The 574881-nt window shown below is 50.1% G+C and overlaps 1 protein-coding gene across 4 annotated transcripts; it reads left to right on the forward strand.

The window, feature by feature from the left end:
• The first annotated feature begins 205911 nt into the window (after nucleotides 1-205911).
• On the forward strand, nucleotides 205912-457218 carry GRIK3 (glutamate ionotropic receptor kainate type subunit 3). 4 transcript variants are annotated; one of them, XM_071217536.1, is made up of 17 exons: nucleotides 238347-238397; nucleotides 347230-347297; nucleotides 365823-365999; nucleotides 377474-377731; nucleotides 385003-385184; nucleotides 387340-387393; nucleotides 397233-397406; nucleotides 398133-398276; nucleotides 403253-403360; nucleotides 406588-406701; nucleotides 414172-414375; nucleotides 429103-429326; nucleotides 434832-434950; nucleotides 437234-437451; nucleotides 447147-447369; nucleotides 447824-448074; nucleotides 450828-457218. In XM_071217536.1, exons 3-17 carry the CDS (start codon nucleotides 365864-365866, stop codon nucleotides 451020-451022), a joined length of 2604 nt encoding a protein of 867 aa, XP_071073637.1. In that variant the 5' UTR covers nucleotides 238347-238397; nucleotides 347230-347297; nucleotides 365823-365863; the 3' UTR covers nucleotides 451023-457218. The 4 variants fall into 4 exon arrangements, with proteins under 4 accessions (XP_071073638.1, XP_058159849.1, XP_058159848.1 ...); XM_071217537.1 differs by lacking the exons at nucleotides 238347-238397; nucleotides 347230-347297 and adding an exon at nucleotides 205912-206063; XM_058303866.2 differs by lacking the exons at nucleotides 238347-238397; nucleotides 347230-347297 and adding an exon at nucleotides 237863-237962.
• The last annotated feature ends 117663 nt before the right edge of the window (nucleotides 457219-574881 follow it).

Genomic DNA, 574881 nt, shown 5'->3' on the forward strand with positions numbered 1-574881 from the left:
CTGAAGTGGCTGCTCAAGGCCACACAGGGCGTAAATGGTGGAGCAGGGGCTGAACCCAAGTCTGACTGACTCCACCTTCCACCAGCTCTGGGCGAGAACTTCACTGGGCCCTCGGGAAGAGCCGAGAGCAGGCCAAGGCCGCCCTGGCCTGCCCAGACCTTCAGCAACCTGGCGTAGGTGGGGTGGCACTGGCGCCGAGTCGGCTCTGGGGGCCTGGAAGGGCTGCCCAGGGGGGTGGTGGGAGGGAAACTGGGCAGAGGGGGTGCCAGGGAGTGCCTGGGAATGAGGGCCGGGGCGGAGGGGAGGGACGGGGTGGTTTAAAGGATGTGGCCTCGGCTCTGTCACCACCCTGTCGCGACCTCCCTCCCCCGTCTCTTTCCTTTAACTGTTTCTTGCAAGCCATCGCCTTCGCCAGCAAGCGGGGAGGGTAAATGTGTCCATCCGAGGTGGCCTCAGAAGTCACAGGGCGTACTGTGCTTTGATTGGCTTTTACAAGAAGCTTCAAAATCCTAGAAAGTTAAATCCCTGAACAAGAGTGTCATGGTCAGGGGGGCAGAGCGGAAGGCCAAGGAGCTTCTGGAGTGTCAGGCCCCAGAGAAGAGGCAGGCGTGCCTAGTGGACGAGCACACAGGCTTTAGGAGTCAGATGAACCGGGTTCTAACTGGGGCTCCTCCAGATTAGAGCTTGGCAATTTTTCTGAGTCTCAGTTGCCTCATCTATAATATGGGTATGATAACTGTATGAGTTCTCTCTTGCTATGTAACAAATGTCCCCCAAATTTAGCAGCTTAAAACAATATACATTCATTATCTCACAGTTTTGGTGAGTCAGGAATCCAGGCCCGGCTTTCATGAGTCGTCCGCTTAGGGTCTCCCCTGTGGCTGCGGTCAGGGTGTCAATGGGACGGGGTCTCACCTGAAGGCTCCAGTGGGGAAGGATCCGCTTCCAAACTCATGCCCGTGGTGGTTGGCTGTGGGAGCGAGGACCTCCGCCCTGCGGGGGGTTGGCTGGAAGCTGCCCTCCGTTGCCACGTGGGCCTTTCCAGCTTGCTTCCTCAGAGCAAGCATGCATGGAGAGCCAGAGAGAGAAAGCACACCCGAGACGGAGTCAGTCTTTCATAACCTCGTCTCGGCAGTGGCACACCATCTCCTTTGCCCTATTCTATTTGTTAGAAGTAAGTCACTAGGTCCTGCCTACACACGAGGCAAGCTGGGTCGTTGGGGGCCATCTTAGTATGCAAGATATTTATTTTGTGGGAAAGTCATAACAATGAAACGAAGTACTGCATGAGAGCACTTAGCCCAGTGCCTGGCATTTAGTCTATGTAGATATACTCAGGAAATTAGCTATTATTGTTATTGTTACTCTCAATTCCAGGCTGGGCTGAGCTGAAATGAGACAGAATCCAACAATTCTGTTCCCATGGACCTGAGACCCCGGGAGAGCCATGGGTTCTAATCACTCACCCCATCACCATCTAGTCAAATCCTGCCTGTCTTCCCAGAGTCACTTCATTTGCCTCTTCCTCCAGGAAGTCTTTCCCTAATCAGCCACCAGGTTTGCTTTCCCTGGATGCCCCTTCCTTGTTTGCAGGGGAGAGAGCCCCCCCCGGGCCGGCTGACCATCACAAGGACCCCCCCAGCACGCCTCAGCTCGGCAGACCCGAGGCAGGTGGACGACTGCGTGTGAGGCTTACAGATATTTTGGATGTAGGCATGGAAGGCTTTTATTTTTTTGTCTGGCCTTTGCAAAATAAACAGAACAGTGACTGCCATTTTACAATTGATGTCGCTCCTTTCTGAACTTGTGACAGTTCTAGCATGTTACTGACAGTCACAAGATTTTCTCTCCCTCTGGAAAATTAGGGGAGGAGACTCATGACACCTTCCTACTTGGAATGTGCTGCTCATGTTAAAGAGCAGGAAACCGCAGCAGTTTCCTGGCCATTTAGGTGACTGGCCCAAGATTACAAAACTGTGGAACCAGGATCGGAAGCCTGTTGTCTGATCCCAAGTTCACGCACGGTGTTTGTATTATGTTCATTTCTTCAACAAATATTTTTTAGTCCCTGCTATGTGCCGGGCTCTATAGAGATATAATGATGAGCGAGACCTTGTTCTAGCCCTAAAGAGCTTTTACTGCACCCCTTCTCTGCCAGCCCCCCCACTACTGGATTATAACTTTTGCCAAACAGAGGTTCCTTTTTACAGAATATGTCCTTCCCCATGTCTACTACAGGGCTCTGAATGGGAAATGGGACTGGATTTAAGGTGAGATTCTAGCAGCTATTTGGGTTGGGTGTAAATATGACAGCAAATGACCTTAAAGTCCCAAGGGAAAAGGATTGGAATGGATACAGAAGTTGAATGGAAGGTGGTCAAAGAGAGGACCCACTGGGAAATGAGGAATGAGCTCTGAGGATTGAAGCAGCTGATTGACTTCTTTTTTTTTTAAAGATTTATTTATTTCTCTCCCCTTCCCCACCCCCCCCTGCCCCAGTTGTCTGTTCTCTGTGTCCATTTGCTGTGTGTTCTTCTTTGTCCGCTTCTGCTGTTATCAGCGGCACTGGGAAACTGTGTCTCTTTTTGTTGCATCATCTTGCTGCATCAGCTCTCCATGTGTGTGGTGCTATTCCTGGGCAGGCTGCACTTTCTTTCGTGCTGGGCGGCTCTCCTTATGGGGCACACTCCTTGCACGTGGGGCTCCCCTACACAGGGGCACCCCCACGTGGCAGGGCACTCCTTGTGCACATCAGCACTGCACATGGGCCAGCTCCACACGGGTCAGGGAGGCCTGGGGTTTGAACCGTGGACCTCCCACATGGTAGATGGACGCCCTATCCATTGGGCCAAGCCCACTTCCCCTGAGTGACTTCTCACAGCAAGTCCTTCCCTGCCCCTTGCCACCCTCAGATCTCTCTGCCGAAGTCCCACAGCCCTTCAGGAGTTAAAAGCGAGCCACTGCCTTCCTGCCCAGTGAACCAGGTGATGGGATTGCAGTTAATGGTGATTTGAACAAGTTTGGTCAACTAGAAATACATAAGGAGATTGAAACATGAAAATGCCCTTAGAATTTATACAATTGATATATTGTAGCTCAGCCAGCTGTTAACTCCATTGTATAAGAGATGGCAGAAATAATTTGCAACCAACTGCACATTTGTTTACTGAACCTTTGCAAAGGAGAACATGGAGGAGTCAGCCGTGTCACCAGGAATCTCCCCCGCCCCATCTCGCCCCCCAGAGCAGCCCCTCAGCCAGGCCTGAACTGCTGCTCAGCTGGACGTTTGTGTGCCACGCTCTCTGCTAGGCACTGGGCAGGCAGCGGCGACCCTGAGGGATAGAGTTCCTGCGTTTTACTTACTAGTGGGAAAGACAGACTGTCACAAATAAGCAACTAAATGAGGAATAAACTCAGGCAGTTAGAAGTGCTATGGAGAAAAGAAGGCAGGGCAGTGGGATAGAAAGAGATGGGGGACATGAGATGGGGACGTTAGAGCTTCCAAATGGGACACAGGGGCCTTAAGTAATTCTTGCGGTGTTGAAAGTTCAGGACTCACCTGACTTTCTGCTCTACAGCTTCCTATTCTATTTATAGCTGTGCATCATTGGGGAAGTGACATAACCTCTCTGAGCATCAGATGTTTCATTTGTAAAATGGGAAAAATGATACCTGCTTTTGGATTGAGGTAAAATGTATCAAAGCTCATTGCTGGGAAGCAGACTTGGCTCAACTGATAGAGCGTCCACCTACCACATGGGAAGTCCCGAGTTTGAACCCAGGGCCTCCTGGTCTGTGTGGTGAGCTGGCCCACGTGCAGCACAGCCACGCACAAGAGTGCTGTGCCACGCAGGGGTGTCCCTGTGTAGGAGAGCCCTATGCTCAAGGAGCGCGCCCCGCGGGGGCGTGGGAAAGTGCCGCCCGCCCAGGAGTGGCGCTGCACACACACAGAGCTGATGCAGCAAGATGATGCAACAAAAAGAGACACAGATTCCCAGTGCCGCCGAGAATGCAAGCTGACACAGAAGAACACACAGCAAATGGACACAGAGAGCAGACAATGGGGCGGGGCAGGGGGAGCAGAAATAAATAAAATAAATCTTAAAAATAAAACACAGCTCATTGCTTCTATTGAGATTGTAGTTATAGTGCAAGGTCAATCATTCCTTCCTTCTTTCCTTCACCAAATATTCATCAGGTGCCCTCTATATGCAGTAAAAGGCACACCATCCCTAATTGGCTATTTTGGCCCATGCTTGGGAAGTCTGTGGCCTGGTTGAGAGTGGGCCAGAATATTTAAACGAAACTTTACTAAAGCTTGGAGATGACCACCGAGAAATAAGCATGATATAACTTGTAAGTGTGTGTAAATGAATACGTTCACTTATCTATGTCTGTGTGCATGTTTGCATGTCTACGTTGTATGTATCTGTGTGTAGATGTTAGGGAGTTATGCTTTCTCCCAGGGGATCAGAAGGTTTGGCCTTATTTGGGGTTTGTAATATTTCCAAACCTCTTAACACTCCATCCCACGTGGCAGGGGACAGCACAGGGATTTCTGTTTCCTGGTGGCTGATGAGGACACTGATGCTGCTCGGTCTCTGGGTTAACCCTGAGGTCATTGCCACAGAGTCAAGAGTTCCTGCCCCCACCTCTCCCCCACCTCGACTTCTTGTGGTTCTGAAGGCCCCTTTTGGGGACTGGTGAGGCCTGAGCTGGCGGGGAGTTGGCACAGCTCTCGCCACCTTGGAGAGCCTGCCGTCTGCCTTCATCCTGGGGACGTCCCGACCACCAAAGGGCAGCACCTTCCCTCTCCCTGACCCTGGCTGGCTTTTAAACTCTCTGAGCCTCAGTTTCCTTATCTGTCATATATTCATAACTGCCATAACTTGCAGGGCTTGTTAGTGGTAAAGAGACAATGGGTGTGAGGCCCCCCCCAACAAACAGACAGACAGACAGACAGACAGACAGACACACACACATACACACAGGGCCTGGTCCCCATCCTGGGAGCTTCCGGTTCTGACTCTGGTTCTCCCAGGACGTCAGCCCAGGCTTGAGCCTTTGTGAGGAGGGTGGGGCCCTGGCTCTTGGGCCAGGCTCCTTCTTCCTGGGGCAGGACTATGTCTCCTATCTGAGCCCCTGGCCACTGGCTGGAGATACTCAGCCAAGGCTGCCTTGGCCCACAACACTCTGGCCCTTGCATAGAGCTCTGAGTGTAGCTTTGTCCAGAGACACCTGCTGCCTGGCCTCTATTCCCCATCAGGGTCCCAGGCCAGTGACTTGGCCAAAACTTCTTCCTCTAACCTATTCCATTCCCACCCCCACGTGACCAACCACTAGAGGATTCCAACAGATTAGGACAAAAACTGCTGCCCATCCGTAGTTGTTCTGTCCTCCGGAGCACACTCCCTCTTACCTGTGACGTCCTTTAGAGCAGGGTTCCCGACCCTGGCTGCATAGTAATATCACCTGGAGAGCTGTTAAATAATGCACATACCCATGTCCCGCCTCAGACTGATTGAATCACAGTTTCTGGGGAGAGGCCTGGGAATGGGTACTTTTAAAAAGCTTCCCAGATAATTCTAAGCAGAAGCCAGGACTGAGAATCACTGCTTTAGAGAATGGATGACCCCCCTCCTCACCTTCCCCTGAAGGCTCCCAGGAGGTCCCTGCAACCTTCATAGGATTCAGTTCTCAGGCCTCTCATCATCCAAGCCACTGCTCACATCACGTACCCCAGCTGGTTGTGGTCACTTGGGAAACACGACTTCCTACAATGAACTGGTCTGTCTAGGGTAAGACCATCACATGTTTGCCCCAAGACTATACCTCGATTAAATGACCCCAAATCAAATGAGTTCTTTCTGTCTGCCACCCTACTCCATGATTTGTTTAAGGTCACCCAGCCACTTGCCATCAACAGCTCATTCTCCAAGTCCATACTCTACTTCTACCCACCATAACATTGCCTATTCAAGTAGAGTGAAAATTTAATTCCATAAACACATGCAATCAATTTCAAGTAAATAGTTCAGTGCTCGGTGCACCCTTCTGTAGGGTTTAGAGTAATTACTAGCTCTTTTTTTGTTTCAACAGGTCTGTGCTGAGATTGGCTCCCTCCATCGCCCTTGATTTGAGATGCACGTAACAGGTATCTAACTCCCATGTATTCGATACCTGCTCTTCTTAAACTTAAATACAGATTCCATTAAAAGAGCATTAGCATGACGCTCCTGTAATTAATCTTCTCCGGAGAACTAATAGTTCAGAAGGCACTCAGTGGAGCAAGGGCATCATACATCACTAAGCTCATTTATCCTAATTGATTTATCTAAGAATGACTGGGGTAGCTGGCCTTGTGCCTGCTGACCCGTGGTGGGGGCCTCCCGGGTGCCTGGAGTTGGGGGGAAGGAGCAGTGTGGATGGAGCCAGGGCCAGCAGGGGCTGGCTTCATCCTGATCACAAGGCAGCAAACAACATAATGGGCCAGCCTCAGAGGCGGGCCAGCCCGGGAAGCTTTTAGAGGCTCTCAGCAGCCCTTGTAGTGCACCCAGATTACACACAGAGCTATTTCACATCATTAAACCCCCCTATTTTGTCGCCGGGTGCTGCACACTCTTATCACATCTGGCTGGGCTTCAAAGTAAGTGCTTCACCAACACAGGTATAGCCATGCAGCAGGCTGGCCCTTGAGCACAGGGACGTGTGTGCCAGCTGTTTGTTTTCCTGCTGGCCTCCCAGCCCTGGGGCTGGGGATGATGTGATGGGGACATGCATTTGCTCAGCCTACCTGTTGAGGTGTCTCCTGCCACTGGTACTGGGGACTGCTGGGCTCAGGACCTACTGGAGGTCACTGTGGTGACTGACTTCCCTCCCACCTTCACCTCCATCCCAGCCCCAAGCCCATACATCTCGTCTGGCTGACGGTAAGTGGGCATTGGGAATGACCTCTGGTTCAGGGAAAACCTAGGCTATGTTTGATCCTGATTTATTTCCCTTAAGAAGCAGGAACCAGAATACCAAGAAAGCAGAGCAGAGCCTAAGGGGATAGATCCCTGAGCCAGACACTGCCCTCTCTGGCCACCTAGAGCTCTCCTGCTTTGGTGTTCTATGCCAAAACTGATCCTTCCCCAGGCTTATTAGCTTCTTTTTCATAATGTCATGTCTGGAGCCCTTTCTGAAAAACAACCACATTGTGTGCTTGATTTTCCCCCTGCCCCCATAGTCATCTGTGCCCTGCCTCCCCTGCCTTTAGGGTCCAGCCCATCCCAATTTCCATTCTCTCAGCTTCCATCCTTCCCAGCTTCTCTAGACCAACCTCCAGGCAGGCACAAGCTGGTAATCCCTTAGGCTGCAGTCCCCCAGCCAGGCCCCGTCTTGTTGGCTTGGTTTATGTCCTGCCATCTGCATTGATTTCCCAGTTGTGTCCTATAGGTCCTAGCTAGAAATACAGTCCTGCCCTGCATACTAGCCCATCTCTCTGGAGTTCTAACATCCCCAATCTCCAACCAGTTTTTTCCAGCTTTGTCCTCTTCTAGGAGTGAAAACCTGGTCTCTGAATCCCTGACCAACCTGATGGACCACATAAAGTCATGATGTTGTCATCCTCTGCCCCATGTGCTGGCTTTGTATTCTGCCTCCTGGATTTAACAGAATTTTGGATATTCAGCTGAGGTCACCCCTCTGGAGCCTGAAAATGCTGGATCCTATTTTTGCTCCTCTTTTCCCTGATGCAGTCTAACTTGTGGGAGGGCTGCAGCATGAGGGCATCTTCAAGTTCACTGGCTCATGCCTGTATGATCTTGGGAAAGTCTCTTCCCCTTTTTAAGTCTAAGTTTCTTTATCTGTGAGATGAGAGGTTTGAAAATAATGATTCTTAGGTTTCCTTTTACCTTTGGAGTAAAATGGAAAACAAGAGACCTTGGAGACAAGGGGAATTAATAAGATGGTCAAATCAAGCTGGGTCTACTGTCCCCTGCGCCTGGGGCCTCCACATAGTGCAGGGATTGGCAGTGGATTTACAGAAGACTCTCAGCACAAGGGCCCTGGGCTCTCACCTTTGGAAAATGGTGCAATTTAATGATAATGCAATTACAGATGTGCTGAGATTGAAACGGCCCATCTTATCTCAAACTCATCTTCTCCACCAAGTATCAGGGCAGGTGCTGATCCCTAATAGCTGCTGAAATGAATTCACCAGGCAGCTGGGTGCTCCTAGAGAAGAGAGCTGTGTGCAGGGAAAGAGTATGGGAGGGTATGGAGAGATGGAGAAAGGAAGAAGTGGGGTGTGTGTGTGTGTGAGGGATGGAAAGGGAAAGGGAGAGAGGGACAGAGATGGGGAGAGAAATGACACACAAAGAGACAGGGAGATGTAGAAGGAGAATGAGGGAGGAGGATAGCAAAGAAAGAGGGGGAGGGGAGGTAGAGAGAGGGAGCAAGAAACAAAGAAATGTGAGGAGTGAGCGAGTGAGAGTGAGGGAGTGAAATAGAGAAGGAGAAAATAGTGAGAAAGAAAAGGAGGAAATGAGAGAAGAAATGGAGACAAAACAATGGAAAGAATGAGCAAGACCATAAGTGGGAGAGATGGGAGAGGGAGACTGGGAAAAGGGGAAGAGAGATGAAGCAGGCAGGGACTCCTGAGAAAGATGGGGGTGGAGAGAGCTCAAGGGAGAGAGAAGACAGATAGGAAGACAGAGAGAAATGAAGGAAGTGAATCACGGAGGAGGGAGAAAGAGCTATGGGGGGAAACAGGGAAAGTGGGAGGGAAAGAGAGATGGAGGGAGTGCCAAGGAGGAAGGAGGATGCAGGAAAGGAGGAGCCAGAGAGAGAAGGAAAGGGAGGTGGGATGAGACAGAGAGAGACATCGAGGGAGAAAAAGAGTAAAAGGAACAGACACGGGTCTGTGTTTCTGATGTCTCGAGCTTCTCAGACACCCCAGAGGCTCTGTGCCATTCTGAGGCATAATCCAAACAAAAGAAAAAGAAAGAAAAATCATGGCAATGGCTAGTAGGAATGAGCTCCTAGGGACGAAGGCAGCTGCCAGGGAGGGCAAGCGTGAGAGAAGGCACTTAGAGAATTGGGCCCAGAATTCAAGAGAGAGTCTTGGGAGCTCTCGAAAGTGGGAAAATGTAATGATCCAAGACCCTAGAATGGGCACAGCTCCCTTGACAATGAACCAGTCCTTAGCACTCCCTGGTACTCCCGGGAGAGTTTGGGTTCGGCACCACGGACAGTTCCAGGTCCCTTTCCTCCCCCAGTTCAAGGTCCACAGAACTGGGTCAGCAGGAGCCTGATGCCTCCCGGCGGCGTCCCAACCCCCTCCCACGTGGGCCCCCTGCTTCTTCTAAAAGCTGCTCTTCTGGGCGGTTGGAATGCAGGCCCCGAGCTGCTGAATAGATCAATTATTTTTCAGAACATGGTTTTGATCCCGATGTTACTTCACTGGATCACTGAGTGGAAAGGGCTCGCAGAGAAAATGGCATTTTTTATAACCCTGGCAAAATGCTCCTGCGCTGATGAGATGAGCCACCCAGCGAGCGTGCGCGCACACATATGATACATAACTAACCAGAAGCATAATCTTCTAAATTGAAAGCCATAATGTTTGCTGTTGGAGCTAAATATTAACAGGGCGTTGTCTCCCAATGACCCTCGGGAGGCAGCTGGCTTATAGGGAGGCTGTCGTCATATTCAAGCAACTTGATTAAATTCCTTTCTGCCATCAGAATTAAGAAATGAATAGTTTTATGGGAGTCATGCCACAAAGGACAGGGAAATGAAATGCTCAAGAAAGAGAGCAGGGCCCGGGTGCCTGCAGTACCTGCTGTGTCGTTGTGGAGGGAACATAATCACGCTTCCCAAATGGGGTGGGCTCAGGACTGCAGACTGAATGCTAGGTAATAGATTCCTCCCCTCCCTCTCAGCATCCCTGCTGACCCAGCTTTGCAGCCTCCGCCCTGTTCATCTGAGAGCCCAGGGGATACATGGGATTCCCATTGGGAGACCTCTCAATTATTCATTCAAGAGGCAGTAAAATGGAGTGGCCTATGAGCTAGACTACCTGGGTTTAAATCTTAGCTCAGCCACTCACTAGCTATGTGACCTCAGGTAAGTCACCTACCCTCTCTGTGCCTACGTTTTTAGCTATAAAATGGATTTATAATGGCACCTATCTCCTAGAGTTGTTGTTGAGTACTAAAATGCTTAGAACAGGGCTTAGTACATAGTAAGCACAGTATAAACACTTTCTATTATTATTATTTTCATCATTATTAGTTTATTTAGGTTGAACGATACAAAATTGCTGGTTTTGTAGGTAAAGATGTTAAAATTGTCAACTAAATATAAAATTTATACAGCAAGATTTTTTTCCCATGGTGGTCACCCTTTTCTGTCTCATGGCCCTGACTCAGCCTCAGCACCTTCCAGAGATGCTGCACCTTAAAGATGTACTGACAGTATGATACTTTTTCATTCAGTAAAAAAAAAGCCTTTTCATTAGTAGAAAAATTCCATTTAATCACAGACTCAAAGAGGTTCATCTTCTGTATCTCTTTTGGAAGGCGGATGGCAAAGCAGAGGAAGCTATCATTTATTGAGCACCCACTAAGTGTCATGTGCCGTGCTTGCCGTATTGCATATACTAAGGTTGCTCAATTCTCTCAAAATCCTGTGAGGTGGGCATTGGGACCACATTTTCTAGATAAACAAATTGAGGTTCAGGGAGGTTGAATCATTTGTTGAAAATCACACAGCCAGAGAGGCAGAGCAGAACAGAAATTCAAGTCTTCTAGGTGGTTTTGGAGACAGAGGGTCGAATGGAATGCATGTTTGATGAACGCCAACTGTCCCAGTGCTGTCTGGATGGCCCATGCTAACATTTAAACAGCTGGTCCTGGGAAAACCATGTGCAAAGGGATAACCTAAAACTGCTGGGAGACCTGGTCCTGTAAGTAAAATGCTTTCCATAGTAAAAAACCCAGAAAAAATAGTGGGGGCAACTGGGAAAGAACAGAAATTGAGTGAGTGGGCTGGTGGGAAGGAGGGCTTGGAAAGCAGCTGCCTGAAAACTGTTGATCTGGGGAAAGAAAGAGTTGTAGGGGAAAGGCAGGTCATGCCTGAGGTCCCGTTTCCCCCCATTACTTTGCGTCTGTTTGAGCCCCAGTGTGAAGTAGGCAGAGGACATTCTGTTGTGTCCATTAAAAGACAAGGTGACCCTGACCTGGGGAATTGTCTCTAGTGGTTCTCAGGAGGGTGAAGGAGGTCAGAGAATGACAAGTGCCCTATACAACCTAGGGGTGGGGGTAGGAGGCGGCGAGAGGGGCTGGCTTCCTGTTTAGAAGGGTGCTGAGTCCCCACGGGTGGCTCCCAGCAGAATCACAGCAGAAGAGGGCCTGGCCTTAGAGAGTGCTCCAGGGGCAGCTGGGGACTTAGGTGTAGGAGGAGGAAGGGCCAAGTAGTAGCACCCGTTATGCTTCTACTTCTTTATCTGATGCCCATCACAGTTCCACAAGATTGATATTACTATCTCTAGTTCACAGAGCAACTGATAATAAAACGATAATAGTAATAGCAGTGGTGGTGGAAGTGGCAGCAGTAGTAGAAATAGCCATCGTAATGACTTACTGAGCATGTGCTGGGTGTCCATGATACTCTTGAGCACTTTGCAGACTGTAGCAGACATGACCAGGTGTCCGCCTACCAAGAATTTCTGCTCCCACTTCCACGCTGTAGCATTGTCACTGGGAAGTGGTGGCTCAGCCAGGGACAATATTCCCAGTCCCTCATTTTTCTCAATGGGACCCATGCCTTGATCTTATCAATGGAATGTGAGGGGAGGTATTACATGCTACTTCTGTCCCAAGGTGGATAAAATTAAGAGTGTGTCTTCTCCATCTTCTCTTTCCTGTCTATTTCCTGGATGCAGAGAGCTAAAGACCTCTAGGGGATGGCAAAGCCACAAGTTGGAAGTAGCCTGGGTCCCCAAATCACCATGTGAAGAAAAGCTACCAACCAACCAGAAGTGATCTTATTCTGCTTTGATGTGAATGAGAACCATGATTCTCTTGTGAGAAGCTACTGAAATGTTGCTTATTTGCTACAGTAGCTAGCGTGATTCTAATACACATACATTTTCTCATTTAGTCTTCAAAACATTTTTTTGGGCAGGGCAGATATTGATAACCCCATTTTAAAAATGAAGAAATCCAAACTCAGAGCTTGGATGTTTTACCCAAGGCTGCACATAGTAAGTGGTGAGCCCAGGATCTGAGCCTGGGTCCATCTGACTGCAGGTATACAGCAGTCCATCTGACTGCAGGTATACAGCAGGCTGCCTCAATGGGGCCTTAAAGGGAGGGGGCAGAGTTCTGGTAAGGATTAGAACAGTCTCGAGTATGGATCTGAGAACGACTTTAGGACTAATGAGTCAGGAAGAGAAACCTGCAGAGACCACGTCTGGGCGTAGGTCCATGTAAAGGAAGACTGGAGAAAGAATGGCCTTTCATGGGACAGGAATCTGGAGAGCTCTGAGCAGGGTAAAGGGGACTCTATGTGGCTGAAGTAAGAGCTTGAAGCCCAAAGCATAAGCTTTCCCGAGACCTAGAAAACAGGAACAAGGACATCAACCCTAGTAAGTATAACAGGAGACGCAGTAGAAGTGGCGGGAGCTGAAACTCATGTAACACTTCTTCTGTGACAGGGACTGTTCTAAGTGCTTTAAATATATGAATTAATTTCATCCTCAAAACAGCCTTATGTTTTGAGGACAGAAACACAGACGGAATAATAACTTGCCAAAGTCACACAACCTTAGAGAAAAGTTGAGATTCAAACCCAGGCTCTCTTACTCCACAGTCCACGCTTTTCACTTCCCAGAAGTCATGGAGCTGACGACGGGAGCAAGCCTGGGGCCAGCACTGTCAGAAGAGAGGGATTCGGATCCAGCCCTGGGCAGAGACAGCTTGTGAGATCAGTGAAGGCTGAGAGCCTGATGTCTTTAGGCCCAGATAAAGTTGACCTTATTGCTGTCTAGATTTGCCTCTGGGCCCTCCCAGCTTGGGCTTAGTTTTCTTGGGCAATTGCTTCTGAAATCCTGGCCCACTTCATGTGCACGTTCTACAGGGACAAAGGGTACATAGGGACCAGTAATTTGGATTTATTAGAGAACAGAGTTTCTAGAGTAGAAGATGGCAGTTGATTATAAGCTCTGAGCTCAGAACTTCAGATCTGAGTGAGTCCAGGTCTTTGGGATGAAGAAATTTGTCCAGGTTGGATTGAAGCTCAGGAGTTTAAAGAGAGGGAGGGTAGGCCTGACTGGGAATGAAAACACTCCTGACCAATACTTCTAGCGTGAGAATCAGGATGCTGTGTTGCGACTTGCATCAGTTCATTTTTGCTGTGTAACAAACCACCCCAATACTTAGTGGCATAAAAAACAGCCATTCATTACTGATCACTAGTCTATGGTCAGATGGAAAATCCTACTGATCTGAGCTCAGCGTGGATAATAGTTGAGTCACTTATGCATTGGCTGGGGTTGGATGGACTCAAAGGGCCTCACACACATGCCTGGTGGTTGGTCAGCTGTTGGCTGGGGTGATGGGAGAGACTGGACCACATGTCTCTTATCCTCTAATAGACTAGCCAGAACTGGTTCACATGGTGGGTGAAGGAATCCAAGAACTGCAGGTGCAACACCCAGTGAGCAAGGGCTCTTCAAGTTCCTGCTTATGATATGCTTTCTATACTGTCCTGTTGGTGAAAGCAAGTCACATGGCCAAGTCCAGGGTCTGTATGCAGGAGAGGTATCCAAGGGCATAGATATAGGAAGGCATGAACAAATTGGGCCATTGCTTTTCTTTGCCTTAGGATTTTAAGAACAGGAGAGTTCTTAAGGAGATTCTCCCTAAAGCACTTTGGAACCAGGAGATCTGGGCTAGAGTACTGGCTTTACTTCTACCTGTCCTGGGACAAGTGTGGGAGATTGAATTATGTACCCTGAAAGACGTGTTTTTAATCATAACCCACTTTCCTGTGGGTATAAACCCATTTTGTAAATGGGACCCTTTGAAGATGTATTATCAGTTAAGGTATGGACTTCAAAGATCCCTGTTTAGGTGTGGTCAGACTGAACGGTGGGAGGCCTGATTAAGGGAGGATATTCTGACAGGGTCAGAGGAGCCAGAAGCTAGAAATCAGAAGAAACTGGAAGAGCAACAAAGAGAGAGATTGGCTCGTGATGGGAGACAGAGCTGTAAGCCAAGGAACCCAAGGATTGTGGCAAGCCAGCCCCAGAGCTCTGAAGATGACAGGGGCAAAAAGCATGGCTTTGCTGATACCTTGGTTTTGAACTTTCAGTCTTTGGAACTATGTACCAATAAATTCTTGTTGTTTAAGCCAACACACTGTTTGGTATTTGTTGTAACAGCTCTGGCAAACTAAGACAGCAAGTAACCTCAGCTTTTCTACCTGTGTATCAGTGACAGGGCTGTTGTGCAGATCAAATGAGGCAATGCTTGCACAAGTCCTTTGCAAGCTGTGAAAATCTGTACAAATATCAGTTGTCACTTTTTTCCCCCACTAGGAATGTAGGAGTGCCTTATTAATTCCTCACCTGAGAATTATCCACTTTGTGGCTAAACCTCAGCCTCCTGGATGACTTAGCCCTGCTGTGGAACCACCTTTGGAGCTGCCTCACTTGTCATCAGTGTGTGCTACAGGAAGCAAAATCACTTTAATATTGGCTGGAGACAAGGATAATTAGAAAGGTAAATCTACAGAATCATATTATGCAAATATGACTAACAAAGACTTTTGGGTTCTCTGCTCTTTGAGAGTTTCTGCTCCCTGGCGCCCATGTGGAGAGTTGGCTCTGTGTGCATGGCGGTTGCCTCTTAGCAGGTGCTCAGGAAGTGGGAGCTCATGAACATAGATGTGGGGAGAGGGGACTTCAGCCCTGGGCATTGGGAAGGGGGTCCTCTATCAGACCCTAGGCAGAGTCTGTGGGTCCCCCACGGTCCTGAGCCCATTCTTGTGGAGGAGTTTCAAGCAGCAGAGCCTAACAGGTGGTAAGGCCCCCCAGGAGGGGAGAGGGATCTTTTCTTCCATGCTGGGCCTGAACTTAAAGAAGAATGAGCTGGAGATGTGGTCCAGGGGCAGCTGATCATTGTAGTGGGACTTCCCTCGTTGGGGGCACTGGTGGGACCACCATGGTTTTGGGGATGGGACCTGGCCACCAGGAGATGGTCAGAACTTGGAGAGGCCTCTTGGCTGCTGGGGCCTGGTGTATTAATTTATAGCAGGGATGTTTCCATATTGGAACAAACAGTGGTCTCTGACAGATTCAGGTGTTCTCTTCTGTTTATGGCTAGGGATGTTACACATTCTGCTTTTCAGAGCTCCTTTTACAACTGTGACGTGGTTAAAAAAAAAAAGAGTCACCCACTTTGTGAATAGTTATTAGGTACCAGATGCTGTGCTAAGTGCGTCATATAATTACCTCATTTAACTTTCCCAATAATTATATAAGGTGAACACTATTATTATACGTTTTATATATTATTTTATGTTACTATTACTATCACCTCTATTTTCAAATTAAGAAACTGAGGCACAGAGCAATGAAGTCATGTTCTCAAGGTCCCTTAAGTCAGGGTCAGAGTCAAGATCTGAACTCAGGCCTCTCTGATGCTGCAGTCTGTGTCCCAACCACTAGGCTGAGGTGTGTGTCCTCCCTCGCAGACACACACCAACAAGCCCGTCTGCTGCACTCACATTCCAGTCTTACCCACGCAGCCCCCTGCCCATGCCTGGGCACCCCAGTGACCCTCTGCTGGTCCAGGTGCCCTTCACGCGTTTCCGTGGCCCACCTCCTCGGGTAGGGAGCTGGCGCTCCCGGCCACCCTGGGAAGGTGGTCCCCACCGCTGCTCCTGGGGCCCCTCCATGCTGACTGCAGCTTGCCTGTCCAGGCCACTGGGACATCTGGACTGGAGTTGGGGAGGGGTCCTGGGGGGCTTCTGGGATGACTTTTTGGGCCCCCTCACAGCTCTCGCTCCAGCCCAGTCACTCTTTAGAGTTTAGAGAACCCAAGGTCTCTTTGTGAGCCCCCATTTCTCTCCTGGCCCCTCTGAGCTGTGGGGCCCCCAAATGTGACTCTCTCCCCGTCTCTGGAAGAACTGTGAAGCCTCAGGGAAGTTCTCAGAAGTGTTTGTGTCCCGGGCCTGAGCTTCTGCTGACCTCAGCAGCCACGGGGTGGGCTGGGGGCGTGCCGGGGAGTCAGCACCAGCTCTCGGGGCAGGCGGATGTCCTGGGCTGGGGGCAGTCCCGCTGCCGCAGCCCAGGGCCCGGGGTCACCGCAGCCTCCTTCAGTCCTCTCTGGCCATTGAGGTAGCGCACTGGGCCCTCTCAGAGCTTCATTTCCATCACCCACTGGGCCAGCCTGCTCCCTGGTGTGTCCCTGGGCCCCTCACGCCCAGCGAGTCCAGCGCTGGCCTCCTGCCCACCCTGCACTTCGTCAGTCCTCCTGGTGGAGGGGTGGCGTCGGCAGCCCCTTCCTGTCCCTCACTCCCACAACGACTATCCCCACTGCCACTGCCACTGCCACTGCCTTCGGCCGGCTCCCCACCCCTCCTTTCCATGACACATTCCGAAGCCCCCGCGGTGGCTCAGCACACCCCTCCCATCTCTGGTCTTACCCCAGCCCACCATCACACATACTGCTGCCACCATTATCTTCTCAACACGAACTCTGGATTGGTTCGCCCAGTGCCTACAGAGTGACATCAGCGTCTTTGCAGAGTGCCCAAGGCTGGTCGCGATCTGGCCCCCGCCCCCCTAGCCCATCTCCCCCAAGCCTCTCGCAGCCCACCCCGTACCCCTCTGCCTCTCCTCCTAATGGGGCTGTCGCATCTGGAACGCCCACCCCAGGACAAGGCGTGGCCTAGTCTCATGCCATCTCCCCATCCTTGCTGGCTTCCCAGGGCACGTTCCCCCCACCCCACCCCGCACAGTCCCCCCAGGGCTCGTCCTTTACTACCGCTGATTGCATTGCAGTTATTGGTTTACACGCCCGGTTCCCCGTTGGCTGCCAGCTCCTCCAGGCAAGAAGAACGCAGGCTCCTTTATTACCAAATCCTCATCCAGCAGGGGGCTGGGCACATAGTAGGCGCTCAATTAGTGTTGGGGGAATTGAATTCCCTCACAACTCATGGAATCAATTCGATTTGGAAATGACATTGCATCCAGAGAATTGATTTTTTTCTCCCCCAAGGGTGTGTGATGATACAATTCACCTCCTCGTTGGCTGTTCTTTTTGCAGAAAACAAAACTGTTTCTGGGCAGCTTTGAGCTCTCAGATTGCGAATGGGAGGCAGAAGGCCTTGAAGTGGGAAATGGAGTGGACTCTGCTTTTCTTGGGGAGAGGTATGGCAGCCAAAGCACTACCGTCCTGTAGTGTCCTGGAAATGAAAGAGCGGGAGACCCTGAATTACTTTCCATAATCAAGCCAGAGGCTAAAAGTAGCCTTCCTTCCTTCTGGCTGACAAATAGGGGGAATAAATTACCCGGGCACTAAAAGTTGCATTAGGCAAATAAACATTTCGACAAGAATTATATGTGACATTCAAGAGAAAGCAAATAAACTCTAAGTTATGGGGACCTGTCAAAGCTCTAGGAGAATTAAGTAACTAAAAATCGTTCGCAGGGTCTGTAGACAGGCTCTTAAACCTTTTGTGGCCCCCACCCCCACTGTGGGCTCCCAGATGTGCCACACGTTCCCTCTCGTGTGCCGTCAGATTTCTCAGGTCCTTGGGACCTTGGATCTGGAGGGACCCCAGCAGCCTCTAGGCTTGTGCTGTGAAGCACCGCTCCATGCAAGTCCAGGGTGGCTCAGAGGCCCCGAGGCCCCCCCTCCCAACCAGAACAGCTCCTTTTCAATCTGGATTACATTAATTGGAAATTCCAGGCCATTCTCCTTTGGTCAAAGGGTCCTGCTACTAAATGGTCTGTAAACCACTGTCTTAAACCAAATACACACTTGGTATAGAAATTTCCGTCAGAATGTTATGGTCAATAATTGTTCACCTACTTCTTGAACACATCCAGTGACAGAGAACTCATTTCAAGATTTTTCATCAGAGCCTGGTTTCTCTACCCAACCTTCTCTGGGATTCCCAACCCAGGACTCTGGTGCTAGAAGACTCGAGCTCAAAACCAGGCGATGTGGGTCTGGAACTTGGGAGCGACACTGGATCAGAGACGATGCTTAGAGGGCAAGCTCTCAGCTGTGAGGTGGTGACTGGGTCAGGTCACGGAAAAGGGGGAGGAGCAGGATCAAAGACGAACTCTGGGAAACAGCTGTTTTCATGGGGTTGAAAGAGAATACTCCATGACTGAGGAGCTGTCAGGGATGAGGGGGCCAAGAAGACAGACTGCCTTCATTCCCACGCAGCCGGACCTGCCAGAGTTATCTCATCTACAGCTGTACACTCAGGACCCCATTCAGGGACAAAAGTAATAATCTCCCCCATCTGTGTGGCCCTTTACAGTTTAACCAGTGACATCAATTATCTCGTTTAATCTGCATAACCACCTGGCTTGGCAGGAATTTTCCTTTTCACTTTAAAGATGATGATGTTGAGGCACAAGGAGGCCTAGAGACTTGCTTGAGGCCCGTGGCTAGTAGGGGGCGGTGTAGAGACTTGAACCCACATCTCCTGACCACTGGGAGAGCTGAGCCTTTCCCACAGGCCCCTGTTCACTCAGATTATAGGACTGCGCAGCAGGCAGGCCTCTTCAGCTAAGTGCTGGGTGAGGTTAAGATTTAGCTTTGGTCGAGGCACTCTCTCGATAGAGGGGTGGAGTGGACATAGCCATCCCAGGGTCCACAGAATGGAGGAATAGAGTATGGATTAGAGGGGACTCACTGACACTCTATTCTGGAACTAATGTGTAGTAGAAGTAAATGTAGCATTGAGATGGAGAAAGTGGCCATGATAGCTGCTGAGGGTGGGAATGGGAAGAAGAGATGTGATGTGGGGGCATTTTCAGGACTTGGAGTCGTCCTGGGTGGTACTGCAGGGACAGTTACTGGACATTGTATGTCCTCCCATGGCCCACTGGGTGGACTGGGGGAGAGTGTAAACTACAATGTGGATCATTGACCATGTGGTGCAGCAGTGCTCAGAGATGTATTCACCAAGTGCAATGAATGTCCCATGATGATGGAGGAGGTTGTGGTTATGGGTGGAATGGGGTGAGGGGGGTGGGGGGGTATATGGGGACCTCATTTTTTTTTAATGTAACATTAAAAATAAACAAATAAAAAAAAATATATATATATTAAAAAAATGATTTAGCTTTGCTCTGAGACTACATATCCCGCCAGTACTCGGCATGCCCTGGGAATTCAGGAGGCAGGAGGGAAGTGCCCCGGGGCCCTGGAGGCGTTCTGAGCCAGGAGGCCTTCAGGAATGGGGAAGGCAGCTTCAGATCCAGAGGAAAGAAGAACCCCACGACCCCCTGTCTTAGACATCCATCGACCACCCACCCATCTGGGAACTGGCAGTGAAAGCGGGTTTAGGAACCTCAAGGTGGGACCTCAAGGCAGGGCTGGCGTCCAGACTTTTAGAATCTCATAACTCACATTAATATGGCACCTACCATGCGCCAGGCTCTGGTCTGAGTACTTTATGGAGAGTGACTCATGGAATCCTCAAAACAGCCCCGGGAGGTAGGCACTATTATTATTTGTATTAGTCAGGGCTCTCCAGAGAAACAGAACTAATAGAATATATATATATATATATATATATATATATATATATATATATATAGAGAGAGAGAGAGAGAGAGAGAGAGAGAGAGAGAGAGATTTGTTGTAGGGAGCTGGCTCACATGGCAGTGGGGGCTGGCAAGTCTGAACCCCTTAAGGTAGGCTGGGCTGGAAACTCTGATAAAGGTGATGTTCAAGTCCTTAGTTCAAATTCCCCCAGGCACTGCTGGCTGGCTGGAAAAACTGACAAAAGCCAGCGCTGAAGTTGAAGGCGAAATTTTTCTGACCTCTGAAATCCTTAGTTCTGGCTTTTAAGACCTCTGGCTGATTGGACGAAGAGATTCCCCACATTGCTGAGCACAATCTCCTCTGTTGATTGTAGATGCAATCAATGGATTATAAATGCAAATCCTACCCACAGCAGAACCTCACAGTAATGAGTAGGCCAGGGCTTGACCAAACAACTGAACACTACAACCTAGCCAAGCTGAAACATGAAAACAGCCACCATATTAACCCTATTTTACAGGTGAGGAAACTGAGGCTCTTAGCTGTCACTCAAGGTCACAAAGAGCTGGGATTTCAGCCCCGGTGTAGTTCATGCTCTTAATCATCGTGCTATGCTGCCTTTCCCTGACAAGGTGGGAGGAGGAGGACAGACTCTGGGCCAGAGGGCCAGGAGTCCTGGTCTCCTGGGTCCCTTTGCTCACTTTTGAGGTGACAAGGATGAGGCGCAGGGCTGAGTCACTGGCCCTATCTTGGATTTTCACTCCATGAGGTCTTGGGGGGGCCAGCAGGGACTGAGCTGCTATTTCCTCAGCATACCTAAGGACCCAGGGACGGTGGGGGCGAAACCTGCAGCCGACTGTCCAATAGATTTGGGTACAGATTTCAGCTCTGCTGGACATTCGGACCCTGGGCAGGCTCCCTAGCCTCTCTGAGCTAAAACAAGAGTGACTCCTCCCACCCAGGGTGGTGATGGCTGCTCCACCTTCCCTCCTCTGCCATTTTCTCCTTCATCCCCATCAGCCCAGCTACCAACCATTGTTACCTTCAGACCAGGACCTGTTCTAGGTGCATCACATACATTATTTTATTTAACCCCAAAGACCAGCAAAGAAGATATTTTGATCCCCGCTGCAGAGGAAGATGCCGAGGCCTAGACAGGCAAAGAGACTTCCTAGGACCACTCAGCTTGCGAGTGGAGGAGCCAGGCCTGGAGCCATGGCCGTGTGATGTGAACGCCAGGGCTTGCCCCGCCACGTTGAGCTCCCCATGCCTAACGCAGGTATCTTGCTTGGCACACAGCGGGCACTCGGCAAACGTGGATTTCCCTTCGCTTTTGCTCAATATTGCCTTGGGAGAGGATTTTGCTTTTTCAGAGTCCTCCCTGCCAGAAGACGCAGGCTGTCAGCTGTCAGCCTGAAGATGGGTCAGGGGGCCCCTGCTTGCCTCCCGCCTCCACTATCCCTGCACCCCACTGAGTCTCCCCGTCCCAGGAATTTCGCCTTCCCCACCAGCATCTTTGCTAGCTTGCAATGAATTCAGAGCCCTCTGCAGCAGGGGATCTAAATTTAGACCCTGTGCTCTGTTAACTCTGTGAATAATGCTAATTAGCATAACAATTCTTCCTGCAATTAAGTTGGGGAGGGGGTGAGGAGGTGGTACTCGGTCCAAGAGGAAATTACACAGGGAGGCCTGAAAATTGCACAGGGAGCTGCTGGTTTTCAGGAGGTGTCTTCTCGGTGGCTCTCTACTTGGATGGCTGGATCCCGAAAACACCGCTTTGGGGAGGTGGAAGGGAGTGTCTGTCTCTTACCTTATTGTGATGTGTTATTGGTGCGTGCATTAAAGTGCAGCTCAGAGCCTTGCATGGTAATGAATCAGGTTTTGTAAGCAAGCTGTCACCTGCTCGGGAAGGTGTGAAAAAATCATGAACTGTATTGTTCTGGAAACCACAAACTAGCACTTCCTCCCCTAAGTAAATACATAAGTTTGGGATATGAAGTTGAAAGGAAGTTTCACTTAGAATTTCAATTTGTTTGTTTAGGGAGATTCGCCAGCTCAATAGCTTGGCCCACAGATGCCAAATCTCCTGCCGTGAGTCTGGACAACCTCCTCGTCCAGAAGTCAGCAGTTTGGGCCCCGGGACACCACCTGCTGCCTCTCCCCTTCTCTGGGGCAGGCCAGGAAGGCATCCAGGATGCCCCCGGTTGGGGGAGACGTGTGGGGATGGGAAGGGGGCCTGGAGGAGGCTGTGCCGGGCTCACCGCGCCACTCCTGCTGACAAGCTGCAGGCATTGACGGACAGCTCTGGTGGGGCTCCTCTCCTGACTTTTCTTGAATGCTTTCACAGCACGTCATTTCAGTCTTCAGCTCTGTACTGGTCTCCCTCCTCTGGGCATTCACTTTGAAAAGCACAGAACAAGGAGGGACTCTCTCCTCCATGGCCCAGGTCATAAAACCGCTACTCCTACAGTTTAACTAAGGTCACTTTTTTGTTAGTAGCCGTCTAACTCTCTTGGCTTGTAAGGCATTGCGGATACCTAAAATCGTAATGGAAGAAAGAACTCATTTGTTCATTCATTCATGTTTTTCAACATTTACTGAGCTGTTATTAGAGTTAGGTGTTATGCTAGTCTCTGGGGATATGAATGGGAGATGAAGAGACCAGTTTAAGCCTCAAGAGAAAGCACAGGCTACCTGGGGAGAGAGATGGGGTGGGAACAGGGTTCAGAATGACAGGCACTAGGATGGAAGTGTGAGTAAAGGACTTTTCAGTCTGGTGAAGACTCTACCTAGAGGTGAGAGATGACTGGGGCTTTGAAGGATGCACAGGAGTTTGCCAACCCATATTCATAAGAACTTCTGCCAATTCAGGTCCCCTCATCTTTTGTTCCTGAGACTCTGGTATTTGGAAGTAGGGGTAGAATGTTAGCATTTATACTGGTTAAGAGGCTGTCTGGGTGCTGGCCCATCCTTGGTGAGCCTGGAATTGACCCAGATACTTTCATGTGTGCTCATTCATGTCACTCAGGAACACTGTGAACAGGAAAGGGCCAGAACCTGGGAATCTTCAGCGGGCAACTCTCCATGGCTCAATCGCACAAGTCCCAGCCCAGGTGGGCCCCCACGCGGCTCTAGGCTATAGCTAACCATAGCCCCCTTTTGCCCACAGTACTGACCCACTTTCTCCCCCAGCCAGGTGCCCATCTAGAGCAGCTGTGTCTCTGTTCTCTGGGGCTCATCAATGCCTTGTCCGGGCACTCACCCCGTCCTTGGCCTCTGCTAAGTGCCTGATGGATACGAGGCTCTTGGGGGTGGGTATTGTTCTCCCCATTTTGCAGAAGAGGAAACAAACTAAGGCCTCAGAAGGCTCAGTCACTAACCCAGGGTTCCACGGTTGGCCAGTGGGAGAGCTGGGATTTGGCCCCACACCCCACGCTCTTTACAAGGTGACTTAGAGCTTCCTTTTTGCTCAGGGCAAAGCCCTGGGGTGGGGATTTCAAGCTATTGAATAAGCGCAATGATTTTCATTTCCCTCCAAAGGGGCCATGTGGCCTGACCAGAGGCCAGACAGGTGGCCTGTGGCACATCCTAACACGGGGTATGATTCATGGTCTCACCCTTGGTCTGTTCAATATTCTGCCACATGACCAGATGTCTGGTTGACACCTAGTGTGACCCACATGACAAATATTCTATCACATGGCCCGACATGTGCTAAATGGACTAGCTGAAGTCCAGCCCAGCCCAGAAGCCTGGGGCCATCTGGTCACCCCCACTTGCAGCCTAGAGCTGGAGGCAGGGCTGAGGCAGATAGACGGGGCTTCGGTGACTTGGCCCGCTGGGCGGATGGGACGGTGCCTGGCACACACACACGTGGAGGCTGGTTCCCGCCGTGGGCACACGCACTGCTTACCCATCGCTGTGCGGCGCAAGCTGCTGGTGCTCGGCAATGATGGATGCGTCTCCACGTGCCGCCTGCCTCTGCCTGCCGCCCCCTTGCCCACCCTGCACACAGCACTAGCTTGACCGAGTAAACGGCTCCGCCCGGCTGCCTGGCAGGGTGGTGGATGGCGGGAGGTGGGAGGGGAGCCATTTGTCTGGGGCACCAGGAGGGGACTTGGCCACTTACGGCTGTGATGGATGGCGATTGTGCTCTGCCATCTGTTGGGTCTGGCAGGCTGCTTAGCACAGCACCACACACCTGGCTGCAGAGTCTCCGTGGAGCTGGGCCGGTCCACGCTGCGGCCTGGGGACCAGGCTCCGACGCCCTCGGATGGGAGGTGAGAGGGAGGAGCCGGGTGGCCCCAGCCGGAGAAGGACTGCGTCTGATCAGAGAAGGGGGCCTGGTGGGCGAGTCCTGCCCCGGCCTGCTCCCTTACCCCCCGCCCATGGCCTCAGGGAAGAGAAGCGGAACTGGGCCCGGGGAGTCCTGGGCAGTCCCCGCGGGAGCCTAGCTGCTCCCTGCCCTTGGCAAGTACAATACAAAGCTCTTGGCCCCGCGCCTGGCCCCCGTGTGCTCAACAAAAGCAAGGCAAGGGGGCTGGGCTTCTGCGTCCCCCAGCCCCGGCCCTGGAGCGTGGAGGCTTCAGCATGCTTCACGTCACCTGGATCCTTGGGGGGGCGGGGGCGGGCATGGCATGCAGGTGTCTGGGTCCCACCTGCCTCACCTTCGTCTGTGCTGCACCCACACTCCAGGATCCCAGAATTTTGGAGTGACAAGGATCTCTGGAGACCACCTGCTCAAAGCCATCAAACTGACAGATGGGAAAGGTCTAGAACAGGGAGGGACACTGCCCACTGGCCCAGAGCACTCTGTCCTTGCTCTCACCCTCCTCCTCTCCCCAGGCAGGCTCTCCCCGGGGCCAGGAACCAGATGTGGCCAGCCAGGCCCTGCCCTAGTACTTGGGCTTAGAGGGTTGGCCCCTGACCAGGGCCCTGCTGCCCCATCCCGCACCTCCCTCCCTCAGCAGGCTGCGGCATCACATGGATTCTACTTTCCTCCTGGAAGCCATGGCTCCCTCCCCCAACATCATTGCCCATGCCCAAGGATCCAAACCCTACTCATCTGGTGTCTCCTTATCTAGCACAAAATGGCCGCCTCGTGGCAGCTGGAGCAGTGCCCAGATCAGGCCTCTCCAGAGACTTCCCTGGGGCTCTGTGGAATCAGCTGCTCCAGGCTGCCCAGACACGAGCTGCTCCCCACGTCAGCCCCTCGGCCTTAGCTCAGGCCAGAGTTCAGACTGGGCCAAAGAAAAGCAAAAAGTATGACATTCTCACCCACCTGAATCTGGCTGCAAACCCATACCTGGTGCAGGATTATGAGGCCCTCTTTTTTAAAGTGGAGCTGAGGATGCTTCAGCTGGAGGGCACAGCACAAGTCAAAGCCGGCAAGAAAGAAAGTCAGCTGAGGCCACCAAAAATGCTGTTTGGCTGAAAGAGAAATTGCAGAGCGGCATCACAATTCATCCCAGTCTTCATTGCTCTTTTATTGTGAGGAGAGGAGCTGTGGGCATATGTTGCCATAACACACAAGGGAGAGAGTAAAACTCCTGTTATTCAGGAGGCGGGAGACCATCTAGCTGCCGTCTGGCAGGGCTTCTTGGAGGAGGTGGCGATGGGCCTCCACGTCTTGCTGGAAACCTCCTTCCCCCATTCTGTAGGACTTGGGGGAATGAGACAAAGGGCGGGTGGGAAACACTGGGAACAAGTGGGGTTAGGCTAAGGGATGGGCTAGTAGTGCTGGCAGGGGCTAGAAACCCCTAGTGACAGTGCAGTATCCCCAGGTCAGTAACAGCTGGAGCTGTTACCACCCCGAGGCCCGCAAGGACCCGAGTCGTGGGGAGAAGACCCTGGCGGCGGCTGTGCCCCCAGCTAAGGGGTGCCATCCGCCCCAGGCGACCCCACGGGGAGGGAGGCGGTTATAAACACAGGGCCCCGCCTTCCACCCTCCTCTGAGCTCCTCCTGGGGCTCCCCTTGACACAGTCAGCCAGCGCCGGAGGTCCCAGGAGTCCTCTGAGGTGCCACACAGGTCAACCTCTGGGAAGAGAACGGGGAGCAAGGGCGGAGGAGGGTCTGGCAGGATAAAATGGAAGCGCTGTGGCCCTCCCCTCCCCCACGCAGAGTCAACCCTGCCAGTCCCGCCGTTCTGAGAACCCTGGGTGGTGCGGCTGAAGGAAGGTAAACCCCCCTGGTGGAGCCGTGTGAGCTGGGCAGGTGCGGGTGCTGTCCTCTGGTGCTGTCACGTCAGAGCGTCCTCAGGGCCACCTTGGGAGAGGCATCAGTGTTCCTATTATGCAGCTGAAGAAAGTGAGGTTCAGAGAGGGGTTGTGACTTGCCCAGGGTCACACGAGCCCGGGGGCAGCAGAGTGGGGATTGCACAGCCGGCTCTCTGATTCCTAAGACGGTGTGTGCTTTCCCAGCGCCATTTACACCCTGTGGGAGACCCGGCTCCCGGCAGGTAATGGCTCTGCTGGGCGAGGGGTTGGTTCAGTGGGTGGCATCAGCTGCTGGAGGTGAGCGCTGAAATGCCAAGCTTGCTTCTAGACGTGACAGCTGTTCTTTGTTTGCTAGGCAGCTGTGGGCTGGGCAAGACTGGCTTCCTGCAAAAAGCAGGAGCATAATTTGGCTCCTCTTAATTGATTTGCAAATGCACTGGAGAATTGTGGTAATTCCTTTAAATTTTTACTCTCATTCAAATTTTGGAGGTAAACAATGAGAAAGGAAAGTCAGCACCATATAATGGAGCAAAATAAAGGTCTAGCATTTTATTTTATTTTTACCCTGGGCATAAGGAAAGCAAACTCTATGAATGTCTCATTATTTGAATTTCAAATATTTCTCTCGAGCTGAACACAAAAGGAAACTTAAAAAAAAATGAACACACACTCACCCATACACACCCCGAACCATTTCTTCTCTTGAATGTGTGACTCAGAATGTCCTAGTTTAGGTTATAATAGCGCAATTGTGAAAATCAATCAGCCTTAGATAGATGTGTTTATTCAGAAGTGCTTAGAAAGGAGACCAGTCAAAAGAACATTAATATCTTAAAACACTGAAATTATCTTTACCAAAGAACATTAGCTATGAGCATTAATATTTGGGATTTCTTTTTTTTTTCTTGCAAAGTGTCTATATTCAAGGGAGCCCAGAGGTCAGGGAGTGGAGGAAAGCAAGGAGGTGGTTATTCAGACGACAGTGCAGAACGCCAGGAAGAACTCAGGCACGGAAGTCCTTCGTTCGTTCACTCACTCACTCGCCCAGCAGTTGCTAAGCCGAATAGAGCACAGATTAAAACCATGGACTTTGCAGTCGAGCAAACCTAAGTCAAAATCCCTGCTTTACCACTTTATTAGCTGTGCCACCTTGAGCAGGTTATATAACGGCTCAGAGCCTCAGTTTCTACATCTGTTAAAAATAGTGTTACAGCATTGAGGCAAATACCTCCAAGCATTGAGGCAGAGTGGCCAAGAGGTTGCTTGTAACACAACTCAGCACGTTAGTCCTCAATAAATAGTGGTGATGTCATTACCTTTCCTACTGAGTGTTTCTATGGTCCAGGCACTGCCAAGTGTGGGGACGAAGAAGTAATCCAAACAGATGTGACATGTCTTCTCAAGGAGCATATCTCTATGGTGGGGAAAGGGAGCGATTACAGCGTTGTGTTGGGCTTGGATACTGGCTGAAACCCTACTTAGCTGTGTGACCTGGGCAAGTCACTTACCCACTCTGATCCTGTCTTCTCATCTCAGCCTACTACTCAGGGAGGTTGTAGAAACCAATGAGATAAAGAACAAGACAGTACTTTGGGAACTCTAACGAGTTTGGTAGTAGCACTGTGAACCGTGAGGTCCTAGCTACGGATTTTTTTTTTCTGGTATGTTTGAGCTCTCTAGATCCAGGACCCATGTGAAATCAGAAATGAACACCAAAGAGTTATTTCTTTCTCTTCTGTTCCTCTGAATCAGGTTTTCCTGGGACTTTATGGCTATGGTTATAGCGAACTTAGGTGGCCCAACATACTAGGAGTTAGAGTTGCATGTTATCCTGAGGACAATCGGGGGCCAGTGAAGGTTTTAAAGTGGGGAAGCAATAGGGCCAGATGTGAGTTTAGGGAAGACAGTTGTGACTGTGACTAGAGAGTGGGCCGAGGGGTGAGAGCGGAGGCAGAGGGCCAGAGATGAGGCGCTGTCACCCGAGCATGAGACCACGACGGCCGAAAGGATGGAGAGGAGAGGACATGCTCCCTTTGGTGTCTTCCTTCCAGACGCCCCTGCCTTTGAGCGCCCCCACTCTATTCCCAAGACAACCACTGCGTTCCATCTGGACCAGCTGTCTCCCGCAGCTTCCTCTTCCCTTTATCCAAACGTGCCCGGCCCACGTCTCACTCCCTCAAGAACTGGGTTTCCCCAGTGTCAGGTGCCTAATTTAACCAGCAAATCTGGGCTAAGGGTGCATGTGCTCTTCCCCTTAGTGGATATATTTGCATTTTAGCAGGGACATTCAGGAGGTAATTTCTTGACCCCAAAGACAATGAAATGAGGTTTCGGAGGTGACTAAAGGAGGAGGAAAGATGTGGGGAGTAGTGCAAAGACATAGGCTAATTGGGTTCATGTCCAGGTTCAGAGGCCCCTTGGTCTTAGCTTGGCTGCTTTGTGGGAGGGCACTGGCCTCCTCCTTCTAGCTGTTAACACGGACCCTTGAGCACGTCCCGCACCAGTTTCCTGGTGTGCAAGGGGAGTATCATGTCTCCCTCACAGGGGGCTCACGTAGCTGCCCGACCGTAGTAAGTGCCCCCATCCCACCCACATGCACACGCTCTGGGTCTCCCCTCACGGGCGGCCCCCTGCTCACTACACCACCTCTTCCTCTTTTGACCTTGGGCCCCAGGCTTGATGCCTGGAAGTCATCATTTGTGCTGAGTATGTGGTCTAAATCCCCGGTAGAGAATTCCAGTTGGAAAGCGTGTTGTTTCTACAGATGGGTGGAGAAGCCCACCCTTGTTGCGTGGCAAGCCAGGAGCAGCAGCGGAAGCCCAGGCACGCAGAAGGCGCCCTATAATTAATCCCCCAGCATTCCCGCCACCATTGTCTCTTCCCTATTGAGATCAGCCAATTAGCAGTTCCGCACTCCTCTGCGTGGCAGCCACTTATTAGCGAAGACAAAGGCAGCATTGATTCCAATTTGTCCTGCTTTTGGCTGTCTCTGAAGTTAAAGATTGCATTTGGTAGCAGCACTGGGAAAGAAACGCAGGGGCATGGAGAGAGAGAGCCTAAAATTAGTTGAAATAATTTTAGCTCTATTGTGAATGGCTAAACTAAATATAAACAGAAGAGAGAAGGAAAATCTTCGTAATGTTAATTACCATAAGCATTAAGTACCCCAAAATGAGGCGTACAATTTGTTTGGTGACACTCTGATAATTAAATCATTTTCTCCCATTGAGGCTCTTTGCAGGTTTGTGCAGAGCCTGGCTCTTCCTCTGTGGTTTTCTCTGCTGCCCAGGTTTCTCGGTGCCTGATCTCTGTGCAGTGCAGGTGAGCTGAGCTGTGTCACTATTCACTTGAGTGATTGGATGAGTCTTGTGCCAGCCTGAGACATTTGGAAAGGGACTCAGGTGAGGTCTGGGCTGAAGTGGGCAGGAAGATTGCTCACTGTTTATCTATCCATTTATCCGTCTGTCCATCCACCCACCCACCCACTAATAAATCCATTCATCCACCTATAATCATGCAATTTTTCATCAATTCATTTAATAAGCATTTTCTGAACATGTCTTTTTGACCAGGCATTGAGGATACAGAGATAAATAAGATATGATTGTTGTCCTCAAGGAATCTAGTGTGTGAGGGTAACATATAGGTAAAAAACTACTTATAAGACAATGTCAAAATGAGAGCTTCATAGAAAGAAGGGTTAATTTTGCCCGGGCAGTCATGGAAGATATCTCAGAAGAGGTGACGTTAAAACTGGACCTAAAAGGATGAGTAGGGGTTTGCGAGCAGGACAAGGGAGATGCAATAGTCCAACCAGAGAAGGCCAAACAAGAACAAGGGCATGGCATTTCAAAGGGCCCAGGCAGGCTTGGGTGAAGGTGAGAAACTGGTTTGGGAGGAGCAGAAGGGAAAGGTTGCAGGATAGGTGGCAAAAACAGTCATGATGACAATATATTTATTAAGTACTTATTGTGCACCTGGCACTCTGCCAAGTGTCTTACTCAAGTTATCTCACTTGTTCCTCAAACTCCCATCCTGAGATTCTTATCTCCCTTGTACAGATCCTGGGACTCATAATTTATATAGCTGGAGTTTTAGTTTGCTAAAGGCTGCCCATCCAATATACCAGAAATGGGTTGGCTTTTGCAATAGAGATTTATTGGGTTACAAGCTTACAGTTCTGAGGCAGTGCAAGTGTCCATATCAAGGCATCAAGAGATGCTGTCTCACAAGTTGCAGCTGTGGAAAATCAGGCACGTGGCAGGAGCATCTAAAGATGCTTTCTCTCTGAGTTCAGCTGTGGGCAATCAGAGACTTGTCTGCTGGTCTCTCCCCTCTCTTCTGGCCTCATTGCTAGTTCTGCTTCAGGCTGCTCCACCTGTGGCTTTTTTCTCTCCCAGGTTTGTTGATTTCACCTTCTAGAAAACTCTCTCTGTGACTGCTGCTTTTATTATTTCTGTGTCTGTGACTCTTTTTCCCTCCATTTATGAAGGACTCCAGTAAAAGGATTAAGACCTACCCTGGGTCATGCCCTAATGAAGTGATTGAATCAAAAGGTAGGACCTATGACGAGGCTGCTTCAGGTAAGGTGCGACCCGCCTCATTCAGGATGGGTCTTAATCCTATGACTGGAGTCCTTTAAAATGGAATGAATACAGAGACAGAGAGAAAAAGCCATGGAAGAAAGGAGCTGAAATCAATGAAAACCCAGAAGGGAAAGGAGAGACCAGGAGATGCCGCCATGTGCCTAGCCATGTGGCAGAGGAGTCCAGGGTTGCTGGCAGCCAGTCTGGGAAGAAAGCATCACCTTGATGATGCCTTCATTTGGACATTTTCCTGGCCTCAAAACTGTAAGCTGATAAATTCCCATAGTTTAAGTCAACCCATTTCATAGTATTTGCTGGAGCAGCCTATGAAATTAAAACACACCCGATATATTTTGCTCCCTTGCAAATTTCTTGAAATAGTTTCTTTAATTGCTTATCACAATTCCTTACCTCCTGCCCTCACTTCAATCCTCTGCAGTCAGGCTTTGGCCCCATCACTTCATTGTAATAACTCTCACCAAGCTCACTAATGACTTCCCTGGCCATTTCTGCCCTTTCAGGAGGCTCTGCTGTGGGAAACTCTCTCTTCTCAGGGTTCCCACACCATCAGCTCACCTGGCTTTCCTCCATTGCTATGGTGCTCCTACCACTTTTGGTTTGGAGTCTCAGCTTCATGACCCTGCTTGGCTCACTCTGTTCCAGCCACAGTGGTTTTCCTTCTGTCCCTCTTACACAGTAGGTTTCTCCCTCCCCCCACCCCCCGCCTCTCCCTTCCTCTTTCTCCCTCTTTTTCTTTCTCTTTCTTACACAATTTACAATAAGAAATTCATTTTATACTATATTGTACCCAGTTCCCCACCCCAATATACAACTGAAGCAAAAGCATCCCAGAACAATGTATATCAATCCTTACTAGCTGTAATACATCTGGTATTTTTATTCTTATTCTCTTCTTTTTCATTAAAAAAAAATGCTTACCTTGACCTACTAATCAATTTCACAATTCATTGCTGGATTTGGGTCCATGGTTTGAAAAACACTGCTCTAACATATCAAGCTAGTCTCCATCTTAGGGTTTTTGCTGTTTCCATCACCTAGAAAGTTCTTTCCCCAGATGGTCTCAAGCTGACTCCTTTTCTTTCAAGTTTCAATTAGAATGTCTTTTCCTCAGAAAGACCTTCCCATCTACCCCTATCTAAAAGTGATTGCATTGCTCCATCTCTCTCTTTCTCTTTATGCTGCTTATCTTCATTGCTTTTGTCACTATTTGAAATTATCTTGTCTATTTTTACACACTTACTATCTATACCTCTGCCCTAGAAGAGAAGATTTGTCTTACTTGTTCGCCGACATAAGGTGCCTAGAACAGACCTGGAAAGCAGTAGGTGCTCAATAGGTGTTCATTGAATGGGAGATAAACTATAACTCTATTTGGGCAGTCACCTACCATACTAACTGCTCCAACAGTTGTGCCAAATCAGTGATCCACATCTATGGGACATTCATGTCTTTTGCTGTAAATATATTTGTCTGTCTGTATTTTTTCTTTTAGTCTCATTCACTATAAGATTTGCAGTGACCTGAAAATGTACTTATAATGCAGAATGATAGAATAATTACCTGAGAGACCAAGTTCAAAGGTAAAGTGAGGTGAGTATGTGTCAGTCAGGCTGATTTTGGTTATAAGAATTAGAAAACCCCAACTCAAATGTCTTAAACAACGAGCCCATTTATTATGTGACTTAACATGAAATCCAGAGGGGGAGGGCTCTAGGGACCCACATTCCTTCTGTCTCTGCTCTGTCATCATTCTTCGGGCTTTATCCTCAGGCTGAAAGTACTTCTAGGGATCACACCCAGACATCATGATGCCCAAAGGAAGAAGAAAGAACTTCTCTTCTTAGGAGAGAGGAAATTTTCCTAGAAAGCTCCAACAGACTTTCCTTTACTAATTCTTATTGGCCAGAATTGGGCCCCTTGGCGGTTCCCTAAGCAATCATAGACAAAGAGAATGGAATTTCCATAGCTGGCTGACACTAATCAAATGGGCTGGAATGAATGTTGGGCCATCAATTACAACATCCATGACACTTGGACTGAAATGATTTACATACCATGAAACACCCAGAAATACATATACCGTGCAATCCTATACTGTTGCTAGAGTTGGCTGAAAATTTAGCTCTGAGTTTCCCAATAACCAAGGCAGAAAGGGGAAGCCAAACTGTTAAAAATTTGCAGTGTTCATAAGTTTTAAACAAACCAGTTGCTTAGGAGAATTCCAGCTTTTTCTGATACTGAGATCAAAAAACTTCTCCCACTGGTCTTCATGAGGAAGTCATTGGGGAGAACAAGTTCCAGGCCATACCCCTCCATTGGATAGAGTAGCAACTTTCATGTAGCTGTTTCTTATAATGCCTCGATGCTAGCTAAAGGAAAACCCCCAAACCCTAGCACTAACACACAATTTAAAAAGTGATTCACGGGTAGGAGAGGCAGGCTGGAGCAAACAGTACAAATTACGTGCTCAGCTTTCTGATGGACTACACGGAATTTTACCCAAGGGTAGAATTTAGACTAACTAAAAGAATGGATGGATTGTTTGTCCTTCAGGCAGCCCACAATGAATATTATTGCTCTCCGTAAAATTTTTGATTAAGAAGGGGCAGCAGAGAGTTCGAGGTTGTATTCTCTGGCAAGAACCTGCAGTGCAGATTTTCTCAGCTATTCATATGTTTTGAAAGTTGAGGAGACAGGACATTTTTAAAATAAAAATTGAGATGCCTGACCAGAGTACCTGAATGGAGGTCACAAGTGTGGGTGCTGTTTCACTCCATCTCCCTCTGCTTGTGAAATTGATGTTTGAACCCATTTTCCCATCTAGAGTGAACTTGCTCTTGTTTTAGTTAGCACCCATTTTACTCTTAAACTTGGCCCATTTTTGCAGCTAAATTATGTGGTCACTCTATATGCATCTCAACTAGACTTCATCTTGGCCATCCAAACTAGCTGGACCTCTGAATCTTGAGTTTGCTAAAAATATGTTTGCTCTTCCACCTGAAAATCTGATCATATATACTATATAATCCCTGTCTTAATTCAATTGAGAGCTTGAATAAGGATATCTAGAACACAGGATGTTGGTGTGTGTATATTTGTGTGTGAGTGTGAGATCATGGGAATGCCCATGCGAAGGCAAGGGTGTATGAGTGTGACCTCATGGGCAAGTCAGCATGAAGCAAGGTGTGTGTGTGTGTGTGTGAGTTCACGGGCATGCCCACATGAAGGCAAGGGTGTGTGTGAGCTCATGGGCACGCTAGTGTGAAGGTGAGCATGTGTGGGTGTGTGAAAGATTTTCTGTGCATGAAGGTGAGTATCATGGCAGCTGTGTGTCCTGACATTGTCAACATCTGTGTGTGTGATGGCATGGCACCTGCATTTGAGTATTTGTGCAAGTCCTGTCTCTTTAGATGAGGTGAAATCTTCCAAGGTCAAACCATGGATTTCTTCCCTCTCAGTGTAGTGGCAGGTGTCCTAAGATGACCTCTGATGATTCTTGCCTTCCGGTAGTCATGCCCTTGTGTAGTCCACCCATGTGGAGTCTGGGCTTGGCTGTGTCTCAGCTGAACAAAGAGAATGCAAAAGTGATATGTTGCCAGTTTCAGGCACCAGGCTTAGAAAGGTATTGAAGTTTCATCATTAGCACTCTTTGGAGTCTTGGCTGTTGGAAGTCAGGACACCAGGCTGAGAGACCACATGAAGAGACCCTGTGGAGGAGAACACCTGAGAAGGAAGAAACCCAAGCCTTCCAGTCATGCCCATCAAGTGTCAGACATGTGGATATGCCGTCATGACCGTTCCAGCCCAGTGAAGCCCCAGGTGACCTCAGACCCAGCTGGCATTACTTGGAACAGAAGAGCCACCAGCTGAGCCCAGTCGGCCCACAGAGTCAGCCCTCAGTGAAATGGTGGTTATCTTGAGCCTCTACATTTTTGGAGCGATTTGTGAGCCACAATAGATAATCAGAATACTTGGGTGACAGGTCCTCTCCCTCACCTCTCCAGCCCCACATAGGAAAGAACACTGCCTTGAGAGTGTGTGTGGGAAAGCGGTGGGGGAAGACAAGATGGAGAAGTCAAAAGTCACTGCTCCTCTCCCCTCCTCTTCGCTTCCTGTCATCATTTTAATTTTGCATCCAGCCTGGTTTGGAAGGAGACTTAGTCTAACCTGGTGTCTCACTTGGCGGCCCCTCAAAGCTTTTAGAATTCCACCAGCATGCCAGTGGCAGACAGGCATCTGCTTAAGTGGGTAATTTCATCAAGGGGTGAAGTACTGTGCACTGCATCTGGAATCCTAATGGGTGAAGCCACTCAAAGAACACAAACCTGGAAGGCAGGTAGCTGAGCCTCAGCTAGTGACTAAACTGTGCCCCCACTCTGGGATTCAGACTCGTTTAAGGACTGCAAATAGAAAAAAAATAAAGAATATCAGGGACCTACTTACACAAAGGCCCAGGAGTCTCCTGGGAAAAATACCTTAAGAAAGAGAAGACAAGGGTAAACTCAAGGCGATGGGGCAGGGTGGGAGGGGAGAGCTGAGCTCAGGGGGTGTTGGTTCTTAGAGGGGTCCCCAGCACAGCACTTGAGCCCAGCTCGAGTTCCAGGGCAAGGAGGCTGCAATAACAGCAAGAAAGCTTGAATTCTTCCACTTTCTTAGGCTGCACATAGCAGAAACACACTCAAACCAGTTTAAGCAGAAAAGGAACTGTGTTATAAACACAAAAGGGTATCTCCTGGAAGAAAAGGACAGGAATGCAGCTGGGCCCAAGAGAGCTGAGAGGGAGGAACAGATCCATTTAAAAGAAAAAATTTCATTGCAAGAACATAAACTTCCCATTTTAACCTGTTCCAAGTGAACAATTAAGTGGTATCAATTGCATTCACAATTTTGTGCTGCCCTCACCAATATCCATGACCCCATCTTCCCTCATTACCTCTAAAGGAAACTCTTCACTCATTAAGCAATAATTCCCTCCTCTTCCCCTGCCCAGATCCATGATAAACCTATAATCTACTCTCTATTACTATGAAATTTTCTTCTTTTAAGTATTTCATATCATTGAGATAATACAATACCTTATCTTTTTGTGTCTGGCTTATTTCACTCATTATGCTGTTTTTAAGGTTCATCCATATTGTATCATGTATCAGAACCCTTAATTCCTTTTTATGGCTGAGTAATATTCCATTGTGTGTATATTTCACGTTTTGTTTATCCATTCATCTGTTAATGGACACTTGGATTGCTTCCATCTGTTGGCTATTGTGAATTATGATGCTAGAAACATTGGTATACAATTATTTGTTCAATTACCTGTCTTCAATTCTTTTGGATATATACTAAGAAGTAGGATTGCTGAGTCATATGGTAATTCTATCTTTAACTTTCTGAAGAACTGTCAAACTGATTTCCACAGTGGCTGCACTGTTTTACAATGCCACCAGGAATGTATAAAACGTGTTCCTATACTTTATTATTATTATTATCAGTAGTAGTAGTAATAGCCGTCCTAGTGGGTGTGAAGTGGTATCTCACTGAGGTTTTGATTGGCATTTGCCTGATGGTTAACGATGTTGAGCATCTTTTCATGTGTTTATTGACCATTTGTAAATCTTCTTTGGAGAAATGTCTTTTCGAGTCCTGTCCATTTTAAAATTGGGCTATTTGTCTTTTTGTTGTTAAGTTGTAAGAATTCTGTATATGTTCAGGAATTCTTTATATGTTCAGGATATAAAACCCCAAAAGTTTAAAATTTTTATGCAGTACGTACCTATTTTTTCTTTTGTTGCTCATGCTTTTGGTGTCATATCCAAGAAACCATCTCCAAATCTAAGGTTAAAAAGATTTCCTCCTATGTTGTCTTCTAGGAGATTTGTGGTTTTAGCTTTTGTGTTTAGGTCCTTGAACACCCCCATTTTCACTCTGCTTCTTTCTTGACTGCTTCTTTCTCGTGTCTGTGCATATTGCCTTCCTCTGCTGCTTTGTACACTGAGTGTAACATGGCACCTCACCGATCCTGGATTTATGGGCACAGTTCCAGCCACCGGCAGAAATGAGCTGGCTTTTGGAAATCCCCATTCCAAATTCCTGGGAGAGAGATTCTGATTGGTTCAGCCTGGGGGCAGAGTTGGGTTTTATATACATGGCTCCCAGGATCTGCTTCTGGTTGAGGAGGCAAATTTCAGAACAAGGTTGGGGCAATCCCTGATTTCCAGATTTCCTGAAAGTTATCCACTGCACCCACAATTCCTGTGAGACACTGAGCTGTCAAGGCATTGGCTGCGTGGGCCAACATTGGACTCTCATGGGCAGGGCTGGGAATACAGTGAAGCAAGCAAGGTGTCTGAAAGCACATTTAAGGAGGCACTCGCTGTCAGTTTTCATGCAAGTGCAGGGTTGGCACTGGTACCAACCTGAAAGTAAGTAAGTGCCTTCTTAAATTTTGTGCCTCATTTGCCTCACCCTAGTCCCAATCATAGTAATGGGAGACAGCACCCCCTGCTGTAGGCAGCAATAATGCACTGGACACTGGCAACTTCAGCAGAGACAGTGGAAGTCCAATGAGTAGCAACATTATCCTGGGAAGGGAGATGGCCCCTACATTGTGCTTGGGGTTGGCAGAGAAGGGGACAGCATCCCAATGAATCACCAAGTGGTGGAAGACGTAAGTGGCCTGAGCACACATGAAATATTCTTGGGGGTTCCTGGAGGTTTAGGGGAGAACTTATGGTCTGTGTGTGTGCGTTGGGGGAGGTAGGGAGACATTGGGGTTTCCCTAGGGTGAGTGGAGAGCAGGCCCAGAGAAACGCCAAGTTGTGTGCTTGTTCTTAAATCTCAGGCTGGGGTGTCTTGGAAAACCTACACCACGTTCATTACGTTGCCAAACGCTTTCCCATGAGCAGTATCTTCTGGATACCACAGTCACCTGGGAAAGGACAGACATTACTATCTCTCATGTGCTTATGAGTGAATGGAGGCTCAGAATGGTTATGCAACATACTAAGCAATTTATGGCATCATGCACATTCTAAAATTGGAAGGGTGCTCAGAGAGCTATTTCAACTCCCTTTCTGTACATATGGGGAAACCAAGGGCCAGAAAGTTTAAATATTGCTCAAGTTACACAGTGAGTTAAGCAATAGAAATAAACTCCATTGTATATTTCTTTTTAATACCAAACTGTTACCTAGCTTGCAAAACCAAGGGGAAGCTTGACTAGAACACCCTGAATTTCCAAACTTGGGATGAAACCCTTCCCAGAGTGGCATGTTCATAGTTTGCCCAAACTCTGACACACCATTTCAGTGGGGTATGTAGCCATCTTCTCTACCCACTTCTTGTCTTCTCTGCCCAGTTCCTCATCTCCTGCTCCCTACCTCCCCTAGATGTCTCTTTGGTTTTTGCTGATGTGGGGCAACCTGACCTGGACTTGACACAGCTCTAGCTTGTCTAGAAGATTCCAGCCCAGTTGCGTGTTCATCCTCAGGGTCTCCCCTCACCTTGAGGGAAAGAAGGACAAACCCAGCTAGTTAGCAGCACAAAGGACCAAGCAGCTATGAACAACCTCTCCTGCCCTGACAATCTTTGCCCAAGCCCTAGGTTCCCTCCCGGCTGTCACTGCATCTTTGAAGCTAGAGTTTGTTTTACTGCTCATTTAAAAAATGATAAACTTTAAAAACAATAGAATTTGCACTTTAAACATTTTGTCCTGGCTGTGTAGTCTGGGCTCCGACAACCTTCCAGCTCACTTTTGAGTCTGCTTTGCTAGGAGAGCTTCTGTTATCTCCAGGCTCCATGGAACTTCACCTTTAAATCAAATTTGCAAGGAATATACTGTGGGTTTGAAAGAGAGATGTAAAGCAATAGTGTTCTAAGTAACCCTCGGGTCAAAGAGGAAATCACAATGGAAATATGAAAATATTTTGAACTGAACAAAAATGAAAATAGGAACATATCAGAACTTGTGGGATGTAGCTAAAATTGTACTCAGAGCACACGTTCCTGACCTGGAATAAGAATTCAGGGACTGTGAACATGGCTTGGAAAAAAATTCTATCTTTATTTTAAATACCCTGGAGCTGAAATTTAGCATTTTCTTCAATTAGGAATGAAGGTACCAGCCCACAATAGTATTAATGGTACCTGTGACTTTGTCACCAATGGAAATCACAGATATTGAATCGACACTGCCCATCAATTTAAAGATCTAGGCAATTTATTTTCTCTGCCTTGGTGTCACAATGTGCACTCAGGCTTGCCGAGGTACAGCACACAAATAGCAACAGTGTATGTTTTTTTATTGCTTTATGAGCTATGTCAGCATCAGCACTGAGGTAGGATGCCTAGAATTTTGCCAAAGAAGTGGCATGGGCAAGATTTTCGTGGTAATGTCCACAGGTGTATATTACGGAGAGACCAATTGACTACATTCATACTTCAGTCTTCAAAGATCTCAGATCTCCTGTCAATCTCATTTATTATTATTTTTAAAAACCTTTTTATTTGGAAATAGTTACAGGTTTACAGGGAGTTGCAGAGATAGTACAGGGAGGTCCTGCATACTTATCGTTTCCTGTTTCTGCCAATGGTCACATTTTATGTGACTCCAGTATAGTCAAAACCAGGAAATAGACATAGGTATCATGTGTGTTTATAGTCCTATGCCATTTTATCACTTATGTAGATTCACGTAATCACCTCTGTAATCATGACACAGAACTAATCCACCACCACAAAGAGCTTAGTCGTGCTACCCTGTTATAGTCACACCTACCTTCCTCCCTTCCACTCCTCCCTAACCCCTGGAAAATATTAATTTGTTTTTCATCTCTATGATTTTTAATTAAAATTTTTTATTGTGTTAAAATATGTGTAATTAAAAATAATTTTAACATTTTAAAATTTACAATTCTATGATATTAAATACACCATCAATATTCTATAACCTTCACCACTATCTCTATCCGGAATATTTTCATCATCCAAAACAGAAATTTGTACCAATCTATTAAATTTTAGCCAAAATAACTTTTTAAAAAAGTATCATTATTATTTTAATTAGAGAAGTTGCAGGTTTACAGAAAAGTCCTGTAAAAATGCAACGTTCCCATATATCCCCCTGTTGTTGACACTTGGCATTATTTGGTACCTTTGTTATAGTTGATGAAAAAATATGAAAATAGTACCATTAACTATGGTCCATAGTATGCATTAGGTGTATTTTCCCCATATACCACCCTTTTATTAACACCTTGTGTTAGTGTTGTACATTTTTCATAATTCATGAAGAACATTGTTTTTTTTTTAAAGATTTATTTATTTTTTGAATTTCTCTTCCCTTCCCCACCCCCGTCTGCTCTGTGTCCATCCACTGTGTGTTCTTCTGTGTCTGCTTGTATTCTTGTCAGTGGCACCAGGAATCTGTGTCTCTCTTAGGTGAGTCATCTTGATGTGTCAGCTCTCTGTGTGTGCAGTGCCGTTCCTGGGCAGGCTGCACTTTTTTCGTGCTGGGCAGCTCTCCTTATGGAGCGCACTCCTTGCACATGGGGCTCCCCTACGTGGGGGACACCCCTGTATGGCACAGCACTCCTTGCGCACATCAGCACTGAGCATGGGTCAGCTCACCATGTGGGTCAGGAGGCCCTGGGTTTGAACCCTGGACCTCCCATGTGGTAGGTGGACGCTGTATCAATTGAGCCAAATCTGCTTCCCTGAAGAATATTCTTATACTTGTACTATTAACACCAGTTCATTGCCCACAAGAGGATTCACTGTGTTATACATTCCCATGTTTTATTTTCTAACTTTCATTCTAGTAATATACATTACCCAAAACTTCCCCCTTTTCCACCACATTCATATACGTAATTCAGTGCTGTTAATTACACTCACAGTAGTGTGCTACCATCACCACCAAGCATTTCCAAACCTTTATAATCAATCCAAATAGAAATTCTGTACAAATTAAGCACCAAATCCCAATTCTCTACCTTGATCTACATTCTGGCAACTTGTATTCTAGATTCTAGCTTTATATAAGTTTGCTTACTATAATTAGTTGATATCAGTGAGATCATACGATATTTGTCCTTTTGTGCCTGGCTTATTTCACTCAACATAATGTCCTCAAAGTTCATCCATGTTGTCACATACATTAGGACTTAATTACTTTTTACAGCTGAATAATAACCCATTATATGTGTATACCACATTTTGTTTATCTAGTCATTGGTTAATGGACACTTGGGTTGTTTCCATATTTTGGCAATTGTGAATAATGCCACTATGACCACCGGTGTGCAAATACCTGTTTGAGTCCTGCTTTCAATTTTTCTGAGCATATACCTAGCAGTAGGATTGATGGGTCATATGATAATTCATTATTGAGCTTCCTGAGGAACTACCAAACTATCTTTCACAGTGGCTGCACCATTTTACATTGCCACCAGCAATGAATGAGTGTTCCTATTTCTCCACATCCTCTCTAACACTTGTCATTTCTGTTTTTTTTTTTTTAATGGCAGCCATTCTAATGGGTGTGAAATAGTATCTCACTGTGGTTTTGATTTGCATTTCCCTAATAGCTAGTGAGGTTGAACAGCTTTTCATGTGCTTTTTAGCCATTTGTATGTCCTCTTTGGAGAAATGTCTATTCAAGACTTTTGCCCATTTTTAAAAATTAGGTTGCCTTTCTATTGTTGATTTGTAGGACTTTTTTTATATATTCTGATATTAAACCTTTATCAGATATGTGGTTTCCAAATATTTTCTTCCATTGATTAGGTTACATTTTTCACTTTTGTGACAAGGTTTTTTAATGCATAAAAGTTTTAATTTTGATAGAGTACCATTTATCTATTTTTGCTATTGTTGCTTGTGCTCCAGGTGTAAAGTCCAAGAAACCATTGCCCAACACAAGATCCTGAAGATGTTTCCCTACATTTTCTTCTAGAAGTTTGATCCATTTTGAGTTAAATTTTGTATATGGTGTGAAAAAACAATCTTTTGCATGAGGATATTCAATTCTCCCAGCATCATTTGTTGAAGAGACTATTCTTTCCCATTGGCTGGTCTTGGCAGCCTTGTCAAAAATAAATGGGCTGTAGGGGAGCCAGTGTAGCTCAGTGGTTGAGCACTGGCTTCCCACATACAAGGTCCCAGGTTCAATCGTCGGCCCTGGTACCTAAAAAAAATGGCTATAGATGTGAAGGCCTATTTCTGAACTCTCAATTTGATTCCATTGGTCAATACTTTGCCAATACCATGGTGTTTTGTTTTGTTTTTTTTAGGTATTAAAAAAGGAATTTGTTCACTGAGGGCAAGAGAATGCAAACAATATAAAATCAAATGCTTATCCGGCATTTAGCTGCTTTTTCTTCCTCTACCTGTCAAATGGGAGTTGGATTTTATTTGTGCATTTTCTAAGGGCCCCAATATGTGATGAAATCCTTACGCAGAGGGAAGCTGTGGGGCAGATTCCTTAAGCGACTCTTGGGATAATTCTTAGGAGGGTGGGGAAATTAATTCTTCAATTCTGCCTACTCCTTCCCCTTCTGCTTCATGTGTACTACAAAATAGTCACTGCATGCAATGGCGAGCCCAGCAGTTAGCGAAAAGAAGCTCTGGAAGCCCACTTTGCCATCTTGATACTGGTCCAGATCCTTCATTATTTTGTCCACAGCCAGAGGGTCTTTTTGATTTTCCAAAAATCCAGGGAACTCCTTTTACATGAATACTCTCAAGTCCTCCTTTGTTAAGTAGCATTTATCCCCGGCAAATTCGTGAAACATAAACATCATAGTTTCCGTGGCATGTTCCATTTGAGATGGCATTTTGATAAGGTCTGTTGAAACCTTGGCTGGGAGGCACGGTGCGGTCGTTTGGGGAGCTGGGACACGGCGCCAGTCACCAGTTGCTTTGACTACTGTAGCTTTGTAATATATTTTAAAGTCAAGAAATGTGAGGCCTCCAACTTTGTTCTTCCTTTTCAAGATGTTTTTGGCTATTCGGAGCCCCTTACCCTTCCATATAAATTTGATGATTGACTTTTCCATTTCTGAAAAGAAGGGTATTGGAATTTTGATTGGGATTGCATTGGATCTGTAAATCATTTTGGGTAGAATTGATGCCTTGATGTTTAGTCTTCCAATCCATGAACATGGAATGACATTCTATTTATTTAGGTCTTCTTTGATTTATTTTAGAAATGTTTTGTAGTATTCTGTGTATAAGTCCTTTATATACTTGGTTAAATTTATTCTTGGATATTTGATTCTTTTAGGTGCTATTGTAAATGGAATTTTTTTCTTGATTTTTTCCCTCAGATTGCTCATTACTAATGTTTAAAACACTACTGGTTTTGTGTGTTGATTGATCGTGTACCCTGCCACTTTGCTGAATCTATTTATTAGCTCTAGTAGCTTTGTTGTAGATTTTTCAGGACTTTCTATATATAGGATCATGTCATCTGCAAATAGTGAAAGTTTTACTACTTTTCCAATTTGGATGCCTTTTATTTCTTTTTCTTACCTAATTTCTCTGGCTAGAACTTTCAATACAATGCTGAATAACAGTGGTGACAATGGGCATCCTTGTCTTGTTCCTGATTTTAGAGGGAAAGCTTTCAGTCTTTCAGTCATTGAATAAAACGCTGTGGACTTTTCATATATGTCCTTTATCATGTTGAGAAAGTTTCCCTCTACTCCTATTTTTCTAAGAGTTTTTCTCAAGAAAGGATGCTGAATTTTGTCAAATTCTTTTTCTGCATCAGTTGAGATGATTGTGTTTTTTCCCTTTTGTCTTGTTGATGTGATGTATTACATTAATTGATTTTCTAATAGTGAACCACCCTTGCATATCTGGGATAAAACCATTTGACCATAGTGTGTAGTTCTTTTGATGTACTTGTTAGGTTAGATTTGCAAGTATTTTGTAAAGGATTTGTGCATCTATATTAGTCTATAATTTTCTATAATTAGAAATTAGTCTATAATTATCTTTTCTTGTAGTATCTTCATGTGACTTTGGTATGAGGGTGATGTTAGCCTCATAGGGAGTATGATGTACTTGTTGGGTTAGATTTGCAAATATTCTGTAAAGGATTTGTGCATCTATATTAGTCTATAATTTTCTATAATTAGAAATTAGTCTATAATTTTCTTTTCTTGTAGTATCTTCATGTGACTTTGGTATGAGGGAGATGTTAACCTCATAGAGAGTGCTCCCTCCTCTTCAATGTTTTGGAAGAGCTTGAGAAGGATTGGTATGATTTATTCTTGGAATGATTGATAGAATTCACTGTGAGGCCTTCTGGTACTGGGCTTTACTTTGTTGTGAAGTTTTTGTTAACTGATTCAAGTTCTTTGCTTGTAATTGGTCTATTGAGATTTTCTATTTCTTGTAGAGTTAGTGTAGGTCATTTTTGTGTTTCTAGGAATTTGTTCATTTCACCTAAGCTGTCTAATTTGTTGGCATACCATTGTCTGTAGTATCCTCTCATGATCCTTTTTCTTTATGCAGGGTCAGTGGTAATGTCCCTCTCATTTCTGATTTTATTTATTTGTGTCTTCTCTCTTTTCTTGTCAGTCTAGCTAATGGTTTGTCAATTTTATTGATCTTTTCAAAGAACCAACTTTTGGTTTTGCTAATTCTTTCAATTGTTTTTTTTTTTTTTTTAAGATTTATTTATTTATTTAACTCCCCCCCTCCCCCGGTTGTCTGTTCTCTGTGTCTATTTGCTGTGTCTTGTTTCTTTGTCCGCTTCTGTTGTCCTCAGCAGCACAGGAAGTGTGGGCGGCGCCATTCCTGGGCAGGCTGCTCTTTCTTTCGCGCTGGGCGGCTCTCCTTACGGGGCTCACTCCTTGCGTGTGGGGCTCCCCTACGTAGGGAACACCCCTGCGTGGCAGGGCACTCCTTGCGCGCATCAGCACTGCTCATGGGCCAGCTCCACATGAGTCAAGGAGGCCCGGGGTTTGAACCGCGGACCTCCCATGTGGTAGACGGACACCCTAACCACTGGGCCATGTCCGTTTCCCTCAATTGTTTTTTTATCTTCTCAATTTCGTTGATTTCTGCTTTAATCTTTGTTATTTCTTTCCTTCTTCTTGTTTTGGGTTAGTTTGCTGTTCTTTTTCTAGTTCCTCCAGGTGTGCAGTTAGGCCTTTGACTTCAGCTTTCTTCTTTCTTAATGTCAGTGTTTAGGGCTATACATTTCCCTTTCAGCACTGCCTTCACTCCACCCCATAAATTTTGATATGTTGTGTTCTTGTTTTTGTTCATCTCAAAATATTTACTGATGTCCCTTGCAATTTCTTCTTTGACCCATTGAGAATTTAAGAGGATGTTATTTAACTTCTATGTATCTGTAGATTTTCCAGTTCTCCACATGTTATTGATTTCCAGCTTCATTCCATTGTGATCAGAGAAGATGCTTTGTATGATTTCAACCTTCCTAAATTTATTGAGACTTGTTTTGTGTCACAACATGTGGTCTATTCTGGAAATTGATCCATGTGCACTTGAGAAGAATGTATATTCTGCTGTTTTGGATCGCAGTGTTCTATATACGTCTGTTCGGTCTAGTTCATTTATCTTATTATTCAAGTTCTCTGTTTCCTTATTGATCTTCTGTCTAGATGTTCAATCAGTTGAGAGTGGTGTATTAAAGTCTCTAACTATTATTGTAGGGGTGTCTATTTCTCCCCTCAGTTTTGCCAGTGTTTGCCTCAAGTATTTTGGTGCACCATGGTTAGATATGTAAATATTTATAGTAGTTATTTCTTCTTGGTGGATTATCCCTTTTATTAAGATAGTGTCTTTCTTTGTCTCTGATAACAGCTTTTGACTTAAAGTCTATTTTGTCTGATATTAGTATAGTTACTACAGCTCTTTTTTGGTTACTTCATGTGTGGAATATCTTTTTCCATCCTTTCACTTTCTACCTATTTATGTCTTTGGGTCTAAGATGAGTCTCTTATAAACAACGTATAGTTGGATTATGCTTTTAAAAATATATTCTGCCAACTTGTGTCTTTGGATTGCAGAGTTTAATCCATTAACATGCTGTGTTATTACTGTAAAGACAGTACTTACTTTAGCCATTTTGCCCTTTCGTTTTTACATATCTTTTTTCCCCATCTCTTTCCTTTATTGCAAATTCCTTTTCTGTATAGTTGATATTTTATGATGTATTTTACTGTTCCTTTCTCATTTCTGTTTCTGGATATTTTAAGAATACTTTCTCTGTGGTTACCCTGGGATTTACGTTACACAAACTACATCAGTAACCTACTAACTTGAAAATCTATCAACTTAGCTTCAATAGCATACACATTCTCTGCTCCAATATCCCTGTTTCCTCTCTTTATGTTGTTTTTATCCCACTTTATCACTTTATATTTTGCACGTCTTATCAGGAAATTTGCTTTTTTTCTTGTTCAATTGTATTCTGATTCTTATATGAATTAAAGAGTAGAGTTATATATTGAAGATACAGTGAAATTGGGTTTTGCATTTACCCTTTTACTTACCTTTACTGAAGATCTTCATTTCTTCACAGTACTCCAAATCACTCTTTCCTATCTTTTCCTTTCAACTGGTAGAACTTCCTTTAGTAATTCTTGTAGGGCAGACCTCTTGTTGATGAACTCTCTCAGTTTCTGTTTATCTGTGAATATTTAAAACTCTCCCTCATTTTGAAGGACAGTTTTTTTTCAGATAAAGAGTTTTTGGTTGGCAGTTCCTCTCTTTAAGTACCTTAAATATATCATACTATGGCCTTCTAGCCTCCATGGTTTCTGATGAGAAATCAGCAGTTAGTCTTATTGAAAAATCCCTTGAAAAGTGATGAATCACTTTTCTTTTGTTGCTTTCAGAATTCTGTCCTTATTTTTGGCATTTGACATTCTGATTAGGATGTATCTCAGAGTAGCTCTATTAGGATTTATTCTGTTTGGAGTATGTTGAGCCTCTTGGACATATATATTTGTGCCTTTCATAAGCGATGGGAAGTTTTGGCTATTATTTCCTCTTATATTATTTATGCCTCTTTTCCCTTATCTTCTCCTTCTGGGACACCCATGATGCATATGTTTGTGTGCTTTGTGCAGTTGCTCAAATTCCTGAGACAATGCTCATTTCTTTCTATTCTTTTTTCTGTCTGTTCTTCTGATGGTATGGTTTTGATCATCCTGTCTTCTAGTTCACTAATTCTTTCTTCTGTCTGTTCAAATCTGTTGAATGCTTCTAGTGTATTTTATTTTATTTTTTTAAAGATTTATTTTATTTATTTCTCCTGTACATGTTTTGTTAGATTTATGCCTAAGTGTTTCATTTCTTTGAGCTATATAAATGGTATTGTCTTTCAGTTTCAGTTTCTTTGGGTTCATTTCTAGTATATAGAAATAGAATTGATTTTTAAAAACTTTGTATTTTGAAATAATTTCAAACTTACAAGACAGTTGCAAAAATAAATACAAAACCAGTACAGAGAACTCCAGTATAACTCCTACCCAGATGCCCAGATTTACCAACTTTTAACATTTTGCTACACTTGTTATATCATTCTCTCTCTTTCATCTATCTCTCTGAACATTTTAGAATAGGTGCATACATCATGTTCTGTGAACACTCAATATTTCTGTGTATATTTCCTAATGTAAACAGTTTTTGTAGTTTGATCTTGTATCCTGAAACCTTGCTGAATTCACATTAATTTCAAAAGTTTTCTTGAAGATTATTTAAAATTTTCTATGGAGACCATTATGTTATCTGCAGATAGGGACAATTTTATTTATTTATTTCTGCTTATCATTCCTTTTATTATTTGACTGCACTAATTACAACTTCCAGTACTATGTTGAGTAGCAGTGGTGGGACCAGACATCCTTGTTTTGTTCCTGATCTTGGGGGGAAAGCAATTAGCCTTTCCAAATTAAGTGTCATGTCAGTCATAGTTTTTGTAGATGTTCATTATCAAGTTGAGGAATTTCCTCTTTATTTCTAGATTTCTAGGAATTTTAAATGATAAATGGGTGTTGAATTTTGTCAAATGCTTTCTCTGCATTAATTGATGTTATCATGTCATTTTTCTACTTTAACCTGTTAATATGATGTGTTACATTGATTGATTTTCAAATATTGAACCAGCCAAGGATGCTTAAAATACAACTCTACTTGATCACAGTATACACTCTATATATTGCTAAATTTTCCTTGTTAATATTTGTTAAGGTCTTTTGTTATGAATTATTGAGGGATATTGGTTAGCATTTTTCTTTTTTTTTACTGTCTTTGCCTAGTTTTTTTTTTTTTTTTAAATCTGTATTACACTGGCTTCACTATATGAATGGGGAAGTGTTCCCTTTTCCTCTATTTTCTTTAAGAATATGCAAACTTGATGTTAATTCTTTTGTAAGCATTTGGTAGAATTGAACCTTGATATTTCTTTTTTGGAAGTTTTAAAATTTTTAATTCATTTCCCTTAATAGTTATAGGGTGATTCAAATTATGTATTTCATGTTGGGTGAGTTGTGGTAGTTTGTGTTTTTTGTTATTTTTTTAAAGATTTGTTTTTTGTTTATTTCTCTCCCCTTCCTCCCCCCACCCCCACCCCCAGTTGTCTGCTTTCTGTGTCCATTTGCTGTGTGCTCCCCTGTGTCCACTTGTACTCTTGTTGGTGGCATGGGGAATCTGTGCCTAGTTTTGTTGCATCATATTGCTGCATCAGCTCTCTGTGTGTGCGGTGCCACTCCTGGGCAGGCTGCACTTTTTTTTGCACTGGGCAGCTCTCCTTTTCTGGGCACACTCCTTGCACGTGGGGCTCCCCTACACGGGGACACCCCTGCATGGCAGGGCACTCCTTGCACATATCAGCACTGCAAATGGGCCAGCTCATCACACGGGTCAGGAGGTCCTGGGTTCGAACTCTGGACCTCGCACATGGTAGGCAGACGCCCTATCCGTTGAGCCAAATCAGCTTGCCTAGTTTGTGTTTTTGAAGAACTGATCATTTCATCTAAGTTATCAAATATATTTGTATAGAATTGTTTGTAGTATATTCTGTTTCATTCCTGATGTTGGTAATTTGTGTCTTCTCTATTTTATTTGTCAGTCTTGCTAGAGCCTTGATAATTTTATTGATCTTTTAGAGTCAGCTTCTTGTTTCATTGATTTTTCTCTATTGGTTTTCTGTTTTAGATTTCATTGATTTCTGCTCTTATCTTTTTTTTCCCTTCCTTTTTCTTGATTTGGGTGTATTTCTTCTTCTTTTTTTCTAATTTTTAAAAAAGGTGGCAGCTAAGATTATTAATTTGAGGATTTTCTTCTTTTCTAATGTAGGCAGTTAGTGCTATGAGTTTCCCTCTCATCACCCCTCTAGCTGCATTTCACAAATTTTTCATATAATTAATTTTCATTAAGCTCAATGTGTTATTTAATTTTCCTGAGACTTCCTCTTTGATCCATGGATTGCTTAGAAGTGTGCTGTTTAGTTTCCAAGTGTTTGGAGATTTTTCTGGTATCTTTCTGTTATTGCCTTCTAGTATGATCCCCTTGTGGTTATAAACACACTCTACATGATTTTAATTCTTGTACATTTCTTGAAATTTGCTTTTTGGCCCAGGATATGACCTATCTTGATGTATGATCTGTGGGAAATTGGAAAAAATATGTATTCTGTTTTTGTTGGATAGAGTCTTCTATAAATGTTGACTAGATTTTGTTGGTTGATGGTGTTATTGAGTTCTTCTATATCCTTTATGATTTTCTGTCTAGTTGTTCTATTAACTTTAGAGAGGGGTGTTGAAGTTTCCAACTATAATTGTGGTAGCAGTTTGGTATTGTTTATGAATTCCAAAAATAGATATTGGATTATGTTTGTAAATTGGTCTCTTTGCCTGGACATATTAAGAGTATATTGGATTCAGAGGTTTCACTTTTACTTGATTAAATAATGATTAAGGCTTTGATTGGACCATGTCAGGAGGATGTTGAGTCTCCACACCCTTGGTGCATGGGGACTCACAGAGAAAACACACAGAAGAAGAACACAGAGGAGTTGGTTGGAGTTTTGATCCTGGAATTTTAATGCTGGAGCCCCAGGAAGTAAATACAAAGAGAAGCAGATACATGAGGAAAGACAGAAGGCTCCATTAGATATGGCAGAGGCCCCAGTAAGAGAGATGGGCCATTCACGTAGAGTTTACAACTGACCTTGTGGAAGAGAACAGAGCAACTGAACCCAGAGAGGAATGAGCCCTGGGAGAGAGATGAGACTTATCCCGGCCTACAGCTGATCTTGGAAGAAACTGGGACCATGGAACCTTTAGAGGAAGAGGAAACCTGAACCCTTGCAGACACCAGCAGCCATTTTGCTCCAACACATGACAACAGACTGGTGAGGGAAATAACTTATGTTTTATGGCCTGGTAACTGTAAACTCCTACCCCAAATATATACCCTTTATAAACACAACAGATTTGTGGTACTTTGCATCAGCACCCCTTTCACTAACTAATACAATTGTGAACTTGTTGATTTCTCCTTTCATTTCTATCAGTTTTTACTTTACATATTTTGTTGTTCTGTTATTTGGTGCATACACATTTAAGATTGCTATGCCTTCTGGTAGAGTGACTCTTTTACCATTATATAATGTCCCTCTGTCTCTGTTAATTTTCTTTGCTATATAGACATTCTAGATTTCTTTTGCTTAATGTTTGAGTGGTATCTTTTTCCATCCTTTCACTTTCAACCTGACTATCTATATAATTATATTTGAGTTTTTAAAAACATTTTTTATGAGGTACCAGGAATTGAACCTGGGACCTTGTACACGTGACACAGGTGCTCAACCACTGAGCTACACCCACCCAAGGGTGAGTTTTTTGTAGACACTGTTTATAATTGGGTCATATAATTGGGTTTTAAAATCCACTCTCTCAATCTCCAATTTTTACTCAGTTTGTTTAGATAATTTATATCTTAATTTCTAGGTTGCTAAAACAAATAGCATAATTGGTTGGCTTAAACAAGAAGAATTTATTTGTTAATGGTTATGAAGATAGGAGAGGTTCAACATCAAAATGTCAGCAAGGTACTGCTTTCTTCCTGAAGACCGTGGCTTTTTGGAGCTGGCTGCCAGTGATCCTTGTGTTTTTGGCCTTTCTTTCACATGGCCATGTACTCTCCTTTCTTTTCCATGTTCTGTTGACTTCCAGCTTTTCACTCCTCCACATGGCTTTATCTTCATAAAGCCTTCAATAATAGGACTAAGCAAGGTCCAACCTCATTTAATTGGGCCACACCTGAACTAAAAATAACATCTTCTAAATGTCTTATTTACAATGAGTTCATACACACAAGAATGGATTAAAATTAAGAAGATATTTTTCCCACAAGATACTTAAGTCAATTTATTGCAATTTATAATTAATGTAGTTATTAATAAGTTTTAATATTAATGTAGTTATTAATGTTTTCTTTTTACTTATTCTCTCTGTTTTTCATTTCCATGTTTTCTTTTCCTCTCTTCCTATGGGTTAGTTGAATAGTTGTTAGAATTCATTTTGAAGGTTTTTTTTTTAAGTTTATCTCTTTGTATAAGCTTATGTGGTTACTCTAAGTGTTATATTATATATATGTAACTTATCACAATTTACTGGTATTGACATTTGTTAGTTTGAGTGAAGCATAGAAACTTTACCTCCCTTTATATCCCTGTACCCTTCCAATTTACAATATAATTTTCTTAAATATTCCCTTTATATGCACTGAGAACCATATCAGACAGTGTTATAATTTTTGCTTCAACCATCAAACATGTTTAGGAAACTCAAGAGGAGAAGGAAAGTCTATTTTACTTGCACACATTTTTACTCTTTCCATTCTTATTTTTTTTCTGATGTTCCAAGATTCTTGATTTCATCATTTCCTTTCTTGTAATTACTTATTGTTCTTTTTTCAAGTTTAACTTTTATTAGACAACCTTTTAGGGTAGGTCTGTTGACTGTAAATTTTCGTAGTCTTTCTTCATTTGAGACTAATTTGATTTTACCTTCATTCCCAAGGAATATTTTTGCTGGATGTAGGTTTCTGGGTTGAAAGCTTTTAATTTAGCCCTTGAAAAATGCTGTGCCACTTTCTTCTGGTCTCTATTGTTTCTTAAGAGAAATGATTGTCATTGAAATTACTTTCCCCCATAGGTAAAGTGTTGATTTTCTCTTTCTGATTTCAAGATTTTTTCTTTGATTTTAGTTTTCAGAAGTTTGCTATGATGTGTTGTGTTGTGAATTTCTTTGGATTTTATTCTTTGGGGTTCACCCAGCCTCTTAAATGTGTAGATTTATGGCTATTGACAAATTCAGGAAATATTCAGTCATTATTTCTTTTAATACTTTTTCAGTCCCACCCTCTTTGTCCTCTCCTTCTGGGACTCTGATGACCTGAATTTTATGTTTTATTAAAATCTCACAGGCCACTGAGGTTCTGTTCATTTTTTTCCTAGTTAACAACCTCTGTTGTTCATATTGGATCATTTTTCTTGTTCTACCTTCAAGTTCACCAACTCTTTCCTCTATTGTCTCCATTCTGCTGTTGAGCCCATACACTGAGTTTTTGTATTTTTTGTTTGTTTGTTTTTTCTCTTTTGGAGGTACCAGGGATTGAACCTAGGACCTCATACACAGGAAACAGGTGCTCAACCACTGAGCTACATCTGCATCTGCTCTCCTATCCACTGAGTTCTTAAATTTTGGTTATTGTATTTTTTTGGTTCTAAAATTTCCATTTGTTTCTTTATCTCTTCCATTTCTTTGCTGAGATTTTCTTAGAAAAGTTGTTTCAAATGTGTTTGTAATTTCTTGCTGAAACATTTTTATGATGGCTGCTTTAAATCCTTGTTAGATAATTCTAACATCTGTGTCATCTCAGTGTTAGTTGTTGATTGTCTTTTCTCATTCCAGTTAAGATTTTACTGGTTCTTGGAATGATGAGTGATTTTCTACTGAAACCTGGATCCTTTGGCTATATCGTTGAGACTCTGGATCTTATTTCAGTCATCTGTTTTAGCAGGCTTCCTCTGACATTGTTCTGATAGGGGAAGGGAACTGCTGCATCCTTGCTGTCAGGTATGGGTCAAAGTCCAGGTTCCTCATTCAGCCTTCATTGACACTAGTAGGGAGAAAGGACTCTGTTGCTGATGAGTGTTGGTGGGAGTCAAGCTCCCACCAGCCTCTGCTGATACCATCTTGCTGGGAGGGGCAGAAGTATCTCATTTCTGCTGCCCACATGGCCTTCATTTAACCCCATGGAGGGAGATAGGGAGGTGGAAAAGTGATCTCATTACTTCTGGGCAATGATAAAAGTCCTACTCTCCACCAAGCCTTTGGTACTGCCTCAGCAGGAAGAGGGAAGAGTACCTTGATACCACCCACTAGGGGTAGAATTCCAGGCTCCCCAAGTTGTCTCCACTGACACTTCATGGGGGAGCCTCATTGCCACTCAGTGCAGATGAAAGCCCAGCATTTCACTTGGCCTTTTTGGACACCACCTAGTAGGGGTTGGGGTTAGGGTTTGGGGTACCTCCTAACAGCCCAGTGAGGAGTCTAGATTCCTTGCTCAGCCTTTGCTGATGGGGGTGGGGGTGGGTTGCAGCTTTTTCTGTGATGTTTGACTGGAGTAGTGCGGTTATTCTGTCTAAAGGTTTTCTCTCTCATTAGGCTGTCCCTTTATTGGCCCTTCGGCTAGAGACAACAGGCTTTTTACCTGATGGTGTTTCCAGGTTGCAGCTTCTCTAGCACAGGTGGGATAGATGAAGCAAAAAGAAAATCCAGGAAACTGTCACATTGTCTCTTGATTCCTCAAGATCCTAGTCACTCTGTCTTCTCTCTACCTTTTAGAGTGTTATATTTGTTTTATATACAATATCCAGGTTTTTAGCTGTATTTAGCAAGAGCAATCAGGAAACACATATCTATTCTTTCCGTCCAGAAGCAGAAGCCCAGTTTAATTTACAAAGACAATGACTAGGGGAAAAAAGGAAAAAACTCAAACTTTTTTTAAATAGATGTTAGGACACTTTGATTTTTTTTTGCCTTAAGGCAATGTCAGCAAATTGGAGAGCAAGTTTGCCTCAAGTCTTGGGCATCCCCATAATGAATGCCAGGCCTTGGCGTGCCTATTAATAGTAAGCCTCAACAGTTTGGCCTTACGGATTTTGATTGAGTCTGTTCAACCTTGAAAAAGAAAACTTGCTAAATAAGCTGGTTTTGTGAGCCATTTTATCATTAAGGCGAACAGAAATTCACTCAGTTTATTGATGTTTCCTCATCAGTTTTGAGGTCTCAGAACCACTGGCCAGCGGCTCCCCTTGGGAACCCAGTGTATGTGAGGGTGGTAGAGCAAACTTTGGAAGACATTTTCCACAGTACTCAACTCCCCTCTCCCCTTTTTCAGACAACATTTACCCATTTTACTTCCTCATTAAACTCACCAAGCAAACGAGGAGGTAGATGCTTCGAGCCAGAGCGTTCTCAAGTGTGTGAGGAAGGGCTCCTGCTGCTTTCAGATGTGCCCGAGGCCAGCTACTACCGCTTCTGCAGTTGTGCCTGTTAGAAGTTTAGCTCCATCTGCTCGCTTTCTTCATTTGATACCATGGCTTGCTCAGGAGCTCATATTATCTTGTTGGAAGTTTCTTAACCAGTTATTTTGCCATCAAGAAATCTCCATTTAACATCTTTGTAGGCATCATCATTAAAACATAGTGAACAAAGACCAATAAAATGCCTTAAACATCATCTGTTCAGTCACATGACTATAAGGTAAAGAAGCCACTTAACCTTTGTCTCCTGACTGACTGCTCAAATATGCCATTTTGAAGAGATTAAAATGCATTCTTTTGTGGTTCAGTCTTTTTTTAAATTTTTATAAAGGTTTATTTATTTATTTATTTTCCCCCTTCCCCTCTTCCCACCCTGCTGTTTTTGCTGTATGTGTTGTGTTCTCTTCTCATTTTTTCTCCTCTAGGATTCACTGGGATTCAATCTTGGAGAACCCTGATGTGGAGAGAGGTTCCCTGTCAATTGTGCCACCTCAGTTCCTGGTTTCTGCGGCGCTTCCCCTTGACTCTCCCCTTGTTTCTCTTGTGATGTATCGTCATCTTGCTGCGTGACTCACTTGAGCAGGCACTGGCTCACCACGCAGGCACTTGCACAGGCACTGGCACACTTTCTCTTCTTCTTTTCACCAGGAGCTCCAGGGATTGAACCCGGGTCCTCCCACATGGTAGGCGGAAGCCCTGTCACTTGAGCCACATCGCTGCCCTGTGGTTCGGGCTTTAAGCGTTACTTTTTCTAGTTTGGCAGCCTCTTTTTGACCCAGAGACAGCTGTATCTATAGTTCAGTTTCTCATCTTTTTTCCTTTTCCATCTCTTCCTTATCCACTACCCCATCACATTATATGGGCTTTTCAATCCAAGATGATTTTAAACCAATCTTGAAGGAGGCTTCAGACCTTTTTAAAATTTGCTTGTTTGATTTTACTTTTTCATTTTTACATTTTACAGTATCTTTTCAATATTTCTCTTTTTTCAGTTGCAAAAAAATCTGTTCGTTTTTCTCAAAAAGGTACCTGTGTAGATTTAGTAATAGTTATTTTTAAATAATAACTTTGTTGTTTTATAAAAATGATAGACCCTTATTTTAAAATTTAAGCACCATAGAAAAGTTTAAAAAAAAAAGCAACAAATCGTCTCAAATCCTACCACCCATCAATAAGTAGTGCTAATATTTTGGATACTATTCTGATCATCTCTTTCTTCATATCTGGAGATATCAAGATGGATCAACAGAAATAATTTTTATAAGAATGGGATTATATTACATATATACTATTTTTTAAAAAATTTCTCTCACCCCCCCATGTCCATTTACTGTGTGTTCTTCTGGGAATGCTTCTATCCTTATCAGCGGCACCAGGAATCTGTGTTTCTTTTTGTTGTGTCATCTTGCTGTGTCAGGTCTCTGTGTGTGTGGTGCCATTCTTGGGCAGGCTGCACTTTCTTTTGCACTGGGCGGCTCTCCTTATGGGTCACCCTCCTTGCACATGGGGCTCCCCTATGCAGGGGACACCCTTGCGTGGCAGGGCACTCCTTGTGCACATCAGCATGCATGAGTGCATGGGCCAGCTCCACACAGGTCAAGGAGGCCCGGGGTTTGAACTGTGGACCTCCCATGTGGTAGGTGGATGCCCTATCCATTGGGCCAAGTCTGCTTCCCTACATATACTATTATAAAATAAAAAAGTAAAATTAATTTTATTTTAATTTATAATTAGAAAAAAACTGAAATGAAACTGAAGAAATGATGAACTTCAGGTACTATTTCCTTACCCCAAGATATTTAAGTTCCTAAAGAGCCTTCTAGATTAAGAAAGATGTGGAAATAATTAAAAGTGGATGTCATTATGTAGATTGACTTACATTCTTCAGTTTTTGATTTTATGGACAGAGGTCTTATCACATACACTTCCTCCTAACCCCTTACCTAATTCTTTGATGTTAATTCATTATTTTTGCTTTGTCAGGATTTATAATGTTTGTGTTATATTCCATTTCTGTTACAGTTCAGTATTTACATGGCTTCAGTGCTCAACATTAGGCTTTAACTCAATGTTGCCATGCCTGTACTCCTTATTTTTTCCTTCTTGTGTGGTTGAATTTTATCATTGTGGAGTTTCTTAGGAAGTAGTCATGGGTGCCATATTCCCAGAGTTGTTTCATGTCAGCCTATTACTTTTATACTTGAATAACTTGGCTGAGTATAATAGTCTCACGTTGTATGTTCTTACCCTTAGAATTTTTTTAGCCACCTCTCCATTGTTTTCTGACACTCAAATTGCAATGGAGACGTCTGAAGTCAATCTGATTTTTACCTTTTGAGGTGAATTATTTTACCCCTCTGAATGTCCAAAGAGTTATTTCTTTACCTTTGAAGTTCAATAATTTAACTAGACTTCATCTCAATTTGTCATTACCAATTTCCCCCTCTGGAATATAGTATGTTCCTTCTATCTAAAAATTCAGTTTTTCTTTCATTTCAGGGAAAATGTTCTGAATTATTTCTGAGTTAGTTTTCTCTTCCATGTGTTGGGTTTTTGATGTTGGGGCAAAAAATCACTTCTTTTGACTGATTTTTGCTATAACTTCACTGTGCCTCTCTTCTTATTGTCCTGGAGTGTTTTCTTTTTTGTGTTTCTTTTTTCACTTAAAAATTTTTTTTATTTTATTGAAGTATATCATTCATAGATGAACACACATAAATAAAAAGTGTATAGTAAAGATTGCAAACTTACAAAATAAACATACATAACATCACACAGGGGTCTCATACTTCATCCCTCCATCAACTCTTTGCATTGGTGTGAAGTGTTTCTTACAAACTATGCAAGAGCATTATCAAAATATTTCTATCAACTATATTCCTTATCTTACATGGGTGTATTTTTCCCCCAACCCATACTATTTTTTTTAATGTATTTTTGTTACAGATATGGTGAACTTGCAAAACAATCATACAGATGGGTAGATTTCCCATACAGCTCCACATCCTGGTGGAATATTTGTTACAGATTATGAGATAATATCATCAGACTATTACCACCAATCATGGTCCATAGCATACATTTGGCACACTTTTTCCATACACCTCTATTATCAACTCAGTATAGGTTGGCATTAATGCAAGAATATTATAGTATTGCTGTTAACCACAGTCTATAGGTCACACCATTGTAGTTTTCTCATGTTTCTCCATATTCCCATCACCCTTAAATGGTGATGTACATCTCCTCTAGCTCACAGAAGGACTCTCATGCATTTGTACCCTTAACCACAATTCTCAACTGCTTCTGGGTTGACTGTGTTATTCAGTCCCTAGATTACTCTTTAGCTTACTTTCTATTGACATTTACTTCTCCAGACTACCTTTCTCAGTCACAATGCCATTTATAAGCCAGTTGTTACTCACTGTAACATGTTACTATCAACTCTATCCATCTCCACACTTTTACAGTCAAGTTAATTAAAACGTCTACATACATAAAAGTATCCATAGTTCTTCTCATCTCTCCTCTTATCTCCTTATAACCTATACTCTAGGTTTTAATTCCATATGTTTATTATTTGTATTTAGTTCATATTAATGAGACCATGCAATATTTGTCCTTTTGTGTCTGGCTTACTTCACTTAGTATAATGTCTTCAAGACTCATCCATGTTACCACATTTGTCCCAATTTCATTTCTTCTTATTGCAGGATAGTATTTCAACATACGTATATACCACATTTTGTTTATCCATTCATTGGTGGATGGACACTTGGGTTGTTTCAATCTTTTGGCAATTGTGAACAAAGCCGCTATGAACATTGGTTTGCAGATGTTTGTTCGTGTCATAGTTTTTTGTTCTGGATATATTCCTCATAGAGGAATTGCTGGAGCATATGGCAGTTCTATATTTAGCTTCCAGAGGAACTGCCAAACTGTCTTCCATAGAGGCTGCACTATTTTAGACTCCCACCAACAGTGAAAGAGTGTTCCTATTTCTCCACATCGTCTCCAGCACTTACTGTTGTCTTTTTTTTTTTTTAAGTAATGACCATTCTATGTAGTGTTAGGTGATATCTCATTGCTGTTTTAATTTGCATTTCCCTAATAGCTAGTGATATGGAACATTTTTTCTTGTGCTTTTTGGTGATTTGTATTTTTTCTTTGGAGAAATGTCTATCTAAATCTTTTGCCCATTTTAAAAATTGGATTGCTTTTTCTTTTATTGTTGAGTTGTATGATCTCTTTATATAGAATGGAAATCAAACCCTTATCAGATAAGTGGTTTCCAAATATTTTCTCCCATCAACTGGGCTGCCTTTTCACCTTCTTGATGAAGTCCTTTGAATCACATAAATGTTTAAGTTTGAGGATGTCCCATTTTATTCATGTTTTCTTTTGTTGTTTGTGCTTTTGGTGTGAGGTTTAAGAATCTACCACTTACCACCAGGTCTTGAAGATGTTTCCCTACATTTTCTTCTAGGAGCTTTATTGTATTTCCTTTTATATTTAGGTCTTTGATCCATTTTGAGTTAATTTTTGTATAAGGTGTGAAGTAAGTGTCTTCTTTCTTTCTTTTGGTTATGGATATCCAGTTCTCCCAACACCATTTTTTGAATAAACTGTTCTGCCTCAACTGGGAGGGCTTGACACATTTGTCAAAAATCACTTGGCCATAGATGTGAGGGTCTGTTTCTGAACCATCAATTCAGTTCTGTTTGTCTATGTGTCTGTCTTTATGCCAATACCATGCTGTTTTTACCACTGTAGCTAGGTAATATGATTTAAAGTCTGGAAGTGAGAGTCCTCTAACTTCACTTTTCCTTTTTAAGATGTTTCTGGCTATTCAGGGCCTCATACCCTTCCAGATAAATTTGATAATTGCATTTGCCATTTGCTTAAAAAATGCTGGTGGAATTTTTATTGGGATTGCATTGAGTCTGTATATCAGTTTGGGTAGAATTGACATCTTAATGATATTTAGTCTTCCAATCCGTGAGCATGGAATGTTCTTCCAATTATTTAGGTCTTTTTTAAAATTTCTTTTAGCAACGCATTATAGTTTTCTGAATACAAGTGCTTCGCATCCTAGGTTAAGTTTATTCCTAAATATTTGATTCTTTTAGTTGCTATTGTAAATGGATTTTTTCCCTGTCTTCCTCATCAGATTGTGCATTATTAGTGTATAGAAACACCACTGATTTTTGTGTATTGATCTTGTATCCTGATACTCTACTGAAATCATTTATTAGCTCTAGCAGCTTTGTTGTAGATTTTTCAGGATTTTCTAGATACACAATCATATTATCTGCGAATAGTGAAAGTTTTAATTCTTTCTTTCCAATTTGCATGCCTTTTATTTCTTTTTCTTGCCCGATTGCTCTAGCTAGAACATCTAGCACTATATTGAACAACAGTGGTGACAGTGGGCATCCTTGTCTTGTCCCTGATCTCAACAGGAAAGCTTTTAGTTTTTCACTATTGAGTACAATATTAGCTGTGGGTTTTTCATATATAGCCTTTGTCATGTTGAGAAAATTTCCTTCAATTCCTATTTTTTGTAGTATATTTATCAAGAAAGGATGCTGTATTTTGTCAAATGCCTTTTCTGCATCAATTGATAAGATCGTGTGGTTTTTCTTCTTTGATTTATTAATGTGGTATATTATGCTGATTGATTTTCCTGTTTTGAACCAGCCATTACATGCCTGGTATAAAACCCACTTAATCATGATGGATAATTGTTTTAATGTGTTCTTGGATTCAATTAGCAAGTATTTATTGAGGATTTTTGCATCTGTATTCATTACAGAAATGGGTCTGTAATTTTCTTTTTTTGTAATATCTTTATCTGGCTTTGGTATTAGGGTGATATTGGCTTCATAGAATGTGTTTGGTAGTGTTCCTTCTTGTTGAATTTTTTGGAAGTGCTTGAGTAAGATTGGTATTAAATCTTCTTTGAATGCTTGGTAGAACTCACTTGTGAAACCATCTAGTCCTGGGCTTTTCATTTTGGGGAGCTGTTTGATGACTGTTTCAATTTCTTTACTTGTGGATTGGCTTGTTGAGGTCTTCTATTTCTTCTAGTGTCAGTGTAGGTTGTTTGTACATTCCTAGGAATTTTTCCATTTCTTCTACATTGTCTAGTTTTTTAGCATAAAGTTTTTCATAGTATCCTCTTATGATCTTCCTTATTTCTGTGGGGTCAGTAGTAAGGTTCCCTTTTTCATTTTTTATTTCATTTATTTGTATCTTCTCTCTTTTTTTCTTGCTAAGGGTTTGTTGATTTTGTTAATCTTCTTGAAGAACCAACTTTTGGTTTTGTTAATTTTCTCTATTGTTTGTTTGTTCTCAATTTCATTTATTTATGCTCTGATCTTTGTTATTTCATTCCTTTTACTTGCTTTAGGATTAGTTTGCTCTTCTTTTTCTATTTCCTCCAGTTGTGTAGTTAGGTCATTGATTTTAGGTCTTTTTTTCTTTTTTAATGTAAGCGTTGAGGGCCATAAATTTTCCTCTCAACACTGCCTTCACAGCATTCCATAGGTTCTGATATGTTGTAATTCTCATTGTCATTCATCTCAAGATATTTACTGATTTCTCTTGAAATTTCTTCTTTGACCCACTGATTATTTAAGAGTGTGTTGTTTAATCTCCATATATATGTGAATTTTCCCTTTAGTTGCTGCTTTGATTTCCAGCTTTACTCCATTATGATCAGAGAAAGTGCTTTGTATAATTTCAATTTTGTTGAATTTATTGAGTTCTGCTTTGTGTCCCAACATATGGTCTATCCTGGAGAAAGATCCATGAGCACTTGAAAAGAATGTATATCCTGCTGTTTTGGGGTGCAATGTTCTGTATATATCTATTAGGTTTAGTCCATTTATCATATTATTCAAGCTCTCTGTTTCTTTATTGATCTTCTGCCCAGATGTTCTATCCAATGCTGAGAGTATTGTATTGAAGTCTCCAACTATTATTGTAGAGATGTCTATTTTTCCCTTCAGTTTTGCCAGTGTTTGTCTCTGTATCTTGGGGCATCCTGGTTAGGTGTATATATATTTATGATTGTTATTTCTTCCTGGTGAATCATCCTTTTGATTAATATGTAATGTCCTTCCTTGTCTCTAATAACAGTTTTGCTTTTAAAGTCTGTGTCATCTGATATAAGTATAGCTACCCCAGCTTTTTTTTTTTTTTTTTTTTTTTGGGTTACTGCATGTGTGGAATATCTTTTTCCAACCTTTCACTTTCAAATTATTGGTATCCTTGGGTCTAAGGTGAGTTTCTTGCAGACAACATATAGATGGCTTATATTTTCTTATCCAGTCTACCAGTCTGTGTCTTTTGATTGGGGGGTTTAATCCACTAACATTCAATGTTATTACTCTAAAGGCAGTTCTTATTTCATCCATTTTGATCTTTGCATTTTGTCTGTCATTTTATATTTGACACTTTTAGTTACTGTTACTGATACAGTTATCATTTCTGGATTCTCTTCTAGGCCTCTCTCGCCTGTCTTTTCTTTTCAGTTTGTAACACTCTCTTTAGTATGTCTTGCAAAGCTGGTCTTTTTGCTGTGAACTCTCTCAGTTTCTGTTTATCTGTAAATATTTTAACCTCATCCTCCTTTTTAAAAGATAATCTTGCTGGGTATAAAATCCTTGGCTGGCAGTTTTCCTCCTGCAGTATCTTAAATATATCATACTACTGTCTTCTTGCCTCCATGGTTTCTGATGAGAAATTGGCACTTAATTTTATTGGGTATCCCTTATATGTTATCCATTGCTTTTCTCTTGCTGCTCTCAGGATCCTCTCTGTCTCTGGCATTTGACATTCTGATTAGTATGTGTCTTGGAGGTGGTCTATTTGGATTTATTCAGATGGGAGTATGTTGTGCTTCTTGTATGTGGATATCTATGTCCTTCAATAGGGTTGGGAAATTTTTCACCAGTATTTCTTCAAATATTCTTTCTGCCCCTTTTCCCTTTTCTTCTCCTTCTGGGACACCCATGACAAGTATATTTGCACATCTCTTGCTGTTATTTAATTCCCTGAGATCCTGATCATTTTTTCTATTCTTTTCTTCATCTGTTCTTTTATTTGTTTACTTTCGGAGGCCATGTCTTTGAGCTCACTGATCCTTTCTTCTGTTTTCTCAAATCTGCTGTTATATGCCTCCAGTGCATTTTTAATTTCATTTATTGCACCTTTCATTCCCATAAGGTCTGCTTTTTTTTCTATGTATGCTTTCAAATTCTTCTTGGTGCTCATCCAATGTCTTCTTAATATGATTAATCTCTTTAACCATCTCATTGAATTTATTAAGGAGATTTCTTTGAACATCTAAGGTTAGTTGTCTCAATTCCTTTATGTTATCTGTGGTCTTATCTTGTTTCTTTAATTGGGCCATCTCTTCCTGTTTCTTGGTATGGATTGTAATTTTTTGTTGGTGTTTCCACATCTGGCTTGCTAGATGTATTTATTCTGGATGCAGTATCTCCCTTCAGTTTAGGGATTTCTTATCTTTTCTCCCTTGCTGGTTGTGTAGTAGATGTCAAGGATATAGTTGGTGCTGTAAGCTATAGAGGCTGAAGCTGCCCATGTTGCCCCAGGAATTGATGAAGTTTCTCCCATCTTTCTCCTCTGTTAGGGGTAGGGACAGAGCTGTAGCCATGTATAATAACCCCAGTTGGGCACAAGACTGTCTGAGTCACCCAGAGACACTGGTGAAGCTTCACACCCCTTCCTATCCTATCTTATGCAGGGATGGAACTATAGTTTTGGTCAGCAATCTATGCTGTGTGGGTCCAAAATGACCACAGTTCCTCAAGTAAACTGATGTATTACCAGACCCTCTCCCTACTGGGAGTGGGAATGGACCATCGGGAGTGCCCAGTAATCTAATCTCTGTGGGCCAAATATGCCTGCAGTTGCCCTGAGAGGCTTAGGGAGCACTTTCCCTTCTGCCCTTTTGGGAGTGGGAACAGAACCACAAATGCTCAACAGTTCAGTTCTGTAGGCTGAAAGTACCCACCGTAGCCCAGAGAGGTTGAGGAAGCACCAGCTCCCTCCTATCCTATTGGGTGGTAGGGGTGGTTCTATGGTTGCTCAACAGTTCAGTCCTTTTAGGCCAAGAATACCTGCCATTGCCTGGAGAGGCTAAGGAAACACCAGCCCCCTTCTATCCTCTTAAGTCATGGGATTGGATCCACAGGCACCTGACAGTTCAGTCCCTGTTGGCTGAAAGTACCCACCATTGTCCAGAGAGGCTGGGGAGACAGCAAAACCCTCCTATCCTATTGGGGGTGGGGTTGGATTCATAGGCATCCAGTAGTCCAGTCCATACAGGCTGAAGGTCTGATGTTGCCCAAAAAGGCTGTGGAAAGATCAGCCCCTTCTTTCCTATTGGGGGATGAGGGTGTGTGTCCATAAGTACTCACCAGACCAGGCTGTATGGGTCAAAAGCATCCACAGTTACCCAAAGAGGCTGGGCAAACACAGTCCGTCTCTTGTCCTACTGGGGATGGAGGTGGAGCCACAGGTACCCAACAGTCAGACTTGTGCAGCCCAAAACTGTTGCTCTGAGAGGTTGAGGCAACACCAGCCCCCTGCTATCCTGTGGGGGATAGAGGTGGAGATGGGTTCAAAGGCACTTAACAAAACTGTGTGGGTTGGAAACTCCTGCCATTGCCTGGAGAGGCGGGGGATACCCAGCTCTTCTCCTATTCTCTTGGGGTGCAGGGATGTCTGACTATTCACCTCTGCCAGCGGAGAGCACTTGCACTTTCCTGGAGAGCCTGGTGCAGGTCCTGCCAGCTACCTCTCTGCTGGAGGTGGGGCTGGAGCCTAGGCTAGGGCTGCTGTCCAATCTTGGTGAAAAGAAGCCCCTCCCTAATTTCACTGGATTTCATTTAGTCAGGCTCCCCCTCATGCCGAGGCGGAGTCAAGATGGCAGCTACCAGACTTTCCCACTTGAACACGCTCAGACCCTAGCTGGCTCTAGGATTATACTTTAGCTAGCCGGGTCCACTAATCAGTAGCTGAGGTCAGTAGACAACTGCCTCTTCCTCCAGCCATGGAACAGCTTCTGAGGTGGCTTGCGACCCTAGAGTAGGATCGGCACCAGCCTCTGCAGCATGGCTTGCAGCTTCCCAGAGAGGTGGTGCAGGTTCCCCCAGCTTCCTCCTTGCTGGAGGTGAGACTAGGGTTTAGGCTAGACCTGCAATCCAACCTGGGTGGAGAGAAGCTGGTCTTTACAAGCACTGATTTTCAGTCAGCCCTGCTTCCCCTTGTGCCTGCATGGCGTCAGAATGGCAGCCACTGGCTTCCCTCTGATCTGGACAGGCTCAAAATTTAGTTGTTCCTAGGATTCTACTTCAGCCTGCCGAATCCACTAATCAGCAGCTGAAGTCAGCGCCACACCACGTTTTCCTCCTATTTTCACTGGGGAAGATGGAACTTCAACCATGGAATAGCTCCCGAGATAGCTTGCACGCCATGGACACCAACCTCTGCAGCGTGGAGGGCTCTACTCACAATTCCTCTGTGCAGATGGGCAGTCTCCTCCTTCACACTCTCAAGGATGTTGCAGGATACTCCTCTGGTCTCCTGGGTCCTCCAAAAGGTGCTTTAGGTATCTCTGGGTGACCACCAACTGCCCTGTTTCAGGAGTTGACTCCAGGAGCTCCTTACTCTGATGCCATCTTGGCTCCACCCCCCTCTTTGTGCTTTTAATTAAATTTTAAGTCTTGTTCCTTCTGTTCCTTATTCTTCCTAATCAATTTATTTGTTAGATCTCATAAGTTGTTGTTTTGGGTTCTTGATTTGCTTTTTTTCTTCATTCAATTCTGTTATTTCATCTCTTGTCTCTGAACTCTTATTTTATTGATTCATACTCTCATGCACTCACCACTAATGGGAAATCTGCCTTTATTTCTTGAATTTTATACATATATAAATATACCTCATCCTGGGGACTTTTGCTTGCTTTGTCAAGATTTATGGTATTTTACCTCCCATCTTTGCCTTCTTCTCCACATACCCCTTCACTGCCTTCTTCTCCTGCTTCTACTCTAGTTCTTGTTTCTTTCTTTCTTTTTCTGCAGCACGTTTGGCTGGTTCCGTGTCATATCTTGGTGGGCTCCTGCTTAATGTGAATATCTCCATCTATCTATTTTCCCTAACACAGTGAGGGTGAATTATGCCTGATGCCTTTCTGTAGCAGACCTGGTACACTCTAGTAAAGTAAATTGCCCTCTGATGGCCAAGCTCTCACAGTTATCACCATTTCACAGTTTTCTTTTTCTTTGATAGCACGGTTGTGGAACTAGTACAGTTTCACAGTTATCTCAGACAATAGTGGCACTGTTTTATAGGTTAGTTAGTTTGGGATGACAGTGAAACAACGTGAGAGTCATCCTCCAATACAGAGTGCTCCATGTAGTAACAATCCCAATAGCCCGTCCTTCCTGCTGGAGTCCACTCTCGAGTGTTTAAGAAAAATATTTTCCTGGTTTCCCACTCAGAATATCAGTTTCTGTCCATCAAGATGGGAACATGCCATAGAGACTGTAGGATGAGATATGATTTTGTTCACTCCTTTTCTCAGTCTTGTTGAGAAAAGTCATCTTCTCTTTAGTCCTGCTTCTTGGGTGTGGGGCCAGAGTTAAGAACTGAGCCCCATTATTTCTCATCAGAATTTTGTTTCGTTCCTTGGTTATCACCTTTTATTTGTAGGATAAAGCAGATAACACTCTTTTTCTTGTTAGGTTGTTGTTTGTGACTTTTTAATATTTTGGTGGAAGAATATCTACTTCATTAGGTATTAAAAGGCAGATGCTGTCATCCTCTTCTATTCCACCATCTTCTTCGGATGTTGCATATTGGATTATGGTTTTATTTACTTTAGGTTTGTTTACTTTGAAATAATTATAGCTTTGCAGGAAGTTGCAAAAATAGTACAGAGAGGTCCCATGTACCCTTTGCCCAGTTTCTCCCAAAGGTGACATCTTATGTAACTATAGTATAATATCAAAACCAAGAAATTGACATTGCTACAATGTATGTGTATTTAGTTCCATCCAATTTTATCACATGTATTGATTCATGCAACCACTGCCATTGTCATGCTACAGAACTATTGTACCACCATAAAGATCCCTTTCATTATCCCTTTTATAGTCACACGTACCACCCTTCTCCCCCTTATGCACCTAACTCCTAATAACTGCTGATAAAACAGTATGTAACCTTTTGAGATTGACTTTTTTTCCCCCACTTAGCAAAATGTCCTCCATATCCACCCAAGTTGTTGCATGTTAACTTCTTTTTATTGCTGAGTAGTATTCCAGGGTATGGCTGTACTATAGCTTGTTTGAAAACTCACTGGTTGTAGAACCTTTTGGTTGTTTCCAGTTTAGGACTATTATAAATAAAACTGCAATGAACAATCTGGTACAGGTTTTTGTGTGGAAATAATTTTCATTTCTCTGGGGTAAGTACCCAGGGTGTGGTTGCTATTCAGATGAAAAGTGTATGTTTGATGTTTTAAGAAATTGCCAAACAATTTTCTGGAGTGGCTGTGCCATTTCACATTCTCGCCAGCCATGTATGAGAGATGTTTCTTCATATTCTTGCCAACATTTCATTTTTGGTATTTTGAGTATATATTTTTAATTTAGTTCTCCTAATAGGTTATTTATTGGATTTAAAATATCATTTCAAGACTGATGTTTTCACAGTTATCGCTCCATGCTTCTCTGAAATGGAGATGCCAAACTTCAGGCTCATTTGTAGTCCTACAGCAACAGAACTCGTATTTTAAATAAGCATGAAGTCATTTTGCGCTTTTCACTTTGATTACTGCTACACTGTGGTATCATCTTCTTTATTCTCAAATTTTGTAGGGAACTTCAGTGTCTAGGACAAGGCCATCATAATCCTTGATGTTGTGGAGTTGGTCTGAGTTTTCCTCATCATTTGGCTGACATTCTTTCACTAATTTCAAATGTATGCTCCAGATTTCCTGTTCTTAACCACCAACCCACAATTCCATTTTGAAGATATTATTAAAAATGACCACATTATGAAAAGGAATAAGAAGAATTTGGGGGCTCTCTGGGAATTCATTGTAGTAAGATGTTGAAATAAGTACATTTTATTTACACGTTTTGTAAATAAATTATTTTGTAGAGTCTAGTATTCTTTTGGTAAGTTGAATGATTTGTACAATGAACTTTTATGTGACAAAAATTGACCATGAGGTGCAGCAGTGCATAGAGATGTATTCACCAAGGGCAATGAATGTCTCATGATGATGGAGGAGGTTGTTGTTATGGGAGGAGAAGTGGGGTGAGGGGGGTGGGGGGTATATGGGGACCTCATATTTTTTTAATGTAACATTAAAAAAATAAAAAAAAAACTTTTAAAAAAGGTGGTAAACTTACACTTTTTTTTGGAATTAAGTTTCTTTTCCTTTTTTTTTTCCTTTATTTTTAAAGGAGCTTTAGAATGCATAAATGTTACATCAAAAATATAGGGGATTCCCATATGGCGCCCCCACCCCCCCCACACACTTTCCACCTTAACATCTTTCATTAGTGTGGTACATTAGTTACAATTGATGAATACATATTGAAGCATTGCTACTAAGCATGGTCTATAGTTTACATTATGTCTTACACTTTGCACTTCACAATTTTATAGGTTTTGACAAATATATAACAGCTTATATCTGTCATAGCAATATCATGCAGAACAATTTCAATGTCCCCAAAATGCCCCATATTATACCAATTCTTCCCTCTCCCTCCCCTCAGAACCTCTGATGGCCACTGTCTTTATAAAATTTATTTTTAAGAACTAGGTATGCATTTTTCTGTGACCTCTGAGGAAATTTCACCTTATGGTTTTTCTCACTCTGATGGTCTGGAGTAGCCATGTGGCTGGAGATGTCATTGTAATTTGTGCTCAGTGCAGCCTCTGCACATTCTCTGATTACTCAGAAGTCACTAACCCAATCCTAACTCCATATTGTTAATGCAACTAAGTTCCTGGAGACACAAAAGTACCTTATTTTCCGATATCTGTCTATATGTCAAAGTTTTTAGAAGCCTGCAGTTAAAGAAAATGGGTTGACCACACACATTTATTTCTTTTTGCCTCATTTAAAAAAACCTAATAAAATAGTCATAACTGAATAAACAGTCATGAACTCACAAGGACAAAAGAAAAACGGGAGAGGAGACATCAATGGATGAGAAATTTCAATAAATTTTAGAAGACACAAGTTGATGGAGGAGTGGTCATTGATTTGGCATGACACAAGAGACCTCAGGAGGATGTGTACAGGGTGGGATGTGGATGAGCTGATTCATCCATGGGATTCTGGAAAGGATGTAGAGGCACTAGCTACTGGGGTGCAGTGTGGAGGTACAGACTTGGGGACTCTGTGTGGAATAGTTAAACCCTCAAGCCCTAGTCCCCACTTCTGGGCACACGATGCCAGCAGACAGACTTATACCTTCTTGTCACCTCCATCCCAAGAAGGAACCTGGAAGTTTATTCTCCAGAGAAATTGAATCCAAAAAGTTGGAACTGAGGTAAGGAATGGATATGAAAACAGCAAAATTAACTGGAGGTCCACAAATGAAATAATTACATCACCAGCTTCCCCTTCCACTGCTTGGTGTGCAGTTCAATCCCAGCCTTCAACAAAGTAGAAAAGCACAAGGTTTGCTATAGAGAAACAGGTTTCCCCAGAGGAAAAAGCTCCGCACACTGATATTCTGGGCATACGCCAGTGAAATGCCTAGCTCCTTCCTTGTCACTCCAACACCAGCCCATCTTGAACGAACCCTGCTCAGACCACCGAGTTCCTAGACAGCTCTTAAACACAGACCATCAAATATCACCAGACAGTGAGGAAAGCCTTCATCCTGAAAGAGGGAAACCAAAATAAAAAACACAACTGATAAAAAGAATCGGGAAGATACAGAGATAGTACGGTGAATAAAACTTAAAATAAAGACAACCCAATTCTAATAAATGTTTTGAAGACCTATGAGAGAGTATTGCATCTATTAAACATGAAAAATAGACTATAAAGAGCTCATGGAAATAAAAATTACAGCTAAAATAAAAAACATGGGTGGAAGACAAAGTCAAGAAAATATGACCGGAAGCAGAACAAAAAGATAATGTGTTAGAAAATATGAAGATGGCAAGAAGAGACACAGAATAAACCCTGGAAATCTCACATCTGACTAAGAAGATTCCAGAAAAATAGATGAGAAGAAAGAAAAAAGAAGCAGAGGGAAGGAAATAATAGAGGAAAGAATATAAGAAAAATATTTCCAAAATGAAGGATTCCAATCTCCAGATCCCATCACAATGAGAGAAAAAAAGACCCATATCAAGTCACATCATAGAGAGGTTTTATAACTCAGGATAAGGAAGCAACCTAAAAAATTCCAAAGAAAAAAATAACGCAAAAAAGTTCACACATAAAGGAAGGCAATCAGAATGGCATTAGACTTCTCAATAGCAACTTTGGATATCAGAAGTAACTGAGAAATAGTGGCAAAATCTTACAGAATATAATTTTCAACTTGGCGTTTCATACCCCGCCAGGTTATCAGTCAAGTGTGAGGGCAGAATTAAGGCATCTTCAGCCATCCATAGATAAATTTCCTTGCTTGGCACACTTTTCATAGAAAGCATTGATCAAATGTTCCAGCAAAATCCTGAATAATCCCCCCCCCCCCCAAAAAGGGAAAGTTATGGGCTCAAGGAAATAGTGGATTCAACTGAGGAGAGCATTGAAGAGAAGATGCAGGTTGACAGCTCTGCAACAAGCTGAGAGGGTCACCATTCTAGATAGAAGGAGATTGGAGATGAGTATACGGAAAGAATTAAGGACATGCATACGGAAAATTTTGCAAGTGAAAGAATAATTAATTTTAAAAACAACCAAAAAACCCTGTACATGAAAGAATATGTAATCATACACTATTTAGCTCAGTTGTGAAGTCCTAAATGCTTTGCTGTGTAATCATAATGATTACATTTATAGCAGTGAAGAATCTTTCTTTTCCAAGTAATTGAAAACTCAAGCTGTCTTAAACAATAAAGAAGATTATTTTGGTCACATAATTGAGAACTTTGAAGGTTTAGGCTCCAGGTGGGGCTTGATCCAGGGAAACTCTAATATCTTTAATTTCTCTCTCTCCAGCTTGCTTTTTTTAAAAAAAAGATTTATTTTACTTATTTCTCTTCCCATCCCCCCTGCTGTCTGCTCTCTGTCCACTCACTGTGTGTTCTTCTGTGTCTGCTTTCATTCTTGTCATGCGGCACCGGGAAACTGTGTCACTTTTTTTGTTGCATCCTCTTGCTGGATCAGCTCTCTGTGTGTGCAGCGCACTCCTGGACAGGCTGCGCTTTTTTTGCATGGGGTGGCTCTCCTTGTGGGGTGCACTTCTTTGCACATGGGGCTCTCCTGTGCGGAGGACACCCCTGCATGACACAGCACTCCTTGCACACAGCAGCACTGTGCATGGGCCAGCTCACCACACAGGTCAAGAGGGCCTGGGTATTGAACCCTGGACCTCCTATATAGTAGGCGGATGCTCTATCAATTGAGCCACAACCACTTCCCTCTCCTGTTTGCTTTTTGCAGTGTCCAAACTAAGGCTGCCTTCCCCCTGTTTGCAAGGCGGCTTCCAGCACCTTCTAGTGACTTCATGCATCCCGGGAGAGACTGTCACAGTTTCTACCATCAAGACGCTCATCAGTTGATTCTGGGTGTCATGCATTTTCTTGAACGCATCACTCTACCTTGGGAGATGGAGAGGGTTGGGTGACTTCAGCCAATCAGGGCCCACCCCTGCAGTTGGAAATGGGGTCAGCGTCCAAGAAAGTTGTGAACTATGTAGGGGAAAGGTGAATACCCCACTGGAAATTAGGGTACAGGTACAATAGCTAAGTGAATGGATGTTAGGGGGTCACCAAACAGCAAATGTCTATTTTACAACACAAATGATATAACTGAAAACAGTGAAATAGTTATATGAAGCAATGCAGATGGTGGGAGAGAGGGAATTAGGGGATGAAAGTGCCAATATCACATCTGTCTTGATTCAAAATCAATGGAGAATGTGGAAATTTATGGATCAATAAAGAGCAGTTTAAGCATATTATTTAGAAATATGGAAGTAGCTAGTAGAATAAATAGCTACAAGAGTAATAAATTGTTACCTCTGGGGAGCCAGGCTGGAGGCTGGGTAGCATAGGACAGGGGCACCGCAGTTTTACATGGTAAGTTTTTATGTGATTTGATTTTAAGCTATGTGCATGCATTATTTTGATTTAAAATTTTAAAAATAACTCTAAGCTTTTGTGAAAAAACACAAAAATGGAAAAGCAGGAAGCTGTTGGCTTTGCCTTGTGACAAAGAAGTATGAATGCAAAAATCCATAATGGAACACCCTCCTCTCCATTCCAAGTCATTTTTTAAAAAGATTTATTTATTTATTTCTACCCCCTCCCTCCATTGTCTGCTCTCTGTGTCCATCTGCTGTGTGTTCGTCTGTGTCTGCTTGTATTCTCATTAGGCAGTTCTGGAAACCAATCCTGGGACCTTCCAGAGTGGGAGAGAGGAGATCATTCTCTTGCGCCACCTCAGCTCCCTGGTCTGCTGCATCTCTTATTGTCTCTCCTCTGTGTCTCTTTTTCTCATGTCATCTTGCTGCGCCAGCTTTCCGTGTGGGCCAGCACTCTGTGCAGGACAGTGCTCCCGTGTGGGCCAGCACTCCTGCATGGGGCAGAACTCTGTGCAGGCCAGCTTGCCTTCACCAGGAGGCCCGAGTATGGAATCCTGGACCTCCTATATGGTAGACGGGAGCCCAATTGCTTGAGCCACATCTGCTTTCCCATTCCAGGCCATTTTAAAGTTAAATCCATATACCATTAATGTATGTGGTATTCTATGCCTTTATACATGGAGGAAGGGAAAATTGTGCCCTAGTTTGAAAAGTATAGATTGATACAACAAGGCAAATAGTTTGAAATGTTTTAAATAGGGAAAACTCAAACTTTTCCCTAAGACTGAGGCCTTTTATGAACATAACACAAAGCAACTCTACGAAGAGCAGACAAAAAGAAAAGAAACTGGCATTAGGGTGCTGTCCAAAATTCTGCTCTGGTTCTCTTCTTTCCATGTGGGCCAAACTGTATTGCATTGTCCATCTTTTTGTCACAAATAGTTTCACTGCTGATTTTGTTTCTCCTTTCCTCTCCTTAGACCACAAATTCTGTCTTCAGTGGTACTCAAAGGGTCTTTTTCTGGCTTGCATCAGCAACCTGATCCAAAACTGTCCACTCCTCCTGGGACCCTGGGCCCAGCAGCGAAGTATCATGTAAAGATGCATTTCTGGGGCATAAATCTAAGATGTCCCCCTCAGGAGAGGCCACAGTCCTATGAAAGGACGCCCACAAAAATGGAGTGTAGTTTAACTACCACACACCCTTCTCCAGATGCTAGGTTTGGAGACAGTCTCCAAATTATAAAGGGAGAGTGAATGTGGCAGGTGTAAGTGCGATTTCAAAAACTGATGGCTTCCTGGTTCCAGGCAGAGATATATAGGAATCCTGATTTAAGATAATTTTTTTAAAATTAAAGAAGTTGTGTGTTTACAGAATAATCATGCATAAAATACAGGATTCCCATATCCCACCCTATTAGTAACATCTTGCATTAGTGTGGTAACTTTGTTACAATTTGTACTAGTCAGCCAAAGGGGTGCTGATACAAAGTATGAGAAATCTGTTGGTATTTATAAAGGGGATTTATTTGGGGTAAAATCTTACAGTTACATGGCCATGAAGAGTCCAACTCAAGGTACCGTAGAGGTATTTCCTCACCCAAGTCAGTTCCACGTGTTGAAGATGGCAAGCCTGGTCTTCTTCCTTCTTTCTCTTAAGGCTCCATGGGCCCAACTTCATCCGATCTCAGCTGTAGGCTGGCAGAAGGCTCATCTCTCAGGGCTTCTCAGCTGCTCTGATCTCTTCACAAGGTCAGCTGTAAACTACCAGGTGAATGGCTCATCTCACCCCAGGGCTCCAGGATAAAAAATGACAAAGCTCTCTTCTTCCCTGTCTTCTTCTGTGTGTCTTCTTGAGTGAGTGTCCATTTATATAGCCTACCAAGGGGACAGGGACTTAAACTGAATTGCACCTTACTGAATCAAAGCCCTAATCTTAACATAATTTAATCAAACACATCTCAGCTGAATATAATACAATCAAAGGGGATCAAATCCAGAGGAACAGACCAGTTTACAAACATATTCTCTCATTATTGGAATTCATAAGTAATCTCAAACTGCCACACAATTGATGCAAGCATTTTTATAATTGTACTATTAACTATAGTTCATGGTTTAATTTAGGGTATGCTGTTTGTGTTGTGCAGTTCCATGGATTTAAATTTTAAAAAAAATTCTTGTAACATATATACAACCTAAAATTTCCCCTTTTAACCACATTCAAATAAATAATTTAATACTGTTAGTTATATGCACAAGGTTGATGGTGATGGTAGCACAACATTCAGATAAATATTATAATGGGACTGCTGGTTTTGCAACTATAAGGCAAACCAATTATTTTCTGAACCGGAACCTGGGGTCAGTGAGGATTTAGACTGCTCTTCACAATGGCGTTAACAGATGGTTCTTCACTCTGAGCTGAGTTACATGTCTGCAGATCACGGGAGGCAGAAACTGGAGGTATCTTTTTTGTCTTGCTGGACCCTAAAGAAGACTGGGGTGGGGCGGTGGGGACCTGAATTTAGGAAGGGAGGATATAGACAGACAATTCTATTGTGGAGAGTGAGTTGGCCTTAGCAACACAGTGTCAGGTTGGGGCCCAAGGAGAGATCGCCAGCAGGGAGCTCTCTGCATTATGACTCCCATCTGCTCTCCCCAAGCCTGTGGTAAAATCTGGCTTTAGCTGTGCTCTGGAATTTAGGATGGGACTTCCAAGAGAATAGAAATAATCCAGAGAAATACACACGGGAAAGAAGGACCAAACTGACTAGAAGCCAGGCATGTAAGCTACTTGAGGTTCAAGTCACAATCAAGGCTGCTGCTTTGTGGAACACAGAAATACACTCCATGTACCACAATGATGAAAGAGGCTGTTGACATGGGAGGAGTGGGGGTGGGGGGTGAGGGGGGATGTGAGAACCTCTTATATTTTTTAATGTAAAAGTTTTTGTGATCTATGTATCTTCAAAAAAATGCTAAAAAAAAATTCCCCAGGGATTTTCAGAGCTCCTTGGGAAGGGAAACCTGATAAAGGGCCAGGCATCCTTCTAGTCAAGCAGTTTGAGATTCAGATTATTCTCTAACTTGTAAGGGGAAGGTTGAGTTTGGAACGCTGTAGAACTTAGGGACATCTAGGTCTTCTTTAGAACACCGAGTTCAGTTCTGGTACAAACAGTAATGGCTTAGCCATTTGTTTCTGTAGTTTAGCATTTCCCCAAACCCTTAATGGAGAAACATAGCCAATGATGGTTATCAAAGACCATAAACAAACACCAGATATATTGCAGGCTAAGCCATACTATATCCAACATTGCAACTGGACATGCTCACTGAGATAGCTCAAACTGGACAATTCCCGTGAGCTCATGCCTCATTTCTATTTTTTCAGCTGAAACCCCTGACCTGTTTCAATTTCAATTCCTCATTCATAGTACACTTGCTAAAGTCCATCTGTAAATTATTACAAACAATTCTCATAGATTCCTGGGAAAATCTTGGAGTCTCTCTCTCTCTTTTTAAGAGAAATTGTAGGTTTACAGAAAAATCATGCTTAAAATACAGGATTCCCGTATACCACTCTACCACCAATACACCTTGCATTGGAGTTGAACCTTTGCCACAATTGATGATAACACATTTTAAAAATTATACTATTAATTAAAGTCCATGGTTTAATTTAGGATTTCCTATTTGTGTAGTGTAGTTTCAAGGATTTAAAAAAAATTATTCTGTTATCATATATATATAGCCTAACATTTTCCCTATTAATCACATTCAGATATTTATTTCTGTGCTGATAATTGCATTCACAACGTTGTGCTACCATCCCTACCATCCAGTACCTAAACATTTCCATTATTTCAAATAGGAACCCTGTACATTTTAAGCCTTCATATCCCCACCCCATCTCCTGGTAACCTGTATTCTAAATTCTAACTTTATGAGTTTATTATAATTGTTTCAAATCAATGAGATAATAAAATATGTGCCCTTTTGTCTGGCTTATTTCACTCAACATGATCTCTTTAAGATTCATCCATAGTGTAGCATGTATCAGAACTTCATTCCTTTTTATGGTTGAATAATATTCCACTATATGTATATGCCACATTTTATTTATCCATTCATTGGTTGATGGACACTTGGGTTGCTTCCATCTTTAGGCAATTGTGAATAATGCCATTATGACCATTGGTGTGCAAATGTCTGTTTGAGTCCCTGCTTTCAATTCTTTTGGGTATAGACCAAGAAATGGGATTTTTGGGTCACATGGTAATTCTAGACTTAATTTTCTGAGGATCTGCCAAACTGTCTTCCACAGTGGATGCTCCATTTTACATCACCACCAGCAATGAAAGAGTGTTCCTATTTCTCTGAATCTTCTCCAACACTTGTTACTTTGCATTTTAAAAAATAAAAAGCCATTCTAATGGGTGTGAAATGGCATCTCACTGAGGTTTTGATTTGTATTTCCCTGATGGGTAATAGTGTTGCACAAGTTTTCATGTGCTTTCTGTCCATTTGTATATCTTCTTTGACACATGTCTAATCAAGTCTTTTGTCCATTTTTTAATTGGGTTGCTTGTCTTTTTGTTGTTAAGTTGAAGGATTTCTTTGTATATTCTGGATTTAAACCTTTATCAGATATGTAGTTTCCAAATATTTTCTCTCATTGTGTAGGTTGTTATTTTATTTTCATGATAAAGTCCTACAAGGTATGAAAGTTTTAAATTTTGATGAGGCCCCATTAATCTATTTGTTCTTTTTTTGCTTGTGTTTTGGCATAAAATCTAAGAAACCATTGCCTAGGGGAAGCATAGAGAGATTGAGAGGTGATGAGTTTTTGTTTTGTTTTGAAATAATGAAAATGCTCTAAAAGTGATTGAAGTGATGAATGCACAACTATGTTATTATACCAAATGCAATAGATAGTATACTTTGGATGGATTTATGCTTTATTAATATGCAAAAAAAACCTTTTTAAAAATGTATGCATTCAATGCTATAAACTTACTTCTAACATTCCATTGATTCCAAAAATTATGAGTTACATATTCTTTTTCATAATATTTGTTAATTTCTCTTGAGATTTCTTATTTGACCCATGTGCTATTTAGAAGTGTGTTGTTTAATCTCCAGATATCTGTGGATTTCCAGCTTAGTATTTTTGTCTTCTAATTGAATTACATTGTGGTCTGAGAGAATACTTTGTATATTCCTATGCTTTTATTTTATTTTTTATTGTCTTTTTTTTTTTAAAGATACATAGATCACACAAAATATTCCTATGATTTTAAATTTAAGATGGTTATATAAACCAGCATGTGTTCTGTCTTGGGGAATGTTCCATATGACAATGAGAAGAATGTTTAATTGGTGGTTTTGGATGAAGACTTCTGTAAATGTTAATTAAAATATTTATATTTATACTCTCTTTCATAGTTTGTAACAAATGTTTTGTAAAAATGCAAGGTGGTGGTGGGGAGATGTATGGGAGTCTTATATGACAATATGCATGTTTGTTTTATAAATTCACAAATTTTACTATAAATTTATTGTTTAAGTATGTCCATGCATGAATTGGACATACTTCAATGAAATTTTATTTGAAAAAAACATTGCCTAGCACAAGGTCCTGAAGATGCTTCCCTGCATTTTCTTTTAGGATTTTGATATTTTTAATTCTTACATTTAGGTCTTTGATCCATTTTGAGTTGATCTTTCTATATGGTGTGAAGTAAGTGTCCTCCAAATTTTTTTTGCAGTTGGAGATCCAGCATATAGTTGAGTCATGCTTCTATTATTCATTCTACCAACCTCTGCCTTCTGACTGGAGAGTTTAGTGCATTTACATTTAAAGTCCCTATTGATAACACAGGACTTCTGCCATTTTATTTAGCCTTTGTAAGTCTTATATTTTTGTCCCTTACTCTTGTTAATGCCTACTTTTATATTTATTTGATTTTTTTTTTTGGTGTTGTACCATATCAAGTAACTTTTCATTTCTATCTGTATATATATATATATATATTTGTATTTTTATTGTCTTTTTTTAAAAAAATAGATCACACAAAACGTTATGTTAAAAAACATAAGAAGGAAGCAGAAGTGGCTCAGCTGATAGAACGTCCGCCTGCCATATGGAGGATCCAGGGTTTGATACCCAGGACCTCCTGACCTGTATGGTGGGCTGGCCTATGTGCAGTGCTGCTGTGCACAGGGAGTGACGTGCCACAGGGAGTGCCCCTGAGAGGGGGTGCCCCACGTGCAGGGAGCGCACCCTGCAAGGAGAGCCGCCCTGCATGAAGGGGGTGCAACCTGCCCAGGAGTGGCGCCACACACACAGAGAGCTGATGCAGCAAGGTGACACAACAAAAAAGAGACACAGTTTCTCAGTGCCGCCTGACAGTGAAAGCGGACACAGAACACACAGTGAATGGACACAGAGAGCAGACAACTGGGGAGGAAGGGGAGAGAAATAAATAAAATAAAGCTTTAAAAAAACCAAAATAAAATAAGAGGTTCCTATATACCCCACTGCCCACCTTCCACCTCCCTGCTCCTCCCACATCAGTATCCCCTTTCCTTAGTGAGGCACAGTCATTGCATTTGGTGAATATGCGCTGGAGCACGGCCTCACCGCGTGGACCGTAGTTTATATTGTAGCTCACACTCTTCCCCCAGTCCATCCAGTGGGTTATGACAGGATATACAGTGTTCTGCACCTGTCCCTGCCATATCATTCAGGACAACTCCAAGTCCCAAAAATGCCCCATAGCACACCTCTTCTTCCCTCTCTTTTCCCTCAGCAACTCCCGTGGCCACTGTCTCCACATCAATGATACAATTACTTTCATTGCTAGAGTGACATCAGTTCTATAGTAGAAAACCAGCAAGTCCACTCCAATCCATATTATATTCCTCCATCCTGTGGACCCTGGGATGGTGATGTCCACTCCACCTTTAAATCAAGAGGGGGTTTAGTCCCACATGGCTGATGGATGCGATTCTCCTGCTTGTAACTGTAGACACTCTCAATTCCCTGGTGTGGTGTTGACCATTCTCACCTCCCCCATCAGCTGACCTGGGTACCACCAATGAACTGGAGGGCAGGTGTTGCAACTCTGCTGAGGCTTGGCCCAGTTGGCACATGGCCAGTTATCTGGATATATTTTCCATCTATCTTCTCTTTAGTTACCATGGGGTTAAAATTTAACACCTGTCTTAAGGTTGCCGAAGTGCCAATGCAAAATACCAGAAATGGTTTGACTTTTAAAATGGAAATTTTGGGAAACAGACTTTGGCCCAGTGGTTAGGGCGTCCGTCTACCATATGGGAGGTCCGCGGTTCAAACCCCAGGCCTCCTTGACCCGTGTGGAGCTGGCCATGCGCAGTGCTGATGCGCGCAAGGAGTGCCGTGCCACGCAAGGGTGTCCCCCGCGTGGGGGAGCCCCACGCGCAAGGAGTGCGCCCGTGAGGAAAGCCGCCCAGCGTGAAAAGAAAGAGCAGCCTGCCCAGGAATGGCGCCGCCCACACTTCCCGTGCCGCTGACGACAACAGAAGCGGACAAAGAAACAAGACGCAGCAAATAGACACCAAGAACAGACAACCAGGGGAGGGGGGGAATTAAATAAATAAATAAATCTTTAAAAAAAAAAAAAAAGGAAATTTGTTAGGGTAAGAGTTTACAGTTCTGAGGCTGTGAAAATGTCCAAATCAGGGCATCAACAGAGACGCTGTCTTGCCAGGGATTGGCTGCTGGCAATCCTGGACTTCTGCCACGTGGCAAGGCACAATGTGACTGGTGTCTGCTGAGGTCTGTACTTTCCCCTCCAGGCTTACTTGCTCCCTGAGCTCAGCTGTGGATGATCAGGCACATGGCTCATCTCTCCCTTCTTCTCCAAGATTGTAGCTTCAGTTTGGGGTTGTTCCACAGATTCCAGCCTCCAGCTTCTCTCTCAGCCTCTTGGAGTTTTTCTATTTTTCTGTGGCTGCAGGCAATCCTGGAGTCCTCTCTCACATGGCAGGGTAAAATGGCAGCTCTCCTTCTCTGTGTGTCTCTGCACATTTCTCCCATTTTATAGAAGACTCCAGCAAAGGGACTGAGACCCACTCTGGGCCATGCCTCACTGAAGTACTCCAATCAAAGGCCCCCGAATGAATCCAGTCCAATCTAAGAGTTCCATGCCTACCCGAGTGGATCAATTTAAGTACATTATTTCCTGGGGTCCACAAAAGACTCAAACCAGCATAACATCCTAAATATTTAACAATCATTTAGTTTGATGCCAACTTAACTTCAACAGCATGCACATATATTTTTCCTATAGCTTTCTATTCCTCACCCACTTTTTGTACTTGTTACCAATTATGTCTTTGTATGTTATATTCCAAATACATAGATTTATCATTACTTTTTATGCATTTGCATTTTAGCACCTATAGGAAATAAGAAGTAAAGTTACATACCAAATAATATACTGCAATAATATTGGCATTTATAATTACCCAAATGGTTACCTTTACTGCTGGTCTTTCTTTATGTTGCTTTGTTTTTTTTTTTTTTTTTTTTATTGACTTTGTAATAATATTACATTAAAAATATATATGTGAGGTCCCATTCAACCCCACCCCCCCACCCCACCTCTTCCCACCCCCCAGCAACACTCCCTCCCATCATCACGACACATCCATTGGATTTGGTAAATACATCTTTGGGCACCTCTGCACCTCATAGTCAATGGTCCACATCATGGCCCATACTCTCCTCCATTCCATCCAGTGGGCCCTGTGAGGATTTACAATGTCCGGTGATTGCCCCTGGAGCACCATCCAGGGCAACTCTAAGTCCCAAAGGCGCCTCCACCTCTCATCTCTTCCTGCCTTTCCCCATACCCATCAGCCACCATGTCCACTTTTCCCAATCCAATGCCACCTCTTCTATGTGGACATTGGATTGGTTGTGTCCATTGCACCTCTATGTCAAGAGGAGGCTCAGATTCCACATGGATGCTGGATGCAATCCTCCCACTTTCTGTTGTAATCACTCTAGGCTCCATGGTGTGGTGGTTGTCCTTCTTCAACTCCATCTTAGCTGAGTGTGGTAAGTCCAATAAAACAGATTGTAGGTGCTGGAGTCTGTTGAGGCTCAGGACCTGGTTATCACATTGTCAGTCCAGAGATTCAAATCCCCTAAATATATCTTAAACCCCAACATTAACTGCACCTCCAGCACATTAGCATGAAAGTCTTATGAAGGGAGATCCCATCTGAGTCCAGATTCATCACACATAAACACCATTTCCAAAGAGGGGCCATCTGACCTGGTAGTTAACCCCATCGGCCATGACCATAACTCCCATGGGTCTCTTTAGCCCTCAAAGGGACCAATATCTGGGGGTTGTATCTGCTTTATCTGTCTCTCTGACTCTGCTCAGTTGTGCATAAGGGCAATCCTTCTGCCAGCCTCCAGACTCTTTTTTAGAAACTCATAGCCATATAAACTCATTTCTCCTTTCCATTTCCCCCTTACTTTAGGTCAAACAGCATTTTAAAGTCATGTTATTTTATGTAGACATGGATATTCTGCTGATCCGCATTGAACCTTCCGTATAAGGTCATTTTCCAGTTGCATCATCAGTTGGTAGTTGATAGTGGTCCCTCGGTGCCAGGGAGGCTCATCCCCGGGTGTCATGTCCCTTGCTGGGGGGAAGGCATTGCATTTATATGCTGAGTTTGGCTTCGAGACTGGCCACATTTGAGTAACATGAAGGCTGACAGGAGGAAATTCCCAGGCACAATGTTGCTATCTTTATGTTGCTTTGAACCACTGTCCTTTACTTTCATTCTAAAGAACTCCCTTTAGCATTATTTGTAGGGCACGTCTAGTGGGATGAACTCCCTCAGTTTTTCTTTGTCTGAGAATGTCTTAATCTCTCACTCATTTTTAAAATAAAGTCTCACTGGACATAAAATTCTTGGCTGGCAGTTGTTTTCTTTCAGCACTTTAAGTATTTCAACCCGCTGCCTTCTTGCCTCCATGATTTCTCATGAGAAATCAGTACTCAATCTAATTGGGATTCCCTTGTATGTAATACGTTGCTTTTCTCTTGCAGCTTTCAGAACTCTCTCCTTGTCCTTAGCAATCAATAGTGTGATCAATATATGATAAAGTGTGTTTTTCATCATGCTTATCCTGTTCAACATTCTGTGGAATCTTGGATGTGTATATTCACATCTTTTGCTAAGTTTGGGAAGTTCTCTGTCATTATTTCTTTGAATATTCCTTGTACTTCTTTATCTCTTTCTTCACCTTCTGGGACTCCCATAACACATATATTGGTGCACTTCATGGTGCACCAGAAGAGTCTTGGGTTATTTTCACTTTTAATATGTCCTTTTCTTTCTGCTCCTTGAGTTGACTAATTTTAAGTGTGTTGTCCTCAGGTTCACTTATTCTTTCTTCTTCTGCCAGCTCCAATAAACTCTTAAAAGCCTCTTGAGTATTTTTTTTTAATGATTTATTTTTTATTTATTCCCCCCCCCCCCCGTTGTCTGTTCTCTGTGTCCATTTGCTGTGTGTTCTCCTGTGTCTGCTTATATTCTAGTCAGTGGCACCGGGAATCTGTGTCTCTTTTTGTGGCACCACTACTGGGTGGGCTGTGCTTTTTCCATGTGAGGCGGCTCTCCTTGCAGGGTGCACTCCTCCCCTACATGGGGGATACCCCTGTGTGGCACGGCACTCCTTGTGTGCATCAGCACTACGTGTGGGCCAGCTCACCACATGGGTCAGGAGGCCCTGAGTTTGAACCCTGGACCTCCCATGTGGTAGGTGGATGCTCTATCAGTTGAGTCAAATCTGCTTCCCTTCTCTTGGGTGTTTTTCTTTTCAGTTATTGTGGTCTTCAACTCCAGTAGTTCTGTTTTGTTCCTTTTTTAAAATTCTATGTCTTTACTAAGACTCTCATATTGTGCACCCATTGTTTACCTTTAGTTCTTTCCCTGTGTTTTCCTTTATCTCTGTGAGCATTTTAAGGTCAATTTTTTAAAGGCTTTGTTTGGTGTGTCTGCAGTCTCATCTTCTTCATTGGTGATTTCTGGATTTTTATCTCCTTCCTTCGGTTGAACTGTCATTTTCTGTTTCTTTGTCTTGTATCCTTTTGTTGCACACTGTTCATTTTAATATTTTAAAATGTTAACCCTGGGATTTATTCTGAGATGTCTGTTTCCTGGTTTTGTAACCAGCTGGTGATAAGACAAAGATTTTCTTTCACTTTAGCCCTCCTTCCAGGAAGGCCTGCCCAAGACGAATGCAGCATGCAGGATTTCCCCTGACTTTCTGGGCCTCTGTCTTACCCTGGGTTTTTGTTTCTTTTTTGGAGTTCCCTTGTTTACAGGAGTTTGGTTGACCCCTCTGTTTCCCAGGAGACAGACCTCCATTTTCTGGTGTTTGAAGCTGGCAGGCCTTTGTTCCAGACTGTCTGCCTGTATAGTTTTTACAGTCTTCTTGTTGTCTCAAGCTGCTTCTGCCTGGAGGCCACAATGGAGAGGGCTTTCCCGGGTAATGCTTTCCCAGTCAAAGCATGGCCAGGGATCTACCGAGGAGACACAGGCTGGCTCCAATGTGCCCTGGAAGGAGGCATCAGGAGGGGCGCCAAGAGTTTCTCCTATGGCTCTCCAAAGCGGAGCTTTCCTGGCCTGCCCAGCAAATGCAGCTCTTCAACTAACTGTCCCCACGATCCTGAGGAAACACAGCGTCTTCAGGTCTCCACCACCACTGCCCCCAAGGTGGCGGCTTGAAACAATGGCTGCCCATAGTGATCAGCTGTGCCCACCCCTATTGGGGAAGAGTATTTTTATGTCCCTTTCTGTCACCAGCCGCTAGCCAGGGGCTGGATTCCAGGGTAGCCTGCTGCAAGAGTGGGGGATGGGTGCCAGTAGCCACTGCACGGAGAGAGTAATTTATTGTTCAGTACCCTAATTTATCAAACTCTTCCTCCCACTCTTCCCTGGATATTGTACAGTGTTTTTCTGGCTTTTGGAGTTTCAAAATGGTTGTTTCAGACAGTTCCTGCCTGTCTAATAGTTGTTTTGGTAGAAGGACTGAGTCTTGGGAGCTTCCTACTTCTCCATCTTTTCACAATCCTCTTCCTTCAAGTCTTTTTAAGGAGAAAAAAAAAAGCAGAAGCAGAAAACACAGAGTTTTGTGTAGCAGTCCTTCCTTATTTCTAAATAAGTTTAATTGCAGTTGGAACATCATATTCTTTGCGTGAGTTCTGCATTCAATGCCTACTTTGGTAATTTTGCGTTTTGGTTGACTGCACACTCCTACCCCAGCACACCAGATAAAATAGTTACTGTTAAAAATTTTAATTCCACAATAATACCTACTCATGCAAAAATTTTCTATTCAAATTAGCATCATGAAACAAGAACCCCCAAACTAAGGATTGAACCAAATTAGCATTATATTAATGGAGACCCAAATTAGTACTCCTGATTTCACTGATTGAATCCACCCAGTTTTCACCTGTCATTTTGCTGACAAACAGAAGCCTGGCCCCAAAGAGGCTGAGTTTTTGTGGACGTGGCCCCCATCCACCTGGCACCCCCACAGTAGGACCCCCTCCCCGGGGGAGTCTGAGCAGCTGCTCTGAGTTGCTGGGGAAGCATTTCCTCTCTGAGGGCTGGAGAAGCCCCTTACAGATGCTGTTTCCCTTTTTCCCTCTCCTGCCTAGAGCAGAGGTTCCCCCGGGTTACCAGCTCTCAAGCAGCTGTCTTTAGGACTTTGTTCTCCTCTTTTCTTTCTGGCCGTCTAGTCCACAAAGTCCAAGCTCTTTTGTGTGGCTGAAAAATTTATGACAAGTCCTTTGTCCAGGAGTTCAGAGGTAGAAGAGTATAAGGTTTGAGGCCTGGCTTTGGAGTCAGAATGCCTGAGGTCAGCTCTTAACCTGACTGCCCACCTTCTGCATGACCTTGGGCAAATTATTCCAACTTGGATCTGAAACATGGGACCAATGCAGTTCTTAGCTCATGGGGGTTTTGTGACGATTAATGAGATGATGTGCAGGTGGCACTCAGCATGTTGCTTGGCAGATGGTGGGCTTCCAAAACACAGCAGTTACAGATATCACTTCCTGCTTGAAAGGAAGACAGGGGGAAGTAATTTACCTGAGTCTAAAATGTAAAATCAGTGCTTTCATATAAAATTCAAAGAACAGTAGCAATTGCTAGGCCAAGGCCACAGTAGTTCTTACTTTTGGATTGTCCTAGGGCGGAAATGAATAAACAACATTGAATTGTTTAAGCATGTCTTGACTCCTAGTTAATCAATACATAACTAAGGAATTCTTTTAAATAGGGCTGAAAGGTAAAGAAGGATATTTGTCTGGCAGAGAAGGGGCCAACCAAGATAGGAAATAAGGAGGTGGCATCCTGTCATTCCCTTCCACTCCTCACCTTTTCTGCATCTCCCCTTCCCATGACAGACATCATTAATCAATCACTGCATCTCTTCTTTTTTTTTTAAAGATTTATTTTTATTTACTTAATTCCCCTCCCCTCCCCCAGTTGTATTTTTTCTGTGTCTTTTTGCTGCGTCTTGTTTCTTTGTCCGCTTCTGTTGTCGTCAGCGGCACGGGAAGTGTGGGCGGCGCCATTCCTCGGCAGGCTGCTCCCTCCTTCGCGCTGGGCGGCTCTCCTTATGGGTGCACTCCTTGCGCGTGGGGCTCCCCTACGCGGGGGACACCCCTGTGTGGCAGGGCACTCCTTGCGCGCATCAGCACTGCGCATGGGCCAGCTCCACATGGGTCAAGGAGGCCCGGGGCTTGAACCGCAGACCTCCCATGTGGTAGACGGACGCCCTAACCACTGGGCCAACTGCATCTCTTCTTGTTGTCCTTAGATTCTTTCTGCCTTATGATGGTTTTCCTTTTCCTTTTTTTTTCTGTACTAAAGGATTTTAAAGCAAATCTCATATATTGTGTCATTTCACCCTTGCAGTATATATCTCTAAAAAATAGAGATGATTTTATACATAACAACAGGGGCATTATCACACTTAACAAAATTAGCAATAAGTTCTTGGTGGTATCTAATGCCTAGTCCATAAGAAATTTCCCTGACAGTCTCAAAAATATTTAGGACTATGTTTAACACAGCTGAGTAGCCCTTCTACTAGAGTTTAAAGTAGGAGAAGAGGCGTTTTCAGATGCATGAGTCAGAAGCACCTGCAGACTGCCCTTTGGAGAATGGAGAGGAGGGACCTCTCTCCTACTTCAGGATGACTGCTTGCCTTCAAGGGCTCCTTATTAGCTGGGGCTTTCATTGCTGCCCTTCCTTTCTCAGGGTTGCCAGCTCCCTGAATCTTTGTGCAGTCAGGAATTGAGGGTGCAAGCAGGACTCTTGGGTCCCAGGGTTTTCCAAGGGTGACCCCAGCAGATGGATCCTTACCCTACCCAGTGACGGAGTGGGTGATAAATGAAGGAGGACAATGGGGGGTCCTCAGCCCTGCAAATTTATGCTCCTATCCTGGAGGCCAGACCCATGGAAGCTGGACCTCCCTCTGCCCAGGCTGTCCTAGGTCATCTGTCCCCTTGGCACCCCAAGGAGCAAGCATCCCATGGGCTTTGGAATCAACTGCTGGTTAGCCAGCGGGGACTGGCATGGATTTTCCATTTCCCGTGCCTGTCTGCAAGGAGATTGGAGGCTCAATTTCAGGATGCCTGAGCCTGCACAAAGGCAGTGATGATGGCTATTGTGTGGAAAATGGCCCATTGTGGAGATGGGGTATGGGGGCGCAGCAAATTAGGGAAATAGTCCTTGATCAATGACTGTCGATTTCTTCCTTAGGGAGCTGAGATTGTGCTCAGGCAGACACAGGTCTCATTTAGTGCAGGGGACATTAAAGACAGAGAGAGACTATCCTGGGGGAAGCAGCGGAGGATTTCCACAGAGACCCTTGGCCCTCAGGTCCTCAGGGGTCTCGCTGCCTGACAGAGACATCAGGAGCTCCCGAGGCAGGGCATTAACTGGAATAGGGCAGCATAGCAAAGGCTGCAAGGGTTAATAAGAAACTGGGATGGGAAAAGGTTTGTATTTTGACTCGTGTTCTTTGATACTGCCTTAGCCCTTCTAGGACATTTATCTGTCCTGTTTCTCCTCCCTCCTTTTCTTCCTCCCTTCCTTTCTCTTATTTCCTCATTCCTTTATTCATTCATTTGTTCAATGATCTATTATCGAGTACCTTCCTGCATGTCAACCACTGTGCACAGGACTTGAGATGAGATGAAAAAGGTAGACATGGTCCCTGGACTTAGGGGCTTTAAAGACCCAGGGAGAGACGGACACTAAACAAGTGAACACAATGTAGTAAACTGTAGTAAAAGTGCTGAGAGTGGAAAGTACATTGTCTTTTTCTCACTCCCTGCCATGTGCAGCTGCTCGTCCATGTGGCTGTGGGGCACTGCCCAGCTGCCCGTCCTGGCCCCCACTGCTGTCCCTACTCATCTCTCACTGGCTTCAAGGGGGATGGATTTGAGAGCTCGGGTCCCCTCCCCTGGGGCTTAGTGTCAGGACTTCTTGACAGTGGCCCATCCTTGACCGTGAGCCCCAGACCTATTTCTGTGACAGACAGAGATCCTGTCTTTTTTCTTTTGGTTTATGTTTATCACATATACTTTAACTTTGATTGAGATAATTTACATAAAATGAAATAGACATCTTATCCTAAGTGCACAGGTCAATACATTTTGGCAAAAGTATACACCAGTGTAATCCATGCTGCGATCAAAATATAGAGCCTTTCCATAATTCCAGTAAGTTCCCTTGAGCCTCTTCTTAGTCAATTCCTCCACCCCCATCTCCAGAGGAAAGTGCTGTTCTGATTTCTAAATTAATGGATTCATTTATGCTGGTCTAGAACCTCATATAAAACATATAGTATATACTTTTTTGTGCCTGGCTCTTTTTCAACATAATATTTTGAGATTCACTGATGTCGTGTGTATGTGCAGTTCCTTTCCTTTCTATTGCTGAGCAACATTTCATCCTATGACAGTGCCACAATTTGTTTATATATTCTTCAGTTGATTGACATTTGGGTTGTTTCCAGTGTGAATAAAAGGCCATGAACGTGTGTTAACAAGTCTTTGGGTAGGCATATACTGTCATTTCTCTTGGTAAATCCTGAGAGTGGAATGCCTCGCTTGTATGGTAAGAGTATGTTTAACTTCCTGAGGAACTACTAACCATTTTTCTTTTTTTAAAGATTTATTTTTATTTATTTCTCTCCCCTCCCCCCCACCCCAGTTGTCTGTTCTCTGTGTCCATTTGCTGCGTGTTCTAGTCTGCTTCTGTTGTTGTCAGCAGTATGGGAATCTGTGTTTCTTTGTTGTTGCATCATCTTGTTGTGTCAGCTCTCCCTGTGTGCAGTGCCATTCTTGGCCAAGCTGAATTTTCTTTCATGCTGGGCGGCTCTCCTTATGGGGTGCACTCCCTGCGTGTGGGGCTCCCCTACGTGGGGGACACCCCTGCGTGGCACGGCACTCCTTGCGCGCATCAGCACTGCGCATGGGCCAGCTCCACACGGGTTAAGGAGGCCCAGGGTTTGAACCATGGACCTCCCATATGGTAGACAGATGCCCTATCCACTGGGCCAAGTCTGCTTCCCCTAAGCTTTTCAAAGTGGTCACATATTTTAAACTCAATCAATAATACGTGATCCATGTTTTGCCCACATTTAGCACTATCAAATTTTAAATTTACCTACTCTGGTGGGTGTTCAGTGGTATCTAATTGTGGTTGTAATTTGCATTTCTCCTGTGACTAATGATACTGAGGTGCTCTTTTGCCCTTTGATTTTGTTCTTTGTAAATTGTCAGTCCAAGTTTTTTGCCTATTTTTATTATTGAGCTGTTTGTCCTCTTACTGAGTTGCAGAAGTTCTTTATATATTTTAGGTCTGTGTGCGTGTGTGTGTGTGTATGTGTATGTATCCCAGGCTATGGCTTGCCTTTTTATTTTATTAATGATGTTATTTGATGATAAAAAGTTTTAAAATTTTGATGAAATCCAATTTATCGATTTCTTTCTTTTATTAGTGCATTCTGTGTCCTCCCTAAAATATCTTCACCAACCTCAAAGTTATGAAGATAATCTCCTATATCATCTTCTAGAAGATTTATTGTTTAAATTTTAAGTGTATGACTATGATCCTCTCTGAATTAATTCTGCATATAGTATGAGGTAGGGAATGAGGTCTGTTCTCCCACCCCCCCAAGTTTGGTGCTTTTGTAGAAAATGTTGTAGTAAATAAAAATGGTTTTATTTCTTCCTTTCTTGACATCTTTTCTTTCTTTTTCTTGCCTTCTTGCATTGGTTAGGGTCTCTGGTAGAATGTTGAATAGAATGTGAATAGAATGTTGAATAGAAGCAGTTAAAGCAGACATTCTTGCCTTATCCCCAGTCTCAGGGAGAAAGCATGAAATGTTTCATCATTAAATGTAATGCTAATTGAATGTATTTCATTCATGCCTTTTATCAGGTAAGGAAGTCCCTTCTATTTTAAGTATGCTGAGAGTTTTGTTATGATGAACAGGTGTTCCATTTGTCAAATGCTTTCTCTGTATCTGTTGAGATAACCATATGATTTTTCTCCTTCATTCTGTTAATGTGGCAAAGAACATTAGTGATTTTTTTGAATGTTAAAACTTCCTTGCATTTCTTGGATAAACCCTACTTTGTCATGACATATTATTTTTATGTACTTTTTGATTCGCTTTTCCAATATTTTGTTAAGGATTTTTTGTGTGTCTGTGTTCATAAGGGATATCAATTAGAAATTTTTTTGAATACTGTTGTCTGGTTTTGGTATCAGGATTATGCTGCCTCATAAAATGTGTTGTAAAGTGTTCACTTCCCTATTTTCTCAAACCAATTGTGTAAGATTTATATTGTTTCTTTTAGCACTTTAAGGTATCCATTGCCTTTTTTTTTTTTTAAAGAATTTTTATTTATTCCTTTCACCTTCCCCCCCATTGTCTGCTGTGTCCATTTGCTGTATGTTCTTCTGCGTCCGCTTGCATTATCTGGTGGCACTGGGAAACCGCATCTTTTTTGTTGTGTGATCTTGCTGGGTCAGCTCTCTGTGTATGTGGTGCCACTCCTGGGCAGGCTGCGCTTTTTCCATGCAGGGCGGCTCTACATTTAGGGCACACTCCTTGCACGTGGGGGACCCCTACGCGGTGACACCTCTGGATGGAATGGCACTCCTTGCACATGGCAGCAGCACTGCGCATGGGCCAGCTCACCACATGGGTCAGGAGGCCCTGGGGATCATAACCTTGGACCTCCTATATGGTAGGCAGACGCCCTGTCAGTTGAGCCACGTCTGCTTTCCCTCCATTGCCTTCTGACTTGCATTGTATCTAATGGTAAATCAGTGATAATTTTTATTTTCATTCCCCTGTGTGTATGTATCTTTTTTTCCCCTGCTACTGTTAAAATAATCTCTCTATCTTGGTTTTTGGAAATTCAATTATGATATATCTTGGTGGTGGTAGTGGTGGCGGTGGTGGTGATGATAGGTGTGTGTATATTTATACTGCTTGGGATTTGTTGAGCTTCTTGGATTTGTGAGTTGATATCTTTTACCACATTTGAAAAATTTTCAGTCATTATTACAAATTTTTTTCTGCTCCAATCTCTCTTCTCTCTTGCTTGTGCTCCAATTCAATTTATATTATATTGCTTGATCACTGAGGTTCTGTTTATTTTTTTCACTCTTTTTTTCTCAGTGTACCTCAGATTTCATGGTTTTCAAGTGCTGTATTTTCAAATTGATTGATCTTTTCTTTTAGTTAATTTTCCACTTAAGATATTAGTTTTTCCGTTCTGTAATTTCTATTTGGTTTCTTTTTATAGTTTCCATTTCTCATTCTAAGAGTCCCCATTGGTTTATGCAACACACACACTCATATCTACATATCTAAATATTTTCCTTTAAATCCTTAAGCTTATTTATACTGACACTTTTAAAGCCCATGCCTGCTAATTCCATTACCTGTATTATCTCTGGGTCTGTTTCTCCTGATAAATTTTTCACCTGGTTATGGATCACATTTTCCTGCTTCTTTGCATTTTTAGAAATTTTTAATTGTATACTGGACATTGTGGATGCTGTATTGTTCAGAGTCTGGATTTTTGCTGTCTGTCTTTAAAAAGTGTTGAGTTTTGCTCTCATAGGCGGTTCTTCTTCTGGTGAATAAGGTTGATTCTGTCGTGGATTGATTTTCAACCCTCCCAGAATTTCTGTCTGTCCTTCCCCTTAACCCTAACTCTGTCTTGGCTCCTCAGAACTGACAACTCACCTAGATTACGACCTGTTAACACTGGACCTAATACATATCAGAAGGCAGGATAACATGACACGCATGAGTATGTTCTTTGGAATCATATGGCCTCACTTTTAATCCTGGCTCTACACTTACCTGTTTATTAACCACTCTGAACCTCAGCTCTCTCATCTGTAAAGTGGGAAGAATAATGCCCAGCTCACAGGGGTTTTAAGGAGATTACATAAAAAAAAGTGCAGTGTTCAGCTGAGTGACTGGAACATAATACATGGTTGATAAGTGACAGTAGAGTTAAATATATTGTTAATTAATGTATTAAATATATCATTGCTTAATTAAATTAATTTTCTTTTGTTTTATTTTTCTGGGACTTTTTTTTCTTAGTAGCAGTAGGTAGGCCCATATCTAAAGCCTCTGACCCCTCAGGGGATTGGTCTAGGCCACATCCCTGCCACTTCTGATCTAATAGAATCCCAAGGGTTAAGAACACTTGTTATTAGGATGCATAAAAGACTGGAGGAAAGAGCAGAGCCCCAGACCTTATTTCCAAGGACTCAGGATCTCCCACCCAAGCCTACAGAGCCCATTCCCACTCTGCCCAGGAGTGACCTCATGAGGGTCTTCCAAGGGAGCAGCCCCTCTCTGCAGAGAACGGGTGTAGGCACTGCGGACTCAGGGGCCAGCCTGGAAAGCCCATGGCCCATTCTCATTCCCCCCAGGGGGATGACTGGTAAAACAGATCCCATGCAATGTATCATAGTCAGCCCTTGTGTACAATTAGAAGACCTTCCCTCCTTTCTCCTGTGAGCAGAGGAGGTAGGTTGGCCAGGCAAGAAGAGACTGAGGGTTTTTTCTTCTGTGGTAGTAGTAGCTTACCAAGAATTAGAAGTGCACAAGGTACTGCCTGCGTAGATTCGGCTCAATCCAGCGAAGGCCCATCACTGCACCAATTTCAGCATGGGACGGGTTAGTGGAAATGAATTCCGTGAGACCCTTTCTCGGAGGTTCAGGATCCAGTGGGACAGGAAGACAGATGTGTAACCCAGGAACCAAACCCTGCCAATTTAAGCTCATCAGGTCCTATGGGGGGCATTTCTGAGGAGGTCAGGGAAGGCCCCTGGGAAGATGGGACTTTGGCCGTGATGATGAGAAGAGGTTCTCCAGAGAAATGGTGGGTCTAAGGAGGCAGGAGGATTCTGAGCTCAGGGAACCACATGAGCAAGGGCAGGGGGAGGACTGGTGAGTGGTTCAGGGTGATTGCTGTACCCAGTGAGGGAGGGGAGGGAAGTACCAGGGGCTGAAGAGGGCAAGGGCCTTGTGGGCTTTGCTAAAGACCATGGACTTGATCTTTAGGTCACGTGGAATCACTGAGCAGTTAGAATCAGGGGATGAGATGGCCAGGAGTGTGTTTTAGGAGGAAGATAGGATGGAAGCAAGGTGTTTTTGTTTGCTAAGGCTGTCAAGGCAATATCCCAGGAATGAGTTACAATGGGGATTTATGAGGTTGCAAGCTTACAGTTCTGAGGCTGTGGAAGTGTCCAAATCAAGGCATCATCAGGCAATGCCAAAGACCAGCACATGAGGCACCTGCTGCCCTCTTCCTTCTCCTTTTGGTTTCATTGCTTCAGCTTCTGGCTCCATGGCCTTCTCTCTGCTTCTGTGTTCTATTGATTTCAGCTTCTGGCTTCTGGGGCTTTCTCTCTGTCTCTCTGCATTCATCCCATTCATAAAGGACTCCAGGAAAAGAATTAAGACCACCCTGGGTCATACCTTACTAAAGCAATCTAATCAAAAGGCCCCGACTATAATAGACTTCTACCCACAGGAATGGATTAGCTCTAAGGACATGATTTTCTGGGGTGCATACAATCTCAAACCACCATACAGGGAGACCAATTAGGAGTTAGAATCTTGCAGGCTTGAGAGCTACAGAAAACAATGAAATCTGGTTACACTTCCACTGGAACCCTAAACCCTAGTCCCCTCTCCCCTCTCTGTATCTACCCATCACAAGGGGCAGAGAAGTGGGAGAAGGGCAAGGGTCTAAGGAGGAAAGGGGGCCTGAGGAAGGCATTTGGGGAATTGCTGGCTGCATTTTCTTTACAGCTCCCCTGTGGGGCCCCAAAGAGGGAGGCAGCTGTGTGTTATTGAGCTCCTGCGTGTTGGAGAGCCAGGGAGGGAGGGGGGTCCTGGAGAGTGCAATTAGCTGACAGTTTGAGACTGATGAAGTGCGTAATGAGAGGTGCTAAAAGAAAGATTTTTGTGCTAAAAAAAGGGCAGGTGGAGCAAGTGTTGCACGTTAGCCTGCTCAGGCCTGATCTGTGGCAGGAACCTACTCCCCACCCAGAGGCCAAGGAGCAGAGGGTTCTGGGGCCAGGACAGCACCTCCTTCCTGGGTGGTCTCCTTGAGAACTCATCCTCCTCTTCCTCTCCTGACTAGCATTTCCTGAGCTCATATGCATATGGGCCAGGTCCTGTGCCAAGCACCTTTTGTGCTTTACCTCACTTAGTGTCCAAAACAGTTCTGTGAAATAGGCTTTATTAGTGCCCGTTTTGTGGATGCACACACAGACATGCGAGGAGAGGAGGGAACTTTCCTAAGTCACACCGTTCGTCAGCAGTGAGGCTGAGTTTGTCTCCGTGGTGTGTCTGACACGGGAGCCTGGCAGGTGCATTGATCTCGTGGTGCAGGTTTATTGGCTTTGGTGAGCGTGCTCTAGGAAGAAGGCACACAGACCCCCCTGCTGTGGGCGAGGCTCTGCACTAGACTCTGAGCCAGGCGTGCTACATTCTTTTTCATTTTGTTTTGTTTTCCAATCCTTGCTAAGAACACCCAGTGAAGAAGGTACTATTATTATTCCCATTTTATGGATGAGGAAACTGAATGTTAAAGACATTGAACACCTTGTCCAAAGAACCAAAGCTAGCAAGTGGTGGACAATATTAAACTTTCTTAAACTTTTAGACAGTAATTATATATTAATGCCTGCTATGTGCCAGGACCTATTCTGGGTACTGCAGACATAGCAATGAATAAAACAGACAGAAATTCTGCTCTCTTGAAACTTACATTCTAGTGTGTGGGGAGCAATAGATAATAAATAAATAAATAGGCTACACGGAGGTAAATGAGAGAGAAAAATAAGGATGGGAAGATGGGAAGGGAGGGTGGCTGTGGAGGTCGTAATTTTACATAAAATGACAAGGAAGACCTCATTGAGAAGATGGCTCTTGAGCAACGACCTGAAGGAGGTGAGGGGTCCAGTCTTGAGGACATCTTGTGGAAGAGTATTCTAGAGTAAGGGAACAGCACATGCAAAGATCTGGAGGCACAGTGTTGCCAGGTTGCACAGCTCCATGGGCAGCATTCACGAAGGGGACAATGTGGAGGGTGGCATGTCCTGTGCCGCCGGGGGCAGGCAGTGTGGCTGGAGCAGAGTGTTGGAGAGGCAGAGGAGTGGGGAGGAGGCAGAAGGGAGGCTGAGGCCTGAGTGGGTGGCATTACACGGACTTGGGCCATTAGCTGAGTGAAGAAGAGAGTGACCGGAGGCTTTTGAGCAGAGAAGGAGCCTTTCAAGGGGATCCCTCAGGCTGCTGCAGGGGGCAAGGTCAAGGCAGGATGACTGGAGTCAAAGGTGATGTAGCAGTGGGAAGAAGTGATAGAGTTCTATTTGGACTTTGAAAGTAGAGCCAACAGGATTTGCTAATGGACTAGATGTTGGGTGTGAGAGGCAAAAAAAAACAAAACAAGGAGTCAAGGATGACTCGAGTTTTCTGTCCTGGGCATCTGGAAGGATGAAGGTGCCACTTCTGAGCCTGAGGAAGACCAGGGGAGAAGCAGGCTTTGGGGGAGGGTCAGCACTAGCATGTCTGTGCGCTTGATTTGCCGCTAGAAGGCCAAGGGGAGACGTGCAGCAGCCTGTGGGGGGCTGGGGATCAGGCCAGAGGTGTGGGTGGGTGGAGGTTCTCAGCTCGGGCTCGTGCCTGGGAGCAGCCCTCCTTCAGGCACCTAAATCCTACACGGAGAAGAGGGTTGAGTGATGAGCTATGCCCAGCCCCCAGAGTTCTGCCTTCTCCTTGGGTTCTGCCTCCCTCTTACCTCCTGCCTTAAGGCTGAAGTGACCCCACTTTAAAACCCAGGCCCTCTCATAGCCCACCGGCTCTCCTCCCTTAGCCCATGTGAGGCAGCCTTAAAAAAAAGAACTCACTAAAATCTGAGAGTAAAAAGAGAACACCACTCACCTGCTGTGTGACTTGGGGCAACTGTCTGCCTCTCTGGGCTTCATTCCTCCATCTGTTGAATGGGGATCAGAAAAGCACTCTCCTTAGAGGGAGGGTGTGGGGCATAAATGAGGCGGTGCCCACCTGTCAAAATCCTATGTGCCCCATTCGAGGCCCTCTAGCCATTTCTTCATCCCCCTGCCCTCACTGACTAACGTCTCCCCCATGCCTGTGCAATTCCACGGAGAGGTGAAAAGAAAGGTTTGGGCGCCAGACAGACCTGGGACCCCATAGCCCCTGCCTCACTGGACCACTGGAAGCCTCCGTTTCCTCATCTGTAGACTAGAACTTCCTCAGGGAGGCATTTTGGGAATTAAAAAAGAAGATGCATGGAAAGCATTTAGTGCAGGGAAGGGCTCAATCAGCTTTATCAAGAGCACTTGCTGTACAGAGCTCACAACCGGGTCCTCAGACCATCCTCTGGAATTGCTCTAGACCAGGGGTCAGTAAACTTTTTCTGCAAATGGCCAGGAAGGAAATATTTTAGGCTTTGCAGGCCTCACGGTGATGCCGCTGCGACTCCACGCTCCGTGCAGTGCAAGCAGCCGCAGGCAATCCTGAACAAGTGGGCGTGGCGGGTGCCAGTGACGCTTCATTTACTGATAGCCAGGTCTGGCCCACCCGCCTTAGTTTTCTGATCCCTGGTCTGGATGCATCCTATATCACTTAACGAAAGAGGAGGAGGAAGCCCAGAGCCAGCAAGCCTCCGAGCCCCGATGCTGACACCCCCACCCCCAGCACGGAGCACCGCGGGGGCTGGCAGGGGAAGCCCGGCAGGGGGTGCGTTCTGAGTCCTCTCTCCAGGTTCCACGTGGGTGGGCTTTCTGTCCTCTGCTGGATTGTCGGTTGAACACAAGCCAGTTACTCATTAAATATTTATTTGATGGGTTTAGTGTAACAATACATCACTGACACTGTCTTGGAAGCTTCGGGATTTGTCCTTTGGAGTGAGCTGTGGAGTCAGAAGCACGGGAGGGATGGTGGGCTGGCCCCAGCCCCCGGAGAGTCAGGAGTTCCCCGTTCCTGCCGCTGAGGACGCAGTGAGCACGACAAGGACAGCGGCCAGTGGGGCAAAGCTCTGCAGCCACGGCATTCTTCTTCGGTCTCTCCAAGAAAACAATCTCCCAAAAAGAATCTTGCCTATTAGCGTGATTATTAATCTGGAAAAAAGAGCCACTTCTCAATAAAATGAATCTATGACAAGACAGATGTAATAAACCTGGTTAGGATTTATGATGTGCCCAGGCAGCGTTTTGCAAAAGATAATGTTCCCCTGTAATGTTGATTTGCCGGATGAGAACCATGTAATTTATTCTGTCAATGTACATAAGAAATGTTATCTGTGTGGAGAATGACTGATGGCCTCATGAAAGCTGGCAGGGAAACAAATAAAACAATTTGGGCCTTAAAAATATAATCACCTAATGATCACGTCCCAGCCTTCGTAAGGCAAGCGTGGGGCTGGGGAGCTGCCGAGTGTCCGGGTGGGGCCTTTTGCCCTTGGTCTTGGCACCAGAGGGCAGCAGGGAGCCCCAGAGCCTTCTGTGACCGGCCAGAGCCAGTCCTTGGGGCCTTTGCTCAGGCCGACCCCTCTTCCTGGATACCTTCCACCTGTCCCCTCATAGTCAGGCTTCATTTATTCTTCAACGCCTGGCTCCGAGGTTCTCTCCTCCGTGGGGAGCTGCTGGACCAGTAGCTCCCCAAGGACAGACCCTGGAAACTGAGATTTTCCCTCCTTAGGACTCTTGCAGCAGCCTCTTGGCCTCTTATGCAGCTCAAAACTTGCTCCCTTAGTGATGAAGGCATTTCCTCTTTGTAATTGGACCCTGTCTTAGGCCAGCATCTCATAGGAAGGACCGTTTAGTGAGGGCTCATGAGTGTTTGTTGAATGCATTAATAATCAGTTATAGCTGCCATCTATCGAACACTTCAAATGTCCAAGCACCATGCTGGGTGCTTTATAACAAGGTCCTGTGAATGGATCCATCTTTGTGCTGCTCTTATATTTGTCCAAGTTTCCACATCTAGAGACTGCCTGGCTTGTCAGAGGTCCCATATCTAGACACCCCCTGACTGACTTGTCCAAGGTCCCACATCTAGACACCACCTGACTTGTCCAAGGTCCCGTATCTAGACACCTCCTGACTGACTTGTCCAAGGAACCATATCTAGACACTGCCTGACTAGTCCAAGGTCCCATATCTAGAGACTGCCTGGCTTGTCCAAGGCCCCGTATCTAGCAAGCAGAGGAACCAGGATCCAAATACAGGCAATCTGAGAGCCAACTATTAGAGAATATTAAACAAACTCTTTACCTGGTTTACTTTCCTCTCCTTGAAATGCTTTCTTTCCTGGTTTCCACACAGTGAACTCTTGGTTTTTCTCCTACTTTTCTGATCACACTCATCATTGTCCTCTCCAAGATCTTTCTTAAAAGCCAATGTCCCTTAGATAATGTTCTCAGCCCTTCCTTCCTCACATCAGTGTCCCTTTCCCTTACTCTCTCCCTTACCTTCCACAGTGGGGTCTTGATGTTCACCTGCATCTCAAGGACTTTCACTTACTGTGTATCCCCAAGTGGACATTCCCAAGATGCTTCAAAGTCAATGTCTAAAACTGAATTCATCATCACTGCTCCTTCCCTGGCTACTTCCTAATTCCGCTTCTCCTTCTGTGTCCCTGTTCTCAGGGACTGGAACCACTCAGATCTGCCTCAATGCTGAGGTCAGAACCTAAGAGGCACCTAGACCAGTGCCCCCCACTTACCCTCAATAGTAAGTGCATCACCAAGTTGTGTAGCTGCTTCCCTTTTTACTTCTAGAGTCCTTTGCCTACCACCACTCCTCCTCCCCCTCCGCCCCTGCAACCACCTTAGTCCAGGCTTCTCTTATATATTGGTTGTTTTTTTTTAAAGATTTATTTTTATTTATTTCTCTCCCCATACCCCGCCCCCCCCCCCGCCCCGGTTGTCTGTTCTCTGTGTCCATTTGCTGCATGTTCTTTTTGTCTGCTTCCGTTGTTGTCAGCGGCATGGGAATCTGTGTTTCTTTTGTTGTTGTTGTTGTTGTATCATCTTGCTGCGTCAGCTCTTCATGTGTGCAGCCCCATTCCTGGGCAGGCTGCACTTTCTTTCACGCTGGGCGGCTCTCCTTACGGGTGCACTCCTTGCGCGTGGGGCTCCCCTACACAGGAGACACCCCTGTGTGGCAGGGCACTCCTTGCGCGCATCAGCACTGCACATGGGCCAGCTCCACACGGGTCAAGGAGGCCTGGGGTTTGAACCGCGGACCTCCCATGTGGTAGACGGACACCCTATCCACTGGGCCAAGTCCGCTTCCCTATATTGGTCATTTTTTAAAGCAATTTTATTGAGATGTAGTCACATACATACAATCCATCTAAAGTTACATTCAGTGGCTTTTGGTATAAGCACAGAGTTGTGCATTCATTATCACAGTCAATTTTAGAACATTTTCATTACTCCATAAAGAAAACCCCTCTACCCCTTACAAGTCACTTCTCAATCCTTCTTTCCTTCCCCTGCCATACATAACCTCTAATTTAATTCCATATCTATAAATGTATTTATATTTACATTTTATATAAATGGAGTAAAAATTTTATAGTCTTTTGTATCTGGTTGCTTTCACTTAGCATATTTTTTTTATAATTGATGGAAAAACATTAATGTATTACTATTCATTATAGTCCATAGTGTATTTTTGCCTCTATACCACTCTATTATTAACATCTTGTAATAGTAACATAAATTTGTTCTAACTCATGGAAGAACATTTTTATATTTGTGCTATTGACTGCACATCATCCACAACAGGGTTCACTATGCTGTATATGCGCATATGTGTGTGTGTATATATGTATATATGATGTATGCTTATCCTCTTTTGCTGATTTCTTTTTTTAATCTCAGCAGATACATCACATCCCCTGAAAGCTTTCTCTCCTCTTTCTAGGCTGAATTTAGTGTTCCTGTATCTGCTCTCCTAAGGGCAGGGGTCTTCTCTGGTTGACCAGGGACCCCCATGCACTGTGCAGATGAGCCAAGGAGACATAGGGCCGGGCATGATATGTTCCTCTTGTCACTGAACATGGCCCAGAACTCCTGGGAAGGGCAGCAAACCAAGCCAGCCATTGAGAATACCTTCTTCAAAATGCTCTGGGGCCCTGGTTGGAGACAACATGGGTAGGGCCATCAAAGGGTATGGAAGGGGCACACAGAGGGTATGTTTGAATCAAAGCCAATGTGGAGGCTTAGGTCATGTGGCCATGTAGCTGCCTCTGTCCTTGACAACAAGAATTTTTGGGATCAACTAGCATGCAGGACTGAGGATCGTGCAGTTTGCCCTTACCCTAGGGTAAGGGTAGGCTGGGAAGTGGCTGGGAAGCAAAGGCCAGCCCTGGGGAAGATGTGCTGGTCAAGGTTCCAGAGATGGGGCATGGAAACTGGTTTAGTTTGCCAAGCATCTCAAATCAGATACTATGGCATGCATTGGCTTTAACCATGAGATTTCTTTTCAAGGTACCAGGGTCAGAGATTAAGGCCCACACCTTATATATGGGAAGCTGGTGCTCAACCACTGAGCTACATAGGTTTTCAGTTCATTTTTGCTTGTTGTTTGTTTTTGTTTGTTTGTTTGTTTGTTTTTAGGAGGCACCGGGGAACAAACCTGGGACCTGCCATGTGAGAGGCAGGCATTCAACTGCTCGAGGCACATCTGCTCCTTGGCAATGGGAATTTATTCGTTTACAAGCTTACAGTTTTGAGGCTAAGAAAATGTCCAAATCAAGGCATCATCAAGGGATGCTTTCATCCTAAAGAACATCTGGTAGTGATCCTGGACATCTCCGTCACATGACAAGGCACAAGGCAGTGCCTGTTTGTCTCTCCCTTCTCTTCCAGGTTCGTTATTTCAGCTTCTTGCTTCCATGACTTTCTCTGTCTTTGAATTTCATTCTTTTATGCAGGACTGCTGTAAGAGGATTGAGATTCACCCTGGGCCACATCTTATCTGAAGTAACTTTTTTGAAAGGTCCTACTTAAAGTAGGTTTACACCCACGAGAATGGATTAGCTTTGAGAATATGATTTTATGGGGGTACATGGAGTTCCAAACCACCACAGAAGCCTACATCTCAAAGATATCCAGGCACAAGGCCTTGGGAGAGCATCTTGGATCTGGATGACAGCATGGGGGCATAGAAAGCAGGCCATCCTGGCTCTAGACATCATGGCTGGGCCATTGGACCTTGGGTCTGGGAAATATAACTCTACCATTCAGGACCTGGCAAGAAACAGAATTCATCCCAGCTGTTTCAAACAAAGGAACTATAATGGGGAGAATACTTGTAGAAGTATGGGCAGAATTAAGGGAAGCAATAAGGAATTGTGAATCACTGAGAGAGCCAGAACAGCACCCTTATGATCAAAAAGATATGAGGGAAGGAAATACTGTTACTAAAGTACAGTGATAGGTGGAGCCATGGAGGATGTCTGGTGAGAGCTGCTAGACACAGGGAGATGTAGCTACTGCCAGAGACATGGTGCCAAAGCAGGAAGGCACTCTTACCCTCTCAATGGCTCTCCTTCTACCCTGTCAATGACTGCCACCTGCTGAATCCAGCAGTAAGAATTTGATCAACCTCCTGGGTAATAGAGCAGGTTAGAAAACAGAAGAGGTGATCTGAGAGCAAATGGGGACCAACCAGCACAGTGACTCATAATTGAGTCTCCCAGCCTGGTATGCTGCGGCGGCTTGCTCAGTCGGTAGAGGTGGGGTCTGGCTGCAGACGAGGGGTCGGTCCAGCTCTGGACGAGGGGTCGGTCCCGCTTGGGACGAGGGGTCGGTCCCACTTGGGACGAGGGGTCGGTCCGGCAGCAGACGAGGGATCGGTCTCACAAGGGGTTGCGCGGTTCGGCTGACGGGGTCACCCGGCGAAGCCGGCGACGAAGGGGTCGCCCGGAGAAGCCGGCGACGAACTGGGGACAAGGGAGGCCAGGCCCTTGTCGGGGGCTCTCAGGACTGGAGGGCGCACGGCAGAAGAACTACCGCAGAGACAAGGTAAACACGCAAGTCCAACTTTATTGAGGGAGAGGCAACAGTTTTATAGGGGCTGGGGAAGGCTGATTGGCCGAAGCCACGCCCTGTTCTGATTGGTTGCCGGTGAAAGGTCAGTGGGCGGTACTGGACGGGGGAGGGGTGGTGGTTAGGGATTGGCTGTCGCTGTTGCTGGGGGAAGGGGCAGGGTTTAGGGATTGGTGGCTGCTGTTGCTGGGGTGGAGGGCAGACTTGAGTTTCCCGCCCACGCCTGGCTGTTGCTGCTGTGGGGGGGGGGGGGGGAGGGAAAAGGGCAGACTGGATTTTTCCGCCCACGCCTGGCTGTTGCTGCTGTCGGGGGAGGGGAAAAGGGCAGACTGGAATTTTCCGCCCTGCGCCTGCGCAGGGAGAAAGAAGAAGAAGGGTGCTGCCCCACAGGCATCGTGTGGTGCCACCCGGGAGGAGGGGCGGCCGCGGAAGCATGGCTGCCGAGAAGGGGAGACCCGAGGGCACTCTGCGCCCATGCCGAGCTCCCTTCAGGGGTGGCGGTGAGTCCGACCAGCCACCCTATTATGGGGGCAGCGGCTTGGCCTGCCGCGACTGCTCCCCCGCCAGGCCAGCAAACCACACTTCAGCCCGAGGGGTGACCACAGTATGCTGACTATGTGCCTGTAATCTCACTGCAGAACTGACTCTGGCACTGACTGGTCTGCAGGTAGGATAACAGAGTTTCTAGTTATGAAATCTGAGGAGGCAGAATGAGGAAGATGATGAGAGGTCCCTATGAAGATGAAGGATTCTTTCGTTGGTTCTCTGTCCTTATCTTGCTTGAACTTCAAGTGAAGACTGAACATGTCTAGATTGTGTTGAGACTGAGACCATAATCAGGGTCTTAGTTTCCCAGCAGCTAGAATAGGAGCATTAGATCAAAGCAACAATTCTCAAATAGCATTCCAAGGAACTCCGGTGTTTGGTGGAGATGACTCAGTGGTTGGTGTCAACATGGCTGTGGTGGGGAGAAGGAGGATAAGATGGTTGGGTGGAGGAACCCCTAATCGATGTTAATACAGCCAGTTTGTTAATTCAGAAAACATTCTTCACCTTTGACTTTGGAAGAGCAGCTCAGATGAGCTGGGCTTGGAGCATTGCAACCTGGATCTGGCTAATACCCAGGGAAGAGTATTTTTACAACCTTAGGGTTTGGTCCATGTCCCAAGAGTAAGATATTGGGAGACTGTTAGGGTGGATCCCAGGTATGGTATGGGAGAGACTAAGGACAAGTCGGGGGCGGGGTAATAGAGAAGAGGAAATCTGAGGATCATTCAATGAGGAGAACAGGTAGAAATATGTCCAACCAACTAGATTTATTTGAGGATCTCCTGGTTGAGCCCTAAGTCTGCTTGCAGGATACGATTGCCCGTACAGATAGAGACGGAAAAGTCTCCAGGGTGTATGAAGAAGTACAAGCTCTGACACCACCAGCCCTGAGCGCCCCAGATCTTCTTGGAGCTCTCCATGGTCTTGAATAAGGCTATAGTTCTGTTCTCCCTGATGGCTGGAACTTCCTGGCTTCTACTTGTTAGTTCTTAAGTCCTGAGTAGCCCCATTTAGCAACTGCAGCTTTTTCCAGCCTGTCTCTACCCTCCATCTCTTGGGTCCTCTTTTCATCCTTTTTCTATAAATGAACCTGCCCTAGGGTTCTGCCCTGAGCAATACTGGTCCCAGTTTAAAAGATCTCACCTCTGACCCCAGTCTTTCCCCCATCCCCACCCTACATGCCTGGACTCATCTAGTTGCTTAGTACAGGCCCCTGCTCACCACTGCAAAGGGATCTGATCTTTGTCTCAATGAACATAAGTCTGGGTGTGTGGGAAAAGTTTTGGAGAAAAGATAAAAAACAACTTTTCATATATGAAGTCCTTAATTTGCATGAATATAGTTTGCAATCATAATAATAGCTAACATTTATTGAGCAATTACAATGTACCAGACTCTGTGTTAAGTTCTTTGCACTTATTATTTCAATTAAACCTCACAATAGACCTGAGAGGTTGGTGCTATAATTATCACCAATTATACAGATGGAGAAACTGAGGTTCAGGAGAGAAGTGCTTTGCCCAAGGCCACACAGGTGGGGAGTGATGGGGTGCAGGTCTTTCTGATGGAGCTGGTGTGCTTCACAACTTTGCTAATGATTGTTTTGGGTTTGGGAAGGAAAACATTTGAAAGGGCTCTTTGCAGCCACAAATTGAGCAAATGGCACACAAAAAAGCAGAAAACTAATGCAGAAAGGTTGATCAATAAACACAGTCTCCAAGAAGCAGAGCAATTAGGTGAGAAAATGGAATTGCTTTCCTGTCTCTAAAATAATGGGCTTGTATTAATTTTAAAATAGTCTCACTTCATTGTCCAGGGTAAGAAATCTAAGTTTGATTCCTTCTGCTTGGATTGCTCCTCCTCATCTCCTTTCATGATTGGCTTTTTCTCATCCTTCAGGTCTCAGCTTGAATGTCACCCCCTCTGAGAAGCCTTCCATGATACTCCAAACATACAGCAGGTCCTCCCCATGGTTCTTTGCTGGCCCTTTGTTTTCTTCCCTCAAAGTGAAATTTGCAATTGCATTGATATGTGTGTGAGTGAATGAGCGAGTGTGTGTGTGTGTGATTGATGAAGTCTCACTACTGTCTCCTACACTAGACTCTAAGCTCACAAGGCTTGGGACCACCTCAAATGGGTCCACCCCATACAATGCCTGACAGAGAGAACGCTCCCAGTAAGTATATGTTGAAAAGACAGGTGCATAGATGTGGTGTATTTTTATTTACCATAATTGAGAAATCCATTTTTATGTCCTCTGATCTTATTTAATAACATATCACTTAAGAGCTGTTTGCTATCCTTTGCAATATGTAAACTGGAAAATCATGTAAATGTGGTTATTACTTTCTGGCTGTCAATGATGCCTTTGCATTCTTGCAAGGGAGGGAAGCAGAATAACAGGAAAAGCACTGCACCAGGCATTGGGAGGTCTGGGCGTGAGCCCTGACTCTGCCTTTACAAGCTATGTGACCTTGGGCATGACCTTTTCTTTCTCTGGTCCTGAGTTTCCTCGGCTGTAAAATGAGCTTGGAGCACTGACTCTCTAAGGGTTCCTTCCACTGCAAGAGCTCAAACTCTGAGAATTATATAAATGGAATTTAGTGTGGCTGAAACAACTGGATCTGGCCATGTTTTGAGCTGCACTAGAACTGGAATAGTATTTTGTTGGCATCCAGTGTTGTGATAGCCTCCCAGTCATCTATGTGTGGTGTCGGGAGTCATCTATGTGTGGTGTCGGGAGGAGAGCTACTCTCCTTTCTTCTCACTGGGCTTGTCCTTTGTCTTCCTCATCCTGAGAAGCCCTGGAGGCTGATGCCTGGCAAGAAGAAAGCTGCAGAAAAGGAATAACGATTCCCCCTTTTTTATCCTCGCTTGGTAACTGGGCTGGAATGAGAGTCAGAGAAGATGTGACTTGAGAGTTTGCACATACTGTGGTCCGAGGAGCCCGGAGGAGCCCGGGGGTCACAGGGGCTGCCTGGGCCAGTGCCGCAATGCCTATTAATCGGTATTTAAGTAGGTTCATCGGTGTGGAGCGGCTGCGACTGCTGCTGAGCTAAGCCCAGGCCCAAGACGCTGGGAGCTGGGTTAATAACACCTTATTTAGCAGAAAATTCCACTCCACTGGAGCATGTTTCAGAGGAGTTTGATTTGAATGAGGATTGATGTCAATCCTGCAAGGCAAGGGCGCCTGAAGCCACTGCCGCAGCCACCACTATAAAATGAGCATTTGTTGTGACCGCAGGGATGTATTCCCTTGCAGCACCAATGCCCCCTGCCTCCAGCAGTGAAGACAAAGGGCTTGTCTACCTGGATGGGTGGAATGGACAGTCCTTAGAGGACCAGCTGGTGGGAACCTTGGTGCACTGGGGATTCGTGGACACCTTTTTGGCTTTGGAGCCAACAGAAAAGGGCTCAACTCTGGAACTGTCATTTCTTTGCTGCGTGATCTCAGGCAAATTGTGGAACCTCTAGTCTTGGTTGACTCATCTCCACAGTGGAGATATTGATACCTACCTCAGAAAGTTGATGTGAGGATTAAGGGAACTACTGTACAGGGGGTTACAGAACTGACATATTTCCTGACATGGAGTTGGCCCTAAGTCAGTTTGAGAGCCCCTCTCACTCCAGCCCCAGGCCAAGTAGGGTTGTGAGGGGTAAGAAAAGGAGAGTGGATTCAGGAGAGTTTAGGAGAGGTGTTGACATCTCCCTTAACTGGGTGGGATTTGATTATGACTTGCCTCCAAGTCTTTTGCCCCAAGCTGTGGTGCATGAGGTCCCATGGATTTAAAATCTTCTGGAGAAGCAGCCCCTCTCCGCCCACCTCTTTCCCGAAGGTAGGGCTGGCCAAGGCCTGAAGGCTGCAGGTCTAAGGGGTGTCCTTAGAGAACCATTTTAGGGAGAGCCTGGCCAGACTCTCTGGTCTCCCCAGATCCATTTGATAAAGGGTGGTGAGGAATGAAATTCCATTTTTTTTAAAAAAGGTTTTTTCTCTGCTGTTGCTGTAATTCTCAACATGCATTTTGCAACCCCCACACATGCAGCGTGCTGTAGGAGAAAGAGATCTGGAGGGCAACAGGAGGTCTATGTCCTAATGTTGCTTGATCTGGCTGCTTCCCCTCTCCAGCCTCAGGGACCCTGACAGGGCCCCCAAAGCTGTGGTCTCTAATACCTCTGACTGTTCCAAGTTCCAATATTTTGAATCTGAGCAAGGAAGAAGCTCCAACTCATTGTCCTCACAATCTGGGCCTGAGTTATAGCCCGCACTTCAAGGTAGAAGTCAAGAGCCAAGGCCACACATTTTCCAGCTGCAGAGGGGTGGGGCTGGGAAAGCAGATGTACCCGGTCCCCACTGTAACTCCATTGAAGGGCCCAGAGTGGCTCTCATGTCTATTTTTAAATCTCTTTGGGCTTACTGTTCTTGGCAGTGCTGGTTGAAATTCTTCTCCTTCTCTGACCCTTTCATACAGGAGCTGGATGGCAAGTCATGGGCACGATTGTGTTTGCCTAAGTGCAGATACAATCAGTAGTGGCAGGTCTGCTGAGCCCCAGCTCCCAAAGAGAGATGGAACATAATAAACAGGTACCAGAGTGGGGATAAATAGGGAGGATTAAATCTGAACAAAGGCAGGAACATCTGGGACATATAAAAGCTTGTTCACAGAATTTCTTGAGAGAGAAAGGAAGGAAGAAGAAAGCAGCCCACTTCACCTCTCACCTGTTCCTCCACTTGCTGTGGCAGTAGCACAATGCACCCAGGGGCAGCATCTTGAGAGGGTTGGATGAGGCTGGAGCAGAGTAAAATCTGTGCTCTGGGAGGATCTTGGATGGCAAAGCAGAGGCAGAGGCCAAGGAGCATCCAGGCTCCCATCCCCTGATGCCAGGCCACATAGGCCTTCCCAAGCCTCTCTTCACTCTGCATTGGGAGCCTCCTGACTCTCCTCTCTCACAAAGCCTTCTAGGGCCAACCAGGGTTAAGCAAGCAGCCTCTGCTCATCTCTGCACTGGTTCTGGGCCGATCCCCTCTGAACCTGTTTGTCTGATAGAACATGGGCCTTATTTCAGCTGGTGGTTGACAGAGTGGATCAGGAGTGTGATGGTTAATTTCATGTGTCAACTTGGCTAGGTCATGGTGTCCATTTTTTTGGTCAAGTAAACACTGGCCTGATTGTTATTATGAGGATATTTTGTAGAGGATTTAAATCATTTTTGTCAGTTGTCTGCATCTGCAATCAACAAAGGAGGTTGCCTTCGGCAATGAGAGGTGTGTCCTCATCTAATCAGTAGGAGACCTTAAAAGGAGAGCCGAGGACTTCAACAGTCACAAAGAAGAATTTCTGTCTCTACTCCAGTCCACCTCTCCTGGGGAATTCAACGTCACTTTCATCGAAGTTTCCAATTTGCAGCCTGCCTCATGGAATTCGAACTTGCCTATCCCCTTGAAGAATTTATTTTAAAAATATCTTATATGAATTACTGTGATCTAAGGCTCTTGTGAAGAGAAGCTCAATAATTAGGAAAAAAGAAAAGAAAAAGATAGGATGTAGAATTTTTCCAAATTAATATGTATTCTATATCTAACCTTTAAACTCATCGCCATATTCCATTTTACTAGTAAGGGAACCTGACATTATATTGGGCTTCACTTTTCAGGAAGTTTTGGATCACAGAGTGGTTCAACAATGGCAGCAGAGGAATACTGGTATGGGATGTTATTGATGGGTGATATATGGTTGACAGGAAGTTATACAGGGCATGTGTCCAGGGTGCATGGAAATGTTTGGATATACTCATAGTGGAAACAATTAAAAACAACAGCTGGGGGGGTACTGGGTTACTGGCCAGGGGGGCTCTGTCGTGGTCCCTAGGGGAGCAGTGGCAGTCCCCCAGGTGCAACGGTAAAGACCAGGAAGGAATGAGGGTCCAACAGTGAGCCCCTGATACTAATGACTATGCTTGTGAGCCTATACACCTGAAATAAGAACAAGGCCTAGAGCAGCACTGTGCCTAAGAGTTCCCTCCTGACAGCCTCCGTGTTACTCAAATGTGGCCAGTCTCGAAGCCAAACTCAGCATGTAAATGCAATGCCTTCCCCCCAGCGTGGGACATGACACCTGGGGATGAGTCTCCCTGGCACCGAGGGATCACTACCAAGTACCAGCTGATGACGTAACTAGAAAATGACCTTAAATTAAAGGTTCAACGCAGACCAGCAGAATATCCCTGTCTACATATAATAACAGGAGTTAAAAATACTGTTTGACCTAAAATAAGGGGGAAATGGAAAAGACAAATGCGTTCATATGGCCATGAGTTTCTAAAAAAGAGTCTGGAGGATGTCAGAAGGATTGCCCTTATGCACACCTGAGCCGAGTCTCAGAGACAGATAAAGTAGATATAACCCCAGATATTGGTCCTTTTGAGGGCTAAAGAGACCCACAGGTTCTATGGTCATAGCAGATGGGGTTCACTGCCATGCCAGTTGGCCCTTGTTTGGAGCTGGTGTTTCTGCGTGATGGAGCTGGACTCAGATGGGATCTCTTTTCACAAGCCTTTCATGCTACTTTACTGGAATTGTAGTTGGTGCTGGGGCTTAAGATATATCTAGGGGATTTGAATCTCTGGACTGACAATATGATAACCAGGCCCTGAGCCTCAACAGACTTCACCTCTTACACTCTGGTTTATTGGACTTACTCCACTCAGCTAACATGGAGTTGAAGAATGTCAACCACCACACCATGGAGCCTAGAGTGCCTACAACTGAAAGCAGGAGGATTGCATCCAATATCCATGTGGAATCTAAACCCCCTCTTGACATAGATGTGGAATGGACACAACCAAGCCAAGGTCCACAGGAAGGAGGAATACAGTAAGGATCAGAGTGGACTTAATGATATTCTATTCATGAACTATTGTGGTTAATAATCGAGAAAATGTGGCATTGTTGTGGAAAAAGTGGCCATGGTCGCTGCTGGATGTGGGGAATGGGAGGAAGAGATGAGATGTGGAGGCGTTTTCGGGACTTGGAGTTGTCCTGGGTGGTGCCCCAGGGACAATTGCCGGATGTTGTATGTCCTCCCATGGCCCACTGGATGGAACGTAGGAAAGTGTGGGCTATGGTGTGGAACACGGGACATGGGGTGCAGCGATGCCCGGAGATGTACCCACCAGACACAATGGATGTGACATGATGATGGGGGAGAGTGTTACTGCGTGTGGAGTGGTGGGGTGGGGGTGGTGGGGGTGAATGGGGACCTCATATTTTTTTAATGTAATATCTTTTTTAAAAAAATGAATAAATTGAGTAGAATTTGGAAAAAAAAGAATAAAGCCTCTTTTAAAAAAAAAATCTTATATGAGTATTCTGGACTGATCCACTTCTCCCCAGTCATTCCGCCCCTACTACCCTGGTACTGGGAATCTTCACTTCTCTCCAGCAAGAACCTTTTAAGCCTCTTCTTGCTTCCTATCTCTTTCCTCCAATCTAATCTCAAACTAGACTGCAACTTGATAAAGGTAATCTATGAAAAACCACAGCTGACATCATGATTAATGGTAAAAGTCTGCATACTTTACTTCCAGGATTGGGAACAAGTCAAGGATGCCCACTCTCACCACTTGTATTCAACTCTGTAATGGAGGTTCTAGCTGAGTCACTTAGGAAAGATAAAGAAATAAAAGGCATCATATTGGAAAGGAATAAATAAATCTATCTTTAGATCCAGATGATGTGATCTTCTATGCAGACAATGCCTAGGAATATACACACATACACATGCACACACACACACTTATTAGAACTAATAAAGTTTAGCAAAGCTGCTGAATAAGGGAAGTGGACGTGGCTCAAGTGATAGAGCTTCCACTTACCATATGGGAGGACCTGGATTCGATCCCTAGGGCCTCCCGGTGAAAAAGAAGAAGAGAAAGCATGCCCGCGCGGCAAGCCAGTGCCTGTGTGAGTGCCCGCGTGGTGAGCCAGTGCCCCGTGCAAGTGAGTCACGCAGCAAGATGATGACACATCAGAAAAGAGAGGCAAGGGGAAGTCAAGGTGAAGTGCAGCAGAAACCAAGAAGTGAGGTGGTGCATTTAACAGGGAACCTCTCTCCCCATCAGAGGTCTCCAGGATGGAATCTTTAAAAATAAAAGCTGCTGAATAATAGTTCAATATACAAAAATCAAAGATATTTCTACACACTAAAATGAAAAATCTGAAAATGAAATTAAGAAAAATTCCATTTATAATAGCATATAAAAGAATAAAACAGGAATAAATTTAACAAACGAAGCACAAGACTTGTACCCAGAAAAGCAGAAAGATTTTTGAAAAAAAACTTAAAGAAGACCTAAATAAGTGGAAAGACATCTCACGTTCATAGATTAGAAGACTCAACATTGTTAAAATGGTAATACACCTCAAATTGATGTACAGATTCAACACAATCCCTATCAGAATCCCAGATGGGGCGGCGGACTTGGCCCAGTGGTTAGGGCATCCGTCTACCACGTGGGAGGTCCTCGGTTCAAACCCCGGGCCTCCTTGACCCGTGTGGAGCTGGCCCATGCGCAGTGCTGATGCTTGCAAGGAGTGCCCTGCCACTCAGGGGTGTCTCCCGTGCAGGGGAGCCCCACGTGCAAGGAGTGCGCCCTGTAAGGAGAGCCCCGCCATGCGAAAGAAAGTGCAGCCTGCCTAAGAATGGCGCCGCCCACACGGAGAGCTGATACAACAAGATGACGCAACAAAAAGGGACACAGATTCTGGTGCCACTGACAACAACAGAAGCGGACAAAGAAGACGCAGCAAGTAGACACAGAGAACAGATGACTGGGGTGGGGGGAAGGGGAGAGAAATAAATAAATAAATAAATCTTTGAAAAAAAAAAAAAGAATCCCAGATGACCACTGTAGAAAATGACAAGCCGATTCTAAAATTCATATGGGATTGCTAGGAACCCGGAATGGCCAAAAGAATCTTGAAGAGGAAGAGCAAAGTTGGGGAGTCATGCTTCCATATTTCCAAACTTAATACAAAGCAACAATAATCAAGATAGTGTGCTACTGGCAAAAGGATAGATATGTAGATCAATGGAATGGAATTGGCAGTCCAAAAATAAACCCATACACTTGTGATCAATTGATTTTTGACAAAGGTGTTAAGGCAATTCAATCAATGGAGGATTTTCTTTTCAATAAACAGTGTTGGGACAATTGGATAGTCACATGCAAAAGGATGAAGTTGCACCCCTATCTCACACTATACAAAAATTAACTCAAAATAGATTATAGAACTACATGTATGAGCTTAAACTATAATACTCCTACAAGAAAGTATTGGTGTAAATCCTTGGGGCCTTGGGTTAGAAATGGTTCCTTAGATTTGACTCAGAAAGCACAAGTAACAAAATGAAAAAACAGATAAATTTGACTTCAAAAAAATAAAGAATTTGTGCATCAAAGGACACCGTCAAGAAAGTGAAAAGATACAACACATAATGAGATGAAATATATGTAGTGTGTCTGATAAGGGACTTGTATCCAGAATATATAAAGAACTCTTACAACTCAACAATAAAAAGACCAATAAGCCAATTTAAAAATTGGCAAAAGACTTGAATAAGCATTTCTCCAAAAGAATATTTACAAGTAGCCAATAAGCACATGAAGAAGATGCTAAACATCATTGGTATCAGGGAAATGCATATCAAAAGATACCACTTCACACACTTCGGTATGGCTAAATAAAAATATAGACAATATTGAGTGTTGGCAAGGAGGTAATTGTAACCTTGATATATTGCTGATCAAACTGTAAAATGTGCAGCCTTTCTTAAATAGTTTGGTGTTTCCTCAAAAAATTAGACATAGCATTATCATATAATCTAGCAATTCTACTCTTAGATACATACCCAAGAGAAATGAAAACATATGCTTACACAAAAACTTGCACATAAATGTTCATAACAACCTTGTCCATAATAGTCCCAAAGTGGAAACAACCCAAATGTCCTTCAATTGATGATTGGATAAACAAAATGTGATATGCCCATATAATGGAATGTTATTCAGTCATAAAAGGAATGAAGTATGGTTTATTAGTCAGGGTTCTTCAGAGAAACAGGAGTGGTTGTCTATTTATCTATCTATCTATCTATCTATCTGTCTGTCTGTCTGTCTGTCTGTCTGTCTGTCTGTCTGTCTATCTATCTATCTATCTATCATATATAGAGAAATGTGTTATAGGAATTGGCTCACGTGACTTTGGGGATTGGTAAGCCAGAATTCCATAGGGCAGGGGCAAGTTGGAAACTCTGATGAAGGTGACGTTGAATTCCCCAGGAGAAGCAGGTTGGCTGAAGCAGAGACCGAAATTCTTTCAGACTGCTGAAATCCTCAGTTCTCCCTGTAAGGCCTCCAAATGATTGGATGAGAAGACTCCTGTCACTGCTGAAGGCAATCTCTTTTTTGATTGTAAATGCAATCAACTGACTAATGATTTAAATCCTTCTATGAAATATCCTCACAATAATAATCTGGCCAGTGCTTGCTTGATCAAACAATTGTACACCATAATTTAGCCAAATTGACACTGGAAAGCATCAGATACTGATACATGGTACAACATGAATGAACCTTGAACATATTATGCTAAACGAAAGAAGCCAGTCACAAAAATTCCATGTTGTATGATTCCATTTATATGAAATGAACAGAAAAGGCAAATCCATTGAGACAGAAAGAGATTAGTAGTTTCCAGGGACTAGGGGGAAGGGAGAATGGGGAGAGGTTGCTAATGGGTATGACTTTTCTCTTGGGGGCTGTGCAAATGTTCTAAAAATCAAATGATGGTGATGGTTGCACAACTCTGTGAATATACTAAAAATCACTGAATTGTGCACTTGAGGAGCCGGAATTTTATGAGATGTGAGTTATATCTCAATAAAACTGCTAGAAAAACTTAATGTCTCTTCCACTGCTCTCAAGATGAAGTTCTAGCTCCTTAGCGTGTTTTACCAGGAGATTCACATTTATCTTTTTCTTTGTTCTTCTGCATTTTCAAGGGGTTGTTCACTTCACTTAGAAAAGTTCTCCCTCTTCCAGCTGGTCTATGATGCAATGCCTGATATGGACTTTCCTGAGTAAAGATAGAATAGCCTCCTTTTTGCTCGGCAAGTCGGGAGAAGGGCTTTGACAAATCCAAGATGTCTTTCTTGAGATATGCAGAGGACAGGGAAAGGAGGGAAAGTGGGCCATTCATGATATTTGAATCCAACAATGATTATTGGTAGTTACTATGATGTATATACAATTTATATATACAAACCCAAACACTTTTGAGAGTGAAAAGGCATGCTATCAATAATTATTCTGGGACAACAGTCAAAAAACAGGACTCCCCTAAGAAATCAGGATACAAGGCCACCCTGGTAATTATCCCCATTCTGAATTCCACCTTCCCAAGACTGAAGTCAAAACTTGCCTTCCCAGCATCTCTTGCAGCTACATGTAGGCATGTGGTTAGACTCCTCCAATCACTCACATCTATGAGCAGCTTCATTGTAGAATAGAATAACTTGAGAAAGGAGGTAGTGCATGGAAGACATGTTATTAGCAAAAGAGTGGAAGATGGCAGAGAGCCGCCAATCTTTCAGAGGCAGCAGTGGCAGAGGTCCTGGAGATGGTACCCATGCCCCACGGAATAAGCTTAAGTGGCTGTGCCCTTGCAGTAGGACCATATCCACAAGTGAGCCAGCCATGAAGAGTACAGAACTCTCTGGCTTTCTCTGAAATTCTATGAGCTATCAAATCATTTTTTTTCAGGGTTTGAATGATAATGATTTTTAAAAATGTATTTTAATTTAAAAAAAGATACTTAGATCACATAAATATTATACTAAATCAGTTTTGGTACACTTATTTTCTCCTTGACTCAGAGAGGATTGTGGATTCTGACTCATACAACAAGGAAATGTGAGTGGAGTTTTTGTTGGTTTGTTTGATGTGTGTATGTGTGTGACCAAAGCAGATTTTCCAAAGAGCATATGGTAGTAGCCGCAAGACTGTAGGTAAGAGAGTCGAGAACAAATCCCCGCCCCGCCCCCCCGCACTGGGCATCCCTACAGGGGCTTCTTCAGGTGTTCAGGCAGCTGAGGAGTTGAGCATGGTTTCCTGAGACCAGCAGTCTGTACCTACAGGTAAAGCAACAGTTACGGACCCAGAGGAGTCCGTGGCCACACAAAGCCCATCTTCCGTCTCGCTTTCTTGTCTCTGACCTGTTCATAAGTTTTTTTCCTTGCTATTATGCTGTTACCTTGCTCTTCTGAGAACTTTCTGCTAGTGCCCTGTGAAAGCTCAGGGCAGGATCTGTAAAAGGGGTCCCTGCCTTGCTGGTGTGTGCATTCACCTTTGCCCCATGACCTCCGACCCTGGACAAAGTCGTCAGAGCCCATCCTGGTCTTGGTGCCCCAGTGCAGCCACCTCCAGCATCAGCTTAATCTGGCCCCTGCCACAGCCTTCAAACCCAGTTCAAATCCCTCCTCTTGCCTGAAAGTCTTCTTGCTCTCCCAGCGCAGTAATACCCGCTCCCCTCTTACCTGCATTCCCGCCCTCCAAAAGCTCTCATTGTCTTTATCACTCATGTAGCAATTAATCACAATGACTTGTCTAGAATTGTACTATATTACCTCTATTAAAATTATTGAACTTGTAATGTGGCTGTGCTTGGTTTCTCTGACTAGAGAGCAAACTCTTTGAGGGAAGAGGTCATGTCTTATACTCCTTGTTTCCTCTCTCCCCCTGCCATGGTGATCAAGGAGGCTGCGTCACTGAGGGTGGGGCCTCTGTCAGCCTGAGTCCCCAAGCGACACTGAGGAGCAGAGACCCTGGACCAATCCACAATGAACATGCAGTGTGGGCAAGAAAGAATTCTTTGTATATGAAGCCAGTGGGACTTGGGGTTTAATCTGTTACTGCGGCATTGCCGCATCTATCCTGACTAATACAATGACCTTTGGAAGACTGTCCTCTAGGAATTCACAGACAAAAGCGTCCTCTGTGCCCCAGGTCATGATAACTTTCTCTATGCACCAGCAGTATCTACCATCTGCAACAGCAACTGAATCCAAGCCTCCGCTGGCGATTTCATTCCTATTGAACCAGGCGTTGTATTTGCTCTGTTATTATCTTCCTCCCTTACAATCCGTTCTTCACACAGAAGCCGAAGTGATCTTTTTTAAAAATGCAAAATCAAATCAGATCATGTCACTCTCTTGCTTAAAGCCAGTCAATTCACCCTCCCCTTAACCATTATACTCAGAAAAAAGTACAAATTGCTTGCTTTGGCGCCAAGACCCGCCTGCTAACCAGACCAGGTCTCCTGTTACCTCTGCCTTGCTGACGGTGGTACCCCGGCCACACTTGTTCCTGCTTCAGAGACTTTGCCCTCGGCTTCCTTCTGCCTGGCTTGCTCTTCTGCCTTCTTGTTATTCAGGTTTTCACTTAAACGCCACCTCAGAGGGGTCTTCCCCAACCATCGCAGCTTAAATGCCTCCTGCCCCCACGCTTGGCACACAATTGCACTGCACTGTTTAATGTCTGCACCGCACTGATCACCATCTGACAGTATCCTGTTTATTTATTTGCCTATTTCTTTTTTTTCCTTCAGTTTTCACCTTATCTTTTTTTTTAAATATTGTTCAGCTTTATTTTTTTAATTTAAAAAAATTAATACGTCACAAGGAATGTTACATTAAAAAACACAAAAAGACAAAAAACATAAGGTTCCCATATAACACACTCCCCACCCCCCACCACATCATTTTTGTGAATTGTATTTTTTTGAAGATATATACATTGCAAAAAAAATGTTACACTGAAAAATATCAGGTTCCTTTATACCCCCCCATCCCCCCACCCCTCTCCTCCCACTCCAACAACCTCCCTCATCATTGTAGCACTCAGCGAACACATTTTGGGGCACTGCTACCCTACACAGATAATAATTTACCCTGTAGTTCGCACTCTCCCCCAGTACTTTCAGTGGGTTATGGCAAGATATATAAAGTCCAGCATCTGATCCTGCAATATCATTTAGGACAACTCAAAATCCCAAAAATGCCCCCACATCACATCTCTTCTACCCTCTCCCTGCCCTCAGCAACTGCTGTGGCCACTTTTTCCACCTCGATGCTAAAATTTCTTCTATTACTTGTTACAACAGTTTTATAGTAGAATATCAGAAAGTCCACTCTAGTCCATACTTTATTCCTCCATTCTGTGGACCCTGGGATGGCGATGTCCCCTCCACCTCTAGATCAAGAGGGGGCTTAGATTCCACATGAATGATGGATGCAATTCCTCTGCTTACAGCTGTAGGCACTCTTGATTCCCTGGTGTGGTGGTTGACCATCTTCACCTCCCTGCTAGCTGACCTGGGCAAGACCAATGAATCAGAGAGTAGGAGTTGCCTCTCTGCTGAGGCTCAGGGCCCAGCTGGCACATGGGCAGTCCAGAGATTCAAGTCTCCTGAGTATGGACCCTCCCTAGCACTAACCACAGGTTCAGTAAAAGTGACAGAAGAGGCATGTGTAGAAAAGTCACATCTGAGTCCAGCTCCGTCACACTCAGGAGCACAAATTCCAAAGTAGGGCCCTCTGACATGGCACAGAGCTCCAAATCCATCTGTATTTGCCTATTACTTATCTTTCCTTTCCACTAGATTAAAAGCTCAATGAGGGCATGGACCTTTTCTGTCTTGTTCGCCATCATAACCCCTTTGTCTAGCATAACCCCTTTGAGTAGCTGCTCAATAAATATTTCTTGAACGGATGAAAGAATAAATGAGCAAATCATCATCAGCGTTATTGCCCATGCAACGCTCCTCTGTGAAGACACCCTGCTTTGAATTTGTCCCCTTTGGATGAGCAGCCAGTTTCCTCTTTAGACTTTCTGACCCAGTGCTGCTGCACAAGAGTTCAAGGCAAGCTTACTTGCTCTGAGCCAAAGAAAATACCAACAACCCTCCTGTTCCTACATAATACAATTATTGTAGCCATCTCCTCTGGTTTGGGGAATTAATTTGTTCTTGTGGCCATAATCCAGGCTATCCTGACTGATGTAAGAACTTTTGGGAGACTCTCCTCTTCCTGGGGCAAGTTGTGTCCTCCATTTAAGATGGCTAAATGACTCAAAACCAGAATCAAACTGAAAGACTGACCGCACTTCTTTTGTAAAAGAGGAAACTGAGGCAGAGCGTAGGAGGGAAATTGCCTAAGATTCTGTTGTGGTATTGGTTCATTCATGATCATTGTAGTAGATGTTTCCCATTCTTTTTAACTGCCCAGCATGGTACCTCATTCCTAGGAATCCCCACCTCATGAATCTTGACAGAAAAGAGAGCCCACCTCCAACTTAAGAAACTGAAAAGGTGAAGCACTCCCTTTCCCAGGGTCTCTTGCAGCATCGGTGTGGGTACATGGCCCTGTCAATCAGACTGCAGTGTCTCAGTGATATGAAGGAGTAGGAGGTGGGGGGTCAGCAAGTTCAAGTTCCAAGGGCAGCAGAGGCAGTGCTGCCATTGGAGAGGTCAGGGGTCCACTGCTGGGATGGAGGTAGACTAAGAAGCAAGGGCTGGTTCTCGGGAGGGTGGGCGTGGCATGCTCACCAAACCAGTCCCACGTCGTGGCTTGGGTCATGGTTCTGCTGTGTGGTCCCAAGTCTGGTTCCCCAAGACTTGCTGTGATTCTGTGAGCTGCCCAACATCCCTCTAATAAATAGCTTCTCTGCCCGGGTCAGGCATGGTTGGTTTCTGTTGTTTGCAATTTAGGATCCTGAGTGGTTTATTTACTCTTTCACTTATGCAGTAGATGCTTTTAAAAAACTTACTAAGTGTTGGGCATAGTCCTAGGCTCTGGAGAGACGATGGCGAGCTGGAGAAACAACGGTGAGCAAGACAGATAAGCACGGGTCTTCTTGGAACTTACATTGTAGATTGTTAGACAATTGAACAGGGAAAACAAATTAAATTGCAAAGCACACTTTCCTAGGGGCAGTCCATGGTGACGTGGGAGCATTAGTGGCTTGACCTCATCTAGGAGTGATGAGAATGGTGTACTTCCTGGAGGAGGTGATGGTTAGATCGGAAGATGAGTAAGGGTTTTTAGGGCCCAGAGGGAAAAAAAGAATGCTCCAGGTTCAGAGAATGAACCTTTGAGGGTCAGAAGGAGGAGAGAGAACAGGGACTTCAGAGGAAGAGGGAGAACTTTCTTGAGGCTGGAGCAGAGCATTCAAGAGAAGAGTGATGTGCAACGAGGGAGAAGTGGCTGGGGCCTGCTGCTACAGATTCTTGTCCCCCGTTTTACAGGGTTTGGAATTCAGCCTAAGGGCAGAGGTGTCACTGAAGGTTGTTTAACAGGTTGGTGACCAAACTGGGATTGGATTGCGGCTATCCTTTCTCCTAGTCAGCTCTTTCGCTCGCACCCACTGCCTTCAAGTTTTCAGCAGAAATGGAGTCTCGATGCTGCAAGACACAAGTCATTCAACACAAAGGTGGCAAGTGACACACACACACACACACTTCTTCACAATGGTCTTAGATGAAGCGCAATTTCTTTGCCTATTTTTCTCCTATTATTGTAGGACTGTTTGTGCCTTCTCAGGCAAGGTGACACTGGCAGCGCTGAGGATGTGCGGTGACATCTGAGGGATGAGGTGGCTTAGCTCGGAGAGAGGAAGATTGAGGGGCACTGTGGCCGCCTCTGGAGGACCGTCCAAGGAGCAATGGTGACGGGGAGACTCGGAGCTGGGAGAAAGGACGCAGGCGGAGAAGACTAGCGGGGGTGGGGCGGGCCGGCTGGGAAGGGGGCGTGGTATCTGCAGCCCCTGCCACAGACTCGCCAGGGTCTCTTCATCGGAGCTAGTGGACACTGGGGCTGGTGGGGGCTGGGGAAGGTGGGCCCCGGAGGGACAGTCCCACCACCGGAGGCCCCAAGTCTCAACAGTGTGCAGCAAATTTGAGCTCCATTCAGGGAATATCAGTGTTGAACATAACCTTGGAGTGAGCCTGCCCTGTGTTCAAATTCCAGCACAGCCACCACTTGCTGTGTGATATTGGGCTAGTCACTTAGCCCCTCTGTTCCTCATTTTCCTCATCAATAGAACAGATATGGCACTAATACCCACTGCAAAGGGTGGTTGTGAGGTTTGAATGTGCAAAGCCTGTAAAGCAGTCACCTCTTTGTTATTGTGGCCCTGATGGGTGGAGCGAGGCAGCAAGAGTCCAGAGGCCCAGGCGTTCAGCTGGAGCTCGGGCGAGGGGCAGCAGCGTCCTATGATCAGCCGGTCCATCTGCAGCAAGTTGCCAGCCCTCAGTTGGCCCTATGGGGACAGGATTCAGGTGACCCCCCCCCCCCCAGCCTCTAGAGGGGGGCAGGAAAGGGCTTGGTAGGTTCCAGAGCCCTAGTCAAGCATAGTAGAGTTTGGGGCAAGCAGACTTTTGGTCTGATCATGGAAACTGAGGCAAGAGCCAGCGTACAGATTGAGCAAACACGTGGGTGGTGATGGAGAGGACAGTGCCACCCACCAGCCCGGAGCAGCCTAACCACAGCCCTGCCTTCATTCTTTAATTTGTTCCTTCCAAACAAATCAACTGTGCCCCTATTGTATGCCAATGCCACTGGGCATCGGAGAGACGGCAGTGAATGAGAGGCAAGGTGCCTGCCTACATGTGTTTCCAGTCTAGTGGAGAAGACAGATTTCAAGAGTAGTGACAATGACAAGGGGTGGCAGCTGTGCTGAGGGAATTAACAGGTACCACGGGAACACGGGCTGTGGGAGATCAGGGGAGGCTTCCTGGAGGAAGTGATGTTTGAGCTGCGAGATGAAGGAGTAGAGTTAGCCCAAGGAAGTGGGGAGGGAAGGGAAGAGGCATTCTGGGCAGAGAGCATAGCATATGGAAGGACATACGGGAAAGGAAAATAAATCCAGTGAGGCTGGCATTAGAGAGAGATACGGAGGACTGGAATTTGAGGTGCCTGGAGAGGAAGGCAGAGGCCAGGCTGGGCAGGAGACTGGAGTCCTGTCCAAGTTTGGGCTGGTCGTGCAGGCCAGGAGGAGCTGTCATGTTTTCAAGAGCATTGAGCGGCACCTCGAGTTGTGCAGTGAGCAGCCAGCACAACTGTGTGAGGCGGTCCTGGGCGACCCAGTGGGGCAGAGGCTCTGAACAGCCTTTCCGTCCGGGCCAGGATGTGCTCAGTGCACGGGAGTGGCCAGAAGGGCGGTGAGGGGCTCCCTGGACCCTCCCGGAGGAGGGAGCAGAGAACCACGCAGGGTTGGTTGCAGTCCTCGAGTGCCCCTCTGACGGGGAGCTGGAAGGTCCCCGGCTGTCCCTGCTGGGCTGGGGGGTGGGGGGTGCCTGGAGGAGCGGCGATTGGAGGAGGGGAAGGGAGCTGCCACGCGTGGGCAGGCAGCTCTGCGCAGAGCCGCCGTCAGTGGCGACAATGGCGCCGGTGGAAGTTACCATGACACGCGAGGTGATTGACTTCTGGGATCAAGACATTTCTCAGTTTGAAACCTGGTTTTAAAAAAAATCGATGTTTCACATTCAGCAGTGTTTGGTTAAAAAAAGAAAAATAGCTGCAGCTTGTGCTTTAACGGCAGAAAAGAGTGAGCCCCATCAATTACGGCGGGAAAACAACAGTGTCTTGTGGCGGTTTTGTTCCTTCCACTCCAGAAATATTAAGTCATTTAGCCTAGAACCGTCCACTCGGCGAGCGGCAGTGTCTTTATTCGGAAAGCTCAGGGACCGGAGCCGTGGGGAAGCGTCCTTCCTCCCAAACCGGGGCTGCGGCCCGGCGCGGCCCGTGCCTCCCAGCCACGGCGCGGGCCGCGGGGTCCTGCCTGCGGGAGCCCCTCTGCGGGAACCCAGGGGCTCTCAGGGGGAGGCCTCCAGGCCATCTGACCGCCGCCCCGAGAGGAGCCCCCACGGTGCCCACAGCAAGCAGGGCTCTTTCCAGGGGACAGGCACCTCGAGTTCGGCAGCCGCACCCCAGGTTCATCTAAGGCAGGGGTTCTTAACCGGGGCTCCGTGAGCTTGAACTGAAATTTGAAAAAACATTATTCTTGTGGGGCTGTGCTGGTGCGGGTGTGAGACATTCATTAAGTAACAGTATAGCATGGCCTTAGTAATGGGTCACCTGACTGGCAAAGGGGTCCATGGAACAAAAAGGTTAAGAAGCCCTGCTCTATGGTTTACACCTGGCTGCACCTTGGAGTCGGCTGGGGAATTTTCACAGCTCCAGTGCTGCACCCCAGGTCAGTTACATCAGAAGAGCTGGGTGTGAGACCCAGGCATCAGTATTATTTTTAAAACTTTTTCAGATGAGTCCAGGGCACAGCTAAGATCGAGAAGTGAACACCAGAGTAGAAAGCTCTCAGAAGGCCTTGTTTGAGTCAAGTTCTACCTTTATACGCTTCACTTATTCCTTCTCCCAAACCCTGTTTGCCCTGCTGAAGTTAGACATTGTGAGATGAGGATGTCAAAGGGGGACGTGTCTGTTTATTCTGGATGGGTCTCATTAAGGACCTTACTTTGACAGGGATGCCAGGGTTCAGATCTTCAGATTCTAAAGATGAGTGTAGGAAATGAGACTCGGGGAACTAACTCAAGCTGACAAGACTCACAGAAGCCTGATGTACAAACCCAGTTACCACTTATCGCAGGAGAGACTGTTTATTTCTATCACTTGAATACTTATATTTACCATTCAAAGAATCTTCTTTCTGATAAAAAACAAATCAAAGAAAAAACCTTCCATGTATTTCCTTCCAATCATTATTTTTCCCTATACATTTTTCTTCTTAAGAAAGCTGTTGTCGGAAAAAAAAAAAAAAAGGCCAGGGGAGTAGGTGTAGCTCAGAGGTTGAGTACCTGCTTCCCACGTACAAGGTCCCGGGTTCAGTCCCCGGTACCTCCTAGGGGAAAAAAAAGGGATAGTCAGGCAGTCCTTACAATTTATTCACCCTCAAGGGATTTCCTGGGTAACTACGTAATAGTCATAATCATTGGGCAAAAATTTCCATCAAGGAATTCTACCCCAGTTTCCTTAGCCATTTCCTGGCGTTGAGCGTGGAGTCATTTGCTTGTTAGGCACTCTTTTCTTAGGCCCTGTCCCCGGAGGTGGGATTCCTGAGTCAGACATGGCCATCTCTGGGCCAGCTCAGCATTTTGACTCTTCTCCCCACCATCATGCTCCGTGTGAGATAAGCTGTACCAGTAACTTCCCGACGTTCCAGGCGATGCCAATAGGGGTTACTGGAGGGGATGGGAGGAGTTCCACGGTCAAAGTTAAAATACAATTTGGTAAACAAAGTTAAAGTAAGTTTCTTTATAGCAGGACCTCTGTGAAAATACAAGTCGGGTTAAAATACAAGCTTCTTTACAGCAGGGCTTCTCTGAGCCTTGGCTCTGCTAACGAGCTCTGTGAGTCTCCAAGACAGGGTCTCAGTTCCCAGCATTTCCAAAGCCCACTTGCTTGTGGATAATTTCCTAGGGGAGCCTCTTAAGTGCCCAGTATTCCAGGGAAGGAATCTAGGAGAAAGCTGGACTAGAAGATTCCTTTATGTACTGAGATTTTAGATCCAAGTAACAAATCCGGCTCTGCTGCCCCCTCGTAACTCCAGGCCTTGTTCTTCCACTCCATTTCCCCTGACACTGCTCTAAGCCAGGCCTTCATTTGGCCTCACTGAAATTACTCCAACAGCCTCTGCCTGCTCTCCCGCCCCCGCCTCTCCCCTCTGCTCCACCCTCCGCAGCCTGTCAAAGCCTCTCTCCAAAATCCTGCGCTCCCCGCTCCCCGGGAGAGCAGCTCCTGAGATCAGGCTCCGCCTCTCCATCCCGGCTCCCGCAGCCTGCCCGCTCTGAGGAAGCCTGCGCAATCCCCAGTGTGTGCTCTGTCAATAAACACGGGTGCCTGTGTGCGGTGCCAGGTCTATCAAAAGGGGGGGTGGCCCTTGGCTACCCAGGGAAGTCCTGGGGTGAACAGAGGGGAGGGGGGAGGCGGCGGGGTGCGAGTAGTGCAAAATCTCCCACCTCCGTGCCTTCTGAAGTGGATGAAATCCCTGGCAACGAGGGACCACTATCAAATACCAACTGATGATGCAACTGGAAAAGGACCTTATATGGAAAGTTCAATGCGGATCAGCAGAATATCCATGTCTACATAAAACAACATGACTTTAAAATGCTGTTTGACCTAAAGTAAGGGGGAAATGGAAAGGAGAAATGAGTATATGGCTACGAGTTTCTAAAAAAGAGTCTGGAGGCTGGCAGAAGGTTTGCCCTCATGCACAACTGAGCAGAGTCAGAGAGACAGATAAAGCAGATACAACCCCCAGATATTGGTTCCTATGAAGGCTAAAGAGACCCATGAGAGTTATGGTCATGGCCGATGGGGTTTACTACCAGGGCAGATGGCCCCTCTCTGGAAATGGTGTTTATGTGTGATGAATCTGGACTCAGATGGGATCTCCCTTCATAAGACTTTCATGCTAATGTGCTGGAGGTGCAGTTAACGTTGGGGTTTAAGATATAGTTAGGGGATTTGAATCTCTGGACTGATAATGTGATAGCCAGGTCCTGAGCCTCAACAGACTCCAGCACCTACAACCTGATTTATTGGACTTACCACACTCAGCTAAGATGGAGTTGAAGAAGGACAATCACCACACCATGGAGCCTAGAGTGATTACAACTGAAAGTGGGAGGATTGCATCCAGCATCCATGTGGAATCTGAGCCTCCTCTTGACATAGAGGTGCAATGGACACAACCAATCCAATGTCCACTAGAAGAGGTGGCATTGGATTGGGAAAAGTGGACATGGTGGCTGATGGGTATGGGGAAGGGCAGGAAGAGATGAGAGGTGGGGGCGTATTTGGGACGTGGAGCTGCCCTGGATGGCGCCTCGGGGGTGATCACCGGACATCGTGGATCCTCACAGGGCCCACTGGATGGAATGGGGGAGAGTATGGGCCATGGTGTGGACCATTGTCTATGAGGTGCAGAGGTGCCCAAAGATGTACTTACCAAATCCAATGGATGTGTCATGATGATGGGAACGAGTGTTGTTGTGGGGGGGAGAGGGGGGGTGGGGTTGAATGGGACCTCACATATATATTTTTAATGTAATATTATTACAAAGTCAATAAAATAAAAAATAAAAAAAAATAAAGCAAAAAAAAAAAAAAAGAGGAGCAGATGCTGCCCCTGATGGAGAGCCCTCCTCTCCAGCGCCCTGGCCCCTGCGCCCCCATCTCTATGGCGCCCAGCGTGAGAGGTCCAGATAGAGCTGGCAGTCAGGGGCTGGGGTCTGCAGCCCCGTCCTCCTGGGACGTGAGCCCCTGCGGGCCCCCCGGGCCCCAACCCTGGCATTTACACTTTCCTCCTTTCTGCCCTCTCTCCCTCCCTTCCTTTCTACATCTATTCATTTAATACATAATTATTGAGCCTCTCCAAGTGTGGTTCCTACACTCGAAGAGCAGAAAGCGGTGCAGCTCTAGTATCTGGATTTCAGCCGAGCGTTTATCAGGGGCTCCCACGACACGTGTAGGACATAGTGGTAATGATGGAGCCTATTTATTGCACCCCTACCATGTTCCACATCCTTTCATATACACTATTGTATTTACTCATAAATCATAAAATGTCAGAGCTAGAAGGGGCCTTAGTGATTATCCACTCCAGTGGTTTTCAAACTTGCTTCTAGCAATGAACTTTTTTTTTTCCCAAATGAAATTTTTCTGCAGAGGCCCTATAGGCGCAACAGATAAAAAAGGTGCTGCTTGGGTTGAAGCAGGGCCAGGTAGAAATCAAATCCCTGCCCCTCAGCCCCAGCCCCTGGCCAATAGGGGACACTAGGGCCCATGGACCACCATTCAAAAGCCACCGATTTAGCCCAACGCCTGACTTTCAGAGGACACCTGAGGCTCAGAAAGAAGAGGCCCCTTGCAAGGTCACACGGGAAGTTGAGGCTCCCTGGACTTGCCCCCTCTCTCTTGACCTATGGTACAGTATGTTTCAGGCTTGTCTGCTCTTTCTGGGGATGGGAGCTCTGAGAACTGAGCTTTGGGAGCCTCTCTCTGGCCAGAGAGGCAGCAGGCTGGCCCTTTGTTTACACAGTGAACAGCTAGTGTGCAGGATGGAGAGATGCCCGTTGAGCAGGTGGTGTGGGCAGCCCCTGCAGATACCGTCGGTGCAGCTGCATGTGTGGGCTCTCCTCTCGTGCTGTTGAGATCTGCCCTGCCCAACTCTCTGGAAGTCTACAGCAGATGGGGGCAGATGAACTTCTCTCTCCCCCAGCACAAGCAGGCTCACTGCATGTGAGGACTGGAAGCAGCTGCTCTTTGCCCCGGAAGTGGTTGGTCCTGGAGGAGCTGATGTCTCCTGGGAAGTCTGGGCTCACCAGCATGCAGCCTGGGGCAGGAGCCTCCTTCACCAACCTGACCTGACATGTTCCCAGGCCTCCTCCGGAGAAGTGTCAGCTGGCCGTGGCATGCTGAGAGGAAAGTGCCTGGAAGTGTCAGAGTAGGAGGGAGGTGGATCCTTTGCTTATCTCAAGGAAACAGCTTTCTTTCTGGGCTCATCCAAAGGGAGCCCACGCCATTTACGTGGGAGCAGGGCAGGGCAGCCAGACCTGTTTCTGCTGCAAGGATGACAGCTTGGAGAAGTTAAGTCCTGACGTGCTTGTTCGGTTGAAATACGGTTTGAGGCTGGCTATAGAGAATGGATAAAGGATGGAGCAGGTGATGGAAAGAAGGAAGGAGCATTCCTTAGGTGCTCCACAAACACGATCTGAGGAGCTTCCGTGTGTCAGACACTACAGGACACTGGGAAAAATGATACACGCAGACTCTTTCCTTAGGGGGCTTCCTTGGAGCTTCCCCCGACCCCCACACCACATAAAAAAACCCTGTTATTTGCTCTCGAGTGCACCTGTGCATTTCTTTTTTTTTTAAAGATTTATTTATTTATTTATTTATTTCTCTCCCCGCCCCCCTGCCCTGGTTGTCTGTTCTCTGTGTCTATTTTGCTGCGTGTTCTTATTTGTCCACTTCTGTTGTTGTCAGTGGCACGGGAATCTGTGTTTCTTTTTGTTGCGTTATCTTGTGTCAGCTCTCCGTGTGTGCGGCGCCATTCTTAGGCAGGCTGCACTTTCTTTCACACTGGGCGGCTCTCCTTAGGGGGAGCACTCCTTGCGCGTGGGGCTCCCTACGCGGGGGACACCCCTGCATGGCACGCGTGGCAGGGCACTCCTTGCACGCATCAGCACTGCCCGTGGGCCAGCTCCACACACGTCAAGGAGGCCCGGGGTTTGAACCGCGGACCTCCCGTGTGGTAGACGGATGCCCTAACCACTGGGCCAAGTCTGCTTCCCACCTGTGCATTTCTTTCATCGCAAATCCACAGTCTGTAATTAGACGTTTGGGTGACGGTTTGGCTTCTGCCCGTGTCTTCCTCTAGCCTGCAAGCTTGGCTCATGACTGTATCCTTGGACCAAGGCCAGTGTCTGGCACATGGTGGGTACCCGTTCAGTATTTACTGGATGAATAAGAAGAGAGTTGCTCCCTTCAAAGCCCCAGAATTTACCCTTGAGCATAAAGCTCAGTGTCCACAGACCAGGCAGTGGGCATGGCTGGTCAGGAGCAAGCAAATGCAGGCACTTTTGGCTTACAAAAAACAATTGCCCACTGATGGGTGGGCTGGGGCAGCACTGATGGTGGAGTATGGCAGGTGGACAGCTAGGGGAGGAAAGGGCTCTGGCTTTCGTTCAAGCTGAATCTCTGAATGTTCTTCTGCCCCAGTCAGACCTCTAGTGAGAGAGATTCAGGGGTGGGGGTAGGATGTGCAATGTGAGGTGGCCGTGGTAAGTTATCCTCTTCATTTGGACTTTCAGGGAGAGTTGGGGAAATTGAGGTCACAAGCCGGCAGACCATGCCCCATTGGCATCTCGATTCTCAGATGGGGGCGGGGCATGAGACTGGCAGGTGGGCAGGGAGCAGGACATCCTTCCGGGCCGGAAGGAGAAGCTGGAGGCTCTGCATCTGAGGTGTCCACGGTCGTGCCCTCAGGCTGCTCCACGGCTAAGGGAAATCTCTTTCCTCGGAGCCTGCCTGGAAGGCCGCGGTGAGGCTGGGTGCGGGGCAGGGGTGGGGAAGTCCTCCGCGGGTCGCTCTTAGCACTGACTTCCTAACCCCAGCAGCTCAAGGAAGCCCTGAGACAGACACTTTGAGAGGAAGTGTGACACCTGGATATTACACAGCGTAATGGAACCAGCCAAGTGGTAAATGTAGCTTTTAAATAGGTTCTGTGTTCCCCATTAACTGCTCTGATGTTGATTAGCCCTGACAGCCAAGGAGAAGGGCTGGTCAGCAACTTTCCCCTGACAAGGCCTCCTTGCTCCCCAGGGCTTGAGAGGTCAGCCTACCAATTCTGCCATGGGGATGGACAGGGGTGGGACCTGGCTCTGGAGGGAATCTGGGGCCTCAGGCTCCTGTGCTCTTCCTACCCTTTTCCCAGCCCCCTCCAATCAGGTAGGTTTGACCATGGAGATTTGGAGATGGGGGTAAGGAAATGACCTCCCCTTAATTTATAAGTGTGGGGAAGATGCCACTCTATTGAAAGACTTGCTCAGCCTAGAGATCCTTTGGGTACAGAACTGGGTACTCTCTGGAGTCTGAGACACTTGAATGATCAAGTGGTTTTGATTTATGGATTGGCCCTTCTCTAGATGCATCTCCCAATTTAGTGGTGGAGAGATGGGGCCTTCCTGAAATGGGGATGGAGTCAATAAAAGCCACCCTCAAGTGCTAAGCAGAAAGCATGGAGCTCATCCAGGGTCCAGGGACTATCCCATCAGGACGCTAGGTTTTCTAAGGCAGGGACATTGACTGAGACCATGGAAGATTCCAGAAACATGATAACACTCCAGGCTTATCAACCCCCATGGAGCAGCAGAAAATAATGTAAGAAAGGGAAGAGTTCCTGGGGATGTTGAGTCCTGATTCATAGCTATGATCCAAGTTCAAGATGTGTTGGTGGCTTCTGAAGCAGGATGTGCCAGAAGGAAGAGTTCAGAGAAAGTTGATCTGGAGCACAATAGTGACCCCAGGGTTTTAACCCAAGTCTGATGAATCTGGAGGAATGGAGGTGGGGTGATTTTTACCTCCTGTTATCATAATTTCCCGAAGAAAGTTTCTGGCAGCTGATACAGACAGATATATAGAGATACAGATATTGCCCGGTTTAGGTCCTAAGTCCACAATATTTGACAAGGGAGAATGCCCTTTTTGTGTGCCTTCCTTGGAGTGAATTCCTATTGCTCAGCCCTGGCTTGAGGAGGCAAAGTTGTGAAGTTGATAATCAGTAGCTCCCACCTACCCTTTGCATCTCTCCCTTTGGGCTGCCGGCCTCTGCCTGAAGCCCTACCCCTCTGTTCTGGAAATATCCATACCCCTCCTCCAGATGAAACCACTGAGAACTCAGCAGGGTTTTAAGTCTGGTCTGTCTCACTCCAATGCTCATGCTCTTTCAATCACCCCATGTGTTTTGCATATAAAAATGCTCATCATAGCAAGATCTCTGAAATTAAAAAAACAAAACAAAACAGGAAATAAACTAAATGTTCAACAATTAGAGGGTTGTTTAGTAAATCATGGTGCATCCATTTGTTAGAACATTATACAGACATTAAAAGTGATCATTTCAAAGACTGTATAGCAACGTGGGGAAAGGTTCACGATAAGATACTAAGTGAAAACACAATGAAAATACTACAATTGCTTTGATTGCAACGATGGAAAATATGTCAGTGTGTCAACAAGGACTGAAAGATAATATGCAAAAGTGAAAAATGGCTGTTAGGGTAGATGAGGCTATATTGGGTTTTGGTTTTTTTTCATTCTTTTAAAATGATTTGGTTGTCTTTTATTCTTTTTTGCTTAATCTTATTTTCCCTCTGAGATGGCTTTTTAGGGTTGGTGGAGAACATAGAGAATATAAGATCAGGCAGATTGAGATCTGAGAAATTTCCACGATGGGAAAACCCCTAGACTTGTGATGCTAACTCCTAACTATAAAAGGGCCCCAGCTCAGGCCTAGGATCTCTACATTGTGGCTAAGTGCGTGGGTGTGGGAGTGAGACAGACATGGATCAGGAGCCCAGACCTACTACTGCTAATGGTATGAACCTGGCCCTGGCCCAGGACAAGCACCCCCAACTTTGCAAAAGTGCAGAGTCAATGGAACCAGATGTTGAAAATAACATGCACAATACCCTGTGACTCAGAGAATGTCTTACCAACCTCCTCCTCCATAATCCGTAATTGGTGCTAAGTATTTAACTTCCCCTACTCTCTAGGAAATGTTGGGGGCAGGGTGGGAGGGCTGGCTCGAAGACACTGCCCGTGGTTCTGATGCAGCTCCACCCAGCAAGGCATGGCTGTTTGGGAAGCCGTGGGGGCCGGTGCTCCCCTGTTTTACTCCATGCCTCCTGGGCATGGCATTTTGCTACCAACTTCAACATGATTTTCATAAGTGAGATCCGAATCTGGGGAGGAAAGAGAATTAGAACAAGTTACAGGTCAGGGCAGAGCAGTTAGATGCCATGTCAGCCCTGACTGAGCTATGGTCCTGGTTAATGGTGGCAAGACACGTCACATACTGGGCAGAAAGCAAAACTTTTAAGTCATGGAGGCTTTTGCGAGCCCTGAAAACAGGAATGAGAACCTACACTAAGAAACCAACAGTTGATACTGATGCCATTTCCTAATCTGCAGCTGTCACAGTGTCTTGGTATGTTTTGTAAACTGAAAATGTGACTCTGATGATCTGTCCCACAGACTATCTCCAAAATGTTACTTGATAGCAACCAGCAAAGAATAACTCTGATAGGAAGTAATCTGTGACCCCATTGTCTCTGTCATATTCTTTCTCTATTTGTCTCTGTTTGGCTTTCTACTCAAGTTCTCTCCCTCCCTCTTACCTTTTCTTTCTCTCCCTCTCCCCTTCTATCGACTTTTGTTTGTCAGAAAAACACTGTAATTTTCTTTAAAAAATTAATTCAATTCTACAAAATACGTTTAAAATATTCAAGAGGGAAAAGAGTTCTTTTTAAGAGTAGCGTGCTTCAAAACTGTTTCTTCCAGCATAATCAAGTTAATGAGCACCCCCTTAGAATTTAATGCAAGGTAACTTTCACACTGGTGTAAGCTTCGGAGCTGGGTGAATAGAAGACTAATAGCCTGGTTCCCCTTGGCAACCAAGATAAACTTTGATCCTGATTGGGCAAAAATAGGCACGGAGAGGACGGAACGAAGCACAAACAGCCGTATTTGTCACCAGTGCTCTTTAGAGCATTGAGAAGAGAAGAAAGGCAACCATGGCGGGTGGGAGGTAGATGGAGTGGCTTGGGAACCTGGAGTTAGTTGCAGAATTTTCTCTTTGGACTATGGACTAAATAGTCTGGGCCTTGCTGGAGAAGCTGGAAGGCAGGAGGGACACCCGATTTTAATAAAACCAGGAGCAAGTAAAACCAAGTGCTTGAATATATAGTCCAGGACTTGCTGGAGCAGGTCATCAAGTGGCGGTAAAGCCCGCTACCACGTATTAGCCCGGCAAGGCAGAGCACACGGCAAGGACAGGCACAGCCCAGGAGGCTGCTGACAGCAGGGCAGATTTGCAACCCATTCAGTCTTGAGGCCTGTAGACTCTTTTTTACTTAATATCACTTTAATTAGTCTGTTTTCTCCACCCCCACTGGCTACGCTTGAGCCTTTATCATGCCTCACCTGACTGATGACGATGACTTCCAGACTTTTCCACATTGGCCAGAAGCTTCTACCTAACATCCAAATTCAGTCACACCATTCGTTGCTTGAGGGCACCCATAATACAGAGATACTTGGTATAAACTCGAGTGTTTAATAAAAAAAAGGTCCTTCGTGGTTTCCCTCGTTCTCACTTCTCTCCTGTCTCCCTTTCCCCACCTCCCTATGCTTAGACATTTTCAACAACCTGCCGTTGCATTCATTTTTGTGTCATGCTCTCTCTTCCTGCTGGGCTGATCATTCTGCCTGGAATTCCTTCTCCCTCTCCTTCTCGTTTCTAACTACCACACGTCTGTCAGGACTCCAGTAAGGTATTAACTTCCTGGCCGCTGACCACTAGCTCCTTGGAGGTCTTGGCTGACGACCCTTATTAGATACTCCTTAAGCACTCAACACACATCTATTTTAGCAGCTATCATCTTTCCTTATCACTGCTTATTCACCCTCTGCCTTTACCATAGGCTCCTAGAGGGCAGGGACTGTGTTGTATTTCTTACAGTATCCAGTTCTTAGCACAGTGCCTGGCCTATGGTAGGCACTCGGTAAGTGTTTATTGAATAAATAAATGACCCCAAGACTACCTAGTAGAAATTAATTATAGACAAGGTTGAAAGTGAAAAGGGGGATAAATCTGTTCCTAGAAACTACATGGGCTTAAGCTTTTCTTCAAATGGCATTTTAACCTAATTTTAATATACGATTGGGGAGTTAATGTCACCAATATTTGTGAAATTTTATGATTTCAATAGGACAGGGAAAAAACACCTGTGCACAAAAAGCAACTGTAAGTGGAATAGAATGGTGGTGAGCCCAAGTGCTTCGAGAGATCGGGGCAGGACGAGGCGCTGCTACTGACCATGGTGACCTGCCCTGCCCCATGCCTCTAACTCACATGGCGTCGACTCCTGCACCATGACTTGGGGCTCAGCCTCTGAGTTTCTGGAACCCCAGCCCTGGCTATGGCAGTGAAGGAGCATTTTATTTTGTCCTGTTCTTATCCCTGGCTTGTCCTGATGTCTCTCTGGCTTCTGACCCTTCTCATTTTGTCTGTCTTTCCTCCCAGGCTTCATGCTTGCCTGTCTTCTAAATTTACCTAGAAGGCACACTCCACACTTATTTTCTTGGACTCCCCCAGGACTTACAGTTCTCAGGCTCTCCCTACCACTAGATGTTTTGGGGGGACTTCCAAGATACAAACTGCCTTATCTAATTGGCTCCCTGCAACAAGGGGATCGAAAAGAAATTGAGTCTTAAAGGATGATGGGAGGTTAGTCGGCATAAATAGAGGATGGGGCATAAACTTTCAAGACGAGAGACAGAATGAGTAAGCACACAAGGGGGAGATGGGTGAAAATGTGCTGATTCAGGCATTGTATGTGTTGAGTCCAGTCATAGATGGTGCTAAGGGAGAGCGCATTATGTGAAGTCGCAGAGAGCAGTGAATAGTGCCTTAGGGAAGGCCCACCACTGAGGACCCTGGAGGAAAACCTGAGCCAGTGAGCAAGTTTGGAAGCTGCAGGCAAAGCTAGGGGAGAACCTGAAGCAGCACCGGGAGGAGAATCAAGTAAGAAATCAAATTAGGGACAAGTCAACTGGGGTTGTCCACAGCCCCGGGAGGGGGCTTCAAACCAAGGTCTTCCTGTAGGTTCTGAGTTGGAGAGTGTATTAGTCACCAAAGGGGTGCTGATGCAAAACACCAGAAATCTGCTGGGCGTTATAAAGGGTATTTATTTGGGGTGGGAGCTTACAGAGACCGAGCCATAAAGCATAAGTTACTGCCCTCACTAAAGTCTATTTCCACACGTTGGAGCAAGATGGCTGCCGATGTCTGCGAGGGTTCAGGCTTCCCGGGTTCCTCTGGGCTCAGCGCCTCTGTTCCCTCCACAAGGTCAGCTGTAGACTATCAGGCGAATGGCTCTGTCTCTTTCCCTGGGGCTGCAGCTTAAGACTTCAGCATCAAACTCCAACATCAAAACTCCAACATCAGAAGCCCACAACTCCGTCCTTTGCCATGCCTTTTATCTGTGAGTCCCCACCCACCAAGGGGCAGGGACTCAATGCCCTAATGATGTGACCCAATTAGAGCCCTAATCATAACTCAATTAGGCCCAGGTACAGATCAGATTACAAACATAATTCAGTATCTATTTTTGCAATTCATAGCCATATCAAACTGCTACAGAGGGCATGGCTGAAGTCACAGAAATGCCAACCTCTACGGTCAGTTTAGCACTCAAATTAGACAGGGGCCACCAAGAGACAAAGATGATGAGCTGGTTCTTGTTCTGGGAGCCCGAGGACTGCCCCAACAGGCAACAGGCAAACCTGTGGATCTCGTGGAGAGGAATCTAGCTCTGAGAAACTTCAAGTTGGAGAGCAGTGTCCGTCATGCTTGATGCCAAAGAGCCTTGAGCTTGAAAAAGCCATTGGTGTCAACAATCTGGAAGACGATGGAGGACTTTCAGAGAGTTGTTTGAAAAGAGTAAGAAAGGTAAAACATTCTCCCTTGACAAGTCAGCTGTGGAGAAAGGAGAGAACTGAGGCAGTAGCCAGAAAGCTAAGTGGAGGCTTTATAACATGATTTTAAGTTATATTTTTGTGCATAAAAAGGCCTCTCAGATGGTGGGCATCCATTTCTGGCCATATACTTCCAACGAAGGAGCTCGGCGCTCGGGGAGTGCAGCCCGGCAGCTGGAGGGACTCCTGGGACTCGCCTGAAAGCGGGCTCCCTGCAGCTCTAGGGGTCTGTGCAGGTAGCACGGTCTCTGTTTCCTCTGAAGTATCATCAACATCCCCAAACGCAAAGACATGATGCATTTACCTGTGATCAGGCTGCATAAGGCTAATGACTCAAATGGCAGATTTCTTTGCTTTTGGCCAGAATGACAGCAACTCGATGTGGCAACATGAGTTATCTCCTGCTGACCTGAAGCTCTTATTGCCAGTTAGAGATGTCTTTAATGCATAAAAAATAGGAAAGCAAATTAATTATTACTTATGCAATGCAGATTGTTTGATAGACAAATACCTTTCAAACCGCGGGGCCCATCAGGGAGGATAATAAAAGTAATCCTTGGAGATGAGAAAGTTGGAGTTCATTGTTCCATGGGACATCTTGAAAATCCAACTCCATAGAAAATGATGGCAAGAGTCTCTCTTTCTTTTGGTTTCTGTCCAGGCTTTCTGCCTCCCTGGCTTTGTTTTTCTAAACTTTCTCTGCCCGTGCCTTTTTTATTCTGCTCCCCTCTTCAGTCTTCCTGGTTCTGGGCCTGTCTCTCTTTGACCTTTGTCTTCCTTTCTCACTGTCTTGCTTTCTCAGGATTCCTCACTGATGGCTGCGTCCTCCTGGCCTCTGCTTCTCCTGAGCATCTGGTGTCACCTCTCTTGTGGCCCCTGTCTCTTTCCCCCCTCTGCCCCCCCCCTTTCTCTTTCTTTCCCTCATCTTACTCTCCCTTTCCACTTCTTTCCCCCTCTCCATCTCTTTCCCCCTCTAACCCTCTCTCCCTTTTACTCTCTCCCTCCCTCCCTTTCCATCCTTCTGCCCCTTCTTCTCTGTTCCTCTTCCCCTCTCTTTCCTGCACCCTCCCTTCTCTCCCTCTCTCTCTGTCCTATTCTCTCCCTCTCTCTTCCTCTCTCTCCATCTCTTCTCCTCTCTCCCTCTTTTTCCTACCCTCTCCCCCTCTTAAGCTTTTTCTCCCTCTCCCTCTTCTTCCCTGCTCTTTCCATCTCCCTCTTTCTCTCTCCCTCTTCCTTCCCTTCTCTTCCTCCCTTTCTACATCCCCCTTTCTGTCTCTCCTTCTCCCTCTCACTCTCTCTTTCTCTCCTCTGGGTCTCTTTCTCTCCCTCTCCCCCCCCCCCCCCGTGTCTTTCCCTTTCCCACCCCCATCTTCTTATTTCCCCCTCTCTTCCTCTCCCTCTCCACTCTGTCTCTCCCTCCCTCTCTCTCTCTCTGTCTCCTCCTCTCTCCTTAGTCTGATACTCATGACCCCTGTGACATTTTCTGCTTCTGCCTGGCCTTTAAGTCTCCCAGGTTCTTGGGTTTTCTATCACTTGCCCTTCTCTGCTTTCTTATTGCTTTCTGAAAACACCCTGTTTGGGGGTTTTACATGTGGGTTGTCCGTCTCTCCTACACCTGCCCCCATTCCCCTAGATAGGCAGCTCCTTGAGGGCAGGGCTTTGCTTGCCTTACTCCCGTCTGTATCCTCAGAGCCTAGAACCATGCCTGGCACACAGGAGGGCTCCATGAATACTTGTTACTTGATCAGACTCTGTCTCTCAGGGTCTCTGCTCCCAGTTTCCTTATCTGTCCAGGTCTCTGTGACTCAGTTTCTCTGTGAGGGTCTCTGTCTCCCTAACACTTGAGTCTAATGCTCTGCCTCTTGTGACCCAACTCTCAGAGTCTCTGTCCTGGCCACTCTCTCTGCCTGGCACCCCTCTGTCCCCGTCCCCATCCCTCATCTCTCAGCAGCCTTGATGCAGCAAGGGCAGCTGGGGCCAGTGCAGGACCGCCTCTTCCCTGACCTCACCGCACGGGCAGATTCTTGCTGGGCCTCTCCAGGTCTCCCTTGCCTGGAAGCAGAAGGCGTCAGTCCTGAGTTGAGTAGCCCCCTTCCTTCTGGGCCCAGCGACTTTGACCATGGAGAGCTTTGCGTGTGTCCGTGGCTGGCTCATCCCTGGCTGGCTGCGGGGGGGGGGGGGGGGGGGGCGGGGCACGTTCTCAGCAGGTCCTTGCCCTCTGGTGGGCTGGATCAGAGGCAGGAAGTTTTTCCTGGAACCATCTCTCTGGCTCAACAGCTGCCTTGCTTGGCTCCAGCCAAGCACACGGCAGGGGTCCTAGCCCATGAGAAGTGAAACCTCTGGGCGCTCCAGGCTGGCCTGGTTAAGAGTGTGAGACTTGCAGTCACACAGACTGGGTGAAAATCCCAGTTCAGCTACTGATTTTATGCAGGTGCTTTAATCTCTCTGAGCTTCAGTCTTCCCATCTGTAAAATGGGAACAGTAGCATTCATCTTGTAGGGGGGTTAGTGGATGAAATGCATTGAGAGCACAGTGCCTGGCTCATGGTAAACACTCAACGAACAATGGTGGAAGGCAGAGGATAACCACGGATCTCTTGTGCTGGAAAAGGAAGGCTCGGGGGCTAGATCGATGACAGCTGCATATATTTTTGGCCACCTGGGGTGGCCCCTGGCCTCAGGCAGCTGACTTTGCAAACTACCCAGGGCAGATGGGCAGATTCTTTCTCGGAATCTCTCCAGGGGCGGCACACCTCCACCACCCTCCCTCCCTCTCTCCCTCCCTCCCTTCCCCATCTCCAGCGTTATTTCCTCGGCAGTGCAGATGGGCTTGCCCATGGCTGGTCCCGTTCCTCTGGCTTTGACACAGGCCCGTTGGCTGGAGCAAGTGCTTCCCGGGCCTGGAGAGGCGCCCTCCCCGTCAGCCTTCAAGGTGGCTCTTCAGAGAATGTTGCTCCCAGGCTGAGGCTGCAATCTCCAACAGGGGCCTTTATTGTCCCCCATTTCAGTAAATTACAGAAAGTCAAAGATGACACGGCATCTGCAGTACAGAGCCAAGTACTCACGCGAAAATATCTTCAAGATCTTTTCCAATTTCCTGGAAATTGATGGGTATTTCCAAGATTTCCCCTTAGCCCCTGGGCCAGACTGGGCCCCAGCCTTCCTCTCCAGGACCCCTGCTAAACCTGCACACCCATCCCTGAGGCTGCTCTTCTTCACTACACCTGGGGCCTCCTGTCCTGCCTCTTTGAGATGGTTTTGGCAGTGCTGGGAAGGAGGTTTAAGCGTGACTTGTTCCCATCTTTGCTCCAGATGACTCACCACCTGCCTTAGCTTTTCTCTTCCCATCGTTACGTAATCCTGACTCCAGCATTAAAAATACCCCACTGAATACCCCCGTCCATCTGCCATCCTCTCTCTCTTTCTCTATGTGTGTATATCTGTATATATAATCTTATTTTTAAAAGCACTTTAGAAAGAGCACTTCCACCATTCATATGGTATCAGAGATGGGTTTCCGAGTCAGCACTGGCTTCCTCCACAACTGTAGTCCTGGAGGAGTGAGATTTCCTGAAACCTCTAGGATTGCAGTCTGTTTTGTGCCTCTGCTCTCTAATGGGTTTGCCTTGTTCAAAGGGCTCTTCTTCAGAGCTGCCGGGTACTTTCTCAGAGCAGCTCCTTGGTCCCTTCCCCCTGCCTGGGCTGACATTTACGACGTCAGCCTGGGAGTTAGAGGAGGTGGTGACCTGGGCCATCGGGTCCAACTGAGGACCCTGCGGTAGACGGCCTGAGTCTAGTCACTGGGACAGGGTCCCTGCTCCCTGATCGGTCCCACCTCTCCTGCCCCTGCTCCCCCATGCCATGTGCTTGGTGCCAGCAATACAGAAGGTGTCAGACAGACCCAGAACCTGCCGCGAGGGTGCAGCTGAGGTAGTGGACACCCTGTGTAGACCAGAGAACTTAGAGTCTGCCAGAAGGTGGTAATGTGACAATCACGGGAGCTCCCAGAGGCTTTGTGTCCTCATCTGTGAAATGGACACTAGAAATTCTGCTTCCTGGCCTGATGAGTCAGCAAAGCTGTGCAGAAATATATCATTTTGGTGCATATGTGTCTAAAGCCTGAGGTTGCTGAACTTTGGAGCAGAGTAAAACAGGGGACCAGGGGAGTCTCTTGCCTGCATCTTTTTAATCACCTTCCAAGGTCAAGGGTAAATTTGAAGAGTCTGTGAATGTTTTTCTGCTGAGCACCTTCCCAATGCCTTGATGGAATGGTTAGGAGGAGAGCAGCCCAAGGTGGGGGAAGAGGCAGTAGCTTATTCCCAAGGCATCCGTCTTCCATCCCTTTGGCCCTCTGTCCTGTTCTGTCACAGAGTAGGAACAAGTGGAGCTGGGGGAGCTTGGGCAAGCTGGTTGTCTCTGAGCCTCATGTTTTCCTCATTCAAATAAAGGCGTTGCATTCTATGGTCTCTGTGGCAGTTTGAGATTATTTCTGAATTTGAAAAAGGTGAGATTATGTTTATAAACTGGTCTGTTCCTCTGGGCAGGATACTCTTTGATTGTGTTAGAATTGTATTAGATTCAGCTGAGATGTCTTTGTTTCAATTATGTTAAGATTAGGGCTTTGATTCAACCACACCGCTGGGGTATAACTCAGGTTACGTCCTCGCCCCCTTGGTGGGCTATATCGACAGACACTTACTCAAGAAGACACACAGAAAAAGGCACAGGAAGAAAGAGAGCTCCATAGACGAGGCAGAGGAGGGAACTTTGATCTTGCCTTCCCGGGAAGAGACATGAGCCATTTGCCTGATAGTTTGCCAGTGACGAGATCAGAGCAACTGAGCTGAGGACGCCTGGAAAGAAACAAACCCTGTGCCAGCCTACAGCTGAGATCAGAAGGATCTGGGCCCACTGAGCCTTAAGAGGAAGGAGGAAGGAGAGAGCAGGCCCACCGTCTAACTTCAACGCATGGCAACTGACTTGGGTGAGGCAGTACCTCTTATAGTACCTTGAATTGGACTCTTTAGGGCCTTGTAACTGTAAGCTTTTACTCAAAATAAATACCCTTTATAAAAACCAACAGATTTCTGGTGCTTTATATCAGCACCCCTTTGGCTGACTAATACAGTCTCCTGGTTTTTCCTCCAGGTCTGCCCTTGTGAAAAGGGAATTAGGTTCAATGGCACAATGGCATGCCAATTTCTCCATCACAGGTGTCTCTTCTGTGTCCACACCCATTTCCCAATGTGAACTGAATATCTCCACTTAGGTGTCCCAAAGCCTCCTAAACTCCTCATGTTCAAACTGGACCAGCCAACTTTTCCCCAAACGTCTTTGTTCTCCTGCATCTGCCAGTTTCATGAATGGAACCACCATTTACACACAGTTGTCCAAGTCAGAAACCCAGGGGTCATCCTGGGTTCCTCCCTTTTCTTCCCGTTATCCCCACCCTCCCTGAACAAGCCCAAGAAAGCTGATGCTCCGTGGAGGTGCTTGCCAGACTGTCTTCTCCTCTTCCATCACCTGGTTGGACTCAAGTCCTCTTCTCTCACCAGGATTCTGCACAAGAATGTAAGCTCCGCAAGGGCCCTAGGCGCGTCTGTCTTGTTTACCATTATACGGCAAGCACCCAATATCCCCAGACATACGGGAACCCTCAGTAAGTGATAAAAAAAAAAGATGCCTGTTGAAGCTGCCTCCCTCGGGAGCCCCTGCCTCCAGCCTTGCCTCCTCCAACCCTCCCTCTGCATGGACCACTGAGAAGTTCAATTCAGAGCTCCGTTCTCACAGGCCACAGCACCCAAGTGAAACACCTCAGAATGACACTCAAGACCCTTCATTGTCTGAGACTGGAGCTCAGGCCCCTCCTCTTCTTCCACCATCCCAGCTGGGCGAGGTGCCTTGAGGAACGTGCCATGCACTTGCCTCCCACGGGCTTGTGGTCTAGTTGCTTTAACTCTCTGAGACTTGGTTCCTCATCTATACAATGGGGCAAATGAGAATGCCAAGCCAAAGGCTTTCTGTAAGGTCTAATCTAGCAAACACATGGAAAGCCCCTAGAGCAATGCCTGCTACACAATGGACAGTCAGCAAGAGTTTGCTACCTGTAGTAGTTCAGCCTCCAGACTTTTGAAAAGGCTGTTTCCTATGTGGGAGTCCTGTCTCCACTGCCCCCATCTGGCAACTTCCCACTTGCTTCAAGCTTCCTTTTTAAGGGCAACTCCCGTAAGAACCCTGCCCTCGTGGCTGGTCTCTGGTGACATGCTGATTCTCAGAGACCCAGGCCGGAGCCGCTCCTCCATACCCTGCACCCACCTCCATGTTCCCACTGCTGTCATCCATTCATTCATTCTGCAGATATTTACTGGGCATTTCTAGGTGCCATGCACTGGCCCCTCTTCCCCACCTTCCCAGGCTGTAGTGCTAGAGTTTGGATTTGGCAACCCTAGGTTGAACCAGGTCTCTTTCACCTCTAACTCACACTGCCCGGCTCTGTGACCTCCTACTATGAGCCAGTGTTGGGTGAGTGATGCTGCCCAGCAACTCCATGAACGCTCAACCCCACTGCGTGGACAAGGGAAGCGAAGGCCAAGTGAACTAACCACTGCCCCGAGGGGCTGACCCTGGCCACCCTTCAGAATCGGGGTGGTCCTTCTACCTGCGTGCTCCTGCCCGCCCTTCCCCGGGGGGCCCGGATTTGCCTTCTCCATTTCTGTTCCAAACCGAAAGGCCAGCAGGGACAGTGCTTAGCTCTACAGCCTGGACAGGACAGGGAGAAAGGGTTGGTCAGGGGCCGGCGCGGGGTGGGGCGGGCTCCCAGAGAGGATCTGCCCCAGGCAGAGCACTCCCGGTCCTGCTCCCAAAGCCCAGTGTCTGTCCCTCCAGGGACGGGGATGTGCCCCCGAGCAGGACCAGGTCCTCAAGGCCTCCTGCTCTACAGCCAGTGTGACCGGGGCACACCCTGGCTGTCATGCCACGAAGGACCAGCCACAGCTTGAGGGAGGTCCAGCAGGGAAAGCAGAAGGAGAGAAAAACTGTCTTTTTGCTGCCCCAACTGTAATCACCTCCAGACTGTTATATAATCAATAAAATACCAGTGCCCGTGAGCGGGAGCTGGGCCTTGTGCCCCTGGGATGGCCCAGGCTCTCGGAGCAGGAACTGCTCTGATCACTATTCCGCTGGACGCACGAGCTTTCGGGGCAGTGTGGCGGTGGCGGGCGTCCAACACGCCTGCTCCCCAGCACGTGCCCTTGCTGCCTTTTCTTCTCCTCCCAGCGGCCTTCCTCCCTGCCTCTCCGCTCCTGGCTTCCCTGCTGCCAAGTCATCCAAAGACCCCTTTGAAGCTCAGCCTTGTTTATGCCATTTGTCCCGGGGTGGAACCAGCATGGCTGATGGAGCCAACACGCCGGCAGATGCACACTCACAAACCCACCTCTCCACCACTCCGATGCACGTGCACACACAGCCACACTCACACCTAAGGAAGCAGTGTCTCCTGCACACCTCCTGGAGCTCACTGTTCTCTTGCACGTGAACACACATTCACGCTCTCTTTCAAACCCACCATGGAGTTTTAGACACACTCACAGACCCTCTCACATGCATGTGTGGATACACACACACAAATGCACACCCACTCCTCTCCTGAGCGCTGGACCTGTACTCCTCTTTTTCCCTTTATTTCTGTCCATCCCCTTCTCTTTCTGGCTCTTTGCCTTTCTCTAGCCTCCCCCCCCCCCCACCTCTGTAGGAGATGAGGGAGATTTGGCAGCAGTATCTCTGTCTCTTTTTCTCAACCTGCCTCTCTGGCTCCCTCCCTGGTGCTCACAGAGCCGGCACACACAGGCCAACGTGTACAGAAACTCCCTCCCTCAAACACACTCACCCCCTCCCCTGCCCCCGCCCCCCAATGAGGGAGTTCAGGAAAGGTCTGTCTTAGTTTGCCGGGGCTGCTATGACAAACACTGCAAAGTGGGTTGCTTAAACAACAAGCATTTATTGTCTCACAGTCTGGTAGGTCAGAAGATGTCAGCAAGGCCAAGCTTTCTCCTGGAGTTGGTAGTGCTCTGGCGATGGCAGTCATCTGTCACCTGGTGGTTGGCCACGTTTGCTCTCTCTAACCTCTGGCTTCTGCATCTTCTGGCTTTTCTGGCTGCCTCCAAATTTCCTCTCTTTATAAGGCTCCCAGTCATTTGGATTAAGTGCCATCTTGATTCTGTTTAGCCGTACTTTAACTCATAGCATCTTCAGAAAGCCCTGTTTGCAAATGGGTTCATACCCACAGGACCATGGCTCAAGATTCAGAGTAGGTCTTTTGTGGAGTACGTGATTCAGTCCCCAATATGGTCTAATTGAAAAGCCTGCCCGACAGCACTGATGTTAGGGCACATGACAATAAGAATGATGACAACCAAAAACAGAAACATTAGCATCCATGAAGAGGTTAGATAGAGTACAGTGGTTTAGAGACTTTCAGACCAGCCTCCTTTGGGTTCAGATCCCAGCTCCGCCACTTACTAGCTGTGTGGCTTTGGGCAAATTACGTAACCTCTCTATGCCTTGGTTTTGCCACCTGTAAAATGGGAGTATGTCAGCACTTCAAAGACTGGTTCTGAGTTAACATATGTAAAATGCTTACAACACTGGAAATGCTAGCAACTTTTAGTACACTATGCACCAGACACTGTGACAATCACCAAAAATGCATGATCATTTTTAATTCTCTCATCAACCACGCAAAGTCATTATTTCCCTGAAAAGATTAAATGATTTGCTCGAGGTCACATTATTATTAAGAGTGGAGCTAGACTTAGAGTTCAAGTCAGTGATTCAGAAGCTGCACAGGATACTATTGCCCCCATCCATGGCATCTCTCCTGGCCAGAGGCAGAATCTAGGCTACAGGAACAGAGGGTGGCCTTGGGGTAGGATGGCTGCAGAAGGCTGGTAGGAACTAAGATCCCCACTAATGACCAAGGAAACCAAGGCAGAATCCCACCAGGGCTGACTGGTCAGTAGGTGAGTGGAAGGACCAATGAGGAGGGAGGATGGAAGGGCTCTGGCCCAGGATTGGCCAACAGAGAGGGAATGGGCGGCTCTGGTCCAGGGTCAAGCCAATGCGGAGAGAGGGAGAGGCTTCCAGCTTAGGGCCTGTGCAGGTTCTTGGGACTAGGTTTGGGCTGCCAGACAGGGTCGAGTTGTCATGGAAAGAGACTTAGGGCTGCCCACGGTAGCCCCCCAGGCAGCTGGGTCTGGGGTGCAAAGCACAATCCTGCTACTCTTCTTTCTGGTAACAGGGCTGGGAACTGGGTGCATCTGGACATGCAGGGGCAGAATCAGCGAGGGCAGGCGAAGGGCAAGGGAAGGACGTGGGTGCACCACACTGAATGCCCACCACAGCCCTCAGCAGCGGGGAGTCTCACTTCCCATACAGAGAAGCAGTAAATGGAGGCTGAGGCAGATGAAGCTTGCCTCAGATTGCCCAGCAGGCTGCGGGGCCGCATTTTCAGGCCAGGTCTTCTGACTCCAGAAGCAGGCCTGGGCCAAGGATGCAGTGCACACAAGGCTGGACCCAGTCCTGGAAGAGAGGAATCTGTTCCAGATCCTCAGGGTAAACCAGAGAGGACCCTACTTCCTGGGTGGAGCAGAGAGCAGGGCTGGGGTGAGGGGGGCCCCATCACTGAGCCAGGGCCCACTCATCAAAGGCAGGGACGGGTCAGATTGGGCCCCGTCCGGGTGGAGCTGCTGAACTTGGGCCCTAGAACCTCCGCCTAGGGCAGGGCCTGGTGGGGCGTGGCTGAGAAGTTTCCAGGTAGCCCTAGCCCTGAGATGCAGAGGCCCGGGGGCAGGGCGCGGGCGGGCAGCGCGCAGGCCGCACGTTGAACAGTCTCGGCGTCCACCTTTGCCACTGGGCGTTCCGGCTCCTTGAGCAGCGTGGGGCTGGCTGGAGCGGGAATAAAGGCGCTTTTGTCTTGGGCAGATGAATACACGTCTCTCCTCAGCACAGGCAAATTTTTTCTTTGGCTCCCCCTCGACAGTGGGTGCCGAATTGTTTCTTCCGCCAAATGGCAGGAAAAGTCAAATTCCGCAGGGTTGCGTGGGGGAGAGGAGATGGGTGAGTGGAAGGCAGGAGCTGTGTGTGTCACCTGCCTGGGCTGCCAGGCGGAGAATGCAAGTTGGGGTGGATTAACGTTCGTGCTAATTAACATTTTTTCTAATTAACATTTTTGCCTGGTAGAGTAGGGCTTCCTGGAGCGGTGGTGCCCATGTGCTCGCCTGGGAGGGAATTGGGGCTCCTGGTTCCTCAGCTCTGCAAAAGTGGGTGATGGGCACAGGGCAGGGGTGGGGAGGGGCGGTGCAAGTGGCCTGGGTGACAAGGCTGGGCAGAAAAGACCCCCGTCGGAGCGCTGTGGTGCGGGCGATAACGATCCCAGTAGCTCACCTGTGCCGGTACCTTCACCTGCTCAAAGCAACTTCACGTGCACCCACGCTGGGCGGGGACAGGGCCTTCGCCAACTGCTTGTGAAGGCCTACTAGGTGCTGAGTGCTGTGCTGGGTGCTGGGGAGATGAGGAGTCTCAAAAACGCACTTGACCCCGTCCTCATGGAGCTCGCACACCAGGAGGGGAACCACCCCCGCTGCCAGCAAGCGTGAGTCCCTTCAGGCGGCAGCCCCAGGCGCTGTGGGGGCAGAGAGCAGGCGTGACTCCAACCAGGGGGCTGCAGGCGCCACGAGGGTGGGAAGCACAGGCACCTTCTCCCCCTGGGGGCCCGGCGCCCGGCACAGCGCTCTGAAAATTGGAGCGCTCAATGAAGATGTGCTGGATCAAGGAAGGACTAAGTGCAGGGCATTTCAGCAGAGACCTGAGGTGTAAGGAGTCAGCCAGGAAGAGAGGCCCAGTGTTCCAGGGAAGCACCCATGCTGAGGCTGGGAGCAAGCGAGAACACCAGAGGGGTGGAGGGAGAGGGAGAGCAGGGCGGGAGGGGAGAGAAGTGGGGGGGTGAGGCCCCAGAGGTGGGCAGGGGCCAGGTCGTGAGGGCCCTGTGGCCACGAAGGGGCAATGAGCAGTGAGGGGACTGTGCGGACACACTCGACCTGCCCTGGCTGTGGTGTGGAGGTGGACGGGACTGGGGCAGCCTGAGGGTGGGGGTGGCCTGGGGTAGGGTAGACTGAGGGTGGAGGTGGACTAGAGTAGGGTAGCCTGAGGGTGGAGGAGGACTGGATTGAGGTAACCTGAGGGTAGATGGTAGACCAGGGTGGGGTAGCCTGGGTGGTGAGGGGAAGTCCATGAAACAGGGAATAAGGCAAAGGAAGAAGGAAGAAACATGGTGTAGACATGAGGAGCTCTTTGTGGTATTTTAAACAGAAATTCGTTGGACCAGGGATCACCAGAGCAGGATGTGGCTCTGTGGAGGTCTCCCTACATTCCCCCACTCCCACCCCAACTTCTTCTCCACGTAGAGCTGAAGGGATCTCTCTATAGCATGGATTTGGTCTTGTCACCCCTGTCAAAAACCTTCACCGTCTCCCCAGTGCTCCTACAATGAAACCTAAAGTCTTTCTGCAGGCCTCTAAGCTCCTGCACGGCAAGGCCACGCTCACCACTCCACTCCATCCCAGGCCCTTCCCCCTTGCTTTATGCACACGGCAGCCACTCAGACCTGGGTCCTCCTGCCGCAGGGCCTCACAGATGCTCTTCCTTCTGCTGGCATGCTTTTCCCCTCCTTCTCACTTGGTCACTTCCTGCTCTTTTTTAAAGTCCCGTCAGGGAAGCCTTCCTTCTCCTCCAGACCAGCCCAGGGCCCTTCAGTAGAGCACCACATCCTCGCATCCTTCCTCTCCTTCCTGGTCTCCAAAACTGTAATTGAGTCATGATTGGCCCAAGCACCCCTACCCCCAGCTCTAAGCTCCAGAGGGCAGTGGCTGTGTCTGTTTCACCACTATAACCCCAGCACCCAGCGCTGGGCCTGACACACAGTGGGTGCTCAGCCAGGATTTGTCAATGAATGAATATCATAGGTGATATACTTAAGACTATTTATATCATGATGAATGTTTAGCAACAGCTAATTTCCAACATTAGCCAAGTCAACTGAGACCAAAATAGCAAAAGCGTTCAGCTTTAAATATAAACTCTGTGGAGATGGCTCCCCAGCCTGGACCCCCAGCTGAGAATCTTTCCCGAGCTCCAATCCATTATCTTCAGCTGCCCACTGGACATCTGCCCCTGGGTGTCTGTGCTGAGAAGTGCCTTGAAACTCTCTTCTGGCTTTCCTGGCTTGACTACTGGTGCTGTTTTATCTTTCAAGCATCTGAGCTCCAAAACCGGTCTCAGCCTGACCCCTTACAGGGACGTCTGAATAGTGACCTCACAGCAGGGCCTCCCTTCCAGGCTCTTCCAGGCACTCTCACCTGGGCAGGTGGGCTCCAAGGAGCCAAGAGGCAGGGGGCAGCCAAGAGCCCCGTGGACTCCTGGCAGGACAAGTCGGCATTCCATGAAGGGGTCTGAGGTCTGGGCTGGGGCCTCTAGGCTGAAGCAGGGGGACCTGGCAGAGGTCGCAGCTGAGGGGACAAATAGTCAGCGGCCAGGGGCAGAGACCCAGCAGAAATGCACAGGCCCGGGCTGAGAGGGCATTCATTCATTTCTACATCCCAACAAGATGTGAGGTCATTCGCTACAAAAGCACTAATAAAAACCTACCAGGTCACTCAAACTAGGTAGTAGAGAGATCAGCAACCACATAGATGAGGGGGAGAAAATGTCCATGGGCACAGAAGTGGCATCTCCTGTTTGAACTGTGCTTTATGGTGCACCAGGCTCAGCCGTGACTATCCTGTTCCATTTGATCCTTACAGTCCTCTCATTCCACAGATGGCCAGAGAGGCTGAGCCACGTGCCTAAAGTCACACAGCTGGCCAATGGCAGGGACTGGTGCTGGAGCCCAGAGAAAAGGATGGGATGGGGCTCTTCCAGAGTGTCCCCTCCTCCCTGTTTTCTTGCTATCCCCACACCCAGCCCCTGGGGGCAGGCCCTTATCCTGCTTATCCTGGCCCCTGCTTTGCCAACATCTCCTCCAAAGCACCCCAGGACCAGATTCCTCTCCCTCCAGCATAGGACGGGGACCCCGGCCCCACGTGGCTCCCACCACCCGCACGACCCTGCTCTCCCTCCACCAGCACCCCAGGCCCCCTCCGCTCCAGTCCTCTCTGGGGATCAGCCCTGGTCCTCTTCCTTAGGTGCTAGACACCAGCCACAGTGGAATTTGAATCCATTCCCAAATCCATGCTGGACTTCCTGCCTCTTGTCACTGTACACTCAAGAGGTGATGAGGCTCCATGGTCAGACACACAGACTGGTGCCAGGCTGCCTGGCTTCAAATTCCAGCTGTGCTGCTTCAGCTGTGCAACCTTGGACAAGTTCCTTCACGTCTCTGCTCCTCAGTTCCTTTGTCTGTACAATGGCCTGTCTCATAGGTGCCTCTTTCATAGGGTTATTGTGAGGGTCAAACAGGAAAGAGCTTGGAATAGCGCCTGGCCCCGGCAAGCACGGTTAATGTTAGGGAGCCCCGTTACTCTGCTTTCCTGGTTTGGACCCCACACCGCCTCCCCCACTGCAGAATCACTGAACTCCTGAACACCAGGAGCTCCCCCTGCTCCCTCGCTGCCTTCCGCGTGCTCAGTCCTTCTCGCAGTCTGAGCATTCCTGAGTCTTGGGACACTGTCTTTGATCATGAGGTTGTTTCCTCTCTTTCTGAGAGAGTCGTAAATCCTGGCGAGACCATGAACTCCCAGGCCAGGGGCCCTGTCTTCTCTCCGAGTGTGGCGCCGCAGGGGCCTCGCAAACGCTCCTTCGGTTGACGTTTCTACCGTGTGTCCCTCCTGCTCTGCCCGCTCTGAAAGGGGCTTGTCTGGGCTGGGAGGGGGCACTGGAGAGACTCTCGAAGACGTTGTGGTATGCGTGCTGTCGTGACCAGACGATGCCGGGGGCAGGGCTGGGCCGGGCGATGGGAGCCGGCCGCCACCACGAAGTGCAGCCGGCAGGAACGCAGCGCCCCACGCCAGGAGCGGAGCACCCCATGCCAGGGGCTACGCGGGCCAGCGCGGGACCACACCCGGCCGAGGTCATCTCGGCCAAGAGCCTAGAGCAGGGAAGGAGCAGAGGCACAGCTGGGGAAGCTGGGGAAGGAGGTGAGAGGGTCATCTCCTGTTTCAAGTCACTCCAGTCTCTCCTTTTTTTTTTTAAGATTTGTTTTATTTTTGTTTATTCACCTCCCACCCCCCACTGCCTGTGCTTGCTGTCTGCTCTCTGTGTCCATTCGCTGTGTGTTCTTGTGTCTGCTTGCCTTCTCTGCTCGTCTTCTCTGCACCGAGAACTGATCCTGGGACCTTCGACGTGGGAGAAGGGCACTCAATCGCTTGAGCCACATCAGCTCCCTGGTTTGTTGTGTCTCTCACTGTCTTTCCTCTGTGTCTCTTTCTTGTTGCGTCAGCTCGCGGCTTGGGCCAGGTCACTGTGGTGCGGGCCAGCTCGCCTTCACCAGGAGGCCCCGGGAACTGAGCCCGGGCCCCCCACATGGTAGACAAGAGCCCAGTCTCTGGTGCCACATCCGCTTCCACTCCAGCCTCTCTTGATTCTTTGAAACTTGGCATCTTGACCTCCTTTAAGGGCCCAGCCTACCCACTCTGTTGTCCTGCATCAAGCAGGCCTCGGCTGCAGTCCCCGGGCTGCCGCCTACCAGGCACCCACCCTGGGAAAGCGCCTGACTCCTCCAGCCTCACCGTGCAAAGGGAACAACGATGGTCTCATCAGGGCACTCTGGTGGAAAATGTGGGCTAAACCACTGGCTCCCGAGCCCAGCTGGGCAGGGGAGCTCTCAGTGGAGCCCTGACAAAGGCGGGTGCTGGGCCCCACCTTCGTCCAGCTGAACCAGAACTTCCACGATAAGGTGCACAAGAATCTGTCCTTTGAAAACATTTTGACAGTATCGTGGTGCAGCCGGGCCCATGGCCGGGTATTTGAGAAACACTTAAAAGAAACATGTCGAAGTAAGCTCTTAATCAAGGCTAATATTTTTCTTTCCTTTTTTTTTCCTCTCCTAATTAATACGGAGAGTAGCCAGGCTTAATTAATGAAAAGTCCCAAATTTCCCAATGGCCTGAAAGAATTACTGTTTGCTGTCGAGGGTAACTGCCCAACTGGACCAGGCGAGCCGTTTCCTGGCAAGGTCCTTAGAAGATTCCTCTCACCCCAAGGGGTGTCTCCAGATGTCAGGGGTTTGTAGCAAACAAGAGCATCTTGGAACAATGTTTTCCCTTTCTCAGTAATTTAAATCTCCTTTGTTTTCACACTGTACTAATTCGCTCAACAAGTTCATTCATTCATTCAACAAGCATGGCGCTTCTCCTCCGTACCAGGCCGGGTGACGGGCTGGGGGCTCTGAGATTCAAGAAGAAACCTATTCAGTGCCTGACCCAGAGTTAGTGGGAAAGGCAGAGCCATGATCCTGCCAGAAAGGGGGATAGGTCCAGTCCTCTGGGAACCTGGAGGAGGGAGGGAGACCATTTTTGAGAAGTGTCACAGAGGAGTTGCCATTTGAGGGGACCTGTGGTATAGTAGTGGCAAGCTGGCCTCTGGAGCCAGGATGTCTGGCTTCAAATCCCAGCATTGCCATTTACTGGCTGTGTGTCCTTAAGCATGTTACTCAATCACTCTGTTCTTCTATTTCCTCCACTCTAAAATGAGAAGGATAATCTCCTTTATTTCATTGGGTTGTTGTAAGGATTAGATGAGTTAACAAATGTAAAGTACTTATGATAGTGCCTGGTACACAATACATTTTTAAAACATATATATATATACACACATATATCTAAACATCTACATATATAAACACGTATGTGCATGTATATACCTATGTGTGTATGTAGTGCTATTATTATTATTATTTTGAGAATGCTCAAGAACTTTCCACACCGAGAAAAGGAAAGGCATCCCGGTTTCCCGGAGGGGGAAATCGCATGGAAAGGCCCTGTGGTTGGAAGGGCGCGATGTGCCCAGGAGATGTGAGCAGTTTGGTGCGGCTGGCTGGCTGGGGCTCAGGGGTGGGGCTGCATTTAGAGGTGAGGTGCTTGGAAGTAGACATCCCTGCGGTGTCCCTAAAAGGATTCCCCTTCTAGTGTCTTCCATGTCATCACTAATTGAGAATTTGGATTTGCTTCTTAAATCCAAGTTTGGTTCTCAAGTCCAAATCCAAACTGACTGGATTTGGCAGTGATCTAAATGCAAATAATGCCATTTGGTGTTGACTGGGGTCACTTATTTGCCATTAAACTGAGTCTCTTCATCAGTCACCATGACAGGGAAGCACTGTCCCCCCCGTTGTCCCTGTGCCTGCCACCCCACCACGGGCCCGTGTATCAGGCATAGCTCTTCGTGCCACCCTCTCGTCCAACCCAGGCAAGGGCAGGCTCAGGGCAGGCTGCCTGGTTTGATCCAGTAGGCGGGAGACGTTTGCCTTGCTTTGGACTCCAGGCCCTTTGACCACCCTCGTATGTCTGAACCACCTCTAGGCCCACGTGCTCTGCTTCCCCAACGGAGAACCCAGAACCCTCACTTTCCCAGCGCCCTTAGCAGCCAGGGGGCTGCCCGGTGACCTGGCCTCCACCAGTAGAGCTCTCTTGTTCAGATTCTCTTTACAAGTGAGCAGCCTGGGAAGGAGGCCCCTGGGAGCGCATTTCGCTGTGGAGCAGGGCAGTCGAGGCTGCTAGCTCAGAGCGTCAGCAGCGCACCAGGGGGCCTGGGTGCTGGGGCCGGGGCAGGGCACACAGGTCACGTTGCTGGCCATCGTGGGAGCTGTGTGTTCCGGTGCTTGGCAGAGGCGCTGCCTCATCAGGCCAGCTCTGTGACATGGTTTTGGGCATTGTTCCTGGAAGCTCAGCCTAAACAGAGCTCTAGCTACTCACCGTCCTCTAGATGGCCAGTTTTTCTGTTTAAACAGCTAGAGACAGCTTCCGTTGCTTGCAATTAAAGCCCTTCTGGTACACACACAACTCTGCCATTTACTAGCTGTGTGTCCCCCAGGAAGTTACTCAACAGTTCTGTGCTTCAGATCCCTCCTCTGTTAATTAAGTTGATACCAGTAACGACCTCATAGGCATGTTAGGAAGATTCAGTGGGATACTTTGCACATTCTCTGGTACTTGTATTAAGCCTGCATTAAAAAATAGTTATTATTTTCACCAAAACTGAGAAAAGTAAGGAAAATATTATTAACCCCTTGTTCACTAAAGAGGCACTGAAAAGCAAAGTGACTTACCCAAAAGCCACAAAGTGAGCAAAAGAGAAGGTCTTGGTCTCCAAATCCCAGCTTCTTCCCACTCTCCTGCAGCTACGGGGTAGTATGTGTGTGTGCGCGCGGGCGCACGTTCTTTATTGCATAAAGCCACTGTATTATGTGTGCTGTCAGATATCCTATTAAAAAGCAAAGTGGAAAAAACAGTGAGCAGTCTTCCTCCGCCTGCGCTTCCACTGATTACAAAATTAAATTAAGCTTTGTGGCTTGCTGCTGCTGTTTGATGGAGAATACAATGAATTGCTCTTTGCCTCCCTCTAAGAAGTCCCAGAGAACTGTGCTGGGGGAGCTCAGCCCAAGACAGTATTTCTTCCTCCCAATGCCCGGGGGGCAGAGCTTTCCTCTCTCCAGAAATGTTAAGCCCCTGAACCAGGCTGCCTTTTTATTAGGTTAATAAAACACCAGGCCCATCAAGTCTCAGGCTCGTAAAGGTCAGTGAGTCAAGTCTGAGTGCAGGGGAGAGGGAGAGGGGCAGCGGCCTCTCCCCGGAGCAGGGGGAGGGAGGAAGCTCTCCCCACAGGCCGGCACTGACTCTGGGGCCAGGGCTGAAGGTGCACGCAGAGTAGTGGGGGCAAGAGGGGCACGAGCCCTCCCGGACTCATGGGCCTCAGCCCAGCAGGCTCCCCAGGGAGCGTCAGGACCAGGAGGCAGCTGAGAGGCAGAGCTGGGGGGGGAAGCGGATGCGGGTCTGAGAGGCAGTGGGAGGGCGGGCAGGAGTGTGCCGCGAGGGCCCCAGCAGTCAGAAAGACCAGCCGCGTGTTGCACCGTGTGCAGGAGCAGGTTGTTGGAGTTGCTGAGTTCTGGGTTCGAATCCTGTCCCTGTGTCTGCTTTTACCTTCCTTCAGTCTATTCACCTGTTATGTTGATCCCAAATCTTAATGGCTTAAAACAGCCAGCATTGCTCTCTCAAGGGTCGAAGGGGCTCAGCCGGGTGATTCTTCTGCTCTCCGCGGTGTAGACTGGGCTGCAGCCATCTGCGACCCGACCCGGCTGGAGCATCCAGCATGGCCCGCTCACGGCTGGCAGCTGACTGCTGGCCGCTGCCGTGGACGGGATACCTCAGTTCTTCCTGTGCCTCTCCATGCACCTGGGGCTTCTCAAGCCAGGCGACCAGGTTTCAACAGGGAGCCCTTCAAGTGGTGAAAGTGGAAGCTGCAGATCTTTAAAGACCCAGACTTGGAAATCCCACAGCATCTCTTCTATTGGTCATAGGGCCAGCCCGGATTTGAGGAGGAGGAGAAATCATCTCTGCTGATCAAGGGGAGGAGTGGCAAGGAGCTGGTGGCCATCTTTAATCCACCGTGCTCCTCAAGGCAAACAGGGATCTTAAAATGTAGACATGGTGTATCGCTGCCGTGCTTAACTGTCCTCACTGGCTCTCCTTTGCCCTTGTAATAAATTCCAAACTCCTTTACTGGTGGCCTCTGGGCATCTGAACCCTGCCTGCCTCTGTAGACCTCATCTCATGCTACTCACCACCTTACTTACTGGGCCCAGCCACACTGGTCTCTTTTCAGTTCCTCCAACAGACCAAGCACTTTCCTACCTCGGGGCCTTTGCACATGCTGTCCACTCTACCTGGAGCTAGCCAGTCCTCACTTGACTAGCTCTTTCTTATTCTTCAGATCTCAGCAAAAATGATGCAAACATTTATTGAGTGCCTACTATATGCTGGGCACTTATCTAGGCCCATTGGAAATTGATCCCAGGTTATTCTCTGCTTTAGCCTCCTCCCCTTTTATCGTGTTAATTAATGCCTGTAATTATCTTGTTTTCTGTTTGTTTTTCCTGCTCCATGGCTGCCTTCCCCACTAGAGTGAAAGCTCCAGAGGCAGAGCAGGTCTGTCTGGTTCACAGCAATTTCCCTTAGCACGGAACCCAACACAGGAGTGGTTTCTAAGTGTGTGTTGAATGAATAATGCCACTTACCAGTCCTGTGGCCTTGACCAAGTGACTTGACCTCTCTCAGCCTCATTTTCTCTATGTGTAACATGTGGTTAATAAATAGAATCCACATCAAAGGTGTGTCATGAGGATGAAGATGAGATCATGCCTGTAAGGCACTTAGCAGTGTTCAGCATATAGTAAGCCCTCAGTAAAATGCCCCCTGGTGCTGTCATGGTGTTGGCGCTGTTGCTGCTTCCATCCTCATCCTCATCATCCTCATCATCACCATCATCATCACTCTTTGTTTAGTACATCAAGATTTTAGCTCTGCTGCACCAGGAGCTAAACGGTAAGCGCCCTGTGGGGTGGGAGGACCCCCCTGGCTGCCTCTCAGGCAGGCCTCAAGCCCCGGGTACCGCGCTGGCACTGGCCAGACGCGCAGTCGGTATTCGTTTAAGATGAATCCTGAGCAGGCACCCTCTGCTGCCTGTATCTTAAGTCCATTCTGAGCAGCCCTTCTGGCTAATGTCTAGGATCACCCCCCACACACTGTGCTGGCTAATGTCCAAGTTAATTCAAACTCTAGAAAAATCCCCTACGTGGCCTGGTCAATACACCCCTGACCCCTCAGAAGAAAGGCTGCTGGGCACTTTCCCTTGTTCATAATTACTAGGAATAAGCCAATGACAGTAACAGTCATTAACTGGATGCTCGCTGTGTGCCAAGTACGGTTCCTGTATCTCGTGTATCATTTAATCAGCTCAACAATCTATCATCCTGACTGAGGCTCAGAGAGGTTGAGTAACCTGCCCAAGGGCCCACAGTTAGGATCTGTTTGGCTCTACGTCCAAGCTCTTGCCCCCTGTGCTGTACCCCATTCCTGGTGCTGCCCTGGTCCCCTGTGGCCCCCCACAGCCTCTGCCAACTACTCTATCAGCGCCTTTTCCTGTTGCCCAGCGTGGGGCAGTCAGAGATGGTCCCGGGCTCAGAAGCACCTGTGCCTACTTTTGTGCTCTGCTCTCACTACCATGACATTCTTCATAATTTTTTAACAAGGGTGTCTACATTTCTATTTTGGGTCCCACAAATTATGTAGCTCGTCCTTCCAAAGTGGGAGTAAATGGCCGTCTCCCCCACTAGACTGTGGGAGTCTGCGGGGCGAGGCGTGGGTTCGGTTCCTCTTTTTGACCCCCAGTGCCCTGCACGCTGCCATGCACCAAGGTCAGGGGCTCCGGGCCAAGGCAAGCCAGGAGGGAGGGCCGCGTGCTCTGGGACGTGGCCTGGAGAAGCAGATGCGGGACGTGGCTCCATCACAGTTTGCTGCAGAATTGACCGCCAGAGAGTCGTGTAATCCCTCAGGCCCTCACCAGTCCGAAGGAAGCACTGTCGCCTGTCCCATTTCCCAAGGAAGATGTGAGACTCCAAGGCACTCAGGCACAGCGCTGCAGAGAAGAGCGACATAGGCCCTCCGCTGTCGGAGGCTGCTGGCCCCGGCAGCTTCTCAGGGACCCAGGCTGTGTGTAGGACGGGGTGCCGGGCGCCCACTCTTCCTCCAGTGGGCCTCGGCCTGTGGGCAGGAGGGCCCAGGCACACACTCCTCACCAGAGTCTGCGCCCACCTCCCCTGGGCCCACCTGGGCACGGTCCCGGTCATCAGAGGGGACAAGATGTTTGCCCACCCAGAGAGAAGATGCTGAGTATTAAAAGCCTGACAAATTCCCGGGTCTGGGCCAGCCGGCACCTCTGCTCTCCCGCTGGCCGGGCATGCCAGCCTCGGGCGCTGAGACGCCTTCCCTCCTCCATGCTCCGCCAGTGTGTGTAAATGTTAAGTGCTGGGGAGGGCAAACAGCTCAGGAAGCCCGGGCTACTTTCCGTTTACCTTCCCCTCCGGACGGAGGCCAGCAAGCCCAGGGGACCAAATGCAAATGGCAGCCACAGGGTCCACACGGGGGAGGACGCGGGGCTGCCCCGGAGGCTTTGCGGGCTGGCAGCAGCGGCGAGGCAGAGCAGGGCAGCCCCTGACAAGGCGGGAGCCAAGGCGAAGCCCACCTGGGCGGACCACGTGGGAGGGCTGGGTCTGGGGCAGGTTCCTCCACCTAGGGACCCTTCTCCAAGTTCTTCAAAACACCCACCAAAGAAGTCCTTTATCCGCAGGTCATGACGATGTCTCTCTTGCCTACTGCTGTCACATGGTCACCAGGGTTATCTCAGCCAAGCCTCCCTGGAGTCCGTCGTGGTTCCCACATTCCACTGGGCAGAGGGAGAAACTGAGGCTGCCATGCCCAAGATGGGCACGGGCTGAAAACACAGCTGGGGAGAGAAGACCTTAGGTAAATGGCTTGATGACGGCTGGTTTGGGTTAACTGAGTGGCCGACCTCGGTACAGAGGATGAGATTCTGGAATGTCCCTCTAGAGTTGGGGCACGGGGGAATGGGCAGAGATGCGGCGACCTCATGGGAAGGAAAGTGCCCTGTAGACTGTGGGTGACCACGGGTAGGAAGGGGTGTTATGTAGGTTCCCAGCCACAGCACTGCAGAGGCCAGCTGTGGAAAGGGACTTCTTCCCTTCTGAACCTTCACCTCTTGCCTCTGTCCGGCTCTGCGTGTGTCTTTCCTGCCCTCGGTGCCTCTCCCCGCAGCGCCACCCCTCTCTGCCTTTCTCCTGCCTCTTCTGTCGTCGGCTCTTCCTGGCATCTCGGCCCTGCCTGGCCACTCTGATCTGTCCTGGTTCTCTCTGCTTTTCCTCTCTCCCCAGGCCCCTCACAGTTCCATCTACCACTTCCCCTGCCCGGTGCCATTTCCACGGCTGCACCCAGGGTTTCCCACCCCTGAGGATTGATGGCCTGGCTTCAGCCCAAAAAACGCTGAGTGGGGACCATGCTGCTCTGGCGGTCGGTGCCAGGGAGGCAAGCGCCCCGCTTAGTGCTGGCAACGCCTCTAGGACACGTTCTGCGATTCTGTGGTTTCTGCTCGCTCCCCATGCTCGGGCCCCACTTTGTATCCACCTGCCCCCTCCCTGTCTGCCCCTCCCCATCTGCCTCTTCCCTGTCTGCCCCCTCCCCGCCTGCCCCCTCCCCACATGCCTCCCTCCCCACCTGGCCCTTCCTCACCTGCCCCTCCCCGTCTGCCTCCTCCTCACCTGCCCCTTCCCTGCCTGTCCCCTCCCCACCTGCCCCCCCGCCCCCTCCCCACCTGTCCTTCCCCGTCTGCCTCCTCCCCACCTGCCTCCTCCCCACCTGCCCCCTCCCTACCTGCCCCTTTCCTGCCTCTCTATGCCTCTGCCACAGCTTCTGGCACTGCCTCCCTGTGCATCTGCTTCTAGCTAAGTTTCCATCTCTGTCCCTGCATGTCTCTCTCTCTGTAAGTCCTCTGCATCTCTGTGCTTGCTCTGTGCCCCTGTGTGCAGCTCTCTCTCCCCTTCTCTCTGTCTCTTTCCACGCCCCCACCCCCGCCCCTGGATTTCGGCACACTGCATTTAAGAGGTACCAGCGGTGGCAAGGACACCCACACCAGCGTTCTCCAAGCCCGATTATCCTCCAACGGCTCCGGCCTGACCCAGGACCCTGGGTGGTGCTGGCCCCGCCCCTGCCCCCTTGTCTTTCTTGTCACGTCGAGGAAGTTTCCTGAACTCCTGGTGACACTGCTGTCAGGGCCCGACTTACCAGGAGAGCATGAATAATTAAAAGCTTTAGCTGAGGCTTGTTCTGATTTAAGCTGTATTAGTGTTGCCAACTGTCCTGACCCATTTAATATTCATGCCATTCTTGGCTCCTTTAAAGAGAGGGGAGTTTGCTACCTGATTTAAATTGTGTCTGTCAGTTTCGATTAAAGATCAGGTTGACCACAGTTGCAGGGAAATTAAATGAACATTCTCTTAAGCAATATCATAGAATTTAATGTAGCAATTAATATCTATTGCAATGTGCTGCTGTCACGAGCTGCTTGAAATGCGATCTAGGGCCCACGGGGGCAAGGCCAGCAGTGCCCCAAAGCCTGGAATGCTCCAGAAACGGGCCCGCAGATGGAGCTGATCTTTAACGAGCCTCTCCCTCCAGGGTGAGCAGCAAACAGGTAACAGCTGTTGTTCTTTGCTGCCTGGGCTAGACCGCGCAGCCTTCCGTCCAGTTCTGGTCGGAGGATATAATGCAGGGGCCGACAGAGGCTTGTTCAAGGTCAGTTTTGATTTGTAACAAAAATGCAGCCCTGGAGAGTTCCAGACTGTGGGAGGGCCCGCCCCCCAGCATCCCCAGGAGAGCCTAGGCGGTGGTCCAGGCACTGCCCACAGCGAGGGGGACTTGCAGAAAGATATGCAGAAGAGCCGGGAGAGCCTCTGAGGACCTTCAGGAAGCGAGATGGGCTAGCGCTAAGGGGTGGCCAGGAGGTTTCAAGGCGTGACGACTCCCATTGGTTAACGCACCTGCCTGGAGAGGCATCCAGAGTTTGTGCCGCGGTCTGCCAGTTGGGTCTGCTGGAGGCAGAGGGGCGGCTTTGAGCAGGCACGACTGTGCACCTCTGTGGCCTCGCCCGAGGATGGGGTGTCACCCTGTGCCTGAGAGGGCCAGCGCAAGGGCTGCAGGGCTAATGGCGAACCGCAGGCTCGTGGACCGCAGTGAGGAGCCAGGCTGGGGAGCGTGGGGGTCTCGGCTTGCCTTTTGGCTCTGCCACTTAAAAGGGCATGACCTTGGGCAAGGGACCCTCTCTGCCTCAGTTTCCCCATAGGTTTTCTTGGAAGTTAAATACATGTTAACACTTGTAGACTGCCAGAACAGGGCCTGGTGCAAAGGGTTGTATCACTATTTGCTGTCATTAATGTGATGGTAAGTACTGGAGAAACAAATGGGGTAAGGATTATTTGCTATCATTGCACGAAAATGCTCGTATAATACTATATGAGAGTAGGGCCTTGGTTTGTTTTCTTTTCTCTCTTTTCCATTTCATCTGATTCATACAAAAGTACAGATAAGTATGTGTAACAAATAAGTTATGAAGATAATAAAATGACCTCCAAGGTTCCCACTCCAATTCAAAACTAGAACATTCCCAAACCACTGAAACGCTGGTGTCTTCCTCCTTCATTTCAATCTCCTACCTCCTGCCAAGGGCAACACTCTCCTGAATTTTGTGTTTATCATTCCCTTGTTTTCTTTAAAAACATAAATTTGGGGTATTTTTTGGAAAAAAAAAGTGCTCTTTTGGTAACTTTTTTCACTCAGCTTTATGTTAATAAGACTCCTCCAAGTTGTTTGCGTTACTGCAGTTAATTCATTTTCAGTGCAGTGTAGTATTCCAGGCCATGGGGCAGCGTGACTTGTCTACCTAATTTGGGGTTTCTGAGACCAGTGCTGCTGTGAACACTCTTGCCTATGTCCCCAGGTGCCTGTGGCAAGTTTTCCAAGGTGTGTACTTAGGAAATTCCTGGGTCATAGTTAGGTTTTTCTAAGGACTCTATCAGATTCCTGGATGTCTTCCTCAAATCACCATGAAATCAGATTGGTTAGTCATGGTCCTGCCAGAGACAAGGCTGGCTCAGGGCTCTGGGGTTCTGTAGAACCAGTGCCACCCCTTTGCCTTCCTCCTTTTGTCCCCCTTTCCCTTGAGCCCTTCCCGGGGCTCCCCAGCACATAAACTCCCCGGGGGTGAACAAGGTAAGCTGGGTTAGCAGGCTCAGCCTCCACTGAGAGCTGGGGGCCACATCCGCCCCTCCCAGCCTCTTAGCCTCGGGTGGGGGTGGGAGGAAGCAGCATTAGAGAAGAAGGAGAAGGATTGCTGAGACTTTTTACAGTGAGAACTCCAGTCAATTTATGTAAACCCTGTGACTCAGCGTCCACGTTTGTTAAATGGTATAATAGCAATATCAATACTATCTACTTTGTAGATTGTCATGAAGATTAAATGAGTTAATACATGCACAGTGCTTATAACAGTGCCTGGCATGCAGTAAGCACCCAAAACTGTTGGCTGTGGTGCCCTTACACACACAGGTACACAAAACATGCATACGTGCAGCAGAATACACACACACACACACTCAGAAATAGCTTCCATCGCCTCAGCTCATTTAATCTTTTTCACAACCGTGTGAGAGAGGGATTACTGTTCCTGTTTTATAGATATATAAAAAAAGGCCACAGCAGTACTTGACAATTCAGATTAAGGCCTCTCTGACCTTAAAATGCAGGCTCTTATCCTCCAGGCTTCCCACTTCTTCTGCTCCCCAGCAAACACTCCTTTATACATATAGTGCCTCATTTGATTCCCTCCACAGCATTGCATTAAGCACTTTATATGTGGACTAAGACTTGGTGCTGTCAAAGGATATATCTCAAGTAGCCATCACAACTGTAGAGTGTGTTCTAATTTCACAGGTAAGGAAACAGTGTTTGGAGAGATGAAATGACTTGCTAAATTTAGCCACTCACTAAGTGGCACCAGTGGGCGTCAACTCCATTCTCGTGCCCTGGAGTTCACGTGGTCAAAAGGTGCCCCCCCCATTGAACATTGGGGATGGGTAAGCGTCAACATATACAACAGGTGGTGCATCCCCCCCACCCCAGCCCCTTGCCCAGGCCCGTGCTGGAGATGGATGAATGAAGGGGCAGCTGAGTGGCGGTGGGCCTCCATGGGTGGCCTCAGAGGCATCACCTAATTCATTGCGCTGACGCCTGTCTGAGGAATGGCTGGGAAGGCAGAGGGTGGTCCTTGGGGTCTAAAGGGAGTGGTTCCAGGAGCAGGGCCTTGTCTGGGTGCTTCCAGTACAGCTCGGGAGAGAAAAGACCTGATTTGGGGGAAGTGGACTTGGCCCAGTGGTTAGGGCGTCCGTCTACCACACGGGAGGTCCGCAGTTCAAACCCCGGGCCTCATTGACCCGTGTGGAGCTGACCCATGAGCAATGCTGATGTGTGCAAGGAGTGCCATGCCACGCAGGGGTGTCCCCCGCGTAGGGGAGCCCCACGCGCAAGGAGTGCACCCTGTAAGGAGAGCCGCTGTGGGCAAAAGAAAGTGCAGCCTGCCCAGGAATGGTGCCATCCACACGGAGAGCTGACACAGCAAGATGACGCAACATAAAGAAATACAGATTCCTGTGCCACTGACAACAGCAGAAGCGGACAAAGAAGAGGCAGCAAAGAGCCACAGAGAATAGGCAACCAGGGTGGGGGTGGGGGGTGGGGAGAAATAAATAAATAAATAAATCTTAAAAAAAAAAGAGAGACCCTATTTGGTCTGTGCAGGGCATCTCCCCAGAAGATGGATGCAGTGATGATTGGGGGAGTCGTAGGCTACCGCAGCACATGCTGAGAAACTTTAAGATCCCCTTTCTCAACTCCCTGGGACTGATTCCAGAGCCCCAGGTAGTCTTCAGATGGAAATTCCATTTCTTTCCATCTACATGTGTCCATGGGAAAAGATGGCCCTGGCAAGCTGACCCCAGGGCCCTACTGGACAGTTCTATTTCTTACCATAAGTGATAAACTGGCATCCGTGAGTGTGGTTGAGAGTGGTTCTGGAGCTTCAGGGAGAATAAGAAGCACTAGATGGCTTGCTAAAACTGTAAATTCCTAGGCCCTACCCAGGTTCCCGATACTCTGCGGTGGAGCCAAGAATGTGCAGTTCTAACAAGGGTCTTGGGAGATTTTAAGGCTGGTGGTCACAGAGCATACTTGGAGAAACACTGGCGAAACGTGTGTTAACCTGCTGTAGCCAGGCTCGGTGAGGCTCTGCTGCATTAATAAAATACACCCTGACATCTTAACAGAACAAAGGTTAGTTTTTGCCCATATCATAGTCTCATGTGGATTAGGAGCAACCTTGGAGCTTTCCTCCTGGTGGTGACCCAGGGATCTTGCAATGCTCCCATCTCCAACACATGGCCCTCAAGGACAATGATGAAGGGGAAGAGAGAACATGGATAATCAATCACTCCCCCAGGGGGTTTTAGGGTCAGGCCTAGAAGTGATGTGTATCAATTTTGTCTACAACCCACTGGCCAGAACCTAGCCACATGGCCAAATTTAACTGCAAAGGAGACTGAGAAATTTAGTCTTCCAATGTGTCCAGGAAGAAGAAAAGGAAATGGGATTTGGTGATCATACAGCATTGTCTCTGTCACAGAGCTTGATGTGTTCTGAATGTACTAATAATACCAAGTTTCTGCACCTATAGGGTAAAGGACAAGTGCCTTGGCCATGGTTGTGGCTTCCAGGAGGCCCTGCCAGTCTCTCTTTCATGTCCCTCAGCCCATCTTGAAGGAGGATCCATTTATGCTTAGGCTGGACACAATTTACACCATGGTCACCAGCCATCCATCCTGTTCACATGGTGAGGGACTGGCCTATAGGATTCATCTTTGCTTGTATGCAACATTGGTTGAAGAAGGTACTCTGGAAGGCACATTTGGGCTCATGAGATAAGCGCTGCAATTGATTCGTGATGGCTGCCATGGAGTGGGAGGTCACGTGGTAGCATGAATGCCACTCATTTGCCATCCTTGTTATGTCCACTATTAGGATTGTATGACTCTGTACAACCCATCCTACTTCTACAAATCCAAATCTATCCTGCTGGAGGAAGTATTAAGAATGGGTTAGCAGGTCAGTTGATGGGGAGGTGAGAATGGTCAACCACCACACCAGGGAACCAAGAGTGTTCCCTGCAAGCAGGAAATCGCATCCGTCAGCCATGTGGGATCTAAGCACCTTTTGATTTAGAGGTAGAGTGGACATTACCATCCCAGGGTCCATAGGATGGAGGAATATAATATGGATTGGAGTGGATTTGCTGGTATTCTACTATAGAACTGTTGTAACTCTAGCAATGAAGAAATTGTATCATTGACGTGGAGACGGTGGCCATGGGAATTGCTGAGGGCAGGGAGAGGGAGGAAGAGGCATGATATGGGGCACTTTTGGCACTTGGAGTTGTCCTGAATGATATTGCAGGGACAGATGCAGGACAGTGTACATCCTGCCATAACCCACTGGATGGACTGGAGGAGAGAGTGAGCTACAATGTAAACTATGGTCCCTGTGGTGTGGCAGTGCTCCAGGGTATATTCACCAAATGCAGTGAATGTGCCTTACTGATGAAAGGGGATGTTGATGTGGGAGGAGTGGGGGTGGGGTGGGGAGTGAGGTATATGGGAAACTCTTATGCTTTTTTTATCCCCCCCTCCCTGCAGCTTTTTGTGTGTGTACATGCTATCTACTCGCTGTGTCCATTCATTGTGCATTCTTCTGTGTCTGTATTTATTTTTTATTTCCCCTCCCCCCTTGCAGCTTGCTTGCTGTCTGCTTTCTGTGCCCATTCGCTGCGTGCTCTTCTGTGTTCTTGCTTATCTCTCTTCTTAGTTGCGTCACCCTCCTGAGTTGGCTCTCCGCAGCATCTGTGGACTGGGCAGCACTCTGCGGTGTCTGCGGGCTGGGCAGCATTCCACAGCATGCTGGCGAGCCTGCCTTCACAAGGAGGCCCTGGGATGTGAACCCAGGACCTCCCGTATGGTAGACGGGAGTTCATCTGATTGTGCCACAGCTGTGTCCCCTCTTATGTTTTCCTTTTTTTTACCCTCTTTTTAATTAAAGTTAATAGATCACAAAGAACATTACATTAAAAACCATAAGAGGGAAACGGACTTTGGCCCAGTGGTTAGGGCGTCCGTCTACCACATGGGCGGTCCGCAGTTCAAACCCCGGGCCGCCTTGACCCGTGTGAAGCTGGCCCATGCGCAGTGCTGATGCACGCCAGGAGTGCCGCGCCATGCAGTGGTGGCCCCCGCCTAGGGGAGCCCCACGCGCAAGGAGTGCACCCGTAAGGAGAGCCGCCCAGCGCAAAAGAAAGTGCAGCCTGCCCAGGAATGGCGCTGCCCACACTTCCCGTGCTGCTGACGACAACAGAAGCGGACAAAGAAACAAGACGCAGCAAAAAGACACAGAAAACAGACAACCGGGGGAGGGGAGGAGAATTAAATAAATAAATAAATAAATCTTAAAAAACAAAACAAAACAAAAAAAACACAAAACCATAAGAGGTTCCCATGTAACCCATTCTGCATCCCCCACCCCCCACCCTTATCATTTTTGTAACCCTCTTATGTTTTTTAATGTGACGTTTTGTGTGATCTATTTATCTTTTTTAAAAAAGACAATAAAAATAAATAAATAATTGCTTAGAAAAAAATGGGTTAGGAGTGGCTTCTGGCACATAATAGCTTGATAAATGTTAGCTATTATTTTAGTCCTTGTTCCATTTTGGTTGAGTTCTCGGAACTCAAGCTAGTATATCTGCAGCTCTCTCATGGTGAGGTTTGCCAGAGTTAAATCCCACTTTAGAGATGTGGGCTCATCAACACAGAGTAGCTAGAACAAGACTGTCACCTCCCTCTTTTGACACACTTTAGCTTTACTAATATAGCCAAAGAATTTATTAGGTTTTCGTGACATGCCACACTAGTGATGCACAACGATCTAACTATTGTCTAAACCCCACAAATATGTCTCATCTATATTGCAACCAAGCCTTGTGTCTCAGCCACTATGTCTTTGTTTAGACTTTCTTTACCTCGAGTAGGACTTTGCATTTACTCCTGTTTTATTTCATCTTGTTCAATTCACCTTCCAGATTGTCAAGGTCTCCTTTTTTACTGCTGTGAATGCTCCTTTGTCTGCTCTTGAATTACCTTTTCATCGCCAGTGTGAAGACTAGGCTGGCTTACAAAGAAGCCCAAGCCGAAGAATAATAATAACACTCCTCTATCTAGCACTTGCTATGTGCCTAGTGTCTAGAATTGTGCGCCTTGCACACATGATCTCATTGAGCTTTATAACACCACCATGAGGTACATGTTATAATCACCACCATTTCATAGTGGAGAAACCAACCTCAGTCCCAAGGTCTGATAGGAAGAGAATGATGCGGCTGGGACACGAATCAAGGTCTTCTGATGCCGGAGTTAATGCCATTGACTCTGTGCCATACTGCTACAGAGAAGGGAGGACAAAAACAGTCCCGGTGCAATACTTAGGGTTCTTAGCTGCAGGCAGAATCTACTGGTTTAAGTAGACAGGGGCCTATTATAGGGATCAGGTAGCTCACAGAATTTCTCAGAAGGTCAGGAAATTATGCTTGGATGCTACACAGCCGAGAGAAACATTCTACCATAAAATACAATCTTCTAGTGAAGCTCTGTGGCCACCACCTCCCATACACAGCACCTGTGATTAGGACTTAACAGTAGACTACTTGCCAAAGCTTCTTTAGGAGACTCCAGAGCTACCGCTGCACAGGGCTCACTTTTACGTTCCACATCTTACCCAGTTTGGCTGCTTGGTGGAACCTAGCCCTCAAGCAAAAACCTGGTGAGCACAGGTTATCACAGAAATATAGCTTTTAGCTTCCCATTTTCTATTGTACAGGAAGGCACCTTAGAAGGGTGAGAGTAGCGTAGCTTGGGAATTTAAAGGCAATCCTGGCGTCCTGTCCTTTGAATGAGGCTCTTACTCAGCACACATGCCTCTTCTTCAGTGAAACCTGCCCTAATCCCTTAGATTGACTTACTATGTCCTTCTCTGACCTTCTAGAATCCCTTGCATGCATTTCTGAAAATGATTACACTGTACTCTATTTATGTGTCTCTAGCCTCCACTAACCTGACCATTCCTCAAGGCCAGGCCTGTGTTTTTCTCTGTAGCCACAATACCCACATGGGATTTAGCACACAGTAGGCACCAATCGACTCAGGTTGAAAGCACAGGTGTGTATCGTGTTTGTAGAAGACTTCCTCCTTTCTTAGCTACTTTCAGAAATGTGCGTTCTACAAGGAGGAGTGTGGGATGTTGCTGTTTTCTGAGCATGACACTGCCCTGGGAATTGGTCCCTCTTCCCAGGAATGTGCTTATCCCTTACTATACCCAGGGTACTGCCCACTCCTTGGGAGCACTGGAGCAAAGGAGAGAACGTCAGCCTGTCACAGAATCTGTTGACCTCATGACGCACATGAGAATCGTGGGCCTGGGCGACAGGACACTCGGGACCAGACCACGGGAGAGAACCTCCTTAAAGTAGGACTGCTGAGTGCTTCCCACATTGTTCCCTCGTCTGCAGTTCCCTGCCAGGCCAGCTCGTCCTTCTGCCACGGCTACCCGCATCCCATGCTATCTGGTGGAAACCATTAGCCCAGGAAGCCCTTGAAGCTTGCCCCCAGCAGTCCTGTCCAGTGGTCTTCTCTTCCTCTTGTGGGCCTTTGCCCTGCTCTGGGATCTATTCAGGCCCTTAGTTGTGAGTTACAGAAACCCAACTTCAAAATGTAACCAAAAAGGGGAGCCTTATTAGAAGGCTCACGTGACTATTGGAAGGAGTGTGGCTGGGCCTTGAGGAGAACTGGAGCTGGGTTCTCTCTCTCTTGCTCTCTCTGTCACTGTCTCTTACTCCATCTGGCTCATCTTCATGTGGTCAGCACGATTCCCTCAGGTCACCTCCCCCGCTATGTCCAGAAGTGGCCACCAGCATGTTTCAGGTCCTGCACCTCACAGCTTAACCACCCTAGACTAGCCCCTCTTTCCTAAGTTCTGGGCCCAAAATTCTCAAGGAAGACCTCTGCCTGGCACAGCACAGATCACTTGTCCACGATTTGTCTATGTTTGACCAACTAATATCACCATGGGTAGGTGCTATGATTGGCAGCTCTACCAAAACCACATCAGACCTCAAGAAGTTACCTTAGGGTTACCAGCAACTCTACTCCTAGGTATGCACCAAGAGAAATGAAAGCACATGTCCATCCAGAAACTTGCACACACGTTTGTATCAGCATCAGTCATGATAGCTAAAAGGTAAATGTAAAATAACTCAAATGTCCATTAGCAGATTAGCAGATAAATAAATTACGGTATAACATGGAATGTTATTCAGCTAAATAAAGGAATGAAGTACTGATCCATACTACAACATGGTGAACCTAGAAAGCCGCATCCTAAGTGAAAGAAGACAGACACAGAAGGTGACATAGTGTGTGATTCCTTTTATAGAAAATCCAGGACAGGCAGATCCAGAGAGACAGAAAGCTGACGAGCCATTTGCAAGGGCCTGGCAGGACGGGAGGGTGGGGAGGAAGTACTTAAAGGGCCCAGGACATCCTTCTGGGGCCTTGACCATGTTTTGAAACTAGAGAGAGGTGATGGTTGCACAGCATTGTGAATGCACTAAATGCACTGAATTGTTCACTTTCAAATGGTTGGTTGTACATTATGTGGCTTTTCACCCCAATTAATGAAAAGAACATTGTTGAAGTGAGGGGAGGAGCTGTTATACCAAAGAAGGGGCAGTTGCTCCCAGAAGGCAGGTGGGGTGCTGGGCAGATAGCACAGTCAACGTATCCCATCTACCCAGCACTCCGCAGGGCCCCGTGTGGCTCAGGCGCTTCCCGTCTTCTGGTGACTGGATTTACACTTGGGCTCATCAATATCCTCTCAAGTGCCCTCCAAGGTACAGCAAATGCCAAGATGGTCTTTCATGGCAAGTAGTGGCAAGGCAAATAATTCCCATTGTGATGCAGCCTATTGCTAAAAGAAGCTTATAAAGCTGGACCAGAAAATCAGTTTTCTCTCATGTTCAATTGTAGTGGCTGCTTGGAGCCCTGGATGGAGAGAATCTGAATCTACATCCAGCCTTAGCCAGAAAGAGGACACTGATTGACAAATGATGGGGGTTTCTTGAGTGCACCCCGTCCCCCAAAGGCTCTGTGGTGGAAGGGAATATGTACTCCAAACAGCCAGAGCAGAGAAGCAGGTGGAGGTGGTCGTGGGCAACTTTTGCCATCTCAAGCCAGTCTCGAGTGCCCAGCTGGCTGCAGCCCCTTTCAAGGGGTCCTCTTTTTCATCCTGCCTGTGCTACGGGTGGGTGTGTTCCAGGCAGAATCGCAGCTTCCTGCCTGCACAGGCTTCTGCAGGCTCCTTAGTGGGAGGAAGAGATGAGATGTGGGGGCATTTTTGGGGGTTGGAGTTGTCCTGGGTGGTGCTGCAGGGACAGTTACTGGACATTGTATGTCCTCCCATGGCCCACTGGGTGGACTGTGGGAGAGTGTGGGCTATGGTGTGGACCATTGACCATGAGGTACAGCGGTGCTCAGAGATGTATTCACCAAATGCAATGAATGTCTCATGATGATGGAGGAGGTTGTTGTTATGGGGGGAGGAGTGGGGTGAGGGCAGTGGGGGGTATATGGGGACCTCAACAACAACAACAACAAAAAAAGGTCAACCGATCACATCCCGACTGCAATGCCAAGGGACCTTGCTGTCCTGTAAGTGACACTGAGGTGACTTGGCTAATCCTGCGGGCTCGAGCTTTGAGGATGGCCTTATAGGATAATTGTCACTCCTGCCACCCTAATTGCTCCTAAGGTCCCAGTGTGGAGGGCCTGACCGTGAAACCGGAGCTTTTGTCAGGCCGAAGCCCAGCAACGTTTGCTCTGAGTGATCTGGAATAGCTGGAGTGGTTGTAGTAACACCTTGCTGGTAGCACAGCTGCTAAAATAGAAGCCCTGATTCCAGGCTGCCTTTTAATCAGTTAAAAATAGTTCTGGGTCTTTGATTAGACAGTTGCAGGGAGACGAAGCAAGCAGGGTGCTGGGTGGAGCTCACACCATGGCCTCTCTGTCATTCATTCAGTCTCCAAGCAGGGAGGGCAGCCCTTGGTGCAGGGCCCAAAGCTGGCTCAAGGTCCAGGTGACAAAGGTGGGATGCACAGACGTGGCCTCTGTGCTGCCCTGCACTCTGTGGGCTTCGGGCTCAAAACTGACCATTTAGGACCAGTGCCAAGAGAAAGGTGGAAATTGCACCAAATACCCGGTGGCCCAGGAGTCGATGACTTGTAGAAGTAGTTTTTTAAATTTAGTTTTTAATTTCTCTCCCCTTCCCTGCCCCCTACCCCCAGTTGTCTGCTCTCTGTGTCCATTTGCTGTGTGTTCTTCTGTGTCCACTTGGATTCTTGTCAGTGGCACCGGGAATCTCTGTCTCTTTTTGTTGCGTCATCTTGCTGCATCAGCTCTCTCTGTGTGCGGCGCCACTCCTGGGCAGGCTGCACTTTTTTCACGCTGGGCAGCTCTCCTTATGGGGTGCACTCCTTGCACGTGGGCTCCCCTACACGGGGGACACCCCTGTGTGGCAGGGTACTCCTTGTGCGCATCAGCACTGTGCATGGGCCAGCTCTACATGGGTCAAGGAGGCCCTAGGTTTGAACCCTGGACCTCCCATGTGGTAGGTGGACGCCCTGTCTGTTGGGCCAAATAAGCTTCCTGTGGAAGTAGTTTTGAGGCTGTGTTAGCGATTTGCCCTTTGCTGCTCTTTAGTACCTCTAGGGTTAAGTTGGTCTGGTCTACCAAGTCCCCCAGCTTTCCTGTTGCCATCCTCCAACTTTAACATGGAAGAGCGCCTGGTCAATGAGTGTGTCTGCCCTGGCAGTGGATGGAGGCGAAGTGAGCGAGCCGTCAGCTGGTTTCCACCTCCCGGGCCTGAGCTCTCTTGGGGCTCTCCCCCCGCCCCGTCTGCCTCCTCCTGCTGGGGGAGTCAGGGTTCCTGTCATCAGGGGGTCAGGGTCCCTGTCATCAGGGGAGCTCTAGTGTCTTTCTTCTTAGATGGAGGGAGGAACTGCTACACTCTGGGGCTCTGTAGGCCAGTCCACTCAGGGGAGCCTGTTGGATTTCGGCCCTTCCTTGCTCTCCTGCGCTCTCTGCCCCTTGTCTCTATGTCTGTCTTCCCTCAGCCCAGCCCAGCCCTCTCCCAACACAGATGTCTCTCCCACTCCCCAGTCCAAAGCCTCTTAGTGGGGAGACCACAGATAGCCTTCCCCCCACTCTGCAGCACCAGGTTTTTTAAGCCCTTCCTGGGGGAGTGGCCCATGGGAGCCGTGACATGGTGTTATGAATTCCAAAAATAGGTGTAGCAGTTTGATATGGTTATGAATTTGAAAAATAGGTATTGGATTATGTTTGTAATCTGGTCTGTACCTAGGCATGATTGAGTTATGATTAGGGCTTTGACTGAGCCACATCATTAGGGCATTGAGTCCCCGCCCCTTGGTGGGTGGGGACTCACAGATAAAAGGCATGGCAAAGGACAGCTTTGGGGGGTTTTTGATGTTGGAGTTTTGATGTTGGAGTTTGATGCTGAAGCCTTAAGCTGGAGCCCCAGGAAGTAAGCTCACAGTGGAAAGAGAAGCCAGCCCCAGGAAGAGAGGAACCCTGAGCCCAGGAAGAAGCAAGGCCCTGGAAGGGAGGACCTGAGCCAGGAGAACACAGAAGAGTAGAGATGGCTCCTTAGACACAGCAGAAATCCCAGGCAGAAAGACAGAGCCATTCATCTGATAGTCTACAGCTGACCTTGTGGAGAAAACAGAGGCGCTGAGCCCAGAGGAACCCAGGAAGCCTGAGCCCTCGCAGCCATCAGCAGCCATCTTGCTCCAACACGTGGAAATAGACTTTGGTGAGGGAAGTAACTTATGCTTTACGGCCTGGTATCTGTACGCTCCTACCCCAAATAAATATCCTTTATAAACACGAACCAATTTCTGGTGTTTTGCATCAGCTCCCTTGGTGACTAATACACATGGGATCTGCAGCACCTGCTGGAAGCCTGGACCAAGAGGACAGAGGCCCACGGGAGCCTTGTGGGCTCTGGAGTCCACATGATCTGCGTGCGAATCCTGGTGTTGCTGTGCACTGGCTAGAGTGCCCTGCAAGCTAGTGAGCTCCCTGTCTTTGGTGGCAAATGGTTTCTTGGGGATTTCTCAGCAGATAGAGAGCCAGGTGGCCTTATTACCCCATGTGTCAAAGGGACAGAAGAGTACTGATCCACCAGGTTGGGTGTGGAGTAAATGAACTGTGCTCAGTTCACACCAGGCCCCTCTGGCCTCTGGCGAAGCTGGCGGCCCCCTCTGACTGTATGCCCCGCCCGCCGTTCTGTATAGTAGTAGCCCCTGGTTCACAGACCTTAGGGAAGGGGCCCTGCACCTCACTGCTTCCCAGCTTGAGGCAACTCATTTTCTTTAAAACAAAGCTCAGCTGACTTGTTTATATTTATGTTGAAAAGACCTGGGGGATAGAGAGGACCACAAGCTTGATGTGAGCCACCAGAGTGATGTGCCTGTGAGGTTATATCAATAGAGGTCTGGTGTCTGGAATGAGGGAGGAGACCTGCTCTGGCCCTGACCTTGCCTGGGGTTCTGACACCACCGTCTGAGATGTGTCGAGAGGAGGACCAGGCTCAGCACTGCAAGGGCTGTTGAGGCGACCCTGGAGGGAGGCACTGCCATGGTCCCAAGGTTACTAAGGTAGTATGATAAATGGCTGACTCAGGATTTGCCCCTGGAGCCTAGGTTTATAAATAAAGGACCTGGCTCAGCGTGGAGCAGGCTGGCAGTGTATAAGGTGCATGCTTTATCAATGGATGGACCAGGCTGCGAGTCCTCTCTGCCATTTCCCAGCTGGTGACCTTGGGCAAGTCACTGAGCTCCTCTGCGCCTCAGTGCCACCAGTTGTAAAGTGGGGACGATGGCAGTACCGACTCACGGTGGTTTGGAGGATTAGACCAGTTAAGATGTGCAGAGAGCCTGGCACAGGGTAAAAGCGCCTGAACGCGAGCTGCTCTTGCAGGGGTTCTACCGCCGGTTCCGTTGCTGTTGCTGTGAGGAGCTGACGGCAGGTGCTAGGGTGGGGCAGGGGGGAGAGGCACGGCTGGCGGCTGCTTCTCCTGTTTCCTCCTGCAGGCTCCTGGAGGCTCAGGAAGCCGCTCTGCCTTCCTTCAAGACGTCTGACACGACTATTCACACAGTTTAGCAGTAAACCAAAGAGCCGCTGGAGAAAAGCTTTGTCGCCCACTGTGAGCAGGGCTGGCTGCCGGCCCTGCCCCCCGTAGACACCTGCAGGAGGCGGGCGCCTGCACCCCAGCCACCCCTCCCCGTGCCCCTGGCCAGCTGGGGCAGGGCAGGACAGGGTGGGGGACTCCTGCCCCCAGGGACCTGTTTCTGGTCAAACTCTTGGGGAAAATGCTGTGGCGTGCTGTGGACAGTCTGGGGTTCGTGGAGAGCTCTCTGGGCCCTCTGAGTCCAGGGCAGAGGTGGGAGGGACAGGCAGCTCAGCCAGAGGCAGCTGCGGCCTCTGTACCCCAGTCAGGCAGGAAAGTTGCAGCGGGGACAGCCCAGGGAGAAATCACTTCCAGGACCTCCTGTCCCCATGGTCAGCGGATGGACTGGCTTTTGCTTTCCCTGAGCAGGCTCCAGCTGTCAGAAGGGAACTCCACAACCCCCGCAGGACTTCACCCCCCAATGCTGTCCTCGGCGTCACTGCCTTTCCCCGTCGAGCCTGCCTCATTCCCACCACGTACACAAGGCCCTAACACGGGTCAAGGAGGCCCGGGGTTTGAACCGCGGACCTCCCATGTGTTAGACAGACGCCCTAACCACTGGGCCAAGTCCGCTTCCCCCAACCTTTCTTTAAAATCCCTTTCCCATGTGGTTCTAGCTCATTTCTCTGCTCCCCTTGGCAGCAAAAGTCCCAGAGAAAGGAGTAAGTGCTCGCCACCTCTGTACCCCATTCTCTCCTGAACCGAATGAGTGGATGAGCAACAAGGGCAGGGCTGGGTGCCAGACCCAGCCAGGGGGGCCGCCGGCCTTTCCTCTCCGGGCTCACGGCCCGTCCTGCCTCTGCTCCCTACTCCCAAGGGACTTGGCCACCCCCCTCCCTTGGCCTATGAGGTCCACCTGACAATACCGCCCCCCTCCTAGGGCCTGCTGGCTTCCCCAGCTACTTTCCACGGCAGCCACGGGAGGCTGCTGGTGGTTTCCTGAGCAGGTCAGGCTGTTCATACCCCGACACCCGTGCACGTGCAGGTCTGCCTGGAGCTGCTTCTCCAGCATTCGTCCTGCTTACACCTCTTCTTCCTCCTACTCGAGTGTCCTCTCCTTCAGGACCACTTCCGCAAAGCACCCAGCTAAGGAGTGGACCCACAGAGCTGTTGCCTGGGACACCTAGTTAGAAGAGGCACTAAAATGCCACTGGAAATTTCCAGTCCTGGAGAAGATTTTGTTTAGCAGACCTCTTTTTGGGCAAAGTCCTCGAAGGAGTGCTTCGTTTAGCAGCTGGCGGGTTGTGCGTCTGTGGGGGCAGAGGCGCTCCAGTGGAAAGGAGAATGGGAGACAGACTTTTGGGCTTTTGTTTGGGGAGAGGGCATGCAAATGTGGGATCAGAGCTGAACAGATCAGGACATCGAGGACAGGCTGAGGCTCTCATCAAAGGGGATAAATACTAGTGGCTTGAACAGGCACCAGCTGTGAGCTCCCCAGGGCCTTCTCTCTGGCTCTGGTTGCCTGACCCCTCCTGGCTGGGTTAGGGCCCCCCAATTCTCCACTCGCCGAGCATCCTGAATTATGGTGAGCACTGCCCTGCGTGTCCACCTCTGTCCACACACCTATGTCCCCACTGAACTGGTCCCTTGGAGGACAGAGTCTCATCTTACTCATCTTTACAATCCCAGCTCTCAGCATTGAAGACGGGCCTGCCGTGGGTGCTACATAAACGCTTGCTGTGGGAGCGGCTGGGCTTCCCCCTTTCCCCCAGCGCTTTTGATCTCTCATGTCCACAGCTTGGTTTCTTCCCGTGGCTGAGACCTGAGGCTGGCTTCCTTCTTGAGCTGTGCGTGTCCCAGCTTGTCGGTTCACACATTAGCCCACGGCTATGCCACAGGAGGCTCAGGGGAGCCGAGGGGACACCCGGGCTCAGACTCGGGAGTCACAGCATCCTCTCCGCTGTGTGCTTCCATCTTCCCGTGAAAACGGGCCTGCAGGAGCAGCTCTCAAAATTCCTTCTTGCTCTGAGAGAAGCTCTGGGAGTAGTAGAAGGCTCCTTGGATTTGGAGACAAAAGAGCTGACTCATCCTAGACAAGCTCCAGTTTCCCCGTGCCTAAATTGGGGACGGGGCGAGGATTACCTAATGGATGTGACCAGGCTTTGGGAGGAAGCTGCAGGGACGTGTCCGTGGAAGGGATTGTGGGCAGACGCTGCTGCAAACAGCCGGCACCTGCGATGTCTGACGGCCGCCCCCTGCCTTTAGCCTAACCCTGCTCCCACCCCAGAAGACTTATTCATTCAACACTTACTGAATGTCTACTGTGTGGCAGGCACTCAGGGCAGTCCAGAGTTCGGGAGCTAATGGGCTAGATGGGGATTGATGGCTAACACTGTTATTGAAACTTTACTGTCAGGCACTGAATTAGGGGCTCCTGTAGTGCCCATCTCATTTCATGCCCACAAAGCCCCTGTGAAGTAGGCACTAGGGCTGTCTCCGTTTTGTAGAGGTGTGCACCGAGGCACAGAGAGGCCAGGTCACCTACCCAGCTAGGAAACCAAGGAGCAGAATTGGAATCCAGGTGGTTTGGTTGCAGGCCCTGAGCACCTGCATTAAGCCACCACTTTGCTGGGCCCAGGATCACAGCACGCTGCCAATGAGCAGGGCGTGTGTGACAGCTCAGAGCTCACCTTCCTGCCCCAACCGCCCCCCCCATCCCCAGAGAGAGATGAGGCTGGCTCAGAGAGGAGGCGCCAGCCCAGGCCAGGCAGACCTCGCCGTGGACCCCCCATGGCTGGATTTGTCCAGGGCGCTGAGAGGACCGAAGGCCCGTGCCCTTCAGAAGCCCCCATGGGTGGAGCTGGCCCCACCCTGCCACCCACGCCACCTCTCCAGCTCCCTTTGTTTTTGCTCCCAAGTCACTAGGTGACAGCTGGTTCCTCCTTCCTGAGGAAGCTGCCACCTGAGCAGGCAACCCTGGGACCCTGTCAGAGCTGCTCAGTGGAAGGTCTAGATAAATTGTGCTACCATGGGGCCAGGGTCTTCTGGACTTAAAGTCTAGAAAAGAATTTGGGGGCAAGCACCTCACATTAACCCCCTTTCACTGGCAGCAAGAGACAATCTCCCAGAGAATGGTGGGACAGGATAGGGTTCAGTTCTCACCGTTGCCGCTGGTGTTTGGGCTTGAATATGGATGTGTGCAGGAGAGAGCATATGTGTGTGCGGGCCCATGTGTGGCATTTGCAGGCATGTGTTTGGAGTAGCACGTGTTGTCACTGCGTGCATGCATCGCTCTTGATATGCTGGTTGGAGTGTTGGTTGCTGCATAACAAACCACACCACTATCACTGCCCACACATCCCTGGGTTGCTGGGGTTGGCTGATCTAGTTCTCAGCCTCCTGCTGAGACCAGCAGGCTAGTCCTGGTGGTGGCATAAGGGCAAGAGGGCAAGGGGAAATATACGGGGCCTCTTAAGGGCTAGCCTTGGAACTGACACTGTAGCACAACTGTCCCATTCTATTGACCAAAGCAAGTCACATGACCAAATGCAAGGTCAAGGGGCAGGGAAAGATATGGGAAGCACTGCAAAGTCATATGGCAAAGGATGGGAATACAGGGAGAGGGGGAGACCTGGGGCCAATATTGTGCTCTGCCATTGTATGTGTGCATATATGTTTGTATATGCTCATGTGCATGGGAGCAAAGGGTGTTTATGTATTTGCATGGGTGTGTAGCTGTATGTCTGCATACATGCCCTTTCACATGTATGCAAATGGATGCCTGAAAAAGTCATTTGGAGCATGCACCTGGTTTCTGCGCATGTCTGCACATGAGCATCCTCCAGGCATGCACACACATGCATGTGGCACCCAGGCCTCCCTGGAAGGATGGGTGGGCCGGCAAAGCATGTCTGTCTTGCACCCTCACGGAGATGCCTTAGGGGACCCCTTCGACAAGTCTCATGCCATCTGCATGTGCTGAGGTAGATCTTGCTCTGTTAGTGGCCCTGAGAAAATTCACTGGTCAGTTGTCTTGTAGTCTATTATTACCTAGATGTCTGTGTGTTGCAAGCAATTGTTTTTAAATTGCTTCATTAGTCTGTCTGGGAAGATCCAGTCCTGTTCCACTTGACTGGCTCAGATTCTCTGGGACAGAGCAGCAGGCAGCTGGCTTGCCAATGCACCTCCTCGTGCAGGAGGGGGCGCCAGGGAGAGACAAGGAGGGGGCGCCCCGCCTGCCCTACAGAAGAGATGGCACTGTGGAGTGGAAAAGCGTGGGCTCCAGAGAAAGAGAGATCTGATTTCAGGAAGCAGATGTGGTTCAAGCGATTGAGCTCCCACCTACCACATGGGAGATCCCAGGTCTGGTTCCTGGAGGAGACAAGCAAGACAATGAGCTGTTGCAATGGGCAGGGGCAGTGAGCTGGCACAACAAGATGATACAACAAGAGATACAAGGGGGGAAACATGAGAGCCACAGTGAAGCAGGGAGTGGAGGTGGCCCAAGTGATTAGGCTCCTCCCTCCCACATGGGAGGTCCTGGGTTCAGTTCCCAGTGCCTCCTAAAAAGAAGACCAACATACAACAAACACAGAGCAAGTGCAAACAATGAATGAGGGGGTGGGGAGAAATAAATAAAATAAATCTTAAAAAAAATGAGAGAGATCTGATTTAGAGCACAGAATCTGCCATTTACAAACCGTGTAACCTCACATAAGCTCTTTGACCCTCAGTTTCCCCTCCTGCCAAATGAGGCCATTGTTCCAGCTGCATAGGGTGGGTCTGAGGATGGAAGAATGGATGGGGATGATGTGTATGTCAAGTACCTGGCACAGTACTTGACCTGCCTGGCAATGAGCATTCCCTTCCCTCTTCTTTCACAAAGAGCCTCTCCTCCCTGCAGAGGCTGGGCCATGCGGTCAGAACTAAGCAATTAGGTGGGTGGCCCTGGTGGCCCCAGGGTTCCACTGGAAGCAGGTGGGTCATTGATGTTCCAGGCAATGTTACCTGAGGACTCACATCTAACCGACCCTGCCCTTCCCAAGAACGCCCCTGCAGACAAAGCTCAGGCTCCCTGAGCCAGGGCTGCACTGCCTTGGCTTGGATCGTTGCTGTCCACTCACCAGCCGCATGACCTGGGGCTAACTCCTTATTCCTCTAAGGCCCAGGGTGATCCTCTGCCTGCTGGGATCATAATGTACCCGACTCAAAGGGCTCATTTTCTGCAGTGACTGAAACTCCATTTCACTCTCCAGGATGGAAATCACCCCCAAATGTCTTCCCCTTTCCCTGCCTCCTTACCCAGAGGATCTGAAGGTAATCTCCCTTGCAGGGACTCAGGGTCATGAGTGTTGGTGGGAAGGCAGCTTGGTGTTTCCGAGTGGAGGCGCCCTCCCCTCCCCTCCCCTCCCCTCCCCTCCCCTCCCCTCCCCTCCCCTCCCCTCTCCTCTCCTCTCCTCCTCGCTGTCCCTGGAGCTGCCAAGACGGGCCCACAGTGGGCTGGAGAACGCTCAGCCAACTTTTTCTGTAAAGGGCCGGAATGTCAACATTTTCGACTTGGCAGGCCATGTACCATTTCTGCACATATTCTTTGCGTGTGTGTATGTGTTTGGTTGTTGTTTTGGTTGTGGTTGTGGTGGTTTGGTTTGAAGAACCTTTTAAAACACATTCTTAGCCTCAAAGTCACACAAAAACAGGCGGTGGCTGGATTTGGGCCCTGTGCCCTGGTTTGCTCACCCCTGAAAGACAGATAAACCCACTGGTTAAAAATATGTGTGAAGTAAATGCCATCAAGTCCAGGAGTGAGAATATTGCAGGGCTTGGTGTCAGTAATTTCAGGTACTTAGACTTTTTCCCTCAGACCAGGGAGAGGCTGTATTTCCAAGGTTTCCAGGGCCCTGCGCTTTTCACTGGCGAGCTGTTAGCATTGCCAACAACAAACATTCCCTCAGCACCGATTACTGGTGAGGTACTGTCAAAGGGGCTTCCCGTAACTCACCTTATTTATTCCTCAAACAACCTTCTGGGGTAGAAATTCTTATGCCCATTTCATCCAGGGACCAGAACTGACTCCAAAGCCATCACAACAGAGAGGGCCCCTGGGTGAGTGTAAAGAGGAGACATCGAGAGGTGAAGTGGGAAGAGGGGGGAGGGAAGGAAAAGGCAGAGAAAGCCCGAGAGGCTCTTCCAGCCCAAGCCCCGAATTTAAAAATTGACTAAATAGCAGAGTGGGTTTTTGAAGTGCTTTATTGTTTTTGTAAAATTTAATACATATTCATCATTATAAAAATCAGTCACAGAACCCAGACCAAGAAGAAAGTAAAAAGTCACCCAAAATCCAGCCCCCTCCCCGGAGACAACCTTGGCTAACATTTTGGTGAACATTTTCCAGACACCTCTGACTGACTGTAAACACATATGTACATAGTTTTTAAAAAACAGGAGCAGACTCCACATGCTGTTGTGCAAAATGCCTTTTTTATCTCAACAATATGTTGTGGACATCTTTCCACGTCAATAAACATAGGCCGACAGCTTCGTGTGCCATGGCTGCGTGCTATTCTATTGCGTGTACGAGGAGGATTTTTAAATGCAAACAAGGATTGGGTCCAGCGCAGCTCCCAGAGTGGATGTGTGTGTGTGGATGTGTGTGTGTGTGTTTGTGAGTGTGTGCTCAGATGGCAGCGCTGGGACCCGTGCTGGGAGCACCATGGCTACCAGGGCCAGGGGTCTCTGGATTTATCCCATTAGGAAACCAAGTCATTCCAGGGCAGGCTCTAGAGAGCAGCCTTGAACCAGGCTGTTGAAGAGAATCAGTGGCCCCGCAGAAAGGGACTGCCATCCTCAAGGAGCCAGGAAGGAGAGGCGAGCATCTCCCCCTGGCCTGCCCCAACACCCTCGGGCTGGCCCTTGACCATTCGTCTGCTCTGAGCGCTGCAGGACAGTGGGCTCTTGTTCCGACCACTCCTCTTTCTGGGTCTGTGTCCCCCTCACTTAACCTCCTGACCTTGATCCGTGGGGTGCCAGGGCCCTTCATGTCTCCATTACTCTGCCCTTGCTTAGAAAAGAGGCACCCCTCATGGCAGAGCACAATCTAGACATCTGCTCACTTCTAAGCAAAGCTGTACTTCCCCACACGTCCTCGCCTGACAAGCCCCTGGCCAGCTTTTGAGACATCCAGCTCAGGCAGCTCTCTCCTCCAGACCTGAGGGTAGACTGTGGTTTTCACACCTTGTGCCTCTCTCGGCTTTTCTCCCACTGCACAGTCTACTCTTTAGTCTCCCTCTCAAGCTGCATTCCTTCCCCCTTCTCTGAATGCTGCTGTCCCAAGGGCCATGTCCTAGGCTATTTTCATTCTGCCTGTTCTTGCTGAGCCATGTCCTCAGATTTCTGCTGCATGAAACCTGCCCAAAAAACAACCCCTGAATCTCAGTGGCCTATAACAAGAAATATTTATTTCACACTCAAGAACCTGCAGTTTGGCTGTGATTTGGCTGATCTTGGTTGGCCTCAACTGGATCAGGCTGGACTTTAGGCCTCAGGTCAAGTTTAGGTCTATTCCATGTGTCTTCATTTCCAGGCCCCAGAGTATGATTTTCTCAGGGGGAAGGGTGGACGGATAACTTCTCAGGGAGAAGCACCAACACATCATAGCCTCTAAGAGGTGTTTTTCAGAATTGGCTTACTGCCATTTCCATTCATATTCCATTAGTCAAAGAAAATCACGTGGTGAAGCCTAAAGTCCACAGGGTGTGAGAAGCGGGCAGAAATAGAAACTCCACCTAGAGAAAGACAGCGCAATAGTCTCATGGCAAAAATCAAAGGCAGAGAACAGGTCTATGTAATTCTATCACAGGGAGGGGGTGAAGGGTTAGAGATGATAATCCAGTGGATCACAGCCAGTGGGCATGCTGGGACAGTGTCACAAGGACCTCTCTATCGAAGGCCACTTCCATAACCATTTTCTGACTGAATGCATCCTCAAATACATCCCCCAAGCAACACAAAGCCACCCAGTGTATCCAGTACTTACTTCCCCATTCTCCCTACCACACTAACTTGGTCCTTGCCCAGTGTTCCTTCTCAGTGAATGGTGCTCCCAAACCTATGTCCTGGTTTCCCTAACCAGGCTCCCTGGTTGGCCCCTGGTGGCCCCATCCAGCATCCTTGCTGAGTTCCCCCATCTGCTGACTCATGGGGAAGCTGTCTTAGACTCTGCACCTGGTGACAGAGTCGTCCTGCACACAGCCAGGGTTCCAGCCACACCAGATGGGAAGTGTGGACTTCCCAGCTCTGCTGAGTTTGCTCTCAGCCCCGGGACTTTGCTTCTGGCACCCTCCTGCCTTTGCTCAGCTTCTACTGAGCGATCTTGCCTCTTTTGAAGACTTGAATGTTCTCTCTTCCCGAGCTTTCCTTGACTTGCCCTGGTTGGGTTAGGGCTCCTCCTCTCAGCCTCCAGGTTTACCTGCACTGGTCCTTCTGCCTCCCCACTCAGGGTCCAGACTCCTTCAGGGCAGGGGCAGTGTTAAGAATGGCTCTATGTCCCCAACTCCGGCACAGGCCAGGCATTCAGTGGCACTCAGAAAGTGTCTGCACAGTGACTTACTGACTCAGTGGACATCTCCAGAGTCCTGGGCCTGGGCAGCCCCCTTCTCTCCAGCACATTTAGGAGGAAAGAGTCTCCCATGAGAAGGTGAAATGGGAAATGGGCACTCTTCCCCACATCTGTGTCACCCCTAACCTGACAAGCCCCCAGGGACCACAGCACCAACACACCATAGACTCTGGGATGGACCAAGGTTACATGCCTGCTTAATCCACACTGTTAATCAAGGATGGAGCGGAGACTTGAACTCAGATCTCTACTACCAAATTCCATGTCCATGTTCAAGACCTGAATCATGGCCAATCTGTATGGGCTTCGCAGGGTCATTCCAGCCCTACCCATCTGCCTCATCTTGGTCCCAGAAAGTCCAGCTCCTATCACTTCCCTCTTGGCCACCCCTAACGTGAAGTGGGCCCCATTTTATGAAGGTAGAGGATATGATCATCTGAACAGAAATTTTAAAAAATGAGCACGATTGTTCCGTGGAAGAGTCTGGTTAGTGATTAGGAGCCACTCACTGCTTTTGTGACCCTGGGCAAGTTGTTGAAATCCCCATCATGCAGTTTCCCCATCTGTAACCGGGGGATGATAATAGTCCCTCCCCCACAGAGCTGTTGTGAGGATTAAGTGAGAGAATTGAATACACTGCCTGGTGCAAGGGAAGTGCCCCGTCACTGTCAGTGCCCCTCCTGTACCTGCTTCCCCCCTTCATCTTTTCTGTTAATTCACAGCATGACTACTTTCTGGGGACTTGTAAGCTTTTCCCTAGCACCGTCTAGACAGATAAGAGGTGGAGAGCGAGCCTCTCAGCACAGGCACCAGGCTCTTTGAGGAAGTCAGGCAGGAGAGCAGAAGACTTGGTTGGGAATGGTCTTGGTTTTCCAATCCCTGCAGAGCTGTGAGTGAATCAAGTGGGGGAAAGGAGGGACTCAGAAACAGACCTCTGTCCCTGGTCCCCAGTGGAAGTTGCCGGGACACCCATGTTGGATCGGTAAAGGGGGACGTTTCCACCAGGAGATCTGTAATGGACCACTTTTAGGGTTAACAAGCTCCCATCACTGGAGGGGCGGGGGCATGGGGCAGGGGGGTGATGTAAGGTCTGGCCGGCTTCTCGGCTCTCAGGCAGTGGGTTGAGGGGAGAAGGTGCTGCCTCTTGCCTACTCTCCCAGGCGGGTGGGGCCCCAGCTGCTGCCTCTGCGATTTGCATGCAGCCCTCATCTGTGACGAACTTTGCATGCAGCAGCCGCTCCCAGAGATGTGCTATTTTAAGTGCTTCCCCTCCGCCCCTAAGGGTGCCATGTGTTTATCTTGCTTTCCAGTTAAAAGGGAAAATCAATTTCACTCTTACCTTAGGAGGGGATGGGGATGGGGAGGGGGCGCTTCATTTCATTAAAATGGAAGTGGGAGTGCGGTCAGTAAGGGCTCCAGCTTCCCAGCCACCTCAGCCAATTATGAATAAGCAATGGCCAGTGCCCACAGCCCAGCTCCCCTCTCACGTCAGCCCAGGAAATGGGGTCCCAGGAGGTCTGACTGACCAGACTGTAGGTTGCAACCCCTCATCCCAGAAAGGGAGGGAGAGAGAAGCCACGTTCATCGCTGCTGGGTGTGTATGTAATGTGCACAAGCTGGTGTGCCTGTGTACATACCTCTGTGTGTGTGAGCATGTGCATGTGTGCATCAGAGAACGATGAGCAAAGGGATGTTCAGGCAAGCCCCGCCCTGGGGCTCTAAGAGTCAGCATCTGGAAGCACCAAGAGTTAGAGCTGCTGCTGGAGGGATGCTTGGACCAGGGCTCGGGGGTGGGGGCCGAGAGATGAGGGCAGTGGGCTGCTCTGGAATGCACTGGTCAGTGGTCTGTGTTTGGATTTGGAACCCCAGGACGTGAGTCAGGTCTCTGCACCACCTCCCTCAGGAGGAAGGTTGTGACTGTGTGTGCATGTGTATGTGTACTGGGCAGTGTGGGGTTTCTTGGCCAATTGGGCCAAGCCAAGTCCTGAGCTCTGGATTTGGGGCAAAACCTGGGTCATTTCAGGCTCAGCTGGGCTGGACTAGACATGGCCACCCTCTTTGCTCTCCTGTCTTGGTGGTCTGCATTTCTCTCTTTGATCCTCCCACCAGTCAACAGGGAATCTTAACTCCAGCTCTTTGCCCAAAGAGCTATTCAGACTGCTGCCTGCTCTGAGATCTGGGGCTCAGGAGGCTGGAACCAAACAGAACTTTCCATCTATAGGGCAGGAGGTGCCTGGCCGAGAAACATTGTCTGGAGGTCTCTCCTTCCTGGCTCTGGAACTTTTCAGTGAGAAGAACCTTTGAAGATTCCATGAAAGGGGTTCCTTGGGGGGAGATTTGGAGATGGTTGTGCCTCTGAAGATAAAACTTACCTTTATAGATATCTATTCCCAAAGACCCCCAACCCTGAGGCTTCAGTGGTACCAGACTGAAGGCTGCTGGGGTAAGAGATTGGGTTTGGTTGATTGCTTTTCTTTCCCATTCATCCACTTATTGAGCTAGTATTTATTGAGAATCATCAGGTTCCAAGTTATTGTCCAACTCTTCTTAGGCCCATTTAACTTTTGCTTGAATGACACCTGCCATGCTGGAGTGATGGAGAAGACAGCAATAAACAAGACAAAGTTTCCTGTCCTCAAGGAGCTTATAATCCAAAAAGAACCAAACATGGAGACAGACTGAATGATGCAGGTGTTCAACAGAGATGCAAGCCAAATGCTATGGGAGTGAATGTGTTGGGATAACTAATTCTAATGGTGACATGCAGGGGAAAGCCTCAGGAAAAAGTGTGATTTGAGCTGCTCTGGAATGATGAGTGAGGTTTTAAAGGTGCCAAAGTGGATGAGGAGTGACTCAGCCTGGGGCAATTGTCCAATGATACAAATGTGCATGGTGAACTGGGGAGCAATGAGTGATGTGGAGTGGGACAGGGGATTGGGAGATGACACTGGGACTATGTGCTAAAACCACAGTGACCTGAGGCCCATAGTGGGTCCAGTACCATGTTAGGAACTACACAACCCTCATTTCACCCTCATGGTAATACTTCAAGGTCAGCAGGACCATCTGCAATTTATAAGTAAGGAAACTGAGGCCCCCAGAGGACATGTGGTTTGCCTAAGGTCAGTTGGATAGTAAATGTCAGACCAGGAATCAAATCTGAGTCTATCTGACTTCAGAGCTTGAGCAACCAGGAATGACAGGCTTGGGTGTGCAGGAGTTTATGATGGAAGCAGTGGGGTGGGGGCTGGAGGGTCTTGAAGGTTTTCGAGGAGAAGAATGGAAAGGTTTCAACTGTTGCCTTAAGAAAACCATTCTGTAAGCACAACAGAGGATAGATTGGATGGGGAGGAGGGAACAGGCACCACAGGTATCAGTGGGCTATCACAACAGCCCAGGCTGGAAGGGGGAGTCGTGGCAGTGGGAAGGGAGGGGGCAGGGAAGGAGGCGAGAAGCCAGCTTTGGTGACTGAGAGGGTGGCAGAGGCAGGTGCTGGGTAGGGTTCTCACCACCATCTCACAGAGTGCATGGGTTGGGATGTGCCCATAAGGTCATGGGGTCCACACGCCTTCTCCTGAGGCTTGAGAACTATCTGGGTTTTGGAAATCAGTGAATGACTCAACCAGGATTCAAAAATACCTCAGTTCTGATTGCACTCCTCCACTGAAGGGATATTCACTTCCTTCTGATTCTTGGATATCTCCATCTGTTAGAAACGTCTTCTTTCAAGTGAAATGAACTTGCCTTTCTGCAGTCTCCATCCACCAGTCCAATTCTGTCTCATGAGATAACACAGAGGGTCAAACACATATTTCATATGCCAGATCATCATGTACTTGAAGACAATTCTTATGTCCTCACAAACTCTTTTCATCTCTAGGCTAATTGTAATAATGGTACTAATAGAGATGTGCTTTTCCTGTTTGGGGCACTGTGCTGAGAGCATTATATATGCTGTCTCAGGGGCTGGATCATGAATAGCTTAGAAATGCCTTCATAAGGCATTTTGTTGTAATTCCAAAGGCATGGGGCCTTACTGCAGAATTTTAAGTAGGTAAAGGGATATTCAGAAAGACCACTCAGGTGGCCAGTGTGAAGAGTGCCCTGATGGGAGTAAGAGTGAAGCAGGGAAACTGCTATAATAATGCAGGTGAGACAGGAATAGGATCTGAACTTCAGTGGTGGTTAGTGGTTTGGGGAACATTTGAGGAACTAGTTAGATATGGGAGGTAAAGGAGAAAGAAAACCCTGGATTTTCACTTTTTATTTGGAGGTACCAGGGATTGAACCTGGGACCCTCTCCATGGGAAGCAGGCACTCAACCACTGAGCTACAATACTCCCCTTCTGGATTTTCTTTTTTTTTAAAGATTTATTTATTTAATTCCCCCCCCTCCCCTGGTTGTCTGTTCTTGGTGTCCATTTGCTGCGTCTTGTTTCTTTGTCTGCTTTTGTTTCTTTGTCCGCTTCTGTTGTCGTCAGCGGCTCGGGAAGTGTGGGAGGCGCCATTCCTGGGCAGGCTGCACTTTCTTTTTCACGCTGGGCGGCCCTCCTCACGGGCGCACTCCTTGCGCATGGGGGCTCCCCCACGCGGGGGACACCCTTGCGTGGCAAGGCACTTCTTGCGCGCATCAGCACCGCGCATGGCCAGCTCCACACGGGTCAAGGAGGCCCGGGGTTCGAACCGCGGACCTCCCATATGGTAGACGGACGCCCTAACCACTGGGCCAAAGTCCGTTTCCCTGGATTTTCTTTCTCCTTCACCTTCCACTAAGGACCCATGCCTTTGGAATCCAGAAGGGGAGCAATCCCTGGTACCTCCAAATAAAAAGTGAAAATCCAGGGTATCTTCACGTTTTTATCCCAGGTGGTAGTCTGTGAGACAGAAAAATCTAAGAAGAATAACAGGATCATTGGGAGCAGGAAGGTGAGAGGGAAGGATAAGAAGGAGAGATTGTATTTAGCCTTGAAAATATGGCATTGTAGATGCCAATGGGACACTATTCATTCACTTGTTCGTTCTGTCATTCAGTCAACAAGCCTTTATTGAGGTTTAACTATTACCAGACATTCTGCTAGTTGCTGGGGTTGTGAAGACTTGGTCACTCTTGCCCTTGAGGGTCTTACTATACAGTAGAGGGAGAGAGAAATGTAAATTGAAAAGTATATAAAATAACTAGTATTACAGGTGCTAAGACTGAAATGTATATAAGGAATAGAACACTGTAAGGGGAGAGGCAGTCAGGAAGCGCTCTGCAAGAGATTTAATGGAGATATAGGATCTATCAGTCCTGAACCCAGGAAAGGGCTCTAGGAAGATGATAATGATTTGGAAGACTGTCATCAGTGAACTCCATGGAAGCCAAGGAAGCGGATGAGGTCATCCAGGGAAGAGTGTGTTGAGTTCAGGAGAAAAGAGACATGAATGTGGGAGCCCAGTAATGCCAGTGCCTGAAGGAGATCAGAAGGCAGAGTCTGAGAGGGAGAAGGGGGAGAATGTTGGGAAATGGAGAGTGTGGCTAATTCTGTAAGAGAGTAGCACTGGAGAACTTGGTAATGAGGGAAAAGATAAGCCTCTGAAAGTCAATTTGAAGCAATGGATGAGAGCAGAGATATGCTAGGTCACATAAAATGAAAAATGGTTTTGGGGCCAGGAGTACTGGACTGTAGCTTATTTTGAATGTTGAGGAAATCTAAAATAAATATGTGTTGGTCAGAAGGGGGTTGGTCAAAGGAGCAGATGAAAGTGAGAATCCCAGAGCAAAGATGAACAGTACCTATCCCAGGGCTGTCTAGAGGAGAAGAAACTTTTGCCTTCAGTATGGGAAAATTTGGTCCTTATGACAGATACAGAGGGCTCAAGCCCTAAAGCTAAGTTTCCAGGTTCTAATGGCAAGACCAAGTCAAGGGCAAGATGAATGGACACAGGAGGCTAAGGTGGCCTCCAGTCCTTTCATTCAGACAGACTTCTTGGTTCTGAGTCTGTGGCCACCAAGCGGGTTTCCAGCACCAGATGCCAGGTCCTGAGCCAGCCTTTCCCACTGGAGACCAAGAAGTTGAAATTTTAGTGCCTTAGGCTGCTCCTCAAATTCTCCACATGCCCTTTCTTCTCTTCACCGGACTTCATACTTCAGGTATACTCCCTCACCTTCCCCCACCAAATCCACTAACCTACCAGGATCCAGTATCTAAATCCAGACTTGGTGCCTTCCTTTCAGTTGCATGGAGGAAGGAGTCCTGTGCCTACCATGTCCAAACCCTCAATTTATGTCTGGCCTCCAGCAGCTCATCCCACATTGGCCAAACATTTCTATCCAGATACTGTCCCATTTTCCTGCACAAGGAGACATTTCTGAATAAATAATTGTCTGCAGTCACTTTTCTGCCTTAGTCTTTTCCAACTGGGCTAACATTCCCCCTGGAATTGCTCTTGCCAAGGTCATCCATGATCTTCCTTTTGTCAAATCCAATGGTTGCTTCTCTGCCCTTATCTTACCTGATGTTTCGTTGGCCCTCAACCCTGATGACTCCTCCCTCTTTCTTAAAACGTCTCTTCTCTTAGCTTCTGGGATGCTGACCCTCCTTATTTCCTTCCTACTTCAGGGGTCTCTTCAGTTTCTTTTGCAGACTCCTCATCCTCTACTAGTTGGAGGACCAACATCTCCCCACATTGTATCTTCAGGCTTCTTCCCTCCACTGAGCTTTGGACTCCTTTGTTGGACTGCATTTTTGAGCTCCACATGCATGGCTAGGAGGCTTCTCTCAAATGACATAACAGAACTCTTTGATTTCCTCACAAAAAGCTACTCCTCCCCTTGGATGCCCCGTCTTAGGAATGGCACCACCATTCACACAGTTTGTCTTTGAGTTCCCTCATTTTTGTCTCTTCTACAACCAAGTCAACTACAAGGTCCATTAGTTCTACTTAGACATTACATTCTGAATCAGTCCAGTTCTCCTCATTTCTACAGCTGTCAATTGTAATGGGTGCTGTGGTGTGGCAGGGCATTTCCCCAGCTGCTGAGTCCTACTCTAAGAATTACCCTCAGCTGAAGAGAAGCCCCTTGCCCAAATGTATGCCTTCTCCCCTGGCTCACATCCCACATCTGATGACAGGTTGATTCTGGAGTATGAAAGCTTGGTCCTCTTGCTTCAGCTTGGGACAGCTGTGAGGGGCTCTCCCAGCTCTGGAGTTCCCTTTGGGTGAGATGAGGCATCTCTTGCCACTTCCAGTCCTGCTCTACTCACTTCCTCATGGGTGGTGCTTCTGAGCACATGCCCCAGCAAACTATCTGGACACAAATCACAGAATTTCAGAGTCTGTCTCCCAGGAAACCTGACCTGCAGCACACTAGTGAAAATCACCATGATTTCTCCCTCAGACCACTATAATAGCCAGCCAACTGGTTTCCTGCTTTTGCTCTTGTCTTCCTATAACCTGTTCTCCATGCATCCATGTGATCTTTGTAAAACAAAGGTCATTGATTCCTCTGCTTTAAAACTTGACTGATTCACTGTTAAATTTGAAACAAAAGCATGATTCCCCACCACAGCTCACAAGGCACTGCACAATCTTACCCTGCTTGCTTGCTTTTGCTCCAGCCACACTGGCCTTTTTTCTAACTCTTGAACATCCCCAAGATTTTGTTCACCTGACAGCATTTGCATTAGCTATTTCCCTGCATGAAGTTCTCTTCCCCAAGATCTTCCCATGGCTGGCTAGATGTCACCTCCGCAGAGAAACCTTCTCCAATCACCCAATCTCAAGTAGTTCCTTTAGATAGAGAGTAGCATTCTCTGTCACTTCATCTTGTCTTATTGTCACCCCAATATTTGTCACTTTCTGAAATCTTCCTGTTCATTTATTCGTTGAATTATTTTAATCTGTCTCCCTGTGCCTACTTCATTGAGAGCATGGGCCATGCCTATAATTATTGAAATATGCAAGTCTGTGAATGAGTGAATAAATGAATGAATGAGTGATTGTTTTCAGGAGCTGGCCTCTCAAGTTTTATCACTCTTGGGTCCTCCTGAGATATTCTTAGGTTCAGTGGGTGTCTCCTCTGGACAAAGCTCTAAACCACTTCAGTCACTAACCCAGAGAAGTCAAGAATAGAAGGACCCCAACCATCAATCAGATACAGCAACTAGGAGATGACTGGTGACCTTGAGGAGCATAGAGTAGAAGAGGCAAAGGGGAATTAAAATGCAGCAAAATGCAAGTGAATGGAAAGGTAAGAAGTAAATACTGAAAACTCTTGGAAGAAATTGGTCAGGGATGGAAAATAAAGGTTCACTTTTTTCTCTTGATTTTTTGAGATGGACTTTGCTTGGTTAGAGTCTGGGAGCAAAGAGTCAATAACGTCTGAGCACTAGTACCAGCTAACGCTTATAGGCCATGAGCTAAGTTCTTTACATGTGTTTAAGTTTTCTATACACATAATGTGTAACAAATTACTAAAAATTCAGCAGCTTAAAACAACACACATTTATTATCTCAATCACAGTGTCTATGTCTCAGGGGTCTGGGCACGGCTTAGTTAGTCCTCTCCTTAGGGTGTCACAAGTTGCACTGAGGATGTCAATCAAGCTTTGTTTTCATTTGGAGGCCCAAATGGAGAATAATTTGCTCCTAAGTTCACTCAGCTGGTTGGCAGAATTCATTTCCTTGAGGTTGTAGTATGAGGGCCCTGGTTTCTTGCTGGTTGTTGGCTAATGTGAGCTTTCTTGCCATGTGAGCTTTCTCACCACGGCCACTTACTTCATGAAACCAGCAAAGAAAATCTCCAGAGCAATTCCGCTAGCAAAAGGAAGTCTCATATAAAGTAAAGTAATTATGGGAGTGACATCCCATCACCTTTGCCATGTTCTACTAGTGTGACGCCTGTCGCGCCCCACACCCCCAAGGATAGGGGATTACACAAAAGTGTGAATATCAAGAGGCAGAGGTCAAGGGGGCTACTTTAGGTCCTGCCCACCATAATACATTCATTAAAAACACTGTGAGGTGGGTCTTATTATTACCTCCATTTTATGGAGGAGAATGCTGGTGATAAGACAGGGAAGGAAGGAATGACTGGTGGAACAGGAATCTAAGGTAAGAGGATATAAAAGAATGCAGAGAACACAGTTGAAGAATTCTCCTATAACCTCAGGAGAGACATTTCAGTCACTGAACCTGGAAAGGAAGGAGGGGAGGAGGGAAGCAAGCAGATCAGCCTGGGCAAATATCCTTGGTATTTACCCAAGAGAAAATGGAAGCACATCCATACAAAGACTTACGTGTAAATATTCATAACAGCATTATTCATAATAGCCAAAGGTGGAAACAACAAAATGTATGTCAACCAGTGACTGGATAAAGAAAATCTGTTATATGCATACATGGAATACAATTTAACAATGAAAAGGGATAAACTTCTGATACATGCTGCAATGTGGATGGAACACAGAAACGTTATGTTAAGTGAAAGAAGCCAAACACTAAAGAGTACATATGGTATGATTCCATTTACGTGAAATGTCCAGAAAAGACAAATACATAGAGACAGAAATAGATGAGTGATTGCTTGGGGCTTAGGTTGAAACTGGGAGTGACTGCAAATTTCTGGTTGTGCAATTCTGTAAATACACTAAAAATCATTGAACTGTACAATTAAAATGGGTGAATCTTACGGTATGCAAATTATACCTCATAAAGATGTTTTTAAAAAAATGGTTGGGGCCGTAAGTTGATAGAGTATATCCTGTCCCCTGCAAATTGTTCTTTCTCCCTCTGAAGCAGGTAAGATCATAGGCTGAGGGTTGGAAGGGTAGAGGGATGCAGGGGTGGGGGTAGAAAAGGGACAACAACTGAAAAAGTCGGTATGGGGAGCTGTAGACAAAGCTGACGTGTGGAAGGACCCATTGCCAGCAGAGCTGGGGGCCAACCCAAGCTGAAGACCAGGAATTGATCGTGGTGCCAGTCTACAGACTGTAGAAATCTTTTCCAATCCTGCTCCCCTCAGAAGCCCAAGCGCCGAAGAGGGGGACAAAGAAAGAATAGTTACATTGTATCGGACTTGGCATTTTGCTGGTGGATGGAGAAAAGGGACAAGATAGTGGAGGGTGTTGGCAGGAGTGGGGTCGATAGGACAGCTGTGGCAGCACTCTGGTGGGTAGGGAAGGAAGCAATGCTGGGGGTACTTGGGAGCCTGATGGCCGGAGACATGGAGCCTGATGGCCGGAGACATGGAGGAGGAGGTCCCAAGAAGGTCAAGGGTCAGGTACGGTGGGAGGGAGGCCTGGAGGTACCCTACGAAGGCGCTGTCACATGTGCGGGCTCCTTTACCTCTCCTCGTTCTCAGTTGTCTACATCCTCTGGAAAGCATGGAGCTCAGGCCTGAGCAGACCACCCCCATGTGCTGGTAAGAGCAGGGTGGAGCGGCCACCTCCCTGGGGGTGGACACTCAGCTTCCGTGGAGGCAGCCCGAGTTTAAAGTCTGTTGGGCAGCTTGGAGCAGTGGTGAAGAACCTGGGCTGGGCTGGGCTGTATTTCAGATCCTGCTTCCACCAATCTCCAGTTGTGGGGCCCTGGAAACATTGCTTAACTGCTTTCCCCGCTAGTTCCCCTGTCTTCAAATTAGGGATAATAATAGCATCTTCCTCTTCGGGCAGTTGCGAGGATCAAACGGGACATCGCTTTAAAGCACCGGGTGTGGTGGTTGTCGCGAAGAGCGCGGAGCTGTCATTGGTACCCGTGGCAGAGCTTTGACCGGTCCTGAGCTCGCTGTTAACTCACAGCCCTACAGCTATGCGGCGGGGGCTGCTGCAAGCCAGCAGTTGGCTTTGGACCCAAGGGCAACATTTCCCGTTTACGCTCACGGCATTTCATCTTGTAAACCTCAGCCTCTCGGTCGGGCCCGAGGAGGACTGTTTGATCCCGTCTCTCAGCCGCGCCTCCGCCGCCTCCCAGCAGCTGTGCGCGGCGTCCCTGTCTGCAGGCAGGTGCCCTGCCGACCCGAGTCACTGCAGGTGCACATCCCGGCCTCTGGGCCGCGCAGAGCGCTCCAGACCTCCCTCCCGCCGTGCCCGAACCCTGGGTCACTCGTCCAAGAAAGGAAGTGACAAAAAACTCCAGCCCTTGGCTCTTCAAATAATTGCTGGGGGTGGGGCCACCTCTTATATTGGGTGACTCCCTGGGGGGCTCAGAAGCGCCCCTCCTCAGCCACCGGGCCCTTTGGAGGGGAAGGCGGTTCCCCCAGCCTCCCTCCTGGGGTGCCTTCCATTCACGCTCCGAGTGCCACAGGCAGGAGGATCGATGCGTTCTGCGTCTCTGAGACAGGCCCGCGCATTCCTGCAGGAATATTGACAGCCTCGCCTCTCTCTCGGATCTTCCATACTTCATTTGTGAAAAGAACTGTAATTACCCTCAAGGAGTCATTGGAGAAAAAAGTGTACAAATTGAAAAGGACTGGAAATGGGCACCTCTGGCTGCGGAGAAAACACTTTCAATATTGAACCATTCTCTCCCGGGCCTGTGCATTCCCATTTTCTTGGCACTTAGCATTTCTGCTGCAAACTGTGGCATTCTTTGTACCCACCCTGACAATGGGCATTTGACGCGAGGGCAGCAAGATTAATGAAAGACCCGAGTTTTCCATTTCTTCCTTCAACAACTAACTACTTTCTTTTCAACTCCTCCTGCTAAATAGCCTGGACAATTAATAAAGCTTTGGTTGTACTTTGTGTCTTCTCTTTTCCTTCTTTTCTTCCCACACAGATGGTTGTTTATGCTGCCTTAACTTCACCGTCCAATGGCCTTGTTAGCTGGTACAGGGACTTAGATCTTGCCAAGTGCAGAGAGTTCTGAGATTATGGGAAGAAAATGTCCCTGTGGACGGAGAGTTATCTGAGGACAAGATGCTGCAAGCTTTACCCCAGACCCTCATAAGTAACCCTGAGTTCTCTGCGCCGCTGCCCAGTCTGAGGTCTCCTCATGCTCTCGAGGCCCCTGGAACATGGAACTGGGGCTGCTTCAAGCCCCCATTCCCTGCCCCATGCCAGAGGCTGAGGCCATCCTGCTGTGCCCATGCCAATCTCACGTGGCAAGTGAGGACTGTCATGGGGCAGACCAGGAAGGGAGCTTCCAGAGTGTTCTAGAGGGAGGACAGTGAGCATGACCCTCTACAGTAATGGAAGGAGTGGGGGGACCTCCCCTGCCTGCTCCCAGCAGTGAGCACATCAAGGGAAACCTCAAATTCCGGTGGGCATTGAGGAAGTTGCTCAGGACCCCTCTTACCCTCAACCCATTTCCTCTTAATTTTGCTCCCCATCTCTGGGCTCTTGACTCCAGGACACTGGATCCAACCTGAATCTTACAAGACTGCTGGGCTCGTACACATCAGCTCATTTAATCCTCACAGTAGACCTGGGAGAAGGGTACTATTACTATTGTCTTCATTATAGAGGTGAGGAAACTGAGGCACAGAAACATTATGTCATTTGCCTAAGGCAGAGTGTCTCAAGCTCACCAATTTTGACAATTTGGACCCATAATTCTTTGTCCTTGGAGGCTGTTCTGTGCATCATTGGGTGTTAAGAAGCATTCCCAGGCTCTACCCACCAGATGACAGGAATGCCACACCCCATCCCAGCTGTACCAACCAAAAATGTCTCCAGACACTTGCCTCTCTGCTTCGCTCTCTCTGAGGCCTCTCCTGGGCGTGAATCTCTGTTGGGCACTGGAAGTTCAGAGACTTTAGCCTACACCTCATGGCATCCGATGTCCATCCCGGCCTCTCACCTGTGCCAAGCCAGAGCACCTGGATCCCAGGAAGGAGGAGTGCATGCTTTCTAGGACCACACAAGGCCTTGCCAATCCAGCACAGTTCCTGGCTGGCCCAGCCTCCTGCCTGCCTGGCAGGTTCAGGACTTGAACCTGAGGACAGGCGCTCTCGTGCTTGGGGACTCAATTCCATCTCCTCTCTTCACCTCCTATTCCCAGGGCAGGGGATGAAGAGATCCCCTGGCCCCACCACAATGAAAGGATCCCACCCTTCTCCCTTAAGAACATTGTTGATTCCCATTTGTGTTCATTGACCTCCCAAGATCTCTTCAACTCTGGTTGTCATTGCTGCTAGAAAAGGTGAGGGTTTTGGAGTCTGTGGAGAAGGAATTGTAATTAAAATGGCCAGTTAATTGCCCTGGGTGATCATGGTTATGTCCATCCTTCCTTTCACAAAGAAGTAAGGAGGGTAGTAAACTAGTGGAGCCAGAGCCTGTTGTTCGTTTTCTCTTTCTTTCTGTGTGTCTCTCTCACACAAGCACACACACACAAACTCACGTGTGTATAGTGATTGTGAAAAGCTCCACATTTCTTTAACAAGAGTAATTCTCTGCCTGATTCCATAATGAACGAGAAAGGACCTGATGTGTCATTCTCCAGGGAAATGTATCTGCTCTTTCTAAACATGCAGCAGCTCGGAGGTGCTTGCTGCTTTTCATCGTCTGCCATAATCGCTCGTTTTTTATTGGCACATAAAGAGGCTCCCTGTAACACATATCAAGTGTTCCAATCCTGAAAGAAAAGCACTTGATGTGAAATCTCTCCAGGAACAGGAGCCACAGTCTAGCCAGGGCAGATGGTACCTTCCCTGAGTGGACACGGGACGAGCATCTGTGAGTGTCCGCCAAGAAAATGGGGCTGAGCAAATCATCCTGGGGAGGCACACAGCCTGGCCAGGATCCCCAGGAATCTGGGACCCACTCCTTCACCTACAGCCGAGCCATTACAGATGTGCTCAGACACATGGCAAGGGGACTCGAAGCCCCAGGCAAACATGATACATGGCTCCCAGATGCCTACTTTATTAGAAGAGTCAGAAAAAAGTAACTTTACCTTCATGTGCAAAATGACATGGCAATATTAGGGTGCAGAATACAAAATATATGTGCATTTTCAACATGACACCTTACTCCCTCTCTGTCCATAGCCTCAGGGAGACACCTCTCCTCATAGATGTTTCTTGAGCACTTTGGGGTCTGGACATTGGCTCCCCCAACCCTAGATAGTAGTCACAGGTTCTGGGAGGTGAACCTCAAAGGCAGAGCATCAGGACAAAACCCAAGCTCTCGTCTTTGACCTATGAGCTTTGCAAAGAGTAGACTCTTGACTTATTTGCCTCAGTGTCCCCGACCCTGCATGGGGCCTGCCATGGAGTCCGGGTGCAAAGATGGGTAGCTGATTGGGGTGGGAGGAGGAGAGTTGAGGCAATGCCATGGGAAGCTGTAGCCCCCTGAAAGGAGGTGAATAGGCAGAACAAGGCTGCTGTCTTGGCCTAGCTCCTCTGGTCACAAAGAACAGAGACCCATTCAGGTTCCCTTGGGAAAAGGACTTATCCCAAGAATACATGTGGCTGGACTGGAAGTGTTTCAGGAACCCAGATGCCCCTGGAGTTGGCTGCTTCCAGGGTGCAATTCTGTCTTGGACCCCGTGTTAGTTTGAATCTTTTGTGGACCCCAGAAAATTATGTTCTTACATTAATCCATTCCTGTAGGTGTGAACCTGTTGTAGGTGAGACCCTTTGATTAGATTACTTCAGTTAAGGCTCATTTGATTATACCAGGCATAGTCCAGGGTGGCTCTTAATCTTCTTACTGGAGTCCTTTATAAATAGGATGACTATGCAGAGGGAAAAGAAGTTGCAGAGACAAGAGAAACTCCAAGAAACTGAGGAAGAATGTACCAGAAGACAGAAGCTGCAGTCAATGGAACCTGGGAGAGAGGAAGACACAGGAACAGACAGAAAGCTGGAGGAAGCCTTAGCTGGAGCAATGAGACCCAGAGCAGAAGGCAGAGACCGGCAGAGGCCACCGCTGTGCCCTGCCATGTGACAGGGGTCCAGGATTGTCTGCAGCCGATCTTCGGGGAGAGAGCTTCCCCTGATGCCTTGATTTGGACATTTCTCTCAACCTCAGAACTGTAAGCTTATAAATCCATGAATCCCCTCGTAAAAGCCACCCCATTTCTGGTAGATGGCCTCAGCAGTCTTCAGACCCATACCACGGAGCCCTCTTCTCTCTGGCGCTCTGTTCTGTGCTCCTTCTCCACCAACCAGCTTCCTCGGTCCGCATCCTTGTTCCCCAAAGTGTGGTCCCTGGGCCAGCAGCAGCAACTGAGTCCCACCTCAGACCTGCTTAATCGGAATCTGTTTTAATAAGATCCCCAGCTGATTCGAATGCACATTCAAGATTGAGAAGCCCACTCAGAATCATCTCCGCTCTCTCACAACCTTGGTTTACACGTGGCTTTGGCTTGCCAGGGTCCCCGATCTCCTGGCATCATTTCACCTCCAGCAATGCTGGCAGGAGAGGGAGGGGTCTGTGGTGTGCCCTCCTCAACTCCCTCAGAGAGGGAGTCTGATTGACCCAGGTCATTATTTTTAAGATTTATTTCTATTTATTCCTCTCCCCTCACCCCCTCTCTGTGTCCATTCACTGTGTGTTCTTCTGTGTCCACTTGTATTCTTGTCAGTGGCACCGGGAATCTATGTCTTTTTGTTGCGTCATCTTGCTACGTCAGCTCTCCATGTGTGCTGTGCCACTCCTGGGCAGGCTGCACTTTTTTTCACACAGGGTGGCTCTCCCTGCAGGGCGCACTCCTTGCATGTGGGGCTCCCCCACGCGGGGGACACCCCTGCGTGGCATGGCACTCCTTGCATGCATCAGCACTACGTATGGGCCAGCTCACCACACAGGTTAAGAGGCCCTGGGTTTGAACCCTGGACCTCCCATGCGGTAGGTGGACGCTCTCTCAGTTGAGCCAAATCCGCTTTCCCCAGGTCGTTTTTGACTCCAGGCCAAGGTCCTACATAAGCCATGGCATTGGCCCACTCTCAGGTCAGGTGCCCAGCTCTGAGCCAATCAGCTGTGTCCAATAGAGTCACGTGGCATGCAGCATGGCTTCTCAGGCAGTGAGGCTGTCGTCTTCGGAAAGGGTCTCAGCAGCCAGGCTCCAGGGCAGTACAGGGCAGTTCTTGAGACTTAATTCTTGTTCCCAAGGGGTCTCACTCTCACCCCTCTCAGTTTGGCCTTCCGCAGGCTGGCACAATCTACATCCTGTGACTCCCACCCTCTCCGAGTCAAAGCAAAAGCTCATTTAGTGCATTCGCAGTTTACAAACGGTTTTAACACACAGTATCTCTTTTTGTCCCACAACCCTGTGAGGTAGGCAAGGCAGGGATTAGTCCTCCTAGGAGAGAGGACTGAGGCTCCGAGGCGATCACTGACCCTCCCAACATCACCCTGCAGCAACAGCAGCACTGGGGCACAAGCCTGGGGCTCTCACTTCCCCCACAGCTGCCCTCCACGAGGTCTCTGCCCCAACTCCACAAGACAGTCCTGGGATGGAGCTCTGAGACCAAGAGAGGAGATGACAAGGACATGCCATGAGTTAGTGGCACAGTTCACGGTTAAGGTCACAGGAACTAGATGTGGCTTTCACCTACTAGCTGTGTGAACACAGCAGCTGTGATATTGCTAGCTCACATTTATTAAGTGTTTATGTGTACCAGACCCTCTTCTAAGAGCTTTGGATGTGTTTACTTATTCGATCCTGATAATAGTCTTATAATGTAATTACCATTATGGTGCCTATTTTACACATACAGAAACTGAGCACAGAGGGGTTGTGCAACTTCTCCAAGGTCACACAGCCAGGAAGTAGAAGAATCTGGGGTTTGAACTCAGGCAACCTGGGTATAGAACAAATACACAATTTCCTCTCAAGTTAAGCTTCATTGTTTAGGCCGCTGTTCTCAAAGGGTAGTCCCTCTGCCAGCAGCAATCATAGGGCCTAGGAACTCCTTAAAAATGCACATTCTCGGGCCCTACCCTAGACCTACTGAGTCAGAAGGGAGGGGCTGGATACAGCAATCTAATTTAGAGAGTCCTTCAGGTGATTCTGACTCATGTTAAAATTTGAGAACCACTGCATTACCATGTTTCTTAAATTCTTAGCACAGCATTCAGAAGTGTTGGCTATTATCATGACCAGCTTTATTTTATGAGTAAAGAAATTGTTGTCAGGAAGATAAAAAAAAAAAAAAATACAACCCACCTGCCTCTTTGGCAACATGACATATAAACCAACTTAAACTGGTGAAAGAGATATTGACAAAACCTCACCGAGGTGCACCTGGCATCTGACACTTTGTCCTTGGCAAAGGGAGTGAACCTGCCCAAAAGAGCAGAGTCCATTTTGTCTTTTGAAGGACACTGTTGCCTCCATGGGTGTGGTATGGCTTGGTTAATGTGTTGGCCAGGTGGTTCACTACCTGCCTTCAGAGCTAGCCCAACTCTAGTTCCCTTCTGGGCACCCCAACTGCCCACATGGTCTCTTTGCTCAAGAATGAGGGTGCCACGACCCCTTGCTCAGGTATCATGGGGACACCGCTCTTCAGGCCTGATTCTGCCCTCCTTGTCACCGTGTGTCACCCTCTGTGGAGACATGCCTTCCCTTCCTCGGACCCGCTGTGTAATTAGCCTGGCATTACCCAGCAGCCTCTGGGGAATTGTTTCTGTCAAGAGCATAACAAGCTTATCTGTTTAGCCTGAATTATATCGCCATGTGCTCAATGTACATCTGACCGCCTTCCCGATGCGCTGGGCCCGGATGGATTTGTGAATAATTTCGCCACCACAATTACTTTACAATTTTGAACCGTCACTGGCAACTTAATGCATAGTTTGCAGCGAGAAGCTGCATAAATCAGGACTTCAAACAAAGCCTTTCCAATCGGGCAACGGCTCCGTGTCACATTGGAGGGAGGCTGGTGAGTCCCTTCCTTGGGGATACTGAGCTGGGCTTCCTTCCCTGGCCATATGACCACACCCCTAGCGTGGAGCATCCTCCTGCATGAAGGGGGGTGGAATTTGCAGAGCTCCTGGGCTGAAAATTTTTCTCCTTGTCAAGGTATTTGAGTTACTATCCACTTTTTTTTTTTAAGATTTATTTATTTATTTCTCTCCCCTTCCCCCACCCCCACCATGGTTGTCTGTTCTCTGTGTCTATTTGCTGCATCTTCTTTGTCTGCTTCTGTTGTTGTCAGCGGCACGGGAATCTGTTTCTTTTGGTTGCGTCATCTTGTTGTGTCAGCTCTCCATGTGTGCGGCACCATTCCTGGGCAGGCTGCACTTTGTTTCATGCTGGGCAGCTTGCCTTACGGGCTGCACTCCTTGCACGTGGGGCTCTCCTAAGCGGGAGGCACCCCTGCGTGGCAGGGCACTCCTTGCACTTATCAGCACTGCACATGGGCCAGCTCCACACGGGTCAAGGAGGCCCGGGGTTTGAACCGCGGACCTCCCATGTGGTAGACGGACGCCCTAACCACTGGGCCAAGTCCGCCGCCCGCTATCCACTTTTGTAAGGGGGAGGTAGAGGGTGATGGCAGCTTCATCTCCTCCTTCCTGCCTCCCTCCCTAATCGCAGCACCCTCCAGCACCTCTGTGAATCCACAAGTGTTAACTGATTGGAACCCCAGGACAATGGAGCTGGCAAGACCCTTAGAGATAATCCATTCCAGCATTCTTGAAAGTATGATTCTCCCAGGTTCCAGAGAAGCCTCAGAGGCTGATTTGGGGATCAGCAAATAGGAGGGAGGGACTCTGGACTCTGCTCACAGGTCCATCCCTTTTCATTTATTTTACACATTGGGTTTCTGTTTGAATAATAGGGTTCAGCAACTAAAAATTTCTAAAAACTCATCTGATTTAATATGGGTTAAAAACTCAGATGCTGAAATTGGTCCCCAAATTCAGCTTTGTTCACTCACTAGCTGTTTGATCTGGAGCTAGAGCTACTTAACCCCACTGAGCCTGACCTTCCTCATCTATTAAATGGGAAGAATAATAGATTTGCTGTGCAGATTAAATGAGCCTGGCACATAATAAGTACTCAATAAATCAATAAGCATAAGCTACTATTATTAACTTGGGCCTGCTATGTCCCAAGGCCCAACAACACAAGTCACAAGCCGTTTTGCAGTAGACAATCCATCTGTAAGGAATGAAAAGCCTGACATGGACTGAGCACCTCATGAAAGCCAGCATCTTATCACGTCATCTTCAGCATCAGCATGTGGGGTGGACCTTCCTGCCTGCATTTTCAGAGAAGGAAACCACAGCTCCAAGAGACAAAGTCACCTGGGCAGCCTCCCTGATGTGATTTCACCTTCCTTCACTGCTCTGGGAGGGGCTTCTGCAGTCCTTTTAGCTAAAAGGATTCTGCAGGCTCTCAGGTGGGGCTATTAGCAGGCTCTTTAAATCGTGGTAGCTGTTTCCCCCCGCCCCCCCGAGTATGCCCAATTTATTAGGTGACTTTATTTAGTCTTTTTTTTCTTTATTTTTTTTAATGTTACATTCAAAAAATATAAGAGGTTCCCATATAACCCCACCCCCCTCACCCCACTTCTCCCACATCAACCACCCACCCCCACCACGTGGCACACTCATTGCACTTGGCAAACACAGCCCGGAGCCCCGCCGCACCGCATGGATAACAGTCCACATTGTAGTTTACACTGTCTCCCAGTCCACCTAGTGAGTTATGGCAGGATATCTGTGCTGCCATTTGATTGTGTTTGCGTTCATATTCTACTTCTAAGTGTGTTGTTCTATTACTTGCTTTCTCTCCCAGTTTTGCTTTGTTTTTACAGTCTCCCAGCTTCATAAGTTGTGAAAGAGACTCATAAGGGGGCTTCCTGCGGGGGAGGGTGGGCACGTGGAAGCGTGGATGGTGAAGCTCTCTGCAAACTCTACAGCAGTGGACAAATGGAAGCTGCTCTTCTTTCTCTGTACATATGGGGAGGGGCTGGGCATCCATTTGTTCCTGCACTTACTCGGCTGATACTCCTCAAGGCCCTCTAGGCACTGAGGATGCAGTGGGGAACAAGGCAGAGCTGGCCTCTGCCCTCTTGGGACCCAGGAGGCCAGGGGGGACAGCACCCAGTTACAGGAGCAGTGGGAAGACTGGAGCCACCATCAGGGAAGCCCACCTTGCTGGAGTCCCATCCCAGCAGCCAGCTCAGGACATGGTCAAGTGTGCTGAATGATCACCTAGGAGAAAACAACGGTCTTCAGCCCGCTGGGGCCTCGGCCCGTCCCTCAGATGCCCCGTCCTTCCCTGTCCTTGCCCTGGAGTCCACGCCCAGTGTTCACTCAGCCCCGCATCCATCCCAGGGCCAGCTCCAGCGTCAGAGCGCCCCATGGCTGCCGCCAGCCCCTCCCCACTGGTGTGAATGAAGCCCTCTGGGGGAGTGTACTCTGCTTGCCCTTGGGACAGAGTCCTATTTCTAGGCTTGTCTGGGCTCCCCAGCTTCCTTCCTCTGGATTCTATCCAAGACCTGACACTGACAAGACCCCACTGAGAAGAAACAAAACTTCTGCCACTTTCAAGACCTTCAGCCACACACCCCCACCCAGGTGTGCCGGTACCAACTCCACACACCTTCACAGATGTTGGCACCAGATAAACTTGGACAGAGAGACAGACCTGCTCGCCTACTCAGAGGCACATGGTATAAACATGCTCACATGCACGCACACACGGAGAACATAGATGCATTCAGCCACTGAGTGCTCACTGAGAAAACTTCCCTGCAATCCATGCCCTACCTGGAAGAGACAGGTAGGGGGATTACCAAGGAGACATAGTCTCCACCCTCATAAGTTTACAGTCTGGGGGAGGAGCCAAGGAATACACCAGGTAACACAGCAATGATATATAATAATATGGAAATAAGTGTGTTGAAGAATGTAATGAGACTGAGAAAAATGGGAAGATGTCCTTTAAGGTGGATGAGGAGGCAAATAGTAGGGGAACAGTGGTTTCTGGCAGGGAACCACATGTGCAAAAGAGTTTGACACATTGAAAGAACCAGAAGATGGAAGTCAATGTACATAAGAACACATAATACACACATACATACATACAAAGAAATATACAGAGACAGGCGTGTGCCCCAAGTATATATACTACACATACATAGGTACATTGCACTCACACATAGCCTGGGCACACAGACCTGTGTGGACGCACATGCAGACGTGCACATGTGTGAACACGTAGAGCAGTGTAAAGCAGTCTGCAGAGCTGCAGGCATCAAGAAGGACTTAACAAGGACACACACAAATGAGCCAGAGAAGACACTGAGAAGCCCCTGGCACACCCACCTCGATGCACTGATGGGCACGAATCTGCCAAATACATACACATTTGCCCACATGCACACCTGTATGCATGTAGACAGTAGGTGAGTGTGCAGCATATATATGCACGCCGGTCCACATGCACACACGTGGCTTGCACACATGTGCACATGACAAGCAAGGAAACAGTATACATTCCAGAGCTTTGGAAAGCTCAGAGACTCCAGAGCCCAATTGTTAAAGTCGATGGTTATTAAGTAGCTAATCCTTCATTCAATTCTCTGAACATTTGGGGTCTAATCCGTGGCCTCCTCCATTTCTGCACAGCTTTGAAAGGATTCTGGAAGGTGAGTTCATGAGAATGGAGACTGGGGTCTTAGAGTCCTTGACACTGTTAAGCCTTCTCCCGGTGTTGGCATCTCCCCTGGGCCTTATGCAGATGTCAATCTCAGGACACAGCAGCGGGCGCTTTGCTCCGTAATCCGTTTTCCTCTGCCTTTCTTCAGAGATTAGATAAGTGCCCCGCTGACCACCAAGGCCAGCCAACACCCCCGGGGCCTGGAGCTCTTTTTCCAGGCAGAAAGAGCTTCGAGAGGGTCTGGACTTCCCTCCCTACTGCTGGGTGAACAAGGGAGGGTCTGGGGGTCCTGCCCTCTGGGGACACGTGACCCAGCCAAGAGGACCAAGAGGTTGGACCCAAAAAACAATGATAAATAAAATGAAAATCTTTTTTAAAAATCAGATCAGAACTGTTTGGAAGTGTGAGCTAAGTCTCATTTGAGCAGCCCACACAGAGTCACTCTGTTTCAGAGCCTCTGCTTTGCCATCTGAAAAATGGGCCTGATCCCACAGTTGCTCCCACCTCACTGGGTGCTTGTGAGACAAGTGACAGAGTGGAGCTGCAGCTTCTTCACGGCTCTGTGCCTGGCCCTCTTAGCCTCTCCCCGCCCCTGCCAGCCTCATTGGTTGCTTCCGTCTCCTCCTCCCCCTACAGCTCCCTCCGACACTACAATCCAATTACACCAAGCAACTTGAAGTTCCTCAATTGTATCCTGCTTTTTCTTGCAGCCACGCTTTTACCTAATGGAATTCTCCTTGAAACGCAATTCCCTTCTCTGCTTTGTTCAAGGATTTATCAAGACATGGCCTCCTCCATGGAGCCTACCCTGATCCACCCAAGCAGCACGAGATGTGCCTCCTCAGTAACCCTGCGGCTTCTTGCTCAGGCCCCCTCATAAAACAGCTCTCCCTTTGCTGTGACTGTGTCACCACATTCTCCTGCCCCGTTTGAACCCCATTAGGCCAGAGTTCAATTCCTGGTCAGCTCCGCCTCCCAGCACCCAGCACACGGGTGTTCAGAAAGAGCTTATCAGGTGCTGACTGGACTCTAAGCACAGTGAAAATGTAAGGTAATGTGAATTTTTTAAAAAGCAATAACTTATTTTTTTTATTAGAGAAGTTGTAGGTTTACAAAAAAAAATAATGTATAAAATACAGAATTCCCATATAACACCCTATTACAAGCACCTTGCATTGGTTTCTATATTTGTTCCAATTCATGAAAGAACATATTTATAATTATACTCTTAACTATCGTCCATCATTTACATTAGGGTTCACTGTGTCGTACAGTCCTATTTTCCAAATTTTTATTCTAGGAACATATATACAACAAAAAGTTCCCCTTTAATACACTAGGTATATAATTAATTGCTGTTAATTAAGTTCACAATGTTGTGCTACCATCACCATCATCCATTACCAAAAATTTGTAATCAACTCAAATAGAAATTCTGTACAATTTAAACATTAATTCCCCATCCCCTACTCCCACCCTATTCCCAGCAGCAACTTATTTTTGAAATTCAGATGCACAATTCCTCTTGAAGGAAGAACTCCCTGTCCTTCAGTCCTTTTGGAAATCAAAGGTTGAAACCCACTGCAGTCCTCCCCATCTCAGAACACGGCCAGAATGTACTGGAAAGAAAAAGAGAGGAAAGAGGCGAACTGCTCCATAAAACCAAGAAAAAGAATTAGGATTTAGGCGCATCTTGGAGAGAGGAGAGCCAGGGTCCAGGAACGAGGGGATAAGGGTTGGGGGAGAAAGGACGAGGCAATATAGGCTCCGAGGAGGAATGAATGAAGGGTTTTCAATGTGTCTGCTGTGCTGGCAAAGACATAATTCCTCTCCACTCCCACTCCCCAAACTGAGCAAAGCCAGCTACATGCAAATTCCTTGTGTTGGTGATGCTCACAGGCAACCAAAGGAAAGGGGCTGTGCTGCACAGCAGGAGGGAGAAACCAGCAATTCTGGGAAGAGAGACGCGGCAGGATGCCAGAGGAGAGGCAGCCGGGAAACCCAAGTCTCCAGGACCTGGCAGGGGTCTCAGAGCAGACGCAGGACCGCCACAGCAGGTGGGCAGGTCTAGGTCCATCCACGAGCCCTGGGGCCCGGGGGACACTGGGCAGCTGAGAGGTCAATGAGGGTAATCAGAGGGCTCGCAGGAGCCTGACATCTGGGGACGGGGAGTGAGGTGGGAGGTGAGCTGGGGCAATTTCCTGAGGACAGTGGGGCTTGATCGGCTCCCAGAGATGAGAAGGGGCACTGGAACACCTGAAGGTCCGGAGGGAAGATTGGTCAGATCGAGACTGAGGCTAATGGGGCGTGACGGGGGTCAGGCGGAGCTGCGGCTGCAGATCTCGGGCAGGGGGCCACCTGCCAGGGAACCAGTCTGTACCTGTCCCCCGGCTGAAGTGGGCCGAGATTCCAGTGAAGGGGCCAGTGTGACACGCCCTCTACCGCTGCCTCCCTCCCCTGGGCAGCCAGGGGCCCACAGAGTGAGCGGGAGTCTCCAAACATGCCCATCACGCCTGCCCCGGGGGACGTGGAGCAGGGCTCCCTGACTCACAGCCATTCGGTGCGTCTGTTAAATTAGATGGAGCAATTAAGCTCGGTTTAGAGACAGAGGCGATGGAGCGGGAGGAAGGCATGTCAGGGAAGGAGAATGCAAGTGTCTTGCTTCAGCTACACGTGCTGATCCTTACTCAAACCTGGGTCTCCCTGCCTGGGTCCTCCCACCAGCCAAGCCACGCTCACACCTTCCCTGAGGACAGAGCTTGGACGGATTTAGGATAACCCGGGAGCTCTGTGGTCCCATGGGTAACTTAGCAGGTACTCAGGGAAACATTGATAAAAGTAGTATGGAAACGTGAGCAACCGAGGGGAGATGCTGGAGAACTTGAGGCTGGTTGATCAGAAAGGAAGGTGCAAGGAGTGGCACGGGGGCCGAAGCATGTGGGGCATTTAGGAGAAAGCCCTTAGGGACCGTGTTCCCAGGAAAGGGAAAGAAAATGGCCCATCCATTCGTTTAACAACTATTTATTGGGCCCCTGCGAGGTCCAGTTCCCGGCATGCACAGGAGAGTTGGGTTTGGAATTTAAATGTCTGTGCACAGGGCAGAGGCATGCTGACCCTGACTAGTGACCTTGGAGCCTTCAGATAAAGTGCTCTTGTTTCCTCTTGATCCAGAGAACTCGGAGGAAGAAGCCTTGAATTGAGAATTGACAGGAAGTGGGAACAGGGCAAGAAGCCAAAGGTGGAAGAAGGAAAGAAACGGTGGTATCTGCGCAGTTGACTCGCGAACCTTTGGCACCAACCCAACAGAAGAGCTGGTGCCCTGTCCAGCTCCGTGGCCTCTGCAGTGGAGCGAGGCCGAGTGGGATGGCATAGTGGAGAGGACAGGAGGGAAGTGAGAGGGTGGGCAGGGCCCCACGCTCCCCTTGGGTGCTAGCAGCTCAATGGCCCTGGACTGGGAGTGAGGAGGCCGGGCTGCTGCTTCCAGGTGCACCTGCTGAGAGCACCTCAGGGGCAGGACCTCCACCAGCAGCCCGAGGGACAGGCAGGGCGGGAGCCTCCAGGGAAGCTGGCTGCGGCCAGGGCAGCTTGAGGCACTGCAGGCCCCTTAGAGCACAGCCCTGGCTCCTCACCGCCTTCCCAGGCCAGGCCTGGTCAGGGACCGGGGAGTAAGTGGTAGAGTGCCCGAGGGGTGGAGGAAGAAGAGACGTGGAGAAATTTAAGAGCAGAATGAAATGGGTCTTTCCCCAGATGATGCCATTTAGGCCTGTAGGTGAGGCAGGAGCTCACCCCTACTTCCCTCCCCTTCCCCGATAGGCTTTGGCCCTTTTCCCCACTTTGGAGTGGGGAAGGTGTAGTGGCTTCAGGAGAGGAGGGGAGCGGGAGGAAAAGAGGCCTCATGGAGCAGGAAGCGGAGGGGCCTTTTCAAAGCATCCCGTGGGCCCTGGGGGTGTCCTGGGTCAGGGATTCTGGGCTGAGCCGGGTGGTTCTTGTTTCAACATTAGAAACACTAAATAGTCCAATCCACCTTGGCTGGTGGCAAAACTGTGAAGGTGGAAGGAACTGTGAAAACCATGAAGTTATGTCCACTCACCCGGGTAAAATGTAGAAGCTTAAAAGTGGAAGAGGATGTGGATTGATGCGACTTCAAACTTCCCAGAAGTGCAAATCTGCACAACTAGCCTGGAAAACAATTTGGCACTAATTTGTAAATTTGAGCAATTCAAATACCCAGTGCCCTGGCAATTCCACGCCTAGGTGTATAAGTACAGAAACTGTGCAACAGAAAACACATCCACGAAGGCTCAGAGCAGCACTGCTCAGCAAAGGAAAAAGAAAAAGATTGAAATATGGAGAAAACCAAATGCCCAATGATGAAGGATGGCTAAATAAACGGTGGTAAACTTCACACAAAAGAATGAGGTGCAGCAGTGAAAAATGAATGAATTACAGCTACACAAAATGAATCTTAGTAATATAACAGTGTGAAAAACAAGTCTCAGAAGATGACATACCATTTGATGCCTTGTTTATAAAGATCAAAAAGAATCCCCCAAAATAATAATAATTGTTTAGGCATCAATGCATGTTTAAAACTAAGGAAAGAAGGAAGGGAGGGTGGAGGGAAAAAGAAAACAAAAAGAAGGAAAGAGAGAGAGAAAGGAAGGGAGTAAGGAAGGAAGAGAAAGGAAAGAAAAAACGAAAATAAGAAACCAGCATAGTGATTATCTGCAGGGGGAGGGCAGAATTAGGAAAAAGCACATAGGCTGATATAAGTCACTAGCTGTGTTCCAATGTGTGGATTGAGTAGTGGATCCATGGTTGTTTGTTAGATTATTAAATAAAAACTAAGCAAATAAATCAATAAAAGAGAGTCATGACTAGAGGGTGCCATGAAGAGAGTTTATGACTAATACACCTTTGTGTTCTATGATTTAAAAAAATTTAAAAAGTGTTTAGAGCCCCCTTGGGGGTCCCTTTTAATACCTTCCCTCAGCTCTCCCAGAGTCCTAGGGAGCTCCCAGTCCCACCTGCCCCCTCCTGTCATCACCCCCTTTCACTTCCTCTGGGCATCTTCCTGAACCCGGCCTGGAGGGGCTGCCCAGAGAGCAGGGCCATGGAAAGAGGGGAGCCCCGAGAAGAGGGGCCAGCGCCGTCTGATTCACCACCGTGTCTCCAGGCTCCAGCACTGGGGAGAGTGGCTAGACTTAGCGAATCAGCGGATGGAGCCATGGGCTGTGGCCTTAGCCAGCTTGTGCCCCTGGCTCTGGCCCTGGCTCCCATTTTCAGTTCTCAGTGCAGCAGCCAGTGTGATGCTGTGAGAGCGGACCAGCTCATTCCTCTGTGTGAAAGGCTCAGTGACAATGTCCCATTCAGAGGAGAATGGGGAGGCGTTTTCTGTCAGCAGCCGTGGCACTGTGCCCCGAGCCTTCCCTGCCCCCAGCCTGGCCACGTTCAGCTCTTCATTCATTCTCTTCTGTTCTTCATTCACCCAGATATGCTCATGGAAGGCCTACTGTGTACAAGGTCCTGTTCTGCACACTGAGGCCACACACAGCAGTGAAGACAGGAAACAATTCTTGATGGGGAGAAAAATCAAGCAGAAAGAGGGAAGGAGAACATCAGCGATGGGGTAAGAAGTGGGCTGCAAGCTCCAGAGGCCAGGGGGGACCTCAAGACCTGAGGAGGGGAGGAGTGGCCCTGGGGACAACCGGGGAAGAGCATTCCAGGCAGAGGGGCGGCCAGTGCAATGGCCTGAGGTGGGAGTGGCTGTGGGTCCACAGCCCAGCAGGGAGGCCAGTGTGCCTGGAGCGAGGTGAGCCTGGGAGAGCAGGAGACAGGTCAGAGCCGGGAGTCAGCCTCGGAGGACCTTGAGAGGATTCTGGCTTCTCCTCTGAATGGGGCGTTGTCCCATCACCCTCCCCCACACGGGGTGGTGAGCCTCAGGGAGGGGAGAGAGAGCTCTGCAGAGGCTCGGCTTCTGGCAAAGGCAGAGCTCTCCCCCGATTCCTGGAGGTCACCTGGAAACCTCCCTGTGTCTCTTTCAAATGGTTTGGTCTAACCAGGTGTTTCTCATTCTTTTTTAATGCCTTGGAGCCCTGTGGTGAAATCTCTTCTGGGAAAAGAGTGGGGAGAATCCCATGGGCACTAAACCCAAAGCTCCTGTTTTAGTTTGCTAAACTACTCAAAGCAGATACCATAAAATGGGTTGGCTTTTAACAATGGTAATTTATTAGCTCACAGGTTTATAGGCTGAGAAAAATGCCCAATCAAGGCATCATCAAGGCATCATCAAGGCAATGCTATCTTCCCAAAGACCAGCTGTGACAATCCTTGGCTCCTCTGCCACATGGCAAGACACATGGCAGTGCCCCCTGGTCTCTCCCTTCTCTTCCAGGTTTCATTGCTTTCACCTTCTGGCTTCTGTGGAGTTCTCGCTCTCTCTCTCCCCATCCCCCCTCCTCCATTCATTTATAAAGGACTCCAGTAAGAGGATTAAATCCCACCCTGGGCTAAGCCTTAACTGAAGTAAGCTAATCGAAGGTCTTACAATGGGTTTACACCCACAGGAATGGATTAGCTTTAAGGACATGATTTTCTGGGGTACACACAGCTTTAAACCACCCCAACTCCACAGCGCACTGTTCAGAGGCACCAGGGTCCCCTTGCTGGGTCGGGGACTGGCTGCATGGCAGGCCTCGGGAGCCCCCAGCAGCAGATTCCCAGGCCCCACCCCAGAGGGGCTGAGTCAGTGGGTCGGGGCTTGCTGTGGCCTCTGGTTTCTAATCACTTCCTAAGGCCCGCGATTTGTGTTCACCTTCTCCCAGCCTCAGTGTGGATTCTAAGAGTACCTTGTTTGTAGGTGAGGATTCAGCAAGATAATGCCTCCAAAGCAATGAGTGTTCGCTATTGTGATTATAAAAAAGACTCCTCCAGGTGCTCCTGGGGTGGAGCCAGGTTTGGGGACAAGTGGCTGGAAGGTCCCGCCCACCCAGAAGATGCCATTGTGCTAGGATTCCTTTGCGCTCTTCCACCATCCACTCTGCTCAACACCACGCAGCTGCGACTGCCTTCCTCGCTCCTCACCCCTCCTCTTCCCTCCCTCCCTGTCTGTCACCTGCCTCCTCTCAGCCCTGCTCCCTCTCCCCCAGAGGGATGCAGCTACGCTGTGGAGTCACCTGGGAGACCAGCAGGTGCTATGGGGACAATGGACTTCATGCGAGCCCCACCCCCACCCGACCCTGCAGCCTCTTAGAAATCAGGAGAGGGGCAGCTTCGGAGGATGCTGTTTTTGGCCCAGGCACCACCAGCCCAAACAAAGGCATTTTCTATGGCTGCCGGGAAGGCGACAATTGTTTCCATTTAGCAAACATTTGCTGCCAACACCAGTGTTTTCTCTTGGAAGCCAACGTTTGGTTGAGAAGACAATGCCAAGCTAAATATTTTCTCTGCATAAAAATCCCTTTAATTTTTTAATCATTTGGCAAACATATCCTTCCTCCCTCCCCTAGCCCTTCTGTTCCTCTTCTCCCCACCTCATTCTCCGTCAATGGATGGGTCTCTGTGACACCCAACATCTGGGCAAGAAGGGAAAGGTTTGGTGGGCCATGCAGATATTTCCAACCCCTGGATTGTGGGCTTTGTGCAGACATACATCTGACCGATTATGTTAACGTTGTGTTTTTAGATGTTTTATCTGGATATTTTAGTTTCATGCAGACATGGCTTTTTCCAGCCCCTGCCCTGCCCCAGTCCCATTCTAGCTGTCTACATTAAACCCTGCTTAATAGAGGCCAACCTGACAGTGATGAGGGGTCCTATCCTGCCAGCCAAGGAGTAAGGGTTAACAGTCATTCTCCATCTCTGTATGGCTGACGGCTGGAGCACTGAGTGTCAACCAGTCCCATGGAAGGAGAATTCTCGGGCTTGTGCCCTACACTGTCTTCTTCCTGTCTCCACCGTGCTTTGAGGCTGGATCCCTCCGTCCCAACTCCATCATGTGCCCACCCTTCTGAAACTGCCCTCCTACCCTACTGTCTGAGGTCAGGCCTCCTCCCCACACCCTTAAGGTGCTAATGCATACCTGGAATGGCCCTGGTTTTGCCAAGCCTCAGTTTGGACCTGACCCAGGTCCCCTTCTGCTAGAAACAAGAATTTCCACACTATGGCCAAGAGGATAATGCATATCTAGGCAGGGTTTGCAGAATGAATGGAGAAATGGAGAAACAAATCAAAGAACAGGTGAATGAATGAGTTAGTGAACATGTGAATGAGTGAATGGGTTGAATGACCAAATGTGTGAGAGACAAAGTGAATAAATGAATTCATCTCTGCGTCTGGGCCCAAGGGCAAAGCATGCACAATGACACTGAAGTTGCGTCCAATAAATGTGACAGTGTGTGGAGCAAGTCTCCATGGAGCACCTAATTAGTAAAGGGCGACTGTGTTTATTCCCCACCAATGATAAAAGCTCTATCATCTGCAGAAAGAGCACCCGCTTTGGAACCTGGGCCATTTATCTGAATTTGATTTCTGACTGTCATCTATTGGCTTGGGACCTTGCTCTGTCATCTGTGCCATGGTAAGGAGCTTGGACTTTATTCTAAGTACGTGGAGGTTTTCAAGCAGAGGGGAGAGGTGTTTGGATTTATAGTTCTAAATTATCACTATTTTTCATGAAGAAGGACTGCAGTCAGTTAGGAGACTATTGCAGTGGTTTAGGAGGGAGATAGTGGCTAGATAGCCCTGGTAGAAACAAGCAGAGCAAACTGACTAGAGATATAGTATAGAGGTAGAGTACCCATGCTCACTGGAGGCAGGAATGAGATAAAGAGGTGATTCAAGGAGGATCTTTATGTGACTTTGGGTGGGGCTTGTAGCTTGGGTCCCCACACACTGAACTGGGGAAAGCTGAAGGAGGGATAGATCTGGGAGAAGAAGAGCAAGAGTTCTACATTAGAAATATTCAACTTGAGATGCTTGTTAGCCATCCAGAAGAGCTTTCAAGTAGCAGTTGGCTGTTCAAAGCTAGAGTTCAGTGGAGCGGTCCAGGTTAGAGACATAACTACGGGTGTCATCATGCACAGATGTGACTTAAAGCCACAGGAAGGGATGAAATCACCAAGGGAGGGAGACAGAGGGCTCAGGGCTGAGTCCTGGGCACAGTGGCATTTGGAAGTCATTTGGAATTGGAGGAGCAGGGGAGCTAAGTGTCCAATTCCAGAGCCTGAGCACATTCTTAAACAGCTCAGTGACTCTTGAAGCCCTTAGATCGTGCCTTGTAATATGGCAGCCACCAGTTACATGTGGTCACTGGATCCTTGAATAAAATGTGATGGGTTCACATTGAGGTGCACTGTAAGTGTAAAATAAGCACTAGATTTCAAAGACTTTAAACACTTACTATGAAAAACAGGATGTTCAATATCTTAGTAGTAGTTTTTTTATATTGATTACATGTCAAAATGATATTTCAGATAAATTCGATTTTTTTTAGTCTACTAGGCTACTGAAAGCAATATACTAGAAATGGGTTGGCTTTTACAATGGGAATTTGTTTGTTTACAAGTTTACAGTTCTAAGGCTGAGAAAAGTGTCCAAACCAAGGCATCATCAGGTGACGTTTCTCCCCAAAGACCAACTGCTAGCAATCCTGAACTCCTCTGTCACACGGCAAGGCTCATGGCAGCATCTGCTGGTCCTTTCCTTCTCTTTCATTGCTTTCAGTCTCTGGCTTCTGTGACCCTCTCTTCCTTACGTGGCTCTCTCTCTGTCTCTCTCTTCATATTCAGCCCATTTATAAAGGACTCCAGTAAAAGGATTAAGACCTACCCTGGGCCATGCCCCAACTGAAGTAACCCAATCAAAAGTCCTACCCACGGGAATGGATTAGCTTGAAGGACATGATTTCCTGGGCACACACAGTCTCAAAGTACCACATGGGTTAAATAAAATACAGTAATGTAATCAATGTTATCTTTTTTCTATTTATTTTTACTTTTAAAAATGTAGTGACTAGAAATATTTTCTTTACTATAGGGCTCACATTTGTGACTTGCACGATATTTCTATTGGGCAGTGCTGCCTTAGAAAGACCACAATAGACTGTTGCTACCAAAGAATCATGTAATTCCTGTGACACTGCCCAGACTGTCCCCATGACTCCCATGTTTCCCTCTTGCAGGGTCCCTGGGCTTCCTCAAACTAGAGTTGGTGTCAAATTTCTTTTCAAAGACAAGTTCTCACTCCAGTCCATGTTCTTGCCTAGAAACCACATGCAGTTTTCATCAGAAACACACACACACACACACAACATGAAACCAAAGAAAGGAGAAAATTTCCCTGATGCTCTGCCAAGCAACTGCTCCATTCCCCACAACTCCCTTCAGTTTCTTCAAACACAAAGATGTTTGCCACAAGGACGATGAAATCATTGGGGAAAGGGTCGTAAAACCATTCATTGGTTTGGGAAGATTGGGAGCCGTGAGGTTTCCCCGTTCCCTATAAGGAGCGCCAGCCTGGGCCTCCACTGGAGTTACTGACATACCCGCCCAGCTCAGAGCTCCTCTGGGGGCACCCCTCAGATTACATATATATACCTGGAAACTGACCCCAGCTCTCACAAGGATTGCCACTTAGGGTCTGGGTGGGCCCTGGGGGCTCTGAGCAATCATCATCCCTGCTATTGTGGAGGGAATTTGGACTCAGTAGGGTCAGGTAGTTTTGGAAAGAGTCCCCTCCCCCTTGTCTTTCCACAGCCCAGGCTGGGTATGTCACCCCACCTGGGGCGATTAAACCCTCAGTGGTGCAAGAAAGGGCCCTTACGAGATACAGAGAAAGGCAGAGTCCAAAGAGAGCTCCTTAAGACAGCTGGAGAGACAGAGAATAAAATGATCACAGAGCAGAGAGGAGACCTCGGTGACCTCGTGGGGCCAGGCCTGAAGGAAGCTCGGAGGAAGGGAGACTTGGAAGATAAAATGCACTCGTTCAGGGAAGCTTGGCTGAGTGCTTTCTATGTGCCGGACACCGTGCTAGGTGTGGGGGATGCCACGGTGAGTAAACAGACAGGGTTCCTGCTCTTGTGGGCTTCAGGCCAGTTGGGGAGACTTCAACCAACCAACATGTATTTATAATGAAAGCTGGTAAGTGCATGAAGAGGGATGGATGCCATGGAAGCCCAACAGAGACCAGGAAAGGCTTCTGTGGGGAAATTATGTTTGAGCTGAGATCCGAAGCTTGACTGGGAGTTAGTTGTACAAAAAGGAAACCAAGTATGCCCAGCAGAGGAAAGTGCATGCACCAAGGTCCTGTGGCAGAAAGAGGCGGAATGAATTTGAGAAACAGATAGTAGTGTGGCTAAAGCAGACACAGCCAAGGAAGCAAGGTAATAGGTGATTCTAGAGAGAAAGGCAAGGGCCAGGGACCAGACCACATAGGAACTCATAGAGAAGTCAAAGAGAGGTGGAGACTGCAGAGCACCCAGAGAAGGTGAGGAAGTAGGGCTGAGATTCTGGCGCCAGAGGCTAGAAAGAGCAAACTTGTGCATGGCACGTGCACGGTGGCCCATGGCCGAGGCAGGGACAGAGGATGGTGCCAGGCTGTGAGGGCATCCCAGGGGAGCCTGCCAGGCCTGGTTCACAGCCCTGCCTTGCCACTTCCTGGCTTGGTGGACCACAGCCTTGGTACTTAACCTTTCTGGGCCCCAACTTCCCTATCTACGAGAGAGAGAGAATTTTTATTGTGAAGATGAAATGAATGCCTGGAAATTTCTTAGCAGAGCACTGGAATGTGGTGTGATTTTGTTCTGTGATTTTTATTGTGGAGACAGGATGGGAGATCCGGATGGAGAGTACCACAGCAGAGCTGAGATATTAAGGACAGGAAGGGGAAGGTTTGACTCCCGCTGGCTTGGGCGCAGCAGTCTGGGGGTCCCAGTTCCCACCTCTTCTCCCGCACTGCCAAGCAGACAGGCGGCCCTGGTGGTTTGGCTGTGCACTGGTGCTTCCCACCCAGGTGGAAAGAGAGGGCATCTGGGGACTGTGCCCTGGGTGTCCCCTCCCTCCCACCCACGACCTCAGCTTTGGAGCTTGAGTTAAAGAAAGAAGACCCTGTTCTTTAGGTGGTGACCTGGCACCAGATCCTGAGACCTCCTCCTTGGCGTCCATTTGCTCTCACACCTTCTGGGCAGAACATTCTGGGGCCTGGGAGACTGGGCAGCTGCTAAGATCAGAGGACCACAGGCCTCAGGGCTGGCAATGACGGAGTTTAGAGCATGTTAGGGGCTCAACGATCTCAAACCTTTAATCTGCCTTTAAAAAGTACTCTTTGATTTCAAGTGTTTAGGGTTATTTTTAAAATTCTGCCTAGGTCTGAAGAAATCTGAACGGGGAACTTGGGAATTGGGAGGTAATTATTATACATGTAATATGTATTGGTTTTCTCTTCATTATAAATGTAACATATGCTTAATCAGGAAACTTGATAAAACACTGAAAGAGACAAATTTTTTAAAAAGCCCAAACCCACTATCCACAGGTACCCACCGTTAATGGTGTTAATTCAGAATACATGCATTTTTACGCTCTTATTATATACTGGTCATTCCTTTTGAGCTTTCCCACCATGATCTTATTTTGTCCTCACAACACCCCATAAAAATGTACAATTATTTCCATTCCACAGATGAGGAAAGTGAAACTTAGAGCAGCTCTACAGCTTGTTCAAGGTCACTCACATTTGGTGAGAAGTAAGAGCTGAAATCCAAACCTGAGCTGAACCCACAGGTTCCCCTTCCACTCAGCCCACACAGGTCACCCCTCCATGCAGCCTCCTTCTTGGTCACATCCTTATGGTCTTTTTTCTTTTCATTTACATTTATGTTTGCATTTATACTGACTGCATGTTATCCAGACTGCTTTGTAGTTCACCTTTGTCATGTCACACCACATCACACAGTCTCAAATCAACATATCATCTTCTACAACACCGTCTTTGATGTCTGCCTAGAATTCTGTTGTTTAGACCAGTTGCTCTCAAAGTGCCAGCAGCACCTGGGAAAATGTTAGGCATGCAGATTCCCAGGCCCCACGGCAGACCTACTGCATCGGAAATTCTGTGACTGGAGCCCAGGAATCCATGTTTTAACAAGCATCGGGGTGATTCCATTGCATGCTGAAGTTAGAGAATGGCTCCTTTATTTATACTCCCATGTTTTCCTTAACTAATCCCTTATAACTGGTACATTTAAATTGCCTGCCAGTTTTTACTATCAAAAAAAAAAACCAAGATGACAACAAAAAAGACAAAATAAGCATCCTTATTTGCCCATATCTGTGTGATGAAGAAAATGGTTTTAGAATAAAGCAGGTGTCAAAACCAAACCCAAACAAACATAAAGCACAAATTAATAACTGTTATGATTTTAGAAAAGAAGAAGAAAAGCAGTGTAAAGTCTGGTCAGCCCTAAGGAATGTTCTGGAACCCTTGAAAGTCACCTGCGGGACAGCACAGGCCTGCGAGCGGGCCGAGAGGTGCTCTGTTGACGAGCTCAGGCCTCTTCTCACAGTCTCTGGGCTTTGGCACATAATGGTTGAGCTGTATGTTAAAGAGACATCTGCTGTCTGGGCCCCCCAGCAGGGGGAGGGCAGAGGGTCTCAGCAGCTGAGAAGATGGATCAAGAGGGCAGGCTGGCCACTCACCTCCCAGCTGGTGATTTCATTACGTGCCGGCCTGCTGCGAGGGCTCTGCCCTGCGCCTCGCCGCTGCCCTGCCAGGCTGCATCGTCATTAGCCCGAGGCCGAGCCCAGACCTCCAAAACAAAGTCCAGGTCCTCCCCAGCGTCTTGGAAGACACCCACCATCTGATGCCGAGCCGCGATCTGTCGACAGCGCCTTTAGCTGCCTGCTCTGAAGCCCAGGTTATCACTAAAGCCTGCCAGTTCTCAGCTCCCCTCCAGCTCCCGAGCCGGCCTGTTGGCAGAAAACTTTCTAGGAGCCTGATGGGCCTGAGGAATGGCTTAACAAAAACGTCAAAAAACAGTTTTAACCTGGCACGTGGCACACAGTAGGCTGCTCGGCAAGTGTTCGTTGAACTCCCGATGCTTCCTGATTTGGAGAGCTCATCTGCCTCCTGGCCGGGGAGGCTGGGTCACAATCTGCGCTTTGTTGTCAGACACCTGCGAGTTGGGGACCCGGCTCTGCCAATGAATGTGTGGCCTCAGACAAGTTGCTTCACCTCTCTGTGCCTCAGTTTCTCCTCTGCAAGATGGGAGAGACATTATACTTAATAGGGCTGTCGTGAGAGTAAAATAAAACCGTGCTCTTGAAATGTAAGTGCTTGTTAGATATCATCGTTGCCATGTTTGGTGCATGGGCTGAGCCTATGTATCATTCAAACATCTGGAAAGGTGGACATGCCCAGAGAACCGACTCCTTTTCAGTTTTGACCAGGCATCTGATCGGCAGATGCTCTCTGAGCACCACCTGCGTGGAGGCCGCTTATTGGCCCATCCGTTCCTTTAGTTCAGGGTTTGTGGTGAAGCCTTGGGGCTGGAAATGGAGGGAGGTAGAGGCGTTGCTGTGAAGGTCAGAGGAGGTGGGACCACCCTTCACCCACTTCCGGTGAGGAGGCCAAGTCCTCAGCTCAGGGTGATGCATCCTGAACAGTGGCCATCTCTCACACCTCCAGAAAGCTGAGACTTGAGAAACCCCACGTTAAAAAATCAGCCCTCAAATGCCACTGAAGGTTATTCAAAGGAGAAAAGGAATAAAAATCAATGCAAATCCCGTCTCCAGTTCTGAAGAGCAGCCGCATCTTGTTTGTAATCTGAAGGGATCAATAAGAGATGCTCCTTCTGGTCCCTTTTTTAAGCTCGATACCATGGGTGCAATTTGGTTGACAATTACGAACAATCAGTTATCTTGTACTGTCTCGCTCTTGCCGCCGACTGCCCATTCAGGTGATCACGAGCCATTACCGAGGGGGCTGGCGTTGGCGAGGAGCTGGCTCCTGCACACTCACTGACGCTCACTCAGAAGTAAACAGAATTTGCTGATCAATTGAGTCGTTGGATGGAGAAGTTATGAATCCTCCAACACAGAAGCTTTGGCTTCTGGGGTTTTCAGATGCTTTAACCAGTGCACAGGTTCCTAGTGATTAAACTATCTATCTCCCTGGCATTGGCAATCTCAGGAGCCAAGAACCTGGGTCAGGACTTGCAAGAGTTCAGAAAGTCAAGTGCCCCATGCTGCCATCAAAAATGCATTAGGTATGTACCCAAAAGAATTGAAAACAGGCACTCCAACAGCTGCTAGTATACGAACAGTCACAGCAGCGATATGCACCATAGCCAAAAGGGTGAAAAGTCCCAAAAGTTCATCAATGGATGAATGCATAAATAAATTGTATTATATGCATACAATGGAATATTATTTAGCCATTAAGAGGAATGATGTAATGATCCACGCTACAACATAGATGAACTTCGAAAACATTATGCTAAGTGAAAGAGGTCAGAAACAAAAAGTCACATATTGTATGATTCTATTTGTGTGAAATATACAGAATAGGTAAATCCAGAGAACCAGAAAGCAGATTAGAGATTGCCAGGGGATGCGAGGGGATGAAGGGAGAGGAGAATGGAAATAACTTATTCATGGGAATGAGGTTTTACTATGAAGTGATGAAAATGTTTGGGAACTAGATAGACGTGGTGGTTACACATCACTGTGGACATATTAAATGCCACTGAATTGTTTGTTTCAGTATGGTTAATTTTCTGTTATGTGAATTTCACCTCAGTTGAGAAAAGAGTGCCGCAGGATAATTGTCATCACGACTTGCCTACCTGGGTCAGGTGGATTAAAATGTTGCATGGTGGCCCCAGGAGTTAGGTGCCCCAGAGACAGCCTGAGCAGGAGCTTTGCAGGTCTCTTGGCAATTCTCTTGGACACTTGTTGTGTGGCTACTCTGCTGCAGGAACCCACAGAGCAGCCCAGGAAGGGTGGAGGGGAGCCAGAGGCCTCAAGCCCTTCTAGGTCTTAGACCTCTTCAAGAAACTGGTGAAACCACACCAGGGAGCCAAGAGTGCCTACAACTGCAAGCAGGAGGATTGCATCCAGCATCCATGTGGAATCTAAGCCCCCTCTTGATATAGATGTGGAGTGGACACAACCATTCCAAGGTCCACAGGATGGAGGAATAGAGTATGGATTGGAGTGGACTTAACTGATATTCTATTCATGAACTATTGTGATTAGTAATTGAAGAGAATGTAGCATTGGTGTGGGGAAAGTGGCCATGGTGGCTGCTGGGGGTAGGGAGTGGGAGGAAGAGATGTGATGTGGGGGCATTTTTGGGGGTTGGAGTTGTCCTGGGTGGTGCTGCAAGGACAGTTACTGGACATTGTATGTCGTCCCATGGCCCACTGGGTGGACTGTGGGAGAGTGAGAGCTATGATGTCGACCGTTGACCATGAGGTGCAGCAGTGCTCAGAGATGTATTCACCAAGTGCAATGAATGTCTCATGATGATGGAGGAGTTTGCTGTTATGGGGGGAGGAGTGGGGTGTGGGGGGGTTGGGGGGGTATATGGGGTCCTCATATTTTTTTAATGTAACATTAAAAAAATAAATAAAGACAAAAAAAGAAAAAGAAACTGGTGAAAGCTCTGCATCCTCTTTCTGGAAAAATGCTTTGCATATTTTTAGGGGTTCCCCGAAACCTGGGATAAGAATGCCAAGCCAAGAGTTTTGGAGTCAGATAAATCTTCATTCCAATCTAGGTTCTACTAATTGCAAGCAACCTTGGTTCTCCAAGACTCGATTTCCTCCATATACTGGGAAAGGTAATTGCAAGGTAGTTCATGTGAAGGAGAAACCTATATGCCTACGACATAGTAAGTGCTTAATAAACACTAGCTAATGTCACTATAAACATGAATAAGAATAAATGGCAGGAAATAGCCACAAGTAAGGTCATCTTGCTGTGCTGTATCTGTAAACTAAAGACCTAATAGGGGATACCTCACAGGTGCATTTAAGGAAGTGTTACTTAAAATGATTTGGCCCAAACCTGGTGCATTGCATGTGTTCAATAAATATTGACTGTTTATTATGATTAGGATTGCTCACATTTTGTTGCTAGTGAACATTACTGATTATTTCCTAGGTACCTACCGTCTGCCCAGGACTGGGCTGGAGCTGAGGGGGTTTCTGAAGACAGCAAGCTGGTGCCCAGAATAGGGCTGTTTATGATAGACTCTGGCAGGGCAGGGAGGGGCGGGGAGGCAATGAAGCAGCGAAATGGTGCCAGGTCCAGCACTGTTGTGGACATGCTACATGATGTTGGCGAAGCCCCTTTCCCTCCCTAGGCAGCACTTACCCCAAAGGTCTGGTAGAGATTGACTGTGATTATCTTCCGTGGTCTAGATGGTCTAGACTCTAGCTGGCTCCAGCACATTTAATTAATTGCTGGGGAGAGTTCTGTAGCTTACTCTGGCTCTTCACACCTGTGGCGTGATGGAGAAACTTCCATGAGGAAGAAACAGCTGGAGCCAAAACAAAGTCACCATCCTCTTCCTTTTCCTTTCTGCTGGAGAAGCAGGACCCACTTGTCTGTGGGTGCTTCCTGGAACCTCCTGGCCATTGTCAGTCATCTCCTTTCACCACATCTAGAAGCTATGAGTCGGGCCAGAATTGCCAACTCTCATTGCCCCAGCCGAACAGGCAGTCAGCATGGTGTCTCTCTCCATCCTTCCCCAGCCCCACCTAGACCCAAGAACAGTGAGCAGCCAGTCTCGTTGATCAGGTCACCTAGGCTTGATGCTTCGGTGGGCTGGGAGTCTCTGTCTCCATCATTTACTGATAGATGTCTCTGAAACTTAATTTCTCCCCCTGGGAATAGGGTGACTAACACTTGCCTTGTCTTACCCCTGGGGCAGAAGGGCAGGACTTCTCTACATAGAGCAGGGACGGTGACCTGGCCTCCCACAAAGCTGCTGCCCTCTTCACCAGCCCTTTGAACCAGCTTCCTCTCCTCACGGTGTTAAGGAGAAACCGCTGATGGTGGGTGGTAGAGGCCACGGTTTTGTATCCTGGATCCTGCCTCGCCCTCTCCTCCAATCCCACACTCCTTTACTCGAGTTCTTCTCCCAGTTCCAAGTTCCTAATGCCATCTCCCTAATGTCACCTCCACCTCCATGCCAGCCCCTGATTTGATGCTCATCCGGGCCCTTACCTGGCCTTGGGCCTTTCCAGTTGGACAGCTCCTCTGGCTGTTCCTCTCCCACATCTCAGGACCCTCAACTGCAGTCCAGGTCTCTCCCTGGCCAATGTCTAGCCTGTACTTCTAAAAAGAAGTGGAAGTAAGAGGAACCAGAGTGACTGCTGAAACCCAGGGCTGCAGCAGTGGAAGCACACCACCGAGGAGGAGAGGGTGAGAGGAGCTTGCTCACCTGTCCCTGCTGGGCCAGCCAGCACTGTGTACAGTTCAGGTCCCTGCTCTATACTCCCGGAGAATTGGATGATCTTCCTTAGGACCTACTTCTCACTATCTGTAATTACCCATTTATTTATGTGACTGATTCACTTCCTCACCAGACTGCATGTTCCACAAGGCCAAGTTCACCCTTGTATTTCCAGCTCCTGCCTAAGTACCTGCTTCATATTAGGCACTCAAAATATGTTTATTAAATATGCAGTTGGGTGGTTGGATGGATGTATGGATGGATGGAGAGGTTAGCAGCCAGCCCCTTATCGATGTGAGTTCAAAGGAATTCAGAAGAGGAAGGAGCCCTATATCCAAGTCCATGTTCTGGGGGAGTCTGGAGGGCACTTCTGAACCAAAGCCCAGGTTTCCCTCCAGCTCAGGGCACTGCCACTAGGAACAGAATGGAGCCAAAGGTTTCTGGGCACACCTGGGCCCTTCTTCCCTTCCCATTAGAGAGGGATCTTGTGCTCTTGTCTCCTTCCTGAAACCCGTCCTGTGTTCAGGAAATGGTCTGATCCCCTCAGGAGTATCTGAGACTTAATTGGATTCCATTTGTGGGGTTATTCGCACTTTAATGAGCTGAAAAAAATTAAGTTCAAGGGGCAATGCTGAGATGGTGGGGCAGTAAGGCCTTGTGTGGAGGCTCCCCCTGATTTCAGAAAGGCTCTGGGCAGAGAGGACTTGGGCCCTACTGCTTGATGTTTCTATGGGCAGGTTTGTGGGCCTGCAGCTTCTCTTGCCCTCTTCCTCAGCAATGTCTACTGCTCCAAAAACGTTCTTGATTTGCAGCGTCGGGCTGAGCTCTCAATGGTGGGTGGCATAGCAGCTGTTCAGAACCAGCTGCAGGCCTCCCTCCTCCCTGCCTGAGACTCCCTTCCAGGCCCTCTACCTGCCCAGGCCACCCAGCCTGGCTGAAGGGCCCTGGTCAGCAGCCCCTAGAGATGTGGCTCCTGCACAGGGAAACAGAGGTGGGCCTGGGACAGTGAGGCAGTTAAGGAGCTAGATCTGGGTTTGCAGCAACCCCAGCCCTCCCCGTAATTAGACAGGTGCTGGTGGGGAATGGGGGGAAGCCGAGAGAGGGTGCAGCCAGCACCAGACGTGCTGTGGATTCTCTTTTAAAGAACCTCCCCCAAGGCGCAGATGGCTATCAGCAACCCCCAAAGAGGACCCTGGGGGGAATGGAGTAGGCAGAGACGGATTGAGAGGAAAGAGGCCTCTTCCCAGCCTGCCTGCAGTGGGGAATTGCTCTCCCACTGACGAGCAGGCCCACTTTAGCCTAAGTGGCTGGTCTGTGGCACGCACGCCTCTGGTATTCAAGAGCCTGCATTAGCTCTAAGAGCAAGGCACGGCGACTGGCTCTGAGCCTCAGCACAGCCCTGCCACTCCCTTCCCGGAGCCCCTGTGATTTCCCGTTAGAGGACAGAGCACGCAGAACTCAGATCAGCAGTGGCCTGGGCCACCAGGTGAGTGCACGCACACGCAGGCGCACACGCCTGCACCTGGAAGAGGGCGGCAGGAAAGGCACCTCTGAACCCAGTGACAGGTCCCCAGGCAGCTGGGGCCTTCCACGCTGCCTGGGGGCAGCTACTTCAGGACAGTGACAGCGAGAGCACGGGCTGGGAGTCAAGTCCCCACCCAGCGCGAAAACGAAGTGCAGCCTGCCCAAGAATGGCGCTGCACACACTGAGACCTGACACAGCAATATGACACAACAAAAAGAAACAGATTCCCGGTGCTGCTGACAAGGATGAAGCGGTCACAGAAGAACACACAGCGAAAGGACCCGGAGAGTGGACAACGGGGGTGGGAGAAGGGGAAATAAATAAATAAAAATTAAATCTTTAAAAAAAAAAAGAGCTAACGTTTTTTGGGTGTCTCTACACCCCAGGCATGGTACTGTGTGCACTATGTGCCTCATCTCTTCAAATTCCCACAACAAATGCTCAAGTTGATACTACTACCCCATCATTCAGAAGACAAAACCAAGATCAAAATCACACACCTAGGAGGGAAAGCTGGGACTTGAACCAGTCTCTCACACATTGGCCGAAATAAGGGGGTGCAGTCACTCTGTGACTCACTAACCTCAGTTTCTTCATCTGCAGAAGGGAAGCTCCTGCGTCTCCCACCTCCTGCACACGACTGTTGCCAGGATGGATGGCAGGCTAGTAATTACACACTGACATTTTTAAGCCTTTGTCACACGAATTTTTAGGCCAGAGATTTAGACTGTCTGGGATTGCAGAGATCACTCTGGATGTTCTTACTTTGAAAACCGCACTTCAACAACCTGAGAAACTTTCTTTCCCTTGCAACCAAAAGATTGGGGCTGACACACTGGGTAGAGATGGCTTTCGGGTTTGGCAGTCCCTGAGGGGCTCAAGGTGAGGCTTTTCTGAGAGCCTCCCCCTAGCCTTGCCGACTCAGTGCCTGGAGGACAGAGGAAAGAGCCGATGAGGGGACTTCTACCCAGAAAGCAGGAGACCTCGCCCTTCTTCATCTAACCTACTTGGTCTTTGTGGCTTCTCCGCCCACCCAGTTCTCCCCGAGCCTTGGCTAAAGGACATTTATGCTGTTTATGCCTAAGTCAGACAGAGAAAACCAAGAAATCTTGAGTGAAACAATAAAGAGACAAACATCCCATTAAAAAATGGGCCGAAGATTTGAATAGACATTTCTCCAAAGATGATACTCAAATGGCAATAAGCACCTGAAAAGATACACAGCATCATTAGCCATTAGAGAAACGCAAATTAAAACTACAACAAGATACCACTTCACACTCGCTAGGATGGCTTTTTTTTTTAATCCTGACAATAACAAGTGTTGGCAAGGATGTGATGAAATAAGAATGCTCAGACATTTTTGGTGGGGATGTAAAATGGTGCAGCCGCTGTGGAAAACAGGTTGGCAGTTCCTCAGAAAGGTAAACATGGAACTACCATATGACTTGGCAATTCCTCTCCCAGGTATATAACCAGAAGAACTGAAAGCAGAGACTCAGGCAGATATTTGTACACTAAGGTTCATCATAGTGTTATTCACAACAGCCAAAAGGTGGAGCAAACCAAGTGTCCATCGACAGATGAGTAGACAAATAAAATGTGGTACATCCGTACAACAGAATATTATTTAGTTGTAAAAAGGAGAGACTATTGGCACATGCTACAACATGGATGAACCTTGAAGACATCATTTTGAGTGAAATAAGCCAGACACAAAAGGACAAATATTGCATGATTTCTCCTATACGGAATACTTAGAACAAGCAAATCCATAGAGACTGAAAGCAGAAGAGTCATTACCAGGGGCTGGAGGATTACAGACCCAGGAGTTACTGCTAAATGAGTATGAGCTTTGGTTTAAGATGATGAAAATAGTCTGGAAATATTGTCAGTGTACTTAATGTCAAAGAATTGTCCACTTAAAATGGTTAAAATGATTTTTACATTAGATATATTTTACCACAATTAAAAAGAAATAAATTTTTAAAAAAGAAAGAATTTGTGAGTGAGCTTTCTGGGAAGAGAGAGTGAGTACCCAGGAGGCTGATTTTCCTGGGAAGAGACCTTGACCAACAGACAAAGGCCCCAGGTCTGGGCTGACCTGGGAAGGCTGAGGCTGCAGAATTCCCGATCCTAGCCTTCTCTTCCCATCATCCTCGGCATGAGCAAAGCCACAGCCACCTGCCTGGTGGGCTGGAGGGGTGCCTGGTTTGCCAGTCTACCACCTCGACACCAAACGTGTCAGCCACGGGCCTTCCGGGGATGGCATGCGTTCCAGGTGAGGAAGCCCCTTGGATGAAGTTGACCTGCTGGACCCTTTGTCTCAGAACCAGAGGAGGCTCCAGGAGAGGTGCGTTTAGGGCACTGGAGAAAGAGCAGCACAGGGTCCTGAAGCTGAGCTCGCTTGCTTCCCCTCTGTGGAAGGCACCGCCACACACACACACCTTTCTTTGCTCATTCCCAGGAACAGAGGCCAAGAGCGTCCTTCCCTCTCTTTACCTGCAAGTCTTTTCTCACCACTTTTGCGAGAGATTCGGCCCCAAGCTCTCATCGGCTCATAAGCAGCTATCTGAGTCCGTGTACATGCAAAACGGTGTGTGAGTGTGAATGCACATATGTATGCATCAGTGTGTGCATTTGTATGTGTGTATGTATATGCATATGTGAGTGTGCTGATGTGTGTGACAGCACATACAAGTATGTGTATGCGCACCTGAGTGTTTACTATAGGCACGAATCCATATGCTCACACACGTGTGTGTGTTCTCAGCCAGCCTTGCCCCAACTCTTCCCTGCCTAGGAAGGGAGCTTCCCAAGTTCTGTGCCCGCTTCTCCTCTCCTCTCCACTCTCATGGGATTCCATTCTTGTTCATAGCTTCCTTTCTGCCCCCATGAAGATTAAACTTCCACATTTTTACTTCTAGGCTCTGACCTCTTTTCCAAAGTCTAAAGCCCTTTTTCCAATTTGATGATCTGTCTATATCCCAACCCCAATGGTCCTAAATTGTCCTTTATCATCCTCTTCCCCAAGCCAGTTTCCCCTCTAACCCTGACCATGCCTGGGCTGGCACTGGTGTCTGCCCAGCCTCCCTCGATGCTCACATCCTTCCCTGGCTCCTGCCTGCAAAATTTTTTAAAGATTTATTTAATTTATTTATTTCTCCCACCCTCTTGCTGTTTGCACTTGCTGTACCTGTTCATCTTCCTTGTTTCTTTAGGAGGTTGTTTCTTTAGGAGGCACTGGGAACTGAACCCAGGACCCCTCTGATGTAGGAGGGAGGCACCTAATCCCTTGAGCCAACTCTGCTCCCTGCTTTGACACATCTCTCATTATGTTTTTCCTTCTTGTGTCTCTTGTTGCATCAGCCAGCATGCCTTCTTTAGGAGGCACCGGAAACTGAACCAGGAACCTCCCATGTAGTAGACTGGAGCCCAATCATCACTTGAGCCACATCTGCTTCCCTGCCTGTGGTATTTTACCTTCTCTGTTTTCACTGCCACCATCCTAGACCAGCCCTGTCACTCCACACCTGTTCTACTCAGCAGCCCCTAAAGGTGTCCCAACCTCTGGGCTGTCCAGCCTCAATCCACCAAATTCAGAGAGAGTGGAGCAATTTTAAAAGCACAAACTGGAGCATGTCACTTCCCATTCCAAACCTTTGGCTGAATTCCTGTGGCCTTTGGAACCAGCTACACCTAGACCCAAATCTCCCTTCTGATCCTTGCTCCCCGTGGGACCTTGGTCAAGTTACATGACCTCGCTGCACCACACAACAGTGTTCACAAGATTATGAAAATCAAATAAAATGACATGTGAAAGTACCTGGTAAAGTGTCTGACAAATTTGATATTGTATATATACATTAATATGAATATGATATATTATATATATATTGTAGAAATACACACTGTGTATTATGTAACATAATATATTCTTAACTTCAGTTTCTTAGTTTGGGGAAGAAGCAGTGTGTTTGTGTGTGTGTGTTTGTGAATTTACAAATATATAGGGAAATGAGTGTTATATATAACCACATGCACAGAAATCCTTTTATTTATCTATCTTGTTATTCATTCACTCAGCAAGCAAGCATCTGTTGACACCTACCATGTCTCATATGTTGGTTCAAATAGAGGGAGAACCAAGTTCTAGACTTTAAGAATTGGTCATTATATGCAAACTTCTTCTCAAGTCCTAAGCCCTAAGGAATGTCCAGATTGATCTGGCAGATCCAAACTCCCTCTGTCGACCAGGTTTCCTGGAGGTGATGTTATCTAAGGGCAGCCTGGTTGGCCCCAACCCTCCACAGGGCAGGTTCCCCCCCCCCCCCCCCCCCGCAGTTATTTGCCCTGCAATTGGCCAGGTTCCACCAAGAGTTCTTTGTGGCCTGGAACGCGGGCCTGCTCTGCTCTGCAGAGTGAGGTCTGGTCAGTGGAGATGGTGGGCCTGGGCAGAGGGGCAGGGTGGAGGGCGAGGCTCCTGCCCAAAGAGCCCGGAGAGGCTGTGCTTGGCCTTGTGGAGGGGCGAGGGGGTGGAGGTCGACGAGACTCCATCAAACCCAAGTCTCTCCAATTTACTTTCAGGAAGGAGTTCCATTAACGCAAGCGTTTGGGGGAAAAAAACAAAAACACTAATCACCACCCGAAATGTACATGCTATTTCCCATCTGGTGTGTGGAATTGGATCGTCTCGGGAGTCTCAGGAAAATGCAGCAGATGGGCAGGGTTTGGAGTGCTCTTCTCCCCACAGGCAGTGGGGAGAAGAGGAAGAGGCTTGGCACGGGAAGCCGGCGCGGGTGAGGGATGGTGGGCCCCACCGGGCCCCGTCAACTGGGTCCTGAAGGAATCCTGCCCACTCTCCCACACCTGCTGCAGCCAGAGCAGCTGTGTTGGCTGCCCCAGTGCCTCAGGTCCATTCTGGAAAGCTGCGTCTCAGCCTTTCAGTTTGCAGAAACTCTACTTGACCGTAGCCGTGCAAGGAACGATCCAGATAGATTCAGATGCTTCCTGCTATTGCTTCCTGGCTGCGTGGCTGCAGCAAGTCCATTACCGCCGATCACAGCCCGGACCTCCCAGAGGCACTGAGAGGGGTGCATGAAATCACCATAAAGCCTGGCACACGTTACATGTTTGGATGTCCCCAAGCAGGGCATTCTAGGACAGGAGTGTGAAGATAGACCTATGTTGGGGAGGAAACCTTGGGCTTAGGGACGGCCAGGCCAAGGGGACAGATGCCCAAGGTGTCCTTGCTGCACCACTGCAAAGGGGCAAGTGCGCCAGAGACAACTGCTCACCCTGCACTTTTGAATGGAGTCAGAAGGAAGATGGGCACTGGAAGCAGGCAGGAGGCTGGGACAGTTCCCAGCAGGTGGAATGGGAGGAACTGGGAAGGAAAGAACAATGTGGAAAAACAGGGCCCCTGGTGAGGACCAAGGAGAGAGCACAGAGAGTGAATGATATTCACGGGGTCTTTTTTAGAGAGGGTGTGATCTCCCCTCCCTCACCTTCTCCGTCTGACACCCACAGATGCCTGCTGTCCTAACATGGCAGAACGCCACCAACGCCTTTTCTTCTTTGCAGCAACTTTCAGTGCCTTTCCACCGGGCACCCCCCCCCCCGCCCCCAATTCCAACATCTAATTAAAGGGAGAAAAGTAATTAAGGAGGACCATGTAACAGTCCCTGTAACACTAAACTTAATAACGCCCCCAGCCCCTCCCCTACTTCCAATCCATAAATACAACACACAGAACACCTCACCGCATCACCAAATTGTTTTTCGCTTGCTAAGCTGGAAAGCACTTGAATTAACCTCCTGCATAAGTGGCTTTAGGAAAGATCCAGGCATCTTTAAGTGGAACGAGCATGTGAGCCAGACAGAGTCCTTGTCAGGGAACCCAGAGGAGGCAGCCTCACGCACGCACTCGTTCACTCACAAGCACATTTCCTGAGGGCCCACTATGGAAGCACCCGTGGTGGTGCAGGGGATACAGAAGCAAATAAGACCAGTGTTTGTCCCTGCGGTCTGAGCCCTAGTGTCTGTCACAGCTTTAAAAATGGCAGCCGTGTCCAGTGAGGGCAGGGTCTGCTATACCAGAGAGAGGACCTTTATTTAGGGCAGGGGCCCAAAATGAGAGAGCAGAACAGCTCCCTGCCTCTGGCTGGTGGAAGAATCATTGCTCTTCAACAAGCCTATTATATACCAGGCACTAAAATGGGCACAGAAATAAAGCAGATGCTGCCCCTGACCTCAAACAGAGTAACTGCAGCATTGACGAGATCCACTCCTTAATTGAGGTAGGTGCAAAGGGCAGGTGGAACACACTTTTCTTTGCCTGGGGGAATTGCAGAAAAGATCACAAAGCAGGCATTGGAATTGGGTTTTGAAGCATAAATAGGAGTTTCCAGTGGGCAAAATGGTGGCAGAAGATCTAGGTAGGAGGAAAAGCTTGTGCAAAGACTCAAAGGCATGAAAGAGTAGACAGCCTGTTTGGGCTGGAGTGAAGAAGAGTAGGGGAAGAGGATGTTGTGAAGCCATGCAAATAAGATTGGAGAGAAAGATAATGCCCAACCGATGGGAATGAGATGGTTAAGAGCACCAGAACCAGGTGGCCTGGGTTCAAAACCTGGTTCCACCACATACTGGCTGTGCCACCTGGGGAAAGTTACCTTGCTTCTCTGTGCTTCAGTATCCTCTTCAGCAAAGTGAAAATAGTAATAAATAATAATATCTGCCTTAAATAATAATAGCAATAATAAAATAATAGTAAATAAAATAATAGTATCTGCCTTATAGCATGGTTTTGTGGATTAAAAGAGGCAGTGCCTGTACAGTGCCAGTACAGTGCCTGGAACATAGTAAGCACCTAATAAGTGTCTCAGATTTTTATTTACTGGAGGATTTTAAGCAAAGAGCAGCATCTTTCAGTTTGCATTTTCAGATAGGTCCCTCCAATTGTGGCTTAGATGCAATGAGTCCCCAGACACCACTGTTCCAGAATCACCCAGGAACCTGTTCAAATGCATACATTTTGGGCCCTGCCCCAGAATTACTGAGTTAAAGTTTCCTAGGTAAAGTGTCACCAGGGATATATTTAGGATGACGGGCATGTTCTAAAATTGGATTGTGGTGATGGTTGCATTACTCTGCGAATTTGCCGAAAGTCATTGAATTGTATACTTAAAATGCATGAAGCTTATGGTGTGTAAATGACATCTCATTAAAGTTGTTTTTTTTAAAGCCCCCTGGTGCTTGGAGCTGGGGGAGGCTGGCGGGTGGGGCGGCCAGACGGAAAGGACAGAGATGTCGAGTAAATCCTGCAGGCGGCTGGTTCGGTGCGCTGCTGGATTTGAGGCTGCTCGGCTGGGCTTAAACAGCTCTCTCATCTTTATCAAGGAAGCCATTGGATTTCGCTGAGGGCTCTCCCTCCTCTGGGCTCCCCAGCGCCCACGTCGGCGCCATTACCGCGCTGGGCTCGTTATGGGCAAATGCTCAGTCTCTCAGGGCCTGGCTCCCGAGGTGCCCCGAGGGCTCCTCGAGTACAGGAATGCAGGGCCGGGCACAGGCTAGGTGGCCATGCAGTGCACCGTGTGTGCCGTGGGTGCGCCGTTCCTGGCTTCCTTCCTGCATGGGGTGTGGCTGGCGCTTTAGAACCCAGCCAGCCACTCTTGTCTGGGTCGCCACAACTCCTGCCTGTCTTCTCCCAACGCTTGTCTGGGTCCCAAGAGCTACTGCTTTATCCCTCTGCCCCTACCTGGACTCTCAAGCTGTCTTCTGGGCCCGCAAACCCTCCCTATATTCCCTTTGTCCTTTTCTCTGTCCCCATGAGCTCCTCTGTCACCATCTGTGCCCCTCGGCCTCCACTGTTTGTCCCCTTGGTTTCCACCTGTGCCCTGTGACCACGGAGAGTCACCTCAGTCCCTGCTGGTCTCCCCATGGCTTGTGACATGGTAGGTCACCAGTAATGCCTGTTGAAAAAATAAATAAATGAATGGATGAGGGAAGCAGCTGGACAGATATTTGGAACCAGTTTGAAATGTAATTGGTGTGAAAGTGGTTTCCCTTGAATTATCTGGAAATTGTTTCTATTTTTTACTTGATGGTCTGTGTGCAGACACAGGCAAGCCCCCAAAGTCCCCCCAGGAGCTGTTGAATTCTCACATACTCCTGCCCACCTGTCCTGGCTTACGGCCACGGGAGAATATGATGGCTGGCTAAGGGCTCCTGCTCCACTGAGGCAGACCCCAAACACCAGCTCTCTCCAGCGGTGCCCAGGAAAGGGGCATGTGAAAGGCCCCCCCGGGCTGCCCTGGCTACCCCACCGTGCCCTCTCTTCCCTGGGGCACGAGAAAGAGAACCTCTTGTGCCAGGGCACGGTGGGCCATGTCAGATTGTCCCACATCTCTAAAGAATGGGGCATCCGAAGCTTGATTTCTCCCTATCTCCTGTTTCCCATCTGTCCTAAAGCTTCTCAGAGATTCTCTGGGCTTCTCTGAGCTTCTCTGAGCATTCTGGTGCTTGGAAGGGATGTGTGAACGTGTTTGAAAGCAAAGGCATCGGCTGGCTAAGTCAACAGCCTGATGTGAAGCCAAATCAGAGAAACGAGGCTGCGGCCACTGGCATCCATCCCCGGCCCATTTACTCAACCCAGCCCAACCCAGGTGGAGGGCGGGAGCCTGGGATTAACTGATTGGCAGAGCCCGGTTCCCCATTGCACAGTCCTTCTGCTGCTTCAAAGATGGCACTTCTGCTGGGTCTGGCTCCTGCAGCCAGACCTCCTCCATTCCAGCTCTGCTCCTCCACCACCGCCCCCATCCCCTGCTCCCACCCAAACCACCTCTCCCAGCTGCCCCTGCAGCTGCATTCCTACTGCCATTTGGGAGGTACAGCAGCATTTGGTCTTGGAGCTCTGGACCCAGGCCCTCCTTGAGGCTCCCACTCTGTATCACAGTGGGGTGGGGGTGGGGGTTCCTCTTGTTTCCTGAATTGTTTTCCCTGGCCAGGAGCCAGGCAGTTCCCCTGGGCGTGAGTGGATCCCAGACTAAGATGCAGGGAGGGCCAGGCTCATCACCAAAGTTGGGACCAAGAAGTAGACCAGCGAGTAGGGTGGGAGCTTGATAGGAAGCAGGGAGCCTGGAGCGTTCCAAACCCTGGCAGCAGGCCCTAGAGATCCCTCCCCCTAGCCAGCAAACCAGTAGGACAGACGGATGGAGAGCCCCATTCAACAATCTCATGGCTTCTATGGATGCATTTCATGTGGGGGAGTAAAGGGGCAGCTTGACAGGTATAGATTTCTTCTGAGCCCCTCCCCACCCCTCCCATCCCGGTTCCAGGGAGCTGCGGAAGCCCAGAGTCTGAGCGAATGTGTGTGTGTGTGTGTGTTTGTGTGTGTAAAACACATTGCTCTTCCTAATGGAGGCTTGGAGGAGAGGATTTTCTCCTGGGTTCTATTCAGGAACTGGCCATGTCCAAGCAGGAGAAACAGTGAATCACTAATGCCCATTATACCCCCACAATGGGCCAGATGCTGTTCTAAGCATATCACATGTTTTAACTCATTTAATCCTCATAACAACCCTGTTAGGCAGATGCTATTATTATCCCCATTTTATAGAGAAAGAAATAAAGGCACAGGAAATTGGGTAATGTGCCCAGGGTACTCAATTGTTAAAAGACAGTGCTGCCATCTGAAGCCAGGCTGCCCGCTCCAGAGTTCGTGCTCTCATCAGTCCTGGGAGGAAGAGTTGTGTACACGGGTACGTTATCTGTGCAGTTGTATGGTCCTGTGCCTGCACAGGGGAATAGCAGCAGGCACGGGCTCCTGCCCTGCAGACCTGTCCAGCTCCCTCCAAAGAGTGCTTGAGGAATCCCCCCGTCTCGTTCCCCTAAAGGAGCCTGCAGCTCTCTCCCCTGCCCCGGCTGCCTGTGCCTCTGACCACTTCCGTGAGTCTGGTGCTCAGCCTCTTGGCTCCCGGTTGCCCATGGGTTAAGGCACCAGAAGGAAGAACAGCAGCAAAGTAAAGGCACATCTGGACGAGGAGGTGCTCCAGCGGCGGGTGGGCTTGATTCCAGCACCCGCTACAGCTGGAGTTTTGGCTAGCCCCAGGCTGCCTCTCTGCCCCCCGCTCCCCCCCCCCCAGGCACAAACACCAAGCACTTCCTCCAATATGTGGCAGTTGCTGGAGCAAGGTGGGACAGGGTCTGTGTCCCTGGGGATCCACCAGACCATGAGGCGGGGGCTAGGACTGCCCCCTGACCAGAGCCCAGATCTGACATCAATGGGCAGCAGGAGCCCCAGGGCCCACTCGCCTCTGCATCTGGGGCAGGAGGCAGCATCACCTCAACAGCCTGCTGCCCCAGCTGCCCCTGCGTCCTCCTCCTGAGTGCCACGGGCACGTGCTCCTCTCCACTCCCAGCCTGGCTGCCTGCCGCCTTGCCTGTCTTGCGGGCAGAGAAGCACCATACCTGCGTGCCAGAGAGGCACAGGTGTGCCTGCGCCGCTCACACAGCGTACCACCTGCTGGAATATTGGCGGAGGGCAGGCTCGGGATGGGATCCACGGGAGAGACAGTCTGTGGCATAATTAAGAGGGAGCAAAACACAAAACAAAACAATGTTTTCCTTCTTCTCTCTTTTCTACCACTTGCCCTAATTATTTTCCCACTTTAAAATTCTACATCAACTTTAATTAAGCTGGCCTCGGGCAGGGAAGTCTGGCAAACTTGGAGAAGTTCACTTGTTTATTTTCTTATCACTCAGTGATTGGATTTTCATAGCTTACTCTTTCTCTCCCTGAGGAGGGCTGACGGCAGCCTCCTGCCCGCAGGGGGGACAGGTGCAGCTGAGAACTGACTCACAGCAGCCTCCGAGGGAGGCCCTTCTCGCACATCTATTGCTGGCCAACTTAGGCTGTGGTTTCGCCTCACCTCCCCTTTGAACCCCTACCTCTTGCTATACCCTGCAAGGTCAAGGCACGGTGGAGAGCAATTGTTAAGTAATGGGGAGAGCACTGGACCTGGAGTCCAGAAACTTGGATCGGAAGCTCAGTTTTGTCACTTAATTGGTGACAGATCATTCATCCAGTCATGCGCTCACTTGTTCATTCATTTGCTTATTCTCTCATTTATTCAACCACGCATTCATTCACTCTCATTCATTCACACCCTCATCATTCACTCATTCTTCTTTTTACACTTTTTAAATTAAAGTTAATAGATCACAAAGAACGTTACATTAAAAAACATAAAAAAACATAAAAAACATAAGAGGTTCCCATATACCCCACTCCCCACCCCCTCACCCCATCATTATTGTAAATTGTATTTTTTTTGAAGATATATACATCACCAAAAAAAATGTTACATTAAAAAATATAAGCGGTTCCAGTTTACTTCCCAGCCTGCCATGCCACTCCTCCCACAACGACAATCTCCTCCATCACTGTGGCACACATTGCACTCGGTGAACACATTTCGGAGCACTGCTGCACCACGTGGATAATAGTTTACCCTGTAGTTCACACTCTCCGCTAGTACATTCAGTGGATTATGGCAGGATATATAAAGTCCAGCATCTGACCCTGAGATATCATTTAGGACAGCTCAAAATCCTCCAAATGCCCCCACATCACATCTCTTCTTCCCTCTCCCTGCCCTGGGCAACTACTGTGGCCACATTCTCCACCTCAGGGCTGTCTTTTGCCCACTTGTTCATCTTTGGCCCCTTGAGCAAAATTCCCTGCCTGCCTCTACCCTCCCCAGCAAGTTATTTGTAGGCAATTTATTTGACTCCTCTCAGCTCATTTCTTAGTCCATGTATCCCTGGGTTCTTTCAAGGAAAAAGAAAGATCATGTAAATGGAAGATACCGTGGCTCCAGGCTCAGCACGGGGCACTGTGTGGTTCCTCTAACTCACATCCAACACCTGTCCCAGGCTCTGGGGGCCTTTCTGGGCCTTGGTCTTTGCTGCAGGGCAGGGATGTTAGCTGAATCCTGAGGTTTGCTGGATTTTGTGATCAGGTGGAGGATATGAGAGCTGGGGACTCCAAAGGAGCCAAGGCACCTGGGTGGCTGGCTGGGGAGCTTAGCACATTGCAGGGGTGCCCTGGGCTTTAACTAGAGGTTGGCTTTTAGAGAAATGCAAGTTTCGATAACCCACAGAACATCGATGATTGATCTTTCTCCAGCAGCTTCAGTTTTGTGCCAGCATTTTATGTATTTGAATATAAGTAAAAACTGATACTTATTAAATAAAAGCAGACTTACAGTAAAACAAAACAAATCCTAGACGCTGGAAGGTGTCTGAGGCTCAGCCTAAAAAGGGACTGAGATAGAAGAAGCAGGCAGGTGTCTTTGCTCAGTCTGGTGGGGAGACAGTGCATGAATGACACAGAGAGAGAATAAGTGAGTGAGTGGATTATGTATGAATGCACACATTGAGTGTGTGGGCGATTGAGCAAAGGACCGAAGAAACTAGTGAAGGGATGGACAACTGAGTGATAGAATACAAGAGTAGATGACTGAATGAAAGAATGAATGAATAAGTGAGTGAATGAAAGTGAGTGAACAAATGAACGCATAAATGAATGAACAAATGATTACACAAAAGACTGAATAAATGAATGGGTGAGTGAATGCCTGAATGAATCACTGAGTGACTGGATGCATTAATTAATCAGGGAATGACCAAATAAATAGTGTAGATGAATGAGGAAGGGATTGAGAAAATGAATTGATGAATAAGTGAAAGACTAAGAGGATAAAAAATGAATGGATGATCCTATGAACAAATGAATGAATGTGAAGGCATAAATGAGTGAAAGACCGAGTGATTACATGGATAAATTAATTAAGGAAAGAGTGAATGACTGAACGACTGAGCGAGGGGGTGAGTGAGTGATTTGGTCCTGGGAGGCGGAGGTGATGGTTTCCTGTGGGCGGTTTGCCTCCTCCCCTCCCCCACAGCAGCCACGCTGGACCTGCTTCCAGGCCATCAGTGGCCGTTCCATTTTGTATAGATACAAATGGGATGGCCAGCTATCATTCACTCCTCCACCACAACTGCACCCGGACTATTCGAACACAGATGTCAGTAAAATAACCTATCTCTGGTGGCTTCTCTACCTGTCTCCCTCACTGCTGAGAAATAACTCAGCAGCAGCGGGTTAAGCTGACAATAAACTCAGGAATTGACTTCAGTGGGAATGAACTTGCTTGACTGTTGACAAAAATCTAAGGCGATGCAACCTTCGCCCGGCTTGCTGTTTGCTCAGGTGGGAGCCTGGCCACTGTCTTCTTTCTCCCTTCTTGGGATGGGGATGAGGGACGGGGATGAGGGGATGGTAAAAGGCTGCCCGTGCTGAGCAAAAGGGCAGGTCACAGTGTTCTGTGAAGGGCCTCGCTTGGCTTTTGTGACCGGTGTGTGCTCTGCCGCCGAGAGAACGCGGTGAGATAAGAGTGGAAACTGGGGAAGAACGCCTGCTTCTTTCTCGGCTGGCGAAGACCAGGCAAGCGCTGGCAGCTGCCTCCTTTGGGTCCCAGCCCCCACTGGAACGAGATGGGGGGAGGAAGTTCCTCCCTATTCTCACCAAGGCACCCCCAAGCGCAGGTCTGCGGGGTTGCCACATGCAGGCCAGTGGTAGGGAGCGGCCCGGAGTCCCAGGGCTTCGGCGTCCAGCTCCCACCAGCAGCCTGCCCGCCGGCCGGTGGGAAGGGAGCGGGAGGCAGGCAGCCTTCGGCAGAGGGCACTCACGTCCTAGGAATCTGCACTCAGCAAACCCACGCGTTTGCTCGGTGGTGGTTTCCCGGGGAAGCGGAGATCATGAATCTCGCTAACTCGAGCCCAGGGCCTCATCGCTCACCGTGATTGTGCGGGGATTGAGAGCGGGAGTGGATCAGTCTAAACAAAACACGCACACAGGGGACTCGTCCAAATGAGCCCAATCGGCCACCACTGCAGGCCCCCTCCCTCTCCTGCAGAAGCTGGGGGAGGAGCCTGGGGAGGGTCTAGGGAGGGGTCTGGGAACAGGGTCAGGGAGGGGCCTGGCAGCCTCCAGTTTCTCGCCCCCCCCCCCCCCACCTGTGAGCTAGTGGGAGCCATGAATCTCCCTGGCAGAGACTTGGGCCAGCTCAGCCGTTTTCGGGGATGTTAATGAAATGCAGGAGCACTTGTCCTTTCAGACAGCAGCCCCTTTTATTTGGGGATGAAAAGCTGCATTAGTCTGAATGAGGTTTGGAGGCCTCATAAATCCAGCGCTGGCTGCCTCGTGGGGGAGCGGGGAGCCCAGGCCTGGCTGGTGGGTAGGCTTGTTTACCAACAGTGCGAAGAGCCGGGATTGGCGGCTCCCAGTCCCCTGAGATGCGGCTGAGATAGTGCCAGTCCCGTGCCTGCCGGGGGCCGGCAGCCTGGGGAGCACATGGAGGGAGAGAAGACTGCAGGCTCCCCTTCACAACTTAGGAACGAGCTGGGTTCCCCGGTGTGCCCTAGTGAAGAGCCCAAATCCTATGCTACTGCTATCCTTTCTACCAGCAGCCAGAGTTCCCAGGGGCCACTGGTAGAGGTGAGGAGGATCTCCCCCTAGAAGCTGCCCCCTGCTCAGGGGTTAAGATTGCAAACTCAGGAGTCAGGCTTACACGCGAATCTTGGCTCCTCGCCCATAGGGCCTGGCAAACAGTGAAGTCTGATAAATATCTGTTGAAGGAAGGATGGCCACATGCTAGCTGTGTGACTTTGCACTTCCTACTTAACCTTTCTGGGGCTCAGCATCTTCATCCGCAAAATGGAAAAACAACACAGAGCCTATGATGGAGGGTTGTGGAGGCGGATGGAATGAATGTTAGTGGTTATTATTGTGGTTATGCATTTCAGCACTTTACCCCCCGGGGAGGAAGCAGGCTGCTGCCATTTGGGGGAAGACTGTGTTATAAAGTGGCTTGCGGCTTGGTCAAGGATAAGGCCCAGGACTGGGCTGGCAAAGTCTGCTTTGACTCCAGGGTTCCAGCCGGGTTGCCAGTCCCAGGGATGGAGCCCCACAGCCGCTGAAGCTGGGAGTCCATTTCCCACCGCAGCAGCAGCAGCAGCAGCGGACAGGAAGCAGAGAGAAGCTTCCATTCACAGTGCTGGGTAACTCGCGCCCGTTCTGGGATGCAGCAGGCGCAAGACCCAGCCTGAGCCACTTCCCTGGGGTGGGCGGGGGGAGGGGAACAACGACAGGCTCTGGCAGTGACAGGAGCACACTCTCACCCTCTGGGGGCCTCCGATTCCCCCCTCTGTCTTCATCCATTCACTTCTCTCCTACCACTTTTGTGCTAGACTTTTCAGAGGCTGCTCTTCCTCCCAATCGCTCCCTTTCGCCCCCCACTCCCACCCCCACCCCATGCTGGCCTTTCCCAGAGCTCTGGTCTGGGGTTCAGAACTACCCACAGCCACCCTTCTACCCTCCTGTTTCTCCCAGTTTCCCTGCCAGGCCACTCCTGGGCACCCCACCCCCTCCTGGCAAGGGGCTGCCTTCAGAGTAACCCGTTCAGAATCCACCTCCAGGCCCCTCTATCCCGGCCCATCCCCTAACCATCAGGCATTGTAGGGGATGCCTTTGCCTTGAGTTCAATTCCTGGTCAAGCCTTTCCCGCACCTCCCTTTCTTCCTTAGGAAACAGCCAGGCCTTTTGGCTCCTCAGGGCTGAAGGCGATGGAGAAGGTGTGTCCGGTCTCCAGTGAAGAAGACCCCCCCTCCCCAGCTTTACCCTGGAGGGCAGGGGCCCCTTGCTTCCCTCTCCTGCACTTTCTCCTTGCCCGCGCCCACGGGGGCCCGTTCTTCTCTATCAAGAGGTGGCAGCTGCTGCTTCTCTGGCTCTGGTCTGCGGTGTCCTTCCCTCAGGTCCCTTGGGCAACGTTTTCCAGTGGCTGCTTGGGAAACCAGGCGCTCCTGCTCCAGGGCGAGGGCGGCCCAGGCATCGCAAAGGCAAGTGCGCGGTAACCTCCATTTGCTGGTGGCTCTTCGAAGGTGTCCCGGAGCGGGTACACCTCTTTCCCTTCTCTTGCCAGGATCCCTGGGAGCCTCTCCTCCTCCCATTGCTGGGTGGCCTCCTCTTCAGGTGGGAACCATCCCTCCTAATGGGAGCACCAGCCACACGGCCGGCGTACATCCATAGACAACGCCACGGTCCCGGCGCCCAAACAGGAAGGGAAAGAAAAGAAGGGGACATTCACAGACGGGTAGAGCTCAACGAATAATATATTTGTAAGAAAATTAAAGATTTGCTCTTCAGATGTTGGGGGCCATGCTCTTACAGACAGCTGGCAAATGGGAAAGATTGGGAATGATGAAATAGATCAAATTATTTAAATGAGAAAAATAAATTCACACACAGTCTAGTCGCTGCCCGGCGACAGATCCGTTTATTTATCTACTGTATCGGCACCGCTTTGTCTCTGTCAAAAAGGTCATTAAACTCGCCTAACTGCGAATTTCGCAGCCTCCTGCTCCAGCCTCGCTCCGCAGCCCTTCCCTTCCCTCGACACCCAGCGCCACTTGAAAAAAAAATTTATTGCTAATAAACAAGATTCGTTTTAACCCTTTCCAGCGTCCTCCCCCACGGGCGCTGCTCCATCTCACGGATAATGACAGTTTCCCTTTATTCTTTCCTGCCCGGGGGGAGTGGGGGAGGGGAGTCTCAGCCCCTCCTGTGTAGTTGGGGAAGAGGGATGAAAAAGGACCAGGGCCCAGCTCACGCCCCTCTAAACCTAAGTGCTGAAGCCGTCCTCCTCCGCTGCTCCGCCGCTGCGGAGCGCGGGCAAGTCTTCCTTCCGCCGCAGAGCCTGGGTTCTCCCAGCCCGTCCAGCTCCCGTAGCTCCCTTTGCCCGGGGTGGACAATTCCCTTTGAATTTTGTCTTCCCCACCCCCCAGCCTCAACTCTGCCTCCACGAGGGATGGGGTGGGGAGGAAAACCGGCTCCCGATCTCCGGCCGCCGCCGTCCAGCCAGCGCCCGCCGCGTGGGAGCGGGAAGGCGAGACTCCGCAGACGGCGGGCTCCGCGTCCCTCCGCTCCCGGCGGGCGCGTCTCTTCCGCCGGTCGGGCCGCGGGCTGACGCCGTCTCTCGGCTCGCGGTGCCAGCTCTCGCGCTCCACGCCCGGCTCCCGGCTCCGTACCCTCGCAGTTGAAGGGCCTGGGGCGGCAGGGCGGATGGGGACTTCTGGGAAGCCGGGAGGGTCCTCGTTTTCCGGGGGTGCCCCCAAACCCGTTCCAGGGTCCCCTTCCCCGCCCTCAGCGTCCTCGCGCAGGTGTGAGCGCGCGAGTGATCGCTTCGGCGGGTGTGAGTGTGAAGTGTGTATGCGCGGGGGAGTGCGTGGAGGGAGCGCGGGCGGCGGGCGGTGCGGGAGGCGGGAGGCAGGGCGCGGAGGAGGGGGCTGGGAGGGAGTGTGTGCGCGCGTGCAACTCCACTCCGGGGCTTTGTGCGAGCCCGGGCGATAGCATCGGCGGCGGCTGGAGGAGGAGCGGCCGGAGACGCGTGCAGCCCGCCCGCCAGCGCCCGGCAGCCGGGGCAGGTGGGAGCCCGCGCGGGAGCCTAGCCGACGCGAGCCGGAGCCGGAACCCGAGCAGAGTCCGAGCAGAGCCCGGGCGGAGCCCAAGAGCCTCGCTCGCAGGCGGCCCGTGGGCGGCAGCCGGGCGGGGCGGGCGCCGGCGGGGCTGCCCCCCAGTAAGATGTGCGCGGCGCCGCGGGGCGCCCCCCACTCGCAGCGGCGCTCGGTAGCCGGGTGGCTGGGCCAGGCGGCGCCTGGGGGGCTGCTGCGCGCCCGCGCCTAGAGCTGCCACCCCAGGGAGCCCGCCACGGCCGCGCCCCGGGCACGCTCGGCGGCGCCCAACGATGACCGCTCCCTGGCGGCGCCTCCGGAGTCTGGTTTGGGAATACTGGGCCGGGCTCCTCGTGTGCGCCTTCTGGATCCCGGACTCGCGCGGGATGCCCCACGTCATCCGGATCGGTAAGGGCTCCCCGGAGCCGGGGGTCTCTCTGTGCGCCCAGGCGGGGGTGGGAAGAGGGGACCCTCTGAACGCGATCCCGAGAGATTTTTCCAACCTCTCTCTGGGCTCCCCGGGGCCGACTGACCACCAGGAACTCGTCCCGGTGGGGACAAAGTTCCGAAGCCGGGGTCACCGGCCTTACTTATTAGGAAGGAGGCAGCCTGGCCGCGGCGGGCGAGGGGCCCTTGGCGCGCTCCCGGGAGGTCAGACCCGGCGGAGTGTGGCGAGGCGTTCCAGTCCCAGCCCGAGTCGCGAGCGCATTTCCCGGCGACTGCCAGCCTGACTCGCTGCGGACCCAGTTCTGCGGTCCGGCATCTTCGCGGAGCGGGGACCTTGGGGAACGTGCCAACTTCTCTCTTCTCCGGGGCTTGCTCCCGCTGGCCCCTCGCTCCCCCTTGGGCAGGGCTCGAGCGACCGTGACGGGGACGCAGGGGACGGATTCGCAGGACGAGGGCAGCCGGTCCCCTCTCCCGTGGCCACCCTCGGTCTCCGTGGCGCCCATTCAGCCCGGTGGCGTGGGGCATGGGAGGCGCGGTCCTCGGGGCGGAGGTCTCTCTCTCGCCGGGGGTGGGGATTGGAGGGAGCGCGGAAGGGAGGGGGGGGCGGGGAGAGAGCGACAGAACCCGCGCACCGCAGCGAGGGAAGGCGGCGAGAGGGAAGCGAGTGGTTTGTAAAGTTAGCCCAAATCCCTGCGCAGCTGGTGGCGGCTGCCGGGCTGCGCGCGGGTTTTTGGGGCTCTGAAGTCTTTGGTTCTCTTCTCACCAGAGACTCAACTCCGGGCTTCAACTTTGTTGTGGCCGCCCCAGGCACCCTGCGGGCCGCGTTCGGGACTGTGGATAGACCGTGTGTGTCCCAGGCCTGGGCCCGGCTACGCGGGAGCCACGGCCACGTAGGGCCCTGTGCCCGCCGCCGAGCCGGAGACCTCAGCTGCCTGGGTTCGCAAGGCGCCACCACCAGCATCTGACGGGCAGAGCTCGGCGAGTCAGGGCCCCTTCCCTTCCCTGGGGCTCTTTTCCAGGCGGGAACCCTGGGCTGCCAGCGGCTGGAGGAGGCGCAGGGAACTGAAGTCCGGCCTGTTTCCGTACTTGACGTTTTCCTGGGAGGCTGTCAGAAACCTGGAGGGTCTCTCCTCTTTCCGGCTCTCTCCCTGCAACCCAGATGCGCCTGGATTCCACATGTGGACCGGGGCAGTGCGTCTCCCTCAGCTCTGCCGAGGCTGGGTCTTTCGGTCCCTGGCCAGGACCCTCACAGGTGGACCCCAGAGGCAGAGGAGTCTGCACTGGAGGGGACTGTGGGGATAGTCCTCACGGTCAGGCTTAACCCTTTGCAGCCCAGGCTGCTTCTGGCAAGCCTCAAATGTCTTCCATCTTCTGCACCTTTGCCTGTCCCAGCACCCAGCTTGGCCATCGTTCCAGGGGGAGGCACCCCTCGGTAGTGGACCAGCACTTCCTTTATTTCTTCTCTCCCTTCCTCAGTTTTCTATTTGTTTTTTTTTTGTTGTTGTTGTTTGTTTTTGTTTTTGTTTGTGGGGGGTCTCTATGGCAGAATGGCCTTGGAGAGAAGGGAGGAGGATTCAGAGGGTGCTGTGCGCCCGGCCCACGCATTGCAGGTCCCTCTCCCTTGGTCCTTCCTCTGCAGGGGGTGGGATGAGTGTACTACCCTCCGAGCCTCAGGGGTAGAGGTCTTTGGGGGTCCAAAAAGACAGCAGTGGATGAGGACAGTCCCAGAGGAGGCAGGAGGATGTATCCTACCCTTAGCTGCCCCCTCTTACTGTGAAATTGAATTGGGTTGGGGGGTTCCTCACTGCCCTGAGTGTATGCACATCCACTAGTCTGCCCGCCCTTTCTTGGGTTCAGTGTGTAATAATGCAATTAAAAGATGGCAGAGCCCTCCTCTCTTCTAATCTTCTTCGTATTAAGCCCCAGGATTAATTAGCATGTCGGCCCAGGCCATTTATATCCGAGAGCCCTGCCCCATTTGATTCCCAGCCTACAGACTGGGGTGCTGTGCTGATGCCAAACGTGACCGCCGGAGCTGTGCCAGCTTGGGCGGAGGATGGGAAGGCTTTGAGGCCTCTGGGCTTTTCTGAAGGTTCCTGGGGAGCCGAGCTACCTTCTTTTCTGAGCCCAGGCTCAAGTCCCAGCTGGAGCCAGGGAGCTACAATGGACATGGCAAGGAGAGGGAATCTAACACTGAAACCCAAACACACTGCTTCGGTTGAGCCTGATGCCACCTCCTTTTCCCTGTCCCTCCCACCTCTGGGATCTCAGGGCTCTGGCCGGGACTGCAGGAATTGAGGCCCCAGAAACTGGCTCCGGAGTGCCTGAGCCCGCTGCTCTTGGAGCCGAGTCTTTCTCCAGCAGGCAGGCATCGCTGAGCACTGGCCCAGGAGAGGGTTTTCCTGCAGGTGCGCGAGGGGCTCTCTGGGCTGGGGAGCATGGTACCCGCCCCCTCTCTTTGTGCCTCTTTTGGGGACTGAAATTTCCTCTTAGACATGGAGATGGATAGCTCAGCAGTGTGACAGAGTGTTCAAACAATCCGTCTTGAATAGATGAATTGCATTGCTCTGTCTTTTTGTAATTGTGTCTATCAGAGGGAGAGGTCAAGGCATTGATTGCTTGGATGGTTTGCAAGTAACAAAGGAGAGGGAGAGAGAGAGTGAGGGAGAAAGGAGTAATTGGATTGTAGTCTGCGGGAAAAAAATGATCATTGATTATTTTATATGAATATGTGGAAGAGGTATTCTGTGTGCGATTATCAAGTGTTGCTCATTGAAGATTTTCAAGGCGTATTGTTCCACGTTTTATTATTATTATCATCGTTATTGTTGTTCAGATGGATTCTGGTCTTAACTAATGGAAAGCTGTTTAATGCATGGGTCCTCTGAGCCAGATGGGCTTCGTGACTTCTTCCGGGACCTGGATTTCCTGGTTACTTGACATGGGAGCTAAAGTGGAGGGGGTCCTGGGTTGGGTGCCAGGAGGCTTGGGTTTCTGCTTTGTTCTGTCCTCACATAGGCCACCTTGATCAAACCGTCTGTTTCCTCCCCTCTTCCCCCCCAAGGCTCAGTTTCCCCATCCGTAAACTGTTGGGTTGGCCTTGATGGCTTCGGATATTCTGCGGCTTCAAACTTCCCTTTGGTGCAGGGTGGCGGGGACTGTTAGGGCCATGGTAGGTTCCCTGGTTAGATCCGCCCTCGCATTATGTACTGTAGGGTGGAGGGCCAACCTGGAATTCGAAAAGGGTACCAGACCGTGTCGAGCAGCTGGGGAAGCCTGGCTGGCTCTTCTGGGTGAGGAGGAGTGGGAGTGGATTGTGGAGCTCTCCAGCCAGCCGGGGTGGGGCTGGACGGAGGTGGGAAACCGAATGACTGCAGAGGCGTTAGGCAGGTAAAGGTGTGCATATGGAGAGGGGCTAGGAGGGAAGGGTGGCCCAGTTCCAGAGTCTCCAAGCATCTCCAGACAAAGCCTAGGTGGACAGGGGTCCAGGGGGCAACAGCAGCCCACCCCAGGGCAGTGACGCCCCCTCCCCAGAGCTTCCCCACCAGCCCTGTCTGCGGTTCCTCGCACCAGTTCGGTGCAGTGGTCTTGAACGTTAGTCTCTTGGGTTGGGGAGACGCGCCGCGTAAAACAATGAGAAATTTCTCACAGTGACTGGTGATGCGCTGAAACGTCGTCGCCATGTAGGAGCAGACAGGAGCTGAATGAAGATCAATAGGGTTTCCCCCCCTGGAAGTAAATAGCTTCAGACAAGACCTGGGAGTGGCCCGAGGGGCCTTAGGAAACATTAACTTGAGGAATTTCTGCCTCCACTTCCCAGCCCTGCTGCTTCTTTCAGCCCTAGCTTGCCTCCTTCTCCAGCTGGAGTTTAATTTCTTCTTGATGCCTGCCTCTTACTGCGCTAAACAGCCTTTGACGTCAGGGTGACTTGGCGGGGGCGGGCGGTGGTAAGGGCGGTTTAGAGGTGCTTCCTGTTGGGTGAGCATGGTGAGCCAGGCCCTATGGCCTGACTAAGCTCATCCAAGGTCACCCAAATCCCCCTGCTGCTAGGCACAATGGCTGGCTTCAGAAGTCCCCGGCTCTGCGATTTTGAAAGGGCTTTGAGGCAGGCTCTTGGTTATCCCCCACTCCTCCAGGAATGCAAGGCTGCTTGACTGCTCCCAGGACGCTTTGTGGTGCCTGGGAACCTCCCTGAGGGCTCATGTTCCCACAGGCACTCTATGTCCCAGCCTGGGGACACAGAGACCCCTCCTTGGGGGAGGAGGCTCAGATGGCCTTGCAGGCATGAGAACTCCTTCTCCTTGGGGGAGGATCAAGGCTATATTGGGGTGGGGGTCGGGGCGGGAAGGAGCTGCCAGGCTGCTTTGGGTGGTCTCTTGGGGAGGAGATCTGGCTGTGCTCAGCGGCTGAGACTGTTTCTGGTCTGTGAGGCCACGCTCTCCCCCACCCCCGGCCCAGCCCGTTGCCCCCGTCCTCTTCCTCCTGCGGCTTCAGCCTAAGCCTCCCTCTGCTTGTTGAGGACTCTCCAGAGGAAACTGAGAGAGGGGCTGCTCCGCTTGGGGGACAGTGGCAGAGAGGAGCTCCCCAGGCCCTGCCTTGTCTCAGAGAGGACCAAAGCTGCAGGACCAGACCCCTTCTTCCAGATACAGCCCTGGCTTATCTTCCCAGCAGGTGGGGCAGGGCTGGAGCTCTGGATGGACAGAGGGACCGAGGGACTGTTGTGGAAATGGAGCAGATGCGCACGCAGGCTGGGGCCCTGGCTGTGGGTTGGTTTGGCTGGAACGCTCTTCTCCCAGGTGCTGATTCCCCAGCAGCGGCACCAGAGGGCAGTGTGCCTGTGCCGAGGTGGCTGCCATGTCTAATATCTGGGGCCCCACTAGGGTCCGGAGCAAAAAGATAAAAATAAAACAACAGTACAACCTCACTAATTTATTGAGCACTTACTGAGGTGCCAGGTACTGTGCTAAGTGCTTTTCAAACCACCTCAAGTAATGCTGGTGAACAGTAAGTGCTCAATAAATTTAGCTACAGCATTTTTCTTATCATCTTATTTAGCGTTCACAAACTTGCAGACATAATCCCCATTTTGCAGATGAGGAAACTGAGCTCAGAGAAGGGAAGTCACTTGCCCATGATCGCACAGCCAGTGGGTGCTTAAGGCTCGGGCCTGCCTCACTCCAGTTCCTGTGCTTTCATAGTTGGCTTGTAGTCTGAAGCAGACTGCAGAGGATTTCAAAGGCGCTGAGTCCAAGGCCCTCCTGGGGCTGGGGTGTGCTGGTCCTGCCTCTGGGAGGATGGCTTTATGGGTGCTGTCACATTTCACCCCACCAGTACCGGTGTTCAGGGTCAGACTGGCCTTGCCGATGGGCCCCGGGGCAGGTTTGTTTCTCCAGAGGAAAGGCACGGAAGGTCTTTGCCACCTCTCCCTGCTCTGGACTCTGCCCAAGTTTTGATTCCAGCCCTCCGTGAAGGGTGCAGCAGCCAAGGCTTTCCCAGGATTACTCTCCCTCGGATTGCCTCAGCTCTGGGGTCTAGGCCTGCATGTCCCCATGACAGCCACCAGCTGTCCTCAAAGACGTCGTCAAAACCTTGAAGAAATCTCAGGGCCCCGTGGCCGTGTCTCCCATTCACCTTCATCCTCATCAAGTAACGACCTGGCAAGAGAAGGTGGTCGGTGAATTCCCTCTCTTTGTTCTTCCTAACCTCCTTCACCTCCCTTTTCCTTTCCCAAGCCCATCCCCTTTCCCCTCCAACATCCTTTCCAGGCTAATAGGTTTTATGGCCGTTTTATTTTTTAAGCCAGAGTCACATTCCGACCTTTCAAATGGAGTCTGCCTGGCTGGGAATTGAGTCCAATATGAAACATGCGAGGAGTAAGGTCCGGTTGACCCCGTTGCCCAGCACACACTGTGGGGTGGGGGTGGAGCCCTGCCAGTCCACTCTGGCCGGTGCCGTCTCTACAAGGGCAGAGGCAAGCCCCGAGTTCCCCTTCTCTGCCCACTGTGTTCCTTCTCCCAGGGGACAAGGGGAGCCTGGGACAATAGTGGCTCCGGGGACTGAGCTCTTCTGGGAATGGAACAAGCAAGCTGCATTGCTCAGAGTCGCTAGAGAGGCGACAGAGTTGTGATAAGCATGGTCCGAAGGGAAGGGCCATGCTATTTTCTGGGCCTCAGCTCCCTATCTGTAAAATGGGGATGATGCTGCCTGCCTCAGGGTCAAGTAGGTGTGACATCTTTTCAAAACAGCTTAAATGCTGTCCTCAGATCAGCATTTCTTGAGGCGTCTGGCAGCTGCTCAGGGCCAGGACTAGGGTGAAGCTAGTGGAGCACTTGGGGAGCAAAATTTCAGGAAGTCCCTGAGTGGTGACCCGCCCTTGCACCGCCTGCCACGAGACTGAGTACCTCCTTGAGTCACGTGCCCCTCGGCGCCCCACTCTCCCCGCCCTGGTCCTGGCCCTGCACCAGCATCTGCCTTTGCTCATGGAGTCAACATTTCCCCCTGCTTCTCTTTACACTCGAGAGAATTCTGCTTGTGTGTGATTTGAAGAGGTGAGACTGGATTGAAGGCAACAGGATTGGATCTGAGGATAACGAGCTGCTCTGATTTTGTCTGTCTTTCCCTTTAGTCATATTTTATAGTAGCCATGCTGGAAAGCGTTCTGCCCCACCTCACCTTAATGTATTTCCTTTGGAATTCCCTCCAGGATCCATGCTTCTTCCTGCTCCAAGCCTGGGGCGTCCCGCTCCTCAACGCCTAGTTTCCCAAGTCCATTTCCTTGCTTTCTTTGACCTTTACACCCTGATCACTAATGGATATTGACCTTGACTGTAGTTATGCTTGTAGGTACATTTAGGATTTTCCCTAATATGTGTGTGTCATGCCTCGCCCATTAGTCAAGTTGCTGTCCAAGTGTGACGCATCTCTCCTCCATCACTATCATCAGGTGGAAGGACATTTTTGGAGTCAATTACTATATTGAATTAAATCTAAGATGGAGAATTTTTCCTGACTTCACATTTAGGAAATCAGTAGGTTTCTCACATTTCATGTCAGAGTTTATTTGCAGAATTTTTTTCTCTCAGTGCTGCAAAAAACAATGGTGCATCCTGAATTTGATAAAACATATTGGGTCTGAGTTGGAGTGTGACTCTCACATGGGTTTGCTGTGTGACCTTGAGCAAGTCACTTCACCTCTGAGCCTCCGTTCCCTCATGTAGAAGATGGAAATATCAAAATTAGGTTGAAACGTAGTAAACTGTTTTTGAACTACCAAAGGAGCAATATCATATGGCTAAACCTTATCATTTGATCTTCATAAGATTACTATAAGGACTAAATGAGTTAAAGTATGTGAAGCTCTTTACACAGAGCTTGATGCTAATCAATGCTAGGGGAGGAAAAAGAGGGCTCCCATAGGGTGGAGTACATGGCATTTACCCCACTGCCCATGTGCCCGCAGCAGAAGGGGTGGGTCCAGCAGCCTGTGGCAATTACCCATAGTGCTAGGGAGCAAGAGATGCACCCTACCTAGGATGCTTCTGTATGCCAGCTCCCAGGCTCCTCCTGGCCCATTATTTATCACACACCTGCAGCCGTAGGGCCCTAGTTCTTCCTTGCATTTGCAGCGTTTTAATTAAAATGCATTTTGCATGTGTTCAGAGCTGGGAAGACCCTGGTTATGGAATGCTATTGAGGAATCCTGAGCAGTCCTTGGATGGAGAGTCCACCTTTGCTTCCTGGGCAGGCCAGTGGGGCCCAAAGAGGGCCTGTGGCTGGAGGCAGGTCCCAGGGGCATAGACACTGCTGGCTTTCCTGGGAGACACCAGGTAATGAAGCCACAGGCAAAACGCGGGGAGGGGAGAGTCCCCATGGTGATCATACAGATCCGAGGTAATGAAATGGAGTGAGATCCGAGGGGAGTGGTGGCTGCGACTTCAAACCCTTTGGTGGTTAAGGACAGCAGAAAAACGGAGCGATGAGCTGAGATTCTACTTTGTGTGAAGAGGGTTCCAATCTGTAAGAGACAATTAAGCGTTGCGCTATTAAAAGGACTGATGCAGACAGGCTGCCGATGGAAGGGGGCTTACAGAGCTCCCAGAACAACCGCAGGGGTGAGCTCTTTCAGTATGGGAATGAGGGAGACTTCTGCAAAGCGTTCCTGCATCTGCTTTGCAGAACTGAAATATGCTCTTCCAAAAAACCTGCCCAATTGGGCGGAAAAGCAGGAGCAGGGAGCCAAGGACTTCCCAGGGCTTGCGGCATCGCATTTCCTCTCTATGGTGAAGAATCACAGAGTCCATGCTGAAAAGAACCCCAGGGGTCATTCCAGGTCTCTAGTTCTCAAACATTACATGGACTTCAGAATCACCTGGCGCACTCATTAAAACACAGGTTGCTGGGCCCACCCCGGAGCTTCCAGCAGTGCGTCTGGGATGAGGCCTGAGAATTTGTATTTTTAACAAGTTTCTAGGAAGAGCTGATGCTGTGCACTTGAAGAACCACGTTCTAGATCAGCGGAGGACCTTCCCCACCCCCCACCAGGGGGATAGCCAGTTTCTGAATGAATACCACCTGCAGCAGTGATGTAACAAAAAGCTCACCCATTTTTTCTTGCAAATGTTTTGGCCCCTTCATTCTTTGTTGCCGTTTTCCCCTAAAAAGCTGAAACGTGTCTCCCTGTAGTTTCAGGATGGTGATGCAACTTGGAGGATGTGGGTTTTGAGATCCATCTGTTTGTGTTAAAGTCCACATTCCTCCCTACTTGATATGTGGCTTGGGGCAAGTCACTTAACTTCTGTAAGTCTCAATTTCCTCACCTGTAAAATGAGAATAGTGACAGACTCCAACTCATAGGATTATTGTGAGAATTAACATTCCTGGCACAAAGGAAGCTCTCGACACATCTTACCAATCTAGCATCATGGATATAATTCTAGGTTTTGGAATCAGACAGCCTGAGTTTGAAGGCTGCCTGCATCACTTTCCATCTATGTGATCTTGGGCAAACTATTTTCTCTCTCAAAATAATCGTAATGATCCTCCCTGCCTTCTGTTTTTTTGTGAGGGCTAAATGAGTTAAGACATACAAAGTGTTTAGAACCCAGCCGGGGCAAGGACTCAATAAATGTTAGCCATTATTCTTACTCTTAGAATCACCCTGCTCACTGATTCTGGTTCTGGGTTGCCTTCTGTTCCATGCTACAGCTCTGCAGAAATGTAATGGCATTTCCCCAGAGTAAAGGTGCCTCTTTTCTCCAGTGTGGTGTCCAGAGGTGAGTGACTGCAGTGCTCCCTCTGTATTGAAACCAGTGAGATTATCACCTCCTCCAATCTCAGCTTCTGCATCTAGTTAAGGAACCCAAGATGATTTCAGTCTTTCTAGCAGCCCTTTCACTCTGTTGATTTTGACTGAGCTGGTCTTGTGAGATTGCTTCTCTGCTTCTCTCATCCTCTCTTCGGCAGTTGAGGTTTTGAGCCTAAAGGCAGGGCCTGGCATTTGTCCCAAGTAAATTCGGTCATTGAAACTTCAGGCCGTTATTCTTGCCCATTGTTTCTGGACCACCAATGGAACTTGTTTCCATTGCTCCATCCTTGGAAGTAGGCATGAATTTGGCCCCCTTCTTTCACCTATGACCCCCTCCTGGGGTTGGTGGCAGAGAGGTTAAGTGGTTTGGAGCCTACAATAGGGTTGGGGTTGGGACAACAAAGCTCTTTGAGGCTCCCCGTTCTGTTGTCTGGCATGCTTCATGCCTTCTGAACCTGGGCTACCCATGCCTTCCTTCATGTCGGCTATGTCTGCCTTAAACACCTTACACAGGAAATGACCAATATAAAGTGGTCTTGGATCCACTACCTTACACTTTAACCAGCTTCAAAGTCCCATTGGCACATCATGCCCTTAGGACTGTTCAGCTCCTTAACTTACAAGGCCCTTTACGATCAGCTGTGCCTGATACCTCTAGACTCACTTACTGTCCCTCCTTGCACCATGCTCTGTGCTTCTTGTTCTGAGCATCTTGAAGTCCCTAGAAGGCGCTATACTTTCCCTCACACTCGGGTCACCTGGTTTTGCTATTTTGCTCTCCTTAGGAACATGCTTATTAGCATTCCTTCTCTCTCTTCCCCTGGTAGATTTCTACTCATCCTTCATGTTTCCGTGTACATGTCTTTTCTTCCAGGAAGCCTTTCTTGAACCCCACTCCCTTTTATGAGCCCCCACAGCACCCTGTACTTCCCCTGTCATAGCACTTCCTGCATTGTATTCGTCGGTGCTGTAGAGATAAGCACTGTGAAAACGTGGGCCTTACCTATCTTGTTCACTCCTTTTTTCAGTGCATGACACATTGTAGGTGATTAATAAATATTTGTTGAATAAATGAATGCATGCATGAGTATAGCCATTTGAACATAAGTCCACCTAACTGCACTGTCATTCAGCTCAACACAACACTTTCCATCTTGTCAGTGAGGATGTTATGAAAGACACTGTTAGATTCTTCTATGAAGCCGGGACACTAATGACATCCCTGGAGTTCTTCTGACACATCAATTCAGAAACTTCTACTGTGCCAAGACCTTTCCCATCTAGTCTTTTGGGCAGAACTTGAGTATTTGGGGAGTAGTCCCTTCTTTCCTGGGCCTAGGATTGGATTTTGCATCTATGGTCTTGTTCAAGTCATGATGATTCTCCTTTTGAGAGAGACACAAGCTGCCTACTTCAAGAAGAAACAGAGGGGAGTGGATGTTGCTCAGTGATTGGACACCTGCTTCCCATGTATGGTGTCCTATGTTCAGTCCCTGGTACCTCCAAAAAGAAAAAGAAAAAAGAAGAGACAGAAAAAGAGAGCATGGTCCTACTCTCCTTTCTGACCTCACTCTATCCTTCCCATTTGTTCCTCAGCCTCTCTTCTGCTCCCTTTGGTAGCTGGACCAAGGAAGTGGACTTCTGCTGTTATGTCCTTAATAGGCTGATCACTCAGGACAGCTGTCAGGAAGAACTGCTGCTGCTGCGTTTGTGCTCCTGCCAGTCATAGGTCAGGTCTCCTCTTTTCCTGTCTTCACCATATTGCTGAGTCCTGCTAGGATTTGTAGACAACAAGTCTATGTGACAGCTTCATGTAGAGCAGTGGTGTTGACAGTTAACCTGGCAATTCAGGCTGTATGGACAGTCACGCTGGTCCATTTAGCCCTGGGGATGTGTACACCATCAACACTGGCTTCTGGGGAGTATGAGTGTGTGCACATGTATGTTTTTGTGTACTTGTAAGAGGTGGCCGATTGGAGGTTTGTTTCTTCAGCGTACAGTTCCCAAATCGAAGGGCAACAGCCATTCTTTATCTCAAGCTTTATGAGTGAGTACAGTGACTTCCCTTTTGACCAGTGGGGAAATTTAAATTAAGAGCTAGTCCTAATTCCAGACTGACAGGGCTGATCTTTCTACTGTTTTAGCATACCTGCAAGTGTGGGTGGAACAGGTCTGCAGTAAAGCCCTGAGCTTCCCCTCCTGAATTGGCAGAGCCTGACTATGGGGCTGGGCCTTCCCCCTTTTTTGCTCCCCTGCCCAGGGGAACAGATGACACAACACGAGCCTGTTGCCTACATGGCTGTTTTTCCTGTCCAGTTTGATAGAGGTGACAGCCATCTATTTTACTTGTCTCGTAACATCAAATCAGTGAGTAAAATATGGGTGAACTCTCAGGTTTAGCTGAATTATGGCTGGTCCATGGAGACTGAGGGCTGGGGGAGAGTTAAGCAGAGAAATTGAATCCCTGGCTTCTTGCAAGAGAAGCTAACCCTTGCACCTTCCTCCTGGATCTTGGAAATCTTTCAGGGCTGGAGGAAACCAGGCAACGTTATCATATGTAATGGTCTCTGAGTCCAGAACACAAGTGGAGGCACCCCAGAGTTTGGAGCTAGAAATGTACACCACTCTCCCTGCTGTCTTCTATCATAGACTGAAATACTGAGGGTCACAAAGGGGAAATGACTTATGCTACATCCCTTGGTCAGTCAGGGGAAGAACCAGACTAAAATATGGGCCCTCTGATCTCACCTCCCATTAAGCAAATCCCATCCACCTTCCTGTTAAACACACACTTCAATTTGAAGCTTTCAATTTGCAGTCTTCAGATAGCTGAAGAGACTAGGCTTTTCTGTTGTGGAGAAATGGACTTATGAAACGTTTTTCCACATCGCGAGAGAGATGCAAATTGTATTCGTATGTGTTTAGAAAAGATTGTAGATAATGTTAATGGATACACTATGTGTAGTTTGGCAAGAGGCAGAGCTATTAAAGGGTCACGCCAACCCCCGTGTTCAGGACCACGGAGAGCAGCCAGGCCCTTGGGTAGGGAGTGGGGCCATCTGCACACAGCCTCTCCTTGTAGGGGTGATGTGTTTATTGGAAGGTCTTGGTAAACAAGCATCCTTTTTTCAAATGCTATTCCTGTAATATTGTGGTGTTCTTGAACTGGACTGATGTGTTCAGTGCGCACAAAGTAGGCTAGTAAGGCCTGTTACATGTGGTTGTTCAAATTGAGTGAACTCATGGTAAAAGAAAATGAAGTTAATGGAGAGAATTTTCTCCTTTCTTTCCCCTCCCACATAAATTGTTCTTAAACCTTTGGTGCTTTGTACCGCTTGTCTGCTAGGGAGCAGTAGCAGATGACAAAATGAGTGAACGTTCCATTGTCAAATATCACACCTGATATCAAGCATCTTTGCTCGGCTTGTCAGAAGCATCTTTCACATTGCGTTTGGTAAGTAGGTTTGTGTTATGTATGTTTATCCTGCTAAAATGTGATTTCTTGAAAGTATTTTGTGTGTTATTATTTCCTGAGCTTTGGAGCCCTGCATACCTGTAATAGAGCTGTATTTTCTGCTAGTAAATACCATTATTTCTTGTTCAGGTGATGGGAATTAACTGTGCCACAGCTTTATGGCATCTCCCAAAGAACCCCAGCAGTGTCACGTGCCCCACCATCTGGATGCGTGTGAGAAATCTTGCGATTGGGGTGGGCATTGACAAAGCCTACCCCCAGATAGGGAAGTGAGACAAGGGCTACTCAGAGAAGGAAGTGGCTCCATGAGTGACCTCAGCTTTCCTTGAAGAAAGGGGGGAGACTTTTGTCCATCACTGGATTACTGAGGGTTGGCTGGGGATGCAGTGGACACCTAGAGTAGAAGCCAAAGAGTGAGAGGAGGTTCAGAGTATTAGAGTCATTGAGACAGGACAATGGGCATCTGCCCTTGAACAAGGAATGAAGTATAGGTCAATGGGCTTCAGGGATTTAGAAGGCAAGATGATACCTTGAAGTCATCTCGCACACAGGAAGGCCTGGAAATGGATGGAGAGAAAGTGAGCTGTGGTGGCTACAAAGTAGGCCCATTTCAGGGACCCTGTTGGAGATATTTCAGTATGAAGGGATTTGAGCCTTTTTGCCACTCCTACTTGGATTCGCAGAATCAGAAAAATTCTGCTTTGGACATGTGGCTATTTTTATGCTGTTTGTAATTTAGTGTTTATTTCCTGTCTTTTTCACGTGGACTCTGGGCTGACTCATTGAGTCACTGAAACATTTATGGAGCACTCACTGTGTACTGCAGAGTGCACGGGGCAGGGGGTGGAGAGTGTCAGGGTGGGGGCAGCATCCCTGAGCTTGGTGGCATCTGAATGTCCCCATGGGAGGTCCAGTAGGTGGCCTTCAGTGATAGCCATGGCTCCTTGAATGTTTAGATAAGAATGGTTCAGACCAGAGCCCCACACTTGCATCTCCCTCATTCTCCTTTGTCCCTCAGAGAGGAAAGAAGAGCTGAAAGTCACATAGCAGAGCCAGATGGGAACCTGGCACTCTCCTTCCTTCCCACCCTTGCCCCTTCTAAATCATTTTATCACTTCTCTTGTTCACCTCTGAGCTGTCATACCCCATCCTCAAAACCTTCTCCAGATTTCATCTCATCCAGTTCCCTGTCTCCAGGCAGAATGAAGCCTTAACTTTTCCAGGTGGGGTGGGTGCATGTGTAAGTAGGTAGGGGAAAGGTAGGGACAGGGCTTAGTGTCCAGCTTCTAACAGTCTCCATGGGAAACAATTCTGGTCTCCTTTGGGGAGAAGGTTCTTCTTTCCTGCTGCCATGTAAATCCATCCTATCCATGACATGACATGGCCATTGGTGAAGGGTGAGAGGGAACAGCCAGGTTGCCAGCCAGTAGCTTCAGGGGCTTTTCTTTCTGCGGCTGTAGCAAAGAAGCTCTCGGGCAATTAAAATGAAATGGCTACACTTTCTCTCTCCTGGGCTCAGGAAGATTTATGATATTTTCTTTTTTAAAAAATTGTATTTTTTTTCATGGAGATGATGATTTATAGAATAATCAATTCCTTTATCTACCTAATACATTGGAGTGATCCGTCAGTACAGGCATCAATCTCCCCCCAAGGCTGGGGAGGGCAGACGTCCTTTGAGCCTGACTCAGCTGGCAAAAGGCAGCTTTTTCTGAGGGCCACTTTGATGCCAGAGACTCTAGATGTAAGGCATGCAGTTAGGAAGGTCTGGGGCTCCTGCAGCCTCACTCTTCCAGCAAAAATGCTAATATTCTCTTCTCATCAGTCTCATCCCTGCCTAGAGAGGCAGTAATGTGCAGCACAAGAAAGAAGGCTAAGTGTCAGAGAGGAGGCTCAAAGGCTGGCGCTTGGAGATTTGAAGCAAGAAGGCCATCTTGACATCCCTGAGGTCTGTGGCACTGAAGAGGAAGCAAATGTGGCCTTAGTGGTCCCAGGAGAGAGAACTGGGGCCAGTGGGATGAGGATCCAAGAAGGCAGATTTTGTGTTAATACCAGCTTTCTCATATTCAGAGCTTTTTGAAGATTAAGATGCCTTAGGGGATGGGGGGTGGTAGCATGTAGTGACTTTCCTGTTATGGGAGATATCTGAGCACAGATTGGCCAGAGGTTCTATAGAGGGGCCCTGGATTCCTTTCACCATGAATTTCTGGGCATCCCCAACTGTATGGCTCAAGATGCTATACAAATCCAGGTTTTCTGATTTCCCCGCAAAGGCTGGCTCCATTAAGACTGACTCAGGGTGGTGGCTGCAAGGAATACTCTCAGGGCCAAATGCTCTCTCTTCCTTGCCTTCATCCTACAACAGCTCATCCCTTGGTAGCACTCATGAGTCAGGAAGGAGACTGGTGGCTACAACCTACTCCAAGGAGCACCTGTGAACATTTCTGCACAGTAAAATGTGAAACACTCACTCCTGATCTCAACGAATTTCCACATCTCTGATGAGGCTACGATTACCTTCTTTTTGCAGATGCAGAAGCTGAAGTCTATAGGACAGGGATGGTCCATGGTCACCCCAGCTAGTCAGGGGTGCAGCTTTATCCATTTGCTTGGGCAGTTGTCTGCTCAGGGAGCCTGCACCCCATGCCAGCCCTGCACCAAGTGCTGGGGCTGCAAGGGTGAACAAGACAGACGTGATCCTTGCCCTCAGTGAACTTGCAGAACTGGCAGAACAGAGAGATCAAAGAATCATTGCAAATTTAATATGCGTTATCCAAGTGCACGCTGCGGTGGGAGCTTCCACGGAGGCTTCCGGCTTTGGCTGGGCCGTCAGGAAAAGCTCCCCTGAAGAAACGCCATTTGGGCTAATAAATGCTGAAGGCGATGGGGAAGAGTGAGGGAAGCATTCTAGGTAGAGGAACATCCCGTGCAGATAGATGCCCGAGAGGCAAGCAGGTTGTACTAAGTAGAACCATATGAGACTGATAGTTTTGTAGGTCCAACATAGCCAAATAGTAATAATGTCATATGTTTCAAACTAGTCATTTAAAAACTCAGTGAAGTCCACTGTGCCTGGAGGGGAATATGGAAAAAGATGGCTGGAGTACTAGGCTTCCTGGAAAGCTGTTCAAGCCATGGTTAAGGAGGCCGGACTTTATCCCAAGGGCACTGGGCAGCCACTGAGGGCATTACGGAGCAGGGCTCCATAGCTAGAATTGCATCTTTGAAAAGTCATCTGGTGACTGTGTGTTGTGATTGGAGGGGAAGCTCAGGAAACTGTTTAAATAGCCCAGGTGAGGGAGGTCAGGGTTCTAGGAGACGGCAGTTCATGGACAGATGGAGAGTTGTTTAGAGAGTGAGTGTCCTGATTCCCAGTTGGGCAGTCTCCCTAGAAGCCAGCTGTTCCTGCGGCCCCAGGCCTTCGCAGTGGAGGCTGGGCTGTGACACGCGTGAGCGGGCCCTCCCTGGAGTCACGCTCCTGTTTTCCGAGCACTCATCTCTGCTATATCCCCACTGTCTGACGAGCACAGCTGGGCCTCCGGCCGCATTTCACGGCTTCCTGGTTTGGCCAGAAGACCTTAGGCGTGTGTGGGCCTCTGGTGCCCAGGCCGTGGGCCCTTCCTGGGGGGGAGAACTGCTCTCTCCAGTCTGCTTTAGCAGACAGAACTGGCCGGCTATGTTTGGCCGCTCAGGCAGGCCTCCTGTGAATTCCAGGCCTCTTGTGACAACCTGGCGGGGAGGCTTGAGAAATAAAGAAAGCAGCGGGGACTCTTTCTGGTTTCTGCTTTTTTCCTTGGAGGTCTCCAAGGGGCCAGGAGCTTCTGTGTGAGCTGAACTGAGCCCCATTCTCCTAGGAGGTAGAGCCGCTCTCCTTGTCCCTGGCACATGGAGCCGAAGCAGGAGGAGAGGACCTTGGCCTGCAGGGCAGTGACCTCGGAAGACTGCATGATGGTGGCAGGGGCAAGAGCCACGGCCCGCGCCCATGTGTCTGGGCCACGCTGTCTTCCCTTATCGTTTAGGTGTCTGACCCCTGTGCAAACCAAATGCTAATGTATTAATAAAATAATAATAGCAACTTATTAGGACTTATTTGTGTGCTAAACATTTTGCACACATTCGATCATTTACTACTTAGAGCAAATCTACCCCCACCTCATTTTATAGACGAGGACTCTGAGAACCTGGGATAATGCACACAGAGAAAGCCCTCGACAGATGTTAGTGGACACCGTGATCACCATCATCATCATGACTGCTGTGGTTATTTTAGGTGACAGGTACAAAGACTTCTCGCTCTGCGCCCGGCACCCTGGAGCTGCTCAGGACTCGTTTGTTGGGTCTGGTTTGCTTACATGGCCGAGAAGCTGGTGCGCGTGCCTGGGCTAGGAATCAGCTTGGGAAACGGTCCTCCAGGCTCCTTCTCTCCCTGAGGGTCTTTCCTGCTCTCGCTCCCCGAGCCCCTGCCGTTCTCAGCCTGATCTGGACCCCTTCCCTTTCTCCTTTCCTCACTTGCCCCCCATTCCTCCAGCCAGGGCGCCTGATTCTCTGGCCTCCCAGGGTGCTCTGAGGAACACAGGGACAGCCCCCAGAACCCCTCTCTAGGGGAGGCAGGGGGCAGCTTTCTCAGGCCATCCTGCAGCTGCTGGCTCCCCCCACTCTCAGCCCCTGGCGGGCCCCTCCCTTAGCTCCACCCAGTCAGGACACCACCTAAACCTAGATCATCAGCAGCTCAAGGCAGGTCAGGCTGTTTCCAATTTGCAGGCTCCTGCATGGTCTGTACTTCCTGCCTAGAATGCCCTCCCCTCTTTGGCCTCCTGCTGAATTTCTTCTTTGCCATACTTCATGACCTATTCTAAGTGTCACCTCCTCCAAGAAGCCTTCTCTGATGTACCCAAGGCAGTTGATCATGACCTTCCTTGAGCTTTCTCGGAGGCTTCCTTTAACCTGTGTTCAGATTACTTCTCATGGGTTCCAAAATTATCTTCTTCCCCACCTGTCTTCCTCCCAGCCCCAGAGGTCACCAGAACTTTCTGGACCTACTTTGTTTATCCCAGACTAATTTTTTTTATTGTTATCTTTTTATTAAAAGAAAGAAAAACAGAACACCTTTTGATGGTTCTCTCTCTCAAAGACCAAATCCTTCACCAGGAATTCAAGGAATTCTCTTTCTGAACTCTTATTTCTGACTCCTGCCATCCTCCCATCAGTTTTGCTTTGTTTTTGTTCTCCGCCCCCCCCACCCCGTTGTCTTCTCACTTGTGTCCATTTGTTGTGTGTTCTTCTGTGTCCGCTTGCATTCTCGGTGGCACTGGGAATCTGTGTCTCTTTTTTGTTGCATCATCTTGCTGTATCAGCTCTCCATGTGTGTGGTGCCACTCCTGGGCAGACTGTGCTTTTTTATTTTTCCACACGGGTTGGCTCTCCTTGTGGGGTGTACTCCTTGCACGTGAGGCTCCCCTATGTGGGGGATACCCCTGCATGGCATGGCACTCCTTGCACACATCAGCACTGTGCGTGGGCCAGCTCACTACACAAGCCAGGAGGCCCTGGGTTTCAACCTGGACCTCCTATGTGGTAGGCAGAGGCTCTATCAGTTGAGCCACATCCACTTCCCCGCCCATCAGTTTCATTTTATTGGATTAGATTTTTAAAGTTGAGTTAGCAAACATTCAAAGAATTGGGAAGTTTTACACAAAACCTTGGCTTTCTAGCTTCTCAGAAAATTGCAACCACTGTGTGAACATTCCCGCATGCCACAGTCCCTACTCCTCTTTATAGTGCCTTCCCAGAGCCAGGGCCATTTATTGTCATGCTTTTGCTGGTTTTCTTTCAGTAGAGTTCTTTCAGTAGAGTTAATAGGGAAAGTAAAACATTTTGTGTACCTGTGTTTTTTAATCAGTGGAAAACCAACAGACAAAGCAGGCCAGTTAGTTCCCAAACTCTTCCGCCACCAGTCCTGCTTCACTTGCTATTCCCTGTTGGCTCCTGCAGGCACTGGGTGGCTGACCTCCGGCATGGCAATGAGCTTCTCGAAGGCAGGGGCTTGTGTCATTCCTGTTTCTCACTGTCATAGCAGCTATTGCTCATTGAGCCCCTTTCCAGGCTCATTTAAGCCTCCAGGCAGCCCCAAGGCTTTATTCCCATTTTGCAGATGAGGAGCAAGGCTTAGCAAGTAGAGTACCTAGGAGGAATCGGCAGACATCACCACGAGCTGGACCCTGCCTGCGTAAGTGCAGAGCGAGTCCCTTATGCAGCGGCCACCTTGAGCAAGGCCCACGGTAGGCTTTGAAAATGAGCTCAACCAAAAGAATTGCATTCCAGAGTCACAGGTGCAGTGGGGCCAGGTGGGAGGTCCGCCACCCAGGGGACCAGGTGACACTGAAGTTGTGTGGTTCTCCCATTCTTGTGGCGCCTTGCTGGCTCTGAGCTGGTGCTGTGTATCTCCAGGGTGACATTACCCACAGTTAAGTTAACATGCGCCCGGCAGAAAATCCGTGGCGAGTTCCTTCGCATTTCCATGTCTTTGAGGCGCGAGGACATGGCGCAGGCATCAGAGCTCGGCAGGAGCGTTTTAACAACCTCTGTCCTTGTTCATTCCCTGCCGTCCTCCCATGGCCGCAGGCCCATCTCTCCAGCACGGTCCCGGCAACTAATTGGACCTGGATAATAGGCCACGCAGACTCACAGCCTTTCCCATCCCCCTCCGGTTCTGAGTGGGGGACCACAAAGGAGGAGGCTGTGCAGAGCTGCCGCCTTCTGCTTGGGCGGGGGTTGAGGGGGAATGGGGAGGAGAAGGGGAGCTGCCTTCCCTACCCCAGGCAGGCACGGGGAGCCGGGCCCCATCACCCTGGCCAGGCTGTGGGCCTGGGGCACCTCCACTGAGCGTCTGGGCTGGCTGGTGTCAGGAGGCCCCTGTGGGCATTGCCAGGAGGTGGCCTCAGAAGGAAGATTTAGCAGTAGTCGGAGCAGCAGCTCTCCAGCCTGCAATACTGCCTGTAAACCTCGTCTTGCCCCAATCCTGCCATCTTATTGTTGCCACTTTGGAGCCAGGTGGCAACAGGACGCTTCAGATTTTTCTTTTCCTTCCAGAACCTCAGTCTTTCTGTACAAGTGGATTAAGTTCCAGACCAAAGGGGGCTCTTGTTTTCTTGGCGTTTGGTGCTGGCCTCACCTTCCTGACTGCTGAGATGCACTTTGGGGACATGGATTGTCCCTTGAAGCCCAATTCAGGGATCCTCAGAAACAGAAATGCTTCTACCTTGGGTTTCTAGACATCCATTCTGGGCCTGGACGCCCGTCCCACTCTAGAGGGAGGATACCCTTGGCCGATGGCGTTCGTGGTCACAGCAGGGATGAGGAGTGGGTGTCTTACTCTGACATCACTTGGGAGGTTGCCCAAGGGTCCACTTCCCTGGACTGAGCTCTGGAAGGTCTCAACCCCCTGAAAATTACAGTGGCCTTAGTGGTTGGTTAGATTGGGGGCCCGGCTTCCGTGCAAATCTGCCTGAGTGGCCCTCATTCTTCCCAGCTCTCGTAGGTCATGCCAGGGGCATCGTCCCCACTCGTAGGTCAGCAGATCCGGCGTCTCCACCCCTCAGGTGCTTCGAACAAAAAGAGAAGGAGAGAGAGGACCGCAAATGTGACCTGGCTCAGGGTCAGTGTTTCTCTGCATTCCAGGGGAAGGCACTGGCCTCCTTATTGGGGCAAACTCCACCCTTATTGGGGCAAACTCTGCAGGGTTGGAGAAGAGTAGAGCCAGGAGGGCTTCCCAGAGGCCTACAGGTGCTCCTGGAGCTTCTGCTTTAGCACGTGGTCCCCGGTAGATAAGCCTCCTCCTTTCTCTAAAGTGGATACAACTGTCTTTCCTCACTGCTCCACCTAGGAGACAGGCTAGCATTCCAAACAAGCAAAGAGGCAAGATAAGAACTCGACTAAAACCAGGGCGAAATTATAGCCAGTATTGACTGGGCTATGCCAGACAGTGTTACAGTGTTTTTTCTTTTTGTAGTTAATAGACTATTTTTTGAGCAGGTTTAGGTTTACAGAAAAATTGAGCAGGTGATAGAGAGTTCCCATATACCCCATCTCCTGCTCACACAGGCTCCCTCCCCCATTACAAATGTCTTGCGCCTTGCGTTAGCGTGCTACATTTTTTACAATTGAAGAACCAACGTAGTTACTAAAGTCCTTAGTTTACATTAGGTTCCCTCTTTGTGTTGTACGTTCTGTCAACATAACAAATGCATAATGTCATGCATCCACCATTACAGTATCAGACAGAATAGTCTCACTGCCCCCCAAATACCCTGTGCTTACCTGTTTATCCACTACCCCCACCTCCCCAGGCAACCCATGATCCTTTTACTGTCTCTATAGTTTTGCCTTTTCCAGATTGCCATGTAGTTGGAATTATACAGTATGAAGACTTTTCAAACTGGCTTCTTCCACTTAACAGTATACATTTAAGGTTCCTCCATGTCTTTTTGTGACTTGATAGCTCATTTCTTTTTATCTTCTATTGTTTTTATTCCATTGTGTGTTTATTCATCCACCTATTGAAGGGCATCTTGGTTGCTTCCAGTTTTGGTAACTATAAATAAAGCTGTATGTATTAATTCATTTAATCCTCATAATGACTCTATGGGATGGGACAGTTATCCCCATTTTGCAAATGAGGAAATTTTGGCCTAGAGGTCGCACAGAACTCACCACGGTCACACAGCAAAGAGGTGGCAGAGTCAGGATTAACCCAGAGGTCTGGCTCTGGATGCCTGGCCTTCTGCCAGCTCACTCTACCATGTCTCTAAATAATTAGAGAAAATCTAAATTATTTTCTAAATAGCTATTATTCTAGATTTGTGAGTCCTGGTAGAATCTGGGTAGAGTCTTCCTGGGCTTCAGAGTCCCCTGGCACTAAGGTGGGAACAGGATGTTTTGAGTCATTATTTCAAGCCCACTCTTTTAACCCCTGAATGAATCAACGTGAGAGTGAATTCTTTTTTTCTTTTTCTTTTTTTCTTCTCACGTCAGTTTTACTGCTCTCACTAGTTTTACTGCTAGTCATTGACGACAATAGGTAGAGTATCAAACGTGGAGAAATGGCAGTGATTACGGAGGAATGAAATGGGGTAAAACACAAGCCCGAGTTCACCAGTTTCCCACATCCAAGCTGCCCCACTTCCTAGGGCCCACCTTAGGCAAGGGCGTCAATCCAGGAGAGGAGGAAGGAAAGGTAGGGGCTTGGTTCTTTCTTTCTTTCTTTTTCTTTTTAAAAGATACTTAGATTATATAAGAGAGTGAATTCTTATTGAGAAATAAAGAAAGAAGGAGCCAGCGATGGACAGAAAAGGAGACAGAGAAAAACAGAGAGATGAGAGGAAGGGCCGTGGGAGGAAGGGAGAAGATGGAGAGGGGAGGCTAAATGGGGTTCTCGTACTTGGGTGGCCAAGCTGTCAAATGCCTGGGGTGGGATGTCTTAGACGACCCCTTGGTCACTGCACTCCAATCCCCGCTCCTGTCTCTGGCCTCCTGCCCATCCCTCTCACGCTCTGCCGGGACAGAAGGCGCATGTAAAATGCTTAAGGCTGTGCCTGGCCGGCAAGGGGTAAGGCTCAGTGAGCTACTTGATGGAGTTTTCCTGGAGGAACCAGATCATCTGAAGGGGGTACACATGGGAAGACCTCACTCCAGTCAGGCGTACAGAGATGTCTGAGAATCTCCAAGATGGAACTCTAGGTGGAGGACACCTGCCTGGCTCTCAGAAGCTGATCCGCAGTTCATCTTGCCTGGCGTCCTTTTCCCTCCCCTTTCCCTGCCCTCCCCCCCCCTTCCTTGTTCCTTCTTTCCTTCAATACGTGAGGGTCGAGGCACAGGGTGAGGTGCTGGTAGAGAGTGGCCACCCAGGAGATGAGGTTCCCATCTGCTCGGGACCCTGACTCCTTTGTTTCAGGTGACAGGCAATAAGCGAGTGAACTGGCAGGTAAGCACAGGGCTGGGAATTGCGTAAATGCTGTGCACGGAAACAGTTGGGAGGTCCCACCGTGGTTTGGGAGCGCCTCCGAAGAGGTGGCATTTAGGCTGAAGCCTGAAGAGTGGGAGGAAGCTGCTGTGTGAAAAGGCAGAGTGGAACAGTCCAGGCAGAGGGTGGCAGGTGTGAGGCCCGAGGGGAAAGGGCTCGGTGTGGGCGAGGGCCCTGTGGCTGGAGCTCGGTGAGCCGGGGGCTGGGGACTGGCACAGGGCAAGGCAGGGGGGGGAGGTCTCCAGTCCTGCTCTGCCTTCAGCTCCGGCTCTCCAGAGCTGGCCCTGGTTCTGGTCTGAGGCTCAGGCAGGCCTCACACCTTAGGATCAGCCTCATTCTCCCTCCTTCCAAGGAGCTTCTCATGGCGAGTCCTGACTCCCTCCCAGCGAGGGACCTCAGCAAAGCCTGTCGGGAGCATGTGCTTGATACAGCCATCAGGAGCCAGCATTGTACTGCCGGGGGGCAGGGCCTTCTCTTCCTGGGGCTTGTGTCTCTCGGCAAAGCCCCAGCTTCCAGGTGAGTGGAGCCTTAGAGGTCGACAGGTGCCCAGTCATTCTAGAGGCAGGTGGGGAGTTAAGTGGCAAAGGTACTGGTTGGCTACTTCCATGAACTGTGCCGACGTTTGTACCTGCACGTGGCCCCCACGCCTGGAGGCAGAGTGCACGCCCCGGTCCCAGCACCCGGAGGCTGGGAGCTCTAGACACTAAGCCATCTGGTTCAACTTGCTGGTGATCTGGATTAGCCGCTGGGACCAGGCTAGGCATTTTGGGGGCCTGGAGGATAAACCACTTTTCTGTTTGCCAAATGCATTCACATCTCCGCCTTGTTTGATCATCCCAATATTGAGTGCAGTAGGCAGGCGAGGCCTGAAGATCCCCGGTTTGCATATGGGGAAACTGAGGTTCAGTGAGGTCAAGCCACTTATTTAAACTCAAACTAGTAATTGATGCATCAGAAGCCTTGATGTCAGATCTGGACTGGAGTCATTTTTTCTTTTTTTTTTTATGATTTTTTAATTCTTTTTTTTTTTTAAATATTACATTAAAAAAATATGAGGTCCCATTCAACCCCACCACCCCCACCCCCACTCCCCCCCACAGCAACACTCTCTCCCATCATCATGACACATCCATTGCACCTGGTAAGTACATCTCTGGGCATCGCTGCACCCCATAGTCAATGGTCCACATCATAGCCCACACTCTCCCACGTTCCATCCAGTGGGCCCTGGGGGGATCTACAATGTCCCGCAGTTGTCTGTGAAGCACCACCCGTGCTTGCTTTGTGACCCAGGGAGCACAATTCTAGCCTCCTTTTCCTCATCTGAAAACAAGAAGAAACGTGATATGTCGTAGTGCTCAGTGCAGGGCCTGGTAAACAGTAGGTGCTCAGTAAATACAAAGGAAGCTCCCACCCCTGCAGGCCTTCTGATTCTGGGCCAGGGTGCTTCCCAGTCCTCTCCCCTCATCCCAGCCTCACGGTGTTTGAGGTCCATGGCTGTGACCTTGCAAAGAAACATCTTGATGTGTGTTGCCAGGTAGACAAAACATCTGAGATTGTTCCATCTCTTTTCTCTCCACCCAAATGTTTTGGTGTCATGAAGATAAAGCCACAGAGACGGGGCTGCCAGGGAGCAGTTCCCAGAAGGCCATAAAACATGGGCGATCCTGCGTAGCCCCTCTCGCCGCAGTCCAGCGAAGTGCTCCTCCCGTCCAACACATGATTCTTTTTTACAAAATCGCTGAACTAGCCATGTTCGCTGTATTGATCAATAAATTATTTTGATGAAAACTCAATAGGCAGTGGCCTCCAGGCACTCGTTTCCACACAAAGGAAGGCCTTTTATACTTTTTCTATCTCAAAATCCCTGGTGCCGTTTCTGTCCCATGGTCCCCCTCTCCGTTCCACTCCCCAGGGGCCACCACCCCAGCTCACAATGGCCTGGACAAGCCTGGGAGATTCCTGAGACCAGGGCAGTCTTTTGGCCCAAGGGATGGAGGCCCCAGGGAAGGAGAATTGTTCCACCTGCCCAGGCCCCAAAGAACTTGACCCTCTGCCGCCACCGCTGCTGGGCGCGTTCCCTAGAGGCTGAGGCCCTTGGTACCAGCAGCCGCGCTGGGGGAGACGTCTGGCGGCAGGGCCAGCCTCCCTGCTTGGAAGGGTCCAGGGCAGCCTGTGGTCTTCCCTCAGCTTTCTCCTGCCTCCCTCCTTTCTTTCACGTTACATTTCCTGAGCACCTGGGAGCTTGCCATGTGGCACCTGACTGAATCCTTACCGAAGGGCAAGTGTCCGAAGTTAACTTCTCGCCCCTCAAGCATAGCCACAGCCTTTACCGCCTGCTCAGCCAGGGCAGGTGCTGTGCGTCGGACACGGCAGCCGAGCGTGGTGGTTACCAACCGGGCGCTGCAGGCTGGGTTCAAATCCCAGCTCATGGCGGGGGGCAAACTGTTCAGTTTCTCCATCTCTAACACGGCGATTAAGCAGGTACTTACCTCACAGCGTTGTGGGATAGACTAAGCACCACGTAAATAGTGGCTGTTTTTAGCTGGTGAGGATGCACTGAGCTAATACGTATGACGTGCTTAGAACAGGGTCTGATTCATAGAGCTCAGTGCAGACTAATATCATTGTCCCCGTTTAATCGTCACAACACTACGAGGTAGAACTATTACCCTCCCCGTGTTACACATGAGAAAGCTAAGGCTCCGGGAAAGCCAGGCAGACGGACCAGGAGCTCAGACCTCAGGTCTGACTCCACCGTGCTGGACGGACGGCCTCATGCAATCCCAGTGCTCAGGAGTTGGAAAGCACCTGGACCAGCAGAAGAAATGTGGTACGGATGAGAAAACAGGTCTGCAAAGGTGAAGGGCCTGGCCCGAGACACCGTACAGCCTGTGTGTGCACATCCTCGTTTTCCTGGGACAGGTCCAGTCTGTGCAGCGTCCTGTGTGACTGTGAATACCCTCCTTTATCCTGACTCTAGCATGGCTGTTAAGAGAGTATGTTCTTAAACTAGACTCACCAGGATTGGATCCTGGATCCGCCATTTTCCAACTGTCAAGCTTTCTGTGCCTCAGTTTCCCCAGGACTGTAGAAAGGATCAAATGAGTAAGATGCCTGGGGTATAGAAAGGACTCTGTAGATGCTATCTCTTATCTATTCTGATCAAGAATAAACATAAAAGCAAAAAGAATGAACTTCTATCTGTACAGCTCCAAACAATATCTGTGGGTCTGCAGAGCAGCTTTTTCCCCCCTAAGCTATAGGTGCCCCCCTTTTTAAAGCCCTGTCCCTGACACCAGATCATCCTAAAGTAAGCTGGTCAATGCAGCAGAGCTGGCTTCCTGGGAGACTCAGCATCTCCCAAGTCTTCTTCCAAGGCGGGCTCTCTCCCAACAAGCACGTGGTTTTCCATGTGAGTGGGTAACGTGTTGCCCGGCTAAGCAGGCCCAGTACTTGCCTTCTCTTCTCCCATTAGTGGGGCATTGTCCACCCCTCTCCAAACCCTGCCTGAGAACTCCTGGTCCTGCCCCCCCCCCCACCTCGGGGCTGTGGCTGCAGCCCAGGGGACATTTTCCCCAATTACTGAGATTGTCCAAGTTCCAGCTTCTGCCTGCCCAGCCCAGCCCCACTTGCATACCATTAGCTATGATGCATGCATTATGGATTCATATTTAATTTTAGTACTTTTCGGAGGCACCTCTAACCTAATTAAAATCTCCATCTCCAAGAATCTGACATTTCCCCGAACTCTGGTAACATAGGCTCCACACGAACGGACCTGGCACGCGCACACGCGCACACACACACACTCACCCCTCCAGTCATAGATACGTACTGCCACTTCAGCTCTGTTCTGTGGATTCTTTTTTTAAATGAAAAAGAAAAATAAGAAAAAGCCTTTTTTCTCCAGGGTGATTTGTATGCAGACTTAGCTTCTGTGGGCCCCCTGGGGGTTGTGCCTGGAGAGGCTGCTAGATGCAGGCTCCAAGGACACTCGGGCTGGGGTGTGAGAAGACCCAGGCTCTGGCCCAGCCTTGCCCCTGCCTCCTTCTGTGAGTCACTGAGCGCAAGCATCAGTATCTCCTCCCGATCATCTGCAGGTAAAAGACACAAGTCTCACAACTTACGTGTCTCCGCTCAGGCAATCTGAATCGAAGCTAGATAGTACTTGAAATTTTTTTTACCCTTAATCGAATAAAAATACAATAACTCACAGTTCTTGCACACTTGCCATATATCAAGCATTTTATGTATATTAGCTCACGACCACAAATATTGTCATGACAGTCCTCTGAGGTCGATGTGATTATTGTCCCCATTTTACAGATGAGGAAATTGAGGTTCAGAGGGATTAAGTAACTTGCCCAAGATCACACAGGAAGTAAATTGTGGAAACTGGATTTGGAGCCAGACAATCTGGTTCCAGGGCTGGTGGTTTTAACTATACCATAAGCTGCTTCTTCCTTTTTACAAGGGAAGTATCAGGCAGATGGGCAGAAATTATTGCCCAGCTCTAATTCTATGGACGACGCCTCAATTTTCACCTGATTCAAGGGCAAAGTGTGAGTTCCTGTCCATCTTCCTGACATTTCTCAGAAATCCACATGTCAGAAATGTTTGGGGAAGCAGACGTGGCTCAACTGATAGAGCATCCACCTATTATATGGGAGGGTCCAGGGTTCTATACCCAGGGCCTCCTGACCGGTGTGGTGAGCTGGCCCACGTGCAGAGCTGCCGTGCACAAGGAGTGCTCTGACACACAGGGGTGCCCCTGCGTGGGGGTGCCCCATGCGCAAGGAGTGCACCCCGCAAGTAGAGCCACCCCGCATGAAAAAAAAAGCACAGCCTGCCCAAGAGTGGCGCCCCACACACAGAGAGCTGATGCAGCAAGATGACGCAACAAAAAAGAGACACAGATTCCTGGTGCCACCGGGGGTGCAAGCAGACACAGAACGCACAATGAATGGACACAGAGATCAGACAACAGGGGAATAGGGAAGAGAAATAAATAAAATAAATAGTTAAAAAAAAAAAAAGAAATGTTTGACTGGGAAGCAGATGTGACTCAACAGATAGAGCATCCGCCTACAATATAGGAGCCAGGGCCTCCTGGCTCGTGTGGTGAGCTGGCCCATGCACAGTGCTGCTGTGCACAAGGAGTGCCAGCCTATGCAGGGATGCCCCTGCGTAAGGGTGCCCTCCACACAAGGAGTGGTCACTGTGCAAGGAGAGCTGCCCTGTGCGAAACTGCAGCCTGCCCAGGAGTGGTGCCACACACACACAGAGCTGACGCAGCAAGCTGATGCAACAAAAAGGACACAGATCCCCTGTATCACCTGATGAGAATACAAGTGGTCACAGAAGAACACACAGCAAATGGACACAGAGAGCAGATAACTGGGGGTGAGTGGGAGGGGGGAGAAATAAATAAAATAAATCTTTTAAAAAAATGAGTAAATGTTTGACAGTGCTGCCCTTGAAGTAGTAGATCTTGGACCAGCTACTGGGGACGTCCAGCATCTGAGGTTGGGGACAGTGAGGGAACAGAGCCCCCCAGGGAGATGGGACGCTGGGGTCTGGTCCAGCCCTGTCTCTGAGCTTGCCCGTGACCTCCTCTTCCTCCAGTGTCTCGATTTCTTCAGGTGGAACAGCTGGAAAGACGCCTCTAGGTGGGTTGTGTCATGTGGCCCAGAATCAGGGAAGAAAATATGGTGTTTATCTATTTCCCAGGATTTAATTATGAAAAATTATAAACATACAGGAGACATGAAAGAATTTTACAGTGAACGCCCATATAGCCACATGGTGTTATTCAGTCATTATCTGCCTTTTGTGATGGCTCTGTCCCGGGTGATTTCCTTACCAGCCATTTCAGTGCCCACAAGCCCAATGCAGCTTCCCACTCCCAGCTCACAGGGGAAGATGCAGAGGCTCGGAGACGCAAAGACGCCCATCCAAGGCACCCCACTTGGCAGGGAAGGTCAGGGGTGGTGCCTGGAAACCCCCTGACGCCCAGGCCTCTGCTCTCCGTTTTCTCCAAGACACTCCACAGCCCAGTTCACAGTGGCAGGAAAGGGCCATCTGCAGCCAGGCTCCTCTGGGTACTGGGAAGGGGGTTCTGGAGAGGTCAGCGGCGAGTGAGAGGTGGAGGTGAGACGCAGGTGTCTTGCTCTCTCTCGGGTCAGCTTGAGCTGGGCCCTTGAACCTTGACAACAGCGGCTCCTGCTTCCCGGGCCCCTGGCCCAGGCAGGACCCATTGCTGTGCAGAGCAAGGACCGCCTCGCATGGCCGGGCAGCCCCTCCTTGCACAGCCGGGCAGCAGCCCGCCGCGTTCCAGGGCCCTCTCGGCCCCAGGTTCTCTGTGCCCTTCCTGCTGCTGCCGGCTTGGCTGGCTGTGCAAGAGACCAGTCTGGGGCTGGCTCCCAGTCCTCCAAAGCCTTCCATGCTCCCCACAGTGCTTGGCTCCCCACCCAGGTGACCCTGGACGAGTCACCTCACCTCTTCTGCAGGGCTGCCCACTGTGAAATGAATTTGTTGAACCCGCTGCACGTGGTTGACACTGTTGAGCAATCACCCCGGAAGTGCTTCGTCAAGGCCTGACGCCTAGTGCCCACGTGGCATGGCAGCAGTTATTGTACCTCCAACAAGATTTGGACCCCACACCCGGCCAGGCGTGCTGGCTCCCCAGTGCCTCTGCGTGCTCGGCCCTCCTTGCTTCATTCACTTGGCCTTCTCTGCCTGGATTGCCCTTCCAGGACTCCAGCAAGGTCACACCCCACCTCCTCCAGCAGGTCTTCCAAGGTTCCCCCTGTAGAAATGACCTTCTCCCTCCTCTGTCTTGTCCAGCACCTTGCCTCAGTCCCGTACCCCCCTTCTAGCGTGCTCCACAAAGCACGGCTCTCGCCCTGCCACATTGCTTCTCTAACTGCAGGCCTCGTCTTGTTTGCCCAGGCCACCCTTACCCCACTGTCCTGCTGTGACTCAGTCAGAGCTCCAATGTCTAACCCACAGGCCTGGTTTGCAAGGAGCCTGCCCTTTGTCCAGAGGTATTTATATTTGACGAATAAGTTCACCTGAGTGGTGCATTGGGCAGGAAGGTCTTTGACTCAGCCTCCCATTAGCAGCCTTCTCTCATGCAGAGGCTTTCATGGAAAATCATTTAATGTTTTCTCTGTGTTTAAAGAAAGCTCCAAGGGCCCATCAGAGTCAGCCTGGCTGATTTTGAAACAAAGTGCAGTCCCCAGTGGAACGTGCGCTTAAGGAAATTCAGGGGAGCGTTTCTGCACGTGGCCTGACCGGCTACATTTAGGCCGTGCCGGGCCTTTCTGTTCTCCCTCCTTGCATCATTACGGTCACTGCTAGTGTGCGATGGTGAGGCCGGGGGGCCACCTCCATGAACACAGCTGGACTTCACTCTCACAGGGTCTGCGAATCCGAAGTAGCTTTGACAGTTGTGCATTTGGAGGCAGGTGGGAGGGCCACAGACCCCAAGGTGGCAGTGACCTTCCGTGCGAGGAGGCTCCCCCAGCCTCAGGCCTCCTGGGTCCCCATCTCACCCCCCGTTGACTCAGATCTGCCCCTTTCTTTCCATGGCTGCAGCCTCACCCCTAACCTAGGCCCTCATCACCTTTCACGCCAATGATCCCGGCCATCTCTGCATGTCACCTCAGCCTCACTCAGAACCCTTAAGAGCTCCCTAGTGCCCGTGAGCTAAAGCCTGTTGTCATCAGCCCAGCATCCAAGGCCCTCCATGAGCTAGCCCAGCCTACTTTTCATCCTCAGCAGCAGCAATAAAGCCCCTGACCGTGGATTTCATGGGGACAGGGGTTTTTGTCTGCTTTATTTACCACCAAATGCCCAGTTCCTTGAAGAGTACCTAGAACCTTATAGGTACTCAATAAATATATGCTGAATGAATGAACGAACAAGTGAATGACCTGCTCAGTCTCCCCACTCTCGCATCTTAGCTCTGGCAGCCGTTGACTGCTGGGCCAGCCCTCCTGCCTGCTTTGCTCACCTAAACTCTACACTTTAAGGCCCAGATCTGAACATGCTTCCTCTGTGCTGCCACCTCTGGTGGCTCAGCCCCTGCTGATCCATCCTCTTAACTTTGGCACCACCTGTTGTTGTTAGATACCCAATGTCCTCTTTGTTACCTGACTTTTTAGGGGCCACATCCATCTTTTTACTTGGTGGCACACCCCTTGAGGTCAAGGATGGGTGAGAGTGTCTCAGCCCTTTTGGTATCCCCACACCTGGAGCTGTTCTTTGTGGCTCTCAGTGGGTGTGGGTTGGGGAGGGTTGGTCCGGTAGGCTGGACTTCGAGCTGCCCAGGCAGGCAGAGCCAGCCCTGTTGTGGATGGAAGGTGGGGCGAGGATGCAACCACAGGTGTGGGATGGAGCCTGGTCCTTTCAGGAGATTGTGGTGTCCAGAGGGACGGACAGTTGATGGCAGGTGTGGGGCCATCTGGGAAATTGCCAGAAAGTGGTGGAGTCCGAGGGGGAGTTCCAGGAGGAGTTAAGATTCAGATGTCCAAGGTGGGCTAGAATTGGGGAAGTTCTTTCATTAGTCGGAGAAACTGTCCTTAGAAAAGGCTATTAGGCAGGTGTTCAAGACAGGGCCTCAAGCCCAGGTAAGCCCTCGATGGTGGGCCCTCTTTGCAGTATGGGGCTGAGCAGGTTAAATTCCCCCTGCCTCAGCCAAGGGGGAATCCCAGAGATAGAGGGCTTGAATGTGCAAGTGGAAATCCAGGGGTCTGGAGGGAGAGGGGCGGTGGCAGGCAGAGATGAAGTTGCTGTAGTTTCACACAGTGGGTGTTTCGTAAAGGCTGGGTGCAGCCACTGCAGATAATGGATGTCCCTATTGCAGTCACCAAGCCTCAACCATACACGTGAACTTGTGAGATCTCCCCTTTGGAAGGCTTTAGAGGACACACACACACACACACACACGCATGCGGTTCATTGATAACAAAGGGATGGCGGGCATAGAGCATGGGGAGGGACTGGATGACCTTTCTGCAGCCTCTGGAGACCCCTTTTCAAAGACGCAAGCCTGTTGATTCAGGGGTAAAATGAAAACAAAGCGAGTAGCGGTTCCATTTGGGTGAGGGGCGGGAATGCCGGGGGTGCTGGGAACCTCATAGACAGACCCCACATCCCTGCCCACTCCAGATCCCAGAGCTCAATTTCTCCCTGGTTCTTCTGGGGTCACTTGGCTCTCAGAGGGAACATTCGCAGTAACAATTCTCTACCTCTTTGTGTGATTCTTTATCCTTTTCAAAGCCCTTTTGTGCGCAGATTTCCATTTGATACACCCCTGTGTGATAGGCTGGTATTATTATCTCTGCTTTATAGATAAGGAAATGGAGGCTCAGAGAACGTGGCCGGCTCTTCCGAGCCCCCGCGGAGGGTGGCTGTGGCGTGGGATTAGAACCAGGAGTGCCAATTCGTCGGGCCTTCTGCCCTGGCTCATTTTCCTCTGCCCTCTCACATGCGACTCAGTGACTTACCTGGAGGGCGCCGTGGGTGTTTTCGAGGGTGTGTGGGAGCAGGGGTTGCTGAAGGCAGAAGTGGACCACGTCCTGCCTGGAATAGTACATCTTCCCCCCTCCTCCCTTAAGCTGGATTTGGGGTCCTCTTCTCAGCTTCCTTCCTCCTCTCCCCTCATCTCCTCGCATGGGGGCCCCATTGGGGGTTGGGGGCCAGTGCTGAGAAGGGAGGCTGGGGGTGTCCCCGTCGGGCCAGAAGTGTATCGTTGATGGGCTGGACTCAGATCTGTAAGGACAGAGAGAGCAGAGAAGAGGCCGCCAGCGCCCAAGTACCCACTCGAGGTTCTGTCTTGGAATGCGAAAGGAAGAGTTTCTAGACAAGCTCAAAGAAGATATTAAGAGGAGTTTGGGGAGAGACGTGGTCTGTGGCCAGTTGCTCAGAAAGGCCAGGGTTGTGGGGACACAGGCACCTTGAGGCTGAAGTCATGGAGGTGGAGCCGAGACCGAAGGACCTTTCTCATGTCCAAGGCAGCCTCTTGGCTGAGGGGCCATGGCACTGGCCTGGGAAGGCTCCCGTCACCTCCCGTTTGTGTCTGATTGGGCCTCTGGCTGGGCTTAGGTTTAATTAAAAGGAGAGGGAAACGGACTTTGGCCCAGTGGTTAGGGCGTCCGTCTACCATATGGGAGGTCCGCGGTTCAAACCCCGGGCCTCCTTGACCCGTGTGGAGCTGGCCATGCGCAGCGCTGATGCGCGCAAGGAGTGCCGTGCCACGCAAGGGTGTCCCCCGCGTGGGGGAGCCCCACGCACAAGGAGTGTGCCCGTGAGGAAAGCCGCCCAGCGTGAAAAGAGCAGCCTGCCCAGGAATGGCGCCGCCCACACTTCCCGTGCCGCTGCCGACAACAGAAGCAGACAAAGAAACAAGACGCAGCAAATAGACACCAAGAACAGACAACCAGGGGAGGGGGGGAAGTTAAATAAACAAATAATCTTTAAAAAAAAAAAAAAAGGAGAGTAGCTATCTCATGTCACAAAAATCATTTGTTTACAAGAATTAAATTTAATAGGACAGTTAACTTATTCAAAGAACTCAAGACCAGAAAGAGTATAAATTAGAAGAAAACATTTCCTAGAAAGAAAAGTAAAAATGCTAGGTTTGAGTCATGATGTCCCATATAGGTGCTATAATTAGGCCAAATATTTAACTCTGTGCTCTCTAGTGGACAAAGGGAAAAGGGAAATAGTCCTAGTGACATAAATTTTACCTGTTGTAGCAGTTTGATATTGTTTATAAATTCCAAAAAATAGATATTGGATTATGTTTGTAAACTGGTTTGTTTCTCTGGGCATATTACATTATACTGGATTCAGAGGTTTCACTTTTATTTGATTAAATAATGATTCAGGCTTTAATTGGGACATGTCAGTAGGATGTTGAGTCCTACGCCTTGGTGGGTGGGAACAGAGAAACCACCCGGCAGAGAAGGGAGTTTGGAGTTTTGATATTGGAGCACTGGGAAGTAAACACACAGATAAGCAGATACAGGAGGAGGAAGAGAAGGCTCTGTCAGAGGCAGAGGTCCCAGGAAGAGAGATGAGCCTTTTGCCTGATAGTCTACAGCTGGCCTCGTGGAGAGAGCACAGCCGTTGAGCCTGGAGAGAAACAAGCCCCGGGAAGAGAGGAACCCAGGACGCCTGAACCCTGGCAGACATCGCCCACCATCTTACTCCAACCCCTGGCAATAGATTTGGTGAGGGAAGTAAATTACACTTTATGGCCTGATACCTGTAAGCTTCTACCCCAAATAAAGACCCTTAATGAAAGTCAACAGATTTCTAGTATTTTGCATCAGCACCCCTTTGGCTGACCAATATACCTATCATATGGGGGGGAAATTACACTCATTTCTGGAATAAACTGAAGCTTTTATTAACCCTTCATAATTTTTTTTCCTGTGGGGCTTTATGTAGAAAACACTGAGAAATATACCATTCTTCTAACAAATGGCAGGAGCTAATTTCCTAGGACTGTCTGGGATGTCTCCATGTAAGCTGAAGGCACAATGACAGAACGGCTTCGAGAGTAAAACTGTGCACGGAGCCACGGCGTGCGGTCCAAGTGCACAACTTGGCCCAAGGATAAATCCTAGAATATCTAGAAAAGTAGATGGATGGGCCTGTTCTTGATTGTCTTCATAATGGCAGTCCTCTCCATCAGACTTTTGATTCATTTGGGCAGTGGATGGTTGGAGGTGACTTCTGATAGACTGACATGCAGGTGGCTGTTTGGTTTAGAGTGGCTCCCATTTAGTTTAGAGTGGTCGTTACCAGACTTCTTTGATTATGTACTCTATTAGTTACAAAGTTTAGCATGTACCCCATAAATGTAATTTATTGCTTAATAAATTCTATATTTATGGGACATATTTATGTACCCTATAAATCATGCACAAAAGTAATTAAAAGGGATGAGATTGAAATCGATGTAAGTAGAAGTGACTGTTTTCTTCCTCCTCCCCAGTGGATTGCCCTGTGCCCTCAGTTGGAACATCCCCAGTGGATACTTCCAGGCCTTGGGCTACAGAGGGAATACCTGTGGTTCTTTTTTTTTCCCCAAGATTTATTTTTTATTTATTTCTCTCTCCTTCCCCCCGCCCCAGTTGTCTGCTCTCTGTATCCATTCGCTGTGTATTTTTCTGTGTCCACTTATATTCTTGTCAGTGGCACCGGGAATCTGTGTCTTTTTGTTGCGTCATCTTGCTGCGTCAGCTCGCTGTGTGTGGCACCACTCCCAGGCAGGCTGTACTTTTTTTGTGTAGGGTGGCTCTCCTTACAGGGCACACTCCTTGGGCGTGGGGCTCCCCTATGCGGGGGACACCCCTGCCTGGCAGGGCACTCCTTGCACGCATCAGCACTGCGCATGGGCCAGCTCCACACGGGTCAGGATGCCTGGGGTTTGAACTGCGGACCTCCCATGTGGTAGGCGGATGCTCTATCCATTGAGCCAAATCCGCTTCCCTACCTGTGGTTCTGACAGTGTTTTTCTGGCTTTGGGAGCATCCTGCTGGGAGGCGTGGGGTCAGTGCCTCGAGCAGCAGCCCTCGGACATACAGGGCTTAGTGGGTCACTGCCAGGGCGTCCTCTCCCCTCCGTTGTTGGTTGGGTTGGCTCAGGCAGGTTCCGCACCAGCTCCCAGAGGGCCCCACGGGACTGAGCTCTGGCTGCCCACAGTGGGCGTTTCCTTGATAGCACCCCCCTTGTTGGCTGCCTTCCCTTCCCTGCTCACTCCCCACCCTGACCTAGACGCTTTCCTTATTAACTACTTGAACTCAAATCTTTGGCTCAGGTTCTGCTTCCGGGGAAGCTTGAACCAAGACAACTTCCTTTTGAGGGAATTGAGGAACCTAAATGAGACTTTTGTCTTCTTACTTCAACAAGGAGAACTTAAACTTTTTCTTAAAAAACCAGTCCTGTGTCTCTCCCCACAAGGGAACATATGGACACCTCTGGGCCTGGGATGAGGCTTCTGACCTGGAGATGTCTGTATCGAACATTCCAGATCCTCACGTGAACTGGGAGCAATTCCATAATACTCCTGAGAAGGGCCAGGGGTGGAGCAACTTGGTTTCCTGTGGGGGGTGGGAGGTGGGATTGGGTCTTGCCTGTACTGAGTTAAGTTCCCTGCTGTATGGAGTTATTGGATATAAACTCATTGAATTTAAGAGGACAACTGCCAAATGCAATTGATTTTTGCTTTAGAACAATTGATCTCCAACAGTTTCTGACAGTAGGCAGGAAGAAGGACCACTGCCTATCACAACCATCCAGTTTGTGGCAATCACATGGAGCCGTTGGCCCACGGGAGCTCATCTTTCTGTGGGTTGTGGGCAAGGGGGTGGGGGCAGTTTTGATTTAAGTTATGAATGAAAATTGGTGCTTGGTAACCCCAGGAATATCCTGGGATAATTATTGGCAGGAACTGAGTAAGAACTGTTGGAACCTGGTGCGTTTTAAATGCCTCTCCCCAACCTCTTCAGCCAGGTACCACTGGCAGCCTCCTTGGCTGAGGATTAAGTGAAATCAGGTGCTCAGTGCTGAGTCTGGGACTTGGGATATGCCAGTGAAGAAAGCAGAGTGCGGCCGCCAGGAGTCCAGGATCTGCCAGCAGCTGACATCTCTGATGAGGCCTTGATTTGGACATTTTCACAGCCTTGGAACTGTAAGGTTTTACACTAATAAATTGCAAATGTTCGTTGCAAGGCCGTGTGACCAGGCCCTAACAGAAGTGAGACAGGTGCCTGGGAGACCAGCAGTAGGGCAGAGGCAGAGAACAACAGCCGATGGTTGGGATTTAGACCACTTTACCAGCAAGAAGCAGCAGCATTTTGGCCAGGACCTTCCTTCCCTAAATAACCAGGTTAATGGTGGACTGTTGTCCTGGGGCCCTTGGGGCCATCAGTCTGGGACCAGGGCTTCAGGGAGTGGCAGGGCCAGCTTCGGCCCCTGTGAAGATGGGCCTGGACACATTGGCCCCTCCAGTTCGTTCTCTCAGCTGTGCTTACTATGTGCCAGGCATTGTTCTATACACTGAAGTTACAGTAGGCCCCGGGCCCTGGACTAATACAGCTTAACTTCTCGTTGGGGGAGGGACAGGCAATAAAATGGGCCTGGTCACCTCTGGCTCCTCTTAGATGGAATTTGGTCACCCCTGGCCCCACTCAGGCTGGGCCTGTTCACCCCTGGCTCCTCCCAGGTTGGGCCTGGCCACTCCCATTTTCCCCAGAAACAGCCTTACAGGCAGGAGTTAGCCACGGCTTGGATTGCGGACCTGCGCCCAGGGTCCGCTCTGCATCCCCTGGCGTGGGTGCAGCCTGCCCCTCCTGGGGCCCCCTCTCCAGACTCCACTGCCCCTCCTGCCCGGTGCAGCCGAGAGGCTCCCGCTCACTGTGTGGCTTCAGTTCTGGAATTATACTTCCTGATTTAACAACTGCAAATGTTTGCTGCAGCTTTACTGCCTTAAAAATGTTTTCTAATAATCCCCAGGTGTTTTGCTCACATACAATAGTCTGGCTTGTTACAGCCCAATTAAATCCTTATTTGAGACGCTTAATTAAAACTCTGAACAGAACAAGCCATAAAGCTTGCGCCTTGCCAGCCACACCAAAAGTGCCCCCTCCCGGCCTGGGCCTGCCCTGGCGATTGCACACTTCCGGTTTTGACTTGTAGCTGGAGGGGCATTCAGTTTCCTGCCTGAGGCGCACTTGGAGGCTGAGCTTGGTTACCTAGAGACCCAGGGGTGGGCTCCTCGTGCACCCCTGGGGTCCAGCCTCTTCTTTCTCCCCGTAAAGCAAGCTCTTCACCCTTACCACTGGCTGCCTTTTGGGCCAGACGCTTCCTTGTGGAGGAGGCTGTCCTGTGCATTAGAGGATGTGTAGCTGCATCCCAGCCTCTACTCTCTAAATGCAACCCCCTCAGCTGTGACCACCAAAAACACCTCTGGACATTGCCAGATATTCCCTAGGGGGCAAAACTGCCCACAGATGAGTACCCGGTTCCTAGAGGGAGGCATCATCCGTACACCAACGGACACACTGGGGCCAGTTGGGCAGCCCTGGAAGCTAATTCCCACCAAGTTCTAGCACAGTGGGGTGCTGCAGGCAACAGACACCTCTGCCCCCCCTACTCCACCCCTGGGGACTCGAGGACAACAGGGAAGTGGCTGGGGCAGCTGAAGGGCCCTGCACATCTCCCTGTGAAGAGCCAAGCACTTCTCCCATCCGTTTCTCAGCTTGGGGCGACATCCCTTTGATTCACCCAGTCCTCTGGGCAGCACCTGAAGGGAGCTTTTAGCACTGAAAGCTGCGGGTTCTGGAAAACCCCTCAGTCCCTAGCGGACAGGGGTGGTTGGGACTCAGAGCAATAGCCACATAGTACCTGTGCCCTCTCATTTCCTCGCCCTCCATAGGGTTAGGTGTTACTCCGCACTCAGCAGCAGGGGAGCCACAATTCAGACCCAGGCTCCCATCTTCCCATTCCACTCTCAGGCCTTTTCCACGCTTTTGGTGCCAACCCACGAAGGGTCTCTTTGGCCTTGGCCTGGCCAGCAGACAGAGCAAGTGCCTGCAGGCTGGCACGGAGCAGGAGGTGGCGGCGACGGAGGCCTCCGACCCTCCAGACTCAGCCAGTACTGCCCTTGGCTCCCAGCACAGCTTCCAACAAGTACTTGGCCTCCCTGGTGACCGTTTCAGCTCCCAGAGCAAAGAATGTGACCGGGGGGCTGCCAGGACCTACTCTGACCAGCAGGAAGGTGGCTGGAAAGGGGGCAGGATGGCAATTTGGATGGAGGAAGCCACCACGTCAGCTCTGTTAGTGAAGTCTGGGGAGGGTGCAGCCTCAACTTCAGCAAGTGACGTGGCAGAGCTCCGAGGACACGTAGGCAGGGTGCCAGGGCTGAGATGGGAGCTCAGGGAGCCGGGGAAGTCGCAGGCTCCCGTTTCCAACAATGGAGATGCGAATTGACCGGTGGAAATAGTGAGGGAAGTGAAGGGGAGGGTTGCAATTCTTAAGGAAGCCGGTGTGTTTGTGTGGGATTTGATCGCTGCTGGGATTTGATTTGCAGTGGACATTTTCCAAGGATAGAAAGAAGGGAGATTACTCAAGAAGTCACCCAATTCCTGCGATACGTTATCTCCCAGGAGGGCTTCCAAATGCTGAGACTTTAAGGCAGTATACGGAGTGTTCGTAGAGAAAATTACCATGACAACCAATGAAGTATTTATTGACCACTTCCTACATGCCAGGCACAGTGCTAAGTACTCTACACAGAATGGCGCAAATAATCCACCCAGCCGTCCCAGGAGACGTGACGTGCTGGTAACTCCATTTTTCAGATGAGAAACAGAGGCCCAGATCCTGGCCCCTGGCCTAAGGCACATGTGGGCAGTGGTGGAGGCTGCATTTGAGGAGCTCTGCAGCCCTGGGTTCAAATCTTGGTGTGGCTGCTTCCTTACTAGCTGTGTGGCCTGAGGCAGCATATGTCCAATGAGTAGGCGCTCCTTTTCCTTTCATGGACCTGTAAAGTGTGTGCCCCTGAATGGGCCACGGAGTGGGAAAATAGCGGGGAAAGGAAGGCCAGAGGAAAGTCAGAGAACTTTTCAGTTTCTACTGAGAGTAAGTAAAGGGTCATGTTGGTGGGTGACAAGGGAGAAAAGAGATGTCTCGGCTGCTGCTTTGCTCTTTGCTGTGAAGGCGAGGGAAGGGCAGCGCAGCCCTCAGGGCGCGCAGGGGGCCTGGGCGGGCCTCCTGGAGTCCCCAAGGCCTGGGTGAGTGCCCTCTCCCCACCTGCAGCTGAGATTATTTAACCACTGCCGGTGACCGCTGAGAACAGAGGATGGGAGCTTTCTGGAAGGCTGGAGATGAGCACATTTCAGGAGGGGAAATGGATTCTAGGAGTTACACAACAGGGAGCTTGCTTGAGGCAGAAGTGTGTGAGCATCTAGGAGAAGGCGCTGTGAGCGCCAGGACCCAACCAGGGTTCACTGTAAAACAGAAACAGCCTTCGTGAAGACCTAGCACGCGGCCCAGGCTGGGTTACAAACTAAGCCAGACTAAACGTTTCTTTCTTGGGGAGGGCCGTTCGATTTTTTTTTTTGAACATTTTTAATTTTAAAAAATTTTTTATCATTCTAATTTTCATTGTTTGAAAAGTGCTTGTATTTTTCCTTCTCCATTTATTCTTTTTTTCCCCTATGACCTCTTTATTTTTTTTTAAATGTTACTTTCAAAAAATGTAAGAGGTTCCCATACACCCCTCCATCCCCCTCACCCCACTCCTCCCACATCAACAACCTCTTTCATCACTGTGGCACATTCATTGCATTTGATGAATACATTTTGGAGCACTGCTGCACCGCATGGATTATAGTTTACATTGTAATTTACACTCTCCCCCAGTCCATTCAGTGGGTTATGGCAGGATATATAATGTCCAGCATCTGTCCCTGCAATATCATTTAGGACAACTCCAAAGTCCTGAAAATGCCCCCACATCACATCTCTTCTTCCCTCTCCTTGCCTTCAGCAACTACTGTGGCCACTGTCTCCATATCAGTGATACAATTTCTTCCTTTACTAGTCACAATAGTTCAGTTTTAAGCCAGGGAAATGCAATAGGCCTGACATCAGCAAGGTATTTAGATGAGCTTCTCTAACTCTCCTTGTGGACAAGATGGAGAAAGGCAAAGATCAAAAGACAATTAGGTGGCTTAGTAACTGGCCCAATGATTACACTCCAAGGATGCCTGCTTGTTAATGGTTCTGCCAATACATAAAGGGGTCTCTACTGGAGTGCTACCCGGCTCTACCCTCAGCTCACACAGGTAGGGTATGGGTGACAAGAAGCAACCCCCTCTCCTTATCTCAGATAATGTGGGTTTATTGCCAAGGTGCACCTGCATGTAGGACCCAGTAAAAGTGAAAGAGCGAGGGCTCGGGCAGAGCAGAAGCTGTAGGGTGGTGTGAGGTCCAGGATGTCCCTGGGGACCTCACCTACAGGAATGGCCCCCTGGACAGGACTCAGCTTCCCCCACTGACTGCCCATTGCCTTGGAGCCTCTGCTCACTCACTTCCCAGGATCTCTCATGGCCACTCCATCCTTGACCCGAGGCCTTTCAGCACCCGCAGCCACTCACTCTGTGCTCGGCATTTCCTGGTTCAGCTCCCCAGGAGAGGGACTCTGACGGGTCCATCGCCTTCTCCCCTGGGGCCGTTGCTGTGGGCAGCGGCCAGCCTGTGGATGGGCTGCCGGCCTGAGTCAGACAAGGCTGCCCTTTCAGCAGATGGGGCCGATGGCACGTGAACAACAATGACAATTTAGTATCGACGGTGGGGCAGGTGTAAGTGTGCTATTAAATGCACAGGTTCCATGACCTTGTGAGAAAGTGCAGTTCCGTGGGATGACAGCAGCAAGTTACCAAGTCCCCGAGGGCCCTGAGGTGCTCCTGAAGCCACTCCCTTCCTCCTGTGGGCCTCGGCACATCTCCAGTCTCCCGGTGGCTCTCGCGGTCCCCCACCGCCTTTCAAAGGGCACTGCTGGGTGTGTCCGTCGCGTTCACGAGTTCTCTCTGCTCTCCTGTTTGCCCAGGGCTTTCACCACGTGGAACCAAATTGAACAGGGCAGACAGAGAGAAAGGCTGTGGCTTACACTCAGGTTCCAAGTGCAGCTGAATGAGTCAGAGACAAAGTCACGCTGGAAAGTCCATGTGAAAGAGTTTTAGGGGTATTGTAGGAAGCTTAGGATGACGTGCAGTGTGGTCTGGTGATGGAGAAGAATCACTCCCTAAAAATTCTGGGCAGCATTACTAGGAGGTGAAGAATTTAAAGCAAGGGAGAGTCCACAGCCAGAGAATTGCATTTAGCTCTTGATGCCAACTATTCAAAGGAGTCGCTGACAATTACTGAGAATCTGCTGTGTGCAAGACACTGTTCTCGAGGGTTCCAGGGATTAACTTGCTTATCCTGGTGACAACCTTGGAAGACTGATGCAATTTTATAGAGAATAAAATGGAGGAACAGAGAGATTAAGGAATGTGCTTAAGGTTGCATTAACTTGAAGCCTGGACATGTGAGGAAATGTTCAAGACATGGGGAGTGGGAAATTTTAATGGGCAAATGGTTTGCAGGCAGACCCCTACTACGTATCAGGCAATGCCTAATTGAACACAGTACCTGTGGGAAGTAGGAGTTATGATACCCATTTTACAGATGGGCCTGCAGTTGGGAGAGGTAAGGTAACTTGTCCCAGACCACCGAGCCAGTAAATGGAAAGGGAAATCACCCTGATTTGTGGCAACCACGCAGGTATGTCCACGGCACCCTGGGCGAGGGCCATGCAGCCCAGTGCTGGAACCAACTAGACAACGGCCTGGGCTGCCTGGGAAGCAGTGAGTGTCTTTGTCACTGATGGTGTGCAAGTGTCGGCGGTCTCCCGGGATCACACCTGGGGGAGGAAGGGAGAGGAGGTGTGATTAGGCAGAGAGAAATTGAGCTGCGGTGCAGTTGCAACAAAGACCTCTGCCCACCCCGTCAAGAGCTCTGGGGCTGGGTGGCCCTTCCGAGTTGAGGTGCGCTGGGGTGAGCGGGCCTGGCCCTGGACCCCTGTGCTGACCGGCCATTGGATACAGGCCACTAGCGGAAGGATGCATGACCTTGTGTGAGGCAGTTTCTTCAACTGAGGCAACCCCAAGAGAGGGCTGCTGGGTGAGCACTTCTTCCAGCTGCGGGGGAGTCATTTTCCTTACAAAGGGTGGATCTGGGCGGTGCCTTGCAGAGCCCTCGCGGAGCCCCCGCACAACCCCCGGCTCGCCCATGTCAAACGTACATACCTTTCCCAGAATGCACGGCACACGACCGCTACTGCGAGGATGCGTAATATCCACCCGACTTGCTGTTAACAAAGAGCTTTTGAATATCCGAGTGCGTCTCCTCCTCCCCTGTGTCCCCTGAACTGAGGATTGTTGAGAGCCCCACTTGACGGAAGATGGGCTCCGGCGCTCACAGACTTAAGACTGCTTCAGCAAGAGGCAGAGTGGGGCTCCCCCACCTGGCCTCCTACCTCCAGCTGCAGGGCTTCTTGCGCCAGGCCTGGGTGCCCCCGGGGCCATGTGCAGATGGCATCCGGAGATCTCAGCCACCCTCCCCGGCTCTTCCTCTGCTGCGGGTCCACTGAATGCCCCTCTTGCCACCCCCAGCCCCCCTCCCCCAGGGCGTCATCTCCCACATCCCAGCCGGTGCCTCCAGAACTTCCATCCCTCCTGAGCCTCACCCGTAAAAGGGGGCTAATGGTGGGGCCCTCCATGGGTGCTGTAACACAGTGCCACAACCGGATGGCTTCGAGCCACAGACACTTATTGTCTCACAGCTCTGGAGACCATAGGGAAGAATTCGTCGCATGCTCTCTCCTGGCCTCTGGTGGTGCTAGTCCTTGGCTCGTAGATCATTGCTCGGCCTTCGCCACCTTCACGTGACCTTCTCCCCAGGGTCATGCTGTCTGCATCCAATTTCCAGTCCTATTGGATCAGGGCCGCCCTGATCCGCTTTGGCCTCATCTTAACTAGTAACGTCTTCAAAGACCCTATCTCCAAATAAGTTCATATTCTTAGGACCAGGATCAGGACTTGCACTTATATTTTAGGGAGACACAATTCAACCCATAACAGCACCCCATAAAGTCGTTGTGAGGATCCACTGATCTGCTGCGTGTCGAGTGTTTGGAACAGGCCTGGCACATCGTCAGGGCCCAGGAAAGGCGAGCTGTCTTGGTTATTGCTCACGGCCGTGCTTGAACGTCCCGGGACGCCTGCCCCCGGGGCCCTGGCAGGAGCCCTCAGCACGTGCTCCCTCACCTCTAGTGCCTGCTGGTCGCTGTGCCTCATCCTTGGCCTGCATCCCCGGCTTGTCTTCCCCATCACCACTGCCTCCTTCTTGGCCGGCTCCATCACTCGCCTGGACTCAGGGTTTCCTGGGAGGCTGCAGCCTCCGCCTGACCCATCCTCTATACTCAGCCATCAGAATCGGACTTGCCTTCCATGAACCTTTGATCGTGGCCTCCCTCTGCCTCCAGTCCTGCCATGGATCCCTTTTGCCCTCAGGTCAAGGTCCAAATTCCCAAGGTGGGTCTGGAACCTCTAAGATCCCTCCCCCACATCTCTCTCCAGCCCCATGGGCCCCTGAGATCTTGCTTCACTAAACTCCTGGCATCTCCCTTGCACATGTGGCCTTATGAGCTCTTTCTTCCTTTCTTTCCTAAATTCCAGAAAGGGCAGAAAATGGCATCTTATTCATCTTTATGCCCCAGGGTCAACTTCATAATAGGTGTTCAGTGAACACACAGAAGGGCAAGCACATAACAGAGAGGGTTCCAGAGCCATTGGAGAGCAGGAGTTGGGCTTTCTCCTAGGATCCACCTCAAGCCCCCTTCTCCTGCCAGGCACTGGCTTTTCCAGAGTCGCAGGCCCTACCTCGGCCTACCTGCCATCCCCAGCAAGCCACATGCCATCTGCCACTGGGAGCAGCTTAGGGCTGCCACTCCTGCTTTCCCCAGCACATGCCCCAAGCCAGGCCTTGTCCCTGGGGTGGGACCACACCAAACCACGGAGCACCTGAGTGCAGAGGTCCCACCGGCCCCAGGCCCTCCCGGCACCCTCACTCTGTTTCCTGGGCCTCTGCAGAGCCCTCAGCTGATGCACAGAGAGGCAGATGACCTGAGACACAGCCACAGCTTCAAGGAGCTCGGAATTCAATTGGAGAAAAACGGAGTCCCAGGAGGAGCTCCTTTGGGATCAAAGAGACCAGGGTTCGAATCCCAGCCTCTCCCTTTGCTGATGATGGGCACAGTGCACCACCTCCCTGAGCCTGTTTTTTTCCCCTGTGGTGTGAGGGCTGTTGGTTACAGCTCCTACAGCTCCTACAGCTCCTACAGCCCCTACAGGAGCATCCGTGGGGGTGAGCCTGTGGGGGAGGGGCGGCTGGTGCTGAGAAAGGGCCGGAAGCGGGTTTCAGTCCAGCCTCTGCCGCTGACCACTGTGATTGGGCTGCTCACTGCCACTCTCTGGGCTTGTAAAGTGCAGAAGTTACAGGAAATAGTTTCTTTGGCCCTTTCAGGCTCTGACCTTCTAGGGCAGGGGTTCTTAATTTTTTTGTTCCACAGACCCCTTTGCCAGTCAGGTGAAAACCACAGACCCCTTACTAAGTCCACTCTATAGTGTGTATTATTTTATAAATCTATCATACCCGCACCAACACATCTCCACAAGAATAATGGTTTTTTGAATTTCAGTTCAAGCTCATGGACCCTTTGTTAAGAACCCCTGTTCTATGGTCATGTAGGAGCCCTGCCAAAGGGAGTCCAAAAAAGGAGGGGGGCAGAGGTTAAGGAAACTATCATCTACAAAGCACCTAAGGTAGCAGGCACTGCACCAGGTGTCCCAGGTGCTTGAGCTCATTGAATTCTCTCACCCACTGGGTGAGGGAAGGGCCTTTATTCCTAGTGTACAGGTGAGAAAACGGGCTCAGAGAGGTGAAGTGACCTGCCTAAGGGCACAGAGCAAGGAAGTGGTGGTGCTGGAATTTGAGCCTGCAGTTACCTGACTTGAACCCATGTGCTTTCCTCAGTCAGCAGGTCAATCTCTAGTCCCTTTCCCCTCCACGAAAGGAGCAGCTGTGGGGGAGGAAGGACAGGTGGGTCAGGGTGCGGGTACCCGGTCTCCACATCTACACTCACTGTGGATGCAAAGTTGTTGCTCTTTCCAGGAAGCTCTGATGACCCCAGCAAGGCCGGCAGCTGGGTCTGCAGCTAAGTGCTGCCCCCACCCCGCTCCCTGACACCCTGGCTACCACCCTCTCCCCCCTCCCCAGCTCCCCTCCCATTCATTTAATGGACCTCAAGATCTTGTAAATGCATTCAGTTGCCATTAGAAATACAATGAGTTTTGTTTTCTTCCTTTGTAAGTTGGGCCCCAGCCCAGACAGCTCTCTGGAACTCAAATATTATAAACAGCAAATTAATGGGAACAGTAACCTCTTGATGCTTGTCTGGGGCGGAACGCTCCAGGAGTCCAAATGCTTCCCTGGAACTTCTGGCCGGTTCTCCCAGCAGCCTCAGAGACTGTTGGGAGCCAGCTCTTCCCTGGAGCTCTCCCAGCCCCCAGGGATGTGCAACAGTGCTGGCTGGGTGCCAGGGAACTTGGCTCTTCTAAGCTAGGAAGTAAAGCGGATATTGTGTGGGAGACCCAGGATGGTGGCCCTGGGGGTGGCAGACGTGGCCGTGCTGGGAAGGCCTAGCCCAGCGGACACAGCAGGATGTGGAAGGACGGGGTGCCCTGTCACATGGAAGGGGCATGGTGACTGTCAGGGCTGCCTCGTGTTCCACAAGCAGGACCCCAAGCCCAAGGGAGGAGGCTGAGAAGGCTGGCAGGGGCCCAGGGCTCAGCCAAGGTACGTGAGGGGCTGGAGGGCGAGGACGGGAGCCTGCCAGGTTAGGGTGTGTGCTCTGAAGCTGGGCTGCCGCTCTGGTTACTTGGTGTAAGACCTTAGACAAGTCACTTGACCTCCCAGTGCCGCCCTTCCCCCACCTGAGTAATGGAAGACGAGAATAACAGGATCTGCTTCAAGTGAGCACTTAAATAGGTTGATGTCTGGAAAGGGCTTGCATGGAGCCTGGGACGTAGTAAGTGCTCAGTAAATGTCCAGTGGACTTATCGCTCTGTGGGTACCAGGGCAGGGGAGGCTGTGAAGGGGTACAAGCTCCAACCCCATCAGGACATGCAGAAAGGGGGCTGTGAACCCCAAATGTAGCTTGCTGTCTGCATGGCTGATACCTGGCCTGCATCCACTGTGCCGTGGGCAAGGCTGGGACGCGGGTGGGGGCCTTGGGCTCCCCGGAAGGAGCCCACAGATCCAAGCATGTGGGCCGTTTTGCTGACAGCTCCCTCTGCCACCAGACTCCAAGCAATTAACCAGCCGGCCCCGGGAGGAGCGCTTCGCGGCAATCAGAGGGTAACCTTGACCTCCTTTGCTGCCGCAGCCGCCTCCTACCTCTCATCTCCAAGGAGCTCGTGTGTTCTTGAAGGGCAACTCCTCCCGGGCACAGCGAGGACTCCTCCTCCTCTGCCAGCTGGAGCAGTGAGGGTGGGGGCTCCTGGGCCCGGCCGCCTGCCGGAGACGCCCACCTGCGACAGGTGACCTCAGCTGGCCTTTGCGTGCCGGAAGCTGGCCGCGGCCCCGAGCACCTTTCGTGAAGATGCACGACATCCTCAGCTCTGCGTGCGTGTGAGCACATGTGAGTGAGTGGAGGGGTGGGAACGCATGTGCGTGTGTGTGAAGGGGCGTGTGTGTGCGCTTGGCTGCGGAGTACGGAGCATGTGTGCAGGGAGAAGGAGGGGGTGTGTGCGGCGAGGGCAGGGGCTGGGCACGCGTCCAAGGGAAGGGGGAGCGTGTGCTTGGGAGGAGGGAGGGCGAGGATGACGGGCACGAGTGCGTGTGAGGCTGGGAGGGAGGGAGGCACCCAGGGGTGTGTAGGGCTTGGGTTTTAGGATGTAGTGACAGTCCTCTCCCCACCCCACCCCCTCCACCAGCTCAGGCCTGTACATTTCAAATACTTCATTGTCAGCCCTGGTAAAGCCTTTATTTATAAAGCGCGGGTGTTTCATTCAGCTTAACTGAAAAGGCCTTTAAATCACCGCAGCTGGGAAGGGCTAATTGCAGTTAGAGTTGTCAAGGACTCTCTTGTCTGCTTTTGCCATCTGTGACATAGTGAATGCAAAGATCATTTTAAACATAGGCAGTTAATGTAGAGAATGATTTGAGAGCTTTAGATATTTATGGTAAATTATTTAACTTTATAGCAGAGTTTTATGGCCTCATTATTCTGTGTGTGAAGAATCTTGGCGTTTTCTGTGACTCGGCACTTTGCGGAGTTTCACTTTGCACCACTCAGGAGTAAAGTTGTTCCTCACGTGAAGCCGCTCTTGGGCCCTGGTGAAGCCCTCCCGAGGAAGGGGCGCCCTGACCTTCGCTCGCCTGGCGGGCGGCCGCGGCTGCTGCTCGCGCTGCTCCGGGGCCTCTGGGCCGGCTTGGGCGCTCAGCAAAGCCGTCGCTGCCGTCCTCACCGCCACACCAGACCCCTGGCCAGGGTTCTGCCCACTGCTTTCGGCGTCCTGTCATGGGCCAAGAGGAGCTGGGACTCTGGGAGGACGGTGCCGAGCTGTGGTTTTCATTTGCCTTAAAGCCCTTTGGACCCTGTGGCCTGGCACCTTTGGTCCCCTGCCCAGTCTATGAGGGAAGGCACTTGCCGTCTTGACGTCCTCTGGTGTTGTCGCTGATGGGATCATTGCTCAGAGCCGTAACTTCCCGATGACTTAGGTCTTTCTTTTGAGAGTCTGAAACTTCAGACCTCCCCCAGCCCAGAAGATGGCCTGTCCCTCACCTGCTGCGGCAGGGGATGTGGTGTGTCCACTGCCTTGGGCTCTCCTCTTGATCATTCAACTGTGATCAGCATTTCTGTGAGGGGGAAGGGAGGCCCAGCCAGTTGGAGCTGCAGCTTCTCCCCCTAAATGAAAGTGCTGGGATTTCTAGGGGAAGGCTGTATGCTTGGGAGGGGTGGCTTACTATTATCTGGAAGCCCCATTTCCTGGCCCAGGGTCTAAAGCGACTGCCATCAGGTTCCAACTCAAAGGCTAGGGAGGATTTCATTTGAACTCCAAAGTTATTAGCTGTGATGCTTAAACTGTCACAAGACACCTCTGAGGGATGTCGGAATTAGTTCTTCCCCACGTTTCTGATTGGAAGACTGCCACTCATTCTTCAAGACTGTTTAAGTGTCACCTCCTCTGCCAACCTGCCCCAACTCCTCCAGGCTTTGGCCAATGTATTTCCACAGCTCCTTTTTCATAGCGTGGTAATTGCGCTTATCACTGCCTGTCATTTCTCTGTCTCCATGTCTCCTCCCTGGCCAGGCTGGGAGCTCCTTGAGGGCAGGGACTGTGTTGACTCATCTTCTTTGACCCCAGAGCCCAGTACAGGGTCTGGCACAGCCACGGGTCAGTGAACATGACCTGGATGGTTGGATGGTTGGATGGATGGATGGATGGACTGATGGGCAAGTGGTGGCTAGATGGATGCGTGGTCAAAAGCCGTAGCTTTTCCAGTAACTCTGCGTTCTTGGGCAGTCATCTCCTCTGGGGTTCTCCCTGGAAGCTCAGAAAGAAGGAAACAATAAGTCTGGGTCCCTGGCTTAGGCCCAAGTGCACGCATGCGTCTTTGTCTGGAATCCCTGTGCCTGCTCTTGCTGCCCCTGTCCGCCACGTGGCTCTCCATGAAGTTGTGCTTTGAGGCCCGAGTCCTGGAGTGATGGCAGCGCCTGGGAGGCAGGCAGCCGTGGGAGGACCAGGAGCTCCACGAGGCCATCAGAGCATCGGGCAGCTTTATTAGGGGCAGGCAGGAATACCCTGCCCCACCCTGGAGCCTGAGGAGGGGACAAGGCAGGGCTGGGCAGCCCCTCCTTGTGCTCCTTACAGACTCTAGAGGGGAAGGTGCCGCCTGCCCCTCACTCCAAACCCCTTTTTGTTCCTCTCCCCATCATCCACGCCTTGATTCCCAGGCTTCTCTGATCTCACTGGCCTGCCCCTTGTTCTCCTGAGCTGGAAGCCGCCCTCCTCCTCCCCTCCAGCATGCCTGAACACCCGCCACGGGGGTGATCACACTTGGGGGTGCTCTGAGTGTCAGCGCCCAGAAGGTCCTTTCTATTCGTGCCCTTGCCACATGGAGCCCGTGACCGCTGAGCTGGTCCCTGCCCAGGCTTTGAGCCACGTCCCAAGCCTGGGCTGGAACCTTCCGCCCTCCTGCCCAGCCTGGCCCTGCCGCCCCCTCAGCTGCCCGTTCTGCCTGTGCCAGGCTCTGCCTGAGATGGCCCCGAGGCCCGGGATGCCCTGATTATCCCCAGCTTTGATCCCAGCACTCGCCGCGGCCCTCCTGGCTGGGGCTCTGCGCCCCCACAGCCTGCATGGCCAGATGCGTCCGGGAGGAGATGCCCTTCAGCCAGGCCTCGGAAAGGGCAATAAGAGGGCAGGGGTCTTGCCCTCACCCCAGGTCGCCCCCCATCCTCTCCCTGCCATCCTCGTTGTCGAGCCCCAAGGATCTGTAGCCACCCCATGCGCTTCCACCCCCATGTTCCCCTTTCCCTGCTAGACCCAGAGACATTTAAGAAGTATATCCAAAAAGCACCTCACTATCCACCCTGACCCAATAGTCACAATTCTTGGAGCCCATCAATTCCGGAGTTTGGGCAAACAGGAAGTAGCCACTTGGGGATTTGGAGGCAGGATCTCTGGCAGCCTGTCTGGGCTCTGCACTGCACCCTTCCCTCAGCTGTTGAAGCTCCTGGGGTCACACCCTATCTCTCCAGTGTGGGGGAGTGTGTGTGAATGTACATGCCTGTGTGTGAGCATGAAGGTGAGGTACGAGAGCGCTTGCGTGGGAGAGCGTGGGAGAGTACAAGTGTGTGCACATGGATGAATGTGCTTATGTGAGCGTGGGAGGGTGTGCGTGAGTGTGGTGGAGTGTGCGTGAGTGTGCATGTGAGTGTGTGCATGCATGTTCAATAGTACATCTGTGAGGATATGGGGATAAGAGGTGGCAGGTGGGTGCCGAGACTGTGACGCTGCGAGCGTGCGAGATTGGGGACCCAAGGCTGTGTCCTGTGTACATGGGCAGGTGCTGTCTGTCCTTGCAGGGTCTCCTGCCTTATTGGGCCCTCTCTAATTTGTTCTCCGGATACCGACTCGGTGCCAGCTCCACTGCAAGGCCACCCTGCTGGGCAGAGGCCACAGGAGCCCTGTCCCCTGGGGCGGATGGCAGGGGCAGAGACAGATGCGAGAACAGGCCTCTACCCGCCAGAACAGTGCCGGCACACAGTAGGTGCCCGATAACATTTGTAGAGCAAAGGAGCGAAAATTAAACAACGCATTAGTGCATCCTGAAAACCATGATAATCGACATCAAGGAAAGCCTCGAGGTGCTCCAAATACATGTGTCACAGGAACCTAATTCCACTGGGGGTCAAGGAGGGCCTTGTGTGAGGTCATGGGCAAGTCAGCCGAGAGCCGTGGTCAAGAGCTCAGCTCTGAGGCCTGGCTCTGGGGCTCCTGAGCTGGGTGACCTCGAGCACCACTTGACCTCTCTGTGCCTTTGTCTGTGAAATGAGGCTGCTCAGGTCTCCCACCTCCTGGGGCTGCCCTCAGGAGTCCAGACAAGCACAGGAAGCTCTTGATGAGCGTTGGCTGGGATTATTTCTCCTTGCTGGTGCTGGAAGGGGTGTGCACACGTGCGGTGTGTGCGTGTGGGTGGGAGCAGAAGCCTGCACGTTGGGGGTGTGTGTGCCTGACAGAGCAGCCGTGTGGATGCCGGTCCCTGCCCTTCAGCCCGCATGCGCTTCTGTGCACTCTTGTGTCCGTGGGACAGCGGTGGGTCCGCGCTGGTGTGTGGGGCCAGGATTGTGTGTGGCTGTGCAAGAGAGCAAGCGGGCACGTGTGACAGGGAGACGGCTGGAGCCGGAGCTGCCGCGGCGGCAGGTGGGCCTCGATCTGCCAGGGCTCGCTCAGAGACAGCCGGGTTTTAATTGTCCGTGGAGATGAGGGGGCTCTGGGGAGTTGTCAGCGGCCCTGGGAGAGCTGCAGTCGGCTCCCTGCCCTACTTGTTGGCCAACAGCCTGCAGCTCCGCTGGCAGCCCGGCAGCCGCTCCCCTCCCTCCCTCCCCTCCTCCCCCACTTCCTGCTCAGCCCTGCCCTCCTGCTCACAGCCTCTGTTCCTGACCCCACCCCTCTTCCCCCCACCCTCCTCACTGCTTACAGCCCCTGGGCTGCCCCGTCTGTCCTCCCTGACCCTTTGCTTGCCTGGAAAGGCTGGTGACCCTCCCTCAGAAGGCTTAGCCCGGCCTGGGGACTGGACCACCCTTCTCTGCCCTGTCCCTGCAGACCCATAGGGCCGCTGCCTCTAGGTAAGTGACCCAAGGTAGTTCTTCTCCACCTTGAACATGAGGCTTGTTCATATGCAGACTCTGACTCTGTAGCTCTTGCCTGGGACTCTGCATTTCTAATAAGCTCCGGGATGGTGCCCATACGGTGGGCCCACGTGCTAGACTTCTTTGAGTATCAAGGTCTCAAGGCTCTCAGGGCCCAGCTGGGAACCAAATGGCCTCTCCCAGCTGGCCAGTGCCTTCCTTGCTCCTTTCTGCCTGGGGAGTTGAGGCAGGCTGCCTCCTCCGGAAGCTGTGGGAACAGTGGCTGCAGTTAAGATGCTGGCCCCTGGGACTGCAGCCACAGCACAAAGCGGTGCTTCTCATTGGCCTGTGGCCCTGATCGTCGGCACCCTGTCCCAAGGAGGTGGCCTCTCACCAGCATCACCCACCCACTCCACCTGCCCCACCCAGTTCAGCTGAGACCAGCAGCATGTTTCCCTGAGAGTTTATTGGAAACATACCTTTTGGGGTGTCCTAGCCAGTCCTGGCTGAGCTGGCTGAGGTGTGGCAGCAAGAGTGGGGTTCAGGAGCTGGCGGGAGTGGGAAGGACTTGTATACAGGGGCAAGGACCCTGGGGGGACCCACCTGCAGCACCTCCTCCAGTCTTCCCTTTTGTAACTTCAAGTTACTTTGCAGACACATTCACAGGGAGACGCAGACTTGCTCTCCCTTGCAGCTCAGTTTGGCATCATTGGCCACTTGACATCACATTCTACACGTACTGGTTTATCGTCTGGCCTACCCTCCTGGAAAGGACTACACGAGTACTAAAGAAGAGGCATGGCCTGCCCTCCACCCCACCTCTCCTGGCTTCCAGGGCTTACAACAGAGCAGGTGACAATCAGAGACGCTAATCAGACAGGCTGACTGCACTCCTTAGTTTGGCCACCTACAAGCTGTGTGATAGACAAGTTTTTCTCTCCAAGACTCAGTTTTCTCAACTGTGGAATGGGAAGAAAAATCCCCACCTCATGTGGCTATGAGGCTTCTCAAGCATCATCTAAGTGGAGCTCACATGGAGTGCCCTTTACCTTCCCTTCCGTCACCCCTCACCCTGGCTGACACCCACCTCCCTGGTCCCCAGGCAGCCAGCTAAGGAGCTTGATGGTGTGGGCCATCTCCTCCTGGAGTCCCAGCTCAGAGCACTGTGGTGATGGCAGGTAGGCACCAGAGACCTCCTCTCTGTTCACCCACCCTCCGGCCACTTGCTTCCCTGCAAAAGCCCCAAATTAATTTGAGTTGACTGAGGCAGCTCAGACTAGTGGAAGAGGCATTAGCCCTGGAGCCAGACTACGTGGGTTTAAATTCCAGCAATACCTCTTAGTGAACGTGGGGTGCTTAAAACCAACCTGTGTCTCAGTTTCTCAATTTAATGCCTTGTAAGAATAAAATAAAATAATCCATGGAAAAGCACATAGTCGAGTGCCTCATGTATGGTCCACATTCAATAAATCTCATCTTTGGTTACAGCCATCAGCTCCTTGTTCTTACGGCCAAGTCAAAGGGGTGGGGGGAGTGAGGTTCCCATGATGGGAGCCCGAGTTTCCTCGTCTCCAAATGAAAGGACAGGATAGTCCCTCGCATCATTTCCGTGGATCCAGTCAGCAGCCTCAGGAAGGGATTCCCTGCAGTGCGAAGCCTAAACCTATCTTATTTGTTGCAGATCTCTCTGCTCGTGTTTGTGTAGAGAGAGACAGAAGAGCCCCACTGAGGCAGGCCAGACCTGCCTCAGTGTCCTGGGGGTGAGTAAGGGTGACAGCCCAGGGTTTCTGTCGTTAGCACCTGCCAGTCTGGGTGAGGCAGGTCCCTCCATCCAGGTGGGAAAGGCTCGTGTCTATGCACACCGGGCACCAAACCCACAGAAGTCACCGGCCAGGTTCCAGTAGCCAGAGAAGCAAAACCGCCCCAAGGGGGCTGGCGGAGAGTGTCTCGGGTAGAGAGAGCAGTGGGGGCATGTGGCAGCTTCCCATCCCAGGAAGCTGGGCACTCGTGCCCAGCACGGCTGGCTGCGGTGGGAGGTGAGGTCAGAGGGCTGGGCGGAGGCCAGACGGCACCAGGCTCGTTTGGAGTTGATCTTAAAGGCACTGGGAAGTGTCCAAGGGTTTCAAGCAGGCCTGTGACCTGATCAGATCTGGATTTGAAAAATCTCCTTCTGGCTACTGCGTGGAAAGCAGGTTAAGAGTTCATGGTCTGGTTGTGCTCGTCTCACCACTATAAAGTCAGACTCGTCCGAAAGGCCCTTTCCCAGGGGATGAAAAGGAGATGAGAAGACCCAGACACACTGGAGCACATGAACTTTTGGAGTGGTGAGGTCAGGTTTGTTGAGTTGGAAGGAATAAAAACCCACTCAAGAGGACTTGCGTGGGAATAGAACTGGAGCTGAAAAGCCTTCCAGAACGGAGGGGCCGCTGGGAGCAGCCTCTCTCTCTTCCTGCCGCTCGGGGGCGGTGTGCTTTCTCTCAAAACAGCTCTGTGATTTAGCCTCGTTCTCCTCCTTCCGTCCATATTTCTATAATTCATAGCTTCTGGGCCCCCTTTTCTTGGGCTCCACGTGACCCAACATGCCCTCTCCTCCCTGACTCCACCCCATGACCTTTCAACTGCAGCTTCTGTCACTGACCAGCAGATCATTCCTGTGTTTCTTAGTTCAGGTTTGCAAGAGAAGAAATCTGATTGGATCAACTCTTCTTTATGAGCCAGGTCATAGGTTGTTTGTCTTTGGGTTAAGTGCCTGCCCCTAGTCGAATCAGCTGTGTCCAAGGAGGATGTGATACCAAACATAGTCACCAAGGCAACAAGGGATATGCACAGGGTAGTTCCCCATGGAAAGGATGCGAGTAGGACCTGACCAGCTTACCCCAGACCTAGAGTGTCCCTACACCACAGCTCTATGCTCCAGGCCTTCTACATCTGGCTGCTCAGCCTGTTGTGCCAGGAAGACAAAAACCAGGCCTTTGAGCTCTGGGTGGACCAGAACTGGGCACCAATCCCCAGCCACAGGTAAGACCTAACTCTGTCCTGTTGGTTCGTGAGTCCAGGTGAATGGTTCCTTGCAGACCAAGCCCACAGCCAAGAGAGCATAGTTTAGTGCAGGCTGGTAGGTCTGGAGACCTCTCACTTTTCAGGAGCTGGCCTGTTAGACTGGGGCTGGATACCTCATTTGGAGGGGCAATTCAGTTGATAGAAGTCATCATAACCAGTAGCAACTCATTGGATCCTGTCCTGCCCAAAAGGCTACACTGCTCCAACATCATGAGATGGCAGCTGAGCATAGCAAATGCCAGTCTCTCTTGGTATTCAAATGTGTAAAGACCAGACTTCTCCAGTGGACGGTTGAAAAAAAAAATGGCCACAGGTTTTCACCCCTCCTTGTATCTACGCAATGTGTCTTTGTAGCATCTTCCATTAAGAAGTAGAGTTTATTTCTCCACCCCTCAAATTTGTCTGGCCTTATGACCTTTGGCCAAAAGAATGTTGCAGCAGGGTAATGGCACCAATTCTAAGTCCACACCTCAAGACCTCTTGCATACTTTCACTCTGTCTTGGAATCCTCCTACTGCCATGTGAGCAAGCCTGGTATATCTGCTGGGTCATGAGACCAGTGGCCACTCGCCCCCATTGCTCCCTTTGATGGCCAGCCAACTGCCAGGCATGGAAATGAGGCCATCCTAGACCAGTTAGCACCCACGGACCACAGATGCATGAGTGAACCCAGCCTAGGTCTGCCTGTTCTTGTCCAGATCAGCAGGACCACGTCGTTGATCCGTAGACTCCTGAGCAATAAGAAATGCCCCCTATTTCAAGCCACTGAGTTTTGGGATGGTTTGTTATGCAGCAAAAGCTCTCTTATGCATCTCCCTGCCAGGAGACTTTTGAGGATGTGCGACATTGGCTCTCTAGCTCAGTCCACAAGCCTGGGGAGGTCCACTCCTCGAAGGCAGGACTCATGATGTGGTGGAACTCAAGTTGTAATGATGACTCTGTATATTGATCGATGCCCCGTAATCTGGGTGTGGTGCCTGCCAGGCAGCTGTACTTCCTGCCTCTTACAGAGAATCTGCTGTAATGCATTGTGATGCATTAGCATAATAATTGCTAAGCATTCGCAAATGAATAGCTCACTGACTGATGGATTTTGTACAGAATCTGTGAAGGTTACATCGAGGGTGAAAACATTTCACTGTGTCAATGAACATACTTAATTTTTCTGGAAGTGCTATTTAAATTGCGTCGTGCTATGACATTAGCATAACAAAGACATAATGCATTCGTTTATGCTGTAGTAGGGAACACTGCTGTAATCAGTGGACACGGTCGGGGAGGGGGAAGCTGTGGAGACAGGCCTGGGAGCTTCGAAGAGCAGCCCCATTGGGTCTCAGTGGCTTTGCAGGGGAGGCCCCACCCACACAGGTCCCGCCCCTGGATTTGGCTCCACATGGGGCCCTGGGGGCTGTGGGAGTGGGTAGGCTTTGTTTATTGGCTTATTTCCTTCTCACTGATTGTGTCTTCTCCCTGTTCTGGCTACTGATCCCTGCTAATGGGTGGGTGGGTCTTGGCTGTCAGAAGAGAAATCCTCAGGAGAATTGGGGAAGCATTCAAATCTGGCAGGGTTCACCCACCCTCTTCCCCGGGGCGGGCTGCCTCCACAGAGTCAGCCAGCTGGGCGGGAAGCTGTGCCCTGGGCCCTCCGCCTCTCCTGCTAGGACCTCCCAGGCTGTTACAGGAAAGGTCAAGGGGAGGCTGGGGTGGCTCTAGTACCTTAATTTCCTACATCCTTTTGTATCTGCCTCTTGAAGGGGCCTGTGTCTAAGAGAGCCTGTTAATTGAATCTCTGTTGCCTGTCAGGCACTAAGCTAAGTCTTTACATATTCTAGCTCGGAGCTTCTTAACCAGTTGTGCACAAAATGGTGGTGGTGCTCTCGGACTAAAGGCCTCTTTGGTCCAGCGCTGGGGCAAAGAGAGTGAAAGAGGTTCCTTTTATGCACAGCTTCTCAGAACCTTTGACACAGTCATGAATCTCATGTATCTCCAAGAGGGGATACAAGAGTCTCAATCCTTTAAAACCATGGCATCTGTTTTGGGAAAGGCAGACATGATTTCATCTGTTACTTTATAAAGACCCAGTGCGGTAAAGATTATTAATCCCATTCCAGAGCTAAGGAAATGAAGATTTCAAGAGGAAGTAATTTGCACAGGGCTGGTGAATGGCCCAGGTGGGATTTGAATCCACATCTGCCTGATTCCAACACCCGAGGGATGAGGAGGGCTGGCTTCCTGAGGGGAGAGGAGGGAGTTGGCAAGCGGCCTTTCACTCTCCCAGGAGAGAACAAATTGACTACTTCCCACAATTGCTGCTGGTCACACCCACTCGGACTTTGAAGATCCTGAAGGTTGGAAGGAGCCCATTCTCCACCAGCTGCTGGACTTGGCTCAGGACTGAGAGATGAGGGACTGTGGCCTGTGGCCAGAGACCCTTCAGCCAGGAGAGATGAGCTTAGGAAGTTCGGGTGATTGGGTTGAGGGTTGCTCAGCCTGTCCCCTGAAGTGGGGCTTGTGGAGGAGGTCACTGGAGAGTCCCAGTGCTTTGGTACGGGGTTGGTATGAATGGACTGGAGTTGAAGGCTATTCTGACATAGGCCCAGGTGATGACTTAGAGCCCCAGGAAGGAGGGAGGGTCAGGGGGATCCAGGAACCCTGGGGAGGAGAGGGGGTCAACACCCCATCCTTCTCTTCACCATCCATATACTCTTGAGATGCCGTTCACTGCACATTCCTTGAGTCCTGATTCCCAGCCCAGGTGGCTGTGAGTCTGGATAGTGGCTGAGCTCACTGGGTGGGCCTCTCCCTTGTTCCTGCCAAGGTTCAAGACCCATGGGGGCAGGGACCGTCTAGCAGGACCCCGCTCAACTGTCTTTTCCCCTAGAGCCAGGAGCTTCTCATTCCTTGTGTGATCTTAGAGTCCTTTTAGAATCTGATGAAAGTTATGGACCCTATCCCCAGAAAAATGCACACTCTTATAAAAAGTTGTTTATAATATGAGGGACAACAGATGTCCTAAAGAGCATTCCTGGATAGGACCTCCTGTCTTGGGGAAAATGGAGACCACAAATGCCTTTGGTTGGCATCTGAGGGCTCATTTCACCTTCTAGCTTTCTCTCTGACTATCCCACCATACACGCTTTCCCCTCCCCACACTCCCACCCTGTGCTCCAGCCAAACAGGACAACTCACTGTCTCTGAACATTGCACAGGTCTCCCTACTTTTGCTGCCTACTTGGAATGCTCTTCTGTCCTTTTCTGCCAAAGAAAATCTTGCTCATTTTTGGAGACCTTCCTGATAACTTTGAATTCAATTCCATTCAACTCAACAGTTATTTACTAAGCACTTCTCACGTGCTACATGCTGGGATACAGAAAGGAACAGGACAAACAGGGGCTCTGTGCTCACACATCCTGTAGGCCAGAGGGGAAGCAGACAAGGAAATCAGTATTTGCAGGTGTAAGGAATGTTATAAAAATGAGGAAGTGAAGGGTACTCTGGGAGCATGCACCAGTGGAGATTTAATTTTATCTATGATAGAGTTTCCCAAACTTTGATCATTTAAATTCCACCTTCGCAGGTTTTGCTATATCAGCATGCCATCTGTACTATTATTTACTTCTCATTATTTTCCTTAAACTTTAAATAGGCTCACTGATTTTTCTTAGCCTTGTCCTAAGCTATTTATATTTTGGTACACATTAAAATATATAAATACTGTTAAAATAAAAGGATACTTTCCTGTGACTGCCTTAGTTTGGGGATTGTCCTGAAAATAGAGCCTAAAATAAGGACTTAAGAGCAGGTAATTTATTTGGGAGGCAATTCGAGGAAATAGGGGGTGAAGGGAGTGGAGAAAGTGAGGCAGGGAAGGGATAAAGGCCAATGAAACGATGAACTGGTTATTGCTGTGGGCAGTTGGAGTTCAATTTCACTGAGGCATCAGAAAAACCAAGTAGAACAGACCTCAGAATTATCCCACCGGAGGGTAGAAAAATGGGCTTATAGCCCCCGAACCCCAAGACCCACTGCTTGAGGGTTACCTCTGAGGGTGTTAAATCACCCCATACTTTCTGGTTGCTCCTGAGGGGCTGAGTAACCTTCCCAAAATTCAAAAAAGGAGAGAGACTCCATGGCCTGCTCTTGATGTGAGTCTCGGCTATCACGAGGGAACCGTCAACCGCAGCAGTGCTTGGTGAAATCAGGTGGGCTCAGGGGATGTGGCACCCTGCATCACGAACCCCGGCTACATCACCTGAAAGTCCTTTTACCTCAGTTCATGCTTTGGGAGGGCTGGCCCAGGAGTTCAGAGGAAGTGATGTCCAAGCAGACATCTAGAGAAAGAGAGGGAGCTAGAACATGCAGAGAGTGTGGGAAGGGTGTTCTTGGTGGGAGGAAATACTCAAGCAAAGGCCTGGAGAGCAGACATAGCAGAGCATGTCCCCAGACTGGAGAGGCCACTGTGCTGGAGCAGGTAGGAGTAAGAAATGGCTCAGGAGAGGTGGTCAGGGGACAGATTCCCCCAGGGCCTTAAGATTTGTGTGCTGTCATAAGAGGCATGGGAAACCTCAGAAGGACCAAAACAGGGATCTACCTGGTGATTTGCCTTTCTTCTGTCCTCCTGGGGCACAGACCAGATTGTCATGAGTCACTGGTAATACCTGTCTTCGGAAGGAAATACAGTGGGAGCCCTCAGGTCCTTACACTTCCAGAGCTCAGTTGGCACTTGGTACATGCTCAGAGCTGATGGTGATGGTGGTGGAGATCTGGGGCCTGGGACCACCTGGGAAGGCCAGACCCCCAAGTGGTTCCTTCAGTGTCAGTAAGTCCTCCTGGGGACACACACATTCCAGCCTTTCCTTTTGCCTCTGGTGCAGTGTGGAGGAAAGAGTCACCTGGAACAGGGTCCTGCCTGTGCCCCCAGCTAGCTTGGGGAAGTCACTTTTCTTCTCTGAGCCGCAGTCTCCCAGTATGTCAAATGGGAGTGATAATGTCTATCTTGCAAGGTTGTTACGCAGATTCCATTAGAAAACTTTATCAAGGGCATAGCTGAGTGCTTGGGACCACACAGGAAGTGTTCAAAATATGGGAATTTTTCTTTGCTAGTACCCTACACTCATCTGGGCTCCCTAAACAGGACTTCCCAGTCTGCCTGGGGGGAAAGTAACTGTGTCTGAAGGACATGTGCAGGTGATAGGAAGCCTCATCAGGAAAGTCACCCCATTTCTCAAAAGCCTGTTCCTACCCTTTGCATCTGGAAATCAGAGGGACACAATCATGTTATCTCATTGTATTTCCTTGTCCAGGATCTGGCAGGTGCAGAATGGTCCTTTTCCTTTGCTCCTAAAATGATAGGCCTTGCACCTGAAGTCAGGAAGAGCTGCCAGCACGACCTGTGGATCTTTGGGTTTGGGCAGACTGGGGTCCTGGAGGGCCTTCAAGGCAGCTCCAGCCCCAGAGAGGTTCTGACAGGCACTTCCCAGGGCTCTGAGCCCTGTGGATTCTCCTTCAGAAATAGCAGCCTCGTTGGGATGCTGAGCACACGGCAGAGCCCATGCCAAAGAAGGATCAGGAGCTTCTGCGCGGCCCCGGCTGGGCTGATTACTGCCGCTAAGTAAATTGCCAGCACCTCCTCAAGCCCCCTTCTGCCTGGCTCTGTGATTCATCCCCGTTCAGAGAAGTTTAATAATTAGCAAAGGGGATTTCTAACAACAGATGGTGCCTGGCCCCGGGGAGTGGTTCTGCTGCAGACACACGTTGCAGAGAGGTAAGCTGGAGATGTTTTCCCGCTCCTTCCAAACAGGTGTCTCCAGGGCTCTGTCCTCCAAACGGGGGTCTCCAGGGCTCCTGACTATTGGTTCCTTTTGCATAAGGTGACTGCATGAAGAGCAGAAGGAAGGAGGGGGTCAGCAGGGGTGAGAGCATGTGGGCGTTGGCTCTGCTGGAGATGGGAATACCAGGTGTTTTTATTCTATAACTTACCTAGAGGTCTTTGAACTTAGTGTTAGAGTTGCTAAGGGCCATGAAAGACCACCCAAGAGCCTGCCTTGTATTGGAGCAATGCAACCTGAAAGCTAACCCCTAAGAGACTTCTGACTTCCAGACATAAGACTTTTCCCTGCGGACCCCTGAAAGCAGAGCAACTTGTTCATCTTCCACCTTCTCCCCAAAGGAGAACTTAGATCCTGACTCTTTTCATTGTAGAAGGCCCACTCAAAGTATTATAAGTAAAAGGGGAATTGACAGGTCCTCAGAAGTGGACAGTCTAGGGTAGACTGGCTTCAAACATGGCTGGACCAGGGGATCAAGCCTTGCCATTGCTTGGCTTGCTTCTGTGCAGCTTAGATATGCCCTCATTCTCTTCTATGGCATAGGATTTCATTTGTTTGTGTAGTGAAGGTGGCTGTCATCAGACCCAATCATGCACCTTCCCATAAGCCTGACCTCAAATGCCAAAGACAGTTTCCCCTGCTAGCTCTATTATAAAACCCCCCAGATTGGTCTGCCCAGATTGGTCTGGAATTGGTCATGCTTCCATCCTGAGGTCAATCTCTGTGGCAAAAAGGATGACTATGCTAAGTTGCCAACTTGGGATGTTTGCTTGTCCCTGTGAGCGCCATGATTGTCAGCCCTACCAGCCACAAGTAGAGGTTCTCCGAAGGAAAGGCTGCAGCAGAGCCAGACCAAGCATGTCCCTGGAGGTCCAGAGAGAAGTGGCTGGCCAAAGTCACACAACAGCAGAGCCGAGGCAGGGCAAACCATGCTTTACTTGGCTAGTTACCACTCACACCTCGGCATGTGCTCCCCAACAGGAGCTTGTTTACGATCACATCATCACCTAGTGAGTTCCTCCTGGGGCTTGCCCGATGGTCTAGGACTGTCTTGGATCAGAACACAGGGTCTTGCTTCTCATGGTAGTGGTTGGCTATTTGGAGGACAAAGACATGCAAAATGAATTGCAGAACCCAAACGGAGAGAAATATAAGAGGCATTGCAGGGCATTCTGTTGAATTAAGGCATGATTCATTTCCCAATGAGCATGACAGACTCAGTACTAGGAATTGAGCAGAACAGATGATCTCTATATGTTGGAGTGGGCTAGGAGAGCAGGTCCTGGAGGGAAAAGTTCTGAGCCAAATTTTTAAAGATGGGCAGGGTTTGGATAGTAGTGATGAGTGGGCAGGGCCTTCCTGGCAGAGCCAATGGCATGGAGGTAGGAATTCACTCATTCACCCATCCATCCTTTTATTCATTCTACAAAGTATTTTTTGAGTCTAATTTATGTGCCAGAAATTGAGCTTACAGTGTGTTTGAAACAGTCTGCATGGGAGAGAGCCTGGCTAGATTAGAGAGAACTGGAGAGATAGAAAGGCTGGAAATGTTGTTTGGGTCAGAGTATTGTGGTCTCAACTACCAGACTCTGGTGGTTAAGGACTTTCTTGAGGGGAGCCAGGCCTGGCATTGTGAAGAAACCCACTCACCATCCATTGAAGCCACAGGAACAACATCCTAAGTCAGACTTAGGGGGTCGGGGAACAGACAGACCCTCTACTGCTCTAAGCACACAGATTGGTCTTTTTCCCACTCAGAGATACTGTGAAATTAATAAGATTTTCTCAGTCACCCCAACCCCTATACATTTTTTATTAAACCTTAGGCACCAGCATAGGAAGGAAGTAGCTTCTAAGGAAGAAGCAGCAGGTGACATGACCAGTAACTGTGTGGATGCCTCACCTTTCCTCAAGCATTTTTACCCAGCCTGTCAACCTCACTCTTCCTGAAGCCCTCAGTGAGAAGGCTGGTGCTAACTGTTTTCCTCTACCTAAATGCGCTTGCTTTATAATACTTCATGTTATTATTCTTTATATGATCGTCATTTGTGTTGGTTGAATTGGTCTTAGTTCACGTAAGAGAGCTCTATAATCAACACTTTCACAGCATTCCATGGAGATTTCTGGATGCACCGTGCCCGGGATGGGTTAGAGAAGACTTGTGTTATGTCCTGAAGCCAAGACCCAAGACTTTATTGCACACTAACTGTGAGCTCTGTGTCTGCCCTTGGTCATTCCTGCTTATCCTTCTAGTGCCTACACAGCATCCTCTCTACTATGAGTGAAGCTCCTTCTAATACCCTCAGAAAACAGTCCATCTTTTTCCATCACAGTCTCCCAGGGCACCTTCCATGTAGCTCTCCTCCAGTACCTATTCCAGTTTTAGGGTTTTCCTTTCTGTATCTCCAAGGCTTAAAAGCAGGCCTGACACATGACTGGTGTCAACAAATGTTTAATTAATGAATGAGTCTATCAAGGATTGTGTGTGTGTGTGTGTGTGCATGTGGAGGGTTAATGTGTTGAAATCAAAACTCTGTTTCTAGGTGGCAGACTTGACCATGGGTCGCACTGCAGTGAAGATGACTGCCCCCTCTGCTAGTTGCCAAGGGGCAGGCCTGACCTCCTTGAGTTGTTTGAGGTCCAGTCTTCCCCCTCCTCCCTGGTCTGTTCTGACTGGCTCCTGCTGTTTGCGGGGAACTGCTCAATCCCCAAGGAGGCTTTTGGCAAGGGAGTCTCTAGAGCCGATAGAAAAGAGGAGCTGGAGGATGCTTGCCTGGTTTTCTGGAAAGGTTGCTTTGTCTTGGGAGCCAAGATCATTTGGGGGAAGAGAGGGTGGCATTTGCAGTCAATTCCATTAATCTGGCCTCCTCGCTGGGAGCAGAGGGAGTGGAGAGTGAGGGCTGGCTCCACAGTGGGTACGCTAATGAGGCCTCTTAGTTAGCTTGCTTCCCTTGGGAGAGGGTTGGAAAGGCTCTCTGCCTTGGTTTTATCTCCAGGATGCGTCATTCTGTTTGCTCAGTTTGTCCACTGTCACACAAGAGTTGGGAGTGCGTCCTGGGCGGGGGTGTTGATGCAGCCCCTGAAGACACCTGTTCCTGAGATACCCGTCGACGTGGAGATGGGGGTCCCATGGCTACCCAGTTACCAGCCTGAATGTCTTGGCAAGAGCCCCAAGAAGGCCTCACCTGGTGCCTCACGGGCCTGTGGGTGGAGGAGTCTCCCAGGCTGTGAGAAGGGTATGGCTCCTGCGGCTCTGTCCCAGTGCTGGGGCATTGGCGTGCATATGAAGGAGAGCAAGTCTGGGTGCTCGAAATGCTGGGCGAACATTTCTTCTAGCTGCCCAACACTTGATGGGAAGCAGGTTAAAATGACCCCTGCTCCTGGGGGTGTGTCGGTCCTGGGGGAAGGATCTGCAATCAGCCCTTGTCACAAAGCCTTTCCAATGCGTCTTCTGGGAACATGTGTCACCAGTTATCCTCAAGTGGAGGGCAGTGGTCATGATTGGGCAGGAGGGAAGACGGGACAGGAAGAGAGACTGAAGGTGGATGACTGGGGCGGGGAGGGTTGTGGGGGGAGCCCAGCCGGCTCAGCTTCTCAATGGGAAATAGTCCTAGTGGACAACCCACAAAAAGGCAGTGCTGACCCTGGCTCTGTTGCCAGCTACCTGGGTCCTGGACTTCAGGAGATGCTTGCTAGATGAGCATAAATCATTACTATCAGCATGATTACTACTATTCATTGAGTGCCTGCTATGGGTCATAGATCCACTATCTCAATAAATTCTCAAGCCAGCATATATATTTGCCATTATTATCTTCATTTGACAGATGGGGAAACTGAGCCCTGAGGAGATGAAGTAGCATATCTATAAGTAGCAAACCTGAGCTTCTAACCTAGACCCCCTGGCACCAAAGCCCATCTTCTTAGCCCATATGCCCCTCACCTCTGACCAAATTCCTTTAATGAGCATTGTCTAGGAATCGCCTCCTGCCCCCTTTGTAGTCTGTTGTGTGTCTGGGTTTTCTTCTTGGTATTCCAGCCTGCTTCCTCTCTATCTCTGACCCTGTTCACCTCCCACTTCCCAGACCCTAGGCTGGGACTCTGCCTCCTGAAATTGGCTTTTCCAGCAAGAACAAGCTGCTCCTTATTTCCAACAACTCTCATGGGCCCTTGAGCTGTATCTTGTGGAGTGACTCCTAGGCAGAGGACGGTCAGGCCCCCTGGGCATGGAGGAGGAGCGGAGCACCAGGGCGGGCCAGAGAAAAGCAGCAGAGTCAGAAGCACTCTCTAGGGCTTTGTGGGACCCAGGAGAAAGGACCCAGGCCTGGGCATCCAGCCCTGGCTCTCCCAGCTCTGTGCAGAAGGGAGGACCCACAGCTGGGGAAGAGAACTCAGTCCTAGGAAAGATCTTTTGTGCCCTTTGGCCTCCTCCGTGCTGTCAGGGCATCGATCAAACCACCATCATTGCCCAGTGGTTAATAGGGCAGCCCCTGGCATCAGGTTCAGACCCCAGCTCCTCCTCCAGCTGGCTATGTGACTGGATAACAGCAGCTACTGGGGGTTCTGAGAAGACTCTATGAGACCCTATCTATGAGAACCTTAGCACAAGACCTGATACTTAGTAAAAATTCAACAAATATTAGTAATCATTATCATCAGCTTATTTGCCCTTCTCACCTACTAAGTGGGCAGGGATTCCATTCGTCTTTTTTATTGTTGTATTCCCAGGAAAAAAGCATAGTGTCTGCAAACAGTGGATGCTTAGTAAGTATTTGTTGAAGAATGAATGAATGAATGAGAGGTTCACCTTGCCTGGATCTACCCCTCCTCCCTTCCCTGGGCCTAACTCTTGCAAGTCAGCATCCCAGTGGAGGTGAGAATGCCAGGGGTGGATGGACTGGACCCCAGAGGAAGAAGGTCCTGGGAAATAAGCTGTCATTGAGTCCTCAAGAGCCAGAGCCACTCAACTTCATGAGGAAGTGAGAGAGGGCTTCTGCAAAGATTAGGAACCGGGCCTTTCAATCTAGGAATTTCCTCCCACCTTTATACCCAGGTAGAGCTAAAGAACTGTGGAAGTTCAAAGGCAATTTAGTGGTGATCCCCTGCCTTAGCCAAGCAAAGTGTGGTCCCAGGCCGAGTCTGCTGCTGGCCTCCCAGCCTTGCCTCTGCTCTGGCAAAGGTGCTCTTCCACCTTCTAAGGTCCTCATTGATTTGGCAATCTCTTCAGCACTAGTCCAGGCCAAACCCTGGACAGTGTCTGGCACCGCTTAGTAGCCTCTCTCTGGTTCCATTTCCTGCTTGAGACTAAGCTGTCTTACTGATGCTAAACTGGGCCTGTGGAAAGGAGATTGGTGTGACCTCTCAGGAAGAAAAGAAAAGGGGCACATCCATGCACAACTGCCTGGACCTGCACCCTTGGCTGGTACCTCTCTCAGCCATATATACCTTATGACCCAGAACCCAGTTGCCTCTTGGGGCCATGGGCCATATTTCTCTTCCAGAGTAAAACACATGTCACAGGTGGGCTGAGAAGTGCTGGCTCAGCACAAGGCTACCTGGCTAATCGAGCTCCATGTAAGCTCATCCCTGGAAGGGCAGATTAATCATTTCCACCCCGAGTCACCATCCAGGCCAGATTTATAGTGGCAGGAGCAAGGGAGCCCCCAACTTTATGGTCTTGTAAATTATAGAGCTGCTTGTGCAAGAGGCAAGTTGGGCTGTAAATCATGTGTAATTGCCTGTAAATTGGGAAACAAACAGTATTTTTGCTTAAATTGCCCTCTTTTCAATGTTTCTTAGGGAATTGGGGTTCCATAGAGGTACCTTTAACCTCCCTAGGACCAAAATTCCCACTGGCACTCAATATAAACCATCTCAGAGTCTCTCAGAGCCATATCCCAGCAGATCTGGAGGCCTTTGGGTCAAATGGAAAATTGAATGCAGTTGTCACAAATTCCCCCCCCCCCCCCCCCCCCCCCGTGGGTTCACAAGCCTCTCCTGTTACTTTTACCGGACCTGTGGCTGGCGCTGGGGTTTAATGTATACTCAGGGGACCTGAATCTCTGGACTGTCCATATGATAGCCAGGCCCTGAGCCTCAACAGACTTCCAACTCCTACCTTCTGGTTTATTGGACTTACCCCAGCCCGCTAACAGGGAGGTGAAGAAGGTCAACCACCACTCCAGGGAGCCAAGAGTGCCTACAACTGAAAGCAGGAGAATTGCATCCATCATCCAAATGGAATCTAAGCACCTTCTTGATATAGAGGGGGAGTGGACATAACCATCCCAGGGTCCACAGAATGGAGGAATAGAGTATGGATTAGAGTGGACTTACTGATATTCTATTCTGGAACTATTGTGATTAGTAATGGAAGTAAATGTAGCATTGATGTGGAGAAAGTGGCCATGGTAGCTGCTGAGGGTAGGGAGAGGGAAGAAGAGATATGATGTGGGGCATTTTCAGGACTTGGAGTTGTCCTGGGTGGTACTGCAGGGACAGATGTTGGATATTGTATGCCCTGCCATGGCCCACTGGGTAGACCGGCAGAGAGTGTAAACTACAATGTGGACCATTGACCATGTGGTGCAGCAGTGCTCAGAGATGTATTCACCAAGTGCGATGGCTGTCCCATGATGATGGAGGAGGTTGTTGTTATGGGAGGAGTGGGGTGAGGGGATAGGGGGTATATGGGAACCTCATTTTTAAAAATTTAACATTAAAAATAAATAAATAAAGACAGAAAAAATTCCTCCTGTAGCCTGGCTTAATCCACACTGTCCAGGGATCTCCCTCCTTCATTTCCCCCACTTTGAATTAACCCCAAGGGGTCGCCTCAGGCCCACCTGGCTGCAGCCTAGAGCCACTCCTCTCCCTGGCTCTGGGAAAACAAGCCCATGTGAGCTCCAGAGAATCCAATTCCTCCTTCCCTGCCTCCCTCACTGTCCCTGACTCACTGTGCTGGTAAATGTGGCCTCTAGGTTAAAATGCTTGTTGCTTGCTTTTTCTCATCTTTTCCCATTTCATAAAAGATTAAGATTACATTCATAATCTTTTTGCCTGCTTTGGTCAACTTTGAAGAGTCATTAAATTTTCTGATAGGCAGCCTGGTGAACCTTAATTGAATCACGAGTCATGGGCTCCTGGAAGGCTCAGCCTGGAGGGGACCTCGGGGACCACATAATTCAACTCCTTCATTTGATAGATGAGGAAAATAGAAGTCTGAGATGGTTAAGTGGCTTACCCAGCATCATCTTTGAGTTCAGGGGGCAGATCTGGAATGAGAATTGAGCCTCCTCCTCTGCAGGACCACATGCTTTCCCCTCTATAGTGCTGCTCCCCTTAGATCCAGCTGTCACTTTTGCAGTTCCGCTGCGTGATAAACCTTAGTGGGATCGGCAGCCACTTGTCTTATAATTGGGAGAGTTAACAGCACGTAGAAACCTTTCTTAGGAAACTGAGTCAGCTCACGGGCTTGGGATGTGATGATGGCAGCTCAGAGCTATGTGACCCCAGCATAGGACTTTAGTCGGGTCCCTTTGAGGTCTTGAGGCACCCCTGTCTCCACTTCTCAAAATGGTGCTTGAGGTTTGGTTTTGTTCATCCAGGTTAGGGTTGTACTGGTCATAGAATGTGGGGCAGCTGCTTGGGGGTGGGAGTGCAGTAGAAAGGACATGAATAATTTTGGGTCCAGGCTCTGCTCCTCACTCTTTGTAGGTCATGGGCAAGCCACCTGTCTGGGCCTCAGTTTCCTTTTCTATCAACCAGGCCTTGGAGGTTAGCCCTTGTGGGATTACAGTGGTGGCTACAGAAGATGAAGCCTGAGAAGGCTTTCGCTGATGCTGCAGATGCGTCCAGGGCTCTGGCTCAGGACTACTGGGTCTTCTCCTAGAGCAGCCTACCTTGCTTGGCCTTCTTCCCCCTCCCTTCCTTCTTTCCCCACAAGTTGGAAGGTTGAGTAACTTGATACATGAATTCACTCCTGCCCTGAAAAGTGGGTTTGGCACTGTGACTGACCTCCTGTACCTTGCTGGAGGTGAAAGAAGGGTGGGAAGAAGCAGCAGGCACCCTAACCCAGGGCTTTCGACCTGGGAATGCACTAGGTGTAGCGCTTCCAGGCAATGAGAATGTATTACGTCAGCAGGATGCCCAGGACTGTGCTAGGGGCTGTGCCAGGAGAATGCCTGCCTGCGAAGATCTTCCCGTCTCGTCGTGGAGGAGAAACTAATAACATGCACCTCTTGAGAAGTCTGTGGCTCGAGCCCAACAGGCAGCTGTCATGCTTGCCTGAAATTACTAGGGTCAGGGTCAGTGGTCCCTCCACCTCCTGGCCAGCTCCTGTGTCTCACTCAAGTTCTTTCTTGGGTCTCCCTCCCTTTAGAAAGCTTTCCATGTCTTCCCCCCAACAAGTCTGGATCAGGCATCCTTTCTCTGCATCCCCAGAGCACCCTATGCTGCTGCTCTCACACCAGTTAACAGTGTATTGGAATTTCCTAGCAGGGTCTCTCCAGGCGGTGAGCTCCCCTAGATAGAGCAAGGCCTGCTGCCTGTCAGGTTCACTGCTGAATCCTAGGGGCCCTAGCACCGTGCCTGGCCCAGAGGAGGAGCACACAGACCTGGGCTCTTTACCAGGGAGGCTCGGGGATAAGCTGTGACTCGCGTGAAAGCAGAACGCCCTTGATGCAAGGGTCTTGGCAACCTTCAGGAGAATTGTTTTGTCTAGCACATCCCAGCTGTGCCATTTAGACGCATTAATGTCAGAGCTGGCGGGACCTTGAACTCTGTCCCACCCTTCCGTTTTACACACAGGGCCCTAAAGCCCACCCTGTGCCTGGACTACCGTGGGAGTCTTAGAGGGAAGGGGGCTCCCTCCTGCGCACTGCCTGGGGGCCGGGTGGGCGGTCTTGCTCGCTCCCTCCTCGAGATGCTGTCTCCTCTTTCTCTCTCTCTCTGCCACTGTCCTCGTCCTCTCCTGTTTTTTTCTCCCTTTGATGGGATAATTATGCTAATCAGCCTGTCAGAACAAAGATAATTTGTGGTGGGCTATTTCAGACTTTGAAATTCAGGCCGAGGTCCCTTCCCTGCCTGCTTCTGTGTGTCCCTTAACCCTCAGCCCAGGCCCTGAGCGGGCAGGCTTGTTGAAGGAGGGGATGGTGGGCACTTGGGGGCAGGGGGCAGGACGTGGGTGTGTGTGTAGGGGTGTATACGTGTGCACATGCACTGCACATGGCCCGCCTCTGCTTACGGGGCACGCAGGGCACCACTTGTCTGCAGAAACCAGCAGAACGTGGGGAGGCCGCTCAGAGCTGCTGTGCCTGGGGCATGAGCACTGGAGCCGGGTCGTCTCCAGGTGCCCAGCTCCAGCTCTGGGGTGCCCACAGCCCCAAAGCTGAGGTGGTGGTGACAGGGCATCGTGGCTCCCAGGTCAAGGCCAAGGCATCCCCTTCCCTCTCTGGGGGATTGTACTCTGCCCCCTCTACTGCTACTCCCCAGCTGGTCCTGAGCCAGGAGGGCCCTTGGAGCCACTCGCTCCCTGGGCCCTTTGGCCATCACTGGGTGGAGGAGAGGCTGGTGCACCAGGAGGCAGTGCTGGCCACACAGGACTGAGGGGCAGGCCTGTGTCCAGGGGACAAGGAGGACAGAGGGGCTGGACATGGCCACCTGTCTCCTCCCCCACTTCTCAGAGGTTCTGAAGTGGGCCCAGCGAGCATGGGCTCAGCTCAGGAGGGGACCCAGGGGCCTCGGGACCCCTCCACACGCTGCTGCTCACCTCAGGCTCCCCCCACCCCCCACTCAGGAGTTCTCCATGCGCTCACCTGCCTCTCACTTCCATTCACTCCTCAGATGTTTACAGAGCACCTGCCAGGGCCCGTCCGTTCAGCCCTGGAGTTACCCACGTGGCCCCTGCCGTCACGGAGCAGCCACCTCCCACCCACAGCAAGTTCCCTGCAGTACAGCCCTTGCTTTCTCTCCCTGTGGCAAGAACACAGGGCCCCAGCCAGTGAGATGAGGGTCCCGGACCCGGCCCAGTCGTGTTCTGGGGCCTGCTGGCCAGAACCTCCGTTTCCACACCCATGACCCAGGTGGCATCTGGCCCGAGCCTGGCCCACCACGATCCTTACCACGCAGCAGCTCCGTTTCTCTCCTGCCTCTGCCCCCACACCACCCTGTCCCCAGGGAAGAGCCCTGCTCTCCCTCATGGCCCCTCCACTGCACCAGCCCTGCCCAGCTCCCCCTGCAGCCCCCTCCTGCCCCTCCTCTCAGCCTACCAAACAGCACGTGCCCCCAAAGGAGCCAGCCCCTGCTGATCTTTCTAGACAGGATGTTGTCATCTTCTTCCTCCTCACTGCAGGAGAGCTCGAGGACCCCTGCTCTCTGGGGGTCTCTCTTCTTGTACCCCAATAGGCGGTGATCTCACAAGGTGCGATGCAGGTCAGAAAATGCTGTGCACACCTAGCACGTCTCCCCACTGGCCAGTGAGCTGTCTCTGAGGGCAGGCTTCGGAGAAAGCTGATGGACAGAAGAAATGAGTGATTACGTGAGCAAATGAAGAATGAATGCCAGCTCTAAGAGAAGGGATCCAAAGCTTAAAAAAATACTTTTATTTCTGAAAATGCCCAAATATGCAAAAGCAGAGAGATTAGAGCAGCAAACCCCCAAATGCACACCAGCAGTGCTATCAGTTGTCAGCTCGTGGCTGATCTTGTTTTCTCTTCCTTGCCCACTTCCACCATCACTCTCAGACATCAGCCGCTTCATCTGTCGATGTACCCTGACAGGAGCACCTGCAAACGCTTTTGCCCTGCACCTCCGCCCCCATCTTCCTCAGGTTTGTGTGCCCCCTCCCAAGGAAGCTGGGACTTCCTTGGTTCTTCCAGGAATCTCAAAGCCTTGAAAGGATACAGCTCGGTTGCAGAATGCACCGCCTGCAGGGCGACCATGACGGGCCCTGGGGCCAGCCTTTCTGGGAGGAGAAGCCTCTTTGCCCGAAGGCTGGCATGGAAGGAGTTAGCAGCATCTCTGCCTCTCTCTGGTGTGTGTTTGGAATGCCGCTGTCAGGGTAAATTGTGCCGGCTTCACAATCGAGGCTTTGAGTCATTTAAATGGTTGTTGGTAAGATGCTACACTGACTCATTTAATCTTCCTAAGTAACTTTCCTCTTCTAGGCTTCTGCTTACGCAGCACCTCGCCCCAATCCCCAGCCAAAGTGGCCGCCTTCCCCACCAATCACGCCCTCCTGCTCCCCACCCCCAGCTCTCTCTTTCAAGGGCCTCGCCTCCCCTCTCCCACTCCTGGCTCACCCATTCTCTGGCTCAGTCTGGCCAGGGATGAGGCTGGTGTTGGGCAGGGCCGGTTTTGGAGCTGTGCAGGGCCTGCTGCTGCCAGGCTGGGTGCCACAGGGTGCCAGGCTCAGGGCTCCTCCCCTGCAGGCACCCTCCAGATGCCCCAGAGGCCCCGCTGCTGAGGGATCCGGGGACCTGGGAGGAGGCGTCACTCTTGTTCTTGGCAGTAGCCCCTACCCATTCGGAGAATCCAGCCTGGACCCTGGGCCTTTCTCCTGCAGACCTTGGCCATGACCATGTCCACCCCTCATGGATGACCGGCCAGAACACCAGGCCCCGCCCCCTTGGCCGCAGGATAGGGATGTGTGTGTTGGGCGGGGGCTGGTGATGTGGAGGAAGGAGGGGGCTTTGCAGGGATCCTAAGCCAGAAAGGTCGGCGAACACTCTGTGGATGTATGTGTGAGTGCTTGTGTGCACGTGTGCAAATGTGTGTCTCTTTGGTCTTAAATGCCTTCGTGGATGTGATATGTCACTTGTATATTCAGCATGTGCCAGGGGGCTTGTGACCTTCTGTGATGGTGCCCGTGCATATGCATGCTTTGGTGTGTGCATCCTTTTGCACACCCGTGTGCTCTGTGAATGTGTGGGTGTGTTTGGGCATGGATGCAGGAGCTCTGTGGCTGCCGTATGCAGGCCGGTGTTTGTCTAAAGATGCCTGTGCAAGTGCACTGTGTCTGTATTCACACCTGTGCCACTCGAGTGCATGTGCGTGTGCTCCGGGGGTGTGGCCAGTGTGGCATATATCTGTGCCTCTGGGTTTGGGAGGTATGTGGGGCCTCTTGGCGAGTGTCGGTATCCCAGTATTTGTGTCCCTCTGGGTATGCAGTACTGTGCATCCATCCATGCGTGTGTGTGTGTGTACTCTGTGTACACGCTTGTGTCTCTTGGTGCGTGTGGTTGGGAAAGCACAGTCAGAGCGCTGGTGGGCCTGGCCCAGCCCCCATACCCCCTGCCTGTCCCTTCTCATCCTGTTGACGACAGTGCCTGCTAGGCTCTGCCATTAGCCAGGTGGGCTGTCACTTATCTATGGCTGCTATTTTAGGAGGGGAAGCAGCTGGCTGGTGGGCTGACATGTTCACCCAAGCCTCAGCAAATCGGTGGGCTCAAGGCTTACCCTGGCACCCCGCACTCTACTGAGGGCTGTAGAGGGCTGTTCAGGGCTGGGGACTGAGTAGGTGGTGCCTCTGTCTGTCACCCAGACTGACACTGACTAAAACACTACCTCGAGTACAGGTACACATAGGTGTATGCATATCTGCATGCCCTTGTCAATTCTGCGCTTCTGCTTGTGTGTTGAGGTGCCCCTTTGTGTGGACCTGAAATGGTGTGTCCCTCTGTGGGTCTGTGCCTGGTTTCTGTCTGTGCACGTGTGTGTGTGTGCAGGTGTGTCCTCATGTGCTCCTGTGCATGCCTGTGCACATGAACAGCCTCCTCACAGGAATCAGGTGACGCCTCCAGTACCTGTCTCCTGGGACTCAGGCATGCCCGCCTGTGATCCTGATGTGTGTAGATCTCAGGGACCACTCAGTGCTGCCCCTGCTCACACTCCTTACTGAGCCCTTTTTCTGGCCCTGACGCTGGGCTCTGGGCTCTCTGCGGTGCAGGCAGGAGTAAACCCATACCTCAGAGGCAAGGCGAGCCTGAGGAGCAGGGAGAGCACAGCAAGGGGCCAGGTCTCCTGCAGGAACCCCCTCCCTCCATCTCAGCCTCCTCGAGTCCTCTGGCCTTGGAAAGCCCCCCACGGCCTCTCTTCCAGGGACCCTCAACTGGTCCTGCAGCTGAGAGGGCGCACTTTCTCCTCCATGCACCTGCAGGGCACACTTGCTCCTGGGAGGCCCATTTCCTTCTCAGGGGTAGCAGTTTCCTGAGGCCAGGGCTGGGCATAGCAGTCCGACTGAGGAGGGAGGACGCAAGGCAGTCTGATGGCAGAGGCAGCCTGGGGAGAGAGGCCTAGCTGTGGTTCCCAGGTCAGGGGACACCTGCACAACGGAGGTACAGTGGCTGTTCTTCCCCAGCAAGCCAGTCACTCTCGGGGTCCTTCCTCATACCTCCCTCCAGGTGTGCTCTTCCTTGCTCCCCTGTGCTCAGACCCACACCTCCCACGATTTGCTCCAGATCTCCACTTGAGCTGCCTCGAGGCACCCAGTCTCCTAGCAAATGACACCTTCAAGTGTCCAGGTCCACAAGCGGGAAACCCCCTGCCCACCTGTCCTTTGCCCTGCCCCCTCCACCACTCCAGCTTGCAGAGCTCACTTTTCTCTCTTCCCCTTGCCACCAGCCTCTCCTGGTCCCTGCAGTTGCCACCCAAATGGTTCTCCTTGCCTCTGTCTGGTCCCCACCCCTCAATCTGTTCCGTGCATGTTGTCTACAGTGTTCTTTTCAAAACCTAACTGGGTGATGGCACCCCCTGCTTAAAGCTGTCAGTAGCTCACCGTTGCTCCTAGGATATGACCCAAGCCCCTGCGTGGCCCCTGACTTCACTCTTCCTGCAGATTCCAGCTCTGACATCCTCGGCCTCCCTCCCCTGGCCCCGACTTGCACCAGGCGGTCCTGCCTTTTCTTCATCTATTTTGGCTTTAAGTGTCCCCTCTTTGAGAGAGATTCCCCTGAACATCATACTTAGTTTAGACCCCGGCACTTACTACTTCCTGCCATCGCACCTGGGCTTTATCCTTCCTAGCCCTCATTGCAATGAGACTGTATGATCTATTTTCCAGCTCTGCAAAGGATCCATTTCACAGATGAGAAACTGAGGTTCGGAGAGTCTGAGAAACTCTCCAGTGGTTTCTCAGAGCTAATGAGAGGTGGAGCGAGGATTCAAACCCAGATTTGTGTGACAGGAAAGACTGAGCCCATTCATTCATTCATTCATTCATTCATTCATTCATTCCTGCTCTGTGCTGGGAGCTGGGGACCAGGGATGCTCGAGAGTTGCTGTCTGGGGCCAGCAGGGGTAATGATCAAAGCCCATCCTCAGGCTGTCAGTGGGATCCCTGAGGATTTCCTGGAGGAGGGGCTCTTGGAGTTGGGTTTTTTCTTTTTCTTTTTCTTTACCCACCCCACCCTCACCCCCCATGGCTTGTTCCATCCTTTGCTGTCTCTTCTCTGTGTCCATTTGCTGCGTGTTTTTTTTTTGTATCTGCTGGTCTCCCTTTGTTGGGTCATCTTGCTACACCAGCTCTCCGCAGTGCACAGGCGAGCCTGCCTTCACGAGGAGGCCCTGGGACGTGAACCCGGGGCCTCCCATATGGTAGACGGGAGCCCAAGTGATCGAGCCACAGCCGCTTCCCTCCTGGGGTTGGGTTTTGAGGGCTGACTAGCTTTGTCCCGGTGCATGCGTATTGTACAGCAGGAAGAGGCCTGGGCCAGGAGTCCGGAGGCCTGGGTTCCGGCCATCCGCGCCCCGCCCCGTTACTCTGGGAAAATCACCTTCCCTCCCTGAACCTGTTTCGCACCTGTAAAGTGGTCGGTGCTGCTCTCACAATCCGTGGGCCGGCATGGCTCACGGGCAGGAATGAGTGTGGCCCTTCGTTCTTCCTCACGAAGCAGGGCCCCCTCACAAAAGTCTGAGAGGCGAGTGGCATTGGGCAGCCTCACTCTTCCCGCCCCTAAACTGCCCTTCTGTAGCTCTCCCCCCGCTGCCCTCCACTCCCTCCCTCCTCTTCCCTCCTTCCCCTGCTGGCCTCCCCCCCTTCTCGCCCTCCCCCTTTTCTTCTTCCTCCTCTCCTCCTTTCCCCCCTTTTTCCTCCTCCTCCCCCTTTTTCTCCTCCTGCCCTGCCCAAGGGGGAGAGCACAAAGGGTAGTCAAAGTTAATTTAGGCTCAAGTACCTGGTCACCTAGAAACAAGGCCAGTCCCCTGATGCGGGGCCTCAGCCGTGGCCTCATTAATCTGCTCGAGACCGGCCTTGGCAGTGCCAACATAAGTAGGACAGAAGTCACGCCAACGTGGAGAGGGGGCCTTGGGCGCTGGCCACTCGGTCCCCCGGCAGTCACATGGCCACCCCGAGGTGTGTGGGGAGGAGAAGGCAAAGGAGAGGAAGGAGAAACGAGAGACCCCGGGCGTCTGCTGTCCCTTCTTCCTGTCCTGCTGCCCTTGCTCCCAGCCCAAGGAGCCCAGGTGCTGGCTGTCCCTCCTGCGGCCATGTCCTTGTTCCCGGCACCCCTCCTCTCCGTGAACTCAGGGTTATGTTGGTCCTTCCCTTCTGAGGGTGCTCCGGGGCTCAGGCTCATTTGTCCCAGCTTCTGCTCACAGGCACTGACGCTTGAAGGACTCCTGTGTCCTGCCTCAGGGCTGCGAGTGTCACAGCAGGGGCACAGAGTGACACCACACAGCTGGACCTGCTTTGTCTCTGCCCAGCCATCCCCCTCCACACAGCCATCCCCCCAGCCATCCCCTCCACACAGCCATCCCCCAGCTATCCCCTTCCACACAGCCATCCCCCTCCACACAGCCATCCCCCCAGCCATCCCCCTCCACACAGCCATCCCCCTCCATACAGCCATCCCCTCCACACAGCCATCCCCCCAGCCATCCCCCTCCACACAGCCATCCCCCTCCATACAGCCATCCCCCCAGCCATCCCCCTCCACACAGCCATCCCCCCAGCCATCCCCCTCCACACAGCCATCCCCCTCCACACAGCTATCCCCCTCCATACAGCCATCCCCTCCACACAGCCATCCCCCCAGCCATCCCCCTCCACACAGCCATCCCCCAGCTATCCCCCTCCACACAACCATCCCCCCAGCCATCCCCCTCCACAAAACCATCCCCCAAGCCATCCCCCTCCACACAGCCATCCCCCAGCTATCCCCCTCCACACAGCCATCCCCCTCCACACAGCCATCCCCCTCCACACAGCCATCCCCCCAGCTATCCCCCTCCACACAGCCATCCCCCAGCTATCCCCCTCCACACAGCCATCCCCCTCCACACAGCCATCCCCCTCCACACAGCCATCCCCCCAGCTATCCCCCTCCACACAGCCATCCCCCAGCTATCCCCCTGCACACAGCCATCCCCCTGCACACAGCCATCCCCCTCCACACAGCCATCCCCAGCTATCCCCCTCCACACAGCCATCCCCCTGCACACAGCCATCCCCCTCCACACAGCCATCCCCCGAGCCATCCCCCTCCACACAGCCATCCCCCTCCACACAGCCATCCCCCCAGCCATCCCCCTCCACACAGTCATCCCCCAGCCATCCCCCTCCACACAGCCATCCCCCCAGCCATCCCCCTCCACACAACCATTCCCCCAGTCATCCCCCTCCACACAGCCATCCCCCCAGCCATCCCCCTCCACACAGCCATCCCCCCAGCCATCCCTCTCCACACAGCCATCCCCCCAGCCATCCCTCTCCACACAACCACCCCCCAGTCATCCCCCTCCACACAGCCATCCCCCCAGCTATCCCCCTCCACACAACCATCCCCCAGCCATCCCCCTCCACACAGCCATCCCCCCAGCTATCCCACTCCACACAGCCATCCCCCTCCACACAGCCATCCCCCCAGCCATCCCCCTCCACACAGCCATCCCCCCAGCCATCCCCCTCCACACAGCCATCCCCCCAGCCATCCCCCTCCACACAACCATCCCCCAGCCATCCCCCTCCACACAGCCATCCCCCCAGCTATCCCACTCCACACAGCCATCCCCCTCCACACAGCCATCCTCCTCCACACAGCCATCCCCCCTATTATCCCCCAGTCATTCCCCCAGAACCATTCCCCCCAGAGCCATTCCCCTCAGCTATCCTCCTCCACACAGCCGGTATGCCCACATACCTGCCCCCCAGCTGTCTCCCTCCACATAGCCATCCCCCAGTTCTCCCCCTAGCTATCTCCCTCCAGAGAACCATCCTCCCCAGCTGTCTCCCTCCACAGAGCCATTCCCCCCCAGCTGTCTCCCTTCAAAGAACCATTGACCCCCCAGCTGTCTCCCTCCACAGAGCCACTAACCCCACATCCCCACCCTCCACCTCTCTCCCTCTACACAAGCCACTACCTCCTAGTTGCATGCTGAAGACATTCTTTCCTGAGCCCTTCTCTGGGAAATTTTCCTTTGGGTTTTTGAGTGTGTTTATACTGTGCTGCCTTGGCTAGTGCTTAGAAAACCTGTCAGCCCAGCCTGCAGCAGAGGCTTCCCTGTGCTCCACCCACACTTCCACACCCCCACCCCTCTCTGTGGCATCAGAGGTCCACTCCCCCCATGGGCCCCCAACACCCAAAGGGGGAAGTGCGCAACTGGCAGGGGAGAGCACATGAGATCCATCACTCATGAGATCCACCCCCACGAGCTGTGACACCTCCATCCCCCAAAACCGTAGATTCTTCAGCAGCAAGTGGAAACATCGAATGTTCATCAAGGTAGACCTTAAAAATCAACAGGCCAACAAACCTCGTGGAGGATCTTGCCTTTACCAGAGCAGACTGTGCAGTGATTGGAGGGCAGACGCCGGGCTGCCAGCTCAGTCCACACACCCCTGCGGCGCCCTGCCCTCCAAGCTGCACAGCCCTCCAAGCTGCACAGCCCCTCCCAGGCGCAGAGACCGGCTCGGCCAAGCCAAAAAGCAGGTCGCCACTTTGCCTTTCTGCCTTTCTGAAATCTAACTTGCCTGGGAGTGTGGAAAGACAGGCTTAAAGGTCGGCCACAGGGTAACTACCCAACTTTCAGGATGTGTCAAGTAAATTACAGAGCAGCCAAATTATGTTGGGGAAAAAAATTGTAAGTGGAGAAAAGACCAGAAAGATCTATACCAAAATGCTAGCTGATTTTTCTGGATGGTGCCATTATAAGCATTATTACATTTTCTCTCTATGTTACATAGTAGATACGTGTATTTTATCAGCAGGAAAGAGTGTATTTAAAAATCCGAGTTTCAGTGCCAATTTGATTGCCTTAGCTGTGCTATCTTTGGCATGGCACTCTTCCTTGCAGAGTTCTGATTTTTATATCTCTAGAACTGGGGTCAGAAAAATCACTCGATAGCGTCGTTCTGGGGAGGAAAGTGAGATTGCGTGACGGTGTGAGTGCCCTTGTGCTGCAGCAGGCGCTCCCACCCGTGTCGAGCTCCTCCCTCCCGTGGGTGGGCACACCCCGCCCCTCCTCAGCCAGTGGCCTGGGTTTGTCTTGGCTCTGATACTTACCAGCTACGTGACTTTGGGAAAGTTACTTACCTACCCTGTGCCTCTATTTCTTGACTGTAAAATGGGGCTGCTATAAGAAATAAAGGGATTAATACATGTAAACGCGCTTAAAATTGTACCTGATGCAGGAAGTGCTCGATAAATGCTGTTACCATTACTGTTTTTATTATTTTATTATTAAATACATGGTCTTCCCCTTCCTTTCCCTGGCCATTGACTTTAAAGCCCGGGGGGCGGGGGGCCACGTGGTCTCCTTTTCCAGAGAGGCGCCTGCCCGCGTCTGCTTCTGAGTCGAGGGAGATGGAGGTAGCATCCTCCAGGAGCTTCCGTCCAGGGACTGGAGGCCCATGAAAGTCAGGGTGCAACGAGGGGTCAGGGCGGGGACCAAGTCAAGGGCAGAAGCAGGTCTCTCCCTGGGCCCAGGCTCTCTCTTGCTTTCCAGGGAACTAGGCAGAGACGGGGCCTGCTCCCTGCAGCTGAGCTGGGCTGCCCCACTGGGCCTGTCCGTCTCTGTGTTCCACCCTCGCCCCGCAGGAAAATCCATCCTTGGGCGCATCGCAGCCTCCCACAGGCCCTGCGGTCTGCCTGGCCCCAGCAGTGCCCTTCACCCATCCTCAGGGCGTCTCCAGAAGCTGCCCGCAGTGTCCTGGTCTCTAGGTGTCCTGCAGCCCGAGAAACGGCCAGCTCAGCTCCCCCAGGAGGGAGCCAAATGCTGGCTGTATTTTTAGAAGAGTTCCTGCCCATCCACCTGGCGGGTGACGGGCGGGAGGGCTGGAGACAAGGCCGGGTGCTCTTTCCCCTCCGCATGGCCATGTTGATGGAAGGCCCAGCTGCCCCCCAGAGCCAAGCTGGGTGGCTGCGCGGGGCCTTGCTGGTGAGGCGCGGGCTCCGAGCTGTGTGCACAGATGGCCCTACATGCGTTCCTAATTTGCCAGAATAAATAGTTATTATTAATCTCTCCTGTGCTTTCCCTCTCCCCTTCCTCCTCCTTCTACTGCTTTTCCCAGGCTGAGGATGAGGTGCTTGGAGGCAGGGGCTATCTCTGAGTTACCTTGGTGCCCCAGTGCCCAGTTCCAGACCTAGCACACAGTAGGTGCCCTCTCAGCACAAAGCCAGGCACAGAGTTGGGCTCTCTCATCGTAAGTGGCACAAAGCGGGAGCCCATCCCACCAGGAGGTATACACAGTAGGGCTTCAGCCAGCTATGTGCCGGTCAGTGCCAGCTTAGAGCCTGGCACAGAATAGGGGCTGTCCCAGTACAGGACCTGGCACAGCAGAAGGTCATTTAGCATGGTGTTTTGTGTGTGGCAGGACCTCAGCCATCCCAAAGTCTGACTTGGAGTAGGTGAGTTTCAGAAAATGCTTGCTGGCTCCACCTTTCATTTCCTCTTTGCTATGCTTGAGACGTATTTATTTAGCACCTACTATGTACCCAGTTTGGTATCAGCTATGTGGGAGCACGGGGGTTGGGGGAAGAAGGCAAGGTAAGTAAGACACAGGCCCTTCCTTCTCATGTAAGGAAACCGCAGCCAGGAGTGACATACCGGCCCTTGACCAACAATCCATTACACGAGGACATGAGGTGGGCTGCCTGGAGATGACACTGGAGATGGGTCAAGTTTCCCATTTAGCTAAAGTGCAAAGGCCATCAATAGAGAAAGGGTGGGGCCCGTTAGGGATGCTGTGAAGTGTCCCTGGTAGAAGTTAGGAGCACAGCTGTGGGGTGGCAGGGCAGTCATTCATTTATTCAGTGAGCACTGCTCTCAGCCCTGGTGATGCTTTCCTAGGGTAGGGGGGCAGAAAGTAACCCATACATTATGTATCTGCCAGTGCTAAGTGCTTAGTGGAAAGCTAAAGGAGGGTAAGGGGGTGAAGAGGCAGGAGTGGGCGAGCTTTTGGGTTGAGCGTGGTCAGGGAAGTCCTCTCCGCTCAGTGACATTTGAGCTAAAACCTGAATCCAGTAAGGGAAAGAGCCTTGAGTTACTGGGGGAGGGGGGCAGAGGGCAGAAAGGTGAGGCCACATGGCCAAGGGCCTCGAGGGGCAGGGGAGGAGTTTGGGCTTGATTCTCTGGGCGAGGGGAACCATGGTCAGAGGTTCAGGTAGAAGACTCTGGCAGAAGATGAAGGAATGCCAGAACTGGAGCCTGGTGCTCAGTCCCAGAGGGCGGTCCAGGGGCCAGATGGCGAGGGTCTGGGTGCAGGTAGTGATGGGCAAGTGGGGAGGGGGTGGGGCAGATGCCGAGACCTTTGCAGGGGGAATTGCCTGAGGTTGAGGGAGGGGCACAAAGCAAAAAAGGCATACGAGGGTGAATCAAGCACCAAGATCAGAAACCCGAACCCCCAGCCGAGGAGTGGGGGGGCGGGGATCAGGTGATGAGTCCCTTGACTCCTCCTCCTCCTCCTTCTCTGCCCCTGGGCCTTTCTCCCTTCCCCCCACCCCCTCCCCACTCTTTTCTCCTCCAGCACCTCTCCCTAATCTCAGAAACTCCACAGTGCAAAGCCTGAGCATCTTGTCTGCGCTGTTTTCAGCTCACGTGTCCCTTGGCTCCTTCTCCTCCGTCCTTTCTTACCCTTTCCGAGCCTATGTTCTTGGAGGAAATATTAAAAATCAAACACTCAGGGTCTTCTTGGGGCTGTCCTGTCAGGGTGTGGACAGCCTCAGAGTGGGACAAAATAGGGCTTGCATTCCAGCTCTGCCATGCACAAGCCGCTTGATGCTGGACGCGTTAGGTAATAGCTGAGCCCCTGATCCCTCATCTGTAAGATGAGAAGATACACGTGCCTGGCACAGGGCCTGGCACAAAGTCAGGGTTCACTAGACGGTGGCTGCTGCTAGGATGATTGTTGCTGCCATCATTATTGTGATTTATTAGCTCACGTGTGAGGCTGTCTGCCCAGGTGGACCCTTCAGAGGCCAGAGCTGCCGCCAGCAAGGCGTGAGTGGTTCAGAGATCAGCCGCTGTGCCCAAGTCGCTCCCGATAACGCGCCTGCCCGAGCGTCCATGGTCCCTCCTGCAGACAGCAGCCCACGGGCAGTGGGCATCCTGGCATCCGCTCGCAGCACCCAGTGCAGCCCTTCCCCAGTCACCCCGCAGAAGGCCCAGTGGGCGCTCACAGGTGCTCTGGGCTTCCCAGGGCCAAAAAAAGCAAAAAAAACATGCCTTTTTTGCTTGGTCCCCTTCCCTCAACCTTAGGCGACTCCCCCTGCAAAGGTCTCGGCATCTGCCCACCCCCTCGCCATCCCCCCAAGCTTCCCAGGCCAAGCTCCCAGCCTGCCCCTCTCTTGTCCCTGCGGACTGAAGGGGGCGGCCCCGTGTTTGTTGGGCTGTAGCCCTGCCTCTCAGGCCCCAGCCTCAGGGGTTGCCAGAAGGCTCTGGGCACAGACCCTACCCCCGCCCGCACCCCTGCCTCTGCCCTGGCCGGGCCTGTGCCAGCGCCCCAGCCTCAGCTTTGACGGGGCAGCCCTGGTCCCTGGGCTCCTGCTGACCGCTGGCCTGGCCCTACCTGGCCACACGTCCTCGGGCTGCCTTGCAAAGCGTCTGGCCTCCTTCTCACTTTCTGTCTCATGTCCTCATGTATGTCCCCTGGTTCTTCACCTTGGGCCGATATCCTGCCTCTGCCACAGACAGGGACTTCCTGGGAGCCAGGAGTTTGTCACCCTGGGGAAATCAGGGTGTCTCTGAAGGTGGGTGTCCCTGGAATTCAACAGGGCTTTGTCTACTCAAGGGAATGTGAGAGGCACATTCCCATTCAGCATGGGGTGGTGGGAAGAGTAGAAAACCTAATGCCATCATTTATCAGCTGTGTGACCTTGGGCAAGTCACCTAACCGCTCTGTGCTTATTTCTTCAACTCTGAAGTAAGACTAATCATTCCACCTTTTCAGAGCCAATGTGCTGATTAAATGAGATTTTAAACACCAAATGCACCTTTGAAGCTGCTAAGTGCTGGCGAATGTTGTTTCCATAGTGGTACTTGAGTCAGGAGGCCCTGGCACTGCGTCTAATGTGACGGACAACTTTGAGTCATTCACACTCTATCAGGTCCCCAGTATCTTATCTGTCTCACCAAGGATCAATCTAAATGATGTTGCGGGTCCTTGCCAGCTCTGAAAGACTGTGATTGACACCTGGACTTTTCCATTCGTTGGCAGGATCCCAGAGACCCGAGGGCCCATCCCTGCCCACGCAGAGGGCTGGTCCGCTCCTCGAGATCGGCCCAGGCCCCTCCAGCTGTGTGGCTCCTTCCCTCCCGCTATCCCCCCTTCCACTCCACTGCCCCTTGTCCCCCAAACTGGCGCTTTGTCCAGCAAACTAATTGCTGTGACTCCAGTGTTTATTTGGAGACAATACAAGTCGATTGAAACTGCCACACCAGGAGAAATATGCTCCACTTAGATCTTTAAATTAGAACGGCGCCAGCCGTTGAGGAGGCCCACTTGGGAGAGGCGGCTGCCCTTGTGCTCCACTGAGCACTGGCCACTCTGGGCCATTTGCTTAATGAACTGTGCTGGCAGGGCCGGCAGCTGGGGGCAGGGTCAGCGGGCACACCTGCTGCCCACAGGCCGGAGTGGCTGGGATGGCCTCGCCGGGCCAGTGTGCTGCCCTCCCTGAGCTTTTCCTCCTGGGGGGAAAGGGCTGGGGGGTGGGAGCAGTCACTGTGACTGGGCGTGGTAGAGACGGCACCAGCTACCACGTCCTACGCCGTTCCAGGTCCTCCGCCAGGCACGGGCCGGGCACTCTGTGGATACGGCCTCGCTGCTAAGAAGAGCAGCCGTGACCGGGCGAGGCTGCTCTCCTCCCATTTTACACACGAGTATGCTGATTCAGACCCTCGTCTCTGCCTCTAAAGCCAGGGCTCCTAACCACTGCCCTGACAGCCCTGGGAGGCCCCAGGGAAAGCGGCTGCAGACAGAGGCGTCTGGTGTCCCTGAGGCCCCATGCCCTTTCCCTTCTGATCTGGGTCTAGTCGTGCAGAGAGTTCTGTTTCTTCTCCCCTTGGGGCCTCAGCCCAGGGCACAAGTTCTCTGCAGCCTGAAAATACTCTCTACTGCCTTCTCCTCTTTCCCCTCCTCTCTCCTCTGGTCTCTTTCTTCCTTTCCCCTGCTCTGGGATCCTGCAATCCTCAATTTCCTGGCTCACTTCCAGATTCCAATACTTGGGGGACTAGAGAAATCAATGGGAGGACCCCTTCAGCCTGAAGGACCTTCTAGCAAGGATGTCCCTTAGCCAGCTCCAGTACTGAGCTCCAGGAAACAACATTCTCACATGTACCGAATTCACCTGGGCCTCCCAGCTTTTCTCTTTTCTAGCAGAGTACACCGCAGAAATGTGCTCTCCTCTGTCCTCTTCTCCCTCCACCCCTTCTTTATTTCCTCCCTTCCTTGTCCCAGGCCTCCTGCTTTGAGGATGGGGTTTGAGAAGTTCCTGGCTGCCCCCCTCCAAGGCGCCCAGGTCTGGGCAGCTGTGAGTTTGCCAGGAGGCAGGGAGGGGGCACCGTTTCCAGGTTTGCTTGGTGCCTAGCGTGAGATGCCTGCTCCTGAGCCAGCTTAGGGTCTGGTGAGAAGGTGCCCAGGGGCAGGGGGCTCGCCTTCCCGACAACCTGCTGCATCTGTCGGCACCCTGCAGGCCAGGCGGAGGTCCCAGGCATCCAGGTACCTGGCAGGTGCCTGCGGGGCAACAGCTAAAGAAGGTGGAGCCAGTGCCTGAAGCAGCCCAGCCCCTGGTGGGCAGCACGGGGCACAGGTCCGACAGCCCCAGCTTGGCAGGGCCTCTCCCTGGGCTGTAGCGCCTTGCTCGTCCCACAATCCAGTGACTTACTATCCTGCACAGGACCTGGCAGGAGTAGACAATGAAGGAATGATTGAATGAATGGTAGCGGACTATCATTCATGCAGCTACTCTTCATTTTGTTTTTCTTTTATTCATTTGTTCATTCATTGTCTTCTCTTGCCAGGAATTTTCTGGTCTGGACTTTTAACACATAATTATCCCCAGACCCAGGACAAGGGAGAGATTAATGAGGTGCCTGGGCATAGAGTTTAAGGAGATGCTCACCGTCCTGTAACTGCCTGATCTTCTCAGCTCCTAAAAATAGCCTTGCCGGCAGGTACTGTCATTTCCATTTTATGGATGAGGAAAACAGTCTGAAGGAGGCAAATTCACCACCCCAGATCTGTAGGATCCCAAGCCTTGTTCGGCTGACTGGTCCTCAGTTTCCCTGCCTGGCCTGCCCTGTGAGCCAGGGCCCTGGCCTGCGGGTGGGGAGCCCCTTGCCCCCCTCCACCCTGAGCACTGACTGCAGCTGGGCTGCCTCTGTTCCAGTGCAGTCTCCTCTGCTAATCTGAACATGACCTTGGGCCTCCCCTACATCAGTGTCTACTTGTAAAAGGGTTTTTGTGAGAGTTCTAATAACTTAATATATGTACAGCACTTAGCAAGTGCCTGCCACATAGCGAGTTTCATGTAATTGTTAGATATTTCTTTTATCAGCTGTGTAACCTATTATCACCTGAAGGTGGGTGCGCTGGCCCCCCCAGCCCTCTGCCCACTGGGTCCCCAGCGTTCAGTTCCTGCCCCCCATCGGGAGAGCAGTCCCTCCCCTCCCCAGGGCTGACAGTCCAAGGCTGTCCCCTCCGCTCTCCTGGGATGAACAGCGCCCAAATGCCCCTGGAAGGTGGTCGGATGGGGCAAGGATTGGGTCCCCCACACCCTCCTTCCCCTCCAGCTCCAGGCAAGGGAGTGGCCTCCCTGGCTGCTTCCAGTTTGAGCTCTCCTGGAATTCACCCGGAGGTTTGAGGAGAGAGAATTCACACTTCACTGAAAATGTGTTTCGAACAATTAGCAGGTCTTTATCAGAGGAGCCTTTGAAGTGGAAGCCCAGGCTCATCTGGTGAAAGATTTCCCCCAGAGCTGACAGGCTGGCAGACACTGCGGCCAGCACGGCCCTTCCCTGAGAGCCCGGGCTGCTGGCTCCCGCTGGCCCCACAGGGCTCCGGGGACGAAGGCCCGCCCCTGCTGCGGGGCCCGTTTCCTCCTCTCCCACGGGGAGAGATGCGAGGCGGAGGACTGGGTGCAGGACCCCCTGGGCTGCCACCCCAGGAGAGCAGGGGAGCAGGGCTGGCGGGGAAGTCCTGTGTCGAATCCGAGGGATTTATCCAGTTCTCCACATCCCCCAGCCCAAGGCTACCGTGCTGGAGCCCTAGCCTGGGAACTTGGGGCTCCTGCATCCTGGAACGGACTTTGGACTTGCCAAACCGCACTCCCAGTACCAAAAATCTCTATTAGTCAGGGTACTCCGGGGAAACAGAACTGGCAGGATAAATACATAATATTTTTATATATTATATACAGGATATATGGAAATATTATGAGATTTATGTAGGGAATTGGCGCACGCAGCAGAAAGTGGCTGGCTGAAGAAGAGATAGAAACTCTTTTGACTGCTGAAATCATCCATTCTCCCTTTAACTGATTGGATGAGACTTTTCTCCTTGCTGAAGGCAATCTCCTTTGTTGATTGTAGATGTAATCAGCCACAGATGCAACCAACGGACTAATAATTTCAATGCAGGAAATGTCCTCACAGTCTGGCCAGTGCTTGCTTGACCAAACAACTGGACACCATAACCTAGCCAAGTTGACATGTGAACTTAACCATCACAAAGAGTGCCTGACACTGTATGTAATGATTAGTTGAATAAGTGGATGGATTCCTCCAATGTTTGGCTCCTTGGCCTGGAGCTGGCCTCGATTTCCCCATCTGCAAGCTGAAGACAGGTGGGGTGGGAAAGGGTTAGGCTGATAGGTCTCTAGGGCTCTGAACCAGACCTCACTTTCCTTGGAAGGGCCTCGACAGCCATGGAATGAAGGGCAGATCCTAATTCTGTTCCCTCTGCAGCTGCATGACCTTGAGCAAGTCAGCCAGTGCATCTCAGTTCTTCCCTCTGTGAAATGGGTAAACTGACCTCTCTTGCAGAACAGTAGTGAAGATTAAACGAGATAATGCTGAGAAACTACCTGACCTTGCTATTGAATACAAGCTATGCCTCTTACTGTGTCTTTTCTGACCTCCTCTTACTGGGTCAAGGTGGACTCTTAGCTTTGATGGGGTAGGGTGGAGGTGAGCCAGGCACTTTAGGCCGCAGCCTACACCCACCCCCCCAACTGGAAGAGGAGGGGAAGGAGGGGCAGAGAGAGAGAGTGAGCCAGAGAGGGTGGGAGCCAGCCGAAAGCTACCACCCCCACTCGCGGCCCCTTGAAGCCACCCACCCCCCCATCTGAGCCTCGAGGCTGCTGTTTGATTCGCTTTCCCTGACATTCCATCCATCATCATAATTGCTTCTCCCGAAAAATGAATTTGTAGTTGATTTCTTCAAAAGACTAAATCAGCCAACAGATAAAAAGGTTGTTTTATTTAATTTGCATGAAGAGGCCGCCTGCCGCCGCCCAGCTGTGCGAGCTCGAGCTCGGGGAGGGTGCCTGGCAGTGGGGAGTGGGTGCATACAGGTAGGCTCTGGCCTGCGCAGGTCTCCAATCTCTCCTCCAGGACGACGTAGCTCTGTGGCCCCGCCTACCCTCGGCCCAGAGGTTGGATTAGGGCCCCAGGAGATCACTGTGTCCAGACTCATCTGAAATCATCCCACCACGGGAGACCCACCCAGCCCCACAGCTGTCATTTCCAGGACCCGTGAAGCTAGAGGATCCTGGGGCCAGAGGGACTCTGTCTGACCAAGGACCCCAACATGCAGGGCAAATGTCATCAATTATATCAGGGATTTAGTTAAAATGTGTGTGCATTAGGGCCAATTGGGGGTCACAGGCTCCTCTCTGAAATGTCTTTTACCCAACGCTGTTTTTGTTTCCCAAGTGTACAGCTGACACTAGGTGACGCTCCCTTGTGCCGAGAGCATGCCTGGTCCAGGAGTTTCTAAGGCATCCTGGAGGAAGTCTTGGCAGGTGACAGGGCTTCATGCCCAGGGCAAAGCCATAGCTGGGGGAGAAGTGGGGTCAGGCAGGGAGGGGCACGTGAGGACATGCCCCCTCGGTGCATCAGGCTCCAATGCAGATTCTGCTGATGCCAGGCAGTGCCCAGGGAGGTAGGCCCCAAGCAGGAGACCTAGAGATGCAGCATCTGGAGAAGATGCTTAACACTGCAGCCTGGCATCAAGACGCTCCAGCCGTCTAGAGACTTGGGTACCCCATGGATGGGGAGCTGTATAATTAATCATCCAAACTGGGCCACATTTGTAAATGTAAGTAGTTCTACTAATAATTACTCCAGGACAAGAGTAAACTACAACTGCCCGTGGCAAAGGGGACATAGGATCCTGCTAACCAGGTGCAATGAGGATGCAAGCAGCTGGGGCATCCTCCCAGAAGTTGCCGAAAGAGCATCTGAGGGGCTACAAGGGCCACAAGCGGAGCTGGACAAGCCACTGGAATCAAGGGGCTTGGGTTCTATTCCCTGGGACTGCCGCTTAGGACTAAGAATCTTTGGGCGAGTTAAGTCACTTACCCTCTCTGAGCTTCCATTTCCTTTCCAGGAGATGCTGAATGTGAGAGTGTCTTGGACATTTATTATATTTCAGAATTGCCTCACCCTTCTTTTGTTTACTTGTCCGCCTTATACCCTGCTGCAGATCCTGTTCCTAGAACAGTGCCTAGAACAGGCAGGCACTCAGTAAACATGATCTGTGTTTGAGGGGTGCAAGAGGGTGCTCCTTTGCAGACACCGCTCAGGTTCAGAGGGGAAGGATGGCCCAGGGCACTTTGGTGGAAGCAGGCAGTAGACCAGGTCTCCTCGGGGAGCCCCTTCCTGGTGTGAGAGGTTGTTTCCCTGCCCCCCTCTTTGATTTACATGGATTTCTTCTACCCCTGTTATTTAAGAAGTAGCAACTTTCAGACCCTGGCAAAGAATTTTGGTTGCAATTGTTAAGTAGATTGGGGATGGGTTGACAACAGGATTACTGACAATGACTGAAAACCAGTTAGAATTTTTTACCAGTTAACTTAAAAAGCATTTTGAACAGCAGCTGAAGTTCAACGCAACTGGTTTGTTTTTTTTTTAGGAGGTACTGGGAGTTGAAGCTGGGACCTCATACATGCAAAGCAGGTGCTCAACCACTGAGCTACACCTGCTCCCTGTAGCTGGCTTCTAATACTCACCTGTAGCTGGCTTCTAAAACTCATTTCTACTTCATCACTGAGGGATTGGTGACAGCCCCTGGCTCGGATACTTGCATCCGGTTTGTGCCGTCTGAGGGGCTCTCCTTCCCGATTAATCTCATCCATGCAGACCCTTTCCTCCCTTCCCCATTGGCTCTAGCCCTCACCAGCTAACTGGAGGGGTATGTCTGGCATCGGGTAACTCTCCTTACTGTTTGCAGAAGGGGTGCATCCTGTATTTGCAAATGCCCAACGCCAAGGGCAGGCTTTTGTTAAAGAGCGTCTCTTCCTCCAATACCCTTCCGGCATCGCTCCCCAGAGCAAAGCTGCTGTTCTGTCTGTTCGGCTGCAGCTCCCTCCGGGGCCGGGCCTCTCCTCCTGGCTCCCTCTGTGGGCTGCGGTCGGCTTTTCATGTTCCTCTCTTGTGTGCTGGGCATTGGAGGCTTTGATTGCAAATGGCAGAACCTCCTATCAAGTAGCTGGTGTGTAAATAAGGGCATTTATTGGCTCATATAGACAAGCAACTTTCTCTCTTCATCCTGCTCTGGCTCGTGGGTCCTGCTTTTCCTTGCCAATGAACTTTATTCTCTCAAGTTGGCTTCCCCATGAAGCCAGAATCAAAGCCACTGGGGGCTCCAGGCCTTCATTTATTATAGTTTTATGTCGACAGAGAAAACGTCTTCTCTCTCGCATCTCCCGTTTGAAAAATCTTGGGAAGGGACTCCACCGGCATGCATGGGTCAGCTGCCAACCCCTCAACCCCTGACTGTGGCCAGGGAGCCGGGTGCCTGGGAGAGGACAGCATCTCCCGGCCAGAACATGGGTCCTGAGTGGAAAGATGGAGGGATGCTGTCCCAAAAGCGGCGGGAGGTTGGGTGCCGTGGACCTTGCTGCTGGGAATGGTGTGAGCTGATTGACGCGGAAGGGGCATTTCATCCCCCAGCCTTTCAGCAGGAAGAAGAAGAACTTGGACAGTCAGGCCTAGCTGAAAACACATTTTCCCAAGGAACAGAAACACAACCACCGTGGAAACCCTGACCAACACTATTGATCCCTTCCCTGCCTACAGTGGGTCAAGGTTTTACTGATTCATCATTGCAAATCCCTGCCACGTGGTCAGTGATTCAACTCTGGGCTTCAGGAGAGCCAGGTTCAGCCGGCAACACCCTGGCCCTCTGCCACTGTACACTCTGGGAAAGGAAACCTGGCCTGTACTGGCTGGGGCAGAATGGGTCCTGTCTTCTCCTTCTGCCCCCTCCCCCTGGTCTGGGTAAGAGCCAGCTGCAGTGGACCCAGGGCCAGTGTCCATCATTTTCTGCTTTAGGGAGGTCACCCTTCTCTTCCCGCCCCTGTCCTCCAGACACAGCCTCTGCCCTTGGTCTCTGTGCCACTTTCGCTGTAATTTTGCAGGTGACGTTGGAATTGTGTACTTTTTTCTCTCCTACTGGTCCGTGAGTGCCCCAAGGGCAGACACTACGTCTTGCTCGTTGGTTTGTCCCTAACACATGGCACAAGGCTGGGCATCCAGGATGTCCACAATATGGAATTTCTATCACCCCTAATTAGTTCCAGAACTTTCTCCTGAGCTTTTTAGGAAGCTGATTCACACTTGGCTGGTTGTTCACCAGAGGGTGTGTCCCTAAGCTACATCTCTCCATCCTCCCCCAAGGGCGGGATGTCACCCTTACTTTAGGGACAGCTCATCATTTTGGAGTCAGGCCATGGTGCAGTCCACGGAGACTCCTCCATTCTGGTTCGCTGTGCCATCCCTTGGGATTGGTGACGCGCCTCCATTTGAAGAACTGGTCTCCTGACTCTTCAGCTAAACCAGTAAGAAGCACGGTGAAGAGGACAGGGTGGTGAATGCAGGTGTAGTCAGAAATGGAGCTGCATCTCTCACACCTGTTCTGGTGTCAGGCTCCTGCTTCCTCATCTTTTCCACAAGACAGTCTTGAGAAATTTTGTCAAATGCTTTCCAGAAATCCAGACCTGCTGAATTTACAGTACTTCCCTGATCTTTCAACTTTATTATTCTGTCAGAAAAGGAAATGACGCATAAGCTTGACCTTCCACTCATTCATTTATTCCTTCAACAAATATTTACTGAGGGCCTACCAGGTGCCAGGCACATTCAGCAGAGGACAAAACAAAGTCCCTGTCCTCAAGCAACTTATGTTCCAGCAGGAGGAGAATGAAATAGAAAATAAACAAACAAGTAATTATATGTCTGTTGGATGGTGGTAACTGCTACCGAGGAAAACGGGAATGGGGAGAACTGGTGGTAGGTAGGAGCAAGACCCTTCTCTACAAATTGTCAGGAAAGCACTCCCCAAGAAAGGCGCCCTCCACCAAAGGTCTAGGTCCTGGGGAAGCTCTGCTGGCTCCAGCTGCTCACAGTCCCCTTTCCTAAGGTCTCACAGACTAGCCTGTTTAGAATCGGGCCTGGGAAGCACATGTAGCTCAAGTGATTGAGCACCTGCTTCCCATGTACGAGGTCCCAGGTTCAATCCCTGGTGCCTCCTAAAAACAAACAAACAAATGGGAAAAAAACAACTTTCATCAGGGAGCACATGTAGCTCAGTGGCTGAGGGCCTGCTCCCCATATATAAGGTCCTGGGTTCAATCCCCAATACCTCCAAAAAAAAAAGGAAAAAGAATTGAGTCTTCTCAACAATGGTCATCAAACGCCTTGGAATTTATAGACCTTTGGAAGCACTGTCCATCTCCTGCTTCCAGCCCCTTCCTGGTGACTCTGCTCTGGCATGAGCCTGGGCCAGGCCAGGTGGTTGTTCTAGTTTGGACCAGGAAGGCAGGTGCTTGCCTTTTCTTCACCCAGCTCAGTCTCCAGTTTCCTCCCATGGAGGCTTGCTGTACTCTCTCCAGTGTAAGGGTGATTCTTCTTGACAAAGAAGAGTTGAGAAGTTCCTCCTTGCATTATTTATCTCCACCTGTGGCCAAAACAGCCCCATTCTCTGACTCTGGGATCTGTTTATAATTTTCTTCTTTTCCTCTCTCTGAGACTCAAGTTGCCAGGAGAGCATGTTCGTAAGTAAAAACAAGAAAAGCACATGGCAACAGCCTTTTCTTTTTAAAAATTTCGGAAAGCAATCCGAGGGAGTCGTCGGGGGTGGCGAGTCTTCTAGCACACCATCAATTTGCAGTTAATTGGTTTAGAATTCATTAACCACATTTTCCTGCCTGCCTGCCTCTGCCTGTCTGTGGAATGGTGCTGGAGTTTTCCGATTCTTTGAGTTGCCAAACTAATAATTCACCTACTTTATTTCCTGACTTTCAGTTAGTTTGTTTTAGTCTAAATAATGCATATTCAGCTTCATTAGCATATATTTGGATCATTTCCGACTTGAATGTATTCAATCCCATCAATTTACCATTAGCGGAATCATTTGGGAGGGACGTTTCCATGTCTTTAATGCTTGTGTCAGTCATTCTCATCTTTACTGCTTGTGGGGGGCAGGGCATGGGAGGAAGGTGGCAGAGGAGAGAAGAAGGGGAGACTCTTGTCCAGACGAAGAGCTGTCAGGAAACCCCAGCTGTCCCAAACTCAGAGGACCCCTGGCCTGAATAGGGCTAGTGTAATCCAAACGTGGTGGGAATTCTGGATGCTAATGCTTGTACCAGGAGATGAAGACCAGGGATGTGTAACAGTCTCCAGTGACCTTCTAACTGGGGATACAGACACCCAGGAGAGGGTATCCAGGGAACCCAGACATTCAAATTGAAGTCATTGATGAGTTACCTTGGAGAGACATGGCATTCATTCATTCTGCCCACATCTACTGAGCTGCTACTATGTGCCAAGCACCATGCTAGGCACTGGGCACACCATGAAAAAGGAGCATTTGTGAGGCCATGGGAGCCTCATGGAGCTTACAGTATAGTGTGGTGACATCATTGAACAGGTGTCCTTGAGTAAGTGTATGTAACAAAATACAAATTGATTTATTAGATACACTCCTCTCCTTTTGCACCCGTTGTTTGGCTAGTGGGCAATGGGGAGTGATGGGACTGGAAGAGCCAAGAAAGGGCTAAATGATCCCAAATATGACCGAGGAATTAAGACCTGGAAAGGAAGGTACCATGGAGAAGAAAATGAGGTCAAGGCACCAGGGAGGAGAGGCAGGGGAGAGGCTAAAGAGGTGGGAGAGAAGAGAGGGAAGTGGCAGCTGCCATAGGGGTGGGGACTTTGGAGAAAGAGATCGGAACAGACAGCAAGTTTTTGCTGGGTGGTGTGTGCTGTAACTCCCCTGGTCCACTCCTGTATTAAGCACCTGGTCTTCATTTGGGGGTGCATGGGCATGGGGTGTGTGCACATCTCACTGCGATGATATGTGAGGCAGGGTAGAGGTGGCCCTGGGAGAGACGGGTTACATTTTCAGCTTTCCTACAGAGTTGCACTTAGTTAATAAGTGCTCTGAAGGAAGGGAGCAAGGTGCAGGAAAAGGACTGGGAGGTCAGGGAAGGCTTATGAAGAGTGGCATTTGAGTAGAGACCTAAGGGGTAAGAAGAACGGATGGAAGAGTATTCCATCAGAAGGAAGAGCATGGATGAAATCTCAGAGAAAGGGCAGTACTCGTTCAAGAAAATGAAACTATGTTGTCGTGGCTGGAATAGGAAAAGCAAAAACTATGGGTGTAGAATCAGGAAGAAGGTGAGAGTCAGAAAGGGGTTCTGGTGACCAGGAAAAGAGCAGTGTCCTGGGAGTCTGCAAGCAGGAGCCTGGAGGGGCCGAGTCAGGGGGGCAAGCAGTCTCTAGGATCTCTGACTGGGCTGTGGAGGAGAAGGAGGCTGTCTCAGGCTCACGCAGCCCCTCGGAGGGGCGTTCAGGAGCAGTTGTGCAGACTTATACAGACTCGGATTTGGGGCTGCCCAAGTCCCCGGAATTCCTGGCCGAGGAAGTGCACACACAAGAATGCAAGTCTAACGGGAGAGGAAGCACTGCTTATCAGTCACTGGCTGCACGAGTGCCTCCCACGCACACCCAGACCACCCCTTTGTATATTTTCTCTCGAGGGTTTGTATTGGAAAATATTTAGGCTGGGAGGCATAGGGCTGCTTTCATGCTTCTCCCGCCAACCAGTCACCACCATTCCCCCAATATTGCCAGACCCTCAGGGCAGAGTTGTCCCCTTACACACCTCCTTGCAGACAGAGACACTGGCACAGGGAGCAGGAGGGAAGCCCTGGGGGACTGACGGCTCGGCTGCTAACCTCTAAGGCACAGTGCCCTGCTCGCCAGGGAATCTGACCCAGGGGACTCTGAGTAGTCACACTGCTAAGTCCTCATCCCGTGGGCAGTGCAGATAGAGGGCTGGGGGACGGGGAGAAGCTTGCGTGGAAGCTCCTCCTTCCTTGCAGAAGAGGCAGAAGCACAAGGAGAGGGGTGGGGCTGTCCCCCTTCTGCACCCTCAGGGCTCACCCAGTCAGACCGATTGAGAAAAGGGGGATGAGAGATGTACTCTCGGTCACACAGCTAGAAGGTGCTGACTTCCGGCTTGCACCGTTTCTGTTATACCTTGCTGCATCTGAACTTGGAAGTAACACTGGAGAAAATGCATAAGACAAGGATGACTCTGGCTGCCTGCAGCCAGCCAAAGCAACTGGAGGGAGACACTGTTCCTCTGATGACGATATAATTGCTCTGTTATCTGTGAGTGGATCAACTGGCTTGCAGATAAACCAAGGGAAAACAGGTAATGATAAGAAGAAGAATAGGGCAGGAAAAAATCAAAAGGATTACAAATCAGTGATAGTCAGCTGCTTGGAGCCACGAGCTGCCATCAGTCCCACCTGGTGTCTCTGGCAACAGGAGGCCATCCCTCCCCATCAGCAACCTCTTAGTTCAGGCAGCACATGCAGTAAGCACGTTGATGAAAATACCTTCATGAGGGACTGGTGGTGCCGCAGGTGAACTGAGATTTCACACCTTGAGCAAAATGAGATCGCTTGGTGGAGAGGCGGAGACTGGCGGTGGGGGCGCGGGAGCTCACAAAATCAAGACCCCGTAGCCCGCGGGCCGTAGTCACCTTCGCCCACGTGGGCTGCCAGCCTGTTTAGAAAGCTAAGAGCTCAGCTTGCTCAGTGACAAACTGTGTTAGTGTAGGCTTTGTTCTCTATTCACACGCGCAACGAGATAGCTCAGATAGAAACAGACAATGTAACAGACTGTGGAATGAATGGGAAATGTGCTTCTACATATTGGATGTGATTTTAACAGAATCTGTTTACATTAAGTCTGTCATTTGGCATGTTTTGGCTATTAGTGTTAGCAGTGATATGGGGTTCCCCGTGACCTCCTTCCCCCTCCATTGTCCTAGTACATTCATTTGAAATAGATTTATGGGCCCGGCACCAGGCTAGAGAGACAGGGGCGAGCAGACTCGGTACCCGGCCTCAGGGTGTTTACAGGGAAGAGCTGTAATACACCTGTGACAATGACCAGGTGTAACTGCCTTTCTATGCTCTTCAAAAATGTTCAGAATGAAAGGAAGAGATGGAGCTTGTTTAAGAGGCGGAATGGATAGAATTGGAGTGGCAGATTGGAAAACAACAGGAATCTTATTTTATCCCAGAAGCTACTTAATGGAAAAGGTGCAATTAGCTATGAAGTGATCATCTTGGTTGTTGAATCTTCACTGGAAATGAAAGGTCCTGGGGATGTTGCCTGCGTGGACTCCATGTTCCCTGACTTCCAACCCCAGAAAGGGCAGGATGCAGAACTCCATGGTAGCAATGAACACAGAAAGGCAAGGAAGGCTTGGAAGTGCTCAGGCGTCACCTAAGCCTCCTGCCCTGGTGGGGAAGACTGAGCCACGTCCAAGTCCCCAACGGCCAGAGCCAACTGTGGGCTTGACTTGCTTAGGGGTGACTTTCACAGAGTCTCTAGAGAATGGGCACTAACCAAAACTTGGGGCCAGCTTTCTAAACCTGGAATTTCGGTAGCATAGTAAAAATTTAAATGAGAATTAGATTTAGTGATGTGGAAACTAAAATATCAGTAAAAATAGAGTTAAGGTCAATTAGCAGGAAATTATCAGCATCAGTATTCACAGCAGAGTGGTCCTTTGTCCTTGCTCCAGAGAATGAAGATCAAGCCGCGAGGCCAATTGCTATGAGGGGATGCTGGCCCCCAAGGAAGGGCCAACACACATGGAACAGGTTCACATGCAAGAGGGGCCTGCATGGCTGTCCCAGCAAGCATCTAGAGATGGGTCCTGGCTCAGGGAGCAGGATGGGGCTATGGAGAGGGTGATAAGAGCTAAAGGAGGGTCAATGCAAAGCTGGGTCCTCTGGGAGAGCCAAGTGCAACCAGTAAGATGCGATGGATAGTCCACCCCTGGGAAATGGGGGCTGACAGGAGTGGGGTTGGAAAGTCAGCACCAGCCAGCTGGGGAATGGTAGGAATCCTTGCCAGATGTGGGAGACACAGCTTCTGAGACCCAGACAGAAAGGGATGCACACGCCTCTCTGAGAGTGGATTGGGAAAGCTCTCATCTGATCCTGATGCCAAATTAGGAAGATGGACTCTCCTCCAGATGTCTCAACTCTCAGGCATATGGCAAAAGAAAGCACTCTTCTATGGAGGCAACGACAATCATTTATTGAGTGCCAGCCCCGTGTTAGACACTGAGTACAGAGCAGGAAATAAGACAGGCATTTTCCACATCCTTATGAAACTTATGGCTTCACAAGAGAGATAGACAGTTAACAAGTAAACAAATAAATAAATATATGTAGAATTACAAAAAATGTATTAAGTACTATTAAGGAAACAGGGTTCATGATCGAGAATAACAGGGTGAGGGGACTTTAAATAAGGCAATCAGAGAAAGCTCTTTGAAGAATTGAGGTTTAAGCTGATACCTACAAGGTGACAAGGACCCACTCATGCCTCTCTTTAGTCCATGGGGAGTAAACTGAGATGGCGTTTAACCATGAGGACAGGCAGGTGTTTCTATTTCTATTTAGTTTTGCTCCTTATTGAATTCCCCTATATATCCTGCTTTTATTCAGAGTTATTTAAGATCTACCACAATAGTTTGGCAAGTTTACTTTATAGAGAGAGAACATGCTGGTCTGGAAACTTGAGTTCCAACAGACTGAGTGGAGGGATACCCTGCTGAAACTGGTCCCACCAACCACTTGCCACAGCAACCAGGCCCAGAGCCTGGAAACGCAAAGTCTTTGAGAGTGTGCTGTGCAAATTCAAACTATGCCAGAGATATATGGTCAGCAGGCATCCCAGGTTTGCACACTCAGCTCTCCCACCCACAGGGGTAGCTGGGTGAGCTACCTGCATGGTTGACTGAACTCATGCTGAGAGAGAAGGCTGGGTCTCAATGTTCAGGCTTTGAAGGAGAAAGATCTTACTGTTTCTTTGATGGGCAGTGGTAGAATCACTCAGAGAGAGGAGACCATTCTGAGTGGGCCTATCAGGGCCCATCACACAATATTTCTCCCATACCCCACTTCCACAAAGATTCTACTTACCCTGCCCCTAGCCTGGAATCCACTATACTCTTGACCTGTTGTGGTCAGGACTGCAGGAATTCAAGGCTTTGTGTAGGTAACATGATGCACCACTGGTATTTCAGGCTGAATGGATTTACATTCACATCTTTTCGGACATATATGAGGGAGAAGGAACACAAAAATTGTAAGCCATGAATTTTGCTATGATCCTGGACCATTTCTTTGCCTTAATGCACCTCAGTTTCCTAATCTGTAAAATAAGAATTTGGATCCGATGTCTTCCAACTGTGACACCTAAGATATATGATTCCAGAAAGTCAAGAAGACATAGGCAGTCAAGAAAGGCAACTAATGAGAACAGAGTATGAAGACCAAGTAGCAACTGTGGAAATATGATGGCCGAGATAGTTCTAATTAGAAGTCTGTGTGCAGCTGCTGGCCTGAAGAAAGGGGCACACATCTATCACTGAGTCCAGAAGCTTAAAGCAGAGGTCGTCTGGGTAGCCAGCCTCCAAGGTGGCCCCACTATGATCCTTGCCTCCTGGGTGTTCACCCTGCTATGTAGCCCATTCCAGATGGTATCAGGGCTGCTCTATGTGACCCAGAAATTACGATAGGACTGAGAGTCTGTGACTTCCAACATTGGATCATAAAAGACATTGCTTCTTCCACTTGCTCTCTTGAATAACTCACTCTTAAGAAGTCAAGCCATGAGGACACTCAAGTGGCTCTATGGAGGGGTCCACATCGTAGGAAATGCTACCAACAGCCAGCACCCACATGCTGCCATGTGAGTGAGCCATCTTGGCCATGATCCTCCAAACCCAAGTTAAACCTTCAAATATCTGCAACCTAGGCTGACATCTTGACTCCAACCTCATGAGAGACCCCAAACCAGAACATTTAGCTATGCTGACTTTGAATTCCTGATTTACAGAAACTGGGAGATAATAAATATGTATTGTTCCTTTAAGTGGCCAATGGACAACCAATATACATCCCTTAAATTCCAAAGGAGGTGACTGAGAGATGGTGCTTCCCAAATTTTGTTGGCTGGAGCCCTGATCCCGGGACATATTCACCAACCAAAAGAGTTTAAGAAGCCCTGAAATAAAGAAACCTCTTCAGTTTTATTTAACCCAGAGTTCCCCAAACTCACATGACTGTGGACACCCTCTGGTGACTAACATTTCCAAGAATTCGTAACCTATGAAATGTGCTTTGGTCACCACTGCTTTAAGACAAATAAAAAGTTGATTTTTATTAATGTACTGTAATTTTGCATACTTGTTATTGTTACTCCCATGGGCTGTTCAGGTTCAAAAAAAAAATCTAAATTCATTCATTTAGTCATCAATTCATCCATCCATCCAATAACATTCACAGATGATGTGTCTCTGCTAGAACCCATGCTGGGTGCAAGGGGTACAGAATAGACTGTGCAAATCCTGCCTTCAAGGGCTCACAGCCAAGTGAGTTTAGCAGAGTGGTTAGAACCGAAGTTCTGATGTCTTAAGTCTTCTCAGCTCTATCCCTTACATGCAGTGTGATCTTGGGCAAGTTTCTTCACTTCCCTGGGATTCAGTATCCTCATTCATAAGCTGAAACTAACAATAACTATACCTACTCCATAGGGAAGATTTTAGAAGCAAGTGAAATAACAGGCAAAGTGTTGACTATGTGTCAGGCATATAAGTGTCCAGTAAGCATGGGCCACTCTAATTTTGTTTGGCGTCCATTTTTCAGGGTCCAACAAAGGCCCCATCACCTCCATGAAATGTTCCCTGACACCTGTGGCCCCAAGCTGGCCAGGGTGTCCCTAGTCTTTCCTAACTTGATGACATCCTGTCTTTACCTCCATCACAGCACCTTCCTCCTGGGTAACTGGGGACAGAGAGGGGCTGGTATGGCCAAAGCAGATGATAACATGAGAATGAGGCCAAAGAGGCAGGTTTGGGGAGACTTTTTTGCCAGGCTGAAGTTGATGCTGGGTTCCTCGCTGTGTAGGGGGCTGGGGAGGGCTGTGAGGAGAGTACTGGCTGGCCCTCCCCCCCGCCCCCCCACCCTGCTGTTGGGATGACATCCCTCCCCGCTGCTCTTTCCTGCATCCACCAAACAAGATGCTGTTCCGGAGACAGTGGGAGACAGCAGTTTTGCATGACGGATTGAATCCAGAACTGACACCAACGTCACTCCCATCCCTAGGCGGCTGCTAGCGCTGTTCAGACACACCAGGGAACACCCAGCCTTTGTCCACTTGGACAGCCTCAGTCGAAGGTTTGAGGCCTGGGTGCCTGGATGGAGGTAACTGTGGCCTCAGCCATGCCCGCAGCGGTTCCTTTTCTTGTTAAAACTATGTTGCCCACTCAGAAGGGTTTTGCAGAGAAGAGCTGGCACATTTAATTCAGTGTCTGCCTCCCCCCACCTTTGCTCCTCTCACCTCTTCCCCTGGTGGATGCTGCTTTTCCATTGAGACCCAGCTCTAAAGGAGCCTTCTAGAGTCCAAGTCCTTTAAAAAAGAAGTAAAACAAGAGTCCAGCAGGCTGGGCTCCCAGCCTCCCTAACCTTCCTGCCATCCCCCACTCTTTGAGCAGGACAAGTGACCAGGTGCCAACAGCTCCAGGGGACTCCAGGGGGGCCTAATGCCCCCACCTCTTTCCCTCTCACATTCAGTTCCAGAGGCGGGATTCTAGACAACCACTTTTTCTCCTTAAATCTGTGAAATCAGGAACCAGAGGGCAAACGGAGGCTCCAGGTCTCCAATTATCTCTCCCCCGCCCCCTGCTTCTCGGGGAGCCTCACACTCTCCCACTGAGCTCCAAGCAGTCAACAGCCTCTTTGGAACCTGTTGAAATCTATTACCGACCTTTGGTCTCATCCACCACAAAGGAGCTTTCTGCAGCACGGAGATGGATTAAACAGAAATGAATTGGACGACAGAGGCTTTACGACCCTCTCCGTTCTTGCCTTCCTTTCCCGCCTTCTCTCCCTCTGTTTCACTTTTATTTTTTATGGAAAGCCAGCTGGGCAGAGCCGAGATAAGACGACGTGGCTCGAATGGACTGAGGTCACAAATACCTGAACAGAATTCTCACTTTGTTCGCTTTGCAAACTAGGACACTGGCAGTTCTGTGCACGGGGATTGTTAGTGCTGAATTCGTCGCGTCTGGCAAAAATGAAAATAAAACAAAATGAAAAGCCCATAAAGTTGAACCGTTAAATATTTAAGGCTCGTGATGAACAGCATGTCATAATATTTGTTGAATTGCATTTGCTATTCAATGCATCTTTTCCACTTAAGGCCCCAGATTTTGGAGGTAGATGGAGAAAACGAGAAGAATTAGGTCGTGTCAAATTGAAACCGGGGCTTTAGTTTAACCTCAAAAGACAGATCTCGCTGTCTACGGGCTGGGCTACCTGGCTGTTAGCACGCTTGAGGCGGGGCTCTGCCTCCCCTGGAGCCTGTCTCTTAGTGTTCACACACAGATCCGTGTGTAATTAAGCAGATGCTCTTCGGCGCTTGATTTAAATTATCAAATGTCAGGACATGACACTTTATTTGTATATGTTTTCCTTGCTTAGCAATTCAGGCAGTACCTGGGGAAAGAAGGGGATGTGTTTGCTCAGCGAGGAAGGAGCTTCTCCTCGTAGCTCTGTAATGTGTGAAATTCTACTCTTAGAAGTTCACTCCTTTGGCTTATTACCCTCTTTCATGCAAATTCCCCAGGAGAACCCTTGCAGACTCAGGTCCTTATCTGGTCAAAGGGTGGGTTAGGGAGATCTTTTTTTGAGAGCAAAAATGGGAATGACTAGAAAAGCGTGGGGACTCAGAGTTGAGGAGGCTGCCCATGGAAAAGGACTCAGGATGCTGGGGCAGGGAGCCCTGGAGGCAGAATTCCACGTCGGTCCTGCCCCTGGCTCCCTGCCAGGGACAACAGCAGATTCCTTCTCAACACACCTGGGAGATCACTGCTTACAGAAAGAATAATAATGAAAGAGGGAAGGAAGGAAGGGGAAGGAACTTAAGTGTGTACATTGTGGGTAATTTGCTGTGTAAATTACCAAGTTCACCTGAAGCCACCAGCCTCACCTCCCCAACCACCTTTCCTCCTGTCTGCCCCCACCGCAACCCCTCTCTGCTCTATGGTGCTGCCAGGAACTCTGCACTGCCCAGCAGGCTTGCTTTTCTGTCTATGCTTTTTGGTCAGGAGCACAAAGGACCAGGGCAGAGGACCAGAAAGCAGAAGTAGAGAGCCAGGAATGCTTGGTGCTGGCTGCAGGAATCACTGAGATCTCAGGGCTCAGAGGATATGGTCTGTAGAATCTCTGGCCAGTGACTACCCAAATCTCCATGCAGTGACCTTGGGACTCAGTGAGCAATGACCTTGAAAATTAGTGAGCAGTGGAGCTAGAGCATCGACCTTCAATGACCTTGAGAGCCAGTGGACAGTGACCTTGAAAAATAGTGCAGTGATCTTGAGAATCTGAGTCTAGATCTGGTAAAATCAGTGAATGATGACTCCTAGGGGAGAGCACCCATCTGGGCTTGGAGGTAGCAGATTATGCCCAGGTTCCCAAGTAGGCCAGATCAGCAGGGGGCCTGATATAGTGGGTGATAAGTGGGGTTCCCTAGCCAGGCTCTCACCACACCTGCACACCAGCACTGAACGCCCTTTCCCTCTACTGGGCTTCTCGGACCCAGGCACTTCAAATGGCCTTTCACTGAGCTGCCCAGGGCTCTGGAGAATTCTGGACCCCTAGAGCCAAGCCCTCTCCTTCTCTTGCCAGGCTCTTGTTCCACGCTTGGCCTTAGGTCATGGCCACACTGGCTGTTTCCTCAACCAAGCCCCAGCCTCTGGGAGGGTGATTCTGCAGGGCTAGGCTGAAGCCAAGTTCCTGATTCCAGCAGGCTTGTTTGTTTCCATACAACATCTGGGCCTTACTGCCACCATCTGGACTTGCTCCCAATCAAAGCCAATCTCTCGATGGCTGTGAGTGCTGTTATTGATGTCAGCCAGGTAGCCTGGCCAGAAGTTGGGCAATTTGCAGGGGGAAGGCTCAGACGACATGAGCTGGTTCCCTGGGGCAGTGTGTCGAAGCCCTGGGGAAGCCGGGGCAGAGGCTACATCAGCTGGGAGGGAGGTGTTTGGAGCAGGTTGCTGTGGGCTGTGCTGTATGTGTGTGAGTGTGTGTGTGTGTACAGTCTGTGAACATACCTGCGTGAGAGTCCAGGTTTGCCTCTGTGTTCTTGCACGCCCACGTCTACATGTGTAGCTGAGTGTACATGTGCCTTTGGGTAGACAGCTGTGTCAGTAGAGTGAATGCAGGACTTTAGATCTGGAGTCTGCCTGTGGATTTAAGTCGTTCCTTTCCAGCAGTGTGACTTCGGGCATGTGGCAAACCCTCTGAGTCTCAGTTTTATCACCATAAAATGGGTATAGTGATAATACCTATCCGTTGGGGTTAGGAGGAGAATCAAATTAGACCATGTGTATTAACCACTTGGATATAATGCCTGGCATATGGTGAGTGTTCATTACATACTATGTTGTTGCACGATCCCCAGAGTGTGGACAGTGTGCGTGTGGGCCTGCATGTGTGTGTGTCTCGGTGGGCATGTGTGTCTCTAGGTCTCTGTGCATCTGGGGACCAAGGCTGCATGGATGTTTGTGTCTGCGTGTTGGCATGCTGTGCCCTGAGCTAGTAGGTGTGTGCACGTGTGCGCGGGAGCCAGGCGCCTGCTAAATATTTGCTTTGCTGGGCTCCAGGGACTTCAGTTGGCAGAGCTGCCAGGGCTGCGTGCGGTGTTTCTGACAGCTCGAGCAAGCGTAGCCTCTGGAAGTGTGAACTTTCTCAGGGTAAACAGCTAATGATACTGTGATGCGAGCGCTGACCCCCTGGCAGGCCTCGGCGCAGGCTAGGAGTCTTTAGGAGGCCTCCGGTGGTGCTTCCCTCCTGCTCCCCAGCACGGCACCCTGTGACTGGGGGCGTGTGTGGTAGGACAGTGGGGCTCAGCGCTCAACCCTCGTCCCCCACCCCAGCTGGCAGGTGCTCCATGGAGGAGAAAACCACTTTTCTTAGCCAATCCCTCCCCTTCCTCGGAAAACAGCACCTTGGAGAGCTCCCAGAGAGGGTTTGCCTTGGGGATGGAGTGGAGGACGTGGGACAGCATGAGCCCCTGCTTTATAGCCCAGGTGCAGCCTGCACGGGATTGTGGGACTTCAACCGCTCCAGGTCTCTGGATCAAGGGAAGCCCTGGTAAGGATGTGATTACCTAGATAATTTATGCAAAACCTCACTCTTGTCTGAATTGGGTCACAGCCTCTGGGAGCTCCTGAAACCTTGGCAGGAAACCTAGTTGGTTGATGAGAAAAAGGACCTTGATCCTCCACCCCAGGTGCGCCCTCCCTGCCCCTCTCCCCCACCACCATGTCTGACATGTACCCAGCCTGCATGCACCCCCATCCTCCCCTGCCCTCGCAAGCATGACGGGGCTTCACGTTTGCATTCAGCTGGGCGTGAACGTGTCTGTACTCGAGGGAGGGGTGCTCTGAGGATGTATACGTCTCTTTGCAGGCTTGCTTGTATCTGTGGGTCCCTGAATGCAGATATGTACACTTGCATGGGTCAGCCAGTGTATATGTGTACATGCGTGTACACATTTGTGGCTGCGTCAGAGCAAGGACTTCCCAAAAGCCAGGCAAGGGCAGGGGGTGTCCGGGCACTTCCTGGATCAGGCTTATCTCATCACTAGGTTATCTGCTGAGGGTAAGGTCAGGGTAAGCCCTGGGATTTATCCTAGAAGCCTAAATGTGTGAGAAGCCAGAGTTGGGAGATACTGGTGAAGACTCAAATTCTCCTCCACAATTTACGGATAAGGAAACTGAGGCCCTGCTGGGGCATTGACTTGTCTAAAGCTTGCGGTAGCAGAGCCAGGGCCAGCACCCCATGATCCTGCTTCCCATGGAGCGTTCCCTACCCACCTCCCCCTCAGTGGCCTGCTCTTGCCTTGAGCCTCCTCTGCAACTCCCGTGCACCAGGGGTCAAGGATTCCAGAATTGTCTGGTCTCCAGGCAGGCCTGAGGAAGGCCCCACAGGTCTCTGTGCCCTGCCCCCTGTGCCAGTCGTCGAGTTCCCTTTAACAGATGGATCCAGCCTCCTGCCCCCACCCCACCCCCTGCCGCTGCAGCTGAAGAGCGTGCACCTTTCCAGACAGCCCCTGTCTGTGTTTCATTATAAAGACACAGCCATATTCCATTAATTCCTCGTTTGCTGCAGGCAAAGCGCTGATACGTACATTTTTACCTGGGGTGGTTTTAATCAGTTAATTTAACCAGAAACATTAATAATGTATTTCTTTGCCACTCGACTGCCCATCTGTTGAACAACTTACCTGTTGGAGAACAATGTCACCTCCTGTGACGAGGAGCCCTCAGCTGCCCAGGAACAAGATGAGATCCTGCATATTTAATGGCTTTGCAGACCTAGGATGAGGGCCGTTCCTGGCCCGGCCCCAGGGGCCTCCCGGGCTGCAGCTCGGCAGCGCCGCCTTGCTTTCCCGGGGGCTTCAGACAAACGCCATCACCCTGCCTTCGATCACCGCTTTGGTTGTGGGAAAGGTTGGATGCCTGCTTGAGGCTTGGGGTGGGAGCTACAGCAGATGCCTCTGAGTACGGTTTGGCGCAACCTGGGCAAGCAGCTGCCCCTCCCAGAGCCTCTTTGGGAGGATTCAGTGAGAAACTGGTGAAGGACTGGGCTGGCGTGGAGTGGGTGCTTGCCGTGGGAGGGCTTCCACCCTTGAGGCTAAATAAGCCCATATGATCAGGGCCTAGCTCGGTGCAGCTCGAAGTGGAAGGCGGGGGTGAGATGCCACATGCATTAGAACTACCCCCTCCCCCCACCAGAGGCAGCAGCCCCTATGGTGCCAGGTATTAACCATTTAGTTACCAGGTCATAGGAATTTCAGGGAGCTGGCGTGGGGCGTGGTCCCGAGGGAGAGGGTTGAGGCAGTGGAGGCAGCAGCAGCACTTTCACGGGCCGAGGATGCTGCTTGGCTGAGGATGGGGATGGTTTGCCAGGCTTAGGGCAGAACCTACTACCATCTGTCCTCTCCTGAGCCTTGACCTTCTGGGGGCTTCTCAGCCCGAGCTCTGGCACACTGTCCCACTTCTGAGCCTGCACCTCTGGGCCCTCTCAGGTCTTCTCACTGTCCCACTGTCCTCGGGGCTCCTGGAGTGAACCCAGGATGAGGTCTGGGTTCCCAGTGCCTGCTTCCTGCCTGACCGTCCAGCTCTCACCCTTGGCCTGTGCTGTGGCCACGAGCGCCCCACTCTCCCCAGTGCCTGGCAAGCCACAGAAAGGTAAAGCGAATGCCTCCCTATCTGCGGGCTCGTAACGCCCCTCCCGGGAAAGAATGAGAGGGCAGATGTCAGGTCAGGAGAGGGTAAGCGGGAGCAGGGACCCAGGGGACTGGAGGGAATTGTCCTGCTGTCCTGGGAGGGGCCAGGCCTCTGCCGGGGGCTCAGCTACCTCTAAGAGGATGTAGCCAGGCCACGTCCTCGGTGGGAGCTCTCCCTCCTACCTTGGTCTGCTTTGATTTCCTAAAACCTAAGACACCACAGACCATAAGATACATACATTTCTGTACTTCACTAAGAAAGAAAAAAGGCTGCCAATTAAACCATGTCACAGTGCTTTCTTATCATCTATTGCAAGACCCACCTCAATTTTCAGGGATGCAGAGATGTGAAAAAAAAAAGTGTGATTTAGAATCGATGAAATATGGCAATAAAAGCATCCACTGGCTGCTGTTTATGGAGAGCTCTCTGTCCAGGGTTTCTGCTGAAGGCTTCTGGGCAGCATCTTGCTCAGTCCTCACAAAGCCCTATAAATTCAGATATTGTTCAGAGAGGTTAGGCAAAGGTACTAGGTCACACAGACAATACCAATACTTACGTAGCCTTTGACTATGATCGTGTACTCTCAAGGTCATCGTCCAGGACAGTGAGGCACACAGAGCTTTACAAGCTTGTTGGCAGCATCTAACTTTTAAGTGGGAGAGGAGCTGGGGTTTGAACCCCTGTTATCAGCTCCTGTTATCAGCCAGCAGGGGCAGAGCTGTCATCAAACCCTGCTCCGTGGAACTCCAGCCTGTGCTCCTTCCCATGAGGTGCTTTGGTCTCTTTTCCGTGAGCGAAGCGGGGCAGGTCTGCATCCGGGTCCCCCTGCAGGACTCACCCTCTCTCCAGCCCTCCCCACCCCCTCCCCTGAGGCGGCACCTGCCCGCCCCGTTCCTGCCTCTGGGTGGACATTTGCTTTCCCTGCTGGCTGGCTGGCAGGAGGGGATTCCCACTCTCCTGCCTCCTTCACAATCTGAACCACCCTAGCAGCAGGCAGGCAGGGATGAGGCAGAGACAGAGCGAGAGCTGCTGCCGAAAACTCACAAATTGGTCCCAGAGAGAAATGGAGCCGCCTTTTTTTTTTTGTCCATCAGCTCACTCCCCAAGCATTCCCAGGCAAGCAGCATGAGGGCCTTGGCTGGAGCAAAACCCAGGCGTGGTGTGGGGAACGGTGCTGGGGCAGCCGCGGCTCCGGCTTAGCGGGGCACAGAGGCCTCGGGGCTGGCCCAGGCACAGCCTCTTCAGGAAAGAGTGGGCCTCTGTTCCAGACCTGGCATGAGGGCGGGTGAGGCCAGGACTCAGCATGGGTGACCTCAGGTGGGCATCAGAGGCCAAGATCAAAGTGAGACCCACTTGGTGCAAAGGGGCAGGGCATGTGCTGCACAGACAGACCCAGGTGACTCGAGACCGAGAATCTCCCAACAGCAGACATTATGTTCAGGGGGTCAGGCATGGGCAACGAGTGGGGCTGGGCCCAGGGCTGTGAATTCAGAATTCAGGGGTTCTTCTGAGCCCCAGGCAGAGAGCAACAGGGAGGGGAGGGTCCGGGGCCAGCAAGGCAGCGGCGCATCCAAGCCTGCCCAGCAGCCCTATGAGGCAAAATTTCCGTTTCACAGATATGAAAACTGGCCGGCAGAGTGGGGAACAGCTGGTTCGCGGCAGAGCTGGCACTTGAACTGCACCCAAAGCAGTCTGTCCCTCCCGGGAGGGAAATGGAGGCATTACACCTGGGAGCCAAGCGCCTCCTGGAGGTGCGGCCCGTGACAGGGACGGTCCAGCCTCAAGGGCCAGCATGCCCGAGCTGCTCATCACCACCCCGTCCTCAGCAGCGGAGGTCCTCGGCCTGCGGCTGGGCTGAGCTGGCGGGGGCCCAGGAGCCACGCAGCAGCCGCAGCCTGCGTCCTTCTGCCTCCCGCCAAGCGGGAGGCGGTTATCTGGCCAGGAGGGGCCTTCCTTTCCTTTCCTTCTGCACCATGTGCCTCTCTCCTGGAGCTGAGGGTGCTCACCCGTAGCAGGCGGGGCCCGGTCACACACTCTTCTACCAGACTCTGCCTTTGTCCACTGCCGGGCTTCCTTGCAGCCCCAGCGCCTGCCGGCAGAGGCTGTGGAGATGCAATTACTATGTGTCAGCTGTCAGCCGGGCCCAGCAGCGCTGGAAAAAGGAGCAGCGGTATCGCCAGTCAGACATGTCTGTTTTGAGCCAGAAAGTGAGGAAAACTGCTGCCTGGGAGGAGAGAGCCTGCAGGCAGGGGTTCTGCCTGGGACCACACCGGGTTCCCACCTGATCTTACATGCTCATCTCCTGCTGTCCCTCTGCTGGTTAGACACTTTCACTCTTCCTCTTCCCAATCAACTTCTACTCACTCCTCAAGGCCCAGCTTAAATGTCACCTCCTCTGAGAAGCCTTCTGGGACTCTTCCTGATAGTTTATTCTCCCAAGCACTTTGCATTTATCACCAGAACAATCATCACCCTTATGTAATTATTTCTTTATTTGACTCTTTCTCCATCAGCCTGTGAGCAAGCCAAGACAACAACTGACTGATTCTGATGTGTTGATCTGCTCCCATGCTCTGAGAAGGTACCAGTGAATATTTGTTGCGTTGAACTTCCCTCGGGAGAGCCATAAAATCCAGACCCCTCCAGGCTCTTGCTGTCATCTCACCCTGTTCATTCTTTCATAGCTTTTGTTATAGGAAAGTTGGCGTCTTAAAGGCAGTTTGCTTAGTTCAATATTGTATCCCCAGGGCCTGGAACATTCCTTGGCATATCATAAGTGTTTAGTGATACTGTTGAATGAGTGAATGAATTAGAGAAAGGCTGCTGGAGGGTTCAGCCACACAGGACCAAAGACGTGGGTTCTATTCCCACTGGCTCAGTTTCAGGCACTGGGCTTGGAACTGGATGACACACACACATGGAGCTAGCACTGGGAACCAAAGATTGAACCAGTCAGTACAGTGCCTGGGGGAGGATATACCTAGAGACATACCTGGGTTCAGGTAAGAACCACAAGGAAGGTACTACTGTCTGAACCTCAATTTCCTTATCCATAATATAGTGATAATCTAATATTGTGGGGTATTTTGAAGATTAAACAAGATAACACATGTAAAGCATTTGCCACAGTGCCTGGTACGTGATAGGGGTCAAATACTTTGTCACCATTAATGATAAACCTGCCATGAGCAAAAGCCTAGAGATGTTGCAGTTCATGGCATGATTGAGAAACTGCCAGATGTGGCTAAACCACACATTGCATGGAGGTTTAGTGGGAGATAGACCAGAAAGGTAGATGAGGGCCAGGTTTATAAGGATGTTGAATGTCAAAGAAAATGTGGCCCTAACCCTGACGGCAGTTGGGAGCCAGGGAGGGTGTTAGCTTAGCAGTGACACATTGAGTTTGTGCTTTGGGCTTCACAGGGACAGATGTGGGGAGGGTGGACTGGGAAGAGGGAAGCTGGAGGTGGGGGGAGCATGAAGAGGCACAGGTCAGGAGCTGGAGGGAATGGTGGGATGGGCAAGAATGGGCCTGGAGCCCTTCGGCGGGGCAAGGGGCGATGAGCGAGACGGAGGGTGTGGAGATGACCCCAGTCTCCAGCCTGGTCCTCTGAGAGGCACTGGTGCCCTTGCCTGGGATAGGGAGCCCAAAGAAAACTGAGTTTGGGGGGAAATGCTGTACTTGATTTTGGAAATGTTGAGTTGGGAGTATTGTGGATGGAGTCAAGGGCTGCTCACAAGAAGCTGGGGGTTGCCAGCTTCTCGTCAAAGGCGACAGCCACCTGGGAGTGGGTGCAGGTTCCCCCTCCCTTGGGCAAGCACGGCAGATGCCCACCCACACAAGAACGGCTCTGCTGTGGAAGGGGGTATCTGCTTGAGCTGTCCTTTGGGAAACCCAGATTTCACCTGTTTTCCTCCTGTGGTCCAATTCCCTCTACTTGGAATTAACTGAAGTGTTTTGTTGTTGTTGTTAATTAGAGCCTTGTAAGGACAATAATTCACTGGCAGTGACTGAACCCATACCATGCGCCGAGAACCACACATCATTTACTCAATGGTAAAGCGTGAATCTAGCCACACACATTTCTGAATGGAGCCTACAGATTTAAGGACTCTGTGGCTCGGGTGTTCAATGCCAGGTGAGCTCCTGTCCTAGCTGAGGATTTGGAAAGCGGGGCCCTTCTGCTTCTGGCCTAGACACTCCACCTCATTGCTAAGGTGGTTTTGTAATCATAGGCTCCTGAGTCAAACCCGAGAGTGACCCTGGCTCTGCAGAAGCTGCGCGATCTCAGAGGAGTCCCTAACTTACCTGAGCTTCCGTTTCCTCCCTCCCAGTGTCGTTGGGAAGGCTAGATGAGATCACGTGTGGAAAGGGCTGGGAACCTAGGCCCAGTGGGTGTTAGCACGTCTTATCACTGTTCTTAGGACTCCTGAACTGTTCTTGGTCCCTTGCTAATCCATGGATCTGCCGAAAATTCTGTCTTTGCATTTGTTCAAATTTCCGAGTTCAGGGGACAGTGTCTTTAAATGTATTTTTTAAATGCATGCTACTTTTCTCCATTGCTGCTGACGGTTCATGCACATTTGGGGTTGCCACTCTGCTCCAGTTCTGCAGATGTACTTGCTGTCCTGCCTGTGAGCAACTGCCTTGGGCTTTCTGAGTGGCTGTGAACAGAGGGATTTATGAGTCTCTCTAGCTTTTGGTAAGAAGAGATCTGCTTTCCGATCTGGGTGCTCCTGTAAGGAGTCTCTCGCGCTTACAAGTCCTGCATCATGCTTCTTGTGGTGTCCCCTTCCACCGCTTAAACGCTGCTGCCCCCTTGTCACCTCCCTGGAGTCTTGCTGTTTAGCCATTTCATGCTCGCTTACCCTTGTATGTTTCCTACATGTTCGTTCATGCTTGAGAACTATTTATTGAGTGCCTACATTGTGCCAGGCTCTGGAAAAAAACATGGTGCACGAGAGAGAAGATCCCTGGGTTCGAAGCGCTTATATCCTAATGGCGGGTCAGAGGAAGGCAACCAACTGGATGGCAAATAGATATTTAAGATCATTTCAATCTGCATTAAGAGCTTCGGGGAAGTAAACAAGCTGTCCCGCAGGTAGGAGCCTTCCCCGCTGTTTCTCTGCCGTAAGCCCAGGGCTGGCTCACGGTGGGCGCCCCCCATGTGTTTGCTGAAGGAAGGAAGGAAGGGCTGAGTATATGAACGGTGATACTAGCCCTGTGGTGCAGGACAAGGTCGCTCGATTCCTTTGTCTGAGCTGCAAGCTCTCGAGGATGCAAGCAGCCTCATTTGCTAATGATCATAATTAAGTCAGAGTCTCTTATTTCAACCAAGTGCATTGGGGAGAGAGGCACAAAGCAGCGGGGCTGATGAGTTGACTCTCCACGCTTCCCTCCCCGCTGCGTCGCTGCCCCTGGTGAGATGTGTGCCCACACCTGCCCAGGTGCATACACACACACAGAGACACACGCACGCTAATGAGAGCCTAGCGAAGTAATCACAGCTCTAAGGCTCTGTTAAAACAGCCAGTCACTGATGCCCTGGAATCAATCCAGTAAAAAAATCTGTCAAAAAAAAAAAAAAAAACCAAAAAATAAAATAAAAAAAGTAGAATCTGTCACGCTGGGCTCCTGGCGTTCTGTAGAGTGAAAGCTTTTGCCAACCACTCTTCCTTCATCCTTTCTCGTGCATCTGGAATGCGCAGAGCTGGCCTTCGAATAGCTCGCACCTCAGAAGGAGAGAAAAAAATCTTTAGCCCAAATTGCTGTAATACAGCGACTCCCGAAGTGCGTTTCCAGTGAGACGCTCTGCCAAGAAAGGTTTCCGCGGCTGTCAAGTAAGTTTGGGAAGTGGTGCTTACCCTCCCCACCTCCAGGAGGCTCACTGTGCGTGTGAAAAGACTAAATGTCCACAGAAGTCCAGCAGGAAAAAAAAAAAAACCAAAAACCCTGCTCAACCTTGTTTAACTTCCTGTTTCCCAAACGTATGGGGAGACTTCCGCCTCCCTGCGCGCTGACTGCGGTTTCCCAGCATCACTGAACTAGCAGTGACACAGCTTTCCCCGCAGCCAAGCCAGAGGGGGCTGTCCTCTGTTCTACCCAAGGCGGGAGAGAAGATGGAGTCAGAACTTGGGCAGGGAGGAGAAGGGGAAGCAAAGTGATGCGTCTTCCCAAGCAGCGTCAGCAGAGGATGCGGCTCCGTGCTATGACTCGAAGGAGAACCCGAGGCAGAGCAGCTGCAGGGGGGCCTCCCTGGAGAGCAGGCTGCTGGAGGCAGGGACCAGAGGGACTCCACGGCCAGAGCTGGGCTGGACCATCTAGTAGCAGGTGACCAGTGCCAAGGGTTAACCGAGGAGGCAAGTCAGGGGCTGAGGCCCCCAAAAATCAGAGAATGTGAGCAGAAAGTAGACCTGGAGCAGCTTTGGTGGCAGGTGTGTTGGCTTCTGTGTGTGTGTAGGCCCTGCTGGGTAGGAGGGCTGAGAGCAGACAATGACAGTGGATTTTAGCCAATGGGGAAAGGCACTTTAAAAGCCCTGCCTCCAGGAGCCCCAGCCCTCGAGAGGTTTACCCGGGAGTGCGAGTGCGGGATGTCCCCCTGTGAGCTCCACCCGGGACAGTCGGGACAGTCGCGGGGCACGTCTGGGAGTTGTGGGGAAACTTTTGGTGTTGGCGTCTAATAAAAGCAACATGTGCTTTTGCTCTGCCAGTTCCCTTCCTGACACTCCAGCAGTATTGTCAGAAAAGAAACAAAACAAAATAGGGAAGTAGAAGTTGATTCTATAATTAGTGCAGTTTCTTCACTGTTCATTCAGGATCTCCAGAGATCAATTAGCTTGCTTTTAAGCTAAAAGGCATCTGAATAAGTATTTAACCTGCATAGCAATTGATATTTAAAACAGACGAGGATGGGAGTGATAATGCAGAACAGGCTCGGTTCTCCTCCACTGATTTTCCCAGGTTCTGCACTCCCTAATGCCCATTCCCATTTCCGGAGCGTCCTCAGATCAGGCTGCCTGGCCTTTCCAGGGCCGGCCCGTGGGCGTACGGGCTGGGACTGAGGGGCTGATGCAGACAGGGCCCTCCTCCTGCTGCTGGCACCAGTGTCCAGCAGATACCCCAGGGCTTGGAGCTGAGCTCCGGTTAGGGCTGGGGCTGGGCTATGCCCCCAGGAGAGAAGAGCCAGGCCCCCTCTCTGCAGCTGCCCAGCCACATCAGCAGGTCCGCAGGGCTGCTTGAGGGTGCCTCAGCCTCAGTTTCCTCATCTGGTAATGGCTGATTAGTGCAGCGGAGGCCTATGAAAACTCAGCAGCTGCTGGGGGAACCCTTGACTGGGCATATTCCTTGAAGGGGGTCTGAAGGATATTTGTCGGGTTTCTGCATTGTTACTTAAGTGGCAAAGTTCCAAACTGGAATTAGCTTCTTAAAACACGTGCGTGTGTGCACACACATGCACACATGCCTTTATTTAATATTCTCACTGCATTAGATAGCATATTAAGCACTGGGGGAGGGAAAGAAACGCCAGGATGGCTAAGGTGTGCGTCCCCCCCCAGAAGACCTCAGCCTAACAGGGGAGGGAGTGGGCGCACGATCCCACCCCTGCATCCCCTGCACTTTGCCACGGAGGATGCATCTTGCGCTGGATCAGAGGGCAGAGGAGGAAGCGCTCCGAGCACAGGGGAGACGCCTTAGTGGAAGACCCCCACGAACAGGTCCACAAAGGTTGGGGTGCCAGATGTATGTTTGGGAGGGGACCCCAGAAGCACAGTGAGGGATCAGGGGGGCAAAGGAGGGACGGGAGGAAAGACAGCAGAGTATGGCAATGGGGGGGGGTTACACTGTCAGCAACTGGGGCTCAGTCTGCGCAGACTGTGCCTGGGAATCTCAAGGGCCAGGACACTGGGGCATTCCTCCCCAGCTCCCATCCCTCCTTGTTTGAAGCAGCCCCTGAGCTGGTCTTTGTGGCCTGTCCTGGGTGCCGGTCAAGCCTGTTCCTTCAGCCAAAGAGTGTCTTCAGGCAGAGAGACGACAGAAAGCTGAGGGAGAGTGGAGGAGACATCTGCAGGGGGCCTGTGGGGTGGAATAAGGACCACATTTGCTACAGGAGGCACAGAAGAGGTTTCAAAGGATGAATAGGAGTTTTCACATGGAAAAGGAAAGGCACACCAGACAGGAACAGCATGAGTGAAGGGATGGAGGCACAAAGAGCATAATGAGAAATGCAATGTGGATGGAGGATGGCCTGTGGAGGGGAACTGAGGCTGGAGAGAGGTCGGGCTGGGCTGGGAAGGGCTTTGAGTGCCAGGCTCTGTTAGTTTGCCAGGGCTGGTAACAAAGCACCACGCACTGGGCGGCCTAAAGCACCAGATGGAAGGGCGTGCAGGTGTGGAGGCCACAGTCTGCGGCCCAGGTGTCAGCAGCACCCTGCTCCCCCCAGGCCTCTAGGGGAGGGTCCTTCCTGGCCTCCTCCTGGCCTTTGGTGCTTCCCGGGCCCGTGGCTCCAGTCGGCCTCTGCCTGCGCGCTGCCTTCCTCCCTGCGAGCTCTGTGTCCCGCCTCTTGGAAGAACACTAATCATTGGACTTGGGGCCACCCTGATCCCAGCTGACCACATCTAAGCTTGCTACATCAGCTATAAGATACAGAAATAATTTCTTATTTATAAATAAGGACCTGTTTCTAAAGAGGGTCACATTCCAAGGTTCCAGGTGAGTGTGAATTTGGGGGTAACTCCTCACCCTGGTGCTCAGGTGAGGGGCTTGGCCTCTCTGCCGGGGGCAGGCGCGGTGAGGGTGGGCTGCTCCGGACGGCCCCTGTGCTGAGTCCAGGTCTCCACTCCTTCCACCCCTCCGGCAAGGACGCCGTCTGCCCGCCCGGGCCCTCCCCTCCACGGCCCCCTCCGCGGCCCCCCTGCTCCTTCTCCTCCCATCTGATGACAGCCCATCCCTCATCAGGGTCTCTGGGCAGCCTCCCCCATGGTCGATTCTGCCATACTTGCTTCATGTCCCTGAGTTGTACAGACAAAGCTCCACGTATCAGCAGATCAATTAAAACAACTGCCACCAGGCGCCGGAGCTCAGCCAGGAGCCCCTCCTCGGGCGCCCCAGAGAGCACAGCCCCTCCTCGGATTCCTTCCTTCTCTAGATGCCCCTGTCCCATCGTCCCCATCCCCTCTGGCCCTCCTTAGCACAGCCCCGATAATCTACCCAAGGCCAGTCTCTCTCCCGCCGGCTGCCGTTTTCCTTTTGAGGCCTCAGCCCTGAGCAGGTCAGATGCCGCCTCCTCCATGAAGCCATCCATCATGCTCACTCCCCAGCCATCGGGGCCGTTCTTCTCACACAGAGAGTTTCCCCGTTATACTAGTTTTGTGTCCCTGCTCTCATCTCTCATTCCTGGGGGTGAGTTCCTGAAGGGCTGGGATTGTGTCTCATCTCTGACTCATCCAATGCCCAGCACAGGGCCTTGTTCACAGTTGCCATCAGTAACTGCTTGTAGAATGAGTGAATGAATGAATGAATGAATGAACGAATGAGAGGGAAGACACACATACTCCTTGCCCAGAACCTGGGCCTTTCCTGCTGGGCACTGCTTGTCCTCTACAACATGGAGTGTGCCCAGCAGGAAAAGCCAGCCAGCTTGCCATCCCCCACCCCAACCCCTTCTTCCTCTTCCTGCTGAGACAGGGGCACAGAAGCAAGTTCAGGGGTTCTACCAGGGTCCCCAAAGGGCTGGCTGAGCGGTGGTAGAAAGCAGAGCCCTGGCTCCTCCAACCCACGGGCTGCACAGAGCCGCAGGGGCCCTGGCGGGGAGAAGAGACAAACCTGATCAGAGCAGACAGGAGGTGGGCCGGGGAGGGGCTGTGAGCAGCAATCTCACCCATCAGCATCTCAATTTATCTCCGTGACTCCTTGGAAACTTCAGAAAAAGAACAAAGCAGACTAGAAGAGAAAGAACAGACTCAGGCCCCGGCGGACAGACGGGTGCCTGGGCCCAATGCTGGGAACACGAGGGTCTCGGGGAACATGAGGGTCTCGGGGGACTCGCTGCCAGGCAGACGGCAGCAGGCGCAGGCCCTGCCTGAGTCTCCCGCGCTCCCTGCTCTCAGGGCTGCACCGGCCAGGCCAGGACCGAATTCACCAGAACAAAGTTGTTCAAGAGGAAGGAAATTCTCAGCAGGCTCAGGCCGTCCCTGGGGGACAGCGCGAGGGCCAGGTCGGTGTCTTGAGGGAGTCAGCCTTCTGCCCCCGTCAGCCCCCTGGAAAGCCTGTGCCTGGGGATCTCTAGGGCCACCTGCCAGAGGAAGTCACCCTTGCCCTTGAGGAGGTGTGGCAGGGCAGCAGGAGCTTGACATCCTCCCCCCGATTTTATTTTCATCCCCCGATCCTTGAGGTCACGTGCAGTTGGCACAGACCACCACAGCACCCTCACCCGGGAGGCAGGGGTTTCCACCATCGGGCACACTTCCAGAGTTATGACAAGTGATCTGAAAAATGTGGCATTCCGGGACAACCAACAAAACAATGATGGACATCCCCTATCCCGAAAAACAAAGGATCTACCACTGCAAGCAAAACAGTTCCTTCCATCTGCCCCTAAGATCGATGCCCCCTCTTAATCTGAACCAGAGCAGGCATCACCGTTCCCAAATCCTCAAGACTGAGGAATGTATAAACATAAGGGAGGAATGCAAGCAGGACCGAAGTGGACATATTATTGTTGTTGTAGCAGAAGAACGTGTAACTTTGATAAAAAGGTAGCAGTTACCAGAGGTTCTGGGAGAGGAGGGAAGAATAGGGGCAACATATTTTAGGTATATTGGGGGTAAAAGTGGGAGAGGGAAGAAGGTGGAATATATGGGAATCTCCTATACATCCAAAGTAACTTTTATGCGATCTAAAACACCTCTATAAATAAAGTTATTATATGGAAAAAAATGGGTATTTTTGCTTAGGATCTTCTGAATGTATCTAGCAACATAGATACATGATTGTGCAAGGAGCAGCAAGGAAGTGTGCTCCAGCTGCTACGTACCTTTGCTCCCCCATGTCTGGCTATCAGTTTCACCCTCTGTAGATGAGGGGTTTGATTTGAGGAGTGGTTTTCATTCTGTGTTTTGTGGAGCCCTCGGGAGCTGCAGAGCTTACTCGGGGGCTGTGGCATGAAGTATTGCAGCCCAGAGGGTGGGGACAGGCCTGGCAGTGGGGTGCTGTTAAGCCAGTTGATACACCTGCAATATGGATTAGAGTGGACTTACTGGTATTCTCCTATAGAAGTATTGTGACTAGTAATGGAAGAAATTGTAGCGTTGATGTGGAGAAAGTGGCCGCAGTATTTGCTGAGGGCAGGGAGAAGGAAGAAGAGATGTGATGTGGGGGCATTTTCAGGACTTGGAGTTGTCCTAAGTGATATTGCAGGGACAGATGCTGGACATTATATATCCTGCCATAATCCACTGAATGGACTGGGGGCGAGTGTAGACTACTATGTGAACTATAATGCATGCTGTGCAGCAGTGCTCCAAGATTTATTCACCAAATGCAATGGATGTGCTGCAAAGATGAAGGAGGTTGTTCATGTGGGAGGAGTGGAGTGGGGTATGGGGTATGTGGGAACCTCTTATATTTTTTAATGTAACATTTTTGTGATCTTTGTACCTTCAAAAAAGTACAATAAAAAAATGAAAGAAAAAAAAGCAAAAACAAAACACTTTGATTTGTAGCGTTTGCTGATTCCTGCAGTGTAAATACTTCACTACAGTTGATTTCAAGCTGCCAAAGCCTAATAACTGGCTTTCAAAATTCCTGAAAATTCAACAGTTGTCTCTTGCAAGCCGGTATAAGCCAGGTCCAGCACACCACTGGCTTTACTTGCAGAGGAGAATTTGCCCCTAAGTGGTTAGTGGTTACATCCTTAACCTCCCTGGACCTCGGTTTTCTCTTGTACAAAATGGAACAATGATCGTTTCTAACTAATGGTGCGGTAGAGGTTGTTGTGAGTGTTGAGTGAAATGGAGGGAAAGCACTCAGCACCGTCGTGACCCATAATCAGTTGCTGCTATTATTACTCTTGTTATTTGTTTTACCCGTCAGGCTTCCACAAAAGATTTTGTTTGAAGACAGTGTTCCAGCTGCACCCCTGCTCCGTCCATGCTCACACACACTCACTACCCATCACACACACACACACACTCACTGCCATCATCACCACCCAATTTCCTCGGCAACCCTGGTGTCTGCTCCATTTTATTAAAGCCGAAAGCAGTGACAATTATTTTCATAATGAACTGGCTCTTCAAATTAATGCCAATTACACTATGCAATCATGATTAAGATTATGCATTAATCAACGGTGCCAACCTACTCATTAGCCTCTTTAAATAACGATCATGAGGAAAGTATGGGAAGGGAGAGAATGAAGAGGGAGCCAGTTGAAAAGGGGGAGCTGCCTCCAAGTGGGGTGGGGCGCTCGCTCCAGAAGCAAGACCCAAAGCAGCCTTTCTTCCAGGAGGCAGAGCTTGCGTTAGAACCCAGCCCACCAGACTCTGGAGTGGAAGCTCTGCTCCAGGGGAGGGAAGGGGCCAGAGGACCAGGAAAGGCGAGGGTAGAAGGGCTCATTCAGTGGTTGATGAGGTTCAGTGTCTCCTTCCCCTCCACCAGGAGTACTACAGGGCAAATGGCCTTGACAGCCCCTCCCCAGAGTACTGTCTCCCCTCTCTCAGGTCAAGTCCCCAAGATGCAGAGCCCGAGGCAAAGATTTGGGTCCAAGGGGTTCAACCAGGGAAGAGTGCTCTACAGAAGTACCCTGGAGGGAAGTGAGCAAAGAGGGCTAGGGAAGGGGCAGGGCTGGGCCAAGACAAGGCATGGTGGGGGATAGGTAGGGGCCTCTGGAGCACACAGAGTGGTCCCCACCTTGAGGCAGGGGGGCCACCCTTTTGAACCCCAGTATTAATCAGTCATTAGCTTCAAGCCACCCCTGGAGCAGTGGGGTGGCGTCACCTCCTGGGCAAGGCTGTTCTCTCCAATTCTCTAGAGAAAAGGGCAGCCTGTGACTGGGGCCTCTGGGTGGGGCACCAACAGTGCCCACTGTGCCCTCTGCTGTCCCAGGTTTACTTTGGCAGATCACACGGTGGTGTGGCTGAGTCTCCCCTTTCCGTGTTTCTTTAAGGTAGAAGAGATCATACTCCTCCCCCAAAGCAGAGAGGATTGGGCTCTCTCTACATCGTGCCTTCCCAATGGAGAGGGGCATAGGGCCACATTTCCATAAGTGCAGACATGGCGTCAAGGGCTCTGAGCATGGGTGGCCCAGCATCTTGCTCCTGGACCTGCTGGGACCAGGTAACATGGTGCTCATACCGCCCACCTCCATCATAGATGCTTACCTGCTCAGGCCCTCCCCTGCAAGGCTGGGAAGGGGATCCTGTCAGGTAAGAGGCTTCTTGGTGACTTGATGAAGCTCTTCCCACAGACCTGGGAAGCAAATGCCTCTAAAGGACTAGATTTTGGGCAGGGAGGGACCCCATTCAGCCCCAGGCACCACCTTGCTCTCTCGAGTGCAGCTGGGACTAGAGTCCTGTGTTGTAAGGGTGATGCTTGGACATCCATTTGGCTGATGATTTTCTTGTCCGTTCTATTGATTAGAACTCAGGAGAGAGTATCAGGCCTTTTAACTTCCAACTACAATGAATTAAAGAGATGGAAACACCTTTCTCCTGCCCCTGCTAAGGGAGGCAGAACAACATGCCCTAATAGTCTAATAGATATTCTGAGAATTTCCTTCCAACAAAATGGCCCCATGACCCAAGAGATGCAGGCTGACTGCTTCCAGATGAGGCATGTGTTCCATGGCCTCCTCATTTTGGAATCTCTGCCTTCTTACATTAAGCTGTAAAAAGCAAGGAAGTCAAGTTTTCCCATTATGAGCTCTGCCACCACCTCTACCATGTCTGTCACACAAAGGGTGGCTTCTAGGACATAGGAAGATGGAAGCCCAACAAGCCTGTACTCCGGGGTCTCTATCATTCTTTGATAGTTGCAAATGGTTGGGCATAGAAGCCAGAGCCCAGGGCTGCAGGGGCCTCAGAAATCCTAAGACCTTTTCCCAAAGCCCAAGGGCTAAGCTTTTGGAGCCGAGTCTAGCATGTGGTTACCCCTGATTCTGGAGCTGGCAGTTCATGAAATGGTCTTGGCCAGCCAAGACTGAGCAGCCCACTGGAGACTGAGAAGGGTTAACTCTGATCTGCAAAGGAGGATCGGAAGTATTCTGGGTTTCATGAGTCAGAAGCAGGGGCAGAACCACTAGGAAATGGCTACCTTCTCTGGGCAGAGCTGTGCAGAGGGTGGCTGGCATTATGGTGGGCACATTATATGTTTGAATGCAAGTAACAAATTCCCTGAAGAAGAGTGGCTTAAATTAGATAAAAGTTTAGCTCTCTCTGACATAAAATCAGTCTGGAGGCAGGAACCACAGGACTGATACAGGGGCCCTGGTCCTTGAAACCCTCCAGCTTCCTGCTTTGACATCGGGTTATCCTTGATGCTGATTGACCACCGTCTCTCAGTTAGAAGCAGCTCACACCTCCCCACCATCTCTCAGTCTACTGGTGAGAATAAAAATAAACAGCAGGTATGAAAGGGCTCTGAAAACACTAACAGTAAATAGCTGGGAATAATCGAGAGCTTTCAATGTGCCAGGCATGGGGCAGATTTCTGCATGTGCCACCTTATTTCAGTGGCTCCAAACTGGGGGCAGTATTGCCCCCCAGGGGTCATTTGGCAATGTCTGGAGACAGTTTCGGTGGTCACAGCTGGGGAGGGGTGCTGCTGGCACCTGGTGCGTAGAGGCCAGGGATCTGGTAAGCATCCCGCAATGCTCCAGACAGCCCCCTACAACAAAGAATTCTTTGGCTCCAAATGTCAGTAGTGCCCAGGTTGAGAAACCCAGCCTTGTTTAATCACATCAGCTCTGTGAGGCACGTTCTTTTATTATGTCCATTTACCATTCAGAAAACTAGGGCGAAGGGAGGTCAAGTAATTTGCTCAAAGATACAGATACGTGATGGGACCAGGATTCAAGCCCAGCTCTGCCTGCATCCAGAACCTTCTATGTGGTACCCAAATATCTGCCTCAGTGTCCCAAGACATCCAAACCTTTGGGGTCACCTTGCCCTTCCATGGTCAGGTAGACAGCTCCCATCCTATGGGCAGGGACAGCCTCTCCCCGGTGCCTCTGAGTACGTTCCTGGGCTTCCATAGCTCCTGGTCACTTTTGCTCCTACTTCCTTCTGCTGCACTTTGGTCTCCTCCCTGCATCCCACCTTTTGCACCTTTTGTCCTCTTTCTGACCCACTATAGCCCGTGCTGGACACTGTCCATCTTCCTTCACTCCCTCCAACCTGGTGTCAGTTTTGTGCAGCAGATTTTCCTAAGTGGAAAATAAGCTTAAGGAGGGAGAATACGACCCAGTCCGGCCTTGCCCAGCTTGGACCTGGGTTCTATTCTTCTCCTCTTTGTCCCTTTGGGGGTTCACTTCATATCTCTTCCCCTTTTTTATAGGCCCTGGACCCCCTCTCTTCCCATCTCCCCACTCAAAAATTAAACATCCATCTCTGTTTCTTTTGTTCAGCCATTTAGTTCAGTTTATAGTCTTGTCTTCTCCTCTCCAGACCCTCAAGCGCTTTTCTTAAGGCAAGAATCACCCGCCTCTGAGATAAAGGCTTCCTTTCCCCTAGATCAGGGGTCAGCAAACTGTAGCCCCTGTTTTGTAAATAAAGTTTTATTGGACCACAGCTGTGCCCATTCACTGAAGTATTGGCTACGGCTGCTCTCGTGCCACATGGGCAGTGTTGAGGAGTCGGCAACAGAGATGGCCTGGCCCGAAAAGTCTAAAATACTAAGGCTCCAGGACATGATAGAAAATGTTTGCTGACCTCTGCCCTATAATGTGGAAGCTCCAAAGCCATTTTGATTTCCTAAGTAGGCTCGTGTTCCTCTTCCTTTAATAACTACCACGCAAGTCATCGCCATGTGTAATGACTTCAGCAACATTGTTTCATTTCTTCCTGCCAACAATCAGCCCTTTGTAGGATGTATCCCATTTTGCAGATGGAGAAACTGAGTCCCAGAGAGATGGAGTGACATCCCCCCTGTTGGTAGGGCTGTTTGGACTGACGCACGGCTGGCACAGAAGCCTGAGTTGGGAACCCGGCCCCTGTGGGGACTTCCAGGGGAGCGCTCCTTGAGAGCAGGGTCCCTCCATAACCTGGAGCCCAGCAACAGGCTGGCCCCTGGCAGAGCGGTGGGTGTTTGGGGACTGCACTGCATGGTCAGAGCCTGGCTCAGACACAGCACCAGCCGCCTCTGCCCCACCTGCCACGCCTGAGAGGCCAGAGAAAAGACGGGAAGCCTCTGGAAATGGCTTTTTGTTCTGCAAACTTTGACTCATTTGGGATGGGCAAGAGCAGTTTTTGGGTCAATAACTACCACCAGACTTCTCCCCAAGTTCTCTGTGCAGAATATATGTATTTTTAAGTTTTAACGTTTTAAAATTATACATATTTATCGTAAAGAAATCGTCAAAAGCAGGAAAACAAAAAGAGCAAGATAAAAATCATCCATAAACCCCTCCACCCAGGGATACTCACTGGGTAATCCTTCCAGTCTTTTTTTTGTAAACACAAATATGTACTTTTTTGTCTGATAACCAAGTATCATCCTATTATACTGTTCTGTGGTCTGCTGGAGGAGGGGAGAGCGAGCGTGTTCTACATCACTGCGTATTCTTTAAGAGCATTTTTAAAAAACATTTTCTTATTACCAGCTTGGAAAATAGAAAAGCACTAAGCAAAAGCAATCCATTATCTTTTTACTTTGCAGAGTGAATCTCTGTTAACATTTCGGTCTGTGTCCTTCTGGTATGTCCTTTTTGATTTTAATTGGAATTGCATTAAATTTATAAATTAATTTGAGGAGAGCTGACATCTTTACAATATTGAGCCTTCCCTTTCAGGAGAAAGTTATGCCTCTCCATTTATTCAAGTCTTCTTTTATGTCCCCTAGTAAAGTTTTGTAGTTTTCTTGATAGAGGAATTGCACATTTATTGTAAAGTATTTTATTTTTTTGTTGTTGCTTTTGTGAATAGGATCTCTCCCTTTTTCCATTGTAATTCCTAACTGCGCATTACTGATACGTGGGCAGGTTGTATGTTTTTCTGTTTGTATGCTGGCCCCTCAATGAGCTCTTGGTTTAGTTTCTCCTAGGTTTTCACCTGATTTTCTTGAATTTTTAAGGGAATAATAATAAGCATCTGTACATTATATTATTAGTGTATCTTTTCTGATGATTTCTCATTTTCATCTTAATTATATCATGATTTTAAAGAATAGTTTATTTTGGAGAATGTCTGTCATGCACGGAAAGACTCATAGAGTGTATAATGACCGCCCCCCCCAAGTCAATAGTATTATGGCGCCCCATCACCCCGCCCAGAAAAATCAACCCAGGGCCCCTCCTGCTCCCTCCGCACTCCCTCCCACCCACCCCTCCTGTGTTATTTTCAAGCAAACCCCAGACACCCTCCCATGTCACCCCATATCTTGATGGTAAAGCCTGCAGGTTGTTCTACTATATTGCATAATCTACTTTGGGATATTAGGTTGTTTCTATTTTCTTCACTATTATGAAACAAATATCCTTAAACATAAATGTGTTCATATAGCTCCATTTTCCCCCTAAATTTATAATCCTAGAAGTGGAATTACTGGGTCATATGGTATTTTGATCATTTATTTTCCTTTAAACACATACACACAATCAGATGATGGCTTTTCTGATTAGAAACCTAACACATGTTCACTGCAGAACTTTTCGAAAATATAGAAAAACAAAAAGAAGAAATTAATGCCACCCATAATCAGAGAAAATCGCTCTTGAGTTTTGCGTTCTTCCCATCATGTTTCCCTGTGACTCAGCAGGATCACGCACATGGACTCAGGCTTACATGAAGATACACTTAGGTTGTCCAATCATAAGCTGCTGTCGTGGCTGGGGAGGGGCAGGTTTATTTGTTCACTTTTTAAAACAGCCACCTTTTTTTTTTAATTTCAAAAAGATTGGCAATCCCAATACTCCTCAATTGGCTAAGGCATAAATAAAGTACAAAGTAATACCGCTCAGCAATAAAAGGAAATGAACTACTGATACATGTTATGACATGGATAAACCGCAAAAGATTATGCAAACTACAAGAAACCAAATGCAGAAGTTCATAGATTGCACGATTCCCTTTTGATGGCATGTTCTGAAAAGGCAAATCCTTAGAGTCACAAAGTAAATTAGTGGTTGACTGGGCTGGGGGTGGACAGGGCGACTGACCATAAAAGGCCTGAGGGATCTGACTGGGTGCTGGACATGTTCAAAAACTGGATTGTGGTGATGGTCACTAAACTCAGTAGATTTACTAAAAATCAGGGTACACTTAAAACAGGTGAATCTCATAGCATCCAAATAATACCTCAATAAATTATCTTTTAAAGAAAGAATAAAGATCTCTTTTTTAAAAATTGGGAAATATAGAGAAGCACAAAGAACAACATAAAAATAACTCATAATCTACCACCCACAACTATTCACTTTTATTATTTTGAAATCTGTTCTTACATCAGTGCATCTAAACTCCCCCACCTCTTCGTCCTCTTCTAAGGTGGGGCCAAACTGCACCTCCTGCTTTATAACCATTGTTTGTCCCTTAAAAAGGTATCATGAATATTTCCCCCATCATTAAATTTCCTCCTACGCGTAGTCTTTAGTGACTGCCTGGCTTTCTATTTCATACATATACTGCCATTTATTTACCATTTTCCTGCACTTGGACCTTTAAATTCTCTCCAGTCACCCACCCCCACCCTTTCATAAATAACACAGTTGCCCCGTATGATGTGTACTCATTGTTGCTCTGGGAATCAATTTCTAGGAATCTGAAGTATGGAATCAAAGACTTGAACATTTTTAAGGCTTTTGATAATTTTTTATTGCCATCATGAGAGGCTAGGTAACCAATTTCTACTTCCACCAAGAGTTAGGTGAATGTCTGTTTCCAAACACCCTCTCCAAAGCTGAGAGTTAGAATTTATTTTATGTATTTGCCAACTGGGTAGGCAAAAAAAAAAAAAAAAGTAAGTCTTTCATTGTGGATTTAAGTTGCATTTATTTGATTACTAGTAAGGTTGGACATTTCTTCATGTTACTAGCTCATTTGTATTATTTGTTTCTTGTAAGAAACATCCACACTTGTGCTTTGCAACTTTTTATATTGGAGCATTTGTCTTTGTTCTTGTTGAGTTTTAAGTACATTTTAGAAAATAAGAATGTCAACGTTTATACTGCTGTATATGCCACAAATATTTTTTTCCTAAGCTGCTTGTTTGCCGTTTAATTTTGTTTATGGTAGTTCTGATGTACAGAAGTTTTATTTTGTTTCTGTGAGGTTATCAGTCTTTCTCTTATGGTTTCTACCTTTGTCGACATGCTTAGAAAAGCCTCCACAGCCCCAATGCTGCATACTATTCACCTATATTTTCTCTTTTGGCACTTCAATAGTGTTTTTCTTCCTCCTTTTACTTCTGTGTTATTGAATCTCTCATCCATCTAGAGTTTATTTTGATATACAGATTAAGATGGGAATCTAACTTAAATTTCTCCCCCAAATTTGAATAATTGACTCAGCACAATTAATGAATAATTCATCCTTTACCTGCTGATTGGAAATAGCCACCCTTTTCATGTATTAAATACTTATCTCTTCTTGAGTCTATTTCTGGGGGCTTTTTATTTTATTCCATTGACTTGTCTTTGTTTTCATATGCCATTATAACACTGTTTTAATTATTTTGTCTTTATGATATATCTCAAAATCTGACAGTACTAATCACCTCTAATCATTCTTCTGAAAACACATCTTGACTGTTATCTCTTGTTTAGACTTCCAGAAGCACTTTAGATTCATTTTGTCAAATAAAAGAAAAATCCCTACATGATTCTGATTGGCATTGCATTAAACTGAAAAACTGATTTGAAAAAAATTGACACCCTACCCTTGAACCTTCCTGCCTCTTCATTTTAATTTACTGCGATGTCTCTTAGGAAAGGCATTTCTCCATTTTTTAATGCTGGAAATGCACACCTCTTGTTTGGTTCATTGTTAGTTATTTAATATTATTTTGTTGATCTTGTAAAGGAATTCTTTTTGCCTTTAAGTTTTCTTGCTGGTTGTGGCTGATATTAAAAAAACATTATATACATGATATAAGGAAATACGAATTCATGTTCACTGGTCATTTAACTTGACTTGCTCCCACTAGTTCTCCCTAGTTTTCATGTTTAAAGGATTTTCTTGAAGTATTATAGGGAAACATTTATATGATTTGAAAATAAGAATTTTGTCTCTCCATTAGTTGTGTCTCTCAATTCTTTTTCTGTCTAATTTCATTGGTTAATGATGTGAGTGTGCCTCTTTACCCCACTCCCCTTCTTTTCTCTAATGGGAAAGCCTCTAGTGTTTGACCACTAGTGTCATATTAGATGCTTCAGGGAAGTATCTTTTCTGTCATTATTTTGTTAAGCATTCGCAACAGCATTAGATATTGGATTTTATCAAATGTCTTTCTGCATTTTGTGAGTTGATCGTATGTTTTTTTTCTCCTTTGAACTATTGATGTGATGGAATGATTTTCATAGATTTCTTTTTATTGAACCACCCTTACATTCCTGGAATAAAACATTGTGTGGTCAAGGTATGTTATGCTTGTCACAATCTGCTAGATTCTATTTGCCCGCACTCTACTGAGAATTTTCACAGCTCGATTAATAAGTTGGTAATTTTGTTCGGGAGGACCTTCTTGGCAGGCTCCATTATCAGGAATTTGCTAGTTGAGTGAAATGAACTACGAGGATTTTCATATTTCCTATGTATCTGCACAATATCTGTGGATGGGAGTGATCTAGGGTGTTACTGAACATTTGGGGGGAAATTCTTGCCCATAAAGCCTTGCGAGCCAGGCGTCTTCCTCCAGCCCCTCCGCGCCCCCACACAACTCGGCCGTCTCTTGCAGGAGGAATCTTTGAGTATGCGGACGGTCCCAACGCCCAGGCCATGAACGCCGAGGAGCATGCCTTTCGATTTTCTGCCAACATCATCAACAGAAACAGGACTCTGCTACCCAACACAACCTTGACCTATGACATCCAGAGGATTCACTTCCACGACAGCTTCGAGGCCACCAAGAAGGGTGAGTGGGCAGCGTTAGCTGTCATGACCCTGGCAACGCGGCTGGAGCGCAGGGTGGGCCTGGGGCTTGGTGTCCTTTCCACCTGGCTTGGCGAGCTGCCCCAGCCCTTGTTCTACTCAGGCCATGGCACCCCCGGGAGTGCTGGGTTGTCCTTCAAAAATCCCCAGGCTCCTGGCAGAGGCCACGAGGGAAGAAGGGCCATGGGAGGTGGGAAGTGGAGGCTGGGGGCTGGGGACCTGAGCCTGCGCTGGGAGGCAGGAGCGAGAGGGCCTGCCCAGGTCTCCCACACCTCCAAGATGGACATCTTCAAACTCTATTCTTCTTTAACTGAACTCCTCCCAGAATATCAATATATAAAATCCATATAAAGCAGATAATGTGCAAGTTCAGATATGACACAGTTACTTACAATAAAGAGACAATGAAAACAATGACCCAAGAGACAATGGGTGATTCTTGAAGTCTAACTTTGGCCTCAATGTGCAAAACACTTCTATATTTTGTTTTGGCTGCATAATAACAAGAAAATCTTAATTCATGAAAATAAGTAGTAGTGAATCCAAGTAAATGATTTTGCCCAATATGTGCACACCTGAATTTCAAAAAATACAATGAAACAAAAATAATACTGGGCTGTTTCCTTCCTATATTGACTTCCTATAGTGACGTATTTATAATAAACTTGAGTAACTGCATAGCAATGACTAGAGAACTTTCCTCCAAGGGTCTCACTACAGAACAAAACAAAACAAAACACTCAAACTTACTATAAACCATATTGGAGATAGCTCCAATGTGTTTTATAGTACATTTGAATAAAGTGTGCTTTTATGTTACTATTTTTTAAATCAAGCTCATACGTACATCCAGGGTTCTGTGGACCTCTGGTCCTAAGACATCTCATTTCCAGGAAAGACTAGTCATCCTTCCTGTAAAATGCTGTCATGGCCCCTTGCTTTCTCCTTCAAGGCTCTCATCAGAATTTGTAATTCAATATTCGTGTGTGTTTAATGCCCCCCCCCAGTACCTCTGAGAGGAAGCCTCTCTCGTGGACTGGCGTGCCCCTGGCACCTGGAAGGTGGCACAGAGCAAGTCAACGAGGCTGAGCAAAGTCATGAGTGAACGGCGTGAGGAAGGGCCGTGGGAGCCTGAGCGGCGCAGCCGGCACTCCCGACAGCTGCGCTCAGGGGACAGCATCGTCCACACATTTTGGGGAGCCTGAGACCTATCCACAAGGGGCCCATGGTCTTTCTGAGGGGTTCCCAGTTCTAGTCTAGGTCACCTTTTTCCCAGGCCGGGGTCCTCGACCTCCTGGGTTCCCGGGTGCCAAGAAGCTGCTGCTAGCTCCATCCCTAGCAGCCCTGCTATAGGTGTGTGACCTTGGGCGAATTACCCTGAGCCTCAGTTTCCTCATCTACAGAACAGGCACACCTCTGAGAGTCGTGGCAAGGATGGAATTAATGAGTATCTGTGACATGCTTAGGACAATGCCTGGGAGGTAGGAAGAGCTGCCCTGCCCTCCACGTGCTCGCCGTCAGGTCCTGGCCCCACTTTCCCAGGGCTGCCCCCCCCCCCCGGCTCCCCCTACCTTATGAACCGCAGATCGCCAGTCCCCAGCTGTCAGGTGTGAGGCCCAGCACCTACCTGCATGCGGACAGGGGCTCCACCTGCTGCTCTAGCCTTCAGGCATGCTCCTTCCCCATCACCCCTCCCTGGGTGGGCGTGCCCTCCTGCCACTCTGGGTCCTCCCTGCTGTCTTCCAGAGTCTCCCGTGGCTTACCCTGGGCAGTGACATATCCACCTCCTTGCTCTGAGTCCAGGATGACACCCTCTGCCCAGCCTCGTCCAGCTAGAAAATGACTGAACTCCACCCAAACTGCTCAATAACAAGGTCCCGACACAGAGCAAGCACCTGGAGTCAGAACACAGAGGTCCACGCGGGCACAGCCACCCCAAAGGGCCAGGCTGGGTCTTCTGTCCATTAACATAATACCACGACTCACTAGTAGTGCACCTGCGGTTCGGTGCAGGGACCTACCTCGGCCAGTTTTCCCAGGACAGGGCTTCAGAGCCTCTCCCGAGGTACCTCCTGAGGTACATCCTCCTGGTGAGGAACTTACAGTCCCAGGTTTTGTGGAACTGCCAGGTTAGAGAAGAGCTGGGCTGAGGCAGAAGCTCCTGGGAGGCCTGCCCTGGGCTTTCGAGTGACCAAAGCCACAGCTCCTCCCCACCGCATGCCAGATCACATGACTTGCTTGCTTAAAAATCTTGCATGACAGTCCATATCTCTTTCCCCCAGGACCTGTCCAGTCTAGCCCTAACCTGTGCCATTCGCCCCTTTAGTGTCTGGGTTCTGGCCATACCTGCCGTCCTTCAGTCAGTGCCGTGCTTCCCACTGCCTCAGGGCCTTTGCACATGCTGATCCTACTGCTGGGAGTTCACTTTCCCCATCCCCCCTGCCCTGTCCTTCATCTAGCTAACTTGTCCTTCTGTTCTCAAACTGCCTGTCCTCAGGGAAGCCCTCCCTAGTTCCCAGATGAGGTCAGATCTCTTGTTTCCATCTCATAACACTCTGGACTTTTCCATCACAACCCCAAATCCTGGGAGTATGATTCTGGATGTGATTATGTGATTATTATCCATCTCTTCCTTTAGACTACAAGCCCCTCTGCTTTCTCACTGCTCTGCAATAGAAACTAGCATGAGACTGACAGCCAGGAGGCACAAAATAACTATTGGAAGTTTGGTTGGATAAAAAAAGGAAAGAATGAATGGATCCCCAGTGTGCCAAACCCACTTACTGAGATCTTTCCTGAAGAAGACAAAGCCCTGCCCTTTAGGAATTCAAACCCAGCAGCGTAGGAAGCTAAGCCATGGTGCCAGAAGCTAAAACACCTGGAAGAATTCAAAGAGCCACATGAGTGGTATGGTCCAAGCAGGAGGGCTTCCTGGAGGAGGAGACATTCAAACTGAGCTTTGAAGGATTGTAGGAAAGAACAAGGCATGGGGTAAGGCAGAAAGTGGAGTGGAAGGCACAAATTATTTGGGACAGACCAATTTATGCTCTCGAAAAGTTCTCGTTGAATAACCAGGGACTATGTGAGGTGTTGGGGATCCCGAGATGGACAAGGTAGATATGGCCAGTCACTGCTACCATGGAACTTAAATCTAGTGTGGTTGGAGCAACAGGTGCCAGACTGGGAGTTGCAGGAGAAAGTACAGAAAAGGGACATTGGAGCCTTGGCTTGGTCAAGGAATGTTTGGTTATAAGGAACAGGAACCCACCCAAGCTAGCTCCAAAAAATGGGAAATTTTTTCTAACCTTACACACACACACACACATTAATCTCCTTGAACTACCGTAACAAAGTACCACACTCTTGAGTGGCTTAAAACAACAGAAATGAGCTGTTTCACAGTTCTGGAGGCTGGAAGTCCAAAATCCAGGTGTCAGCAGGGCCGTGCTCCCTCTGGCACCTAGAGGGCGGCGTCCTTCCTCGGCTCTTCCGAGCTTCCGTGGCTTGGCCAGCAGTCCTTGGCATTCCTGGCCCCAGCTGCAGCGCTTCGATGCCCACTTCCTCCGTCACATGGTCTCGTCTCCTCTTAGGACACCTGTCCTATTGGATTAGGGCCTACCCCACTCCAGCATGGCCTCCTCTTAACATAACAAATTCCATCTGTAATGACCCTATTTCCAAAATAAGGTCACATTTTGGGGTCCTGGGGGTTAGGGCTTCGGCAGATCTTTTTTGGGGAGAGGGGTGCATAATTCAACCCCTAAGAGCAGACATACAGAAAGGTGCACAGATCATAGGTGCGGAGCTCGATGAGTTTTTTTGCAAAGTGAGCTCAGCTGTATAGCTATTGCCCTGATCAAGATATAGAACATGACAAGCACTCCAGAAGCCACCCCTGCACCCCCTCCCAGGCATTACCCACCAAAGTAACACTTGTTCTGCCTGCAATCCTCATGCACTGGTTTTGCTTGTTAGATAACTTTACATAAATACCGTCATCCAGTGTGTCCTCTTCTGGGTCATGCTTCTTTGACTCTGCAGTGTATTGGTGATATTCATCTATGTTGTTGAATGCAGCAGTAGTCCATTGTTGTCCTTAGTTGTACAGACTTCCATTATATGAATATGCCACAATTTATAAAATCCATTTTGCTATTGTTCAACATTTGAGTTTGGAATTTTACACGTAGTGTTGGGATGAATATTCTTGTAGATGTCTTTTGGTACACATATGGACACATCCCAGGTGGGGGAATGTGGTCCCAGGATGTGCATATGTTCAGCCAAACAATTTTCCAAAGTTCTTGCACCAGTTTGCACTCCCCCAGTGATATATGAGAATTGTGGTTGCTCTCATCTTCACCAACACTTGGGAAAGTTAGTTTTCTTTTTAAATTTTGGTCCTCTAAGTGGTCTATGTGGTGGGTTTTATTTTGTAGCCCCCTATGGACTAGGGATATGGTGCCCCTTTTCATATGCTAATAGGTCATTTGAATACTCTCTTTCCTGGAGTGCTTTTTTGAGTCTTTCAACCACTTTTAAAAATTGAATTGCATGGCATTTTCTTGTTTATTAGGAGTCTTCTATGTATTCTGGAGAAGAGGCCTTTGTTGGGTATGTGCAGTGCCTGTATCTATTGCAAATAGGTTTGCCTTTTTCTCTCTTAGTAGCATCTTTTGAGGTACAAAGTTCTAAATTTAAAGAAGTCCAATTTATCAAATTTTTCCTTTATGGCTAACGTCTTTTGTATTGGGTTTGAGACATCTGCCTGATCTGAGGTCATGTAGATAGTCTCCTGTTTTCTTCTAGAAGCTCTATTATTTTATTTTTGATAGTTAGGTCTGTGATATGTCTCAAATTGATGTTCTGTGTATGGTATGAGGTAGGGGTTGAGGTTTTGTTTTTTTTCACACATTGCTACTGGGAATGAAAACTGATTCAACCTTTTGGGAAAACTGGTCAATATCTACCAAAGCTAAGCACATGCCAACAAGAATGTTCCCAGCTCCTTTCTTGATCATAGCCAAAAGTTGGAAATAAGTAAAGAGTCCATTAGCAGGAGAATGGATAGATAGGGATATAGTCACACAGAGAAATTCTAATCAACAAGAAAAAGAACAAACTCCTGCTACACACAACAGACTGGATGAGTTTCCAAGATGTAATGTTGAGTGAAAGAACAGTGGTTCCTTCTGGGGAGGGAAGTGTGCAGTGGATATTGACTGGAGAAGGGCAAGAGAGAAACTTCTTAGGTGATGAGAACCTTCTAGTCTTGATCCAGGTAGTGATTAAATGAGTGCAGCTTTATCTAAAACTCCATAAAATGGATATATATTAGATTAATGCACTTTACTCTATTGGTTATATCCCAATTAAAGAAAAAAAATTAAGTGGCTCCTCTCTGCGATCACTCGCCCTCAATATACTCTCTGATGTGTGTGTGAAGCAGACCCCTGCTGTGCTTGTGTTACTGGTATTGGATCCAGGAGGCATTCCTGCTGGGGGATCAGACTCCCCACTGGGAATTTCTCCATCCCTCCAGGAGCCCCATGTTTTCGTGCTCTTTTTCTTTTTAATCTTCTGTTGTAAACTGCATTCCTCAGGGGCAAATTTAGGGCACGTCCGGAGGGGCAGAGGGGGCAGACTTGGGCCTAATTCTGATTAATCCAGGGATAGTTCATTTTCCCTAAACAGAGGTTCCCATCACTGCTCCCTTCATCCCCAGCTGGTTCCAGCTCTGTCGGGCCACGTGGGGTGAGGGCTTGCAGAGGCGCGGAGGCTGGCACTGCCTGCCCTGCCAGCCTGGGTTGAATTAGCCCTTCCTTCTACACCAGGCCCAGGAGGCCTTTCCCTATTAAAAGGGACTTTCACTTATTGTCTTTATTTTTAAATGTTTTGTGGAAAATTAAAAGATGACTGACTGCCAGGCAGCGCCTGAGCCAGCAACCCAGAGAGCGTCTGTGTTTTCTTCCAAGCCTGACAGGAGCGGGTCTGGAATCGACCCAGCTCTCCCCAGGCTCCTCTGCCTTCACTTATTCTCTGAGCTGCTCAATTCCTTTTAAGACACAAATTGATTGGGATAATTTTTGCTATAACTACAATTGCCATGGAAAGAGGGGAAACTGCATTCAGACTGTGGACTCCTGCGACGACTGTGAACCACTGAGTTACTGTAAAATGACCAGAAAATGGATTCAAAATTGAAGCCACAAATAATGTAATTACTGCAGTGTGTGCCCAGGGCTGCCAGAACAGGGGCTGGCTGCTGCCCTGGAAATGTCCGGAGATAAAGCTGCTACCACCATTGCTGCTGGGACCCCTCCCCTAGTGCCTGTGGGGCCACTGTGTCCTTCCAGGCTGGAAGAGCCTCAGAGGGTTTAAGGAGCATGGAAGGGATGGAGAAGGGATGTAGACAGAGCCGGAGGAGAAGAGTAGGTGAAGGGCCAGGCCAGTGTCTCCCACACTCTGCAGGGTGGTCATCATCATCGTAGAACCATCATCGTCACCGTCAACACCGGCACACCATCACCACCATCGTCGTCACCATCAACACTGGCACACCATCACCACCATCGTCGTCACCATCAACATTGGCTTCACCTCCACTCCCAGTCACAGACACCATCACCACCCCTACCGCCATCACCATCACTTTTGCGACATCAGCGTCATCATCAACAATCTTATCAACACCAGCATCACTGCACCATCAACATTATCAATTCCACCCTCATCATCGCCGTCACCGTTGTCATCAGCAGCGTCGCAATGTGGTCTTCACCATCATAACTGCCATTACACTTACCTTTATCGCTAGCCTCACGATTGATGTCAAAACCATAATCACTCCCTTCAAGATCATCCTTACAATCTTCTGCATCATCGTACTTTGAGTAACTTACGGCCCACTCTTCCCTGACCTCAGTCAAACAGGAGACCCAGACTTTGGGTGTGGGCAGAGGGCATGAACTAAGCGATGGTACTGGGCATAGGTGGAGTAGCAGCAGCGTAGTATTTGCCTGCCTTCTCCAAGGCATAGCTCAAAGGGGGAGACCCAAGAAGCAGGTTCTTTGGAGGTGGTAGTGAGAGGGAATGAGATGCACAAGTCATTCAGCCGAGGCATCAATCTAAGGTGCTAGGGGAAAAAAGAGAGAGACAGGAGGCAGGAAAGAAACCAGGGACTTCAGGGGCAGCTAGAAGCTTCAAAAGAGAGGCAGGAGGTAGAGAAACTTAGACATTTTTATAGGATGCTCATGGCCTCAGGCCAGGCCTTGGCAGCTGTCACTTATCCACTGTCCCTATTTTCCATGTTGGTGACCAGTCCCTGTGGGTACAGAGTGACTCACATGTGGCCTCTTCCCTCAGAGAGGACCTATTCTTAAGGTAGAAAGGGTGGTAGGGGCAGACCTCCACCCACACAGACAGCAGAAGGGACAATTCCAATGTCCCCAAAATGCCCCACATTACACCTATTCTTCCCTCTCCCTTCCCTCAGAAGCTCTGGTGACCACTGTCTTTTTTATCAGTGTTACAAGTTCTTCCATTACTAGAATAATAGTAAGTCTACTTTGGTCCATGGTTGCATCCCCCAGTTATGTTTGTTCCTCAGTCTTGAGGATTTGGGGATGGTGATGCCCTCTCTGCTTTGGATTGAGAGGGGGCTTAGATCCCATGGGGTAGATGGGTGGAACTGTCTTGCTTGCAGTTGTAGATACTCTGTTTTTTGGGATGGGGGTTGTCCATCATCATCATTTTCTTAGTTGTCCTGGGTGAGTCTGATGAACTGGAGAGTAGGTGTTGGCTGAAACTCTGCTGAGGGCTAGGCTCCACCAGCATGTGAACTGACTGAGGATTTACGTCTCTGTGTTTAATGGATACAGTGCTTCCTACTGTTTCTGAGGACTGCTTCCTGCCATTCCCTACTCCGCCATCTTGGATCTCTGAGTTCCTATTTTTGAAGCATTTATTTATCATTGATTTCTGTCCTGCCACCCACAACACACACAGAGCGCTTCCCCAGGATATTGCCTCTGGGATGACAGTAACAGGGACAAAATCGTGCTTCCCTGACTTGACCTCCACTCCCAGAACTGTAGGGGCACCGGGGAGACACTGTGTGATCACCCCCAGCCCCTGCCCCACCCCTCTGTCCTCACCTGTACTTGGCATTGACCATGAGAAATCCTGGTCACCCAGAGATGCCCTCTGTGCTGGTGCTGCAGCTTCCACAGATGGCTGTGACATCCCATGTTCCAGAGTGTTCCAATAGACTCCTGACAATAACTAACCCGCCCGCCCCCCCACGTGGCTGCATCTCTCACCCAGGTGATAAGAGGATTTCTGTGGTGTTCTTGGGGGAATTGCACATTTCAAGAAAAATGACTGCTTTACATAATTTCTACAACTCTATGTAATGGGGGTGGAGAGGAAAAATACTCTGAGGGGTGCACAACCTGATGGATTCGAACACCTTGCATCTTTGGATCACCTGGTATGACCCTTAAGCCCAGGCAAGAGGGACCCTTTCCTGGGTCCCGTGTTTTGGAAGCACCAGCCCCCTCCCTGCCTTGGCTGGCCTCTCCTCCCAGGACAAGGAGTCAGTGGGACCACGGGGACTTGCCCACAAGGCTTTGCACCAAGGATCCAGGACCCTGGATTTCTGCCCACTTGACCCTGAGCTCACTTCCAAGGCCTGCATGAGCCTCCTCCCTGGGTCTGTCCTCCAGAGGGAGAGCCAGGCCCCCAGAGTGCACATTCCTAGGCCCTCGGGGCCTAAGAGCACCTGCCTGTAAGGGCTGTGGACTGAGCTTGAGCATAAGGGCTGAGGTGTCCACATGGACAGGGCAAGGCCTCTTAGGGTTTGGGGCTGAGCTGGTGGTAAAAGAGAAGGGGCCGTGACTGCACAGGTGAAGTCTTAATTCTCACCTGCCTTTCCAGGTGGTTATGAAGGCATGTTTGTCAAAACAGGAGTAAGCATGTTTTACGTAACACTTCGTTAGCATGCCTTAACAACGTTTAACTATTTAGACACTGCGTGGGGGCTTCCATTTGTAACTCTTACCCTGGGCCCTGCAAACCTTAGGGGTGGCCCTGTGCCCAGTAGGTCATTGCCAGAGGCCCTTGAAGTGGCAGGATATACCTGAATCCACTGAATTTATGCTCAGATGTTCCCTCTTGCCTTTTCCTCCATGCATCATATGTTCACATGTGTGCATGCTGTTTCATTCCATTACCACAGGCTGGTGAGTTTGCTGTGCTCTATTGGTGGGTCCATCCGGGCTCTTGTGGTTGCAAGTGACAGAAAACCAAATCCTAACTTGCTTCAGCAGCAAAAGGAGAATTTATTGGTTCATGTAACCAAAATGTCCAGTAAACTTAATCAGGGGTTTATATGTCTCTCTCCTTCTTGGCTCTGTTCACCTCCATGTGGACTCTGTTTCTTTTCTCTATGAGGATAAGATGGCTACTGCATCTCCAGGGCTTGGGGACCTCTCAGGCTAAGTTAAGGAAGGAAAGTACCTCTCTCATTCCCGGGAAGTCTCAGGGCAACCCATTGGCTCAGGTTCAGGGCATCCCATTGACTCCGATGGCCATATGACAATCTCTGAACCAATGACAGCGGCCTGGGGAGGTGAGAGAGCAATCGGCCAGGTCAGAGTCATTGGCTCCACCCCTCATGGGCTGAGAGCAGAGAAGGGGTGTAGCCCCAAAGAAAATTACGGACAGCTGCCAGAAGAAAGGAGAATGGCTCCGGGGAACCCCCTTCCTCAGAATGCCCCTGAGGTCCCATTTTTCTGGATATGATATTTAGGCACGGTTTCTGGGTGAGCCAGTGCCCCCTTTGAGCCCCTGCTGCCCTGAGCCTGCTAATTGGATGCCATGCTGTACCCACTGCTGCTTGCCCATCCCAGCCTAGGGCAACACGTACTGTCTGCCCTGCCCCAACCCTTCGGCCTCCCTGCAAGAAAGTGAATTATTTGAAGGCAGGGATTCTTCATTCATTTGTTCGGCAGGTGTTGATTAAACACCCACCCTGACCAGGTCCTAGTTGAAGCACTGTGGCTACAGCAACGAATGAAACAGATCAAGCCCTGGCCTCCTTGGACCTCACATTCTTATGGGGGGAGAAAATCAATGAGAAAATGAATCCTTCAGGTGGTGACAGAACTAGAGCAGGGCAGGGCGCAGGCAGTGAGGTGGGACAGCAGTGGCCATTGCAGGCTGGGTGGTGCTGGCCCCTCTAAGAGAGACACTGAGAGATCGGAAGGAGGGGAGGGCAAGAGTCATGTGGATGTCTGAGGGAAAAGCATTCTGCTCAAAGGGAACAGAAAATCCCCCAAAGGTCCTGAGTCAGGAATGTGCTTAGCATGTTTGAGGAACTCCATGGAAGCCCGTGGGGTTGGAGTGCTGTGAGTGAGGGTGAGAAGGATGAGAGATGAAATCAGACAAGCAGATGGTGTCAGTGGGGGCGGGGGAAGCTGCAACAAGTAGGAACTAGTCCTGGCTTTTAGACCCAGTGAGACGGGAGCCTTGGAGGGTTTTGAGCAAAGGAGTGGCATATTCTCCCTCACATTCTGAACGGCTCACACTGGCTGCCAAGGGCAGCGTGGTCAGTAGGGGATTAACCGAGGAGAGGAATGCCAGCACGAGGCTTCTGTAACGACCCAGGTGAAAGGTGAGGGTGGGGGCTTGGGCCGGTTGGCCATGGGGGAGGGTGTGAGAAGTGGTCACATGTAATATATTTTAAAGAGGAGGCCAACGCGAGTTGCTGATGGATCAGGCTGTGCCACACGAGAGAACGAGAGGAGTCAAGGGCACCACCTTGGCTTTCGGCACAAGGTGCGGGAATCATGGAGTTGCTGTGCATGGAGAGGGGGAAGGCAGGGAGGAGAAGAGGGGCTCGTGTTTTGGAGACGTTCGGCCCCGACAGGTGTCTTAGACGTCCTCATGGCGATGTTGCGTGAAAGGTGAGATGGGCAAGTTGGATTTCAGGGACCAGGTCTGGGATGGGGATGCAAGTTTTTAAGAGTCACCAGAGATTAGACGCCTGACTCCTCTTTGTTTCTCCAGTTTCCACCCAGAGCAGGGCCTGGTCCAGAGCTGACCATGCTAATCGTGATGATTTTGATCATGCTCAAAGAGAATCATCATCTCCACTTCACGAGCGCTTCCCGAGGGCCAGGCGCGGTGCTGAGGGTCTGACACGCATTCTCTTGCTGCAGCTTCCTAGGATCCCACGAGCTGGGGACTAGGGGTGTCCCCACTGGTCAGGCAGGAAACAGGTTCAGAGGGTCCTCCGTCCTTCAGCCTCACGGGCTCCAGCCGCTCTTTCCCATCTTATTGGCAACCTGCTCCAGGGACCGTCAGAATTCCTGCCCATTCCCCTCTCTCCCGCCTGGGTCCCGGCTCCCTGATCAGGCCACGGCTGACTCCTGCCCCACCTCCCCTGTCTTACAGCCTGTGACCAGCTGGCGCTAGGTGTGGTGGCGATCTTCGGGCCGTCACAGGGCTCCTGCACCAACGCCGTCCAGTCCATCTGCAATGCCCTGGAGGTGCCCCACATCCAGCTGCGCTGGAAGCACCACCCGCTGGACAACAAGGACACCTTCTACGTGAACCTCTACCCAGACTACGCCTCGCTCAGCCACGCCATCCTCGACCTGGTCCAGCACCTCAAGTGGCGGTCGGCCACCGTGGTCTATGACGACAGTACAGGTGGGCGGTCAGGCCTGGCCGGCGGGGACTGGGGGTGACGGGGCCAAGCCCCTGGGTCGGGCTCTGGACGGCTTGCCCAGCACAGCTGCCTCCTGGGGAAAAGGCACGGCCCCCTCATCCCGCTTCATACGGTCACACCCGTGTGCTCTGTGCACACCGGCTCACACTCACACTTCACCCAGTCCTCAGCCCAACTCACAGCAACCTCACCCCCCCACACATGCACACTCACACCTCCACGCCCACCTCACCTGCACGGTCCCACCCGCCACCTACACTCACACCTCCCCAGCCATGCTCACGCCCTGCCTGCACTCTCACACTCACCCGTTCCCCTCGGCAGCAAACACGGCCACGCTCACACTTGCACATGTGGTTTACGGCATGGCCTAGTGCCTAAGCAATGTATGCACGGGAGCCAAACCACCTGGGTTTAAATCCCAGCTTTACCACGAGCAGGCTGTGTGGCCTCTCCGTGCCTGTTTCCTCATCTGTTAAAAGGAGATAATAACAGTGCCTGGCTCGTAGCGTGGTTGTGGGGATTAAATGACGTAATGTGTGTGGGCGCTGGCACACAGCGGGTGCTCCTTGAAGGTGCTCCTTGCACCTGCACCCGGCCACGCACTCACACCTCTTCCTGCACCCACACACAGATATCTGCACACACGCGTCTATGCCCGCACACAGACACGGAACTCCACCCCACCCCTTTGACCACTTAGCCCAGCCAAGGCCGGGCCTGCAGAAGCAAGCAAGGGCTCTCGTCTCATCCTCCCAGGACAGAGAGAAGAAATGGGCCCTGGGGTCTGTGGCTCGGAGAAGCGGGTCTCGGGCTGCTCTCCCTGTGGGTCTGGGCAGCGCCCACCCACCCGCTCTGCCCGGCTGGAGTTAACGCCAGCATTCTTCTACCGTGAACATTTCCAAGTCCAGCCTGGACTCCCTCCTCCTGAAAACTCCCCACCACAGGGTGTTGCCACCTGCCTCTCAATCCCCGAGGCCCTTGGTGTGGGTCCAAAGCACACACTCAGCAGATGTTGCCAAACAAATCCACCAAACGTACTCTGAGCCTTTCCTTTGGGCGGTGTCCATTACTGGAGCTGGGCGTCCATGGATGAATGAAACCCTGTCCCAGGTCTTGGCAAGCTCTGCATCCATGGGGGAGGACAGACAGGGCACCCCATAGCTATCTATATGCAGATGTATAGAACACATGCTCAAAGGGAGCTAGTGGGCAGCTGTGGGCAAATAGGGCCTGGGCAGGCAGGGGGAGGCGGAGGGAGGAGGTCAGGGCCAAAGGGCACTGACCACTGTCCAGCTCTGCAGAACTCAGCACAGTTCTCTAGAGGGAGAAGAATGCTTCTGGATTAGTACATAAAGAGAGAGACAGCTATTTATCTTCCATGAACCAAGTGGTGCAGGTACGATCTGATTTAAGTTCATGTAAACCTCATAATTACTCTATTGAGGAGTAAACCATGGAGGAGGAATCTGAGGCTCAGCGAGGTGGCATGTCCTGTCTACTGTTACCCTGCTAGTAAGCGTCAGTGCCAGGACTGATGTCCAGGTCCATTTGAGTCCAAAGCCTGTGCTGATAGCCAGCATGGGTATGTGTCCTCTCCTCCTTCTTCATTTCTAAGACCTGAGTCCCAAGACATTTCTCACCCCAGCTTCTTAAGAGAGAGTGACTTTGGCAAGTCACTTAACCCATCTGGCCTTGCTTTTGCACCTTGTCAAGTCACGAGCTTCAGCAGCCAGCCTCAACAGACCCATCCAGCCCCCAGCTGCCTGGAATTCAGTGTCAGCCCTTGATGAGCTCCTAATGGGGAGTGGAATAGTAGGGAGAAAATCCCTCAGAAAAGACCATCCAATAGTTGTTTGTTTAGCTCGGGATTTCTCAAGCATCTCCTGCATTCCTCCTATATCCAAAGCACCAGATAGATGACCTTTGAGATCAGCGAACCCTCCCCTCGGCCTGAGGTCTCTGGCTCTCCCACCCAGTTCCAGGGCACCTCCAGTGTTTCTGCAGGACTGTGGATCCATCTGTCAGCAGAGGACTAGGAACAATAGACGATCTATGTGCCGGGTTCTTCTCCCAGACTGAGCTTCCCATGCCTCCAGGATTTAACACAGACTTGATGCAATGTAGATGTTTCCCCCTGTTTGTTGAATTGAATTAAACTAAATTGAATTCAATCAAATTGAATAAAAAATCAAGTTGAATTAAACTATAATCAAATATTGTAGGAAAGAGAATGTTGGGCACTGTTAAGGGTGAAATAGTAAAGATGTTGCTATCCCATCTTCTTTGGAGAAGATTGTTGAATCTTAATTAATTGGGGGCCCATGCAGAGGTCCAGTAAGCTCTACAGGTAATTCCAGGCCGTCAGAGCTAAGAGTCAAGTGACCTGTCCAGCCAGTCAGAGCTAAAGGCCCTTGGCAAGGGAGAACTCTGCAGCTTGGTTAGTTTGGGCTGGCTTGCCAGAGGAGGAGAAGTAGGAGCTGGGCCTTGGGAGGGGAAGGAGAGACATTGGAGCAAACGGCATGGACAAAAATGTGGACGTGGGATTGTGCATGGCAGACTTATCAAGACACAGCCTTGCTTGGGGAGAGAAATCAAGTGTGGAAGATGGTAAAAATTTGGGTGTAGTCAGGCTGTGCAAGGTCTCTGATGTCCTGTTTCAGAGTTCAGACTTTATCTTTAGGCAACTGGGAGCCATTGAGTGTTGTTGAGCAGAGTAGAAGAATGAAAGCAGAGTTTCAAGAACATGGCTCTGACAGAAATGAACAGGTAGGAGTGGAGGGTGGAGGGTTGCTTGAAAGAGAATTTGGTGCCTCAAAGGAAAAGAAGAAATGGAGGTGAGAGTATAATCTTGAAAATATGTAACTGGAATGTCATTGACACACAGCAGTCAGAATAGGCATAAACCACAGGGGGTCTCCAGGCCAGATGGGGGATGGGGTGCTTTGCAGAGGAAAAGATTCTGTGGCATGGAGAGCTTGTAGCTGGGGGGAGAGGTGGGTTGGAGCTGATGCCAAGGTCATAGCCTGAGTAGTGGATACTATAGGGGAGCGCTGCTTTGGTCAAGAAGACACTTGGTATTAAGGATTCAGCTCAAGGATTCAGTTAAATAATAATATAACCATGGTGGCAAATGTTGAGTAGCAAGAGTCATGCTCCCAGAATCAGGATATTTCAAGAAGGTGGATCGTCAAACTCATGGTGCAGAGCACTTTCTAGCAGGCTGTGACTGTGCTTCTGGGGGTTGTGTCCATTAGGATGTTTTGGCCTCAAGTAACAGACAACCCAACTGAAATGGATTTGAGCAACAGCCATTTAGTTATGCCACTGACAGGGAGTCTGGAGGCCTGTCTTTCCGGGGTTAGTTTAACAGCTCAGCAACGTCGGTGCTGGATCAGTATTGCTGAAGTTCTTATGGTCACATTAGAGTCTCTGCAGCTCTGTTCATCCTGTCCTCGCAGGATGACAACCCAAACAGGAGGGAAGGAGATGGGAACCAAAGGGATTTTTCTATTTGTGACTCGTGCCTCTTATCAGGGTGGAAAATCTGATCCAGAACCTTCTACAGACCATCCTGTATAGCTCACCGGGCCCAGACCTACTATCTAGACACACTGTCAAATGGCAATGGGATTGCCATTCCCATCTGGAATTGGATGGGCTCCTGCCAATCATGAGTCGTCTCTTGGGATTGGCGCATTGCCACCCAGACAAAATCATGATTCTTTTAGCATGCTCAAGGAAGTGCATCAGTTACCTAATTCTACAATAATTCTGTGTAATGAACCACCCCCAAAGCTCAGTGGTTTAAAACAATAAGCATTAGTTTAGCACCCAAGTGTACAGGGTTAGCAATTTAGACTGAACTTGGATAGGCAGTTTTTCTGGTCTCAGCTGGCTCAGTTATGTACCTGGGAATCAGCTGACTGTTGGTTGATCTAGACTGGCCTTGGCTGGGATGGCAGGGGTAGCTTGGCTCTTCTCCACATGCCTCTCCTCCTCCAGCAGGCTAGCCCAATTGTATTCTCATGATGGTGGCAGAGGTACAAGAGGGCAAACCCAATGCAGAATTCTACTTGCAATGTCTACTTGCACCGTACCTGCTAGCATCCCCTTGGCCAAAACGACCCATGGTTGGAGGTCACTACAAAGTTACTTGGTGAAGGGTATGGGTCTAGGGAGATGTGAAAAATTAGTGTCATTGTTTCATTCTACCATTGTTGAGGACAAAATCAATAGTTTTCGACCTATGAGCTTTGACCTTCCTAACCTAATCTGTGCACAAGAAAAAATTCATGTCAAGGAGGAAAGGAAGGCACATAGAAAAACCTTGGGGTGGAGGAAAGAGTCTAAGTCTAGGAACCAAAAGATTGGGTTTCTAATTTTGACTCCATTACTAGCATGCTGCAAAATTTAGAAGAGTTACTTAACCTCTCTGGGCCTCAATTTCTTTATCTGTAACACTGGAATGAAAGTCCCTGTTCTACATGCCTTCTAGGACTGGGGAGATGGTTAAATAGGGTAATGAATGCAGAAGTGCTTTGTAAGTGAAAAGCATGATTCCAACAACCATGATTCACTGCAGATATTTTGAGAGCGATTGATTAGGGAAGCAGCCAGGAAGGAAAGCTCATCTCAGGCAAACAAAGAGAGCTTAGTCCTCTGATAGGGTGGGCCAAGACAAGCCTCTGGTTTCCTTTGGGGATACACTGATGGGAAGGAGGTCTGACATTTGCTGCTGGTGAATGTGGGTCACTATGCATTACATGGGGCAATGCACTTGGCTGACAAGGAGGCTCTGATGGGTTCCAGTGTCAAGCCTGTCCCTGTCCTCATATCCTGGGTCCCCAAAGCCCGCTGGCTGCTGATGCCTTTCAAGCATCTGAAAACTGAGCGGGTAGGAGAAAGCATACATCCGGGGCCCCATGGGGTAACAGGTGTGAATGGGCAGCCTCAATTAGCCAAATCAAGAAATTCTGGGATTAGCTGTGGAGTGGCAGCCTGGACAGGTATTTGGGAGTAGCTTGTGGCCCCTCCCTCCTTTGCTAAGGTCAACTGATATTTTCTTCTTCCCCATCAAGTCTGGAGTTGGGGGGCACAGGGGCCCCTCTTTGATCCAGACCTCTCCAGAACCCCAACGCATGCACCTCTGTCTGACCTTCCGGTGCACTGGGTGTCCCTGGCAAAGCTGGTTTGTGAGCTCTTTGCAAGGCTTGGGTTACAAAGATATATGTGTCCACCCAAAAGAGGTGAAAGATGGATGCCAGTCAGATTGCTTTCCTGACCTACAACCCTTGGGAATGGGATGAGAGGCTGAACAGGCTGAGGCTGCTGAGCCCAGAGAGCATTTTGGAAATGGGAATTCCCTTTGGGAAGGCTTCTGAAGTGGACTAATGAAGTGGGGAACTCTGTCCAGTTAGGGGGCCCTGTCACAGCTGACAGCAAACTTTAATTCAACTCAAATTAGCTTAAGCAACACAAGAACAAAACAAAAAACAACATGGGTGTGGTGGTTATTGGCTACTTTAATTGGGAAGTTCCAGGATGATTTTAGCTTCAGGTGCCATGTGATCCGGGGGCTCAACTGGGGATCATCAGGACTTACTTTCTCTCCAGTCATTCCCTCTGACTTCTGCCCAGTTGGAAGCCTTCGAAGGTCTGATGCGGTGACCCGCAGACTTATATCCTCCCTATTCAAAGTTTGAATGAAAGAAGGGTGTGTCTTACCAATTGCTCTAGCACAATTTCTGGGAGTCCCTCTGACAGAACCACCTTGTGTCACATCTCCATCTCTGAGCCAAGACCTCTGCCTAGAGGGATGGGTGTGCTGATTGGCCAGGCTGAGGCCACATCCTTTGACCCTGCCACTGGAGATGGACCCTCCTGAGTCAATGGACCAAGAGAGGATGAGGAGTTGTTTCCCACAGGAAAATCGGAGGGCTCCTAGTCGGGGAAGGCAGCAGGGCTGAGTGGACTATGCAGAGGGCATCATCTGCAGCCCAGATGCAGACACTGAGTCCTGAGTATGGTCAGGGCCGAGCAGGTGGGCGGGGATAGCCTGCTTGGAACCCGGGCCCTGTGCTGGCTCTGCCCCTCCTTCTGGTGAAGCGGGGGTGGAGAAAGCAACAACTGGACTTCCTCTCAGGCTATGCAAAAAGGAGTCAGCAAGAATGGACCTTGGACTAGAGACAGAAATGAACTTACTTATACCTAAGCAAGCCATTTGTCTCCAGGAAGTGGCATTTGGTTTTCCCTGGAAGTCCCCAGATAATGTGATTTTGCAAAATGCCAAGATGGAGGGTAGATTTTTCAGTGTGGAGAGAAAGAAAACAGTAAGTCAATTCTATTATGGAAACTTCTGTTGAGCACTACCTAAGTTCCAGGCCCTGTGCTAGGGGCTGTGGAGACCCAGCCCCTGATAGCAAGGTGCTCATGGAAGGACCAGAGGAGTGGCGTGAGGCCAGAGGAGGCCACCCAACTGGGGATGGGGCTCTGGGAAAGGGAGGTCTTGTCTGGGCAGAGCAGAAGAGGAAGATTTCATGGAGGAGACGCTTGCATTAAGTCTGAAAGGATGGATGAGGTTTTTCAAGGCAGCCTATGTTTGGGGAGGAGGGAAACACAAATACCGCCTTGCTCAGTCCAGCTGTTGGTACAGTTGAGCCCAGAGCCAGCCATGTGTGCCCTCACCCAGGCAGCAGGTTTGCTGGGGATGTTAAGGGAGATCATGTCCCATGTCCCACAATGTTTGGGGGTAAGGAGAAGAGGGTGTGGCCCCTGACTGAGGCTCCATAAGTCCCTGGTCCCCATTCTCAGTTTGAGGGGGACAGGTTGGCATGGTCAGTGGGATATGCTCTTCACCTGTGCCTCCTTTTGAATCTTCATATGTGTGCACACACCTTTATCTACATAGATACACACATGGGCACAAGCCCAGGTGCGAGGCCTGTCCATATCAACATGCATGTGCATGCAAATGTGTTTATATGCTCACACATCTGCTCTCAAACCTGTGCGCACATGCAGGCATGTACACCTGTGCGCATATGTCTTTGCCTGAGTGTGCTCAACCTGTCTGTACACAGGTAGTGGTGTCCATGCAAGTGCACACATCTCCATGGGCCCACATATCTGTGTCCAGGTGTCTGCAGACCTGCAGCCACGTGCATGGGTGTGCAGGGGTCTGGGTGAATGCCTGCAGCTGTGTCGACCGACCCGCATGTACACGTGTGTCTTGTGCCCCGCGACCTCTTAGGGCTCATCCGGCTGCAGGAGCTCATCATGGCCCCATCACGATACAACATCCGCCTGAAGATCCGCCAGCTCCCCATCGACTCTGACGACGCGCGGCCCCTGCTCAAGGAGATGAAGCGAGGCCGGGAATTCCGCATCATCTTCGACTGCAGCCACATCATGGCAGCACAGATCCTCAAGCAGGTGCGTGCGTGCTGAGCGGCAGGAGGGGCGGGGGTTCTCTTTCCACCACTTCTCCCACCTCCCATTTCCCAGATCTGGCTTTAGGACCGCATGTGGTCGATTTGCCTCTTTGAGCCTCAGTTTCACCAGCAGTAAAATGGACCCAGTGATCTTCCCACTCCCAGTTTGAGTGAGGATGGAATGAGACTCTGTTCGGGCCTGGCCCAAGGCGTGGGGAGGGGTGTAGGAGGGGCAGAGCACTGCAGGAGGCCGCGAGAGCCTCCTCAATGTCTCGGAACAGCCCTGCAGCCCCCAGAGTGCCTCGCTCCGCCTCCCAGTGACTAATCCCACGTAGCCCGCGGCACTTGGTGCTACTTTGGCTTTATGCAGAGCTGTATCGAGGTCCTCGCACCATCTGCTCAGCTCTGCAGCGAGCGTGGGGGAGGAGAGAGGCTCTTACTCCTGAACGGGCCTCGTTCCCAGGTCACAGCCCTGCGTGGCATGCTGGGGACCGAAGCCAAGCTCTGCCAGCCGCCTAAGAAATAAGCGGCGAAATCGCCTGCAACCCCCTCCGAGGGTGTTGCAGCTGAAACCAAAAACACTCTGATTTGAGCCGGTGCTTTGGGCAAAAGGCAGTCATGTGGTCCCAGGAAGCTTGCCTGGTGTTTGGGAAAGGCACTCTGTGCCGCTTTGACACGTGAACCCAGCCAGAACAGGTGACGGGTGGGGCCCAGGGGGAGAGGTCCCAGGCAGAGGACAGAGGTGTTTTCAAAGCCTCGAGGGGCTCGAGTCCCACCCTCCAGTTGGGGCCCTCAAGGGAAGCCACTGGCCTCCCCAGAGGAGACCGCAGGAGATCCTGCTCTGGGTTCAGTTTGACTCCTCCTTCCGCCCTGGTGTGCTGTGCGTCCTAGAGCAAGTGGCCCAGAGCTCAGAGGCAGCCCCCGCCTCTCGAGATGGGGTGAACAGCCTACCTGCTGGGGCCACGGTGAGCACTGAGGTGGGTTTACCCTGCGCCCTGCGCACGGTCGGCACTGGGTGCCGGAGGCTTAAAGTGAATGTCGAGGAGACGGAAGCTTCCTGGACCCTCTTTCTCCTGTCCCACTGGACCCAAGGCTTCCTTTCACTTCCCAGCAGGGGCAGCAGAATAATAGAGACAAACACCACTTGGTGTGTGGAAGAGTCACCCTGTGCCTCACATGCAGCTCTGTATTTATTACCTCCCTGGGAAGGAGGGACGAGTATCGTGTCCAGTTTAGAGCTGGGGAAAATAACAGGCCAAGGTCATCGAGGTAGGGAGTGGGTGGAGTCAGAATTTACCACCCCCGGTCTTTCTGACTTAAAACATCTAGGATTAAATAAAGAAGAGTCTATGGTCAATTAAATGAAGTTAAACATGTCTGCTGAGTGCAGGACTTCTCTGAGCCTTCAACATGCTGATGTGCCTCATGAATCATCAGGAGGGACAGAGAATGTGCAACCTTTTCAAAGTGTACTTGACCCAGTGACATTTTTCCCCCAGGGCACTCTGCTGGCCTAGCATTCTGAGGAACTCTGTGGAAAATACATTACGGTCATTATTATTGTTATATACTGCAGGCTTCTAATAAAATACATAAAAAATATATAATGTAGCCTTCATAGTGGTAGATAATGATAATTCCACAGCAGCCCTGCAGTCTGCTTTGTGGTCAGCCGGGACCAGCGCAGCCGGGCTGTCTCACCCTGCCAGGGGAGCTCAGCTGGGCACAGACCCTTCCTCCGTGGGCCTGGCTGGGCTGGGGTGTTGAGGAGGGGGTACCCCCACATGCCCTGGAGCCAGGATGCGAACTGGAAGTCGAGTCCAGGGCCCGTGAGAAGGCAGGCAGGGCTGATTCTAAATCAGCACCCCTCCAAGTACGGCAGGCCCCGCTATGCCTACTTAAAGAGACCGACACCTGAGCCCAGCTCCCCTGCTGAATTTGAAGTCTTTGGAGGGTACGACCCAGGAATCTGCCTTTTCATCCGTCCCAGGTGATTTGGCTGCACACTCTGCCCCTGCCGTCTTCGAGCCTGCCATCGCCACTCTTCAGAGGAGGCTCCGAGAGTCCAGATCCTACTCACTGCCAGTCCCCGGGGCAGGGAGGGGCTGGGAGGCTCGGGCGCCCCTGCAGGCTGCTAACGCTCTGCTCTCCTGCAGGCCATGGCCATGGGCATGATGACCGAGTACTACCACTTCATCTTCACCACCCTGGTAACGTTTCTCTGGGCCCTGGCTTGGGTGGGGTGGAGGTGGGGGCCCCTGCTGAGCAAGGTTGGCGTGGCCAGGCCCGGGCCAGCCAAGAGGAGTCTCAGGCTGGACGTGCTTCCTAAGGCTGTGGGCATGACCCCAGGTAAGGGCACAAAGGTGCCCGTGTGGCCCACCCATGTCTGAGAGGCGACCTCACCTGTGGGCATGGACCCTGGAGCCACTGTGAACACAGGCTCCCCTGTACTGACCGTGGGGTCTTGGGTGAGTCATTTAACCTCCCTGCCACAGTTTCTTCCTCTGTAAAATGGGGATAATAAGGGCCCCTGCCTCCTAGGATTGTTGGGAGGACCAGACAAGTCAATAAAGTAAAACGCTGAGAACAATGCCCAGGACGCACTGAGAGCTATCTTAGTAATAATGCACTCCTAGCCCACGCCCCCACACTCGTGTCTCAGGCCTCATGCAACAACGGGGACTGCCACAAAGGATTCCTGAGCATCCACGCTGAAGTCTGCCCACTCGCTGTCAGCCGGGCCAGCCCACCTGCAGGCTCCCGACGAGTCCTGTCCAAACTCCGCGTACACTTAGGGCCATTTAAATCCATTAGGATAATTAGCTGTAGCCTGAGATCAGCAGAATAAAGAGATCCCTGTGCCAATGGGCAACCGACATCCAGGCCCTGCCTTAGAGCCAGACGCCGACGGAACTTGCTGGGCCCTGGCTGGACTGTTCTTGCTGAAATAAGCCTCCTGCAAAGCTTCTGTCAGCGCTGCTGCTGCACACTCGGCTTTAACCAGACTCACCTGTCCATCCGGCACCCGGTTAATGTTTTGCACGAAGCTGACTCTCACGGGATGACCAGGACAGAGGCCCTGCCCTCAAAGAGCTGCCGTCTGCCTGGTCTTCATCTCTAGGTCCAGCTCTAACACTGCAGCCTTCGTGCCGTCGCAGGCCTGGACAGATGGCCACGGGGCACTGCAGAAGGAGACCTGGGGCTGGAGGAGGCGGGAAGCTGGAGGCAAGCTTTACAGGGAAGCAAAGGCTTGAAGGGGCCTTGTGGGACCAGCAGGAGTTCCCCAAGGAGAAAGAGACGAATGGTTTTCCACGCAGAAGGAACAGCGAAAGCCCAGTCCCAGAGGCAGGTTAGCTCTTCCGCAGTGCCCTGGAGCTGGCTGGCCCTGGCTCACTACAGCCGCTCGCCTTTGTCTCCTCCCAATTCCACCTTCAGTGATGTCACATCAGCACTTGAAATGGACCGTGGTGGGGATAGTTATACCACAAAAGTTGGCAAATGCTATAAACAAGGGTCCTCCCCACAGAGGGCCGATTATTAAACTTTTCCCAGCACCCCCTGCTTGTTACCCTCCCTATACCCCCGCCCGCTGTGCCCTGTGCCACGGCAGTGCTCAGGGGCCACCTGCACCCACTCCTCATCAGGGCTCAGGCTTGGGGACCTGCCAAGAGCCGTGGAGGGAGAAGGGGTCACTGGAGCCGGTGACTGAGGCGAGACACCTCCTTCTGGAGTTCTGCCCCTCCGAGCTGGCTTCTCCCTGCCGTGCTGCATCCTGGAAAGCCCCTGGAGGCTGGGCAGTGAGGCCGCCAGATCCCGCCATTCCACCAGGCCCCAGTTCAGAGCTCAGAGCAGGACAGAGGAGCGAGGCTGGGAGTGGTGGGTGGAGCACCTCCCAGGGAGGCGGCCCTCTCCCCATAGCATGGCAGCCCCCCGTGCCATCCTGGGCTCCAGGGTACTGAGGCCAGCTCCCACCCACTGTGTGTCTGCAGCGGCTCAGCACATTTTTTCTCAGACTTCTGTCCTGCTGGCTCACCTCCAGGAGTCCCACCACTCTGGATTGCTGTGACAAAGCCCTGGAGTCCTTGATAGGAGGAGACGGGGGGTGGGGGGGACACAGGGGCATGGCAGGAGGAGATAGACCTCCAGGATGTGGAGGGTGAGCCTGGAGCAGCCTGTCTGCCTGCAGGCCGTGCCCACCCATCTTCCAGCCCAATGGGAAGAGAGCAGGCCTTGCAGGCAGATAGGTAAGGATGGGACCTCTGCTCTGCCCCCCTCTTAGTTTTGCACCTGGACAAGCTACTTAAGTTCTCTGGGCCTCAGTTTCCTCATCTGTAAGATGAGAGAAAGTGTGCTGTGAGGCTGATACCTCCTTTGGCCCCTCTTGATTGTAAGGAGCAGAACTCACTTGAGTCACCTCAAATCGTTAGGGAGGTCTAGGATGGACCCCCAGGCCACAGGTCAGACCCGGGGGCATCTCTGGGATTATGTCTCTAACTGTCTGCGCTCACGTGACTCAGCCCCGCCTGAACGCTGCGCTCACTACCCGTGGCTCCCTTCCCTGCTCGTGGTCTCTGCTCCTCCTCAGTTCTGCTCCCTGGAAACTTCATCGCCTCACTGCTGGCCTGGGCCCCCGGCACTACACCGGCTTCCGTTTCCCCTGCCACTTCTCACTTCCCCCCTTTCTCTGAGCATTACCCACTTTTTCCACGTTAAATAGGTGACTGGCCGAACACCGGTCAGTGTTTCCCAACAGAAGCAGTTGTAGGCATTTGGGCTGGAGAAGTCACTTTTCCAGAATGTCCTGCCCACCATCAGATGTTTAGCATCGCTGGTTCCCACTCATAATTTCCAGGCTTGGCAATGAATAAGTAAATGCCCCCTACATTTCCAAATGCCCCCGGAGAGGGGGCTGGAGTGGGGAAACCTCCCTTGGAACAGGCTGACTGCTCCTTGGCCAATCGGCTAGGTATGGCAGCAGGGAGAGGACAGAAGGCTGCGTGGGATACAGGCCGTGGCCGTGGAGCGGAGGGTCTGACTTGGGCTAAGGAGGTTCCTTTAGAAGTGCATGTGGTCAGGCGGGAACAACTTCCAAACAGGGGGCTCCCCTCTCTGCTCAACCAGGGGCTGGAATTAAACCCTCTCTGGGCTTTGTCCCCAGTCCCAGCTCCAAATAGTCCCTTAAAAGCTTCTCCGTTCTCACTCAAACCCTCATTGCAACACCAAAGAGGGAGGGCTCTCGAGGAACTGGGGGAGCAGCAGAGTCTGTTGCGATGGACCCTCGGCCCTGCAGCCTGGCCTGGTCTTCCAAGGCAGCACCCCAACAACCTCAGTGCCTTCCACATTGATGCTCACCTGGGTTCAAGGTCAGGGGTCTTAGAGGGAGGCAAGGGGCAGGATCCTAGCACCCCAGGGCCCTCTTCTTGCCCCAAGCAGCATCCATTTCTCTTACCTTTCTCACCACTTCTTTCATTTCCTCATTCAGTCACCCCTTCATTTATCCAGCAACATATATTAATTCTTTCCAAAGAATTTAATATGAACACACAGGCACCGAGTCAGGCCCTTGGGTGGGAGGCAGTGTACAAAGATGGATCTGACATAAAGCTCACAAGCTGGTCAAAGTCAAGGTCAGGGACTGTGTCCAATTCACCTCTCTATCTCCAGTGCCCAGAGAGTGCCTGGCACTCAGTAAATTCTTGAATGAATGAATGGCTGCAATACAAGATAGAAAGTAATCAGTGAAATTATCAACATTGTCATCAAGATACTTCCACTTCCTTGGGCAAGTTGTTTAATCTCTCTGCATCCCATTTTCCCATTGATAAAATGGTGATAACAATAGTGCCACCTCAGAGGGGTGTCATTATGAATATTCAGTGTGTTTATATTGGTAAGGTACTTAGGGCAGGGCTTGGCATCTAGTGAGTACAATGTAAGTATTAACTAAATTAATCAAATAACTCCTGTTTATGTAGTCTGTGTGCTCGGTGTACCCCAGCTCATTCAAAATTCAGAACAACTCTCCCCCTGAGGGAGGTGTGACTCTCCCTGTTTTACAGAAAATTGGAACTGAGTCGCAGAGAAGTCACCCAGCGTGCAAGGGGCAGAGTCAGGGTTTCCACCAGCTGGAAGCTATCCAGCTCCAAAGAGCCCCGTGCTGAAAGCCGTCACGCTGAGAACCGGCAGGCAGCGTTTCCTGGCCCAGAGGGGCCGCTGGGATTCTGCGCAGCTGTGACGGTGCAGGCGTGGTGATTGGCACTGATTGGAGGCCTCCGCAGAGCCGGCAGCGCCCGCACTTCATGGGTCCCAAAACCCACTCTCCGCATTTGCTGATTTTCCTCTCCACCCCTCTGAGGCCGGTAGAGCAGAATTTATGCTGCCCATTGAGTGATCGGGAAACTTGAGATCAGGGAGGTTGAGTGACTTGCCCAAAATCTCACAGCAAATCAGTAGTCAAGAGCTCGGCTCCAACTCCCAGTCTTGCCTGTGGCTGTTCCAGCCCCTTGCCCTTTCTCCTCCCCATTCCTCTCAGATAGCCAGGGAGAGTGGCCCCTTCCAGGCACGGTTGCTGCAATACAGTTTTACAGTCTGGTGTAGGGGTGGGGGGGTGGGAGGGGTCCGCCAGGGTATCTCCCAGCTGCCCCCCATGTGCCTTGCCATCATCGTGCTCCCCAGGTCCTCACCCCAGCCTGCATCCTGCTTCCTGTGGCTTAGGACTCTCATCTCTGGATTCCATCTCCCCTGCCTCTCTGTGCACGTTGGTCAGCCTTGGCTCTGTTCATCTGCGAGGGCAGTGGCATTTATCTCCTTCCCTTTAGGAAACCCACATCACCAGTTCTTCCCCTCTTAAAAAATCTCCAAACTGGCCTCCCCCCACAGAAGACATTTTAATTACCCCAGCTACCATTATCTGTTCCAGCCAGCTTTGAGCCATTTCCAGATAACCCCACGTTAATCAGCCCCAGCTGAGCCCCTGGTACATGTCATGCGTAGGTAAAAGCCTGGGGGTGAAAAAAGAATTATAATAAATTAATAGATAAGCAATCACAATTAATGCCACTTCCCAGCAATAACAGTTATATCATGGGAAAGATATTTTCATCTGTCATTCCTTAAGGCGATGTTTTCCGAGCTTCAGCTTCTACCCAGTCAGACCCATGGGGTGTTAATGAATTAGTCTATTATGTTATGCTGAATGTTTCTAAAAGGTCCCTCGTCGATACTGAATTCAGTGTGTCAACATTTGGCGTTGAGAACTGCAACTTTTCGCCAAGCGGCAAGGTTGTGCACAGTTCACTGTGTACGGCGCTTGGGGGTCTCGACCCAGATCCTACAGAGAACTGGAGCTGGACAAAGAGGCCTCTTCACCAGCTCCCTCGTTCTCAGTGCCCTTGTGTCGCGGGGCTGGGGGCATTCAGCGCCCCAAGCCCTGAGTGACACTGCAGCCAAGCCCAGGCTGGAGGATGACGGGCAGGGAGAGTAACAGGTGGGGCCACCCCAGCATGCCGCGCCCAGGCTGGGACTGGCGACGGCCACTGCGGAAGTTTCAACAGACCAAATGCGTGTCTGGCAACCAGAAGAGCAGGTGTCACCGGCATCCCATCCCCCTCAAAGCCAGAGTCTCCTCCCTTCACACTGTCAGGCTGGTCTCTGGCCCAAGTAGAGCAAACCGAATCACAGAGTGCTAGGCAGGCAAATACTCTGGCCTCTTTCGGGTCTTAGACATTAGGTCAACTCTGATTTGGAGAAGAGTTCGAGTCCTGTGCAGGGGAAGAGGGAGGAGGGCAGCCCTGGGGCAGAGGGTGGCCTCTCCTTCGAGGCCCCAGCAGTTCAGATCTGGCCCCGAGCTTGCACACAGCACTCTACAAAACAAATCCCTCTAGCTCCTCGGGGCTGCCTCCTTGGAAGGCAGTCTGGGACTGACCTCTCGTGCCTGTAGCAGTTCCTTGGGGGTCTCATCCTCTGCCCCAGGCAGCTCTCCAAGTGCTTCCTAGCTGCCATCCCACAGAGAGGAGCATGTGAAACACTCGTCCCTCCATTCCAGGCTCTTGACAGTAATGCTCAGGCCCCAGGGAGCTACTCGGCTGGCTGACTCTCATTCCAGTCTGGGTGATGTGAGCATTTGGCTCAGGGAGGCAGACACAGACAGTTGTCCCTTAGAGGGGTCAAAGCCCAGAGGTCCCAGGAACATTGCAGAAGCATTGCTATGGACCCATCCCGTTATGCCTGTGAAGAGAAGTCCAGGAAGGCTTCCCGGAAGAAGTGCTGCTTGAGCTAACAGGGGCTGAGGAGGCACAGAGAACATGTGTAGAGGTGCAGGGCACAGGGAAGGGAAGCTGCATGATGCAGGCGGCAGGGAATGAGAGAGGGGAACTAACGTAGTTGGGTCTTCCTGGAGCAAAGAAGTGGGAGGACGCGGGAAGGAAAGTGAGGCTGGAGGGGTGGGCACCTTAGTAAACGATACCAAGGGATCTGGACTTTATTCCGAGAAGGAAGTAAGGAGCTGTGGGAAGATTTTTCACAGGTTGGCTTTACCCTTCAGAAAGAGCCCTCTGGTTGCTGTGGGAGGGGTGAGTACCGCGCCCAGTGGGCATAAGCTGGGGGCTGGGTGGTCAGAGGCTGGGGGTGGTGGGAGCACACGTCGTCACGGGGGAGGGAGGGCTCTGGGGCCGCCCTGCCTGTGTCTGCTCCCATCGCTCCCCAACTTGGTATTCCTGAGCAAAAGACCTAGCCTCTCCGTGACTCAGTTTCCACCTCTGTAAAATGGGGTGATATTCACATCTCCCTGTAAGTGTGTAATAGGAATCAAATGAATTAATACATATGGGACACTTAGGTTTATAGGTCATTAGTATTGTTCTATTGCCCAGAAGGTGCAGGCAGGAAGGACCCAGTAAGGACCCCGGCACCTGTCCTCAGCAGCTGCAGGAGAAGGCAGGGTGTGTGGCTTACCATGCACCGGATATGGTCCAAGTGCAGCTCTTGCCCATTTCTTCCTCGTGACAACCCTCTGTAGTAGGTGCTCTCATCCTCCCCATTTTGCCAAAGGGTGGCTGAGGGAAGGGAGCAGGTGAGCCTTGCACGCTGATGGCCTGGTTTCACGGTTGGTCCGTGTGACCTCACTACCTTGCACTGCCTCCTTGGGCCACCCCTCAAGGAGAAGCAGGGAAAGAGGGGCCTCCTGCAGGGTGTTTGTCCTCTCTGCTCCCCCTCCTCGCTGCCCCTCTCTGGCTCTTCCAGTATCCTGGTCTAAGCTTCCCAGACAGGAGTGGCTTCTCAAAACGTGGCACCTTTCTGAATCAGAATATCTAGCTAGATGTGGTCCGTACTTTCAAAATAAAAAGCTCCGAAGACAATTTGGACAGGAGTCTTGTGTTGACAACCAGTAGGGGTGTGGAGTATGGAGTTTTGAATACGACAGACAGTGGCATGCTGGTAAATGTTTCGCAGCCTTAACAACCAGCTCTCTAAGGGGAATAAAACCCAGTTTGTAGCATTTGCCAATTTCCATGGTGTAAACACTCCCACCATGGCCAATATCCTGCTACCAGCATTAACGTTGCTGAATGTGGAGCTGGGAATGTGGAATGTGGAATGCTGAAGGTGGAGCTCGCTCCAGCCAGCTCCCGCCAGCTCTAGCACACCTTCCAAGCAGACCTGGCTACATACCCCATCTCAGCCTTCTGCTAGCTGTATGACCTTGGGCAAGTCATCTCACTCCTCAGTCCCTGTTTCTTATTTGTAAAATGAAAATACTTCTTAGTACCTGCCTAACAATGGGTTGCAAAGATTAAACAATATATAATCCCACGTACCTCCATTCCCCCCACCGCCCCAAGACTGGGGCTGTGGAGACACCCTCTGACCAACTCACTTGCTGAAGACCCTGCCTCCTGCTCTCATGCCCCCCACCCCTTCCCTATCCCAAATCCTGGCCTAGAATCAGGACCATGTATGTTTGGCCAAGGCTGGGACTAAACTTTCTTGCCTGTGCTCAAATCTGCTCCAAGCCTCTCCCCTATTGTCCAACCTTCAACCCAGTGATTTCCAGAAGGAGGCCCTCTCTGGGGGTGCAGGAAAAACTATCAATAGCTGGGGACACCTCAGAGCCCAGAGGAAGTCAACACAGCATGAAACATCTTCTCTGTGGGCTCCAGGTTTTATTAGCGGCATCATTCCACGAGCCACCACTGAGTTAACGAAAGCTGGGGCTCTGCGTTCAGGTTGGGTGCTGCTCACGATGGCCACAACCACGGAGAGATGAGGGCAGCCCAAGTGTATCCTCAGCCACTCTCTCCCAGCACGGGATGGAGTGGCTGAGAGGAGGGGTCCCAGAGAGAGTGAAGGCTGGGGTCAGGGACAAGGTAGGTTGGTGGAGGGAGAGTGTGGAAAAGTATAAGCAATAGATGAGGAGGAGCCCAGAGGGTGACCTAGGACTCAGTTTCCCCATCGTTAGGATGAGGCCAGCCTAGACGATCAAAGTCTATTTTTCAAGAAGCCAAAAGCAAGAGTCTCCCACAAATATAGAGTGAACGCATGTCAAAGATTATTTGACCCAATAATGAGAGAACCGGCAGGATGGTAAAGCTGGTTCAAAGAGCATTTGGTGAGTTGGATATTTATATGTATTTTGGGGAAAAAAATGTAGAATGAGATTGCTATATTAGATACAAAATGGATTGACGTCCTACACAGCAATAAAACCATAACCTTTGGGATTATCTTTTCTACTGGACTAAAATCTACAAGTTTAACCAGAAGCTGACAGTGATGTTAAACCCAGGTAGATTCTCCCATAGAACTAAATAAGTCTGTGACAGGCCCATCAAACAATGTTTCAGTATGACATTGAAAGGACACACCGCTTTCCCTTTGCCTTATTTCCACATCTTGGATAGTTTTTCTCAACAAGACAGAGCTCCAGTTTGCTCTTCCTGCTACCCACGACCTCCTGCACGGCCACCCCGGGCCTGGCTGCGCTGTCCCTCTGCCCCCTCCCCCTGCTCCTCTTTGCCCTCTTCCCTTGCCAGCCCACCTTGCCCCAGAACCGGCGCTAGGGAAGGGCTGGGGCTGGGCTTCCCCAGGCGTGGAGACCCCCAGCCTGCCCCCTGCACCAGGCTGGGTGCTATGGGCCCTCAGAAGACAAGCAGGTGCCCTGGAGGCGGGGAGGAGGCCCCCACTCAGGACGTGGGGAGGAAGAGGGAAGAGGGCGCCCATACTCCTTTAGTCCTGGGCCGGAAGACCGTTTTATTTATTTATTTATTTTTTAAGGATTTATTTATTTATTTAATTCCCCCCCTCCCCCCGTTGTCTGGTCTCTGTGTCTATTTGCTGCGTCTTGTTTCTTTGTCCGCTTCTGTTGTTGTCAGCGGCACGGGAAGTGTGGGCAGCAGGCTGGACTTTCTTTCGCTCTGGGCGGCTCTCCTTACGTGGTGCACTCCTTGCGCATGGGGCTCCCCTACGTGGGGGACACCCCTGCGTGGCAGGGCACTCCTTGCGCGCATCAGCACTGCGCATGGGCCCGGGGTTTGAACCGCGGGCCTCCCATGTGGTAGACGGATGCCCTAACCACTGGGCCAAGTCCGTTTCCCCAGAAGACCGTTTTAAAACACCCTCTTTTACCTTCTTTGTATCTTGGGGGTGCCAGTGCCCTGTCTCCTCCCAAAGTGGCCACCCCCATCAGAGGAAACAGGCCTTCCCAAGCTCCTTTGGGGTGCTAGACTGGAAGTTTTATGTGGACACTTGCACTGAGTCCTCCGAAGGAGGTATGACCCCCATTTTCTAGATGAAGAGGCATCTAAAGAGGCGGAGCAGCGGAGTGGCCTGCCCAAGGCCCTGCGCTTAGTCTGCAGGGTCAGAGGTCAGCAGACCCAAGTCCAAGTGGACTCCAAGTCAGGTCCTCCAGGCCACCTCATCGCCTGCTGGGCTGGGACGGGGGCTGCAGCCTCAGGCTCCCGGGCTGGCCTGACGAGGGCGTGAGCAGGGGGCAGGGAGCTAGCGCTGACCGCTGCGGTGAGCCCTGTTTTTACACAAGCCTCTCTTTATCAAGGATCTTTATGCGTTAGACCTGGAGCCCTACCGCTACTCAGGGGTGAACCTGACGGGGTTCCGGATCCTCAACGTGGACAACCCCCACGTCTCGGCTATCGTGGAGAAGTGGTCCATGGAGCGGCTACAGGCGGCTCCCCGAGCGGAATCAGGCCTGCTGGACGGAGTGATGATGGTACAGCAGCTGGGCGGCCGGGGCGGGGACCCCACCTTCCTTCCTCTCTTCCTCCCCCCTTCCCCCTTTCCCCCTCCCCCTCCCTTCTTCCTTCCTCCCTCCCTCTGTCCCTTCCTTCCTTCCATCTTTCCTTCCTTTCATCTGTCTTTCCTTCCTTTCACCCTTCCTTCTCTCTTTCCTCTCTTCCACTTTCCTTCTTAAGACCTGCCACCTGTCAGCCATACCTTAGGCCACACCTTAGGGGACACAGAGATGAATCAGACACAGCCGCACACACCCCCCCCCCCGGCCAAAGGCCCCCATCTGGGGGGAAAATAGGGGCCTGCAAGCAGATGACTGCAGAGCAGTGGGAATAAGGACCAGTGGCTTTTGGGCACTTGAGGACTATGTGATGGGTAGAGTTGCCCAGAAGGAGGTAACAGGGTTGAAGGCTGGGGAGGCAGAAGAGGAGAAAGCGTGGTCAGGGTGGGGGGGCACAGACAGGAGAAGAGGCTGGTCTGACTGCAGAGGCTGTGAGTCAAGTGTCTGCCCAGCCGCAGAGGCGGTCCAGCCCTGGCCTCTCATCAGAGGCATGGACACGGTCACTGCAAGGGCCTCGGGGCCTCTGCCCTCACCAGGACCCCGGGTGCCTGAGGTGGGGAAGGGGAGGGAGACAGGGCCCAGTGGGCCGAGGACTCGAGGGGCTCAGCAGCCACTCTCAGGCGGGCCCCGGAACCTCCCCTCCAGACCGACGCGGCTTTGCTGTACGACGCCGTCCACATCGTGTCTGTGTGCTATCAGCGGGCGCCCCAGATGACCGTGAACTCCCTGCAGTGCCATCGGCACAAGGCCTGGCGCTTTGGCGGCCGCTTCATGAACTTCATCAAGGAGGTGAGTGCCGCTGCCACCCCCGCCGGGGCCACCGCCCAGGGTGGGGCGGGGGGGCGCTACTGGTGCTGCAGAGCAGCGGAGGGGCTGAGGGCCCAGGTCTGGGAGCCAGGCAGAGCCGATCTCCACTCTCTCTGCTCCCAGTCAAGTTGCCTCCCATGTCCAATCCTCCGTTTCCTTGGGGGGGAGGGGGGATGCACTTGACAGGACCAGTCTTACCCAGCGTTAAGAGGCTCAGTCCCGGCACAGAGCAGGTGCTCCGCAGGTGGTCAGCGTTGCCGTGGGAGGAAGCATGGGCTGGAGGGGACCTCATCTGCTTCCTGGCTGGGCCACCTTGGGCTGGCTGGAAAACCTGGCTGAGCCCCAGTGGCCTCATCTGTAAAAGGAGGATACTGAGCTTGCCCACCTCCAGGGATGCCAGGAGGATAACAGGACACCACACCTGGAGCACTTAGTCGGGCAGAGGCAGCTTAGGAAATACTAATCGGCCCCACAAATTCATGCTCACGCCACGGGCCCATTGACCAACTCCCCCACCAGGGTCCCTGCTGGGACCCAACTCTCCTGGCACCATGGCAGGAGATGGAAACGTCCCATCCAAGGAGCTGATCAGAGGAACCAGGAAGTAAGCGTGAAACCTGTCCTGCTGCCAAGTGGGAGATGACCGTGGAAACAGTGTCCACTGTCAGTTTCAAAGGACTCCCCATCTGCCGTTGTTCTCGTCAACTCTAAACAGCAGGGTTTATTGTCCCCACTTCACAGAGGCCTGGGCTTGCATCCTGGCTCCACAACTAGCTGTGTGGCTTTGTGTGCGATGATTAGCTCTTTGATCCTCAGTCCTGGCGATGGTCAGAGTGCTGGCCTTGAAGGATGGTCAGGAAGACAGTGTCAAAAACTGCGTGCAAGTCCCGGTTCTCAAAGACCTCACAGCCTAGGGAGGGGGACACACGTCAATCAAGTTAGTGCAGTGGTAAGTGTGCTCCCGAAAGGAAAGGAAGCAAATACCAAAGGAACTCACCCCCTTAGACTCAGGGGGCCTCTGCCTTCCCCAAGGTCCCGAGGCCCCCATTACTGCTGCAGGGTGAGGCCGGCGTTAGCTGCTCCTGCCTGGTAGAAAGATATTTTAAGGAATATCGGCAAAACGCGAGCTTAGCGTTCCCTACATGCACTCTACCTCCTCCAGCCTGCACGGCTTGGGCCCCTCCCTGCCCATCCCTCGGCGTCGCTTTCGTCGCCTGCAAACGCGCCTCATGGTGGTGAGGCAGCAGGTCAGTCCTTGGCACACGTTCCCGCATCCCGAGAAGGACCTCGAGGAGCAGAGGCTGGGGTAGAAGAGGCCCACGCGGCCCTGCTAGCCGTCCCCTCGGAACAGCAGGTGGAGTCTGTCTGTCTGTGCCCCGCACAGGGCCGGGCCAGGCGGCCCGCGCGCTCGTCAGCCGTGCTCCTTCGCAGGTCCTTTCAGACACGTCTTCCTCTGGTCTCCACTTCGTAGCTGTGGACACGAGGCCCGGGGCGGCTGTGTGGCTGACCGGAGGGCCGGCTGCGGGCCCAGGGAACCCGAGCGCCACGGCCAGGGCCCAGGTGCCCTGCCTCAGACCACCCCCAGGTTGCCGTCTCCCCATCTGGCTGTGCGACAGTAAATCATTTTAAAGACTTGGCATTTCCGAGAGGAGCTGCAAAATACCAGGCCGGAGTTCAGAGCTGTGAAGCATCTTTCATTTAGCACGTCCTGAGCAGCGGCTGGAAGGGGCGGGCGGCCGGGAAATGTCACAGGGAGGAGCTGCCAGCGGCGGCCTGCCCTGCCCCTGCCCACCCGCCCACTGACAGGCCGCGCACCTGCTGGCATTTAATTCCTCTGTAGCTGACGAGGAGAGAAGGCTTCCCTGGGCGAGCTGGTTTGGGTTTGAAGGCACCTGCTGTGATTTCCCCTGGGGCCCAGGAAATAGCCTGAGGGTGCAGGGCCCACAGAGGAGAGGAGAAGGCTGCAGGGTCGGGGGAGGCAGCCTGAGGGAAGCCGAGGCGCTGTGAAGTCATAAAGCAGTGGTTTTCACCTTCTCTCATGCCCCATTTAATCGCTGTCCTCAGCTCCCTAGGGTCTGTGTGAGCTTCCCCCACTCCACCTTGGGCCCTACAACCCCAAGCCCGTCAGCTCTGCTGCTGCGCCGAGGGACTCTGCCCCACTCCACCTTTACTTGTGACCATAGAGCTGAGTCCTGTTTGAGCCTGTGTCCACATCTGTAAAATGGGGCGACAGTGACGCCCACCTGCCAGGATTGCCATGAGAACAAAGCGAGCCCACGTAGGGAAGGAGATTAGTCCGCTGAGAGGGGGTTGATGCTGGGGTCTCAGGCTTTGGCCCAGGTGAGCGCCCCCAACGCCCCAGCCACCCCTCTATCCCTGACAGAGCTTGTGTTGTGTGTGCCCAAAAGGGCAGCTCCCTGGGTGCCTGGGCCAGAAGCAGGACCCCCTGCAGAGGTAGAGCTTCAGTTCTGCTCCTGGGCTCTGGGGTTCAGCGTTATCTCGGGTTCGAAGCCCCAGCCGCAGCCCCAGGCAGGAGCAGAGCAGTCACCAGGGTAGCAAGCCTGAAGGGCCAGGCCTTTCCAAGGGAGCTCAAGAGATGAAAGCACCAACGGAGAAGCGGGAGGATGGCACCACGCAGCCGTGAGTGCGTGCCGGGCGCTGGGCGAAGCACTGTAGCCACATTTTGTTAATCCCCATGAAGGAGGATTTTCCCTCCTAGCCCAGGGAGTTAGGTCACTTGTCACTGTTTTCCAGCCTCCTGCCACCTAGACAGTGCCTGCTGCCTTGCACACCCCTTTGCCCAACTACCCGTTTATCCGGAAGACTTCACCATGGCTTAGAGCTGCCCATGTTCTTGGAGATTCCCAAGGGCTCCCATTTGGGATCCACAGATAAGCCTCCAGGGACCCGTGAGCCCATGAACTCGCGAGTCAAGTCATGAGCACATGCGTCGGTGCCGGAGTGCATTTGGGGGAGCTCTGGAGCTCTTTCCAGAATCAGCAAGGGATCAAGGCCCCAGTGCGACTAGCAGCCAAATGTGGCCCAGCAAGGGCTCAGTCCCAGCTTTCCAATTGCAGACCTTCCACAGGCTTCTTCCTGGGCACCCACCCCCCAACCCTCCCTTTAACCCCAGGACCCAGGGACTGGATGAGCACCCAAGTTTTCTCCCCTCTTCCAGCTCCCAGGCCTACCTTCGTTCCCAAGAAACCCAGGAGGCAAGGGGTTTGTTCTTCCCCCAGACACCGGAAGCCATTTCACTGTGTGCCAGCCGCCGTCCTAACTCTCTGGCAGAAGGGAATGGGAAACGGGTCCAGCCTGAGGGCAGAGTCCTGGCGAGCCCGAGCCCTAGTTGAGCTCAAGCTCTCGACCACTCTGTGAGCTTGGGAGGCCACACCCGGCCCTTCTTGTCTGTAAAAGGGGAATCACCGTCCTTGCCTGGCTGCTGGGGAGGGTTCAGAGGTGAAGAGCAGGAAGGTCCCTTGCAGAGTGAAAGCTCTGGGCCTACAGGAGAGAGAGCACCTAGCACAGGAGTCAGCCAGCTTTTTCTGGAAAGGGCCGGCTAGTAAACAGTTTAGGCCCCATGGGCCCTGCGTTCTCTGCTGCGACTACTCAGCTCTGCCCTTGCAGCACAAAAGCAGCCACAGACAGTACACAACACATGGGCATGGCCGTGCTCTAATAAACTTTATTTACAAAAACAGGTGGTGAGCCAGATTTGGCCCATGGGTGGTAGTTTGCAGGCCCTTGATGGAGAGCATGGAGCTTTTCTCAGTTAGGGTCCTGTACCTTCTCTGAACCTCTGCCTGCCTGTGTTAGCAATGCTAATGACAATTTAAAAAATAACAAAAGCTACCTTTACTCAGGGATTATGCTGCGCCAGGCACTGTTCTAAGTATTTTCTTTTTTCTTTTTTTTTAAGATTTATTTTTATTTATTTCTCTCCCCTTTCCCCCTGCCCCATTATCTGTTCTCAGTGCCCATTCTCTATGTGTTCTTCTGTGTCCATTTGCATTCATGTCAGTGGCACCAGGAATCTGTGTCTCTTTTTGTTGTGTCACCTTGTGATATCAGCTCTCCATGTGTGCAGTGCCACTCCTGGGCAGGCTGCACTTTCTTCGTGTAGGGCGGCTCTCCTTGTGCGTGGGGCTCCCCTACACAGGGGACGCCCCTGCATGGCACGGCACTCCTTGCACGCAGCAGCACTACGCATGGGCCAGCTCACCACACAGGTCAGGAGGTCCTGGGTTTGAACCCTGGACCTCCTATATGGTAGGTGGATGCTCTATCAGTTGAGACACATCCGCTTCCCTGTTCTAAGTATTTTCCATGACTTATCTCATTTTACCCTCACAGCATTTTGGTAAGATAGGTACTATTATTAGGTCCATTTTACCGATGAGGAAACTGAAGCAGAGAAGTGAAATGAAATGCCCAAGGTCACACAGCTAATTGTGGTTGAACCCAGAGATCTGAGCCCAGATTTCTTAAGCACAACATGCATGGAGCCCGCTGGGGCTCTGCCTCCTCTGCCTCTCTGGGGGCTACTCCATGTGCCTGGATTTACAGCCAGGCTAGCCCGGCCGCTTGGCTTCTCTGCCTCTCAGCAGGTCCCACCTGCACAGGCTCTGCCCGCCTGCCTCCCTGCCTCCCTCTGGGACTCTGACACGGGCTCCCCTTTCCCATGGCTTCGAGGCGGGGGCTCATTTGGGCACATCCGAGATCGATGTTGTACACGAGAAGGTGCAAATGTAAAGCCGGCTAAAGAGCATAATAGAATTTATGGAAATCGCTGGCTCGCACCGCAGCCCGAGCAATGATGGAGGTGATTATTAATTAATCATGGTCTTGGGGGAACAGTATCAGTGCAAGGAGTAATTAAAATGAAGCATTGTACAGTTGTACCGAATGATGATTTATGAGCCTGAGGAATTGCCGCTCTGCCCTCTCCCCTCCGGCAGGCTCAATGGGAAGGATTAACTGGACGGATTGTTTTCAACAAAACCAGTGGCTTACGGACAGATTTCGATCTGGACATCGTCAGTCTGAAGGAGGACGGCCTGGAGAAGGTGCGCGGGGACAGAAGAGGGAAGCCAGGCAGGGGAGGAGCAGGAGCTCCCCAAATCCCCTACAAGAGACCCCAGGCAGAGGCCCGGACACGCCCCAGCGCGGCCGGTGCCCCGGCAGAGCCATCGGCCGTCAGAGAACAGGAAGGCCCTATCTGACTGAAGGGCCGCAGAACCCAGCGGCCTGGCTGTGGCAGACCCCCTAACCACCACTCTGAGCAAGGGCCGTTGGGGGTGCCTAACCTGGGAAAAGTTCTAAAACTCGTGGGGCACAGGGATGTCCTCACGTCCCTGTGGGGCTGTCACGTAGGTTGGAATAGGCGTGTCCTTCAATAAGAGACTTTCTAACAATCAGGGGGTGCCTGCCTGAGGAGTAGTGAGCTTCCTGTCATTGGAGGCATTTAAGCAAAGACAGGGTAATTGCTGATCAGGGTGGTTCCTACCCTGGGAGAGAGGTTAAAGCACATGGGTTCTGACTCCCCCACTCCAGGCTTCTAAGGCCTCTCTGATTCCTGGGGGTTTGGAAGAGCAGGTCCTGCCTGAGACTGGAGCCTTCTATGGCTAATGTAGAAATGTCTGGAATGGCACCACTTCTGATCCCTGGGAACCCTCAGCATATTCTGTCCAAGTCAGGCTACTGGGCCAAGAAAGGGCTTTGACACCCACCCCCAGCCTCTCAGCACGCCCTGGAACCTTGGGGTCAGGGACAGAGCCACACTCTTCCTCCTAGACAGTGTGGTCCCAGCTAGCCATTGGTGCACATTAGACCCTGGGGCACAGGGTGTAAAATCCAGGGAGCAGGAAAGTTGGGGGCTGCCTCGGATGCCTCTGGGCCTGCAGGAGTCCCTGATGACCCCCTCTTCCCTGCACTGCCTTGATTTGGGCTTCTGACCTGGATTATTTTAACACCTCCCCCTCCTCCACCCTCCAGCCCTCCAGCCCCCGGAGTGTCCTCACACGTGAAGCTCCGCCCTGCTCTGAAACTTCCGAGGGCTCCCCTGAGCCAAGCCATTGAGTTTCAGCCCCTCACCCAAGCCTCTAAGGCTCTCCAAGAGAGCCCACCTTGCCTGGTCTCCACTGCTCCCTGAACCCCCGCCCCCAGTCCAGCCACACTCCCTTCCTCCAGCTTTTACCAGGGCTATCTCTCTGGTCGCAGGATGTGGTCTCTGTCTGCCCTGCTTTGTTCAGTCCTCAGATGCGGACTTCCCTCCTCGCACCTTGTAGCCATGGTCACTCCACCTGGGGACCACTATGCAAGGGAGGGACCAGTGGAGAGCCTTGCCATTCATCTGTACCCATCTTCATGCCACATAGTGTCAGCACCTTAAGTACAGTGGCCGTGGCCTTTACCCATAAAAGTGTCAAGACCAGCCCGGGTAACCCTATATGGATTACATGTGTTCTCACCAAATGAGCTTCCAGCAGCTATTTAAACTCCTCCAGTGATGGGGAGCTCACTTCCCCTTTTGGTAGTCCTACTGAAATCCAGCATTCATGTAGGGATCTCATCTTTGCTCTCTCAGCTACCATCTCTAGTCAAAGCCTGATGTTCTAGGGATGGCAATTGGATGGTCCACAGCCAACATTTCCCACTCCCATGCCAGTGGCAGGCATCAATAATTGATATCAGAGCACAATTTCCCTCTGAGCCCATCTAAAGCATCAGAATCCTCCAAGAGCCCTGAAGGCAATTGCTACAAATTGACCACTGCTCTTACCCAAGAAAATTCCTCTCTACTATCCCTGGGCAAAAGTTGGCCTGCAGAGGCACCCACCAAAAGGCACCTGGTCACAGCCACTCAGACTGTGGGAACCTCTGAAAACTGGCCTTGCAGCTGGAGCCCCTTCAGTCATACCTATTCTCTTAACCTCATAGCACTTGGTGTTTAGTGGGGCATGCAGTTGGAGTGTAATAGATGCTTGCTGGGGCAAGGTGTTAATTGAGCCACTCCTGCCCCAGGCACTCTGCTAGGCACACACCCTACTGCTCAACAGGCTTGGCTCTTAGCTTGACCCCCTTGACAGAAGAGCCTCTTTGATTCTGTCTGCTTCTCTCTTCTTGCTCCAGATGATCTGCTGAGCCCCCAAATGCAGGTACCCTGCCTCCCAGATCATGGCTTCTGTTTGCTAAGCTGGGTCATCACTGATCCAGCCAGCTCAAGCTGCTGGCTTGGGGAGGATTAAGGCAGAATTACCCAAGCATAATTACATGTCTTTCTCTATCTGCTTTGCACAGCTCTCTTAATGGGATGTTTGCCTTCAGTCTCTCTGTTTAATTGATTCCGTTTCCTGAGTCCCCCCTCCCCACCAACTGGGCCAAGGACAGAGTGAGCACTCTGGGACCTTCCTTGAGAGAGTAGAGCTGAGATGGGGACAGAGCTGGGCAGAGGTGGAAAAAAAGGACCTTCGAGAGGTCCAAAGTTTTAGGACGATTTGTAAACTTGACTCTTCTTCACCTCCCTCCAGCCTCAGGCCTGTTAACAAGGACACTGGCAGGGCGGGGGGGCGCGGCGAGTTAAACCACCTTGGCCAGGGTATCTGCCAGCTTGAGAAGGAAAACCAAAACCTCAAAGCAAACTGCCTTCAAAATTAGCAGCCTTCCAGGCCCCCTGTGAGAATCCTCACTTGTTCCACCCCCCACAAACACAGCTACAGAGACCACTCTCCTGCCCCATCCTGCCTTCTCACACATCTCATCGGCCACGTCCTCATTCCACAGATGTTCATGGAACATCCTTCTTGATCCCCTGTTGGAGGTGGTCTGCCCCCAGGGGCTGGCACTGGGGCTGAGACTCAGTGAACAAGCAGCTGGGTGTCGAGGGTCTCCCTTGTCCACCAGACTCAGAGCCACTCCATCCCATCCCAGGGCAGGATCTGGCCCTGGCCCAAGACGCCCGATCCCCCAACTCCTGCTTGGCATCTGCTCAGCTCCAGCCTGGCAGCCCCCTGGGTCTGCCTTTGCATTCACCGTCATTTCCTGCTGCATTTTTTCTTTCAGCAGCAGGTGATGGGTTTGCCAGCAAGGGGAGGTGGCAGATTCAGGAGACCAGTCACCTTGGGTGCCTCCCAGGGAAGGAGGCAGGAGGCAAGGTTGTCTTCAGAATGGTTAGTGCCAAGCATGTTAGCAGCGACTATGGGGGCGATGGAGCGAGCTCGTGACCTTGTTGATGTGCAGATAGGCTGAAGAGCAGGAGGAGTCAGCCGTGTTTTCTGTCTGCCTGTCCATCCAGGTTGGGGTGTGGAGTCCTGCCGAGGGGCTCAACATCACAGAGGTTGCCAAGGGCCGAGGCCCTAACGTCACCGACTCGCTGACAAACAGGTCACTCATCGTCACCACGGTGCTGGTAAGAGCCTGCAGCCCCTGCAGGAGGGACCGCCTGACCTGGGGTGGGCAGGTTCTCTGGGCTGGAGGGAAACCCTCCATCTCCTCACTCCTTGCAGACCGGGTACCTCTTAGGAGGCTGCTGGGAGGCCAGAAGATGTAGGTGGAGCTGCAGGAGTGGACACACAGGCCACAGACCCCAGGGGGCAAGCAGGGAGCCGCCTCTTCCCAAAGGCCTGTTTGGCCAGCCCTTTGCAGAGCCCTGAGATTTTGCAGCTCAGCCCCATCCACTCCCTGAGCCATTGATGTCTGAGTAGGAACCATGACGGGGGGCGGAAGTAAGGAGGGTTCAGCGGCCTATTACAATGGGTCTCGGGACCTGCCTCTCCCACCTCAGTTCCCGGGGTCAAGGCCCTTCCCGTGGGTCACCCCAGCTATGGAAGGAGTTGTGGCCATTCCCAGAGAGCCCAGCAGGTGCTGGGAGCCCACACACATGCATGCTTCGGTTCCTGCCCCCCAGCTCTCATCATGCCCCACTCACTCTCCATTCCCCGGGGTGGAATAGTGCCTCCTTCAGATCATTTCAACCCGAGAAGTGGCTCTTGGGGGCTACCTGGCTCTCTGCACCTTGGAGCCGCTGGCCTCCTGTAGCTTACCAGTGCTGTGCCCACTCCACGTGCCCGGGTCTCCCTGGAAGGCCTCGGGGTGTCAGACACTCTCAAAGACACAGCCCTGCCCTTGCAGGCCCAAGCCTGGTGGGTTCTTTGATGCTTCGAGGACAATTGTGGCTCTAGCCAGTTTCCAGCTTCTCCTCGTAATAAAGCAAATAGGTTGGCTTAAAAAAAAAAAAAAAAAAAAAAAAAAAAAGGAGTTCTTGCAGCTGAGAGTGCTTGGAATAATAGTGAGCTGCCACAGGACAGAGGTGGGAGCTGGGCGGGGCACCCTGCGCTGGGTCCCCCCCTGGCACTCGGACAAGGGTCTGCCCCACTGGCCTCCCCACCAGAGGTGGTTCCCCCAGGCCTATTGGACGGTCCTCTCCTCTGTGCCCTGCAGCTGGATGGAGGGCGGAGCCCATGGAGCAGGAGAGGATGCCGGGAAAACCTCACCCTCCCCGAATGCTGGAGAGCAGGGCCACCGGGGTACCGTGGGCTTCTGGGGGGCTTCTAACCTGTGGGCTGCATCTCCAGGCCCCCGGGCTATGACGGCGAGGGGATCCACGCCGAGGGCAGTGGAGGTCTAAAGGTTATGGGCAAGCTGTGGGCAGAGCCGGGACAAGAGGGCTTTCGGGGTGACACCCTACGGGTGTCTACCCAACATCCACACTCATGCTGCCTTTATTGATGGAATTCTTTGTTAGCAAAAAAATAATAAGAATCAGGCTGTTGAAACCAGTAAGTCAAAAGATCTCAGCAGGAACAGGAAAAAAAATTGTAATGTAAAATTCTAAACGATAAACAAATAAAAAAAGCAAGGGGATTAGAGTGAAGGCTGATGAGCAATTAAAGGGATATTGATGTGAATAAAAATAGACTAGATAAAGGGAAAGTTAAAAGGGAACAAAATTAAAAGGTTAAAAGGAAACTAATAAAGAGAAAATGGAAATACGGAATAAGATGAAAAGGAAAGATATTAAAAGGAAGACGAAAAATTAAAATAAATAATTAACAGCTCTGACTAGACAAGGTAAAAAAATGTAAAACCAAAATGTCAAAAAGCCAAAGGATAAAAGCGTAACCAGGCTAAAATATAAAAGGGTAAAAATAAAATAATAAAAAGGTGGTGAAAGATTAAAAGCAGAGCTGCATAAAATGTGAGATATAAATAAAACACTTTCCACAGGACAAGATATTTTTTAAAAGGTAAAAGTAATATGATTTAAGAGATTAAGAGGAGAGAGGATTAAATGAGCTATGGTGATTCAACCATAAAGCAGTACACTCCAAAGTACCTAAAGATAATAGGCGGAAAGGATGCAGAATACAAGCACCTTGAAAGACCCCGGGGTAAATTGTATTTAAATGGCAGCAGCCTGCTTTCAGGACCAGAAGACCCTTCTGCAGAGGTGCAAGGGTTTTGTCTACACTAGACAGCAGCCAAATCCAGCGGACATCCATTGCCTTGACTGCAGCTCTTGCAAAGATCTGGGCCCTGCTCCTCTGAGCTGCTCACCAGAGGTCCCATCTCCAGCATCTGGCTGGCTCTCAGGCACCCAAGGGATGGAAAAGGGGACAGGCCCTCTTGGCCCATAACCTGGACACAGCCGCCAGGCGCCCAGGTGAATGTGCCCAAGCAGCTGTTCTAGAACATGCCGCGTGGCCAGAGGGCGTGACAGGAGCAGGAGAGTTAGGAGCACGGACCCTTGGGTTTGAGTCCTGGCTTCTCTGTTAACTGTGTTGACCCAGGGAAAATGTTTCACCGCTCTGTGCCTCAGTTTCCCCATCTAAAAACTGGAAGTGATGATAATAGTACCTGCTTCATAGGATTAAGAAGCCAAATGCAATATAAGTGGTAGCTGCTATTATTGTTATTATTATTATTTTTATTGATTCAAAATCCAATCACTTGTAAAGCTCAGGTTTAAAACCACATGGAGAGTAAGAGCTCTAGAGAAAACCTCTGCTTCCATCCACAGGCAGAGACCTGAACATCACCAAAAATTGACCCCTGGCCACGGTCGCCAAGGTAATCTCTAGCAGGGGGTGCTTTATAAACTTGAATTTGCATTTGAGTGCCTTGCAGGCAGGATGGGCCTTCCCTGGCTCACCCTCCTCCCCCCAGCCCCCCTTTTCCTGTTGTGCACTGGGCTGCCTCAGACTTTTTATTTCCTGGCTGGCCCCTGAAGTGTTTAGGGTTTGTGATCCGTGAGCCCCTTACTGAGCCCCAGCTTCACGTCACCTGCTGATGCATACACCCCGCGTCCTGCTCACCACGTCGTCCCCGGCCTTGGCCATGGTCTCCCGCATCACGGTAACTCCCCACCCTGGCCCCAGCTGCCTTGGCCTCTGACCCCAAACGACCAGCGCATGGCAGCAGACCTGCTTGAAGTGGAGGCCCCCAATCATCTCAGCTCACAGTCCCGCCACTCCCAAGGGTCTGGGGATGACCCTCAACGAGCGCCCTCCATCCCCACTGCCCAGAGATCATGGAGGGTTGGGACAGCCTCTCCCTACAGGGCAGGGGAGTGAAGGGGTGACCGCCGGAGCATCCCTGATGCGGCGGAGGATGTGACACGCAGCTTTACCCTGGTCTCCAAGAAATTCTGTGCCCAGCAGAAAGTGTCTCTGGAGGCTTCCGGGACCAGAGATGCCCAGCTCCATACAGGGACCAGCCTAGGGCTCCCTGCACACCTAGAAGCTGGCCCAGATGCCCAAGGAGAACGGTCATCTGAGGTCTGAGGTCTGCGCGCAGGGCTGCTCTCAGCTGGGGGGGACAGCTGCACGCTGCCGGGAGGGGCCCGCCTGGCCCCGCCCTCAGCTGCTGGTTGAAAACCCAGCCTCAGGCTTGGCAGCCAGAACACAGGGCCACCTCCTGCTGAGAGCACAGGCCCCGCCCCCCAACCTGGGAGTGTGTTGTCAGGGCAACCGCACTTTGAGTGACAGGCAGGACTAAGGCTCCATTACAGGAACATCAAACTGCTTTGACCCCAGAGAGCAGGGCCTAGATCCAAGACCCCTGATGAGAGGGGTTTCTTCTCCTCTTTCTTTTCCCTGGCATCTGGATGTAGCTGGAAGCAGCAGCTCTGTGTGGGCTGCTCCGAAGTCCACTTCCTCTTCTCCCCTATCCTGAACCCCTGAGTTAGGTGCTCAGGGTCCCTTAACCTAGACAGACAGCCAGACCGAGCCCTGACACCACTGACCCTCACAGACCTGCAGGTGTCCTTCCCCATTCCTGACCCCAGGCAGCCCCAGGAGCCTGGAAGCCTGCCCTCCCCCACGCTCCCTGCCCAGCCCCAGCTCTCTTCTGTTTCTGCTCTTCTACGAACTCATGAAAAATTCATCCCGCCACACCTCAGCTCATCCACCCACAAACACGCCCGACTCACTCGGGGGGGCCCTGCTTCAGAAGGTTCGGGTTCTTTTGGCTATTGATGGGAGCATCAGCGGCAGTGTGTGTGAGCGTGTGGGCCTCTGCCTACACGCGGGTGTCAGGAAGCGCCCCGATGGGCATATTCCCGCTCTGTGCATATCGTGCACCTGCCAAGCAGGCCAGCACCTCAGCAACCAGCCGTGGAGAGGGAAAAAAAAAAACAAGAAAAGCCAGGTCCTGAACAGGGAGATCCAACTCTTGCTAGGCACCACTGGGAGGGTGGGGCCCCTGGTGCTCTATCCTGATTCTAACGGGCAGAAGTCAAGGCCTTCAGTCCAGGATCCTTGGCCTCTGTGAGCAGGGCTGGGCAGACAGGGCATCCAGGAGTGAAAGTTTGTGTGTGCCAGGAGCATTTTGTACATATGGTGGGTGCATGCATGCATAGGTGCTGATAGTGCATAAGATGGGGGCTCCGCAAAGCAGCCATTAGGTAGTGATTCTGGATCCTTCCCTTTGGAGATAACCCCCAGGACCCCGTCCTCCAGCTCCGCTGGCCCTGTGCATGAAGAGCTTAATGCCAGGCCTGGCATTCCCGAGGCCGGAAGAGCTTGTGGGGAGACCAGACCAAGAGCCCTGGTGATGAAAAGTCAGAAAAGGTTATTTTTCTGGACCCATGTTTTCTGTGACTTGTTGAAGAGAAATATTACCCCTGTTCCTACGGCTGTTCTCCCAGAGCAATAGGAGAGCGTGAAGTTATGAAATTGAGGGCACCTTCACTGAGCAATCGATTAGCAGCCGAGAGAGCTTGTGAATCGGCTGTCTGGACATTTCCAGTAATAAATTGTGAAATAGTCCATGAATAAGTAGTTGGCAGAGTTCAGAATTACCCCCTAGGAAATGTTGCAGGTCTGGAGACACATTACTAAGGCGAGCACCATTTTAATGCTCTGGGCTTTGGCTGTTAAATATGTATGCCATCCGCAAAGCACTTCCCGAAATTAATGGCATTTTACAGCTGCTCCGAAGGCAGCGTATTTATATGGAGATGTATAGATTCTGGGGCTGTGGTGGCTTCACAAATGAAGTGCTAATTTTAGATGACAGGGCCAGGAAGGGACGTGGAGAGGGGGTCAGGAAGTGAGTGATCTCGGGGCCCTTTCTGGAAATGGCTTTCTGCTGCCTACCATGATTTTTCACCTTTGGTGACATTGGACGTGGTCTCTAGGCTGGAAGGGTCATGGCCGTGAACAGGCCAGCCCACACAAAGAAGAAGAAGAAAATGATGATGATGGTGATATTAATAATAATGACATCTGACATTCATTGAGTGCTTACTCATTGCCAGACACTGTTCTCAGTGCTTTTCATGAATTGACTCATCTGATCCTCACCACAGCCCCATAAGGTAACCCCATTTTATAGAAGGAAGTAGATTTTGTTCAGGGGAAACTATGTGTGCTTCATGGTTCTCCTGGGAAAGTGATGCCTTCTCTCCTTGAGCTAGAGTCAGGACTGCCAGGCAGTTGTGCAGTTTGTTCACTGTGCAAGAGCATCTGACTGAAAGGATGAGTTGGGATTAAAAACCCACCCAGGCCCTGCTCACCAATCCCTGTGCTAGGGTGGGGGACAGCAAATGCCCAGGGACAGGAGAGCCTTTTTCTAATTTGTACAAAGTCACTGCATAGACCAGCCAAAGTCCCCTTTCCTCCAAGGAGACTCAGCAGCTTTCCTGGGCCCCACCTGAACTCCTCTCGCCTCCCTGTCCAGGAACAGAACCCGGGAAGGCAGCTCTTGGAAGTTGACCTGAGTTTAGAGTCTAGAAGAGTAGATCAACTCAGGAGAGTCTGAGCTCAGGGAACAGAGAGGAGCATGAGTCAGGCAGAGGGGCCAGTTGACTGGGAAGGATTGGAACTGGGCTTCATCAAACTGTGGTTCAACTCTTAAATCTGCTACTTACAAGTCGTGTGAACTTGGAAACTTACTGACCTGCTCTGAGCCTCCATTTCCTCATCTATCATATAGGGACAATGTCACCTCTCTTGCAGGGTTGTGAGGTTTAAATTAAACAGACTCTGAGAAAAGTTGAAATCAGTAGGAACTCAACAAATGTTTTGAGTTTGCTAAGGGCTAGGAGTCCAGCTTGTCCATGGCAAAGACCCAGGAATGGGATTTGTGAGTGAAGTTGGGTGGATGGAGTCAGCAGAAACTTGGACCAGCACATTGACCTGGGTTTGGAGAATATATTGTGGGCTGGATTGGGCCAGGTTGGCGCCCACAGTTCCTCACACTGTGGACCTCACACTGGTCAAGGTCAAGAGCTTCTTTCCACTGGTTTTCCTGTCTCTTCTCCTAGTTCTCCTTTGCAGGGTTCCCCAAGGTTTGTTTTCAATGAGAAACTGGTTTCTCACTGGCTCCCCATTCCCTGGGAGACTTGTTCTCCTGTGCTCTGGCCTCATAGCCACATTTCCATAAGTCCCCCGTCCATACTACTAGGGGCCTCTGACACAGCCCGGTGGTTCAGGGCCTGTGCTCTGGCGTCACAAGGCCTTGAGTTCAAATCCTCCCTCTGCCTTAACTCACCAGTCACTGGTCCTCTCTGAACTTTACTTTCTGCATCTATAAAGTGAGATTGCTAGTACCTACCCCGGGGTGGGAGGGTGAAGGAAGATTAAGCAAGGCAATGCTAGTTTTGTCTGCCAGGCATTCATGCTCAGCTGGCCCTGTACTGGGCAGGCCCTCTAGAGTCATTATCTCATTTGCTAATTTACTAGGGCCTGGCACATAGTATATGCTCATTAAATGCAGGCTCCCCTGGTGCATCCTAAATCAGGGGTTTGAGGAGATGATTTGGAAAGAAAGATAGGAAGCTGGTAGAGCTAATTTTTTAAATAGGAGTTGGTTGAGAAATCAGGGAAGAGCCTTGATGATGGGCTTTCTACATCAGTGGTCTCAAACTTGCCAAGGCATTGGAGTCCCTCAGAGGGCTTCTTCAAATCTGATCTCTGGGCCCCATCCCGAGATTTCCGTTTTGGTAGAGTCTGAGAATGGCATTTCCAACAAGTCGCCAAGTGATGCTGATGCTGCTGGTCCAGGGACCACACTTTCGGGACCACTGGTCTATGTTACTGGTGCAGCAGAAAGAGCGTGAGCTTTGGAATCAGATGGTCTGTGTTCAAGCCCTGCCCCAGAGCTTAGCTGCTATGTGGCCATTGGGCAGATAAATCAGTAAGCACCTCTGAGCATCTGCCATTGTGCCAGGAACTGCCAGTAGGTGGACATTCCTGAAGCCCAAAGTTGGTGCTCAATAAATGTGCTTTCCCTCTCCTGCCTGAACAGGCCATTTGTCTGCACTCCCCAAGTTTTTTAAAAAACATGACCTGAGGCCCTGGCCCAAATACTCTGTCCCCTGCCTGCCTCTACTTCATCCATTCAGCCTCCTCAGCCCCTCTCCCGTCTGTCCCCACAGGAGGAGCCCTTTGTCATGTTCCGGAAGTCCGACAGGACTCTGTACGGGAACGACCGGTTCGAGGGCTACTGCATCGACCTGCTCAAGGAACTGGCCCACATCCTGGGCTTCTCCTATGAGATCCGGCTGGTGGAGGACGGCAAGTACGGGGCACAGGACGACAAGGGCCAGTGGAACGGCATGGTCAAGGAGCTCATCGACCACGTAAGCCAGGCGGGGAGCCCGCGAGGGCCCTGGGAGGCTTGGAGAAGGCTGCTTTGCCCACTAGACTGAGGAGGGCCTGGGAACAGGGGAGAGGGAGAGTTCCCCTTGGGAGCTGAGTGGGCGAGGAGACCCCTGTGCAAAGACTTGTGCTGTAGCTCTCTGGGGGTGCAGAGCCTCTGCACCCTGTTCATGCCCCCCAACTCTCAGAGCCTCCCCTGTGTGTGCACACACCTCTGACACACAGCCGCTCCCACTGGCGTTCTGGAAGAACTTGCCTTGGAGGGTGACTTCGGTTCCTCACTGCCCTCTAATTATTTAAAGAGCTACCAAAGGATGCCCAGTCATGTGGGCAAAACATGCCACCATAGAGATAGGGACACAGAAATGGAGCGCCACTGCCTTGAGTAATTTGGGTCTGACGTGGGAGATGGGGTGGTCCGGGGAGCCAAGGGCTGGCATGAGGGATGAGCAGAGCTCAGCTGGGGCAGCGCCAAGGGGGCAGCCTCTTACCTGCCTAGGAGACGGGAATGAGGAGCTGAGGCAGGCAGACAGGCAGAGCTCTGCTGGGGAAGGGGCAGCTGGTGGGCAGGACACTGGGAGGAAGAGAGAGCAAAGCCGTGTGTGAAGGATGCCACGGCAGGGCCATCAGGAGGCCTGGGTTCAAGTCCCAGCACCTCATTCATTCACTGTGTGAGCAGGGACCCATCCCTGGACCTCTGTGAGTGGTTTCTCATCTACAAAATGGGCATGTCAATACCCTCTTCCTCAAAAGATAAGCTCCCGGCCCACAGTAAGTGCTCAGTAGGAGGGAGCCACGCGCAAGGCAGTCAACGTGGGCATCCTAGCGGTCAGGAGCCCAGGACACAGGCCGCCTGGGGGTGCGCCACCTCGGGCAAGTTCATCGACCTCACTGAGCCTCATGTTTCTCTGAAATAGGGAAAACTAGCAAGCACCGTAGCTTCTATGGTGGTTGTGCGAACTCAGCGAGGCCTCCTTGGCACAAGCTTGCCTAGCCCATGATAAGCAGGACCTGCCCTCCAGCTTGGTACTGTCAACTTTCTCCAAGCGTTTTCCATCAAAGCCCTGCTACTGAGTGTGTTAGAGACTTCTTATTCCTTCCCTCACTGACCCTCCCTACCATCCAGTGAGGGGCTGCTATTACCACTGTACAAGTCAGCCAAAGGGGTGCTGATGCAAAATGCCAGAAATGGGTTGGTTTTCATAAAGGGTATTTATTTGGGGTAGGAGCTTACAGTTACCAAGCCATAAAGTGTAAGTTACTTCCCTCACCAAAGTCTACTTTCACTTGTTGGAGCAAGATGGCTGCTGATGTCTGTGAGGGTTCAGGCTTCCTGGGTTCCTGTCTTCCCAGCTCTTTCTGTCTTTGGACTCAGATCCTCTGTTTCCTCCACAAGGTCAGCTGTAGACTATGAGGCGCTCTAGGCTTTGCCTCGCTCCACAAGGTCAGCTGTAGACTATCAGGCGAACAGCTCTGACTCTCTCCCCGGGGCTCCAGCTTCAGCATCAAAGTCCAACATCAAAATCCAATATTAAGAGCCCTCGACTCTGTTCTTTGCCGTGCCATGCCCTACTGGCACAAAAGGTTTACGTAATTCCTTAATCAAGTAAACCTGTAAAACCAATATAATCTCATATGCCCAGAGGAGATTAGTTTACAAATATAATCCAATATTTCTTTTTGGAATTCATCAATAATATCAAACTGCTACACCACCCATTTTACAGATGAGGAAACTGAGGCAGAGAGAGGCTAAAGGCCCCAGCTAGTAAGTGGCAGAGCTGGGACTCAGAGCCAGGACACGCTGCCTCCAAAGCCCTCTGTGCCACCCTCTATAACAACCATCCTGACCCAGGAGCCAGAGCAGAGCTAAGCTCCTGCAGGAGATCTTGGCAATCTCCGACTGGCAAAGCCAAAGGTGAGGGCTTATTTTCATGCCGCCTTTCCAGGGAGGGGGCAGCCAGCATGAGGGCCTCTGTCACCCCCCTACCCCTGCCTGAGGGGGCTGCCATGTGGGGACCTTGGGGAGGTGGGAGGGTGGGAAGAAGTTGGAGCTCAGAGCAAGAAGGCTCAGGCGTGAGGAGTGGATGTAGCTCAGTGGTTGAGCACCTTCTTCCCATGTATGAAGTCCTGGGGTCATTTCCCAGTACCTCCTAAATGGAGCTTCAGGCAGAGCCATCCAGGGAATTACCTTCTAGGCCCCAGGGAACCCGGCTCTCGTGAAAGTCTAGCAGAGGGGCGAACAGCCAAGAGCATGAACTCCGGCTGTGCTTGGTTCCCACTCGCCGCTTATTAGCTGAGCCAGTTTCTTAACCTCCCTTTGCCTCAGTCTCCTCTTCTGTAAAAGGGGAATGATGATAATAGGACCTACCTCAAATGGTAGTTGTGAGGCCTAAGAAAGTTCATGTACTTGCGGTACAGAAGGACCTCGTTTTATTCAAACGTAACGCATGCAAATTCAGGTGTACACAATTGGCAATCGGAAAAAAGGCAGAGAGAAATAAATTTTTTTAAAAATTATTTCTATGATTAATTTTGTTTACTTATTGTTACTAAAATGTTTATTTTCCTTATTTATAAAAAATATGTGATAGGTATGTTCATATAAGAAATACTTAAATAATGGGATTCGCTATTATGCACAATTTTCAACTCGCACAAAGGGTCTTGGGAATGTAGTGGTCACATAAAACAAGGTCCTACTGTAGATAGTCAACACCATACTGGTATTTGCTATAATTATTTTCATTTTTGTCATTAAAATTACTCCTTAGAGGCTGGGGAGGGCGATTCAGGAAGTCCCTTCATCTCCCTTAGTTCCAGTGTTCTCAACTCCACAGTGTAATAACAGCTGCCCTGCACTCTTCCCAGCGTGCTGTGAGGCTCGGAGGAGAGAACCGATGGGGAAGCAGTTTCTAGACCGTAGAATTCCTTGTAAATGGAAGGGAGTAGTGTTGTCACCACTATTAGTAATAACTGTAATTATTATGGAAATGAGACAGCAGGCCCCAGAGGCATCTCCATCTTATCTGCTCCCCTTGTGTTCTGTGAGTCTGCGGCTCTGGGTGGGTGCTGAGCCTGTCATTTACAGAGGTGGGCTGGGCAGGGCAGAGAGGGGATCACTTGGAGAGTGGAAGCCATGGGCAAAGCAAGCAGGGCCCGTGCTTGTCCTGCACCCACAGCCCCTCTGATGGCTCAAGAGCTGTTTGCAATGGGGTGTTAGCAGAAAGCCCCAGCAGCAGCCAGACCTTCCTAAGCTGGCCCTCAGCTGGGGGAAGGAGGGAGCCTCATGCATGGCCTCTGTGCAGCTGGGTGGTGCTTTGGGCAGCCCCGTATCCATCAAGGCCATGGGACCCGATGGGACATGCAGGGGACCTCGTTAAACCCGATTCCCTACAATTGATGAGCCTATTAATCCTAGCTTGGTGCCATTTTTAATAACATCATAACCATTTATTAGTGTCGTCAGATAATTAGTCTTCTCGCTCGTGGGAAGCGTGGTAAAGGCCTGGCGGTATTATTACTTCCTGATTAGTGATCTGAACGTAGGCGTAAAAATGATGGATGCCTCCTCTGCAAGAATCCGCCCCACGAGACCCATTTGGAGGCCCTGGGTGGAGCCTCTGACCAGAAGGACTTAGGACGTCCTTCCTCGACACTCTCCGCACACCCCTACCCCATGCCCTGTGACCTTGCAGGGCTGCAGGGGACAGGGCACTCGGACACACTCACCTTGGCCAAGCTGCCTCTTCCTATGGGGCCATAAAGGGGATTAGACAGACCAGTGGTGAATACCACCCATCACCCCCTCTCTCCTGCAAATTGTCACTCTCTTTTTACTGCCTAGTTTCTCTTATTTCCCCTCTTGGAAGTCTTCTGCTCATACTCATGGTTTCAATTCCCCCCACATGTGCTTTTACGACACTGGAATCTCATAGAAACAGGTTGAATTCTGGATCTAGCACATTTTAGCTGGTGATGGGAGAGTTATTGAACCTCTCTCAGCCTCCATGTCCACCTCTATGAAAGGGAACATAAAAGAAACTTCTGCCTGGGGGCTGTGGGACGATTAAATGAGACAGGGCACCAAAAATGCTCAGCAGGGGGCACGGGAGCCACCCTGCTCGCCCTCACTCTTTCCATCACTCCCTCTTGTCTGAAGGATGCACATGCTTGAACAGGATGACAGCGTGAGGGGTCCCTCAGCCACGGTCTTCCTCAGGAGTCCCCGTGGTCCAGGACCTAGACCTTGCCCTGCTGAGCCCATGGGTGCAGCCTCAGGGAACTGGCTCATATTGCTCAAACAGAGAACTGAGATATGCCAAGGCACCGCGCCCTAATCTCTACTTGGAGCATCGGTCTTTCCTGACACTGGGAGGCTCACACCTGCCATCCAGGACTTCTGTGTCCTGGTGCCAGGCACCCAGGAGCCTCCTGCAGGAGTGTGAAGGCCGAACCCCAGAGCAGACAGCCTGAAGCCGAGAGGAGGGGCTGCAGCTGGAGAAGGGGAGAGGAAAGAAGTGTGCAAGAGCCTCAGGTGCTAAACTGAGGAATTTGATCTTAATCCCAAGAACTAAGGAGCACAATTGAAAGATGTGAGGTAAAGGGATGATATTGCCAAGCTGGCACTTGAAGAGAGTCACTCTGCTGCTGGGCAAAACTGGAGGCCAGTCTGGAGGCTGCCCTGGAACTTGGGAGAAGGAGAGCGTGGTGACTTAACTCTGAGTTTCAGTGGGAGTTTCAGGTGAAAAGGAAGAGAGGATCAAGAATCAATGAAATTGGTGACTGGGTGGATAGAAGAGGGGAGGGAAGGAGAAAACTCAAGGATGGGCCACTGAATTCTAGCTTGGACAGCTGAGCAGGAGGTGTCGTCCCCAGATAAAGAGTCTCCTGGGAAAGTAGAGGATCTGGGAAAGTACTGAGATCAGGTCAGGATGGGTTGGGATTGGGGTGCCCGTGAGACACGCAGGTGAAACACCGAGTAGTAGGCTAGGAAGTGAGAGGAGAGAGCAGGGCTGGAGGCAGAGATTCCAGGTCATCAGCTCAGCATTAGGAGATGGGCATTGCTCAAGAAGAGGAGACGAGGGGTGAACTATGTGAATATGTAAGGGAGCTGAAAGGAGGAAACTGCAAGACGCCTGGGCTGGCGAGGCCAGAGCTGGAGAATCGGCACGCAGGGGGCTCACGGAAGCCCAGGAGGAGGGGCCAGCTGGGAAGGGGTGGGCTCAGAGCCACAAGCTACAGGGAGGCCGAGGCAGATGAGGACTGAACAGCATCAGGGTGACCTCCTGAGGGTACAGGGCCGGCCCCTGCGCAGCTCCTTGAGTGCTGCCAGCCTGGCCTCCTACGGCTTTGTTCTCAGAGACCCCAGAATCCCATCCTGGCTGCTCTCCCAGACCCTTGAATCAGACAGAGTGGGGGGAGTGGGGAAGCAGGAGCTTGACCTTAAGGTGATGCACAAATACCCGCTGAGCCCCAGGAAGCTGGGCCTTATTTTATCTCTAGCTTGTTATATTTCACTGTGACTGTATAGATAGCCAGCTAAGGAGGTTTCCCTGGTTCCTAGAGGGGCCTGGACTAAGAAGGAAACAAGGAGTGGTCATGGGTGGTGAGTAGCACTGCCTCAAGGTCCTCTGCCTCCTCATAACACTGGGTGCAGACCAGGGAGCGTGGCATGGCTAGAAGTGCTTCTTCCAGACAGCAAGTACCCAGATGGACCAGGCTTGACCAGTGGCCATTGCCCTAGCACCCAGCATGGGGCTGGCCACATCAAGCAGGCATCAGAATGAGGGTGTGATGAGGGCGCGGACTTGCCCACCTGACCCAGACACATGGCTGTGGGCTTCCAGCCAAAGTGTGCAAGGGCAGGGTCTGTGTCAAGGACATGTCCTCATAGCACACTCTGTGCCCCGTCTTCCAATCAGGAACCAGACCTCACTTTTGACCTTCTCTGTGTGGCCAGGGAAGGCTTCTGCCCAAATCACTGTCCTCGGGCTGGGCTGGTGCACTTCAGGGATGAGGTGCTGAGCAGGGACGCTGAGGCCAGGGCTCAGCCCATTAGGCTGGGGGACAGGGAGAGAAGGATTCTTGGGAGTACTTTGGGGCTCATTCCTCCAACAAAACTTGATTGCACCCCTACATAGTGCTAATCCTAGAGATACATCAGTGAGGGAGACAAATATAATCACTGCCTTCCTGGCATTTATATACTAGCAGAAGAGCTAGAGATGAGACAATGATTTACAAATGCAAACTCAAGCCAACTGTGAGAAGGGCACTATGGAGCAGTGCACAGGGTGATGCCAGTGTATCAGCAGGCCCTACCTTGTCTGTGGGGGGAGGCCTCGCCCCCCACCTCCAGCTCCCTTGGGTTTTTCTAGACAGGTCCTGTCTGAGCTGGTACCAGCGCCATGCCACCAGGGACCCTGGGGGTGGGGGAAGAGAACTTCCAGTGATTGGAAATGGAGCCTGTGGGGCACTCATCCCCAGGGCCCCTGGGACCATGAAGCAGGGACCTGCTCATCCTTCCTGAAAGACAGAGGCCCAGGATGGAGCCTGCTGTTCTCCCAGGCCTGGGAAGGGCACACATCCCTCCTCCCTGACAAGCAGTGAGGTAGCTCAGGAAGCTACAGGTGTTATCAGTTGTGAGTCACAGGTGTTATCAGTTGACCCATCTGTTGACACATGAATTTAGGAGCACTTGCTGCCCCTCAGGCTGCTGGTTATCAGGTTAAGGCCTTCAAGGCGCACAGTATAAGCTTGGAGGCTGGTGGGTCATTAGCAGACACCATTTGGGGCTCATGTACCCTCTTCAAAGCTGCCATGTGCTCAGCCATGCTCACTGGGGGTCCTTTCTAAACCCCGTACCTCCCCATTCATTCATTCCTCATATCTCTACTAAGGGCATGTTCCAGGAACTGAGCTGGACCTGCCAGGGCGGGGGTGCAATAGTGATAAGAAATAGGCTCAGGCCCTGCTCAGGAGTTTATCATCCACGGGGGGAGAAAGACCAAAAGGATCGGCCAGCCCCTCTGAAATCACAGCTGTGTTCACTGCTAGGAGCAACAAGTACCCTATGCTGTGGAGTAAACACCAGGGAGACCTGATTTAGTCTATTTTGTCCGTGGAAGCAATGCTTGAGCTGAGACCTAAAGGGGAAGCAGGCATTAGCTAGACAAAGAGTTTGAGGAGGAAGAGTTTGTAGCTGGTAAATACTACATGTTCAAAGGTCCTGAGGTAAAGAGTATGGTTTAGAATGTCTGAAAGAGGGCCAATGGGCAGAAAGCAGGGGGAACATGATGCCAGGCAAGGCTGGAGCAGCAGGCGGGGGCTAGCTCTGAACTTTTCCATATGGTAGCCACCATCCACATGTGGTTATTTAAATCTTAGCACAAACTAATTAAAATAAAAAATTATAGTGCTCTAATTTTATTATGTTATTTATTATTTAATTTTAATTAAGTTATGTTTAGATGTAAATAACCAATGTGGCTCGTGGTTACCATATTGGACAGAACAGATATAGAACATTTCTAGTCAATGCAGAAAGTTCTATTGCACAGCACTGGGTCAGGTGAGGCCCAGCTTGATGAGAATTTTTTATCCTAGGAGTAGTGGGAAGCCCTGGGGATGGGAAAAGATTCTAGCTGGAATAATATCACATGGGAAAAGAGTGGAAAGTGAATTGCGTGGATATCACACACCAAAGATGTGAAAGATGTGGGCAGGGACCCAGCAGAAGAGACCTAGGAATAAGCCCTCCAGGTGTGGCAGGAGTGGGACTGGTTTTCTCAGGTGGCTGTGAAAGCTGAAGCAAAGGGATCTGGGGGGAAGTATGAGCATATCAGCATGGGTGTACCTGCAGCTGTTGCTCCTGAGCCCAACCAGCCAGCCGGGGTAAGGTGTGTGCACCCAGGCTGCTGGGGAAGCCCCGGTGGCAGTCATTGTCAGAAGGCAGAGTCAAGTTTAGGTCTCCGGGAATGCAACTCTGGGCTCAGGGCAGGGCAGGGTTGAGCCCAGCCAGAAGACCTGCCCATCGGAATGGGGCAGGTGCTGGGGGTGGGCCTGCAGCAGGAGGTAGAAGGAGCTCTTTACATCCCACCCAGGCTCTAAGAGGCATGGCTTGTGTGGTAGAGTGGTAGAGCACTGGGCCTTGAGGTTTGAGTACTGACTCAGCCACTTACCAGCTTGAACAAACAAACCTCCTAGCCTCAATAAGCCACAATGAAGTGATGGTGTTTACTGCATTGTGGAGCTACCAGGAGGATTATTTAAGGCAATATATGTAGCACACTTAGCAATGCTTGGCATATAAAAAAGAGCAGTTAGTGATAGTGGTTCTTACCATTTTAACTATGGTGGCTCATGTTCTGGGTAAGCAAACAGTCCTAGGGGACCTCAATCAAGAGGCAGAGCAGAGATGGGCAATCTGGCAGAAACCATACATGGGAATTCAAGTAGGCAGCTTCCAACAGAGACCTGAATAGGCAGGGGCAAGCTGGGGTTCAGCGGTTCAAGCAGGACCCTACCCTAAGAGAAGGCTGATCACTGACAAGTTTCCAGATCTGGGACCAGGGTCTGGCAACCCTGTTCTTAGAACCTGGTAGGAGGTTACCCAAGTTTCACTCTGGAATGCCAGGCTTGGGTCTGACCAGTGGCCAGGGTGGCTCAAGACCGAGGCCCAGATCCAGAGCTGGAGCTAGGTACGTCATTCTCTGTTCCTCTGGGGATGTGGTAGAACAAGTGGAGACAAGTGGCCTCTTGCAAGGTGGAGGAGAGTGGGAGGGGCTGGAGATAGGTAGGTCCTGATGGATTCTGGAAAGCTGCTTCTGGGGACGAAAGCAGGTCCTCTGAGAGCAGGCCTGCTTGGGTCCTGAGATTTAGAAATGTCCTTGGTGAGGCGGGGTGGGGGTGGGGGGACAACAGATCAACCCTAAGATCCAAGAAGTGTCGAAAATGTCAGGGCTTTGGTTGACTTAAAGACCTGGTTACTGTAAATATGAAAGCAAAGACCAAGGAGGCTTCCTGAGCCTCAGTTTCCCTATGTAGAAAATGCAGGGTTGGAATAGATACTCTTGCAGTTCTCTCATCCAGCTCTGACAGCCTATGATTTTATGAATCATCCTCAAAGAAAATTTGCACAAGTGGGAAGATCCTGCCAAGACTGGGCCTTTCATTCTGAATAATGAACTGAAACAGCACAGGCTTGATCTGTTCCAATCTTTCAAGGGAAGTCGGACAAAATAATGCCTTTTTCAGGGAAATCGTAAGCAACAGTAAAATGTAGCATTTCCTGCTTAAACCAAAAACAAACTGGAGACCCCCAGCCTTCCTGAAGCTTGAGGGAGTACACCATCCAAGCTCCCTGTGGGGTCACTTCAGCCAGTTCTCTTGCTGCTGTAATGAGAGGGTCTCGTGGGCGACAGCTCACCCCACCCTGTTAGACCCAGGGAGCAGAAGGCTGGTGGGAGATTCTGAAGGCTCTGAGAGGGTCTGGTTGGGTGGGAGAGCCCCACCCAGACCTTTTGCCAGCCCTTGGGACACTTCGGGTGGAAAAGCGTTGCCTGCAAACTCCTGGGCCCCCAGCCACTTAACTCTCGTCCTATTTGCCATCGCAATCCATGGGACCCTAGGAAGATTCGCCACCACCAGCTTCAAGGTTCTTCTCAAGAATTCATTCCAAGCCCGGAAGGGATTTCCCAGAGACGAGTTTCAAAGGTGTTCTGAGCAATGCTAACAATTCTGGAATCAGAATAAGGCCTCCAAAACAATGTACTTGGAAGAGACAAAGCCCACACATCCTTTTCAAGAGAATATGACAGAGGACAGTGCAGGACTGAAGGGGGCCGTTCAGGGCGCCCCACCCTCGCTGCTACACCAGGAACCCTCTCTATAGCCCCTAACAGTGGGCTCACTCAACCGGATGCCCCTTGAGAGCAGGGTCTCCCCAGTCTGTGCCCTGGCCTGGTGCACAGTAGGTCTTCCACAAACGCCATGGCCAAGCTGTACCTTCCCTGAGGGTGCCCTCTCCTTTGCTTGCTTTCCTCTGACACGCCCTGAACTGAGAGGGCCCCGGGGAGCTGGGGCAGCAGCAGACGCCTGTTCCTGCTTCCTCTGCCTCAAAGCCAGGCCAGTTCCAACTCACACATTCAGGAATTTACAGGAGGAAATGCCCCTGTGAAACAGCCCTTTCTATATAAATAGGCTTCTCCTCCCTGCCTTTCCCAGGTTCTGAAGTTCACAGAATCCTTGGGCTCCAGGTGTCAAGGATCAAGTGCAAGGGCTGCTGTTAGGAGGAGGAACCTGCGGCGGGTGAGCAGCAGCAGGGCTGTGTGTTTCTCACCTCCCCTGCCCGGGGCACCTGTGGAGCCGCAGAGACGCTGCTTCCACCCAGGCCAGCCCTCCCCTCCTCCAAGTCTGACTTCAATTTGGCTGTTAGTTCTTATAGTAGGATGGATGAAGTTGAGTTCATGTTCACGGCTACCATTCAGTAAGCAACTTGAGGTACCAGGCGTTGTGCCAAGCCCCTTATGTCCTGGCCTCATTTGTTCCTCACAGCTACTCCCAAGATCAGGCCCATTTTACAGGCAAGGAAACTGAGACTCAGGGAAGTTAAATGACTAGCCTGGGTCATACAGCTGGAAAGTCCTGGCCACATGATCCCAGAGTTCATGAGCTTTCCCTTGTTGCCTCACCCCATCCCAAATGCACACACCCCTCAGAGCCTCCCATGGTCAGGTAAAGGTAGATGGAACCAGGACATGAATTCCTCTCCTGTCCCCCTCCCCTCTTGTCTCTGTGGCTGCATGCCCATTCATTCCCAGGGGCTCTGGCTTCTCTGCCCTGATCCCACAATGGAGACAGATTTTCGCTTTGAGTTTGACCATTCATTCAGCCCACCTTGGGTGAGAGGCCCCTCTTTCAGCTCTGCCAAAGGGCTGTGCCAGGTACATCTGCATACACGTATCTCATGGTCAGTGCCTTTCCTTTCACTGTATCAGCAGCGAAAGGGAATCAGCATCTATTGCACCCCTGCTTAGCTGGCTCCAGGCTAAGCGTCACACGTTCCTTGCCTCCCAGGACCCTCCCAACAGTCCAGCAGGTCTGTGTAGGGCATTACTCTGCCAAGTGTTGTCTGTTGGGTGAGGGGAGCCAGAGGCAACAGAGCTGCCCATCAGTAAGGGTGTGGTAAATAACTGCTGGAAGATGTCCCAAGAGGAATGCTATGCGGCAGTGAGAAGCAGCAATCTAGAGACTCCTACTACTAATAATAACCAGCAGCCACTGCACTTTACTCTAGGCCAGGCACTGCTGTAAGTGCTCTAAATATATTTGCTACTTTAGTCATTACAACTCCATCAGGTAGGTACCATCATCATCACTACTTTGCAAATGGGGAAACTAAGGCACAGACAGGTTAACTAACTTGGTCCAAGAACCAACCTGGAGAGACCATAAATCCAGGAGTACTGAATAGGAAAAGTAGGAAACCAAGTGAGAGCTATGTCATGCTACCATTGATGTAAATTGAAAATGGAGGTCAGCCAACTCTAGCTTGTTGGCCAACTCTGGCTGTTGTCTTTTTTTATAAATAAAGCTTTATTGGAACACAGCCCATCCATTCATGGCTTGTCTGTGGCTGCTTTCGCACTACATGCCAGTGCTGGTTGGTTATGACAGAGAGGGTACAACCACAAGGCCTGAAATATTTACTGTTTGGCCTCCTACAGAAAAAGTTTGCTGACCCCTGATTTAAAACATGCATACGAACCTATTTTGCAGGGATATGTGCCTATTTAAGTATATCCCACACCCAATAGACTCGCAGGTGGTGAGAGGGGAGTGAGGTGGGAATGAGGGAAGAAGGGAAGAGACAGACGAGAGTGCTTAGGACTGCCTGATGGTCACACAGCACCACCTGCTCTCCCTCCAGAGGCAGCGGGAATGCAGCACCACACACACACACACACACACACACACACACTCACCTCGGCCCCCCAAGGCAGACGTCCTTTTCTGCGTGTTGTGGATGGGATAACTGAGGCTCAGAGTGGTGAAGTGACTTGCCCAGTGTCACACGACAGGCCAGTGCACTTTCCACCGTGGCCCCAGGTGGCCCCAGGTGGCCCCAGGCCCTGCAGCATTAGCACCTCCACCTCCTCCATTCCCCCATTTAGACTCTCCCTCCCCATGGGAAGAGGATCCCCGAACAACAAGGAGTCTGGAAGGGAGCTTAAAGAGCCCTAAACCCGGAGTGTGGATCAGGGAGACGCAGCCAAGGAGTGCCTGTCATTCGCTGGTCCTGAGCTCGAGGTCTGCAGAGCAGGGGCGGGTAGCGAGTCTTCCTGGAAGAGGCTTACTGGCTTTCAGCTCCCCAGGAAGGGGCCAAGCTCCGCTTCTCCAGCCTGCAGCACTCCTGGATGATCCTTCCCTCAGAGCTCTGGATTCCAGGAAATGGCGGCGCAGGCCCTGAATCATCTGTGAGCTTCAGAAGAGGGGAGAGGACTGATTTGCAGACATGCAGAACTTGTTTGCATCGAGAACTCTCCTTCCTTTGACAGGCACGGTTGGGAGGCCAGGGAGGAAGGACGGGCTGCTGAGGCTTTCTGGCTCACTGCCGCCCTCCCCGCCAAGCCTGGCCAGGGCCGGGGGGATGTGTGGGCCCGCCCTTCCCTGCCCCCTTTTCCAAAGGATTCTAAGGGGGCTGAGACTGAAAACTATTGAGGAACCCGACTCTCAGCCCTTTGTTAGCTCCCGGGCTTCCCTCCAGGTGAGAGGCCTGGGCACCCCTCCGGGTGAGAGGCAGCCAAGGGTGGGGGCCCTGACCACCGTGCCAGCCGCACAGTTAGCAGAGCCACCGAGGGCAGCGTCATGCCCCATTGTTCTGGGCATAAACTGCTCAGTTCCTCCCAGGGCCTTCAAAGCCGTGGGGGTCTGACAGCTGCTGACCCATCCAGCTTCCTCGGAGCCCTTGCTCTCTACCCTCTAACCTCCCTGGGCTGCTCTCAGGTTCCCATGCTGGGATCCACCCACCCTCTGCCCTTCTCCCACTCCCTCTGGCACCCCTCTCCCAAGATTTGCCTCCTTAAGCCTTTCAATTTCAGCTCAAATGTTACTTCCTCTGGGAAGTCCTCCTTGGACCTCAGCTCCTCACTAACAGGCCTGTTCTTTCCAGTCATCGCACCCAGTGCAATCGTAATGACGAGGTTATAGGGTGGATGTTTGATTAATGCCCGTCTGTCCCCTAGACTTTAAGCTCCATAAGGGCACAAACTACGTCTGGTTGGCTCAGCACTGGGTCCCTCATGCCCAACTTAGAGCTCAAGACAGTGATTGGGGGGGGTGGGAGCTGGAACTGGACACACGCCAGTGTGGCTGCCGAGAGGCGACTTCCTTGGCAGGAGGCTCAGAGGCAGGCCCCTTGGCCAGAGGGTCTTGGTGTGGCCTTCAGGCCAGCCTTTCTTTCTGTCCTGCCCCATCTGAGCAAGGACAATAACTGGGTTCACACTTGGAGGTGACAATAGGCCCAGAAGCCCAACAGGCTGCCTCTTGGTGGGGGGGGAGGGGGAACATTACTGATGAATAAATATTTCAGAGATGGATATAGAGTTTGGGGATGGAGAAAGGATACAGTAAATCAGCCCCAACAACCCCCAACTGTGCTCGCGTGGGCAGATGAGCGCAAAGGTCACATGGTCACACATACCACACATTCAAACTGAGCTGATGGGAGCCTCACCATGGGAAAGAGTGACTGTCATGGGGGATTAGAATTGGAGGCTATCAGGGAGGGCTTCATGGAAGAAGTAGCATGTGCAAAGGAATATGGAAGGTGGTAAGAGTTAGACCAGGGGCAGAGGGCATTCCAGACTGGACACAGTGTATACAATGCGGGGAGGTAAACCAGAAGCAGTTTAATGGGGTCACACAGAGGACCAGAGCTGTGGGGTGAGGCTGGAAGGATGGAATGGGAAGGAGGGGTTTTGGATTTTTAAACCAAAAAAGCTCAGGCCACAGAGATGGCACTTTATTCCCCTCGTTAAAATTGTGATGGGCAGAAAGTTAACTTGAGAGCATTCCTAGCCGAGCACTCCTCCCCCGACCTGTCAGAGGGCTCTGGCTTTGCCTGTGCACTTTCTCCCCTGCCCTCACTTTCCAAGGACGGAAGGATGGAATTATCTTGGCCCAAGTGTTGTTGTTGTTGCTGTTGTTTTTGGGGGGTTCATGGGGGGTTCTTTTAGGATATATAGAATATCAAGAATGGGATGAAGTGGTCAAGAATAGATGGGAGAGGAAAGCAGATCTAGATGAGTTGTTGTGGATTTTGTGTCCCCTTCATGATGTTGGAGAGGTACAAATAAAGATCACAAGCTGTTTTGCAATTTTTGAAGGCTGCAGGACTATGTGTATTTGACAAGGAATCCCTTTGAGAATGGACCCCATGGGATCCAGCTTGAACAGGGTTCTATCCTCTGCATGTTCTCAAGCCCATGAGCTCTCAGAGAACGGGGGTTAGTTCTAATTCCTCGCTGTCTCCCCAGTACTCTGGGCAGGGAGGGCTGGCACGTGTTGAAATTAAAGGGTGACTAAGTGAGCTGGGCCTCAGGCAACACTGAGTCCACTCCGCCCTCATCTCCCTCCACCGAGAATGGCTGTTCTGTCCCTTGGTGGTCTAAAGCTCTGCTCGTGGTCTGTCTCTCTCATTTCAGAAGGCAGACCTGGCTGTGGCCCCCCTGACCATCACCCACATCCGCGAGAAGGCCATCGACTTCTCCAAGCCCTTCATGACCCTTGGCGTGAGCATCTTGTACCGCAAACCCAATGGCACCAACCCCAGCGTCTTCTCCTTCCTCAACCCCCTGTCCCCAGACATCTGGATGTATGTGCTCCTTGCCTACCTGGGTGTCAGCTGTGTCCTCTTCGTCATTGCCAGGTAAGGGCAATGCCTTGGCCGAGCCCTGGCTCAGCATTGGGGATTTAGGGTACCAGCCACTGCTGCGCCTGCTCCTCTCTCCCTCCGCATGCTCAGATCCTGTCATATCATGCTGGGAGCTTTCTGTGGTCCCTTGGGCTTGGATTACCCTGTCCTCACCATGGCCTGTGTCCTTGATTCTGAGATGCAGCCGCTACACTCCCATTAGCAGGCTCAGAGAGGTTAAGCCATTGTCCAAAGTGGCACCACCTCTGCCTGACTCCTGGTGCACCTGGCCCCGGTGCATTAGGTGGCCCAAGAGGTGGCTTAAAACTTGGAAAATAGACTGGGTCCATCCAATCCACAACAGCAAGGGGAGCAGTGCCCATCAGCTCACACCCATGAGCACCGGCGGGGTTCACTACATGTCTGTGAAAACATGCTAACCACATACCTGTCCATCTGGAGCTCATTCATGTTGCTCACATGAAGTGCACACTGTACACTTGTTGGTGGGTGGTAGGAGGAGGTCACTAGGGGACAGGCTTAGACAGGGTTAACAAGCACCTAGTGTTTGCTGAGCACTTACCGTTTACTGAGCAGCTAGTGGTTGCCCAGCACCAGGCTGTGCACTTTATAGCCATTATCTTATCTAATTATCACAATTCCCATGAAGAGGAGAAATCTGAGGCTCTGGAAGTCTCCATATGGTCAAGGTCATACAAGCCATATGTGGTATATCAGCATTTGAACTCAGGTCTCCAAGTGTTTTATCTGCAACCTGGACGTCCGTCCTCTGCCCCTGGCAGTGAGTTGTGCCTGCTTGGGCCAGCTCCCACATCCCTTTCATGGCTGGGCCCTCTGCCCTCTCCCTTCAGCCTCCAGCCCCAGCCCCTGCCCTGGTTCTTTTTTTCTCTAAATCCTAACAAGGGAAGAAGACAGACTTCTCTGGAGAGGCCATCTGAGATCCAAGGACCTGCTATTTCAGCCTTTTTTGGTCCTGAGCCTTTTTGAAAGCCTTTCCCCAATACCTGGTCCTTCTCTCCCTGCTCCCACACTGAGAGATACCAAAGGGAAAGATGCGAGAGCTGGCATCGTCCCGCCGGGCCAGCCTGGAGCTAGCGCAGCTGCCCTGCCTTTGTGCCCGGCAGCCCCCCTGCCATGCACAGGCCTTCGTTCTGCCTCTTGTCTCGAGTGGTCTAGCGTGCCTTGGAAAGCCAGGAGCCCCTCGCTGGTTCTCACCGAGATTTTAGCTGGCCTCTCAGCAACCCGACACCCCAGAGGCTCAAGCCTTCCCAGCTCCAGCTCTGCCCCTGGATGTGACCATCCCCCTCCAGTTCATGTCCTGTGACTGGCCAGCGCGGCCAAGCCTGCTTGCCACCCCCTCCACCCTGGCTGGGACAGTAGGGCCCCCTTGCCAAGGTTAGCCTGGGGAGACTTTCTGGAAGAGATGAGATTTCTGGAGCTATGGGAATAACATGAGACACCTGAGGAGAGAGGCGTGGGCTGGTTCACGGCCTCAGAGTACGAGTGCAGCATTGTCCTGCACTCACACAACGCAGTTCACACCCGTCTGTGGAACCCTTACAACAACCTGTGAAATGAGTGTAATTATTCCTGCTTCACAGAGACAGAAACTGGGGCTTGGAGAGGTTGTGTCATGTCCAAAGTCAAAAAGCTTTTCCTTGGCAGAGTTGGGCTTCAGACCCGTACTTGTCCGACTTTAAATCAGAGGGGCCAAACACAGGTGCCTGCAGGGGCCAGGCAGATAGCACAGGGGCGAGAAGGAGGCCAGTAGGAGGCAGTAGGGCATGGTAGGGACTGAAGCAAACTGAAGAACACACACCCTGGATAAAGGGCGTGACTGCTGCTCAGCTCCAACAGGCTGTGCTAGGCGGAAATACAGGTCCAGAGCTAATGAGATTTAGAGACACTCAGATTTTATATGACATCTTATGGTTTTTATATGAGACCATTGATTCAATTGTTTTACAACACTGTTGGGGTCAAGTCAACATGTCTATAGAGTGGACATTGCTTCTGGCCCCCACTATGTGACCTGTGCCCTTTGGCCCACTCCATGCTTGCTGCTGGAGATCCAGGTACAACTGCCCACACCCCAAGAGCTGGGGTCTGCGAAGGGCGGGCAGGACCCCAGGCCCACTCCTGGGCTTGTGCGATACCAGGGATCCAGGCAAGGAGCAAGGCCTTTCTCGGCCACCAGGGTATTCTGCTTCATGCCTGGAGACTAGAAGGGGAAAGGAAGGGAGAGAGGGCAGCGTTCTCCCCACAGTTAGCCCCTGTGGCAAGGAAGGAATCCTCAGTGTCTGACCCAGGACCCAGGGCCGAGGGCGAGCTGCCAGTCCAGCCCCCGGGGTCACATTCCAGCCAAAGCCGATGCAGATGAGCAGGGCCCTGCCCACACCACCCTCACTGGAGCTGGTACACAGCCTTCTCCCCCAGGTGAAAAACCAGCATCCCCGGGTCACCTCTACCAACTCCCATTCTATGGCAAGACTGGGAGGGCCCCTTGCAGCCCCAAGACCCACCATTACTCGAGGCCCTTTCCTTACCTACCTGGCCACCCGTGTCTTGTCTCTTCCGTGGCCCTGGGGTTTAGATGCAGCCCCAGCAGCCCATGGCCTGCAGGAGCTCAGTCGTCTGACCTCCCTGAGCAGCGCCCCACACCTGTACAACAGGCACCGTGCGCAGATCCCAGCCCGTGACAGCACGTCGTAGCCAAGATGCCCTTCCTAGAGCCTGTTGCTATTTTCATCGTAAGCAGTTCCTCCTCTGGAATTCATCCTGTTGAAATAGCATCCTTGAGCCACACTAGTGTTTCCCCAGATCGAGAAAGTCTTCGCAGCAAAGCCCTAGAGGACACGGCGCCCTTGGCGTGGATGTTTCTCTCAGCAGAGTTCACAACAGCTTAAATGCCATCAATATGGGGAATGGTTCAAACACAAAGGCGAAAGCCTATGACCTGGTCTTAAAGAAGAAGGTACACCTAGGAGAACTGATCTGGAAAGAGGTTGGTGATTTATTAAGTGAAAAACCAAGTTCTAGGACAGTGTTATGGTATGCTCTGGTATTTTTGTTTTAAAAAAACAACACATGTATTTGTGTGTGTGTGAGTGTGTCTATTCTGTGTCTGTATAATTGGCACATTAAAAAACCAAGACTCATGAGAGGTCATCAGAATCATCTCTATTTTGTCTCCCACCACAGCTTCTAATGTTACAGAGGTAGAAGTTCTCCCCTGGCCCCAGAAAAACTCTGCCAGGGCCTGGGGCATTTTGGCTAACTCCCAGATCACAGAAAGACAAAGGTCTCTCTAAATCACAAACACACTGTCTCCATCCAGAAATTAGAAGACTGAGTCTGGTCTATTAATCACCATTTGCTTCTTCATTAACAAAAAGACTTCTCCCCAGTGAAGAAGGGTGTATGTGGTCAGCCTGCCCCACTTGGGCTGGCTTCCTCTACACCCCTGTCCCTGCCCCTGCCCCCACTCCTCTGCACCCAAAGAGGAGAGAAACAGGAGGCAGAAGGGGTAGAAAGCTCGCCTGGAGCCCGCATAGAATGGCGTCCCATTCTCTGACTGGCTGAGGTTTGGGGTTGGCTCTTTGTCTCACTGGTACCTTCTGGGCTTCTCCGGAGGCTCCACAGCTCGGCCTCTCTGACCACCCCCTGGACATGAGCAGAGCCCCTTTTGGTGACCCACTCCCCACTCATCCCCATAGCCTCTCCTGTGGGAGTTCCACTGCCCTCCTAGGAGAGGAGTCAAGGTGGACCTGGGCTGGACCGGGAGACACTGTCGACCCAACACCTTAGATCTGGGGGTCGCTGGGCCTGCGGGCCAGGGCTCTGGAGCAGAGACCCCCTGCCTCCACCCGTGAAGGACGCGTCAGCACGACCCCTGCCCTCCGCTCTCCAGGCAGGCTCAGTCCACTGCATCTGCTCGTGCTGGGGGCCACACAGCAAGTCCCAGTGGTCCCCTGGAAACCCTCTCGCTAGACTTGGGGAGGGGGGGGAACGGGGACACTGACTCACAGCTCTCCAAAGGCTTTCTCCAAAAACCTCCTCCCCACAGTGTCTCATCTCCCCTCTCCTGGCTCTGTGTCTCTTCTTGTGGCATTTTAGAGCCTCTAACCAATTTGTGGCCATCTCCTTTGAAGATTCCCATCTTGGATTGAAACCTCACATTAGAATTTCATATCTGTAGGATCTTCCAACTTCATGAAAACAAATTTCTCACATGGCCATTGGTGATCAATGTATAGTTTACTACAGCTTTCAGAAGGGAGATGGGAAGAAGAACCAGAACATCACACTTAAAAAAAAAGTACCCTAGCCCATCCCACGTTCCCCAGCCCCCTGCCACCAGCCCCCGGTCCAAGCAGCCTCTCAGTCTCTCCAGTTCGAGAATTTTCTCCAGCAGTTCCAAATCTCTCCAGATCTAGTTTTCTCCCAGCTTCTTCAAACTTAAATATACTCAATAGGAACTCGTGCAGTGAACAAAAATCCCCCTGGCGAGGAAGACTCCTCATCCTTAGAAGGCAGCGGGACATTTTAAGTAACCTTTTTCTTCCTGCCGTATAGGTAATTATATATTCAGAGAGAAAAACCTGAAAAATTATATACCACGTTGTTCTCTCCAGGGGGTAAGATCATGGAATACTTTCACTTTTTATTGCATTCGCCTATACTATTTGAGTATTTTTTGAGTGTGCTTTACCTTCTCTCCATTGTTTTTTTTTTAATTGTGCAAGTAATTAAAAATCATTCTCATTTTTTAAAATTCCTATAATATATGTAAAGCAACAGGCCTTCCTGAAGTCCCTTCCGCCATTCGTATTTCCTTCCCCGGAGGTAAACTGTTATTTTTTAGATATGAATCCTTCCATATCCTTTTATATGCATTTACATAAAGAGAGACATAAATATAAAGAGAAGTATATAGCATATCTTCAGGAATCCATTTATATAAATGTGATCATATTGTTCTGACTTTTTATCACTTTTTTTTTACCAAACAGTATATGTTGAAGATCTTTTCCTATCTGTACCTCTAAAAGTACCTCATTCTCTTTTAACAACTGTGTGATATTTCAAAATATGCTCATGACATTGTTTGTTTAATCAGTCCTCTGTCGAAGGACATTTAGGTTGTTTCCAATTTTTCACTGTTACAAACAATGCTTTGGTAACACCCTCATGCACTTCTCTTTCTGTAGGAGTGTTTTTTCTAGAATGGGTAATGAGTTGCAGAGTGGCCAGGTTGAAGGGCATGTGCACTTTTCATTTTAAGTGATACTTCAGAATTACTTTTATAACCAGAAAAGGGCACTAACCATAAAGAAAAAATGACCCTGATTTCCCATTCCCTGCCCCACCAGCAGAACAATGAGGAAACTGCAGCTAAAGTGGTTGGCATACAAATGTTTGCTAAATCACAGTCTCCTGTGCCATAGACACCCTGCCTTCCCATCTCCCTGGTCTCACTGCACCCCTCTTGTGCTGCAGGTTCAGCCCTTACGAGTGGTACGACGCTCACCCCTGCAACCCTGGCTCCGAGGTGGTGGAGAACAACTTCACTTTGCTTAATAGCTTCTGGTTCGGGATGGGGTCCCTGATGCAGCAAGGTATGTGCCCGCTCCAGGGGCCTCCTCCCCCGGGGCCTCTTTTCCCAGGGCAGTCTCAGACGCTGCTGAGTGGTCAGGAATTGGAGACTGCTGGAATAGTCAGGATTGCCTGGCTGGGCCCTTGCCCCGGGTCCCAGCCTTCCACACCTGCCCAGGCTGTGCCCAGCTCCAGGTCTGAGGCTCAATCAGATGAGCCTCCCCGACTTGCGGCATGCGGGGCTCATTCCTAGCCCCTCCTGCTCCAGCTGAGGTGGACATAGAGTGTCCTGCTTGTTGGGGCCAACGCCACCGATGACCTCACCACATAGAATCTAACTGAGCAAAGTTGGGCTGGGGACGGGGAAAGACTGGAGGCAGGGAGGCCAGTGTAGGAATGAGATGACGAGGCCTGAGCTGAGGGGGTGGCCTTGGGGGTGGAGGGGCAGAGGTGGACTAAGAGAGCTGCAGGAAGCAGCATGAACAGGACTTGGTGACCACCTGGAAGGGGTCATAGCTGAGGCTGGGCCACAGCCCTAGTGCATGAGAGAAGGGAGACACAGAAAGACTCCGCTCTCTTACACCCCCTGGAGTGAGGGCCGGGTACTGCAGCCTGACTACGGATGTGACCCGCCCTTTGGAGACACCCGCAGCTGCTCCAATATCTCAGAGAGCAGAGTGCTGGCTCTAACAGCAGCCAGTGTGATGCAGAGACGCCTTGGGGCTGGAGGGCAGGCACAGGGAGGGGGTCCTGCTGACCAGGAACTGCGTGGTCATTGCCCCTGCCTGTCAAGTCACACGTCCAGAGCTCCTCTCTGCCTAGCCTCAGGGCCAACCAAAGTCTCTTCCTGTATGAGAGTCCCCCTGCGGGGCTCCTAGAGGCAAGTATATCCTTGTTCCTCTCTCCCCTGCGTGCATCCTCAGCAGGCACCCGTTGGCCAAGCCCAAATGCATGAATGCTATCATCCCAACGTGCCCTCAATGCCAACTCTACGCCAAGCCCTTGCTGGGCACTAGAGTGAAGGAGAAGGAGAGGAAAAAAGTCTGCCCCACTCCCGGGAGACCCTCGGGCACGGCAGACGCCAGGGCAGGGGCTGCGCAGACCTCACCCAGTCAAGAACTACAGCGAGGCCTTCTCTCCTGGAGAGGCACTTCTAGTCCCAAATTTGGAGCACTCTGGGGGAGGGCCAGGTGTGTTGGGGGAGGGCTGAGAAGCCTGCAGGGTCTCCAGCAGCTGGAACGTGACAGGCAGCTTTCCAGGAAGGGGACCCTTCTGTTCCTACTGCTAACGAGTGCCCTGAAGCCTCACCTTGCTTCTTGGTCCATCATCTCTGTTGGGTGACAGTTGGGAGGGACACGGAAGTCCCCAATTCAGTAATCGCTTCTCATCGTCCACCTCCTGCTGCTATTCAAAGCACTGGCCCCTGATGTATTTCCCACACGGTTTTGATTAGGAAGGAGAAAAATAGTCATATATTTGAAAAACTCTCCCTTGAGTGGTTTCTTTGAGGGAAAAAAAAATCACCGATATCAAAGCAGCCGCTTTTCAGATTGCAGGTCCAAATATGCTGGAAAGTTCAGGAGTCACTTGCTATTTAAATCTCTTGAAAGACACCTAGTTAATTACTTCAGTTAGAAGGTTTTCGTCTAAATTGTGCTCCGTGCACAAGGTCGGGAGGAAGAGTGATAGATTTCGGCAAAGAGCTTCAAAAAATGTTGATTTTCTTCTGCAAAGCGCCACATAGCAATCTTGTATTTGTATATCACCTGTATTGCCAATGCAATTTCTCCTCAAATTTTATCATTGTAGCTTCGCAGTGTTTGTGTGAGACAGGGACAGAGGAAGGGCGATTCTCCATGCTTTGCAGAGTCCCCGAGCAGGGAGGTGACTGGCACAAATCACAAAGAGTTTGGAGCAAGAGTCACTTACGGACCCAGGGGTTCAGAAGCCCAGGCGGCCCACAGCCAGGCGTCGGAGGGCAGCGCTGTGCTCGTGGGTGTTGTTCTAGAGCAGGGGCCTTACAGTGGGGTCAGAATCACCTGGACCCCTCTTAAAACCGATTGCCCAGCCCACCCCCAGCTTGCTGATTCAGCAGGTCCTGGGGTGGGGCCCGAGATGGTGCATTTCTAACAGGTTCCCAGGTGAGGCTGGCCCTGCTGGTTTAGGGACCACACTTTTGAGGGTGGCCCTTCTAGGGAAAAGGTCTCAGCTTTTATGAGATCATCAGTGGCCTCCACGACCCAGCAGGCTTCAAGAAGTCCTGGTCCAGATGCAGGAAGGGACAGCCTTTCTCCTCCCTCCCCCAGGGTCTGAGCTGATGCCCAAAGCCCTGTCCACACGCATCATTGGTGGCATCTGGTGGTTCTTCACGCTCATCATCATCTCCTCCTACACGGCCAACCTGGCTGCCTTTCTGACCGTGGAACGGATGGAATCGCCCATCGACTCCGCCGACGACCTGGCCAAGCAAACCAAAATCGAGTATGGGGCTGTCAAGGACGGGGCCACCATGACCTTCTTCAAGGTGAGGCCCCCTCCCTCCCATCGCAGCCTCGCGGGCTGGCCCTCCCCGGACCCTTTGCTGAGCGGAAGAGGAAAGGTCTCTCTCTTTCCCCGACCACATAGAGCCAATGGGCCAGAAATGCCCAGGGCTCAGCTCCTTTCAGTTTGGGATCGGTTGACTTTGGGGAGCTGTGGTGATATGGGCCACGTGGCTTGGTCACAGCACAGAACCTAGAAATTTTCACACCTGGGACAAGTAGTGTCAATGTGCTCAGTTTCCTTCAATAATCAGAGGACGGTTGGAGGAGGAGGGACGGGACGAGTGGCCCAGACACACACAGGCCCTGGGGCTGGTGGACTCCCTGCCCTTGGCATCACCTATCGCAAGGGTAGGGAGTGACCCCTGCACTGCCTCTGCAGGCAGCAGGGGGCACAGCCTCTAAGAAAGGGCCTACAGTTCAACAAGTGTTCACCAACATGCCTTAGTGCTGGTGTCTTCAGAGAAAGCGCCTGTCCCCTTCCCAAGCTCTAGTGGTATCTGACCATAACTTTGTTGCTCATTCCTGCTTTGTAAGGTGTCAGCTTAGCTCCCCAAAGGCTTTTCACCTTCTGGCCCAGAGCAGCTAAAGTTCAGGAGACTCTGGCTGGGCCTGAGAAGCAGTAGCTACAAATGTTCTTCCAGAAATTAAAATAATAATATCAATAGCTACCATTACTGAGCGCTTGTGGGGGGCCCGGCACTGAACTAAACGCTTGGCCTCATTTCACCGGCATGACACATCCTGCGAGGGCAGTAATGCGATGATTTCCATTTTACACATGTGGAAACCCGTGCTCAGGGGGTTAAGCGGCACAGTCCAAGGCCTCGCAGCTGAGCGGGGTCTTGACCCAGGTCTGCCTTTCTCTGAAGCGCAGGTTCTGGGCCAGTGGTTCTCAGACTTGAGGGCACTTGAGGACTCCTTAAGCCACAGACCCCGGAGCTCACCCTTCAAGTTTTGGAGTCAGCAGATCTGGGGTGGGGCCCAAGAATGTGCATTTGTAGGAAGTTCCCAGCTGGGGCTGAGGTGCTGGCCTGGGGCCCACACGTGGAGGACCACTGCTCTTGTTATTCTCCGAAATGATCAAGATTTGAGCACTCAGTCATTTCTTTGTTTAAATATTAACCAAATGCTCAGTAGGTCTTTTCTCCGTATTCTGGCTCCCCATCCCACCAGCAGCCCTCGCCTCCTCCCACGCTACGCCCCTGCGTGTGGATGGAGCCCCAGGGGGCCTGAGTGAGGAGGGAAGGAAGGGGCCGGGGGTGGGAAGGCTGCCCACCCCGGGGCAGGAAGCGCCCTCCCCTGCCCGGTCTCCCCCACATCCCTCCCTGCGGGGGGGAGCCCAGGCTGAGTGAAGAGAGAGGAAGGGAGCTCCCCTCTGGCGTGGCGCTGCCACCCGAGAAGCCGTGAACATGGCCGTCCTAAAAGGTCGCTACCGTGTATTTCAGAGCGAGGGAAAACAAACGCTTTGTTGTAATCGTGTTACCGCCATGTGGGACTCCGTGTGTACGTGAGTGTGAGCAAGTATGCAGGGGGTCGTACACACGCATGGCTGCCTCTGTGTGCGTGCGGCGGTTGTAATGCAGGCAAATGTCCATGACATTTGCGTGGCCATGACAAGAGTCTGCTGTGAGGTGTGGGCGTCTGTTTGGGCGTGAGCATCTGCCTGTCTGCATGTGTCACGTGTGTGCGTGCTGGTGAACATAGAAGCGCGTGCATCTCTGGGTTGGGTCATGTGCCTGTTGGCGAATGCAGGAATGTGGCAGGGTTTACGTGTGCACCTGTGTAGAGATTGCTCGTGTGTGCCTGGATGAGCGTGTTTGCGTGTACTGGCCTCTGTGTGTGTGTGTGTGTGTCTGCTCTGCCTGGCCCCTGGCTGCGGCCCGGCTCTGTGCCAGAGCATCTCTCATGCATTACACATGAGTCCGTCTCTAAGCAGGGCTCCCGATCAAAGGGAAGTGGCATAAATAGGCCCGGTGCAGGCTCCTTGCCGCTGAGTGGATGCCCCTGCCTCCCTCCATGCTAAGATGCTCAGCTCAGCTTCCAGAGGCCCAGCCCCAGCTCCCCACCGAGCCGCCGGCCCCAGCATCAAGCAGCACCTCCTGCAGCCTGCTCCGCCCTTGCCCACCTTCCCGGCCAGCTGCTCGGGGAGGCGGGCAGAGGAGGGGCACAGCTGCTGGGGCTCCAGGCCTGCCGCCCCAAAGCGGCAACTACACGTCCATTTGCAGAACCAACTCCACTTCCTTGCCCTCCTGGTGGTCAATTATTTCTTCTTCATGTCTGACCACACTGTCTCCTGCTTTAATTCAAGTGAAGCTCTTCTTTCACCGGCAGCAGCAGCAGGACTGTTGTGTGGGCAGAGAGGAGCCCAGACATGGTCACGTTGACTCCACCGCAGATAATGAGCTGGAGGCACGACCGCCAAGCAGAAGGTCCCTGGCCACCCTTCCTTCCTTCACTGCCCTTGCCAGGTCCCTGCCCCATAGCCAAGCTTCCTAATCACACCTCCCTCACCCCAGGCCTCCTTATTATCACAGAAAGTTTGAAAATTAAAGAGGAAAGGAAACCATCAGTTCAACCTAGAGAAACGGGGGCCCAGAGGGGCTGAGTGATTTGTCCGGGATCACACAGCAGATCAGTGGGGGAGCCAGGGTGTAAGGCCCGATATTCCGTCTGCACCCACAGCACCCTCACTGAGGCTGCTGTAGAATCTGTAGAATCCTGTAGAATCCTGCCTTGTGGAGCTGGTCCTCCCCCTGCCTGTGAGCAAGGCTGGCTCTAGCATTGAACAGGGGTCCTCTCTGGAGAGTAGCCAACATCCTAAAGGTAACATATATTGAGTGCTTGTTATGTGCCAGGCACCGTTCTAAGTGTTTTACCTGTGTTAACTCATATTATCCTCATAACAACTCTAGAAGATAGGGATTTTTATCATCTCCATTTTATACAGGATGAAAATGAAGCCCAGAGAGGTTAACTGATTTGTAGAACATCACACAGCAGAGCTGGGATTTGAACCCAAGCAGTCTGGTTCTGAGGCCTATGTTCTTTGCCACTATATCCATATGGCCTCTGTATGGACCCAGCCCCAGTTCTCAGAAGTCAGGTGGGAAAGAGTGAAGCCACCGTCAGTTGAGCCATATCCCCAGCCTTGCACAGTCCTGGCACAGTGTATCTGAGTGGATGCCATTGCTGAATTCAAGGACGAGTAGATGGAAAATGGCAGGAGCCAAGTGGAGCAAATGCAGGAGGCAGCACTGAGGACAGGAACGAGGAGGTGGCACCCCTTGAGTGGCCCCGGGCGCAGAGCAGATGAGCTTCCTTTCCATGGTCAGCACAAGTTCTAGGTGAGGCTGCAGACCATCTTAAAAGGCCCTTCTGCCCGAGAGGGAGGAGGCCCATCCCTATGCAAACAGGACCGCGGCAGGAAGCAGGAGTCGGGCTCTCGGGGCTCCAGATCCCTGGCACCCCTGCAGCCCGGGAGAGGCGTGGCTAGTGGCAGCCCCATCATTCCAAAGGAAGTTTCATTTGCAGGGCGTTGGGAGCAGCAGACCTCACAAACAGCATGTCCTGTGTTGTCCTCCCTCCGTCTTGGAAGATAAAAATTAATTAGGAGATGAAAAAGGAGGCCTTTGAAAGCACCATTTGGCTATAAAAGTGTGTCGGCAAAACATGAAGGCGAGCAGTGGGAAAGCGCTTTTCTTCGCAGGGAGGGCTGGGCGGCTTTGAGGGCAGGATGTCAGAAGGCAGCGTCTTCTCCTCCGGGGAGGATTTAGCCCTCGGTCTGTGTTGGGGGTGGGAGGAGGAGATTGCAGATGGGAGGGACTGAGTGAAGACAGCAGCTTAGGAAAGGGGTGGGAGCTGGGAGCCAAGAATTCTGGGTGCTCAGGAGCCCTGGGCATTGTCGAGCCCTCCCCATTACACAGCCTCTGCCCCGTCTTGGCACCTGAGCCCCGAAAGTACTTGGAGAGATCATCTAGTCCCCCTGCCCGCTGTCAGGCAGAAGCAGGGTGGAGGGCCAAGGTGCAGGGACTGGGCGGAAGAGAGTGTGGTGCAGCCTGGCTCGGTCAGGGCTGGTCAGTCTTCAAGTCCAGCACCCGGGACTGAGGTCGTGGGTTTTGTCTCTGCTGGGTGACCCCAGTCAGCTCACCTGTACAACCTGGATGCTGACACCCATGTGCAGGAATTAGCCAGAGAATTCAGTGAGCGACTAGGTACAGAGGTTCTCACAGCCCGGGGCACAGAGTAAGCCCATAAGGCACGCTGTCTCCTCGAACCTCCCCCACTTGTCTAGCCCTGAAGACGGGGAGCCCGCCAGACCTCTAGCGCCCCTTGCCCTGCAGCCCCTCCTGAGCAGAGGGCTTAAGTCGCAGAGGGGCCAGGCCAGGGGCACCTGGAGAATCCCCTTCTTCCAGGTCCCTCAGGAGTGGGCCAGCGGGGCTCAGTGAGGACACCGCTCTGCAGAGAGCCATGCCCTTCAGAGGAGCCTGGGGGTCCCCAGAAAGGAAAAGAGATCCAGAGAGGGTGGGCAGGGGAGCCGCCCCCCATGCAGGGACAGGGCTAGTGATGGCAGGAAAGTTACTGGGGCCTCTCTATGCCTTAGTTTTCTCACCTGTAAAATGGGTGAAATGTTGCTCCTCCCATCATAGAGTTATGGAGATGACCAAATGGGGTAATCCACATAAACAGTGCAGAACAGTACCTGGCACAGAGTAAGCACAGAGAAATGTTAACTATTTTTGTTGTTGCAAACTGGTGCTACCCAGGCCTGTCCAGTCCACAGACATGATTTGGAGGGCCACACATTGCTTTCATGTTTTTTAAAAAGTCATCAATATTTTAATGTTGGGAAATGTTTGCATCTAAAAGAATTCAAACTTCCAGCTTTCTGAAAACGTGAATGATCCAGCATCCCTGAGCTGGCCGGGGCTCCTGCAGAGTGACAAACTCAGCAGCTGGGAGATGACAGTCTCCCTCCAGTCCATCAGATGCCACCCAGCCTTCTCTACTTAGCTGCAGTGCCCTGCCTGGCCCCTCACAGCATTTGAAGGCTCTACCCTTGAGTGTGGTGTCATTTAATCTTCATGCCAACTCTGCATGGTAGAGATGCTTATGCCCAATTTCTAGATGAGGAGATTGACCCTTGAAGAGGATTCAGTTAAAAATAATGATGCCAGCCACTTGCTCTTCACTTCCTTGGGGCTGCTCTGTGCTCAGCACTTCTCAGGCCTTTTCTCAGTGAGTGTGTGCGATAGCCCCATGCAGCAGGCACTCTTACCACCCCCGTTTCACAGATGTGGAACGTGAGGTTCAGAGATGAGAAGTCCCTCGCCTGTGGCCTCAGAGAAAGCTGGAACCCAGGTCGACATGCACATTTCCCCTCCCCAGTTGGAGCTGACTCCTCTGGCTGCCTCGGCCCCTGGCCTGAAGCCCCCAACTCCCAACTGCCCCTGCAGCAGGGACAGAGGGTCAGCGAGTCTTTCCTGCCTTTGGGCTGCAGCAGTGGGCAGGGGCATTGGGCTCAGAGAAGCCTCCTGGCTTCCGTGGACATAGCCCAAGAGAAATGATCAACCGCTCCAGGACGTGGCTCTGATAAGGCCACGGCCTCCCCTCCCAGGGATAAGAAAGCCAATTAATTTGGGAAAGGTGCCTCATTTCCAATACGGAAAATACCCAAGGTCTTACATAGAATCGTGTGGCTGCTGCCTCCCTGCACAGAGACCCCTGGGCCTCAGCTCCCTTTGGAATTGATATATTTTTATATATACTTACATACATTTCTCTTGTACAGAAATGTTAAATTCTCAAGATTAAGTATCTTCAGTTGGGGAAAATCAATTTACTTCTTTGAGGAGGCTGGAATTGAAAGTCGTGAGCCTGAAACGTACCTTCTTGCCAATTTTACTGATAAAAAAAGTATCTCTGCCCTGGCACATTGCCTCGAATTGGCTGCTCCAAACGATTCCATTAATTGATTTGGGTGGCTGGCCCAGAAGCAGCGCTTCTTAAGGATCTCTCCAGAGCTGGGGCAGGCAGGATGATGCTGGAGCCGTAGGCACGTGGGAGTTCGTTCCCTGCGGCCATGGCTGCAGCTCCGGCCTCTAGTGGCCAGGCCCAGAGAAAGGAGAGAGGCCTGAGATTCCTGGAGGGGCCCTGGTGTCATCCCTCCCTGCTCAGATGTGCCTGAGGGAGGCCAGAACCACAGAGTCGCTCAAGGACAGAGACGGGCCTCAAGGGGAATCAGAGACCCTGAGCAGTTGTGGTTGAGAATGGGAGCCCCATGGCACAGGACAAGGACCAGTGGTGGCCACTGGAGGTGGTGAATTTATCGACAGTGGAGCTGGAGAGCAGAACCTCTTGAAACCGGCGTCACAGCCGGGGTGAGATTTCATGCCTTGTCCCCTCCCGCTTTGGCTGGCCCCAGCACCCTGATTTCTTTTCCATCTCCCTTTACCCACTGCAGGCTTTCACATGTCTTTCCTCAAAGCCCATCTGCCTCCACACCCCCCTCCACTGAAATTCCTGTCTCCATTTATTATTTGTGTCATTGGAAAGAGCATGTGTTTTGGTGTCAGGCAGGCCTGTGTACGGGAGAAATGAGAGGGGCAAGGAGGACTTGGGAGAAATAGAAGTTCTCATCCCATTCTGCTACCAAAGGCTCATGAAGTGGCTCATTGGCAAGTGCTTTGGCCAGGGCTCGAGATTTACTGGATCTCGTGACTGGTTACGTGGAAGAGTGAGTGGGTCAGAAGGGTGGGGTGGATGGATAGTTGGCTAAGAGGATGGATGGATGAATAGATAGAAAAATAGGTAAAAGCTAGATGATAGTCAGATAGTTAATTGAATTAATTAGAATGTAGATAGTGTATGGGGAAGTAGGGGACTCCATGTACAATGAATGAAAGGATGGATGGATGGATGGATGGATGGATGGATGGATGGATGGACAGATGGATGGATCCATTGATCAATTTAAGGCTTAATGGGTAGGTGCATTAGGAGGTGCAGGGGAGCCCTGAATGCCTTATCCACTCTTTACTCCCACCTTGGATGGAAGAGGGAGAATAGGAGAATAGGAGAGACTGGGGTGGGAAAGTAACCAGGAAGCTGGAGTGACTGAAGGGAGAAGAGTACTTAGGTTGCAATAACCAGGACTGGTAAAATGTCTGGGAAGCATGTGAGTGGCCAAGCCAGGATGGCTGTGCTTGGAAAATCTGATTATAGAAATAGTTGAAATTGCTGAGTATCTGAGAAAGCAACTATACTGGGAACAGAAGTAGCTTATGGGTATGTATAAGTGAGAGGACGTTAGATATCTATTGCTTCATAACAAATTGTCCAAAATTTAGTGTCTTAAGACAGCAACATTTATTCTCTCTCAGTTCCTGGCTCAAGTTCTCTCCCAAGGCTCTGGTTGTCTCCATGCTCGGCTTCTGAGCTCACTCCCGTGGTGGTTGGCCCGGTCCAGTTCCTCGAGGGCTGACGAACTAGGGCTTCCGTTCTTCAGACTGTTGACTGGAGGCCGCCTTCTGTCCCTTGCAAGGTGGACATCACAGGGTGGCTCACAGTATGGCAGCTGGCTCCCATTAAAGCGAGCAGAGAGCGAGCAGCACAGGAGCCAGGGAGGATGCAAGCAAGACAGAGGCCACCATCTCTCACTACCTGTTCTCCAAAGTGGCATCCCATCGCTTTTGAGGGGAGTTTGAAGCGAGTCACTAGGTCCAGCCCATATTTAATGGGCAGGGATTACGTAAGGGCTTGAATACCAAGAGGTGTTGGGAGTCCTTTAGAGCCTGCCCAGCACAGAGAGAATCTGGGGAGGCAGGGTAGATGGGTGAGAAAAGAACTCAGGGAGTAACAGATTGGAGACGGAAAGAATCTGGGCAGAAGTAGCTTGAAAATAAGAAATATCTGGGGAGTGGGAAGATCTGGAAATCAGAAATCTTTTGAAGAGTAGCTAAGGTAGGAGAGCCTCTGGGGACATCAGTCAGTGGAAATGGGGGAGTATCTGGGGCAGCTGGAGGAGCCAGGGTGGAAGAAAAGATGGGAAGATGGAATATCTGGAGGTAAGAGTTGCAGCAGTAAGAGAACTGTGGAGTTTGAGTAGCTGGAGAGAAGGAATAGCTGAAAAGTAGGATGACCTGAGGATCAGGAGGAGCTGGGGGCAGCCCACCGAGAGCGCCCAGGCAGCCTGAGCCCTTCAAACCTTTGGCTTTGGGGCAGATAAGTGTCAAGGCAGCAGAAAGTGGCAGCTTGCAGTGAGGATTCCCAGGCCTTGTGTCCAAAGGAGACAGCACTGGTGCTGGACTGATTCCAGCCCCAGCTGGAATTCCAAGTGGGGGCCCTGCCTGCTGCTTGCCTCCTCCCCAGGTGTGCTTGGGTCTCTAGGAACCAGATTTGAAGGTGAAAATCCTTCCCAGAGCTAGGAAGCACCTGGAGCACGGAAGGTAGACTCTCCTCCCCAATCCCACCCCACCTACTACTGCAGTGGCATCTTCCTGATCCCTGCCCATCCCCCAGCCCTACGCCAGCCTGTTCCAGTACACCCATGCCACCATGCACCCTGGAGCCGGGCCGGGTGCCAGTCAGACAAACGGACATCAGAGACTGGCAGGCACAGCCAGACTTGGGAACAGCTGAGTACAGTAGGGCCTGCAGAGCCGCCTGTTTCCCAGGGATTGATAGGGAGCTCCCAAGAATCTCAGCGTGGCCACACACGCTGCCCTGCCACTCAGCCCTGGCCCTCCTCTCTGCTAGCCCCAGCTCCCTCTCTGAGTCTCCTCGGCCAGGTGGGGCAGGTGCCACAGCCCACCTACTAGGTCTTGTCTAAGGGATGCTGGATCTGGCCTAGAGCCCTAGGGGCCTGACGCAGGGGCAGCCACAGTGAGGGGCTGGGAGGCAAGGGACCCGCAGGCCACGTGCTCTAGTGCCCAACTTCTTTCCCCCTCTGCGTGTCTCCCCTGCTTGTCTCTCATAGTAATGAAGTAGAGCAGACCGCAAGCCTTGCTTCCAACAAAATACTCCCTTGAAACACAGTAAAAGGGCATCTGCTTTGGTGGAAGTAGGAGAGGGGACGCCCAGAACCCACCAAGCTTTGCCCGCCTCACCATCCCTGTTCCCCCACCCACGTCAGTTCTTGTGAAGCAGCTGAGTGGTTAGGTCCATGGGCTCTGGAGTTGGGTGGCCTGGGTTTGAAGCCTGGCTTTGCCACTTAGCTGAGTAACCTTAGGCAAGTTACTTAGCCACGCCTCAGTTTCCCCATCTGTATGGAAACAAATGGAGCTAATGTTGGTACCCTCCTCCTGTGGTAGCTGGGAAGAATCAACGTGTCAATACCAGTAAATTACTTAGAACAAGGCCTGCACATGATAATTGTTTAATAAATATGGAAGAAAGAAAATTAGTTTTTCAAATCAGTCTAAATACCACCTGTGCCATGGCAAAGAGCCAAGGGTTTCCAGGTTGGTGGCCCTGAGTCTAAATCTTGACTTTATCATTGACCAGCTGTGTGTTTGGGAACCTGTCTGCCCAGAGCCTCGGTTTCCACATCTGAGCAATGGGTAATACTCCCTTGCTCTGACGACTGTGCAGAGTTCAGTGACCCGGCCCAGCTGAGTGCGGGCCGAGGGCTGGCTCCCTGGCGTGCTCAGCAGTACGTGTGCATCACCCCTCCCCGCAGAAATCCAAGATCTCCACCTTCGAGAAGATGTGGGCCTTCATGAGCAGCAAGCCCTCGGCGCTGGTGAAGAACAACGAGGAGGGCATCCAGAGGACGCTGACGGCAGACTACGCCCTGCTCATGGAGTCCACCACCATCGAGTACATCACCCAGAGGAACTGCAACCTCACCCAGATCGGGGGCCTCATCGACTCCAAGGGCTACGGCATCGGCACGCCCATGGGTGAGCCCGGGCAGCAGGCTGGAGGCGGAGCACAGGCCCGAGCCTCCCCCCACTTCTGCGCATGCTCACAGCCTCCTGCTCCGTCTACGGGGCCACTCGGTTCAGCCCAGAAAGACAGCGTTGACTCCGCCCAAAGGCCAGGGGGATGGGACAACCGGGGGACAAAGCCCATGTGGGGAGGTCAGCTCTCGGGGGTCAGGCATACAGCCCTGTCGATGCAGCCGACTACACTGGGCAGTCCAGGAGCCTGGGGGGCAGGTATTCATGGACGGGACCCCCCACCCCAAATCAAAACACTTCCACCCAGATGCCACACATAGGTTTAGAGGGAAGAGCCCTCTGGCAGTGGTGTCCCCCTTTCATGAGCTTCTTGGTGGGGGGAGGGGGGACGTGGCTGGCACTGACCAAATGTACTGACGGCTGGGACCACCCCCCCCCCCCGCCCCCTCTGCAGGTTCCCCATACCGGGACAAGATCACCATCGCCATCCTGCAGCTGCAGGAGGAGGACAAGCTGCACATCATGAAGGAGAAGTGGTGGCGTGGCAGCGGCTGTCCCGAGGAGGAAAGCAAGGAGGCCAGTGCCTTGGGCATCCAGAAGATCGGGGGCATCTTCATCGTCCTGGCGGCCGGGCTGATCCTGTCGGTGTTGGTGGCCGTGGGCGAGTTTGTGTACAAGCTCCGCAAAACTGCGGAGAGAGAGCAGGTAACCTGAAGGATCAGAGAACTGGGGCCTGGGGAGGGAAGGGAAGGAGCGGGGAGCAGGGGGCTGTGCGCTGGTTTCGCACTGCGGTCTCTCAGCTCATCTGCAGCAGAGCCCACCCTTGCAGCCCATGCCTCATGTGCTGACGCCAGTCACGCTTTCCCATCACTGTTGCTCCACCCTGGGCCAAGCCCCCATCCTCCCTGGCCCGGACCAGGCATCCGTCTCCCCGCTGGCCTTCCTGCTGCACCCCTGCTCGCTGCCCTCCTCCCTCCACGCAGCAGCTGGCGCCCTTTGAAAGCGTAATTCAAACCATATCATCCCTGCCTAAAGCTGGTCGTTGTTGAAGCTGGGTGCTGGTTACAGAGGGGTTCATTAGACTAATCTCTCTACTTTTGCAGAGGTTTGCAACTTTTCATACTGAAACTTTTTTTAAAAAAAGTTTTTTTAAAAAAAGTTAAAACGGTCTGCCTGAGTATGCAGACTGGAGAACTAGGCTCAACCTGTCTGATTAATTCAAGGGTGGGTGGGGCAGTGGTTCTGGGCCCCGGCGACAAATTAGAATCACGGGGAGAGAATTTTTTAAGTGCTAATGCCTTGGCCTCACTCCCGGAGACTCTGCTTTAATTGCTCTGTGGTGGTGCCTGGCATTGGTATTTTAAGAAAGTGTGCAGGGTAATTCTAATAGGTACCCAAGTTGAAGGTCCCTAGGCTGGGGGAAGCCCCTCTCACAAAGAAGTTCAAAGGCATGAAGGTCCAGTGTGGATGGAGATTCCAGGTAAATCATAAGTAGAGGGACCATTAAAAACAGCTTTTATGTCCATCAAAAATGAAATGGAATCCTTTAATACCAGTAAGCCTAAATCAACAAAGATGAGGGGAGAGATAATACTCAACTAGCAAGGGTGTAGGGAAAGCATCATTTTCCATATTGCAGAGGGGAGCCTAAGGCTACATTTCTGGAAGGCAACTTTATAGTGTGTTCAGAGTCTTTAAACATACGCACATCATTTGACCAGTCAACTTCTACTTTCAGAAATGCACCCTATGGGAGTGGTCAAGAATGTACATGATTTTGTTTATAAGGATGCTTGTTGACGTATTAATTATAACATGAAAAAATGGGGGGAATCCTAAATATCTAACAGTAGGGAATAGTCAAATTATGCTTCATCATGATTGTGAATAATGGGAAATTGGAATAAGCACCACATTTCACACCACCACCAAAATATCCCACCAGATCTGGTCCTTGCCCATCTCTCTGACATCGTCCTTCCCGCCCTCTCCTCCTTCACTCTGGTCCACCCACACCCGGCTTCCTTTCTAGTCCTTAACACACCAAGGGCATTTCTGCCTCAGGGCCTTTTCACAAGCAGGTATGTCCACCTGGAACGCTCTTCCCCCAGAGAGCTATACACCTGATACCTGGTCATTCAGGCTTCAGCTCAAATGTCACCTCCTCCAGTCACCTTCCCCACCTATCCCCACTACTAACCTCTCTCTGCCCCATTTCACTGCTTTACTCTCTTGATAGTATTACCACTCTCTGAGATTGTTTGTTCACATGTTTATTATCTGTTTCCATCCCATCATTAGACCATAAGCACCCTGAAGGTGGGAGCCTCGTCTGTCTTCTCCACCACTGTAAGCCTGATGCCTAGAACAGCACCTGACACACAGCAGGGTTTCCATAAATATTTAAGGAATGAAGAAAGGGAGAAAAGGGATTATAATCCACATTTAGTAGGTGAGGAAGGGGAGCTTTGGAGAGATCACACGGCTGGTAAGAGGTGGAGCCAGAAATCAAAGCCAGGTCCATGTGACCTGCATGCAAGCAGCTGGGTCAGAGTGCAATGGCAGCATCTCCCCGTTGCCCTCTGCCTCCCGTCCCCCCAGCTGCAGGACACATCCTAGAAGTACTGCCATCAGATTCTGTCTCTTGGCTACTCACGGGGACCAGGCCAGAAGGAGGCCACTGCCACCCAACAGCCCTGCAGGGACCTACCTCCCACATGCTCACCTGGAGAGACATGTGCTGGACTTGCCTGAGCTGGCTCCCTAGGTGGAAGCCCTTCCAGGAGAAGGGTTAGCCATCCATTCATCAAGTGTTCCTGGAGCCCTGACTCTGGGTCAGACCCTGTGCTGAGGGTGAGCACACAGGGAGAAAGCTGGCTGGTTCCTGCTCTCAGAGTCTCATGCGGACAAACCAGCCAGGAAACGCGGTCTTGTCAAAATGTAGATTCTGACTCAGCACTTCTAGATGCTGCATCAGGAAACTCCTGATGCTTCCAGGTGCCGGTGATGCAGCAGGTCCTGAGATCACCCTTAGAATGGCAAGGGAGTGAACAACTCTTGAGATGTGAGCTGCTTTTAGGGCAGGGGTGGATGGGGAAGGGAGAAGAGAAGGAGCTCCCAAAGCCTCGTGAGAGCAGAGGGCAGGGGTTTGCATCCAGGCTCTGCCTCCTGTGTGTCCCTGGTTAAGTCCCTTCCCCTCTCTGAGCCTGTTTCCTCATCTGTACAATGGGGACAAGATGATAACACCTGCCCTACCTGCCTTGCTTAGCCTCCAAAAGAGAATGTGGCACTTTCCAGACCACTCTACACTCCTCATTTTGCAGAAGGTGGAGTAGGGTGAAGATGTTAGAAAGACAGGGTGACCTCAGCATGGGCTCTGGGGGGAAAGGGAGGAGTTGGCTGGGGGAGCAGCGCCAGGCCTCACCCACATGCCCCTCTCTCTCCCACCCCCACCTCAGCGGTCCTTCTGCAGCACCGTGGCCGATGAGATCCGTTTCTCCCTCACCTGCCAGCGCCGGGTCAAGCACAAGCCGCAGCCTCCCATGCTAGTCAAGACTGACGCCGTCATCAACATGCACACGTTCAATGATCGCCGGCTTCCAGGCAAGGACAGCATGACCTGCAGCACATCACTGGCCCCCGTGTTCCCCTAGGCCTGGTCAGGGTGGGGACCACAGGCCTGGGGGCAGGGCAGAAGAAAGCAAAGGAGATTGGTAGGATGTCCCCTGTCCCCCGCTGGGCTTGGGGACCAGAGCTGCTGCCTACCTGTTGGGCCAGGAGCCCCTGTGTCCTTACCTACCAGGAAACCAGCAGGCCCTCTGGCCAACTGCTTGGCCGTCCTTCTCCTGTTTCTTCTATGGGTTTCTAAAGCTGCCAGCCAAGACAGCACAGGCCAAAGGAAGCACATGCCTCTCTCAGGCCAAATTCACCTGCCCCTCAATTCTCCTCTGGAGTCAGAAGTTTCTGCCACAGCCCTGCAGAGGCCAAGGAAAATGGGAAATAGCTCTTATATTGCCACTCCTTCCCCAGAAGCCCAGACCTCCTAGGGCTTGACCATGAAACCAGAGACATGAACCTTGGGCACCTTACGGATGTTAGAGTGTGGCTGCTGATGGGAGCTGAAGGTGAGGGGTGGCCACCCCACACGCCTGCAGGAGGAAGGCTCCATCCCTCAGGGGCTGCTCACTTGGTCCTGCTCTTCTGGACTTGGCACCACTCTTGGCAAAGTTGAAGGCAGAGAACCCCACTGGGGAAGAGGAGAGAGAGCCTGTGGCGTAGGAGAGAGGAGATGGCACAGACAGAGGTTGCCATTTTGAACTCTTATGGACAACGTCCCAACTGCTCCCACTCCTCTAAGAAGGCCTCTAGAAGCATCACTGGAGGAGTGTTTACAGCAAATTCTTCTCCACTTTCTGGCTAGAGGAGCAGGGACCCCCCTAAGTCTCTCACAGAAGATGCCCAGAGACTTGGCTGATATTTGAAGCTCAGCAGAGGAACAGCAGATTCTTTGGAAATCCCACAGACCCTCAAGCCAATGGATCTTACCTTGCAGGTTGCCATCCTATTTTCTAAACACTGTTGGCAACTGGGAGCCTGGATTCTTTGCCATCTACTCATCAGCAACTCTCCATTCCTGGCCAGTTGAGCTGGGCCTCCCTCTGTCAACTTTCAAAGAGAAGAGGAACCTTATCTAGGTTGAAGTAGAAGCCAGATCATCCTTCCTTAAAAGTGGGGTCCGTGTCCTACTACACAAGCCAACCTTGGGGTAGATGGGTAAAGCCAAAGGGAATCCAAAGAACTCCCAGTCTCCTGGACTTGCCACACATAAAGATGCTCCCCAGGAAAAGAAAGTTCTCAGGGGCAGGATGTCATAGCTGCCAGAGGCCCCAAGGGTGGGGAAGGGGAAGCTGCCTCCTGGAGAATTAACCAAAGACCCTACCCAAAGACACAAGGCCATCCTGGTCCTTGGTCTCTTGTCCAGAGCAGCTGTGACCTGGTGGGGCTCGGGGAAGATAACAGAGGAGGAGCAGCAGGTGAGTGGGTCGAACCAGATAATCAGTGGGTTCCACCCAGCAGTGAGGCTCTAGAGGTCTGTAACTTGAAAATCCTAGGAAAAGAATGAGACATGGAAGAGGGAGGTAGGAACAAAGTGTCCTTAAAGAGACCATGACAAGGCCAGCAGGGCTTCCTGTGGCCAAGGGAGAGGGCCATCTTTGAGGGCTAGAGATTCTGGGCAGGGAACCAGGGGGTACCAGCCACCCCTCTCCCACCTCTCTCCTGTTTCTTCATGGGGAGCCTGCTTGGGGAGGAGCTGTCTTTGGATCTCAGGGGCCTTCTCAGCTGAGGTGGAGGGTTGTCTCGCTTTTCCCAGTAGGAGACCACAGTGAGCTCATGTGATAAATACTGTCCCTTCACACCGTGAGCTGGTTCTCAGAACCACAGCAACTCCAACAGCTCCATGCATAGAGTAGGGCTGGATATGCAGCATTGCTCACTGCATGCAACGAGAGGAAAAGCCATGAGCTTCTGGGTGTAAGAGTGTGTGTATGTGCATATATGTGCATATTTTTCTGTGTATATGAGCTGTGGGGGCTGGAGGTAAAAGACAGATTTGGACATACAACATAGTTCAGGATATGCAATAATAGAAGAATCCTTTGGGTTCTGGTGTGTGTGTGTGTGTGTGCATGTGTGTGAATTGGGGGTAAGGGAATCAAATCTGGACAAGCAGCAGAGCCCCATACATGTAAAAACAGGAGAAGCCATGTCATAATGGGGTTCTGATGAGTACAATACATATACACGCATGCATGACTGTGTGTGCTTTTGTGTGCATGTGCATTTGTGCACAGAATGGCAGAGGGCGGAGGATGGGATAAAACCCATAGCAGAGCCAAATACACGTAAGAAGAAAAGCCATGTCATCAAGGGATGCATAGGTGAGGGTATGGGCATGAATGTGTGTGGGCTCATGTGAGCAGTGGAGAGCTGGGGGTGGAGGAAAGAACCAGACAGACGTACAGCCTGGGCAAGGCATGCTATACATGAGAAGCCATGTGGAACTGGACCTTGAGAGAGTATATAAGTGCTCACACACAGGCATGTGTTCCAGCACACACATAGGTTCCAGCTCACAGCAGAAGCAGGGATGGGCAGTCAGTAAGGCAGGGAATCAGGGTCTCTTTCCAACTTGGGTCATGGAGAGAGATCATTTGTCACAAGGATTTGCCATGGTTGTCCACGCATGCACATGGGAGACGTGCCAAGTGGGGGCGAAAGCCTTCAGGGGTTATGGCTGGTGATGCCTTTGCTCTAGGTGGAGTGTCCTGTTTGAAGGGAAAACAGTTCCTGGATAACAGGATTCTAGTGAAGGCATTTACCAATTTGCACTCACGAGCCACAGTTCTGACCACCGTCTTACTTGAGTCAGTCTAACTTCATAGTACATACCCACGCCCATGCTCCTGTCACACATGTGTGTGCATCTGTGCATGACACTTTATCAACATGTCACATTCTTCTGAGGCTATGCACATAAGTAGATTGCAATGGGACAGAGAAAAGGAAGTGGCATGGGGTAGGCCGGTGCTGGGTCATCAGAGGCACAATTCAATTAGGTAAATCCCCCACAAGGTCCTGAAACAAAGCCTGCTGCCTGATTGCTTCTCCTGTTCAAGTCTTATGTCTGTGTGTGGCTAATGCACAACTTCTGGCTGATGGCTGTGCTTGCCCTCGAGACCAGCCCAATGGTCATGGTACATTGGAGACCACAGCTGCCGAGTGTGCCGTGTCCTTCCAGGTCCCTCTGGGTGTGTCTGTGAGCTGGGGGAGGGCTGAGGAGCAGGGAAGGTGTTCCCAGTGCAGCAGATCACAGGGACTTAAATTTAAGCTCACCCACCACTGAACCATGTTGAACTGTGGCACCGCACAGAGTAGTAGAGGTCAGGTGGTCATGATGGAAAGCAGAGTTGGTTTGGATGGGGCAGAAGATGGGACTTGCCTGAGAAGGAGTTGACCTGCTCATGTCTGGTCCCTGAGCAGGGGAGTGCCCCCCCTCCACACCCTCACCCCACGATGCCACTGCCTCCTCTCGACCTGCCCAAACTGGCCATTTCAGGGCCAGCAGTGGGGACACCCTCCCCCACGCCCCCGGGGCTTTAAAAAGTGAGCCTCCTTGGGTCTCTCCCCCTCGAGCTGTGGCCGGTCTCTGCTGTGGACAGGTAAGAAAACCCTGAGAGCTTTGTCACTGTTCAGGGGGCCACACTGCAAGTGTCTCTCAAAAGGGTGAAAATGCCCCTTGCCAGTGAGCGGGACTCTGACTCTGAGGGGTGCACAAGCCCCAAGTCCTCACAACCAAGCCTCTGCCTCAACTGGAAGAGCACACCCAGGCCACCCACCAGGGCCCTGGACCACCGAAAGATGTGGACACCGGCCCAGGACAGGGGGGTCTGGCAGTGTCGGGGGAAGACTCCAAGTAGGTGGGAGCTGCTTCCTCCCTCCTTAAACTCATGGAGAACAGAAGCCAAACCCAGGCACAAACCACCAAGAACAGTCAGAAGCTCCCTGCCCTGCCTCTTTCTTCAAAGGGGTGCTGTTTGGGGTTTTACAGCTGCCTCTTCATTGCTCAGCAAGAACTGGGCCTTGTCCTGAGCCATTCCCATCTATATGCACAAACGTCCAAAAACAGGCCAAACTTAGTGGCCTATATCTGGAATGGCCTCGGGGGGAGGGAGGGGACACTTGGGAAAAGCCAAGAAGTTTGGACAAACAGCTTGTATGGACTAAACCGCGTGGGGGCTCAGCACCATGGACAGATGCAAGGAAGGTACCCAACTCTGTAGCTCGGTGCCTGAAAGAGACCCAGCTGTGTAGACATATCTGTAACAGTCCCAGGCATCGTCCACACATCTGGAACAGGCCTGGCTGCTTACCCCAGTGGAAGGGTCCTGCCCTCTGTCCCCAGTGCCTGCTGGAATCAAGCCCTCGTTTCAATCCTGGATTTGCCCTGGAGTCAAAATTTCAGAGCTGAGGTCAGATGTGAAGTCACACAATTGTTTTTGGTAGAAAGTCAATGTCCTGTAAAATATATATATGAATGTAAAAAGATTTATATGTACTGTATATATATATGCACAGTGTATATATGACCTGTCCCCCCTGTGTATACACACCCCTCCCCGCATGTCTGCACACAGAGTGTACATAACCCAGCCAGTACGGGTGAGGACCAGGTGAGAGACGGGGCTGCAGCAGTCGAGCCTGGGACAGGCTGGCTGAGGCAGGGGCCGAAGAGAGCCCCATGGGGATGGCAAAGCCCTGCACACCTCAGAGCTTCAGACCCTGAAGAAGGGGACAGAACCACGTGGGGCTGCCAGGTAGGCTTTGCACAGCCAGGGCCTTCCTGGGGGAGATGCAGAAGTGGCCCAGGGGGCTTTTCTCCACCCAAGAGTCTGTCTGAAGCCAAACAGTTTGACTCACATCTGGGAAGAAATGTCGTGCTGGTGCCTGGCTCCTGTTTCGATGCCATGCCCTCCAGTCCCAGAATAAGGAGAAGAGCAGGAGAGAGGGGCCACTGCCTAGCTCTGCTCTCATGCCCACCTGCACAGTCACGAGCTGGGTCTCAGCTCCACCTGTCACACCCCAGCAGGCTGAGGCCTCATTCTAAGAGGTAAAGGCCTCTGCTCAAATTCTCACCCAGACACAAGGCACCCACAGCTCACAGCCAGCGAAATAAAGTCAGGTTTTTTTAGGAGAATGGCCCTGCGGGCATTGCCAGGTGCCAGTACAAGGCGCCGAGGCCTGGGGCATTGATCCTGCCTTCTAGCACTGAGGACCTCAGATCACCCCCCAGTTTGGTCAAATCACAGATCAAAATTCTGAGACCTTTAGATCCCGGGACAGTAATGCCAGCCAAGACCTTGCCCCACCGCAGACAACCACCCCAGCCCCATTTGATCCAGAGACCATCTGTCAGGGAACAGCCAAGGAGCCAGAGGTACAAGCAGGGCGGTGGTAGGGATGGAGAGATGGGAGGCTGGAGGCAGCTCCTAGCCCAGCCCCAGTCCGGGGCCATCTGTCTGCCCTTCTCTCCCCTGCTGTGTCTTTCCCAGCAGCCAGCCGGCCTCTGGCCCTGGCCCGCCTGGCTGTGTTTATTCTCCGCAATTCCAGGCGTTCAGCTCGTGGCCCCGCCCCTCTCGTGGAGCAGCTCGTGTCCCTGGAGCTTGCAAGGCGGGACAGATCTGGAATGGGCTTCCGTGCAGCCTCTGCTTCAGCCTCGTGAGTCAGGCTGCTCTGCACCTTAACCCTGGGTTGCCTCTGGGGCCCATAGCCAGAGCACAGTCTGACTCCAGACCCCTGAGAAGGACCCTGTTCCAGCCCCAGGGGTCCCCATGCCACTGTGCTCCAAGCCCCCATCCCACCTCTGCCTGGGCTGACTCCCTGGCTGGGCCTCCAAAATGGGGGCTCCATTTCCCAGTCCCTGGCCTGAGGCCCCAGACAGCACCCTGGGCCACCCAGCCCCCTGGCCTGCCCACAGCCCAGACCAGAGTGCCTGGCCACCCCCGACTCCCACTCAACATGGTTCCCACACACTGGTCTCTGGGCCATTCAGGGGATGCCCTTTGTGGACATGCAGAATTTCTATGAATATAGTTTTTTGTAAACATTTTGTAACAATTTGGGTTTCATAGTAACTGTGTTACTTGCCAATCATTCTAGGCTGATGTAAATAAATTTCCAAACAAATCCGATTATTTTCCTTTTTAAGACACTGTGATATATCAAAGTGCACAGTTTGCTGTATGAAGTAATATGGTTTTAAATTTTAAATAAAGAAATGTTTCTAGAAAACAGGGCCCCCTAGCGGTGGTTTTATTTTTCTCTTCTCTCTCCGGAACCAGAGCGTGAAGGGCTGGTAAATTGTGCCATCTTTATGACTATTCGCAGGCAGCAGGCCCTGGCGCTGAGCTCCAGACCCGGTTCCTAGCTCCAACTTCAGGTCTTGGGGGTGTGGTGTCTGTCCCTCCCCCAACTCATCCCAAGCTCATCTACTTAGCTACCTTGAGAGTTGCCACTTCCTTACATCACCCTCTCCTGGCCACAGCTGGTGAGGTTGAATAGGCATCTTACCCAAGTTTGGCCAATCTGGGATCTCACCTGAGCTTTTCCAAACGAATGAGAAAGCTCCAAGTTGGTTACTCCCTAGAGATGGAAACTGCGCATCTTCATCAAAGTTGGGAGCAGGGTATTTTAAACAGGAAGAATTGAATACAGGGATTTGGATGCTTACAAAAGTGATGAGGGAGCCAGATCCAAGCCAGGCCTCCAGGAGTGAGTCCCAGAACAATGCAGAACTGACCAGTCAGGGGAACAGCTACCTCTGAGGCTAGAACTGTGAAAGCAAGACATAGCCCAGAGCTGCAACCCAGGGGTCAGGAAGCCTGGGCCGAGGAGCTGCCGCCACTGCGGCCACCATCACAGTTGCCTCTCATCGCCCAGGAAGTTGGAGCTGGATACTGAAACGATGCTGCCGAGAAACCTCATGTTCTCAGGTCAGAACAGCCAAAAGGAGTCAGAAAGATGGCCTCTGCCTTCCAAGTCCCATGGGATAGATTTGATTCGTAGATGCCAATTTGCACCCAGAACCCTCGCTACTCCTCTATGACATCATCATAACCGTAGCTGTTGAGAACTGAATCGTGTCCACCACAGAAGGCATGTTCGGGTCCCAACCCCTGGTCTTGTGGGGGTGAACCTATCAATAGTAGGACCTTTGAAGGTGTTATGAGTTAAGAGGGATATCCCGTCTGGGGATGGAGCAGTGAGACAAGCTTCCTCTCCCCGGAACCCGTAGACTAGCCCACAGGCTCATCTGTGACCCCCTGGACTCTGCACAAGGGCCAGCCTGGCCCTTTCTGGGTAGGGGGTGGTCCTGATTGTCTCTGGAGGGGCAAGGAATGAGTGGACACTGTCTGGCCCCCCAGCCCCTCTGAGAAGTCCCTGGCTCTGCCTCGGCACCATCTCCACCCACTCACTGAGCCCTTCCTGTCCCTGTCTGTGTCCCTGGCTGCAAGGAGTCCCCCAGATGGGGGCAGCCAGGAAACGATGCTGGGCTCTGCCGCTGAACAGCGGGACGGTGCGGCTTCTCTCTCTACTCTCAGCTCACTACACCCTCCTCAGGGAAGGAAGTGGAACCCCATTACCCAGCACTCAGTACCAGCCAAGCATCATACCAGCCCTTTAGACCCATTTTCCCACTGACTGCCCAGTGCCCTCTAAGGCAGATGCTGTTATAGCCCATTTTACAGTTAAGGAAGCAAAGGATCAGAAAGGTGAATGGACTTGCCCAAGGTCACACAGCTACGTAGTGTGGAATCCCACACACACAGCTGCAAGACCAAACCAAGGCCACCCAACTCCAAAACACAGTCTCTTGCCACTCTGCCCCTTCCTGGGGCCCATCCCCTTGACACTACCTACAGGATGTGAGGCCCTGAAAGCCCTGCTACTCTACCTCCTCACTAAAGTTTGCGAAGAAGGGAGAGAGACCTTAAGAACATGAAGGAGGTTTCTGCAGCAGGACAAAGCCAGGCCAGGGGAGTGAGAGCCGCAACGGATGCAGCCACTGCAGCTCCGGCCCCAGGTACTTTAAGCTCAGCCATTTCTACCTCAATTTCTCCTTAGTCCAAGTTCATTGTGCACGCTCCTTTCTCCAGGAACCAGGTCATTGTCTTCTAGTTGCAATGTCCTGGACCTGCAGGAACAGACATTCAAAGAGGCTCCCCATCAGGGGTTGTTGGGGCAAGGGACAGAGACCTACTCAAACTAACGGGAGCACAACGGGGCTTCACTGGCAGCTGCATTGCAACGGTCTGATGGAAGCACAGCTGCATAACTCCTAATCAGCGCTCTCGCTCTCTCTCTCTCGCTCTCTCTCTGACACACACACACATTCTCCCCTTCACATTCTCTCTCTGGCTCTCACATTCTGCCCCCTCTTTCTCTCTCTCTCCTTTTCCTTATTCCTGGTAGAAAATGGCCACCGCGGTCCTGGCTCCTGCCATCCCCCCAGCTCCAGTGTCCAACAACAACCACCTAGAGGGAAAATGTCCCAGTTGCAAACCAGCTACCCACCCCTTCAGCAGGGGGAGCGGAAGGGGGAGAGCTCTCAGAAAAGAGGAGGCTCTAGGCCCTCCCACTCAAACTTTAACACACCCGCAGATCCCCTGGGGATCTTGTTAACGTGGAGGCTGCAGAGCCCTGGGTCCAGGCCTGAGGTTCTGCATTGCTAATAAACTCCCAAGAGCCGAGGGCTGCTGGCCCCCTGCCCTACAGTAAGTTAGGCTGGGGGGATTCTCGAGTTTAACTTTCTGGGTTCCCAACATATTTCCCATTTTAACCACTTTCAGGTAGATAATTTGGTGCTGTTAACTACACAATGTAATTTGATAATTAAAATCATCAAAACTTTTCCATCACTCCAGAAAGAAGCCGCACTCAGTAAGCATTACTCCCCCATGAACCTTTCCCCACCCACTTCCCCTCGCCACCTGTAATATACTTTCTGTCTGTATAAATTTGCATATTCTAGTTATTTCCTATCAGTGAGATCATACAATATTTGTCCTTTTGTTTCTGGCTTATTTCACTCAACATGATGTCTTTAAGCTTCAACCATGTTGTCACATATTTCTGTGATTTCTTAAAGCTTCATGTTTCTCATCTATAGAATGGGGAGACTAAGACCCACCTCAAAGTGTTGTCACAGGGATTAGATGAGATTGTGCATGGCTGACACACGGGCCAGTTCATTATTATTGTTAAGGGAAAATGCTTTCTACCTATTAACAAATGATTAGGCCTCTCCCCAGTGTGCCAAGGGCCAGGCAAGCCCAGGGATAGAGGATTCAGCAAACAAAGATGGTAAATATCCAGCTTTTAAGTTCAAAAGTCTGGCTCCACTGCAAGATGCAAAGATTTGGAAGGATGCACAGCCCTGTTCCCCATCCACTACCTCCTCTGTTGGGCCAAAGATTCCACAGGCTGGAGGAGGGAGCCTGGGAAGGGACCACCAGACTGAAATGGACACAGTCGTGGAGAGACCCAGTGTTGCCCAAACACACCCTCCAGTTGCCTCCCTCAGTGGGATCTGTCAGTCTCCACCTGCATGAGCCCAGTACAGAACCTAGGAGACATTTTCACTAGATCGCCTTCTCTGTGCCTCCATAAGGACACACTCCTTAGCAGCTGGATGGCTCCCACTGGCCATTTTGCATGAGGGAAGACCCATCTGAACTCTAAGCGTTTGCTCAGTCTCTGCTCCCCAAGCCCTCTTTCATTGGATTAGCCCATCCCAGGACCCAACACCCCTGATCAAGGTGGCAAGACTCAAGATTTCCCTCTGAGCTGGAGAAGCAAGCCCCTTTTCCATTATTTTGTTTATTTGGTCTGTGTCTCTATCTATTCTTTTTTCCACATCAGATCATTGCAGAGCTCTGGGGATTGGGGTGATAGGACAGGGTACTTCTGAACAGCCCCTGGCTGGGTTCTTTGGCCTCTAAGTCTGGGGGTTCCTATCCTAGACCTATTCTTGAGGTCAATGGACCCCTTTCCTTTGACCTCGGTTCTCTCACCCCGTTGGGCCTCAAGGCACAGAGGTTGGAGACCGGTTGAGTTTGTCCCCCTCCCACAGGTCCTGCCGCCCTGCCAGGGACCCACCCTCTCTCTTGCAGTCTCCCGTGACAAGGGCCTCCTATCACCCGTGGAGGCATCGGGTCAGGAGACAGGGACTCAGAATAGGAGCCAAGCTTCAAAGCCCCTCCACTACCTGGGGCAGGTGGCCTTGGACAGTTCCCAAGCCCTCGTTTACTCACCTGCGTGCAGGTGGGAGGCCCGTTTTGATCACCTCAGGAGACAAATGTGAGAATGAAAGCACCTGTGAAGGGAGCATCGGGCTTACCGTTTGTGAGGGCCCTTGGCTGCTCGGCTGTCAGCACCGTCCCCTTCGGTGCCCCCACGCCCACCCCTGTCCACCTGGAGGGAGCCAGGGGCAGGAGGAGCGCAGGGTGGGGGCTTTCCCGGGGCTTTAGGCTGCCAGTCCATACCGCAGGCGAGACCGGGCCACCCCGCCCCCCACCCCACCCCGGGCCCTCAACGGCACTTCTTTGGGAAACAGAAGCTGTTTAAGAAGCATCTGTCATTATGGAAACAAAGTTGCCAGGCCATTTTTTCTTTTACTATTTTTACTGCGATTTCATTATCTTATGCAAATGAGGCCGCTGATGAAGGCTTTCCGCAGGGCGGCCCATGCTGGGACCAGCGCCACCGAGGGGATTTATTGCCCGCCTCGGCCTCTAGACAGGATCTGGGATGAGGAGGCCCCGTGGAGATGGCTTCCGGGGCCGTCACCCCAGCCTGGAACACGCAGCTTCCTGCCAAGCAAGCCCCAGGTGCTGCCTCCATCCCAGGAGGGCTCCAGTGTCAGCCCAGCCTGGCTCAGGCCTCTTTCTCCCACCCCCCAATAGCGGGAGCCCCTTGAACTGAGTTGCCAGGTCCCGACAGGATGTAGGGGGAAAGACGGGAAATGAGATGTATTGGGTACCTGCTCCTCATCCGGCCCCACGGTGCTGGGATAAATGTGCTGGACTATCCCCTGCCTTAGTTTGGGATCCCTCACAAGAGACTCTGAGGCAAGGTCTTGAGTCCAAGTAGTATGTTTGAAAGGTGAAGGTAGGAGAGTGGGGAAGTGGGATGTGAAAGGGAAGGCAGCCAATGAAAGGTGCATCGCCAAGCCACCTACCTCTGCAGGTAGCTGGAGCTTAATCCTGCTGGGAAACTCGGGGAGCCAGCGTAGAACACACAGCTCAGGGTTCCCTATTCAAAGGGTGAGGGAGCTGGGATACGCACACACCAAGTCCTGTCAATCTCTGGTATGGGGCTGGTCCCCAGCTACTGTCATGCATGAGGAAAGATGGTCCTTCTGGCATGCACGATGAGAGATGGCAAGGTAAAGCCTCCAGGGCCAGGTAAAGCCTCAGACAAAACAATGCAAGTGGTGACAGCTGGAAGCTGGGCGCCTCGCCCTGAAGCGGTAAGTGCCAGGGGATACTTACAGCACCCAGTAGCATCTGCTGTGTCCCTATTTTACCTTTGAAGAACCTGAGGCTCAGAGAGGATCAACACCATGCCCAAGTCCAGTGAGCAGGTGGCAGGACCTGGAGCCTAACCCTGGGCTCTGTGCCACCCAGCCCAGGGAGTCAGTAGCCCCTCACTGTCTCCTGACCCCCTGTGGCTTCCTCTCAGCCCAGGCCCTCACCCACACACCCCTGCCAGCACTCTGACAAGACCATCCCCATTGCATCTCTCCAGGCTGCCCCCAGGCCACCTTGCCCCAGCTGTGATTGTGGTGGCAAAGCACTTGCTCCCCCCTCTGAGTCTGGAGACTCCCAGGTGTGGAGAGATCTTCCCTCAAGAGGGTGCAAGCCTCTTCCCAGTCCCTCCGGCCCGAAGCCCCCCTTCCAGGGATGCTGTGAGGGCCAGCTTCCTCTTCTTCCCCCTCATTCGGCCTGTGGACCCCAAGAACTCGCTAAATCCCACTAATGCATCTGCTGGGGCAGGAATGGGCCCAAGCATTCCATCCCAGCACCAGGTCCTGTGCAGACACTTTTCCTCTCTGGGGATGTCTGGCCCCTCACCACGCTTCTCAAGGGCTTGGCAGCAGTGAGATTAAAGATGCGGAAACCACAAGTTTTCCAGCCCCATTCACCGGCCGGTAAGGATGAGGTCACAGAGTCGTCGTCCATCAAATGTCCCCAGGGCTGGGCCCCGCTTGCAGCCCCCACAAAGCCTGAGCATCAGGCCTCCGCCACATGCAGAATCGCCCTCCCGCCTGATGACCGAAGGCTCCAGAGCGGTCAGTGCCCAGCTCTTCCTTTTCCTGGAGAAGGTGTTGTCATTAATAGCTGTAATATTTCCAGCTAACGAGTGGCAGCTCCAGCCTGACCCTGGGCTTAGCACTTGGCAGACCTCGTCTCTCAGAATTCTCACCATCACCCCCTGAGGTAGGGGCATCATCCCCATACTATGGACATGGAAACCGAGGCTGAGAGAAGTGGAATCACTCGCCCACAATCACTCAGGAGACAGCAGAACGAGGGCTCCAGGCTGGGCCTCCGTTTCATGGATTTGGTAAACGAGTAAATGAATACATGGGTGAGTGAATCAGAAAACAGTCGATATCAAGGCTGCTTGCAGACACTGGGGAACTTTTATACGTACAGAAGAAAAAAAAACTATCCAAACTTGATTGGGCCAAAAATGAGAATTACTAATTACAGTCACTCACAGGAACGACCCACCATTTATGCCTAATTGCGGTGCAGTCCAATAGCAATTATGCCCATCAATAAATGTGTCAGATTAACTTGGTTGTAAGTTTAATTTGATCACACTCTAAAGCCCTTGTTTGTGTCTGTTCAGACTGCAGAAGCTGCGGCCATCCTACCTGGCCCCCCTTGGTCACTTCTGGTTAAATGAGGAGGACCGTTGGTGCCAGAAGGGAGCTGGGAGGTGGGAGAGGAAAAGTACATCTCCCCACCCCCGCCCTCCGCTGCCGCAGCGTGTGTGCCCCGGCCAGCTCAGAGAGAGCCATTTGGCAGTGGGTCTTTGCGGGGCGTGAGGAGCATTGCCAGCCTCCCCTCCTTTCCTCAGTGCCAAAGGCAGCTTCCTAATTAGAACATCTATAACCCTCAGCATCTGCTCCAAGAGAATTCAGCTGCTCTAAGATGGAGAAGTCCATTAACTTTATTGCACAAATCGTCGGACGTGCTTTTAGACAGAAGATCGCTGCCAAGTGAGATAAACTGCCTGGACCCACCGGAGGGGTTGGCCAGAACATCCTGCAGTTCCCGGGTGGGTCCTTGGGACTCCCAGGATCCCTTCTCTGCCCAGTGTCCTGGGTAGGACCGCGTCACCCTGGGAGGCTGGAGCCAGGCAATTGTGACTTTCATATGCAGGTGCAGCCCAAGCACTACGGCTTTGGTGGCGCGACAGGCACCATCTGACTCCCAGAATGCATCAGGATTCCCAGCCCGGAGCCGGGCAGCCCGTGCCGACATCAGGTGCAGTTGGATTGGCTGCTGGCATCAGGAGCAGCAGAGCACGGTGGCAGAGAATGGGCTCTGGATTTGGGTGTTCCTGGGGCTGCATGTCAGCGTTGCCACGGGTGAGTCGCTCTGTGCTTTCCCGCCTTGAGGCTGTTCCGTAAAACCGGCTGAGTGACACGCCTCTAGGAGGGCTCAGTGAGATGCTGCCTGCGTCCTGCAGCTGGAAAATGAGAGCACCCCTTCCTGCCTCCAGGTGCAAATGGAGGGGAAGACCCACAGCGTGCGGGGGGGAGAGCACACACTAGCGTGGAGCACCCCGGTTCTAGCATCGGCTCTGCCATCCACGTAAACCCCTAGACCCCGTGCTCTTTTCCTCAGAGGAAATCAAGAAGATACGGAAGTGCTCTGAGGCCACTAAAGGGATGTTCAAAAGCGTGGCATTGCCCTGCTGCTGTGCTCGCCAAGCTAATGTCTACTATCCCGGAGCCACACCAGGCCCGAGGCTGCAGCCGGAGCCTTCCCCAGTTCCCCAGCCAGGATTCCTCTCGGCGCCAGGGCCCTGGCCACAGCCCTCGTGCTGCGTAGGGGCAGCCCAGAGCCCCCGGGGAGCAGCCCCAGACCTCCCCGTCCTGAGGACCTCGCCCAGTGGGCCTTCTGGACCTCCACCCTCAGATTTGGATTCCTTCTTAATATGAATAATTAGCAGAAGCCGTCAGAGGGGGAGGCAGCAGCCCCAGCAATGGACCCCGTGATTTCCAGTCCTCGGGGGGAGCCCAATTTTGCTCCAATCCGGGTGCTGTAAATTCCCATCAAGCTAAGAAAATATAGTGCAATTTAGAAACACTGATACGGCCATAAAACACAGATCTCCGGCAAATGGAATTCGGCAACATCTAAAAATGGAGCCATACATTACTCCGCCTGCAAACTCCCTCCAGGAAATGTGGTGCGGGAAGGAGCTGGGGGAGCTGCACATTCGAGCTGATCTTTCTTTTCCCTGTGAAGGCAGGGCTGCCCGCAGCGGGGCGTCGGGGGTTCTTTCAGGCAGGCCTCCCTCAGCGGGCCAGGAGGGTCCTAGGAGAGCTCCAGTCAGGGAGGCCCCAAGGTCCAGCCTCTGGAGGCAGCACTCACCAAGTAGACGGGTGGGAGGGAAAGAGGGAAAGGAATTTGCTGGGGGTCACTTAACCCTCAGCAGCGACCTCCAAGGAAAACGTGTCTTTACTTATCAGCTGAAGATGCAATCAGGAGAAAGAGCCTTGCTCAAGGTCACCCAGCGGGAGGTCGTAGAGGCTGGATCAGTACCCATGCACTTCTTACTTCTCTCAGTTCTGCGTGGTGCCTCCTCCTCAGTCCAGGACCCAGTCTTTCATTCTGCAGAAGCTAGACCTGCATCAGTGCTGGTCACTGCCTCTGCACGAGCAGCTTGGCCCCTGAAGGATCACGGTCCACAAAGGGTCCGCCACTCTGCTTCGTGGGCTCACACAGCCCCACCCTATAGCCCCCGAGGCAGGAGCAGGTCCACCGACCCAGTCCTCTGCCTCCTAAACAGAGGGCCAGGGAAGTCTGGGTGCTTTGGGAAACAACAGTGCTGGACAGCAGGAGGGGCTTTAGGAAGGGCAGGGGGCAGACCCAGGGTCCCTAGTGCACCCAGCACCTCTGCTTTTCCCCAGCGCACCTCTCCAGCCTGGCGTGGCCGCTCCCGCCGCCCCATCAGCACACTGTCCTCTCTAGCCTGGCTGGCTCCCTGCTGTACCCATGCCCTCCCACCTGCACTCGGGCACACACACGCCACACTCCAGCCTCCAGGTTTTTGCTTGGCCAGTCCCTCCACCAGACTGGCCCAAGATTTTCATCTTCCCTCCCTCATTTCTGCCATGTGTGCTCCCAAAGAGCAGCAGAAGACATGCGAGCCACCCCCTGGCCCCAGGTTGAGGCCCCGCCGTGGCCCGGGGGAGACAGCGCTGGCAGAGCACAGGCTGTTTCTCAGGCCCTCCCCACCACCTCCTTTCCTCTGACTGAAGAGCCATCATAATTTGGTGACAACACAGAATTCAGGCCTCCAGCATCAGATGACAATTGTGTCTCTGACTGTCATGGATAAATGTCTGTTGTCTTAAGGAAGATGTGTGTTGATGGAGGTGTCAGCAAGGACAGTGGTGGTGAAACCCGGGGCCCTCCCCAGCGAGGGGCCATTTGTGGGCAAGTGGGCTGTTTCCAGCTCCTGGCAGAGCTCAGGCCCCCAAAGAAGCTAGGAGAGGCAGAGCCAGGGCACAGCATGGGAGGAAACCAGAATGATGGGCTTCTGGGGCGAGGGTGATGGGTGAAGTGGAGTTAGCAGCCCAGAGCAGAGGCCATTTAGAAGATGCTGGAAGCTGGGCTGCTGCAGACGATGAAGGGCGCTGAAAATGGAGCCTGGCAGGTCTACCGAGCACAGGAACCAGAACAGAATGCTGGCATGGGCTCAGGAAATTAGATTAGAATCCTGATTCTACCACCCAGCAGCTGCAGATCCTTGGTCCACCGCTCAGCCTCTGAGCCTCGGCAGTGAAGGAGAGCTCACAGGCTTCCCTTGCAGGCTTGTTGTGAAAACGCAGCGAGACGCCTGGGAAATGCAGGGCTCATAGCAAGACCCTCGGGGAGTAAGCGGAAGCCTGGGGAGAGGGAGGCAGAGGCCCATTCTGGAGACGCTGGGCCACTCTAGTGGGCAAATTTGGTGATGGCCCAGGTCCCTTTTGTCTGGATGGTGAGCACATCCCTCTGCGCTCTGAGTGCCGGCTGCTAACAGCTCTCAGTGGCCCACTTCTCAGGCACGGCCTCTCCCGGGAGGCCAGGGCCCCCCGTCACCTGTAGGTTCAGGCCGAGGCCCGACTCCTGCTCAGACCTCGTCTGGTGAGCACTTCCCCAGCCTCCTCCTGCATCCTCACTCACCTTTTCTCGAGAGCACGTGGCCACCCGGATCCCCGTCAGGACTTTGCTTCTAGAGAATTTGACCAAGACAGACCCTGAGAAAGGGAGTGTGAGTCCAGGGGTGGCCCTGGAGCCTGGCAAGGGACCCGGGGTAGGCCCCGGCTGAGCAGCCACCCAGCCTCAGGCGCGATGCCGAGCGCTGTGTCCTTGGCCAAACGCGGATGCCCTGCCTGCCGGGACTGGCCGGAGCTGGCGTGGGTCAGGAGGGACCTTCCGTGCCACTTCGGGGAGAGAGAAGGCCAGAGAGGGGGAAAAGAGGAAACGCACAACTCTTCCTATTTCTCTATTTATTTCTGTATTCATTGAAGACTTATCCCCACATACTTAAACAGGATTTAAGGAGCTTAGAACTAAATGCATTTAAAAGAGAATGGTTGTAAAAAGCAAAATAGCACAAAATCCATGTCAAAGGAGTGAAATATTTTCATCTCCTCAGAGGCTCAGCTGGGATGCTGAAGACAGAATCTCTGACCTAGACCACCAGGAAAGCGGGTTGAGGGAAGCAGGGCCCCTAACGAGTCAACAGAACCCCATAATCCCCTGGGAAGGTCCTTGGCCTTTGTCCTGGAGTTACAGGTCCCTTCAGCTATCCTCCTGCTCCCCCTGCAGAACCACACCTCCTGCCCCCACGGCAGAGGCTGAGGCCAGCACTGTGCAGAGCGCTCGGTGTGCCCCTCTGCTCCATGGGGGCAGGGGCGGGGGGGGGCTGAAGACCCCCGGGACCTTTCCAGCTCTGATGCTCAAGGACTCCTACTAAGAAAGCCGGTGGCCTGTGTCACCCGGGGCCTCGGCAGGACCAATGTGCCTTCCGCCTCCCTGGGCCCAGAGCTGGGAAGTGCAGGCACTAGGAGATGCTGAGGGCCCAGCAGTGAGCGGGCAGTTGATGGGGCAAGGCAAGGAGGTTGGATGCGGGCTCAAGCTAGACAGGGGATGAAGACAGCATGGGGAGAGAGGTATCTAGGCTCAAGGCCAGAGGGGCAGGGAGTAAGGCGACCTCTGGGAGAGTGTGCCCCAAGCTGGGGTCAGAGACAAGAGAAATGAGCATGGGCAGAGAGACCACCCTGTGTGGGGCGGGGGAGCCTGGGGCAAACAGGAGGGCAGTAGGCCTGAATGGCTGGGATTCTGGGGCTCATCAGGGGTCCCCAGGGTCTCAGATCCTGTTCACATACCATGAAGCAGGCACTGTGCCAAGCCCTTGACACGTATTCTCCGGTTCACTCTTCACAACACTCTGGAGGATGATCCCACTGCTAGTTCCACGTTAGCAGGGAGGCGAGGTTCAGACCCTGGCCCCCAAGACCCATCTGATGCTAAGCCAATGCTGACTCCTGCTTCGGTGCTGCCCCGGCCGGACGCAGGCTGCGCCCATCCAGACAGGCCCCCTGCAGAAGATGAGCCCCGCTTGATTCAGGTCTCTACCGTGTGAGACACCACATTTGCATTCTAATAAAGACCGTCTTGAACTAAGTCCTTAAGGAGCATTAATGGGGAAATGTGAGGCATTATATCAGGACTGAGACTGGGGGAAGAATTTTGGCAAGACGTGACCTCTCAGCATCCATAGATGTCAGCCTATAAGCAGGGAAAAAGCCCCACTGCATCCCAAGATCTCTGCTTGCAGCCTTTGTGTCTCCCAGGAGCAGGGAAGCCGCATCTGAGCCTGACAGCCAGTGTCAGTGATGGCACCGAGCGCTCCTCATGCCCTATTGGCACAGGGGACACGTAAGTGGCATCTGCCACTTGAAAAGCATTTCCAAAAAGTGCAGAGGTGGCAGCAATGTGCAGGAGAACTGTCAGCGGGCGAAGATGAGTGTGCCAGCACGACTCGTTCCGCAGGCAGTCCTGCTCCACGGCGCTCAGAGACAAACGTTTCCCAAGGAGCGTGGTGCAAGCCCAGGACAGCCCTGTGGAGTAACCCCAGAGGAGGTGGGAGCCCAAGAGTGGCGGCTCTCCGGGGCCAGCATGCTCCAGGCAAGACAAGCAGGGTGCCTGGGGCCCGGAGTCAGAGGCTCACCCTAATCCACTTGCACTTCCACAGCTCTGCGAGTTCCAGTTAACACTGCACCAGGCCACAGGGTTTTTGCTGCCATTATCTCCCTTCTACAGCTAGGGAAACTGAGGCTCAAGTGAGAGGTGAAGTTACGAGAGTGGTTAGGAGTATGGGCCTGGACCACACTCTGGTTCAAATTCTGGCTCTACCACCTAGCAGCTGTGTGTTCTTGGGCAAGTCCCTTGGCCTCTCTGAACCTCAATTTCTCACCTGTAATATGATAGAAATATAGTACTTCTTTAAGAGGTACCTATGAGAATTAGATAAAAAATGCAACTTAAGCTTCAAATCTGTAAGTCCTCAATATATAGTGGCTTTAATTAATATTAGATTATTCAGGTCAATTCAGTTCACTATTCATTGACCACTGGGTTGAATTCATTAAAGTACATAGTCAAAATAAGTCAATTCTCAATTGCCGGACATTGTATGTCCTCCCATGGCCCACTGGATGGAACGTGGGGGAGTGTGGGCTATGGTGTGGACCACTGGCCATGGGGTGCAGCGATGCCCAGAGATGTACTCACCAGATACAATGGATGTGTCATGATGATGGGGGAGAGTGTTACTGTGGGGGGAGTGGTGGGGTGGGGGCGGTGGAGGTGAATGGGGACCTCATATTTTTTTAATGTAATATTTGTTTAAAAAATGAATAAATTGAGTAGAATTTGGAAAAAAAATATTAAAAAAAAATAAGTCAATTCTTGTCTCCCCATTGACATGATGCTAAACTTTTCCATCTTCAGCCAGTTGCTCTGGTATTATGTGAGTGCAGCTGCTGGACCATAATAAAACACGTGGGAGGCAGGGTCACCCCAAAGTCATAGCTCTTTCTAGCTGGCCTCTCTCTTCAGGCTCAAAGAAGGGCTTGAGAGCCTCTCCCACACAAGGCTTTGCTGAGGCTGGACAACACGGTACCCATGGGCACGTCCTAGTTGGAGAGGTCCCAGGAGAGCCTCAGGAGTGAAAGACTGAGGTCAGCACCCAAAGACCAGATGTTGGAGGGAAGCCTTGAGGAGTGAGGAGTTGGCAGGTCAATGTTTGGAGGTGAACTTCAGGAGGTGCAAAGTCAAAAAGGAGACTCAAGAGGTCAGAGATCAGTCATGAACCTGGGGAGGTTAAGCTGGGGGCGAGAGTAAGAAATGAGAATTGAAATGTGACTTCTAGAAGGCAGCTGTGGGAGGTGGGCCTTGGCAGTCAGAGGCAGCAGTAACAGGGTGGATAAATTGGGGGGGGGGTGTCTCAGGAGGTGAGAGATTGGAGGGAAACCTCAGGTTTTCCATGACCAGCAGAAAAGATCCTGCCAGGGAAGGAAAGAGCATTACACCAAACAGGCCAGTGGGAGCCATGGTCGAGCCCAGGAGGTGAGGATGGACCAGGTAGCCCCAAGGCGGGCTGACCTGCAGGGCTGGCTTCTGCCCCCAGGGCATCGTTGCAGTGCCACCGGGCTCAGGGCAGGCACACGGGGCTGGGGAGGTTCTGTCCTCCGAGGTCCTCTGCCTCCCAGGTCATCCCCCTCATCCCTGGGGCAGGCTGCTCCTGTCTCTGCGCTCCTCCCAGCTCCTGGCGTGCCCCTACCAGTCCAGGGAGGCTCGGCTGCTGCTGTGACTGCCACACGTGGTGACACCTCCAAGACCCCTTGGACACGGGAATGTTTTCTCCATGTCTTGGTGACTTCACCTCCCTCGATCTACATCTACCTCCAGTGCCCAGGTCAAGGCCTTCCCTAGAGTAAGTGGTCAAGGAAACTGTCCCGATGACCCAAGTCTCTGGCTTTCTGGAAATTTCCTGAGCTAACGCAATATTGTCTCTTTTCCCGTCTTTCTATCTCTCTGTCGTTATCTCTACTTATTTCTCTCTCTCTTACTTTTCTTCCATTCCTTCCTTCTCTAATTTCTCCCACTAGCACATTCAAATCAAGAATCCAAGGCAGTTTGTAGCAATACATCCATTAAAGGACCATTGAGGTGAGGGAGAGATGAGGGCAGAAAATTCAGTGCACGAGATCAGGATAGAAAATGCAAGCCGCACGTTACTAGAAGGAATTTGGCTCTGGGCCAAACTCGAGGGAAAAGGGATCTGATGCTGGATTTTCAGGGTGCACAGGATGAAAGTAAACAGATTGTACAAGTCTTCCTGCTCTCGAGACCTGAAAGCCACGCAGATGCCCTCAACAGCGGCAGACTTTCTAAACGTCCCATCCCAGAGTCCCTGTTCAGTGCTCTCTGGGCCTGCGGCCTGGCCTCCCGGGGGGCAGAGGGCCCCGGACCCCCAGCCAGAGGGGACGGTGCCCGCAGGGACAACCCTCTCCCTGGCCAGTGCCTCCAATCCAGGGCAGCCGCTGTCCTTCCCTCATGGAGCTACTGAGCCACACAGGGGCGGGGGAGGGAAAGGAAGGTGCATTTACTGGGCGCCAACTGCATGCCAGCCATCACCGGCCCCCAGAGCCTCTCTTTCCCACCCTGGTCTTTGTTGCTCTCTAGAATGTTCTCCCCGCCGTTTTCCACGGGGCACAGCCCCTCACACCCGCAGGCTCAGCTCACCTACTGGTGCCTCATTACAAGGGCCCTGACCATCCCACCCACGTCACACTCCCTATTATTCCCTCTCGGTAGCCGTTTTCTTTTCCTTTGGGGCACTCTTCACGGTGTCTAATTATTTATCATTTCTGAAACATACATGTCTGCCTTGTTCACCAAAGTATCTGCAGCATTTATAGCAGTCCTCCAGAAATACCTGTGGATGGAATAAAGAAAAGTGGAAGATATTACTTCTAATAATCAGATGCGTCTCAGGGAAATGGAGTCATTTGCTCAAGATCACACGGCAAGGAGGAGCTGGAGCCGGGAGTCCAGTCCAGTTGGTCTGACTCCAAAGCCCCCTTCCTTCCCCACGGAGGCAGCGACTCTGTCGAGGATGTGCATGTGGGGACAGAGGAGGGGATGGCCTGGCGGGGTCCCTGGAGCCCCAGGCAGAAGGAGGCCACAAGAAAACGTGTTGCAAGGACACCTGTTATCCATAAATTCCAGAAACATTTATTGGGTGCTGAGCACGGAGCTCAGTGGAAAGGATTCGACAGTGAGCAAGACGGAGGTTGGCCCTGCCCTCGGGGACTTGGCAGTCCCGCGGGATGCTCCCAGACCTGTTCCCAGCCGTGTGCGGGGGGAGCTCACGCCAGCCAGCAAGAGCCGATCGACAGGTTTTCAGGGATTTTACAAGCTGGCTATTAAATACAGCCATTATTACTGATTAAATTACATACACTTACAACTAAGTTACATTAAAAACAAAGGTCGTACATCCTCAAAATTGGTCACATCCTAATTATTTTGCTACCTTTTACTATTATCTATGTTCCTGAGTTCATTCACATCTAGCGTACCTCTGTGGTGGGAACAGTATTTAACAGGGTGTGGCTGTGCTCCCCGTCCCAAATCCGTGTTCAGTGACGTCACACGGGTAGTTTGAAATTGGCCGGGCGCATCAACGCCACGGAACCTGGAAACTGCCCCACACGAGGCTTTTTATTAATTTATGCTTTTAAAGAGCTGGTTGCTCAATACCTGCAGCACACCAAGGCCTGTTCCCTGCTGCGTGCTCCAGACCGTCCCAGCTCTTCACTGCCAGTTGGGCAGGGTGTGGGAGCAGAGGTCTTTACTGGGGACCACTCTGAACCCCGCATTTCCTCCTCCTTGGCCTGTGAGTGTGTTTCTAGAGGTGCAGGTCTCCATCTCTGTGGCGGGGGCCTCTTTTCCGAGGTTCCAGCCTCACCTCCGGGGCTTTCCTCCACAGAATCAAATCTAAGCCTCACCGCTCCATTAGAAAACAGCTGTTCCCACAAAGCTTTCGGGGCTGATTTCCGATTAAAGACACAGCTGGACCGCAGCTCCCATGCCGACTTGTTACTAACTTCCACTTTACTCACATTCTCAGGAAAATTGACGATTTTCTGCCGTTTTATTACACTCGACGATAATTTAAAAGGCAGGTTTAGTGCATCCATAAAACCGACTTTGCAACAAGCTCATGATGGTAGAAAAATATATTTGGCCAGGGCCTTTTGTTTGGAGCTATAAAACGGAGGCCAGGGAAGGCCATCCTTAGAGGATGTGCATATCTGTATCCTCAGCTCCCAGGACCCCAGCCGGTCACTGTCCCGGTTCTGGGAGGCAGCTGGGCCAGCCGGGGTCTTTTCTTGCACATCCCCTTTTCAGACCGAGCAGCACGGCATCTCCCTCTGTCCCCAGTGCTGCTCACTGGACCACTGACACTGGAAAACTTGACCCAGGTTCTGGGGCGCACATGCGCCTAATGCTCTAAGGCCCTCCAAGGGCAATGCTGGCTTCTGAAAGGGAATCTGTAGCCGGCTAATCAAAGCTTAATTACAGCAGCTCAGCAGGCTGCGGCAGGAACTCAGGCCGGAATGGGTTTGCTTGGAAACTTTTTATGAGCTTAAGCAGAAGCAGCAAATTAGCAGGAATGAGAGCAAAATCTTTCTGCCTTAACCTGGGCTCTGTCCCCAAAATGGGAATCTGCTAAGTCATTCTGCAGAAAGTGGATCTGGATGGCCCCAGACGGGTGAGGTGGGGTGGGGTGGCCTGGGTGTTGTCCCCGAGCGTCAGAGGGCTGGAGCTGTGTGGCCATGCTCCTGCCCCCACCCCCAGTGAGGCAGCCTGACACCTCCTGCCCTCTCCTGCCCGCCTCCCACCCCTTCTTCTTGGGGGCCACTAGACCTGGTTGAAGGCTATGGCACAAGCACGTGGCCCAGATCCTCTCTGATCCCTGGGCATCACCTCATCTGGAATCTCAACTCCTTTCGAGTGCTGCTGATCCACAAACTCTCCCATCTTCTCTTCCAGCCATATTTCAAAATCCCTCTCCTCTTGGCAGGTCCCCAACCCACCACTTAATAATTCCCTCTCTCTCGCTCAATCAAGGACATCTTCCCAGTTCCCGGAGAAAACAAAAGCGGTTCATTAAGAATGCCTCCAAGTTCCCACCCCACCCCTCCCGCAGCCCTGCACCCGCACTTCCTGCATGCACACCCCTCCTTTCCTCCTTTCCTCACTTCCCTGCAGAAAAGCTATTTCTAGCAATTAAGAGCCAGATGAAGCTGGGTTTGAATCTTGTCCCGGATGCTACCAAAAACATACATTCTTGGACAAGCAGTTTAGCCTCTCTGAGTCTTGGTGCTCTTGCCTGTAAAATGGGAATAATAAAACCTACACTACCAGGTGGCTGTGAGGCATTAAATGAAGTTAGCTGTGTGCAGTTACACCTCCACGTTGTAACCTTCAGTAGATGATGGTTATTCTATCTAAATTTAAAAAGACAGCAGAAAGCAATAGAGGTGACAACTTTGACCCCAAGAAGTGGATCTAGAATGAAGAATGTGAGGCTCCAGATCCCTGTGTCTGTTGTCAGCAGTCGGGACCCAAAAGGCGTGGGCTCTGCAACCAAACTTGGGAGAGGGGATGAGAACAGCATCAAAGAAGAGTAAAGCAGAAGGCTGGGGGCCCAGCAAGCCCAGATCTGGCAGGTGGACAAGCAGGGCAGTGGTTTCCCGTACAGGCTGGGTGGCCGAGGGTAATTCCCAGAGGTACAGAGCAAGAGGCTGACATGGGTTAGCCACAGGATGGAGGGGATTTACAGGGCTTATTTTAATTATCAGTAAAAGTAGGTTTGGGTATCAATAATTTTATTTACAAACTAAAAAATGACTGAAACCAGCTTTGAGCTGCTCTAGCCCAGGTAGATGCATTCTTTCAACTTTATGAACTTCTCTAGCAATGAATAAAATCACTGTGGCATGACAGGCACCTCTATTCTGTGCGGATTCCTTATTCCTAATGTCATCAATTACAATAATCAGATAGCTGTAACTCGGGCTTGGAGCAGGGACGTTGCCGAGGCGCAGGCGTGCGAGACCACAGCTCTTCAGAACCGCTCACTTGTGTTTTTAAAGCACCAGAAGACGGCTGGAAAATGTGATTGCCCTTAAGTTTTAAATTACCTGCAATCATTAAAATAATCTAGTTCATATTCATAAAGCCATGATTATATTTTACATACCCAGTAAACACTTTATGAGAAAGAACCACGGTTCTGTAACAAAATAAAGAGGCTCGATCTGGCAGTGTCAAAATGCTAAAACGTGTTGGCGTGAAATCAGCCGGGAGCACTGAGCTGCGAGTTGAACACCATCCATATTCCATGCCTCTCTGTGGGGTTTTTAAAGGATAGTCGGCCAAAGAGGAAGAGAAAGGATGGGGGAGGAGAAGACCCATTTCCGGAGCTTCCAGAGTTTTTGTCTGCCCTGCACATCTCTGGGTTACCTCCGTCCACCTGATCCACTGACACTGACGGTGACATAGGACTCGCCGAGGACGACAAAATACATGCTGGCATCCCTGGAGGAATGACTCTTGTTACATTCAATATGTGAGAAAACTGCGGCTCGGAGAGGGTAAGTGATTTTCCTAAGGTCCCACAGTAAGTGGTGACAGCACTCGGGTGTTTGGGCGCTGTGTCCAAGTCACCTAGTGGTAAAGGGCAGACCTGTGCTCTGCTGGCTGGGCGACACGTCTGGCCTCCCCACCCATTCAGGCACTTTTTATTGTACCCAAAGGATGACATTGCTTGGCCATCTTTGGCATTCAGTTGTTGTCCTTTCTGAAGTGTCAAGGGCAACGCCCATCGGGCACTGGATCTAAAGTCAAGCCTTTTGCAAAATCTGAGTCTAAAAAAATATGTTTCCTTTTTTAAATTTTTTTACAAGATGCTTTTTCGATGCCAAAGAGGCTTAAGAAAGCCCATTAAATGACATCCCCCTTCTCCCACAAGAGTCAGAAAAATGGAAATCAAAATACTAGCTTTATTGCGTAAGAGAATGTAGTTTAGGTATAAGAGCCATATGTCCTTGTTAAGATGAGTCAACCTCACCCTGCACCCCTAAGCCTCCTCCGCTAAAGGAAGGAAGGCAAGCAAATGGGGGAAACCTCTCTGCAAGCACGAGAGCCCAAAGAGAGGAGGGCCTGAGCGAGCATGCTCAGTTCCTTCTCTGTGGGAATGAGGGCCTGAGCACACGTGCAGGAAACACCCCTACCTGGAAACAGGAGTGGAGGGAGATGATGGCTCTTCCCATTGCACCACGGTGAAGGTCCCTTTAGATACAGAGAAAGAACATCATCTCCAATTCCCTAGCTTCCCACACCTTCCCTTTTGCAAGACCCCTCAGCCACTCCCCACATTCTATATGACCACAGTCACTGGGCACATATGTGCATTTCCGTGTCAGCTGCAGCAGGTGTTTCCCAGTGCTGCTCTGTGGTCATCACAGCCATATCTATTGGCTGGGAGAGGTTCCACAGGGCAGGAGCCCCATCACTGACGCATGCTCTAGTGGCTGCTTCCAGAAGGCATCGTGACAAATAGCTCTGCAGCCATCATGATGAGTAAAAGATTTTAGCCTGGTCTCAGGCATTCTTCCAGGGTGCACTGTCCACCCAGACTCCCACCCAGTCCCAGCATGACTTTGGTTTGGAAACCCAAAGGGCCCAAGGACATCCCATGGCCTTCAAGTTTCAGGGCCCAGGTGGCTTTGCCGGGCATGCACTCATCTGGGGCTGCGGCAAACAGTGGTCGTTAGTAGGAAGGGCTCAGGCTACACCTGGCATAAATGGCCAGAGCTTTCAGCAGCTTTGCACGCCACTCAGGCAGCCTTCTCATGTGCTGGATCTCATGCCACACACAGAACGAGTCACACCCATGTGTGTGAAAGATGGGTGCCCAGGATCACCTGACACCTGCCCTGCACACCAGCCCCTGAAGCAGGCTTGACCCAGCTCAGGAGTGACGAATAGAGCCCACTCCAACCCATCAGTGTGGCTGCCTGGGAGTGTGTTAAGGGGGATTCAGAGGCTACCCAAGGACAAAGCCAGTCCCTGGTTCTCAGGCCTGTGCCCAGGTTCAGCGCAAGGGAAGCAAGGCAGGGAGGTCAAGTGCTCCTCTAAGGGATTTGGGTTCTGTCCCTTTCCCCGTACCCGCAGTCCACCTCCAAGCCCTGCGGATTCAGCCACCTCTCCCCGTCCGCAGCGCATGCCGCGTCCAGACCACCGCCCTCCCTTGTCCGGGCCCCTGCCCACCACAGCCTCCCAGCTCTTCTCCCTGCTCCCCCTCTTGACTCTGCCAATTCATCCTCCCTCCTTGGGATGTTTAAAAACACAGACCTGACCATGTTTTTTTGTTGTTTTATAGGTAGTTTTTTTTTCTTTTTTTTGTCTTTATTTTTTAATGTTACATTCAAAAAATATGAGGTCCCCGTATACCCCCCACCCCCCTCCCCCCACTCCTCCCCCCGTAACCACAACCTCCTCCATCATCATGAGACATTCATTGCATTTGGTGAATACATCTCTGAGCACCGCTGCACCTCATGGTCAATGGTCCACACCACAGCCCACACTCTCCCACAGTCCACCCAGTGGGCCATGGGAGGACACACAATGTCCGGTAACTGTCCCTGCAGCACCAGGTCCCGAAAACGCCCCCACATCTCATCTCTTCCTCCCACTCCCTGCCCCAGCAGCCACCATGAGTATGGATTAGAGTGGACTTACTGACCATGTTTTAAAAGCCTCATCTTTGCTACAAGGCCCAGCACACACTGAGCCCTCCCTGCCCATCCACTCTCCTTTTCACAGGTGCTCAAACATGCAGTTAAGACTTGAGAGGAGGGTAAATAACACTTTTTTCTTTCCTGGATGAGACTCCTGTGTGAGCCTGATGAGAGAGAAAAGCAGTCGGTCTTTCAGCTTCACCGATCCCGTGAGCCCCTCCTCCTCCCTCAGGGAGGGGCAGATGAAGAGTCAGGGGCCAGAAGAGACAATGGTCACTCCCCCTGGAGGAGACGTTTCTTCCCGGGAACATGAAGACGGGGAACTAGGCCTCGCGCGGTATCTATCTCAGGGACCTCACACGTTCGGCTCCCACACCACAAATGTGCTTCCACCCTGCCCCTTTTCCTACCTAATTCCCACTCCCCCGGTTCCCCATGCAAGGTGCTATCATGGCTCCTTACCCTCTTCTCCAGGTCACTCATCGCAGTTCTCATTAGGTATGTAATTATAAAAGTCATTACTTAATGTCCAGGCTGCCATTAGACCTCAGGTGCCTGGAAGGCTGCCTCTTCTCTGTACCCCCTAAATATTGCTGAAAGAGGAACGAGCAGATTCTTCAGCACAGTCATCCATCTATCAGTGAGGATAAGCCAAGTTGCACTACAGTAACAAACAACCCCAGGATTTCAGGGCTTTTTCTTTTTTTGAGGTACTGGGGAATGAACCCAGGACCTCACACGTGCAAAGCAGGTGCTCAACCACTGAGCTCCACCTGCTCCACAGGGGCATGTAAAACAACAAAAATCTGCTTCTTGCTCATGCCCATCTGGGTCTCAGCTATGCCCTCTGGGCTGACAGAGCAGTTACCCTTGGGAGCATTGCCGGTCACTGTGCAGGGAAAAGAGGACAGGGAGTGCAATTCTGGCTCTTAAAGCCTCTTCCTTGGACTCACAGATGCCACACTCACTCTTCTTACTGGCCAAAGCAAGTCGTGTGACCACCCCTTCCCTTCAAAGGACTGGGCAAATGGTCTATGCCCCAGCGAACTGGAAATATTTGATGGGCAGCAGTGACGATTGTCACACCATCTGCTCAGTCACCTCTCTTGGTCCTGGGATAGACATGATACAGTGCTCTCAAGAACTGTACTGTCACCCACGGTAGCCACGTGATGGCCAAGCACTTGGAATGTGGCTAGCACAAGTTCAGACGTGCTGTAAGTGTAAAGTACATCAATATATGGCATTCATTAGTTTATTGTTACAAGAATCTCTTTCATATTGCATTTATATTACACTGCATTACAGTTTAGGCTTACTCTTTCCTCAGGGAATTATCAGGTATTATGAACACGTCTAAAGGTAGATAATGAAACTGAGGTTTTAGAGAGGCTTATTTACTAGTCATGCAGTTATTCAGACATCTATTATTCTCACAAATATTAGTTAATATTTCACATTCACGAGCAGTAGTTGTATCTTATAATAATAGCCTACAATTGTAAAGAGCTTATAATGTTTTTGCTTGATTTTATTTTCCCAGCATCCATTTAGTCCCCTTTGATAACTGAGGCAGGTTAGTTTAGGGAAGACGAGCCTAAGACCTGGCAGAAAAACATGGTGGCAAAGCACATGGCCACGGAGCCCGCCGGGAGATCCCCGAGGGCAAGACGCCACCAGGGATTACATCTTTTTTTTTAAGTTAATAAAAAAAAATTCTTGTGAAAAAACAAAGAAGGTTTCCATAAGGACCCCGTGAGTCCCCGGCCGTGAGACTGGAGCAATCTGTCCAGGGTCAAGGGCAAGCCCCAGATACCCTCAAGGGACCTCACCATTGGCCCCTGGGGAACCGATGGGTGGGGTTATCACTCAGAACAGCAAGCGGCCAGGCCTTTCCCCCAAACGTTAGCAAGGGGAGGAATAAGTAATAGCTCGATGAAGGTAACCCCACAAGCCAAATCGCTCTCTCTGCCCGGAGGAGCCCGTACCTACATCTGGAGGTGCGTAATCGGTTCTTTTGTCCCGTTTCTGTTCTCTTCTCCCATTTTTTCAATAAATTACCTGCCTAACTTAAAAAAAAAAAAGTATAAAGTACACACGCAATTTCAAAGACTAGCCTGTAAACAAGTAATTTTAAATGATTCATTACTAATTTTTAACTTTGAGTATAGGTTGACATGATAATATATTGGATTAAATAAAATAGCTAATTAATTTTAATTTCATCTTGATGCAGCTGCTGTGGAAGACAGTGTGGCAGTTCCTCAGAAAGCTAAGTATAGAATTACCATATGACCCAACAATCCCACAGCTAGGTATAGACCCAAAAGAATTGACAGCCGCGACTCAAAAGATATTTGCACACCAGTGTTTATAACAGCATTATTCACAACTGTCAAAAGATGGATGCACCCAAGTGTCCATCAACTGGCAAATGGATAAATGAAATGTGGTACAGCCAAGAGAATATTATTCAGCCAAAAAAAGGAATGAAGCCCTGATACTTGCGACAGTGTGGATGAATCTTGAAGACATTGTTGAGTGAAATAAGTCAGGCACAAAAGGATAACTATTGTGTGATCTCACTGATTTGAAGCAATAGAAATAAGCAAATTTACAGAGTCAGAATCTAGAATACTGTTTACGAGGGGACAGGGTGGGGATAGGGAATGGAAAGTTAAGGTTTAAAATATATAGGGTTCCCATTTGGAATGATGGAAATGTTTGGTAATGGATGATGGAGCACAATATTGTAAATGCAATTAACAGTACTGAAATACATATACCTGAATATGATTAAAAGGGGAAATCTTAGATTGTATATATGGTAGCACTAATTTTTTTTTAATCCATGGAACTACAGTACACAGTGAACCCTAAGTTAAACCATGGGTTTTAATTAATCGCACAATTATAAAAATGTGCTATCATCAATTGTAACAAATGTTCCACACCAATGCAGAGTGTCGGTGATATGATATGGGAATCCCATATTTTATGCATGATTGCTCTGTAAGCCCACAACTTCCCTAATAAAGGGGGGAAATGCTAATTTCACCTATTTCTTTTTCCTCTTTTTAATGTGGCTACTGGAAAATGTACAGGTCCAGAGGTGGCTCACCTTTGTGGCTCCCTACTGGGCGGTGCTGCTCTAGCACCTCTGAACCCAGCCAGGACACATCCCGGGCGTAGGACTGGCCAGCAAATGCAGGTAAGGGGTCCAGCTGTGGGTGGAGGGAGCGGCCAGGTAGGGTGAGTGTCCTCCCAGACTCAGCACCTGCCCAGCCACAGCTTTCGCTCCTGTACAAAACCTCAAGAGCCTTCCCAGATGATAAAGCCACTGCTCCAGCCCCGCGCTGGGACCCCATTTCCCCATTTCCCCAGGGCCCCCTTTCTGTTAACACAGGCAAGCTGTGGGGTGTGGCACAATCTCTGCCACAGTCTGATGCCCAGGGAGCTGCAGCCAAGAAGGCGCTCTCGCCTACAGAGACGTGTTAATAAATATTTACAGAGCCCTTTGACAGTGCCGAGGGAGAAGACAAATCAGCCTCAGCAGGCGCGAAAGGAGCCTCCCCACCGCCCTGGGCTGGCAGCCACAGACGCCAGCCGCGTGGCCCGCTGACCTTCGCCTGCCTGCGCCCACCCCGCGTGGCCCAGCCAGCCCCGTTTACAGAAGCCGTGAAATAGGACAATCTCTCACTATCGATTTTGTGCTTCTCCCTGTGACCACCGCCCTGGATAACTCAAATCGTATCGATTTTTCTATAAACCCCCAAATTAATTTCTGCACCGGGAGGGAATGTACTACCGCTGAATGTGGCAAAGGCTACCGATCCCGCTGGGCTGGAGGTTGGAAGGCGCGTGGCCTGTGGCTGCCCCTCCTGGGCCTGGGTCCACAGCCTGCCCTCGCGCTGTAGCAGCCAGCGGGCTGGGGGCAATGGAGGCCGGCCTGCTGGTGACCCACATAGCCACCTCCCCAGCCCTGGACCGGGGACTCTCCCTGCTCTCTGCACTTGAACAAGATTGTGCAGGCAGGAGTGTCCCCTCAGGACCCTACATTGGAGAAGAAGATACTCTCCTGGGAGCAGCAAGGAAAGATCAGGGTCTTTGAATTCAGTGGGACTTTGCGTCACTCCCAGCCCCACCACCACCCTGCCGTGTGACTTTGGGAAGTTACTTACCCTCTCTGTGCCAATCGTAGAATGGGGATAAGATGATATTATCATTACAGGGTTGTTGTGAGGATTATTTACTTATGCAGCAAATGCGAAACAAGATAATTTCCACTAAGATAAGCTCTCTGGAGGAAATAAAGAGGGTGCTGATCTAAAGACAGACCATCTTGGAGAGACCACTTGATGTGGGGTGGTCAGGAAGGGTCTCTCTGAAGAGGTGACATCTGAGCTTCGACGTGAAGTTTGGAGCCAGTCTTGCAAATGCTGGGAAAAGCATTCCAGGCATAGGGAAAAGCAAGTACAAATGCCCAGAGGAGGAACATAGTAAAGGACACTGTCCCAGCAGCGAGCCAGAGCCTGGGGATGTGAAGTATCCTCTTTGCTTTTGCTCTGAGAGGAGGGACCCATGTTAGGGCAGTGGGTGGGGTGGGGACGGCGGTGGAGGGAGGGGGAGTCCTCCTCCAGGAAGTCCTGTCTCCTGGGAACGGGGCAGAGAGGCCAGGCACTGCCCTGGGGTTGGAGAAAACAGGTGCAGTGAGGTGAGAGGAAAGAAGCAACAAGAGGCAACAGGCAGCCCGGTGCTCCTACAGCCGACAGTCGAGAGGGGAGCAGACGAATTAATGAGAAATGAATAAACTCCCCTAGCTCAAGCCAAGTAAACGTTTGCAGCAGACGCGTCTAATCCAATTGTCTTTAATAAAACTGCTAATTGGGTGTGGGAGTCTCCGCGGGGCCTGGCCAAACCAGTAGGCTGCTTAGCTGCTCCCAAACCCTCCCCACCCAAGTTCCCTCCCCTGCTTTCCTGCATTAGTACAACTTGACACTTCAGAGGATACCGAGCCGCAGAAGACTCGGGGTAAGGCCAAAGGAATTGTGCTGGGTTGGCAGGTGCACGTATGCACTCACAAGAGCTGAGGCTCCCGAGTCAGGCTGCCTGGGTTCCCGCCTCAGCTCCTCCACAACCCCCAGCAACTTACTGGTTTTTTTTTTAAGATTTATTTTTTATTTATTTCTCTCCCCTTACACTCCCCTCCCCCCAGTTGTCTGCTCTCTCTGTCCATTCACTGCGTGTTGTTCTGTGACGCTTCTATCCTTATCAGCAGTACCGGGAATCTGTGTTTTTTCTTTTTGTTGTGTCATCTTGTTGTGTCAGCTCTCTGTGTGTGCGACGCCATTCCTGGGCAGGCTGCACTTTCTTTCGCGCTGGGTGGCTCTCCCTACGGGACACACTCCTTGTGCGTGGGGCGCCCCTGTGGGGGCCACCCCTGCGTGGCACGGCACTCCTTGTGCGCATCAGCACTGCGCATGGGCCAGCTCCACACGGAGCAAGGAGGCCCAGGGTTTGAACCGCGGACCTCCCATGTGGTAGACGGACGCCCTAACCACTGGGCCAAGTCCGCTTCCCCCAGCAGCTTACTTAACTAACCTCTTACACTCCCGTTGGTTCCTCATCTGTACAACAGACAAAACAGCACAAGCCAATGAAAGGCTCCACGTAAGGCGCTCAATGACTGTGAGCACCTACTCTCAGGCCCGCAGCCTGGGCCCCGGGCCCGCCCTTGGGCCGCAGTTTTCCTATCATGTGCATTTGTGGCTTCTCTGCTGGCTCTAATGCCAGCCTGCTTGACCATGCCCTTTAAATCTGGTTGGTTTGGGCCTGGGTCCCCCCCACTGTCCCAGGACAAGCCACATCCTCCTCCTCCCCACCTTTCCAAGCCAGGGGCTGTGGCCTACCTACCTGCGCCTGCCAGCACCTGGCTGCACTCAGCAGCTTTGTGCTGCCTGGTTGCTGAGCCTGGCCCCAGGGTGACAGGATCCTCAGTCCCTGCGCTGCCAATCCCTGACCCTGCCCTCTCCCTCCTGCCTAGCACAGGGCCAAGGGGGCTCCAAGGGCCCCATGCCAAAGACTCTTCCAAATTAACACCTTAAACACTTGTGCATGCGGAAGAGAGGGAGAAAGAGAGATAGGTGGCTGGACAGATGGACAAGGAAAGAGAGAGTATGTGCAGATGTAGATCCACGGTGCTTTTCTTTGGGGGGGGTTGGGCATCTGATTTGGGGAGGGGGGGGCGCCTAATAGGGTCACAGACCACCACCAGCTGGTAAGGGCTGCCTTGGGGTGGCCTGGGCCAGGGCCAGGCGAGCACAGCTGGAGGAGGTCACGCCTGCGGTCTCCAGGAAATCGAGCGCCAGTGGCAAAGGCCGCAGGGTCGCAGGTGCAGGGACCCCGCAGGCAAACGCGTGGAGCTGGGGGTACCTCGGTGTGAACAGGGTCACCCGCCCTAGCCATGTGGCTCCGCAGGAGCTGGAGTCAGATGAGGAGGGGTCCGCAGCATTGAAGGGGTTGAAAGTCCCCGGTGGGGATGAGGTCACCAGGGGGAGGGCTGGGCAGAGCCTTGAAGACAAGGTGAGTAAAAGGCATCCAGAGAGGGTGCTGAGGAGGAGCCTGTCCCCACCCCGAGATAGGGGAAGGCGAGGGCAGGGGCAGGGCCTGAGCCCAGGGCGGGCAGAGGCAGGAAGGGGTGCTGAGTAGTTGAAGAGTCGGGCAGACAGGAAGCTGGGCTGCTGGGGGTGAGTTCAGGCACAGGGTGGAGGGACTGGGAGCGGGAACTGACCGCGGACCAGGACAGCCTGGCGCCCCCGGCACCCTGAACCGGCAGAGCGCTGCGGGGCGGGGCGGGGGGCGGGGCGCAGGGGGCGGGGCTTCGGGGGAAAGGCTGGAGAGAAGGGGAGGGGCAGGAGGGGCGGGAGGGGCGGGAGCTCCCCGGGCAGGAGGGGAGGGGCAAGGTGCGCAGGGGGCCTGTGAGCAGGGAGGCCAGCTAAGACCTCGCCGCTTCAGGCTGAGCAAAGAAGGGAGGCCGGGACAGAGAGGCGGGGGCGGAGGGGATGAGGAGGAAAGGATTTAGAGCCCCGAGCGGGAGCACTTGCCGAGTGCTGGGCACGGCGGAAGCGCTTTCGGCACAGAAACGCGCTCAGGCCGCGGCAGCGCTGTGAGGCGGGGATTAAACTCCTTGTAGAGGGAAGGAGGCTGGCCCGGAGGGTCTGGACCGCTTCCCTGCGATCGCACAGCTCATCGCTTCCGCCGAGTAACTCAAGAGGGCAGTTAAAGTGCAGGAGGTTGTAGACCGAGAGAGGCACGGGGGGCTGGCAGGTTAGATGTTTCCAGTGGTGAGGGGGTCCCAGGTGCGGCCCAGGGTGGCTGATATGGCGTTGAGGTGACACTCGAGATGAAGAAGGACTAGAGGCCAAGGTCTCAGCCAGCAGTTCACAGGGCCAGAGACCCCCAGGGTGCCGGCTGGACACGGGGTGAGAGGAGAACTCTGAATCAGACGCGAGGCCCCCCGTTACAGCACTTTCCTCCTCCCGCCCTCCTCCCCTCCTTCCTCTCTCTCTCTCTTTCTCTCTCTATCAATATTTTTTGAGCAACGGGATTCTAACAGTAAAACCAACAAATCATCCCCTCTCCTAGCAGGACTTATATTCTGGTGGAAGAGACAGACAGTATGAAAGTAACTAATAAAATAGTTCTGGTTAGTAATAAGTCCATGAAGACAATAAAATGAGACTAAGGAGGTAGAGAGTCTCTGCACAGGAACCAGACTGATGGGAAGGAGTCAGCCAGGCAGGGGGCTGGGGGGAGAGCCCTCCAGGCAGAGGGCCAAGTGCCCGAGTGGAGGCCGCCTGGTGGGCTGGAGGGGCAGCAGGAAGGCTTGTGTGGCCAGTGCTGAGTGAGGGGCACGGAGGGCTAGACGGAGAGGACTTCAAGAGCTTGACAAGTCTCGATAGGGTCTTGAAGGGGTTGAAATCTATTCTAGTGCAGTGGAAATGCACTGGAGGCTTAGAAGCAGGGCAAGAAAAGATACCTTGGTTCACATTTTAAGAAATCCACTCTACTTGTGTGGAGAATGGACTGTGTGTGGGGGGGGGGCAAGAAGAGGAAGCAGAGAAGGCAGTGGGGAGGCTCGGGTTACAGTGAGGGGAGAGGGGGATGCTGGACCTAGGGGCAGGGAGGCAGGAGGAGAGGACATGAAATTTGGGAGCTCTGTGAACAAAGCAGAGGGGATCACCAAGAGACTGGCAGTTCCAGTATCTCAGCTATGGGTCTAAATACATCATTCATTCATATTTATATTTAGTGAGCACCTCCTGTGAACAAGCAGTTGCCCTGGGTGCTGGAGATACAGCAGAAAAACCAAAGAGGCAAAACTCCCTGCTCTCAGGGAGCTTCCATTCCAGAGGGAGGGAGGGAGAAAATCAGCAAGTAAAAATATAGGATGCCATAAGTACTAGGGAGAAAAACAAGGCAGGGAGGCAGGATAGGGGTATGACAGGGAGAGGCTGTAATTTCAGATCAGGTGACTGGGGAAGGCCTCCGCGAGACAGTACATTTATGTAAAGTCTGCATCAGCTGAAGAGGCAAAATGTGCAGAGCTCTGGGGAAGAGCTTTCCAGGCAGAGGAACAGAGTGCAAAGGCCCCGAGGTGGGAGCAAACTTGGTGTGTTTGTGGAAAGGCAACAGGTCAGCATGGCTGGAGGAGCGTGAGGGAAGGGAGAGGAGAGGAAATGAAGCAGAGAGGTGACAGAAGCCCACAGAATCCTCTGTACCCTGTTACGAGGTCATTGCACTCTCCTCATTGCACAGGTGAGCTGGGTAAAGACTAGAGATTGAGGTCCATGTGCCTCGAAAGGACTTTAAATCCAGGCTGGTTCCAAAGCCAGTGCATCTAATGACACATGCTACCACCATCCCTGGCATTGTGAACAGGGGGAAAATGAGGAGGGGAAGGCCTCCGCAGTCACCTGGCACCTCAGAGTATCAGGCATGTACATGGATTCCAGTATATCCCCATTTTATGGATGAGGAGACTGAGGCAGTGGGATTTTAAGTCAACTGCCCTAGGCCCTGCTTCTAGAGAATGATGGAGCAGGGCTTCAAAGCCCACACTCACACCACACTGCTACTGCAGCTGCCCCTGTGCTTAGACAAGGCTGGCGCTCAGCCAGGAAGAGAGGGCTGGCAGGAAATGAGTCCAGCCTGTTGGGACATGGACTGGGATTCCATCCATCCATCCATCCATCCATCCATCCATCCATCCATCCTTCCATCCATCCTTCCATCCACCAACATATTTGTCTGGCTCTGGAGTGGGAACCTACTCACGGGCCACAAGACAAGGGCTTCCCTCCAGCTGATGGGGCTGCCACTAGGGATGTCCTCTTAGGACACCTCCCTGCCGCTTGCCACACTCCACAGACAGCTGAGCGGCCCCACCCACCAACTGCCCGTCAGAATGGCACATCCCAGGACTTCCTGTCATTTCCCATCCCAGATTCCATTACGAGTTGTGATTGCTCAAGTAATAGACAGATAACGGATCTGTCCGAGCCCCGACTGGCGCACCAGGCAGCCGCCGGGTTCTTCCCATTAGCCACAGGGCTTGACGGACAGTAATGGATTTCATACTGATGCTGGAGCCTGCGGCGGATAATTCCATGATAACGGTTTATCAGGCGCTGACGGGCAGTAATGGGTAATCACCAGGCAGAAAGCAAACCCGTCAGGGAGCTCTGGCCTCCGCCCAGCCTGGCCCTGCCTTTGTTGTGCCAACTGCCACCTTTCCTGCTCAGCGGCCAGCTCCCCCCTGAGTCCTGAAGGACGGCGGAGCGGCAGGTCTGCTGGGCATGTGTGCATACCGGCTGAGCCTGGCCTGGTCCTCAGGAAATGTTTGCAGATAAGATTCTCAGGTGTGGCATCCGCCCAGCAAGCGCCGCTCACCTTCCCATCCAGTCGGGCTTGTAGCAAACGTGGGAGAACAACCCACGGTTTCAAGGATGCGGCCCTGTATGTCCCCCACATTCTGTCACACACAGTCCCTGGTGCTAGTTCAGGATCTCAAAAGAGGAAACAAGTGACTGGAGGTCACTGCTTGTGGCGAGTTAGCTTCTCTGCATCCCGGAAACTGCTCCCTCCCCTGGCCCTGTGGGGCCCAGGGCTGGTGGAGGCCCCATGCCACCTCCTCAATGGCTCCCCTGCGCCCTGCACCTACCCTTGCAAACACTTGCATGTGCCATCTGCTTCTTGCCAAGACTTCTCTTTTAGAGTCTGTGTTTTCCAAATATGTGGAGGAAGGAAATTCATGGATAGAACTTTGCCCATTTTAGGGTTTTCTTCCCTTTAATAATTTTTAAACATCTAGGTCCTGCTACTGCTTCTCTCCCTACGACTACTCAAAGAGAATAAAACAAATGCACAAGGAGCAAAGGATGGTTAATGAGACAGCATGCGGTGGGCTCGTCCTGCTCAGTTCCATCTGGGTTCCTTCGGCTTATGCGTGCATGGCTGGGATTCCCCAGGGTTTTTTAGAGAATGTACATTTCATTAAATTCAACATTTCTAATCCACTCCAACTAAAAGTCCCTGAATTATAACCTGGTGCAAAATCTGTTCCCCTGGTACACTTTTTTTTTTTTAAGATTTATTTTTTATTTATTTCTCTCCCCTTCCTCCCCCCTCCCCAGTTGTCTGCTCCCTGTGTCCATTCACTATGTGTGTTCTTCTGTGTCCACTTGGACACAGTGGCACCAGGAATCTGTGTCTCTTTTTGTTGCATCATCTTGCTGCGTCAGCTCTCCATGTGTGCTACGCCACTCCTGGGCAGGCTGCACTTTTTTCGTGCTAGGCGGCTCTCCTTACAGGGCGCACTCCTTGCTTGTGGGGCTCCCCTACATGGGGGACACTCCTGTATGGCACAGCACTCCTTACACACATCAGCACTGCGCGTGGGCCAGCTCCACATGGGTCAGGAGGCCCTGGGTTTGAACCTTGGACCTCCCATGTGGTAGGTGGCTGCTCTATCCATTGAGCCAAATCCACTTCCCCTGGTGCACTTCTGACCACAGAAAAGGACAGGGCTTGAGCAAGGCATGGCAACTGGCATGTGGGTAAGGATCAGAGTGGACACCTTAGGAGATGGCCCCCAACTGTGGGATGAGCCAGGGTCGGCATCAGACCTCACCCCCAGGAAGGAGGAAAAGGCGGTCGAGCCCCAGGCAGGCGATGGGCTCAGCCTCTCCAGGAGGAGTCAGGAAAGCCAACGCCAAGTAAGCCCAGGCCTCCAGACCTGGAAGTCTCAGCCAGGCCAAAGGGCCCGACCGGATGTGGACCACGTTCCGGGAACGGTAGAGTGTTGCAGGCCGGCACTGGCTCAGATGGTTCTGAACACTGTGCTCCGCCCCTCCCCGCTCGGCGGTCAGCAATGTCACAGAGGCAGCTTTGAATCGGCCATGGTGGCCTCGTTCACAGAAATCAGCAACCACCACCAAACAGCCCCCTCTGAGAGCCGGTTGTTAAATGTTTGCCCCCACACCTCTAGTTATGGGGCCTGGGGGGACGGCGAATGTCCGTGGGGTCAGCATAAAGAAGAGCGTGGGTGAAGCTGAGGACCCCAAGCAACGTCAGGATTGTCTTTACTCATCATGGAGATCGATGCTGGAACCAGGACTTCATTCATTCTTTCGTTCACCCACCCACACCTTACCTCTGGATAAGGCACAACGGGAGACCAGAGGTGGGCACAGGCAGTAGCCACGCAGCGATCCCCGTGCTGTGATGGGTGAGTCCCCAGCCCACTCTGGGTGCCCCCACGGTGAGGTTGCCAGGAGTGTCAGGTAGTTGGGAGCATCTTCCAGGCAGAGTGGTTGATCTCCATGTACGATCTTTCTAAAACGTAAACCTGATCCTGCAGTTCTTGCCTGAAGCCTGTGAGTGCTTCCCCTTGCTCTTCTGATCAAGGACTGACATGGGCAAGACAGCTGAGGAGCCCTGCCTCGTGCTCCCGCCCTTCTGGGAGTGCTCCTGCCCCAGGGCCTTCTCCCAGGTGCTCAGGGTGCTATGCAATCTCATCCCAGAGCTTCTGCCTTGCTTGGGGTGCAAGCACGTGCTCACCCACATGCACCCTCAAACTCACTCTCTCCTACCTGGATGACTCCCCATCCCCCCTGGAATCTCAGCTCAAGTGTTGTTTCCTCAGGATCCTCTTATGACCGTTCTGCCCTCACCCCACCCTCACCCACCACATCAAAGCCCCCCCCCCAATACCATTGCTCTTATAGTACTTCTCAAAGTGTATGACTACATGTTTGTGTGATTGTCTAACCAAATGTCTGTCACCCACCACCAGTCCAGAAGTTCCAGAGGGTATGGCCTTTGTTCCTTGTATACTGAGGTGCTCAATAATTATTATGGATGGATGGATAGATGAACGGATGGATCGATGGACAGATGGACAGATGGGTGGCACAGGTGAAAGAGTGAGGCATGACAAAGAACATCAGTGGCTCCCTGCAGCTGAGCATTTGGTGCTGTGGAGAGAAGCAGTGAGGAGGCTGGAGAAAGGTCTGTCCTTTTTTGCAGGAGAGACAGAAAACGCTCCCCCCTTTCCCCTCCTGCCCTTTCACCCTAAAGGCTCAGCACAGTATGGAGAGGGGCTGGGGCAGACAGACAGACAGACAGACAGGGGCTAGCCCAGCTGCTCAGAGAAGCAGCCCGTTGAGCTAGCGGAATGCCACACACACACCCCAAATCCGTCCCCATCCCTGCCGGCCTGAGCCCCAGCACTAATTAAATTGGGTTTGCTCAGCCAGGCCCTAGAGGGGCCAGCTCCAAGCACTCCAGATGGGCTTTATTTGTCAATTTGAAAACTAATCTCTGACTATTTATACAGCAGCTTATCCCGGCCCAGACCAGGATTAGCATTTCACACCTTGGCTAGAGAAGAGTGGGCAGCACTCCCCAGGTAGGGAAGGATTTGAGGGTGAATTTCCATCCAGAGAGAGGGAGAGCCTAGAAGTTCCAGCCAAGCCCCTCGAGCAGCCCCCAGGCCTGACCAACAACTTGTTCTGCTGGAGGGGGCAGACTACCCCCACCCCCCATCCCTCCTGATCTCAGAGGTGCAGCCCTCCCCTGGGTCCCAGTGAGCCCTTGATTGTTTGTTCCCTCACCTGGGGAAGCGGGGAGGGCAGGAGTAGGTGCCATCTCAGACCACACTGTAGCACTTCCAGCCTCACTCAGTCATGCATCGGCCATTGAACTATGCCCTGAGATACAGGGGTCACCAAGACAGATGGGGAGCCTGCCCCCCTTGTGGTTCTCACTCTGGGAGGGGAGGGATCTGTTTAGCTCTATAGTTACAGGTCTGAGATGGAGGAGCAGTGAGCTGCTGGGAGAGCACAGACCCGGGTCCTGGCTGACCTCCATGGAGCCACATCTACTGGTCAGTTTTCAGGCCTCATCTCAAGCTCTCTGCAGCATCCAACCCAGTTGATCACTACCCCTTTTCCCCCCCAGAGTCTTCTCCGCTTGCTTCTGGGGCATCACTCTCCCCTGGTTTCCCCCTCTCTGGCCATCTCTGCTCCCCTGGCTACAGCCCCTTCCTGGTTCTGACCTCTAAATGCTGGCAGGCACCAGGGCTCAAGCCTTGGACCTCTTGTGTCTCTCCACCCTCCGCCATACCAAGGGTGTGTTTCCAAATGCCTTCTAGAGACTGAGGACACCCAGGTGAGTGTTTCCAGCCCTAACCCATCCCTGAACACAAAACTCATATATGCAAATGTCTACTAGACAACTCCATTTGTTGGAGAGCCATCCCAAGTTTTATACAACCTAAATGAAACTCTTGAGCTTGCCCCCAAACCCATCTCCCCACAATCTTTCTCATTTCTTTAAACATCACCCAGCTGCCTGCTTTCTTTCACATCTCATATCCAATTCCTAGGCAAACCTTGTTGGCTATGCTTTGAAACTATATCCAGAATCCAACCACTTCCCCCCACCTGGATGGCTACTGTTCCAGCCCAAGCAACTCTCCTGTCTGCCTGGCACAGCCCCTGCCAGTCCCTCTGCTTCCACCCTCCTCCACCCATGGTCCATTAGCCACACCACCACCAGAGGGAGCCTGCAAAATGTGAATCAGGTGATGCCACCCACCCCTGCTTCCAGACACTCAGTGACCCCTCATTGCAACCAAGAATAAGATTCCAAGTCCTTACCTTACCGTAAAAGGCCCTTCCTGGCCTCCACTCTGCCTACCTCTATAACCTCTCCTCCAACCACTGGCCTTCGCTCATTCCTCTGCACCCACCCTGGGCTCCTCACTGCTCACGCAAGCCCAGCGCAGCCCCCTACTCCCCGCCCCCGCCCCCCATGTCTTCTGCCTGGGACTCTCTGCCTGGGACTCTCTGCCCTTAGATCTGCGAATGGCTCCTTCCTTCGTTTTATTCTGGTCTGTGCTCACTATACAGAGTGAAATCCCACAGCCCTTCTCCAGGCAATCATTCAGCCTGTACCCTGTTTCATTTTCCTACACAGTGTGTGTGTTTTCCACCTACCTGCCTCCACACTAAGGGACAGGATAAGCTCCAATTGGTCTTGCTCATCAGTATCCTCTAGAAAAGTGGCTGGCATATATCTAGGGGCTCAATAAATATTTGTTTAAATTATTGAAGGCAGGTAAGAAAGGTTTATCTAAGGAAGTGACCTTTAGGCTGAGTCCTGAAAGATGACAAGGATTAGCAAGGCAGAGAGGGGGAGGGGAGGGAGGGCTGTCCACGCAGATGGAACGGCACGGACGAAGACCCTGGCACCTCCCCGAAGCTGAGAGCAGGCCAGCGTGGCTGGAACATATCCGGAAATCACGGTATCCACAGCACTTAATGGAGCCTCAGCCTTGCGGCCCTCCACCCTCCCGTGCTGGTCAGGGGCCAGTGCTGGGGCTGCCCACCTGCCCTCCGGCACCCAGCCTCTGTGTACTGCTCAGACCAGGGGCACGGGGCTTGCGTGGCAAATCTCAGGCACCCCATCTTTCCCCTACACCCCTGCAGGACTCTCTCTATGGGACAGGTACAGCCACCATCCTTTCCCACGAGGTGAGCCTTAGCCTTTGCGTCTCTCCTCCACGTGTGTCCAGAGCTCTGCACATGGCCCCACAAAGCAAGGCAAGGGCAGGGCTCTCGGGCAACAGCCCCCAGATCTGGAACTTCTCTCTCCCTGCTAAAGCATTCTCCACTGCTGGACTGGGAGTCCAGAGACTTCACTACCTTCATGTGTGGCCTCCCCTTCCTGGGCCTCAGTGTGCCCATCAATACAAGAGGAGCCTTCAGCCAAGCTGGTAAGGGTCCCTGCTCTTTCTACAGAGCGTAACAGCCCGTCAGCACCACCACCATCATCTCAACTCCTGGCTGCAAACAACAGAAAACCCAGCCCAACTGGCTTAACCATATAAGAAAGACATTGGTTCCTTTCACTGAAGAGTTGCCCGACTCTTGGTAGAGCTTGGTAAAGCTTCAGGTGTGGCTCGATCCTGTTTAAAACAATTTTCCAGGCTATCATCCTCTCTCTCTCTCTCTCTCTCTCTCCCCTCTCTCTCTCTCTCTCTCTCTCTCTCTCTCTCTCCCCCTGCCCCCCCCATCTCACTTCCACTTTCACTAGTAGCTCCTCTCCCAGGCCTCCAGCATCCTCCCAGATAAAAGCAAGTGTGGCTGGAAAGGAAAGCACAAAGCATGCTGTGCTGAGGAATGCGGCTGCAGAGCAGGCAGGACTTTAACCCGAGGGCAATGGGGAGCCATGGAAATCTTTCAGCAGGGGAATGCCTGACCAGATTTGAGTTTCCCGAGGCCTACCTGTGCCTCCTGGACCTCCACCACCAGCGGGGACCCAGGCCATCTCTGCCCTCCCCCTGCCCCCAGGCCGCCAGCCTCACTTGGCAGGTTTCCCCTTGGCCTCACTGTGGCAGCCTGTGGGGTCTCCCCACCCCTCTTTCAGGCCTCACCCACTACCCCGGCTCAGACCCACCCTGCAGGCTGAAGGCCTAGAGCACAGACCTGCAAGGTGGGAAAAGGCCAAGAGGCTTTTCACGCCGAGATGGGCTCAGGTGGCCAGACAATTCTCTCCTGGCTGGCTGCTCTCAGAGGTCAGAAGGCTGAGGAGCAGAGAACTGCTGGTCATGAGTTTTCTAAAGTGAAAGGGACGCACAGGGCAAAGAGAAAGCTCTTAAGGGAGAGTGGGCAGGCATGTGGGGGCAGAGTCAACCCCAAGGCTTTGGTGACAGCGGACTCGGACTCGGTCTCTGTGGTAGGTTTAAGAGGCTCGTAAATTCTTTGACTCACCGTGAATGGGAGGGGACCAAGGCCCTCCCGTTGCATCTGGGTGAGCTCTGGGGTGCTCTGACCAAGGGGTCACATTGGAAAGGATACCGTGCCAGCTCCCAGGCTCCAATCTTAAGAAACGGGCTGGCAGCTTCTACCGCCTGCCTCCCCAAAGCCCCAAGCTGCCGTGACCGAGGTCCCAACCACCCACGGAGGGACCGTGTGTGCGCAGAGGCCCTGAGACCGCGCGGCCAGGGCGAGGGGCCCGGCGGAGCCCAGCCCTCCCGCTGCTCCCACCAAAACCTGTCTTGGGCCCTCCAGGCCAGCCAGCCATCAGCTGGCTCAGTCCGTGCCGCAGGGAGCAGAATGGCCCAGCCAAGCCCTGCCTGGAGTCCTGACCCCCAAAAAGGGGAGGTATAATAAAATGGTGCTTGTTTTAAGCTACAACATTAGTGGGAGTTGGTTACCTAGCAATAAGTAACCATAACAGCCCCATCAGTTTTGTGACCTTGGGAAAGTGACAGCCTCTCTGAGTTTCAGTTTTATCACCTATAAAATGAGGATAATAAGAGTGACTACCTCCTAGGTGGGTGATGATAATTAAATAGGTGATGAACATAAAACAGTTAGCAGAGGGTCTAAGCAGAGTTAGTACCTGATAAATTGCACCTATTTTTGTTTTTAAAAATGTTATCAATTAAAGGATGTAGGGATGGAACTGTCAGCAGAACCAAACTAAGTTTTTTTTTTAAATAAAAATAAAAATTTATTGAGGTAAATATTGTTAGTTTTACCTATTTCTTTTTGTTAGTGTGTTCATTTATGTATGTTTATGTATCAGTGATATACTTCTATACATTTTTTTAAAAACATAAGAGGTTCCCATATACCCCATTCCCACCCCCACAGCCCCTCTCCCCCCACTCCCCCCAACCCCGCTCCTCCCACATCAACATCCCCTTCCATCAGTGAGGCACATTCATTGCATTTGGTGACTACACCCTGGAACTCTGCCACACCGCATGGACCTTAGTTCACCATGTAGTTCACACTCTGCCCCAGTCCATCCAGTGGGTTACGGCAGGATATGCACTGTCCTGCACCTGTCCCTGCAATATCATTCAGGACAACTCCAAGTCCTGAAAATGCCCCATATCACACCTCTTCCTCCTCCCTGCCCTCAGCAACTCCTGTAGACACTGCCTCCACATCAATAATACAATTACTTCCATTGCTAGAGTCACAATAATTCCATAGTAGTATAGCAGTAAGTCCACTCTAATCCATATTATATTCCTCCATCCTGTAGACTCTGGGAGGGCGATGGCCACTCCACCTCTAAATCGAGAGGGGGCTTAGATCCCACATGGCTGATGGATGCAATTCTCCTGCTTGCAGTTGTAGACACTCTTGGTTCCCTGGTGTGGTGGTTGACCATTCTCATCAGCTGACCTGGGTAAGTCCAACAAACCGGAGAGTAGGTGCTGCAACTCTGCTGAGGCTCAGGGCCCAGCTGGCAGGTGGCCAGTCCAGAGATTCAAGTCCCCTGAGTATACACCAACCCCAGCACCTATCACAGGTTCAGTAAAAGGGACATTCAGGAGCACAAATTCCAAAGTAGGGCCCACTGACAAGGCACTAAACTCCAGAGCCATCTGCCATGACCATAGCACCTGGGTGTCTCCATAGCCCTCAGGAGCACCACTACCTGGGGTTGTATCTCCTTTGGCATCTCTGGGGTCCTGCTGAGTTGTGCATAAGCATGACCCCTGTGATGACCTCCCTACTCATTTTGAAGTCTCTTAGCCCATAAACTCATTTGTCTTTACCATTTCCCCCTTTTATTCAAGGTCTTTTTCTACAAACTGTAAGTTTTGATTCATGTAACAGCCTCACCCTCGTGGCAGCATCTGCACAGTGAGTAAGAGCACAAAAGCTGGAAGCAAACTGCCTGGGTGTGTATCCTGGCTCTACTGCTGCTTAGCTGTGTGACCTTTAGCAAGTTCTTAACCTCTCTGGGCTTCAGTTTCATCAATGGTAAAATAGGGACAACTTTACCCACCACACAGGACAGCTGAGAGAATAAAATGATTTGCTGCACGTAAAGCACTTCAAACAGTGCCTGACTCTACTAAAGACTTTACAGGGCGGTGGACTTGGCCCAGGGGATAGGGCATCCATCTACCACATGGGAGGTCCACGGTTCAAACCCCGCGCCTCCTTGACCCATGTGGAGCTGGCCCATGCGCAGTGCTGATGCGCACAGGAGTGCCCTGACACGCAGGGGTGTTCCCCGCATTGGGGAGCCCCACGCACAAGGAGTGCACCCCGTAAGGAGAGCTGCCCAGCACAAAAGAAAGTGCAGCCTCCCCAGGAATGGTGCCGCACACACGGAGAGCTGACACAACAAGATGACGCAACAAAAAGAAACACAGATTCCCGTGCCGCTGGCAACAACAGAAGCAGACAAACAAGACGCAGCAAATAGACACAGAGAACAGACAACCGGGGCGGGGGGGGTGGGAAGGGGAGAGAAATAAATAAATCTTAAAAAAAAAAAAAGACTTTACAAATGTCTGCTGTTATTGTTGTTATTATAACTATTTTAACGACCTAGGATGAGGATAGTCTGGAACTCCCAACTAGAAGATAAAAAAAAAAAAGAATAATCACCCGGAAGAAAAGCAAAAGGATCTCCTGCTACAGGAGCTGGTAAGTTCTACTGCCCCCGAGCTGTTGTTCCAACTGTAATGGGGACCTTCTGGGGCCCTGGGGCCCAGGCTCTGAAAGGCTGTTCACTGGGACAGAGGTACGAGGTCTTACAAACCGAGGCGAGGTTTTGCAAGAGACCTCCCTGCGCTCTTAAACGATGGCAGCTGAGGGCAGCAGTTGTGACACCCTGGGAAACCGCTTCCTGACTACCCTGGCCTGCATCACGGGTGGTGGGGAGAGAATTCACGTCTACTACACACCTGGCCTGCATCACGGGTGGTGGGGAGAGAATTCACGTCTACTACATACCTGGAGTGGAAACCGTGGTGCACCTGCCCCATCCCCCGCCCCAATCCCACCTTTAGGGACAAGATCCTCATTCCCCAACTGCCCGGATGTTGGCAAGGACGGTTCCCACCCGAGTCCTTCTCCAGGAGCTGCCCTCAGGCAGAGAGAGGCCCTGCTCCAGGTTAAATGCCTTCTTGTGGGCAGCCTACATCCAGTGAGACGTAAAGGTCCATCTCCCTTGCCACAAGGCAGGACAACTCTGCAGGGAAGGGCGACCACTTCAGCCCAGGGTGCCTAGGACTTTTCCAGTTTTAACACCAAAATTCCTGCATCCTGGGAACCCCATTGGTCCCCAGAAAGCTGGGACAGTTCGCCAGCCTACTGCAGGTCCATCCTGGCTCCAGGGCTCCCCAGTGGTGAAGGCCTTCGTTGCCACTGCATCATCATTCAACAACTCCTCCTCAATGCTGCTTTCTTCCTCTAAAGTTTACTGGCACCCCCCAATAAAATTCCTGAACACAACTATCCATCTCAGTGTGCCTACCTGGCAACCCAGCCTGAGAGATCGCCTCCTCAGGGTCAGGTCCTCTGCTGGCTCATGCCTTGCCCTGTTCAATACCCGTAAACAATACTGACGCTTTTAGATGCTAAGTCATTTGCTCAAGTTCACACAGCAGGTTCAAACTTTTCTGCTTCCACACAGTAGCCCTAATGCCTTTGCTATCTAATTTTATTCCCATATACGTTTCTCAAACTGTGCCTTATGGTTTTGAAAGTAAATCAAACCACATTTGGAATTAAATTCCTCTCTTTTGGTCCCTTTGCCCAAGACATCAAAACAAGCAAGAATTTGCACCTGACATACAGAAAAGAGCAACGGCGTCTGCGTGGCGTCCCCTGTGTGGGTCACATCATGCCGGGGAAGAGCAGATGCAGGTTGGTAATCAACTTTGCTTACTTGCAAGGCTCCTGTAAACTCAGATCTTTCTCATTGCCTCATGGATTCTGTTTCTTTCCTCCTTTCTTTGAAGGAAAGATGATGTTCTCCATATTTGGCAATAAATAAGCTCCCTGCTTTTTAATTTCTCTAAGTGGCAGCTGCCCTTGTAGCTAGAAACAGCTCCCACCTGCACATAAACCGTCCCTGCACTGCACTTGCCCTCACATTGTTGTCAGTGTTACATCTCCTCTGAAGATAGAGCAGGGGTTCTTAACCTTTTCTGTTCCATGGACCCCTCTGCCAGTCAGGTAAAATCCACGAACTCCTTACGAAGTCCACACTATACTGTGCATTATTTAATAAGTAGATCACACCCGCACCAACACAGCCCCACAAGAATAATGTTTTTTTGAATTTCAGTTCAAGCTCACGGGCCCCCGGTTAAGAACCCCTGATCTAGGGGATGCTTGCCCTCAGGGGGAGGGAGAAGGGCCTCTACTTCTCCCCTCGCCTCCTTTCCTTTCTCCGCTCTCCTCCTTCCCCTCTATTCACCCCCCCTTTCCTACTTGCTCTTCTTTCTCTCCCTCCTTTTCCCACCCTCCCGGCCCCCTCTTCCAGTCCTCTTCCCGTTGGCCCCTCACCGCTGCCCCCCTTCTCTCGCCCTACCTTCTTCCCGCCTCTCTCCTTCTCTCCCCTCTTCCTTCCTTCCTTCCTAGACGTGCCTGTGCCTTGAAAAGACCCGAGGCTTACAAGTCAAACGCTCCCGGGTTCAAGCCCCAGGGCCGACACTTCCCTTCGGTATTTTCACCTACTGAATGGGACAATAAGTCCTGCTTCTCAGGGGAGCCAGCGGTCACGGGGGTAGCAGTGCCTGCCCTAGGACGCGGCGCTTGGAAAGGGCACCATCTTAATTTTATTCCCATCTCCCCAAGGGCGTTTCTCACGCGTTTCCTGCCTGAAGTGCGTGCTGGTGAAGGAGATGGGCGAGGGCCTGACCAGAAAGCCCCCTCTTCTCATTAGCGCTTCGCAGTTTGCCAGGAGTGCGGCTGCCCCCAGGGCTGAGCGCCACCCGCTCCCGGCACCTCCCACCCTACTCCTGGGGTTGGGAGCAGCGTCTGGCTCCAGCTCCGCCGGCACAAGCCATCAAAGTGCCACCAACACCATCTGGTGTGCCCACATCCTCACACGGGATTTATTACCGATTCCCGTCCATTAGCATAAATAATATGGAGCTTGGGTTTCATGATGGTTTACATAATAAATAAAACAGGTCAATTGCCCACAAAACTAGTCTCTGTGAACAGTAACAGATTTAATTAGATTTATTTTACCCTGGGTTTTCTGGAGTGAGGCGGATGTCTCTCGTGCCAAGGATAAACTTCCCCATAAACTTCTATTTCTGGGAAGCCAGCCTCCCCTCCTCCCAGGAGAGAAAACGACAAGGGAAGAGAGGAGAGAGGGATCAAAGGAGGGAGGGAGGGAAAGAAAGAAAGAGAGGAGAGAGCAGGATGGAGGAGAGGAGGGTGGGGAAGAGTCACTCTTCACTTCACACAAGTCACCTGGTCCCCGTGCCCACCCCCCACTTCCGTGCACGCTCACACCTCAATCACCCGACCTACACCAGGCCACACACATCTAAGGAACCCCTCAAAACCTCTTCCCGGCTGCCTGTTACCCAGGCCCCTTGGCAGAGCCCTCCCCCTCATTCTCCTTTACCAAGCCCGTCCCCACGCAGGCCCTCCAGCCGCACTTGTCCATCTAAAGTTACTGAGTGCTCTATTCTCTCTCAGGTCTCAGTGCCTTAGGTCGGGCTGGGCTGTTGCCCCTACCTGGATACCCCAATTCCAGGCCCCTCCTCTCGGCTTTACCTGGCTAACTCCAGGTCAAACTTCAAGTCTCAAAAGCAAGCCTTCGGGAAGCGCATTTGGCTCAACTGAGAGAGCATCCACCTACCATATGGGAAGTCCAGGGTTCAAACCCAGGGCCTCCTGGCATGTGTGTTGAGCAGGCCCACATGCAGTGCTGATGCACACAAGGAGTGCCTTGCCATGCAGGGGTGTCCCCCGTGTAGGGGCCCCACATGCAAGGAGTGTGCCCTGCAAGGAGAGCTGCCCCACATGAGAAAAGGACAGCCTTCCCAGGAGTGGTACTGCACACATGGAGAGCTGATGCAGCAAGATGATGCAACAAAAAGAGACACAGATTCCCAGTGCCGCTGACAAGAATACAAGCGGACACAGAAGAACACACAGCGAATGGACTCAGAGAGCAGCAGACAGTGGGGGGGGAGGGGGGAGAAATAAAATTTTTAAAAGGCAAGCCTTCCACCCTGGCAGGCTGCCCTGCCTGGCTCATCTGGCCGGGGCTGGTGTGAGGCCCACACTCTGGGCTCTCAGAGCGCCCTCCAGACTCTGATTGGTTATCTCGGGGCAGGTGCCCTCCCACGCAGAGGGGGAGCTCTGCGAAGGTAGGAATGGGGTCTGAAGGTAGTAACGGCTTAATCTCCAGTACCTAGACCAAGGCCCAGCTCAGGGCATCCACACTTTATGCAAAGCTCCTAAGAGCTCCTGACATGCCCCTGTTTCAGCCCACATGCAGCAAAGCAATGATTCTCTCAAGGAATTCTAGCCTTCCTTGAGTCTGCTGCAACAGGTCTCACCATAACTGTTGGGTGATTGCTGAAGATAAAATTCAATAAAATACCCAAAGAATTAGAAATGATCCTGCTAGCAGGTGACAGCTGTGGGGTTTTCTGTGCAATACCTATTTCCTTTTTGAAGACAGGATTCGGTTTTCCCTTCCATGGCTCTCAGCCTAGTGGTTTGGGTGGGTACGTGACCTACAGGCTCCAGAACTGGTAGATCAAGGCACTGCATCTCCCAGCCTTGTTGGTGGGCTCAGGCACAGGCACATGACCCAAACCGGTCCATTGAGACTCATGTGGACCAATAGGAAAGTGATATCCTCTTTTTGTGCAGGTGGCTAAGCTGGTGGGATATAAGGCTGGAGCTTCCAGGGGCTACCCCAGGAGAGAGCCTTCCTGGGAACTAAATCATCCCAAAAGAAAGCCGAGCTGGCAGATGAAGGGGGAGAGACCATGCTCCGAAGATGTTGACTGAGTCTTGGTTCCCACGAGGAAAGCTCTGTTTATACCCTGGATTTTCCACACTGTGTGAGCCAATAAAACCCTCTCCCACACTTGTTTACCTTTGGTAAGCCAGCTTGAGGGGGTTTCTGTCACTACAACCAAAAGAATTTTGACTGATGCCCTAGCCTTTGGCACAGAAATTCTGTTTCTGGGAATTTGTCCTAAAGAAATAATGTAAGAACAGACTGAGATTTATGACAAGGATGCTCCCTCCAAGAGCCACTCAAGCAATACCAGCTCTGGAAAGCCTTTTCTCCCCCCAGACTGAAGGGGGCGCTCCTTTGTCAGTGCTTCTCCACCTTGTTGGCGCCTCTTCCCCAAAGCTCCAGGTGGTGAATGGCAGCAACCCAGGGAGCTGGAGCATCCTCAGCTGGACACTGCTGTTCCCAGGAGTGCCGCCATGCCCGTAACCTGGACTGTCCTCCACCACCTGCCTCCACGAGAGCCTACCCCACCTCAAAACGTCCCCCAGTGGGCTGCCCAAGGCTCTCCCGGGAACGCATCCACCCACCACCCTCCCCTGGAGCCGCTTCCTCAAACACCCCCTCCTCACATCCCATTGCTCCCCTGCAGGTCCAAGCTGATACCACCAAGGGGTCTTCAGCAAAAGCAGGGGCCTCGTTCTACCCTGAGCCACAAGAGCACTTATTTCTCCCGGCGCATCAGAGACTGGGGGTGATGTTTAACCAGGCTTTCCTGAAGGTTGGAGGATAACGAAGGAAAGCTCCAACCTGCAGCCACTCTTAGACGTGGCCTCTCTCTGAGTCTACAGGCCCAGCACACACTCATGAGGCCCCTTAGTGTAACTGGATTTTGTCTAGGTTCTTGACTATGCTGCAGAAATTAATTTCAAGAGCACATTGGGTTAGTTAGGCCAGTCATTTATTAAGATAGGGAGGGAAGAAAAATGGGAGAAAATAACAGATCATGGGTCCCAGGTAGAGAGGAAAGGGATGAAAAGTGATAAAGTGGGCTGATTACAGACTACAATTTCCCGTTATAAATTATAAATGCCCAGGTTTTACTTGCATGTTGACCCACGTGGGGGAACACGGCTAGAGCAGGGTGCAGAAGGCAAGAATAGGGCTCAAAAGACCAGAGAGAGAAGACACCTTCAGGTGTGCTTTGTAAACTGCCAATTATTCCGTCCCTCTGCTAATGACATGGGAGGAGCCCCAGCTGTTTGCTGTGTTGACTGATTACCCCACCCATCAGTCCCCCAGGAGGACACAATAATAAGGCCCCTGGAGACCATCGGGGCTTCTCCTGGCTTCTGGAGGAAATCTTGTTCCGAATGGCAGAATTTCATGAGGGTCCCCCAGCAGCCATCTTGGGGACACTGAAGTCCACGTGGACTCTGCCAGGTTCCAGATCTGTCTATTGATTTCCTATCTTACTAGCCTGCTTCATTTGTGGACATTTCCACAAGGCAGAGAGGCCAGCTAAGCTCAGTCCATGCCTGACATGGGTGCAGAGGAAAATGGTGACTCTCCCTCGCTCAGTCCAGGACTCCTACCCACCCAGTCCTTACTTCCTCTTCCAGGACCACTCACTTCCCGGAATAACTGACAGGGGAAAGCCAAAAGCAACGGCCTAGAGAGGGGCCTTTTCTGAGATCATACACAAGCCAGGCCAAGCTGGAACCTTGAGCCAGGAAAAGAAGTCGGATATAGGAGTGAAGGACTCCACGCTGCAGCTGGAGCCGGTCCCTGTAACCCGGGGGGTTGGCAGCAGGCCCAGCCCTAGCCCTGGCTGGTTCCTGAGGCTGCATTGCCCAAGGCAACCCCCAACCCAGAGGTCAGCCCAAGGAGACCAGCGGATACCTGCATGCCCAGAGCAACCCACGGGGTGGAAGGAAGTCGCTGATTGCCCAGAGTTAATTTCAGGAACAAGAGGAGGAAGCCAGGGACACCTGCCCAATCCCTCAGCTTCCTTCGGGGAGCTCATCTCTGCAGAATTATGCAGCCTTTTTAGTCACGAGCCTGCTAATTAGTAATACGCACTCTGCCTGCTGGGCACCTGGGCTGGAGCTGGTGGAGGTGGGTAAGGAGGGTTTCCCTTACAGAGGAAATTGGGCAGAGTGGGGGCTAAGGGCTGGCGAGCCTGTATAGCAGCTCTTCCCCTACCCTGGCCCTGTTGCTGGCCCCTTTTGGGGGTGGAATGTCCCTATCTGAACTACTCCAGCCCTGTGCCCTCATGACCTGCTTCTTCTCCAGGCTCAGCTGCCCCTGGTTTAGCAATTCAGAGACCTGAGTCTCCAGACTCAGTCCTCTCTCCCTAGATGGAATTCTCTCCCATGCCTTACTAAAGGTACCACACATCGTCTCTTGAGCCTGGATTCTCTTAGTTGGGACCTGCTTACATGGCCCCACAGGTGATGATTCCCACAACCAGCACAGCCTACAGAGGTGCTAGCTGAGTCAGGCCCACCTGTGACTGACAGGAGACCTGGTGTTGAAAACTGACCTGCTTGTTTGAATTCATTCAGAAAAATTACAACCAGGTAGATCAAGCAGAACCAAGGATGACCCCCCCTTCTCTAATTACGGTTAAACACTAGATTTAGAAAGAATTGTCTTCATCTAAAACCAGAGAGGGGCAAAATCCAACATGGTATGGAATATACTGTAATAAACAGTGGCCACATCACCCTATATATACTAAAGAGAAGAGCCTTCTAATGAAAGCAATTTACTAAAAGAAACAAAAGACATTTTTAGAAAGGCTCCAGTTTTTGCTTTATTTTTAAAAAATCAATTCATCTGTTTCTGTCCCTCTAGGTTTTTTTTCCTTTTCCAGAGTGTCATATAAAATAGAATAATACAGTATATAGCCTTTTAAATCTGGATTCTTTCACTTAGCCTGTGTTTTCATTTGTCTTGGGTAAATACCTAGGAGTAGAATTGATGGGTCACATGATAGGTACATGTAGAATGTCATAAAAAGCTGAGGAGCTGGTTTCCAAAGGGGCTGTGCCATTTTGCATTCTTCCCAGCAATGTATGTATTCCAACTTCTCTACATCCTCACCAGCATTTGTTATCATCAAGTTCCGTTTTTGTTTCTTTGTGTGTGTGTGTTTTAATTTAGCTGTTCTGATAGATGTGTAGTGGTAAATCATTGTGGTTTTATAAATTAACCTTTTAAAGCAAGTGATAAAGGGTGAAGTGATAAAACTCTCCAGTGGATTTTGGGCTTGGCCATAAGACCAACTCTGGCCAGTGGTATGGACAGAAATGACCGTGTGAGTTCTGAGCCTTAGTCTTCAGAGTCATCGAGGGATTCCACTTGCCCCTTTGGGACCTTTAGCCTCCATCATGAGAAGAACATGCCCCAGGCTGCCACTGCCCCCATATCCTGGAGCCTTGGGGGAGATATGGCACTGAGCCTGCTGTCAAATGGCAGGCCCACAGTCCAAGGCTGGCCTTCAGACCTGTGAGCATGGATGGGACTATATACTTATTGTTGTTTATCACAGATTTTCAGGGTGGTTTGTTACACAGGTTTTTGTAGCAATAGCTGGCTTCTATACCAGACAACTTGCAATCAATAATTTAAGGTTTTCAGCAGAGTTGACTGAATAGGCTTTTTTTTTTTCTGGTACTGGGGCCAGGGAATGAGCCCAGGATCTCATATGTAGGAAGCCGGCACTCAACCACTGAGCCACATCGGCTCCCCAGAGTTGGTTTTTTTCAGTTTGCTTGTTGTCTGTTTATGTTTTTAGGAGGCACTGGGGCCCAAACCCAGGACCTCCCATGTGGGAGGCAGGAGATCTACCTCCTGAGCCACATCTGCTCCCGAATAGGCTTATTTTTAATAAACTGAATTTTTAAATAAAGAAGGAATAAAGTGAGTGTGATAAAACAAGATTTAAATGGAAAAAGAGCTGGTTGGCTGAGAGGCAGGAAGAAATAAAAGGAAGGCTAGATAAGGAAAGACTGTAAAAAATACTTAAATTTTCTTTAGAAACCTGCAAAGACAAGAAACCACAGGGCAGAAAAATGGAGTAAGTGATGTGGAGGGAAAACTTTAAAAGTTTCCCCAGAATGCAAAGGAAAAAGACAAAGAGATAGAACAGTGAAGGAGAAGTGACAGAGACACAACATACAAATAATTAGTGTTTCCAAAGAAGATACAAGCATAGAATCAAAGCAACCATCAGAGATATAGTGGGAGAAATGTTTTCTGTGTTAAAGAATTAAAGACTTAAATCTATAATTTGAAGAGTCACTAAATAAACCAGACAAAAAATATTGAAAAACTATTCTCAAAGAATACCTACAGAAAGAAAGAAAAAAGGAAAAAAAAAAAAGGTTCCTGGGAAGCGGACTTGGCCCAGTGGTTAGGGCGTCCGTCTACCACATGGGAGGTCCACGGTTCAAACCCCGGGCCTCCTTGACCCGTGTGCAGCTGGCCCATGTGCAGTGCTGATGCGCGCAAGGAGTGCCCTGCCACGCAGGGGTGTCCCCCGCATAGGGGAGCCCCACGAGCAAGGAGTGCGCCCCGTAAGGAGAGCAGCCCAGCGTGAAAGAAAGTGCAGCCTGCCCAGGAATGGCGCTGCCCACACTTCCCGTGCCGCTGACGGCAACAGAAGCAGGCAAAGAAACAAGACGCAGCAAATAGACACCGAGAACAGACAACCCGAGGAGGGGGCGGAATTAAATAAATAAATAAATCTTTTTTAAAAAAAAAACCTTTATAAAAAAAAAAGATTCCTGCAAAGGAAAAAAGAAATCAGACATAGACTTATGCTCTGGAATTGCTCTGTCCAATAAGCAGCCACCAGCCACATGTGACTGTTGAGCACTTGAAGAGTCAGAATGGCTGGTATGAATTGAGATGTGCTATAAATGTAAAATATACACTGGATTTTGAAGACATACCACAAAAAATAACCCTGTAAAATACTGCAGTAATTTTCATGTTGATTACATGTTGAAATGATTGTTTTGATATGTTGTGTTAAATAAAATACACTGATTTCATGTTTCCTTTTACTTTTTAATGTGGGTGCTATAAAGTTTTAAATAATTTTAAATAATTACAAATATAGCTTGCATTATATTTTAAATGTATAGCACTGTTCTAGTTCAGAGGATGTCAAACTATGGCCTGCATGCCAAATCAAGCCCACTGTCTGTTTTTATAAATAAAGTTTTATTGGAAAACAGTCATGTTCATTTGATTACATATTATCTATGGCTGCTTTCACATTACAAGGGCATAATCCAGTAGTTGCAACAGAGACTGTTGTGCGCTCAAAACCTAAAATATTTATTATCTGGCCCTTTTAAGGTTTGCCAACTCCTACTCTAGCGAAATACCAAAAGATAATGTGGAAATTTCAAACAAGTTTTGAGAGAAAAGAATAGTATAAAGCCTAAATGGAGCCAAATTCTCAGTTACGTTCCTTTTTCCCCTTTCAAATTGGCAGTTTTCTTTCCTTCCTTCCCTCCTGTCCTCCTTCCCTCCCTCCCCTTTCCCCCTTCCTCCCTCCCTTCTTTCATTCATTCTTTCTTTCTTCTTTTTCTTTCCTATTTTTTTGATTGATAAAACCAGGTGTAGGCTTCTAGGTACATACCCAAAAGCGTAGAAAATAGGGATTTGAACAGATATTTGTGCACCAGTGTTCAAGATGGCATTATTCAAATTGTCAAAAGGTGAAAGCAACCCAAGTATCTATCAACTGATGAGTGGAAAAATAAACTGTGGTATATTCATAGGATGGAATATTAGTCAGCCATAAAAGGAATGAAGTTCTGATACATGCAACAACATGGATGAACCTTGAAGACATCTCAAGTGAAATAAGTCAGGTACAAAAGGACAGATACTATATGATCTCACTGATATGAAAAAATTAGAATAAGTAAACTCATATAGTCAGAATCTAGAATATAGTTTCCCGGGGGCCAGGTGGGGGTAGGGAATGGGGAGTTAATACTTAAATTGTACAGAGTTTCTATTGGGGTTGATTGTAAAATTTTGGTAGTAGATGTTGGTGATGGTAGCACAATGTTGTTAATATAATTAACAGCTCTAATTTTAGGTTGTATATATGTTACTAAAATAATTTTTTTTTCATTACCTAGGACTGTACAAAACAGTAAGCCCTATTGTAAATGATGAACTATAGTACAGGGAAGCGGATGTGACTCAACCGATTGGGCCCCTGTCTACCATATGGAGGCCCTGGGTTCGCTTCCCAGGGCCTCCTTGTGAAGGCAAGCTGGCCCAAGTCTGCGGAGAGCTGACGGCCTGCGACCACACAGAGCTGGCACAGCAAGATGATGCAACAAAGGGAGAAAAGCAGACTAGAAGAACATGCAGCAAATGGACACTGAGAGCAAATAGCAAGCTAGCAGTGGTGGAAGGAATAAAGAAATAAAATAAATCATAAAAAAAAGTACAATTATTAAAATGTTCTTTCATGAATTGTAACAAAGGTACCAAATTATAGGAACTCTATATTTTATGCATGATTTTTCTGTAAACACACAATTTCTCTTAAAAAAAGAAAAACCTGAAGGAAATGGACACTTTCATATACCATTGAAACCAGTGTAAATTAGTATCCTTCTGGATGGCAATTTGTTAATAAATATCAAAAGTCTTAAGCATATACTTTGATCCAGAAATTCCTACCTCTAGGCACTTATTCTAAGAAATTATTCCTGAATGTGTACAAAAGTATAATAATGGTGTTTATTGCAACACTGTTCATTGTAATAAAAAATTCTAAACAATCTAGATATCCATTACTAGAGGAGTAGTGAAATATTTATGGTTTCTATTTATCCATATGGTACATAGAGAAAGAGAGTACATAGATATGTGGTAGCTCTACATGATGTGCTATGGAAAGGTGTCCATGCTATATTAAGTGGGAAAGGGCATACTTGAAAACTATGTATATTATAATTTAACTTATAAAGAAATGAATATGTATATAAAATCTGGATGGCTCTACAGCAAACAGTTAACAGCAATTATCTGGGGTTGGGTATCAAAGAACCTTTATTTTCTCAGCACTGTTTGATATTTTTACTGTGACTGAAAATTATTCAAATAAAGTTTTCTATTTTGGAAAGCTATGTATGCCAATAAGCATTGAGCAAGTCATATATAAATATTAATTCTAAATAATTTATTATAGATATTTATAAAACAAAATATTAATGTCAGCTCTAATTTTGAAAGCAATGACATACAGTGTAAAGTCTTTAAAAAGTTAGAAAACTGGATATAAAACCACAGATTATACTGACCCAAATCAGAAATTTGTCAAGGATGGGTGGAAGAATTCAAAGACTACTTATTTCTTATCTTATTGATGGCTATTACTGCTTTATTCCTATAGCTGACAATCAGAAAAAATATAAAGGTTCAGGATACTTTTTCTTTTATTTACCTTTAATTACACAAGTAATATGTAAGCACATTATCTTAGATGTTCAAAGAATAATAAGATAAACCCTTCTTGACCACTTCTATGCCCATCCCAATCCTTGCCACAGTGTTCAATTGGTCTGTATCCTTCCAGGCATTTTCCTGAACATATACAGACAGATGTAGGTACATGAAAAAAGACAGAGTTTTGTTTTCTTTATATTTTAGTTGAATGGAATTTTTCTACTTCTGACCAAGAGGGACCTGCTGGGCCTGGGTTTACCCTCCTACTTGAAACAATTAAAAACCAAGACAAAAATATGAAAAGTTTTCAGACACTGGAGAGTAGTCGTGCAGAACAGTGGTCCCTGGGAAAGAAAATCAAGTGAGGTGACCCCTATGAGCTTTAGCTCACAGCTGCAACGTAGGCAGGAGGAACCCAAGAGGACTCAGTTTGTCAACTTGACAGAGGAGATGGAGTTGGGAGTTTGAGGAGGTCGAGGAGGCTAACACTCTAAAGGCGGGTGCTAGAGAGGAGAGAGCTTCACACAGAGCAAGCTCTGGAGATCTGTAGAAGATTGCCCTGCAGTCTTCAGCTGAGCACTGACCACTTGAAAAAAGCAAGCAGAGCAATTGCTGGAGCTCACACGGACCAGGAAGAGTTCATGATCCCAACTCCCAGCATGAAAATGACTTGGAAATACAGGGGCATTCGGTAGAGTACACAGAAGGGTATTGCCTCAACAGTCAGTCAAAATCATCGCAAGACAGAAGGCACCTATGAAGCCACCTAATAAAGCTTAAAAGCAAATCTCAAAAGTATAAAATGTTCCTGTTGGAGATTTGGACCCAAAGGGTATCGGGAATGAAAGAAAGAGAAAAGGGAGAGTGAAAGAAAGAGAAGGAAAGAAAAAAAGAAAAAGAAAGAACGAGAGAGCTGGAATCAGGGGGTCTGCGAGTAGAGACTCATCAGACAACTTTATTGTTTACAAGGGCTCTCTATATACCCCAGTGTACGTGACAACAAGCAGGAACACGTAGCCTACGTGACAATAAGCAGGAACACGTAGCCTACGTGACATCAAGCAGCATTACCCATAGTCTAAGGAATTTTAAAAAATCTTATCTCAAGGTACAAAGTCTAGGTGTTCTACTCACTACAAAAGGTATGTGGTCATCTTTCCTTTCAGCCTTTAACAGCTTCATCCCATTTGCCAGGAACTCTTAATTACTGCATTCCTTAGGTTGCAAGCGTAGCCATGGAGACAGCACATCTCTCCTTGTGAGGCCACTGTGCCTCAGTTTCCAATATTTTCCCAAGTGACTTAACTGGAACCCAGAAAAAAATTAAGAATTTTTAAAATAAAAAATACAAATCCAGGACCCAACAAAGTAAAATCATGTCAGACATTCAAAGAAGCAAGAAAATTATAGCACATATGAGGAGAAAAAACAATCAATATAAACAGACCTAAGAATGGAAACAGATAATAGAATTAGAAGATAACATTAAAATACTTTTTATTATTATTTTTAATTACTATAATTATATTTCACATATTCAGGAAGACAGAGGAAAGCATGAGCATATTAAGGAGAGATATGTAAGAAGCAAAAATGACCTTAATTGAACTTAAATGAAAAATACACTGAATAGGAATAATAGAAAATTAGACACTGCAGAAGAAAAGATTAGAAGACAAAGGAATAGAAACAATCCAAAATTAAATTAATCACACAGAGGAAAAAAAGAGTGACCACACACACACAAAGAACATCAGGGAACTATGGGACAATTTCAAGTGACATGTAACAGGAGAGATTACATTAATATCAGACAAAGTAAATTCCAGAACAAAGAATATTACCAAAGATAAAAAGAGTCATTTCATTATGACAAAGGGGTTCATTCATCCAAAAGACATAATCCTAAGCATTTACAGACCTTGCACCTAGCAACAGAGCTTTAAAGTACATAAAACAAAAATGGATAGAACCAAAAAGGAGAAATAGATATATCCACAATTACAGTTAGAGATTTCAACACCATCATCTCTGTATTTGATAGAAAAAGTTGACAGAAAATCAGTAAGTATATAGAAGACTTGAACAACACTATCCAGAAACTTGATCTAATTGACATTTATGGAACACATCACAAGGCAACAGTGGAATATATATTATTTTCAAGTGTACACAGAATGTTTATTAAGATAGGTCACATTCTAGGCCATAAAACAAGTCCCAATAAACTTGAAAGGATGCAAATAATATGAAGTATGTTCTCTGACCACAGTGAAATTAAATTAAAAATGAATAACATAAAGATCTCTGGAAAATCCTCAAATACTTGGAAACTAAATAATACTTCTAAATAACTCACAGATCAAAGAAGAAATCAAAAGGAAAGCAGAAAATATCTTGAACTGAATAAAAATGAAAGCACATGTATTAAAATGAATGGTATATATGGTAAATTTATTTTCAACAAAAATGTTGACACAATTCAAAAGACAAAGTATAAGTTTTTCAACAACTAACTCTGGAACAAGTGGATATTTATATTTGGGGGGAAAAAACATGACCTTTATCTCTTGCCACATACAAATTTTACCTTGGAATGGCTCATATATACAAATGTAAGAGCTAGAAGTATAAAACTTATAGAAGAAAACAGAGGAGAGTATTTTTTTTCTTTTTAGATTTTTGTTTTTATTTACTTTATTTTTCTTTATCCCCCGCCCCCCCCCACCCCCCCCCCCCCCCCGCCCCCCAGATGGTTTGCTCATCTGTCTGCTCCACTGAACCCAGGACCTCCCACATGAGAGGCGAGTGCCTAATGGACTGAGCCACGTCTGCTCCCTGTAGGTTGCTACATGGGCTGGCTTGTGTCCTCTGCTTGTTGTGGTGGGAGACGGCATCTAGCTCTGTTGCACTGGCTTCTAGCTCTGGTGTGGCAAGAGGTGGCTCCTGCTCATCTTCTTTTTTAGGAGACACCAGGACTCTAACCCGGGACCTCCCATGCAGTAGGAGAGTGTCCAAGTGGTCAAGCCACATCCGCTTCCTGGAGACTTAATAACCTTGGGCTTGGCAATGATTTCTTAAGTAGAACATCAAAAGCATGAACTATTCAAAAATCAATAGATCAACATAACTTTAAAACGAAAATGAAAAGGCAAGCTTCATACTTGGAGAAAATATTTGTAAAATATATACTATATATATCTTACAATTCAATAAGAAGAGGATAAACAATCCAATTTAAAAAGTGGGCAAAATATTTGAACAAAAAAGATACATGGATAGTAAAAAGGCACAGGAAAAAATGCTCAACATTAGGAAAATGCAAATTAAAGCCACAATGAGATATTACTATACAACACTGGGATGGCTATTTTTTTTTAATTGATTGTATGAAGTGTTACTGAGGATACAGAACAACTGGAACTTTCGTACATTTCTTGTGAGATCATAAAATGATACCATCCCTCTGGAAAACTTTGTCAGTTTCTCAGAAAGTTTAAAAAACAAAAAAACTACACCCAGCATATAACCCTGCCCTGCCACTCTTAGGTATTTACTCAAGAGTGACGTATTAGTCTATTTTTGTTTCCTTGGCTGCTTAAGCAAATACCATGCAGAAGGATGGCTTAAATATTGGGACTTTCGTGGCTCATAGTTCTGAGTTCAGGAAAAAGTCCAACTCAAGCCGTCATCATGGTGATGCTGTCTCCCTGCAGACTGCAGCATTGTGGGGCAGCCGCCAGTGATCCTTGGTCCTTTGCTCTTCTGTCACATGGCAATGCACATGGCGGCTCCTCCCAGCCTCTCAGCTCTCTTCTGGGTTCTGTTCAATTTCAGCCTCTTACTTCCTGTGGCGTTCTCATTCTTCTAATAAAGGACTCCAGGAATAGGATTAAGACTCATCCTGATTGAGCTAGGCCACACCTTAAGTGAAGTGACCTCATCAAAGGTCCTACTTACAAGAGGTTCACCGCCTCGGGAAGGGATTAAGTTCAAGAGCTTTTTTCTCTGGGGTACCTACAGCTCCAAACCACCACAATGTCCACACAAAGACTTACACATGAATTGTACATGAATTTTCATAGCAGCTTCATTTGTAAAAACTGGAAATAAGCCAAATGCACATCAACAGGTGAATGGATAAATCATTTGAGGTATATCCATGCAATGGAACTTTACTGACCAATAAAAAGGAATGAACTATTGATACACAACAACAACATGAATGAATGTCAAAATAATTGTGCTAGGTGGAATAAGCCAGAAAAAAAAAGTATATATTTTATGATTCCATTTATAGCAAACTCTACAAAACACAAACTAATCTTTAGTGACACTAAGCAGATCTATGGTTGCCTGGGGTGGGGACAGGGAAGAGAAGGATATAGAAATTACAAAGGAGTACAAGATAACTTTTAGGGGCTGATGGATCTGTTTATCTTGATTGTGGGGTACACATACATAAGCGTAATCAAAACTCATCAAATTGTACCCTTTAATAATGTTCAACTTATATATCAATTATACCTCAATTGATCTGTAAAAAATTGAATTGAATGGATTTATACTATATATTGTTCTGCAATATGCTTTTTATGCTCAATATAAATTGTAGTGCCGCCCGTATTAATGCAAAACATTCCATATTGTAGGTCTTGGGTTCATGGGTAGAATTCAGGAGGTCTGTGAACTTGAGTTGGGAAGTTTTACTTCTTTATTTTTACTAAACAAAACTGAAATTTAGCATTTCCTTCAATTGTTAATATCTGTGGGTAGGCAGAAAAACAGCCCCCCAAAGATACCCACATCCTAATTTCCAGAACTTGTGGGTATGCTAGTTTACAAGGCTAGGCGGCCTTTGCAGATTTGATTAGATTAGGGATTTTGAGATGAGATTATCCTGGATTATCCGAGTGGGACCAGTGTAGACACAAAGGTCCTTGTAGGAGGGTCAGAGCCAGAGCAGGAGATGCAACAATGGAAGCAGAGGTGGGAATTACACGGAACCCCAAGCCACAGAATGAAGGCAGCCTCCAGAAGCTGGAAAATGCAAGGAAACAGATTATCCTCCTGGAGCCTCCCAAAGGAATGCAGTGCTACCAACACCAGATTTTGGACTGTGGACCTACAGAAATGTAAGTTAATAAAGCACTGTTTTAAGCCCCTAAGTTTGCAATGATTCGTTATAACAGCAAAGGGAAATTAATGCAGTAGGCAACAGACAACAGTAGAATCAGCACCTTGTCAGCAGTAGAAATCACAGATCTATTCATATCAGATTACAGGTACTGCAGGTATCTCAGAATATTGCTTACACTCATTTCCATTTCAAATATTCAGTAGCTATGAGACCTGCCCCTAGATCTTAATATTAAATGTATTAATAAAAAAGATGTATATCATTATATCACATTTTTAAAAGTTTCATAATTGCATTCAATAGTGTCCTTTGTAATCCTATGTATTTATTTTATGCATTAAAAATATTATTCTGAGAAGGAATGCATGGGTTTCACCAGAGAAGTCCATAGCACAAATACTTTAAGAAACTTTGTTATGGATGTTCCTCAGTTTATTTCATTATTCTTCTATAGAAAGACAGTAAGTTTCTTTAGAATTGTTTAATCAATTGCACGGATGAAAGAAACAGCTTGATAGCTGCCTTTTTTTGCACAGGTGAGAGTAATTCTCAGAGGATAAAATACCAAGAAATGGAATTGCAGGTCAAAGAGTATGCGCACTTTTTTATTTTAATGGATTCTGCCCAACTCCTTCTGCGATGCTAATTCATGCTGACCGCTTTGTGTGAATGTACATCCTACATCGCTACATCCCAGGCAAAACAACACTTGATATTGCCAACCAAGGGGGCAAAAAACCTCATTGTCCATTTAATTTTCATTCCCCTAATTACTAAAACAAATTTTAATTTAAAATGTTTATATTTTCCCCCATGAATCGCTAGTTCATTTCTTTTGTCCTATTTTGTGCAGATTTTGTTTTATTATTCTTTTCTACTTATGGGATTCATTCATATTCTGACTATTAGTCCTTTGTCTGCTATGTTTATGACAACTATATTCTTCCGGTCTATAGCTTTGCTTAGCTTGGTTTATGCTGTCTTTTGCCTTACAGAAATTTTAAATTTTGTCATAAACAGAATTATTAATCTGTTTCTTTGAATTTCGCATTTCATATCTGACTTAGAATCTTGTCTGTCCCACTGTTATAAATATATCCTCCTACATTTTTTCTAATATTTGTTTAGTTAAATCTGGGAAGCAGACGTGGCTCAACTGATAGAGCATCTGTCCACCATATGGAGGGTCCAGTGTTCGATCCCCAGGGCCTCCTGACCTGTGTGGTAAGCTGGCCCATGAGCAGAGCTGTCACACACAAGGAGTGCTGTGCTACACAGGGGTGCTCCCACATGGGGGGCCCCATGCGCAAAGAGTGTGCCCCACAAGGAGAGCCAACCCACGTGAAAAAATTACAGCCTGCCAAGTAGTGGCACTGCACGCACAGAGAGCTGACACAGCAAGATGATGCAACAAAAAAGACTCAGTTTCCCAGTGCCACTGGATAATGCAAGCAGATGCAGAAGAACACACAGTGAATGGACAAAGAGCAGACAGTGGGGGTGAAGGGGAGAGAAATAAATAAAATAAATCTTTAAAAATATAAAATTAAATAAATAAATATTAAATCTTTAATTCAACAGTAGACAAGCAGACGAAAGAAAGCATAAAAAAGAAAAGAGGCATAAAACAAGATGAAAATGCAAAATTATATCATCAGTTTTGACAATAAATACAACTGGATTAAATTTCTCCATTGAAAAACAAGGACTCCTGGTTTGGGTCCAAATGAGTAAATTCAATTATATCCAGTCCAAAAATAGTTATGTAGACTGGAAGAAACTACCAGAAAGCCTAGAAATAGATCCTAAGAGTTAAAATAATTCAAAGGGTAAAAAGGTGCCCTTTCAAATGTGTGCAAAAAGAATGGATTATTTAACACATGATGTTTGGAAAACTGAGTGACTATTTAAGGAGAAAAAATTCGGACCCTTACCTCACCCTCATCAAAATAAATTCTAGATGGATAAGTAAGTTTAAACTATTACATTTTAGAAGAACAAGAAGAAAATATGGGTGAATATTTATCTGACTTTGGAATGAGGAAGATAATTCTAAGCACATTTTTTCCTAGAAGTAAGAACAAAGATATGAGCAAAAATTCTAAAAACAACATTTATATAGATCAAAATATTATAACCAAAATTAAAAATAAAACAACAAACTAAGAACTAGGAAATAATATTTGTAATATATATGACTGTTAAGGTGAATAACTTACAAATCAATAAGAAAAATCTGAAAACCCCATTAGAAAAAAGAGTAAAGGACATAAGAAATTTGCAGTAGAAAACTACAAATAGCCAATAAATACATGAAACATTTCAACATTACTAATAATAAAAGAAATCCAAATTAAAATTAGACATAATTTTCTGCCTGTCATCTTAGTCAAGCTTTTAAAAAACCATAATACTTAGGTTGGCAAGATTCTGAGGAAAGGAAATCTTCTATCCTACAGTGGAATGTGAATTGTCACAATTCTGTAAGGTAATTTATTTATATGGATCAAAGGCTTTAAAGTGTCCAAACTCTTTAATAAAGCAATTCCATTTATGGCAATTTCTCCTAAGGAAATAATTAAAGATGTGCCCAAAGATTTATTTTCAAGAAGGTTCCTAATAGTGTAGTATACAATAACAAAAAGATAATTTTTTTTAAAAAATGAAGACAATTTATTTTCAACCTCCAACACAAGAGGATTAATAAACTATTAGATTCATATGATGGAATGTTATGTGGTCATTAAAAATCATGTTCTCAAATTATATTTAATTTTAAGGGAAAATGCCCAAGGTGTAAAGTCAAGTGGAAATAAAAAGAATACTACATTGCATTGATTATATGTGTGATAGATTTCACAAGTCTGTTCAGTTCCATAACAAGTCCCCACTTCCACCCACCCACAGCTGTCTGTCACTTCTGCCAGGTTCTGCTTCTCTCCTCAGCACTGCCTTCTCTCCTGGGTGTCTCTGCCATTCTCTCTGGGTTGACCACCTCCGCCCCATTCAGCAGACATAAGAACCCCCAAGGGTTTTCAGCACCTCCTGCCAGACCCACTGTCAATGTACTGGAATCATATTAGCCCATACTTTGAAGATCCAGAATCCCAACTTGAAAGAGCTTGGATGAAAAGAAGAGTCTATTGGTTCACATGACCATAGGGAGAAGAGGGGTCTGCTTGGAAGGCAGGGATGAAAAGAGCCAGGCTTTTGGATACCTGTCAAACCTTTCCCCTGCTCCATTTCTCACTTCTGGCTCTCTCGGTGTGTTGGCTCTGTTCTTTCCTACTCATACTGATTCCTCTTGCAGGGTAAGGGAGGACCACACACCATCCCCCCATAACTGCAAGGAGCACATCTCCTTAATTTGCCTTCAGAGAAGAACCAACTCTTTTTCCTTTGTTCCAATTAAAAAACTCCCAGGGAAGATTCCTGATTGGTTGGACTTGGGTCACAATCTCACCCACGTGGCTAGAAGGCTGGCTCTTGACCGGCAGCTCCCTCTCGAGCCACAGAGTTGGAGAAGGAAATGAAGCTGCTCCAAAGAAGAAGGGAAGGGTGGCAGGGAGGCTGATCATTGTCCTCTTGAGGTTGGGGGAGTGCCAAGGGAGTGCTGTTAATGCCCCCAAGGCCTTAGAGGTTTTCTAGTAAAATTGCTTTTTATTTCCTCTTAGTCTTCCCTTCCCAGGGACTTGCACAGGACTCCATGGGGCTGGGACACAGAAAAATCTGAGTTTCAGTCACTCACGCATCCTGTCTGGCCCTAAGGCTTTGTAACTAGCTACCACTCGCCGTGCGCCTTCCACGTGGCAAGCACTCTAAGTACTTAAGGCGACTGCAACCGATGTGGCCCTGCTCAGCAGGTGGTGGCACAAGGGCAGATGCATCTATTTGTATGCTTCCAGTCATTTAACAGCAGAGTCCAGTGACCCCACCTTGAGGTCTCTGCTCTCCTCCCCACAGGTCCAAGGGAGTCCTGTGGTCCAAAGAGGGTCAACCCTGCTTCCAAACACCACAAGTGAGAAACAGGACACCCCTGTTGAAGATGCACCTGCCTGCCCTGTGGAAACCTGTCCATGCAACGGGTCTGAATCCTGCCAGCCCACGTGGGATCCAGGGTTCCAGCTCTTTTATTACACACGCATGCGTGCAGGTGTGCACATGCACACACACCAAAAGCTCGCCTTACCACTCAGTAAGTTTGCCTATTGGCCTTACATCTGCATTACTCAAGGAAGACTCAAGTTGCTTTCCCCAAACAAAGGCACTATGCTCCACTGCTGTCTCTGTCTAGGCAGAGAAATAGCTAGTAGCTTCTAGCTGTGAAAATATGGCAGTTGTTGGTACCTTGTTACCTGTATTATTATCTCCTTCAATCCCCTTAACAACCTATGGCTTGGGCGCCACCTGTGGTGGCCCCGTCCTGCCAGCGCCTCAGATACGAAGGGTTGTGACCTAATCCCAGAGCTGGACACTGCTCAGGCCGAGGCTGGGAAACCCCTTCAACACGGCATGTGTGCCCAAGAAAAGCAATGGGAAGGAAACACAAGACGGTGTTAACAGTATTTATTGCTAGATGGTAGGGCGGTGGATCATTTTTATTTCCTTCTTTATGCATCTCTGTATTTTCCTAGTTTCCAACAATAAATATGGATTGCTTTTATTATCAGAATAATATTAAAAGATATATCATTTTTTTAAATTTTAGTTATCCTTCCTGCACCTTAGCATTAATTCTAATCCTGATGGGTTTCATTTCCTCAGTGTCTCAACTCTGTCTTTCAAAAGGTCCTCTCTGTCTACCCGTCTGTCTGTCTGCCTATGAGGCAACACATCCAAGCTCTAACTTATTCCCTGCCTTCCTTGTACTGGGAGGGTGCTCTGGACCCCTCAGCAAGTGAGAGTCACCCTCTTGGCCATGCAGCCCTTCACCCCCACAGAATATCACCATCTCCCTCCGTCTTATGAGAAAACTGAGGCTGGGGAAACTGAGCGGCTTGGTCAAGTTCAGCTTGGCTTTCCATTCCTTCCCACACTCAAGGCAGAGCCTGCAGGGAGCAGGGCGGGAGGCAGTGTGGCCATGGGACCAAGAGCTTGCTTTGGGAGTCAGCAGCTCAGAGTCCATATCCCACCTTGGTCATTAACAGCTGTGTGACTTGGACACATTCACTTACCTTCTCCAAGTCTCCATTTCCTCGTCTGTAAAATGGGGTCATTAAAAGTGCCTGCTTCACGGAGCTACTGTGAGCAATAAAAGGAACGTCAGCGACACTCGTAGTATTGAACCCGGCGCATGGTGAGAGCCCACAGATCAGGAGCTACATCACAGGCAGAGGGCAAGGACAGAACTCTGAACCCCGACTCAGGCAGCTGCTGCCAGACAGGATGCAGAGGGCCTCTCCAAGGCCTGAGGTTCCAGCCCCCGGCCCCAACATGCTGTTGTGGGCCCGAGCCGGACCTCAGGGAGCTCAGGAGGCTTTGCCAGCATCACAGGTGGACCTGAGGTTGACAAGAGCAAACAAGCCCGGCAGCTTCTCTGGCACTTTTGGCCACATTCACACCTCAAGTCCCTGCAGCCTGACTCTCACCACAGGCAAGGAAGGGAGACGAGGCAATGTGCCTGAGCAGAGCCAGCCTAGCCATTCACCTCGTGCTCTCCTGGGGTAGGGGCAGCACCTGAGCGAGAGGCAGAACAGACCTACCTCCCCGCACAGGGGCCCTCGAGATGCTCCCCAGCCGTGGGCCCAGGGGTCTGTGCTGCTGAGAGCCTGAGACCAGAGAGGGAAAGGGGAGGAGAGAGGGGAAACCAGAAGCTTGCTCCCTGGCCTGGTGAAGATCCACGTCCCAGAACTATGGCTGGTAGATGCTTTGCCCTTGGTCCCAGCCCACCCAGAGAGGAGAGGCCAGAGGAGAAGAAGTGAGCCAGACTCTGGGCCTCCTGTGTGCCCCCACCCCAGCAGCACCCAGGAAAGGGCAGAGCTCATGGGAGGGCTTCACCAGAGACTCACTTATCCCAGGAGATCCTTCTGGAACCTCCCATATTGAACAGGCCGCAAGAAAAGGGGGGCCCAGGCAGCCTACAGGTGGAGGCTGAGCTCACCCCCAGACCTCACTGCTTCTTCCCCCAAGAGGGCCTCTCCTCCCGCTGCGGGGCCGGTAAACCCGAGTCTGAATTCAGGTGAGCGAGAGTCTTGTCCTCAGGAAGCTGGAAAATACTGAGCCACCTCCATATGGGCTTCAGCTTCGTGACCGGAGGGCTGGGGTGGTGGGAGCCTCAGAGGTGAGGGAAGAGCAAGGCTTCCTGATTTGCTTCCTGGCTGATGAAGATGAGGGAAAGCCTGCAGTTCTCCACCCAGAGCCAGGCGCCCTTTTCTTACCTGGGATAATAGTGAGGGTTTGTTTTCTTTCATTTAAACTCCCCCAAACGTTCATTTAAAGTTTCTCCCTTTTAAATATGTCCTGGCTGCCGAGTGAACAGCAACGAGCTGCCAAAGGAAGGGGAGAGGAAAGAGATGATTGCCTGAGCAGATATTGCTGCAGCTTAAGTGAAAAGCTGTGTCCCTGGCAGAGCAGGGGCAGGGAGCGGGAGGAAGGCCAGTGGTGCAGACCAGGACTGGGAATACAGAGGCAGGGTGGAGTGGGGCGGGGTCCCTGGGGAGCCTAGGCAGGCCCCCCCCCCCCCCCCCCCCGCCCCGTCACTCCTGTCTGCCAGCTCCGGACAACACGGGGTCAGCGGCACACAGCAGGCAGCGACTTCCTCAGCTGGGTGTGCTGCTGTCCCCAGTCCCCACCCTGTCCAGACACCAGCAGGCCTAGGGCGAGGCTGGGCCGGGTCTGGGTCACGGCCACCGGCTCCAGTGCAGCAAGGACTTCGTACAGATAAGCGCCGAGGAGAGGGCAGGAAAGGCGCGTAATGCAAGGCCCCAGCCCTCGGTGCTGAGAAAGAAGACGGCTTCCGGAGAATGAGCGCCAGGGAGTCCTGCCCAGGCCAGGGCCACCCCTCGCGCCCCAGAAGCCTCGGCTTGCAGACAGGTACCCTCGGAAGGGGGACCATAGACAGGGCTGAGTCACCAGCTCACCCCCTGATAGTGGGCAGGTCCCTCCCCTCTCTGGGCCTCAGTGGTCTCTAAGAAGCTCAAGGCTCTCTGTTGAGTTTTGACTCCCCAAACATCACCTGGATTGTTCTGAAAATATCCAGTGGGGGATCCTTACCTCTCCCAGCTTGAGTCATGTGCTGGTGGGAGGAAAATTCCTGGTGGCTTTCCAGTGCCACCCAGAAGCGGAGTTGCCAGGCTTTCCTTCTCCTGCCCTCAGGGACCCAGCTCATCCCTCCACGGGACACTTGCACAGATGCCTGGGCAGGGGAATCGGTGGAGGTCAGCCGTGGCCACCGTGTCCTTTCCCCACACAGGGCCCCCTGGCAGCCCTGCTCCGTTCAGCCTGGCCCGCCGCCCCTCCAGTTCCTGCCTGCTCCTAAAGCCAGTTCTAACGTCTCCCCAGACGTCTGAGGCCAGGAGACCCTCAGAGCCTCCTAGGCAAAGCCCTTTTGCTGACACTGTCTGAAGTCCGCTTCTGACAGTTTTAGACTGATAGAGACTGCCCAGGAAGGACTGGGCACTTGATTGTTGTAGAACATCTTTTAGTTTTTTGTGGGTTTTTTTTTTAAGATTTATTTATTTATTCCCCCCCCCCCCCACCCCCCGCTCATCTGCTCTCTGTGTCCATTCTCTGTGTGTTCTGTGTCTGCTTGCATTCTCATCAGGCAGCACTGGGGATCTGTGTCTCTTTTTTGTTGCCTCATCTTGCTGTATCACCTCTCTGTGTGAGTGGCCTGGGCGGGCTGCAGTTTCGTGCGGGGTGGCTCTCCTTGCACAGGGGCCACTCCTTGCACAGGGGGCACACTTACGCAGGGGCATCCTTGTGCCAGCAGGAATACGTGTGGGCCAGCTCACCACACGAGCCAGGAGGCCCTGGGTATCGAACCCTTGGACCTCCTATATGGTAGGCAGACTGCTCTATCTGTTGAGCCACATCTGCCTCCCTGTCTTTTAGTTTTAACAGCCTATGCATTGGTAAGAATCGTCGAGGTCACCAAGAAGAGAGCAAGTGTGGGGTTGGTTTCGAGGGAGGGGCAACTCTCCCGGCCCCACTCCCACCCTTAAATGCTTCTCGCCACTACTGATTGCCTCTCACCCCTTTCTTCCACAGAAGTGGGCTGTGCGTGTCCTTGACTGCAGTTCTGGCTTCCCTCTGCAGCCGCTCACAGGCTCTTCCAGCTCTCTTGTGTCCTGCAGAGATCTCATTAGTTTCTGCTGTCTCGCTCCGAGCAGACTCTGAAGGTCCTGCTCACCTTGGCAGCCCCTCCTGCTCTCCTCTCCTCCTCCTGACTCTCAGGTGTTCGGGTCTGGGATGGGGTGGGGAGGGGGCAGGGCCGGGCTGGGCGCTCCCCAGCTCTGGTCCAAGCTCACTCTATGACACGGGCAAGCCTGTGGCTCGGGCCTCAATTTCCCTGTCCATGAGAAGATGGGGCCCATGTCCCCCAGATCTAAGCTTCAGTGGGGAGAGCATTCTGATAGGCACTGTCCAGCAGTGTCCAGAAAACAAACTGGGGTCAGATGATGAGAGCCTTCACCTGGACTGGTGACAAAAGCCTCCTGAGGGTCTCCCTGCTTCTGGTCTCAACCCATCCCGTGGCTCCATCCTCCAGTTACCACTTGCCATTTTGCTACCCCTTTGCTTCCTTTCTGAAAAGCTTCTAGCCCCAGACTGGTTTTCCACTGAGGTCAGGTTCATCTGGCCTGAGAGTGGTGTTACAAATACTTAACAGCCAGCGTGGGGGTGGCACAGGCTCAGACCAATCAGAATAGACGCCCCAGGGCAGATCCTGGAGGCTCCCTGCAGGGATGGGCCTTAACCCTTCAGTTGCTGGATCTTGGGGAGAAGTGGGTCGAGAATGGACTGGGGATGGGGGTGCGTGGGGAGGCAAGCAACGGGGGGATGGGACTACAGCACTTTACCAGTGTGAAGGTATTTCAATATAGGATCCACTCGTACAGCCAAGCATTTTGGCTTCTCCACCCTTCCATCATCTGTGTACCCAAGGCCTGCCCTGCATAAAATACCTTCTGTCCTGACGTTTAGACAGGTTACTCTTTCCCCTTTTCCAGGCTGAATCCTGACTAATATGACATCTGACACCAGAATTCCTTTTTGGAAAGCAAATGTCTTTGTATAAGAAAATACCTTGATAAGGCATTTGTGGGGAGAGAATATCCGGAGGATATGATTTAATAGGAGACAAGGAACCAAAAGAGAGCTAAACCGCTTTGCATGGGAAATGAGTGGAAGTTTGGGGGGTGGGGGGTGGGGGTGAGTAATAAAACTGTATTAGGTGGTTATAGCTCTGGTGGTGGAAATGGCTGAGGGGCTTTTAGGAATGGAAATATCAAAGACTTGGTGTGGGTTTTTTTTTACACTACTGGCATTTTCGCAATCTATAAATCCCTTCTCCCCATCCTTTGGAAATGCCTGCTACCCACAGAGGCTTTGTGTGCCCGGTCATGCATTGTTTTAGGGGTAGAGCTGATTTTTTTCTTCTTCTTTAACGGAACAGAAAGAAAAGGATTGAGGTTTTTGTCTGGGCTGACTAAGGGTGGAGCTGGCAATTCCAGCAGGGGGTGAGTAGATGCAGAAACTGAATTAATTCAAGGCAAGCAGGAGCTCTGCGCTGGAAGTGACAAGGAGAATAAGAGTTACTCTTTCACGGTGATTCCTATGTGCCCGGCCCTGTTCTAAGCCTTTCACATGAATTAGCTCCTTTAATTCTCACAACAATCCTATGAAGTGGGTACTATCATCATCCCCCTTACACAGATGTGGCACAGAGCAGGTAAGGAGCGTAGTCGCTCCAGCGAGGAGGAAAGCTGGGATTTAAACCCAGGCAGCCGGAGACCCTGCCCTCCACCCCGGGGGCGAGGAGCCTTCCAAGGCTTTGCAGGACTCTGGGGAGGCGCTCAGTGTACCCACCATCTGTTGAGTGGAGTCTCCAATCCATCTGACCTGGATCTTAAGGGGCAGGAAGAACCTACTGGGCATCTGGATTTCTCTATTTTTCCACCATTCCTCTTGACTAGCTCTGAACTCCCGCAGGGAAGGGGGAGTGTCCTCAGATCTACCATGGGACATTCATCTGGGCCAGGCTGGGGCTGAGGCCAGGGCCGAGGAAGACAGTTGTCGCCTCTGTCACTTTCCCCTCCCCAGTACTAATTCCAACACTGCTGCCACCTCCCAGGCAGGGCGTGAGGCCGTGGGTTTCTCCTAATTGAGAAGGAAAACAGCTTCTGTCTCGTCAAGGCAGGACTGCGGAGGCGGGGCAGGGGGAGTTGGCAGCAAACACTCCGTGCCTCTCGGATCTGCTTCCCTTGCCGCCGTGGTGCATTTAACACTCGCGTTTTAACATGTAAGAGCCACGACACCCTCTGAAGGCCCCAGAGAGAGGGAGTTGGTGTCTCAACAGGGACAGCCCTTCCGGGAGGCACGGAGGAAACAAGGGGCCTCTACAGCAAAGGAACATTCTCTTCAATATTGTCTCTCCAGCATTCTTTATTTCATTTTCAATGATAAAAATTGAGATGTACAACTCCTCTCTCTGCAAACACAGGCCGCAGTCTGCTGGAAGGAGATTTGTTCTCCTGCATGGGAGTGACAGGGAAACTGAGCGGGGGCGGGGGCCAGAGGACACAGGCTCTGGAGAGCATCTCTGGAGCTCTGGGGACCTTGGGACAGCAGCCCTTCCCTGATCATGCCCCACCCCCCAGCACATGCACACATGCATGCACACATGCATGCATGCACACCTTCATATGTACAGACACTCAGGCACCCACATAAGCACATACAACTTCTCCCAGAGGCCAAATCCCAGAACTCCAGATCTGCCCTAGGTTCCAACTAGGATCCAAGGGACGAGAGAACTGGATGACCCCTGCAGACACCTCACCCCCTACCTTGGGTCAGAGAATTGCTGTTGACCTGGACCAGGGCAGAAGTGTTCACAAATGGAGATAGGAGGGAGACCTGCAGGACCTAGTGATTGGATGGAAGTAGAGGAGCCGGGAAGGAAATGGAGTCAAAGGGGATGACGGGTTTCTGGCTGGGGTGACTGGGTCGATAGGGGTGAAATTCTGGGGAGCGGACCTAGGAAGGAAGATGATGAATTCCATCTGAGATGTCCAAGGGGCACTGGGTTTGCAGGTTCTGGCTCAGGAGAGAGGCGAGGCTCCAGTGTCCTCAGCATACAAAGATGGGCTCAGTGGATGGGCTCACCCAGGAGAGAACGAAGAATGAAGAGAGAAAATGGCCAAGGGTGGAACTCCTGGAAGCATCAACATCAAAGAGCTTTATAAGAAAGAGGAGAGTGAGAAGCTGGGACCAGAAGGTGCAGGAAACCAGATTAGAAGAGCACCTTCAAACCCAAAGGAGTTTCCCAAAAAAAGGATGCCAGGATGTCAGGTGAGTAAGGACTAAGGAGGATCTAGGATGTCCCTGGTGACCTTGGTAAGATCTTTGTGGGAGCAGATGACCAACTACACAAGTGTGGGAGACAAGGAAGGGTGGACAGGGAAAACAGACAACTTTTTCAAAAAGCTTGGCTTCAAGGCAAAGAAGACACAGGGTCAGAGCCAAAGGAACCACCAGGTTTAGGGATGAATATTGTTGTCATTGCCTGTTGGCCTGTTTGTTGGGTTCTTTCTGCAAAGGAACAGCCTTCAGTAGGTATAGAGGCTAAAGAGGAAAAAGCAATAAGAAACTAAAGATTGGGATGTAGAAGAGAGAGGAGCTACTGGGAGAAAAGGTCCCACAAGAGACAGTGGGGCTGGGGCTTTTAGAAGGTCCCAGGGGTAGAGCTAGGACCACTGGGGAGATTAAAGGAAGTAGTGATGGAGATTTTTGTTCTGTCTAAAACCCTTTTTGTTACTCTGTCTAAAGTAACAATGATTTCTGCCCCAAGATGAAAGGTCTTGCTTTAGGATGAATGAGCTCCCTGTCTGTGGTGGAAAGGGTAGCCACCCATCAGGATGCTGCAAAGAAATTCAGTTAAGGGTCAGCTAAATGATCCCAAGTGCCCTTTCTCATTTTGAGATCCTGTGGTTTTATAAAACGCAGCATGTGGATCTGATCCCTGTCTCTTCCTCCCTGCCCCGCCCCCACTTGCCCACCAGTCTCACACTTACATCTGCATCCTATTCTATGACATGAATATTTAAATGTCATCTGATTGCATTATGCGTCACCAGTTGGGGGAAAAAAACAGTCCTGAAAAGCCCCCCTGTGCCTGTCTCCCCTCCCTCTCTGTCTAGTGGAAGCCAAAAGGAAAAAGAAAACTCATCCCTAATTCCCAGTTTCTATAGGGTCCTTTCTTCTCCCCGCCTGTGCCCCCTCCTCTCCTGGAGCCCACATAGACCAGGATCAGGCACCAGCGGTCCTGAGCAGCAAGAGGGGGCAGTTCACTGCTTACAGGTAGCTGAGCCTTGGAAGTCCCAGTTTTGTTTTTCCACACAGGTCACACTTCAGGGTCATGAGCCTCCTTGTCATGCAGACCCCTGCCCCAGCATATGCCCCACCCATTTCAGCCCTTCCTCTCTTCTTGGCGATCCCGAACGAGAAGCAGATAGTAGCATCCTGCCCACTTTTAGTGAAGGCATCCCAGCAAACAGGTACGGCTGAGCCCAGGGGAAAGAGGCAGGACTGTAGCAGTGGTAGAGAAGGACCTCCCAACAGGACCTGCGATCTTCAGTGAAGACACTGCCACCGGGCAGGAAGGGGGCCAGGGAGCAAATACCCCAACCTCCCTCTCCTCCCGCCTTCTGATCCCCTATCGGTGCTTCCATTGACCAAGTCCAACCAGAAGCCAGAGTCAGAGGAGCCTCTTGAAGTCACGATGCTCTAAAGGTCAGGGCTGGGGCCCGGAGCAGGCGGGGAAGGGCGGCAGAGGCTCTGGAGAACAGCCCGCAAGCCCAGCTGCCCGCGCTCTCCCTGGCTCCTCCGGGCCTCCCTCCCCTGCCTCAGCCCTCTCTTCTCTCTCTTCCTCTCATTTTCTCGTGCAGAAGCGTTTAGCCAACTTGTTGTTCTTGTTGCCTTGGCTCCTGCCAGCGTCCTGCCCTCAGGAGCTCACCTTCCCTCCAAGCATCTTATAAGGTATTTCCCCAAACAAAGACCCTACCAGGAATTGTGCCGTCCAGCGGTTAAGTAATCATTTTTCCACCTTAGCCACAGAAAGAAGGAAATAAGGAAGAAAGAGAAAGAGGGAGGCGTCCCCTAAGGAGGAAAGGACTTCTGCCCCAGGAGCCTCTCTGCGTATGTCTGCAGAAGGATGGGCTTTTGGGCCCCAGCCAACCTGTGATCCTGGGGTGGGGGACAAACCTGGCCCCCTCCCTCCTGCTCCTGGAAACAGTTGTTCCTAACCCTGGGATCTCTACCTGTAGGGCTACCAGAGCCAGCCCTGATCCCACACGGTCCAGGAGACCCCTCAGGGGTTCTGTCCCTCAGCTCAAGGGGCACCTCTGCCTGCTCCTCCCAGCCTTCGCCCCTCCGCTCCAGCAACGGGGCCCCAGGGCGGCACATGGAGCAGCTAACAAAGGCTTCCTGCAGAGATCTGAGGTTTCTCCTTCATGAGCCACTTCGCCAGCTAAATACCACCCTCTCGATATTTGGTAATGACCTTTTTAAGCCTCCACTTTCCTGCCTTGGTATTTAGAGAGCAACCTGGTCTCTAGGGAGGGAAAGGAACTGAATACTTATTCAAGGCACTTCAGAAGGCTGGCCCAAATAGAAAGAAGAGGAAAGGCTCCCCTCTCCACTATGGAGGCTGATGCAACTGCCAGAGCCAGAATTCTTCCTGCCCCTGCAGCAGCAACTCCAGCGGCTGCCCAGGAACACTGCATTTGACAGCTGTCACTCAAGCTTCCCCAATCAGTGAGCGCGTGCAGGTGTGCCCCCACACCAGCAAGGGAGAGTCTCCATGAGCGGCCTTGCGTGTGTGTGCACGTGCCAGGGGAAACACGGGCCCCATGTGTGTGGGCAAATCGGAGTGACTTAAAAAGGGAAGCCTGACTCTGGCTTCTTTAACCCCACATTGGGCGACAAAGGGGGACTTGGTCAGGTTGGGTGACATCTCCCTTGCTGGGAACACAGTTTTCATAATGCCTAGAATGTGTACGTTCATTTGCACAAGTCTATCTTTTCCTATTTTGGCCAGACATTCTATTTTTGTTGAAAATTATCTGGCATTTTAGATGAGCTTGCAAAGTGGTGCATTTATTAAGTGACTTTTCGAATAAACTCTTTGGTACTCTGGAGAGAATGTATCTATTGGTATGGGCAATGACAAATTTGGTATTTTCCCATGTTGATGTTATGTATGTTGTAGAATTCAGTGTTTGTCTAAGTGCAAAATGTATACCAAGAAATTGAACTTGAACTGTTCAAAAAAAAAAAACATGGGGAGGACCATAGGTGTGTACCTGGGCTGTGTGCAAGTTCATTCTTAAGCATGTGTGCATGGGGAATGTGGGACTGCACATCTACAGGGGAATGGGAGGCAGGTTCATGTATTTGTGCACATACATGGGCACAGGATCTGCAGGTGATTCCGACTCTATGAGCCAGCAGGGCCTGCAGGAGAGCTGGCCCAGCAGGAAGGGGCCTGAGGGTACTCAGAGGAGCTGCTCCACTTTTCCCCACACCCCTCACACTTCTGGTCAGTCACCTGAGCCCTTCCCCCAGGCTCCCAGGCCCACTCCTGCCACCATCCCTCCAGGGGTTTGCTGTGGCCCTCTCCCCAGAGCGATAAGCACGGCACTGCCCAGGTGCTCCTGAGCTCGGCTGCCTGCTCTGCCTCTGTCAGCTGGGGCTGCCGAAGGAGCCTCCCTGGAACGGGCGGGCTGTGCCCATGCCCAAGAGCTGACTTCCAGCAAGATCTGGCAAGTGCCCCAGGTCTTAGCACAGGGCCTGGCACGGAGTGGGCACTCAATCAGCACGTGTGGAATTAACGAATAAAGACAAAGAGAGCACATGCTAGCCAGAGAGAAGAGACTACTAAGGAGCAATGGAGTAAACAGAGCCTCATGTTTGGGAAACTGTAGCAGAGCCATGTCTGGCAGTGGCTGGATATGGAAGCGCAGTACTCGGTCAGGAAAAGATTTGGGGTGGGTGGTTAATTTAGACTTGGGATTGTATTGTGGGTGCTGTGGTGCCCCGCACAGGTCCCCCCACCTCAGGACTGGAGGCGCTCACTCCCCAGCTACAGGGAATGGTGGCTGCAGTCAGCTCTGGCTGGACCCTTCTTCAGGAATTGCCGTTGGCAGAAGGAAGCCACCTCACCAAGGTAACGCCCCTCCCTGGGGCAGCTCCAGCCGGGTTGAGCTCCCTTTCCTCCATTCGGGACTGTGGAGGACCATCCCCAGTCCAGAACCCTTTGTGGCAGCTGCGCACAGTTCAGACCCTCCTTCTGTGTGCTCCCGAGTCCTTCAGCACCCCACAGGTGTTGTCCTCACAAGCACAGCTCAGTGACCTTCCTGCCAGCAAGTCTACCTCAGCGTCTGCCCCTGAGGCACTTGGCCATCAGTGTGGAGAAGTGTTAGATAGAAATGGGGAGTGGAGAGAGAGCCTGAGGAGAGCGTGTAGAGTGAGCTGAGGAAGGAAGCGAAGGAGGGAGGAAGAGGGGGAGTGGACGCGAGGGGATCAATGACGAACCTCTGAGGAACACCAATTTGTGGACGAATAAGAAAAAAAGGATTAGTCCAGGAGGTGGAGAGAAAAATCAAAAGATCATGTTGTCAGAAAATGGAAAGAATAGAATATTTCAAAGAGAGAGTGGTCGATAGCATCAAATTCCAAAGAGAGGTCCAATAAAATGAAAAATAGCCATTGGATTAGCAACAAGGAGGTGGCTGGTGACCTTAGCCAGAGCGTCCAAGAAGGCTTGGGGGGGGAGAGGAGGCGGTGGGGCAACGGGGCTTACTTAGATCATACTTTGAAGATGTGAGAGCAAGTACTAGGGGGCAACAGCTGGCAGTGACAGCATTCTCATTGCCACCACCTTTCTTTTTTTAATTTTTCCTTGCCCCGCCCCCGCCCTCCTGTTTTTGCTGTGTCCATTCACTGTGTGATCTTCTGTATATATTTCTCTCTTTTTTTTATTTTGTCTTCTTGTCTCATCTTTCTCCTCTAGGATTCAGAGGGATTCAATCCTGGGGACCTCTGATGTGGACAGAAGTTCCCTGTCAATTGCGCCACCTCAGTTCCTAGGCTCTGCTGTGCTTCACTTTGACTCTCCCTTTCGTCTCTCTTTTGTCGCGTCATCATCTTGCTGTGAGACTCACTTGCGTGGGCACTGGCTCATCACGCGGGCACTCACATGGGCACTTGGCTTACCACGTGGGCACTCACATGAGTACTGGCTCACCACACAGGCATGCTTTCTCTTCTTCTTTTTCATCAGGAGTTCCCAGGGATTGAACCTGGGTCCTTCCATATATGGTAGGTGGAGGCCTCATCACTTGAGCCACATCCACTTCCCTCATCTTTGTTTTTTAAGATCAGAGACTTGAGCATAACCATGGAGAATTTTCCAGCCAGAAGGCTGCATCCTACCATGGCCCCAGGAATGTGCCACTGTGTGACCAGGTCAGTTTTTCTTTTACCAAAAGCAAAAGTAACCATCCCAATCATGTAAACAAGAGGTGTGTGTCATTTTTTAATGCAAGGACACTTGTCACCACAGAATCACTCTACATGAGTAAGAATAGTGTCCCAGCTGTTGGCAGCCTCAGCAGACTGTTGGGGTCTCCCTAAATCCCCTTCTCTTTTGTCTCTTGTTACAGGCATTGTTCCCCTGGCATTTGGCCTTGGAGGACAGCCCAGAAAGAAAGCTCGGAGACGACTGTTCTTATAGTGAGGTGACATATGGAGCTGCAGCCCCCAACCAAGGAATTCCCAAGTTGTCCTCGTTTGGGTCAGTTTTACAGCTTCTGTAAAACTGGACGGCTGTCACTTGTGCATCAGCCAGTCCAAGTGTGTGGTACTAATGCTTCTGCAATGGCTGGCTGTCACTGAAGTGCTAACTAGAAGGCTGGGCGGAGGAATAATCAGGAGTCCAGACGCTGGCTTCAGGCAGAACAGTGTGAATCCTGGCCCCTCCACTGTATCTGTTCGGAATTGTGTTTGACTACAAGGAACAGAAACATGACTTAAACACACAGGGTTTATTCTCTGACATAAAATAAGTCCCGTAGAATGTGGGTCAGGACTGGTACAGCAGACCCATGCATTCATAAGGAAATCCAAATCCTGGCTGTCTGCTCTGACACGCAGGACTTCATGTGCTTCGTGGTCCAATCAGTGTAGCTGAACAAGCTCCAGCCATTACATCTGCATTCCAGGCAGCAGGAAGAGGACCAGAGAGCAAAAGAGCTTGCCCTCCCTTTTATTTACTTATTTTTTAATTCATTTATTTATTTACCCCTGCACCACTGTTTTTTGTTTTTTTGTTTTTTGCACTCAGTGTCTGCTCTCTGTGTCCATTCTCTGTGTCTTCTTCTGGGTCTGCTTGTCTTCTCTGTTAGGCGGCACTGAGAACCAATCCTGGGACCTTCCAGGACGGGAGAGAGGCCCTCAATCTCCTGGGCCACCTCAGCTCCCTGGTCTGCTGTGTCTCTTATTTTCTCTCCTCTGCATCTCTTTCTGTCGCATCATCTTGCTGCGCTCTCCAGGCAGGCCAGCACTCCTGAGCAGGCCAGCTTGCCTTCACCAGGAGGCCCTGGGAATGGAGCCCTGGACCTCCTAAATGGTAGACAGGAGCAATCGCTTGAGCCACATTCGCTTCCCTTGCCTTCCCTTTTAAGGATGCTTTTCAAAATGACCCTTACAACACACCTGCCTACATGTCATTGTGGGAAATGTATTCTTTCATCTGGGCTCATTGCCAGCCCAAATAAAATAGGGTTCAGTAGGTAAGAAGGAAGGGTGATCAATGACCTCTTCCTGTGTGACCTCCAGCAACTTACTTGAGCTCTCTGGGCCTGTCTTAGCTGTAAAATGGCAATAATGGCTCTTTATTATTGTTGTAGAAAACAATAATTGTCAAAAACTCAAAGGTTTACAGAGCTCAAGAAGATAATTAAAACGTGACGATAGGGACTGGGGGAACTGGGATTAACTGAAGTGGCAAACACTGTCTAGAGAAGGAAGTCCCTATTCCGCTCCAGCCCTCTGTAAAGAAGGAAACGCTGGCTCAGGATTCCCAGATCTTCCCATTTTTCAAAAGAAACTGAAAATCAAGATTTAATATGTAAAATCTGTCTGGTTTAAAATTTTGTAATAATTCACCTTTTTTTTTCTTGACCTGGGAGAGTTGAAATACACACATGCGCACACCTCTCTTTTGGCTAACTATGGCACTGGGTTGTCAGTTGCTCTGCTCTTGGGACAATTCTATCCCTGTTCTTTACCTTCTTTCAAGACATCTCTTTGATTTCTTTTTGCCATGATATATACACTTTCCCTGGTGACAAAGGTCTATTTAGACAAAGAGCAGTGTGGACGTGTCTTTCAAACGTTTATCATGACAAAAGCTGAGTTTGGGGGTCTGAGCCCGCGTGGGTGCTTCCTAAGCATTTGAAACAAGTCTTGCAAACCTCTGCATTCCACCCCTTCCTGGTTACAAACATCAAACGCTGGCCACAATCAAACTGCATAAGGAGCAGCGCAATATGCGTACATTTTAAGCCTTTAATCAAACAATCGGAGCAAGTCAAGAAAAATTTGTATTGGACAATGGGTGCTGACCACAATTTAGGTATGAGCCTCTAGCCTTGAGACTGGTCAGTATCTCACTGTACACCACACTGAAAACCAATGCGTGCAACTTCTCCTGGCACGCTTCATGTTAGCGTCCATGTTTCAATAGCCTTTTGAACTGCAGCTCTTTTACAGACTTAGCTTGTGCCCCTTGCCCATACTTACTGATTTTCACGTCCAGATTGTCACTGCTTGGTCTTGCTAACAGGAGGTAGGGAGCCGGCCTCAGAGCACATTCCAATCTTCCCACAGGCATCTTTGAAAGCATCATTGCCTCCCAACACCAAGACATCTTGGCCCCAAGATGCAGCAGCACTTACCCTTCAGGGAATCCCTGCTTCCTTTTGGTAAAAAGTGATTTAAAGGACTATCCATGGTCAGCAGGGCTGCACAGTAATTTCGTGACACCTGGGGGAGGTGTATCAGCCCAGAGGCAGCCCTGGCTATTCCAGTGTTTGAACAGCAATGTGAAAGTCACGAGTTCATGCTGTTCTTTTCAACTCAACTCCAGGGCTTCTGAATTCTTCCTATCACGCTCTGATACACATTTCTCAGTTTCTGGTCTCCTTTTCCTTCCTGAGCTTCTAGCTCTTTTCTCTTTTACATATGACACCTCATCTCACATTCAACTTATCATACTAAATGTTGTCACACCAAACCATGTGTTGAGTTACGATGCTGCCCAAAGCTGGAGGAACAGCAACCCTCAAATGCCAATCTGTTAATGTCCCTCAGGCCACTGGGCCCACGCTTCCAGGACTCCTCCATTTAACTTCCCTACTTTACTCAATTGATTAGGAGCAGTCTTCGGAACTGATGGACTCAGGATGGTTTGTAATGGCGCCAATTTTACTCAAGGCTCTATATTTTCTGTGGATAAGATTGGACCTCATCCACATATCTCATAAAGAAATACTCATGGGATATGTGTCTATGTATAATGACACCATTACAAAACTTTACCCATTTAAAATCATCTTAGACACAATGCATTAGATATGGCCAGAACGGCACCAGGGTAAACAGCATTGGATATTCTGGGCAGACTGTGTGTGTTGGCGGCTGGAGAGCCATGGCAAGTTTGAATTTTGCTAGTGGCATCTGCCCTAATGAAACCAGAATGACCATTTAAAACATAAATCAGATCAAGTCTTTCCCCTACTTTAACTCCCCATCCCCCACCCACAATAGCTCCAGTCCCACTTAGAATAAAATCCAAACTCCTCAAGCTGGCTTCAGTCCTGGGAAGAAGGGCGCCTTGGCCTGCCTCACCAGCCCGAGCTTGTCCCCATAACTCACCACTTCCAGTCAGAGGGACTTTCTCTGTCCCTTGAACACAGTGAGCTCATTCTGACCTCAGGCCCTTTGCACTTGTGGTTCCTTCTCCTGGAAGGCTCTTCCCTTGAAACTTCACATGGCCAGCTCTGTCCTGCCATTCAGTGCCCTCTCCTACAAGACACCCTCCTGATCTCCTAAACCAGAGGGCCTCCTTGGTCCCTGCACTCAATTCCTAGGGTTGCTGTAACAAGCACCACAAGCTGGATGGCTCAAAACACCAGAAATTTATTCTCTCACCATTCTGGAGGCCATAAGTCTGAAATCAGGGTGTCAGCAGGGCCACACTTCCTCTGAAGTTAGTAGAGAAAAATCTGTTCCCTGCCTCTCTACCGGCTTCTGGTGCTAACCAGCAATCCTTCCATCCCTCGGCTTGTGGCAGGGTAAGTCCAAGCTCTGCCTCTGTCTGCTCAAAACCTTCTCTCATTCTGAGGCCCGCATATCCCTTCAGCTCATCACCGTCACTCTCTGTCTCATCCTTCTGCTGGAATTCTCTGCACAGCCCTTACCATTATCTGACACTTGCCTTGTTTCCTTATTTTGTGTTTATGAGCTGTCTGTCCCCACTAGATGCGAAGCTCCCCAAGGGTAGGGATCTGGGGTGCCTTGTTCACTGCTCTATGCCTAGCACCTAGCACAGGGCTTGCAAATGGTGGGTATTTTAAAACTCATTGTTGAATGGGTGGAGCATTGGAGGAAGGCCAGAGGCAAAAGAGAAAGGGGGAAGAAGACTGCCCTGCCGTGCACTGTGCAGGGATGGGGATGCCAACTGCCAGGAGGCGGGGGGGGAGCAAGGCACCTGGATGAAAAGCTCCCAACTTTCAAGCTCCCTCCCTGCATTCATGCCCAGCGCTACCCACCAGGAAGCTGCCCTCAAGGCACACAGAGGGCACATCCTGCCCTTCACCTCCCTCCTCCCTGAACTGGACTCACCTCTTCTGGCAGCAAGTGGGGGTGGGGGCAGAGGCTCAAGGAGCCAGGTCCATCCATCACTCAGGGAAGAGACACAAATTCTGAGGTCTCTGTCTGCTCCTGTCATACTCAAGGGTGAACTTGCCATGGCCGTGGTATAGAGCCACTCCTCCTCACTGACAGCTGTGCTGGCTCAGGGTCTCGCCCAGTGACGAATCTGTTGTCTGCTCAGCAACATCCACTGACCAAGGCTGGGGCCAGGGCCGGGTGGCTGCTGGAGTGGGAAAAATTTACAGCTAAGTCCTCCTCGGATAAACTTTGCTGGAGACAAGGCAGGGAGATCCCACTGTGGCTGCCCAGACACAGGCAGCACTCGCACCAGTCCCCAAGTGCCCACCCCACCTCCCCAGAAGGAATGGGACTCTCCTGGGCACCAGTCCCCAAGTGCCCACCCCACCTCCCCAGAAGGAATGGGACTCTCCTGGGCAGGGACTTGACTGTGTCCCCCACCTCTCCTCCCCTACCCCACTCAACACAGACCAAGAGCCGTACAATCCTCATGCCGTACAATCCTGGTGACGTGAATTCATTTCCTTTGACTTGAGTGGTAGTTAGGAACACTCACTTTGGAGTCATCCAGACCTGGATTTGAATTCTAGCTCCTTTAAATACTCACCAGGTGACTCCAAACACGTTGAGCTTCCATCTCATTTATAAAATGGAATAATATTAGCATCTTTGTGAGCATTACATGAAGCACATGTGAAGTGCTTACATAGTGACTGGCCACAAGTACACACTCAAAAACTCCATTTATTGCTGCCATGGTCAAGATGGTATTGTTGTTCTCATCATTGTGTTACCATCTGCCTCCTCAGCTCACCAGGCTTTAACTGGAAGGAAGTGGCACCGTCACCTTTGATGTCACCTGTGGGGGAAAGCAGGTCAAGAGCAAGACTCGTCTTGCTTGGCCACAAACTCCTGCAGCCCAGAGTCTGCTCTGCAGGAGGTAAGGGGTGAGGGTGTGGATAGCCATGGTCCTAGAGGACTCTTCCAGAAGCGCCACAGAGCAGCCCCCTAGCAGCGTCTGAAGGTCACAGGAGCTCCAAGACTCCTCCAGGAGTGTGTGTCAATCAGAAAACATTGGGCAGAAAGGATCCCTCCAGAACCACCCTGCACCACCCTTCTCGAGCCACGCCCACACAGCCCGACAGTGAGCCGCCTCCTCCCCCGCCACAGCCTCCCCACCCAGACACCCCAACCCCTCCCTGCCAGCCCCCCACACATAGGTCCTGCCTAGCTCAGCTGGCCCGGGCCTTTACCAACCTGCTTCTTCCGTTTCTTCCTCCCACTCACCACAGCCACTCCTTGATGTCCTGCCTTGGGTTCTTTCTAAGTGGCAGAGGCTCATTTAATCAAGCAACACAAACGATGCCCACGCTTCACAGGGGTCTTCTGGCACCAAGGCCAATCAAAGGAGGGACCCTGACGGAGGACAGGTCAGCAGAGTGCAGTCTGGGCTGGCAGATTGCCAGGGTCACTGCACCCACCTTTGGTGGGCTGCCTCCTAGACAGAGATGTACGGCCAGCCCGAGGCTGCTTGGGAAGAGATTTTCTCTGCTTCCTGGCTGCCCCCCCAGGTGAGTGCACCTTAGATGCACCGTCACAGGGTGCCTCCCCACCTCGCACAGGAGCGAGGTAGAGACTAAGTCACTCCCTGGCCCTGCGCACAAGGCCACCAGAGACACCTCCCTGCGTCTCACCCCAGCATCCCCGACCAGCATTCTGCTCAGCCCTGTCTCCTGCAGTTATTCACTGCGGGGACAAGCAGGGTACGCGGGGCTCTGCCCGGGCAGCTCTGGATTCTCCCCTAGTCAGCTCTGCTCTGTCCCGCCAGGACTGGGCTCCAGAGCCCCCAAAATCTCAGGGCTGTCGACCGCGGGGACACAGAAGGAGGAAAACGGCCCACGTTTCATGCCACAGGTCCAATTCCTATCTGCAGAGCGGACAGTCTTATGTCACTCCCCAGACACCACCCCTGCCACCACCTCACCCTACCGTACTTCACACAGGGCTCCCCAGGGCAGGCGATGCCACACGGGGCACGGGTTCTAGGCTGAGTTCCTCCCCAAGAAGCCCCTACCTCCAGCACAAGCACAGCTCTGGCTCAGCCCCAGCAAATCCAGGCGAAGAATCCTCCCTTTGTCATCCGGTTGCTTATTGAGACTCGACTGCACGTCCTGTGGCTGGGCAAGACCCTTCCCTTGAACCAGACCATGGTCTCCCTGTCGATGCCATGGAGCGATGGCATAGGGCAGGGGTGCTTGCCCTTTTTTGTTCCACTGACCCCTTTGCCAGTCAGGTGAAAACACGGACCCCTTACTAAGTCCGCACTATCCTGTGCATTACTTAATAAATACGTCATACCCGCACCAACATGGCCCCACAAGAATAATGTTTTTTTGAATTTCAATTCAAGTTCATGGTCCCTCTGAAATCTTTTCCCCTTGGGGGATCCGCGGACCCCTGGTTAAGAACCCCCAGCATAGGGTGATGGCCAAGGACCCACCCAGACACTGGAGTGTCCTTCCTCCTCCCAGATCCACCTTGAACTTGTCTTAAATGGCCTAATTCTTCCAAATGCTCAAAAGGGTTTCCATCCCCCCACATGCTAGTGTCTGGGATGCAATGATTATGCCCCAGCTCACCCTGGGTAGCCTCTTCCTGACTTCAGCAGCCACTAACAGTTTATAATCATTTTTTATTGAGTACATGCTTGAATTTCACACCTATTAGAACTGAAAAAAATATATAACTATACCAAGTGCTGGAGAGAATATGAGGCCACTGGAATTCTCTCTCTTACTTTGCTAGTGGAAATACAAAATGATTCAGCCACCTTAGAAAACACTTCTAGGTATTCATCTACCAGAGAAATGAAAACTTGGCTTCATACAAAGACCTGAATGTGCATGCTTATGGTAACATTACTCATAATTGCCCAAAACTGAAACAAGCCACATGCCCTTTTCCAACTACAAGGATAAAGAAACTGTGGTACATCCCTCCAATGGAATTACTCCACAATAAAAAGGAAAGCACTATTAATGCACACAATACCATGCATGGATCTCAAATGCATTGTGTTGAATGAAAGAAGCCAGTCTAAACAGATTCCATACTGATGATTCTATTTCTGGAACATCCTGGTAAAAGGCAAAACCAAAGGCACAGAGAACAGATCAGTGATGGCCAGGGGTTGGAGTGGGGGAGGGACTGCTCACAAAGGGCCAGCATGAGGGGATTCTCTGAGGATTTGGGATTGCTCTGCCTCCCATTTGCGGTGGTGGTTCCAGGAATCTCTAACATGTACTAAAACACACAGAACGACATACCCCCGAAAAGGCGAATTTTACCGTATGTAAATTAAATATTTAAAAATAAGTGGAAATTGATTTATAAAGAAAATAATTCATGCTTGCTTGTTTGGGAGGCAAACTGCCTGGGTTCATATCCCAGGCCTGCTATTTTAGTGATCACCTATTGGTTTGTGCCTGCTCAACATCCACTCCCCCTACAGGTTAAATGCTGTGATTTCCCTCTAGCTGTGATTTCCCTCGAGCTGTGTGTGGACCCTCCCACACTGGTGGTGGGCTTATGACCTGGCCAGCCTAATCAGCACAGCCCCCCCTTAACCCTTTCGGGCCACAGTGATTGGTTTAGAGATGGCACACAACTCCAGCCAGTCCAAAGTTAGTACTGGGCGGGAAGAGGCTCTCTTTTGGGTGGCTTGCTAAACTGCAAAGCTGGCAACACCTGTGCACACATACTGGTTGTCAAGCCCTGTTCTTAGCGCTTTACACATATGAACTCCAACCCTCATACCAGCTCCATAAGGTAAATCCAACTCTTATCCCCATTTCACAAGCAAAGCAACTGAGGCCCGAGGGGCCAATTAACTTGCTCTGAGCCAGGCTTTGATGCAGGGAATTGGCTTCAGAAACAGACCTTTAGCCTCTGCACTAGTTTTCTTCTTGGGATGTGGGTCCAGGCTGTCAACACCCACATTGAGGAGAGCAGAGAACAGAAGGATTCCTGAAATCATCATTTCAGCTCCTGAAGCCACCACTGGACTTCATAGATATGTGAGCAATAAATTCTCTTTTATCCTTAAGCCCATAGGAGTTGCATTTTCATTATAAATAACTGAAAGAATCCTGGGCAGGATATTCTGTGTGCCTCGATTTCCTTATCTGTAAAATGGGAGAAGTAATAGACCCTACACCATTAGTTAACTATGAAGATTTAATTGGGCGACATGTATACGAGCTTAGCACAATGTCTGGCACAGGATGAACAGTCAATAAACGTTCACTATTCCTATTAGCTTTCCAAGTTAAGGAAGACTCATTTGTCTTTCAGAAGTCACCTCCTGCCCATTCCTGTCACCCACCTGAACTCAACTCACTCTTTCATTTATTCAGCCAATATTGATTGGGTGTCTACTCTGATACCAATCACTGTCAGAGCCAAGAGGGGCCTCAGAGGCAATCAAATGCAACCTCTCCCCTCTACAACAGGAGGCTGCCTCTTTAGCTGGCCTTTTCCTGCTCCCTCCCGCCCCGAAGGGGAGTTCCCCTATTTGCACCCAGGTTCTTTCCAGTAATTCCCCGGATGAAGAGCAGTCCCCCGGGCAGAGGGCACAGCTAGGTGCTCTGCCACACCAGTCACCACCACCTAATGCACTGCAGCAGCGATTGCAGCCCGCTGGCAGCGGCAGGGACTTCTGAGAGCAGGCCCTCTGAGCCTATCCCTCTGAGTGGAGCTCTCGCCATCCTCTTTCCTTCTGTCTGTCCTCTGACCAGCCCAGGAGGTAAACCAGCAGGTTCTGTTCTCTCAGCTTCCCAGGCTTCCACCCCAGGGCTCTGGGCCCCCTTCCACCAGTCCTCCATGCCCCCTCCTCTGTGCCTTGCATACAGTGATAGGCACAGGGCCAGGAAAGGCCCTCCTTCTCCCAGAGCCCCGCACCTGCTGCCTCCACGCCCCTAAGGGAAGCCTCCATCCTCTACCTCCCTGGCTCGGCTCTGCCATGGCGCTCTCTCCAGAACCGCTGTGCTGGGAACCTGAGAAGGGGTGGGCTCTGCCACGGCCACGTGCCCAGGTGGGGAGCAGGGTAGGAGGGGCTACGGGAGAATGCCTCAGGGGGAGGCGGGGCTGGCCGCCCAGCGGGGAGGGCCCCTGCCGGCCTCCTGGTAGAGAGGAAAGAGCAAGGGCTGTGGAGTCAGAGCCGGAGCCTTCGCTCGCAACCTCGCAGCTTAGGGCAGGGCCCTTCTCCTCCGCTCGTGTCACTTTCCTTCTCTGTGAAACAGAACTCACAGTCCCACCCCCGGGGACTGTTGGGAGGCTTAAGCCCACCTAGTTATTGGGCACCTGCTCTGTGCCAGGCCCTGTGTTGGGGCCCGTCCCTCCAGAACACCGAGTGCCTTGTGGGGGACTTTGGAGGAGGAGGTCTGGGGCCCAGACAGCTCTGCTCTGCTCCCACGAGGGCTCGCGGCTTTGTAAAACGGTAACGTGTGTTTATCATTTAGCGCATCCCTCGTGGCAGGCGTGTGAAGCAGGTATTCCATGTTGCCCCTTTACAGGTGAGGAAACCGAGGTCCTGAGGGTTTCCTTATTCCAGCGTGTGGCACCTCCACAGGCCTGCCTCCAGGGTGGGATTTGGGTCCTCTGTATGAAGTTCCTCACTTTTAGCTGAGATCCTCTGGAAAATAGTCAGCTCCTTCTGCTGACGAGGACAAGGAAAGGGGCGATGCCTGCACTACGGTGGGGGTGGGCCGCCCATCCTGGAAGAGCAAGCCTTGGGGAGCAGCAGATTTTATGATCTTACCTATTATTCCTCCCACCTCTCCTCCATGAGCTCTCTCTTCCATCATTCTAGAGACTAGCCATACACCATCAACAGCAGGAAGCTGAAAGTAGGGTCAAAGACCCAGGACTGGGGGGTTTTATATCCTCAGCTTTGCTGAACTCATTCATTAGCTCTGATTGTTTTTCTGTGGGTTCTTTAGACTTGTCTGTATTTAAGATCATGTCATCTGCAAAGGTACAGTTTCACTTCTTCCTTTCCAATCTGTATGCCTTTTATTTCATTTTCTTGCTTAATTACCCTGGCTGGAATTTCCAGTCCAGTGTTGAATAGATGTGGTGAGAGTGGACATCCTTTTCTTGCTCCTGATTTTCAGGGGAAATTCATTCAGTCTTTCACTATTGAGTATGATGTTAGCTGTGTGCTTTTCTTATATACCCTTTATCCATATAAGAAAGTTCTCATCTCTTCCTAGTTTGTTGAGTGTTTTACTTTGAAAAGGTGTTAGATTTCGTCAAATGCTTTTTCTGTGTCTATTAAGATGATCCTGTAGTTTTTGTTCTTTATTCTGTTAATATAGGGTATTACAATGATTGACCAGATTTTCATTTGGAAAAGGCCAGTCAAGGACTATATTTTTGTAAAGACAAACTAAATAAGATATTGTTAAGGAGACACACAGTTTTTAAAGATATATATGCCATTTTTAAAGAAAGGTAATGATAAAGGGAAATTTCGTAAGAGCAGGTTCTAGGGAATTGACCTTGAGAGAAAGTCACAGGTAACTACCTGGTAATGACAACATCTAATTTTTAAGCTCAGCGATGGGGTCACAGATAGCTATTTTAAAATTATACTTTTAAATTTAGATATATGGAACATACATGCTTTTTTAAAAATATTACATTTTTTAAAACTTTAAGACCACTCTGACATCAGATCCCAACAGATCTGAATCTGTTGGTCACCAGTGACTCAATGGGAGACTGTCCGGAGCATCGTCATCAGTCTGGACTTCTCTTTGTCTTGAGCTTTCATTACACCACTTCCTTGTGCTTTTCCCACCTTAGAGGAGTGCTCTCATTCCTCTGCGTGGTCCTCTTCCTCTGCCTGCCACTCCAGAAAGTGTTTCTCAGAGCCCCATAGTCAACCCTCTGTTCCCCCTCCAGGGAGCTCACTCCTCACTGCTTCTCTACAAATATCGAATCTCGAGTTCCAGGCCCATGGATCCAGTTGCCTACCAGACATATCTCTGCTCAGTGGCCTACAGATACTCAGACTAGACAAATCAAGAACCAAAGTTACCATCTTCCTCCCTAAAACTCTTTCTCTTCCTGTATTCTTCACCATATAAGGGCTAGGTACTCAAATGCGTTGGAAAAAAAAAAAAAGAACAATGTTTTACAGGACCCAAACTCTGGATGTCAGGAAATTTCAAGGCAGGGGACTGCATATATTGGATGTAACACCAGCTGGCAGAGTACAGTACTGCCCAGAACTATTAGATACTCTAACTACTCATGCAAAAAGAAGTGAGGCAAAGTACTGGACTGTAATATCAAGAGTGTCTGTGGGAGAAGTTCACGTGCCCTGGGCAAGGCAGGGAAAAGGACACCAAGGAGGAAAGTGCCATGATGTTCTAGAAGTCTTTCCCTACACCCATTATAGCAATGGAAAGAAGCCTAAATACTGACGATTATTTGCTTTACCAGAATTGATGTAATGCTTTATAGACAGACTTGCTTGAGTTCATTTACTCTAGAACAACAACCGAAATGCCCTCCAGAGAAAGACCCATATCTCCTGCTCCCAGATTTGAGCTCTAGCATGATTTCTAGAGAAATGTTAGAGGAAGTTGTGGTTGTGTTCTTTGATGTTGCTTTCCAAGTTGAAGCACTAAGTCCCAACTAGTGTACAGATAACTGATTGAGGTTACAGATGTGGGGTATAGACAGTCTGGGTTTGAATCCTATTTCTGTCACTTACTATCTATGTGATCTTGGGCAAAATAGTTAACTGCTCACTTTCAGTTTCCTTGCATGTAAAATGAGGGCAAATATTGTACCTGCTGCGTAAGAGTCTTGGGAAATGGAACAAGATAATTTATATGAAGTGCTCAGACCTTGCCTTAAGATCACTCAAAAGGCATCTAATCAATTGGGAGTGTTTGACCCTGTTGCCTCTTCCCTCTTGCAACTCTTTCATGACACCACATAGTGAATGATCAATAAATGTCAGCAACTACTTGCTTCTAGTTTCTTTTAAAATAATAAAGGCAGAGCACTTAGATAGTGTTTCAGGCCCCATGCAGTCCCACACACTTTACATATATTTACTCAATGTTCACAATAACCTTTCAGGAAGCCCCTATTAGTATGCATTTTACAGATGAGAAAACTGGCACAAAAAAAGGAGAGCAATTTGCTTTCACACAGGTAAGAAGCAGCAGAGCCAAGGATTCAAACCCAGGCAGTCTGGCCCCAGAACCTATGCTCTAATGTGGAATGCCCACTGCAGAACTCTAATCAAGGTTGGTGGCGGAAGCCACGAGCCACCAGACTCCCTGTCAGTCTCCAGTCAAGCACGAGCAGAGTCCATTTCTAAGACTCTCTGTCCATGGGCTGGACAGTCTGCAGCTGTCAGTGGCCTCTCTGGGACAGAGCTGTCTTCTCCCCAAGCTTTCTTCTGCTCTGGCTGCTCTAAGCAAGCAGGCACCGCTCCAGAGAGCATGGGGGTGCCTGGCCTGGCTGGGCTGAGTCCTAAAACTGTGTACTTAAGAATTACAGGAGGGAAACGGACTTGGCCCAGTGGTTAGGGCATCTGTCTACCACATGGGAGGTCCGCGGTTCAAACCCCGGGCCTCCTTGACCCGTGTGGAGCTGACCCATGCGCAGTGCTGATGCGCACAAGGAGTGCCCTGCCACGCAGGGGTGTCCCCCGCGTAGGGGAGCCCCACACGCAAGGAGTGCGCCCCATAAGGAGAGCCGCCCAGCGCGAAAGAAAGTGCAGCCTGCCCAGGAATGGTGCCATACACACAGAGAGCTGACACAAGATGACTCAACAAAAAGAGATTCCCATGCCACTGACAACAACAGAAGCGTACAAAGAAACAAGACGCTGCAAATAGACACAGAGAACAGACAACCGGGATGGGGGCGGGGGGGAAGAGAAATAAATAAATATATCTTTTTTTTAAAAAAAGGGACTAGAGAAATGCATGATCAGACAGTCCCCTACCTGTGGGAGCATATGTTTCATCATATTAGAAACAAAAGAGAGAGGAAGACTCCAAAGACCTTCTCATGGCTCACCTTCTCCCCCATTTCCACTGCCGCCTGGCTCCCCACCCCAAAACCTCTCCAAAAGTTAGGGGAACGTGGTGGAGTTGGACAGAGCACTGCTTCTAGCTGTGTGTCACTGATAACCCCTCGAGCCTGGAGGACATGGCCATCAAGACCCCACCGTCCACGCTGGCTGGTCAGCCGCCCCAGGGGTCTCCAGAGAGTGGGGAGGACACTTTTGACCCTGTCACTTGCATTTTCACCCTGGGTCTCTGCTCCAGTTTCTCCTGTCTTCATTTGCCAAAAAAACTTTTAAATCGCTTCTTTTCACTTTTTTCTCTTCTTACTAAAAAAGAAAAAAACTGACTATCATTTCAGCAGGCAATGTGGGAGAATTTGAGAAATTGATAGCAATTCTTGGTGCTAATAAAGTGTCAATTAAGATTGATTGTGCCGCTGGGCGCTCTGGGAGGTCGGTGGCTTATGCAAATGCTTTAAAAGTCTGTTTCATATGCCTTTATGTTGAGTCGTTCATTAGGTTTATTAAGAACCCAATTGATACATTTCTTGTTGACTTCAAATATTCCTGAGGTGATTAATTCTGAACAATGGGGTTAATTAGTCCGCAGACTTTGGAACACTTCTTCAGACAGGAGCTTAAGAAACCAGTTTCCAGGGAGTGTAATCTCCAAAAGAATTACATTCCTTTCTTCTAAAGGAAAGGGGAAAAATTCTCCCTGGGGAAGAAAGGATGGCTGTGATCTCTCCGAGAGTTAAATGAGTGTTAAACTCTTATGGGCTTCTGTGCATGTGCGTGTGTTTAATGCCCCCTTTTTTCTCTCTGACTAGTAGGTAAATAGCTTGAATTTGGAAGTGAACGTACCTGGGGACAGGAGGCATGGTCCCATGGGAAGCGACCACATTGTGGCACAGAAAACGGGGATCCTCTTTTCTGCCCCCTAAATAGATGTGTGGCTCCCAGCAGAACCTACAGCCTTTTGGAGCCTCATTCCTTCATCCATAAAATGGGGACAATGACATCTGTCCTCCCCTGCCACCCCAAGCTGTTGTGGTGGTGAGATGAGGTCACGGCGCGTGAACGCCCTTTGAGAATAAAAGCCTTTTCTTTTCTTTTTTTAACCTTTGAGAGGTTTAAAAAAAAAAAAAACAGAGAAGGGACCCATTTTAGAAGTGGGCTTTTTTAAACTCTTTTTTTATATTATTATTCCCTCATGAAAGGGTTTCTTCTTGTAGCTGGGATTTTTCATCTCGTGTTAAAGAGAGAGGGAGAGAGTTTTAAAAATAGCTATTTTAATGAAAAGAGCAGCTCCCCTGAAGAACTGGGCAGCCCTTTCTGTGGGCTTTGCTGCTAAAACTCACGGTCCAAATTGATTTTTTTCCCCTCTTCTTTAAAGGTAAGTGATGAAATACTGTGGGTTTGAAAGGGCTGACATTTTGGGGAGCAATTAAACTCAGGCCCATCTAGCAGCACGGCAGCTGGTGGCGGGCCGGCTCGTTATGGCGGAAAGGCAGGCAGAGGATTAAGCAGCAGAGCCGGCTCTCAGAAGAGCTGGGCCACGCGATCTGGAGCCAGGTAATTAGATTTAACAAGCTGGCTTGAGCCCCTCCCTCCCCCACCCTCTGAAGGCAGGGCAGCTGGCCCCAGGGACCCACCTCCCGGCCCCTTGCCAGTGAGATGGTAGGCAAGTCGGGGATCCTAATAGCTGCGGTGACGGACGTGGGGGATATTGACATTGAGCCGCAGGACCATCCATTCCAGAGGTAGCAGTAGTTAGGGATTCACGGCAGATGGAGATGGCAGGTGCCGCTGTATCATTAGGATCACCCTGCAGTGAGGTGCCGCCAACAGGTCTATGCCATATGATTGGAAAGGTGTACAAGGGGGCACTGGGCAAGTGTTTGACATGTTTCTCATCCCTGCCCTCATTGTGTGCCCTCAGAAATAGAGCAAGAGGAAGTCACAGTCCCTGCACGTCCTCCTCAGGAAAACCCATTCCCCAGACCTCCCCCTAGGGAGGGACTCTGTGATCAACCCTGCAGCCTGGAGGACCAGGTAGGTGGGGAGAGAATCACCTGTAGGAAGTCAGCCTCAAAGAGCATCTTCGTGGGGGGGGGGGGGGGGGGGAGGAACAGATGTAGCCCAAGTGCTTAAGTACTTGAGTGCCTGCTTCCCATGTACGAGTCCCAGGTTCGATCCCGGCACCTCCTAAAAATGGGGGGGAGGGCATTTGTTCCGCTCCCCAGGTGAATCCCACATGCAGCCAAGACTGCAAAGATCTGATCTAATGGAGTCAAGGGGTTCAGCCCGGTATCCAGAGCCAAGGTGAGCACAACACCTGGCAGGCCCCAGGCTGGCCACAGCTTCGACCAACCGCTCCTGTTTTCATCCGAGTGGCAACAGCCTCGTGGAAAAGACCAGCCAGTCCATCATTATGGTCTCTCAGCTGCGCTCCCCCGCTCAAAAGTCATCAATGACCTCTCAGAGCAGGAAAACATCAGATGTTTTAGCTGGATGTTCAAGGCCTCTAGAATTGGAGAAAAATGGAGCACCAATGCTCTGCCCCTCTACCGAGTTCTGTTTCTGCTCTGTAAAAAGTATTTGTTGGCCCAGCCCAAAATGCCAATGATTCTGCAGATCTACTCTCCCAGCTGACCTCTCATGAGTCAACCCGCACACTGGAACTTCTACCACTAGCAGCTGGCCTCCAAACCCTCTACTCTCCATGCCTTTTCCCCCACATGAAATGCCCTCCATGCCATCTTCATCCCCAGTTCCTAAATCACAACCATCCTCTGAGGCCTAGCCAGTGCCACCTTCTCACTGGAAACCTCTAGGATGTTCCCAGCCAGAAACCTTCTCTCTGGTCCTGAGCACCTGGGAGAGGTGGCTTCAAGGATGTTGGCAGGGATAACTGGTGACAATTGCCAGTTGTGATGACTGTGGCCATCAGGACACCTGGCTCTCCAGGTGCCAACTCAGCCAGGATCTCATCTGTTGCCCCCAGAAAGGAGTCACGTGCACCACAGGAACATGCCCATCTTATAGTGGAAACAATGAAGCTCCAAAAGGTGAACTGACTTGCCCAGGGCCACACAGTTACCAATAGAGCCCAAATTCAAACAGACTCTGAGTCCAGGATTCCCCTTTCATTGCCCAAATGCATCTAAATGTTATTAACTGGTCAGTTTAGGGGTCATGGCAGATTGTGCCCACCTACGCACAAACACAAAGTCACTCAACAAGGGCTACCCAAGTCCTTCTTCCCAGGAATTCAGTAGTTGCTGGACTTTGTCCCAAGTCCCTGAACTGCACTGAAGACCCCTGTGGAGAGGTGGCTTGAGAGGCATGGGGGAAAGCGAGGGACCTGGGTTAGGAGGGAGGTAATCACCATCCCCCACCAGCACCACCAGCAGTTTTCCACAGAATAAGAACCATTGTGAACATGCCCAGATTCCAGCCAGGACAGGAAGGAAATGGGAATCTGGTGTGGAGAGCAGGAAGAGGGCATAAGAGAATGAGGGAGTTGAAGCAAGGAGGGTAAAAGGGAGCCATGGAGGAAGGAGGGTGGACAACACGGGTGGAGCCCCTACCACATGCTGGGTCCCTGACATTTCAACAATGTTCACAGTATTTTTACCAGGAGTAGTTTCCAGCCTGAGAAACTACTTTCTTTGCTTATTCGTTAGAAGCAATCCTCATCCATTAAAGTTTTAATCATGAGATTGCCGCAATTCAGGCCCATCTTCAGGCTCCACTTCTCATTCTAGTTCTCTCACTATTTCTACCACACCTGCAGTTAACTTCCTCCACTGACGTCTTGAACCCCTCAAAGTTATCCATTAGGATTAGAATCAACTTCTTCAAAACTCTTGTTAATGTTGATATTTTTTACCTCCTCCCCTGAACCATGAATATTCTTTATGTAATCTAGAATGGTGAATCCTTTTGAGAAGATTTTCAAATTTAGTTGAAAGATTTGTCCAGATCCATCAGAGGAATCAGTGTCTATGGCAGCTATAGCCTTTCTATATATATTTCTTAAATAATAAGACTTGAAAGTTAAAATGACTCCTTGATCCATGGGCTGCAGAATGGATGTTGTGTAGCAGGCATGGAAACAATATTAATCTCATACATCTCCATCAGAGCTCTTGGGCAACCAGGCACATTGTCAATGAGTAGTAATATTTTGAAAGGAATTCTTTTTTGCTGAGCAATAGATCTCAACAGGAGGCTTAAAATAGTCAGTAAACCATGTTGCAAAAAGATAGACTTTGTTATTGCATTTATAGAGCACAGACAGAGTAGATTTAACAAAATTCTTAAGGGCCCTATGATTTTCAGAATGATAAATGAGTATTGCTTCAACTTAAAGTCACTGGTTGCATTAACCCCTAACAAGAGAGTCAACCTTTCCTTTGAAGCTTGAAGCCAGGCATTGACTTCTTCTGTCTAGCTATGAAAGTCTTGGATGACAAATTCTGCCAATATATGGCTATTTTGTCTACATTGAAAATCTTGTTTAGTGTAGCCACTTTCATCAATGATCTTAGCTAGATCTGGGTAACTTGCTGCAGCTTCTATGTCAGCAATTACTGCTTCACCTTGCACTTTTATGCGATGGAGATAACTTCTTTCCCTAAACCTCATGAATCAGCCTCTGTAGCTTCAGATTTTTCTTCAGCAGCTTTCTCACCTCTCTCAGCCTTCATGGAATTGAAGAAAGGGTTTTGTTCTGGATTAGGCTTTGACTTATGGGAATGTTTTTCCTGGTTTGATCTTCTATCCAGACCACTACAATTTTCTCTATGTCAGCAATAAGTCTGTTTCACTTTCTTATCATTCAGATGCTCAATAGAGTAGCACTTCTAATTTCCTTCAAGAGCTGTTCCTTTGCCTTCACAACTTGGTTAACTGTTTGGCAGAAGAGTCCTAGCTTTCAGCCTATCTCTGCTTTTGCCATGTCTTCCTCACTGATCTTATTCATTCTAGCTTTTGATTTACAGAGAGATGTGCTATTCTTCTTTCACTTGAACTCTTAGAGGCCCTTTATAGAGTTATTAATTGGCCTGATTTCAATATTGTTGTGTCTCAAGGAATAGGGAGGCCTGAGGAAAGGATGTGAGATGGGGGAATGACTGGTCGGTGCACCAGTCAGAACACATAACATATAGTGATTAAGTTTGCTGTTTTATATGGGTGCAGTTCATGGCTCCCCGAAGCAATTACAATAGGAACATCAACAATCACAGATGACCATCACAGGTATAATAATGGAGAAGTCTGAAATATTGGGAGAATTACCAAAATTTGACACAGAGACATGAAATGAGCAGATGCTGATAGACTTGCTTAATGCAAGGTTGCCACAAACCTTCAATTTGTAAAACAAAACAAAAACAAAAAAACCAAAAACACAATATCTTCAAAGCACAATAAAGTGAAGTGCAATAAAATGAGGCGTGCCCACTGAGAAATCATTTACTTTTACAGCCAGATCTTGCTTAACCAGGAGGGGGCCAGAAAGTGCAATTCTATCATGTGCCCAAAAGAGCTAAATTAGAAATATCCGTGAGTAACACTATTGACATCCATAGGGGATGATTCGTTTCATGGGCATCTGGGGAGAAGGAGCATGGACTAGAGCTTCACCCCTGGAGGCTGCAGTTGTCCAGTTCTGCCCATGCCTGGGCTAAGTGAGGAGATGGGAGCCATATTTCCCATCAGCTCAATTATTAATAAAGGTGATGCTTTGGTCTCCATCTGCTCGACTCCTCTGTTATTGCTCATTTGGTTCCAAACCAGTTTGGGGGGCAGAAATATGACTAATCATCACTCCCAAGTCCTAATATAACTAAATAAAACTCACTCTCTTGTTTCCTCATTCACTCAAGGTCAGATCACAACATACCTGAAGTAATGTCCTCCGCTGATGTATATGGGATGAGACAAGATGGCAGACATTTGAAGACAGGCAAGGGGATGAAATGGGGTGGGGATGAGATAGGTTGGGAATATAAAATCATTGGATGATATTGGGATTGGATTGGTTGAGACTGGGATGGGCTGGAGATGGGATGGGGGAATTGAGGCCCAGTGACAAGCATGCTCTAATCTCAGGACGCAGCCTCCCAGCCCGAATTCCCAACCAGCCTGGTGGCCACCAGGCAGCCCCTTCCCCGATTGCTCAGCAGGAGCTAGAGCCAAGAGGGAGGGAGCGGACGGCTCTTCGGGAGGCTGGCACAAGTCCCAAGCAATCTGTTCCCTACTTCCTCCTGCGTGGGTGGTGGCGGCACGTCCCCAGCCGGCCCCCACGCCTCTCACCAGCTGTCAACGCGCCCTCACTCTCTCCTTGTGTGTGTTGTCAAATCTTCCCAATATAGCAGCCCGGAGTCTGTCAACAGTTCTGTTCCGTGCCTACTTCCCCTCCCCAAAGGATGCCAAGTCTGCTGCCCCTCCCTCAATGGGTGCTTCTCCCATCCTGCCTCAACCTCAGCTCTGGCAAGTGGAGACAACCCTCTCTCTCCCCTTCCCCCATTCCCCAGAAGAGTTTGCTTGGGGAAAACATCCCAGCTTCCATGATCTGGGTAAACCTTCCATAGGTTGGGAACTCTGCCAGGCTGAATTCATGAGAGTTTAAGGAAGAGGAATCCAGGGGACTTGGAGATTTATTATATGGCAAGGAGAGAAGTCAAAGGTGACTCTTAGTTTTCTGATTGAATGATTTGGGATAAACGGTTCCACTCACTGACATGGGGGATCCCAGAGAAGGAGCAGGATGCAGATGAAGAAAGAGATGGCAATTTTTGGGACCTAGGGAGTTTGAGAGGCTCGTGGGCTCCCTGGTGGGAATGTTCTGGGTGCAGATTCAAATGCAGAGGCTCAGAAGGAAGGCCTTGGTGAGGGGAAGGTGCTAAGCTGTGCTGGTGGAATTTGATCATCCATGGGGAAAAGCTGAGACACATCCATTTGTTCCAGCGGCATCCAGCCACTGGGAATTAGCCCCTTGAAAGCCTGGTGACTCACTAAAGAATTTCCCTGTGACCCTCAGGGGACAGCAAGGCCTGGGTCCTGAGGGGCCTTCTGAATGGGCCTCCATCCCCAGATGTCTGTGGCTGTGTCCCATCAACTCTCTTCTCCCCTGTCCCAATTGCCGCTCTCCCATCCTCGGGACTCTAGTGAGTGACCTGGTCTGGACATTAGGAGCTCTGGGGTCCAGTCCCAGCTTTGCCAATTCATGGTGAGAATCGGAACAAGTCACTTTCTCTCTCTCTGCCTCAGTCTCCCCAGCGGCAAGATGGGGCCAGAGACAGCACTGAACTTCAGAAGGCTACCTTTAGGGTCTGTTATGGGTTGAATCAAAGACATCTGTTGAAGCCCTAACTTCCAGGACCTGTGGATGTGGCCTTATTTGAAAATAGGGTCTTTTCAGAAGAAGTCAAGTTAAGATGAGATCATCCTGGATCAAGATGGGCCCTAATCCAATAGGACTGGAACACTTGTAAGAAAAGGAGAAGAGATACAGAAAGACACTGCGAGGAGAATGCTATGTGCAAATGCAGACACACCGGGAGAAGACGGCCATATGAACACAGAAGCAGAGATTGGAGAGATGCTACCCCAAGCCAAGGAAAGGCTGGAACCACCAGAAGCTGGAAGGAGTCCAGGAAGGATTCTTCCCTAGAACCTTCAAAGTGTCCTGTTGTTTGTAGCCAACCAGTCTGTGGTGCTTTGTGATGGCAGCCCCCGTAAATGAAGACAAGGTAAAGCAAGGCAGTGCATGCAAATGCTCCACACACAGAACGAATTTGGGCGAAAACTGCCCAAGGGTCTGGCCAGGTCACCTCCATCCTGTCTCCCTGCCTCCTCCCCATCCCAGGCCCAGGGCAGATTCAACGTCAAACATGTGGCACAACTCTCCCCATCCTTGGCCGCCTCTTATTGCAAGGGGCTTTGAGACCCTGCTCAGTTCTCCGTGGACTCCCCTGCCATCCATGCTTTACCAGCTGGACCCTGCAGGTCAGAAGACACCACCAAGAAAGCTCAAATGGTGACATTTATGGAAACACCAGACAGACCCTGCTTAGCTTTCAGGGCTATCAGGAAATGTCAGGCACAGAGTGAGTCACTCTTCACAAGGCATCTTGGGCAGAACCTTTGTAATTATCCTGATTTGCTCATCTTCACTGAGGCCTCATGAAAGCAGTCAGTCTCCTCCTCTCCCTTCCTGCACTGCAGCTCAGACACTGTCTCAGGATGACCCCTCCATCCTATCCACCTAAGAGTCCATCGTCACAAAGGCGCACGGGGGAGAGGTGAACTTAAGATGGAGAGAAAACAACATCTGGGAGGGGGGAGCCGCTAACCTTGGCCCTGAAGGTCAGCTCAAGAATCTGAGAAATGGGTAGGTATCTTTGTGCCAAAAGGAAAGCACCCAACCCCACTGCAGGCTGTGGTAGCTGCCTGTTGTTGCATCTGCTCCTTTCCCCACACCAACATGCAGTTCTGGCTGCCAAGCAGAGAACACCAGTGCAGCCACATGGGCAGGGCATAACCCAACCCGGGACAAGGAAAAGTCCTCTCTTGAGATTTTGCAATTAGAACCAAGGAAATCAGAATCAGGTCATGTGTGACCAGGACAGTTGGCCCCTGTGCCTTGAAGGAGCCAGTCTGCAGCAGGAAAGAATAACGCCCCCACACAGAGAAGGGTGGAGCTCAGAGAGGAGGGTTAGACCTGATGGCTTTGGAGTCCCTGGTGGCAAATGTCCCTAAGACCCAGCTTCTGTGAGCCAATAAAATCCCTTTCCATCCAAACTGAATCAAACTGAGTCTCTGTCACTTGAAACCAGAAACTTAACTATTGCACAGGGGCATTCTCTCCCATGAGCCTTCTAGAGAGATTCCCACATCTTTGCTATCCAATCCAAGCCACTTCAGAGGGTGTAGCCCAGAGACATGGAGCCAGGCAGACCAGTGACCAGACCCTTCTACCTTAGCAGCCCCCTTGTTGACTGCAGAACAACCTGCCCTCTCCGCCAGCCCCTTGCAGTTCAGACTGTGCTGCCCTCTGCTGCCCCCCGCTGGCCACAGGCAGTCACTGTGCTCAACTCCAGAGGCCCAGGACGGGTTAGGGATTACATTACAGGGCCCTAAATTAGGAAGCAGAAGAAGCTATAGGTCTGAGCAGGGGCAGAACCTCACAGCTCCTCCATCTCAATAAGGAACTTACCTCTGTAAATGTGGTCTGAAAAAACGTTTTTCTGATACACGTGGCCTGGGAATACTCATTTCTTCTCCGGGATGAGAATAACAGTAATGTAAATGAGGATTTGGATATGCAGATGTTTTGTTCCAAGTGGGAACTCCTAGGAAGGTTTCCCAGGAGGTTAAAATAAGGGAACATGAAGACAGAGCCGAGGAGGGTTTCTGAGCAGCTTGGCAGAGAAACTGAGTCAAGGAAAATAAGAGAAACTACAGAGAGAGTGAGCAGAAGCTGGACTAGCTTTTAGGCTGAGAAAGGTGGGGATATTATATGAATATTGGGTGCAAGCCCCAAAGAGCACAACAGTCTCTGGATACCCATTGCTCACACATAATGAGGCAGAAAGAATAATTCATGTGTTTACAGTTTGTAAAACACTTCAATACATATTAATGCATTTGATTTCACACCACCTGATGAGGTAACTGCTGTTGTCTTGAGTTTTTTTCCCCAAGGAAAAGGGATTTAGTGGCTCAGCTGAGACAATCTCTCTGTAAACATCAGAGTCTGAACTGGAGCCCAGGTCCAACTCCAAGTCCAGGGTTCTCTCTGCTAGATGAGATCTCCTCCACGTGGGTGACAATGCATTCCATGTTGCTCTAGACAGACAAAGTAAAAGCACAGGCTTCTTGGGGTCAAGGAATTGGGGTTCAAAATTTTGACCCTGTTATCTACAAGCTGTGTGCCTTTGAGCAAATTACTTAACTACTCTGATTCTCCCACATTGATGTATCTTATGGGGTTGTTTTTTAAACCATCCATTAATGGAGGTAAATCACCAAATGTGGGGGTTGACACTGAGTAGGCATAATTACAATGGTCACAAAACTTAACACATATATATTTCAAAATGCAATTGTCTCATAATATTTTATCTTATTTTGTGATTTCCTGATAAAATCAAATCCAGAGTTTCTAGCCCCATGTAGCCCCATCTCATCATTTTAGCCTAAGAAGAAAAGGCCCTAGGGCCACCTCATCTCCAAAGCCAGTTGTTTGCTTTTTTCGTTATTTAACAGTAGAAAAGCTGAGGTTCAGAGAGGCTAAGTCATTCCTTCAAGGACACACAGATAATATGTAGCAGAGCCAGGATATCAACTCAGATCTGTTGCCTCCAAAGCCCTCATTCCTCCAATAACGCTTTGGTCTATGGCAAGGGGAAGGATTGCGGGGTCAAGCAAGGAAGCAGGGAGCCTAGTTTATTATAGATGATGCTGCAATTGTCTAGGTGAGAGGTGATGATGACATCACAGCAGAGGAGATGGCCAGAAAGGAGTAGATTTAGGCTCTACTTAAGAGTAGAGCTTACAGGACTTACTGATGGATTGACTGCTTGCTGAAGGGTTTTTGGCTTGAGCAGTTGAGTGAGTAATGGTGTCATTACCTGAAATGAGAAAACTAGAGAAGAACACATTCAGGGGGATGGGAGAAGCAAGGACCCTGCCTTGTCCTTGTTAGGCTTACATGCCTATTAGGCATCCAAGGTAAGCGTTCAGAAAGACAGCTGGGCATATGAACCTGGGGCTCAGGGACAAGGGCAGGGTAAGAGATGGCAACACGGAGACAATATTTCAATCCACTGGACTGAATGGGATGAGATACCCTGGGTGAGAGTGAATATGGAAAAGACACCTGGGATGAAGCATACAGACCCTCCAACATTTGGAGCTTAGCAGAGATGGGGCAATCACTGAGCTGGAGTGTTATGTCCTGGAAGCCAAGATGAGACAATAATTCAAGAAGGAGAGAGTGGACAATGCTGGTCAATGCCCCGAGAGGCTGAATGAGATGAGGACCAAGAATTGCCCAGTGGAGTCTGGCTGGTGACCTTGGTTAGAGCAACTGCTATTGCAACATCACCCACGAGCTTCACCTATGTCCATTTCTGCATTCTCATCTCAGCCCCATAATCTCTTGTACTCTTCATTGATGGAACAAAGAAATTCAAAGGTTGAATGGATAGTTGAGGTTGAATCTAAATGCACTGGAATGTCGTATACTACCTCCAGCTGCTCAGGATGGAGTTAACTGTGGAAGCAGAAGACAAGGATGGAAGGGAGAGAGATTTTTGCTGCAAACCTTGGCAAGGGTGACTGGGCCATCCCTCTCACCACCATTTTCAAGACTGGAAAGATTTCCATCACAACTGTCATTTACAGTGTTATTCGACATTCAAACACACTTGCTCTCGCAGTCTGATGGGTCCTGTGCTGATCTTGGGGTGGGGGACACAGCCACAAATAAGATGTGGCCTTGACCCTGGGGAGTTTAAAGGAAGGAAGGACAAGTCGACTGCTCCGTCCAGCAGAGCATGGTAGTATCCTGGCACAAGGACATATCGGGAGCTCTGGGGATAGAGAAGGCGGCCAGGCACGGCTTAAAGAGGAGGTGACACTTGGTCTTGGCCTTGACGATGAATAGGAGTTTGGTCAACAGACAGTAGGATTACCCACACCCCAGGCAAAGGGAATGGAGGCATGAGAGAGCATGCGGTGACCAGAAGTTTGCACTGCGCTGGGTGGCAGGAATGAACAGCAAAGGTGGGAGGGGTCGGGAGGTGCGGGGCCAGATCTTTAAGGACCTTAAACACAAGGTTAGGAACTCGGACTTGATCATGCAGGTCAGCATTTCCCCCAGGTATGCCCTGTGAAACACAAATCCTGAATTTGTGCTGCAAAATCAATAAATCAATAAATCCTGGGATTGGACACATTTGGGGCCTGCTGCAGAGTAAACCCTCCCTTACGGACATTCACTGTGCATCTTGGCATTTAAAAGTGCAGAGATGTTACAGTCAAAAAAAAGAAAGAAAACTTACCTTTTAGTCTTCCAAGCTTACATCCTGTGCTTCCCTTGGTTCATGTAACTCATTCTAGCGTCCGCACAGAATCAATACTCCTCGGCCACATGGGGAGAGAAGCTGAAACAGGGATAGGGCATTTGCAGTTTTAAGCAGGAAAATGGTTCACCTGGAGGCAGGAGGATGGCAAGGTGACCACTAAGAGGCCTCATTAGCCCACAACATAGATAAGGTCCAAGTTTACCCCGTTTGCCCTGGAACTAAGAGCATCTTCACTTATTTCTTCTGCAAATATCTAGTGAGCATCTGCTCTGGGCCGGCTGTGCTTTCGCTGGCAGTACACGAGAGGGAAATGAGATGGGATTCCCACCGCCTGGTACTTCCTGGCTTAGAGATACTACCACCTTATCAGGTAAAGTGAGCTTTGAGGGAAAGGAGCACAGCTCGGTGAGGAAGGGACCTGGAATCGAGGAGGGTTTTCCTTAGTCAGCCAAGGACTGGGCTCTCAAGGATAGGTAGATGTTAACTAGTCAGGGGGAGGCGGGAGGGGACAGCGGGACCGCCTGGGACAGAGGTAGATACTGCAGCCACAAGACGAAAGGGAGAGCAACCAATAGGGGGAGAGCCCCTTGGTCATTTAGAAACTTGTGTTCGCAGCCCAGCTGAGGCCTGGATACATCTGGCCACAGATTAGAAATAAAACATCCCCAGCCTCTGAGATTTGGAGGCTCGGGAAGGAAGGAAATGCCCAGGAAATTAACCGCAGGAACGAGCAGCCTGCAAGGGGGTTTGCCTGACAGAGGGGAGGATGTGAGGGGGAGTGGGTCCCTGGGGCCTGGGCTGGGGAGGACGGGCCGGGGCTTCAGGCTGGCTGGGCCCAGCTGTGTCACACGCAGCTCAGCGACCAAGCCACCATCCCCAGGAGCCTAGCTTAGCGCAGAGACTCGCTGCTCCAGGGCCTTCTCTCCATCTCCTAAGCAACGAGGGTGAGCCAGGCCCTGCGCCGGGTGCTTCCCACGCGTGACCTCAAGGCGCCGGGCACCTGGGTGCCCCACACTGCCTAACCTCGTGGCTTCTCCCTGCTTTTACCAGGCAAGTAAAATGGACCCGGCGCACACCCTGCACGTGGCAGGAAACCCTGAAGCCCCAATGCTACCTGGAGGGGCTCACCTGCTTCCCGTGATCCCTGGTTTCAGTGCCCTTCCTCAGCTGAATTCTCAGTCTCATTTGGGTCTTGTCTCCCACCACTGGAGCCTTCCCTCTGCCCAGAGAACTCGGCAGCCTTTCTTTGGATCCCCCAAAGCAACCGTGAGCGCAACGCTGTGACACAGTGTGAGTCTGATGGAAGACTTGAGGAGAGGGGAGGATGGTTCCACTGTAGCACAGAAGGGAACATGACTTAAACTTGAGCTAATATTCTTGAGCTTCAGCCCTTCCTGGTAACGGCTCATCTCTTATCTTCAAGCCCACGGGCTCCCGCCACGCTGCTCAGACCTCCAGGCTCCCGGCCTCTCAAGACCCTCCTGCCAGCCCTTCCCTTCTCTGCTGGGAAGTACCCCTTACCTTGGATGTCTTCAGCTGGGTTCGCCAAGAAGCCGGCAGGAGACGAGCACTGAGCGCAATTGGTCTACTGGGGAGGTGCTCCCCGGAAGCCTGGTGGGGGAGCGGGGAAGGGAAGGAAGCCAGGACAGCGTATTCGTGAGACTCCCGCTGTGGGTCACAGGGCCCAGTCCCACGGGGGCCCTCTGGACAATGCTGCGGGACATGCCTCAGAGTTGACCCACCCAAGGATCGAGGAAGTTGGTTCGTCCTCCAACTTCCATCCATTACCAGCAGGCACATTAGCTCCGTGGCAGGTCCAGCTTGCCCCCTTGGCTGAGAAGGCACTCCACTGGAGGCCCAGGGGAGCTTGCAGAAGAACAAGCGCCGAGTGATGAGCGTGTGGGCAGGGTGCCAGCTGCTTCGAGGAACAAGCAAGGCTATTCTTCACCTCGCTATAGCCCGTGGAGCCCAGGCCATGGGTTGGGGGCTCAATTTTCACCCCAAAGACAGCCATCAAGTTATGTCATCAAACAAAGGCCACCAGCCCTGGAGGAAAAAAAAGTAAGCTTCTTTCCCAAAAGACTGACGGGCCTGTACCCAGCTGAGGCTTGGAAAGAGTGAGCGGTTGTTTCATACACCAGGAGGTGGGTGCAGTCATTATCTCCCTTTTCTAAATTCCGTAAATGAGGCTCAGAGAGGGCGGTGATCACAGGCGTCCTGCCTGTAATGACCATGCACAGTCTTAATGACCTGCTCTACAGGCTCCCAGGAGCCTGGGAACAGGGCTTCTGTCACACTTTAATAACAGCAAATGCGTCAACAAAACTTCACGCATCTATAATCCCATCCTTCTCACTGCCACTTGGGGAGGGGCGGCAGTGCTATCGCTGTGCCCATTTTACTGAGGAGGAACCAGAGGCCCACCTGGGCTTAAGTCATGTGCCCAAATTCTCACAGCTAGGAAGGAGTAACCCTAGACGTGGATGTTGTCTGCATGACAACAGATCCCAAGCCCTGTGACTACCCCCTTGAACTCCCTTGAAACCTGAGGTCCCAAGTGCCGATGGCTCCAGGCAACTCCATCGCCATCACCCATCAAAGGCTGCAAATGCACCAGAGGGAGGGTCAGAAGTAGGATCTTCAGAGTCATCTGACGTCCCTATCATCACCATGACAGCGACCATCATCGTCGTCAGTAGTACCACTGGCAGGTGCTGGCCCTTCTCCCGGTGTTCCATGGTCAGTACATCCATAGAAGGAAATAGGCTCTAGAGAAGAGATGGCCATAGGCTAAGAGGAGGGGCTTGGAGCAGTTATAGAACTCAGTGTGGTTAAGGGCACAGGCTGCCCAGGTTTGAACCCCAGCTCTGACACTTGCCGGCTGTGTGGCTTGGGCAAGGTACTTAAACTCCAAGTCTCAGTTTACTCATCTATAAAATGGGGGTAATAGGATCTACCTCAAGGTTTGTTGAGAGGCTTCAGAGAATTAATGTATATAGAGAGTCTGGAACATGGAAGATGCCATGGAAATGTTGTTGAACTGGGGGGTTTTGTTCAGGGTAGACTCCAGTCCTTTGGGGAATCAGAGGGCTGAGAGGGAAACTGCAGCTGAAGACAGGGTCGCATGAGGTTACGGCGGGCAGTAAGGTCGAGGAGAGGGTGCGCTGGGCTGGGTTCTCCCTGGCATATGGTCAACGACTGCGTGACCAAGACAGCTCTCCTCCCTGCTGGCCAGGGCTCCTCAAGCCCTCCCTTCCCAGGGACAGCCCTGAATCAGGGAGTGGACAGGGCTGAGCCTACAGATGACCAGCCTCAGTGGCCAGAAGAGTGGCAGGGCCAAGAGGGTGGGCTGTGAAATCTAGTTTGAATCCCAGCTCTACTCTGAGAAAGTTATTTAGCTGTCACCACCCATACAGTGAGAAGAGAAAGTACTTCCTCGCAAGGCTGGTGGGCAGGGGCCCTGGTGACCTCCCCCACCCCCAAAATTCCCTCCGGCTGGTTCTCTTCAGACTCCTGCATTATCTTCTCTTCCTGCCTCTGCCCTCTATCTCTCAAACACAATAGGTTCTAAACGAAATCATCATCTTTTTCCCCAACCTGTCCCTCTCATCTTGGTAGGCAGTAGCACTTCCTTTCAGTCACCAACGCCAAAAAAATGTGGCTCCATCTTCCACTAATCCCTCTTCCTTGGCCAAGCTCTCAAATGCTCTCAAATCCATCTGCCGTCCCAGACCAGGCACCATCCCCTCTTGCCTCCATCCTCCACCCGCAGCCAGAGTCATGGACCAATATCTCCCTGCTTAAACTCATCAATGACTCATCATTTTCCTCAGGATCAAGACCAGAGCTCTGAGCCTGGGGTATGTGGCTTTTTATCACCAGCATTGGCCTCCTTTCCCTGCCTCGTCTCTCACCTGCCCCTGAGCTTCACCGTTGGACCATGATTCCAGGGGAAGTGTCCCTGGGATACACCCTCCCTCGTGCCCTGCCAGGTGGGGGGATCTGAATCATTCCTGCATGTCGATGGCCAGCAGGGTGAAAGGTAAATGAAGGAGACAGGACTTGAGCCGTGGCTTTCTAGATGGAAGGAAATAGCTAGGCAGGGAGGCTGGGGGAGAGCAGCTGGGAGGTGAGGGGGGGGCAGTTCTGTGGGACGGGAGCCCTGGCACCTTGTCTTGAAGGAGAGAGCACGGGCACTGGAAGGGCAGGTGCTGCCAGCGACAATACCTCCTCCCTCTCGTGACCTTTACCGGAGACATTTTCTCTGAATGTCAGGTTCATTAGACACAGGGCTGGGGGTGGAGAAATCATTTTACAACTGAATTAAGGACAGGACAGATAGACAGATGCCATTCAGGCTGGCTTGTCCTCAGCAGCCTGGAGGGGAAGAGAGGACACATCACCTCTAGAGAGCTGTGGGGAATCTTCCCTCGGACTGCAGGGTCAAGGGCAAGGGTCTGCCTGCCCTCCTCAGACTAGGAGCCTCCTGCAGAGGGGGATCCCAGGGGCAGGACCACCTCTCACCACTTCCTGGCATCTCCATATTCTCTGCTCCAGGGTCCCAGAGCAACTGTACCTAGCACTGATCCTTAGTCCTTGGGATTTACCCACTGACTAACTAAGATCTGGGTGCTTCAGGCTGGCTGGACATTCAGCAGAACCCGGGGGGATGGTGGTTCCCAGAGGGGCAACCACCCCACCCTACCACCCTGACCCTCCCTGGGACATTCAAAATAGATGCCTAGGCTTAGAGCGTCTTAGGCTGCCCGACCTTACCCCTCTGGCCCAGTCTGAATCCCCCAGGGATCTGCATGCCTGACTCAGAAACCCATGCGCTGGGCTGGGATCTCCCCAGGACAAATCAGATATTTACCCTAACCTCAAGGAGTTCCAGGTTTCTTGAGGAAGATGCACAGGTGCACAAATATTACCAAGTGGTGGGCTCAGTGCCCTGGCAGAAGCAGATAAAGAGTAGAAATACACACCAGAGTAGAGTCCTTCTAGATCAGGAGTCATAAAGGGCTTCCCGTGAAGAGGCAGCATCTGAACTGGGCTTTGAAGGATGAATAGGAGTTTTTTCACTTCATCTTTTTTATCTTTCTAGGAGACACAGGCTCTAGAATGGCTGCTTCTGTGAACCTTGAACTCCCTGCCACTGAAGAGAGCGAGGTGACTGAGTCCTTGGTCCTCTAGGCACCTTCACAGTCGTGTAGCAGTCAAGGCAGCGAGGAGCAAGGGTCTGGCTCCTGCTTTTCGCCTCCTGCTTTCCTCCACGGCCCTTTGGTATCGTCAGTGGTGCAGCGATGCTGCTGGGTGTCCTCTGTCCCCAGGTGTCGGGCCCCATCCACTGCCCCCACAGCAGGACTTGAGCTTCTGCACCACCTGCTGTGGCTCCCTGTGTTACTGCCCGTGTGTTGGGCCAGAACGGGCCAGGGACAAGACCCGGGAACGCAGGCCTTGCCTTGCCAAGAGCTTCCAGGATCCTCCCTCCGCAGCCACGCACCATCCTCAGAACTCGTCTCCCGTCCTCCCCGTCTCCAGTTCCCCACACACCTCGGTGCCCCCTGACCCCACAGCTCTTCCTGGCAGCCTTGCCTCCTCCTCTTCCTCTCCCCTCCCACTCCCTGGGACTTCCTGTCCCCCCACTGACACATCCACCCCCACCCTGAATGCTGAACACTGCCACCCCCCCCCCCCCAGGCTCCTGGCTCTGCACCGTCCCAGCTCACGGCTGCCAACTCTGTCTTCACGCCTCCCGAGAGCAGCTGCCAGCGTGTCTCGGTGCCTGCGGATGGGGGAGACAGAGGCAGGGAGACACAGTGCAAGGAAGACAGGCAGAGAAGGGAGGCTAGACAGACCAGGGAAGGGGGCGGAGGGACAGAGCCAGCGGCCGCCAGGAAGGGAAGTGTGTGTCACACGGGGGCCTCACGGGAGTCAGAGCCCGAGGGCCTGGCAGGCAGGGGCTGCCACAGAGCCCTCGGTGTGCAGAGGACAGGGCGGCCCCAGGAGGGGACGGGCCTGCCCAGGGTCCCAGCCATGCTGTGCCAGGACTCCTGGCTCTGCCACCACCAGGTTCCGCGGCGCCACACTGGGAAGCAGCCTCGGGAGGCAGTGGAAGATCGGCGATGACGGCATGTGAGCCTTTCCTCACCGCTCCCACCCGGCCTCCCGGGAAGCCTCCCTTGCCAGCCAGGCCGAGCTCCCTCATGGCTCAGCCGCAGGCGCAGCTCCCGGCCGGCTGAAGCCCGGATCCACCGCAGCCTGGGAAGAGCCGGGCCGCCCCTCTCCTCTCTGCCCGTCGCAGGCCAGGCCAGGCACGCGCTGGCCGGGGGAGGCCCCACAGCGCCAGGGTGGGCGAGCGGGAAGCACACCTTGACGGGGTCAGGAGGCCCTGGAAAGGAAGAGGAGACTGCAAGGTGGAAGAGGACTCAGCGGGGGGCAGGAACGCGAGCAGGGAGGCCTGGGGAGAGCCTGCAGCTGGGGCCAGTTCAGCAGACCAAAGTCACCGGCAGACCCAGAAGGTAAACCCAGCAAGCCCTGCCGGGTGGCTCCCACTCCAGGCCTACGCCGGAGCAGGGGCCCCGAGGCCGGCACGCAGCCACCCGTTCCGGACCACCCACTGAGCCAGGGCTGTGCTGACCTTCCAACAACTTGTGTCGTTATTAACCCATTTTACAGGGGAGGAAACTGAGCCTCAGAGAAGCTCCTCTGCTGGAACTTCAAGCCAAGCAACTCGAAAGCCCCCCCTCTTTCTCCCGCGTTTCCCTGCCTCCCTGCATGTCCAGAGAGGCAAATAGAGAAGGGACAAGACGGAGAACATCCCTTCTCCAGGCAGTGAGAGCAGGGATCCCTCTTAAGGAGCAATCCCTTGTTAGTTGGGGGGAAAACATGTATGAACTCACCCATACATAAATTTAGTCCCAACTCTCGGAGGCGAAGATTTTCAAAAAAAAAAAAAGTGAGGCCTTGCAGTGGGTGGACAAAGCGCAGGGCTCTGAAGCCAGACTGCCTGGCTTGAACCCTGACTCTGCTGCTTCCTGGCTGTGTGATTTCTTTCCTAGTCCCCAAAATGGGGAGAGTAAAACACATCCTCACAGAGGCCTTGTGAGGTTTAAATGAGGTCATCTGTAAAGACTTAAAACCATTCCTGGCCTGTAATAAGTGCTCAATAAACAGCAGCTACCCATGCATTTCAGAGAGAAGCCAGTGAGAGAAAAGCAACTGAAGGAATCCAGAAACGTGCAAGGATGAGCGATTGGAGCAGTGCAGAGATGGCACCCCGCAGCAAGCCACACCTCGTGAAGCTCACCCCACCATTAAGTCTTGGTACGTCTTAAAATGTTTGGTGTGGATGCCAGGGAAGTAGCAACTGAATTCTTCAGCCCAGGTAGACCAGGGGGTGAAGTAGTGGAGACCAGAGACCTCAAGCCTCCCAAGATATCACAGCAATCTTGAGGAAGGCTTTGGGCTTCCCCAAGTCACAGAAATTGGTAAGCTCCCCAAAGTGTAACTGACTTGCAAGGATAGGGCAGCTTTGAGCTGACATCTGGGTTAAGCAAACTACGTGAGGTGTTTGCATGGTGCCAAGCAACTGTTGGTGATAACAATTTCAGCCGATACTGGTCAAGCACTCACCACGCACCAGGTACTGCACATTGACTCATTTGCTCCTCAAACAATCCTCTGAAGTTGGCACCATTTTATAGACGAGGCAACAGACCAGTTAAGGGACCTGCCTGAGGTTGCCCAGCTGATGAGTGGTAAAGCTAGAAGACGTTGAAAGCCAGGCTTCAGAGTCTGCATTTTCTATCACTCCTCTTAGGAAGGATGGGTGATGAGGGATGCAAATGGGAAAGAACCACACAGGGCTCCCAGGAGCAGAGCTCCTCCAAGCTTGACCTCAGAGTCTTTGACGTGGTCATAGCCCAAAGGTGAGGACCCAGCCGGGAGCCCTGTTCCCCAGCTCCAGGCTCAGCATTTCCCAAAGCCCCATCCAGCCCAGGGTCTGCCCAGCTCCCTGCCAAGTGCGAAGTGCCAAGTGCCAGGGTGGTAAATTTGGCCAAACCCGCCCCAGGCCAGCAGCTGAACTGACAAGACTCCACCCCTCAGGCCTGAGCCATGTTCTCCGTTGAATACTTGACTGCACCCCCCACCACCCCTGCCCTCACCTCCCAGCTCTTCCCTGGCTCCACCTACTGCTCAGGTAATGCAGCCACCTGGTACCCCTTGCAGGGCGCCTGCCTGATTGTCATCCTGGAACTCCGTGAATCTCAGGATGGGCAGGGTAGCGCCTGGTGGTGAGAAGCCAGCCTTCCAGGGAGGATGCAGGCACCTCCACTCGGGGCTGCTCCAGAAAGGTCACTGAGCTCAAACATGCAACTTCACATAGTGGGAGGAACACGTGATACGGGGGTTAAAAACTGTTTTTTGACCTTGAATAAAAGGGGGCAATGGAAAGGACAAATGAGTTTATATGGCTATGAGTCTCCAAAAAAGAGTCAGGTGGTCATCAGAGGGGTCGCACTTACGCACGCCTCAGCAGGGTCCCAGAGACAGCCAAAGCAGATACAACCCCAGGTACTGGTTCTCCTGAGGGCTACAGAGACCCACAGGGTCTACGGTCATGGCAGATGGCTCTGGAGTTCAGGGCCGTGTCAGTTGGCCCTCTTTGGAGTTTGTGTTCCTGAGTGTGATGGAGCTGGACTCAGATGTGACCTTTCTACACATGCCTCTTCTGTTACTTTTACCAGGCCTGTGGTTGGTGCTGGGGTTGGTGTATACAGGAAACCTGAATCTCTGGACTGTCCATGTGACAGCCAGGCCCTGAGCCTCAGCAGACTTGCAACTCCTACCCTCTGGTTTATTGGACTTGCCCCAGGCAGCAAGCCAGGAGGTGAAGAAGGTCAACCATCACATCAGGGAGCCAAGAGTGCCTACAACTGCAAACAGAATTGCATCCATCATCCAAGTGGAATCTAAGCCCCTCTTGATATAGAGGGGGAGTGGACATAACCATCCCAGAGTCCACAGGATGGAGGAATAGAGCATGGATTAGAGTGCACTTATTGATATTCTACTATGGAACTATTGTGATTAGTAATGGAAGAAAATGTAGCATTGATGTGGAGAAAGTGGCCACAGTAGCTGCTGAGGGTAGGGAGAGGGAAGAAGAGATATGATGTGGGGCATTTTCAGAACTTGGAGTTGTCCTGGGTGGTCCTGCAGGGACAGATGTTGGACACTGTATGTCCTGCCATGGCCCACTGGGTAGACTGAGGGAGAGTGTAAACTACAATGTAAATCATTATCCATGTGGTGCAGCAGAGCTCCAAAATGTATTCACCAAATGCAATGAATGTGCCACAATGATGAAAGAGGTTGTTGATGTGGGAGGAGTGGGGTGAGGGGGCTGGGGGCGTATGGGGACCTCTTTTATATTTTGAATGTAACATTTAAAAAAAATAAAGAGAGAAAAAAAAAAGAATGATGTGGGTTCAAATTCTGGGTTCACTCTCACTGGATAGGGGCCTTGAGTAAGTTGGTCCAGCTCTCTGAGCCAGTTTCTTCCCCTATAAAATGGAGATAGCATAGGAAAGATGCCACCAGAAGACCATCCCACTCTCTTGCATGTCCTCTGCATTTAGAAGATATTTGTGGAATGAATGAGGGATGAATGGGCAGCCAACGCAGTGGCCATTCAGCCTTCTTTCTTGCTAACAGAGCCCCAATTCAAGCCAGGTGACAACTGTGCCCACCCCAGGAGATGACTCCAGGTGGCTCTGAACAAGCATGACAACACTGTTCACCTTTAAGTGATTGCTGCAGGGATGGGCATGTGACCTAGTCCTGGCAAATGAGATAAAAAGGAAAAGTCAGCCGGGAAAGATTTCCATCCCTGATAAAGGGGGTAGAGCTAAAAGGCGCCTGCGGAGAGCAATTTTCCTCCTGTATCTTCCTGCTTGGAGGCGGCTGTGAGGGAATGAGGTGTCTGGAGATAAAGTAACCAACAGGCAAGCACAAAAGGAGATGTCACCATCATCTGAGCAGGGCAGAAGAGAGAGCACAGGTCCTCGATGATACCACTGGGCTGCCAGGTCTACCCTAGAACCCCCTGGCTAAACGTTCTTGTTGAATAAATATGAATGTCCACTAGATTCAAGCCACTTTTAGTTGGGTCAGCTGCTTGCAGCTGAAAACGCTCATCTGCAACAGTGATAAATGGATGAATGAATGAATGAGAGTATGAGTGTTTTGTAGCCTGAACAGCACTGCGCACATTATTATTGACAATATTAACATAGTAACCCCTCATTTATCCAGTGTTATCCCCAATGGGCTTTTTCTCAGAAGTGAATTTCCTAGATAATTGATGTTTGCTCCCTTTAGGCATCAAAATATTATTTTGATTTTAAATATTTTTTTATCTGAAATACGTCATATGCATCCCCACCTCCCCCTCCCCCTCTCTTTCTCCCTTCCCCCTTTCTCTCACACACACAAACACACGCAAAGGGTGCTGACAAGAATTAATTTAACTTGGCTGGGACACAGCTCAGCAACAAACACACATCACTGAAGAGAACTGTGCCCAGGACTGCCCTGGGGCTGCGGAGGGGAGGAGGCTGGAGGGGCTTCCTCTCGTCTCCACCATCATCACCCCTCCCAGACACTTCCCATCCCGCTGCCGGCTGTCACTTCCTGCCACTTCACGTGACGTCTCTCCCCAGCTTGAATGGATTTCTCAGTTCGGGCCTGGAAGCCGGATGACCAAACTTGCTAGACTGGTGTACAAAGTGAATTCTTTCGACAATCCCTGACCAAGGCCGTGCTGTAAAGGTGCTAGACCCAGAGATGAAGAAAGTCAGGCCCCACCCCAAAGAAAGGATCATTCGTTTAGTCAGCAAATACTGACTGAGCGCTGACTAATTGAGGCAGTAGAGGTTAACTAAGAAGACAAGCTTTGGAACCAAAGACCTGAGTTCAAATCCTGGCTCTACTTTTCACTAGGGGTATGAACCTGGGCAGGTTATTTCACCTCTCCAAGCCTCAGTCATCTTCTACACAGGGTAGATATAAGGAATAAATAAAATATTATGCTTAACACTCTTAACAGAATCTTTTACTTTGTAAACTCCCAACAAATGTGAGCTGTTGTCATTATCTTTACCGTGGGCTGGTGCTTTTCTGGGCACCAGAAAAACAACAGTTCACAAGAATGTCACAGTCCCTGCCCCCAGGGCTCTAACAGTTAATCAGGGTTAACACACAGGAGTAAGTGCTAAGAGGAGAACTTTAGTGGAGTGGGGAGGGGGCCAGAAGCCTTCACGAGGGGTTGTAACCCAGAGGCAAGGCTTCCTACAGGTCCGAGGTGGACTAAAAAGTTAGCGGGGATCTGCCAGGCCAACGAGAGAAGACACGGCCCCAGACAAGACAGCTGCTGGCAGACGGAGCAGAGTGCCAGGCGAGAAGGGATTCAGGGAGAGAGATGAGCCGGCTTGACCTGGGCAGAGAAGCAAGGCCCCGTCGAGCAGCCTGAGGCTCAGATGGGCCCCAGAACCCACAGAAGGCACTGTGGTGCCAGCACCCCGATGAGCAGGGAACCCCACCTCCAGCCTGGTTCTCGTTGTTGGGAGTCAGGGAGAGAAGAGCCACGAGTGCCAGGGATTCTCTGGACACTGCGGATACCAGATTTAGGGCAGCGGGCTAATTCTAGACTCTTCTCCTTGCCCCGCAGCGGAAGTGGGGCTGGGCTTGTGCCACCTGCCGGTACTGGGCCCCTCCTTGGCTTAGGGCCTGGCACCCGGCTCCCAGCCTTACCGCCTGGTGGCTTGACCCCCTCCATCCCAGGCAGCCAAACCTCCCACAGCGCAGCCGCCTCCTCAGCATCCAGCGGGCACCAGCTCCACGGCTTCCCTGTCCCAGGCTCCTTCATCCAGCCACCTCCACCAGTTCTTTAAAAATGAACCGGCGCCTGCACTAGGCATGTTTATTTATAAAGGATATTCCTGTACTGCCGCATTAATATTTTACGTGCATTGTAAAATATAATTAAAAGCATTTGGATTTTAAATGATAAGACAAAGACAAAATATTTTAAAGTATTTTATCATATTTATTAGTGGTTCAAAAGCATTTTTGCTCTCACTTTTTGCTCTCAAATTTTAATGAGAGCCATGTGATTGAAAATGTCTCATTTTTTGAAAACAAAGCTTTATGAGACAGCAACTCAGTGGTCTGGTTCTTAACTCATATTATTTTGATACTTGGCTTTAATTGCTGTTGTAGCTATAAAAAATAGATACCTTGTGAAGGTACACTGATCCAACTGGGAAAACAGCAATACTGGCTGTGCTTACTAAACCCTCATACTTATTTTTCATTCCTATCCACCAATTATGCAAAGGTTTTGTTGAAATTCAGCAAGCAAATTTCCATCTTCCCTGATGTCAATCAGCAGTTCTTGCAAACTAATCAAAAGGTGTTACATTTTTATATTTTTAGCAAATAGGTTCTGAAACACTTGGTTTGAAAGATTGTTTTAAAGCAGGTTAAAAAATTCTCTTCCAAGTTTTTAAAGTTTGCATATATAAGAGCTGTTATAGGTGACATATGTACATCATTTTCTGTTACAAAAAATCACAAAACAATGGAAACATTTCCAAGTGTTTGTTTTCAAAAATGCTCTCTCCATAGCACTCTGTTTCTTTCAGAGAGCAATTTCTCTCTCAATCATTGTTTACATATCAAACATACCCTAAGGGACAGAGAGAGAGTGTGTGTGTGTGTTTTTCCTCCAAAATATCTGTTGCCCAAATTCAATGTGGTGTCTTGGGTTGGATGCTGGAATTGAAAAAGAACATTAGTGGGAAAACTGATGAAATTTGAATAAAGTGGGGAGTTGTATTCATAGCAATGCACCAATGTTAATTTCTTAGTTTTGACAAATGTATCATGGTTATATAAGATGTCAACATATGGGAAACTGAGCACAGTATACAGGAACTCTAGTCTAGACTATTTTTGCAACTATTCTGTAAATCTAAAATTATTTTAAAAATTTTGTTGTATAGCATGCTATTGGCTGCCAGCTGCCATTATAAAAATGGTCAGCAAGTTTGAAACTCTTCTCTTACTGTAAAAGAAAAATTCATAACTCATCTTTTAAGTTCCACATCTCATTAAAGTATTTTGCTACAAGGTAACCATCAAACCTCTGTATCGTACTACAAAATCCTGCAAGGATTCTACTCTATATAAGAGGTTTTATTTTTATAATATAAACCAAATGACATCCTGCATCACTTTGTGCAGTTCTGGCCTCAGCTTCTTTACTGCAATAGCTACTCTTTGAGTGAATTTCATGTTTGGTGTAATCTCTATAGCTTTAACCCAGAATCCTTTATGTATTGCAATTAAAGCACCCAGTCCATCAGTGGATATAGTTATACTGTTTTCCATAAAACATTGTTTTTATTAAATAAGTCATTGGTTATTGAAACAATATCTTCTCCAGTCTATCTCATTAAAAGTAATTCTTTGCGTATTTCATTATTAAAACTCAAACCTAGTACCTACCATAAGATGAGACATGTTAGAAACACCAGTGTTCTCATCCAATTGCAGAGCAAATCTCCCAACTGCCTAATTTGTTCTGGTACTTGCTTTTTCACATCTTCAACTGTGGTCTCTTTGCATCTTCCAACCACATTTGCTGACAAAAAAATGCATTTTAGCTAGTCCAGGAATAGTTCTCTGTGCACTATTACACCCATTTTTCCTCAGGCAAGAAGAACAAGCATTTCCCCAATGGCATGTGGCTTTTTATCTTTGACTATTAAGTAAGAAAACCTCAAAAGAGGCATCTGTAAATTTGTTAGAAAGTATCAGAACTTGTGTAACGAACAGGAGGGAGCATCACATAACTTTAGACATCACTAAAAAGAACTGGAGGTTTGTCTTTGTGTTCTGGATGTTTCCTTTGAAAGCACTAACTGCCTCAGTTAGGAAAGGCAAGGTTATGCTGTGATAAGCCATATGCCATCACAAGTTAACTGTGGCTCTGTGCCACAGCACCCTCACTCTGGGACTCAGGCTTCTTTCTGAGAAAAGAGAGGAGCTTCATTCCAGAACATTGCCAGTCCTCGTGGCAAAGGGAAAAATAGACTGTGAGGAATCGCACGCTGGCTCTAAATCTTCTGCCTGGAAGCAACGCCTGTCACTTCTGCTCACATTTCATTGGGCAAAACAAGTTCCACGGGCACACTTAACTACAAGCAGTCCAGGAAGTCGATCCTGACATCTGGCTGAGAAGTGAATGAGAAATCACTGATAAGCAGCGCCTGTGACAGTCACACTTGCTAACTACAGACACTTCACACTCTCATTAGCTAAAATCTCAAGGCTTATCATCAACGGTGATATATGTATATCCACACAGAAAGTCTTCTCAAAATTCTCCTCTTCTTTGTCTAGTATCTTGTCAGATCTGATTAAGTGATCATCCTTGGTCCAAAAACCTCTACGTGGAACTGGCGCATCAGCTATGCCGCTCTCCAGCTGTTTGCTTGTGCTCACATTTACTAGAGTTCTCGTCACGCCGCAGAATCTTAGCAAGAAATTTTGAAGCCACATACCCACTTTGTGAGGGTTACTTTAGTGAAGATTAAATCACCTCACAAAAGGACACGTTTAAGAACGTTCTTAGCACCACAAATGTCACTAACGGGAAAATGGATATATGCATGCTATGGAGTACTACACAGCAACTAGAAAGAACAATCTGCACACATGACAGACAAACCTCAAAAATGGAATGTTAAATGAAGAAGTCATTCAGACATATCGTTTCATTTACACAAAACTCAAACACAAGCAAAACTAATATGCAGTACCTAGAGTCAGGACAATGGGTCCCTGGAGGGAGGCAGTGATTGGAAGGGGACACAAAAGCGGCTTCTGGAATACTGGTAATTTAAAGTCCCTTGATCTGAGTGCCAGTTACATGGACACGTTCACTTTGTGAAAATTCAGTTGACCTGTCTGTACTTTTATAATTTGTACACTTTCTCTGTATATAAATTATACTTCAATTAAAATCCAATCAAGGGGAATGGATGTGCTTCAAGCAGTTGAGCACTTGCTTCCCACATGGGAGGTCCCAGGTTCAGTTCTTGGTGTCTCCTAAAATTAAAAAATTAAAATAAAAAGGGAAGCGGACTTGGCCCAATGGATAGGATGTCCGCCTACCACATGGGAGGTCTGCGGTTCAGACCCCGGGCCTCCTTGACCCGTGTGGAGCTGGCCCATGTGCAGCGCTGATGCGCGCAAGGAGTGCCGTGCCACGCAGGGGTGTCCCCCATGTAGGGGAGCCCCATGTGCAAGGGGTGCGCCCCGTAAGGAGAGCCGCCCAGCGCGAAAGAAAGTGCAGCCTGCCCAAGAACGGTGCCGCACACACGGAGAGCTGACACAGCAAGATAACGTAACAAAAAGAAACACAGATTCCAGTGCTGCTGATACAGATAGAAGCGGTCACAGAAGAACACACAGTGAATGGACACAGAAAGCAGACAACTGGGGGGAGGAAAAAGGGGAGAGAAATAAATAAATCTTTAAATAAATAAATATATAATAAAAAGCAAAACAAATGGAAAACCAACTCGGAGGAGCCAATGTGGCTCATTGGTGGAACACTGGACTGACACTATGATTAACAGAACCCCCACCAGACTATCTCAAGCAAAAGCAAGGTATATTTTATAAGGAAACAAATTTCACTCAATTCAAGGACAGAAAACAAAGGTCACCCAAATTTTATGGAAACAGAAGTACCAGGGACCAAGCCTGCCCCACTTCTCTCTGAGCAACTGCTCCGCTCAATCCCACAGTCCTGGTCCTGCCTCGAGAGCTCACAGTTTCCACTCACCACGGACTGTTCCAAGACCTTTGGGACTAGATATAAAATTCCCCTTAGAGGAATTTGGCCCAGCTCATTGCTTGGGGAAGGTCCTGCAAGTTGCAACTCACTAGAAACCAATGGATAAACCCCCTTTGGGTCAGGGGTCCACCTCTGGGCTTCAATGAGTTTATGCAGGATAGAGACCATGGAAAGTGCCCTGCTGCCCACATGGAGCCAACCCTCAGGTGTGCAGGATCAGAAATTACCCCAAGATGCAACCTTGGCTCTGCTCAAGAACAGACAGAGGCCACAGACATCCTCACCAGAAAGCAAGTATAGCTGAGTGATTACAAAAATGATACCAATGTGCCACTCCTCTCTGTAGCAATATCCTCCTTGCAATGTGTCTTTGCTGCTCTCTCTATCAAAAAGCAGAGTCTCCTTTCTCACCCTTGGTTTTGAGCTGCCTTTGACCAGCAGAAGTGACTTGCTTTGACCAGCAGAAGTGACTGTATGCCAGTTTTAAGTGTAGGCCTCAAGAAGCTTGCAAACTTCTGCAACTCTCTTGGAATCCTGCCACTACCATGTGAACAGGTCTACTGTAGGGAAATGACACATGGAGAAAGGCCCCAACTGGGCCACTTCCCCCAGCCAAGGCCATCCTAAACCAGTCAGCTGATCACAGATCCATTAGCATGTTCAGCCAAAACTGACCAACCCTTGAACAGATCAGAAGAACTGTCCATATGCCTTGTAGTCTCATGAGCAGTAATACATGTTTGTTGTTTTAAACAGAACTTTGGAATATTTTGTTATGCAGCTACAGCTAACTGATACAGCCAGCCAAGACTTGAACCCCCACACTAGTCCAGGGAAGTGTGACTAGAAAGAAATCTATCAGTCTGGATCTGGGGGACACCAGCTACCCTAAATTGTTACTACTCATTCACTGATTCCCCAAGCATCAGCCACGCAAAAGAACCAAACAGCCCATGTATGGGCTGTTTGAAACTGACCTTTTGGACTTTACAAGATATTGGTAAAAGGAAACTTTTACCCAGACAAAGCTCATCTCATCAAGGGAGAATAGATTAGCTAACAAGATCAGTTGGATCTTTAAAACCACAAAAGAGAGAGAAACAGGTCCCTGTTTTTTCCAACAGGATGGAAGACTAGGTCGCCTAAGAGCAGAACCAAATCAGACTTCAGTCAGCCGGGAGAGGCCTGAGGCACCAGCCTGGATTGTGCCCGCCTGTGGACTGACATCCTGATCTCTAGGAGATTATATCTCCCCACTTTGATTCTCAAGTATTTGAATCCAGGACCCCTGAACATTAAATATCAGACTAGAGCAAGGGCTACATGGATGCAGAATTTTGCCACTTATAAGTGCATTTGGGAGGATTTTTTTCCCAAAGCATTTATAAAATTCTTAGAGGATCTATGACCCAAAAAATATAAGAATTCCAACTGCAGGGAGAATGCTGAAGGCAGGATTACCGGTATATATCAGTGTTCCTACAGGTCTATAACTGTGTATTACTCTGTCTACAACACAATTCCTCTATGAAATTCCTGTAAGAAATTGTAACCGTATTATAGGATCCATGAATTACTATAGTTATCTATCCCTTACAGGGAATGCCACTGTAGCTGTGAGTTATGCTATCTATTTTCACTGGGTCTAAGTTAATGTCTCTCTATATTACTGTAACATATATATTATCATAGTTGTGTGATGCTGTATCTTGACACTGTAGTTCTGTTTCTTTGTTATTTATCTATCTTAGTGTAGCTAATGGTTTTTATGTGTATACGTAACTGTGGCTGTTGTTACTGCAATTACATTACTATATCTATATGTTACTGGATTCATGTAACTGAGTCTGTTATGTACTTACAACTCTAATTGCATTACTATAGCTATGTGTTACTATATTTATGTAATTGTATCTAGGTGTTACTACATTTATTACTGAACTCATGCTTTATTGCAACTAAATGTTGCTATGAATTTGTGCTTTCTCCAATAATAAAATAATAATAGCAGGAATCAGATATAGCATAAGTAACTGAACTCCCACCTACCACATGGGAGGTCCTGGGTTCAGTTTCCGGTGCCTCCTAGAAAGACGAGTAAGACAGTGAGCTGGCATGATGGGCTGGCGCGGCGAGCTGACACAACAAGATGACGCAGCAAGGAGTCACAAAGAGGAAACACAATGAGAGAGCCAACAAAGCAGGGAGTGGAAGTGACTGAAGTGATTAAGCACCTCTCTTCCACATGGGAGGTCCTAGGTTCAGTTCCCAGTGGCTCCTAAAGAGAAGATGAGCAGACAGAGAGAGCACACAGTGAATGGACACAAAGAGCAGACAGCGAGTGCAAACAAGGGGGGGGTGGAATAAATAAAATAAATCTTTTTTAAAATAATAATAACAATAGCTACCATTTGCCAAGCACCTGGTATGTGTTATGTACTCTGCTCCATGCTTTACATATATTTACCTTACGAAATCTTATAACGTTCCTGCCAAGTAGATATTATT

Source organism: Dasypus novemcinctus, chromosome 9, assembly GCF_030445035.2.
Source record: "Dasypus novemcinctus isolate mDasNov1 chromosome 9, mDasNov1.1.hap2, whole genome shotgun sequence".
Classification (NCBI taxonomy): Eukaryota; Metazoa; Chordata; class Mammalia; order Cingulata; family Dasypodidae; genus Dasypus; species Dasypus novemcinctus.

What these genes read in the sequence shown, in the direction of transcription:
- GRIK3 (XM_058303865.1), top strand. Translation starts at nt 238,283, where the DNA reads ATGACCGCTCCCTGGCGGCGCCTCCGGAGTCTGGTTTGGGAATACTGG. An exon ending in TCATGAACTTCATCAAGGAG is followed by an intron (nt 398,277 to 403,252) that starts GTGAGTGCCGCT and finishes CCCCTCCGGCAG; the next exon opens with GCTCAATGGGAAGGATTAAC. An exon ending in CGGCATCGGCACGCCCATGG is followed by an intron (nt 447,370 to 447,823) that starts GTGAGCCCGGGC and finishes CCCCCTCTGCAG; the next exon opens with GTTCCCCATACCGGGACAAG.